The sequence below is a fragment of the Ursus americanus genome, chromosome 9, assembly GCF_024610735.1.
Source record: "Ursus americanus isolate L20-20 chromosome 9, mUrsAme1.1.p, whole genome shotgun sequence".
Classification (NCBI taxonomy): Eukaryota; Metazoa; Chordata; class Mammalia; order Carnivora; family Ursidae; genus Ursus; species Ursus americanus.
This window is the reverse complement of record NC_142135.1, coordinates 61,010,157-61,466,159: the sequence shown is the minus strand read 5'-3', so window position 1 is coordinate 61,466,159 and position 456,003 is coordinate 61,010,157. Positions and strand designations below refer to the sequence as shown.

Below are 456,003 nucleotides of genomic sequence, written 5' to 3'. Positions count from 1 at the left end.
GTGTTTGAAGTTAGGTCTTGATAATATGAACATCCAAGTCATCTCCAAGATTCCTTGGGATCAGGAATTTTCCAGATATAAGTGTGGGCCCCTTCACTATTAATTAAAGAGGATACATGGGAGGAAGTTTCAGCATCAGACTGTCTAGAAATTTAGCAAGTCATAGAGTTCTTAGACTCTCTGCCCTTGACTTACTATGTTGCTTTTATTTAGGAGAGACCTGTGAACTCTTTGCCAGAAAAGTGATAAAATATATTATTCCAGGGCTGTGTGCTCAGAGAAAAAAGGCAGTGGTCACCACATGATATAATAGAGTGTTCTGTTTAGCGCACATTAGTTCAGAAGGAGGAAGACAAGTGAGGGTATAAAAGATGGTCAAAGAATGAGTAAGGACATGTGGGATTGATTGCCAGGAAATATTAGGTCCACTAAAAACTGCTGCTGCTCTAATTGCCCACATGTTGACTTGCTGTGGAAAATGTTTGCCTTGGAGGTTAGACATTAGGATGTTACCTAACTTTAGCAATGAGGGATCTGGAAACTGTAACCAAACACAGAGAAAATAGGTTCGATGATGATATGAAAAGAGGCTTTTATATGCCCTTTGAAAAACTTATTTGAATTGTATGTTAGTTGGAAGGTTAGCTAGGATAAGCTTTTTTTCCCCCCACTTTTTAAAATTGAAGTGAAATTCACTTAACCTCCAATCAACCATTGTGAAGTACACAATTCACTGACATTTAGCACATTCATAGTATTGTGTGGTGGTCACCTCTGGCTAATTCCACAACATTTTTATCACCTACAAACAAAGTTTTTTTTTTATTAATCTTTATTTTGAGATAATCATAGATTCACATTTTTGACAAAGTTGCAAAAACAGTTCAATGGAGGAAGGATAGACTTTTCATCTCGTGGTGCTAGGACAATTGGACAGCATAGGCATAAAAATGATTCTTGAACTCAACATTATGCCTCATACAAAAATTAACTCAAAAAAGATCATGGGCTCAAATGTAAAACATAAAATTACAAAGATTTTAGAAAAAAATATAAAAGAAATTTCTCAGGATCTGGGGCTAGATAGAATTCTTGGTCTTGACACAAAAAGCATGATCCATAAAAGGAAAAGTTGATAAGTGAGACCTTATGGAAATTTAAAACTTTTTTCTATTTTAAGGCCTCTGCGAAGGCAATGAAAAGACAAGTTACAGACTGGGAGAAAATAGTTGCAAACTACATATCTGACAAATTAGTGTCTTGGAACATGTAAAGAAGTCTGCAAATAGCCAGTTGCAAAAGGTTTCATACTGTCTGATTCCATTTACATAGCATTCTTGAAATGGCATAAGTACAGAAATGGAGAACAGATTAGAGAGAAGGAATGAAGGAAGTGGGTGTTCTATTCATAGGCAACAAGAGTGATCTTTGTTGATATCCCAGTTGTAAAACTGCACTATTTGTTTCAAGCTGTTACTTTTAAAGGAGACTGGATAAATGTGAGATTTCTCTCAATTATTTCTCAGAATTGCATGTGAATCTACAATGATGTCAGAAATTTCTATTAAAATTATAGAATGAGCTTTAGATGACTTTCAAATGGTAGTTTAAAGGTAGCTTTATTGGGGGGTGCCTGGGTGGCTCAGTTGGTTGTGTCGATTTCAGCTCAGGTCATGGTATCAGGGTCAAGAGATCAAGCCCACATCATGCTCCACACTGGGCATGGAGTCAGCTTAAGATTCTCTCTCCCCCTCTCCCTCTGCTCCCCCCCCCCACCCTAGCGCACTTTCTTTCTCTCTCTCTCTCAAAACCAAACACACAAACAAACAAAAAACGTAGCATTATTAGTAAGGAAAATGAAATCACATTTTGAGATAGAGGCTAATAAACATGATGATTCCCTTCTTTATTATTCTTCTCTGCCGGCATTCATTCATTCAGAGAGTCAACTGCTCAAATTGAGCACCCACTATGTGGAAGGCTTGGTATTGGGATTGAGTACCCTGTCCATCCTTCAGGGGCCCTTGAGGAGCTCGTATTTTAGATGCGTGGCAAACCTGTGGCCAGATACACAATCTAGCACTCTAATTTAGAGGACCACTCCAGCCCTTAATAGCTCTGCAACCATGGGCAAGTTACTTCTTTGACCCTCAGACTCTCAGAGCTGTAAAACTGTAATGATAATGCCACTCACTTCACAGGGCAGTGGCATGAATTAAATAAGGGAGGTTAAGAATTTAACACTGAGGGGCGCCTGGGTGGCGCAGTCGTTAAGCGTCTGCCTTTAGCTCAGGGCGTGATCCCAGCATTCTGGGATCGAGCCCCACATCAGGCTCCTCCGCTAGGAGCCTGCTTCTTCCTCTCCCACTCCCCCTGCTTGTGTTCCCTCTCTCGAAGGCTGTCTCTATCTCTTCAAATAAATTAAAAAATAAAATAAAATCTTTAAAAAAAAAAGAATTTAACACTGAGCTTGGCACCTGGAAGCACTCTAATGTTCACTAGATAATAGAATATTAAGTGTTTGTATGAGGTTGAACTAAGATAAGAGTGAGAGGAAAGACTCTGCAGAGATGTTTTCTTCAGACAGATGGCTTATTTGCGGAAGAGAGGGATGAGATTGGAGGGGTTAGCTGCAGTTGGAAAGCATGGTCTTCCATGTTAAGGAGTTTGTAGTTTATCTTGTGGGTTGTGGTGAATCTTTGGAAGTTCTCAAGCAGGTAAATAAATGAAATGATCAGAAAAGTTAACATATAGAGCAGTTCAGTTAGAAGGCTGTTACCGTGATAAAAATAGTGTTTCTCAGAGTGGGATTCTCAGGCCACATTCATCAGAATCTCTGGAAGGATTGTGCTCAGGGATTTTTTTTTTTTTTTTTTTTTTTTTGAGAGAGAGAGAGATCACAAAAGTGAGAGAGCACAAGCAGGGGAAGCAGAGGGAGGCGCAGACTCCCCACTGAGCAGGGAGCCCAATGTGGGGCTTGATATCAGGACCCTGGGATCATGACCTGAGTCAAAGGAAGCTGCCTAACCAGCTGAGCCACCCAGGTGCCTCAGGGATTTCATTATTAATAGACTTTGCAGGTGGTTCTTTTTGCACACTTGGGTTTGAGAATTCTGGTCTAAAGGAGAAGTGATGGAATTCTTAACAAAATAGTATCAGCGATAATAGAGAAAAGGGAGAATTTTAAGAAATATTTAAGGGATAAATTAGCAAGATTTGTTCATCCATAGGATGCGGGGAAGTAAATGAAAAGAAAGAATTAAGGATGTTGCCCAAGTTTTTAGCTTGGACAACTGACCTTTGGAGAGCTGAGGATAAAATTCTGGAACACTAAAATTATGCAAAAGAAAAGATGTGAATTAAATCCAAAAAAAAATATTTGAAGTACTTGGGAGGACATTCAAGAAATTGGGTGGTCATTGACGTCAAGAAAATAGAGTTCAAAGAGGGGATTGTCAGATGATTCAAAGATCATAAGTATGATGAGAAATGAAAAGAGCATTTGGCCCTTGAATTACTGTTATTTTTTTTTTTTGCCTTTGCTTTGTCTTTAGTTGCGAACATCTTACAAGCTTTTTTGTAAGATCTAAAAGTATATATGTATTTTAATCATAGCAATTAACAATGACCCCAAGAGTGCCTAGCGCCTGGCACCATTACCAACATTAGAAGATACCTGTATTAATCCAGTTCCTTCAGTGTAGGTCAAGTGATAGAAACCAAAGAAGGAATTCTTAAATGAGACCTAAAAACATTAACCATAAAAGATTATTATTAAATAAAAAAGAAATTTAAAAATTAAAAAAAAAAGAAAGAAACCAAAGTCTGACTGGTTTTAACCCCCAAACAAAACATAAAAAGGCTGAAGCAAAGATGATAAACGCTAGAGGTTGATCTGTGGGGCAGGACCAGGATTAAAATAATGTCATCAGAAATTTCTCATTATTTCTCGACTTTGCTCCTTTGTTTTAGCCCCTTTCTCAGACCAGCTCTGCTTTAATAAGCAAATTGGCCACCAACATCACTAAGCTTTTATTTCACAGTTTTCCAATACCAGTGGAAGAGAACTTACCAAAAGTTGCAGCAAAACTCTTTCTTGCTTCTGATTGGTCTAGTCAGAGTCATGTGACTTGCCTTAAACTAATCACCAAAACCAAGCTGCTGCTGTACTGTCATTGGCAAGGATTACATCAGTCGGTCTCTTGATTAAGAAGCGTAGGAGTTGTCAGAGGATTCCCAAAAGAAAATCAGAGTGATAGTACCGGAAGCAGGAATGGCTCCTGGGCAGGCATAACAACAGATGGCCGCAGGAATAGTGCTAGAGTATTCACGTGCCAATGTTCATTACATGCTTTAGCTTGCATTGACGTGATTATCGGTGTATTTCCACTTGCATGAACTTCCTGATCTTTTAAACCTAGAACAGGAACATGGTAGTAGTTATTTTTGAAAGAGATACTTGGTTTAAAAACCAGGTTATAGCAGGTTATATATGGAGCAGATGAGGAAAACAATGCAACTATAAATTATTTTTTTTTGTAAAATCGGTAGAAAAGAAGGGTGCCAGGGTGGTGCAGTCAGTTAAGTGTGGGACTCTTGGTTTTGGCTCAGGTCATGATCTCAGGGTGGGGGGATCCAGTCTCAGGTCGGGCTTAGGCTTAGCGTGTAGTCTGCTTGTCCCTCTCTCTCTGCTTCTCCCCCTGCTCGTGCTCGTACACGCTCTAAATAAATAAATATGTGAATAAATAAATAAATAAATAAGTAAATAAATAAATAAAATCTTTAAAAAAATAAAGAGGTTGTGCAAAGTGAGTTTTTTGTTTTTTAGCTTGCAGGCAAGGGATCAATCGAGATTACTTCTTTATTAAGAAGGAAAATGCTTAGTGGTTTTTTTTTCTATGTAGCTATTAGGTAGAATGCTTTTCACAATAAGCGTGTGTAAATACACATGTCTTGGACTTCTTTTATTTGGCTTTCACCCTTAGAGATACATTACTTAACTATAAGTCTTCCATGTGATGTTAACCTTGGTAGAGACCACGTCTGGTAGGAAAATGGGTACAGGAGTTCCAGCACATGTGTGGCAGATCGATGGTCTGTGTGTATCATGCAGCCTCTGAATGTTGAAAATACCAATATGGCTATCTAAACGATGCAGATTTTTGTATTTAAATGACACACATTATTGTCCACAGACTGAAAGTATTCTTTTTTTTTTTTTTTTTTTTTAAAGATTTTATTTATTTATGTGACAGAGAGACAGCCAGCGAGAGAGGGAACACAGCAGGGGGAGTAGGAGAGGAAGAAGCAGGCTCACAGCAGAGGAGCCCGATGTGGGACTCGATCCCGGTACGCCGGGATCACGCCCTGAGCCGAAGGCAGACGCCTTTAACGACTGCGCCACCCAGGTGCCCCAGACTGAAAGTATTCTTAAAAAGTAAACAGTAAAGAAGGTCTTTGGCCCACTATTTTGAATTCAGATCTAAACAGTGGATGGAGTGTATAATTCTAAACATATCCCGGACTGTTGCTTTTGGGATAGAATAAAAAATCAGAAGTAGAAATACTAGATGATTATTACCAGGGTAGTAATCACCATGTAAGTTAATAAGTATCAGTGGCCTTCAGTTTTAACTTTAACAATGAAATCCAGAAAGAAATGTATCTTGTGCACTCTGAGCGAAAGAAGATGAAAAGCCATTACACAGTGTCTTCCCATCTGACGTTATAAATCACGAAGACATGTAAGAGGCATTGCCCGCAGCTTTTCTCAAGCCTCTAGGATACATTCCAAGCATCTTTTGGAGTGACTTTAACCCACTGTCACTTTATTCTTCAACCAGAGGAGAAAAGCGAAAAGACTGTTATTAAGTTTCATTTTTCCCAGGACCATTTCATCAAAGTCTATGAAATTACTGAACAGAGTTATCAGCCTCCTGAGCCCAGGGTGAAGGACCGCAAATGATGCCAGATTCACCTGGAGGGAAGAGGCAGAGTGAAAAGTTATCTGAAGTATCTTATATTAGCGTTTCGATGGACATTAGTTAAGGAAATGGTTGAAAAAAGCCAGTTGTTTGAGTAAACAAAGAGTGGAACCTTGATTGCAACTCCTGCCAGTGCTCACGGGAGTCACCCCATTTGAAATGTTAACAGTGAATCCAAAATCATCATTATTATTATGTTAAATGTACAGACAGTGGAAAATGTCAGAAAGGAGCTGTGTAAGGAGATTTTCTACACTTAAGGTGGTACTAATTCTAAGGTTGGAGGGAATGTTGCTGATCCTGGCTGAGTGTGGGGGGACCCAGCAGGTGGTAGCAAGCCTGTCTTCTGATGTTTTGACATCTGGGGCCTCACTGACCCTGGAGGCACTGCCCTTCCCAGGGTTACCCGTTTCCTTGAGATAGTAATGCCTCACCAGCTAGTGCGCTTTTCAAATGTAAACCAACCAAGGCAGAGCCCATATCCCCAGCCACCTCCTCAGTCTGGCTCCCACTCTCTGGGCTACTACTCCCTGCCCTAAATACTCCAGGGCCAAGGTGCCGGACAAGTAGGGACAGCCGTACACCGCCCCAGAGCCCGCTGAAATCATTTAGGTCAGCCAGTCCTAAGCCTGCTTACCTTACCTCTCCTGTTTCTTCCCAAGGGACCACAGTAAAGTCTCCTGCCCCCATTTTCCCTCCTCTTCCTCTGCCTCCTGACCGTTCCTTGTCTTCCCCCTGTGGCCCCTGGCATGCCACCTCCTCTTGGGAATTGTGAGTAAAAAGTATCTTTTCAGTGGTAACCATCTCCAGATCTGTTGGCCTCACCATACCTGAATAATACTAAAACCCTTTTTTTTTTTATTAATAATGATTTTTTATTATATTATGTTAGTCACCATACAGTACATCCCCGGTTTTCGATGTAAGGCTCGATGATTCATTAGTTGTGTATAACACCCAGTGCACCATGCAATATGTGCCCTCCTTACTACCCATCACCGGTCTATCCCATTCCCCCACCCCCCTCCCCTCTGTAGCCCTCAGTTTGTTTCTCATAGTCCATAGTCTTTCATGTTTCATTCCCCCTTCTGATTACCCCCCCTTTCTTTATCCCTTTCTTCCCCTACTGATCATTCTAGTTCTTATGTTCCATAGATGAGAGAAATCATATGATAGTTGTCTTTCTCTGCTTGACTTATTTCACTAAGCATTATCTCCTCCAGTGCCGTCCATGTTGTAGCAAATGTTGAGAACTCATTCTTTCTGATTGCTGAGTAATATTCCATTGTATATATGGACCACAACTTCTTAATCCAGTCATCTGTTGCAGGGCATCTCGGCTTCTTCCACGATTTAGCTATTGTGGACATTGCTGCTATGAACATTGATGGATGAAAGACCTCGATGTGAGACAGGAATCCATCAAAATTCTAGAGGAGAACATAGGCAGCAACCTCTACGACATCAGCCAAAGCAACCTTTTTCATGACACATCCCCAAAGGCAAGAGAAACAAAAGATAAAATGAATTTATGGGACTTCATCAAGATTAAAAGTTTCTGCACATCCAAGGAAACAGTCAGAAAAACTAAGAGGCAGCCCACGGAATGGGAGAATATATTTGCAAATGACACTACAGATAAAGGACTGGTATCCAAGATCTACAAAGAACTTCTCAAACTCAATACACGAGAAACAAATAAACAAATCAAAAAATGGGCAGAAGATATGAACAGACACTTTTCCAATGAAGACATACAAATGGCTAACAGACACATGAAAAAAGGTTCAAAATCATTAGCCATCAAGGAAATTCAAATCAAAACCACACTGAGATACCACCTTACGCCAGTTAGAATGGCAAAAATAGACAAGGCAAGAAACAACAATTGCTGGAGAGGATGTGGAGAAAGGGGATCCCTCCTACATTGTTGGTGGGAATGCAAGTTGGTACAGCCACTCTGGAAAACCGTGTGGAGGTCCCTTAAAAAGTTAAAAATTGAGCTACCCTATGATCCAGCCATTGCACTACTGGGTATTTACCCCAAAGATACAGACGTAGTGAAGAGAAGGGCCATAAAACCCTTTTTTAAACAGGGATGGGGAATAAAAGAGGGGGCCAGGAGTAACTTTCTTTTTAGAGTATCTGAAAAGGTGACAGTAAAACGTCTATTGAATGGTCAGATTGCCCCCAAAACCATTTTGTGGTGGTTCTGGGTAAAGACTCACTTTCAGCTGCTTAAAATTTCTGGGGCGCCTGGGTGGCACAGCGGTTAGGTGTCTGCCTTCGGCTCGGGGCATGATCCCAGCGTTATGGGATCGAGCCCCACATCAGGCTCCTTCGCTATGAGCCTGCTTCTTCCTCTCCCACTCCCCCTGCTTGTGTTCCCTCTCTCGCTGGCTGTCTCTCTCTGTCACATAAATAAATAAAATCTTTTAAAAAAAATAAAAATTTCTTCCCTGAGGGCTACCAAAGCGCGCCAGCATCACCACTGCACTTCGGAGTCCGTAATGGGCTGTACTGGTTAGGTAGGTGCTTTTAGGGGGTTGATTGGTTAGTTTGTTGGTAATATGCTCACAGCTTTGGGCATAGAACTGGATGAATTTTCTTCGAAGAGGGCAAGGACACATTGTCTCTTTAAGTCGTGTGCTAGGTTTGTCTATATCCGCAGAACAGGTGTCCATGGGTGGTTCCTAAATCTGGCTCAGCATCAGAACCGCTCACACAATCCGAAGACCTCACTGCACCTTTTCGCAGGCTTACCCCAGTTTTCCTAAGCAATTCTGGTGACCTGGCCGGTTTGGAAACTCCGATCATAGAGCTTAAACCAGCACTTCTTAAACTTAATGTGCACATGAGAACCTTGTTAAACTCAGATTGTGATTCAGTGGGTCTGCGTGGGGCCTGATACTGCATTTCTAGCAAGCTCCCTGGAGCAGTAGCCACCATTTGAGTAGCAAGGTCGGGCATACAATTCCCTCGGGGGCCTTTGCCGCAAGGCTGAGATTCAGCGGGGTGGGCTGCTCCTACCAGTCATTTCGGATAACTGGATCATCGGATAATTTTATCATTTGGGCTACACCAGCCTAAGGAAAACTATCTGAGTGTCACATAATAATGATGATACGATGACAGAAAGAATTCATTTATCCCAAGGGCTGTCGCTTAGCCCCTGCTCTGCGCCAGTGCTGTTCCAGGACCTGGGGCTACCGTAATCAATTTAAAAGAGGAATTCTTGTCCCCACGAAGGAGATGGCAAATGAAAAAGTAAACTCCTCAGCAGGTAAAACAATTCCGCAGAGTGGGAAGTGCTTTGAACACTGCGGAGCCTGGGAGGGAGGCAGCGTCCCAGGGAACTGCTGCTGGTGGGTCACCAACAGGAGCCCCAGCAGCTGTGAGGCTAGGGACCGTCGGCGCATGAGGGGCCGGCTGTCCGAGTCAGGGAGTCCTGAAGTACTTTACATGGATGATCCCGTTTCCTGCTCACATCGAACTGATGACAGAGCCGCGAGTCTCTTCATTTCACAGGTGAAGCAACTGAGGCTTACAGAGGTTTAAAAACTGGTCTTTTAAAAATGTTATTAAAATTGAATTTTAAGGGGCTCCTGGGTGGCTCAGTCAGTCGGGATCTGCCTTTGGCTCAGGTCATGATCCCCAGGGTCCTGGGATCCAGCCCAGCATCGGGTTCCCTGCTCAGCGGGAAGCCTGTTTCTCCCTCCCCCTGCCTCTTCCCCGGCTTGCGCGCTTGTGCTCTCTCTCTCTCAATCACTGTCTCTCTCAAATAAATACATAAAATCTTTTTTTAAAAATGCAATACCACTTAAAAAATAAAATAAAATTGTATTTTAAAATACACATAGGGCCGTTGGGTGACACAGTGGTTGAGCGTCCAACTCTTGGTTTCGGCTCAGGTCCTGACATCAGGGTCGTGAGATCAAGCCCTGGGACGGGTTCCACACTCAGCGCCAAGTCTGCTTGGATTCTCTCCCCCTCCCTCTGCCCCTCCCCTAGCTCTCCCTCTCTTTCTACTAAGATATAAATAAATAAATAAATAAATAAATAAATAAATAAATAAATAAATAAATCTTTTTAAACATGTTTGATAAAATAAAATACACATATAAAATTTACCATCCTAACCATTTTCAAGTGTACAGTTCAAAAGTGTTGGGTGTGTTCACGTTGTTGTGCAACCAATCCTCAGGCCTCCTGAAAAACTGGAAGCCTGTACCTATTAAACACCAACCCCCCATTCGGCCACCCCAGCCCCCAGCAATCATCAGTCTCCTGTTGCTATGATTTGACTAAGGCAGGTACCTCATATAAGTAGAATCTTACAGGATTGTCTTTTTGTGGCTGGCTTATTTCACCAAGTACAATGTCCTCAAGATGTAGCATGGGACAGAACTTCCTTCCTTTGTAAAGCTGAAGAATATTCCATTGTCTGCATAGGCCACGTTCTACTTATTCATGTTTCTGTTGATGGACACTTGGGTCGCTTCCACATTTTGGCTCTTACGAATATGCTGCTATGACCATGAGTGTGATAATTGATCCTCTCCCCCGTTTTCAAATACACCAGACTCACCAGGACCCTTCTTGCCCCAGTGCCTCGTTGCTCTTTCCTCTACTAGGAAAGCCCTTCCTCAGATATTCTCTGGTTCTGTCTGACACTTAGCTCAAATCTCTGCTCAAATATTACCTCCTAGGAGAGGCCTTTCCTGATAACCCCATCTAAAATTCTACCTCCTAGGCCACCGGATTCTGTGCCCTCACCTTGCTATATTGTTCTTCAGAGCATTTGTCACTACCTGGTGTTATATTATGGGCTGGATTCATTGGTTTGTTGCTTATCTTCTCCTATCCATCAAGATTAGTTCCAGGAAGACAGGTTTTTCCTGTTCCCATAATGCTCTAACTTCATTGCCTCAGACACTACATGACAATGAGTGGGTGTAAATATGTATGAACAAATAAATGAATGATGTAAGGAAACAAGGAAATGGTGAAATCTGTATTTGAGTCCAGACCCTCTGTTTCCAAATCTCGTGCAGGGCTGCTGCCTCGCCCAACCCCAGGGTGTGTAAGAGTCTGATTGGATGATGGAACATGGGAATGGAGTTTCCGGGCGGAAGAAAACTTGTGTGGGGGGGTGGGTATTAGTGTGAAGTTCCAGAAGTCTTATCCAGATGCTGAAGGTGGAAGAAACAGGATCCAATCATAACTGAAACAAGATCTTTATTGTGGGTTGAATAGTGGCCCCCAAAAGATATGTCCATGTATTAACCCCTGGAACCTGTAAATGTAACCTTATTTGTAAAAAGTAGGACTGTGTCTTAGTAGAACATTAGTCTTAGGCTACTTTAACAAAATACAAAAGCTTATTTGTGAAAAGAATCTTTTAAGATGTAATTAAGTTCAGGATCTGAAAATGAGATCATCCTGAATTCTGTGGGTGGGCCCTAAATCCAGGGACACATGTCCTTATAAGATAAAGCTAGAAGGATACTGGGAGAAAGCCCTCTGAAGACAAGGCAGACATTGCCGTTATGCAGCCACAGCCAGGGGACTCTTGCGGGCCACCGGGAGCTAGAAGAGATAAGAAAGGACTCTCCCTGAGAGCCTAGGAAGAAAGCACGCCCCTGCCAACGCCTTGACTTCAGGCTGCTGTTCTCCGGATCTGTGAGAGGAGAAATTTCTCTTGCTTTAAGCCACCGATGTGTACAGCAGCCCCAGGAAACTAATACGATCCTAAACTTAGCAAACCCGAAGAGATAGGCGAGAGCGCTAGAGTTTGGTGTTCCTGCTAGATCTAGGACCCAGCTGAGACACACTGTAGACGCGTCTTAGGGCAGCAGTCCCTGTCTCCACATCTGCGTCTGGGTCGGCTCGGGCACCGGTCAAGCCTACTCGGGGCAGCATCTTCACTTCGCGCTGCTGGGTGGGGTGGGGTGTGTAGAGCCAGCAAGGGCTGACTGCACAGTAGTGCGGGCACAGCGAACCAGATGGTAGAGAATTTAAAAACGCTAAAGATGCATAACAAGTAAGAAAATATTGTGGGTATTGGCAATACCCCCCCAAAAGTCAATTCTTGTGCAAATGATAAAAAATTTTTCATTTCTGAGTTTTTATCAAATATACCCAACACTCTGCCAAAGGAAGATAAAGACCTTTCTTTCCCTCTTTCTAGAGACTTTGAGGAGCCCAGAGAAAAAGCTTATTGGGATGAATTTAAATGAAGTCCTTTCCCAAGGCTGGAAGATGATTAATAACCTACTCTATGGTCCTTATAGCCTTATGCTTATAAAATGTGCTCAGTGCCCACTTGTCCTAAACCAATAATTTATATAAAAAGTTTGGCCTTTCAGAGTTATAATCACATCAAATAAAATTGTGTATCTTGTGCATAACCTTCCTTGGTATTTCATGTAATAACTTTTAATTCCCAAACTTTGTATTTACTATTAGAATCTAATTTTAATTTCCTTTAATGCTTATACTAGTTTAGTAGTAGTGTTGGGATTATAAATCAATAGCAAAAACTCACTGCAATTTTTATTTTCAACTTGTGAAATGATCCCAACCCTCTCTTCTCAGGCCAGCTGACAGGCTTGTGTTGGGGCAGTTTACTATGTAACTGGATGTGTCTCTCCAAAATTCTTATATCGAAAACTAATCCCTGATATGATGGTATTTGGAGGTGGGGGCCTTTGGGAGGTGACTAGGTCATGAGGGTGGAGCCCTCATGAATGGAATTAGTGCCCTTACCAAACAGACCCCAGAGAGCTCTCTTGCTCCTTCTGCCACATGAGGACACAGTAAGGAGATGGCCATCTATGAACCAGGAAGCTGGCCCTTACCAGACATTGAATGTGTTGGCTCCTTGATCTTGGATGTCTCAGCCTCCAGAACTGTGAGAAATACATTTCTGCTGATTCTAAGCCACCCATACTGTGGCATTTCGTTAAAGCAGCCTAAAAAGACTAAGACACAGTTCTACTTGGTCAGACCCAGACACATAGGAAAAGCCTTGTATGTTACCACAACATTTCCCATATTGCCCGTATTTGCTGGTTCTTTAGGAAAACAGTCTATTTTGCATTTTCACATGGGCACTGTGGAAGAGCAGAAAGAACAAACATACATAAATACATTTGATGAGAATTGTTGGCCAGCAGTCTATACCACCAGCTAACCAAATACTTTGCCCAAGTCTCCCTCTTTCACAGTATGATTGTATAAATTGAATAAAATAACATAAAATACTTAAAGTAATTCCTGGCACATGGCATTTAATACATGCTGCTTTGCTCTAATACAACCCTTTTTCTTTTTTCCGTGATAATTTCATCTCCCTGTCAGCTTCTGGAAAAGTAACTTTTATCCTTACTTATTTGTAGATGAGGGGTGTTTTCAGGAAATCCACACTTTAAGTCTTCTTAGTCTAAATTTTCATCTAATATCAGCTAGTTGCTAATTGCCCGTTTATCAGAAATTTCCAGACTGTCAACCCTGCCCATCTTAGAACTCTAGTTATACGGCATTAGCAGTATTTCTTCTATTTACTCCACATAGTTAAGTTTCAGCACAAGGGGTAGCAGCAAAAGTAGGTTCCAGCAATCTCAAAATATTGATGCTTATTCATGCTGTTGCCAGTGCAAGGTCCATCCATCTCCCAGAATGCAGCAGATGGAGCAATCCACCGCTGATTGATTTGAGTAGGAATACTTCTGGGTCAGTCATGAACTTGGCTGGGCCTTGAAAGATGAGTATGATTTTGCTAGATATAGTTAATAAGGAAAAGTGGGCAGGGTTTATGCTAAGATGTTCAGAAAATATAAAAAAGTAAGGCTCTGGTAGAACAATGATGCATTGACTATTGTCATTATGTTCTCTTCTATAAGGGGCCCTGAATCAATCTTTGCTAATAATGGCATAGGAACCACAAGACGTGTTAACAAGTTAAACCAAAAATAGAGCAGGCAGAAAGGTGGTGATGGAGACTAGGCAAGCACTGTAGGGGTCATGCAGAAAACATACTGCTGCAGAAATGCCTCTTCAACCTTTGTTAAATGCTTTCACCATAAAAGCTGTAGTTTAGTTTAGAAAAAGCTTCTCTTTGGAGATTAATATCACCATGATGTAATCAGCTTTAAAGCACTCTTTTAAAAAAATCTAGAATCAGGGTGAATATATCCAAGTTGCATGAGAATGAGAAATGCTCTTCAAATATTATAATCATTAATACAGATGCATTTCACTGTAAACATTTCCGATACACAAAAACCCTAATTTAATATATATATATATATATATATATATATATATATATATATATATATATATATATATATAGAAAGAGAGGCAGAGGTAGAGAGAGAGAGAGAAAGCAGAATAAATTTTTTATAGAACGTTTAGCAGCATTGGGGTGCCTGGGTGGCTCAGTTGTTTAAGCGTCTGCCTTCGGCTCAGTACATGATCTCCAGGTCCTGGGATGAAGCCCCTCGTCGGGCTCCCAGCTCAGCAGGGAGTCTGCTTCTCCCTTTCCCTTTGCCTTTCCCCCTGCTTATGCTCTTCTCTCTCAAATGAATAAATTAAAACAAAATCTTTTTTTTTTAAAAGAAAGTTTGGCAGCATTTTAAAAATTCTAAGTATCCTTACTGTGATCATTTATATTTACTAGCATATCCATACATCCATCAGGGGAGTTAGACTTCACAGCTGGTAAGGGTGAGGTTGGCCATCGACCTTAGGAAGGCGGCATTGTCCAGGGGAAAGAACACAGGAGACTTGTCTTGTGGGCTCAGGTCCTTCACTGAGTAGAGTCACCCTGGGGTGACATGCTTTAGGGCCCTGTTTCCTCATATGTTGAATCAAGAGTTGGATCAAATTAAATTTAAGGTAGCTTCTATATAGTTCTAAAACTATATGAAAGAAAGTGATCAATGTTCAGAAATTCCCAAATGGGAGGAGAAGGTGAAGAAATGCTTCCTAGAGAAGGTGTAATTGGGAATAGACAATAGAGGGATACATGATGGAAATCAGTCATGTTGAGTTTGCATTCCCAGGGGAGCAATCCAATCCACCATAAGTCTATAGGTAGGAAAGCTGGAAAATGTGGAGACTTTAGAGGAATAACAAGCAGTCTAGCTTGGTTAATAGGAAGAACAGGTAGAGAACAGGTGTGAACCTGCAGATTGGAACCATACAGGTTATTTATTCAGCAAGTATTTATTAAGCTCCTACTATGTGCCAGACATTATCCTAAGCATAAGATACAATGGTAAGTATGGTGGGCAGGGTTTCTTTAGGGGAACTTATAGTCTTTTGGGGAAGAGAGACTATTTAACAGCTATGTTAAGAAAGCATATGACAAGAACAGCCGATCCAGTCTGGAGCGGGACAGTCTTTGAAGATATCATATTTAATCTGAAACCTAAAGGTGGAATCAATGTCAGCCAGGTACTACTTGGAAGGCTGTTCTAGACTGCGAAGTATCTGCCTTCCCTAACCCTTGACGTATAACTCCTGCTATCAAATTACTCATCATGTGTCCAGGAGCCAATATGAATGAGTCACTGGCACGCCAAGCAATTGAAATTATCATGCAAAAGAAGTGTATTCGTCATCCCTGGACTAGGAGACGCTATACCAGATATAACATGGCATCTCTTCATTTTTAAATAGGAAAGTATACTTACCATTTAAAAGGCTTCACAAGCAGTATTTGTGAAAATCAACAAATAGAACATCAACAACAATTTATTCATTCAAGCTTAGCCAAATTTTAATAAAATTAGATAATTAAAAAAAATAATATGTGGAACTTATGTGATAAGACAGCTTCTGATTCTATGTTCAATGCTTGATGAAAACCCAGAGCTAGGATGCTATAAATTTCAAGTTGTGAGTTTCTTTATCAAGATTAACCAGTTGGTGTATATAATGAGAAAAGTCTAATGGTTGGATTCATCGAAGGCTAAAATTTAACAGGAAAAATAGAATTAATGATGACGATTGTAACCAGGGGTATGGGCGACATAGAAAAAGCCAGAAAGCCAGAAGGTTGTTGACCAGTGGGGGAAAGGGAACTGACAGTCTCAGTAGGACTGAAGAATGCATCAGGAGTTGGGGGGGAGGGAGGGACAACCAGTGAAGGTGACTAGGGAGTGGGATACTGAAATGTAAATGTCAAAAAGGGGGGGTGGAGGTTTAGGATGTAGTCATGGAAGTGGGAACTGAAGGAAATGGGGGGGGGGGAAGCAAGTAATTGTGAGGCCATGATTTTGATTGAATGTTCCCATGGATATTTAAGTCATCCAGGATGATAATGGGAATGAGTCGAGTCAAAACTTGAAGCTTTAATGCCAACATTTTCAAAGAATGTGGGTAATTTTTATCCATTTGGGAAACAAAAGGGAAGTAAATCCCAATAACAGCTGCAATAATCCACCTAAAAGCCCTGGCGGAGGAGGCAAAAGACACTGTTTAGAAGTGATAGTGGAGAGCGTTAGGAATACAGACACCTGCCCCGGGATGACGATGTGTAGAGGAGGAGAGATGAGGTGAGGCAGTCAGATTGAAGAAGAGTTGGATTACACTTGTGGTGGGCTCTGGGTGTGAGTCTAGGACAAGAGGTTTGAGGGTATAAGGTGGGCACAATGGAAAGAAATGGAAAGCCATGGTCAGAGGGTCAAAAGAACACAGACGGATTTGGGAACCCAAGGTCTAGGATGACAGTTCAGTTCTGTGAATGGGGACAGAAAGGCTTGGACCTATGACAGTGGTGAACAGTGGCGGGGATAACTGGTGTTATCAGTTGATCTCAAAACTCTTACTGGAACCTGAAGAGACGTTTCCCTGTTGATGCAGGCAGCAGCGTTCATTTGTGCCCGAGTCCAGACAACAATCTCTGCCCTGTGACTGACTTCCTGACTTAAAAGATCAGCTGCCTTAGGTGGAAAGGTAGCATTGCCTCGGCCGGAGCCACCAGAATCTCACTCAGGGTTTTTCTGTGACGACACAACAAGTTTACCGGAAAAGAAGTGGCATCTTATTTAAAGATTTCCAGGCAGGGTCAGGGTTGGCATTAGCTAAATCAGTTGGAGTTCACAGGTTTATCCAGTTAGAATTCAGGGTGGTCTCTATGCTCAGCACGGAGCTGGGGTGGAAGCCCAATTGACCAGACTATGATAGAAGGGGAACCTCGGAGTGTGGGAAGAGAAGCTAAATTGTCCTTCAGTGCGTTGGTCACACAGGCCACTAGGACTTCCTCTAGCCACAGAAAGCCATACATGCAGGAACAGAGCCCTGTCATTTTTGGCAAGAATTCCTTAAACAGTTCCAAGGGTAGCTCCTTGTGATTCCGTGACTGGGTGGGATGAAGCAGGACAAGAGAGGCATGGACCCATCCAGTCAGGCCTGTGAACACATGGAGAACTGAAGCCACTTGCATGCAAGCCCTCTGAAGATGATTTGTTAGATGGTGTATGAATGTCAGTGACGGGTGACGGTGCCCACCAAAAAGGAGCAAGTTCATCCCTCCTCCTCTGGAACGTGAAGCCTGAGGTGGGCACATTGAACCTGTCCTCCTGTCTGCTTTCAAGAGCCATCTGAAGAGACTGGGGGTGGACAGCAAATGCGAGCCATGTCCTGAATCAGACGAAGACACACACGCGTGCTGTCTCCAACATCTACCTCAGCGGGGTCACCAAGACATGTCTCCTTGAAGCATCCTTAGGACAGGGGTGCCCAATCAGCATGGAATCCTTCAGAACCCAGCACCCCAAACAAACATTCTGACTGAATTCAAGAAAAAAGGGACGAACCTGGAAAGACCTAAATCAAAATTAACTTTTGAAATCTAATAAAAGATGAATGTGCTCTATAAAGGCTAAATAATAAAGATGCAAATAGCAACCACATGTTACCCTCTCGAGGACAATGGCACCTGATTTTAATAATACACATATCGGACTGGGAACATAGGTCAGGTTTTCTTTATTAGAAGTGATTTTTTTCCCTTGGCTTTTATAATGCAATGAGTTTGTAATTCTGTTTCTCAGTGGTAGCTTTTCTTTCCGACTTAGTCATTTAAGGCGATCTACACAGGTACCAGTATGACTCCACCAATACTTTAAGTAGGAAAAGATTGGTGAGGGGGAAAAAAGGTGATTGTGAAACTCCAATAATGGGTGTCAGAACAAAGTTCACTTTCCCCTTTCTGGGACTATCCGTAGCTTTTAATTTCCATTCATATTATAGCTGTGTGAAACTTATTTTTTTCAAACAAGAATAAATGTATGCAGAGAGCTTTATGTTCTCCTTTTTTTAAAGTGGAAAATGAAGAGGAAAGGCTCAAGGAGAACCTGAAGGGAGAAGTCACCACTTCCCTGTGCTACTCCCGTCTTGTAAGTTAGCTGACACGTATCCCCCCACCCCTACTCTTCACCGCCTTTAAATTGAATTTTTACAAGAACAAACTGAACATCGTAGTGAGATGAAGTAAGGATCTGGGTCAGGAAAGGTCCTCGACCACCAAATAGGATGGCTATCTGCCTTCCAAAGCTTCAATTTTATCCAAAAAAGTCATGGTAGCCAAAATTCTGACCCATTTAAAAAACATATAAATGTGTTAAATATACTTTATATATATATAAACGTAAACACCCTTTATCTCATACGGAAATTTTTCCTATATTTAATTTATATGCTTCCTTCCCCCTATTCTTAATCATCTTAACCTAATTCTTCCAGATGCAATTAAAGCCTATTTCCTCTCCTTTGGTAATTAGAGAAATTTCCTCTATGTAGGTAATTTGAAAAAAGAAAACACTGCCAATGTTTCCTTCCTAGACTGCACATCTTTAGTTACCAGGTTTTTAATAGTGTGAATGAAAACTCAAATGGAAAACTCAGCAAAGATGGAATATTCTTGAGTTAACCTCAGTTTACCTCTGACGCATTCCTGTCTCTGTTTTTATAATGTCAGTTAACTTAGGAACTTAACAAAAATCAATTCTAATTTCTATCAACTCTCAGCAAAGTTGATGTGTTAAGATCCATTGGAGCTAGCATTCTGACGAGACAAATTCAAATGTCGGTGAATCAAACCGTTTGATACTTGACCTAAAACTTTATATACTATATTTTCCTTTTCCTACTCCCTCTTACAGTGCTATTTATTTTGAAGTCTTTGGGGGATCTCAGGCATGTGTTTTCCAGACCCCAAAGCTAAGATATGCACTAGGATTGATGTGCTTTTTGGAGACAATTCTTTTCTAAAGTCTGGTTTTATCCAAGAATTATTTGCTCCATGAAGCTGTAGTCATGAAATACTTTTTCCAATAAAAATCCTACGGTAATATATCAGGAGCTTTACAACAGTTTATTGCTACAGAAAGAGGTCATTTAAATCCAATAAGCACCATCCTCATTTAACCTCTTTTATGAAGAGATGAGCTTAGCTATATTATAAAATATCTTTCCAAGTTTGGCTTTAAAAACAATTATGCAAACAAATAAAAATTCAGCATTGGGTAAGACCATGGGATTTGCTTTTAGAAGGTTTGAATCTCCGTTCGTTTATTTACTAAGCAGCCTAAACTTGGGAAAATTAACTGTTATCTTCTCCCGTCTGAGAAATGGAGGCATGTGGGGCAGCCAATGGTGCTTATAAGGAATAAATATCAAATGTATATAAAACACCCAGTCCAGCAGCACTGCAAGCATCCACAGCTGGCAGCTCTTTGTATTAATTGAGTTATATTAACTTGCAGTTGCAACCTTTCCCTTTTTTTCCCATATCATTTATAAAAATGCCCCATACAATAAGAACTTTAGCAATGAAAATAGGAAAGGTTACTCACTGAATGCATAAAAAATTGAAAATTTTTTATACAGAAAAAAATGAAAAATAAAAAAGCCAGATGCTTTTCATTCTGCTTGTGGTAAATGAACTGGCTAGATTGGGCGTGTTCGATTCAAACTGACCTCGTTCATCGCCACGTTCTTGGTGCTCACATTCTAACCCTCTCCAGACTTTGTCTCTCCTTTTGGCTTGCACCTCACCCTTTGGATTTTTTTTTGCAGGTTCTGATCCCCAGTATTCCCTAGTAGAGCTCCCTGGTATGTCAGCAAGACAGACTGGTGTGGGCTTGTGGGAGAACTTCAGAGGGACCACGCGGGTGTTCAGCCTGTTTGGCTACTCCAGTCTGCTTCCTGATCGTGCAAATCCGCGTGCGTGGTTGTGGGAAGCTCAGGTTATCATAGGAGTAACGAGTCTTGAGGTGAATGCAAATAATTCCAATTCTTCTACAAAACTTCATTTATGTATTGGACATTGATCTATCTGCAATTTGTACAAACTTGGGCACATATGATTATTACTGTATTTTGATACTCTGTGTTGAGAAAATCTTACAAGTAAAATATGTTTTATGAATTGGAAACATTATGATGTCATTTGACTTATGAGGAACCACTTGGAAGTTAATTAAATATTGATACATTGCTGTAAGTTAAATAAAGCATATAATTTTACATGTATAAATATATATTAAAATTCATAATTTTATTAATACATTACATATATAAGTATGTATGTGTAAAATATATAACTATAATATAATTATGTAGATGTAATGAAATAATTCATTTAATAAATATTCTATCTTTTCTGTGCTCCCCCCAAGTGTAGTGCCATCTGTCACCATACAACACTAGTCTAATACCATTGGCTATATTCCCTATGCCCTACCTTTCACCCCCCCATGTCTTATTTATTTTATAACCGGAAGCCTGTATCCCCCTCTCCCCTTCACCTGGCAACCATCATTTCGTTCTCTGTATTTGTGGGTTTGTTTCTGCTTTTTCTTTTATTGGATACATTGCATGCTGTGTAGAGAAACTGGTCTGCTTTTAAGGTAGACATTTTCAGAAACACTCATGTGGCAACAAGGCCAAGGTTGCTCAGTTAAAAGCAATAATTCTAGAGAGAAATAGTCTAAGGCTGACTTGGGGAAATAAATATAGAAATGGAAAAGAAGGGAAAATAAGGAAATTTATCTTGGTAGTAGAATTGGCATACACTGACAACAGGTTATTTATGAGAGATTTCTGATTAACCTATTTTTTCATGATTCTTAAAAACACATCCGATAATTGTGAAATATATGATAGGAAATCTTTTGCCTTTTATAGGTCTGACCAAATGCTCCCCTTCCTGTTTGAAACCAAGAGCCAAGATTCTAAATTTTATGATATTGCACTATGACCAGGTGGTAAGTGTGCCCCCCCCCCACACAAGTATCGAACGCCATCAGCGTAGAAATCTAGAAAGAGTAATCAACAGAATGCACAGTTTAATACTAACTCAGCAAAGCATATATAGTGTTTCCTCTAGTTCCCCGTCTCCTGCCATCTCATTTATGCATTTGTGATTTGTTTTCACATTATTTGGGGTGCCTGAAGGCACTTCTTTAAAAAAAAAAAAAAGATTTATTTATTTATTATTAGAAAGAGAGAGCAGGGCGGGGGGATTGGGGCAGAAGGAGAGGGCGAGAGAGAGCCCCAAGCAGACTCCCGACTGAGTGCGAGCCCAACAGAGGGCTTGAACTTATAACCCTGAGATCATGACCTAAGCTGAAATCAAGAGTCCGATGCTTAACCAACTGAGCCACCCAGGCGCCCCCACCATGCTCACTTCTTTCTAGCCTATATAATTTTTACCACACTTAAACGTAACCATTCCTCCCCCTCTCACCCCCTCAATTTATAATAGTTTTATCAAGCATCATTTGGTTTTAGAATTGAAATCAATGGAAAACATTTCCTGCTTCATAGGGAAATGGAAACTAAGTTCCTGGTTACTTAAGGGATGGCGTCCAGGGAGCTGGCTGTCCCCCAGGAAGACAGTGATGTGGGAGACCAGAGGCAGCTGCCTGCTGTCGGACTGGCACTTCTGTGGGTGGTTATGTTGTTCGCAGATGGTGCCTTGATGGGTGTGTGTTCACTGCGGTGTTGAAAATGTTGTGGGCACTGAACCACGGGCAAGTTTTCATTCCCGTCATTTCTGAAGCAACAAGAAAATACTTCCTGTGTCTCAGAACAGTGCTGCAGATCCTCTGAGACTAGTTCAAGAGTGCAACTCTGGCCATTTTAGACTTCCACTCTTAGGAAGTGTAACGACAGGGTTCAAGAGACCACTCTTTCTCTCCACCCCGCCCCCTGCATTTATTTTGGGAAACCACCATCTAGTTCTATTTTTATTAGAACTTTCGACCTGTGGGATATTTTACATTTCCTAGGTGAATGGAAAAATGAGAACAAATGTATGCATACCTCCATACATAGACATCATTAGTAGTAATTGGTTTGGATTGAACTGTAATTTCTTTGGCCAGGAGCAAATAACCACCTGTCTCAACCAAGTGACACCAAATTCTGCTCTAGCAGAAGCCAGCCAGGGAAGCCTAAATAGGTAGAGCTTTAAAATAGAGTTTATTGGGGCGCCTGGGTGGCACAGCGGTTAAGCATCTGCCTTCGGCTCAGGGCATGATCCCGGTGTTATGGAATCAAGCCCCACATCAGGCTCCTCCGCTAGGAGCCTGCTTCTTCCTCTCCCACTCCCCCTGCTTGTGTTCCTTCTCTCGCTGGCTGTCTCTATCTCTGTCGAATAAATAAATAAAATCTTTAAAAAAATAAAATAAAAAAATAAAATAAAATAAAATAAAATAAATAAAAGAGTTTATTTTCTTTGTTCCTTGCCAAGGAGAGTGGTTTGAAGAAGAAAGGGTTGGGCAATAGAGCCCAAATTTTTCATTTGAAATATTTTGTGGATGTTATTTTACATAAAATTTCTGTTTCTTGGGATTCTTTAAAAAAGAATTGGCAGCAGCATAAGTGAGGGATTGTTTATTTTTGCCTTCAGAAGCCTTGGAGCAGAGTGAAGAAAGGACTGGCAGCTACAGGTTCTGCCCCTTTGTCAGTAGCTTCGTTGTTTCTTTTAGAGAGTGTGGACCAAGCGAGCGCGTAGATTTCCCAGAACTTCCTCCCGCTCATCCGCATACAGAATGCTCTGTTTCTGCATCCATATTATTTTATTGCTTTATACACATGAGATCCATCACATCATGCCCCAGTTCTCTGTTTATACAGAAGAGCTTAACTAACTGCTTCATGTAGCATGGAATTTATAAATGAGGGGATTCTCCAGCCTTAATTACAGTATGCAAAATAATGACAGCAAAAACCAGTTTTTATTTGGGGTTCAAGTCTAATAATTGGCAACCATCCACTCCAATTTGACTTTAAAAAGATGTTACATAATTCATTATTAACATACATTTATGACTTTAAGGGCATTTCTGTCCGTTTTGCAAAGTGAAACATACCATTTGGAATTGCCCCATAATGTCGATTTGAGATTTAGTAAAGAATTTCTATCACAGATAACTGTAATGTTACCTGAAGGATACTAAAGTTAGTGGAAAAACCTGAATCCAAATCTCACGTCTATTGTGTAGCTCTGTAAATGTGGGTGAGTTTTTAAGGCTTTGTTTTCTCAGTTTTAGAAGGAACCGCCCATAGGATTAAAATAAGGATTACATGAAAGTTTACAGAAAGTGCTTAAAACATAAAGTATTCTGTAAATATTAGTTGTTAGAGTAGTTGAATAGGCATGGGTCTTTGGCACCATGCTTTGCAAAAAGTATCTAGTTGTTTTATCTTCTATGATATGCACATAAAAGTTAAGCTTCAGGGGGGCGCCTGGGTAGCACAGTGGTTAAGCGTCTCCCTTCGGCTCAGGGCGTGATCCTGGCGTTCTGGGATCGAGTCCCACATCGGGCTCCTCTGCGGGAAGCCTGCTTCTTCCTCTCCCACTCCCCTGCTTGTGTTCCCTCTCTCACTGGCTGTCTCTCTCTGTCAAATAAATAAATAAAATCTTAAAAAAAAAAAAAAAAGTTAAGCTTCAGGAGACTACATCTCCAAAAAATAATTATTTCTTTACTCAAAAAATAGATACAGTGTTCAGAAATAGTAAAGGAATGTCAACTTTATTAAAACTATTAAGTAATGCTATAATTCAATGATTTACATATTCTACCTGTAACTCTCTACTCAACTTCACATCCAGGTAGATACTTAGAAAAATGGAAGATGTTTCTGTTTCATTTTGTCTGCTGGTTCTTGAAATTTTTAAAACATGATTTACTCTTTTTTAAATATTGCAGATCTGGTTAATTGATTCACAAAATAGTTTTCTTAAAAAAAAAACCTGTAGTAATTATATTATGTGTATAATTTGAATTCTGAATTTATTTTTGAAATGTTTAAAAATGCATTTTCCAAAGTTGAAATCAAATGGCACCATAACTAAGAATCTTTCCATGGGCATTCTTGGCTGGAAAATGGATTTTATTATTGTATGTATGCACATGTTGATTTGAGTATGAATATCATTGTTAAACTCACACAATATCTTTGGCCCCTAAGTTATAACCAAAAGAAATGCTAATCAATTTTCATATAAAGATGTAATCCAAGTGGAACTTAATCCGAGTGGAAATCATGCTTAGTTGGGTTTTGGGTTATTCACAGCGTTGGTGTGGAGGCTGTTCTTTTTGTTGGTTCAGCCTGATAGTATCCTCCTTCAGCCTGGCCGATTTGTGGTGATGTGCTGTCTTTCTGTCCTCAGCAAGAGACTGAGAGCAACCACAAATTGCTCTTATTCAGTTTATAAAATGCTCAGTGCTGCTCTGAGCTGGGAATCAAATGACACAGAACACCGAGACCTTCAGGAAAGTGCAGTCCCAGCAACGACGCAAAATGAAACCCCACCCCAGATGCTAAGAGAGGTGCTCGTTGATCCCACACCACCATGGCAATCTGCTGCCCCCTTTTCCAAGATGCCCACTGCCAGCCTGGATTCCGCCATCTGCAGCCTTTCTCAGTCTTCATTGCTCCTGACTTCCGGGACAGGACACTGTGGAACCACCTCTTTTTTGAAATGACTTTGTCAGTAATCTTGCCATGGATGCAGCTACCACTTTTGCCCATGAGAAAACTTCCAAATCAGGCCATGAGGTCCTGGAAAACAACTTCAGGGAGATCATCTTAAACTATAGAGTCCGAAATCAATATACGTAGTTCGGCACTGCGAAGTGGACATAGTACAAACAGTAATAGCTCTATAAACAGCCACAAGTCAAAAGGATAGTCACTAAGTACAAAGGGCCACAAATCAGAAGATGAATTCTCTGTACAAACATGGTAAATAGCTATTCTTTGGACTTTGCTGTCAATAGCTGTTTCCAAACACAAAAATGCTTCAATGTTTTAGAGTGAAGGAGTATTTTACATCTTTCTATCCGAGGTCAAAAGCCTAGTGTAAGGTCAACTTTTGGTATTAAGTCCACGCGTAAGTGATGGTGGATCAGGGTGTCCAGCCAGTAACACACAGTGAATATCCTAGATGCAGATTTGTGATATGTTCTTTTTGTAATATATTCCACGTGAAACATACCTGAACTCACAGAAGAGAAATGATCTAGTCCTCTAACTTCTTACCTGAATTGAAGAAAGGAAGCCTTTTCGAAAATGGATTATTCCCTCCAACCAACATAAAAATCCCTATAATTGTGATAATTTAATTAATATATGCTATGTAGATAAATTCTAGCAATATATATGTACAGGCTATGAAATTTTTAACGCCTTTAACTGAAAGATTTTAAAATGCTGTTGGGACTGAAATATTTTCTGAAATACAATTAATTTGGATTGTTTATATAAGAAATGATAGGAAACTAATTGTCAACCCAGATAATGCTTTTATCTCTAAGAAGGCATAAATTCCTTATTATTAAGCAACTGCAAATCCTTTTATGTGTTTAATGATATGGCTGTTATAAAACTAGATTGGATAAACTGCTCGCTGTATGTTTTCTTGTGAGGCGGTTTCATGAAGAATGGTTACAGTTGGATGTGTGACGATGTGAGTAGAAACGGTTCTCATTAGGGGCGCCTGGGTGGCACAGCGGTTAAGCGTCTGCCTTCGGCTCAGGGCGTGATCCCGGCGATCTGGGATCGAGCCCCACATCAGGCTCCTCCGCTGGGAGCCTGCTTCTCCCTCTCCCACTCCCCCTGTTTGTGGTCTCTCTCTCTGTTGAAAAAATAAATAAAATCTTAAAAAAAAAAAAAGAAAGAAACGGTTCTCATTGAAATTAATTATAAAATGTTTGAGTAACATAGTATCAGGGAGCATATTACCTATATGACTTAGAAGCCCCAGTTTCCAGTCTTGGATTTTTAGCAAAAATATTTGCATTATGTCTTAATTTAACTTTGCCTCCTTAACTTTTTCCTTATAGCAGTATTTTTTAGTTGACTTTTTATTGGAGACAGGAGTTCTGAAAATTTGTGAGCTGCAAGTTCAAAGTGGCCTTCAAGGTTAAATGGAAAGCTCCTGTTTTTTTTTCTACCAGACTCCCTTTCTCATTCCTCAGATCTGTCTTTTTAGATCTGTCTTCAAGTTCCCTTTCTTGCCCATTCTTGAGCCAATAGTTTGGTGCTTACTTTTAACCCACTGGTGTCTTTATAGTTAAGGTGTATAATTGAAGTGCAAGTTGAATCTTGTTTTCATGTTTTTACCCAGTATAATAATTTTTGTCTTTTGAGTGTTTAATCTACTTACATTTTAAGTGTGGATATAGTTGGCTTAATTCTATTTTCTTGCTGTTTTTTTCCTACTGGTCCCATCTGTTTTTTCTTTGATGTTGTTTATTTCTCTTTTCCTGACTTCTTTCGGATTAATCAAATATTTTTTATTATTACCTTTTTTTCTCTACTGTTAATGTTTAGTACTACTTTTTGGGGCTTTCAGTGGTTGAATATACATTTCCAAATGCATCCTTGACTAAATGTACTGTACCTTAAGTAAATACTTGTACCAGTTCCTGAATGATACAAGAACCTTAGGAGAGAGAGTTTATCTTCATTTGCTTTCTTCCCCCCAAACTGGAACACATCTGAGAGTGAAAAGGTTCACGGTCAGTAATTATGTTGCCTGAATTGGCATAAACTGGTTGGACCAGTTCGGCACATAGGAAGACTCCATTTATGTTGCCCCTCTCTTCCTGCATCCTGCCTCTTACAGACCGCTGCTCTAGGTAATGATTAGCGAGAAGGCTCTGGGGGTCACAGATCGTGGGCCCAATCCTTGATCTGCCACTTTCCAACTGCATCATTTTTGGCAAATTAATTAAACTGTGCTGTCTTAGTCTTTTCACCTGTAAAACAGAGGTAAAAATAGGATCAAATGAGATCAAACTCATATGCCATTAAGAGGATTTAAAAACAAAATGCCGGAGGGTGCAAGATGCTGCCTGACATCCCATAGTTACTTAACAAAGAGTAGCAATTATTTTTTCCCGGAATTTTTTTTTTAACACACGTTTGCCTTTGCTCAAGTTTATCCTTTGCATTTGTTGAGAACCTCAGCTGATGGTTGCAATGGATTGAGAGCATCATCCCACCGAGCTTTGCAAGAATAGCCTCAATCTGTCGCTACAGCTAATCTTTCCAAACGCACACAGAGCATGTCTTTCTTCCGCTTGCAAGTCTTGATGGTTGGCTATCACCCAAGAATAAAGCCCAAACTTATTAGCGTAGCAAAGAATTTCCCAAGTGCTTCCCTGCCACTCCCTCAATACAGTCCATGTTTTAACAAATTCAACTCCTTGCTACTCCCTGTTCAATAAAATCATGCCGCAGGGCCTTTGTTCGGGCTGCCTGGAGAATGCTCACATAGTCTTCATGACTCATCTCAGCTTCATTGTTCGGGTTTCTCTGGTCTTTCACCTTTGAGTTAATTTTTCTCCTTTTGTGCGCTCTGATATAACTTGGTATGTGTCAGCAGCTCTGAGAGCAGTGTAAATGAGTTAATGAGTTAAAGTAATACGTGACATCAGCATGACAAAAGGACTCTAGAGATAACACTTCCCCAACCAGAATTATGGAGAAATATAACAGCAGTTCTTATTCCCAGAGCGCAGTTGAAAAGGTCTGTGGGATGCTTTTTGTTATAGCAGTGATTGAATGTGCAGTCACTTCTGCTATAATGCTTGTTTTGAGCCTGTGAATTTGCTCCAAGGCAATTAATATATTAGGGAACAAGCTGAGCATAAGGTGAATTTTGAGTTTGCCTTTTGCAAAATTTCATCCATAGGAAACATTAAGGTGAATGCAGAGAACTGCACTCAGATGAACCCAACTGTGTGGGAATACACCAAATACACACACACTGGGGGGAGCAGAACACACCACCCTAGACTGTGCCACTTCACAAGGGGATTATTTTGAGCTGAAGACTATCAGGGCCCATCAGAATAAGGAAAAGCTTTTTGCCTCCCCATTAACTGCCTAAAAGAATCGAGATAGGTGGCCTGTTACAGGAAGAGAGCTATTAGCAGAGAGAACGTTTTGTATCCAGAAAGATGTATCGCATGGCAAGGCAAACAGTTATCAAACATTTGCTCTTTTACTTTTCCTGTGAATTATCTCCCTCCCCTTTGAAGCCCCAGACCCCTATTGCCTTCTCCTTAACTCAGGATGATATCTAAATCTCAATTACCTGACTGCTGGGGAGACTCATATTTTATTGGGGCTCATGTACATATGAAATTTGTTTTTCCCCTATTCATGGGGCTTATGTCAATTTATTTATTAGACCAGCTGAAGAACCTAGAAAGAACAAAGGGAAAAGCTTTCCACCCCACAGCGTGCGCGCACACACACACACACACACACACACACACACACAAGCTCCAAACATCTACCAGCTACCTCAGCTCACCATGTGTTGTCCTACGAAGTTATGTTTTCTTGTTCTTTTGTATTTGTGAAATTTTAGATATAAAACAAAACAAAAACACTTATGCAACATCCCAAATCTGTTTAAGAAGTCTAGTTCAAAACACCAAGTAATGCTTACAAAAGAGAAACACTGGAGGATCCTAATGGAAATCATCAATACTTCTAAGGATCCTTTAGGTGCTAGTAGTGTCAGATTTAGGGGTTTCCCACGTTGCTATAATTTCCAAAGTCTTCAGCTGCCAGGTAAAGCTCCCAATGCAGATGGGAAAGCTGAAAAAAATTTCCAGCAACGAGGCAGACATTAATTGACATTAACTGAAGACTAAGGTTATGCATTGAACCAAAATTTCAGTTTTGATGAGGTTGGTAGCTATTACAAGCACGTGCCCTAAAAGATCTTCATCTCGAAGGCAAAAAGACATGCCCCAGGAATGAAGTCTGCGAGAGCACCAACAGGAGGACGATGAGTCCTACCTGTCAACATTTGATATTACAATTTCCCCCCACCCCTCACGCTTTCAGAAAACCTTTCTTTCATCACTTCACAATAACTTACAAGCTGAAGCCCTTCCAAGCCCCACTTCCCCAAGGAAATTTTAGGACTTTTGCAAGGTCAAGTGCCATATTCGCCCTAGAAGTTATACATTTACTAACATTGAACACACATAAAATGTTGCTACCATTTTTATTAGGTTTCAATGATTTGTTCTGTTTTGTTTTCAACACATTGCTGACAAAGTTTTTGACTGTTGTGCCTCTAACTCCATTTTCCCCTATCATAAGCCCTGTGGTTTTTTAATTACACAATTTTGCATGACAGCTGTTTTTAGGAGTCCAGCAGAACTGACTGTACCACTGTATCTAATGGGCTGGTGTTAGGAATGCTAGTCAATGCCACATGTGTGGAAAACCAGGAATCTTCTTATGTTCGACATTACTTCCCATGTCCCTATTGGCATAAACACAGAGGAAAAGCTATAATTATCTAAGCCTAGAACCCAGCTCAATTTTACATATTCACTCAAAATGGTTTTGAACAGTCTCTTCTTAAAAATATACTGAAATTTCAAGAAATGTCATTACCATGCAAATTGAAGGAAGATTGTATTTTTTTCCTAAGGATTATTCACCATTTGGGGAAGGCAGTCCCGTGGTTATGATGCCAATTAGGATTTTTTAATCTCAAAAAAGAAAAATAAACCTACACAAAGAAGTAATCAGTGAAAACCCCCAGCAGCATCAGTCTGCTTGCCTGTCATTTCTGTATTGATTCTATATATTCATGCAAAGATCGGATCTCTTTATTACGTCTTCTAGTGTAGTCATGCAAGAGCATCTGTATATTGAAATTCGTAGTACAGATCAAGTTCCTTTAATAGATTTAGGGTATAATGTCGTATTACTCGTGTCTTTTCATTTTCTGTATTCTAACGCTGTGACATCTGGGGACTTGCTGACCCTATTGGGGCTGCCCCTTTCAGGGTTAGCCAATGCCTAGAGGTAGTAAACAGTTAGCCTGAAGTCATGATTTTCAAATACAAACCAGCCAATCCAGAGGCTATCCACCAACCCCCTCCTTTATAGGCTCTCACACTTCAGGCTACCATCTGCCTGCTCTAATCACCCCAGGGCCAGGTACCACACAACTAGGGGCAGCCCTTATGACCTGGAGTCTGCGGGAATTATTCAAACTAGCCAGTCCTAAATCTGCTTACCTTGCCTCACCTATTCCTTCCTGTGGAAACTACAATAAAGACTCTGGCCCACGGTTCCCCACCTCCCACTTTCCTCTGCCTCCTGACCAACCCTGGTGCTTCCCTGTGCGGCCCTCTATGAGCCTGTATGCCCCTCCTCTTGGGAACTGTGAATAACAAACTTTTCAATCACAATTGTCTCCGGATCTGTTGGTCTTACCGTACCTCAAATTTTCTATTAATATATTATATTTTAAAACAAGTATTTATTTTAAAATATGGATGAAGTTTGACTTTATTTTCTATGCATTTCATGATCATAAAGGGGGTATAACAACTAATTGTTATAAAATGGTAGCGTCACATCTGATGGGGTTGTAGACTACTAAACCAGTAGTCGACTATCTTATGAAGAGTATTAGCATAGTTTTAGAAAGACTATCTCAATTAGAGGTTAGTTAGTCAACTTCGAGGTGAAGCAAATGGCACTTTTTTGTCTGTGTGTCTCAGCATGATGAAGTATTTTGACAAGCTCATGCAAAGTCTGGCTTTCTTCCATGGAATATAGGATGAATGAGATGGAGTATGATATCGCCAAAGACTCAGATCAGAGCAATGACTCTCTGCCCAGGCTCCATGATTAAACTTACAACATTCCATCAATTTGGCCTCAAATATAGTGTCTCAGAAGACAGAAAAAATGATAATCAGAAATGGGAATTCTTATTTTTTGGCAATTAAAATTTTCTATATATATTAAAAGCTACAATTGTGATTTAGACTTCCAGTCCTTGAGAGTTGGGTTAGCATAAATCAGCACCCTGAATTTGATAATCCTGAGACAGTGCCATGATCAAGCAACTAATCGTAGAAAGATTTGACGATCTTTTAGGAGAGCCCTGGACCTTGATAAATTTACCAGAAAATCAGAAATAAATCACAACTGATACTGGAATTGTAAGTCAAGTTCATATGTGTCCTCTTACTCTAAATCTTCATTTCCTTTTCTTAATGTTTCTAATTCTCATTATATTTGCATAACTACTGTCTGTTCTGTTCAACAGCAGTTTCTCGAAATTGAATTGTACCTTCTCTAGCTTTAGAAAACATAATGTCTACTGAGTGACTGGCACATAGGGAGTGTTGAATAAATAATATATATAAAGCTATAAAGTTATCAATCATTACGGCTTCATTACTAGGATGACAGAATAATGTGCTCCAAGGCTAGATGGCTCTGAGGTCAGGACCCAACTTTGCCACTTAAAGCTGTGTGTCCTTGAGTGTGCTCTTTAAACTTTAGTTTCAACATCTCTGTAAACTGAGAATTAACATGTCACTTATAAGTTTCATAATTATTTAAACATGTGAAGTGTTTCATGAAAGGCAAGGTCCCATAAGCTGTCGGTAAAATCTCATTTTCATTACCATTGTTATTTGTTTTGATTTTGTTGTTGTTGTTTGTTTTGTTTTGTTTTGTTTTGTTTTGTTTTTAAATAGAAACGGGAGGGGCAGAGGAATAGGGAGAGGGAGAATCTTAAGCAGGCCCCACACCCAGCACAGAGCCCTACGTGGGATTGGCTTTCAGGACATTGAGATCATGACATGAGTCGAAATCAAGAGTCAGATGCTTAACTGACTGAGCCACTCAGGTGCCCCTGTTTTGATCATTTTTAACCCTTACCCTCCATCTCATCAGAACTGATAAGCAGAATTGCTTTCACCTGTCAGCAAAGCTGAATTGCTTTCACCCTTAACTTGGGAATATGTGAAATGCAGAAAGTGAGACTCTGATCGTTTGGATCTTGACTCTAGTATCTGAAATATTTAATAACTCCAAATTGCCTCACCTCTGCTCTATTTTCTCAAATCTGATCTTTGGGGAAAAGGGCTTTCGCCTGACATGAGACTGTGTTAACTAAAGGAATTTTGTTCATATCATCTTGATAGTTTTGACTAAAAGGGTTAGCCATGTGGGTAATGAAGGATAATATTACATTACGACTTGATATTAACCTAACTAAATGGGAAACTATCAGGTATGACTTTCAGAGGAAACGTAATGAATAGAAGACTCAAAGGTAAATCACTTAACTCATTTATGCATGACTGTTTTCCGCTAGACTCTAGCCATTTTTTCCCCATTTATTTCTTCCCTTTTGTTCTAAGCATGAAAACAATCTACAGGGACAAAAAGAAGCCTCCATAAATTCCCAGTTCTTGGATTACTTAGGCAAACCAGAAGCATACAATTTGTGTTATTACAGAAAAATGTTAAAGAGGGAAAAGTATTTTATTTATTTATTTTTTAATTTTTTTTATTTTTTAAAGATTTTATTTATTTATTCAACAGAGATAGAGACAGCCAGCGAGAGAGGGAACACAAGCAGGGGGAGTGGGAGAGGAAGAAGCAGGCTCCCAGTGGAGGAGCCTGATGTGGGGCTCGATCCCAGAACGCCGGGATCACGCCCTGAGCCGAAGGCAGACGCTTAACCGCTGTGCCACCCAGGCGCCCCTGAAAAGTGTTTTAAAATTAACAGAAATTCACATACAGCAACAAAATTTTGGAACTTTTAGTTTCATATATTCACTGAAAAAGCACCTTGCAACTCACAAATTTTGATTCCTGCTATTGTCTTAAATCACAGGACCAATTTCCCTCTATTATATTCATTAAAGTTTAATGTAAGCTCAACAAAAAATGTGGACTTCTAAGCCCAGATTTCCTAGTGGTGCTACAAATCAATTCCAAAAAATAATTGTGTTGGAAACACAATAGTCAACACAAGCGCGACCCAATATTTGCTGGCCCTGGTGGCAGGTTTCCACGTAGAAGTACCGTGAGATAGTGGGGAGAAACTTCACTGCCAGGCAGTCATTGGTCATTTCAGTCATTAGCTTTTGAATACTATGACATATTGTAGAGATGTCCCCAAGTAAAGCTGGGGTGAAAAAGACCTCAACAAATAGAAACAAGTGGAATACTCATCTCTATAACTGCCAATAAAATCATGTAAATTTCTGATATACAGTAAGAAGAATCATGGCTATGTGAGTTCAAAACCAAAAGTCAGAATATTGATAAGCTTTTTGGTTAATATTCCCGAAGCTGGGGCATTTGTGATTTAAACCCTATCCCTGACCACTTAAACTATCCAGGCTCTCAGTGTTTGATTTTGTCTGGTGGTGTCGGTGGGACTCCTCTTCAGTTCAGGGGAAGAATGATCCTACCTGAGCTGTTCCTTCTGTTGCTAGAGCGGGTGTCAGAAAACACCAGACCTGGGTGACTTTCTTCTGCTAACTGTGGGAAGGAAGCGGCAGCTGTGTTATTCCTCTAGCCTTTGGGGTCCCGAACCAGTTCTCCTTCCTCTTGCCGCCTTTCAGAGTTGTCTTTTCGTTGCCTATTGCATTCTTTCTGGGGTTTATAATTTTACTAAGTCAGGAGAAGCAGAGAGAAATGAAGTCTATCCCATCTTATCTGGGCTAGAAGTTCTACACTGACTAAAAGCATGAGTTTTAAAATGTGTGAGTGTTAACACTTTGAAATTTTTTTTTTGCACTCTGTTTTATTCCATGACTATGTTTTGATTGATCAGGTTTGCCTCTGTTTTTCATCAGTGCAAGTTATGCCTCTGCGCACTGCCCTGTAAAAGAAAAAAAAAAGTTACAGTTTATGTATATTTTTGCTGCTGTTGGTGTTACGTGTCTATATTCAGCTGATATGTTCTTGAACAAATCAGATTGTCGAATTGTCGACTGGCTCATTTTCCCATTTGTAAAAATAGAGAGATTCATTGAAAATATGTCTCCGAAAATCTGTTACCAGATAAACTACTGAAGACGTGAAAAATGTAAACCAGCAAATGAGGGAGATGGTTTGGCAAAGACTCTCCTGAGAGTTTGAACCAGAGATTTCTTCAAGTTTCTCAAATCAACCAGTACTTGCTTGAAATGTTTCACCATGTGACTTTAGGCTTGGCACTTTCTCTCCCTGTTAATTTTCTATTCTGTAATTCAAGTGGTTTTTTTTTTTTTTTTTTTTTTTTTTTTTTTTTTTATCTCCAAAGATTCTTCTGGTCTTCTTCGACTCTGTTTTTGTAAGCTCTATTCTGGACGTTATGTTGGACCCAATGATTGAGACAATCTTAGTAGTGTTTGAAATCATGTTACAGTCATAACATCTATACCTGTAAAAATATAATTACCAAGACATGTTAGAATCAGAATGTGGTCCAATATGTGAATGAAAGCTTGCTAGAATATAAGCCCCACGAGGGGAAACACTGAGCTGAGTTCTATGCACCATTTATCCCCAGTGTCTAGAGCAGAGGCTCAATGAATATTCATTGAATTAATAAGGGGCAGCAAAAGAAGTTAAAAAATCGACATGGCATAATTTCCAGTGAACAGAAAGATACAGCTCACCAATTAGAATGGATGCCGGCAGGTGTGGGCACCAATGTGTATGCACTACTGAGCATGAGCTGTGAGTGCAGATCCAAGAAAAAGAGACTGGAGTCTTCAAAGATTTATAGATTTCAAGGAGGGATGGGGGCGGGGGGGAGAGGTATTTAACTGGGGGAATGATTTGAGTAAAAGGGCCCAGGTGAGAGTTCTAGAGGATAATGAGCAGAATGATCTGGTTTAATTGCAGAAATAGGACAAGAAGTTTTTAAAAGTAGCTTGGGGGGCGCCTGGGTAGCACAGTCTTAAGCGTCTGCCTTCGGCTCAGGGCGTGATCCCGGCGTTCTGGGATCAAGCCCCACATCAGGCTCCTCCGCTGGAAGCCTGCTTCTTCCTCTCCCACTCCCCCTGCTTGTGTTCCCTCTCTCGCTGGCTGTCTCTGTCAAATAAATAAATACAATCTTTAAAAAAAATAAATAAAAGTAGCTTGGAGTCCAGATATCAGAGAGTCTAATACTTTTTTTTACTCTTGTCTCAATTTACAGGGCTCTTTCATTGCTTCAAAAAAATAATAACAATAAAACAAATATCTGAGTATATTTGTCTCTCATCTTCCTTTTCATTATTATTAGATGATCTAGTTTCACTTAATTTTTAGTTTAGTTTTAAAAACCAAATGAACCATTAACTTTTAATACAAAGCCTTAAAAATGTATTCATGACACAAAGTATAGAAATAACTTCATGCATTATAGCAATGTTTAAATGTTCTCATAAAATCAAATGAAACCTATTACTGATATTAAAAAACTGAAAGAAAAAAAGGTGTATCTTCACCATATTATTCTTGGAGTCTGTGTGTTTGGTGAAGTGTTTTCTATAGGGGGAAATAGGAACAACTAGGAAATTTTTCATGTGGCACGAGTAATCAGGAGAGTGGGAGGGTCACCTTACGTGTGCATAAATAAATCATATTAAGATTCCTGCACGAGTCTGACAGCCTTCCTCGACCCTGTCCTGATCTGGAAAGCACTGAAGAGAACAGTGAGTCAGAGCCATTATTTAGTTATGCAGAAGAAAAGGTTAATAAATACTAAATCCACTACTTGCCTCTCTTCTGTCCTTATATTTTCCCAGCGCTATTAACTGGGACACAGACCGTCTTCTATCAGAATCCGGAAAAATGAGAGAGATTTAATCACTGATTAAAGAAACATATCTCTGAAGAAACTATTCTTATTATTACAGAGAAACCGACCAAAACACCCATTTTAAAATTTGATTTGAACTTTGAATTTCATCGTATACACTGTATATACGAAGAATGCCTGTAATAATGAATGAGGTATCAGAATGCCATTCTGGCTTAAGCAAGGGAGTCTAAGACCAGAGCCCACTCTTGTGTTCACTCCACCCAAAAGCATAAAGGCTTCATTCTAGGAAAACTAAAAGATAGAGGGGTACCTCCAAACAATGAAAATGTGTATATGATGTTAAGTCTTATAGTAACCTAAATTCCCTTCTCCTAAATTGGCAAAATTTGACCCACCGACATAACACAAAGCAGTGACCTTGAGAATTGATTGGTTTTACACCTTTCAAATGTTAATTCATCACCTCCTAACTAATTCAACTTCTCCCTCTGAAGGAACATTGCAATTTACTGAAGGAGCACACAGAAACATTTCAAAGCCTCCCCTTCATTAACTTTAAAAGATTCTAATCTCAATGATCTCCATAGGCCAATTTATTAAAAGAAAAATTAGTTTAGTACTTGGTGAGTGGAACCTCAGAGCCTAAATTAATCAGTTCAGCACCAACATCATTGTGGTGGGCTAATTGCAATCATCTTCCCTTTTAAATCCTTCTCTTATCTCCTGTATCTTCCCAGAGCCCTGTAGGACCTGTGGTTTTCCCCTATTGTTTCATTCTTTCATGCATCCTTATATTCACTACAGGATAACTTACACGGCTCTTCATGTCATTATTATTTTTCAATTTTAATACTGTTTTTATTTAATCAAATAAATCCAAAATCTTGCCATTTTAAAATGCAATCCACATAAAAATGAGTCATATATTTTATATCCTTGATTTAGAACAAGCACTCAAAACCCAATTATAATATTACATTTACAACACATCTTGATTTGAAAGTTAAATTTTATCAAATGTATTTCATCTGTATTTAGATGTTTTAAGATTCACAGTTGAAAAAGAATATTCATATACCCAAGTTGTTCCAAACATACCTTGAAACTTTTCAATAACTGAATCAAATATCAGTTTTTAAAGTTAAATTTAACACTAATTAAAATTAAGCCAAATTTTAAAATCCCATTCTTCTTATTGCTGAGTAGTATCCCATTGTTCGGATGGACCACAGTGTGTTTATTGATTCATCCAGTGAAGGATATTCAAGCTGTTTCCAGATTTTGGCAGTTGTAATAGAGCTGCTATAAATATTTGCATACAGGTTTGTGTGTGAGCATAATGTTTCGTTCTTCTAGGGTAAATATCCAAGAGAGGGAATGCTGGCATACGGTTAAGTCTATGTTTAACCTCGCGGAAAACAGTCAGTCTTCCAGAGTGCTTGTATTATCTTGCATTCTCACCAACAATATAGCAGTGTTCCACTTGCTTCGTATTCTCACCAGCCTTTGGTTTGGTGAGTTTCTTTCTTTTTCTTTCTTTCTTTCTTTCTTTCTTTCTTTCTTTCTTTCTTTCTTCTTTCTTTCTTTCTTCTTTCTTTCTTTTCTTCTTTCTTTCTTTTCCTCCCTTCCTTCCTTCCTTTCTTTCATTCTTTCTTTCTTTAAAAAAAGATTTTATTTATTTGTTAGAGAGAGAGAGGGAGCATGAGTAGGGGAGGAGGGGTAGTGGGAGAGGGAGAAGCAGACCGCCCCCACCCCTGAAGCATGATCCCAGGACCCCAGGATCATAAACTAAGCTGAAAGCAGATGCTTAACCCACTGAGCTACCTAGGCAGCCCTATTTATTTATCTTTAAAGACTTATTTAGGGACATCTGGGTGGCTCAGTCGATTAAGTGTCTGCTTTCCACACACATTATGATCTCGGGGTTCCTGGAATCGAGCCCCATGTGGGGCTCTCTGCTCGGTGGGGAGCCTGCTTCTCCCTCTCCCTCTGCCTGCTGTTCCCCCTGCTTGCGCATGCTGTCTCTCTCAGTCAAATAAATAAATAAATGAAGTCTTAAAAAAGAGAGAGAGAGAGAGAGAGACTTATTTTGGAGAGAGAACACAAGCAGGAGGGGCAGAGGGAGAGGGAGAGAGAATCTGAAGCAGACTCCGCACTGAGTGTGGAGCCCCATTCGAGGCTCAGTCTCAGGACCCTGAGATCATCACCTGAGCTAAAACCAGGAGTCGGATGTTTAACTGACTGTGCCACCGGGCACCCCCGGTGAGTCACATTACTTTGGGCCATTCTAATGTGTGTACTGTGGTGCCTTTCCCTTGGAGCTTGTGATGGTGAACATCACTTTACGTGTTGAATTGCCTCCCATATCTCCTCTCTGGAGAAGTGTCTGTTCAAGTATCTACTCAGGTTTCAAAATTGATTACCTGCGTCCCTGTGGGAAATAACTTTATTAACTAGAGTACAGGGCTTCGTAGAGGTCCCTTTGCCTTTGGTCCTACAGACTATTACTTCCCAAAGTTATTCAGGTCAGCACCTTTTCCCATCTCACTTGTTTCATGCGGTTCATTCCCCGTGAGGTTGTGTCATACCTTTGCAGAACTGTTAAACTGAGGCTTATTAATCACTTTTAGAGTTTATTTGAGCAAAATCGATTGGAATTGGGTAGTGCCCAACAGGAAGTGGTTGGAAGTGCTCCTCCAACAGGAGCCAGGGGAAGCCTTGCATAGAGACGAGGCTGAAGCAAAGCAAGGAAATGATTTGATTGTCTGTAGCTGAAGCAGTCGCCTTATTCGGGAAAGCCTAGCTGGCTGTTTGTGGTTGGCTGTTTGTGATTGGCTGTCCTTAGGTTTTGATTCCTTAACCTCGAGGCATTTCAGGCTTAGGTTTTGGTTTGCTTACATGGGCTGCTATGGCATTAAAGCCACCTCAGTCTAAAGGCCTCCTTGTTTGATTATTTTACAATTCAGTCGGATTGGTTTGTCAGCATCTGCATTTCATTCTGAGATCTCAGAACTGCCTAAATTATTTTCTAAAATCTGCGTTAAGGTTTGTCCTCTGGGCTGTAAAGTTCTAATAGGTTTTGACAAACGCATAGTATCATATGCCCACCATTATATATTATAAAGAAGAGCTTCACTGCCTTAAATAAATCTTCTGTGCTTCACTAATTCAACCCTCCCCATCCCCAATCCAAACCCAACCACTAATGTATTTACTGTCTCTATAGTTTTGACTTTTCCAGAATATCATAATTGGGAACATAAAGAATGCAACTTTTTTAGACTGGCTTTTTCACTCAGCAATATGTATTTAAGAGTCATCCAAGTCTTTCTGTGCTTGGTAGCACGTTGCTTTTTATCATTGAATAGTATTCCATTGAATGGATTGAAGAACATTTTAATTCTAGCTTTTGGCAATTATGAATAAAGATGCTATAAACATTTGGACAAAGGTTTTTTTGTGGCCATACATTTTCAAATCAGTTGGATACATACCTAGGGGTACAATTGTTGGATCATAAGGTAAGACTATGTTTAGCTTTGAAAGAAACGGCCAAATAGTCTTCAAAGTGGCTGCGTCATTTTGCAATCTCAGCAGAAATTAATAAGAGCTCCTCGCCAGCAATTGGTATTGTCAGTTTTTTGGATTTGAGGCTGGAGCCCTACTCGAATGTGACTGCCGTCTTCCTAAAAAGAGGAAGAGCTACTAGGGATACAGGCACAGAGAGAAGACCACAGGAAGTCAAGTATGAAGACAGCCATCTGCTACCCAAAGAGGGGCTTCAGGAGAATCCAAACCTACCAATACCTGTTCTTGGACTTCCAACTTCCAGAACTGAGAGAAAATAAATTTTTGTCATTTAAGCAACCCAGTCTGTGGTATTTTGCTTTGGCTACCCTAGCAAACTAATCCACTAGGTTCTGTAGGTTTTCTCTTAAGTTTTCTTCTAGAAGTTTTATATTTTTAAATTGATATTTAGGTCTATAATCCACTTTGAGTAAGTTTCCATGACAGGTATAAAGTCTGTGTCAGGTTCATTTTTAGAGATTTTATTTTATTTTTTTTTCAAGGATTTTATTTATTTGACAGAGATAGAGACAGCCAGCGAGAGAGGGAACACAAGCAGGGGGAGTGGGAGAGGAAGAAGCAGGCTCATAGCGGAGGAGCCTGATGTGGGGCTCGATCCCAGAACACCGGGATCATGCCCTGAGCTGAAGGCAGACGCTTAACCGCTGTGCCACCCAGGCGCCCCTCAGGTTCATTTTTAATTTTAATTTTTTTTGCATATGGATGTGGCATTATACCAGTACCAATTATTGCAAAGACTATTCTTTTTCCATTGAATTGCTCTTGCACGTTTGTCAGAGATCAATGGACTATTTTTGTGTGGGGTTATTATTATTTTAATATTTAAATAAGTGAATTTAAATTAAAAATTAAAACCAAATATTTGAAAATATGGTAATGATCTACTTAGCTCAATAGTAACTACAAGGCTATAAACTGATCATGTAACTTATTGAATCACCTATCTCACCTTGAATTCTTTTTTTTTTTTTCATAGATGAGGTCAGATTGAGCTATCCCTTAGAAGAGAACATTGAACTGAATACCAATTATTTAGATTGACATTTGGGGGAATCCAGCTTCAGGCCAAAATTTTCTATGAGATCTTTCAGGTCCCACCCTAGACGACAGCAGAGTCCTTACCTGAGAGAGTTGCTGGGGGATAGCTGCCCTCCCCACACTGGACAACCAGTGCATTCCAGTCTCAAGGGGGTTGCAGTCAAGGACGCAGCCATGGTTAATTCCCGCCCCCAATCCTGCCTCCCACCCACTTGCCATATCTGCATTATGCTCACCAGTACGAAACTTTAGCATGCTATAGTTGTTTTGATCACGTTTTATCATTTTTCCCTGTTTCTTTGTTTCTCCAGATTCCATCTGGCTAGGCAAACATTCTCATGGTTTTCAATATGCATTTTCTTCACATCTGGGGTGAGGAAATTCGTAAAAATTCTCAGGAAATTAGTGACACGCTTATTTTCAGAGCAGTATTTCATTCGAGTGTTATGAAATTTAACACTCGATACATTTAAAGTGAAGATAGATTCGTTGATAATTTCTCTTGCGTTTAACTCCAGGATGGCCGAAGTCGCTGCTTAAGATAGTCTTACTACATCTGTAAAAGCATTTGTTCCTTTATCATGTCACTTTTCTCAGAGTTATGAGGTATCGCATCTCTTCACAACCCTCAAAAAATTCTATAGAATTTTAAGCTAAATTCACTTGGAGAATATTTTTTCCTAATGCTCCAGCAGATTCACACAACAGCTGCTGGGCTCTCCTGCAAACAGTTTAGTAACATAAAGATCTGGAAAAAGTGCTGTTCAGGGCTCACTCTATATGCCAGGCCTGGGCTTTGTCACTTGTAATTGAACCATAAGCCTCCCCAGATTATTGTATAAGTAGTGATTCCATCTCTAGTATTGTGTAAAATCCATAATACTTAAAAAGCTGTTACATCTATTTATCCAGCTGACACCTGCACACACGAATACACAGTATTTCAAAATGGAAACATACTGCAAATTCACTGCAGAAACAACCATCTCTCTCGTATTAAATTTCGCAGCAGAAATCATAGTAGATAAAAGGGGAACAGACTGTGGGCTACCTGTACTGCATACATTTGAGTTTACAGAATGAAGCTTTCTAAGTTATCATAACTTAGAATTTTAAATGTTTGAATATAAAATAGCTTTAGTTAATACTCTCCTAAAATACTGATAATGACACACATATATATACACATATGGAGACACACACACACGTGTGTGTGTGTATGTGTGTGTGTATTTTTAACAAAAGCTATTACATAATAAAAGTATAAGTTCTCATCTGGGGCAATCTGATTCTTACCACAAGAGAGTACTGACTGTGATTGGTTTGGACCTCTTTGGTCAATAGTGGAGATGCTATTAGTTCGTAAGATGATTTCATAAAATCTTTGAAGTCCCTGACTTCATAGAGTCCACAAACTAGTAAGGGGGACATATAAACAAAGTCATTAAAGCAGAAATAGTAAATATTTCAATAGAGGTAGATGCACTGCTTCAGGTAAGCATAAAAGGGGTGAAGAAGTCAGACTGTGTATGTCTGGAAAAGTCAGAGGTGCTCGCAGAAGAGATCACTATGCCGGATATTGAGGGAAAGTAGAAGTTCCATCGCCAAGCAGAGAAAGAAAAGCATTTTAGGAAGAACGTGTACTCTGTGTAAAGTCATGAAAGCTCTGTTTAACAGAATAGAAATAGTTTTGGATGCCATAACATAGAATATGTGCAGCAAAGAAGCTTCTCTCACTGAGGATGAAATAAAGTCTCAATAAAATAAGGGGTGATCGGAATATGATGACATCATCCAGCACTTAAACTTTGAAGATTTGAGGGAGTTCCACATGGTTGTTGTTTTTTGTTTTGTTTTGTTTTTTTGGTATTTAAACTGAAATATTTAATTCAGTCAATAGGCAAGTGTTCACTGAGAAAAGCACAAGAGAACACAAATAAAGTGTATGTATTATATTTGAAGAAGGAATTGTATTAAAGATCTGTATCTGTATGATTGACATATAACTGACCAGCCCCAAAGAAAAGCCAGTGGATATGCACATTTGAGGGTCCACCGTCAAAATAATGAAAATGCCTCAGCAAAGTTAGCTTTAGGGAAAGTCTACCACTCACTAAGTACAGCCACCAGTATGGATCATCTAATCTGCCTTTCAGTGTATCACTGAGAAGAAAGAAAGTGCAAGCAAGGATTACTTAAGAACAGTTTTAATGTGAAAGAAAGGGACCCAAACGCATAATAGGAAATCTTCAGGAGAAAAGAGAGAATGTAGAAAACTTCAAAAAAAGAAAAACTTCAAAAAACTTCAAAACAAACCAAAAAAAAAGAGAATGCAGAAAACGGGGGGCACCATTTCTTTTCCACTGACAAAATATGAGAAACAACTACCTCGCTAACTAATGAGTGAATAAAAATAGGCAGATTTTGGAAAAAAGAAAGCATTTGGAAGAAGGGACCCTCCCTTTTAGATGGCTTTTAGCCTAAGAGCACCCTGAAGTTGGCACCACTTTGAGTGGTTAAGATCATGGGAGAAAACATACACTTTTTCTGTCCTGAAGAAATGAGAACAGAGTTCAGAGTGACCAGACACACTGGAGAGTCTTGGAGGAAATCCGGAAAAAGTGAGAGAAAGAAAGGGGAATCCTCTAATTCTATGTTTAAGTTTTGCAATGCTTTGTTCGATCCCTGGTCTAACCTTATCCATGCATATGTATAACAGACTCCAAACCGCGGAGTTCAGTAGGAGACCCACCAAGTTAATCAAGACAAAATTCAACCATTTTGAAGGAGTAAAGCAGAACTCAGAGTTTCTAAATTATAGAATTCATGATGTGAGGTTACAGTACAGAATTACTCAGCAAAGAAGAATAGGAAAATATTACCCACTCCCAAAAGAAGAGAGGACAAAGAAAGACTGAGCCCCAAAATGACCCAGATGTTGGAAACAGCCGGCAGGATTTAAAAATGGATTTTACAACGATGCTGAATAAAGTAAAGGGAAATGTACTCATAACAGATGAATAAACAGAAATTCTCAACAGAGAAATAAATTTAAATGAAAATTCTAGAATGTGGAATGTAATATCTGAAGTTTAAAATTCAGTGAATGGATTTAGCAAAATGGAGGTGGCAGAAGAAAAGGTAAGTAACCTTGAAGATAAATCAGTAGAATTTGTCTAATCTGAAGAAATAACAGAAAAAGACAGGGGGAGAAAAGGATGAGCACTTCAGGAACTTGTGAGATAATATGCAAATGTCTAATATACAAGTGTAATTGAGTCCCAGAAGGAAAACAGAGAGAGCACAGGAGAGAAAAAAAATATGTGAAAAATAGTGGTTCTGCGGGACGCCTAGGTGGCTCAGTCAGATAAGTGTCCAGCTCTTGATTTCGGCTCAGGTCATAATCTCGCAACTCTGAGATGGGCTCTGCACTTAGAGGGGAATCTGCTTCTCTCCCTCTCCCTCTGCCCCTCCCTCCATTTGTGATCTCTCTCTCTAAAATAAATAAATAGATAATTTGAAAAATACATATTTAAAAAAATATAAAATAATGGTTGTGACTTCCACTTCTGGCCGATATGGAGTAACATGGACCAGATTTACCCTCCTATGTAAAGCAACAGCAACAACAATAAAAATTAAACAAGATACATGAAACAACAGTTTTCAAGACACTAGACATCAAACAATAAAGGACAGTGATGACTAGAGATGGGAAATAAGGTTAGTACTACGATTTCTCCAGCTTACTGCCCTAAGAGAGTTCCCAGGCTATACTGAATGGAAAACGAACCCACTTGGGCCCAGTCTCCCCAGTCAGCTCTGATGAGACAGAGCTGAGAGTCTGAGGAGAACAAAAGAGTTGAAGTTTGTAGGACAGAATATTAGAGTTACAGAGAGAAATTCCTGGAGATTACAGAGGGTCCTCTTTAGGCGAACAGAGAACTGATAGGGGCATGTATATGGTGAGGAGACTCTGTGAGGCCATAGAAGGAATGATCAGAAAGGATTTAGAGGGAACAGTGCCTGGTACTCAACAGAGCTAGGAATAGTGCCTGACCTTACCATTCTGAGTTACACTCTGGAAAGGAAAAAGATGTTGCTTTGAGAAATTGAGGAAGACCTAAACACATGCAAAGATACACTGTGTTCATGGTCAGAAGACTCCATATTCTTAAGATGTCAGTTCTTCCTGAATTCACTTACAGGTTCAATGCAATCCCAATCAAAACCCCAGCAGATTATTTTGCATAAATTGACAAATTGATTCTAAAATCCATATAGAATGTAAGTACCTAAAACAGCAAAAATAAATTTGAAGAAGAACAAAGTGGGAGGACTAATGCCTCCTGATTTAATACTTATTATAAAGCTACAGCAATCAAGACAGTATGATACTGGCATAGAGACAAAGAGATCAAAGGAATAGACTGAAGAGTCCAGAAATACGTCCATCCATACATGGATAACTTATTTCCACAAAAATGCCAAATCAATTCAATGGACGAGAGATAATCTTTTAACAAGGTAATGGAACAGGTGGATATCTACACATAAAAATGAACGTTTATCCATATCTTTCTATTATATTGAAAAATTAGCTCAAAATGGGTCATAGACCTAAATGTAAAATCGAACACTACAAAACTTCAAGGAAAAATTTATGAGAAAATCTTTGTAATCTTCAGTTAGGTAAATATTTTTAGATATGACCCCAAAAATATGATTAAAAAAAATCAGCAAGTAGCATGATGGTTGCCAGGGGCGGGGGAGAAGGAAATGGGGAGTTGTTAATTAATAGATATAGAATTACAGTTTTGCAAGATGGAAAAGTTCTGGAGATTGATTATACAACAATGTGAATGTACTTAACACTAAATTGTACAGTTAAAAGTGGTTGAAATGGTAGATTTCTTTCATCACCAGCAGACATGCCCTTTGAGAGATGCTAATGGGAATTCTTCAGGCTGAAGGAAAATGACACCATATTGAAATTCAATCTTCAAGTAGGAATGAAGAGCACTGGAAATAATGAGACTTATCACAATGCCAAGAGAGTCAGTTCATCAGGAAGACATAGTATTCATAAATGTTTTTTCTCTCATAACAGCTTCAAAATTCATGAGCTAATGACAGAATCAAGGGGAGAAAAAAACAATTCTATAATCATAGTTGAAGATTTTTAACACTATTTTTCAGCAATTGATAGAACTAAAGATCATCAGTAAAGATATAGATGGATCTAGGATGGCTGGGTGGCTCAGTTGGTTAAGGAGCTGACTCGATTTCAGCTCAGGACATGATCTCAGGGTCCTGGGATTGAGCCCCAAGTCCTGCTCCATGCTCAGCTAGGAGTCCGCTTGAGGATTTTCTTTCTCTCCCTCTCTCCCTCTCCCCCTGCCCCTCTGCCTGTTCTCTCTCTCGCTCTCTTTAAAAAAAAAAAAAAAAGATATAGATGGATCTGAACACCTATCAACATCTTGACCTAAATGATATTTATAGCACACTACACTCAACACTAGTTGCATTATACATATTCTTTTCAAGTGTACCTGATATGCTTACTGAGATAAATCATATGCTGGGCCGTCCAACAAGTCTTAAATAAGTTTAAAAGGATTGGAAGCATACAAGATATGTTTTCTGAGCATAACAGATTTAAGTTGGAAATCAATAACAACAAGACATTTTGGAAAATCACTGAAATTATAGAAAACCCTCCTCATTTCTTTAGTGAAGAAATTACCAAAGAAATGATAAAATATTTTGAACTGAATAATAACGAAGCATAAAATCATAAAGCTTTTAAAGGGAAACATAAGATAGTATCTTTGCGACTTGTGAAAAGCAAAGTTCTGAAATGTAAAGCAATCACCATAATAGAAAGAATTGATTAGTTCAATGTATCAGAATTAAAAACCACTTAACAAAAGGCATTATTAATAAACTGAAGACATGGGGCACCTGTGTGGCTCCATTGGTTAAGTGTCCCACTCTCGGTTTCAGTTCAGGGTCATGATCTCAGGGTCCTGAGATTGAGCCCATGTCAGGCTCTGTGCTCAGAGCCAAATCTGCTTGAGGTTCTTCCTCCCTTCCTTTCCCTCCCTCTCTGCTCCTCTCCTCTGTTTCTCCCCGTTTGTGCTCTCTCTAAGATAAATACATAAGTAAGTAAATAAATAAATAAAATATTTTAACATAAATAAATAAAAATAAACTGAAGAGGCATGCCACAGATTTGAAGAAAATATGTATTGTAAAATATGGGTCTGACAAAGGACTGGGATGCAAGGTATATAAAGAACTCCCACAATTCAATAATAAAAACAAAATAGCTTGAATTGAATACGCACATCAACAGGCATATGAAAATGTGGTCAATATTATTAGTCATCTGGGTGATGCAAATTAAGACTACATAGATATACCACTACACACACATCAGAATGAATAAAATTAGAAAGATTATTAATACCACATTTTGGTAAGGACGTGCAGCAACTGGAAAGCTCATATATTGTTGTTGGGAATGTCAATGTGACAACTATTATGGCAAAAGATCTAGCATTTTCTTGTAAAACTAAATATACATTAACCTATGATCCAGTAATTCCATCTCTAGGTATTTACTTAAGATAAATAAAAGCCCATATGCACATAAAAAGACTTGTACAAAAGTATTCAAATCAGCTTTATTCATAATAGTCCAAAATGGAAAATAACCCAGAGATCTTAAAATAGGAGAATGATAAACAAAGTAGGGCATATTCAAATAATGGAATACTACTCAGCAATGAAAAGAATCAACTATTGTCAGGCAACAGTATGACTAAATCTCAAAAACATTATGTTGAGCAAAAGAAGCCAGACAAAAATTGTACATACTATATTATTTAATTTTTATGAAGTTTTAAAACAGTCAAAATCAATCAATGATAGAAATTTTGAATAGTGGTTTTCTTGGGGTGGGATTAGTATCAGTAATTGGAAGGGGCATAAAGGATCTTTCTGGGATGATAGTGATGTTCTGTAATGACAGGCTTTGGGTTATGCAAGTATTTGCACTTCTCAGAACTCAGAAAAATTTGTGCATTACATTGCATGTAAATTTTACATCGAAAGAAAAAGAAAAACGAATATTGAAATCTAGTTAATGACAGGAATGCTGAAGTACCTAGAAGGACATACATTTGTCTTCAAGTTCTTGTAAAATGCATGGAAACATGCAATGTATAGATGTAGGAATAAATTTATAAAAAAGCAAGTATAGTAAAATGTTGATGCTAGAATCTAGATGATGGGTATATTGTCATTCACTCTAAAATTCTTTCAATTTTGCCCTGTTTCAATATTTTGCTAATAGATTTTTTGAAAAAGTTCTATACCCAACACCTTGAGAGAGAAGAGAAAACATAGCATTGGGGTGCACTGGGCCTGCGGGGCTGGAGCTGGAAGGGTCTGTGTTGGCAGTAAAGATGATGTTAGGGATCTTGGAAGAACTGCCAACAGGTCTGATGTTCAAGAAACCACCCCCCAACTCTTGGATGTGAACCCTCATGACAGAAAGTGGCCTCAGAAGTGAGTCTGAGCATCTCCAAGTCACAAGTGGAACCACTGTACCTAATGGTTTTGCACAGACAGCTGCAGATGAAGTGAGAGAGAAATTGAGCTCATCGTGCAAACTGTAGAAATGAAGTGAGATGTATTTTGATGTTTCAGTGGAAAGTCTGGCTCAGGTTTATTGCCTGAAATCGGTTGATGGTTTATTTATGGTTGTTTGGGAGTTCGAAGATTACCAGTTCAAAGAAACAGAAGAAGTTCTAAAGGATTTCGAAGAATCGGCTAGAAACTCCCATGCTCAGACCCTTAAAAAATATGGAAAATTAATGCCAGTTTCAAGGAAAAAATTACAAAAAGATAAATCAGAATTCAAGTAAAGGTAAGATTGATAATGGACGAGGAGACAAAACAGAAGACAAAGATGTTCAGAGTTTGCTAACACTGGCTTAGAGTCACATGTCTTCTTCGACTGAGGAAAATCCAGCTATCAAAGTGATACCAACAGTAGTAGGTTCTGACTTGGCATCTTGCAAAGATGAGACTGACGAAAGCTCAAAATGAGAAACCAGTCCTCAAGTGTTAAAGTTTAGAGTCGCATGCAAAAAAGTTTAGAGAAACACGCTGTACCTCAACTCAGGCTGCAAGAAATCTAGAGGTACTGTTCAGGATTAATTTACGTGGAAAGTTGACATGACCAACTATCACATGGAGACTTTTTTGAAAATCCATGATAATCAAATCATTGCAGGCATTGCACTGGCAGAAGAGAGTCTCCACCAAAGAAACATCTCACATTTTGGACCTACAACTCAGATCTGCTCTCCCTACGGGATGCTCAGGCTCTGTGTTCCTCAATCCGCTGAGAGCATAGCTGATGGGATTATGGAACAGGGACATTACCAAGAGAGGGGGCTGTAGAAGCTGGTGATAATAATACATTGGCTGTGAATAGGGCGCCAAGTAGTAGCTCCTCTTGATTGACCAAGAGCCAACTTAAAGAAGGCAAACTGTCCTGGGGCTTGCCCATAAGTGCTGTTCAGTGGGATATCTACCTGTAATTGACCACAGAGACCTGGCTCTGTTGATATTATTGTAGCAGATATGCCATTTGGAAAAAGGATGGCCTCCAAGAAGAGAAACTGTAACCTTTATCCAGCTTGCTTACAGAGTTGAACTGTATCTGTGGACCTGAGACAGGCCAGGCTATGCTACTTACCAGGACCGGAAATGCTCTACCAGGGTATTATCTCTAATGAGACACATCTGGCATAAGGCAGCTACTATCTGGCGAGCACAGAGGGTCTTCCTGCAGGAGTTTGTGTTCTGAAACCTCCATCCCACGCTGTTGATCATCCTTCAGAAGAAGATGGAGAAAGAGAACTCTCTGGTAATGCAAAGAATGCAGGATTGGTACTTCCCAACACTGGAAATGTCAGCACAAACAACAGAGAAAACTCGCTTTAACAAAAGTGAGGTTGGCACTATTTAAACTGTTCTAAGGCTCTTCACTCTGATTAGCGAAAGATGTGAATGTCATGTGATGGGATTGAAAAAGATCGTATTAGGAAGCAGAGCTTTTGTTTAGATCTGTTCTGAAGAAGTAGCTGGGCATTTAGTACTTTCCTTAAAATGCTTCAAAAATGCCCAGATAAAAGCCTACTGAAATGCCCTGGGATTTGGGTTTAGAACAGTTTGTTTTCAGGTTTTAGAGCAGTTCTTGCTTCCCACTGCATTACCTCGACCTTAAAAAACGAAGTCCAGGACAAGGCGAAATCTCACGGGACCTATAGGAAAGTTTGCCATCTGCCTTGAAAATGAAAATAGGCACCCGTTATTCAGATTAATATGCAGAACTAAAATAGAAGACTGGATTTATCGAAGGAAGTGCAAAGATCTTTTTTCTATTAGTATAGGAAATGTCTATGTATAAACAGTAGCAAATACACTGATAGATGAAGCATGGGAACAATAAGCCAGATTAAAAGCAAATTCATTTTTCTTTCAGCAAAAAAAAAAAAAAAAGAAAGAAAGAAAACAGCATTAAAAAAAAAAAAAGATGCTCTAAACAAGGAGTATTCAGACAGCAACAATCTCTTAGATCCTATCTCCTAAATATGCACAAAATCAATAGGAGGATGGGAAGTATAGACTGAGGCAAACTCCCCAAAAGACAAAAAGATGGAGAAATAGAAGAACAAAGATAAGAAAATTAGAGAATTAGGCAACATTAACTAAGTCATATTCCAGGCAGTGAGAATTGAAAACATGTGACAAAAGAAATTATCAAAGAAGAAGGAGGAGGAGGAGGAGGGGGTAGGGAGAGGAGGAGGAGAAGATAATAAAAAATATTTCCAACAACAGGTTGAAAAGAACACGCTTTCCTCAACTGAGCAACTAAGTGCGTAGCACAGTGACTAGGGGGAAAAAATGACCACTACCAAGAAATTTCAGAATACTAGGGAAAAAGATATGATTTGGAAAACTTCCAAACATAGTGCAGGGGAGGGGCTGGGGTGTGGGGTGGGATGAGGAGGGCAGCAGAAGTTGTCAACAAGGCTGGGGACCACAATGGCATTTGACTCTTAATTGCACCACTGTTGTCAGAAGATGATGGAATTGTGTCTTCCAAATTCTGAGAGAATTATTTCCAATCTAGGATTTTATGGTCAAACAGTCAAGCGGTGAGATTTTAAAAGATGCAAAATATTGATCTTCATTCATCCTTTCTCAGGAACCTACTGGATGATGCTCAATCTTTTTAGAAAAGATATGGAATTTGGGAAACAAAACCCAACTAGAGAGCCAAGTGAAGTTAATTCCTGACGTGGTGGAGAAGAGAAATCCTAGAATCATGGCAGGGAAGTGGGTCCAGGAAGCAAACTCACCCAGTTAGAGCAAGAACATCCAGGGATCCTGGAAGGATTGTTCTAAGAAACAAAATAGCCACAGTTGCTTATTGTTTATGGACATGTTCTGGGGAGCTTTAGTCACACTAATGGGAGGGAGTTTAGGCATGAATCAGTGGAAGGTACATAAGAAATGAATTAAACAAATAAGAGGCATTGATTGAAGCCAGGGAAATAAAGTTATACAAGGAAATGCTTCCTTCGTTAATGAGTACAGGGTTCAGCCGTGATTATTAGATGACAATATTAATGTCAAATTGAATATTAACCTAACATGGTATATAACTACATTAGGTGAGTAGAGAAAGGGTATATTAGGAAACTGAATCCTCATCTTTCATAGTATAGTCAATAGATATTCATATTGAAAGGGTCAAAAAAACAACAATACATGCTAAAATTTAGGAATATGATGGTAAATAACAGAAGAAAATGAGTTGAACATCTTTCCTCCAGAAAACAGACCAAGGGTGAGGAAGAGACTAGAAGACAATTTTTTTCCATTATAATCTACAAAGTGATTTGACTTTTCAGTAAATAAATAAGAAAACAAAATTTAATATGCAGTGATGCTTAATTGTATCATTCGGATAACATTATTTTTTGAAAAAATTTATTCCTCTAGCTCAAAAAATATACACACAGGAATATTATATTTCCAGGTCCTTTTCTTCTCAGCTTTATTGAGGTATAGTTGGCAGATACAGTTATAAGATATTTAAAATGTACATTGTGATGATTTGATATATGTATATGATTGAAAGGATTCCTGCCATCTAGTTCATTAACTAGAACATTATTTTATCTTAAAAATTAAAAATAATTAAAATTATTTTACCTTAAAAATCAACCATCGGTTAACCTTACATCTCTTTCTGAATCATGAATGCTATGTGGTAGGCAAGCTATAGAATTAGTAATTGATGTGTTCGCCATATAGATTAACCCCGTTTTGGCATGAGATTGTTTTCTCTTCATGCTTGAAATAAAATAATCACTCCCCTACTCCCCTGTAAAACCATACGTGAGGTCGGAAAGTTTAGTCAAATAAAATGTGGCATTGCAAACAATATTACAAACAAATTTGTCCAGCCAGTTTTCCAGTTATGGTGTGAAAAAAGAAAAAAATGACTTTTATTCACTGTGTAAGAAATTAACTCTCTTTCTAACAGAATATATACCTTTCCAGACAGGAGAAAGTCCACAGTGGTCATGAGGTGATCACCTCCCATTACCCGCCTCCAGAAAAGAACTGACTTTGGCCTGCCTTGTGGAGAATGGACAACATGTGGAGGAAGGGAGCTCACTGGTTGTCAAGTTTTATTCAACTCCATGTTATCGTGGGGCATTATTGCCAGGTTTGTTGTAGGGGCTATGTGGTGAGCCTCAATCCGTTCATTTCAATTGAAATAAAGTGTTTTTCCTGTCTACTAAGGACAAAATATTGTGGTGTGTGTATGGCGTGAAAGGACAGTAATGACAGCACACGACGTAAGAGCTGCGTTGGTAGTGCCTCGCGGATTTTTTCCTAAGCTTCCATTCTAGCGCAGGGTCAGATCTCTGAGACGCCATTTCTCATAGCGTGAATACCCTTAGACATGCAAATTATCCAGACCAAGAGAAAGCTTTTTGCCGAGTTTTGCTCAGATCGCCTCTTTGAACCTAAGCAAGCTGCAGGGCCCATGTGGGGAGCAGGCTAGAAGTTGTGTGGCTGAAGGGGGGAGCGGGGGGGGGGGCAGCGGGGAGGGAAGAGGCTCCCTGAGGCAGCATCCCACCGGCTCTCTGGCCTGGTCCCAGGTTGGGAGGAAGAACGTATCTGCTTTTCTTGTATCCTTCTTCTCCAGTTTATTTCCTTCTCCATCTTTCCATCGCTTAACATTCTTGCTCCCAGTCCACGTAACCCTTTGGTCGGGCAGGCAACGTTTTCCTGGTGTCTGGGGCACAATGGATCACGATTTTGCTTGTATTCTGGGGCACAGAGATTCTCTTAGGTAAAAGCCATTTAATACTAGAATCCTTAAACTTGAAAAGAAGAGCTATGATGTTGCCAATGTTAGATCATCCTGCTGGGGATTGAAGGAAAAATCATTATTTGAATATTCATAGGTAATACAAAAATGAATTTCTAATATTTATTATTCCATTTTTTATTTATCACATGATGACATGAAACATGCTTTGTGTCAGATATAGTTATGAGCATTTTTATAAATATTAACTCATTGAATCCTTATACGGACCCTACTGGGTAGGTTCTCTGATTGACATCCTCACTTTACAGATGAAGAAACTGGGGCCCAGAAAGATGAAATAAATTGCCCAAGGTCACACAGCTAGTGAGCAACAGAGTTGGGACTCAAACCCAGATCATCTGTAGTGTTTATTGTCATTTTGCGCTGCAGTGTGGTAACTAATGAATACATGTAAAGAGAGTTTAATTGCTCATTGTAGTTGCTAACTTGATTTCACTTATTTTCTTTATGATGTCCAACATCTGGGCAGCTTAAAGTTTAAAGATTGCTCGGGTGCTGAAAATGTTGTCAGGCAGATAAGGGTCTGGCGGTACAGATAACTTGAAAACCCTCCAGCTACAAACAGCAAGAATTGCTCAATAAATTATAACTAACATCCTTATAAATGCATGGCTGAACTGCTAAGGAAGGCAGTGAAATTGCCTTGGGTCAGAAATGAAGAAGGGACTGACAGACCATCAGAACAGTGAACTGCGGAGCTGACATGGTGTCTGCTGGGGGGGGGTGGGGAGCGGTGAGGTATCACTTTTAATAATACAGGGGCTTGAATTTAATAGTACATGGGAAGAGAGAGTTTGGGCTGGGATCCCCATCATGATAGTGCTACCTCTTGAGTATGAGTGAGGATTCAGGCAAAGGGAACTCTCAAAAGTTGTGGGAAGAATGATAACTTTATACAACCACTTTGGAGAGCAATGTGACAATGTCCCGAGAATTTGAATATGTGCATCCTTATGACAAAGCAATTCCTCTGCTAGGTTTATATGTTGGAGAAGCTCTGGGCCATGGGAAAAATCAGACATGGGTGAGAATTTTATTGCAATGTTGTTTGCATTAGTAAAAACTTGGAACAGGAGAGTGGATAAATGAATTGTGCTATATTCGTTTATTGGAATGCACAGAGCAGTGAAAATCAATGTACTATAGACATGTATCATCAGGGGTAATTCTCAAAAGCTTCACTTTTGTGAAAAAGAAAGACAAGCTGCAGAGTATTTGCAGCATTAAACTAAGAGCTGAAATGTAGAGAATCAGAAAGAATAAAAAAAATTGTAATTCATAACCTCAAGACAGAGACTAAAAACGACTTCTCTCAAAAATGAAAGCCACACCAGCATTGCAGATGTAACTGGCTTCTCTTTGGCCCAGTATCTACCTTGCAGACCAGACCTTCAAAACAGGTCCAGCAGCATAGCAAGAGAGATAGAATGGTGGCTTTATTAAATAGGACATAGTCTCGTATTCTCATTTATTTCACCAAAATTTAAATCAACTCAATCTGTAACTCTGCTTTCTCTCCACATGACATTGTCCCCTCTTTCTGGCCTCACCAAGTGTCTCTCATTTCCTGAATCCACACGTATGCACATGGTGTCAAACTTAATGCAAAGTCACTTAACTTCCTTTTGCTTTTAAACTTGCGTCTTTGGTCCATCATGCTGTTCATCAAATAAAGGCTCCTTTTGTAGGATCTGTTTATAAGAGTGTGTCTGTTTTATAGCAATATTTTTTTCTGTTACAAACAATTAAAGAAACAAAAACACAACAGGAGTTCAAGAGGACCTTGGAGCCAACAAAATTTAATAATTATTGCTATTTCTTTTTCTTTAAGATTTTATTTATGAAAATAACATCTTTATTGAGGTATAATTCACAGACCAAACAATTCACCCATTTAAAGTGTACAGTTGGTCACAGAGCTGTGTAACCATCAGCACAATATTTTTTCGAACATTTTTATCACCCCTAAGAGAAACCCCATACCCACTCCCCATTCCCCACCCTATTTCTGCCCCCTACCTTTTCCTCCCCAACCCTACCTTCCGCCTATTCTGCCTCCTGTCTCTCTCAGCCCTAGGAAACCATGAATCTACTTTTTGTATGTTTTGTTTCTATGGGTTTGCCTATTCTGGAGATTTCATATCAGTAGAAGCATAAAATGTATGGTGTTTTATGATTGATTTCTTTCATGTAGAACAATGTTTTCAAGGTTCATCCATGCTGTAGCTTGTATCAGTACTACAGTCATTTTTATCACCACATCATATTATATGGTATAGTCCTACCACATTTAATCTAGTCTTTTATTAGATAATGGATATTTGAGTATTTGGATTACTTTGGCTTTTTGGCTATTATGAATATTGCTGCTATGAACATTCATGTATACGTTTTTGTGTAGTCATGTGTTTTCATTTCTCTTGAGTACACACCTAAAAGCAGAATTACTGGGTAGTATAATTCAGTATTTAACCTTTTAAGGAACTGCCAGACTGTTTTGCAAATTGGCATTATCTTTTAAGTACACACCAGCAGTGTATGAGGCTTCCAATTTTTACACATCTTGGCCAACACTTATTATCATCTATCTTGATTTTAATATAGTCATGCTCTTAGGTGTAAGTGATATCTGACTGTGGTTTTGATCTGTTTTTCTCAAACAATCATGTTAGTTACCTCTTCATTTGCTTTTTTCCCATTTGTATATCTGCTTTGGAGAAATGTCCATTCAGGTTCTTTGACCATTTTTTAATTGTCATTTATCATTTGTCATTTTTGTCACTGAGTTTGTCATTTTTGAGAAATTCAATGTCATTTTTATTATTGTCTATTTGTCATTTTTATTGAGTTGTAAGAGTTCTTTATATAGTCTAGATACATGTCCCTTATCAGCTATATGACTTGAAAATATCTTCTCCCATTCTGTGGGTTGTCTTTTAAATTTCTAGGTGGTCTATGCATCAAAAAAGTGTTCATTTTTGATAATATACAATTTATCTATTTTTCTTTGTGCTTGTAGTGCCATATCTGAAAAAACATTACTTAATCCAATGTCATCAAGATGAACACCTATGTTTTCTTATAAAATTTTTTTAAAGATTTTATTTATTTGAGAAAGAGAGAGTGCTTGCACCAGAGAGCAAAGTTGGGGGAGGGGCAGAGGGAGAGGGTGAAGACTCCGTTTTGAGCAGAGAGCCAGACCCGGGGCTCAATCCCAGGACCTAGAGATCATGACCTGAGCCTAAGGCAGATGCTTAACAACTGAGCCACCCAGGCGCCCCTTCTTATAAATTTTTTTTAAATGAAATTTTTTTTTTTTATTAGAGAGATAGAGAGAAAGCATGAGTAGAGGGGGAGGGACAAAAGGAGAGGGAGAAAGAATCTTAAGCAGGCTCCATGTCTAGTGCAGAACCTAATGTGGGTCTCATGACCCAAGCTGAAATTGAGACTTGGATGCTTAATGGACTGAGCCACCCAGGCACCCCTTTCTTATGAAGTTTTATAGTTTCAGGTCTAACATTTAAGTCTTTTATCCATTTTGAATTAATTTTTGTGTATAGTATGGTAGGAGTCCAACTTCATTCTTTTGCATGTGCTATCTGGTCATACCAACACTGTTTGATGAAAATACCATTCTTTCCCTTTTGAATTATCTTGACACTCTTGTCTAAAATCAAGTCACCATAAATGTGAGGATTTATTTCTGGGCTCTAAACTTGGTTCCATTGATATATATGTCTGTCCTTACGCTATAGTATCCCACTGTTTTGATTATTGCAGAGTTTCGTAGTTAAGTTTTGAATTCAGAAAGTGTGCACCTTCCCATGTTGTCTTTTTTTTTTAAGACTGTTTTTGTTATTTTAGGTCTCTGACATTTCAACATGAATTTTAGGATCAGCATGCCAATTTTTAAAAAGAAGCCAGTTGGAATTCTGATGGGAATTGTGATGAATCTGTAGATCAAATGGGGAGTATTACTATTTTAACAATATTAAGTCTTCTGGTTTATGAACACAAGATATCTTTTATTTTATTTACGTCATCTTTAATTTCTTCCAACAATGTTTTATAGTTTTCAGAATATAAGCTTTACACCTCTTTTATTAAATATATTTGTTTTATTCTTTTTGATGGTGTTATAATTGTGTTCATTCCCTTTTTGAGTTGTTTATTGAAAATGTATGGAAATACAATTGATTTCTGTATATTGAGCTTCCATATTTCAACTAGCGATGTTTTGAAGTGCATTCCTTAGGATTCTATATATATAAGATTTGTTATCTGCAAATTTGGTTTTACTCCTTGTTTTCTGATTAGGATAACTTTTATTTCATTTTCTTGCATAATTGTGCTGGCTAGAACTTCCAATACAATGCTGAATGGAAGTGGTAAGTTATTATTATTATTATTATTATTATTATTATTATTTATTTTTTTTTAGGCTGTGTTTCTGTCTGATTTTTTACTTTCTTACAACTAGCGGTAAAGTAGTAAAGTAAAAGAGCTGTGTCTTTTCTTCTTAGAAGCAGTAAGAAAGGAGTGAGTTCGAGAAAATCAAACACTGTCCTGTAACTACTGACTGAGAACAACTAAAAGGGAGAAAGAGAATTTGTGACCATTAGCAATATGAAAGAAATAGAGCAGATGGGCTTTCATGCCTCTTCCAGGAACCAAAAAGAGTACGGAAGAGTGGTCTGGGCCTGAAACATGGTCTTGGGAATTAACAGCATGAAAGCTTGTGGAGGTTCCTTATCAAATATAAAGCTTATTCTTTTTAGCATATGTATCAACTTATGTAGGATTATCACACAAGAGTGCATTAATATAATTGGATCTGAAAGCTTTAGCTGGAGGAAAAACTTCATTTTAAAAAACCCTAAAAGGGGTGCCTGAGTGGCTCAGTCATTGAGCATCTGCCTTTGGCTCAGGGCGTGATCCCAGGGTCCTGGGATCAAGCCCCACATCCGGCTCCTCCGCTGGGAGCCTGCTTCTTCCTCTCCCACTCCCCCTGCCTGTGTTCCCTCTCTTGCTGGCTCTCTCTCTCTCTGTTAAATAAATAAATAAAATCTTTAAAAAAATAAAATAAAATAAATTTTAAAAACCCTAAAAAAATACACACTAAACTTCTGTCAGTTGTTTTTATGTAATTCATGCACAAGAAAAATCAAATTCATCAATATCGGGTATTAAATGATCTACATACTTCTTACGACACAAGGGAATAGGATATATTGTTTTAAACTGGGGCAAGGCGGCTTATGTTATGTTAATTTTTCTTTGAGTTTGGTAATGAATATGTGTCATCTAATAAAAACTTAAATATATTAGACTCAACAATAACTTCCAAGTTAGGATATTTTTGTTTTTTTGTTTTTTTAATCTGTATTCCTTCCCTTTTTGTTTTTAATATTGGCATTTGAAATCTGTTAAAATATTAAATTCCGACCAATAAACATATATCACTTAAATCTCTAATTTTTCATAAGTAGCAGAATGGTGAAATGGGAGCTATTTTAGACTAAGAGGTAAGATTAATGAGAAAAAATCAATTTAGTTTTTTTGGCTAGTCATTGCTTACCTTCAATGTGGGGGAAAAGAAGAGGAGGAAATATGGTTTATCTCTGAAATATCTTCCAGTATAATAAAAAACAATACAGTTAATATTTATTGAATACTTACTCCTTGGCAGGTACTGTGCTAAGTGCTTGGCATAGTCTCATGGAGCTCACAACAACCTTATGATACATGTCTGTTAGAATTGCTGATTGTATGTCTGAAGCAGACCAGGCTTAAAATCTACATAGTTGTAATGAGCACTGGGTTTTATATGCAAATAATGAATCACTGAACACTACATCAAAAACTAATGATGCGCTGTGTGGTGACTAACATAACATAATAATAATAAAAAAACCCTACATAGTTGGTATGTACCAGAACCAGGATTCAAATCCATGCAAGTCTGTTCTGTGTTCTTTTATGAGATGGTGGGTCAGACGTGGCCACAGAGGCAGACGCAGGAGAGGCTCAGGAAAACAAAGCTGATTATACTCACAAGTCCTCAAGACTGGAAGCAGGCACACCACACAGGGCCACATGGGGATGCCTCAGGGTGGTGAGGAGGCAGAAAGGAAGAGCAAAGGGAAAACTGAGGCTAGAACATTTATTGAGGTTTCCAAGAAGTCAAGGCAGGGCAGGGTGAACGGTTTAGGATTGACTAGTTTAAATAATTTCCTTGGGCTCTGAGTTATACGGATGGTCCTTAGTTACCTGGTAGCTGGCCTTTGGATGATTAAGGCAGAGGAATATTGCCTCCTGAGCTGGGGGAGTGGGGAGGGGTGGGGGGACGGGGTGGAGAGGGTGGGGGGGAGTGGGGAGGTGGGTCTGCGCCAGATTGAGAAAGTCAGGCTCTGGATTGGTTAGTTTGCATTTCAAAGGCATGCTCCCACTGAGTGGCATAGCTCTTCGTTATCTGGAAATGAATGGGCTAGCCCAGAGTTGGGCAGTCTCTCCCCAGCCTGCCAGGTTTTTAAGATGACAAAAATACCATAACATAAAGAAAATTTAAAAAATATAAACAATGCAAAGGCTAAGTCCAAGCCCATATTTTTAAACATTCTCCAATATGGCCTCTTTATTCTAAAACAGGTAGTGAGGAATTACCAAAAAACTTATATTACAATGTTCAAACACATACTTCTTCCTATTGTTGAAAAATATGAGTTGATCAGTTGCATTACATCAAAAGACATTTTCTTAAAGAAATTTATTTATTTATTTTTCATTTGAGACAGAGAGTGTGAGAGAGCAAGCACCAGTGGGGGGAGGGGCAGAGGGGGAGGTGGAAGCAGACTCCCTGCTGATGACAGAGTCCAATTCCATTGAGGCTCCATCCCAAGACCCTGAGATCATGACCTGAGCCTAAGGTCAGGTGCCCCAGACATTAATGAATATTCTTCCAGATAGAAATAGCTTTGAAAATGAAAACGTTACAAAAACAAGAGATAACTGAGATGTTAATGGGTATTCAAAGCATTCAACTGTAATTGAAACTGGTCCTGAGAAATAAAATGAAAGAGCACACGCTTCGGAATAAGATAGACTTAGATTTGTATTTTGACTTTTCCATCAACTAGTCTGTGTTATCAAACAGCTTTTGGCCTTGGTTTCCTCATATGTAAAGTGTAGAGTGATAATGACAGGAGGTGATCACGGTCACACAGTCATCAGTAAGTAGTGACCCATAGTACAACCTCAGATTTGACACCAAAGCCACTTTACCTTTGAGAAATATGTACTCTGAAGGAAACAAAAAAATGTCAAAAGATACTTAAACCTATACATAATAATCAACAACAACAACAAACCAAAAAACCTCCAAAACTTATAGATAATAACTCGAAAACTAAACAAATACAAAGAGAGACCATTTACTCTGGGGAGAGATAGGACACATATCAGAAAAATTCAGCCTTGCATATTTCATTTTGTAAGGTGCCAGTCTACTACTATCTAACTGTAATTTTTTATTGGAGGGAGACGATTTTGAAGTGAAATGTCAGTGAAATGTAGGTTTGACATATATCTTTGTTGCCTGTTTGAATTCTGAACTATTCTTATTGTCATTGCTTCATTAAGACTGCAAGTTTTTGCTATAATGCCATTTTATTAAAGACAATGAAATGAAAAGGAGAAAAATGTTTTTCTTTTGATAATATTTTTTCGAGCAAAACAGATTACATGAGTCAGTATATGCTGAGAGTAAGGAATAACCATCCCAAGGTATATGAAATCTTGGGTTCTCTAGCAGTGATTTGATAATAAAATATGTCTAGGGATATGACTGTCAATGGCAAGCATTTACAGACAAAGAGATCTTAAAATACATTTTAGAAACAGATGTAGCAGAAAACATTTGTCATTATCAATTCTAGTCAATTGGTTTTTATCGACCACTGGCAATTGTTTCAGGCCTAGACTGGAAGATGAACAACATGCTTTAAGAAAAAAAAAAGTAAAAGACAAAAGTAAGAGGCAAAAGGGGCAAATTGAAGAGGAGAGGCTAAAGAAATACATAAAGGCAAGTCAATGCTGCTATCTTACTGAAACACTAAATTGAAGTACTTATAAATACTTAGAAGAATATCCTCTTGAACAAAATCAATTAGATATTATGCATGTAAAAAAGGGGATTTAAACATAAGAGATTGAGGACCTGGTTATTAGATATGCTTCATGGTTATCTAATGAACTACCAGCATTTTAGTTTTTTATTTATTAAATATTTTATTTATTTATTTATTTATTTATTTATTTATTTATTTGGGGGGCGGAGAGGGAGAGAGGGAAATAGAGAATCCACAAGTAGACTCCCACTGAGCACAGAGCCTGACTTGGGGCTCCATCCCAGGACCCTGAGATCATGACCTGAGCTGAAATCAAGAGTCTGACACTTAAGTGAGCTACCCAGACACCCCTATTCTTTCTTTTTAAAATTCATTTATTCTTCCATTTATTCATCTATTCATTCATTCAATTTTTGGTTTCCTAATCCACCCAGGCAAAATTAGTAGGTTTAGCTGCTGTTCCTCGTGACCACATCATAAATCTTTTGTGTTAGATATCTAGTAAGTCAGTGTGATTCTGTCTGTGGAAGTTTAGCATATCCTTCGACATCACAAAATTCTCTCTCAGGACCAAAACCATCTGAGGACTGGAGGGACGGTATTATCCATAGGAAATGGGTCAACAGTTGCTTTGGAAGGACAGTGTTTTTGCAGAAAGCTGTCATCCTTTTTTTTTTTTTTTTAATTTAAATTCACTCTAGGCTGTGGTGGGTCTGTAACTGCAGCAATGTGAGTTCACTCCTTGGTGAGTCACAGATAAACCAGGTGGAATTGTCGCACAAAGTAAAGTTTATTCGCAGCAAGTAAGGAGATCACAGGGAATAACTTCCATAGCTGTAACTCCCTGAGCAAGGATGAATAGGCTTCTTTCATTTAGGGTTAGGATGAATACTTCAGAAGGGGAGCCTTAGGATCGTATGTAGAGGTGGGCATAAGGCCATGGGTGCGCCTTAAGGAAACATGCCTATGCATACATTCTGTTACGTAAATGAGGCTTGTGCTCTCCTCCTTCGGCAGGGATTTTAATATTAGATGAGGTAAAGGTAATTGTCGGTCATTCTAGAGGTCGCTTCATGGTCCCTCTGAGCAGGCGTGAGTCAGGGTTTAGGCTCAGACTCGTCTGGGAGGTCTGGGACACTGGAGGTCTTGTCAGGGCCGTCGCTATCACTTGAGTGGTGGTTTTGGTTTTCATTTGCCTGAGTTAAGAGATAAGCTGGAAAGAATAACTTCAGGAAAAATGAGGGACAAAGGTCGGTAAGTACAAGCAAGTGGGCAGTAAAGGTCAGGTCTTGGGGTCTAGCTGGTGACAGTTCCACTAATTCTGCTAAAATGTACCTTTAACCTTTAGTGCTGGGGTTGTTGAGATAGGCTGCATGACTGAGCATTAGTTGGCATTTCCAGAGATGCATGTTTGAGAAATAGGTCCCATGTTACTTACTCTTTGATAGCCAGACTGGAGCAGTAGCACAGCCTGTCCTAGGCAGAGTGCCTGGTTCCCCAGGGTGCACAAGTAGAATTGTTTCTCCTTACCAAGTCATCTTTTGTTTGCTTAGCTGCTCTTATTTTCTCCTTTTCAATAAATTCAGTATCATGTTACAGTATTCTATAACATTTTTCTTCGTTTAAGTTTTTTTTTTTTAAATTCCTAACAAAGACTCTCACTAATTGGGATAAAAAATCAAGACAGCATCATTTTGGAAATTATAAGCAAATAGCATGTCAGAATTCACAGTTTATTGATGATTAAGATGAAAGTTATCTACACAGTTTGATATCTGTAGATTTCCTTTAAGTGATTCATAATGTAATTCAAATAAACAAGTGATAAAAAGATATTGACATAAAGTATTTTAGATGATAATTGCTCATAAATATGCCACATATTAAAAATTAAATATTAAAACCTAATATTTAAATGTGGAGATTAAAGACTTCAGGAAGCTGGATGGCAGGACTTGATAAGCTAGCAGCATCATTTGAGTTCTGTAGGTCCGGTAAGTCACAGTTATTAGTGCACTTAGGATCAGTCCCAATGTGATTGATTATCATTATTCAAATGCACAGGAGACACATACAAGCCAGTTTATCAGTATATTCATTTAGCATGCAGCCAGAAAATTACCGTGGTATCTTTCCCTACGCTACCTATTTTCCCATATAAACACACTAGGGAAGTAAAATTAGTCATCAAAACACCTCTTGGTTAAGGAGCGCTTGAGTGGCTCAGGTGATTAAGTGTCTGACTCTGATTTCAGTTCAAGGGCTGAATCCAGGATCCTGAGATCAAGACCTGTGTGGGGCTCTGTGTTCAGCGGGGAGTCTGCCTGAGGACTCTTTCTCTCTCTCTCCCTCTGCCCCTCTGCCTGCTCGTGCATGTACTCTCTCTCTCTCTCAAATAAATAAATAAATCTTTTAAAAAAATGCCTCTTGGTCAAAATGAAAAAGGAAGTGGTATGCCTGGGACTTTGGTAGTCAAGGCTTGGGGAGGCAGAATAGGGGTGTTTAAGATGCTACGTTGGTTCAAATATGGACTCTGCTACTTACTAGCTGTGACGTCGTGCAAGTTGCTTACCCTCTGCATGCCTCAGTCTTCTCAACCTGAAAAAAATGGGAGTAATATTAGTACCTACTTTATGACATTGTTTTGAGAATTAAATGAGTGAGGGCAGTGGATGAAGTGCTTGAAACAGTACCTGGCACAATTCCTTTCAGCTAAATTTGTACAACTACCCAAGTAAACAAGAAAACATATTCTAAATTTTCCTGAGGAGCTATTGAAGAGATAATCAAAGTCAAGGGACACTAAAACGACCCTTCACACATACACAGATATGAGGTCTCATGCTAATCACAAATCCAACACTATATTGAAATTAGTATCTTTGTAACAAAGTATATTATAATATATATATTGATAATAAATATTCTTGCATTAGCATCAAAATGTGCCCAGACATCATCTGAATTGTGTCCCGAAACATGTATTTTTGGAAGTTTACATGTATAGACTATCCCACTGTGTAATAGTTGAATGTAGTTTAAACTGTAATTACCATTCATTTTGGACAATCCAGACTTGGAAATCTAAATACATTTAGGAAGTCCATCACTCAGGACAATTCCATGTCCCCACTTTTCTGCTTCATCTCTTCCAGAATCTCCTTTATTTCAGTCTCGGACACAACCTTTCCACCCAATAGCTCAAAAATAAAAATCCTGGATGGTTCACTGAATTCTCTGTGAAGATATTTGTCCCTGTTTGTTATAAAGTGGAAAAGTGAAAGAGATACAGGAAAGGGGCACATACACAACTTGTATAAATTTCTCTGCCCTTTGATTTTAATATTTAATTAATTTCAAGGGATTACATTGCTAATACTTCCTAATTAGGTCAATAGGCTTTCACCATTGTTCTCTTGTCTCATCAAAAATCATTTGTTTAAGGAGCTGTGCAAGGTACCTTACAAACAGAGTAAGACAAGAGCTTTAGTACATTCTATAAACTGGATTCTGTATATTTGTAAATTATGCTGCCAGGCACTCCTATAACACAATGAGGTCAAAACAATCTCACCGAAAATGGCCTTTTCATGCTGTACTCAAGCCAAAAAAAGGGAGAGGATCATAAAAACAACATATTATGTGCACAGAAGAAAGTTGTTAAATTCAATCCAAGACAATGGGTGCTTTTCAGCTAATCTTAGAGGAACTAAATGAAATAAATTCTTTAATGTATAGCAACAGGACATTAATTAAAGGTGTATTTATGAAGAACATACTGATGAAAAAAATACTATGTTACATGCTATAAAGTATAAGAGAATTATTAAGATACAGTTCATGATGTTAAAGGATTTGCAATTCAAAAGAGGGACCAGGATATGCATGCAATTAAATGGAACAAAATGGAACATAAGTGACGTTGTCTTTGAGGCAAAGTTTAGCCTGAAAGAATATAGCTGGATTGAACAGATTTATTAAAATTTAATTCACTCATTCAGCTGCTATAAATTGAGTGCCTCCTAGGTGCCAGGTCATGAGATACAGCCCTTCTCATTAAGGGACACCGGTATCTGCAAACTAAATTCTTGACTACTTTTCAGGATACAGGGTAGAGAATGAAAATAGCATCGGCTTTGGAGTTAGAAAAGCCTGAATCAAAACCCTATCAACTATTCATTGGGTGACTTGGGCAAGTAATTTATAATCTCTTGGCTTCACTGCAGAAATAAGAGGATCATCTTTGATTCTCTCTTCTAACCTCATCCTATGTATGGTTCATCAACAAATTAGTGTTTAAGTATTTTTTTTTTAATATATCCCATCATCTCCATCCCCACATCCCTAATCCTAAGGTTGGCTCTCCTGATTGCTTATGGATTCTGTAAACCAAATTGGCTTTCTATCTCCATATCATTCTTTTTCAACCATCACACATGATAGATTGCACCGAGCAATCTTTCTAAAACTTTTTACCTCACCACAACACTCCTCTGCTCGAAATTCTTTAGTTACTTCTCATTGTCCAGAAGATGCAAGTCTACACGTTTTAACAAGGCATTTAAGACTTTCAATAAGCTGAACTCTGCTTACATTTTTAACCTCACATGCCAATCTTCCTCCATATAGAACCTATGTGTCTCTAGCCACCAGCCTGTTTTGTGCTCTGTGTCTTTGTATATGCTACCTTTTTTTTTTTAAAAGATTTTATTTATTTATGTGACAGAGAGACAGCCAGCGAGAGAGGGAACACAGCAGGCAAGTGAGAGAGGAAGAAGCAGGCTCCCAGCTGAGGAGCCCGATGTGGGACTCGATCCCGGAATGCCAGGATCGCGCCCCTTGTATATGCTACCTTTTAACACCAAAGCCTGAAACATTACCCCCATCCACACTCCACCCATACCATCTGGAAAACTTAAAAATTTTAATCTTCCTTTAAAACTTTGCTCAAATACCTTCTTTGTGGAGAATTCCTTGAGAATCTCAGTACAGGTAATTTTTCCATCATCCATATGTGCCCAGCATGTTTTATATACCTATATTAGCAGAATACATTCGAATGTCATATTTGTGTATCTGCCAATTACCTCAACAAGACTGAACACCTGAGAGCAAAGACAAGGCTTTTCACCTTTGAATCCTCAGCCCTAACATAATGTCTGCAATGGAGAGGCTGTGCAATAAGTATTCATTGTAATAATGAAGTCAGGTTTGGGGATCAGTGGAAAGAACCAATAAATGCTTTGTGGAGGAGGTGGTATATGAGGTTGGCCTTGAAAAACTTCTGCAATAGTTTCTTAATTTTAAAAATGTAACTTTGGGGTGGTCAGTGTTTTAACGCAATACTGTGTATATCTTCTTGATTCTCCCTTTAATACATAAGTGTTTTGCCAGTAAAGCTTTCTATTTTCTATTCAAGTCCCAAGGTGCAGTTGCTCTGAGTTCGATGAAGACTATGTATGTTAATTATCTGATTTAAAGAAGCATTTTCCTCATGTCTTTTGGAAGAAGATATCACTCTAATTTTTCAGCACAATGTGGTATCAAAAGCACTTGACGTTTTAGTTGGGTCATAGATACACCATACCTTCAAGCAAATAAAAATGTTGATATTCACTATGTATATTTAATTTCTCCTGAACATATTTAAAAATATATAAGTAAGTATGCCTTTGATCCATAATGAAAAATACATGACAACCCCATGCACCTCACTGCTATTCAATTAACTCCCTCTGAGCAGATCACCCAAGTCTGATTGTAAAAGTAATAAATGGAGGATCATTTCATTACAAATCATGTATAATTCAAGTTATCAGTGATGGTTAAGCTCTTAGGTATTCTGGCAGACTTCTTATATGAATTATTAAATGGAATTAACAGAACTTTCTGGAATATTCCATTCTTAACTATTACATGTTTCCATATAAGTAGATCTGTTTAAATAGTTCTACAGAAGAAAAAAAAACCCACATCAATACCAATAAAGAAGTTAAGAAATTCAGAACACTGTGAGAAATAAATATAAATCTATACTGTTGCAGTCTGCTTTAGGCTCAACCATTCCCTTCATTCTAAACCTTCATATTTACAAACACATGATGGTTAGGAGCCACGGAAATCGTCTTTGGAGACCTCAGTGCGTTTTTCAAGAGAGCTCTGTCGATCTTCAGTTCGGAAAATCCCTGCATAGTAAGAAAGGTACTGGCTAAACTTGAGGATCTCCTGAAGTGTCTAGAGGAAACATTTTAAGTGGAAGAGAGTAGCAGCATCTGGCGTATAGCTATAGACACACAAGCATAATTACGTGTGGATTATAATCCACATAGTTACATGTGAATCAGGAATTCAAATTTGGAAGGGAGGGCCGGCTCAGTTTTATCCCTTCTTCCTGTCACAAGCTGAAGGGTGGCTCCCAACCTTTGGGTGTCTACACCTCGGGAGTCTTCAGTTGGCTTCTCAGCCTCTAGTCGCGCGTTGACGTGCTCCAGGCCAGGCCAGACATTCAAAAGGAAGGCAACTTCATTTTAGCGGCAAACCCTCAGACCCACGCACCTTCTCATACCTCTGCCTTTCTCGAATTCTGAGCTAGTGTAGGCAGAGCACGAGGTGCCGAGGACAGGTTCACGAAAGGGCAGTGGGGACGACCCTTTCCGAGCAGCATTTGTAGCTGCCAAGAGTAGCCAACAAGCACCAGATTTATGAGCACTTTGAAAGAAGCACCTTCACCATTGGCTTTTTGAGCGGCGCTGTCGCTAGGGAGCGGCGGGAAGGGCGAGCACAGCCCCGGGAGAAGCCCAGGCTGTTTGTTCCCGTAACCCGGGAGAAGGGACGCACACAGTCGGGCGCGCGGACACACACGCACGCACACGCACGCTCGCGGCGAGTTCGAGCCCCGCGGCCCCCGACCGTCCGAGGGCGCCCCCCGCGCCGCACCAGGCGGAGCAGCACCCGCCTCCTAGCTCCTGCTGCTGCCGCCCAGAGGAGAAAGGAACCTGGAACCTCTGCCTAGAATTTCCCCCGGCGCCGCGCGCTGCGGAGAGCCGCGGAGGTGGGCGCGAGGAGGGGAACGCGATGAATGAGTTGTCCCCTCGCCTCGGAGTTGACTGAGTTGGCGGCGCCGCGCCCAGGCTTCCGGCTCTCGGCGCCCCACGCGCTCACGGCTCCCGGGGCTGCAGCCCACGCCCGCGGCCCGGGCTTTGCCCGCCGCGCCGGGGGAGCCGAGGCTCCGGAGCTCCTGTCCCAGCTCCAGTCCGGGAAAAAGGAGGGCTGTCCCCTGGCCGAGGCGCACGGCCGCGCGCTTTTCCCGCACTCTCCGCGGCCCCATCTGTCTCTCCATGGCGTCTCATCAGCAATCCCGGATCCAGGCTTACCTGGAGAAGAACAAGATCGGTCCCCTGTTTGAGGTAAGGCGCTGTGGATGAGGGCGGTCCCGTTTGTGTTTTGGGGAAGGGGTTCAGAACACCCGGAGGAAGGAGGGATAGTGAACAAATGCGCGGGAGGAGGCGGCTGTGCGGCCCCAGTTCTTTGGCATTCGCTCTGGCAGGGCCAGGTGTCCTGGAACGCGGCCGGGCGGGCACCTCGCTGGTTACCTGGGCGCGGACAGGTGAGGTGGAGAGGGCCCAGCCTCTGTCTGGCAGGGGAAGTTTGAGCGGTCTGACTGTCCTGCATCTCGCAGCCTCATGCACAGGACCCGGACAGGCTGAGACGGATAGATGCACACACTTAGACTGTCTTACACATGCACACTTTCTTCCTGGAATTTACACTATTTTGCGTGTTGGATTCTTTTTTTTTTTTTTCCAATGTGGGCAGTAGTAGAACCCAGAAAGGTGGAAGAGGTGCTCAGCGATGGGAAGGAATATGGTTAACTGGGAGAAAACTGAACTGGTAAGGGGTAGGCTTCGGTAGCTGCTGGCGCGTTGAATGAAATTGTCAAACTGAGACGCTGACATTGATGTCTGGATGAAAGGAGAGTCCTTTGCATTGCAGACCCTACATGTGTTAGGGGGAGAAAGGGGCGGAGAAAAATTCAGGAAAAGCATACACGTATTTATGAGAGGGGACGTGTAGCTCTGAGCTGTTTTCTCTCGCCATCAAAGAACTGATGACAGAAATACAGTAGGAGAAAGGAAGAGAGGGAAGACAGGATAAAAAGAACTGGAGACTGAACCCGGCGCTGGCAAAGCGTCCCGCGGGTAGCCAGGGCGCTGGGCAAATGCCGGTGCCCGCGGGGAGGGACGTCCACGGTCTGTTCCCATCCCAGTTCAACCGTCCAGCTGGACACTGGAGACGACCAGAGGTGGAAGAGTCAAGATCTCCCCTCCCCCGCAAAAAAGCAGTTGTGGTCCTTATTAGGGGTTTACGTGTCGGCCGCGTCGGAATAAGGCTGGCACGCGCAGGGGGAAGTGATAGAGAGCCGAGCTGTTTCCCTAGTACTGAAGAGAAGAGAATAACTGCAGAGAAAAAAATAATGCGAAATAATGCCCTAGCAGAAAAAGAGAGAGGCGGGCAGGGATGTGATCAGGTATGAAAAGGATGGGTTTTAGATAACTAAGATTTGCAAGATCTCAAGTTTTTCTGCCCAACTTTAAGTTAACGTTGTGCTATCTAGACAGATATGGCCATTGTTTCAACTGAAACTCGTTGTATAGAGTTATAAAGTCCTATAATGCATGTCTTGATTCTTGTTTCTGCCAGAAGTGTTAGCAAAGGAAGTCTGTATATAAAAGCAATGTAAAATTGCTGGAGCGACTAGATTGTTTTTCTTTAGTCTAATGATTAGAGACTATACAGAATTCTATCTATCTATCTATCTATCTATCTATTAAAAGCTGAAGCATAATAACCCTTTGTGACACAGTAAATTAATTGTGTCAAAAGAAACATTAAAGGAAATACTTTTAGAGCGTGTCTACTCCCTTAGAATATAAAGTACAGTTTACCAGGGAGAACAAGTGAATTGTTTTAATAGACTTATTAACTTATTTTAAAATTTCTGAGACTCTCTCTAAGTAATAATAACAGAATTTGGAATATAGGTAAACTTTCTACATAATGAGAAAATAAATCCAACTAGATTTTTATCAAGTTCTCATTAAAAAAAAACAACTAGCTCACCAGATAGTTCTGTATTGATAAATTTTAAGTGATGGCAGAATTGTCTCATAAAATCATAAGACCTCCTCACCAAAAATCAAACAATGACAAAATTATATGCTGTGTATTTTATTGATTTTTTGGGGGGTGACATATTACCTACATCTCCATTAGCTTGGATTGCAGTTGTGAGTAGTTAATTTTTTCAGGATTGATTTACACTTTAAATAATTGAAGGGAGAAAATAGCTAACTTCTATTAAAGCAGGTTCATATACGATAATTTTGATCATAACAGAGCTTGGTTTTGAGTAGAACTCTACATACTTCACAAAATTAGAATATCTCACTAGCTTGTAATCTCTCTCTCCTCCTGCTAGAAAACCAGTGAAACTAGGGTAAAACAGATATTGTTGACCTGGCATTCTCTTCAAAGCTCCCAGGACTTTGGTCAATGGTTCTCATGAGAACTGCTTCAGGAAATCAATGAAGGAGGATTCTAGAAACCCGAACTTAGTAAGAGGTGGCAGAAATGATTGTTACATATTTAATTCCTGGACCACATTGTAAGAAACAGTACATAAGTTAAAGTCTCTTACCTATCACAAATTGAAATAGGTGACTCCAAGTTTTATTATCTGTTCTTTGTTGTGTTTTTCTTTCTTTCTTTCTTTCTTTCTTTCTTTCTTTCTTTCTTTCTTTCTTTCTTTCTTTCTTCCTTCCTTCCTTCCTTCCTTCCTTCCTTCCTTCCTTCCTTTCTTTCTTTCTTTCTTTCTTTCTTTCTTTCTTTCTTTCTTTCTTTCTTTCTTTCTTTCTTGTCCTGAGGCACTGGAGTTGGTGACATTGGCTTACTTTAGTTTTGAAAATATACAAGACCTGACAATATATTCCCTTTACAGATTTTGTAAGGTAGGTTTGTTTTGAGAAAACTTATTGGAGTAGGGTACTTTAAAGAGAGCACATGAATATTGTTTAAAACAAAAATCAGAGGTAACATATATTGGTTGAGAATACTTGTATCCCGCTGTTTTTACCTATACAGCTTAATTACCTAATTTAGTTAATTTCTTGCTTAGCTTATTTGCTTATTCTAACATTTTATCATTTGAGAAGCTTACAAAACTGTACACAATATTGTATTTCAAAAACCTCTCTAGATGAAAATTTATCTTGTTTCCAGGTGATTTAAGAGTATAAATTTATATTGTCTTTAAATATGATTTAACATACTTTGAGGCATTACAAAACCATGCCTAGAAATCATTGCATTAGAGTCTTGGGTAATGATATTTTAATTAAAAAATAAAAGATGTAAGGTGTATAAGGTAATAATGTCTTATATTCCACAACCTCTTTGAAATTTTTGTACGATGGAATACTTTTAGTGTTCTCATTGGCTTATTCAGGACCGGTTAGTAGTGAACAGCCCACGCATCAATCTATAAGGAAGGCTTGACATCGCTTCAATAAATTAGAACTGTAATCCTATTTGATATAGATTTCCACGTGTAACATCTTACTTAATTGGCAAGATGTGAAATGGTTTGGCTTCCACCAAAGTATGGTATTTTGCAGCACATATATGAAAGATTCACGGTGCAAACACAAGACTTATCTCAACCAACCACTTGATAGTTGAAGAACCTGACAGTCAAAAATTCTGAAACTGAATAATTAACTGGCATATATCTTCTTATGGGGATCAAGTGATCTATGTCGTCTATATTGTAAGCAGCTAAACTTCATTCCCAAAAAATTATATGATGTGGAATATCACAATAAATTCCTTATTTTCAACATAGAGAAGTGTATACTTTTAAGCTTCTCCCATTTCCATGAAAAAACAAAATAATTATTTGAATATTATTGGTTGGAAGGGTGTTTAGGGCAGTCCTATATCTTGGTTTAGGAATGATTACATTTACAAGAGAGTGAAATCCTAAACTATTAAAAAGCAGGATAATGGAGCCCCCATTAAATCTCCATAGAATATTTAAATCTCTGTGTATTGAGATGTGGCAAACCAAATTCACTACATTTCTCCAAATGGAGTCTGACCCACTCCAGGTAGAATGGAACCACTTTATCACCTCTGTTTACTTCAAAGTACGTCTACTCACATCGGCTATATTCATGTTAACTGATTTGACATATCTGTTATAAGGTGGACTTATATCAAACAAGTGGTCAGCCAATAGCTTGCATCATTCACATACCTACTACTGCTCAACTTATTTTTCTCTGATACCCTGCCCTACAGTTTCCAACCATGTCTGCAACCTTGAACTCCGGTTGGCCTGGAGATTATCAGGCAATGGCCTGGCAGGATTAGGGGATTCGTTATATATGCAGTAGGGGGCTGGTGAAAGAATAGGTAAATATATTGAAAATAATGCAAGCCAGCTCTCTTGCTATTAGAGATGGGAATCACAAATATAAAAAGGATAAAATGTAGAATGAACCCTGTGGTGTTGGAATGAAATTGGGAGTATTGGTATATCTCATGACTTCAAGAATAGAAATAGATATAAATGCAATAGAAGTAAGTATAGATTTGTATGTATTAACATACACATAAATATATATGCCTGCATTTATTTCCTTACTCTGTCTACTGTGATGGCCTGGGACTAGCAACACCTCAGTAGGAATGAGCACAGCTAGTGACCAGATTTTGAGTTCTAAATACCATTCCCCATCAAGTAAACCAGGTATGTATCCTTGGAGAAATGGTTGATTCTAGACTTGAGTCTGGGAAAGTATAAGATGAACCTGGACCATCTTATGTCAGGAAATAGGGAAGTGGTCAACGATTTATAGGAACATCTCAAAAGCTTGAAGAGGCTTCATTAACTAAATTTGGGACAATTTGAGACTCAAAGTATGGGAGTAACAGATTGTCTTACTTATAAAATAGGACTATTTTATCACACAGCGATATAATGGGATACATGAATATATTCAATTTATGGGGAGAAGAGAAAGCTTTACCTTATAGTCAAATGCCAATTAATAAGAGTAGAAAAGGTGATGGAATTAGAAAATCACTGTTTGGCAAGCATTTAGCAATAATTCAGGCAAGAAACATTAATTGTTGCCAAAAATAATGGGTGAGAATTAGAGGAGGAATGAGATGTTTACCTAATCTCTAGTATCTTTCCACAGAGTAGTTATTAATTACAAAGGGAAAAGTAACTTTATAGTAAAGAAAGCTGGCTGACATTGCTTTACTCAAGTGATGGGACAAATCAATATTGTGTGCCTCCAGTATAATGCAATTAAAATAACATGATTTTGCTTCTTTAATATTTCTGCCCATCATGCATGACCTGAACTGATTAATGGGAAAATATCTGATGAACCTGATAGGGAAATCCTGCTTCTTTGGTGTCTTCAAAGATGTTAGGTCATGAAGGTCAAGGGAAGTTTCAGACTGATGAGACAGTACAACTAAGTGCAAAATATAGTCCTAGAACTGATACTTTCACTAAAAAGGACATTCTTGGGAAAGTTCTGCAAAACGTGAATGGGGTCTTTAGGTGACAGGTATATGGAGTTATTTGTGCTGTTCATGTACTTTTTCTATAAGTTTAAAGTTATTTCAAAGTAAAAAAATATTAAAAATAAAAAAGAGTATCTAAAAAATAAGTACTTACAAATAGTTCACCCATTGGGTTTTCTTTAAACATCAAATTATGTGAATTTAGTTAAGAATTGTATCAGTGGTTTATACAGGGAAACCAATAAGTAGCAAGTTATAATTCTGAGTAAAGAAAATTTACATTTCTGGTCAACTAAGCCTATGTATTTTCCTCTTCTTCCTCTAAAATTTTATTGAAATATTGAAAAAAATCTTAAAAAAATAAATGCATAAGAATACTGGAACACAAAGAAGGGTGCTGAGGCAGAGAGACTGTTTCTCCTTCTTTATAACAGAATTTCTTTATTATGAATAGTGATATCTCTTTTGCACCTGTATATGGTCAAGTGGCATAGAATCAATGATAAGAATTGGAAATGTTGTTTGGAGTTCCCTGGAAGGTGCCTTAAGATACATGGACTTAGTTAGGACGTGCTCCTCATATGTCTACTCTCCTTCCTGTTGTCTAGAATGCCCCTTGTAATTCCTCCTTTATACCTTTCCTTACTCCCTCCACCTCCCAAGGCAACCACTGGTCTCCTTTCTCTCACTATAGAATAGTTTTCCTTTTCTAGAGTTTTGTATAAATGAAATCATACACTATGTACTTTTTTGGGGGGTATATCTTCTTTCACTCAACGTAACTATCTTACAATGCATCCATGTTGTACCATGTATCGATAGTTTATTTCTTTTAATTGCTGAGTAGTATTCTGTACGGATGTATGCTTTTGTTTTTCTAGGGTAAATGGCTTGAATGGATTGGCTGGATCATATGGTAGGTATAGGTTTAACTTTTTAGGACATTAGCCACTAGTTTTGAAAAGTGTATTCAAAATTTTACATTCCTATGAACATTGTATGAGAGTTCCAGCTGTTCCACATTCTGACCAAAACTTGGTATCCTCTGTCTTTGTAATAGTAGCCATTCTAATAGATTTGTGTGATCTCTCTTTGTGGTTTTATTTTACATTTACATTGTGGCCCCACCCTTAACTACACCATGTGAGACCAGTGTCAATGGAGACCATCTGGGAGGCCTGGCTTCTCTTAACCCTGGCAATAATGAGATATTCCTCTCCCTTCACGCTGGGGTCATGTCAGAGGAGGCCTAGAAAAAAGTCAGGACTTTCTACTTTGCTGAGTGGTAATGACGCCACTCCTGCCATGAAATCCATGCCAAGATACATTATAATTAAACTTCTGGGGGGAAAAAAAAAGACAAGATATATTTTGAAAGCAGCAAGAGAAGTGAAATAGCATACCTATACAGGAAAAATAATTTGACAGCAGATTCTCATCAAACCAATGGATATCAGGAGAAGGTGACATAACATTTTTCAGGTGCTGAAAGAAAGAATCTAGAGTTCTATACTCAGAGAAAATATCCCTTAGAAATGAAGGGGAACTCATAATTTGGCTATCGTGGACATTGCTGTACCATAAGGGACACTGAACTCTGGGAAACAAACTGAGGGTTGCTGGAGGGGAGGTGGGGGGGGAATGGGGTAACTGGGTGATGGGCATTAAGGAGGGCACTTGATGTCATGAGCACTGGATACTATATGCAACTGATGAATCACTAAATTCTACTTCTGAAACTAAAAAAAAAAAAAAAAAAATTGAAGGAGAAATCAAGAGAATTTGTCACCAGTGGGTCTATCTTAAAATTATGGCTAAAGGAAGTCCTTTAAACAGAGAGAAAATTATAAAAGAAAAAAACTTTAGAACATTAGGAATGAAGAAAGAACATGAAAAGAGCAAAAATACGACTAAGTATAATACATTTTTCTTCTCAAGTTTTCTAAATTATGTTTGATGGTTGAGGCAAAAATTATAACAGTGTCAGATGTGGTTCTGTAGAGAGTATTTAAGACAGTTGTATTATAAGCAAGGAAGAATAAAGAGGAACAAAGGAGGTATGTTTTCTATGGTTTGCTTATACTGGTAAAACAATGACACCTTTGAATAAGTTGTATATATATGTAATGTCATACCTAGAGCAACCACTAAAAAGCTATACAAAAGATGCTCTCAAAAACTCTAATAATTTAATAGATTTAAAAAAATATTTTATTTATTTATTTGAGAGAGAGAGAGCATGAGCAGGGGGGAGGAGCAGAGGGAGAGGGAGAAGCAGACTCCCCGCTGAGAAGGGAGCCCGATGTGGGTGGGACTTGATCCCAGAACCCTGAGATCATGACCTGAGCCAAAGTCAGATGCTTAACCAACGGAGTCACGGGTGCCCTCAAAACTCTAGTAACTTAAAATGAGTTCTAAAAAATGTTCAAATAACTCACAGGAACAGGAAAAAGAACAAAACAAAGAACAGAAAATAACAAATAACATGGCAGACTTTGGCCCTAATATGTCGATAATTAAATTAAATGCAAATGGTTTAAATATACCAATTAAAAGAGAGAGATTGTCAGAGTGAATTAAAAAACATGACCCAGCCATATGCTATGTCAAAGAAACTCATTTAAAATACAAAGATATAAACAGGCTAAAAGTAAAAGAATAGAAAAAAAATATGCAAACATCAAAAGAAAGGAGTGGCTATTTTAATATCAGATAAAGCAGACTTCAGAGGATAAAAAATTACCAGTTAGGAACTGTCATTATATAGTAATAGAAGAGTCAACCCACCAAGAAAAACAGCAGTCTTAAGTAGAACCATTCTATGTAAACTTAGTCAACTAAGTCCTAGTCAACATTTGTAGACCATTCTATGCAACAACTACAGAAAACATGCTTTTTCCAAGTAACATGGAATGTATACAAAGACAGACCATTTCCCTGAACCACAAAACAAACCTCAGTTGAAATCATACAATGTGTTTTCTCCATCACAATGGAATAGAACTAAGACAGTAAAAGAAAGAAAACAGGAAAATTTCTAAAACATGGTGAAAGTATAGAGCATACATCTAAATAATATGGTCAGAGATGAAATCTCAGGGATGCCCGGGTGGCTCAGTCAGTTAAGTGTCTACCTTTGGCTCAGGTCATGATCCCAGGGTCCTGGGATCAAGTCCCCATTCGGGCTCCTTGCTTAGCGAGAGCCTGCTTCTCCTTCTCCCTCTGCTGCTGCTCCTGCTGTGTCTCTCTCTCTCACTCTGACAAATAAATAAATAAATCTTAAAAAAAAAAAGACGAAATCTCAGGGAAATAAAAATCCATCAAACAATGAAAAGGAAGATATATCAAAATTTGTGGGACACAGCTCAAGCAGAGCTGAGAGGGAATTTTATAGGCTAGCATGCATACATTTAAAAAGTGGACTGATGTGATTGGTTAGAATAGGGTGCCTGCTTTTTATGTCATTCCTCTGGGCCCTTCCCGTCGTAGAGGACAATCTCTCCAGCTAGACAGAGGGCTCTTCTACAGTGAAGGATGTATGAATATCAGTAATCTGCTGACAAGAGGTGTTTGTTCATATATCATGTTTGGTTTTGAAAGTAGATCTTTAGTTCTTGAAGGTGGGAAACAAGTATCTTGCCTCATTCTTTATCGTGCATCTACTGTAGTGTCTAGTGGAGCACAGAGTATAACTCAGGGATTAATTGCTATCTGTTGAATTAAACAAAACATTGACTTGTGTATTTTTTTTTCCTTCTATGGAAAAAGTACATTGAAGATAGAACCAGCTAGCAAATAGCATCTTCATATTTATTCCTTTAAGACCTAGAGCAAAATATTCCCCATCACATTAATTACCCTTTATGTACAGTGAATAACTTTTAATTATGTACTTAACTACCTAAGTCACTTTCAGTCATATTTTTCCCTTTTTAATATCTGCTTTCAAGAGAGGGCCTGATAAATTAATTGACACCACTGTGCAAGGCTTAACGCACACCCTTCAAGTGCATTTGCATGGGGAAGTCGCATGACAGTTATATGGGACGAAGCAGGTGATCTTTGGAAATATCTCAAGCTTAGCAATCATTTACTCTCGACTTGATCCTGAGCACTTTACTTGACAATCTCTATGAACATCAGTGTCCTCATCTGCAAAAATAATAACTAAAAGGGACTTTATGAGGAATATATGAGATGAGACAAAGTCTAAACAACCCAGGCTGGGGCCTGGCACTTGGGGTACACCCAGTAAATTTTGCTGCCATCACGTTAGATGCTGAGCCTTCTCTTTTCTATTAATATTGATCACTCCATGACAGACCATGTGGAGAGATGCTCTTGAAGGATGACCTTCTAGTATCCTGAAAATAGAACTAATTCAAAATGTGCATCTGCATTTTTATGTTGTAGCTCTGATCTCTGAAAAAGCATCGTGGCACAGGTAGAAAGGAGAGTAGCACTTGGCCAAAAAAAGTGTGTGTGTGTGTGTGTGTGTGTATGTGTGTGTGTGTGTGTGTGTGGTGTGTGTTCTTTGTTCGGAGGTGGGGGCAAGTCTTGCTTGTTGGCTGTATCACAAAAGTATACTTTGGCTAAATTTGGAGACATTATAGATACTGAGAAACAATCCCGAATACGTGTTCTTGTCTCTAGAGGCAACCTTGATCACCGTCAACTAAAAGCACACACAGACCCAGCCTCCCCTATCACTCTCTGTAGCATGCTTTTCTTTTTTTTTAAATATCCTTTATTGTCATTTGATATTGTTTTATTGGATTTATTCCTTTGATTTCAGTTTATATTCTGTTTATCCCACTAGAATATAAGCTTCTAACAGGAAGATAATTTTGTCAGTCTTTTTAACTGCTTGTGTCTTCATGCCTCGAAATGTCTGGTACATAATAGGTGTTCTACTAAATAGTTGTCAGATACACTTATGAATTAAAAAAATCAGGGCCAACCTATCAAATTTGAAAATTGTGGCTTGGGTATGAGTAATCATTTGCCACTAGCAGTCTTGGAATATCTCAGCAGTTTATGGGAGATTTCACTTTCTTGAAAATTCATTATGTCTTTGTTATCTTTTCAACAGCTATGAAATTCTTTGGTGCATAATGTTTGGAGCTTCATTTACATTCATTTGGTACATTTATTGGGTGCTGTATTATGCACTGAGAGATATAAATTCAAATAAGACATTTCCTGTCCTCAAAAACTCCTGTGTATTTAGAAAAGACTGGCAATACTTAGGGGCACTCTCAACTATTACATTCTGGTAATTTTACAAAAGCCTGCCTTGGTTTTCTGTTTATATGCTTGGTCCATTTTCATACTCATCAATACGTCCCATCACTATACTAACAGAAGTAAGAAATTCATATTTGCAATTCAGATTTAGAGATTGGTTTTCAAGAAATTTGCCGTAGAATCAAGTATGTAAATTAAATAACGTAAAAGGTAGATATGTTAAATAGACTTAGTTTCTTTTGTCTTTGTTCCTGGACGTTCTTAGCAACAGTAAGACATCTAAACATGAATTATTAAAAATATCTAAATGATCTGATTGTTGGGTAATGTTCTACATGAAACACACTGTAGTTTTAGGTTGTAAGTTGTTCCTTTAACATAAAAAAGAGAACTTGGTTTTGAAGTATAGCCTGGAGCGTAAAGGAGTGTTTAATTCCTGCTGTTTCTTCACTTTTTGAACATGATCTAAATTCAGAGTGACTAGCTATATTGAATTGAGAATACATTTGATTTTCTGTACATTGAAATAATATATCTATTTGTATGAAGTGAACTTTATTGTATAAGATTTATTGTAGCCGTATGTTTTTTGAGATATTATTTTTATTTTAATGCTATTTTATTCCTATGAATTCTCTCCAGAGGACCTACTATTGTTTTGGTTATTTCATTTTTTCCTGTTGTTTTGTTTTGTTTACAATGTATAATAATCAGCTGAGCATTATATAAAATGGTAATTAAAGCCAGCTATAGTTTAAGTGCAGAATATTATTCTATTCCAACTGAAAATACTTATTGATACATTTCTTATTATCTTTTCTCTTAGTAGTATAGCAATGATATGAAAAACAACCCTCTTAAGGTATAGAGATGACAAATACTCTACCTTGTGGAAGCCTAAAGTCCTAGTTTCCACAGAATTATTTTACATCTAGCCTTTTCTTAACTTTCAGTTAAGATGTTGAGGTCTGTGCACAATTGGCAACATCCATGCTACAGTGTATGGATTGATAGGGAATCTAAGAGATCAGCGTCACTAAGTTTATGGATAGTTCAATTTTGAGAAATAATATCTTGTGACTAATTCATGAAGGTCGTGTACATTAAGTTCTCAAGTTATTAGCAAACATATTTTTGGATAAAGTTAGTTGAATAGTGACTCGGGCACCCATTCAGCATTAGGGTGACCCTGAAGAATTACTTCCCCTGAGTTGTGCAGTGGAGTGATTTAAGAAGGCTTTATTGAGAGTCATAAGAATCGGACCATGAAAATACAGTTTTGTCATCTGTTAAAGGATGTTGTAGACAGGCATGTTCATTGAATTAGGCAGCATCCTCTTATGAGACCTCTTGTTCAATTTCATAATGTCAAAGATAGTGTATGCACCTCACACCTGTCAGAATGGCTAAAATAAAAAACACAAGAGAAAACAAGTGTTAGTGAGGATGCCGAGAAAAAGGAACTCTCATGCACTGTTGGTGGGAATGCAAACTGGTGCAGCCACTGTGGAAAACAGTATAGAGTTTCTTCGAAAAATTAAAAATAGAACTACCATATGATCCAGAGTTGCACTACTGGGTATTTACCCAAAGAATATCAAAACACTAATTCAAAAGGATAAATGCACTCCTGTGTTTGTTGCATAATTTACAGTAGCCAAATTATGGAGTTAGCCCAAGGGTCCATTGATAGATCAGTGGATACACAATGGAATATTACTTTGCCATAAAAAGAATGAAATCTTGCCATTTGCAACAACATGGGTGGATCTGGACGGTATAATGCTAAGTGAAATGAGTCAGTCAGAGAAAGACAAATACATATGATTTCACTCATATGTGGAATTTAAGAAACAAAACAAACAAAGAAAATAGACACAATCTGAAAAGTAGACTCAACTATAGAGAACGCACTAATGGTCACCAGAAGGGAGATGTGTGGAGGGTTGGGTAAAACAGGTGAAGAGATCAAGAGTACGCTTATCACAATGAGCACTGACGTACAGAATTGTTGAATCACTGTATTGTGCATCTGAAACTAATATAATACTGTATGTTAACCATACTGGAATTAAAATAAAAGATAAAACAAAAAAGAAAGAAAAACAAAATCGTATATAAATATTTTGAACTGTAATTCATAGAATTCCCTGACTTTTTTTTTTTTTTTTTTGCATAGACTTCTGGAAAACCCATACCTAGTGGTAGCCAGAATGCAGGCCATTATCATGAACATTTTTTTTAATTGAAGTATAATTAACATACAGTGTTATATTAGTTTCAGGTCTTTATTATAATGGTTCAGCAATTCTATGCATTTCTCATTGTTCATGAAGATAAGTTTACTCTTAATCTCTTTTATCTATTTCACCCCTCCCCAATTTATATTCCCACCAATAGTACATGAGGATTCTTTTTTAATGACCATTTATACCTTCATTCTTTTCCCCACCTATGTGTCTATGTGTTTTACTTTACCTTTTTCCCTCCACTTTTTATTTATGCTATTTGGTCATAATTTATACTTCTTTGGAAAATACTTTAACTTCTTTCTGAAATAACGATGAATATAAATATGTTCTATAAATCATAAAATGACCTACTCTTAGTCCAAATAATTTAGGCACATCATAGGATATATTTGAATCCTCTGTTTCCTATTGTTACACATGACAGCTGGCTTTCTTTCTAAAAATACTTGTTTGGCTCATTCTGGATTGTTTAGTGAGAATATATTTGCAGGACAATGTCTCCCAGGGTTAGCCTTACGAGTAGCAGAAACGAAGCTTCCTAAAAGGCAAGCTTTGAGACTCAGGGCTTTTGCATGGTCTGTTTTCTCTGCTTCAAAGTTTTCCCTCGCATGCCTCACTCACATGGTCAGCTCCTCCTGCTGTTCAGATCTCAGGGTTAAACATGTCGTCAGAGAGGCCGTCACAGACAACCTGGTCTCAACAGCCTTCCCATCAGACTCTACCATGCCACTGTGTTTTATTCCCCTGTGGCAGTTTCTCATTTATTTGCTTAGTGTTTGGCTTCCTCTCTTAAAACCTCCACAAGGAAAGGGGCTTGGTCAGCCTTGTTCTCTAATCTAGTTCCACAATGCACGGTAGCCCATTTTCCTGCAATTAGCTGTTTGTTCTTACTCTTCTTATTAAACATAAGGTTAAATAAACTTTTCTCTGGGTGGGATATTATGGAACCATTAAAAATGTAAAAAGGATGAATTCAAGATTATATGTGTGATATTATTATAACTGTGTAGCATATGCAAAAAGATAAGAACGAATAAGAATGGGATCCAGCTTTTATGTGAGATACCAAGTTAAGGGGCTGTCTTTGCTCCCACAGCCATTCTGATTTTCCAAGCTCTCTGTGTAACTGTGCTACTGCTTTTAGTATTAAGCCATTTGTTTGAGATGATCTAGTCTTCTTGAGGCCCCTGCTGACTCCCACAAGCATACTGTATTTGCATATTAGTAGTGAATTTCTTGTCAACTGAAACCTTAATGGGGGCTATTGGCAGAGGCTGAGAGGAAAACCCCCTCATTGCATAGACAAATCAGAAGTGAGGGTTAGAGAGGCTAGGAGCAGGTAGCATGGAAATGAGCATCAGGTGGGTAGAGATGGTGCTGGAGCAGGCGGAAGGAATGAGTCAACATTTCTAAACACAACCCAACTCTCATTTTTATTCATCCCCCCTCCTTTTTTAAGCCCTCTTTTAAGAGCTGAAAACATTTAGAATTGTGAACACACACACACACACACACACACACACACACACACACTCTGTTCCACTCATTGTGGCCATGCTTCTTAAGAGTATGCATTCATTATGACAAATGCTGATAACTGTGGGCAAAATGCAAGATTGATGTAATTAAAGATAATCAAACTTTAGAGAATTTTCATGCTTACACTTTGTCACTTTTAGCTTTCTGTCCAGACATCCAGGAGGATGAATTCACAGTCCTAGGCCTTTGAAGATGCAAGAGTTTTGGAACACTGAATTATGGGATGAATTCCAAACGAGGGTGGGATTCAGGGTCCTCCAAAATCTGTACAACCATACTTTTCATTTTCCCCACACACTGCCTTCAATGTGAGCCAGGCTAGTTTGTCCAATTACCCCAAAACTTACAATGTCAAGTCTTTGCTTGGTGTTCTCTCTACATTGAGGATTTTCTCTGTTTTCTATCATGTCTTAGCCTAGGTTCCTTGGGAGACAGACTCTGGGGTGGAGATTTTCACGCAGAGGGTTGATTGTGGAGTGCTTATGGGAGCAGCACCTTGAAGGGAATGAAGGTGGTGGGTTTGAGTGAAGGAACAACGTGAACTGTGAGGCCGTTATAAGAAAGCCCTTAGCTGATCACATAGGGACCTTCACTGGGAGAGCCCTGGAAGTGGGGAGGCCTTTAAAGGCTGTTCCAATCGAAGTATGGGGCTGGGGTTTTGTACTTCAGTGACTAGAAGCACACTTCCTCCAGAGAGAGAGAGTGTGACCTTGGGTGAGGCAGATGCCTTCTTGGAAGGACAATTCTGGACAAGGCCTTAGGTGAGAGCCTCCAACAGCCAACTCTCCAGGCAGCTGGCAGAATGAGCTTCTGTTTCTGAAGGAAGGATCTGGGCACATACCCCAGAATCTACATTTTCCTATCTGAGTATCAACCGCTCATTAAGTGATAGTTCATGTTTTGTCTCTTTAATTAAATATTTTGGACATCTCTGGCTAACCTAGATATTCTGTTTCTGTGAACTCCTATTGCACTTAGGGGCTGTGCCACTCATTTTGGGGGATAATCGCAATGTTACTTAACTACTTTCTGGTTTACGGTTTGTCTTTCTAACTATACTGTTGGCTCCCCCCCCCCCATATTCCTCCTAAGTATCTAATTTATTATATATGCATCATAGAATTTAATTAAATACTTGTTGAATGAATAAATGAATAGAAACAGGATGGTTTGCAGAAATACAAGATAATCTTTGCTTTATCACAAAACAGGCGAAACCTTTCCAATACTTCTAAGTTTCACAAATGTCAAATATGCAAAGACCTCAAAGTAGGATAAAAGATGATCCACAAAGTAAAAGGAATTAAAATCTCTATAGTCTAGTACGGGAGTCAGCGGATCCTCCTTTTTCTTGTGTGTGTAAGATGGACTGATTTGGATTTTCTGTTGTTTGTAAGAGTCTTAAGTTATCCATGTGGTTAAAATTATTATGATTTATGTAAAGTAAAAACATAACTATGTGACTCCATTCCATCTAAGCAAGCCTAAGAAAGATGCAGCTAAAATACATGGCATCCTTTTTTGTTTGTTTAATTGATTGCCTTCGCAGTCACATGGGATATGCATCTGGGATTCTTAAATGGAGGGTTTTTTTCTTGCTGGTTCATTTTGACCAAATAATGATTATTCATAAAAAAATCATGTAGTTTGTAGAAATTAATTCTGAATTTGATGTTTTCTTTTCACTGATACTGAGATTTTATTTAATATCCAGCAGAGTTTTCATTTGTGAAAAGCAAATGCCTTGCTGAGATTAAGATAGACATATTGGTCCTTTTACTCTTCTCTGGGTTAGTGACGGTGCCAGAGTCTGCATCAGTTAGTTTAGTTTCTTCTGTGCTTTAATACACTTAAAAGTGTGATTTTGGAGGATTGTCCAGCTCAGTGAAGTCCTGCTTCAAAAGGGCTTCAATGCCAGCCTACTCTGTGAAAATGAGGAGGTTTTATTCTCTGAGATTGAGCCAGAAAGTAGATTTAACTACAATGAAAGAAGTTTATCATTTTGATTTTGAATGTGCATGGAGAAATATGCTAAATTATCTTATTCTTATTTAGCCAGAAATTATTTTGAATTTTTCTGTCTAAAGGGCCATATTGTTTGTGAAAATGACAGTGTTGTTTCTTTCCAGTTATTATAGCTTTTATTTCTTTTTTTCTCCATATGATGATATTATGGCTATCATTAGTGAAAACTAGTAAAAATGACAGTGTTGTTTCTTTTCAGTCTTGATAGCTTTTATATCTTTTTTTTTTTAATTGGGGCTAAGATTCAAATACAGTGTTGAAAAGAAGTGGTAATACTTTGTATTTTTTTGAGTGTCCTGATTTTAAGAGGAATGCTCATTGCAACATTATTAGGTTTTTGTTTTTAATAGATACTTAATAAAGTTAGGAAAGTTTCCCCCTCTTAGTAGTTTGCTAGGATTTTTAAATTAAAAATTGAGTTCACTTGGGGCACCTGGCTGGTTCAGTTGGTAGAAAGTGCAACCCTTGATCTTAAGGTTGTGAGTTTGAGCCCCACACTGGGCATAGAGATTACATTAAAAAAAAAAATTGATGGGGCACCGGGGAGGCTCAGTTAGTTGAGCATCTGACTCTTGATTTCTGCTCAGGTCATGATCTCAGTTTCCTGGGATTGAGCCCCGCCTCAAGCTCCATGCTCAGTGTGGAGTATGCTTGTTCCTCTGCTCCCCCCCACCCCGCCCCTGCTCGTGTTCTCCTTCTCTCTCTAAAATAAATAAATAAATATTTAAAAGAAATTGAGTTCACTTAATATTTAAAGGTCTTTCTTTGTATATTGAGATTATCACATGGTTTTTCTCCTTTATTCTGTTAATTGGAAGAACTACATTATTGGATTTTTAAAATGTTAAACCAGTTTTGCATTTCTGGAAGAAATTGATTCTGATCAAAATGTATAATCTATTTTTCACATTGCTGGGTTTGGATTGCTTATATATTATTTAAAACTTTCCCCCTCCACTTTTGGACATTTTAAACTTAATTTTGTGTGTGTGTGGTTTTTTCAGAAATAGTAGGATGCATGTTGAGCAATATATTTACCTTCCTCCTGAATAATGGAGAGGCTTTAGAGGGTTGTGTCTCTTGCCACCACTTTTCCCAGCTTATATGCTGTTGTTCATTATTCCATTTACTTTTTTTTAAATTCTAACCCACAAAACAGGTAACAAATAACCTTAATCCTTTATTCACATTTTAAGATGTTCTTTCACATATTTCTCCTTAGACATCCTTGAAGCCAATCTTCCAATTCTTTTCTTCTCAGATCTTTGAGCCACACCATTACCCATTGCCCATAGATCAGTGAATCCCTACTTCTGGCAATAGATCAGTTACGTGGGCAAGTAAATATTCTTAAAGCTTGGGAGTCTTTTTCTTTATCTTTCTAGAAGACACCTTAGTGGACATATAATGCTTTAAAGTACACTTTGATTTTATGCCAGTATTTCATGCAGGTCTAAACCAGTCTCAAGTTTTGTTTTGTTTTGGTTTGCTTTGCTTTGCTTCTCCTTCTTCCTCCTTAGTCATGGTCATAATGAACTCCCCATGAGGACGTACATACAGATTGAGTGAAAGGAGGCAATGTAGCAGAAGTATGTATTTCAGAAGTCTGAGCTGTCTGCATATGTTACTTACTGGGCTCTGGATTTCTGCTATACATATCCAGTCTTATGGTTTGGCAGTCAAAGAATACCCAGTTCATAATGGACAGCTCAGGTCTCATGGCCAATTCATGTCCAGTAGTCAGGTGTTCTTCCAGGGCTCAGTTGTAAACCAAGAGGTATATTTCAAAAGGAAACTGGTTGTCTGGAGAAGCACATAGGACTTTACAAAAAATCTCTTGGGGTCTGTGCTAATTCTCCTATGCAGGCTTGCTAGCTGCTCAGTGCAGCATCCCACTTGGCCCAGGCACTTGGGAGTATTCTTGGATCTCCTGGGACATAAGGATTTAGTGCTAGAACAGCATGTACTGCAGCTGGATCTGCTGCAGAGTCTGGCCTTGCTCTGGACCCTGCTCAGAAACAGCAGCCTAATGGGTTATTCAATGTATTCAAGTATTCAGTATATCAAAGGTGTGCCCTTTTGTAGTGCTTGGTGGTGTGGGTGTGGCAGCTTTGGAGGGGATAATCTTGCAGGTTAATGGGCCCTCAGAGATTTCACCAACTTAGTACATCCCTAAATTTTCATGAGGCCAAACTCTCCATTGTGGTAACTCAAGTGAGGTTTCAGCCAACCAGATCTAGTTGCTTTTTCTTTTTATATAGATTGAGTAATATTCTGTAGGCTGCCCATCTGTTCCACTTCTAGGGACACCACGATTAATTATTAGGCAATATGAAAGACTACTGTTGGCCAGAACATTTTGCTTATCATTTGGTTCCTGTTGCTCATTGTGATAAATATGTCCATCCTGTCTATGGAAGTTAAGCAGGGGCACCTGACCTTCATTACTCTGGAAGCCATCAGACCAGTTGAAAGCCTATCTTAGTGGCAGGGTTTTCCCTGTCATCTCTGGCCTTCAGAAGGCAGCCACCGCAGAACTTTTCAAGGATACACTCATGGTCTTCTCCCTAATGTATTTCCTAATGCTTTAGTGAACAGAATGTCCTCGTCCCTGTGTAGATGCAAGGTGAGTGAATGTGCAGTTTTCACATGATAAATTCACTCCACTATTCTTATCTTTCTAAGTGTTTGGATTCTTTCTTTTGTAGCGTGATATACTGTCGCATCTCAGCGTTATTGAATGCAGGACTCTGTTGAGGCCCAGTGTCAGTCAACCGACCCAGCAAATTCTTAGAACATGATAGCTAATACTTTATTTACATAAGGAAACTGTAGTTTCTTCCATATCAATCAGCCCAGCTCAATTCAGTGTTTTATTGCATTTACTTTTATCTAACATCCTTAGAATTCATTTCTATACATATTTTTGCCAAAATAAATTAGGGACATCTTATGGAGTATAAGCTATCTCCTACATGGTCAACCTTTTTACCTGTCTTCCAGGAAGAAGCTGATTGATTGTAGTTACTAATTTAAAGGGAAAAAAAAAGAGTCCTAACAAGAAAGGTACTCCATTGCAAGACAGCTGCCCAGGTGAGGTTATTCAGGGCCCTGAACAAAGTAAGACTATCTCCTTAACAAAGAAGGGCATGATTCCCATGAAATCGTATCTATAGCTGTAAGAAATAAGAGATTGTTTTACTGGTGAAGCTCTGTGGTTCTCTGACTGTGATTTGTGCTGAGAGTTTCAAGCTCTGAGCTTGCCATTATTTCTGTAAGCTGTCAGTTTAGGCAGAATCCCCCTTATGATCATTACTTGCAGTCCTTATGCTCACCATTATTATAATCATGGTCAAGTGTAGCAGCTGTTTGGTTCCCCAAGGCACAGGCTTCTCCAAGTGATTTATCACAGTTAAACATAGGTGATAATATTTTAAAATGTGATGTGTCTACATGTCACATATTGTTAGTATCATAATTCTCGCTGGCAAGGAGTTTGACATTGGGGTTCAAGCATATGACCAAGCTAATCATAAAGTTCCATCTCTGAGGGTCTCAATCCTAAGTACTGATTAGGAGCAAGTTGGAAGACAGAAACCACATTTAGTATTTCAACAGAGATAATTTGTTATGGGGAACTGGCAGAATAGGGGTTGGAGGACTGAAAAAGCAAATAGGGAAAGGCTGGAGTAATGCCAATTCAGCAACTTCAGGAAGCAGCTACACTGAGAGCTTTGGGAACAAAGGGAAGAAACTGTAATTATCAGAATTTAGAAGCTCCGTGGGGGAGGGGCGTCTCCTCTTCAGAAAGTGGCTTAACCTAGATGGTGCTGGTACCTCTGTGGAGCTATAATGAGAGTGGCTCCCCAAGTGCCAACAGAAGCTAGAGACAGGAACCCAGCGGGACAAAGGGTTATATTGACAGGAACAGCAAGAAGTCAAGATGGAGTTAGTGCCTTCTCCCCTCTTCCAGTTTTCCTCAAGTTCCCTGGGTTGGTATAAAACTAAATAGGAAGCCTTCTGCTGAAGGAAATGCAGTTTTCAGAGTCCCAGCTCCTGAATTATGAAACAGACTGTAGAAGTATGGATGTATTGAGAAATAAGATTTCATAATTGGCACAAAGATTTTAGATTTTCTCTTGGCTTGGGGTTGGCGGAGGGCATCATGGAAGGAGAGTGAAACAACCCAGCTTTCTCTGCATACAGGAATTCCCTTCAAAGAATTTTCTTCTCTAGCTTTATCTTGCATTGGCTATTGTGGTTAATGGCGTTTAAACCCATTTGGTCCCTCTTAGCAAGTCCCGGGCAGATGTGTGCAGAGTTTCATATTTGTATTAGGATTCTCCAGAGAAATAGTACCTATGTAGACACAGGCATGCGCCTGCACACACACACACACACACACACACGTAGATTTGTCATAGGAATTGAGTCAGATGTTTGAGGCCAAGAAGTCCCACGATCTGTTGTTGTCTTGAAGCTAGAGAACGAGGAAAGTTGGTGGTGTAATTCATTAGTAGTCGAAAGGCCTGAGAACGAGGAGAGTACCAGTGTCCAGGGTTGGAAGAAGGTTTCACAAAGAAAGAGAGAGTAAGTTTCCCCCTTCCTCTGCCTTTTTGTTCTATTCAGGCTCTCAGTGGATTGGAGGATGCCCATCCACTTTGGGCAGGACAGTCTTCTTTACACATCTACTGATTCTCAAATGTTAATCTCCCCTGGAGATACCTTCATAGACATACTCAGAAATAATGTTTTTCCAGTTATGTGGGCATCCCTTAGCCCAGTCAGTTGACACATCATCACGGTTTTCAGTATGGTTTACTTCTAATCCACTGTTCTCTGCTTTAATGCTTTAGCCAAAATTTCTGAGACAGCTGGAACTGCCTCATTCCACATCCTAGTACACTGGTTAATTTACTAATAAGATTTATTTTCTTTTCTTTAGTCACAGTATATTTTATTTATAGCAGCATATGGCCAGAAAATTGAAATGTTTTTTCTACATTCATTTTGATATGAAATACATATTTTGGAGTTTATATTCTAATTAGTAGTCTTGGTATATGACAGAATTAAAATGAATACAGCCAGAAGACATTAATAACAAAAAACAAAATGATATAACTTTGTTAAAGGAGAGTTGTACTTCAAGATTTTTGATTTGAAGACTCTGTTAGAAATATATTTGTATGTCTTCTAATGTGTTTTAGATAAATCTACAGCAAATACGGGATGTAACCTCCTAATCCTTGATATTCAGCTTCTCTTTTCATGAAATCCAACTTAAAATGAAAGTTTTTCCCTATTTCAAACTATAGCACAACAGATATGAACCTATTTTATTGTTCATATTAGATAGGGTTTGTTGTAGTTCAAAACTGACCAGACATGGATATCGTTTGAGGGCCCAGCTAGCCACCAAATACAGATGAAGATATTTGAACTATCTTGTAATTATTCAATTTGAGCTTCGAAATTCAGAGTGAAGCCTTGAGGACACCACATAACTCCTAAATCATTAGTTATATATCTCCCAGCACTAAAAAGAATCCATATGTGAAACATACCAATCAACTAAAGGTAGTTATCTTTATCATCCTTTTTAAAAAAATGAACGCTCAAGGCTTAAAGAGTTTAAATAGTTTGCCCAAGATCATGTCTAAGTGCTAAAATTAGGATCTGCCTTAGGGGAAAAAATGCTTGGCCCTTGCAATTAAAAATTGTTCAAATACCAATTTTTCCTTTTACCAAAAGTGTGACATTACAAAATTACTTAACTTCCTTAACTTTCATTTAATCAACCATAAAGTAGGGTAAATATTTCCTACCTTAGTAGCTTGTTGTGAAGATTAAGGATATATGCTTGGATTTAGTAACTAGTATAAAACAAGAGTCAATAAATAATAGTTTTCTCTTCTCCATATAGGAAAAGATATTATAGAAGCAACATCATTAAGATTCTTTGAGATGTTTTCTAACTCTATCAGAGATAGTTCTGTGATGACTCATCCACACAAAATTAATTGGACTTAAATTTTACTCCTTGTAGGAGAGAGATTTTATTTTTGTGCAATAAGGTGACATAGGAAATTGAATTTTTGACATGAGCTTTGCCTATATCATATTCCAACTCAGTAGTTTCCAAATGTTTTATTTGTGCAACCCTATCCATAAAAATTGTTTATGTACCCGTAATATTTGCATGTATAAATTATAGGCATATACAACTGTGTTAATAAATTGTATGCGTAGTAAAACACATGTGAACAAAGACCTTTTCAAAGGTGAGATAAAAATAAATCTAAAGTAGAAGTTCTAATGTTTTCTTCCCATTCCCTAACAGATGGTCATGTACACTCCATTAGGAAACCACTGCTCCAACCATTTAGTGGACGTGCACAAGCATTGTTACAAAAGAAACTCATTGTATAGGATATTCCTATGTTCTTTGCTGCTTCTTTTGGTATTCTGGTGTCTTTCAAGTCCAGAAAACAAAGAGGATGATCTGAGACAAGGTGGTCTTTCAGTCATGAAAGATTGATTCATGAAGTATGTGTTATAGAGTAGGCCCCTAAGAGGAGTATTTTGTTTAGAAAAAGTGCAAACTACTTAAAATACTCACGTCTTGACCTGTTGTAATCTAGGAGTTAACACCTATTTAGTGAGTCCTTATTCTATACCAACACTGTGCTAGGTGTTAATTTGTTCCTAAAATATGATTAGACTTGATGACACTACATATTATAAATAACATATAAATGCATTCAGCAAGACAACCAAGAGGTTAAGAGGTTGGGCTTTAGAGTCAGGCACATATAGTTTTGAATCAAATCCTGAAACTTACTTATACTCCTAATCTCCCTCCATCAATCCAACCATCATCTACCTGTCAAAGTTTATGGAGTGCCTGAAACATACCATTGGTTGTGCTAGGTATGAGTGTTGAGGACACACAATGTTGCATGAGGCAATGTCAATGTCCCTATCCCTTTTCTGTTCACATTTGTATCCCCAAGACGTAGAACAATGTATATATTCGTTGTGGGGAGAAGGAAAGGAAGGAGAAAGGAAAGGAAAGGAAAGGAAAGGAAAGGAAAGGAAAGGAAAGGAAAGGAATGAAGATCATTTGGTATATCAGAAAAGGCAGATGTTAAATAAAAAAAATCTATAGATAAATAATAATTTAATTTTGACTGAATTGAGAAGAGAAAGGGAGAGTACAGCTATTCTGAGTGCTTATAAATGAGAGTACCTCATGAAGCGTAGTAGGCCATATGAGTATTTCTTCAGGTAGTGATGAGAGAGAACATAGATTTAATAGGGTTAATAGATGTAAGTTGAGAGAAAGAGTGGGAACAAGATTTGGGCAGAGGAATAACGTAAAAGGGTGGAAGAGTGCCCTGAGGTAGTGAGAGGCATGACCCAATTGACACTGGAACAGGCTGGTGTGCCTCAGAAGTAGAGAATGAAGGGAGGAATGGTGCAGAAAGTGAAACAGTGGTCAGGAGTCAGATCCTCCAAAACCTGTAGGGTCATTGCACTACCTACTTTTGGTTCCTCTGCCTTTCCTTTTATGTGCTGTGTGTCTTTCTCTTTTCCCTCAAGCATTTCATTTCACTCTGTCCGTGCCTGTTTATTTGACTGCATTTTAACTAAACAGATAAAAACAAAACAAAAGATAAAAATCTTGCCTAACATGTTGTACGTCTCTTAAAGGGAAGCCATCCTGAGTTCTTATATGTTACTTCTTTCTTGTGGGCACCATTAAAATTGAGTCCGTAGCACTCAGTGGATTGTAAGTGCTACTGGCGTAGAATCTGATTGAGCTAGCCTATGACTTTTTTTTTTTTTTTAACACAGGAGATTTCTATTTCAGAATTTCTGATGAGGAGATGTCAATAGGGGGACCATGCTCTTGGGCACAAAGGCCATAGTAGAAATGTTGTCTATAACTTAAAGATTTGGATCTCAGAGTTCCAAAGTTCCAAAGGAATTTCTATGGTCTTAATGTTTGTGTCCCCCTAAAATTCATATGTTGACATTCTGATGTCCAGTATCATGGTATTAGGAAGTGGGGCCTTTGCAAAGTGCTTAGGTCATGAGGGTGAATCATGAAGTGTTCTTTTAAAAGAGGTTCCACAGAGATCCCTCACCCCTTCCACCGTGTCAGGACACAGTGAAACGATAGCCATCCGTGAGCTGGGAAGTGAGCCCTCACCAGACAACACATCTTGTAGCACCATTTTCCTGGACTTTCCAGACTCTGAACTTTGAAAAATATGGTTCTATTTATAAGCTACCTACTCTGTGGTATTTTTTTTTATTATAGTCCAAACATTCTAAGACAGGAATGTGCTGTTTTGTTTTGCCTTTTTTTTTTCTTGTTTGAAATGTCAGCAATAAAAGCTGAGAAAAGGAACCCTCATAGAGGCCCAATTATGACAAAGACAGAAGGAAAAAGCAAGAGTGATGAGTTGGTAAGCCTGTCATTAGGAATAAAAGCAGATGATAGAAGTACAGGTTTCAGTTACAATCTCAGTAAGAATCTTCTAAGATTCTGCTACTCACAATTGTATCTAATGTCATGGACTCTCATTGGACACTGTGTTATATTAAGTGTGAATCCTTAGGAAACATTTACATGACTCCCCCCCTCATTTTGTAAAGTGATTTAGTAATTGGTGTTTTTGGTTTCGTTTTGTTTTTTAAGGCCTGACAAGCCAATTTTTTTTAAAAGGATTTTATTTACTTATTAGAGAGCGAGAGCGAGCACGTGTGTACAAGCAGGGGGAGTAGCAGAGGGAGAGGGAGAAGCAGACTCCCCACTCAGCAGGGAGCCCGATGCAGGACTTGATTCCAGGATCCTGGGATCATGACCTGAGCCGAAGGCAGATGCTTAACTGCCCGCCACCCAGGCACACCCTCCCCCCCTTTTTTAAAAAAGCCATTGTGTATGTGCTAAGGCAGAGACCTGATAACATTGATTTGGAATCACACAGTAATTTATTTCCTGGTTAATTCATTTACTTGTTTTTTCAACAAATATTTATTGAAAACTCTATTTTTCAGATTCTATGCTTGAATTGGTAATAGTCTTCAGAATAAATTCCTTGTCCTCTAAACTTCTCCATGCCTTGATTTTTTTGGGTAGGGTTAAGTTTAAGTTTCTCCTACAGCAGTGTAGAGCCTTCTTTAGGATGAAGCCCTCAATATGGATATCAAAGCAGAGAAGCAGAAATGACCAGGTCCTTGCTGGGTCCTTAGTGATGCTACGGAGCCCTTCAGTCAACGAACCTGAAGTCTATCAAGTTGAGGACTTTCTAGCTAAGAGTTCCAAAGTAAGCCAATAAATCCTGTTTATTATTTAATGTAGTTAGAATTGAGTTTTCTATTACTTGCAACCCCAAACATTTTAAACAATACACATATAGGATGGATAAGTTGAGGGATAAACAATAAAGAGGTTGAAGTGTCTGTGTTGTGAGGAACATTTATTTTTAAAGTTTGAAATCTAGATCAATATATAAAGACTGACATTAAGAATATCTAGCTAAAAATAGAAACCTGATACTATAAATTTCAAAAAACAAAGGATTGTCTTTGATATGAAAAGGGACAATGAGGCATCCAACACTTGCATGAATTCCCTATATATTATTAAATGCATTTTTAAATTGTTATTTGGGGTTTTCAAAGAAAGGAGACTTGCTCTGTGAACAAAGTAAGCATACTTTACATGCTCTAATTTATTAATAAAACATCTATTTATATAAATAAATAAATTAAATTGAACATTGTACTAATTTGTGAAGAGTAGCTTATAATTAATCATTGGGGAGAGAACAAGAAGATGGAATGCTTTAGCTAGCTGTTTATGGATATTTGAAAATCAGACTTTGCATCTCTAGGACATTCCATTGTTACTTCAGTTGTCAGTCCCATGTGCAGCCTGTTCCTGGTGACAAGAATCAGGCTTTTATGAACAGTACTCCAGAAAGCATCTGTTCCCTTTCCTAGACAATGTCTAGTATAGTTTTCACATTTCTACAGGTAGACTAAGCATGAAGTTTATCTCCCTCCACCTTTATCTGCTCCACTCCATAGCAGCATTGACTTAAATAAAACTTACTGGGATACCATTTTATTTTATTTTAAAGATTCATTTATTCACTTATTTGAAAGAGAGAGAGGGAGAGAAAGTGCAAGCAGGGGGAGGGGCAGAGTGAGAGAATGCCCAAGCCAACTCCCCACTGAGCAGGGAGCCCCCCGCCCCCAGAACTCCATCCAGGGCTTGATCTCATGACCCATGACATCATGACCTGAGCCAAAACCAAGAGTCAGATGCTTAAACAACTGAGCCACCCAGGCATCCCATATTGGGATATCATTTTAACCATCGTTGCTGACTTTTGTGTTTCTTTCTTTTTTTTTAATTTCTATTTTTTAAAAGATTTTATTTATTTATTTGACAGAGAGAGACAGCAAGAGAGGGAACACAAGCAAGGGGAGTGTGAGAGGGTGAAGCAACCTTCCCGCCGAGCAGGGAGCCGATGCGGGACTCAATCCCAGGACCCTGGGATCATAACCTGAGCCGAAGGCAGCTGCTTAACAGACTGAGCCACCCAGAAGCCTTACTACGTTTGCTTTTCTTGCTGACTTTCTTCCCACTCTTGTTGTTGCAACTTTCTCTGTTTTCTTTCCTTCTATTACTTGGACCTTCCTTTCATTTCTCTTTGCAGTGTTATCTGATTCCTTCCACAGGCTGTTGATGTTCAAAGAAAAAAACACATAAAATAAAACCTGAGCATGAAGGCCACGTTTTAGAAAATTAAAAAAAAATTGTATTATTATTTTGGGCACAAATGTGCCAGGACACCCTTGTGTTCCTCCTGGGCACATTTGTATATACCCTGCACCCTTTGTCTTATTGCATGTTAATCCAAGGCTCCTCTAATGGTTAGAGAAAATACCTTCAGGGTCAGTAAGATTTGTAATGCGGCTCAACATGCCTTTAAATTCACTTGATAAATTTAAAAAAAAAAAAACTAGCTACATTTTCTCTGACAGGGACAAGATGTACTTGAAAGAGAAATTGAGTTCAGCCCAGAAAAATAAGTTGTAGAGAATGAAAGACACTTGAAGAGAAATCCAGCATTTAATTATGCTTAATTGTCACTGTGGAAATTTCTGTTTACACTATTGTCATTTTTAAAAAGATATTTTTAGAAGTGACATTTTGATTAGGATAATTTCCTGTTCCAACAAGTGCGTTTTTATCAGTATTTGGCTCTGTGGCTGTCAAGCCAGCAAAACTGTTGATAGGGTTTTTAGATTGGGTGAATGCAAGCCCCAGATTTCTTGGCTCTAATTGGGGCTTACTGACTGCATTGATATTTTATTGACATAAAAAACCCATTTTATGTAACACTAACTTAATTCAGTTGTATCACTTGGTAAATAGATACACATAAGACACTGATGAGGTCAGCAAATGTTTTATTTGTGCAGACAATTTGGAAAGAAACTCAGGTTGAACCCAAGCTTGGAAGAATATATATATTACTTAATCCAAGGCAATCAAGATTTACAACACAGGCACTTGCTTCAGAAGATTCTTTTGGGAAAACATTAACTTTTTTTAATGTGTTGAATTATACCTTGAAGCTAAATTTCAACTGGGAGTCCATATTAATAAATTAGATAATAAAATGTGAGTAGAAAGATGAAAGCTGGTAAGATAATTTGTCTTAGGGAAAAGAAGGCTTTTAGGTGAGGGAACTACAATTAAGAATTCTAGAATAATTATGAACTAAAGTATGAAGGATTTTAGTTATTTAGTAGAAGAGTAGGTTAATGAAAGAATACTTAAATATTTTTTTCTGAACATTTTAAGAATTACAACAAGAAAAAACTATATCTGAGTGGCTAGTTTGTCACATGATCTGAAAGAAGAAGATTAGGTTATGATTCTCTAACAAGAAGGGAAAACAGTAAACTTCATGAGTCTATATTCAGAAGCCCTGCTCTCAGTTTAAATCATCCAAAGAGAGGACTTACAGGATAACTAACCAGACTTTAATTAGTCTACTTAATCCCTGCATTTCAGGTAGTCAGTACCGTATTTTCCAATTTGTAAATGTTGCTTTTTGAATATTCCATCATCATTGGAAGACCTTGCACCATTTATATCCTACGTTTAAAACACCAAAGCATTGGGGCGCCTGGGTGACTCAGTCGTTAAGCGTCTGCCTTCAGCTCAGGGCGTGATCCCGGTGTTCTGGGATGGAGCCCCTCATTAGGCTCCTCTGCTGGGAGCCTGGTTCTTCCTCTCCCACTCCCCCTGCTTGTGTTCCCTCTCTCGCTGGCGCTCTCTCTCTCTGTCAAATAAATAAATAAATAAATAAATAAATAAATAAATAAATAAATAAATAAAATAAAAAATAAAACATCAAAGCCTTTATAAGCTTTAATAGACAATTAAAATAGGCAGTTAAATGGTTTACAAATTATGTGTCTTAAACATGGTATGTGTTCTGTTCCATTTACAAAAAGTATTTAAATAACCATTGCTTAAAAATAGAAGTTAAAAATAATCAAAATAAATTCAAGTTTTATAACCTCATCATCAGAAGTAACTGTTAAGATTTTAATACACATTTTCCATTCTTTCTTATTCATATATGTTTATTTAACAAAAGTGATTCATACTACACAAACTGGCAGCTTGAAAATTTCAACTAAATAGATCTTGCCTAAAAAATTCCATTGATAAATTTAATACTATTTTATTGTATAAAGCATCATAACATATTTAACCAATTTCCTATTTTATTGGGCATTTGTTTTTCCATTTTTCCGTCTTTGCAATTATAAACATTGCTGTGATGGATCCATATATATCTCTGCTTCCTAGGGTAAATTCTCATTAATGTATTTGTTTATATAAAAAGATGTGTTCAGTTTAGGGAATTTTACGTATATTGCCAAAGTGCTTTCCAGAGCGATTTTTACAGGTCGCAATCTCGGCAGTGTTGTAGGTTATCTTATTCTTTATGTTTAGCCTTTATTGCCATATCTTAGCTTTTGTGAGTAACGCTGCATGGGTGCTATATGTAGTAAACATGGGAGTGCAGATATTTCTTTGAGATCCTGTTTTCATTTCTTTTGGATATGTACCTGGAAGTGGAATTGCTAGATCATTTGATAGCTTTCTTTCTTTCTTTCTTTCTTTCTTTCTTTCTTTCTTTCTTTCTTTCTTTCTTTCTTTCTTTCTAGATTTCTTTATTTGACAGAGGGAGAGCAGATCAAGAGAGAGAATACAGGGGAGGGGTAGAGGGACAGGGAGAAGCTGACTCCCCATTGAACAGGGAGTCCGATGAGGGGTTCCATCCCAGGACCCCAGGATCATGACGGGAGCCAAAGACAGACACTTAACCAACTGAGCCACCCAGGTGCCCCCATTTGATAGTTTGATTTCTAGCTTTAAATTTAAATTTTTAAAGGAACCTCCATATTGTTTTCCATAATGGCTGTATCAATTTACATCTTCACCAACAGTGTACAAGTGTTCCCTTTTCTCCGCATTCTCACCAACACTTATTATCTCTTGTCGTTTTGATGATCAAAGCTCGTACTTTTAGCTATGAGGCTAGTTGCCCTGTATCTCCTTAGATTCTCTACTCTGCCCAGTACAGCAGCCACCAGCCATATGTGGCTATTTAAATTAAATGAAATGAAATTGAAAATTCAGTCCTTAGTCTCACTAGCTGCATTTCAAGAGTTCGGTAGTAACATGCGGCTTGTATTGAACATAACAGAAAAAGGTTATTGCCATCATTGCAAAATATTTTATTCGGTGGTGTTGCCTTAGATTCAGAGGTGTTTCTGTTTTCTATTTTTCTGGCTTCCCAACTGTTTCACACAGTGAGATGCCATCTTCCCTGGGCCCCTGACACCAGTTTTCCTCCTTCTTCTTTAGGTCATGTCTGCTCAGTCTTCCACTACCTCCACCAACTCTTTAAATGTTGTAGATTCTCAGGGCTCAGTCCTAGACCTCATCCACCTCTTTGGATTCAAATGGTTTCTGTTTGTTAACAATTCAGTTTTATACTTTCACTTCATATCAAGTCTTCTGATACATCTACTTTATATCCTTGTCGCTTAGATTTGTTGACAGGTCCATCTTCCTGGGAAGGAAGGGGCTCCTTACACAAGAACTAGAAAATGAGAGGATAATTCTAGTGAGCAGAAAAAGAGGGACCAGATACTGGATACCTATGAGGTATTCAGTGTAGCAGAGGTGAATGACGGCATCAGGCCACGAATTCGGAAACGCACGAGACAGACAAGATGTAACTGTCATCCTAGGTCCAGTACACACTGGAAAGTAAAATTATTCACGGCCATTATCATGACTTTTCACATGACTGTTTTCTTACTTCCTACTCTTGGTAAAATTTTATTGAAAATTCTGAACTTATTTCAACTGTACAATATAAAACACATAAAGGAAAGAAACTTTTGCCTAAGTTTGGGGAGGTTGTTATACATGAAATTGTGTCCTTCATCCCTCCCTCTCTTCATCTTCTACTTCAGACCCGTATAATGATGACTGTGATCATTAATGAGCTGCTGCAGAGATCTGTGTCTTGCTTGTATGGCTTAGACATTTTCCCATCATAAGATTTTCCTTCCAGTGTTAACATTGAAGTTTATAGTATATATGCTACTAAAAACACACATTCTCTTCAAACTGCTTACTGAGAGGAAATAAATTTGGGTCTGGGATATTCCTGTAAGGTTTCAAGTCCAGTCTGTACGTCTACACTTGCAGTGATCAATAAGCTTCTCAGTTATCACATCCAGATTTATGCTTCAAGTTGTAGAGTATACAACAGTGAACCTTTCAGAAAAAAATATAGGAAAAAACTTCCCCACTCAACACTGCAGCCCATCCTAATTCTTTAACATGTGGTGAGAATTGCTCATGCCCTCTCTATAGTCAGTGGTATCTCCATAAATATTTTGCAACCACGTGCCCAGGAGATTATCTTGGCAGTTACTAGGTACTGAGAGAATATTTGTTAGATGAAAGAATCCAGGTTTGTGTCCTTAAGCAGTCTAAATGAACCTGTGCAATCTCTCTAGTTGGGTGGAAAGAGTATTTCGGTTCCACTAAAAGCAATACACAAGACATTGGGATAACCATGGGTGTATTTTAAGTAGTTTGCCATTCAAATGTGTGTCCCATTTATAAGTTTTATAAGTTTAAAAGTATGTAACAACACTGCCCTTTCTCAGCAGATATATTAAGAAGGAAAGTTTCACCTTTTTAAAATAACTTGAACTAAAGCTATGCTCCAGAGATGGAATTTGGCTTGTTCCAATTATATTTTCCGAAAGTACTTCAAAAAAATTTTGTTTGCATCTCAAGTCAATGTCAATTTACAGTCCTTAACCCTCTTCTTTGAAGTTTTAATAGGTCCTTAATTATAGAGGGGAAAGATATCAACGGCAAAAACAATGGATCAAAAGAACATGGATTCAAGGACTTTTGCTAATTTAGTGTTCAAAATACAAATATATTGCTGTTCGCATCAAAAAAAAAAAAAAGATGCTCAGTAGAAGCCAGTATGAATTTACTGTATAAAGGCACAATTTAGCCTCTGCTGTTGCTGATTACTATCAGATTAATAGGTTAAAGTTGGTTGTTTAAATACATAAAAATACTTTGACAAGGAAATTGATTCAGTCGTTATGCATAGACATAACTGTTATTTCCACTCAGCCAAAGGCATTGTTCTCTCTCCGCATATATTTTGAAAGATTGGAAATGTAGGTTCTAATAATATGATGGAACAAAGCTCATGGTGGGAGCAGATGGTGAAATTTTAACAGATGACATGGAGAAAGTAGAGTAATTCAACTTTTATTTTGTTAATATATTTTCTATCAAAGAGGATTATCTTTAAACACCATAAAACAGGATGTCCTTGATTAAGAGGAAGCTGAAGACCAAGAAATGAGAAAAAAAATATGCAATATGCTTTTAATGAGCTGAAAGTCTTTTGGCTCAGAGTTATATCCTTGTGAATTCAACAACAATTGAGGTCATGGAGCCACAGTGTACCTTCTTTTATTAAGCTGACATCTAACTACAATTACGATGTGCTAGGCACTGTTCTCAGCTTTAGGATATTTATTATTTGACTCTCACAACAGCCTTGTGTGGTAATTTTGTTAGCTCCTTTTTAGTAATAAAGATATTGAGGCATAGAGAAGTTAACTTTTCTAGGGTCATGCATCAATCAAGTGGAGGGACTAGGATTCAAACCTAGGTACTTTGATATCAGTATCCATGGGTTTAATCCCCATGCCATACTTGCCAAGCTGAAACACAGAAGTGCCAAAACACTGAAGGCAGGAAAGGCGTTTTTAATTTTCAAGAATGAAGATGACGTATATTCAAGAATCACTAGAAAACAAGATTAATTGATCTAGAGTCAAATTATAGGGACGTCTGGGTGGCTCAGTTGTTAAGCATCTGCCTTTGGCTCAGGGTGTGATCCCAGGGTCCTGGGATAGAGCCCTGCATCGGGCTCCCTGCTCCGCTGGGAAGCCTGCTTCTTCCTCTCCCACTCACTCTGCTTGTGTTCCCCCTCTCGCTGGCTGTCTCTCTGTCAAATAAATAAATAAAATCTTAAAATTATAGATTTTTTTTGCAGAATAATGTTTTCTTTTTAAATTTTTAAAATATAGTTGACACCATGTTACATTAGTTTCTGGTGTACAACATAATGACTCAACAAGTCTATATGTTATGCTATGCTCATCACAAGTGTAGTTACCATCTGTCACCATAAAATGCTATTACAATACCATTAACTATATTCCCTATGCTGTACCTTTCATCTCTGTGAATTACTCATTCTGTAACTGGAAGCCTGTGCTTCCCACTCCTCTTCAACCCTCTCATCCATCTACCACCCCCTTGCTTTGATAACTATCAGTTCTCTGTATTTATGGATCTGTTTCTGCTTTTTGTTTGTTTGTTTGTTTTTAGATTCCACACGTTTTGTTTTTGTTTTTTAGATTCCATGTAAGAGTGAAACCATATGGTATTTGTCTTTCTCTGACTTATTTCACTTAGCATATGTAATACTCTGTAGGTCTATCCATGTTGTTGCAAAAGAATTCAAGATCTCATTCTTTTTTTGTGGCTCAGTACTCCATGTGTATACATTACACACAGAGACACACACACACACATATACACACACACACATACACACACCACATCATCTTCGTTCATTTATTTGTCAGTGGAGGCTTGGGTTGTTTCTATATCTTGGTTATTGCAAGTATGGAACCAAGTATGGAACAATATGGAACCTCCATACTGTTTTCCACAGTGGCTATGCCAATTTACATTCCCACCCACAATGCACAAGGGTTCCATTTTCTCCACATTCTTGCCAACACTTGTTACTTTTTTTTTTTTTATTCTACCATTCTAACAGGTGTAAGATAATATTTCATTGTGGTTTTGATTTGCATTTCCTTGATGAGTAGTGCTATTGAGCATCCCTTCACGTGTCTGTTGGCCATCTGTGTGGCTTCTTTGGAAAAAAGTCTATTCATGTCCTCTGTTCTTTTTCTAGCTCCATTAGGTTAGGTTGTTTAGTTGACATTTTTCTTGCTTCTTGAGGTGGGCCAGTTTTACTATAAACTTTCTTCTTATAATAGCTTTTGCTGTATCCCAAAGGTTTTAGCTGTGGTGTTTTCATTATCCTTTGTCTCCATGTATTTTTTGATTTCCTTTTTGATTTCTTGGTTGACCCATTCATTGTTTAGTAGCATGTTATTTAATCTCCATGTTTTTGTGTTCTTTCCAGATTTTTTCTTGTGCTTGATTTCTAGTTTCATAGCATTTAGTGGCTGGGAGACTTACGCGGTATGACTTCACTCTTTTTGAGTTTATTGAGACTTATTTTGTGGCCTAATATCTCATCTATTCTGGAGAACATTCCATTTGCACTTGAGAAGAATATGTATTCTGCTGTTTTAGAATGAAATGTTCTGAATATATATGTTAGATCCCTCTGGTCAAATTCAAAGTGACTGTTTCCTTTTTGATTATCTATTTGGATGATCTCTCCATTGATGTAAGTGAGATGTTAGAGTCCTCCACTATTATTGTATTACTATTGATTACTTTCTTTATGTTTGTTAATCGCTACTTTACATATTTGGGTGCTCCCATGTTGGGTGCATACATATTTACAATTATTATCTTCTTGTTGGATTATTCTCTTTATGAATATATAGTGTCCTTTTTTGCCTCTTGCTACACTCTTTGTTTCAAAGTCTGTTTTTTCCAATGCAGGTATTGCTACCCCAGCTTTTTCTTCACTTCCATTCCAAAGTTTTTTCATTCCTTCACTTTCAGTCAGCATGTGTCTTTAGGTCTGAAATGAGCCTCTTGTAGGCAGCATATATTTTGGTCTTGTGTTTTTACTCATTCTGTCACTCTCTATCTTTTGATTAGAGTGTTGAGTCCATTTACATTCAAAGTAGTTATTGATTAATATGCATTTATTGCCATTTTGTTACTTGTTTTATGTAATGTTTTTGTAGTTCTCTCTTCCATTCTTCTCTTGTTCCCTCATGGTTTGCTGACTTTCATTAGTAATATACTTGGATTCCTTTCTCTTTCTCTTTCTCACTCCCTCTCTCTCTTTTTGCATATCTATTACTTATTTTTGATTTGTTGTTACCATTAGGTTTGTACATAACATTTTATGCATGTAGTGGTCTATATTAAGTTGATGGTTGCTTAAGTTTGAACCCATTCTAAAAGCACTAAATTTTTACTCACCCCCCCTCACATTTTAAGTATATGGGGTCATACTTTACATCCTTTTATTTTTTGAATCTCTTCACTGATTTTTATAGATATACTTGCTTTTACTGCTTTTGAGCTTCTTACTTTTCTTACTCCTGGTTATGGTCTTTCCTTTTCACTTGAAGAGTCTAACATTTTTTATAAGGCTGGGTTAGTGATGATAAATTCCTTTAACTTTCGTTTGTCTGGGAAACTACTTATCTCTCCTTATATTCTGAATGATAGCCTTGCTGGATAGAGTGCTTGGTTGCAGGGTTTTTCATTTTTTGTTTTTTCTTTCAGCTTTTCAAGTATATCATGCCATTCTCTTCTGACCTGCAAAGTTTCTGCTGAAAAATCAACTGAAATCCTTATGGGGTTTCCCTTGTATATAACTGTTTTCTTTTCTCTGCTGCTTTTAAAATTCTTTTTAAAATCTCTATGTTTTTACCTTTTTGATTACTGTGTGTCTTGGTGTGGACTTCCTTAAGTTGATTTTATTTGGGTCTATCTGTGCTTTCTGGATCTGGATTTCTGTTTTCTTCCTCAGATTTGGGAACTTTCCAGTTATTCCTTCTTCAATTAAATTTTCTGCCTCCTTTTCTGTCTCTTTTCTGGGATCCCTATAATATAAATATTATTATTCTTGATGGCATTTCTGAGTTCCCTAAGTCTATTTTCACTTTTTTCTCTCTCTCTCATTTAGTTTGATTGGTTTCCATTATTCTTTCAGGTTGCTCTACTATTTATTCCATTTAGTCTATCTTTATTTTATCTATTGAGTTCTTCATCTCTGATTGGTTCTTTCTCATGTTTTTTAAATCTCTTTGTTAAAGTTCTCACTGAGATCCTCCACTCTTTTCTCTAGTCCAGTGAATATTTTTATGACCATTACTTTAAATTCTCTATTAGCCATATTACTTATTTCTATTTCATTTAGGTCTCTTGCTCTGATTTTGTCCCATTCTTTCATTTGGGATGTATTCCCGTGTCTCCTCATTTTTTTTAACTCTCTGTGTCTGTTTCTGTGTGTTAGTAAACTCAGCTACATCTGCTGTTAAAAGTAATGGCCTTATGAAGAAGTGGTCCTGTAGTACCCTGCTGTGGAATATCTCCTGTTCACCAGAACCTCATGCTTCAGGGATGTCTCCTATGTGTGTTGCCTGCACCTTGCTATTGTGGCTGAGCTGTGTTTGCCTTCAGTGCATTTGTCTGTAATGGCTCTCTATTATTGGCAGGGTTTGTTTCCTGTGTTTTTAGTGGGCCAATCTGTGGCTGCCTTGGGCTTAAATTGAGTCAGACTAGGCATTTACCAGAGATGCCTTCTACAAACTGCAGAAGAATGCAGGGGCAGAGCACATGGTACCAGCAAGGACCACACCAGGAGGGGACCTATAGCCACTGGGACTGAGGCAGGGGGGTTGTAGGAGTTGTAGAGAGTGGATCCGTGGAGGTGCCCAGTGGTGGGAGGTGTGGTGGTAGCACAGTTTTTCGGTTAGCTGTTGGAGGAGACCTGGAACTGAGGCCTGACTTGAGGGATAGTGTCTACAGGAGAATGCAGGTTGGGACACACTGTTAGCAAGTTAGATAGTGAATGTTGGGGCAGTGCTGGTTCCCCCAGGTGTCTATGTGTTTATGCTAGGGCCCAGTGGAGGGAAATGGCACCTACCAGTAGGGAGCTACTTTTTTTTATTAACACCAATTGTATATTTCCCAGTAGTGTATTACAGGGAATACTTGGTTGCTTCCTATTGTTAATGGTTATTTTCCACTGGTCATTTCTAATAATGAAACCATGAAGATTGCTTCCGATTTTTGTCCCCAAGACCACCTTTATTTTTTTTCAGTAAACAGACATTCAATTTACTGTTGTTTTTTTCTTTCTTACTCATTATTCCATGGAGAAAAATCTTTACAAAGCTTGCATAAAGAATTTGGGGATTAAATGCAATTGCTTATATTTTATATTTAGCAACTTCATTGTTTAAGCTTGGTAACCTCATTGTTTTTCATTCCAGAGAGCCAGTGAAGTCTAACATAGCTTTCTTCCTCTCCAGAGTACATAAAAAGTCTTATCTGATCACCTTAGCTACTCAGCTAGCTGGAACCACCCCTCTTCTGAGGTATGGATTACCTGTAACCACTTATCACCCATGTCATTATGGGATGCATTTTTATGTAAATATTTTTCCTCTTCTCTCAAATTTAAGCTTCTTGGGAATCGGGGCTTACATTCCTTTCCCTCCCATCTCCCTTGGCTGCAGGCATTTTAGCAGACTGAAGTGCTATGGTGTTATCACACTGAATCTACTGAGCAATGAACAAATGGGTATTTACTTATTTTTTTTTTTTTTTAGCTTATTCTTTCTTGACCCAGGTCAGTAGCTTGATGCCAGAACACAATGCAGGCAAAGCAATATTATAGAGGGCCAAAATAACATGTCTTGTGGTATAGAGAAGTAGAAAGTCCTCATAGCTTTCAAACCATCTTCCATGGGTGCTATTTCACAGTTTAGTCTAGTCTTATCTTTCTCAGAATGTTAGCATATATCAAAATAATCTGGAGGGTTTGTTACAGCACACATATTGGTAGGTCCCATTGTCAGAACTTTTGGTTCAGTAGATATGGAGTGAGATCCAAGAATTTGCCCTTCTAGTTCCCAAGCATTCAGATGTGGCTGGTCCAGGAATCCCACTTTGAGAACCAATGCTCTGTCCTGGCTTTAGATGAGAGTTACAAGTTTCATGTTAGCCTTTTCTGATTAGGAACTGTACTACAACCCTTTTGTATTGTAAGGATACATGTAAAATACCAATTACAAGATGTGCTACCCAGCAGATGTTCAGTGAATTGAAGCTTTATCATTGTTAATAAGATCTAGCATCCAGATTTTAGTATGCATTTATTATACAGAGATTTATTAAATCCCACCCCCCTCCTGTAGGTAGATTAATTAGTGAATTATTGCCCTCATGGAACCTGTAATGTATTGAGGAAAAAGAATGATAAGTAGGCAATTATAAAATTTAAGACATAGTTTTCATTTCAGTGATCGAACATGATCTATGATTTGGGGCATGCTCCTCAGTTTCTACATCTGTGATGTAGTGATGATGATAAAACTCATATAGCTGCCATGAAATAAGTGCCTTGTATACTGTCAAGTGCTATTTAGCTGTGAGGTATAAACAAACAAACAAACAAAGAATGTGTATATAGAAGAGACCATGATAGATAGAAAGAAAAAAATTCTTGTAAGGCATTGTAGTGATGACTTATAGGCACGTTTCGAGCATGTCCAGTACCTAAGTATACTTGTTACCCACGTTGTTGTACACAGCACGTGAGCCTCCCTCTTTAAAGGTAAGAACTTATTTTGTAATTAATGTATTATAAAGGACATGGGTGACAGTCTCTTTTTTGATTGTAGCTTAGGAACTCAGAATTATCGGGCACTTGGAGACTTATTCATTCAAGAGGTTATATATTAAAAATCTGAAGTTGAAACTGAATAAAAGAAATAAAGTGATCTTTTGATATATGGAAGAGACGATTTGACAATTTCTTTTCTATTTATTTTTTAAAAGGCTTAGTGAACTTGTGTGGAGAGAAATATATTTACTTTTCACATAAGAAGCAAAATCTGGGTCAAGGACAGTTTCTTCAGATGGAAATTATTTTTAGGCTTATATAATCCTAATGATGACCACTTTTCTTTGAACCTCTTTCTAAGGTGCTTATGTATTAACGCATATGAGTAAGCATTTTGGTGAGCTACAGTTACTTTTGAAGTTATCACCATCACCGTTACTATTAACGAATAGGTGATTCCTTCATTACCCTGGATTTATGTATCCTATTCCAAATTTGAGTTTGTTTTATCTTTTTCCTCACTATTGTTATATCTTTTTTTCCCTTTTGGTGTAGCATCTTTTGCCACAGAAGGGACTAAAAAGAAGCAGGATGCAATGAGCCTACACTTGGTTGGGGATGAAGGATGGGAGTTCTGCTTCTGAGTCTGCCAATCTGTCCCTGGACCAGTCTTTGAAAATTTTAGCACACTGGGCTCCATGTCCATGAATTGGGGACCATGAACTAAGTTTATTCTCCTTGGAAAAGAGAACCTGAAGGGATAGCTGAATGTAACTAATTAAATATATAAAATTTTTTGAACTAAAAGGTAATAGCTAGCTGCTTTCTACATAAGCCATAAATGGGTCAAGAAGAAATAGCTAGCAGTAAGATAATATGTACAAAGACAAATGCTCTGGTGGTGGAAGTTAATAAAAATCAGAGGGGATTTTGATTGGAAGCTGTATCTCATAGATTCTTTAAAACTAGAACAGGCTTTCTTTTCATCCCTGTTGTATTTTTCCTTTTTCCTTTGGCTATAGGAAATTTATCAAGTTTTTAAAGTTTAGCCTACGCATCTCCCCATGCCATGGGCTTTTGAACCAGGGGATTTGAGTTTGAATTTAATTGTACCACTTAATAGCTCAGCTTTTTATCTATAAAATGGAGATGAAGCTTTTAAATCTGTGAGTATATTTGTAGTGTGTATCATTCAGGGTACTCCAGAGAAACAGATCCAGTAGAGATTTATTTTAAGGAATTGACTCATGCATTTGTAGAGGCTGGCAAGTCTAAAATCTGCAGGGCAGGCCAGCAGGCTGGAAACTCAGGCAGGAGTTGGTGTTGCAAGCTGAAGACAGAATTTATTTCTTGGGAAACCTCAGTTTTTGCTCTCAGGGCTTTCAACTGATTGGATGAGGCCCACCCATATTATCAAGGGTGATATTTTTTACTTAAAGTCAACTGATCATAGATATTAACCACATCTGCAAAGTATTTTTACAGCAACACCTAGATTAGTGTTAGACTAAATGACTGACTATAGTGGCTTAACCACATTGACTCATAAAACTGATTATCACACAGTTGTCATATTAATAATAGCTAATATATATTTATTCTGAGCTAAATATTCACGTGGATTACTTTACTTGGTTCTGATAAACATCATAGGAGGAGATTTTACTATCTTAGAAAGGATAAAACTTGCCATTGTCCCACTGAAATTTGCACAAGCGTGGAAGTCATGTCTGGATCAACTAGAGTCCTGTCACTTTGATTTGAATTGGAAAAGAGAATGTTTTTCTCCCATCTCAATACTCAGGCTGTACTGACATGTTGGTGGCCATGTCCCCCATGCCATGTAACAGGCTGGTTGAAGAGCTTGAGTCTAACATGTCTAACATGTTCAGAGAAGCAATGATGACAGTCAGAGAAGGGTAACCATGAATGTTTCAAGAGGTCTCTTCTACAATTTGACCTTATGAAGTAATTGTTGCTTTTCTTTCCTTAAGCAATTTTCAGTTAGGTGTTTGGCACTTGCTGTCAGAGTCCAGCATGATACTGCCACATTACTATCAAAGTGACACGACAACCATCAAATCGCAGTAGCTTAAGCCACAAGTTTTATTTCTTGCTCATATTCCATGCCCATTTGGGTCAGTGGGACGTTCTGGTCTCTGTCATCTTCACTCCAAAACTTCTGCTTTCTGAAATATGGCTGACCACCACAGCAGAGGGACAGGGAGATGGCAGATTATGTACTGGTTCTTCAAGGCCCAGAGTGACATAAATCACTTCTGGTCATATTTCATTTTCCAAAGCAAATCACATACTCATCCCAAAATGCAAGGAACTGGGAAAGTATAATCCTGTCACGTCTAGGAGGGCAAAACCGGGAAAATTGATGAACATCCCTAATAAATACCAAATGGTTCGTACAACTTTAAACTCATGTAAAATACATTAGATAGTTTTATTGGTAAAAAGTAATGATCTGAAGAGAACATAAATTCTGATTTCAAAATTACCAATTTTTTTCTTTTTTTTTGCATGAGTTTTATTTCTTATCTACAAAATATTTTTCTTCCATAAGGTCATGAAGATCTTCTTTTGTATTTTCTTTTAATAGTTTTTTTCTTTTTTCATTTAGGCTTTTATAGAAATTTGGAGTTTGTTTTTGTATGGGTTTGAATTAGGAATCTATCTTTATTATATTTATGTATAGAGAATACAGTGTCCCAATACCCTTAATAAAATAGTCAATTTTTCTTCTCAGATATACAAAGGCTACCTCTAAAATATATTAATTTCTCATATTTACTTGGGTACATAGGGGATTTTGATTTTTCTTCACAATTATCTATTTTTTATAGTAAAAAAGTATATAAACCTGTAAACAAAAATAATGTATGTTAATTTTGAGTTTGAGTAAAAGAATGTTTGGTGGATTAGTCTTTGTAACTTTTTATATATTTTCCCAAATATAAAAAGGCAATGTTTTGCCAAAGCTATTTTTTTCTTTGTAAAGTTTCTGAAGATATTACAGATAAAATTTCATTACAAAAAAGCTTTGTTTATCAAATACTTTTTATCCCCAATTATGCTTTACTTAAAAAAATACTTAATGCAAGAATATTCTAATTAAATATATAAAAACTGATGGCTTCTCAGAATCCACTTTAAAGGAGATTGACCCTAGTTCATCCTCAATCTATTCTTGGTTTGAAGAATATGCCTGTGTTAAGGACTGCAGTCCTATTTTCTTTTATAGGTTATTATGATTTTGAAAAGTGATAACATCATGTTCTTGGCTTCAGGGAATAAAGACTAAGCTTTGGAAAAGGCCCAAGGATTGAATGTTGACCTTGGAAATGTTTTGTAAGGGAATATGTTAGAGAAACACTCTACTTTCTTAATTTTGTTTAATTCATTAGCCAAAATTTCATTTCATTTGTAAAACAGTGCTGTAATTCTCACTCATGCTTTAAACTAATTATTTGGGGCTGGTGAAAGGAGGAAATGGTGAAGACTGAGGTAGATGTATGTCCATGTATGTAATAAATTCTCTGCAACTAAATAGTCTTTTATGAGTAACATGAGTTGCATCTGGGTGTAAGTGGTTGTTGGTCAAGCCCAGTCCATCTAAAAATGAGGGATAATCTCAGTCTCATTCCATATATTACAAGGAATATTGTCTGTGTTATATGATGTGGCGAAATAAAAAAGTATGGAGATTTGACACATTCAGCAGCGTTGTTCATTGTCTCAGGAAATAAACGGAGGATATCTTGAAACAAAATCAAATTCATGAATAGCTCACATTTTTTGGTAGCACAAGTCATGGGAATGTTAGCAGATCAGTGAAAAGTGGGGAATTTTGCATTGAACTTTCTTTCCCACCATAACGAAACAGTAGTAGGCTGTAGTGACAAACTGGAAGCTGTATTGTAGCCTAAAAGTCAGGTGTGTTTTTTGCTCACCTGACTTCCTAAGATTGGCATGGGGAAATAAAATGTAGAATATGGAAAAAGTAGAGAAAGAGGAAACTTTAGAAGATTTACAGGAAACAGCTAAATTGTGGAAGGAGCCGAGATGCTCTTCAACAGATGACTGGATTAAGAAGATGTGGTCCATATATACAATGGAATATTGCTCAGCCATCAAAAAAATGATTTCTCAACATTTGCTGCAACATGGACGGCACTGGAGGAGATAATGTTAAGCGAAATAAGTCAAGCAGAGAAAGACAATTATCATATGGTTTCATTCATTTATGGAACATAAGAAGTAGGAAGATCGGTAGGAGAAGAAAGGGAAGAAGAAAGGGGAGGGAAACAGAAGGGGGAATGAACCATGAGAGACTATGGACTCTGGGAAAAAAACTGAGGGCTTCGGTGGGGGGGAATGGGATAGGCTGGTGATGGGTATTAAGGAGGTCACGTATTGCATGGTGCACTGGGTGTTACACGCAAGTAATGAATCATGGAACTTTACATCAAAAACTGGGGATGTACTGAATGGTGACTAACATAATATAATAAAAAATATTACTATTATTAAAGAAGAAAGATTGATCATGAAAAGCAACTAAATTCATAACATGAAAAAGTAAAAAAAAAAGATTTACAGGAAACAAAATATTTCAGTGTAGTGTTGGAGAAGAGAGAAGTAGAAAGAGATGAAATTAGAGAATTCAGCAGAAGTGAGTTCATGAGGGTCCATATTACCATCTTTAGGAGCGTGGGCTTGTTTCTGAAGGTGAGAGCCAGCCATTGAAGGGTTTTGAAACAGGTTAGTGAAGTAATTAGATGAAAGCTTCAAGTATACTCAGGCTTCAAGATCTAGTCATCAGTCAATGCCTCATCAGTCAGACTTAGTATTTGATCACCTGTGGGGGTGAGGGTGAAGGAGTATTTGAGAATAATGGGATAGGTAGTGAAATTGAGTGGGTAGACATGGTACTTCTGAGGGAAGAAATACACATCCCTGTCAATTACAATGGCTTCATTTTTAAGTGCCAAGTATTATGCAAAGTAATTTTGTTTCTAAATTTATGATATTTACTACAGCTTTAATGATGAATTCCATCTTGTTTTGGACTCAGGCTTACAGTAAGCACACAATTTCTCGTTTTAAGTGAAGGCAGTTATCTCAATGCATAATTTAGTACTAAAAATGATGACGTTTCTGCTGTTGCCATCTAGTGGCCATTATTAGTTATGGTACCTTTCATTTAATTTTGTGCTCAAGATTTCATTTCTTGAATTATATCGCTCTGAGAGAGAAAACTATACTACAGTAAGTATTAGCTATTGGAGAATCAGCTTCTTAGAAATTGCAGTAGGAATCCCTATAGTTGAATGAATCATATTATGTAGAGGGTTAGTGATGTGAAGATTCTGTTAAATTTTGTAGCATAAGTTCTGGTTTTTCTAGAGTAGGACTTGAAACAACTTTCAGCACCTTTAGGGAAAATTTAGCAAAAAAGTCAGCAATAATTCAAATTCTTTCATATCATGAAAAGTAATAGAATGTCCCTCAATGACAAATACGTGGAAAAAATACAGTGGGTTGGGTTTTGTTGTTGTTCTTGTTGTTTGTCCTTTTTGTTTTGTTTTGCTTTTGTTTTTTTACAAAGGGGTTTTTATAACTATCAGTGTGTAGAGGCTTAGTGAACAATTTTTGTGTGCCCAGAGATTAATGTTGTCATACTCTGAAGGACGCAAAGAGCAGAGCATGAGGTTTTCCCTGGAAATATAACTTCACAGGGGGAAGATAGCAAAATATACTGTTTGCTTCCAGCCCTCTCTGAATCCAGCTGCACACACACATAGGCACAAGCACACACGCATACATATACACATGCTCCAACCAATAATTCAAGATTCTGAATATCTGGAATGGGAACTCCTGTTCTTACTGAATATCACTGGTCAAGTACTAATGGTGAACTTGATGTCACGGAACGTGTTGTGTTTTATATTTCTTATGTTTGCCTCACTATGTCAAACAAACAAAAATTAAAATAAGAGTTAACAGTCTGACCTAATTAGTACAAATCATTGATATGTATTTTGAGAAATTTAGAAATAGATATGAGTGCAGATCTTTTTTTTTTTAAGAGGGTTCCATGCCCAGTCAGAGCCCAATGTGTAGCCCAACATAGAGCCCAGTGGGAGCCCAATGAGGAGCCCAGTGCAGGGCTTGAACTCAAGCCTCTAAGATCAAGATCTGAGCTGAGATCAAAAGTTGGACACTTAACCAACTGAGCCACCCAGGCACCCATATAAGGGCCCAGGTTTTTGTGGTTTAGAAGTTTATTGTCTATTAGGGGAGAGATATGTGGACACTTATTATATTAGAACTATGTTATTAAAACAACTGTATAATGGCAGGCAAGGGATGTGGGAGAGGGCTATTCGGAGGGTGAAGTGGGAAACCAGTCACTTCATTCAGTATCTGTGCTGGAGTTTGATGTCGTGGGGTAGAAGACTAACATCCATATTTTGTCTGAAGTGTTCAGGCATAAGGAAACTAACAGATCCCAAAGGCAGGGAAATAGGAAGTATACTGGCTACTTCTAATGGAAATTTACATGTAATAAAACCATACACTTTCCATTTATATCTCTTCCTTAGGGGGCAGTACCTATAAAAGTGTAGCAACTTTTACATTAAATGGCAACTTTGGGGCATAATTTTGTCTCTACTCCTACCCCCATTACCCTCGCCACCAAACAGTAAGAGACAGGTCCTATTCATTGTAATACCTCTAAGGCCTTAGGACAGAGTTTGGCATGTGATTTAAAAAACAAACAAACAAACAAAAAAAACCTCAATGTCTATTTACTGAATTTATCAGCATGTTTCTATTTTTGTAATATTTATAAAAAATTTAATGGTGAATTAATAATTAGTGATTGTAAGAAATAGATGACTAATTCCATCTCATACAGTATACAGTACAACTCTTAGTGGCTTTGTCAGCTTAGACAAGTCGACTTACTCTGTGTTCTTCAGTTCCCTCATCTGTAAATTGAGAAGGCTCTGCCAGATTATTCTGAAGGTCTCCTCAAGCCCTGGCCATGTTGGACGGTCATTCTTGCTCCTCTCACCTGTACTCCTTCTTTCTTTTACATTGAGGCAGCCTCCTTTCTCCTAGCCCCCCAAATATTTCCCCATTCTCCTTTCAATCCCATTATTTTCCTAAATGCTATATTAATTAGGCTCCTAACTTCCATTTTGCTGGATCATTATCTTAATAATCGTAAACTAATTCCTTGGGTTTTTTTTAACCTTTATCAGATTTTTTAATTATTACGTTATGTTAGTTACCATACAGTACATCATTCTTTTAGCAGTTTAACTTGGAGGAAGATGGTATGTGTATATATAAACTGCTTTATTCTGCTTAATAATTGTAAAATATTCTTAAGTGTGGTGTATAATAATTTCTTTAGCCAAAATCTTACAGACTTTTGGTTGTTTACAATCTTTGTTATTTTAAATAGTGTTTTAAATAAATGCCCTTGTTTATTTGTCCTTTTTGAATTGGCTAGAGTAAGATGCACATTTTTACTTTTGAAATGCCTTGCTACATTGTGCTGCACTATTTAAGGGCCATTCCTTCTGTCCTGTGAACTATCTTTTTATATTTTTTACTGGTTCCTTTTAGTCTATTTTTTTCTTTTATTTATGACATATGTACCACAAATAATACAATTTATAAACCAGAAACACAGATTTTAGAAACACAAAGATACTAAAATATAGCCTATGATTCTTCTGTAGCCACTTTAACTATTAGAAGTCTTTAGGGCCCCGTAATTAATTTAAAAGCCTAAAAGATATGCTTAAACAAAGCTAATTAAAATTCCCTTGCAGTTGAACCAGTAATTAATATTTGTGAAGACTATCCCGTTTATATTCAATGTGTAGTCACAGGTTGATGAACGTAAGCCTGAAAGGAATATGTAATGAAACAATCATCAGGAGCAAAACACAGTATACTGAAATAGTATTTTGAAAATCCAGTAGTATCATCACAAAATAGACTTATTATTTTGGCACAGAAGAATTCACTTACATAATCTAACATCCCTAAGAAAGAAATGATTTCAAAGCAGTTTGAGAAAGTTTCAAGTACTCTTGAGATATTCATTCTATATTTGAATTGTTTTGCTAAATATGCAGTTTTAGCATTGGGGAAATTTACTGAAAAAGCAGTTTACAGCACAGCAGTATCTGACTCAGCAACTCTTAACTTTCCTTTAGACAGGGCTGGCTCTGTGAGTGTGCGACCTGTGCCATCACACAGGCCCCCGGGCTCAGAGGTCTCCACTCTTGGTTTAATGCTCTGCTATTGTTGTCTTGGAATTCTTAATCATTTTTAGCAAGGGGTCGACATTTTCTTTTTCTACCCTCCGCAGTCACAGAGAACCCCTGATGAGGTTTTCTACTACTACAGCAGTTTCGAATCCATGCAGTTCAGTGCTTCCAAATCATATGATAATAGTCTTTCTCTGCTTGACTTATTTCACTTAAGGGCCAACTTGCTTCTTGAAGACCCTGATTTCCCCTGCTACAGACATCAGTAAGGAGCTTTGTGATGTTACCGTTGCAGTCGTGGAGATACTCCTCTTCCATGGTGTACATTTGTGCCCCTGGGGGAGGCCACTGGGTGGTAGGAGTGCCTGAAGACCAGCCGTGACTCCTGTATCTGTCGGGCCATGCTCCACCTCCCGGAGACATGCTCATTCTCACCACTGGCCATCTTCTGCTCAGCCTTCTGTGCTTCCTTCCCCTATCTTTTGGAAGCCTCAGAGTTACCACACATGAATGAGTCAGTTTGGCTTTTGACTCTGTCCGTTTTTGAGGTGATTCGATGATCATTTGTCCATCAGAGCCTGACATCAACGTTAGCTTAAATGTCACTTACTTTGACATAAGGTCCTATATTGGATCTCACAGAAATTCCCTAGAGCCCTTGGGGTTACTTAAGACCTAAGAATTTGGTTTCCTCTGGGATCACTGGGTTCACCCAAATCCTAAACTACAATATATGTCTGTTACCAAATCTGATCTTCCCTAAGATAATTGTAATTCAAAGGCGTGGGCCAGTCTGAGTCATTGCTTATTAGGATGGTTCTCACAGACCCACCATAATAACTTGGTGGTGGATTGAACTAGACTGGCAGAGAACACATAGTAGATGGGTGATAGGTTGTGTGATAGGTTACATTTCATATGTCATCCAGTGTCCATCCAGAGATTGTAATCTCTAGCTACCCGTGTCGGACATATGAAAGAGCAGGCAAAAGAAACAGACAAAATCTGGTTACTTACTACTACTAAAAACTAACTCAAAAGAAAATGAACATTTGATTTTTGTTTCCAATCTCACTTCTTCCCTTAATTCCATGAGAATGTAAAATAAAGGCAAATCGATCTCATTTTAAAAAAAGTATCAAAGCAAATAAAATAAACTCTCCTATTTTCCTGCTAAAATGAAACTGTTAGAGAGTTTTTTGTTATATCCCAACTTTTAGGTATCCTGAGTTTTTCTGGCTTCTTTCGCCAGGAAAAATATCAAAAAGAGTACAAAAAAAGTTGGCAATTAGGGGGAGAAATGAAAGGCATAGGGATATAAAAACCATGTTACCAAAGGAAAGGCACAGAAGATTATTTACAGAAATTATTTTAACTTACACAATAGAGAGTAGAGTATGAGGAGGGAAGAGGGAGTGTGGCCCTGAAACGTGAAGCCTGTTGGTCCAGAGGATCCAATCATGGGGCTAAGAGCCTCATGGAAACCGAGGAAACAAAGGGGTCAGGGCTGTGGATAGCATGACAACTTAATCTGCTGATCCTCTGGTGGCTTTGGTCTTAGTAAATTTAAATGTGGCTTCTGTCCTCCTTGGAGCATATTATCATAAAACAGTGGAAGGATCCAAAATCATAGAGAGGAGTTGAAGACAGATTAGATTTGTGACATACAGAAGACTATGGGTGTGACATGCTGGGTGGTAAACTCAGAGATGGATGTTTCTGGTGATGACTCCATTGGGAGAAATGTGAGCCATGGTGGGTCTTCCTGAGAGCCTTATGGGTGAAGGAAGGTCATCTGCTCACACGGGATCAGGAGTTTCTTGGGCAGCACTGTTCACCTCACAGATCCAGTGGTGATGGTGTGTCAGAGGACGGCTTTGTTGGGTGGACTAGAGCACAGGGAACGTGAGGACATCTTCCTTTGGTGGAGCCATGGTGTGGGCGTCTCAGGGAGAGGAAGGCCGGCCTGGAGCAGGAAGCCGAGGCTGCCCCGGAAGTAGGGTATTGCGAAGGCTGAAGCAGGAGATGTGGAGGTGCTGCCTCTGCCATGGCTGCAGAGCCTTGTAGAGTGACGGTGCCCATAAAAATTGAAAAGTAATCACCTCTTATTAAATAAAATATTATCTCCTGAAAACTTTACTAAAGATCAAATTCTCCTTTTAAACTTTTTTTTTTTCTTTCTAGCATTTTACCACATTTCTGTATACCTGGCTGCCTCTGAGTTTTATATTCGTAATATATTTTTTCTTTTCCTTTTTATCTTTATAGGCTATCTCTTCTTATACATTTTTTCCCATGTAGAGTGTGAGGGAGATAAACTCTGAATTTCATGTCTAAAAATATCCTTATTTTTCCCCACACAGTTGATTATAACACAACAGATTCATTTCCCCTCTCACCCCAGTCAAGGATCTGAAAGGTATGGCCCTTCTGATGGGAAGTTGGTAATAGTCAGAATTTCTTTACTGTATAGGCAGCCTTTCCCCCCACTGACATCTTTTATTATTTTATTTTTATTTATGAGCTCATAACATTTCATCAGGATATTTTTAGTTGTGGGTTTTTTCATTAATTCTGAGCTCTTTCAGTCTGATGCTTTGGGTATCTCCTCAGCTTAGGGAAATTTTATTATATTTTTTCTTTATTTCCTTATTTGCGTAATCACTGTATCCTTCTGAAATGCTTCTTAAAAGGCTGTTGAGACTTCCATATCTTACTTCCATACCTCATTTCCCCATTCTTTTTGTATTTTTATTTCATTCATCATTAGATTCATTAATCTTAATTTTTTTAGGTCACTAACATTGCCTTTAACTTATTGAGTCCCTCCATTTATATTTTGATTTTAGCCATAATGCTTTAATCCCCGTATTTTTCTTAGATTTTTAACTTTCCATGGCAGTAAGTTCCTGTTTTATAAATGCCACATTCTTTCCAGCTGAATTTCTTGAAATAGCTCTATTTCTTCTTGGCTCAGTTGTGCTCTTTGTTTATACGCTTGTACAATTTTTCCTAAAATTTCTGGTGATTTCTGGTTGTTGATTCATATATATGAATGAAAATGAGGTTGCTTATCATAGATAGCTTTCTCTGTATTTGACTAGATTCCCCCATCTGACCTCTTCCTTCCCTGGGAAGGCTGGGTGAATTGTTTGAGAGGTTAGCAATGGCTTCCTCATACAATGCATAGTGAAACACCCCACTGCCCAAATGAGGAGGGCCTTGCTCTGGGGGTAAAATGCTTCCCCATAGCTTACTTACAGGCATCCGTCCTCACTTTTCATGAGATGGAGTGTCCAGTATTATCTCAAGTTCTACTCTGCTGCTTCTTGGAGTCTAACACCATTCCTGGAGACTTTCTCAGACAGGTGGCACCCGAAAAGAGTTCTCTGACCTCACTGTGTGGGTAGAAGCACCAGCTGTCAGCAGCACCCCTTAGAAGAGGGAGATGGGACCCCAACTAGCCCAGTTGCTCAGAACACCATTCTTTCATGAATCACACCAAAGGCTTTCCCTTGGCCTCTGGTTATGTGCTTTTGCTTCAATGTTCTCTCTAGCTTTCTTGGAAAGAAAAGAACTTACTTCCTGTGTCTTGGGCTGTAGTGTCTTTCCTGCTCTGATGGAACCACTAGTCTTACCCCATCTGTTTCATTTTTCATGCTGCCAGAGTTTCTCAAACTTTTTAGTCCATTGATGACACCCTTTTTTGCTTTCTCTTGTGAATGTGTTTTCGTTCTTTAAGTAGTATCTTTCCTGTTATTTTAATAGGACTTTGGGGCATGAGGGAAGGACTAATCAATGTGAAGATGTGTAAGATCGTTCTACTATATTACAAGAAAAACTGACATGTTTTTAACTTGTTGCACAAATGTCACAAAATCACATGACTTCCAAATAGAATCTGTGGTCTGGATTTCATGTTGAAGGAGAACATTTTTGGTCAAATGAAAGTATATAAATGTACACAGCATATTTCATATGTAAAACAGTCTTGGAAACAGCTGGCGAGATTATTCACTGCCTTAGCCGAAAATGGATTTTACTGAATGATTGTGAAACTTTCTAAATCACCTTGTGGCTTACCAGCTGCAGTGAGCTCAGTTGGACTCTGAATGTTTGTTGAAACTGATTGCTGTTTATTGTTCATTAAGGAATTTTAGTCTAAAGCACATGATATCTGTTTTTATCAAAACATATATAACTCAACAAAACCTTAATAAAGCAGTATAAACAGAGCTGAACACATACCTTGTGAATGGGGGTATTAGGAATCTGTAAATTAGAAATGTGTTACCCCCAATTACTGATGACATGAATATGCTCTTTTACTTTTTATAAACCATGGGGAATATATTATTGTCAGCATGCTGCTAAATTAATTTATATAAGAATGTCTGTCTATGCCTAATGCCATGATTTTGCTTTAATATAGATATAATATTTAGTACTAAATGCCTTATCAATTAACTTTTTTCTACATTGACTTTTCTACATTGCATATTAGATATAATATTTCTTCCAAATAAATATATAAATTCAAATATTAATGTAATATTTTATAATTTTGGATTTTAATAGTAATAGTATAGCTGAGAAAACAATTAGTACTTAACTGTTTTGGAATTGCTAGATTTAAGAGATATTTTAAATATAGTCCTATCTTTTAATTCCTGTTATCAGATAATATTGCCCGCCACCCCTCATTGTTACTTTTATCTATAGACCCTTGGGTGGTTCCCCATATTCCTTAATATTCTTAACTCCTAATCATTACCACTCTTTTTAATACTATACATGTACTCATTCTTGTCAATTTTCATATCCATGTAGATGACCTTTCCCTCATCCTAGTGTCTTTATTAAGCTTTTAACCAGTGATTTTTACCTGATTTCCATCTTCCACCACCCCTATTGCCATTACCAATAACTGCAGACTCTCCATAGCCTCACTTTCAAGCATCCTTCTCTCCAACCATCTCTTCCTATCCTTCTAGCTCACTGCCTCTAGTATTCCAACCCCAACATTTCTTTGACCCTACCTGGACATCCAGTCCATCGATCCTACCATGTTTTCGTTTTCCCTTACCTCCTTGATGTCCAGACTCTACTTCCCACCCAGCTTAGATTCTGATGTCCATGGCCAGTCATAGTTGCTCCTCAGCATGTACCCTCAAGTGCCTTGCCCCTCTCCCAGTTCATCTCATTCAATTAGCAAAACCATAACCCTGCCTAAATAGAAACATTTACCTCTTTCATTTTCATGTCTATACCTGTGTAGCTGAACATGGCTGGGAGGGAAACATGCAGTGACTAACACTAAATTGTCTTGCTTTTAATTTGTGACCACAAATATCAAGTGACTAGGCAGTGATCACATTCATAGTTCAATCGCTCTCATATACTCCTGGGTCACTATCTTACATGTTTCTCTCTCCCCAAAACTCCCAGTCCTCATCTCCCATGCTCTGTTTCTGCTGTTGGCCTTCTTTCCTACTTTCCTGGGATAATTGGAGCACTCTGATCGGAAGAGAAAATCTCCAGACCAACACCACCAGCTGTAGAGCAGGGGAACCCTTCTCTTTTGTTCACTGACAATCTGCAACACATAGTGCCTGGTTTATAGTGGGTGCTTATTAAATATCTGCTGAACGAATAAATAGTATTGTTAATATTTTAAAGGAAGCGTTAAAATATTAACTTGAAAACTGCTATGGGCACTATCTCATTTGTCTGGCTCCTTCACAGCTCCTTTTATCAAATTGGACCTCTTGCTCTTCCACCCCTAAACCATTCCTTGCTCGTTGTTCCTTATGGTGAGTGACACTGGCCACAGCTCATTTGAGCTCAATACCTAGGAGATTCATTCCTCAGCCTGCTTTTACCAAGTCCCTCCCCAGATCAGCTCTACTTTTGAAATTTGTGTACACTCAGGCCACTGTTTTGCACCCTCACTTATGGCATCACTATAGTAGTCTAGTAGTCTCTGAACAATTACCTACCGGCCAGAGAGCACCTTTTAGAAGGGTAAATCCGTGGCACTTCCTTCCTTAACAGCATTCGTTGGCTTTGCACTGCATTTAAAGTAATCTTCAGACTCTGTGCTTTAGCCGACAAGACTGCAAGGTCTGGCATCTGCCTACCTCTTCAACTCACATACGATTCAGTCTCTATTGGCATTCTGACAGCTCTTCAGAATGTATCAAGCTCTTCAGTGCCCAGGGGACTTTGCATTCATTGTTCTCTCTGCCCGGAATGTCTGATTCTAGTTTTACCCTCAAGTCTCAGATCAAATATCACCTCCTCAGAGAGGTTTTCTTTACCACCCTATGTAATATATCCCACCCCCATTTTTCTCTAATATATTATTCTGCCTTTTTTTTTCCCATAGAGCTTTTCAGAATTTGTATTTATTTTATTTATTGATGAATGCTTATTATCTTACTCTTCTAAAGAATATAAGCTCCCTAAGCCATCTAATTTATTATGAGAGTAGAGGCTACTATAAATATGTGATATGAAAGTGAAAGATGTATCGAGGGAACCTTTGCTATGTGTAGAGTCTAGAGCATACTACTGTATGAGATGAAGCTGCAGGTTGGGAACAGTTTTTATGTATTTATGAATGCTATGATAGGAGGTATGTATGGTTGTGTTTGCAGGTAATATGCAGCTACAGAAGATTTTTGGTAAAGCCGTTGACATAATTTATTCATTTACTCATTCTTTCTTACAGCAAATGTGCCAGAACTGTTCTTTGACCTTGGGAAACAAAGATGTCTAAGACATGTTTCCTGAACTCTGCAGAGAGCTGCGCTGGTAAACACATGATTTAATACAGTGGGATGAGTGTTGTCTAGAATAGTGTTCATTATGTTATTCAAATACCTCTTATGCCTAACCAACTGTGCTTGGGGCTGATCAGAGCTGCTCGTTCGTTCGTTTTTTCTTTTTTCTTTTTTTCTTTCTTTCTTTCTTTCTTTCTTTCTTTCTTTCTTTCTTTCTTTCCTTCTCTCTCTCTCTCTCTCTCTCTCTCTTTCTTTCTTTCTTTCTTTCTTTCTTTCTTTCTCTTTCTTTCTTAATTCCATGTGGTTCTTATTATGATAGTCACTTCTTTGAAACTATACTTAGCAGGCATATCACTTTCTCACTGTTTCCTCTACTTCTAATAAACTGCAATTTCCACCATTCATATGGCTATTAAAAAGGCTATGATATTCTTCATGAGAACCTGATCAATATGTCCACTCCATCTCTTCTCTGGGAATTTTTATATTTGAAACCCAGAGAGTCAAATTTCGTTTATGTCCTGTTAACCTTACATGTAGGAGCTAAGTTAGGTTGGCTACAAATGGCCATGTAACACACTGCAGCGACAGAGGACAGTTGGTTTGGAAGCTGCAGGAATTGATTCCCAAATGTGGAGAAAGCCAGCTGCAAAGAAAGAGAAAGTAAATGGAGAGAGACATGTGATGAGCTTCAAGAGCCTGCCTCCAGTTGTTCCTGAAAGCCAGCATTCATCACTCCACTTCCTGTAGATTGGTTTATTCAACTCGTTCTGGAATCTGTAAGCCAATAAATGTGCATATTTTGCCCAAGCTAGAGATTTGACTGAACCGTACATTTTTGGGGGCAATATTATTTTTTTTCAGTTTTATTGAGATATAAATGACATACAGCATTGCATAAGTTTAAGGTATACAGCATAATGGCCTGACTTACATATATTGTGAAATGATTAATACAATAAATTCTGTTAACAGTCATTATCTCACATAATTACAAAAATTTCTTTTTCTTGGTAACGAGAACTTTTAGGATCTATTCTTTTACTAACTTCCAAATGTACTATACAGCAGTTTAACTATGATCATCGTGTTGTATATTATATCCCCAGGACTTAGTTGTCTTATAACTGGGGATTTGTACCTTTCGACCACTTTCAAGCAATTCCTCCACCCTCAGCCTTTGGTGTTCATCCTACATGAAATAAGTCAGACAGAGAAAGATAATACTTTCTCTACTATGTGATCAAAACTTTCATAAATACTGTATGATCTCACTTACGTGTGGAATTTAAAACAAAAACAAAAACCTCACAAAGAGGTCAGATTTGTGGTTACCAGAACCATACATTTAAAAATATTAACTACAGAAAATTCTCCATGTATCTACTTTATATTTTGCACAGAGGGATCCTCAAATACATGGCTTCATCTATCCTCTTAGCAGTGATATTAAGGGGAGCTGTTCTTTAGCATATGCTACGGCAAATGGTGTCCACAGCTGCCAACTCTGCTCGAAATGGCTTCTCTATTTGCGCTGTTATATACATATGGAGCCTGGATTATGTTCAAAATGACTTTATTTTTTTAATTCTTCTGGGAGGGACTTAGCAAGTAATTAATATCTCTTGGGGAAGTCACTTAAAATTTCTGTATCTCAATTTCCTAATTCTAACATGAGCAAAAGAATACCTGCTTCATGGTTATTGTTGTGAGCATGAAAAGAAAGCATGTCATAAAGACCTAGGACTGTGCCTTCCAGATGAATTTTTTCTTTCTTCATTCTTAACTGGGCTGTATGATTGGAGGGGGTGGTATTTTAAACTTTGAGTTCTTAGTAGGAAGAAGGTTGAAAATAATCTTTAAACAACTCCCCTAGCTGGTTAAAAATGAATTAATTTATGACATTTTTCTAGGTAAAATTCTTAAACCATTCCCATTCATGGCATACCTGACCCCTTTCCCTGCTTTATTTCTGACTATATACTCATCACCTGTCAATATGATACAGAATGTGTGTGTTTATTTCATTCATTGTCTTCTCCCTACCACTGTAACATAAATTCCCTGAGAACAGAGATTTTTGTCTGTTTTGTTCACTTCCGTATTCCAAATATCTCAAAAAGAGCTGGCACATATCAGGTGATCAGTAAATATTTATTGAATGAATGAAGGAAGGAATATTTTAGAATAACGTTATGACTGTTACTCGTGTTGTATTTGTTAATATCAATTTCAAAAACAGTTATTTATAAACTTTCTTTTGTGTTCCTTAAGTATTATATTATTGCTTTCCCCAGAGCTGACATCTTAAGACATGAGAGAAGGGAAGGATGGAGGAAAGATTTAGATACCATATGGAAGCAGTTCCACTCTTGATAAAAATGGCTCACAGCTTTTAGCAACTGCTATTAAAACTACTGTTCATATAAAGACTTAGTATACATAGTAATTCCTGAGATCCTTTTGGAGATTCCAACTGCCATTCTTTTAATTAAAATATTTCTAATTAGAGTTTTAAAAATTAATAGACTTTTTTTTTTTTTTTTACTTTTCAAAAGATTTTACTTACTTATTTGAGAGAGAGAGAGAGAACCTAAGCTGAGGGTGGGGGGCTGCTGCACAGGAAGAAGCAAACTCCCCACTGAGCAGGGAGCTTGAAGCAGCCTGATCCCAGGGCCCTGAGATCATGACCTGAGCCAAAGGCAGATGCAGGTACCCCAATAGACTATTATTTTAAAGTAATAGATTTTATTTTATTAATAGACTAAAAAAGTGCCTGATTTCTTAGAGCACTTTAAAATTTTCTAAAGAAAATTTTAATAGTAGGTACAGAGAGTTCCCATATACTTTTTTTCAAATCAAATTTTAAGTTACTTTTAAGTCTCTTTGGAACTTATTCCATAGATATATTAGCACATGTACAGAATGGACCACATATTATTGCAGTTTGTCTTAGCAAAACATTGAAATTAACCCTGTGTCTCTCAATAAGACATTGATTAAATAAACTTTGTACAACCAGTGAAATATTATACAGACGATTTTTTTCCGCGTGCTGATATGAAAATATCTGAAGGATATGCTATTAAATGAAAGAGTGAGATGTTACTTTTATGAGAGAGGAAGGAATAAGAACATATGTTGTTCTTGAACACATTTTTGTAAATAATGCTAAAAGAGCTTAGTAATGGTGTTCTAGATCATTTGGACCAAGCATTCAACTAAGGAAACCTGGAATAATTGGTCAAAATACAGAAAACATCTTTTTGAGAGCCTCAAAAAGCTAGCAAGTTAGTGAAAGATGACTGTGACAAGATCAAGGAGAAGATGAAAATTCAGGGTGGTAAGCCATGTGTTTGGGGTTACTTTTGCCCTGAGAGCATTGGTCCTGTCTAAGAGGCCACTGAGTGGTTGACCGGGAAACCCCAACAGAAACCACTGTACAACTGAGGCATCTCTGTGCAGTTTGATCTGCCAGCAGTGGCATCACCAAAGCTCTAGGCCATTCTAGCCCATTGTACACAATTAGAGAACTAGTAGATTGTCTGATGTTCCCACAGCTGCAGCAGCAAAGCTGGGGGCTGACCTAGTCATCTACAAGTTGGCACTCCAGCAGGCAGTTCCATTCACTCACAGTCCTATTCACCTGCTTTCTACTGAATGGCATAAGAAGAACAAGGTCCAGAGGCTTCGTGCCTACTCCCTGACCATGATCACCCATTGACACCAATCAGCTTAGGGAAGAATTTTAGCTTCTACTGATTGCAACACCAGGATTGAGCAGGAGTTCCAGCAGTGCTAGAAGAACAAAGCAGACTAAAATAAACATTGCACAGGTTCCAAACATTAAGCTGTCTTTTAAACAAAAGCCCACAAAAGTAGGGCAGAATCTACCTGCTAAACCTAACAGTGTGACTGCGTTTTAAATGGTAGGATATCAGCAAATAGGATCAAGAGTCTCCTAACATATTCAACAGAATGTCCTGGATATATATATGTTGTGGATATTATATAATAATATAAATGTGCACATACATCATTGTATAAGTTTAAGGCAGCTTGATGATTTGATTTATATATGTTGTGAACTGGTTACTATAATAGATTCAGCTAACATCCATTTTCTCATATAGATAAAATAAAAGGAAAAAACATTCTCCTTGTACTGAGAACTCATAGGATTTATTCTCCTAACAGCTTTTGTATATATCATAAAGCAGAATTAGCTATAACTATCATGTTTACATTACATCCCTAGTCCTTACTTATCTTATAACTGGAAGTTTGTACCTTTTGACAGCCTTCTGTCCCCCATGCTCTACCTCCAGTAACCACAATCTGATTTCCTTCTCTGTAAGTTTTTTTTTCTTTTGTAAGATTCCACATATAAGTGAGACCCTAGCGTATTTGTCTTTCTCTGTCTGACTTATTTCACTTATTATAATGTCTTCAAGGCCCATCCATGTTGTTGCAAATGGTAGGACTTCTATGTTTTATGACTGAATGCTACTCTAGTCTATATATATATATACACCACAACTTGTTTATTCATTCATCCATCGATGGACACGTAGGTTGTTTCCATTGTCTTGGCTATTGTAAATAATGCTGCTATGAACGTGGGGGTGCAGATATCTTTTTGAGTTAGTGTTTTCATATCCTTTGGATATATTCCCAGAAGCGGAGTTATTGGATCATATGGTAATTCCATTTTTAATTTTTTGAGGATCTTTCATACTGTTTCCCATAGCAGCTATACAATTTACATTCCACCAGCAGTGCACAAGGGTTTGCTATTCTCCACACCCATGCCAGTATTTGTTATCTCTTGTCTTTTTATTGATGGCCAAACAGGCATGAGATGATATCTTATTGTGGTTTTAATTTGCATTTCCCTAATGACTGGTGTTGATGAGCACTTTTTCATGTATCTATTGCCTTTTGTGTATCTTCTTTGGAGAAACATCTATTCAAGTGTTTTGCCCATTTTTAAATTGAGTTATTTGGTTTTTTGCTATTGAGTTGTATGAGCTCTTTATATATTTTGGATATTAACCCCTTATCAGGTACATGGTTTGCAAGTTTTTTTTTTCCCATTCCTCAGGTTTTCTTTTTTACTTTGTTAATGGTTTTCTTTGCTGTGCAGAAGCTTTTTGTTTGATGTATTTCCATTTGTTTATTTTTGATTTTGTTACTTGTGATTTAGGTTTCGTATCCAAAATACTGTTTCCAAGACCCACGTCAAGGAGCTTTACTTCTATGTTTTCTTCTAGAACTTTTATGATCTCAGGTCTTACATATAAGTCTTTAATCCATTTTGAGTTTATTTTTGTGAGTGGTGTAAGCTACGGGTCCAGTTCCATTCTTTCATGTGAATATCCAATTATCCTAGTACCATTTATTGAAAAGGCTTTTTTTTTTCCATTGAGTATTTTTAGCTCCCTTGTGAACAGACAAGGATTTTAAAGCAGCTGTCATTAAAATGATCTAACAATTCTAAGAGTGGTGTTAGCAAGATAGATAAATAAGATGTCCTCCATTCAGATCCCCTTCCCAACAATGGTAATTTGACATTCATCTACAGACAAAAGTGCCTTTGAGGGAGATTTGGGATCCTGGTAGGAGACTGTGAAATTTTAATGTGGTCCAAGACCAAGGAGAACCATTTTGTGAAGGCAGGCTCATATCCAGGCAGCTAACTCACCAGTCCTGATCCCAGCTACAGCCCTACAAATAGTAGGTACCCTCTGAGTATTCACAATAACCCCATTTGGCCTTAATCCTCTCACCAGTACCATGGACCAAGGAACCAAGGAAGAGTCGTGCCTACCCGTGCATTGGTTACTAGGCATACAGACCTCAGTCTTGGCTATAGATGCTGAAGAGGCCCGTAAAGCAGCTGTAGCTTCTCTTTGGTGTGGTCCTGGAGCTCCTGGAGATAAACCTAGTAAACTGCGTCAGACTCTAGATTTTAGAAGGGCCCTGTAACTGGGCTCTAGCCCATTTCACCTGCGTGCTGTGAAGAGTCCTCTGGCACAGGGACCCAGCAGGAGCTACTTCTGTCTGTGCCCTCCAGTATCCTGAAAGGGCCCTATATTTGGCTCCATTCCCTTCATTGCCATAATCTGCCAGCAGTCCAGTTGGCACAGGGAATCAGGCAGGAGTCACTAATGTCTGTGCCTCAGGAGATCCTGAAATGGCCCCATACTCAACTCTAATCCCTCCAACTGTGGTCAGGAAGCAATCAAGTATGTCCTGGGACCTGGCAGCAGACATATCTATCTGTGCCTTCCTAATTGGATATGTAGACCTTAGTCTTAGCTGTGGAACCTGAAGCAGTCCTGGAGCTTGGTTCTTGTCCCTCACAGCCATGATCCAGGGCCATCCTTATACCTAGGGACACATCCAGTGACCAGGGAGGAGCTCTGCTATGAATCTAGTGGGAGACAGACATCCACGCACCTGGTAATAGGCCTACTATCTGAAGACCCAACTGAGGAACCTGATCCAGACCTTTTCCACAGCACCATCCTACTGAGAAAGGTACAGGAAGCAGTCCCATTCACCGAGGGACCAGACAAAATCCACATCTACCTAAGCCCCTGATAACAATCCCATCGACATGGACCCCACTATAGTCCCAGTGACAGCTTTAAACTAGCTGTAACCCTGAAATTCTGGAAGTAAACCTACCAGTCTGGGGAACTGACAGGAGAAGGTCTTTACCTGCCAGAACCAGTCTTTAAAAACTGGAAGAGCTATTTGCTGCTTTAGATACACAGACACCAATGCAAGGCTACATGGCTCACGAAGAATTGGGCAGGTATGACACAACCAAAGAAAACCTAAAAAGCTCCAATAACCTACCCCAGTGAAATGGATATCAGTGATTTGCCTAAAAAATTCAAAATAATCATCTTAAACTCAGTGAAATGTAAGAGAACACACATAAACCACTAAAAAAAAAAATCAGGAAAACAATGCATGAACAATACAAGAAGTTTAAGAAAAAGGAACCATAAAAAAGAACCAGACAGACATCCTGAAGATGAAAAATACAATGACGAAATTGAAAACAAAAAGAAGAAAGAATGAAAAGGAGTTAAGAAAGCCTACATGAGTTACAGGACATCAAAAATTGAATATATATTTTTATTCACATGGAGAAAAGGGAAGAAAGCTTATGATAAATAATAGTTGAAAACTTCCCAAATGATGGGAGAAATAAGGACACTCAGGTATAGGAAGCTCAAAGGAGCCTAAACAAAATCATTCCAACACAGATGACTCTGCGACGCATTATAATCAAAATGTTAAAAGTCAAACACAAAAGAACTTTGAAGGCTCAGGAGATAAATGACTCATCACATACAAGTGAACACCCATAAGGTTATCAGCAAATTTCTCTACAGAAGTTTTGTAGGCCAAGGGAGAAGGGGTGATGTAGCTGAGTTGCTGAAAGGAAAAAAAAAGCTGCCAGCGAAGAATACTATGTCTGACAAAACTATCCTTCAGAAATGGGGACACAAAGACATTTCCAGACAAAAGCTAATGGAGTTCATCACCACTAGACCCCAGTGTTACGAGAAATGCTAAAGGGAGCTCCTCAAGCTGAAATGAACGGATGCTAAGTAACAACATGTAAACAAATAAAAGTATAAAACTCATTTGTAAAAGTAAATACATAGTCAATTCTGGAATACCCTAAAACTATAATGGTGGTGTGAAAATCAATTTTATCTCTAGCATAATTGTTAAAAACAATATTAAAATTAACTATAGCTATAATAATTTATAAATGGTGCACAGTATAAAAAGGTGTAAAATTCCTAACATAAAATGTGGGGAGGTGAAGTAAAAATGAGACTTTTTTATCTTCAGTGTAGAGTTTAATGCAATTGAAGGTTGCTTGTTATCACCTTAAAGTAGATAATAATTTATAGATAAATAAAGATATTTATCTATAGAGAAAGGAATTAAAGTATATTGCTACATAAAATAAATCACAAAGGAAAACAACAAGAGAGAAGAAAGGAATAAAGGAACAACAAAAAGTTAGAAAACAATTAACAAAATGGTAATAAGAAATCCTTACCTATCTATAATTACTTCAAATTTAAATGGACTAAAAGCTCCAATCAAAAGACACAGAGTGCCTGAATGAATTAAAAACAAGATCCAACAATATGCTGCCTACCAAAGAATCACTTTAGTTTTAGGAACACATAGAGGCTGCAAGTGAAGGGATGATAAATGACTACATGAAGAAAACAGAAAAATCTCAAACAACCTAACTTTATACTACAAGATTGGGGGGGGGGGAGAACAAACTAAACCCAAAGTTAGCAGAGAAAATAAAAAAGATTAGAGCAGAAATAAAATAGAGACCAGAAAGACAAGAGAAAAAAAATCAATGAAACTAAGAGCTGGTTTTTTGAAAAGATAAACACAATGACAAACATTTAGCTAGATTAACCAAGGGAAAAAAAAAAGAGAGGACTCAATAAAAGAATTATAAATAAAAGAGATCCTGGTGATTTTTAGTGAACATTTAAAGAATTAATGCCAATCCTTCGCAAACTCTTCCAAAAAGCTGAAGAGGAGGGAACACTCCCAAACTCATTTTATGAGGCTAGCATTACCCTGATACCAAAGCCAGATAAGGACACTATTAGAAAAGAAAACTACAAGCCAATATTCTTGATCAATATAGATACAAAAATTATCAAGAAATTACTAGCAAACTCAAACAGCACATTGAAAAGATTATAAACCATGATCAAGTTGGATTTATCCCTGAGTTGTGAGGATGGTTTAACATATGCAGATCAATAAACATGATATACCACATTAACAGAATGAAGGAAAAAATTGCAGGATCCTCCCAATAGAGGCAGGAAAAGCGTTTGACAAAATTCAACACTCTTTCATGATAAAAAATTTCCAACAAATTGGGTATAGAAGGCACATAAAATAAAGGCCATATGTGACAAGTCCACAGCTAACATTGTACTCAGTGGTGAAAAACTAAATGCTTTTTCTCTAAAATCACAAACAAGACAAGGGTGCTTACTCTCATCATTCCTGTTCCACACAGTACTGATAGTCCTAGCTAGAATAGTTAGTCAAGAAAAAGAAATAAAAGGCAACCAAATAAGAAAAAAAGAATAAAATTGTCTCTCTTTGCAGATGACATGATGTTATGTGTAGAAATTCCTAAAGACTCCACCAAAAAACTGTTGGAATTAATAAATGAATTCAGTAAAGTTCCAGGATATAAATCAATATACAAAAATTATTTGCATTCCTATACACTAACAATGAACTATCTGAAAAGAAATAAAGAAAACAATCTCCTTTACAATACATCAAAAGTAAAATATATAGGAATAACTTAACCAAGCGGGTGAAAGACCTGTCCACTGAAAACTATAAAATTTCAATGAAAGAAATTGAAGAAGACAAATAAATGTAAATCTATCCCATGTTCATGGATTAGAAGAATTAATATTGTTAAAATGTCTACACTGCTTGAAGCCTCAATAGATTCAACACAGTTCCTATCAAAATTCCGTCATTTTTCACAGAAATAGAAAAAAATTCTACAATTTGTATAAAACCATAAGAAACTCCAAACAGATAAAACAGTCTTGAGTTGCAGATATCACAATTCCTGATTTCATATTTTATACTACAAAGCTATAGAAATCAAAGCTGTATGTATCACAGTTCCTGATTTTATATTTTATACTACAAAGCTATAGAAATCAAAATAGTATGGTATTGGCATGAAAACAGACACATAAATCAATGGCATAGAATAGAGAGCACAGAAATAAACCCATGCATATATGGTTAACTAATAATTTATAAGAGAGTTAAGAATACTCAGTGGGGAAATGATAGTCTTTTCAATAAAGTGTTGGGAAAACTGGTTATTCACATGGAGAAGACTAAAATTGCATCCTTGTCTTCCAGCACTCAGAAAGTTCAGCTTGAAATAGATTAAAGATTTAATCATAAGGTTTGAAGTTGTAAAAGTCCTAGAAGAAAACATTAAGGGAAAAGCTCCTTAACATCAGTCTTGGCAGCAATTTTTGTTTACAAAACCAAAAGCACAAGCAATAAAAGCAAAAAATAAAGAAGTCGGGCATATTTTAAACTGAAAAGCTCTGCACGGCAAGAGAAATAATCAACAAAATGAAAAGGCAACCTATGGAGGAATTGGAAAAATGTTTGCACACCATATAACTTATAAAGAGTTAATATTCAAAATATAGGGAACTCATACAACTCAATAGCAAAAACAAATAATATGATTAAAAACGGAGAGATGTTCTGAACAGACAATTTTACAAAAAAAAAAAGACATACGAATGGACAAAGGGTACATGAAAAGATGTTCAGTGTTACTATTCATCAGGGAAATGCAAATGAAAACCACAATGAGGTATTACCTCACATCTGCTAGGATGGCTATTGTGAAAACACAAGAGAGATAATAAGTGTTGGTGAGAATTGGAAGAAAAGGGAGCCCTTTTACACTGTTGGTGGGAAGTAAACTGGTACAGCCACATGCAATTAAAATGAGATATCACCATAAAACTACAAGAATGATTAAAATCACTCCCTTATTGCTGTGTGAAAGTAAAATTGAATACTCTAAAAATGGCTTAACTGTTCCTTTTAAAACTAAGAATGGCCTTAGCATCACAACCCAGCAATTGCATTCTTAGGCATTTATCCCAGAGAGATGAAAACATATGTTTACACAAAAGCTTATGCATGCATGTTCACAGTAATGTTATTCATAATACTTAAAACCTGGAACTAACCAAATGTCCTTCAATGATTATTGATAGTTATTAATGAATGGTTAAACACATTATCATACATCCATATCATGGAATAACACTCAGCAATAAAAAGGAATAAACTATTGTTTATTGTGCATATGAGCACAACTTGAATGAATCTCGAGGAAATTATGCCGAGTGTAAAAGTCAATTTCAAAAGGAGATATACTTTGAGATCCCTGTTATATAATAACATGGTAACATAACATGATAATAGAAATGGAGAACAGAATAGTGGTTGCCAGGGTTTAGGTATGGAGCAGGGGAATGGGTGGGTATGACTATACGGTGATAGCAAGAGGGAGTCTTGTGATAATGGTGCAGTGAAGTATCTACACGTGTGTAAGATTGTGTAGAGCTCCACACACACACACTTCATGTAAACTGGTGAATGTAAATAAGTTCTACAAATTCTACCAGTGTCAATTTCCTAGTTTTGATATTATGCTATATAGTTTTTCATGAGACAAGCTGGGTGCATGGTACATGAGACTTTTTGTACATATCTTTGCAACTTCCTGTGAATGTATAGTTGTTTCAAAATAAAAAAAGTTTCTTAAAAAACTGCAAATAAATAAAAAAATAAGAAAATATTAAAAACATCCTTAGAAAAATTCAGATTTTCTTTAAAGAAATGTGGCTGAACTCTCAAAAATAATAATGGAAACAAAAGAAAATTGAAAGAAAGTAACCCCAATACACAGTGAGATATGTGAAAATATTTTCAGGTCTAAAAAAAAGATTGCTGTATAAAACAAAACACAGAATTTGTCATTACTAAAATAAAAGGTATTCCTAATGCTGCTGAGAATGATCCCAGATGGATGGTTGGAGATGAAGGAAGAAATAGAGCAATAAGAATAGTAAATATGTAGATACATATAAATGTACGCTAATGCCAGGAGTGATAAGTGGAATCAAAGTATTCTAAGTTCCTTGCAAAATCTGAGATGAGGGAAAAGAACCAATGAATACTTAATGTACATAAGTCAGTATTAATTTATAATCTCTGGATAACCACTAAAAGAATATTAAAAGTGTGTATGGCTTTCAGACTAACAGGGAAAAGTAGAATAAATTTCAGTCAATGCAAAGAAGAAGAAAAATGAACAGTTTTGACAAAATAAATAGAAAAGTGATTTATACAAGACAGGAAGAATTTTTCCTCAAGCTATCGGAATTTACTGTATGGCTATAGTCATTAAGATTTTGTAACAATGGCATAAGATTGGCAAATAGATTAATGAAAGAGAATATAGGTTCTAGAAATAGGCCAATGTATATATGGCTACTTGATTTTATGACTTTTGGGGTGCATGCAATCAAAATAAGTACTCACCATGGAGCAGTGTTCACCTATGATAGTCCAATATATCCATCACAAATTTGAAGCTATACTTGCCATAGAGACAGAAATGTGTACATCCTTTCCTTAGATCCTTAGTTCTAAGAGGAAGTGCTGGGCATGCACTATGAAATTTCCTCATTCTGTCATGCTGAGTCCTTGTTTTAGTTACATATTTTTTTACAAATGATTAAAGTCTAAAGCAAATTAATTCATACTCAACTGAGGGACATCCTCCTTCTTATGGTGATTTCTTTATACATCTGCTACTTCCATCATGGGTTGATTTAATTAATTTCTTTGAGTTTTGAAGTGCTTCACTGCTTCTTCAAGTATCACCTATATTTTACTCCTACAGTGGTATTTTTGAGTAAGACTCTGGAAATTCCTACCTAACACCAGATAAGTTGTTTTGATAGACTTTTATGTTGAACAATATGATTCCCTAACTGAAAATATTTTCATAGGATATGTTAATATTTTTCACTGGGGACCTCGATATTTGCCTGGAAATTTAATTACAAGCTTGTACTTTTATATGAATATCTTCTCAAAGTAGATACTAAATATTCAATAATTTAATCTGAAACGACATTTCTGTATTAGAGGAAAGATTAGTAGGCATTAGATAAATATTATATCACTTGTCATCATTGAGTAGTTCTACTGGTTAGATTTAATTATTTGCCTGTATTATTAAAAGCCGGGAGGATTCAGTGTCTATGACTTAGCTTTAGATTTAGAATGGTTAATTTCATTAATGGTTAATTTTCATTGTGGTAATTTCATCATTCTTAATATTACTAAAAAACAACTTAGTTTTTGCTTTCCCTAGATTATCTAGATTATATTCCATAATACACAACAGGGCTAATTAAATGACATTTCTCATTATAAATGAGGATTATAAACCTAATTTTATATTAGATTATATTTGAAAATCGCCAAGAGCCTTTCAGAATAGGAGTGCAAATTTTCTTTTCCCTAGGCCTGTATTGTTGTGGGTGGGTGTGTGACTATGATGGTTTGCATTGATGGGTTGTTGGTGAGGGGCAGGTAACCAGCAATAAGCAGGGATTTAACAAGCACATACGAGTTGGGTTGGGCATCTTGTATGCAAGCCTTTAATTTACATTGAATGATTTAATCTATATAAAATACTTGACACTTGTGCATATTGGGTTCAATAAATAACTGATATTTTAATTATTGCTATTCACTTTGCTTTCTGTTGAGATCAGTGTTCCAATGAAATCTCAGTTTTGATTGGGAATGAGGGAACTGAGTTTAGGGCAGGCGTGGGCATGGTTCTGAGATGGAGGAAGGTTGAACAACCAGCAGATAATTTGAGTTCTCTGAATAGAAGACAGAAAAACATCAAACAGATGTCTGTCCCCTTCTCACATGTGCATGGAAACCTACATGCTGCATTGGAACCCATTCCTGGCCAAAGCCAAAACTCATAACAGAGCTTAAAGTTGTAATGAGGCAGAAAAAAAAAATCTCCCTTGTTCTACTTCCATTCAGAAAGATGGAAGGAGAGAAAGGAAAACATGGGTTCTGGTGTGGGTAGAAACCAAGTAGGATTTGATCAACTGGGATTGGTGACATCAATTTAAAATGATGTTGTTTCAGGGGTGCCTGGATGGCTCAGTCGGTTAAGTGTCTGATTCCTGGTTTTGGCTCGGGTCATGATATCAGAGTCATTAGATTGAGCCCCATGTAAGGCTCTGTGCTCAGCTTGGAGTCTGCTTGAGATTCTTTCTCTCCCTCTCCCTCCGCCTCTGCTTGTTCTCTCTCTCTCAAATAAATAAATAAATAAAATCTTAAAAAAAGATAATGTTTCAGAAAAAAGTGTTTCTAGGAACAACTGAATTTTAAGTGGACATTCTTTCATATATTTGTTGATAACCCAATGTCCACTACCTTCCTATTTATGACATATAGTTGGGTGGTGGGGGTGGGGTGGGTGTCAGAAGGTTGAGATTTCAAATGCAAATTTTTAAGAGACCTAGTTAAAAACAGAAAATTGAAACATGTGCAGATTTTGAATTAATTCAGTGATCAGATCTTAATACAGTTTTGAACTAAAATAACACTCTACAGATGATAATGTGCCATATGCAATTAATATTTAAGGTAATTATAGATGTTGAGTAAGAAACATATCTGATTGACACCACCTCCATTATTGAATGTAATTGTCCTGCATGCTTACCGATTTAACAAAAAGGCTAGAAAGTCCCGAGATTTTAGAACTGACTTTAATTTTGTTTCTTGTTAACATTCTCCTGAGGTTAAAAGGAACAAAAGTAGTACTTAACCTTTTAGAGTAATGAAGTACAAAGTAACTTACTCTCAAGGAAGTAATTATGTAAATAATTTTGGGGCAGAATGCCATACTGTCTATATGCTGTGGGACCCACAACAAGGATTCTTATCCTGGAGTCCGTGAAACCTGGTCAGCCTATGGATGAGTAAACACCAGGAATGTTACGTAAAATTTGGTGTTTGTGTGTACATATGTGCTTTTTCTGTTTGTTTTTTAACTAAGGAGTCCCTTAGCTTTCATTAAATGAAATGATCTTTTATTAAAATATTTTCTACTGTTGACTGCTCATTTCAGTTTTAATAACGACTCCATGATGAGCTACGTCCTCACTCATGGTTTTGCTTTTATCTACTGGACAGTAAAATGTATTTTGAGACATTCATCATTGTTATTTAATTAGTATCCATTCTCCAGTTCATTAATTGTGCTAATGTTACATACAGTACACGGTTATCTATTATTAGATATAATAGCCCTAAATTCCATTAGTCCTTACATGTTGTATAATATAAATTTGCATTCAGTAATTACTTAATGGTTCTTTAAATTGTTTTTCAAAATTTTTAAAAAGAATGTTATCTTCATCTGTGTATTTTTAAAATTAATATATTTGAATTAGTACCAGTAACAAAATTATAATTAACAAGGTAACAGATATTAATGCAGGGGACTGTCTCAATATATAGTGTATTCATGAAGTTAAAGCCTGTAGTTGATAATAAACTATATTAAGAGGACATCTATTAGTTTTATAACCAGAAAAATAAAGCCAATAAAAAGATGCGGTATGCATATATAGCATCAAAAATGTATGCTATAAACTGTCATAAAAATGGTAATGATAGCAGTAGTAATAATAAACATATAAGCATATAACAATATTATGATGTAAATATATAAAAGTAATAGTAAGCATGAAAATAAAAGCTAACATTTCTTTCGGGTGGATCATTATAGGTTCAGTCAGGAAAACAGAAGCCACTCTATGTATCTGGGTCATATTGGGTTTAAAACAAACCAGTTTATGTGATGGTGAGTTAGAAGGTGGGACACAGAGGCCAGGGAAATGCTGCTGAAGGTTGTGGGGCTGTTACCAAAGGCAGGATGAGGTGACCCTGAAGGTCTCTGCCTGGAGCACAGAAGTAAGTGGCTCTCAAATGCTTGCCCGGAAGTTGCTGCAGTCTCCAATACCTTTGCAGAGCTCCCAGAGCTATCCCAGTCTGCAGTGGTCTTCACAGATTTGCTGGGAAACTGCTGTGAATTTTTCATCTGCCTTCATACATGCCTGAAGTTAATTCTGGAGAATTTCTTCTGCCTCTCTATACTCTTTCCAAGTCTCCTCTGAATTCCTTATCCTGGAAACTCTAACCCAGCTCATATAAAGGAAATTTTGGGAGACAGTTCCCAGCCTTAGGAGGAAATGTAGACAACCTATTATAGTAGGCTACATATATCCCAACCACTTTATGAATGCTTTGCAGCCATCTTATTTAACCCTCCTGGCAACTCTATGATGTAGGTAGTATCATCACATTTAGTAGATGGAAGTGTTGAATGTTAAAGTGATTGTCTTGCCCAAAGTCTTATAGCTAGTAAGTAGAAGATGATTTTAAGAAGTGTCCATTTGGGGCGCCTGGGTGGCGCAGTCGTTAAGCGTCTGCCTTCGGCTCAGGGCATGATCCCAGTGTTCTGGGATTGAGCCCCACATCAGGCTTTGCTAGGAGCCTGCTTCTTCCTCTCCCATTCCCTCTGCTTGTGTTCCCTCTCTCTCCAGCTGTCTCTCTCTGTCAAATAAATAAATAAAATCTTAAAAAAAAAAAAAAAGTGTCCATTTGATTTCAAAGCTTTGGTGACTAATCATTACCTTATCCTGTGTCTTCTATTGCATTTCATTTACATTAGTAATATTATTAATATTAGTTAAGTATGAATTGAATCCTCCATTGATGACAGTTGTTAATATATTTTGTTTGCAACATTAATGCCCCAAATTTAACTAAGCTTGTAAATGCAAATCGATCACATTAAAATTAATACCTACATTTTATCAATCCCCAGGTCCTTAGCCTAAAATTTCCACAAATGTTTTTGTTCCAGGGCAGGAGTGCTATTACCACTTTCATTGTTGTTTGAATTTTTATGTGCCCACAGCCAACATCTCCCAGAGAGCCTTGGCTAAAGGAAGACTTGAATGTCACTGAAGCAGCAGATGAGAAGGGCGCCCCACACTATAGGGCTGATTCCTGGCTGAAAAGGGGGCAGGCAAGGCCATAAGTAAAAGAGGCCCAGGTGGGTCCTCTCCAAATCTTGCCCAAGTTCAGGGCAGCCACTGAGCTGTTGGCCTGAGCTTTGGGGAGGGCTTTCATCATTGAGCTGTACGGCGGGGTCCTGTGCCTGGTCCTGAGGGCTGGGGAGCAACTCCCCACGGTGGCTCCAGCATCTACTTTGGGTCTGAGGCTGGAGTCTCCCGTAAGTTGGGCGGGGCAGGAAGAGTGGGTTTATGGCAACTGGCAGGACTTCGGAGACGCAGGGTACCCTGCAGCCAGCTCCTGGACCACAGGGTTAGGAGGCGTCATCAGGGCTTATCCTGGTTCCCGGACTCTGGGGACGTCTACTTCCCGGGACAGGCTTGCGGCGGAGTCCAAAGAGCGGCGTCGGCGGCTCTCCTTTAGAGCCGTCGCGGAGGTGTCTGCATCCCGGGGCAGTGTAAAGGCGTTGTTACCCAAGGACTCTACTCTCTAGGCGCTCGGGCGCTCTTAGTGCTCTGGCGCAAGCGGGCGGGCACCCGCACGACGCCGGTCCGTCGGGGACCGCGCGCTGGCGCGCGTGTCTGGGTCTGGGTCTGCGCCTGCGCGGGTGCGCTGTCACGGTAGAGCGGGAAGTCGCGAGCTTGCGCCGAGTTCCCGCGCTGTGGGCGTTAGCCTGCGGGCTCTGCTAGCTGACGCCCAGAGCGGGCCACAGGTGGCCGATGTAGTGTGGACGGCCAGGCGCATTGTCTCCATCTTGGTCAGGTTCTAGCACCCGGGGAATTTCATGTCACAGGTGAGAACTGTAGATAAGCCTCCTCTCCCTCCCCGGAAGTCCAGCCTCTTTACCTGACACCGGTTGCTGTTTTAAAGTATTTTTTGCCTTTGTGCAAATGATCCCTGTGAAACTTTTCTGCAATAGGGTTTCTGTCGCCAACCCGACATTCTAGCAACACGACTCCTTTCTCATTTCCCCAATCTATCCAACCTTCAGTGTGTTTCTGTGTATATAAATGTGGGGCGGGATCGTGGTGGTAGCAATCGTCCTTTTTATTGCTAGGAGCATCTTTGCAAGTCTGAGGATTTAAATTTTCACGTCTGGAAGAGAGTTTTCTGTCCAGTTCAAGTCCTCAGTATTATTCATGTCCTAATGTTAGTGGATGTATGGACTGAGAGTCAGGATAATTCCTCTTATAAACAATAATCTAGAGCTAGATTGTTGTCCAGTCAAGGTACTCAACATACCCTATTGCAAACATTAACTGTTTTCATTTTATTTAAGACTAAATTTGTCCTGTGTTGTTAATATATATATTCATTAACAGAATATAAGAATATCCAAAATTAATTACTAGACTAATGATATTTTAAAATTTACCAGTGATTATTTGGTTTATTATGACCATATGACCCTCTTCTAAAGACAATATAGGAACACTTCAGTTTTTTTTTTTTTTTTTAAAGAAAGAAAATACCCACAGAAACTTTCCATCTAATTTGAAAGGTAAAAAGAAGTGCATGAGATCTCCAGAGCTTTCAGAATAGAAGTTGCTATGGCTTTAAAGGCTTGTTATCTGACCTGATTTTGCTTTATCTGAGTGCCCAGGCCTTCTGTGACAAGAGTAATCTAGTTGGTTCTTCTATTTATTTTCCTTTTTTTCGGGTAATGTACAATGAATTTAAATATATTTTATAATACTTCTTTTCTACAGAAGCAAAATCCAAAATGTTTTAAATTGCATTTCACTGATGTATAGTTGAGGTTTAATTGAACGCTGCTTTGTTTTAACCACAGTATAATGACTTCTTTAGTTATAACTAATAGTTGAGATCTTAAATAACAGAAATAAAGAAGACCCATACCAACTGGTTGTTGCTTATTTCTTTTTCAGAATATATTTTAAAAAATCACATTTGTCTGATAAATATTTTGCTATGCAGTGTTTTTGTGGTAGAAATCCTTTCTTCTTTTTAGTTCCAACTCTGTGTTCAGTCTGCACATTTGAGATACCTTGAATTATTTTATCCATGTCTCTGAGATCACCTTGGAATCTTGTCATCTACATAGTCTTTGTAGCCTCTACTCAGATAAATCTGTGTGTTTCTAGACTGTTAGAAATGTTAGCAAATATCCCTGAGATATCATGACAGCAGTTTCTTGTAGAGGAAATTTGAAGAGTTTATTTTGCTGGGCTAAGAAATCTATGAATGCTTTAATTGTTGTTTATTAGGACATTAAGGGACTTTAATTATTAATATTTACCTGGGGTCAGCAAACCAAGAATTAATTAATTAATACATTCATTCATTCAATAACATCTATGAGCTATGAAGAGTTCCAGGTCCTAGCAAAAGAGTAGAGATCAAACCAGGCCAGCCCATGTTCTTAGTGCTGTAGCAGAGGGCGAGCAGAGACACGTACAAAAAGATGAGCAAATATTTAATGAGATGATTCTACAGAGTACTAAATGCTATGAAGAAAATAAGATAATGGAAGCGATAAAGACTTACGATGATTTGTTAGGGTAAGCCTCTCTTAGGAAGATATCATTAGAGACAAATGATGACAAGGCAGCCATCTGAACTTCTGAGAGAAGAGCATTCAAGGCAAAGGAAATAGGCCACCAACAAAAATAGACAACGGGATGGGGGAATTTCCAGCATTCCTTCTGTTAGCACTCCTAATATCTAATTTTCTGGCCCACTCATAAGACCATTTCCTCTCACAGAGTCTAAACTTAAAATGATAATTAGGCTAGAATTCTGGGCTAAAACTACCAAGGTGAAATGTGATTGATACGAATGTACAATGGTGCATACAAGTTCACAAACCTAGTTACCCAATACAAAATGATATCCATGTGGCTTGGCAGCTGTTCATATGAGAACAATCTGGGGATTCTAATTGACCACAAATTGGAGCTTGCTCTTTGCTGCTCCTGACTGGAAAAAACAATGTATAGATGTTACCCCCAGGCAGCTTTCCGCCCAATTTAAGGCATCATTATAGCTGTCCAAAAATGGAACAGGCTGCTTCAGCAGGTAGAGAAATCTTCATTGCTTAACTCATTAAAAAAAAAAAAAAAAAAAAAAAGAAGAAGAATGAATACCCATCAGGGCTTTGGGAAAAAGTAAATTCTCTATTGTTTGGAGACTAGTTTAGACACATTTTGGTTTCTGCGAATCTATGGCTTGTTAACTTGTTTCTTTTATTCCAACACAATTTTCTTCATTTTGGGATATTTGTATATGGTTAAGAAGGAAAAATAACATTGGTATATAAGGTATATGATAAGGTTTACCAAAAGTTTAGTCTGTAATGACATTTCTCAAAATAGTAACCTGAGCCTTAAAATTCTTGGGCTATAGTTTTTAAAAGAATTTAGATCAAAGTTCTAGTATTTCTTTGGCCAAGTAGAATAATAAAAATAAATATAAGTAAATATATCTTGGCTTTGGATGTGTTAGCTGTATAACATAGTTTACATTTCTGCACTTCACTTTCCTCACAAGGAGGACAGTAACTTGTACCTGCCTTAAAAGATTATTATTAGCATTAAATCATTTGCTGTATGTAAAGCAGTTAGAGTAGGGCCTGTCATTAGTAAGTGCTATGTAAGTGTTCACTGTTATTATTAAATATAAATGTATGCTCTATTCTGCCTTCAGGAATTAATGACCAAATTAATAACTGAAACACCTGACCAGCCAATCCCATTTCTCATTGACCATCTTCAGTCTAAACAAGGAAATCGCGGACAACTTCAAAGAACTTTATCTGGATCTGCAGCTCTCTGGGCAGAAAGTGAAACATCAGGTAAGTGAAAAAATATATTTTACAGTTGATTTTTATATATTTAATGTAAAATGTACAAAAGTCTTTCTGATTATAAGATAAATGTAGATGGTTACCAAGGGTTTCATGTATTCATTTGCTGCTTCACTCATATGCTAAAATTTCACTTGTGTGGAATTTCAGAGAAAAAACTAATGAACAAATAAAAAAAAAAAAAACAAAGAAGACTCTTAAATACAGAGAACACACTGGTGGTTGCCAGAAGGGAGATGGGGGGGGTAATTGGGGTGAAATAGATAAAAGGGATCAAGAGTATACTTAGCTTGATGACCACTGAGTAATGTATAGAATTGTTAAATCATTATATTGTACACCTGAAACTAATATAACACTATATGTGAATTATACTTCGAAAAAGAAAAAAATTAATTTGTCATAAAATATTCTTGAATATGAATATTGTTATATATTATGCTATGTATTATGCTTCAAAATATGAGAATCTGTGTGAGTTCAATTTTAATAGAAGTAAGATTAAAATTTGCGTGAAAAGATTTCTTTCTGTGTGAGTTCAAACTAATTATTCTAAACTTTTTTCTTTTCGTGAAGAATTTGAATTAAATGCTTATAGTTTATCTGTAGAAAGAAAAGTAAACAAAGATTTTTAAAAAGTTACCTTTCACTTTGCCCAAACTGATGATTATTCTCTATTTCCTGTGGTACCTATTTTTATCTTATGTAGTAAGTTTAACTTTAGGAAGATTAATTTATTCCGGACATTGGGGAACCGACCTGCAATACCTCATCTCCCTGATAAGCACTGATTAGATAATTGGGTAGACCCGACTTCGATCTTTGCTTATGGATTATGTGTCTGATAGCTTTTTTTACATACTGGTTTTTTGGTTTGGCATTTACTTCTAAAACCAAATCTCCCATGCCTGTTGTCTCAAGAGCCAACTCCTTGCCTAATTCCCATGGGAATCTGACTGATAGGACTCCGAATGTGTTCCTGACATCTTCACTTTTCTTATCCTCTTCATGCTTTATGAGATCCTCTGAAAGGATTTTGGTCCTCTTTGGCTATATTCTCACATTGGTACCTTCATGAGACCATGTCTCAAAGCCATACTAAAGGGGGTAGGGAATAGGGTATCCTCTGAAAGAGTGTAGAGCTTTCTGCTGGCAGTTATCCATACAGAAGATATCTGCATTATACAGGAAACTAGGATACAAATTTTTGGCAGATGAAAGAGAAAACTCTTGCATTTTCCTGGCCTCACTTTCTTGGGTTTAGATTCTAAGTAGCATGGGTATATAAGCATGAACTCTGGTTTGTAGGTGCAAACATGGCACCCATCATGTAAAGGCAGACCATATGAAATCTATGAGCCCAGTGAAGCACATATGAGCCCATATTTATAAATTATAGTATCTGAAGAGATAGTAGTATGTTAACCTCTGCAGTTTTAATCATCACATGTTTCGTATCTCATACTTTCCGTGAGTCAGAAGTCTGTACCTACCACAACTAGATCCTCTGTCTAATCTCACAAGGGTGAAAATCAAGGTATCGGCTGGGTTGCATTCTCATCTGGAGTCTGGAATAAGAAAGAATCTGGTTCCAAACTCATTCTGGTTGTTGGCAACATTAATTTTCTTGCAGCTGTATGACTGAGGTTCCTGTTTTTGTGCTGGATTTTAAGCCAACTCCTAGATGCAATCCGCAGTTCCTTGCCACATGGCTCTTTTACATCATGGCAGCTTACTTCTTTAAAATCAGCAAGGGACTTTCTGTCATTCAAGTCTACTTAACATATATAACATAACATAATCATAGCATTGACATCCCATCACTTTTACCATATTCTGTTGGTTTGAAACAAGTCAAAGTTTCTATCTAATACACTTAAGGGGAGGAAATTATATAAGACATAATGGGGGGTGCAGAGATCATGGGGATCATCTTAGAATTCTGACTAGCACAGGTACTGATGCCTTACTGCTTGGAGAGGGTGAAGGAGGGGAGGAGATTATTATAACTCCAATTTACTGTCTTGGGTAGTGGCATAAATACTTATTTAACAAAGCAAGATGGGAACAGAGGAGTAAATTTGTGAAGGACAATAATAAGTCCACTTCCTGTTGATGACTTTGAGTTTCTTGTGAGGCATCATAGTAGATAATTCCAGCAGGCAGTTAGATATGGATCTAAAACTCTGGGGATGGGTCAAGGCAGGAGTCACAGAGTGGCATTCAGTATCATACGCATAATCGTTAAAGTTACGAGAGGGAAAGAATGGAAGAAGTTGTGGTCAAATTTGCCGGTAGAGTGGGAGATGCACTGGGGAAAGCAAGTGTGAGATTGTATCTGATGCCTGAAATATTGTCTTTTTATTAAGAAGTGAGGTTGTTTGTTGAGGACAAGAGGGTTGGGAATTGAATAGGGGAGATTGAAGTGATGCCAGTTGTGAAAAGTCACCAAGGAAAAGGACAAAATAGTTGGCAAAAGGAAAAAAAAAAAAAAAAGACTGTGAGGCAGTTCTGGGGCCTCTCTGAGGTTGAAGACATGAGTGACTCTTAGAAAGCATCAGCACAGTTGTGATTTTCTTCAGCAGTGCCCAGGAGCCGTGGGAAGGGAGCAGAGCCAGCAGTTTGAGGGACTGAGTGAGAATTGTGGTTGTGGCATGGCAAGGGTGGAGGACAGAAGAACAGTTTTGCAAAGGAGTTGAGGACATTTGTGAGCAATTTATTTAAGTGATCAAAGCACATGGTCTGGTATGAGACGGTAGTGAGCAAGGATAGGAAAAGAGTTAGACAAAAAAGCAAATCAGAGAGCTGAAGATAAAGACCTTTAGAAGGCCAGTGCAGGGGTAGGTGCAGTGAAAATATGAGAGAGATTAGAAGGACAGGAGATTGTGATATTTGAGATCAAGACTTCTGAGGTGGAGAGAGTCCAGATAATGAGAAGGTCCTGTTGGTAGCCTTAGTTGTGGGGTATCTTAATTATCAGGGAAGTGAAGCTTTTCAGAGTTAAGGAGGACAAGGAAATATGAGACTTAATGCATGATGTGTCTGAGAATTAAGAAGATGAAACCAGAGTTGCATTCAAGTTGTTGAAAAGTTGAGGGAGACTGTGCCAGTATCTTGGGTTGGGCTGTGGAGTAATCGGGAGCAAAGTGATGGCAACAGTGAGGAGCAGTGAGTAGTGTAGACAGGCAGCATTTACCACCAGAGGGGAGGGACTTCCAGCTTAATGGTGTTGGGTCGGGAAAACCCATGGTAGCACATGGGGGAAGGAACCCTCCATTCCAGGAAACTGCAGAGGAGGGAGCGCTCTTGTGGGAAGAGTGAGGTCTCTTAAAACATGAAAGAGTGGTGTTGAGGATAGAAAAGTGTTTGTTTACCATGGAATATATGTTCCGGAAGGTGAAGGGGCAAAATTTAGAGAGAAAGGGTGTGACAGAAGGGAGAAGGAAAGCATAGGATAATTCTTGGATATGAATATAAGTGGTGAAGTTATAATTTGGGTGACAGTAAATAATGTCAGTTTACACCTTGACTGCAATTTTGAATTGTTTTTTTCTAATGGACATTAATAAGTTTTTTCTAATGGACCGTAATAATGGTGCATGTTCTAATTAGCTAGAAATTATCTCAATAATTTTTGGTATAATATCTTTTAAAAATATCTTAAGTTGTCCACTTATTGCCTTCAGATGTATCCAGCGACTCAGGACACAACATCATCTAAAAGTGTCATTTAATATTACTGTGCAGAAATCTGAAGCCTTCCTTATTTTTATTTCTTTTTAGATATATAAGTAGTTTTCTTAAATACTGATGAGATTTGTTTTTTCTTTCTTTCTGATATTGACAAGGTTTATTGGGAGTATATCTTGATGATTATCTTTTTTCTTTAAATTTTTTTCTTATATTCGGTGAATCTTTTCAATCAGCAAATCCAGGTCTTCAGCCTAAAACTGTTTTCCTCTTGTGTACTTAGTTATTGCTTCTATTATATTTGTTTTCTATTTCTTCTTCAGGAAGATCAGCTATGTGTAAATTGAGTTTGCTTTGCTGTTCTTCATTCCTCCCATTTCATTTCACATTATATTTGCCTTTCTTTATTGACTAACTTCTGGGGAGATTTGTCAAGTGTGCCCTCTGTGTCACTGATTCAATTTTCTGCAGTATCAGTTTTCTCTCTCTGGCTTTGAAAGCAAATTTAAATGTTGGTATTGCATTTTGATTTATTGTCAATATTTCCTTATCTTCTTTATTCATTTCTATCTGCAGTTATATTTTATTGTAGGTTGTTTGATTAACCTTTGTCCTCTCACATTTCTTTTTGTTTCATAGAATCCATTTTCTTTATTTTTATTAAGAAGGCAATTAGCCACATTCTAAAATTTAAAGGTTATTCAGAGTAAATCTTTTCTAAAACTATGAATTTTCTTTGTATCTTGAATGCTGCGTTCTTGCTTTTCATATTGAAATTTTTTTAGAATGATATTTTTTCCAATATTCAAATTCAAATGAGTATTCTATCTAGTATTAGGTTTGTCAATTAATAGTATCGGTGGACTCCTCTTTGTCCCCTCAATGTATAGCTTGGGACAATTTGGATCCCTTTCAAAAATTTTAGAGAGACAGAAGAAATCATGCCTGCCACTTAAATTCCATTATCAGTTGAATCCTATGGGTCTCTGCTATACTCATGAGTAAATTTGTCTCATCTTGTTTTCAATCAACTAAATAAGAATAGTATCATTGCTAGATTATTTAAGTTAATGTGGATTTTTCTCCTTGCCTATAGTGGAAAAGTAAAAAAACCACAAAATCCAATGCGCTATTCCTCCCTTTTTCTTTTAAGCTTTTTCTTTGTATCATGAAATGCTCTGTTTTATGATCAGGATTCCTTGTTCTTTAGCCATATTGCATTAGAAGATATTGTGGTCCTAGGATGGATGTAGAAAGATAGATTCTCATAGAACAACAGTAACAGGTGACTTGGATGTAGGGGCAGTTATCATGGATGCTTAGAAATATTCCAATCCTTTTCTGATTTGCCTATCTTTTGTCTTATTCCTATCTGTGGAAATACGTCCTGCATTCTGGCAGACACAGACTGATATTTCTGTTCCTAGAGTTTTAGAATATTTATACCTCTTTTGGTATTGAATGGCATGTTGGAGGTAGTAAAATTAGGTAACAGCTAGTTTAGTACAACCTTCAAATATGAATTTAAGGAATCCATATAATGTTTCATGATGTCTATTTGGTGTTTACAAGTGGGTGGCTAGAGAAAGATTGATGAGTCATTCATAAAGCTAGGATGATTTGACGACTTACATATTTAAATAAGAAGGCAGAAGGAAACTAAACTCGAAGGAATGTCACATAGATGAAAGAGGAAGATGAGGAAGCAGTGAATGAGACAGAGAAGGAAAAGTCGAATAGGTGATATGAAGATGAGGAGAATGTAGGGCCCTGAGGATAAGAGAAGAAAATATTCAGCAAAGATAGGCCTGTCTAAAAATATGAAATGGTTGGCAAGGATGTTGAGACAGGTGAATTCTTGGAAAGATCATTTAATTTGTGAATTGGTATGACTTTGACCACCTTTGAAGGGGAGCTATAATTTTCAACAGAGTTGGTTGAATTACCCTTTCTTGAATAGAGAAGTGGAAAAAATGAGTGATGCTGGAGAAGGAATGTAGGAGACTGGCAGTGGTTTAATGTGTCTTAGAGAATAGTGGAAAAGGTAAAATCAGATGAGTAAAATTCACATAAATGTTTATTTGCTTTTATTTTTTTATTTTTAATTTTTTAAAGATTTATCTATTTACCTTAGAGAGGGAAGAGGGCAAAGAAGATAATCTTCAAGCAGACTCCCCACTGAACTCAGAGCCTAGCACCTGCCAGATCTGATCCCACCACCCTTGAGATCTTGACCTGAGCTGAAACCAAGAGCCACCCAGGAGCCCCAGTTGTTTTCATTTACATTAGAATACAGTGCTTTATTCCATAATACCCATTTAAAGAATGTTATTTTAAGTAATGGTAATCCATGTCTGAAAGAGTCTTTCCAGAAGCCTTTCACAGTTTAACATGATCTTAATCATATTAATACACAAATTGAATCATATCAAATTCAAAACTAAAATTTACAGGGGAAATTAAGCAAGAAATAATTTGAATATTTGCTTTATTTTTGATGTGAAGTGACCTACAGCTTTTGCCAGGCATATCTAATGATTTCACAGATTCAGTTTTTGGTCAATCTTGAAATCACTTGTTGTTGAGTTTATATAGATGTTGTTTGTTTGTCTTAACAGAACATAAAGGAACAAGAAGGGATTTCAGAAGTTATGATAAGCCTTGGCAATTAAATGCAAAGAAGCCTAAAAAGTCAAAAAGTGACCTTGCTGTGTCTAACATTTCTCCACCATCACCAGAATCCAAATCATGTAAGGAGTTTTGTCATTCAAATGTTACTTAATGTATGTAAGTATGTATTACTAACAAAATGAAGAAAAGGTAAGAATTGAAGTCAAACTTTTTATATGATATTTCTGCCTAATAATCCTAATGAATGTCATGTTCATTTCAGTAGTAACATAGAACTTTATTTATATATATCTACTCATATGCTCAAGCATGTTTAATTGATTTAGATCTTCTTGAGTATAATATTCTTTTAAGAATGTGAGCTGCCTGGAGCAGGTTCCTTGCCTGTCATGTTCAGTTGCAGCATTGTATTACATTTAAAGCAACACTAGCCCTACATTGAATAAAGTATATAAAAGAAATTAAATCTTTTAGAGGGAAAGGAAAGGAGATTTATAGTAAAAAAATTTAACAAAATTTAAATTCTTAATCCTTCTCTCTTAGTCCCCTCAAATTCTACTTCCTCAGAAATAGTTAGCATATTTTCACATCCTTTGAAATAGTTTGCATCTTTTTACATCCTTTTCTTTGTACAAACTAGCATATACAGTATGTGTGAGCTTTATAAAACTGGCTTTAGACTATACACATTCTTGAGCAATTTGTTTTTATTATTTTAGAATGTGCCGTGGATATATCTTCATTCTAAACTTAGATATAAGTTATAGTTTTTTTTTTTTAAGATTTTATTTATTTATTTGACAGAGAGAGAGACAGCCAGAGAGAGAGGGAACACAAGCAGGGGGAGTGGGAGAGGAAGAAGCAGGCTCCAAGTGGAGGAGCCTGATGTGGGGCTCGATCCCAGAACGCCAGGATCACGCCCTGAGCTGAAGGCAGATGCTTAACCGCTGTGCCACCCAGGCGCCCCCATAAGTTATAATTTTTAAGAAGTGCATACTGTAGCATGCTGTGAATGTGCCATAATTTATTTATTCCCCTGTGGAAGAACAGTTAGATTGATTACAGTTTTGCCTCCACAAACTATTAACTGAAACAAAAGAATATCTTGCAATTTCTGATAAAATAAACAACTTTGTACATACCTGCATAAATATAGGTGTTCTCATTTCTTTATGATAATTTACCCGACAAAAGATTGCCCTTTGTCTTCTTGCTCTAATCTTGGCTTCTCGGTTTCTGGCCTTTTTCTCAACTGTCTTCTGAGACCATCCTTCCCAGCCATCCTGAGGATTCTCTTTTCCTCCTTCTTATGGAGGACCACCTGTCTCCTGAATCCCCAGTCTTTCCACTTTTAGGGTCATTTATTCATTCTGGTGGAGCATCTCACTATAAGCTTTCTGAAAAAGAATGATTGCAAGATAAATATTTGAATCCTTACAAGTAACTTGATTGGTTCCTCAGTTGGATATAAAATTCTAAGTTAGAACTAATTTTCAGTTGGAATTTTGAAGAAATTTCTCCTGTGTCTTCTGGGGCAAGTATGGCTAGTAAGAAATCTGATGAGAACTTAATTGCTGTTTCTGTCCCTGAAAGCTTAGCTTTTAGGATCTTTTCTTTTTTGCCACTGTTGTAAAATTTTGTGATAATATGGCTTACATTGTTCTGGACATTTAATGGATCCTTCCAATCTGAGAAATGGGTTTTTTATATTCTTATTACTTTGACATTTGTCCTTCTTGATTGATGCTTGAATGTTGAAATGTTATGAAATACCCACCTTTTTGGGCATCTCTCTCCTCAGGAATTAGATTTCAGTATTCTCTACTTTGCTAAATGCAGTTACCACTCCTCAATTTATACTGCATATTCCAAAAAAAAAAAAAAAAAACCCTGAAGATTTGCTATTTCTTGCCTAGTAATGTCTTCTCTTCTTGTTACACTAATTATTTGACCCCCAAAAATATTTAATATAGTTTTAGTAGGAATTTGGGAGAAGTGAAGATAGATGTGTTCTGTCTTCTGTTTTATCAGAAGACAGCAAAATTCCTTAAAAATATATACTAATTACTGATGAAAAAATTAATAATTTTTAAGCTGCTAAAAGATGACATAAAATACACTTTGCTTATATGTTTTTCCCTAAGTTATAGAAATCACTTATTGTAAATCAGTACCTGAATTTTCTTTTTTCTATAAACAGTCACACTTCTCTCTACTAGTTCAGTTAAAACATTTAAAACCCAGCTTCGTAACTTCCCCATTTGCTCATGAGAAAACTTTCCAAACAAACATTTTTATTCTGTACATTGATCTTGATACAGTCTTTCACATAATGATGAATAGTAAATTTTTATCATTATGTAGCATGCTTATGAAGTAATCATTTTTTTTAAAACATAGTGCCAAGGTCAGTAGATCATCCTAAGTGGAACTGGCGAATTAAACCAGAAAGCCGTGATTTTGATGAATTGAACCACATCCTTCAAGAGAGCAAGAAGCTGGGAAAAGCCCTTGAGAATCTCTCTCGAAGTAAGTTCATTTACTTGATTATAATTAAAATTCCTAACCAATATTAAAGAAGAAACATCTATTACTATTGCCAGTAACCCATTTCCAACATCCTCATTATAATTACATGAGAGGTTGTGAAAGTGTGTATGAAATTGGAAATGAGGATTGATCTTGCATTTTCCGCATGTTTCTGGGAAGACTGGTATAGAGAATAGGAGGAGCTGTATACACCGCCCCTGCCCCACCCCGTCCCTTGCCCTTGCTATTTGACTCCAGTCTCTCTACAGGGTCTCTGTTGCCTAGGTCAGTTGCACACATATAATGGAATCTTACTCATTCTTCTCTTTTGAACTTCATTGTTTTGTCATCCTAAATAGTAAACACACTTACTGCCTCCATAAGTTTTTGATGTTTCTATAAACTTTTTAAAAAATTCTTTATTTAAATTCAATTTAGTTACATATTGTGTATTATTAGTTTTAGGGGTAGAGTTCAGTGATTCAACAGTTGAATTTAACACCCAGTGCTCATTTTATCAAGTGCCCTCTTTATTCCACATCACCCAGTTACCCCATGCCCCCACCCACCCACTCCTCAAGCAACCTTCAGTTTCTTTCTTTCTTTCTTTTTTTTTTTTTTAAGATTTATTTATTTGTTTGAGAGAGAGAGCATGGGCAAGAGCAGGAGTGGGGGGAGGGGCAGAGGCAGAGGAAGAAGCAGGATCCCTACTGAGCAGGGAGCGTGATGCTTGATCCCAGGGTCCTGGAATCATGACCTGAGCTGAAGGCAGATGCTGAACTGATGCCACTCAGGCGCCCTCAGTTTGTTTCTTATAGTTAAGAGTCTCTTATGGTGCCCCCCTGCCGCTTTTATCTTATTTTATTTTTCCCTCCCTTCCCATATGTTCATGGGTTTTGTTTCTTAAATTCTACATATGAGTGAAGTCATATGGTATTTTTCTTTCTCTGACTGACTTATTTCGCCTAGCATAGTACACTCTAGTTCCATCCATTTTCTTGCAAATGGCAAGATTTCATTCTTTTTTTATGGCTGAATAATATTCCTCTGTGTGTGTGTGTGTGTGTGTGTGTGTGTGTGTGCATATGTATATACACCACGTCTTATTTATTCATTCATCTGTCAGTGGACATCTGGGCTCTTTCCACAGTTTGGCTATTGTTGACAATGCTGCTATGAACATTGGGGTACAGGTGCCCCTTTGTATCACTATGTTTGTATCCTTTGGTTAAATATCTAGAGTACAATTGCTCTGTCATAGAGTAGTTCTATTTTTAACTTTTTGAGAAACCTGCATACTGTTTTCCAGAGTGGCTGCACCAGTTTGCATTACCACCAACACTCTAAGAGGGTTCCCTTTTCTCCACATCCTCACCAACACCTGTTGTTTCCTGACTTGTTAAATTTAGCCATTCTGACTGGTGTGAGGTGGTATCTCACTGTAGTTTTGATGTGTATTTCCCTGATGCCATTGATGTCTCTAAACTTCCAAGGGTAGCAGCTGGGGCAGATTCTTCTTAAAATCCTTTCAGAACCTAGCAGCATACTTTTTTGTAAAAATAATGACTCTGTAATCCAAGTCCTAGGTTATAGGTTTTGCTCTGCCCCTTATTAATATCCTCAGGTAAATCATTAAACTTCCAATGAGCCTTGGTCGTCTCATCTCCAGAGAAGGAAGACATGATTCTGTCTCCTTTTTCTGGTAGTTGTGAAAGTTTTAAATGATATTTCACGAGTAAAAACTTTTAAATGTTACTGTCACGAGAGTAGGCAATCAAATATTTGATTTGATAAATGCATTCTATATGTGTAGACATACTTACATACCTTGTGGTTTTAGTAGTGAGTTCAAAGTATTCCTGTCTTTCTCTGGTTCTTAAATATCTCTCAGTTTTAAAATTAGGTACCTTTAGAAGCACATTAATGCCATGACATCACTAAAATTTTCTTTTGCTGTCATGAAATATTAAAAATTCTTAAATAGAAAATAAGATACTAGCACATTCTAGTGGATTATATTTTAAGATCTATATGATTCTTTAGATAGCACAGTTTTATCAATTTCATGACATATCGAAGTTTAAACTGCCTGGGGGATGAACAAATTGGGTGAAGGGGAGTAGGAAATACAGGCTTCCAGTTATGGAATGATAAGTCATGGGAATAAAAGGTGCAGCATAGGGAACTAAAAACACAATAAAATTGCCCCTTGGTATATTTTGGGAGAAATAATGTATATATCCTATGTATATATAATATATGTGTATTTGCATATTGTATTATACTATAATGGTATGTATTAACACATTACATTTTATTAAAATTTTATATTTAGAAAGAGATTGAGTTTTTTCATACTTCTTAATGCAAAACTCACTAGGGCCTTTTTTGAACTTTTGTGTGGTAAACCTAGGTCACAAGTTAATTTGCCTTGTGATAGGATCTTATAATTTTTCAATTAAGTTTTTAATTTTAATTCTGGTGTAGTTAACATGTAGTATTATATTAGTTTCAGGTATACAATATAGTGATTCAACAATTCTATACATTACTCAGTGCTTATCATGATACATATACTTTTTAATCCCCATCACCTATTTTACCCATCCCCCTCCTACCTCCCTTCTGGTAACCATCAGCTTGTTCTCTATAACTAAGATTCTGTTTCTTGGTTTGACTCTCTCTTTTTTTTTTCCTTTGTTCATTTGTTTTATTTCTTAAATTCTACATATGAATGAATTATATGGTATTTTTCTTTCTCTGACTGACTTATTTCACTTAGTATAATGCCCTCTAGTTCCATCCATATTGTTGCAAATGGCAAGATTTCATGCTTTTTTATGGCTGAATAATATTCTATTGTTTATATATACTGCATCTTCTTTATCCATTCATCTACCAGCGGATACTTTGGCTACTTCTGTAGTTTGGTTGTGGCAAATAACGCTGCAGTAAACATAGGGATGCACGTATCTTTTTGAATTAGTGTTTTCGTATTCTTTGGGTAAATACTCAGTAGTGGGATTACTGGATCATATTGCAGTTCTATTTTTAATTTTTCAAGGAACCTCCATATTGTTTTCCACAGTGGCTGAACCGGTTTGCATTCCCATCAACAGTGTACAAGGGTTCCTTTTTCTGCACATCCTCGCCTACATTTGTTGTTTCTGTGTTTTTGATTTTAGCCATTCTGACAGGCATGAGGTGATATCTCATTGTAGTTTTGACTTGCATTTCCCTGATGATGGGTGATGTTGAGCACCTTTCCATGTGTCTGTTGGCCATCTGAATGTCTTCTTTGGAGAAATGTCTGTTCCTGTCTTCTGCCCATTTTTAAATTGGATTATTTGTTTTTAGGGGGCTGAGTTTTATAAGTTCTTTATAGATTTTGGATACTAACCTTTTATCAGATAAGTCATTTGCAAATATCTTCTCCCATTCTATGGGTTGCCTTTTAGTTTTGTTGATTGTTTCCTTTGCTGTGCAGAAGACTTTTATTTTAATGTAGTCCTAATGGTTTATTTTTGCTTTTGTTTCCCTTGCCTCAGGAGACCTATCTAGAAAAAAGTTACTGTGCCGGATGTCACAGAAGTTATTATCTGTGCACTATTCCAGGACTTTTATGGTTTCAGGTTTCATATTTAGGTCTTAATCCATTTTGAGTTTCGTGTGTGTGTGTGTGTGTGTGGTGTAAGAAAGTGGTCCGCTTTCATTCTTTTGCATGTAGCTGTCCAGTTTTCCCAGCGCTATTTGTTGACAAGACTGTCTTTTTCCCAGTGCATAGGGTCTTAAAATTTTGCCATTAGTAGAAATTTTCCGGTTCAGATTTAAGAAGGCCCTACTTTTGGGGGTACCTGAGTGGCTCAGTTAGTTAAGCATCTGCCTTTGGTTCAGGTTATGATCCCAGGGTCCTGGGATCAAGCCCCACATTGGGCTCCCTGCTCAGCGGGGAGCCTGCTTCTCCTTCTCCCTGCCGCTCCCCTTGCTTGTGTGCTCACTCTCTCTGTGTCAAATAAATAAATAAAATCTTTAAAAAATAAAAGAAGGCCCTGCTTTTGGCAAGATTTACTTTTGGAAGAAATACTGATAAAGTGAGTACAGCTTATTAGTATATTATGTTAATGATAAGTCTTATCCTATTAAATGTCAAAGGTTTATATTAATATGTATAAATCTTACCCCTTTGGGCAGAGCCTATGGCTCTGTATAGCCTCTCAATTTATCTAAAAACACGAGTTAAAAGAAAGATGATTGAATAATATGCCCAATTATTACACAGATCTTCAAATAGAGTTAGTCAATTTTTATTCTTTAAAATATGATAACTGCCTTACAGAGACTTGTTATATCATTGTTAGCTGGTAAGAAAACATTTGGCCTGTCCCTAAAACTTTTTAATAAAAGAGTTTGATTGCCTTTCACTTATGTATTTGCCAAGATGTGTAGCAGACATATCAAGGTTCAAGCCATGGTCTGTCCGAAGAGAAACCTAGGTGTGGCCTTACAGGTGGTACCTAGCAACGGATTCCTGTGATCAGAAGTTAGTGGAGGGTTATAACAGGGGGCTCATTTAACTCTTGAAGGAAGTCTGGAGAAATAAAAATGGCCAGAGGGCAGTCCTTTGTTGGGAGAGTAGAAGAGATGCAAATATGGCACAGTATTCTTGGGACAAAGTCAGGGCCAAGGAAGCTATCAGGTGAGTCAGAAGCTTGGCCAGAAATAAGGTGTAACATTCAGTTCTATGTATATGATGGAAAGTTGCTTTTGGCTTCCCTTGGTGGTTTTAAGGGGGCTCTTTTTTGTGTGTGTGGCAGTAGTGGTGGGGTTTATGTAGGGATAAGGGAGCAGTTCTTCACATAGGGAGGGATTGTGCTTTTCTCCCTTTAAGTTTTTTTGAGTCTCTTGAAATAAAATGGTGCTTTCTTGGAATGACTTGAGTTTCTGTGATTTTAGCTATCTGAGGTTTAATACTAACTTTTTGTCTTAGGCCCAATATGTGACCAACTACCAAGTTATCAATTTCCTTGAGATGGCCAGTGTAAATTAGTAGAAATGCAGCTTTACCATTTACTGATGTTTAGTTAGCAGTCTAGTTGCCTGGTGTTTAGCTATGTAATCCCAAACTCAGTTCTTCTATCGTCCTGAAGCAGGATGTCACTAGTTTTGTTTGATATTATAATAGCTTCAAGTTGGTAACTCTTCCTCTAATCTAACCTAACTCATCTCTGATCTCTATTATGCATTGTTTTATTTACTAGGAAAACATAGGAAATGGACTTTTTCTTCAAGGTATAGTCAAAGGGAATATTCGGTGTCTTGTTATTGTGGACCTCTCTCTCCAGGTCCATAGCTGTTGATGGGCAAGTTTGAAAGTTCCTAGTGATCTCTTAATTTTCATACTTTCCGATAGAATTCTCTCTGGAAAGTTTGGATTTTGCTTTGTCTTAGTTGTACTGTCCAAAACATGTGACATATTTTAGAAGTATTTTGTTATTTACCTGAGATTGACAGCAAAAAATCATTTATAGCCTTCAAAATGATAGAATTATCTCAGCTCTATAGCTGTCAGCTTATCCAGACTTAAATTCTCTCTCTCCCCCTTCCTCTCCCTCTTTCTCTCACTCTTTCTCGACAGGATTCAAATAATAACAGGAAAGACTAGATATTCTCTCGTTTGCAAACAGGATTTTTGTTTTACTAACAACTGTACTGTGCTTCATTTTTCTGGCTTTTTGCAAACCTTTCAATGTAATGCTTTATCTTAAAGTCAGTCAGGAGCTGTAATGCTTTTCATGCTATGATTATCTTGAAAGGTAGATATGCTAGGAGAACTTGTAGTGGCTTGTAATGCGGCAGAGTTGTGATGTGGTAGGCATAGTGGATTTTTGGTGCCTGGATCCTTCCCTTTGCAGCATTTCCAAATATTCTTCAAGCATGACTTTCTCATTCCAGGAGCCTGGGCTCATTACCCTTTCCTTCAAGTGTTTGTTTCCATCTGACTTTTAAGTAGTGAGAAAAACTGTTTTTGGGTAGGGAAGTTGGGAAGATACAAGACCTTCACAACCCCAAATAATGTATCTCTTCTAGTGGCTATGATTGAAGGGCCTTAGGGTAGTATCCTTCTCAGTGCGTTATATTAGGTTCCATCATCTTATTACTGACTATGTTAACCTCAATCAGTTGGTTAAGGTGGTGTCTGTCAGGTTTTACCACTGTTAAGTTAATACTTTTCCTTTTTGTAGTTAATAAATATTTTACAAGAGATACTTAAAGACTGAAAATATCATGTTTCCTTTTCACACCTTCACCCAGTAATTTCAGCATCCATTGGTAAATCTTACCTAAAACAATTATTACTGGGGTTTTCTAAAAGATAGTTTCTGTTTCTCTCATTCCTTTATTCACTGTAATTTTTCTTTAATGGAGAGAAGGAAAGATGGACTTATTACCACCCCCAGAATAATGGGTCTATTCGCCTTTTTTCATGACTGGTCATATTTCTGTTTATCTAATATTCAGATATACATATGGATATGAATATGGATAAATGCAGATATATGTATATGTAGTATGGATATAAATGTGAATATAGGTATAAGCATTTATCTTTGGATATTGATATAAAAAAGAATAAAATACATATTCCAAAATTAACTCACACTGATTTTTCTTGGTTTTAAATATGCTAAATTTGCCAGATTAAATTTACTTAATAGCTTTTTCAAGAAACCACAGTCTAAAAGGGACAGATTTGTTAAGAGGTCTTGATATTTCTCTTCTAACAACATTTTCTACGCCTACTCTCTACCTGGATCAAAGACATATTCTAAAACCTAGCAAATGTTTGTGCTTCAGTAGAAGTATGAGGTAGCATTATTAGTAATTGTTGCTTTGGAATGGTCTAGTGTCCATCAAAATAAATAATTTTTCTCCCTAGAATGCCTTGTGGGAATAAGGACATGTGTATATATAATTAATAATTTTAGGAAACTTCTGGAGAATGAAAAAGTAGTGCACTTGTATTAGACATTTATTATGTTATTCTGAATCCTTTTATGTTGAATAACATCTCATTTAACTATACTTCAGTCACACACTCGCATACACACACCCATGTACACGTGTGTCTGAGTTTGTAATTAAACTGTAAATTCAGTCATTGTTAGGTACATATTTTTTAAAGTGTCTGGTTTTTAATATATATATTACATATATTATAATTTATAATATTATATACTCTATGCTATCTTAGTTCTATCCTTTTTTGAGACTAGAATGTATATCATGTAAAATAGATGCAGGTGCTGCCATGGGAAATGCTGTGGGTCCTGCACTGCCACTCACTTGCTTCCGGTTGGGAGGATACCATTTGACCTCCTTCCTCAAGTTTCCTCTTCATTAAAATGAAGTAATTTATCCCCAATTACCATCAAGAATATCTCCAGTTTTCACAAGTCTTTATTTTAATGATCTGCAATTTATATTCCAAAGTTACATTGTATTCATGGCTTACAGATTATGGTTTGACCTGCTTGCATTCTTTTTTTTTTTTTTTTTAAGATTTTGTTTATTTATTTGAGAGACGAGCACATGAGCAGTGGGGAGGGGCAGAGGGAGAGGGAGAAGCAGGCTCTCCGCAGAGCAAGGAGCTCGACGTGGGGCTAAATCCCAGGACTCTGGGATCATGACCGGGCAGATGCTTAACCGACTGAGCCACCCAGGTGCCCAACCTGCTTGCATTCTTTTTTTTTTTAATCTAAATTAATTTTTATATAAGCCCTTGTAATTTTATGTGCACTTTTTTAATAATAATTCTGTAATATGTTAGTCACCATACAGTATATCCTTAGTTTTTGATGTAATGTTCCATGATTCATTATTTTTGTATAACACCCAGTGCACCATGCAATACGTGCCCTCCTTAATACCCATCACCGGCCTATGCCAGTCCCCCACCCCTCTCCCCTCTGAAGCCCTCAGTTTGTTTCCCAGAGTCCGTAGTCTCTCATGGTTCATTTCTCCTTCTGTTTACCCCCTCTTCATTCTTCCCTTCCTTCGCCTACCGATCTTCCTGCTATTTCTTCTGTTCCATAAATGAGTGAAACCATATGATAATTGTCTTTCTCTGCTTGACTTATTTCACTTAGCATTATCTCCTCCAGTGCCGTCCATGTTGCAGCAAACGTTGAGAAATCGTTCTTTCTGATAGCTGAGTAATATTCCATTGTATATATGGACCACAACTTCTTAATCCAGTCATCTGTTGAAAGGCATCTCGGTTCCTTCCACGCTTTGGCTATTGTGGACAATGCTGCTATGAACATTGGGGTGCATATGGCCCTTCTCTTCACTACGTCTGTATCTTTGGGGTAAGCACCCAGTAGTGCAATTGCTGGGTCATAGGATATCTCAATTTTTAACTTTTTAAGGGACCTCCACACTGTTTTCCAAAGTGGCTGTGCCAACTTGCATTCCCACCAACAGTGTAAGAGGGTTCCCCTTTCTCCACATCCTCTCCAACATTTGTTGTTTCTTGCCTTGTCAATTTTTGCCATTCTAAACTGGCATAAGGTGGTATCTCAAAGTGGTTTTGATTTGAATTTCCCTGATGGCTAATGATTTTGAACCTGCTTGCATTCTTTCTAGCTCTTCGTTATCCTCACTCTGTTCTTCCTGCATTGTGACTTTCAGTATATTGGAATATCTCCGGTATATTCTCTCTTAATTCTTTTTCATCTTTTTCTCTCACTTCTTATCTCCATCTTCCCCTGCCCAGACTGAACTGTGGGCCAGTTTTACCAATATCCTCATTCCCTCTTGTTTCCATCCTTCTACTGTGTCACTGTGTGAAATTCCCATCTTCGAATAAGTGCTGCCATCTTCAGCTTTTCTTCACCAGTAAGGCTGAGAAAATTTTCCAGGGAAAAATGGCAGGGCCCAGCTGAACACTACCCTACAAATTCTTCGTTTTCAACACTTACTTATCTTGGTCAGTCCCTCTCTTTCTGCACTGTTCCTGCAACTATGAAAAACCCACACAATAATCTACACACACCTATTTATTTCCTGCCAAACTGTTTTAGCAATTAGCTTGCCTCCAACTTTATAGAAAAACTTAATTGTAGAATGTGTTCCTCTCTACCCATCTGTAAATGTAAGTGCAACCACATCTATCCTGCCCTTCTCCTTCCATTATCAACAGAGAAGGCGTTTCTCTTGTTTGAGGCCAAGCTTTCCACCCATGATCTTGTTCCCAGTTCCTGCCTTGTCCTCTGAGTAATTAATGATTCCATTAATTACTTTGTCTTTTCTGTATGTGGAAATCTTTCTAATTCCAATCCCCCTAATATTAGTTTTGTGACCTTAGGAAAATTTCTTAACCTTGCTGTGTCTCAGTTACCTTTTCTGCAAAATTATAGTAATAATGGCACTTCTTTCTCAGGGTTTTTGTGAAAATAAAATGAGATGGTGTATCTAAAGTGCTTCATATGATGCCTGGTATATAACTGCTAATTAAATGTTAGATATTATATTTCTATTACTGTGTAACAAATTACCACAAACTTGTGGCTTTAAAAAATAAAAATTTACTATCGTACAGATGCGGGTTAGCTGAATCCTTTACTCTAGGTCTAGGCAAGCTGAAATTAAGGCACTGGTTCATGCTGTGATCTCACCTGAGGCTTCAGGGTCTCTTTTCATGCTCACTCAGGTCATTGGCCAAATGTAGTCCTTGCTCTTATAGCACAAAGATCCCTGTTTTCTCATTGTCTGTTGGCTGGGGATTGTTCTTAAAAACTGGAGGCCATTCTCAGGTTCTTGCCTTGTGATCTTCTCATAATGGTAGTTCAGTACTACTACTTAGAGGTCCCTGGGGAGCATCTCTCTGAAGCTTGGCCTTCTTTTGAAAGGCTCACCTGACGAGGTCATGGCCATCCAGGATAATCTCTCTCTGATTTACTCAGTGAACCAGTCAGTAACCAAGTCAGGAGAGTGATATCCTTTCATATTTGATGGTCCCATCATGCAGACTCAAAGAGAAAGGATTACTCAGATGTGTACCTTGGGGGCCATCTTAGAATTCTGCCTACCACATATATTATTAGTATTACTACTATTTATCCCTAGCCTGTAACATGCTCCAGCTAAGCATGGTCCAACAGAAATATAATGTGAACCATATGTGTGATTTTATATTTTCAAACAAGCATGTTACAAAAAAACAAAAAGAAGCCTGTGAAATTAATTTTAATAAAATATTTTATTTAACCCACTATTTCCAAGTTATGATAGTTTAACTTGTATTCCATATAAAAATTATTGGGATTTTTTTCATATCGACTCTTCAAAATCAGGTGTGAATTTTAAATTACAACACATCTCAATTTGAGCTAGCCACATTTCAAATGTTCAATAGCCACATGATGAGTGGCTACCATATTGATTACCACAGTTCTCATTAATGTTAAAAACAAACACACATGAAAACTCTTTTCTTGAATTTGAGTTACCTCATTACAGTATCAGAATTCTTCTTCTTCTTTCATAGAAATTTTCAAAAGAAATAATGACACTCATTATTTCCACTTGCTCATCTTCCTTTCTCCCCTTAGTGTGGCTATGCGATTACACCTATCATTCTGTTGAAACCTTTTTCACTATGGTCTCCAATTGAATCCACATTGTCAAACTGAATGAACACTTTTCCAGTCCTCATCTTACAAAATTGTTCTGGTAGTTTTAACACCATTGATTATTCTGTCTTTCTTCAGACTCTCATCTTCTGCTTTCTGGGATCTGGCCCATATTTATTTGAACCTCTTGGATGCCATTTCTTGTAGGCTTCATTCCAGTGCCCTTCTTTCTTCCTAGCCACTGTAAATGCTGTTCCCACATGTCATCCTTTGTTTTTTCAAATGCTCTCTGTTTCCATTGTCATCCTCCCTCATAGTTTTAACTATCACCCCTACACAGCTAAGTCAGATGAATATATTTCCCATCCAGACTGTTTACACTTTATACAAAATGTTCGAAGCATATCTCCACTTGGATATCCCACTGCCATGTAAAACTCAGTATATATAAGTAGATGATACATCTCTCTTCAAACATGACCTCTTTTCTGCATACCGTTCTTCAGGTGATGGCACCATCACTTACCAGTTCACCCAAACTGGAACCCTTATAGACTCCTTTCTCTTCCTTGCTGTTCATAACTAATCAATTACCAAATTTTGTTCATTTTCCCTCTGTCTTAGGTTTGATTCTCTTCACTCCTATTATTACTCCCTAGTTCACACTCAACATCACCGACCAGATCATTGGTTTATCCACTCAGCGTGTTCTGTTTTGCTCCATTTCATTCCTGTCCTGGGACAGAGAAAAAACAGATGCAGTCCCTGCCCTTACTGAGCTAGTGGCTGGCTGGATTGCAATAAGCTTATGTAGGGGAGTCTCATAGCCAAAATTTCTGTGGCTTAATGAAATATAAGTATTTTCCTACTCAGAAAGTAGCCCGATGATGTGTGGTAGGGATGCAGACTACTTCCATCCTGTTATTCTACCATCTTCAGCACATGACCTCCAAGGGTCCTGCTGAAGGGGAAGGTTTCTAATGCCTAGAGGTAAAAGCATAGTGCATTACACCTGACCATATTGCACAACTAGCTGTAAATAAGGCTGGGAAATGTGGTCTAGCTTGGGAGGAATATGGAAATGGCTTGAGGAATGAATAACCAGTCTTGCCCACGCTCTTGTTTCTCAGTTGCTCCAATACCTCACTGTAATCATTATGATGAATCTAAAGTGAAAACCTGACACCCACTTCTTGCAGATATTCAGTGTCTCCTTAGAACCTCAAGGAAGGTGCTACCTGATCTGACCCTTAATCCTGTCTCCAGTGTCATCTCTCATGACTAGCCATTTATGCACCAGCAACAAGGGAGTTTTTCACATATTTGCTTATGCTGTTCCTGTACCCTGAAGTGTCACTGTCACTTCTCTCCAGGGCTTCCATTTCCACCAAGTTACTCCTATTCCTCCCTTTAGCCTCAGCTCACTTCTTCCAAAATGATTTCCTATTGCTGTCCTTCTCTGGACTGGATTTCGTGCCCCCTTTTTGTGCTTCTGGACTTTTCTTTGAACACACTTCCTTGCTGTTATCTGCTTTTCACTCATCTCCTTCCTGGTGCCAGGGCCACTCTGCACCTGGCCTTCCCCAGCACATAGCACATAACTCAGCTATGATTTGCTGAGTGAGTGCCACTGTGATTCCATTTCTTCCTGGTCCCTCTTCTCTGAGACACCTCCCTTACTCTTTCTTCACTGTAGAGCTACTTCCTACTTCTCTCTACATGTGGACTTTGATATCAGATGACATGGGTTTGGTATTTGTAGATTTGATTTGTTTGCTGAGATCTTTGGCTTTGACTGTGGCTTATCTATTGAAGGAGTTATACTTAAAAATTAAGTGAGTAGGTAAATAACAAGCAAACTAAAAGCAACAGAGCAGCAGTTCCATATTGGATGACATTGGTCAACAGAATCTTTTCCTTAGCAGAGTTCTGTTTTTGGGTAGCAGGACTTCCAGCATTTTCTGAGCCTAAGGCTTTTGCTGCTTTTGGCAGTTTTCTCTGAAATGAGGCAGTGATAGGATGAGTATCTTTGGGCCATCCAGACATCGGTCTACAGATTGCAGTTCATGAGAAACACTGGCTGGAACTTTTCCAAGGAAAAGAGCCCAGCTGTTGAGAGGACAGAAGACAGATATTTATGCTTCGTGACTGATAATAGCAATCTGGACTCAGCCAAGAAAAAAATAACAAATGACTTTTTTAGTTCGTCAATCATGAACATACCAAGAAAGTCTTGTCTGACAAACAGCCTGAGGAGTTGGAGGATGACAGCCTGTGAATGAGAATGGAAGGAGATAATGCGGAACTGTTTGTCCATTCATTGCCACATAGATTTATCTAGTCTTCGTTCATTATAAGATGGTTAACATGTGCACACAGACCTCAAGTTCACCTTTTAGTAGGATGGATAAGTGTGAAAAACAGAATTTCAAAGCCTTGTATGGGAGTGTAGAAGAACCTCCAACAAGGGGGTTTAGGGCCAGCCTGATGGAAGCTATATCTGAATGGAGTCTAGAATGATGAAAAGGTAAAGCTGAGATAAAAGGAGACTGAAGATGTGTCATGGGGAAAGGGAGGTACCTGCCAGAGAGAGAAGCATGTGTGTAAGAGGAAAATTTTATACCTTTGATGTATAAAGGATGAAGTGAGTAAGAAAGGCTATGAAGAAGGAAGTCTAAGTAGCAGGGGAGCAAGGGATGGGGACTCCTGTGCTACAGGGATCTTGTAAGCTGGTCATCATCCCGTGTTTTTGAATAATTACTCTGACACAATGATTATAGTCTATGCCTCAAGGCAATGATGAGGTGAAGAGCCTGAAAAAGCCATGGGATAGAAAAGAGAGAACGGACTTAAGAAAACGTGTATTATTATATGACGAAGAATCCTTGGTTCATTTGAGGGAATGGTGCACATAAAGAGAAAAGGATATGTTTGTTTTACTTTTGTTCATAATCAAGGTGACCGGGTGCTCTCTACCTCAAATAAGAATTTAAAAGGGTTTGGGGGTGAAGGAGGAGTATTCTTTCACACTCCAGTTTCAGATACCGTTGGCACGTCCAAGTGGTGTGGGTAGCTAGCTCTTCTCTGGCCCCAGCAGTGAAGTACGTACATATAAAAGTCGCCTATTTGGAAAAACTGGATTAGGGATATAGATGTGGGAATCTTTAGTACCCAGGCAAAGACAACACACACACCCCGTCAGCATTTGAGATACAGGTAGACAAGTGATCTAGCTGAGGAGACTGAAAAGGTTGGGAGGAAAACCAAGATAGAATTTTCATAAGAATTGAAGAGGGAAAATATTTCAGAAAACTGAGGTGTTTATAAGTTTATAAGAAAAAGATGGAAACATATGCCACTGTGTGTACAGCTGTCTCCAAGCTCGACTTCCATTGTTTATTGCTGTGGGATTCATAATAGTGAAAAGTTGGAAATTAAATATCTTTATTAGAGAAATAGACAAAGAAATCATGGTACATTCACACAATGGTACACTGTATAGCTATTAAAAATAACATAGAAAATAGTAATATGAAAATAGAGTTAAGATATGCTTTAGGTAAAAAGCAGATAACAAAACCGTGTATTTCATTTTGTCTTGTATATGTGCCTATATAAACCTACAGTATTTATATGCATGCCTATACATGTGCACAAAATTATTTGAAAGAATTCACAACCAGCTGTTAACCATTATTTGTCTGTCAGTGGAAGCTTGTTTTCCTTTTTCCCCTTATTATGTTTTCTATTTTTTTGGTGATAAACAGGTATTGGCTTGATAAAGTGAAATAAAATAGGTATCTTTTTGTAGTAGAAAAGGTTCTATTTGATTACATGATCAGGATGCGTATAGAGAACGGTTTGAAGAGATAGTGGAAGCAGAGGCTAGTAGATAGGGGATGGAAGAGAGAATGGACAGTAAGGAAGAGAGACGAGGAGTATAGACACTTTGAAAAGTTTTGAGGAGAAAAGGAAAGGTGTGAAAGAGAATATAATTAGTGAAGGAAAGTAAAGGATGTTGGGATTTTGAGTCATTTTGGTTTGGTTTTTCTTTAGTTTTGCGTGTGTGCTCTGTGTGTGTGTGAGAGAGAGAGAAAGAAAGAGGAGAGGAGAGGAGATTACAGGGAATATGAATGTGTCTGTGTAAATGTGTAATGGGTTTTAGGGTGATCAGAGGAAACCAAAAACAAAGAACTTGCAGATTCAGGACAGAGAAGGAAGATAATAGATGGAGCAAATACCAGAGAAGGTAGATGGGGATGGAGTCAAGACCAGGTGTGGAGATTGGTCTTCCTAGGAGAAAGAACATATCATCCTCTGAGGTTAGAGAGAACGGTGTAAATGGCTTGTTTCAGGGGGGAGATGGGTCATAACATCCAGGGAGTTTAAATCTGATAATCCTTTAATAGTGATTAAGTCTTTTACAGTGAGGAGATGGATAAGGGCCTGATAAAAACCTTAAGGTTTGGAAGTGTCCTTCAAAGACTGAAAGCGTCAATTAATCAAGGATAAAAATTAGCATGTGTTTCTAGAACAAAGACCCAGCAAACTCTGCCCAGGGGACCAAATCTAGCCTGTGGTCTGTCTTTATGGCCCATGAGCAAATAAGCATGTTTCTTACATTGTTAAAGGTTGTTTAAAAAAAGAAGAAGAAATATATGGCTATGACACAGACCATATGTGACTTGAAAATCCTGAAGTATTTACTATTTAACTCCTTACAGAAAATTTTTCCAACCTTGTTCTTTGGTAATCAGATTGAAGATAGAATCCCTCACTTTGTAGCAGGAATTCCCTTTGCTCTAAAAGCAGTCAGCAGCCTATCTAAAGAGTGTTTAATTGGCAAATGGTCAGAGATAGGTCTGAGGTATCAGCAGCTTTCAATTTGTTGATACGTGTGATGGTTATATAGGTATTTGCTTTAACACCATGCATTACTCAGTAGTGTGCTGGGACACTGACTCAAAAAATAATCCCTAATTTGTAGCATTTGGCAATTTCCATGGTATAAATACTCCCAACATGGCTAATTTCAGACTACCAATTAGTACTGAATGAAAAGTTGGGAAGAAATGTGCAGAATTGGTTCTCACAAGCCAGTTTGGGTCAGTTTGGGATTTTTTCCATAGGGAAACAAATTTTGGAGAAACAGCTCACTCCATTTCATACCATAGAATTTTCTGACCTACTCTTGTAAATTAATTACACTGACTAAGCTGTAAAGACTTTTGAAAAGTTTCTACTTCCATTTCTTGTGGCTACAACCTAATTTGAACTCTAAGGCTAAGCTAATACCTGGGAAGATTCACATCTTGGTGAAGCAGATAGCTGTTGCTTCCTTGATAGAGCACAGCTCAAATTTGGGAATGTGAGAACTGTGTTTTGGCATAAATTTCTGATACCACTGAAACTTGTTTGGAGATTGGAATAAATTGAAATGCCCATAAGCTGAAGGACACAAGCCTATCCATCCAGATAGGCTCGCACTACAGCAGAATCAGGAAGCCACCTCTGACATGCCTGTGGGAGCCCTGACCTCTTGATCTAGAAGAGAAGCTTAGTTTCTGAAGGAACTCATTTTCCCCAGTTTCTATAAGTTGGACACCCACTGCTACCCTAAGCCAAGCCTCTTTGGCTACCCTGATAAAACAGTGTTTTCTGTAAGGCTTCGGTTTGACTTTTAGGAAGACCATGTGTGCCAGTATGCATCAAGAGTCCCAATTAAACGCTGGGTCTTCTTTCTTTACAACATATTGTAGTAACCCACTATATTTCTTCTTGCATATTTTCCAGGGTATTTTAGTCTCTGTTCCCCACTTCTTCTTAGCTTCTATAAACTTAAAAAATATAACTTAAGGTATGATGGCTTTTAAGAGTTAATGAAATGGTCAAAAATTGTGAATCTCCTCTCAGGGAATAGCTGTGAATGCTCTGCTAGGCGCTAGGAGAAAAATCCTGGCTCCTCAGTATGAATTGTTCTCACGATGGCTTCTCGTTTCCGTAAAGGAGCATTTCTTTAACATTCTTTCAGCTGCTTTTAATCAGTTTACGCTTTGATTAAAAATGAAATAACAAAAAGTGAAAAATTTCCTAGGCAATTTGATAGAAATAATAAGGAGCTGATAGAATTATATATATATGATAGAGTGGAGATTTGTTTAGATACTTTCTTAGGCAAAGTCATCAAAATATGTAAATGTTAGGAAAATATAATAATAGGTATTTGAACAAAATATGAAAGACCAAACACCTGGAACAATTAGAGGCATAATTCCTTTCCCAAACCAAGTTTCCTGTTGCTAGTTTGAGGTTTATTCTGGGACCTGTCACTTCATCGTACTTTAATATCTCTTCATAGCAACCTTCTCTTTATTTCCAGTCTCCACTGGCAAATATTTCTTTGTCTTGCAAAAAAGGTCCTGATGTGTGCTAAAATCAAGAGTAATGGACAGTAAACAGAGGCCGCAAGGAGCTAGCTCATAAGTGATAGGCAAGTACTCTGTGCCATGTATTCTCACTATTCAAAGGCCTTTTGACTTGCTAGTTCTTGGCTACATTCTAGATAAATGAAGTATTACTATTATCTTTATGAATAATGGATTTCAAGAATATGAGGGGTAAAAAATTTAAGGATCAACTGAACGCTTTCTAACATTTGAATGAGAAAACTCATTGCAGGGCCAATGGCATTAATGAAGAAAGTTGAAAAAATCAGGAGGGTTTAAGAAATCCCAGTCAATTGAATCATGGATTATTTAATTCTAAATATCTAAGTTTTATGACTTTGGATGAGAAAGAGAGTTTTGTCGTGTGTATCTTTTTTCTCCTTTAAAATAGATGAAGTCTTTTAAATATTTATTTTTAAACCATATGTTCAATTTTAATCTTGAACTCATTGGAAAGGAACACTTCTTTAGTACTATAGTCAATGTAAATACAAGCATTTAAAATGCATATTTGGCTTCTATAAACCAGAATAATGTATTTTAAATCATCTATAGACTGTGACATAAAACACTTGATACTCTGAAATTACTATATTAACTTGAAATCAAAGTCATTCTAAGTGACATTCATATTTGTATATATTTTTTAAACCCAAACATTCACAAATGTATGACTTATATTAGGCCTTGAGAAATGTTTATAATTGCCTGGAGCTTGGGGACCCCTCATTCATCTGCATGCGCTCCCCTACTGCAGTACCTCTGTATCTCAGAGTTCACCACACACCCCAGCTGCAGTGCAGCTCGTTCCTGAAGTCTTCTCTCCTTGAGTTGTTTGAAGGAGCTGTCTTTATAACACAGCAAGTCCTTGAATCATTGTTTGGTTAGGTCTCCCAAAATCCCAACAGTGGTAGCTAGACTCTGTTAGCATAGTGACACATAATAATTCTTAGTTACAATAACTTTTACCAAAAAAGAATTTATAGAGTATTGCATTGAAGAATGTGTCTCAAATACACTTGTGTTTTAGTTTTATCTACAAGGGGAAATGCCGTGCCAGTTACTGAGATGAAGTAGGGCATCTTTTTCTGCTTTGCCTATAATTGACTTACTAGGTCAGTGGAGAGTGAAATAATATATAACAACCCACAAAGTACAGACATTCTGACTGATCAGGTGAGGGGATTTTTACTCAGACTTATTTTCTTGCTACTGTTTTCAGGTTCTTTTTTCCAACCCAGCTCATTCTTTCTTGGACTTTATTTATAGCCTGTTGAACATTGGCTTCAATCTGTTTTTATTTTCTCTGGGTTTCCTTTGACTTCAAACCTTAGAACTTTCCTTTCTCTTGGCCCATCCTACACTGGGGTTTGACACCAGCTTCCCTTTACCCCATGCCTCAAACCTGAGGGCTGGCTGCGTCTGCTCCTGTGCCTGGCCAGTATGTTCAGCCTTAGGCACACCACTGTTCAAAAAAAGAAGTGAGGGGAGATAGGAGGATGATATCTTTAACCTCATATGTCGAGATTGAAATGCCCACAAGGACTCAGCAACCAGCTCAGGAAGAAGGTCTATGCTGGTGGTAAAGATTCACTGGTCATCACCATATAGAGAAATAAAAATATCACTGGTATGAGTTAGATTACCATGGGAAGTGTATTAGTGAAAAGAAAAGACAGCTCAGCAAAGAACCCTAAGCATTTCAGGGAAGGACTCCCTACCCCCAAAGAAGAGGATTCCTGTGAAGAAGACAGGGAATGAAGAGAGAGGGCAGCATTTCAAGGAGGAGAATGAGGTTAAAATAATCTATTATCACAGATAAATAAATTAAGGACTAAAACTTTTTGCTGACTTACACCAATTTTGGAGGAATAGTAAAGACAGAAATTAGACTGATATACAATGAGAAATGTGTGAATGGTTTGAAGGCAAACCTGTGAGGAGGAATTATTTATCCATTGGCTCAAGAAGCTGTCAACCTAAGGGAATGTGGGGCAAATTCCTTAAGCTCTATTGTCTGTGTTTTCAGCTGTAGAGTAAGGGAATTAAAATAAATGATCTCCAACCACTATTCTGCTGTAATATTTTATCACTCTAGGAGTCTAAATCAATTCTTCAGAAGGAACAAAATTGTAACATGCTAAGCTGTACTTGATTGTCATTATAACATAAAGACAACATCTCTACACTTGTCTTTGCATGTTTGCTCTGCATTTAACAATCTGCAAGCAGTATGGTACTTGTTTTGTTTTTGTTGCACTTTTGTGCTGTTTCAGCAGTTCATGCTGTTACAGTTGACTTAAATTCCTAATTTGTTTTATTTGTAGAAAGGATATACCACATTATTTTGAAGCACTAATAAAAGCCAAAAATAGAATGGAAAATGTACTAATTTTACAAATAGGACTTTTGTTTTTGTTTCTAACATTGGGTTGTTAAAGACTGCTCCTAAAACTTCTTTATACATCTCTTTTGAATCCCAGGTATTGCAATTTCAGATGAACTCGATAAGGTAAGTTGAAAAGAAAATAATAGAATTTACATTTTAATTCACTGTCTAAATGAAAGACTTTCTGAAACATAAAGTGTTCAAATATTTTATAATTTATTTGGTGTTAACTTTTCAAAACTTTCAGTAACATGCTTTGATTGTTTTATGAAAGTTATTGCATGAAGTAAATATATCACCTGCTCTTTGGAGTCAGGAGTTTTAGAATTCGGTTAGAGAAAACGGAATCACTGAATCACTGCACTAAAAAAAGAAACTAATAATATTGTATTATGTAAAGTATTTCTTCTGTGTGATGGTGAAGATGAGGAAAGGAAGACACTTGTGCTTTTCTCTAGCTATCCTTTGGAAACCTTACTCAGTAAGTTTTTGCATTGTTTTGTTTTTAAATTCCAACATGTGAATAGAATATGATGGTGCCTTCACTGGGATGATAGTTGGGAAGGTGGTGAGAAGTGACATAATTAGGAATGTATTTTAACGGTAGTGTCAGTAGAACTTGTTAAGTGTATCTGATGTGGGGAGTTGTAGAAGAAATCAGTCAGCGATGATTCCTAGGTTTGGGAGATGAACAACGAGGTGAACTGTAGTGCCATTTACCAAAATTGGAAAAACTGGGGGAAAGCAGATTAGGCAGATTGCAGTAGCATTAAGGGTTCTCTTTTGGCTTATTTTGAGTTGTCTATTAAGCATATTTATATGCACTATTACTCATGAGAGACTTGATTTAGTTATACATTTAGGAGTCATTGGGATAGAAATTCTCATTTTTGTTTTGTTTTATCTCAGGACCCCTCTACACTCTTATGACAGAGGGCCTCAAGAGGCTTTGGTTTGTGTAGATTATATTGATCGATATTTACCATGTAAGAAATTAAGACTGCTAAAAAATTTACACATTGTTTACTTTAAAAATAGCAGTGATAAAACCATCATATTAACAAAGATAACATTGTTTATGAAAAATACTTTATTTGCCAAAACAAGGTATTTTTGAGAACATTACATTATTTACATTTTTGAAAGTCTCTTTAGTGCCTGGCTTAATTGGAAACTTCTGAATTTTCATAACTACTTCTGCACTCAGTGAGTTATGATATGTTGTTTCAGCTGAAAAAAATCTGACCTCAGATATATAGTTGTAAAAGGGCAAAACACCGAGAAATAGCCATTAATATTTGGTGAATGTTGACCCAAATATCTCTCTAAACAGAAGACATATTACATACAGCTGGCTTGGTGGCTAGATACATAGATAGAAAGAGAATGATAGAAAGTATTATACAAAAAAATGGGATTCTGTAAATATATTTTAAAATAATAAACTATAATGTAATAATTGTATTATTTTTACAAAAACAATGAAGTTAGTACTCTTCTATTCCAAATAGGATTATACCTTTGAACTTTGTACCATAAAAACACATTTCTGTTTAGCTTAATAATAAGTAAAATTTATCAATATACTTTTAAGTATTAAATAAGTTAATAAACCATCATAATATTTAAAAATTAATTTGTATCTATACTAACTCTGTGCAAACTGGATCTTGACTACAAACAATAGCAAGTAGAAAAAGTGGTAGATGTGGTCTCTTGGCTTTGTCCTGATTTTCTAGTTGTCATCTTCCTCTGTATGTCCATCATTGTCTTTGCCCCAGCTGGCCTCCTTCTTATACCATGACATTCCTTACAACTTGCAGAAATTTCTTAATTCCTGCTCCTGCATTTATATTCTGTTTTCACTTTAAGTACAAAGACCTCATCATCTCTATTTCTAGGTTCATTTGCTCCTTCCAATATATTCTGCAAAGCCCTGGCTGCCTGAGCCATAAATGAGCTTGTGTGATTTTGCTTGGCCCTGTCCTTCCTTTCTTCTGGATTCTGATTAGTAGTTGGCACCTTTTTGGTGAGCTAAAGAATATACTAATCATTCTTTCAACTGAAAATAGGTTTCACCTTCACCCTTAGAGGATGCCATGATACTTGATTAGGAAGTATCATCCTCAGGACACATCCGTACCGCAAAACCCTCTCTCTTCCAAGTACTATCTGAGAGGAGTTTCTGTTTAACTAAATTGCATACACTGCTAATTTTCATTTACTTACCTGATATTCTTATTTTTGAAAACTTCATGGACGTCACTGAAATTTATTGTACATTTAATATTTTTAATTTTTGTTGGGAAGATGTCAATAACTGTTATGAATAAACTTTTATTTAAAAATTACTTATGTCAGTGTAAAGAAATTGTTCCCATTCTCATACCTAATTTTTTGAGAGTTCCAGATAATAAAAGGCAAACACAGGCTGCCAGAGCCGTAGTCACTATTCTTTGCCTGCCTGGAAAGCTGCTTTGGTTGAGGAGAGAGTTGGCCCCATGGCACTCTCTGCTGACCATGAAGCTCACAGTCCTGCATTTTTCTCAGTAAGAAAATGTGCATCTCAGGCAGATACTAAAAATAAAACCAAACAAAATGATTTACAGCTTGTGTTGACCTGACACCTATGTCTTTAATGTAATAATAAAATCAATTAAGTTAATCCTTTTAATCTTCCATTAAAAATTTGCGGGGTTTGCTAAAGATCTGTTTTTCTTAAACTTTATAAAGTACCGATCATTTACTGTCCTATTCTAGTTATATTCAATTGTCATTTCTTTGAAATGATTTTTTTTCCTGTGGGTTTTAAAGTTTGTGAATTCTGATAAAGGTAGTAAGAATGATTAATTTTACTTAAAATGGAAACAATAAAATAAAGCAGAGGCTAATGTTAGTTTTAAGGCTTTTATTTTTAGTTGTAGGAATTCTACCAATTTCTTAATCATTAGTCTTGTCCTTCCTCTATCCTTAGCCATTGTATTGGTTTCCTATTGCTGCTATAACAAATAATGCAGATTTATTATCTTATGTTTCTATAGTGTAGAAGTTCAACGTGAGTTTCCCTGGGCTTAATTCAAGATATCGTAAGGTTGCATTCTTTCCTGAAGTTTAGGGGAAATCTATTTCCTTGCCTTTTCTAGCTCTTAGAGGCTGCTCTATTTCTTGGTGCATGGCCCTTTTCCTACATCTTCAAAACCAGAAATATCTCATCTCTTGCTAACCGTAGCCAGGAAAAGCTTTCTGCTTTTGTGGGATCATGTGATTAGGTTGGGGCCACCTGGCTAATCTGGATAATCAAATCTTAACATTTTTAACCTTAATCATGCTAAGTCCCTTTTGCCATTTAATGTAACATATTCCCAGGTTTGGGGGTTAGGATGTGGACATTCTGGGGAAGCTATCATTTTGCCTCACAGCCACTATTCAGGTTCAGATAGTATTACCTTTCATATCTGTATCTAATTCTTCAGGCTGCTACCATTCCAGCTCATCCTTCAAAATGCCATATAGTAGACATGGTTGGTGCCTGCTCAGTTTCCATCGCTGGGCAGTGTGACCAATACTTTAAGTGCTGTGAGGTTTGGGTGCTTATGGGCTCACTCTTTTCCTGAGGATTCATTCAATCCATTGGGAGCCATCCTGCCCAGAGATGCCTGGGTTGGCGTTCAGCCAGTGACTGACTTGAAATAAGACCCTGACTTGTCATTTACATTCCAGAGCTCCTTATGAGATCAGGCTGTGAGTAGACTTTACCCGAACCCCAGTATTTGCCTAGTTTCTTCCCCTATCTTCTGCTTCCTTTATTCTCTTACAGGGTCACTTGAGAGACCCTATGAATATATCACATTTTTAGCCTCTGGTTCTAGGAAAACTTAGATAATCTTGCTAAAAATTTTCTATGACTCTCTGCTACTTCATATTAAATCCAAATTTCTAACACCAGAATAAACAGTCTCCATTTTGTCACTAAAATCTGTATTTTATGCTTTACTTACCTCTTTTCCTCTATTCAGAGTCTGTTTTCTGCTCAACAAGGAATAGTATAAGGCAGCTACACTACAGTACTTCTAAGTCGTATTTTTTATTTATATCCACATTTTTGCTCATTGTGATCCCCTCCCCTCTCTCTAACTTTTCCTATTTTTCAAGCTCCAGCCTTCCCTGATCACTCTTGCAGAAAGTGATCTCACCTCCTCTGAGTTCTTAGAGGATATAGCAACCACATCACAAATGACACTTCTTGTCTCATATTATGGAAATTTTTGTTCACTGCTTGAAGAAATTGCTTGATATTTTGGAAAAATCCACAGAGTAAACCTTGGATTGAACCTTGGCTCCTGCTATTTACTAATTATGTGGAAAGTTATTTGTAGATGCTGGGCTTTAGTCTCCTTCTCTGTGAAATGTATGGTTTTAGTAACTATTGAAAATAACATCAATTACTCTCCCACTCAAAAATAATTTCAGGCAGATTGCTAAAATGTCTAAAATATAAAACATTTAAAGGGAATATTTGGGAAAATCATTTCAAAGGGAACAGAGCATAGGAAATATATGTCCCCTGCGCAATGTGCAGTCTTGAGGCTCAATATCATCAACTCTAGTTGAGCCACAATTGACCTTTTTGTCACTTGCTATCGTCACCACTCATAGGATCATAGCAAACCAGTTGTTCACAGGAAAACTACTACTGAATCTTAAGAAAAATATCCCCCATTTATGCTCATGAAGTGGATACATATAATGCATCAATAATATACTTAAAAAAATTTTATGCTTCTGTGCACCAAAGGATATAATCAACAGAGTGCAAAAATAACTTCCAGATTATGAGGAATATTTGCAAATCATATATATATTATATATGTATATATAATATGTATATATAATAAGAGGTTAATATCCAGAATATATAAAGAACTCCTTCAATTCAACAACAAAACAAATAACCTGATTTGAAAATGGGCAAAGAACTTGCATAGACATTTCTCCAAAGATGATATACAAATGGCCAGCAAATATATAATAAGATCCACATATCACTAATCATTAGAGTGATGTAAATCAAAACCACAATGAGATACCATCTCAAACCCCAGAAAATAATAAGTGTTGGTGAGGATGTAGAGAAATTGGAATCTTTGCACACTGTTGGTGGGAATGTAAAAGGGTTCAGTCACTATGGAAGACAGCATGGCAGTTCTTAAGAACATTAGAGATAAAATTACCAGAATATCCAGCAATCCTATTTCTAGGTACATATCCAAAAGAATTGAAAGCAGGATCTGGAAGATGTATTTGCACATCCATGTTCATTGTAGCCTTATTCACAATAGCCGAAAGGTGGAAGCAAGCAACCAAGTGTCTACTGATGGATGAATAGATAAACGAAATGTGATATACACATATAGTGGAATATTATTCAGCCTTAAACAGGAAGGAGATCTTGTCATATGTTACAACATGGATGGACCTTGAGGACATTATGCTAAGTGAAAAAAAAGTCACAGAAAGACATATGCTGTTTGATTCCAGTGATACGAGGTGTCTAAAATAGTCAAATTCATAGAAACAGAAAATACAATGATAGTTGCCAGGGACAAGGGGGAGTGGGACATAGGCGTTGTTCAATGGGTATAGGGCTTCAGTTTCACAAGATGAAAGAGATCCACATCAACATTGGTTTGGACAGCATCGTGAATGTACTTAACATTACTGAATTATATACTTAAAAATGGCTTAGGAGGTTCATTTGTTTTACCATAGTTTAAAACAATATATTCTTACAGTAAATAAGATCATTCGTTTCATAGGAGTTCTTTGAATAATGTCTGCTGACCTAGACAGATGTCATAATGAAAAAGCAAAGTTTAGTTGGAACAATTCCACAGGAAGTCACAAATAGTGGGGTATAGGACAGTGCTCCGTGGTGTTGTAAAAGATACATTTTAGAGAGTTACATTTTAGGGTTATAGACAGTTTGCATCTCTTTTAGACAACACATCATTTAGACAACTCATTTAACTAACTTTTGTTAACTATTGAATGACAGCTTGAGTTTCTAGTCCTTGAATCTTTAAATAGGTGTAATTATAATAAACATGGATACAATAATAATGAACTATTTAGTGCATGCTATATTCTAGACCTTGAGCTAAGCATTTTTTATAGATTACACCATTTTATCCTAATGAAAAGATATCTTACATTTGTTGAGAACTTACTGCATGCCAGGCAGTGTTCTAAATTATTTACCTGCAATATCTTATTTAATATTTACTAATACCCTGTGAAATTAGGTGCTATTATTCCCATTTGACAAATGACAAAATTGTAATGCAGAGATGTTAATAAGCTTATCAGAAGTTACATTAATTGAAAATAGAAGTGGAACACAGACTTGGGACATTAACCTCAGGACATTAACCTCAGAGCCCATGCTCTTAACAATTATGTCATGTATATGATATAGTTACTGTTAGTTATTAGTCTAATAGGTGAAAAAATAGGAGCTCTTAGAGTTTCAGAAGTTCCCCTTTGTCCCACAGTAAATGGAAGAACTGGAACTCAAACCCAGACTGTTTATACTCCAAAGTCTATACTCGTAGTCTCTCCAGTGGATTATGCCGGTATAGTTCCTATTACAGGTGCATGGTGCAGAATAATCACTCAATTAATAATTACTATCTTTATTAGAAACTCTTTGTTCACAGTGCCTACTAAGTCTGCTCTGAGCCTTTGGGAAATCATTGTGTAATAGCCAGAACTAAATAGGTTCCTTTTCTCTGGTCCAGTTTTACTTTTTGTGGCCTTTTACTATATTTCCTACTATGAAGATATTTTCTTTGAGTTATTTTATTATATTAAGAGATCTAGTTCTAATATGATAGAAATCTAGAAAGCGAGGTAGACAGTGTAGTGTTCATGCTCACAAATAATGAGTCAACATGGAAGTTAAGTATGTATGACACCATGCAAGAGACTAATGAGGGGCATAATAATGGATTGTATTTATCAAGCATACAATATGACAGGTACTGTGCCAGGTGTCTGAAGTACACTTTCTTACTAACATTTGCAACAGCCCTATGAGGAAGCTCTCGTGTCCATTCTACACACAGGATAGTTGAAGCCCATGGAGTTTTTTAACTTGTATGAATTTACAGATATAGATAATATACTGTAGAACTCAGATTTGAGTGCGAATTTAACTCCAAAACCCATTTTCTTAAATACTATGTTATGTTGCCTCACTAAGAATAAGAAGCTCAAAGGAAGACTATTTTTTATTATTTCAAACTGGCTATCTGATGTGAGTAACATAATCTGGTACAGACATAATATGCCATGGGCTCTCTAGCCACCTGATGATTGCCCCCCACTAAGTATGCCAATGGAAGGACTGAAAACTTAACTCCTTCAAAGATAAGATATTTTTTCACCAGATAGATTTGTTTTGCTGTTGACTTTCCATTTCTATTCATTTCTCCCCAGGCAAACAAATCTGGATTGCATTCCGTGTGTGTGTGTGTGTGTGTGTGTGTGTGTGTGTGTGTGTGTGTGTGTGAGAGAGAGAGAGAGAGAGAGAGAGAGAGAAAGAGAGAGAGAGAGAAAGAATATGTGTGTGCACGTGCATGTCTGTCTGGTTATTTGGCGAATGGTTTTGGGATTTAGAGCATATTTACACTGTTATGATCCTCTGTCTTGTTTCTGTGTTCCAGAATCTCTTGCCCACCCACATGTGACCACCTACCTGCATATCATGTATTTTCAGCAGTAGAGAAAAATCCATAAAACTGCTTAATATCTTGTGTTGGTCATATATTTGATTTATAACAAGCGATAGTCCTAATATTAAGGGAGACCACCAGTGTAATTATTTTCATGTTTTATCTTAAAAGCCTATCTCTCAAAAATGAAATGTGAAAAGTGACAATCAAGGAAAAATATTTGCAGTTTACATCACAGGCAAACCTTAATAACCCTAATTATAGGACACTTCTAAAAATAGAGAATAAAAGGCCTAAATTCCACTAAAAATGAGCCATATGAATAGATTGTTCACAGAAAAAAAAAGAAAATGTTTCTTAATCATATTAAAAGATGCTAGGTGCCTCATTCAGAATAAGAGAAACGCAGATTAAACACCACTGCTTACCTACCAGATTTTTAAAAATCCCCAAGTTAATTAAAATACTCTGTTGGTGAGGCTGTGAAGAAATAGACACTTTCAGACATTACTGGTGAGAATGCAAAATGGTACAAACATTATGCAGGGAAAATTTTCAATATTTAAAAAGCTTTATGTGCAATACTTTTTGATCAAATGATCCTAGTTCCTTGAGTCTATTCCAAAGACACACTGGCAAAAATATAAAAAGACTTATGCATGAGGTTACACCTTACCATGCTATTTTAATAGCAAAAATTTAAAACAGCTATATGACCATTAAAAGAAAAATACTGGCTACATTATAGTACCTCCACACAATAGAATATCATATAGCTGTAAAAATGAGAGAATGTCTCTATAGAGACTTCAGAGTAATTCCCAGGATATATTTTTAAGTGAAAGAGTCAAGAAGAGGAAATATGTTTATAAGTGTGCTACCATTTATCTAAGCATAATGAAAATGTAGATACCTATTTGCTTATATTAAAGCCAAAATAACAAGAGCAAAATCTGTCATGCTGTAAAACACACACACACACACACACACACACACACACACACACACACACATAATTGTTTTTTAAAAGTTACCTATAGGAAGGTGTAGAGAGGAGAGGGTAGGGATAGAGGCTTGATTCTTTAAAACTTTGAACATATATGCACTTGGGACCACTTAAATATATAATTTTAAAACTAAATAAAATCTTGAAACAGTAATTTTTAATAATCAAAAGCAAAGTGAAACAAATCAGCACAACTGTGTTTCAGGTTGGTGGTGTAAGCACACTGAGATGAATTACTCCAAGTCATTATAAGCACAGTGATCTGATTATTCTCTGTTCCCTAAGGACAGAGGGAACAGCAGTACACTCTTAAGCTGTTTTTGGAAATCGTGTCATTGATGGATAGTGTTGGCATTATTATAAAGAGATTATTGTCTATGCTTTGTGTGATATAGCAAAGAAATAATTATGTTGATATCCTTAAGAACCAGAATTTTTGGCATAAGGGAAAGGAAATACAAATGTAGGACGAATATTAAGTAAAAATCCTATAATCCTGTTTTGAAGAAAAAGTATCATTAAGAACTCGTATTTTTTTGATGAATCACTAAATTCTACACCCAAAATTAATTTATACTCTATGTTAATTAACTGGAATTTAATAAAAACTTGAAAAAGAAAAAAAAATAATTCCTGTTTATTTATTTTTTATTTAAATTCAATTAGCCAAAGTATAGTACATCATTAGTTTTTGATATAATGTTCAGTGATTCATTAGTTCAGTATAATATACTCTCCACTGGTACTAAGCACAACTAGAGAGCAGATATTGTTTTTTAAATATCATTTTCTATTAAAAGGAACCAGGGCTCTTTGGAGAAAAGGCTGAATCTAAGGCTGCAGCTAATAAAGTATGCACTGTGTCTGAATTATCTTTTAGTGTCAGGAAGTAAAGAGGCAATCAAAGAATGAGGGAACATTTCAAAAAGACACAGGAGACTATTTGTAGGAGCTCCTTCTAGGAACTTTTTAAAAACCTAAAACTAATGATACTAATATGTTTTAGTCCATTGAATAAAATAATAATCCGCAAGCCCATTCTGATACACCTATGTATATACATATATACATACACAAATGGAAGTGAGGGGGAAGCTCTTTCTCACAGTAGAGTACCAACAAATAAATTTGGAAGGAATGGTGAAATTAGAAAATCACAAATTGGTAGCCATCATAGTAATTGATGCAGGGAAGGGTCAGCAAAGGATGTTGAAATTAGTAGGTGAAATTTTGATGAATTATGGATTATCTATATAGTTTCAGAGTTACTCCCCAGAAGATACTTAATAATTAACAAGAGAGAAGTAGCAGCTTTACCATGGAGAAACATGAAAGACATCACCTTAACCAAGTGGCCAAGGTTAATATCATCTGTGATGAGATAAATCAGCATCATGTGCCTTTTGATATAAAGGAATACACCACTTCTGTGTCATTCTTGCCAAAAATTCATGACTTGACTATAATCATAGGAAACATTGGAAAAAGACAAATTGAGGGACCTCCTGAAAAAATAACTGGCCATATTTTCAAAAAACGTAAAGGTCATAAATGTCAAATACTGAGAACCGTTCTACATTAAAGAAGATTAGGTAACAACAAGAAGGCCATGACAATTGAATGCCATATATGATCTAGGATTCTCTATTGCCATGAGCAACTTTATTCAAATAATTGAGGAAATTTAAACAAGGTTGTTATATTAGTATTGTATTTATGTTAATTACTGGTTTTGATAATTATACTGTAGCCACATAAGAAAATGCCCTTCTTTTGAGGAAATAACACCCTGAAGTGTTTAGGGTAAAGGGTCTCATATCTGCAACTTACCTTCAAATGGTTCTGGGGAAATTTTGTATATAAATATGAAAAAGAAGGATAATGATAAAAGCAAAACATTAACCAACAATGTTGACATTATTACATTAACAACACTTGGGCAATCTGGATGAAAGGTATACAGAAACTCTTTTTTTTTCTTTTCTCAACTTTTTTTGTAAACCTGAATTATGTCAAAATAGAATATTTAAAACATACCTATTTCTTATATCTGTCCACTATTACTGGTCCCAAAATAACGAGTATGTCTAAGTGTCCAGAATCTAGTCTTAAAATATATTTCCCACTAAAATGAATTGGAGTCCTTGGAATAATGGCTGATTCTGGGTTGGAAGCAAAATGAGCCTAAAATATCCTGTCATGCCAGAAAGTGAGAACATGTGAAAGACCACTTGGCTGTGTCAAAAGAGCTCAGGAGCCAACTTTAAATAGTCTCCCACTGGAAAGAGTTGGGAAAATTTGAACACGAATAAGAATAATAACTGCAGTGTAGTGAATTATATCTAACATTTAAAAATTTTTATGTTCATCCAAAAATTAATAACCTTAAAAGTATGTTAGGAGACCAAAGTTACTACTTTCAAAAACTGGTAAAAGTAAAGGAAAATAATCAAACATTTAATCTACCTTTCTTATACAAATTGTACTTCAAGGTAACCAAATATTTGAGGACGTTTCTCTTTATAGACGTTTTCCAGCAAATGAATAAGGTTTTATAAAATTAGACGATCACCATTTGGCAATCTTTAGTGAATTAATGGATCTAAACAATAATTATCAATGTTGCCAACATTATTCAAGAAACGTCAACAGGATGTTATGTGCCTCCAGACGGAACTATCGTCATCCTCCCTTACCTGTGGGGGATATATTCCAAAATCCCAGTGGAGGCCTGAAACCTTGGATAGTACCAAGCCCTATAGATACTATGTTTTTCCTATACATGCATATGTATTATGAGTTTCATTTATAAATTATGCAAAGAGATTAACAATAATTAATATAGAGAACAACTATAACAATATATTGTAATAAAAGTTATGTGACTATGGTCTATCCTTCAAAATATCTTATCGTACTGTACTACCCTTGTGTTTATGTTTAAAATGCCTACATGATGAGAGAAGTGAGGTGAATGACGGAGGCATCGTGATGTATTGTAAGGCTACTATTGACCTTCTGACACATCGTCAGAAGGATCAACTACTTCTGGACTGTAGTTGACTGCGGGTAACTGAAACCACAGAAAGCAAAACCGCAGATAAGGGAGTGGGGGGACTAATGTATAACCATTCTCTCTAAAGCAGTACTTGGAACAACAACAAGAAAAAATTTATCCAGAACTAACTACTAATTTACAGAAATTACAAGGGGTAGAGGGACATTTCAAGCCACATCACAGGGATGTAAGGGGAAAAATTCAGACTGTGGAAAACTCACAGGACAAACAATTTGGGTTTTTTGAACAACAACAGCAATAGCAACAGCAAAATTACAGGACAAAAAATGACATAGGAAAACCTGTAGATTAAAAGAGACATAAAAGTAAGTCACAGCACATAAAGTCTTCTGTAGAGTCTGACTTGTACAAACATAATTTCCCTGAGATAATCAAGGAAATTTGAAAACTAATGAGATATTTGTTGATATTAAAGAATATTGTTACTTTATTGTTGAAAGTGATAATGGTATTTGTTTATAAAAGCACTCTTACTTTTTAGAGATACATACTTGACCATTTACAAATGACATGATGGGATTTGCTTTGAAATGATCTGGGCAGGGAAGGGGGGATGTGGAAGGGGCATGGATAGAGATAGGATGAAGTGAGTTTACCCATGAGTTGATTATTGTTGAAATGTGTGGGACTACAAAGGGGTTTGTGTTGCTCCTCCATCTACTTTTGTATTTGCAAGAAAATTTCCATAATGAAGAATAAAATGCTTTAGATCACAGGTAGGAGGGTGTGGAAGATAGTGGGGGAAAGGCGGAGGGATAATATTGGGTCCCTATTAGGGCTAGCAGGTATGCTAAGGGCTTTTTGATGTGTTATTGAATTTAGTTTTTGGACTAGTCCAATGAAGTGGTTGTGTTTTTCCTGTTTTACAGATAAAAAACTGAGGCTAGAATGATTTGCTGAGGGTCTCAGAATTAGTACTTAGTAGAGCTAGAATAAATACTTCCCTCTGGCTTCTGATTGTTCATCTGACTCCAAATCCATGCTTTGCCCTTACATGATATACTGTAATCCGCCACGAAAGGGGAAAAGCTAAAACGGGTTCAATGTATTATTTTAATAACTTTACTGAGATAAATACATATAACAAAATCTAAACTGGTTTTTATTATATTCACAGTATATTAGCACAACCTAAGTTTAGAACATTGTCATCATCCCAGAAGAAACCTTGTACCCATTCGCCATTCCCCCAGGCCCTCCGCCCCAGACAACCACTAATTTGCCTTCTGTCTATAGATTTGCCTATTCTAGAAATTTCTTATACATGCAGTCAAACAAATGTCTTTTGTGACTGTCTTCTTTCACTTAACATAATGTTTTCAAGGTTCAATGAAGCTGTAGCTCGTATCAGTACTTCATTCCTTTTTGTTAGTGAATAATATCCTACTGTATGGATAGGCCTAATTTTGTTTATTCATCCATCAATTTATGGACATTTGAGTTGTTTCCACTTTTCAGCTATTATGAATAGTATTTCTCTGAATATTCATGTATAAGTTTTTATGTGGATGTGTTTTCCTTTCTCTTGGGCATATAATGTAGGGAATGGGAATGCTGGCTCGTATGTTACTTTGTTTAAACCCTTGGAGAAACTGCCAAACTATTTTTCACAGTGACAGCACCATTTTACGTTCCAATCAGCAAGTGTGAGGGTTCCAATTTCTCCATATCTTTGCTAGTACTTGTCTGTCTTTTCACTTACAGTCATCCTCTTAGGTGTGAAGTAGTATTTCATTGTGGTCTTGATTTACATTTACATATTCCAATGACTAGTAATGTTGATAAAGTATTACGAACCAGTGAATCATATGTTACCCAAGTTTCATCATTTTTTTATTTGCTGTACATATAGAGTATCTTTTATATGCCAGAAAAAAAAATGACAGTTCATCTTTTGTCACTGTAGACAAGAATGCTAATAGCTGGTGGGTTTATTGATGAAAAGATAAACAAATCCTCTTCTGATTGCTTTCATTTTCCCATTGAAATAAGCAACGTAATCAGCTGAGAATCAGAAGAGAGGCAGGAAATGTTGAAATTAACTGAGGAATGAAAATGTACCTGAAAAACACAACCAAATGAACTTCAATTAACCTACCAATGTGGCATGTACATTTTTACATTACTAGGTAATGCAGAATTTCTAAAGTTGTATCATTTACACTTCTACCAACAGTTTGTAATAATATTTTTTGCTCCTGATCCTTGCTCACACTAGCTGTCATCAAACATTTTAATGAAAAATGGTTTCTTGTAAGTTCAATTAGTGATTTTATAATTTTCAATAAGATTGAATGCCTGCTTATTTATATCTTTTGTCCATTTTTATTGCCAATATTTTTTTCTTTACATTTGTAAGTTTATTCTATATTCTGGATGTCAACTCTTATTGGTTATATGTGTCTCAAATATATTCTCTAAGTTTGAAGCTTGTCATTGCCTTTTAAATAGTGCTTTCTATTTACAGACATTTTAAACATTAACTTGTAATACTGTTCTAAGAAATCCTCCCCTACTTGATGTCATGAAAATAGTTGTTTTTTTATTTTCTCCTAAAAGTTCTGTTTTTCACATTTAGGTCTTTCATCTACTTGAAATTATTTTTTTAATATGGTAAGAGGTTGGAACATATTTTCCCCATATGGATAATATGTAACTGTGTATTGAAAAATTCATCATTTGTCCATCAGTATGCATGCTTCTGTTTCTTGTCTTATTTCTGGGCCCTTTTTCTTCTATTGGCCTATTTGCTTATTTCTGTTATTCCATTTGGTTTGGAGTTGTGTTTTAGATTGATCTGAGAGAATTGACATTGTTACATTTCTGAGTCATTCTATTGTGAACATGGCATATATCCATTTAATTAAATATTGTAATGTTACATGATAAAGTCCTATAGTTACAGCCAATAAAACCATGCAAATTTTATTAAATTGATTCCTAGATAACTTGTACTTTTGGCTATTATTGTAAATGGAATCTATTTTATAAATTACCATTTTAAAACTTGCTGGAATGTAGGAATGAAAATTATTTTTCTAATTTTATCTTAAATTCCATAAACTTGCCAAACTCATATATTATAAATTGCCTCTGAATTCTCTTGATTTTTCTATATAAGGAAACATACATGACTGATGATAGTTTTGTTTTTTCCTTTCCATTAAGTGATAAGACTGATGTGAGGTAACCCCATTAAATATTCCCATTAGAAAAGGGAAATAATGAGAGGTTTGTAGAAATTTTTGGTTCTTATGGTCACACATCATTAGGTATTCCTATCCAAGGCATTGGAAGTGTTCCTTAATTGGGCCCAGTTCTGTTTTGTGGGAATAGGATCTGGGTTCCCTAGGAGTCTCCATCAGTTTCCATAGCTCGTGGCTTCTTCCTGTAGAACTTTCTTTTTTTGTTAGTGTCTTTAGCTACTTCTGAAGAGGGCTTTAGAAAAGATACCTTTAAGCAACTTTTTCAGCTTCTTTCTTGTAGAAAAATGGCAGCCCCAAGGGGTATTTACATCTTGTAGTCTCAGTCCCTTTCACTTTGGTGCTTTTTGCCAATTCAACTGTCTTAAATAATTTTTGGGTTTCCTTTGTATTTGATTCTTCTCTCCTTCTTGTGCCAAAAACCACATCCACAATTCTTTTCAGGACATGCCTCTCTCTCTAGATTTAATTAATGGTATTTTAGGTGTTGTGAAACAACATCCTTAATAAGACACTATCTTAATTTTTTCAGAAGTCTTAATGAAGGGGCTTATAACCACATCCGTAATTTCTTCTTTACCCTGAGGCTTTGTCTTTCTGGCAGGGCCATGGATTATCTTAATTTAAAAATCTTGAGCTGTTGAGAAAGGCTGGATATAAGAAACTCAGCATGACTCTTAATATTTCCTCTAAATTTTGCCTGCAAATTGACAAGTTATTTTTTGCACTCATCTATTTCTTCCTTTTTTTTTTGATTATGTTATGTTAGTCACCATACAGTACATCATTAGTTTTTGTTGTAGTGTTCCATGATTCATTGTTTGTGTATAACACCCAGTGCTCCATGCAATACGTGCCCTCCTTAATACCCATCACTGGGCTAGCCCATTCCCCCATCTCCCTCCCCTCCGAAACCCTCAGTTTGTTTCCCAGAGTCCGTAGTCTCTCGTGGTTCATTCCCCCTTCTCTTTACCCCCCTTCATTCTTCCCTTCCTTCTCCTACCAATCTCCCTGCTATTCCTTATGTTCTACAAATGAGTGAAACCATATGATAATTGTCTTTCTCTGCTAGACTTATTTCACTTAGCATAATCTCCTCCAGTCCCGTCCATGTTGCTGCAAATGTTGGGCAATCGTTCTTTCTGATGGCTGAGTAATATTCCATTGTATATATGGGCCACATCTTCTTTATCCATTCGTCTGTTAAAGGGCATCTCGGCTCCTTCCACATTTTAGCTATTGTGGACAATGCTGCTATGAACATTGGGTGCACTCATCCATTTCTTGAAGATACTTATCATATGTAGCTAAAATCAAGTAGGTAATGTTTACAGATTTTTTTCTTAGAGATCTCCTTGTGCAATTTTGAAACTTTATTAGGTCACTTTCTATCTTAACCAGAGATGATAGTGTTACCAAGCAATTAACACCACATAACACTGGCCTCCATTTTTCCAGCCTCTTATAATAATTTCCTCACTGTTTTTACAGGTAACACCTGCCCCTACATTCCAAAGCCAATGACATATATTTCTAAGTTTTTATTAAGCGACACTCTACTTCTAGAATCAATTTGTTTCAGTTAGCTATAGCTAGGTAATATTTTAACCCAAAACTCAGAGGCTTGAAACAATAAAATTTATTTTTCCTCCTTTTCTGGAATTTAGCTGACCTAGGCTGGATCTTGGTTAGATGGGCTCAGCAGATCTCAATTGGAGTTTCTCATGTGACTTCAGGTTGGCTACTGTCAGCTGATATAAAGTGGGCTTCTTTGGTGTCATTCAGGTCTGTTGCAAATGTTTCTTTTCTTCATTTTGGGGCAAATGGACTCGCATAGGCATATCTTTCTCATGGGGATGGCAGAGATGGAAGAGAGTGAGTAGAAACATGTCAGGTGCCTTAAAGCCTGGGCTTATAACAGGCATACAGTAACATGCCTATTTCATTGGCTAAAACAGGTCACATGTGGAGGGTAAATTTGTCCCACTTTTAAAAGAGAAACTATAAACTCATATGATAAGGGGCATGGACACAATGAGGTTGAACAATTAGAATCATTAATGCCATCATACCATACACTAAATGCATGATCACTAAGCCAAGAGCTCTAGGCTACTGAGGATCTGTCAAAATGCTCAGAACATATTTCAGTTTTTTCCCTCTGCTGCTCCCCCTGCTTGTGCTCTCTCTTTCTCTCTGTCAAATAAATGAATAAAATCTTTAAAAAAAAATGATGTGGGGTAAACTGGACGGCACTTGCAAAAGAATGAACCTGGACCACTTTCTTACACCACACTCAAAAATAAACTCAAAATGAATTAAAGACCTAAATGTGAGACCTGAAATCATCTAGAAATCCTAGAACACAGCATAAGCAGTAATGTGTCTGACATCACCTGTTGCAACATTTTTGTATGTTGTCTCATGTCTCATTTTATAACATGTCTCCTGAGGCAAGGGAAACAAAAGCAAAAATAAACTATCAGGACTACATCAAAATAAAAAGCTTCTGCACAGCAAAGGAATCAGTCATCAAAACTAGAAGACAAGGTATTGAATAGGAGAAGATATTTGCAAATGACATACCTGATAAGGGGTTAGTATCGAAAAACATAAAGACTTATACAACTCAACACCAAAAAGCAAATAGTTCAGTTAAAAATGGGCTAAAGATATGAGCAGACATTTCTCCAAAGAAGACATACAGATGACCAACAGACACATGAAAAGATGCTCAACATCACTCACCATCAGGGAAATATAAATCAAAACCACAATGATAGCACCTCATACCTGTCAGAATGGCTAAAATTAAAAATACAAGAAACAAGTGGTGAGGGTGTGAAGAAAAAGGAATGTTCATGTACTTTTGGTGAGAATGCAAACTGGTGCAGCCACTGTGGAAAACAGTATGAGGGTTCTTCAGAAGATTCAAAATAGAATTACCATATGACCCAGTAATTCCACTACTGGGTATTTGCCCGTAGAATATGAAAACACTAATACGAAAAGATATATGCACCCCTGTGTTTATCGTGGCATTATTTACAGCAAAAATATGGAAGCAACCCAAGTGTCCCATCAATAGATGAAACGATAGGTAAGATGTAGTGTATGTGTGTGTGTGTGTGTGTGTGTGTGTGTGTGTATACACACACAATGTAATATTACTTAGCCATAAAAAATAATGGAATCTTGCCATTTGCAAAAACATGGGTAGATCTAGGAGATACAACGCTAAGTAAAATAAGTCAATCAGAGAAAGACAAATACCATATGTTTTCACTCATATGTAGAATTTAAGAAACAAACCAAATAAAAAAAGACAAAGAAAAAAAAACTCTTAAATATATAGAACAAATTGGTGGCCACCAGAGGGGTGGGGGAATGCGCAAAATAGTTGAAGGGGGTTAAGAGTACATTTATCATAATGAGCACTGAGTGTGTAGTGAGTAGTGTGTAGAATTGTTGAATCACTATATTATACACCTGGAACTAATATAACACTGTATGTTAATTATAGTGGAATTAAAAAATAAAAAAGGAAAAGAAAACGACGCAGAGTATGATCAAATGTGATAAACTGGTCAGTGCAGTTGAACTCATTGTGGGTTAGCCAGTGGGAGTAGGCTACGTGGAGAGAGTAGGTCTAGTTTACTGTAACTGCTTCTTGGATAGGTTAGCTTTCTGCTGATTGAAAATACTAAGCAAATCTGTGATCTTTGGTTGAATTTTTGACCAGAAATGCTTTTCTTCTTAAATTTAAACATACTAGCGTGAGAATCTCAACCTCTAGAGACTCTAGCCTTAGGAGAGCAAAGGAATATGTATTTATACATTTTTAAGGAGTAATTAGGATTTACACTGTTTAGCATTGACACTTCAAATTATTTGTTTACCACGTACTTAAAATATTTTCAAGAACTTACTGCTTTTGATGTGCATTTTAAATTTTCTTTTGCTATGCAATGATATTTGTGGTACATTGTATGTAGTGTTAAGAACTGCTTTCTTCATTGAAATCCTTTCATAAAAATATATGTTTACTTAGCTTTATCAAATGTAAGCAATATATCCAAGGAAATATTTAGTATTTTAATTTATTATAAGTAAATAGATTACATTTAATAATTTCTATAGCTATAACATTTTCAAAAAGGCATAGATATCAAAAGAGCTTTAATCATTCTGAAAAATAGAAAAAGTAGAGTCCCATTTTTTGACCTGTAAAATACTCACTTCCTGACTGCTCTGACCCTATTTGTAGCTCTTTGTGTTGTTTTCTTCATCAGCTATTTCTCACTGAAATTTCTGCTGCCCGCTAGCGTTAAACAAGACTGCATATCAAACGATTTATCCTCTCAGTGCTCTACTTTCCAACAACAGTGGCATCTATCATTTTATTTAATTTCCCAGTAAGCAACCAGGGAGTTATTTCTGATTCTCTGCAGCTCTCAACTCTTGATCATACTCAACTCTAAATTCTGTTTCGCATTTTTCATTTACAGTGTCCAAACCCAGTCCTTTCTGTTGTTATAGTGGTCAGTCTATTTGTCCCTGTTCTTATCTGTTGAGCCTTATAATAGGACAAATCTCCAAACCCAGTTCCACTTTATTACATAAATGAGATTACAAACATTGAACTAATTATCGAACCTTTTTAATACTCCATAAAATAAAACTTCAAAGGATGAAAATTTGTCTCTGTTCTGTTACTCTGCCCATATTGACAACCAAGGATTTATTTTTACTCAACTTGCCCATTCTTGCAGTTCTGTTTACCATTTTTTCCCCCAGATATATCACACATGTAGAAGTCGTTTTAGTATAGTCCACGTCCTTAAATAATTGTATCAAGGAAATGCACAGAATTCTGTGGTTTAACTGTGCTACCTATGAACTCATTTGATACAGTAGGTTTTAAAATTCCCATCATCACTGTTTTACATTTGGAGAAAGTGAAATTCACAAAATAACACTTTAGACAAAGCCAAAATTGATTCTGAGGCTGTAAATATGTATATAATTTTTTAAAAATTCTAAACCATGGCTTTACTTCAGTTTGCTTTTTAAACAAATATAGGTTTAAAATTTAGCAATATTGCTGTTAATTTTAATTGTTATACTTCAAATGATATTAAGTTGTGATAGGTGAATGTGCCTTTCTAGTAATTTCAAAACAATAATTTGATTTCATGACTTCACAGCTGAAAACCATTAGAGTGCTTCAATTTCCTGCCTATGGGAACATAAATACAGAAGGAATTTAGATTATTTGCTAAGTTATGCAAATACCTATTACTAAAATTTATCTGTTACATTTTCATGTGGGCTAGGAAATCAGTATTAAGATATCCAACTACCTTCTGTCCCTTGATATTACTTAGATAAATATTCATCAAATATGTCATCATATTTCACATGTTTCCTTTGGTGTTATAATTGTATACTAATTAATATTATTTATACATATTGTTATACTATATTTGCATGTATTGTATCTGTATAATATTTTGAAGAATTGCAAAGACTCAGAAGACCAGGACTGAATTTTTAAGGAATTATTCAGAACACTTGCAATACTAAAAAATTATAGGGAAACATAATTTAAGTCAAGCCTATGTTTCTCAGATCAGGTTATTTTAAAAATGCATTTTTTCTCATTATAAGACAAGTGTATATTTATCATAATATTACAAAGACATAGAAACACAAAAAGAAGAAACTAAAATTACCTGTAGTCCCTCTGCTCAGATAAAACCACCAGATTTTGGTCTTACCATTCTTTTTCCCAACAAATAAAGCAGTATCTGGCACACAGTGGGTCTTAATAAATATAAGAAAATTAATAAATGAGTAATTAGTATATGAACGATGGATTGTAGTATAAACCCTAACTTGATTGTCAAAGTGTCTGCTTCAAAGATGGCTATTTATGATAAATACATTGTTAGCCACAGTAGACGAGATAAAGGTCCAGTCCACCTCCCCTGACTGAAGCTCTTTTGTTTTAGAGATCTTGGTTGATTTCAATTACTGACCATTTGGGCCACTTGCTTTTTCTCTCCCCATGCTTTTAATTCCCATTCTTATTTTTTAAATTGACCAATTGAGTGAACCCACAAAACCCTCGGTTTCCACCCTCAACCCCAATAAAAGCAGAACCCCAGCATTGTGATTGCTAGCTCTCTCTCTTTCTCTATCAGTGTCCTCACTGTGTGGCTCCCAGGTGTGCTGTGTAATTTGCAGGTCTTATAAGCAATAAACTTTTAATTTTTCAAAGTTTCCTGATGGCTATTGCTGAAGGGCATCTTGCAATCGTAAGAACCACAACATTGGTTATTGAGAGGCTTGAGATCAGCACAAAATATTGATATACACTTATGAATTTTTACAACAAAACTAAGATCATAGAGTAGGCATTGCTTTTAATCCTTTTTCCCACTTACTGAGATATCTCTAGCAATACACATATTCAGTATTCTAGTACGTTTCATATTATTATATGTTTTAAATAGTTTAAGTATCATTTTAATACCCACATCATATGAAATTCTATAGAGATCACTTTAACATTTTTTGAATTAGCACACCATATCTGTCATTGATATTGCCCTGCTTCCAACCTCTACTGGATCCCTGCAAGTCCAGACTGTTCCACCATTGGAGGCAATCCATCCTTCCACCACTGTTTCTAGACTTTATTCCCTGACCTCACACCAGTTTCCTCATAAGAAATTACTTACAATTTCCCAGCAATGCTAAGCTCTTTCACTATGGGAGCCTTACCACACACTTTTCCTTCTGTCACAAATGCTAGTCTTGGCTCCTCCTTCCTGAGAACACACATGAAGCCTTCCAAATGAAAGATTTCACTCCTGGATCCTTTGCCACAGTGACCTTCAGGAGTCAGCACAAATTACATAGAGTAAGTCACCTAATAGAAATGGAGGGACCTGAAATTTTAAGTCAATTCGGAAAGAGAAAAAGAACATTTTCATTTGCAGAGGCAGTTGAAATTCTAGACAAAATTATTTCCCTGTTGTCCCATTAATAAGAATAAGTCATCTGAGTCAATACATTCTTTTCTCCTCTTTAGGAAACAATAGCGTTCAATTCTTCTCTTCTGAGACCCCGTGTGATTGGAGAATGGATTGGTCGAGAAGAGAACGATGCTGACCCACTAGCTGCTGAAATGCTACAGCCCCCAGTTCCAAGAAATAAAAATGAACAATGGGAAAATGAAGATAATAGCTCTAGCCCTGCAGGAAGGTGAGATGAGATGCCTTCTAAGATTCTGAGTATTGTTGATTGTTAAAAGCTAATGGGGAAATAAATCCAAGGGTGTGATTTTGGTGAAATGACTTAGCGATTTTATATAGAAAATTATGTTGAGTTCCATATAATATAAAAATTAATTTTTCTGTTTTTAAAATTAAAGTTTTAGTAGATTTGCTTTTAGATTTTGGTTTTAATTTTTTCTTTACATTTAAGAAAATCACCATCTCTTTGCTACTAAAACCAAATAGAGAAATAATTTCAAAGACATAGGCTGTCAGTCAAGACCCACTATATTGCTAAGCAGGGAGTGGCTATTAAGAACTGGAGATGAAGGGCTTCTCATTTACCAGAGAGATGTAGTTGATCAAGGAGAAGAAAACTATTAAATGTATAATAGCCCACACGAAGCAGAGTTAATGTAGAATAAGAGAGAAAAACCTTGGTTTAGAACGATTTAAATTTAGAGTTGGTAACTATGAACATAATTCTTTTCATTTTCTATGTTTAATTTTGGAAGTATTTATGATTTGTGAATTTGAAAGTCCATATTCCACTTAGTCCTTTGATGCTCAAAATGGTGGTAGGAGATGCTGATAGAAGTGAAGCAGTTTTGAAATGGCCAGATCATATCTATTAGAAAAAGTATATTCAGAACCACCTTTTTCTTGTTTTGTAATACCAACTGCAGTGAGTAAAAACCCCAAAATGAAAACCTCCACAAGGAAGTTGGAGTGAGAAAGCATTATGGAGGCATGTTTTACACAAGCCTGAGAAAATGGGTTTAAATTAAACTCATGAATTCAATGTGGGAGAGCCAAAACTTTCTTTGGGTGCTACTAGTCAGCTAGTAGCACCGAAGAGTTTTTCCTACACATAGTATAGCCACAGTAACTTTGTATTTCCTACATTAAATTTAGCAGCAACCAATAACTATTCTTTCTCAAGGAGAAAATTGTATTTTCTACAATGTAATAGCTTTCAGGGGTTTTTTACTTTGACTTATCACTTGGCTAGAAGGAAGGAAATTCAGAATACTCATTAATGTGCTTCAGGCATATAGAAAATTGATTCTATTTCCATGAGAAATAACTTTTAAATTATTTAAATAGTTGAAGTGTCCTGTGTAAGGAGAAGAAAACCATTTTAAAAAATCCATTTACCTTCTTTTGTGAAATGCCAGATCAATTTCACCTGTCAATGAGGGTAATTTTATTTTTAATACCAGACTTATGAAACCCACTAGACCTTTATCTTTAGTCATTGCTGGATCTTTAATGTAAAGTAGAGAAATGTCAACTTTCATTTTGCTTTCATTTAGTCATAATAATAATCGGAGCTATTTATTGCAAATGTTAGTGCTTCTATTTTCTTCCTAGCTTCAGTGAGCTCTGATTCCCTCTTGAATACCCAATAAAGAGAAATCTTCCTTCAATCCTAGTCAAATCCCTTTCCCAGAAAACTCAACCCATGAGGAGCTCTCTCAAGTATTTGTTGTGAAAAGTTGTTCTTAGTGTTACTGTTCTCTATCTTTAAATTATGAATTGAGGTATTCCCTATGAATTGAAGACAGGTGAAATCCCGCCCCAGTGCCCCATCAGAGCAGAAAGAATGCATGCATATTTGAACTTAATTTAAAGAATAGCAATAAACTATGGGTTAGAAACTGTATCTCTCCCATCTTCTAATACCAAACAGGATTCCGAATTTATACCAGGAACTCACATAGCATCAGATTTGATTTGGATGAATAAAAATGGATTGGGGAGAAATTTTTTAATGACTCTGGAGGCTATAACTAAAGCATTAGATTTTGTCTTTAAATAGTAATGAACTTGTAGTATAACAGTCTTCAACATTAACAGGCTAAGTGGTATTCTAGGCTTTGGAAGAAGATTTAATTTTCAAGGATGACTTCTTCCATTTTTCTCTCCCCTACTGGGCCTGGTGCATTGTCATTACCAATAGACATCTGTTATGTGAGTGAAGGAGGCACATAGAAGACTGTGAGTAGACATCTGCTAAATAAAGCTTATTTATAAGAAGGGTTGTTTGTAGTCTATCCTAACTTTTTGCCCTTTCCTCTTACAGTTTTTCCTGTTGTTAATTGCTCAAGTCTTATTTGAATGGCTGTCATTACAACACTCCATCTCTAGTGCATAGCCAACTTTTCTCTTTAGGTCTTGCATATGGAACGTTGTATGAAGAGGGTCAGCAACTTTAGTACACACAGCTGTCACCTGAAGGGTTAAGTGCTGGTTAAAATTAAAGCAGTTATGAGGGCCTTATGGAGAAACTAATAGGATAAGACAAGAGCGACTGATACGTAGTCCCTGACTCCTCCGTGGTCTCTGGATGGACCCAAGAGATCGGTGAATCTCTTGAAATTAAATTATGTGGACAATGTTCTGTGCACATGGGCATTTTCCTGATACATCTTTCTTAGATTTTCCAAAAGGTTCTATTAAGTAAGTTTAAGAAAGAAATTAAAGCATCTAAGCAAGAAAAAGAACAGGGATTTATAAACGAGAGAGGTGAATACATAGGGGAATGATTGAAGGCTTTCTGATACTACTGGTTGGCATGAATTGCTGTGACTTATCTAGCCATTTAGTGGGAAATCCTGTGTGTTTATTGCACATTTAAAGATATTAAAAATCACATGTTGATAATGTAAATATAACTAAAAATTGAGTGTAATAGATCTATATAATTCTGTTTTAAGCCATCTTTTTTTTCTATTTTAAGCCATTTTAATTAAACTTTGCAGTAGCTGGGTAATGGATTTCCTAAAATTACTAGCTAAATTTGTAGTGTGAGTTTGTAAATAGGCTTATCAAGCTTTGAAAGCCTAATGAAGCTCCTCTGAGCTTAACCACTTTATTAAAGCAAGAATAATATCAATAAATATCATAGATCTGGTGAATTGGCTTTATTTGTTAAGTGAGCATTGTTATTAGATGGTAAATATGCCATAAAATGAATAGAAAATCTTACAATTTAGAAATATGTATTAAATATTAAAATAAAAGCTAAATTCACTTTCCATTAAGAAATGTTTCTTTTCATTAAAGCTCCTAATTGCTTCCGATGTGTTTGTTAACAAAGCCTGGAAATGCTCCCCTTCTTTTAGAGCTTCCTCAATTGGCAGCAAGAGACAAATAATAAACAAGTAAATATACAAATATATACCATAAATTCAAGTAGTGGTAAGTGACAAGATGGGAAATAAACCAGAATAAGAAGGAAGAAAATTAATAAAGGGCACGATTTTACATAAGAAGTCCAAGGACAAAGAACCTTAACATTGTCAGATTCTGGCTATTGTGGACATGATGGAAAATATGTAATACATATGTCAGAGACTGAATTAAGCTTAGTAATTTAGGGATATTCTAATATGTAAATTTTAAGCGGAAAGAATATTAATTAATCAAAAATTTGTCAAAGGAATCAAAGAACAGAGGCCTTAAAAATATCTAAAACATACAAAGAATGTACTTATGACTCACACATTTCTTTTTTAAAGCCAAAATGTATTTAACTAAATCATGCATTTATTTCAGAATGTTGATGAGGTCATTTTGATGTGTTCAAAATTTGTTCTTTCTGATTTATTCATTTATTTCTTTAAGAAATACATATCCTAACTCAAGTTATTATTTTATGAAACACATTGCTAGTTACCTATGGACTAATAGACTCATAGGTGGTCTCTTATGAGACAGGCAACATTTTGGACTTAGTGTCTAGGACTCATAGCCTAGCACTATCTTCATGACCAAACCATGTATTTTAATGAGACTCGGGAAGACACTTGCTTCAACCTTCATGAAATGATCTTGGTCATTTTTCGTTGTTGAATAGGAGTTATGCATTTATAATCTGCCATTTGTTCCTTATCTTCGACATCCCAATCTACATAGTTTTCCTTTTTCTGTTTCACTACCAATATATTTCCCTCGATTTTCATATCTGTCAAGTTGGAAGACTCAAATACATCTTCTTAAATTAATTCTTACTTTATTTAGTGTGTTAATAATGGGGTTCAGGAAGAAAAAATGAATTTATGCTAGATACTGGGTGAAAACAATATGAAAAAGAACATCCTAGATTCAAAGTACTTACTTTCTTTTTTTTCTTTTTTCAAAGTACAGACTTTCAAATGAGGAGAATGACAAGGAAATATGTCTTATTTCTGTAGTACAGCTACAATCCCTGGTATATAAAAAGCACTTAATAAATGTCTGCTAAATTAATTATAAAAACATCACATCTAGACATGTAAAACAAAAAGAGCTCTTATACATAAACCAAAATGCAACAATTCAGTGTGAAACTTTTTATGATCTCTTCAAGAACCTGGGCCTTATTGCAAAGAGAGTCCTGTAATTTCTGACTAGAGTTGAGAAGAAGGGCCGATTCTACCTGCTAGGCTGCAATGGTGAACTAAACAAGCTTAGGAGATTGGTCAAGAGAGGAATAATCCAGTTTTCCACCAAAAGAGCACCTGGGGTCAGATAAAACTAATACTTACTAACCTGTGTTCAGAAGCAAGAACATGAAACAAAATACAGCAGGGTCAGGCACCCAGGGGAGAGTGGGGTCAGGAGGAGGGAAACAAATGGTCAGAATGCAGGCCATCAGGAGGGGGAGGAAGTTTCCACCTGGAGAGGTAAGCTGAGGTGGGGGGGTGGACATTAAGCCATCCTTTTCCATCTGATCTAGTTTAGAATTTATCTTTTTGAACCAAAGTAAAATGTAGTTCCTAGAGTGTATTAACACCACATTGAAGTATTTTTTTTCTTTTTAATTTTTTATTATGTTATGTTCGTCACCATACAGTACATCATTAGTTTTCGATGTAGTGTTCCATGATTCATTGTTTGCATATAACACCCAGTGCTCCATGCAATGCGTGCCCTCCTTAATACCCATCACTGGGCTAGCCCATTCCCCTCTGAAGCCCTCAGTTTGTTTCCCAGAGTCTGTAGTCTCTCGTGGTTCATTCCCCCTTCTGTTTACCCCCTCTTCATTCTTCCCTTCCTTTGCCTACTGATCTTCCTGCTATTTCTTATGTTCCATAAATGAGTGAAACCATATGATAATTGTCTTTCTCTGCTAGATTTATTTCACTTAGCATAATCTCCTCCAGTCCCGTCCATGTTGCTGCAAATGTTGGGTAATCATTCTTTCCAAAGGCTGAGGAATATTCCATTGTATATATGGGCCACATCTTCTTTATCCATTCGTCTGTTGAAGGGCATCTCGGCTCCTTCCACAATTTAGCTATTGAGGACAATGCTGCTACGAACATTGGGGTGCATATGGCCCTTCTCTTCACTACATCTGTGTCTTTGGGGTAAATACCCAGTAGTGCAATTGCTGGGTCATAGGGTAGCTCTATTTTTAACTTTTTAAGGGACCTCCACACTGTTTTCCATAGTGGCTGTACCAACTTGCATTCCCACCAACAATGTAGGAGGGATCCCCTTTCTCCACATCCTCTCCAACATTTGTTGTTTCCTGCCTTGTCCATTTTTGCCATTCTAACTGATGTAAGGTGGTATCTCAAGGTGGTTTTGATTTGAATTTCCCTGATGGCTACTGATTTTGAACATTTTTTCATGTGTCTGTTAGCCATTTGTATGTCTTCATTGGAAAAGTGTCTGTTCGTATCTTCTGCCCATTTTTTTATTTATTTGTTTCTCGTGTATTGAGTTTGAGAAGTTCTTTATAGATCTTAGATACCAGCCTTTTATCTGTAGTTTCACTGAAGTATTAACTGCTCTTCTTCTACCTACAGCCCCTTTCTGATTCCCTTTCTTTCTGTGTGGGATATTACTGCTTAAGGAAAGACATGTAAATATCTAGGATCCTGCACATTGTGTTCGTTGAGCACATAATGATATTAGTTACCATTTAGTGGCTGCTGTGTGTGCTTTATATCTCTTACTTCATTTCATCCTCATGAAACATTATCTGTATTTTAGGCATAAGGAAGCTAAGTCCCAAAGGAGTTGCATCACTGTCCCAAGATTGTACAACTATTAAGTAGCTGAGCCAGTCTCTCTCCCTGCAAATTCTGTGCCCTTAAATGCTTTGCTATGCCAGCTTTCTTCAGAAAGGAGTTCTAAGAATCCCCTTATCATTAAAGTTTAGGTTTGAAGTCAGGATGAGAGGGGGCCCAGAACCCTAAGTGTTCATAGAAAGACCCTACACCCCACCCCTCTTCATCCCACTTACCACTTGTCTGCAGTAAGAGCCCTGCTTCCCTGAGGCAGGGTGCTATTTTCTCTCTAATGTTGTAGTTTTCACTTCTACAGTCTATATGTTACAGAGCTGGAAAAGAGGAAGGTGTCATCCTTGCTCCCCTTTCCTGCTTGCAGACCTTGCTGTCTCCCTTCCCCCTAAAAAAGCCTCTGGCTCTGAATTTCATGTTTTACACATGGTAATCTTCCACCACTTCTTGTAGCAATAATTTATCAATTCCCAGGTCATTCCCTTTTTCCTAAATACGCAAGCATCTGGCTCAACTGTCACTTTCCCCAACACCCTTCCTATCTTGATGGAGTTAGTATCTCACATTGATGATTCTTCCCCAAACCTAGCCTCTGCTTCCTTTGCCTACTCTTCACCACTGATCCTGAATTCCACCTACTTCAGTCACTTATTCCCTCTGTTATATCTAGGCCTCATTATTATGAACTGCAAACCCTAATGTCAGTATCTATATATTTCACTCTGGCTACTACACCTGTCTTTCTAGTTCATTCCCTGTGGTACCCAGCAGTAATTTACTGGGACCCAAATATGCTGGTTCCACTGAGTTTTCCTTGCCACTCATCCAGTTTTTATTTCTGGCTCATTATTGTGATCTTTTTATTGAATATACGCTAGTTCCCTTACCTCTCTTGTCCTTTATTTCTCTTGTGTGGTAAAACTATCCTATTTAAATCTAATTCTTTGCCTATTCTGTGGCTGAACTGGCATAGACTGGAGAAGAACACATGGCCACACTGACTGGTATCACTGTGAATTCATAACCACCAAACTTCAGGAGGTCATTGATCCTGCCCACAGGTACTCTGCATTCACCTAGTCTGTTCACATGTCCATGCTCCTCAACGATGATTGCATGCCTTTTCTTGTCTCCTCAAACCTCCAGCACTTCTCATGTTCAACTAATGACCCTTCCAGGAATGTAAATGTCATAGTCACTCTGGAAAACAATATGGGAGTTTTATATAAAACTAACCATGCAAATACCATATGACCCAGCAGTTGCACCCTTGGGCACTTGTCTCAAATAAATGAAAACTTATGTTCACACAAAAGCACGTATACGAATGTTCATAGCAACTCCATCATAATAGCTAAAAAACTTAACTGAGGTGTCCTTCAATGTGTGAATGGTTAGATGAACTGAAGTATATCCATGCCATGGAATACTACATAGCTAAGAAAAGGAATGGATTATTGATACATGCGACAGCATGAGTGAATCTCCAGGGATTTAGACTGCCTGAAAAAAGCCAGTCTTAAAATTGTATGATCCCATTTATATAATATTCTTGAAATGACAAAAATAAAAGAATGGAGAATAGACTAGTGGTTGCCAGGGATTAGAGACGGGGAAGAAGACATATGGAGGAAAGCAGGAGTGGTTAGAAAAGAGCCTTGTGGTGTTTGAAATGGTCTGTATGTTGATTCTGGTGATGGATATGTGATACACAAACCTACACAAGTACTAAAGTTATCTAGAACTAAATAGACACATGGGCATACACACACAAATGAGTACAATTAAAATGGGAAATCTGAATAAGATTGGAGAATCATATTATTGTCAGGATCCTGGTTATAATATTGCACTATAGTTTTATAAGATAATGTATTGAAGGAAACAGTGTAAAGAGTGCACAGGATCTCTCTGTATTATTTCTTAGAACAACATGTAAATCTATAATTATATCAGAGCCAAAAAATTGATTAAAAATGTTAGTGATTTGTTGAAAACACCTTGAGATTTTTTATTGTCCACCTCCCCTAACAATCTTTCAGCAAAGGACATTAGTATCCACTGATCATTCTTGCCTGAACAGTTACTATAATGTCGGTGGTTGCCAAATGGTGATTTTCTAATTCTGTCATTCCTTCTACATTTATTAACTAACATTAACATGTAAAAATAAGTGCTTTTTTCTCCCTATTTCCTCTGACCTTCTCTAACATATTCACCGTAACTTGGAGGTGAACCAGTGAGGTGGGGCTGATTGATCTTTGCCCACTGATGACATACAATGTCATTTTGCTGTTTCCATCCTCTTCTTAAACAGTGTTGAACCTGGTACTTCTATTAAGACAGCTTGAAATGTTCTGATATGTGCCCTGAAAAAGTTTCAAAAATTTTGTTTTTGTTTTTTACCAAGCTTCCTCTGCATTTTGGCCTGGTGGCAGTGGGGACAATACATTTAACCCACTTGCCTTATGGGCCTTCCTTCTGAATACCTTTAAAAAAGGTTATCTTTCCATCCTGCCTGGGGAAGACTTCCTCTACATCATGTGTTTTTCTTTTATGGGGTGGCATTTGGCATTTCCTTCCTTTGGGCAATAACATGAAAAGAAATTGGATTGCAGAGAAGAAAAGAACTTTGGGACAGTTTTTGAAACTATTTATGATTGTTGTTTGGACTTGTAAGTTGTCCAGTCAGATACCATCTCGAGAAGTTGGGGGAGAGAGACCATGAAAGACAGCATTTGCCCAAAGGAGCCCAGCTTTATCACAAAGAAACTCTTCCAAATTTACAAAGACTCTCTAGACTGGAAGAAACTGAGAAACATTTAATTGCCAGTTCTGGATCCATCCTTTCTTTTACCTCATCCTACCCCAAGATCTAGGCAGCATGATAGGAAAATGAGGAAATTTATTTTAATCAGAAATTAAAATTTTCTGGTATGTGGGTGGCTCAGGTGGTTAAGCAGCAGACTCTTGATTGCAACTCAGATCATGATTTTAGGGCCCTGGGTTGAGCCCTATGTCACACTCCGTGCTCAGTGGGGAGTCTGCTTGAGGATTCTCTCTCTACCTCTCCCCCTGCTCGTGCTCTCTCTCAAATAAATAATCTTTTTTTAAAAAAGAAATTAAAATTTTCATTTAAAATAATCTTGTCAAGGGTGCCTGGGTGGCTTAGTCGGTTAAGCTTTCTGCCTTTGGCTCAGGTCATGATCTTGGTGTCCAGGGATCAATCCCCACGCTGCGCTCCCTGCTAAGTGAAAAGTCTGCTTCTCCCTCTCCCCCTGCCCCTCCACTTCACTTGTGCTCTTTCTCTTTCTCTCAAATAAATAAATAACATCTTTTAAAAAATAATCTTGTCATAGTATGTTAAAATAGTTATCCCATTACATTCATTTTGTTTCAAATGGATTTGTTTGTAAGTCAAGGAATTTCACATAATAATCTGGACTTTCTGCTTCCTCTTTCTAAAAAAATTTTTAAAAATCCATTAACAGTGGGCCTGCATTACGACATGGTGACAACTGGTAGGAGCTGATTATCACCTCCCTCCTTAAATGGGGCAGGAGTGTCAGTTTGCCATATATCTCACCTATACCCACTTGGGAGTTGGTTAATGAGGTACCAAAGGATATCTAGGAAAGAAGACAGTCTATATTTCTGTTATCCTTAGGGAAAATATTACTAATATGAGTATAATTTTATATAGCAAAATAATCGAATGAAAATTTGGTTGTAGGTTTCTTTATTTACCACAGCTAATTGATAGAGTTGTCATTATTCAAAACTAACATGGAAATATTTCTTCAGCTTAAAGGTGGAGCCCAAGACTAAAGGATTAAAACAGCAGCAGCAGCAACATAAGAAACTTCTGGCAGCAATGCTCTCTCAAGATTCTTTTGAGTCTCTCCACAGCCCTACCCCATCTGTAACAGAAGAAGATATTGATAATGAAGATGATGCAATGGAATTGCTGGGTAATTTTAAAAATTAATAATTTCTCTTTTTTTTCTTCTTTGGCATTGTAAAAATGTGTAGTGATTAAGAGATTTTAAAGTTTCTGAGTAGTTTTGTCTTAGGGGAAAGAAATCATTTAACACAGACTTTATACATTAGCCTTTCATGAAGTTGCATGTAAGAACTAAGGTGAAATCACCAAGCATGTGACGTATTTATTAGACTGTATTTTGTGCTTTGTATATGCAGCACTTTACCTTCTGACTCTACTCAAGCTTTATTCCATGTGCAATTGTGATAAAAATTCAAGTCTGTCTGCTTTATTCTCTGATTATGATTTTCTTGATCACATCTTTTGTCTATAAAATATACCCAAAATACATATTTCAGCCCTCATCCCAAGATGTTCCCCTGCTGTTTCAAAGATGTTTTAGAAAAATGCAGTAAATATAGAGAAGCAGATAGTAAATTAGTGTTTTATGTCTTCCATAAGTTATAGGAGAGTTTGTAAGATTTCAATGTTTTTATAGGCTTGTTATTTTCATGAAAATCCTTATTAGTGTTGTATGTAGGGAACCCTTTATATCTTAAATGAAGTAAATTTATGTTTTTTATTTTACCATAAATCTTTGGATAGCAGTTTTTTAAAATTGAACTTTCTTTTTATTCTAAGTCATTAAAACAATTCCCAAATATTTCATAACCATGTACTAAAGTGAATAATTAATATAATCATTTGAAAGCTCTGAATTAGTTTAACATAGAATAAGGAGTCCCAGAAAATAAATAATGTAATCATTTGAATGAAAGCTGCAAATAAGTTTAACATAGAATAAGTAGTCTCAGAAACATAGACATTTGAAAAAATTTTTTTTCTAAACAGCTTCCTGGGTTTTAAGTGTTTATGGCAGTAAAATATTATCATGATAAAAAATGGTATAGGTCTCCTTGCATAGTCCTACAAAGGTGTTATTTCCTTAGTAATGGCAAGGTCACTGACGTTTTCTGATATTATAATATTGCATTCATTCTAGCATTGAGGAGACTGTCATGGCATTTTCACTTCATGCTGTTCATCTTTTTTTTTTCTTTTCTGTTAAGAACAATGAAGTCTGGGTGTTTTTTAAGGAATCTCATCTCCCCACCTCCAAATCACTAATGTGGTGGATGTGCCAGATGTTGTGGTACCCTCATTCAGCTTCAATTTAGCCAATGTTTACTAAGCACTTACCATGTGCTAAGCACTGAGCTCAGTCCTAGGGACGTAAAAATAAAATAATCATGGGTCCTGTTTGCAGGAACTTTACATTTCTAGTATTTGAGATAAAAATGTAAATACATCATTCTAGTAGTTTTTGCTACAGGTGCTAATTTGATTAAGCACACAGTTTAATGTAGGGATAACACCTAATGAGGAGATAGGGGTAGTGACCAGGGAATGTTTCATAGAGAAACTGATTCCAGTGGTGAGCTGAGTTCTGGAGGACAAGTAGATGGAAGTTCAGCAGGCAGAGTGTGGTCATTACCCTTGTAGGTTTGCACTTGCAGGAATGGACTCTTTTGCTGTTGTGCTCCATAACTGTGCCTATAAATTGTTCCTTTGCTTTGGTCAGTAACAGTGAAGGGGGCAAGTGTTGAACCATGACTGTCAATGGAAGGGCCAGGAGGTTGTTCACATAACATCAGTGTTGGCTTTGGTACATCAACATTGGTTCGTGCCGATAGTGTTCTCTCTCTCCTTTCCTTTACATGACAGCTCTTGGTCAACTGATATCTACAGGAAGGCAGTTATCCTTAACTTGCAAAGATAATCTTTTGAAGAAATCCAGGCATGCTCCAAATCACTTTGGATTTCCTGATAGCCTCAGGAGTATCTCATCAGAGTGGAGGAAATCATAAACTTCAGTGATATTGAGGAGTTCCTTAAGAAAACTCAGGTGTCACTCTGTGCTGGTACACCCTAGATCTCAGCTCCTCTGAAGTTTCCAGTCTCCGAAGTTAAAGACCAGACTGTTAGGTTTTGGAGACTATCTAGTGTGAACAGTTAATAGCTGGTCTTCATTTTTTTTTTTTTCATTTAGATATTTTAGTCTGTGATCTGAGAAAATTTAAGAATGAGAAATATTTGAAAGTTTGGACTTTCTCCATGTAACTCCACATATCTCAGCATAGGCAGCTGTAGAATACTAATGCTGGTCTCTAGATTATGAGATTTCTCTGCCATGACATGGAATGTCCCAAGTCCACTGGGCTATCCTCTAAAATAATCCCATATGCAATTGTGTTGCCTAGTTGTCTCGGTGAACAAAGGTCATATAGCAGAAAATTGTATCCAAAAGATTGTTTTGCCCAGAAGTTCATTAATTATGTAAAATGGTATTTGGATGTGAAATATATTTGTCTTTAAGATCCAAGTATACCTATCCATTCAATTATTTAGAAAATTTATATTTAAAATATAGGCTCAGTTTTCTTCAAAAGTAGTATATATAAATTCATGACATAATTTTACTTATGCATTTATCTAAGATGATGGTTAATCTCTTATATGAAATCAAATAGTGTACATGAAAAATTTCAGTTAATACAAAAGTTAAAATTTTTTTCAATCATGATATAGTAATGGATGAATGATTAATATGGATGAGTATGGGTGTAAAGTAAAATGATTATTAAGTTATTCAATTTTAAGACCTGACATCTTCAATAGCCCTATACATCTCTATTAATTTCCCAGTAGATTTCAATCCCTACAACTAATCAATTGATGTGATATTGCTAAATCAATTTAGAAACTATATAATGCCCTTTTAATATTATATTTCAATCATATTGTTCATTGTTAAAAAATTTTAAGACCATATTTTTTGAAACCCTGATCCCAGAGAAACATATGCAATTGTACATATTTGAGGAAAATACAAATGCTGAGTTCCTGAAAATTATTTGAAATCAAATTTTAGTACAAAGAATCATTGTAAAAAGCAAGAGACATCTGGTATTTAAAATATCTTTTGCAAATCTGCAACATTGTGTAGAATGAGTTTGCTATAACTGTTTTCAGTGTATAACTTGTCTATATCGGGTATAACTGGCTGAAAAATTTATTGTGCATGAGAGTAGTCTGTACACTTTGTGAAGTGATAAATAAATGAGAAGTATAATTATTAGTTAATGATAGTGTAACAAAGGATTGTTCTTCAGTAAAATTGGCTGAAAGGGGAAAAGAAGCCTTTCAGTTAATAAGTAGAAGTCAGTAAAACTTCTTACCTTAATTTGTTTGTTAAGGAGTCTGGCACTGATAATACATATTGGTTAATATTTAATTATTCACGGTTGTTTAATTGTGTGTTTTTGGATTTCTACCAAGTGTATTGGGCATGTGAAAATATAGTACATACAGCATCTATAATTTTTTAAATAGATTAAATACCGTAAGATTGCTTTAAATACTACTTTTAAATTCATAGCACAAAAGTAGTTTAATATGGAGTTAATATATACCAGAGAATAAAATATCCAAATTTCTGGAATTTTAAGATATAATAATTTAAACACCACTGAAATTGGTGCTCTAATTACAGAAGACATTGAATAAAGTATCTGCCAACTCATCTCAAAGTAAGTAGTTCTCATCTTCAAATATAAGATATTCCCAAATATTTTAGTAACTATGCTGGAAATTAATGATCACAATGATTAAATTTGCATATTTTTGGAAGTTATTAAAATCAATAAATTTTTAAAAGTAGAAAGACAAATTACAATGGTACAGCAAGGGATTTATAAAAAGCCTATATGTATCTTTTAGTTCATTAACTTTCACAGAAAATTTGAGGAACTTCACTAATATAAAAGATATTTCAGCTTGTAACTGTAAGCTCATTTTCCTTACATGAATTTTTTATTTTTTTCTTGATGAAGTGCTAATTTCAATTATGTGTTTGATTATCTTCTATATAATTTATACTCCCTTGAAAATATCAGAATTATTTGAAAGGCACAAGTATTATTCTTACACATTTTAGTATATTACTTAAAAAATTTTTTTTTTGGCTTTCTCAGAATTGATGATGAGGCAAATATCTAAAAACCACATTCCAGAGATGCTAAAAAAGGAAAACAGCATTAGTCATGATTTATACTTTCTGGTCTTAGAAAGGATAATCATACAAATATAATTAAATAATCATATAAAAATTAAAACTAACATTGTATTACCAAAAGCAAACAAGGTGATTACAAATGTATTTTATTTGTTTTTAATTTAGTAATTAAGAACAAGTATAATTATACTGGTATTCTTTGCAGAATACAGTAATTTCTAAATTTCTAAAACCCTAATATCCTACCAGATTATGTAAAACATAAACTTAATAGCAGAAAGCACCCATATTTGCAGAATAAAAACATGTATTTCACTTAATGAAAAATGGATGCTGTCATTCAATGATGTTAGAAAAAGATGGGAGAAAAACTTAAATATTAAAAAAAAATCTATCTACCTACCTATCTTTATACTTATATTCTAATAATATTAAGTATGTAAACTAGTCTAAAGCACATATAAACTTTGTTTCCTTTGAGTATTGATCATTGGGAATATCAGAATAATAGAAGAGTTATCACTTTAAAATGAAGATTCTTTGTGGAAAAGATTCTTTTAAAAAAGTCAAGAACTTTCCAAAATTAAATTTGTGGATCCTTTAATATTATCTGTAAAGTTCCTTTAAATAATGCTTAGAAACTCATTCAGCATAGTACCAAAATAACTTAGTATGGAATTAGTACATATTAGAGATTAAAATATTCCAAATTTGTGGAGTGTTAAGGTATAGCAATTTTGAGGACCACTGAAGTCAGTGAAATCTAGAACATACTGAATAAAATAATGCCCAGATCATCTCAGTCTAAGTAGCTCTCTTTTTAAAATACAAGACATTCTCAGAAATTCCAGTAATTACATTGCGAGTTGATGACCACAATTACCCAAACATTATAAAAAATCTGCACATATATTTTAAAGGTTCCCTAGATGAATTAATATAATTGAAAAACTAGGACTTTGCGCAGATGTATGAAAATATCTTTCACATGCTCAATAATAAATATTAACTCCTGTTGAGCTGTGTGGTATATTGTAACAGAAATTCTCTGAAATGCCCCTGCTATAGAGTTTGGTCCTATATTTTTGAATTCTAACTTCAGCTTGCTTTAGAGACATCCTTGCCTTCACAAATGCCAAGAAAGTTCAGGTTGAAGTGTCTTCTAAGTGGAGTTGAATAGCACTGTGTTTGTCTCTCTGGATTACAATGGCAACATTTGAGAAAATCCACTCAGACACATTTTTTCATTCAGCAAATAACATGCACCTGCTATGTGAACAGTACTAATTCATATTAATATACAGCACTAGGAATATTACATCTTTTATTTTTCTAATTACTTGATCTCTTTGGGCTCTAAGAGAACTGTGAATCTAGTGAACATTGGCATCTATATAGAACCAAACAATTTTTAGATTTTTGCTTCAACTCCCAATTAGTCCATTAATTAATTCATTCATGGCTTATCAATTTCTCCACTTACAAAGTGACTCTGCACGTTCCTGGGAGTTCACATTTGCACAAATATGAGTATGTTTCATGAAATATTAATTATTCAGGGATGATTCTCAAAATTTGGTTTGCTTAAGAAGCTTATTTTAAATAAAAATTCCAGTCCCCTGTATCCCCAATTTTTGGTTCATTAGATTTTAATACAGCCCATGAATCACCATTTTCCAACAGGAATGCCCTTCCTCCTGTCCTTTAAGAAATTCTGTTGTAGGCGATCTGTACAACATACAATGAGAAACTCCAATCTAGAAGGTATGGTCAATGAAATTTTTTGTTTTTTGATCTAATATATCGTGAAGCAAGGAATAAAATTGTAGAAAGTGTGATTTTTATAATAAAAAGAGCGTGGAATAGAGGTTTCTGAGTTAATCAAACTATTTTCCTGAAAAGAAGGAAAAGTCTTTCTAAGAAGCTTTGGTTACTGTAGTTTGTATTACTTGTTATTTCTGTCTTCCCTCCTGATACCATATTTTATAGGAGTGCTTGAAAGATGAACTGCTAGAGTACAAAAATTACATAAGTTATGAAATGATTCTAGCACAGACCTGTGCACATGGCTTTGTTGAGCTTCTGTTTTATCATATTATTATTCTAAACACTTTTTAGGATTCTGACTTTGCTTTTGTTAGATGTGACTCATAGCCCCCTTCACTGTCTTCTAGAAGTATTCGTTTTGTGTTTGGAATTGCATTTGTGGTTCATTTTCTTCATTCTTCATTTGTGTTTCTTTTCAACAAAATATTGGAACATTTACAAATGATAACTGGCATTTACGTGTAGAGATTGTCTTTTAAATAAATATAAACTTGCATGTCACTAAAAACATACATCATCCTACATGATTTATGGCATTTAATAAATTTTTTTTTCTTTAAAAATTTTTTCTAGTGGTGAAAGTAGATCAGTATAGCAGAATAAAGTCAAGAGTTTGAAAATAAAATCTAAACCCATGGACACGTTATTGACAATTGTCCTGCATCTCAATTGTAGACCTGCATGAAAATTCCTTTATTTCAGAGATAGCTGTTTCAGTATATTTGTAAGTAAGTTGTTTAATACGTATTTCCCACTTTGAAATAAGTTACAAATTGTTTGGCTTATAACAGTAATATTAGTTAATGTGCTTTTTCATATTTAGGTCATAGCTTTTCACTGAGTATCTTGCAAAGGTGTGAGCCACATTGTGATGTGATTATTGAGCTAAAAACTCTTAAGACCAACCTTAGCCCTCATGCTGCCTTTTGCTAGTTTTGTCACCTGAGCTACAAGTGCTTACTTATAAAATGCTGGTAACAACTTCAACCTTCCTGTCACATAGGGATGTAGGAATAAAAATGGGATGTTCTCTGAAAATGCTTTTATTATTATTTTCTTTTTGTCACGCCTAACAGGAATATTTCAAAAGAAGACACTAGAATTTATAGATGGAATTTTCCTTCCAAGGAAATTTATATCCTCCAATCCCATATACATTTTGTCTAGTTATAAGCAAAGAAAAAAAAATAGCTTTCTGTAGCTTTGGAAATACCTACTAACAGTAAAAATTGAATTTTTCCCACAAGATAATACAATCAAAGGCTTGAAGAGAAAGGAGGTAAAACTACAAATGTATTTGCAAGCCAAAAAAATTGATATATCAATACAATGCATTCTTTATTTTTAACATGGATATTTAAGCAAGGGCAAACACTGATGTGATTTGGTTAAGGACAGAGCAAATTACTCCACTGTCTTTAATTTTCTTACACATAAATGTGTAATTTCTAGGAGGAAAAGAAAAATGTTTTTGCTTACATAAGAATATTCACTAGCATAAGTTGAGCTGGGAGCATGAATAGGAGATAGGAGGGAGAGACAAAGATGAGATATATAAGAACTAGAAATTCGTACTGTACATTTACATGCTTTGTGTAAATAAAACCATAAAAGTGTTGAAAAACTACAAGCTTTAAAAACTCTTCAATTACATTAATAAGTATGAAAATATTGATACAGTACAATTTTCATGGTTTTACATTAATTCATTGTATAAACAAATCACAACCAATTTGAAAATCAGTGTTAAATATTATTAGGGTTTTGTTGCTTTTGAAATAAACTTTCCCATTTCAAATACATAATGGTGATGTTATGCTTCAAGATGATTTGTTTAGCTGTGGTATTGTTTTTCATACAGTTTGAATTTAAATTAGTTTTGTATTCTATGTAAAAGCCATTTGAAAGTGGTGCCAAAATCACTATTTTATTGTATTTTTTTCTTGGTTGAAAATATGCAACAGAGTGTTATTAACTTAGCAGTTATTTACATGTTGACATAAAAATAGGCATGAAAGAGGTATTAAAACTGTTCTTTGAATTGTTTAAAACTTCTTGTCTAACTACAGTAATCTGTTTAGATTTCTATGTATTACAATATCACTGATATTTAATCATTTCTAAATAGAAAACTAAAATTATTGAAGTTGGAATATTGAATACACAGTAATAGAGGAGTCACAGAACTTGTCAATTAATTTCAATATCTGAAAACAATAGTTTTTGTAGTTTCATTCAAGATTTTTAAAGGTATTTTAGAAATACATTTTTCAAAATCTGAAATATTTAAACTGGTTCTATATAGGAATTTCTTTTAGAATAAAAGTATTATGATTTTCTTTTTTAATAGTCTTCTAATGCATAATTTCAAAAAATATTCTTACCAATCATGAAAATATTTTTTAAGTTGCTCTAAAACTTTTAAATAGAAGGGCACTATGGAACACAATGGGAAAAAATATGACACTGTTCTAATGGAGGTAAATTAAATTTAGAGATTTTATTTTACTTTTCAACATTTTAGTTTCTTTCTGCAAAAGATGATTGAATGCCTGATATAAATATAGAATGAATTTACTTATATCAGAATTTAAATGTAAAATTTCATTTAAATTTTTAATTTCTTTAAAATTTACTCTGTTAGGAATTGTCAGAAGGGGGTTTATTAGGCCAGCTGGTTTTCATCTTTTAAGTGCTGTCATATTTACTTTTTAAATTACCAACATTTGTTTGGGTAAAATCTATTTCAGGAATTTAAAGTATTATAAATATGGTAAAGCAAAATTTAAGTTAATCTAATGAGATTAATTTTATGGACGATAGTAAGCATAATATTAGAAATAACAACAGCATACATGAGCTTTGTATTCAGGTAACCTTAGTTGCAAGTTTCACCATTGCCTCTTACTAATTTTGTGATTTGAGAATAGTTAACTTTTTTCTTTCTGATATCAGATCCATCATCAGGAAAATAGGGACTTTGGCAATACTTGTAGGGTTTTGTGAAGATTAAGTAAATAATTCTTATGAAGTGTTCAGTGCATCTGATAAAGGATTAGAGATAGGAAAAAGATTTGTTACTACACTTCATATCATTTTTATACCAATTCCTTTCCTATCTCCACCTAGCACATGAGGTTTAGTACATGTGAAAAAGAAACTAAGGTCATAGGACTTTGGCCTTGAAGGTTTAAGTGTTTAGTCTTTTATCATAAATGTCTCATATAGATATATTACACATATTTAGAAATTATTTCAACAGGTACTCTCCACTTGATATTTAAGTCCTACTTCTAATTTTTTTTCTCTTACCTTAAAAAAATCACAAACCACTTTCTCATAAGAGAATGCCACATGAGCCTTAATTTCCCCCAAAGTGTTAGAAAGAATCTTGGCCTTTTCTTCCACTGAAAGATAATACCCCCATTAGAAGAGAACATTATAATATTCAATTTTTTCTAATAATTTGAAGAAATTATTTTCAGCAATTTGAAATATTAAAACTTTTTAAAAACAGTATCAAAGGCTAGGAACTTATATCTGATTTATCTTATATATTTTTGTTTTTGTTACCAGGTTACTGCCTCTCTGATTTACAGTCATTGACATTCATAGGGCCTTCAGTAGTCTAAGAAACATGATACCTGGTTTGTAGAAGCATGGAGACTTTTTGGCCCATGATCCCAACTTATCATGGGAATAAGATTTATTGCATTCCAAAACTAGCTCAAAGAAGTAAATATTTTCCAAAGCTTGTGCAGGCTATATGCATTTTCATATTATAATGCATTCTTCTCTCTCTCTCTCTTTTTTTAATAATGCAGTCTTTTATCCTCTCATGTTTCAGAAAATCCACATCCAGTAATATAAGCAAAAATATCAGGAAAGGAAGGGGAAATTTTTTTTCAGGCTACAATCTGGTGTTCTTATCTTCTTTTTGTGGACTTTTGATGTTAGTAAGCCAAAACTTTCTCAAATAGCATTGTCAAGATTTTGATACCATCTAATTCCTAACACCTCTGTGGCTGAGTTAAGGATATCTCTTACTGAAAGTAGTAGTTTAAGATAAGAAATGTGTCTCTGCTCATGTATAATCTAAACACAAAAGGACCAAGGGCCAAACTCCTAGCCACTCTACTTGGTAAAGAAAATTAAGAATGTGAGAGAAGTGGGGTTCTTGGGTGGCTCAGTTGGTTAAGCATCTGACTCTTGATTTTGGTTTAAGTCATGATCTCAGGGTTGCGAGATCCAAGCCCCATATTGGGCTCCATTTTGGGCATGGAACCTGCTTAAGATTCTCTCTCTCCTCACTCTGCCTCTCCCCCCACCACTTGCTCTCTTTCTCTCTTTCTCTAAAAGTAAAAGAATGTGAGAGAAGTTATTTTCCAATATAAAAGCTTTTAACTGGGAGAAAGAAAATTCTAAAACATACATTTAAAAAGATCAAAAAAGCAACATTTTTTTGTGATAAAGTTCAGATTATTTGCTCATTATTCCACTAATAAACAAACATGGTTGTTCCTTTAGAAATGTTATCTTTGTTTAAAATACACTTTCCAGCCATAGAAAGAAATGGATTTCACATTTATAAGTTTATTTTCTAAATGATATCATTTCTAAATGGTATCATTGCTTTATCTAGTAATCAGGTGTTTAAATAATTCTCAGTTCAAGGGGGAAAAGGCAAGAAAAGTCATATGTGCTCATTACTGGTCTTATAATGGCTTCAGGATTTTGGCATTCTTAGTTCCCTCTTCCACTGAATGTTCAAATGTGTATACTATCAACTTATTTCATTATTTATTACCTTCCCGATAGGTAAAAATAAATAAATAAATAAAATAGAAACTTGAACAAAGAATCATTTTCTCTAGAAAAATACTGGCGGTTTTTGGCCATATAAGCTAATTTAGGAACATTTAATATCAAATATTCTGGAAGTCAACTGTTCTTTAAAATAATATTTTTGATTATTAAAAGATTCAATGTAGAGTGTGAAACTATAGAAGTCAAAGTAGAGAAATGTTACCCAGAAATAATTACTGTTAAAATGTTGTATGTGATGTTTTAGATATTTTTATATATAATGTATGAAGAATAGTATTATCATGTGCATTTGTAATATGTAATAAACTGTGCTAAGTGCTTTCTATACATTACTTAATAATTACAAAATACCATGGAGTAGGCTGTATTATTATCCTCACACTGTAGAAAAGGACACAAATCCTTGCAAAGCAAAATTTACCTGGATTGCATAGTTTCTACTCAAGAATCAGATTCTTAAGCTTCTGAATTAAACACTATGCAACATATACACATTAAAATGCACATTTAAATTAACAGGTATATATTTACTTGCCACCCTTATACAGTTTTCATGTAGTAAAGTTTAAAATTTAGTATCAGGGTCGTCTTCTTCAAGTTATGATGGAATAACTGGTATTGGCTTTCTCTTCACATTTAACAATTATAAAACTATACAAAGTATATGAGGTCAACTTTTCAGGCACTGGATGAAAAGCAGTACAGGACTTTGATTCTTAAGAGAAGGGGAAAAAATGAGGTGAGCCCTGTATTTCATACTGGCTTTTTTCATGATGACGCTTCCCTGGCCAACTTGTATGGATGAGGAGCTCAAGTAAAGAGTGGCAATCTCACTCATTTGAGGAGGAAGAGATTGGAGTTGGGGTTGTTGAGGTGGCTGGGATTTGTGAGATGATATACCAGGAGAAGGAAGCTGAGCAGAGGATGTGGACATAAGTCAGCAAGTATATTCCCTTAAATCCTTGGCTGAGACTGCTGCTCTTGCACAGAGCAAAACTACCCATGACCTGATAGTGGTCGTTGTGTGTCTGAGAACTGAATAGAAGAAGAGGGGTCAGACAGAGCTGGGATACAACAGAGTTCCAGCCCAACCACAGAGAGAGTAAACCTTCCTGAGTTCCTTTAGCATTCAGAGGAGACCTTAGAAAAATCAACCATTAAGAGTAATGATCACACACTGAATTGAGAGCCACTCCTAAGAATGAAGGAAAATTTGAAATAGACTAGCTTAACAAAGCATAAAACCATGCCCACAAAGGTGAAGTAGGTCTGCCAGTTAATTCCTGACAGAAAACTCAATATCATTTAGAGAAGACAACATAAGCCAGGCTTCCTAAAAAGAATAAACCATAATGTCCATCATATAATAAAAATTATTAATCATTCAACAAAGTAAGAAAATCTGACCCAAAATCAAGGCAGAAAAACAACCTATAGAGCATTTTACTCACCTGCTGCAATTAGGTGACAAAGACTTCGAAAGCAATTATTATACATATTTTATGGACTTAAAGGAAAGGACACAAGGAGGAAACAAGAAATTCAGTAGAAAAACTGAAACTAGAAAAAGAACCAAAGGAAAGTCTAGAATATTAAGTCTAAAAATCTGACATTTACAAAATTACTAGGTAAGGTTAACAGGTAGTTGAACAATGTAGAAGTAAGTTTCAGTGAACTTGAAGATAGGTTGACAGAAATTATCCAAATTGAAAATCAGAGATTTAAAAAGTAAAATAAGATGAAAAGCATTTCAATGACTGGTGGGACAGTATAAAATGATAAAACATTTCATCAGAATTCAAGAAAGAGGAGAAAGAATGAGAAAAAAATATTTTAGTATTGCCCATTTTTCCCGTAATTTGATGAAAAATACAAGCCTACAATACAAGTTTAGGAAATATCAGGCTGGCAAAGTAAAGCAATTTCAGGTAAACAAAAGCAGACTGAATATGTTACCAGTAGACCTTCACTATAAAGCTGTTAGAGTCTCTCAGGCCGAAGGAAATTATATCAAATGGAAAATGAGATTTATAGGAAGAAATGAAGACACCAAATATGATAAATATGTGAGACTATATTCCTTTTGTTAATTTTTGGAAAGACAAGTGATTGCTTAAAGCAAAAGTGCAAACAATGCGGTATAGAGTTTATAACATAGAAAGAAAATCGTATGAAGAACAGCACAAGCAGATGATAGTAAATCGAATTACAGTGTTGTGGTTTCTACATTTTCACCAAAAATGATAATGGTAATAAGTAGACTGTATTTTAAATAGACTGTAATATGTTAGGGATGCATTACTTTAATTCTATAGCCATCACTAAGAAAAACATTTTTTAAATAGGAAACTGAAGAAGTTAAGCTGAAAAGGTAATAAAGGACATAGAAAGGACATACTCATTTGGCTAAGGAGAAACAAATCAAAAGCAGTTAGGACGAATACAAGATAAATAACATAATGATAAACTTTAAACCCAAACATATTAATAATTACGTTAAATATAAATGGGACTACATATACCAACTGAAGGACAGAAATTGTCAATGTGGATAAACAAGTAAGATTTATATAGGCTGAGTAAAAGATTGACAGTAAAAGACCTGATAGATTGAAAATGAAAGGATACGAAAATATATTACATGCAAAATGTAGGCATAGAAGTATAGTACATTGATAAAAAGCACATTCATCAGGAAGACATAACAATTGTAAATGTGTATGCATTTGAGCTTAAAAATACATAGTGACAAAATTTTTAAAAAACTAGACAAATGGGTATTCATAGTTGGATATTTTATTACATTTCTCTCAATTGATAGAAAAAGTGGAAAACATAAATACAACATTATCAATATTTATTGTAAATTGAAATTTACAGTGTATTTAACAATACAGGAAACATTATTTTCAAATACAGATGAAATGTTCATTGAGAAACACTATAGTGGGTCAACTTTCTGTACTTAAGTCACAACAGGAGTAAACTAGAAATCAATAACAATATAACATTTAGGAAAATCCCAAAATTTGGAAATTAAATGCTCTTAATACATGGGCCAAAGAAGAATTAAAAGGGAACTTAGAAAATAATTTAAATTAAATGATAATGAAAATACAACATACACAGCATACAAATCGGTGCTTCAAGAGAAGCTCAGTGGTTTAAGCAAAGGTTATTAAATCATTGATACAAGTTTCTAACTTTAAATCTAAAAAAAATGCAAATTGCATCTACATAAGAAAGGAGGAAATAATATAGATAAATCAATGAAATAGAAAATAGGCTAACATAAAGAATATCAGCAATGCCAAAACTGATAAATTTCTAGTAATACTAACAAAAAAAGAAATAAAAAATCAATATTAGAAATGACTAGGCTTCACTACAGATCATATATACACAATGGATAACAAAAGAATATTATGAACAACTATGCCAACATATTAGACAAATTAGATATAATGAAAAAAAAATTCTGGTGAGACCTCTGACCAGAGATAAAACAGGAAATTGTACTTCTGAATAATCAAATATTTGTTAAAGAAATTGAATTTATAAAAAAATCTTTCCCAAAAGGAAAACTTAAGGTGAAGATGTTTTTATTGGTGAATTCTATCAAATATTTAAGGAAGAAATAATGTCAAATGTAACAAACTCTTTTAGAAAATAGAGAAGAGGAAACACTTCTCAGATTGTTTTGAGAGCAGTGTAGCTATAATATCAAAACCTGACACATGAAAAGAAAAGAAAATTACAGATGAATATCTCTTATAAACATAGATTAATATATTCTTAACCAAATATTATTAAATTAATCACTATGATTAATACATTGTTATTCAAATTCCTGATGGACTTTTTTAAAAAAAGAAATTGATGAGCTAATTCTAAAATTTACTTGGAAATAATAACCGTGAATGGCCATAGTCATCTAGAAAGAGAACAGTTATCAGTGGAATTACAGTATCTGATTTTAAGGCTCAACATAAGGCTACAATAATCAAAACAATGTGGTATTGACGTAAGGATAGGCAAACAAATCAGTGGAATGGATTAAAGTCCAGAAATACATGTGTTCAATTAGTTTTCAACAAAAGCACCAAAGCAATTTGGTACAGAATGAATAATATTTTCAACTTTTGGTGTTGAGACAATTGGATAAACCTGCAGAAAAAATGAATTTCGACCTTCTACTTCATACCACAACAAAAGTTATTTTGAAATGATTATATGTGCAAACATAAACACAAGATTTATAAACTTCTAGAAGAAAAAATGCTGAATATATTAGCAATCCTGGAGCATGCAAAGACTTCTTAGATATAACAAAAATTACTAAGGATAAAAGAAAATTTTAATAAACTGGGCCTCATTAAAATTACAAACTTCTCAGAAAATGGAAAGAAAGAAGAAAATAAAATGTAAAGGCATACCACTGATTGGTACAAAATATATGCAATATATTCGACAAAAGACTTGTATCTAGAATGTATATAGAGCTCCTACAAATCAGTTTTTTAAAAGGGTCAATATCCTCAAAAAAATAGATTTCAATATGCGGTTCACAAAAGAGGCTAAGCAAGTGGTCAATGAGCACATAATAGGGTACTCAACATCATTAGCTATCAGGGAAATGCAAATTAAAACAACATTGAGATATCACTTCACAACCAACTAGAATGAATAAAACTAAAGACTCTCAACACCAAATGTTGCCAAGGATGTGGAGTAGCTGGAATTCTCAAACATTGCTCATGAAAAATTCTACACTTCTGAGAAAATGTCTGCAGTATCTTATAAAGTTCAGTATGTACTTAACCCAATAGCCTAGCAATTCTTAGGTATTTCCACAAGGGCAGTAAAACATGGTTCCACAAATATTTGTATATAAAAGTAGTTCTATTCAAAATAATCCAAACAGAAAACCATCAAAATTACAATCAGTAGGAAAATTTATAAACAATTTGTGGTATATTCACATAATGGAATACTCTTCAACAATAAAAATGAATTAGATACTGACACGTAACAATATGGATCAATATCATTACTATGGAATGAATTGTTTCCCTTGCCAAATTCATATGTTAATGCCATAATTCCTAATGTCATTGTGTATGGAGATAGGGTTTGGGGGAGGTAATTAAGGCTACATGTGCTCATAAAGGTGGCCAAAAACAAAGTCCTACCAAATCTAGTAGGACTGGTGGCCTTAGAAAAGGAAGAACATTCTCTCTCTCTCCTCCTCTCCCTCCCCTCTCCGCCTCCTTCATGTGTGGGTACTGAGGAAAGGCCATGTAGGACACAGTGAGAGGTGGCCATCTGCAACCCAAGAAGAGAGCTCTCATTAGTTATTGCCATTCTGGCATCTTGATCTTGGACTTGCCAGTCTCCATGACTGTGAGAAAATAAATTTCTGTTGTTTAAGACACCCAGTCTAAAATATTTGATATGGCAGCCTAAGCCAACTGAGACACTCATAAACATTATGTTAATCGAAAGAAACCAGACACAAATGATTACATACTGCTAATTTAATCATAAGAAATTCAAGAACAGGTAAAACAAATCTATGGTGATAGAAATCAGAACATGGTGGGCCGGGTGAGGGATTAGCATGAAGAAACTTTCTGGGGTGATAGAAATGTTTTATATCTTGACTGGGTTGTTCAGTACATGGGTGTACATATACATTTCTCAAAACTCATTACATCATATATTTAATATCTGCATTTTACTAAAAATTTGGATTGAAAGATAAAATAGCAATTTTCACATATAAAAATTGTGGCTACAAAATGTTACATCATGAGAATATTCCAGGAGTTAAAATTAAAGTTGACATTTGTTATTGTTTCTGAAATGAAGTGATGGTTGAATTTCATGTAAAAGCACATGAGGTATGAAAAGTAATTCAAGACAATCATATGGGTCCTTGCTACGGAAATGTCTCATAACCGTGACCTCTGATAAGTTTTGCAAAAATGTGTGTCTGTTGTAAGCATGATGTTTGCATAATCCTGAGCAGAAACAGAAATTGTCATTTTAATTTCATAGTAGCACTTCAAAAGGCAGAATTTGATCTTTGATTATAAACTTCCTAGTTTTGAGCATGCATGCTCTTCCAATGTGGTCACTATCATTTATTTGATACACTGAAGTTTCATTTCTCACCAGTGTGCCTGTGACACGAAGAGTGAAAGATGTGGAAAATTTGACCTGAAAATGCCCTTATTGTCAACTGAAAATGTGTAGTACTATAATGTGAATATGATTGTCTTCTTTTTTTAAGCATCTTTATTGAGATATACGACGTCATAAAATTCATTCATTTAAAGTGTACGTTTCAATGGTTTTTACAATATTCACAGAGTTTTGCAAGCATCTCACAATCCAAGAATATTTTCATTACCCCAAAAGAAACCCAACTGGCAGTCACTACATGTGTCTCACACCACCCACTCCCTCATCTCTAGACAATCTTTAATCTATTTTCTGTACCTCAACATTACATATAAATAGAATCTTATACCACGTGGTCTTTTGTAAAGGCCTTCTTTTGCTTAGCATAAAGTTTACAAGATTTATCAGTGTTGTAACATTTATTAGTACTTACTCTTTAAAAAAAATTTAGGTATTAGAGCATTTTTAGGTTCACAGAGAATTGAACTGAAGGTACAGAGAGTTCCCACGTACCACCCACTCTCATATTTGCACAGCCTCCCCTACTATCAACATCCCCACACCAGAGTGATACGTTTGTTGTAATAAATAAACCTACATTGACAGATTACTATCACCCAAAGTCTATACTTTATACCTGGGTTCATTTTTGGTATTGTACATTCTGTTGGTTATTAAAATGTACAATACATGTATCCTCCACTGTAACATCATACAGAGTAATTTTACTACCCCCCAAATCCTCTAAGCCATATTTGTCCCTCCTCCCCCACACAGTTGGACTCATGCAGTTTATAGACTTTTGAGATTAACTTCCACATAGTTCTGCACACTTTATTTATCCATTTGTCTACTTGAAAGACATCTTCGTTGCTTCCAAGTTTTGGCATTTGTAAATAATGCTGCTGAAAATATCTGTGTGCAAGTTTTTTGTGTGGACATGAGTTTTTCAACAAATTTGGGTAAATACCAAGGAACATGATTGCTGGATTGTATAGTAAAAGTATGTTTAGTTTTGTAAGAAACTGCCAAACTATCTCCCAAGGTGGCTGAACCGTTTTGTGTCCCCATGATCAAGGAATGAGTGTTCATTTTGCTGCACATCTTCACTAGCATTTTGTGTTTTAAGTTTCTTGGATTTTAGCCATTCTAATAGGTGTGCAGTGTTATCTCGTTGTTTTAATTTACAATTCCCTAATGATATATGATGTTGAGCATCTTTTAATATGCTTATTTGCCACCTATAGATCTGTCTGTCCAGATCTTTGGCCTATTTTTTATTGGTGTTTGTTTTCTTATTGTTAAGAGCTCCTTGTATATTTTGGATAACAGGTTTTTATCAGATGTATGTTTTACAAATATTTTCTCTGTCATTCTTTTGACATTGTCTTTCCCAGAGCAGAAGTTCTTTAATTTAATCAAGTCCAGCTTACTAATTCTTTATATTAATTCATTTTCCATGGATCATGCCTTTGGTGTTGTATCTAAAAAGGTATCAACTTACTCAAGATCATTAAGGTTTTCTGTATGTTATCTTTTAGAAGTTATTTTATAGTTTTGCATCTTACATTTAGGTCTGTGATCCATCTTGAGTTAATTTTTTTGAAGGGTGAAGGGTCCATGTCTAAATTCATTTTTCTATATGTAAATGTCCAGTTATTTCAGTATGATTTATTGAAAAGATGATCTTTTCTCCATTTTATTACCTTTTCTCTTTTGTCAAAGATCAATTAACTATAGTCATCTGGGTCTATTTCTAAGCTCTCTATTCTGTTCCACCCATCTGTGTGTCTGTTCTTTTACCAATGCCACACTGCCTTGATTATTTTAGGTTTATGGTAAGTCCTGAAGTTGGGTACTGTCAGTCCTCCAGTTTTGTTCTGCTTCCTCATTGTGTTGGCCACTTTTTGTCGTTCCATATAAACTTGTGAGTCACTTTGTAGATATCCACAAAATAACTTTCTGGGATTTTGATTGGGACTGTAACTGAATGTATAGATCAAGTTGGGAAGAATTGACATCTGGATAATATTGAGCCTTCCCATTCCTGAATATAGAATACCTCTCCATTTATTTAGTTCTTTGATTTCATTCATCAGAGTTTTGCAGTTTTCCTTTCTTTGTTAGACTTATACCTAAGTATTTCATTTTGCAGGGTGCCAATATAAACAGTATTGCATTTTTAATTTCAAATTTCACTTATCTATTGCTGTTTTTTAGGAAAGCAGTTGACATTTGTATACTAACACAGTGTCCTGCAACCTTGCTATAATTGTTTGTTCCAGGAGCTTTTTTCTCAGTTGTTTCACATATTTTACATAGACAATCACGTCATCTGTGAACAAAGACAGTTTTATTTCTTCCTTCCCAATCTGTATATCTTTTATTTCTTTTTCTTATTACATTAGCTAGAACTTGAAGTACAGTATCAAGGATTGATGATAGAGAACATTCCTTTCACCTGATCATAGTGGGAAAGCTTTGAGTTTCTCACCATTAAGTAGTATGATTTTAACTGTAAGTTTTTGTAGATGTTCATTCTCAAGTTGAGGAAGCTCCCCTCTATTCCTAGTTTATTGAAAGTTTTTATGAGGAATGGGTGTTGGATTTTGTCAAATGCTTTTCTGCATCCCTTGATTTGGTCATGTGATTTTTCTTTTTTAGTCTGTTGATATGATGAATTATGTTGATTGATTTTTGAAAGTTGAACCAGCTTTGCATACCCAGGATAGACCTCACCTGGTCATGGTTTATATTCTCTTGAAGCCTTATTTGATTCAACTTGCTAATATTTTGTTGAGGATTTTTGCATCTGTGTCTATGAGAGGTATTGGACTATAGTTTTCGTGTAATATCTTCATCTGTTTTTGGTATTAGGGTAATACCATCTTCAAACAAGGAGTTAGGAAGTATTCTCTCTGCTTGTATTGTGTGGAAGAGATTGTAGAGAATTGGTATAATTTCTATCTTAAGTGTTTGGTAGAATTCACAAGTTAAGTCATCTGAGTCTGTTTTGGAAGATTATTAATTATTGATTCAATTTAATAAATAGATACAGGCCTATTTAGATTGTCTATTTCTTATTTTTATGTGACTTTTGGCAGTTTTTGTCCTTCAAGTAATAGGTCCATTTAATTTGTGTTACCAAGTTTGCATGCAGTTGTTCATACTATCGCTTTATTATTGTTTTCATGTTCATAGTATCTGTGGTGATGTTCCCTCTTTCGTTTCTGATTTTAGTAATTTGTGTCTTCTCTGTTTTCTTAGTTAGCTTGGCTAGAAGCTTATCAGTTTTATTCAGCTTTTCAACAACCAGCTTTTGGTTTTGTTTATTTTTTTCTATTGATTTCCTGTATGAATTTCATTGGTTTCTGCTCTAATTTTTGTTCATATTTTTTCTTCTCATTACTTTGGATTTATTTTGCTCTTTTTGTAGTTTCTTAAAGTAGAAGCTTAGATTACTGATTTTAGAGCTTTCTTTTTTAATATATGTATTCAGTGCTATAAATTTTCCTCTAAGCACTGCTTTTGCTGCATCCACAAATTTTGATGAGCTTGTTTATATTTTCATTTAGTTCAACATATTTTTAGATTTCTTCTTTAATTATGTGTTATTTAGAAATATGTTGTTTAATCTCCAATTATTTTCTGATATTCCATTGTTTTTCTGTTACTCATTTCTAATTTAATCCCCTTGTAGTCTGAAAGTAGACATTTCATTATTTTCGTTTTTTAAATTTGCTATGTTTTATGGCCAAAAATGTGGTCTGTGTTGGAGACTGTTTCATGTGAGCTTGAGAAGAGTGTATATTCTGCTGTTGTGAGATGAAGTAGTTAATAGATGTCAATTATATACAATTGATTGATGGTATTGTTGAGTTCAACTATGTCTTTACAATTCATCTGCCTGCTGGATCTGTCCATTTCTGATAGAGGGATGGTGAAGTCTCCAGCTATAACAATGAGTCCATCTATTTCTCCTTGCCATTTTTTCTGTTTTTCCCTCATCTATTTTGATGCTCCACTGTTAGGCATATACATATTAGGGATTATTATGTTTTCTAGGAGAATTGGCCCTTTTATTATGGTGTAATGCTCCTCTTCATTCCTGATAACATTTCTTGTTCTGAAGTTTACTCTGGGTTGTTGAATTTTTCTTCTCAACACTTTATTTCACTTCACTTTATTCTTACTTGTATGGTTTTTGAGAAGTTGGAAGTAATTCATAACTTTTCTCCTCTGATGTGTTGTGTCTGCCCCCCCTCCCCCGCCCCGGCTTCTTTCAAGATTTTTTTCCTTATCTTTGATTTTTTGCAATTTGAATATGACATGTCTAAGAGTATGATTTTGGTTTTGGTTTTGGTTTTGTTTTGTTTTTTGGACGTTTATCCTGCTTGATATTCTCTGAGCTTCCTGGATCTGTGGTTTGGTGGCTGACACTAGTTTGGAGGAAATTCTCAGCCATTATTGCTTCTTTTAGTCTTTTCTCTCTTTCTTCTGGTATTCTTGTTATCCATATGTTTTACTTTTTTTGGTTATCCTGTAGTTCTTGGATATTCTTGAGGGGTTTTTTTTCCAGTCCTTTTTTCTTTGCTTTTCTGTTTTGGAAGTTCCTATTGACATATCCTCAGCCATGTCTAGTGTACTAATGAGCCCATCAGAGACACTTTTCATTTCTGTTACTGTTTTCAATCTCTAGCATTTCATTTTCATTCTTTCTTAGAATTTCATCTGTGCTTAAATCGTCCCTCTGTTCTTACATGCTATCTTCTTTATCCATTAAAGCCTTTGGCATCTTAGTCATAGTACTTTCAAATTTCTAGTCTGATATTTCTAACATATTTTTCATATCTGAGGTTTATGGTAAGCCTTAAAGTTGGGTATTGTCAGTCCTCCAGCTTTGTTCTTTTCCTTTAATATTCTATTGAGTCTGGATCTGATGTTTGCTCTATCACTTGGGTTGTTTTTTGCTTTTTAGTATGTCTTGTAGTTTTTTCCTTGATAGCCAAGCATGATGTATTTGGTAAAAGAAACTGTGGTAAATAAGCCTTCAGTAATGTAGTGGTAACTTTTGGGGGCAGGAGAAGTGTTCTGTAGTTCTATGATTAGTTCTCAATTTTTTAGTGAGCTGGTGCCACTGGACTGTGAAATTTAAAAGTGTTTTGCATTCTCCTTGCTCCCCCTAACTCCTTAGATGGGGACAGGATGGCTATAGGATGCTAGAGTTTAGTATTTCCCTTTCTCCACTTGGAAGCCTAGAGCAGGCTGGTGTTGGGTATTTTACTTCCCCCAGGTCAATTAGGCTCTTAAAAAATGTAATAGTTTGGGTTCTGGTAAAATAGTTTCTCTGAGGCAGGCCTTGTTAAAAACAGAATACTCTGATATATTACAAGATGGTTATTTTTCCCCTCCCCCTGCCGGAAGCACAAGGTAATTTTTCCATGGTATTCACTGTGAGAACATGGTAAACTCCTGGAAGTAAAACTCACAAATGTGTTGGTGCTTCTCCATGACTGGGCCCCCTGAAGTTTTTAATTTTCAGACTTCTCTAGCCTGAGCCCAAGCATTCATTAATTACAGGTTAGGTATTCCTACTGAGGCACTCTTTCCCATGGAGGCTTCTCCTCATGGGTTTCTTCTCAAGAAAAATTGTGATTGTCTGTATCTTCCTGTCTATCTATCCATTCTGGGGGCAGTAGTTTGCCATACACACACACACACAAATGGTAATCTTTTTATCAGTTTAGTATTTCTGCACCAGTATTTTTTTTTTAGTTTTGTCCCTTGTTTTCAAAATTCAAGCTCAGAGACTTGCCTAATTGGTGGGCTTATTCTATTTACATTTTTTACATCTGAAAATATTTGAATTTATTTTGTTACCTTGTTCTGTGTTTTATATTTGCTATAATATTTTTTCTTCTACCTCTTTTTTTTTTCCTAGTTTTTGTTTGCTTCACTACTTTACTTCCCATCCAAAGATTTCTGTTGGTTTGTTGGTCTTTATTAAACAATTCAAAAGAGGTAGCAGGTGAAGAGAATGGCCTTTGGAGTTAGCGTGTCAAGGTTTAAGACTCCCAAGTTTACTACTTAGTAATTGTACAACCTTAAGCCAGTTATTTCAACCTCTCTCTTTTGCAGTTTTCTCATTTGCAAAATGAGGACACTCAGAGAATTGTCATGAGGATGAAAAGAGTAAATATAAGTAAAAGAGTACTTGATGCATAGTAATAGTAAGCACTATGTGAGTGTTTGTTACTATTCACCTCTCCTTTTTTCTTTTCTCCTTTATTCTGGTGAGATTCTAGCATTCTCATTCTTTAGAATTTCTAACATACATGTTTGACATAACAGAGTCTAAGTGTAATCAGCATCTCTAATGTTCTTAGCAAAACTAAAATTTTAGAACATTTGCTATTAATTTACCACCTCCATATTCTACTTTATTGTGCTTTAGGATTTTAGCTCTACCCTGTGTTTAAGTTCCCCAGAGTTTGTCAGTGTTTGCTTTTATGGTCAGTGCTTCTTTTGCCAATGTATTTTTCATTATCTTTGCTCAGTTTTGTTTTTTTTTTTTTCTTTCTGGATTCAATTTCTTTCTTTCTGAACAAGATTTTTTAATAGTTCTTTTCCTTAGGGCTTACAACTGCACACTCATTCTTAAATGATAGTTCAGCTGGTGTAGACTTCTAGGATGATGGTCATTTCTCATCAGGATTTTGAAGACAATACTTTGAAGAAGTCAGTTTGTCTTTTCTGTATGCTTGTTGTATCCCTCCATTTCAGTGACTCGAGATCTTTCTGTAGTCACAGCCTATCCTCCATGTATCTTAATCTAAGTCAAATATTTTAAAAAATAAAATGTAATCATGAAATATTTCAAGCATACAGGAAATTATGGAAAGTAATCAAACAGCTATTGTATTCATCATTAGATTTAACAAATTCCATCATTTTGTCATATTTATTCTAAATATTTTTTAAGGAACAAAAATCAGGTAGATACAGTCAAGTTCCAAATCCCATCCCCATTGTTTAGTTTCTTCCTTCTCCTTCTCCAGGGGTAACTACTGTGTTAAAGTTGGTTTGTATTCTTTCATTCCATGGTTTTATATAGTAAAAGATGTGCCGATAATAATGTACAGTTTTAAACATTTACATCTGTGGTATCATACTGTACATACAATTTGGATAGTTTCTCTTTTCAGTTTTATGTTTTGGAAATGTACCCATGTTGACACATGTAGACATAGTTCATTCAATTCAGCTCCTGCATTCTATTATGTAAATATACCAAAAAAAATTTTTTTGTCCATTTCTCTATTCATTAGTTTCCAGATTTACACTATTACCTTCATTGCTGCTATGAATATCCCTATCCTATCTCCATGGGCACCTGTTCTGGAGTTTCTTTGGGATACATACCTGAGACTGGCACTTCTGGGTCATGGGTATTTGTGTATATGCAACGGTTTGGATTTTACTTAATTTTTCTCATTTATGTCTTTGTATATGTGTATTAGTTTCTCGAGAGTCTGGGTAATGGTTCTCAAGCAGGGAGAGTGCTGCACCACACAGCTGCATTTCTGAAAGTGTGAGGCATTTTTACTTGTCATAACATCTGGGGGCACTCCTGGCATTTATTGTGCAAGAGCAGGAATGTTAAAAATCCTGTATTGTGCAAGATTGTCCTTGGGACTGAATAATTTTCCTACTTAAATTGCCAGTGGTGCCCCTGTTAAGACACATTTCGTTACTTGAGGGTATATACCTAGGAGTGATTTTTCCATTTTTGCCTTTTGGTATAAACATCTTCAAATATGGCTCTGATTGTCATATTGAACTCCAAAGTGATTGTACCTATTTATTGCCTTAACAGAAATGAATAAGTGTTTCTGGTTTTCTCTAACTTTTGACTATACATGATATTGTCAATTTCAAAAAAAAAATTTTTTTTTACTATATGAGGTGATGGAGGTATAATTAATTTGATTGTGGTAATCATTTCACAGTGTATACATACATTAAAACATTACGTTGTATGCCCTAAAAAAATCATGTTATGTACAACCTAAAAAAAGTTGTCAGTTTGATTATGAAATAACGCATTACCTCAAAAATTTTCATTTCTCTGATAACTAATGAAGTTGAATTACCATATTTTCTATTTCCTTATTTATCTCTTTTGGGTTATGGATGATTTCCTTAGATATGTTATCCTATTCTGTTTGGTTGTAGTTATCTTATCCTTTAACATATTTACTTTCAATTATTATATTTTTCAAACCTAGTAATTTTATTTTTTTAATTCAAATCTGTTTGTTTTTGTTGTCTTCCCCATATTTACCAGTCTTTCATTATAGCTCCTGAATGTTTGTTTTCTTTCTTTACCATTTTAAATAAACTTATATATAGTCTTTGAAGTTAACCTATCATCTCCATTTCTTGGGGTATCAGTTCTCCCTATGTTTCACTTGTTTGTGCTCCCTCATGGTAGTTTTCTTTTTTAATGCTATTTATGGCTTTTGATTGTGATCTAGTTTGGTGGAGAGTGCCACGCATTTAGCGTGGGCTGTGGAAGCACTCATACAAAGTGTTATTTCAGTTCTCTTATAGGACAGTAGCAGGATTTCTCAGTTGAGTTTTCATGTTAATTTCTCAACTTAGGCTTTCCTCATCACTTCGACATTGTAAATTAGGACTTTACACCATCATGTAGTATATGTTTGTGTTGCCATTTCTAATGACTTCTCTTCCAACAAGAATCAGTGGGTGACAAGCTTCCTTACCATGTCCATGGCTGAGTAGGAGATTTTTTTGTCCCAGTTTCTGATCACAGTTTAATGTAACATATAGCATTTTGGGGTTCTTAACTTTATTCAGAAGACTCCATTCTAGCTCCACAATTTACATGAGCTGAAGGCCTCATCTCTTTTCTTCATAAATTCCTGCCACTAGCCTCATGGCCTACCTATCCAGTCCTAGAATTCTATAGGCTGTAGGCTTTAGACTAGATGTCTTTGTTCCAGATTTGTTCTTTGTTTCTGCTACCTAAAGACTTCATTTCTTTTAGAACTTATTGGAAGTAACTTTATTTTGTTATACGTTATTTAGCATTTCTATATTTGGGATGACAGGCTTTTGTGACTTTCAATTAGCCACATTGGTAGAAACTTACATGATTTAGTTTGAATGAAACCCACATACTAGTTTTTAAATGCAACAAATAGGGGCACCTGGATGGTTCAGTCTGTTAAGCATCTGCCTTTGGCTCAGATCATGACCTCAGGGTCCTGGGACTGAGCCCCACGTCTGACTCCCTGCTCGATGGGGCACTTGCCTGCTTGTCTGTCTCCCTCTGCTGCTCTCCCTAATTGTGCTGTCTCTTTCTTTGTCAAATAAATAAATAAAATCTTTAAAAATATATAAAAAATAAAAAATAAATGCAACAAATATATAGAGAAATATATAAAAATTAGTTTTTATAAACAAGTAGCAAACATTATGTCATTTAATTTTTAAAAAGCAAATTGTCCAAAAATTGTATAAGTTTATATGAACTATAAATATATAAATTAGCCTACAGGTATCTATCTCTACGTCCATGCATTAAACCAAACTGTTATCCGTGGTTAACTTAGGGGGACGGATTTAAGGAGGGAGAGAATCTTTCATGTTTCTACTTCATATATTTCCTTGTTGTGTGATTCTGTACATAGGCATTTAAACAAGAAAAGATGCTAAAACCAATAATTTTAAGACAAAGAAAAAACCTTATAAATTTAAAAGACAGATTGTGAACTTATTTTGCTGACTGCGGTGTAATGGGTAAGTCTGGAAATGCAGCCAGCCTCAGAGCAAACCCCAGGATCTGGGTGCAGGAGCAGGTGGTGGAAGTGACCAAGAGCAGAACGTGTCTCGGATGCCTGCTGGTCTGGAGACAACGACCAGGTGAATCAGACTGACTGCAGCCACCCATGGAGGAAGTCAGTATCGGTCTGTGTCTTCTGTTTTGTCAACCTTATGGCATTTTGAGCTTTTTATAGAGGGCCACAGAATTCTTGTGGATTTGAAAGCATTTATAACAATGCAGGTTGCAGGGATGATAGATACCATCCACAAATGGCATTTAAAGGTCAGTTGAATTTCCCTTTCAGAGAATACTGCCTTCAATTTTGGTAGCCACAAAATCCCTTTTTAAATTTTTCACTCTTATTCAACCTTCCACAAACCATATTTGATTTATCATAAAATAAGTAAGAATGCTTACAGTAAATTTTCCTAAACCTAAATTTCTTAACTTATTTTGACTCTACCTTTAGATCATTTCTGCTATACATACAACCTACATTATTCACATCAACAGACAAAATGTGTGTTTTATTGAATTTCAGTGCATTGATAGAACCATGGGGAAAAATTCTTGCTTTGTCTACATACTAATTGAACAGTACTTCAGACTACATTATTTCCCTACAGGGTAAAATAAAGTTTGTTAGCTTCTGTGTTTTGTAATTAACTCGTTACCCATTTATATTTGGCATCTTACTCAGCACTTAGTTCTAGGCAAATAATTTTACACTGAAAACTCCATTAACCTTCTCTGTGGGGGAATCATTTTCTTGCAAATTAAATTGCCTAATTAGCTGATTCTTTGGAAACTGATTCTGAACTTGATCCCCAAAAGGTTAACCAAAATATTTCTACTTTTAAAATAAGCTACTTAGGGATTACTTTGTGAAGATATCATATTTAAATTACTATTAGACTAACGATGAGGCTATTTATCCTAGGAATTAAGTGACCCATCAAAACAAAACTTAATATATTTAGTCAGTATGTATTTGCTACATGCCCACCTAGATCTTGCACATAAACAGAAAACCCCCACCTTGCATGTGGATTCTCAGAGGTGCTTTGATTTCCTTATAAATGGCCTTGCCATAGAACAGCCCATAACAAAAAGTGTGACTTTATCACATCAGCTTTCTACACCAGTAAGGAATAAATACACCTCCCAAAGTGTGATTGAGAGGCGTTGTTACTCAGGGAATATTGTGACTTTCATTATAGCTTCTACTTAATATTCCATCTGTAATAACAGGGATATTTTCCTATGTGCTATTTTATTCAGATGGATACGAGTGATGGAGCCTTTCCAGACCAGGTGTTCATAGCGTAAACATCAGAATATGGGCAGCAGGGTTGTTGGCAGTCAGAGATGAGAGGCTAAGAATTAACAACAGATGTGAGTTAGTAATGAAATGTTTTAGAGTGTTCTCTGCCTTGATTTTTGGCCACTTGAATAAAATGCCCTTATAACTGGAGAAAGAAGTGGAAATTTTCCACTTAAAATATGAACAGATGCTAAAATGCCTGTGGTTCAGAAGGTGCTTCTTTATGAATCTGGTTCTCATCTACTGGTCCTCATTTCTGAGTTGTGAATTTTTTATAAATGAAAGTTGTAGGAGAATAGATGAGAATTATACATTAGCCCTCCGTATTTTTGTTCTGAGTCAACACAGAGCAAAATGAAGTTGTCCATTATTCAACAACGTAAGTTTGTGCAGACACCTAATTTAAGAGTGAAGTTAGAGACTAACTCTTCTTTACTTTATTTGGGCACTGAGTCTAACTGTGATGACTAACCTGAAGTGTAAAAATAAAAAAATTTGCCGTTTTTTAAATTTTGGAAAACATATGTATGTTGTGCTATTCCTTTTTTTAATTAATAAATTGTACCTGTTTTACAATAAGTTGTTTTCACCAACTGAAAAGAAAATTCCTAACCAAAGGAATTTCCTTTTTCGTCCTCATAGAATGTAACAGTATATAAAATTTAATTATTTGAATTTTTTTTCATAATTGTTAGGAATATGGTGGTACGAAAAGGATGAGAGAGAAGAGGGGGAGAGGAGGTAGAGAAATCACACAAGTAGAAGAAATTTTCAAAAAGGATTTTTCAAAAAGAAATTGTTAAACATAAAAAAAAAAGCTAATTCTCTTTGTGATTATAGCTAGGTAGCAGTGCCAGTCAAGGTTTACGATTGCATTCCCAATTAGCTGTTTAGGTCATTTAGACTATGCCATGCTCTGTGTTAGGTGCTGAAAATACAGAGCCAAATGAAATGCAGTTCGTACTCAAATGTAACATTAGAGAAAAAGACCAAAACCATTTTTTTAAATAAGTAAACCCATGTGATATATACAACATCAGAAGTATGTACAAGATAAGATGTGATTCAGGGGAAAGGGTGATTGATCTGTTAGTGGGGGAATCAGGGAAGGCTTCATAGAAGAAGTGATAGATGGACAGGGTTTCAACTGGTAAAGATGGGTTTTATTGTAAGAAGATTGAGTAGTGGGGGTTATACCATTAAGACTGAATACTAAGTGCTGATTTAAAAGTAGTAGTGTATACAACAAGGTAAGGTTAGGTTGGCATTTTTGAAGTTATTCTGATGGTTATGGGAATGATTTGATTAAAAGGAATTATCACTGCGTTTGGACACCAGAGGTAACTTTGCAAGAATCTGGATGAGGTGTGATGATTATACTCGAGCTGTGACGAAGATGGAAGAGTCTGAAATGATTTCCATATATCTGGCCTCTGTGAATGTTGGTGTCTCCAACCTAGAATAGGAAAAAATAATGAACATTCAGTTTTGGAATGAGAAATAATTTCATGTTAAAACAAGTTTTAAAATGTTTTTTGACATCTGTAAATTAAAAGGCATATGGGTCAGTCTATAAGTTGGCGGTGGGGTTGATGAAGAAAGTAGGATAGGAAATTTAGTTTTGCAAATTAAAACTGCTTAAAGAGAGCTTTAAAGTAAAAACAGAAGGGATACTAATGCAAACTTGAGAAATGGCAACATTAGTCATATGGTAAATATTCATTTTTCCTTAGTTGTCACAGGTGACCTGCCTTAATACAGAAGAATCCCGTACATGAAAAGATCATCTGGATTTGTTTTTGTTCTTACATGTCTACAAATATCTCGGCTTAAAAAATTAAGCCCCAATGTGATTTAGGTATGAAATTAAACACATAGCCAGGAACTTCAAAGACTTAAAAAAGTAATAGGTTAGGTGAACAGTTAAAACATGCCAAGTGATCTGTGCTATCATGTAGCAAGAATGTGATGCTGTGGGGAACATGTGGGTGAGCTCCCCATGAACGGAAGAGGGTGAAGTGTGAAGAGAAGGATTCGTGGAGCTGATGATGGAACAGAGTCTCTGAAAATCAAATAGTTACAGAGCGGAAAATTAGGTTTTAAATGACAACAGAGAGCATGAAAGTATGTGTACTGGGTTGTTCACAAAGCAGGAGACAGATCATTCAAAGTGATGAAGCAGACGAATTGGCTGAGGTCAGACAATGGAGGGCTTTGTGTTCCACATTAAATGGTTTGGATTTTCTCCTGCGCTCATTGGAAAATTATGGAATGGTATAAGCAAGGGAATCACATGATCCTACGTGTTTTTCATGAAATTTTAGTAATGTATTGGAAAAACATTCTGACCAGAGGTGGGGAAAAATACACATACACATGCATACAGAGAAATACTTCACACATACATAGTAGGGGAAAGGAACAGGAAGTTTCATTTCTGACGTGTTCATTAAGTTTCATATTGGAAAAAAAATTCATGAAATTTTATAGTAATACTTTCTGGCCATTTTAATTCTAAATATTTTACTTTCACTGTCCTGTACTATTTCCTAGTTTGCCCTGAAACTGGGACTGAAATTAGTGACAACAGATTTACCTTCACCTAACTATTTGGTAGGGTGAGAGCATGATACTAAAATGAATCTGATACTTGGGAAACACTCTCTTTTGTGGCTTTTTATCATGTTTTAGCTGCTCTTTTAAGTCAATAAAGGGATTTATTTTCATTCAACATTCAATAAATCATTTCTGCAGTCTTACCCTATGGCAGATATTGTGTTAGGCACCATTTGTCAATCTCTGCGCCTCTGATTATTTGGAAGTTGGAAGGAAAATGTGTAAAGTTCCAATACATACAGTTATTTGAAACGGTGGTGGGGAAAACAGGAGAGACTGAGGAAAAATAGCCTCATTAATCTAAAAAATACTAGGGATACGTTGTGTGCCATTTCTTGTAAAAAGGCTTTATTGCATGGAGGTAGAGGAGGTGGGGACGGCATTTGGGGCAAAGTACCTTGATGCATTACTATATTATGTAACTTACGTGTTCATTTGTAAGTGTGTGTGTCCAATCAGATTGGGAGCTCCTTCGAGTAAAGACTTGATCTTTGCTCTTGTTCTGTCCAGTAGTTTAGCATGGCATCTGAAACACCAATGGTACTCTTAATCCCTGTCAGATGTTGACATGTTGATCTTTTCTTAAGGAATTTAAATTTCTGTTCATGCCCTAACCTTCATAGTCATGCATAACTGCTAGAGCTATTTCCAAAACTGCATTTTGTGGCATATCACTATGATTTTTTAAAAAAAGATATGTTTTCTGAGGATGCAGTCCATTTGGTTTCAGGTTATGGTATTAGCAAAGCGGATGCCTTTCAAAGCTGTGTGAAACTGTTGTTTTGGGAGGCTGTTAGCCTATACACAATGGCCAGTATCCATCTCAGTCTCCCAAGACTGTTTGACCCGTTCTATTGTTTTTTAAAGATTTTATTTGAGAGGGGGAGTAAGCAAGTGAGAGAGAGAGAGCACAAGCAGAGGGAGAGGGAGAAGCAGACTCCTCGCTGAGCAGAGAGCCTGATGTGGGGCTTGATCCCAGGACCCTGAGATCATGACCTGAGCCAAAGGCAGATGCTTAACCGACTGAGCCACCCATGTGCCCTTGTTTGACCCATTCTGACACCATTAACCCTCTATTACTGCTACCACTGCCACATCCTCCATACCGCCATTAGTAAATTAGACTTCAGATAAAGGATCTAACCTGGTTTGATAGCCAGGGAAATGCTTTTATAAACAAGAAACTTAATTGAAATATTGGTTTCTTACCCAAAGAAGTATGTAATTAAAAATGAAATGATTCCGAGGGCCATCGCTCCCTGTGTTTTGAAAAGCCAGTCTTTCAGACTTTACAGTTGTGGCATCTCTAAATATTCACAGCTCCATTTAGAGGAGGGATTGAACTTGAGTCAGGAAAATCAAAACATTAAAGAAATGCTGTGTTTATTGGAGCCATAATAAGAAATGGTCACATGAGTGACCTTAACAAAAGCCTGTGGAAGTTTAAAATAAAAACAAAATTTTTAAAGCATTTTTTTTTTTAATGTTTTCTTTTTCGTCAATGGGGTGACCTGCAGATCCCAGTGCCACAAAGGGAGAAGGAGAACTCAACTGAAAGCCGGCTAGGAGATTTTGGACAGCTCATGTTTCAGGTTTGAGATTATCTGCTTGAGAGAGCTAAAATTAAAAAAAAAATTAAAAAGACACATTAGCCCCATCAACACTCAGTATGTGCCTGAGGTTATATGATGCTGCATTGATACTTAAATAATAAAACAAAGTTTCTGTCCTTCACACTTCTGTGGATTAGTGAGGAAATGGGTATGTAATTGAATAATTATATTACATGGCAAGTGATATAATAGAAGCATGTGCAAATATCTAGGGGGAATTGAGGAAGGAGCGAATAAAATTGTCTAAAAGAAAATCAAACAGATACACAGAAGAAAGGGGAATTACTAAACACAATTTAGCTTCAGAAGATCTGCCAGAAGCTCTCCACACAACATTTAGTATTGACTGGATAAGACAAAAGGATATCTGAAAAAGAAGTACTATAATTTGCTTATTTGATTTTCAAAGTAAAATTGCTATGTTATATAACTGCGGAGACTGCATATACTTAATTAGATAAGTTTGCTGATAGTAGTTTCTTAGTAAGGAAACATCTTTATGCCCTACATGTTGTTAGTGTGATAAAAATGCCATGTGTATGTTTTTTATTTCTGAAGTTTTTTATTTTACAAATGAACAAAAACTCCGGTTTTCATAAACTTTGCAAAATGGCATTTGCAGATAATATCCTTCTCTTTAAAAGGGGACTGTGTTATTTTAAAGGGATAAAAATTAAATAAAATACAGTTGATTTAGTTATAACCTCAGTCAACTGAAAAAATGATATTTGATTACATACATTGTCATTTTTCTCTCTGGACTACTACTTTTGAAGTTAGAAAAGATCCCAAAAGGCAAATGTAGACCCTCACTCAGGATGCACCCTGGGAAGTGTCACATGTTTACACGGTAGGAAAACTTCTGTTTTTACGGATTTTGTGCTGAAATGTGGAAGTGGGCCTAGTCTAGAAATGGAAGAGGAGAGTCCTAAGGTTGGAGCCACTGGGCTGATTGACAGTCCTGCCCTTGACTTGGGTCACCTTGGCCCTAGGCAGCTCATCTCATCCTGTGGGCTCTGGTTTCTTTCTCTGTAGAGTGGGGGAACGGTACCAGGGATCCCGAAGGTTCTTTCCTGATAGAGGAGGAGATTGTTATCCGAGAAAAAGTGGTACCAGGAAAAGATCACTTAAAATGAAATCATTTAAAATGCTGTGCACAATTTCATAGTTAATATTGAGAAAAGTTTGATTAGAATATTTCCTAAAAAATTAAAGGAATGATTAGCTTTAAAATTATGTTCTATTTTGCTTATAAAATTTAGGTTGCCGTTCCACTGGGTACTCATTGTTAGAGTAATGAATAAGCTGTGTGGACTTTTTAGGCGTGGTTGCTGTAGGATAATAGTGGTCACTGTATCCTCTATTCACATTTAATTGTTAAGCACTTTCATAGAAATGGCTGCTTTTGCAAAATTACCTGGAGGCTTCGATAATTTTTCCAAGGTTCTTTTTCAATCTTTTGATTTTCACATATTCCTCTTCTGAAGCCCCTGTGATCTCACCATTCCTATCTCTGTTTTCTTTTTCAGTTGTTTAACTGCTCCAACTCAACCCCATCCTCATTTCTCAATGGCTAAACATAGGACTCCGAGTGTTCTCTAGTTCACTTCCAGCACTTCACATTATCCTTTCCTTTTCAAGATTGTCCATTTGCAATTTTTCACTGCATTCCCAGGTTCCGGCCAGACAGACTGTGGTTGAAAAGACAAGAGAGGGCACCTGGGTGGCTCAGTGGTTAAGCATCTGCCTTCAGCTCAGGGCGTGATCCCGGCGTTATGGGATCGAGCCCCACATCAGACTCCTCCGCTGGAAGCCTGCTTCTTCCTCTCCCACTCCCCCTGCTTGTGTTCCCTCTCTCGCTGGCTGTCTCTACCTCCATCAAATGAATAAATAAAAAAAAAAAATCTTTAAAAAAAAAAAAAGACAAGAGAATAAGGCTGACAGGAATTTTCAAGTGTGTATGTAGCCACTTAATTGGCAAATACTCCTGAGTTACTTCTCTGTCTTTCTTCAGTGCTGAAATGTGTGGGCTAATATAATGAAGAGTTAGATAGTGCAGCCTTCTCCTATAAACTTGACCCTCATTCTTGTGTGGCTAAGGATAGGAGTCTTACCCTTGATCAGGCTGCAGCTTTTTGGAATTCTTTCTTTCTTTCTCTCTTTCTTTCTCTTTCTTTCTTTCTTTCTTTCTTTCTTTCTTTCTTTCTTTCTTTCTTTCTTTCTTTCTTTCTTTCTTTTTCTTTCTTTCGCTTTCTTGCTTTTTCTTTCTTCTTTCTTTCCTAAATCAAAACAAGGAACAGATCCAGGGTGGCAGCTCCTTCCAACCACCTCCCTTTTCCTCCTGCAGCCTGTTTTTCTCATTGGTGCACCCTCTCATCTCTGATCTGCGGCCACCAGGACAAAAGGCAGACAAGGTGAGAGAGTCAATGTTGGATGGAGGCAAAGCAGAAGAAAACAGGTTTGTGGGTGGAATAAATTCTATAGAAGTTATGAAATATAAGCTGAGTATTTGGATTTAATGGACTCTGCAGGGATAGGTTGTTCTGGAGAGAGAGGCAGCAAGTGAAAAAGAAGAAGGATGGGGTGAGGAGGGAAGGAGGGAGACTTAGAGAAAGAGAGAGAAGAGGAGGGAAACTGAGACTTCCAGATTTTGGTAAGTACACTGAAAAACAAACGTGCCAAGGAACTGAAGAGTGTGTGGTTTCCCTACCCACCCCTGGAGGAGGAAGCTGCCTGCTCTGGACATGCTCTTGGAGCTGAGGCAAGGGCAGAGTGCCCAGCATTTCTAGTCACAGAACCACTCTTGTCACAAAAACATCATCTTAATGTATCTTTTTCTTCTGTGTGGTCCTGTGGGGTCCGGTGAACCACAGTAGATTGTTCCTTCATTTTCCTTTTCTTAATTTCTTTTTTCTGCACTTTCAGGTGTCTTTTTCTCTGCTTAATATTGCATCTAATCCCTTTCTGTTTTGTCCTTGTCTGTCCACGTTGGCCTCAGTGTTTCTGTGCTTTTGGGTAATTTCTAGCACTGTGGTCACAATGTTTTTTCAGAACTGGATCTCTGCTCTTTTAAAGAATGGGCTTTTTGTACAGGGTAGGTCTCTCTTAGATTCAACTGGGTTAACCGATATGCCCTACATTTTAGGAAGCAAATCAATTTCCAAAAGATAAAGCTACTAGCCCACTGGTTGGAGGTCAGGGTGAAGCCAGAATGAATCAGTGCCATCGTTCCCTGAATAGTCTTCGAACGTACCTTGCAAAACAGGAGTTTCTTCAACTCTCTTTCCAAGAGATAGAAGAAAGGAAAAAGCAGTGCACAGTGAAGGAAAGGAAGAGAAACAGGGAGTGAGCATTTAAAGGAAAAAAAAAGAAACACAGGGTACAATCCAAAAGCTAAATAATGCTGATAGCAGAATGGGCCCATCGTTTGTACCCTAGAGCCAAGAGCTTTCTAATCTCAATGAAGATCAGTGATGAACAGCACAAAATGTATCATAAAATTGTTTAAACTGTTATGTTATCTGGCAGCATGGACAAAGATTTACTCAGATTTTATCTTAACCTTTAAGCAGAATGTTTGAAATAGGACTTAGCTTGTTATGAGACAAATTTTTAAAAAATGAAATACAGCTTTATAGTTACCAAGGATTTTTTGTAAGTGAAATCTTGGTGTATTCAAAATGGACAGTCATTGTAAGAAACAGGAATGGGTTGGAGGAAGGTACAAATTATACATAAACAAGTAAGGAGAAGTCAGCTAATAAGAGTCTTACTCAAGATGCTGTTATTAAACATTACAGCATTTTTAATATGTATTTTAATTTTATTTCTATTTCATCTGTTAAGCATTTCAGAGACATAACTTCACATTATGGTTAGTTATTTGTAAAGTTATATTTTTAATTTTACTTGTAATTCTATCAGATCCTACTAATTTTTGTTTTTGTGAAGTATTAGTTTAGTGAGCTTTAGGCAGTACTAAGACTCCACTAAGTATTTAACATAAATATTGCCAGAGGAGACTTTAAGGTTAAAAATTAGAATAGAATTTGGGTTTTAATGTTGACTCCAGTCACTCTAGTTGTGTGATCCTGGGAAATTTAACAGGCTCTTTAAACTTTTGATTATTAGTCTGTAAAGTGTATTACTGTGTGAGCAACTGTAATGATGTTTTTATATTTAACAGTGTCTAGCCCAAAGTACATAATTAATGTATGGTAATTTGCATTATAACAATATTAGTATATTTTATAAATACCCCAAATTTTCATAATCCTTTGTTGAAAGACCTTTACATAAGAAATTCTAATAATATAAAGCTTTTAAAAATAGAAACTGGTTATATTTTATTTTAAACCTGGTATAAAGGATTACATCTTTAAGGTCAAGAACAGGGGTCAGTGAACTTTTTCTGTAAAAGGTCAGATAATAAATATTTTAGGTTTTGTCAATCATACTGTCTCTCATTACACAGCTCTGCTGTTATATCACGAAGTTAGTCATAAATAATAAGTAAACAGATGGGCATGGCTGTGTCTCAACAAAACTTTACAAAAACAGGCAGTGGATCACATTTGGGCTATGGGCTTTCATTTGTCAACCTATGTTACAGACTTTCCTTCTTTCATTCACTTTAAAAAAAATAAATAACCACCTGGTTTATTGGCTTTCAGAAATAAGGTGCATGTTTCTCTGGCAAGATCATCAATCTGTACACACTGACCCTTACTAAGAAAAGATAATTTGTGTTTAACCCTACATGACTTAGAGTTTGCTTGGAGAAACAAAAGTTCTAAGAGTGATACAGAAGAAAAGATTTATTGTAGGATTTGACCACACACATGGAGGGAGCTGGTTAAATAGTCTGTGTGAGGCTGCTGCTTCTATGTTTGATGTTGGGCTGGTGTCAGCTGCACAGCAAGTGAAGGAGGAAAGATGGGCATTTAGTAGGAGAGAGCAAAGACGAGCCAAAGCCACAAGGACCAACTGGAACCCACATCAGCCCCTTCCCACCTTGACTCCAACTTCAGTGATCTAGGTGACTCCCAGGGCTAGTGCTTTTTTCCACAGAGCTTGTTACATGCTCCTGGTCTAGGGTTCACAGACCCTCAAGGCAGACATCAGGCAAGAGCTGAAGTGGCCTGCAGGCCCTTCTGATGCACCCAGTGCAAGGACACCTGGGCCTGCACCTACCTTCCTAGTTCAACATGGCTGCTGCTTCACTTCCTCTTTGCAAATCTACTAGACAGTTCTTAACCATTACCATGCTCTGCTACAAACCTTCTCCCTGAATTCAAGTATCTTTTGCCAAGGAATTCAGAGGACAATGTCAGTCAGTGTCATTAAAGCTTAAATATGTGTCCCTTACATTGGCTTTTAAAATAGCCTTGCGGATAAATATTGCTGGCTTTAGTATTTAGTTGCCTCTGTAGAGCACCTACATTCCCTCTGTACTTCTAGCTTATCTCTATGAATAATTGAATAACTTCAAGAAAAGATGAGGTGAGGTCATCGACTAAGTGTTCAGCACCAAAGCTTCTGTTCAGGATGCCCTTTGAATTTCAGCTTTGCTGAGACTCAGTCTTTTCTCATTGCTCACTCCCTCCTGTCCCATTCTCTCATATTTTCTATTATCAACAAAATAATTGGCTGGAAGCCCACATATTTCTGTATCAAAGGCAATTTTCTCTCTTCAGGCTATCAGAACCACTACCAGAGAGCAAACCTGAACAACACTTGAACACAGAGTCACTAGCCAGTAAATACAGTTCTGAACCTGAATCTGGCTTAAGGATATTTAAACAAATTTGGGGAAGATCTTCCTTGTTATGTTTTCTGCATCTACTGTCTCCTACTCATCCTTAGAAAGCCTCTCATCAAACACATTTCCTAACTGTGTCGTCATGAAACTAGTTAATGTCCAAACACCCTCAACCACAGGAACAGGAACAGGAGACTCATGTACCACCTAGATAAAACAAGGCAGTGATGTTGGTATTCAGCAGCATAGCCTTGGAGCTCTCCTGTGGTGAGGAGGGCAATCCTCATGCAAGTAATAAATAAATAAATAAATAAACAAACAAACAAACACATAAATAAAAATTAGATAAAAAACCAACCTCACTGTGGATGTTTGCGGAGCATCCAGTATTGGTTAACTTATATACTTATACACATTTTGAAGTATACTTTTGACTGCTGTCCATGGCACAGACTTTTCCTCTGTTAAGTATAAGCCCTGTGAAATAAGTCTTTAACCCCTTGCTGCTCACAGGGTGAGTACATGTGAACAAGCCGCAAAGGCATCACCTGTGAGCTTGCAAACAATGTGGAATCTTAGCCCCAAACCCAGAGCTGCTGAGTCATAATGTACGCTTTAACAAAATCCCTTGTCAGATGTTTGCACATTAAGGCATGAGAAGTGCCAACTTAATTCTTTGAGTTAAATTGGAAATCATAATACATAAATGGTCAAAAGGATTAAATGAGGTGGTATGTGCTGAGTGTCTGGCTCGGAGGCCTGGGGCTAAAGGACTTTCCTCTACTTAAGGGAAGGGAATGGGTGCTTTTGTTCCTCTCTGCTTGATCATGAAGGCTGATAAGAAGTTTTGACTATTCAAGGGAATCGTTGGGCAATGATCCTCTCCCTCAGACAAGAGCAGGGGCCTGAAGAAACTTGTCCTCCTTTGGGAATTAAGCACTGAGACCATGTATGTGGTCGACCTCAGCAATCTCAAGAAAGCCATTCCAGTGAGATCGCTCCTCTACAGAGGGAGTGCCTTGTATGTTTGGCTAGACCTAGATTCATTTAGCAACAGGGCCACATTTTTTTGTTGGTATGTCTGCTTCCCACATAATGAGGCTTTTAAATCATTTTTTAAAAACTGTGCTTAATTTGTTCATAAGTAAATCCCCAGAAGGAAATTACCCCTTGGGAACTTTATAATCAGTCTTCTAGCGCCGAAGTCGAAGACAACTATAGCAGTGGATGCAATGTCAAGTCCTTCAGGAACTATCCATCACTCCTTTCCTTTGAAAATGGGTGTGGAGCACCCATAAACTATAAAATGCTTTAAAAGTTACTCTTAATCTTTTCGTGCTTATTGTGCCAGTGGTTGGGATTAATGTAGGCAGATGGCCCATGTGCCTGTGAATAGTGTGAAAAAGAGATAAGGGAAAATACTTTTTGTGTGCAAGCTTATTTATTATGACTGATAAATAAATAGCACTTAAAGTACAAAGCATAGGGAAATTGCAAACTAGCCTTCTTTTTCTATTTTAATGCCAAAAATAGCTAGGTGTTTACTTACATTGCTTACATTGATTTCCGTATGTGAACATACTGACTGAGACTTCTAACTGCTGTGAAAAGCAAATGTGTGGGATTTTTAATATTAACAATAATGATAAATATAAAAGTATGTATATATGTAGTATTTCATACAAATTGTCAAGCAATACTTTAATGAATTTGATCACTGGTTTTTCCCAATGAGATCATTTGTCTGCTTTTAATGTTTTCTAACCGAAGACATCATTAAAACTGTATATAAGCTATGTATCTTACACTATCCATTTGACGCTTTCACACGATAAATACATAAAATATTTTGGAACAGTGTTGTGTTATTGCAGTCATTATTTCCAGTTATGTGTGTGTGTTCCCAGAATATATATATTTAATATTTCCAATGTGTATATATATATACATATATATATAAAAGTCATATATATACATATGTGTGTATATATTTGACACTGATGATTCAGAAAAAAATTCCATTTCATTTATCTACATCTTTGATCAGCGTGTATTATGTTTTTGTTTCTTATCAGGTTGCAGAAATATTGCACCACTTTAAACTATTCTTAGGGGTTATGTTTTACTGACAGGCATTTTGCTCTATTTGTCCAGATTTGATTACTACACTTTAGTGCACCATAAACAATATGTTTGGGTTTTATGACTGCTGTCTGGTTTCTGAAAGTCCTAAGCTTAGTGGGATTACATTGTGATGATCATTTCTTTGAATCTGACAGATTTTATGTGTTTCAAAACAACATGGGTAATGATAATGCATGACCTGTTTGTTTATAAAGGACTGGAATTTGCCTTTCTATTATTTCAGTCTCCTGGGGCAACCCTGAATAATTCTGAATAATCCTTCATACTAGGCCTTTAGTTGAGTAGAATTATTATGGATGTGCCAAATCTTCTTTCCTTCTGCTCAACATCCTCATTTTCTTCGACTGCTCCATAATATCCTCGCTTGTAGAGCTGTTTCTATCTCTGGCATCTTTTCATGATCTACTCTGGTTAAATATGTGTTAATGAGCACATATCTTGGATGTTGTTTAATATTGCATTTGGCTTTTTCTGTGTTCCCATTACAAACATATTCTTGGCTCATATAGAACAACTACGGTAGATCTTGTCTTTTACTCACTTGGTGACCTTTTGACTATAATCTAAATATGTAATTTTATATTGATCCCTATTAAATTTCAGTTTAGTTATTTGGCCATTTATATTAGGTCATCAAAAGTGCATATCATGATCTCTCTTCTGTTCTACTGATCTGTGTGTTTTGTTTTTATGCCAGTATCCTACTGTTTTAATTACTGTAGCTTCGTAATACAGTTTGAAAGCAGGAATTGTGATGTCTCCAGCTTTGTTCTTTTTTCTCCTCAAGATTGCTTTGGCTATTTGTTTTTGGGTTGTTTTTGGTTTTGGTTTTGGTTCCACACAAATTTTAGGATTATTTATTTTACTTCTCTGAAAAATACCATTAGAATTTTGTTAGGGATTACACTGAATCTGTATATTGCTTTGGGTAGTATGAACATTTTAATCATTGGTTCTTTCTGTATCTTGACTGTATCAAAGTCAAATTCTGATTGTGATATTGTCTTATTTTCTTGGAAGACGTTGGGGGAATCTAAATAAAGGGTACAGGGCTGGGCAGGTTAGTGCCTCCTGTGACATACTAATCCTGTGGAATTTTCTCTTAAAAAAAAATTTTGTGGTCAAATAAATTTGTAAAATTATTTATACTGTGTTTCCTGTCTTGCAGATTTTCAGTCATCATTATTAGATAATGAAAACTTCTGAGAAGTTCTACAGTTAAGAAACCAATTTAAACTTCATTTACCCAATATTTCCCAAATTTATTTGACTACTGAATGATTTTCAAGTAATGCTAGTGACATCATAAAGCTGGTGCTCTGCTTGGTACAGTTTGGGAGCTGTTAATTTATTCCATTGGATCTATTTAATTTTGACTTGATTTTCCAATAATAGCAGCTGCTGTTTCAACATCTGTATAAAAATGTAAGTATATGATTGATGTGATATTTATCTTCATCTAAGATAATGAGAAAAATGGTGAAAAGTGAGTATTAAAAGAAGTTACTAGAGATTTTACCTCGGCTTATTATCTGTCCCGTGATTATGTGATATTCTCTGATTATCATTGTTCAACCAAAAAGTGTTCATCTATCGGATGTAGCATCCATTTTACACTACTTCATCTTGTTCACAAAATTAGAATAAGGATATTATCTAGTGTCTTAAAATCGGAATATTTCTCTAATTTTAAAAAATCTAGTATTTGGCAAAGATCATCTCTGTTGTGTTGTGCTTTAAAATTTTGGAGCTGCAGAGTAGACAATACTTGATCACATAGAATTAAGTAGTATGTGACCCATAGAGGAAATCAGAGTAAGAGCCCCAGTTACCGTTTTGTCTTATATGTAATAATGTAGTGCATGCATTTGTTTTCCATTTCATGCAGACTCAAAACACGCATAAAGGAGCTACTGTTCTACTTGATGGAAAATCTTACTTGAAATTCTACTACATTTTATAATTCTATTTGTCAAAAATCTGACAGCAGTGGTGATTTCTTCAGATGTGGAAAATAGACCAAATCAGTCCATATTGGAAGATTTTCTGTGCTTGCTAGGGCTTCCTCAGTGAAATATTTCTTCTTCCAAAAAAAAAAAAAAAAAGTAGGGAGATATGAATTCCTTACTTTGACATACATAGAAATTTGAATAAATAATAACTCCACAGCTGGAAGCTGTTCTAAGTAAAATAATAAGTTTATGCAAAATCTAAACTCTAAATGACATCTCTATATTTACTATGTCTGCAAAGAAAGAAATATGAATATAAACCATTAAAAGTTGGAAATGTCATTAGGAGACAGGCACAGGGGTGCCCTAAGTTCCTATTTTTTCACTTATAAATATGACTTGTTTTTAACTAATGTGATACATTCCTTTTTTTGTGAATTATATTAAAATGCCAATAAAATGGTATATACCTAAGTCAGTCTAAACTAAGTATCTATAGCTAAAAATAATTTATCACACTTACTTCTTAATCACTCTTTTCGTCAAGCTGTTATTCTTCAGTTTATATTGCTACTTTTGGCACAGTATAGTTTCTAATCCCTCATATTGTCACTTCCTGAAGTGTGTATATGACTGCCTACTCATATTTTCAATCCCATATGTGTTACAGTGATACATTGGATGGAGTTTGCAATTGGCATTAGAGATGGATACTGTTTGTTCATTTTATGAAATAATTGAAGTAGGAGAAAAAGATATTTTATCATTACAGAGGTGTGCAATCTCTAGAACTGTCCACAATGATGACATCCTAAATCTGTCTCAAGGCTACAAAGTGCTCAACCCCTACCATGAGCACTGACCACCCAATAATGGATGATCTTTTAATGGGGTTCTATGTTAAGAGTGAACAGAGGTAATATGATCAGTCTTCCATATGCTGTATGTCCTAAAGGGTCTACATACATTAAAGAGCTGTAGTTCCTGGTCTTCAGGAGCATAGTGTTTTTATTGGGACTTAAGTGTTATCATTGACTCCAAGTGACAAGGTAAGTCATTTATCTCCTTTTAACTTTGATTTCCTAATTTAGATAAGTTGGATGATAGTACATACTTACTTTTTTTATGATTGATATACAGGCTATGAGATTTTTCTCCCTTTCTATTTGTTTTTTAATAAAATTGTATTTTTTCGACATCAAAAATGACTGTCATTCCAAGTGTTTCCCAGGACCTGTGCAATAATCTTGCTTTTACTCCTATCCCAAGATTCGAACTATTAGGGCATTTATACCTATCTCTAGTGTTCTTTCTACACACACACACACACACACACGCACGCATGCACAACCATCATTCTGTATGTTATCTTGCTGCTTTTCTGGAAATACAAATTATTAGAATAATATTATAAATATATGGAAATATTTTAAGAGAAACAGTAACCTTTCCCTGAGGATGAAACTTTTCAATACTCGGTAATAAAGTATAAAACACAAACAGGAAAATGAATTCAGCTAACATTCAAAGTAGTTTTTTTTTCTTTCGAAGTATGGTGCTAAACTAGGGATGGAAAGTTATTGAAACCAAGAGTCTTTAAAATAGCTGTTTAATGTCATAGGTAGCAGGCTAAGTGTCCCTTAGCAGAAGGAATCATCACTACCTAGTCACTTTTGCTTAGCTACAATCCTTTCAGTGTAATTGTCTACAGAATGACTAAAAAATGTATTATAATTGGAGACTTTATTTGAATATTGTATTTGGTGGAATGGTGGAATAGTAGTTAAAATTTACAAAGTTCTCATTGTATGTTAAACACAGTGCTAAATGCATGTTCCATGACATCTGATGCTGATAAAACTTCTAGGGTCAAAATTCATTCTTCAAATTGATTTTTAATTCAAGCACAGATTTCTTGAAAATCTGACAGAAACATTTAAAAATAAAATATATATCAAAATAGACTTTTGTTTCCACATTCACAAATCAAAAAGGCATAAAAGAAACTCACAAATACAATTTGGGAATTTTCTGGGGCACCTGGGTAGTTCAGTCAGTTAAGCGTCTGCCTTCAGCTCTAGGCATGATGCTGGAGTCCCAGGATTGAGCCCTGCTTCGAGCCCTGCATCAGATTGGGCTCCCTGCTTAGCGGGGAATCTGCTTCTCCCTCTTCCTGTGCACCCCCCCTCGCCTCCCCGCTTGTGCTCAACCTCTCTCTCTCTCTCTCTCTCTCACTCTCTCTCAGATAAATAAAATCTTAAAAAAACACAATTTGGGAATTTTCTGTGAACTTCTTAATGTAAGCTGGTATATTAAAATGCCCACAAATCATTTAGTTTATAGAAGTGTTGCTCTTTATAAAGTGCAATCATGTTCTAAAGGACTGTATCTTTATATCTTTTACTTAACTTGTTGTATAAAGTATTTCTAAGGATTTGTAAATTTTTTATACAAAAAAAATTAAATATTTTCTCCACCTAATTACTTCTCAAGGTGTGCTGTTTGGACCAGCAACATCAGTATCTTCAGGAAGATTAGAAAATGTCAGGCTCCATCCAAACCTATTGAATCAGAATTTGCATTTTAACCAAAGCCCAGCTGATTCATACACACATTTGACAACTTCTATCTACTTTTAAAAAATACATTTAAGTGCTTTTTAAAAATGCTATTATTATCATAGGGTCATAGAGAAAAAAGTCTCATAAAGTGTTAATATAAATATGTAACAAAGTATTAAACTTTTCTTTAAATCAATAAATTTCCTTTAACACTTTTTTAAATGATTTATGTTGTGCGTTTGCACTTTGAAATCATTAGAATATATTTAGAATAACATGTTATGAGATTTTTAAATTATTTTATGCATTATTAAAAACGAGTGAAAAAAATTGAGGCAAGTTTAAGGAAAGTATTTCTTTGTGCTTAAAATTTGTTATACCACAAGGGGGTGCTAATGCTTTTGATTTGCAATTTGAAAATTTACATCTAGATAAAATCAAGTTTTCAAAAAGAATGACTATGTGTTATATATAAATATACTCCACACAGAACAAAGTGGTGTAAGTTATTAAAATAGAAACCTGGGTTGTAAATTAAACTTTTTATGTACAAAGTTTCTTTTATGTACAAAGATTAATTTAGAGAAATTCATATTTCCATTCTTTTTTTGAACATTCTGCAAAATTTAGAGAAAAATTTAGTATCAAAACATTGGAGAGAATATGCTGAAATATGAACAGTGACTACTTCATGAGACTAATCTTATGGGAAACTGTTATCCTCTGTATGTTTTTGTGTATTTTCCATTTCCTAGTCTTACCATGGTCATGGGAGATTACATTTAAGCCAGAAAAAAAAAAAAGGAAAGGATGGTAGAAAGGAAGAAAAGATTTAGCAGTTATTTGCCAAGATATGTTGGGACTAATACTTAAATTTTGCTTGAAATTTACAAATGATTTTAATGTAAGAGAGACACAAGAAACAAAGAATTTGAAGTCTTGTGAATAGGATTAAATAATATTTGCAACACTAAGATACCCCCCTGAATTTTCCTTTCTTCATGTAGTATTTACCGAGGCTACCGGGAAAGTAGCATAACTTGGTTTTGGATTCCTGCTTAAATCAGTGCAGCATTAGATATTCTTTCAACAGAAACTTCTTACTGAGACTACAAGTACAAATGTGTTCCTAAACTAGCACAAATGTGTTCCTGGGGCAGGATATACTAATTCTTTTTAAATCAGGAGGGTAACTTTGATATGGTTGCCTTCCTAAGTCTAGAACAAACTTGGTGGCCAATCGAAGTAGGTTTCTCAGAGGCTTCATTAATGTGATAATAAGTAATTTAGCCCCAGGAGAGAAAAAACTATAGTAAAAGTTTTAGTGAAAGATATGTATGGTTCTTTTAGATAAAATATGATGTGTAAATATGTATCTATTATCCAATAAATATTATCTACAGTCTTAAAAAGTTAGCAGGTTTTGCTTGGTTTGCCATCATTTTGCCATTAGTATGTAAAATATATTTGAATATCACTAATATATTTGAATTTCATACAGTTGCATGTCTAATCAAAATCTGATCGTATTACATTTCTACTTTTGGCAGAAGATCTTGCTTAGAGAAAAAAAATACCGTATCATTTAAAAGTTAAAAGCAAACAACTGATCACAATTCCTAAACTTGCTACTTTTACTATCTTATTTGGAGTGTTTGCCGGTACCAGCCCTCAGTAAATCAATATGTAAAATAATTAAACCTGTCTCTTTGTTAAGGGGTAGAGGTCTTTAGATGTTTGTAAAACACAAGCCTACCTCATTGAAAGAACACAGAAAATATATATTTTTTAACATCCAAATGAGAATTAATGAGTAATACCTGTTTAGGTGGCTGGTGTTCCAGATTCTGCCCCTCTGAATTCTTGTCCCCTCAAGGTTCTGAGATTTTATTTTTTATGATCAAAACTGTGTACACTGTCTTGCTGCTCCCAGGTGCAGAAACTTCTTTGCCTTCATTCTTGACATAAGTGAGAGAATTCCTAAATAATTGTTATCGAATATTATGTGAACACAAGATGGAAATGCTTGATGAGAGCAGAATTTAATTTTTTTTTCACTTTTCCAAAGCATCTCCATTCTTAAAAATGCAATTAGAGGGGAGCCTGGGTAGCTCGGTTAAGTGTCTGCCTTCAGCTCAGGTCATGATCCCAGGGTCCTGGGATGGAGCCCCACATTAGGCTCCTCCTCAGTGGGGAATCTGGTTCACCCTCTGCCTGCCACTCCCCCTGCTTGTGTGCACTCGCGCTCTCTCTCTCTCATAAATAAGTAAATAAAATCTTAAAAGAAAAAAAAACTTGAGTTACTTAGGTCTACCAGCATAATCAGTACCTAATACTAGTAAATTGTGAGAAGATAGGCCTAATTACTTCTGAGAGAATGAGAAATTAAAGAATTTGTATCAAAATTATTAAATAATTTATAACATTTTCCAGAGGTAGCTTTTAATGTGAATAATGAAAAGATACTGATTTTTCTGTTGACGAAGTTGCCTACTCCTTAGGCTCACATTGTTGAAAATAGGAATAAAATCTTTTTCTACTCTAACCTTTCCCAGTTTAGAACCTAGTCAAGGTTCAGTGCAGCAAACCATTTACCTGTTACAAGTGAAGAGTGATTTAATACATGGATTAGCTACTAACAAAATTATTGGCAAGATGCAAGAGCAAAAGTCAGGGTTTTAGGTTTTCAGTCTTTTGCTTGTATTGCTGATGCAAAGTTCCTGGAATGGCTGTTTCTACCCAGAGATCAGGAAGCTTCATGAAACTGCTGTTAAGTCAGACCCGTCCTGCAGTGCCAAAGCTGGTAACTAGCCGTGGAGACCAGTAGTGGAAGACTACCACTGGGAAAAAAAAATCACATTCCTGTAGTCTGTCTGTCTGCCATTACTACTCCCAGAGGGAAAATGTCCTCTACCACCCTCATCTTCCAGTTTGTCAGTGCATCTCATGACAGAACCAAATTGCATCCAGAATTCTAGCTGCAAGAGAATCTCAGGAAAGTAATCCTCAGTCTTCTAACTCTTATGGAACTCGGAAAAGCATATAAAATGATAGGAAGGGGTGCTGAGCAGAAATAGTGGTGAAAACATATGGAGAGAAAGAATAATTTGCAGGAAGGAAAACAGTACATATATTAGATGTCTCCTATGTATGAGAAACCTTAAAGGGTTTTTCGGTTACTTGATGTTCCAAACAACTTTTAAATTATTACCCTAATATTTCAAGCAACTTTTAAATTAGTACTCTATTTATACTGAAGCTTAAAGAGTTTAAGTAACTTGGACAAGTTCACATAGCTAGTAAATGATAGAGCAAATGTTTAATACTTGAACTCAGTTTTCTCTGAGTAAAAAATTATTTCCCTATTCATCATATAGTGCTAATCGCAATGAATTCTTCAGATAAATAATGACCCAGGTATATTTAAATTATTACTCATTTCCAAATCCCCACAGTGGTATTTTTCAATGTATTGGTCCAATTTCATTTTTTTTAAGTCAATAGGACATATATATAAATGGTTCTCAACAAAAGTATAAATCTATACTCTCAGGCCATCAATAACTGTGAAGAATTTTGTAATTTGTGTCTGATAATATTTAAAGAACCTAAGATTATAAATGATGCCCTTTTTCAAATTAGAACAAATTCAGAGTTTTTCTGAAACAAGGTCATTATCGCACTTCCATTCCGATTTGCATTCTTGAGAGGTTGAGATGAACATCCAGAAAGTGCTACATAACATTATCTATTTAACCAGTTCCACATTCATTGCGAGTGGCATTTATTGATGGTTATGAATCCTAAAATCTGTTACTTATGATTAAGTAAAAAAAAAATTAAGTATACTAATTTTTTTAAAATTATGGATATATCTGTAGGAATATGTCATCTGTGTGATCTGTCATGTGAAGGCAACCATGGAAAAAAATTCACATTGCTGAAACCTGTTTGTCAGGCATTACTGACATGGAATTAAGGATGGTTGAAAATTGCTGATGTAGAATATTGAGGACAACTTTTCTTGAGCTGTGGATTCATAGGCAATCACTTGGTTCATTAATTCTTTTTATATTTCAACAAATGTTATATGCCTACTCTTTGTAATGTATTACATAGAATTAGAAAATCTGCCCCCGATTCTTAAATGGTACCTCCAGACAGATCAGATCTGCTTCATTTTGCCCCCAAAAGTCCCTTGAGATTGTTGCCAAAAGCCCTCCATCCTCCAAGAATTCTCTAGGAGAAAAAAGTCTGTGGAACCTGATCACAGAGTGAATGCAAACAAGGAGGGATGAGCAAAACAGAGTACTCATAAGGATATCTGTTTTCCTCAGTGGGGGAGCTATTTTGTCCCACCAACTGAGATGTATATATCTTTCTGTGTAAATCCTACTTATATGCATATAAATACACATGTCCATATCTTCAATGTCTAATCTCTTAGGCACCAAATGCACAGAAAGAGCAAATGCAACACAAAGAGAACAGCTGGGAATCATTAGTCATAAGCATAATCAGGATCAAGGTAAAAACCCTGCAGGTGGAGTGTTCTCTCTAACAAAGTAGTCCAGAAATCTGGAAAGAGAAACATTGTTTAAAACATAGATCTTAAAATAAATCATGACTGTAACTTCCTTTGGTCTTGGTTTTCTTTTCTATTTTTTTAAACCTGGTTCTTATTGCTTAAAAATGGAATATTTGGCATGATAAAAATAATAACCATGAATTGGGTTGTGATGGGCTTAAAGGATCCCATGAAGAACACAGAGTTAGATATAACCCTTTTTTCCTCTGCCTCTGCAGTTTATTAACTGTCATATCAACATCATTTTTTGTTTTAACGTGGCGATGTGGAAATAGGACTAGATGAAGAAGTAGAATTCCTACAATCTAATGCAGACCTGTTATTATGTAGGTTGCTTACTCTCTGTAGACCCCAAATATTTAGACTTCTGAACTAAGATTCTTTTTAATTGACTGCAATAACTAAAATCCTGTCTTTGAGCTTTGATGCTCAGTGTTGGCTTGTAGGCAGAAAACTTAAAAGCCTGAGATGTGAATTTAGATTGCTCTTAGGATGCTTATAATTCAATTTATTGAGCAAAATGTAGAGAAAATAGCAGTGTGCTGAGTACATCTGTAGAAGAGAGAGAGAAAGAAAACTTTAATGTAGCTTCTTGGAAGTGCTGGAACCATGATAAAAGCTTTGAAAGGTAGGGAAGAATTTTGTGGGGATAATTTGTGAATTTAGTTTGGTCAAGAATGGGATAAGACATTTTCAGTGTATGGTTAAACAAAAAACTAGATTCTCATATTGGATAAAAGGTGTATATTAGGTAAAATACTGAGCAGACAGTTATGCAGTAATTTGTATTTTGTTTTACCATGAGTTACAATACCGTATTAGTTATCTATCACAGCCTAACAAATTGTCCTAAAACCTAGTGGCTTAAAACAACAAACATTTATTATCTCACAGTCTTGATGGGTCAGGAATTTGGAATCAGGTTAGCTGGGTGATTTTGACTCAGGGTCTCAGGAGGTTCCAGTCAGGATGTCAGCCAGGTTTAAGGGGGGCAGTGTAGGTTCACAATCCTCTCAGCAGCTTTCCTTGTATAATCTGAAACTGTCTCCTGTGTGAAGAGGGCAGGGAAAGACTGAAGAGAGAGGCTGGCAACTCCAAATTGATAGATGACAATTTTAATAATAGCAAAGGGAACTTACATACAAGACTTGCTTTGAACAGCAGCAAGACAAATGGCTCCCTGCACCGCCCTCCAAATCTTAGAAGTGTATAAAGAAGGGGCACCTGGGTGGCTCAGTTGGTTAAGTGTTCAACTCTTGATTTTGGCTCAGGTCATGATCTCAGGGTCCTGATATCAAGCCCCACATCAGCCTCCATGCTAGGTGTGGAGACTGATTAAGATTCTCTCTGTCCCTCTCCCTCTACCCCTTTCCACCACCCTCTCTCTTCGTGGATGTTCTCAATCTCAATCTCTCTCTCTCGCTCTCTCTCTCTCAAAAAAAAAAAGGTTTATAAAGAGGCCTTAACAGGACTCAGTCACATATCATGTAGGTGCTTCAAGATCACATCACCATCTCAAGGCTGTGTCCTTGCAGCAGCCTCTGGGAGTGGGAAATGCAAGCGAACCCTGCATTTCAAGGTCAGGGGAACACGTGAGAAGCCTGTGAAGGCCTGGATCCAACTCACTGTCCATTGGTTGGTCATGTCTTTTTTTTTTTTTTTTAAGATGTATTTATTTGAGAGGGAGAGTGTGTGCAAGGGGGTGGGAGGAGGGACAGAGGGAGAAGAAGAGAGAGTCTCAAGCAGAATCTGCAAGGAGCACCAAGCCCCACTCTGGGCTGGATCTCATGATCCCGAGATCATGACCTGAGCCAAAACCAAAAGTCAGATGCTTAACCGACCATGCCACCCAGTCATGTCTTTTTTGATCACATTCCCCAGTGAGAGGGTGAGGGGCTGGGGAATCTGCTTCCAAAGAGGCTCACTCACGTGGCTGTTGGCAGGAGGCCTTGGTTCCTTGTCATATAAACTGTTTAATAAAAGCTGCGGAAGTGTCCCCATGACATGGCTGCTAACTAGCATTAGAGTGAGCAATCTAGGAAGGGAGAGAAAGAGAGAGGCAGACAGACAGAAGCAGAAGCCACATGTCTTTCATAAGCTAGCCTCGCAAGTAACTCACCATCACTCCTGGCATATCCTAGGAGTCACCCAGTTTCCCCCAGACACGGTATGGGAAAGAACAGAGAGTAAATATCAGGAGACAGCATCATTGGGGACCAGCTTGGAGGCTGGCTACCACAAATACTAAAACAAAATACAACACTAAGAACTGAAAATGGATGAGATTTTGATTCTAAGTATAAATATAAAAAGGAGAAGAAAGATTTTACAGAGCTAGGTATTTAATATATCCTATATTGTGCATTTTACTATTTGCTGAGAAGAATGCAAAATATTACCAAATCAAGCTAATCTGTAGTTAAAGAAAAAATCTTAAACAAATGAAATATCACTAAATGGCTACATTTTCAGATATGTGACATATTTGATGAGTTTAGACATCAGTCCAAAAATTAAGTACTTTAAATGCTGAAAGATATAAAATACTTCTGAAATACTACAGAAGTCTTTCTAAACTGAGAAGCCTTCAAGTTTCTTTCTTTCTACTGTAGTACATTAACATTTGTTTATAGACTCTAGGGTATTAGAGCACATCTATTTTTTTTTTTTAAAGGAGATAGAAGTTTATTGAATGCACTGTAAGGGAAGGGTGAGCAGGACAGCAGAGGAGAGGCTGTCTGCCTGGATGGCACATCTATTGCCCTAAAGATCTTGTATCTCTTTATTTCTAAAAGTTTTAATGGTGATTTATATTGTTTAAGTTTCCATATGAGCAACAAATATAAGATGTCCCTATTCACCTTGAAGTCAGTGGACCCCATGATTTTGTACAGTCGACTTGATATTCCCAGGAATAATTTCTTCCTGTACAGGAAATCCTGTATTACTTGCCTCCTTGTCTTTAACTAAAGAGTTAAGAGTATAGGAATGATCAGACTAAGGTTGTATTCAGCATTCAGTATATATTTTGAAGTGCATACTCTTTTCCAGGCACAGTTTGAGTCACTGGTTGTATCACTATGGGACCTGCCCTGAAGGGCCAGGCACAGTGGTCTCCAGCTGTGTTTGATTATGCCCCTCTCTAAGAGGGGGGGGAAGGAGCATCAATGCATGTATATATAATTATTTTCAAATTGTCTACATGTTCTCTATCATTGGTAATATTTCGGTGAAAAATATGTACTTATATAAAAAATTTGCGCTTATCAGATGTGACTAGTTTTTTTTTTTTTTTACTTCTGCTGACACAGATACTGTATTATTTGAAAGAGAAGGGACGGTTTTGCCATTTTCTTGTTAATTCCTTACTTTTCATTATTAGCATTATCTTTAATCTGTAACTTCTATCCAAAAACCTGTTAAGCCTTCTCTCTATTTTGTGAGGGCTACTTAAGTAAAATTGGATAATAAAATCTATTAATTCACTTAGTCGGGCCAGATAAACTGTAATACCTTTTAACTCACTGAGAGCAGGTGAAGAAAGACAAAATGTTGACTGCTAAGGTTAGGAGAATCCTACCAATCCTCCAGATACCTCATGTTCTTTCCCTGAAACGTGACCGTAAGACATGGAAACAAAGGCTCCATGCCCAATGTGGGGCTTGAACTCACAACTCTGAGATCAAGAGTAGCATGCTCTACCAACTGAGAGCCAGCCAAGTGGCCCTAGATGCCATTTTTAAAAGGAACATTGATCCCCAATAGGAAAAGTTAAATTATGTTTATGCAGATTATTTTCATAGGTGTAGCTGTACCTCCATATGTTAGGAATTGTGCTAGAGTCTTTACATACGTTGACTCTGTGCCCTTCCCCATCAAAAACCTGAGGTGCTTTAAGTAAAATCTAACCGGCTTCTAGCTTTGAGCCTGTGTATATCAGAGATAGCCATTATTATGTTTTTATTTACATAAAGAGACACTGAATTTCATGTGGACTGGTAATAATAAAGACCACAAAACAGTATTGCAGTAAAAATCAGCATAAAAAGCATACAGTATAATTGTGATATACAAAAAAAAAAATCTAATGCAAAATAAAAACAATGGAGATGCACTAAAATATTAACAATTTTCCCCAAATTTTCTTATACTTAATCATTAAACATTTATTGAGCTTCTACTAGATACTGTTCAAAGTTAAGGGATAGAGTGGCAAACAAGTATTGTTTGAATATTGGGGAAAACAAGTTGCCCTAGGGATTTATTGGAAAATGAGAATAAGACATTAAAAGGTCTAGAAACCAGCTGAACGGGAAAAAAAAATCAACTGTAGATATTAGTCAATGCAACAGAGGTTTAGGGGTGGTCATTAGTGAGGTCTTCATGAATTTGAAGGACTATCATGTGAAAACACAGACTGTCATTTTAAAGTAGAGTCAGGACTAATGACAGAAAGTGGCTAATGACTGATTTCTGCTCTTCATTAAGAACTTCTAAGAGTTGGGGGCTCTCTAAGATAATAGGCCAGAAGTCAGCAACTTTTTTTTTTCTGTAAAGGACCAGATAATAAATATTTTAGACTTTGCAGGCCGTATGGTCTGTCACAAACTCCTCAACCCTGCTGTTGTAATGTGGAGCAGCCCTGGACAATATGCAAATGAATGACTGTAGTTGAGTTTCAAAAATACTTTATTTGCAATTTAAGCAACAGGTTAAACTTGGCCTATAGACCAGTTTGCTGAGCCTAGGACTAAGGTAATTTACAAGGCTTGGTACTGCAAATGCAGACAAGTAGCCTATCTGTCAATCACATTCTACACAGATTTTTGAGGATGACGTAGAGAACATTACCGAAGTTTTCTTCAAAATCAAGGACCGTGTAACAACAGGTACCCATCTCTGCTCCTATCTATAAATGCATTCCTTTCTTTCGTATTTCATTATATGTTATCTCTCACCTATTTGGCCAGACATATCTATTTATATGAGGGAGGTTAAGATTGATATAGCAAGAATACAGAAAAAGAAGGAAATGAAGGGAGGGAGGAAGAAAAAGAAAGGGAGGGTGGAGAAAGATGGGAAGGTGGAGGAGGAAGGGAGGGAGGGAAAGGAAGGGAAGGGAGGGAGGGAGGAAGGAAGAAAGGAAGGAAGGTAGGAAGGAAAGAAGGAAGGAAGGAAGGAAGGAAGGAAGGAAGGAAGGAAGGAAGGAAGGAAGGAAGGAAGAAAAGAAAGAAAGAAAGAAAGAAAGAAAGAAAGAAAGAAAGAAAGAAAGAAAGAAAGAAAGAAAGAAAAAGAAAGAAAGAAAAGAAAGAAAGAAAGAAAGAAAGAAAGAAAGAAGAAAGAAAAGAAAGAAAGAAAGAAAGAAAGAGAAGAAAGAAGGAAAGAAAAAGAAAAGAAGGAAAGAAAAAGAAGAAGAAAGAAAAAGAAAGGAGGGAGGGAAGTGAAAAGGAACGGGAGGAAGAAAAAGAAAAAGAGGTATGAGGGAGGGAAGAAGGAAAAAACCTTCAAAATACAGAGCATGACTTTTCAATTTCTAAGCAACAATTTTGTTAAGAAAGAACATTTTCTTACTCCCTTTCATTTTCATTAACCTAAAAAGCCTGGCTTTTGAAACAGATGATGGAGTTGTACAAAAAGTCAAGGTGTCAAGGACTCAGGATATTAATTAAAGGAAGTTCCTGTTCATAGAAATAGGAGGAAAATCCAAACACATGTGGCAGAGGATGGAGGAAATAACAGAACAAGTAGATGAAAGGGTCCTAATTCTCATTCCCTCTTGAAGCCAACTTCAAGGGATTGAAATCATAAATCAAAAAAATTGGAATCAATGAAATCATTAAAACATCCAACTACATAATGGAAGTCCCCCAAGGATTTGAGCCTGCAGATCTATAATCAGGATAAAGTTCCAGAACCCCAGCCCTTAGCTCAGAGCTTTACCCAGTGTGATGTGAGAGCAAAGGGCTACACTGGCAGAAGGGAGTGCATAGTGACAGATGTGAAGCGGCTGACTTTCCATAGCCAGCAGAATTTCCAGGCACCCAGGATGGGCCTTACTCCAGCTGAGACAACCAACTGGCAGGAGGCTGAAGTTAGAGTAGAGATGCTATAACGTGTGGGGCCTTTCACTGGAGTCAGGGCACACAAGCACAACCTTCTAAAAAACCCATTTGAGACCTATCCTACTACCAAGGACATCAGAGACACAAGGCCAGTATCAGACAAGCCACGCTGCAGGAGAAACCCATGGGAAAGTACTACAGAGATTTGAGGCCCCTTCCTCTACTGCTGCCTCAAGGTCGTCCGGTCATGTGCGTCCCCCCTGAAGACCCTGTTACCATCTCGGAAGTATCAACAGGAGGGAAGCAAAATTTGATTAAGTTGAGATAGGTGAGAGTCTAAGTCATTCAAAAGAAATCTATTAAACTGAAAATTCTCCAATCACCCTGTTTGACAAAATCATGTTATTGATGGTTTCTTTGCTTTTTCCATTACCCAAAACGGTAGAGACCTTACGACGACTAGCTAGAAGAGAAAATAAAGCAGCTACATTTTCTTTGCACATTTGGGCAGTATCACGTAAAAATTTTAACCATCCCACAAGATTAGGATTCTGAAAATAATCTGACAGTGCTGCTTTTAGGATAACTGAGATTCACCTCACTGATGGTATGAGTGGTATCAGTTTCACCTCTGTGGTGAGGCAGTGCAGAATACTTATATGTACCTAATATTTCATAATTAGTAGGTCCTCCAAAGTTTGGTGAGGAGTACACTAAACTATAGGCTAACTTAACATATTTTCCCCTAGACATGATAATTTATTCCCACAGATCATCCAGAGCTTATCCCACTGGAGAATATAGATAGTACCTATCATATGTGAGGAAATACTAGTGCCAGGCACAACCGTAATTGCTTTTACATGTATATATGCTCATGTACTTCTCAGAAACTTATAAAGTATATATGTTATTTACATTTCTTGGATGAATAAACTAGGATTTAGAGAACTGAATTTAAATGAATTGCCCATGATCAGGCTGTTACTTGAGTCTGACCCCAAGAGTTTTGTCATTTCATGATCTGAGCTCAATTTCATGAGGAAGATTGTTCTTAAAATGAAATTCATAAAAATAGGCACAGAGTAAGATTACTGTTAAAAAGAACCCCTAAAAAGGGACGCCTGGGTGGCTCAGTCTGTTAATTGACTGCCTTCCGCTTAGGTCGTGATCCAAGGGTCCTGGGATCAAACCCCATCGGCTCTCCCTGCTCAGTGGAGGGCCTGCTTTTCCTGCTCCCTCTCCCTCTACTCCTTCGCCCCTGCCCCCCCTTGTGTGTGCACACCATGCGCTCTCTATCTCAAATAAATAAAATCTTAAAAAAAGAACCCCTAAAAGAAAATAATCTCTTTAAGAGATAAATAATCCCCCCGATTTACTTGAATTTTTTGTGTTTTGTTTTTTGTTTGTGTTTTAACTTGTAAGTGTGTAAATTTAGGAGTGCAACTGAGTACCTCAGTTCACAACACATTCTTACATGGGCACCTGCAACATCCTTCTCGGTTTATTTTATTGTTTTTTTTTTCTTTTTAGCCTTTATTAATATTTTCTTTCTTCACACTCTCCACATGGGCATTCAGAGTAATGCATTTAAACTAAAAAAATCATAATTAATTTTTCAGTTCCACAAAAATTTCTTTTTGGGGTCTTGATTGGATTTGCATTTCATCTATAGATCAATTTAGTGTAGTTCTCTATTCAACTCAAATAACTTTTAATGAGTTTTTACATGTTTCTCTGTAAAGATATTGAGATTTCTTCATAAGGTTAATTCCTGCATAAAGTGTTGTTTGGATTTTCATTGCAATTGTATCCGATTTTCTGAAATCTAATTGGTTATTGCTAGCAGAGAGGGATGGGTTTGAATTTTATAGGTTAATCTTTTATCTCACAAACCTGGTGAATTCTCGTGCTTATTTTAATTGTGTATTTGTTAGGTTTTCTCTGTAGTTAGATGCATAACTGCATTTTTATCTCTTATATTTCTTGTTCTCTTTCTTTCTTTTTTTTCCTATGTTGAACAGTAGCTTCATGGTGGATGTCACTGTTTTGTTCTCAGTCATAAAGCATTGGAATGATTCTAAAGTTACGTCTCAGATGTAATGTTTGCTGTAAATTTTTGGTGGTTAATGTTTATCGAGTTGTGAAATCTTCTATTGTTATTTTTTTCCTGAGACTTATTAATCAGGAATATTTTTCAAAGTTATCAAATGCTTTTACTTTTGCTTTACTATGTGATTTTCTCCTAACAGTCCATCAATATAATCAGTTATACCAATAGATCTTTGTGGTATTGAAGTTTTGAAATTAAAATTTATTTGATCATGTCTTTATTATTGTCTTAGGTTAGTTTAAAATCAATTAACATATTTAGTATTTCCATATCTGTCTTTATTTAGGATATTTAGCTTGTAAATTGTGCCACTCTCCTTATGTATTAGTCTTAAAAACTGAATCAAACTTTTTTTTTTTTCTGTTTTCTGAGAGTTTCATAATATAGATAGAGACTGTATTGGTTCCATTAAAAGTTGGTAGAACCACCTGTGAAAATGTCTTAGGGGGCTTTTCATTTTTATTATTATTTTTTCAATCTCTAGTACTTACTAGTCTAGTAAATATTTTTCTTCTAACAATTTTATTTTATTTTTTAATTTATTAGTTTTTTTAGTAATCTGTACATCCAATGTGGGGCTTGAATCCACAACCCCAAGATCAAGAGTCACTCTCTCCTGACTGACCCAGCCAGGCACCCCCTAGCAATTTCATTTTTAAAAATGTTTTCACTGATGGTATAAAGCTGCTGATAAAAAAACTCTGATTTTTCTATACTTACCCATTTACATTTTGTATTTTGTCCTTTTGAAACGTTTCTCATTTTTTCTTCTTTTATCTTGCCAAAGATTTATCTATCTTATTAGTTTTCCCAAAGAAGTATTGTTTTGTTTTATTAATCATCTTTTTTGTTGTTGTTTTCTGTTTTGTTGATTTCTGACCTAACATTTATCATTTTATTTCTTCCTGTATGCTCAGGTTTATTATCTTAAATCATTATAAGTTTCAGTTGTTTCTTGCTTTCTAATAAACATGTTCCACTTTAATATTCCTTAAAGTACTGAATTAATTGTGTCCCACAAATTTGGACATATAATGGCTTTATTTTGATTTAGTTTTAACTACTGTTTAAGTTTCCCAAAATATTCTTTTTAAGCTAAAGGTTATTTAATAGTGGTTTGTTTCTGCAGTAGACATATGAGAGGTTTTTTTGAGTGTGTTGTTGTTTTTAGGTATCATTTTTTAGGGTTTCAATGTTCATACATTGGTATTTATTGAATATCTTGTGGCCATGAAAGGTTTTTTTGGAATGTTTGAAATGTGTCTATTCTCTGTTTGGGAATGTTAAGTTTTCTATATCCGTATGTCAGGTGTAGTAAACATGCTCTCAAACTATGCTTCTTTTTTCGTCCTCTTGATTTATCAATATCTGCATATATCTCTCTTTCTACAATTCTGTCAGATGTTGCTTTTCATCTGTAAAGACTATTTTAGAGGGGCGCCTGGGTGGCTTGGTCGGTTAAGTGTCTGCCTTCCACTCAGGTCATGATCCCAGTGTCCTGAGATTGAGCCCCACATCGTACTCTCTGCTCAGCGGGAAGCCTGTGGGAAGCCTGCTTTTCCCTCTCCCTCTCCCTGCCACTCCCCCTGCTTGTGCTCTCTCTCTGTCAGATAAATAAATAAAACTTAAAAAAAAAAAAAAAAGACTATGTTAGATCCATACATGGGGATGATAATTAAGACGTCTTGATCTATTGCTCCCTTTATTTAAATATGATTCCTCTTTTCCCGTTGAGATGTCTTTCTACATTAAGTTCTCTTATCTTTTAGATTAAAATATTAGTATTTTTAATATTAAAATGGGTACTGTAGAATTCATTGTTTATATCTTCATGGTTCATTATTTTCATATCTTTATGTTCTGCCTACCTCTACTTTTTTGTTTTATATTTATAGTTTCTAGCCAATATATTTCTGGATCTTTTAAAACTTCAGCCTCAGTGTCTTGGACTTTTGAACAGTAGACTTAACCCATGTAACTTCATGGTAATTACTCTTTGATCAGGGAATAGTTTTGCTATCTTGTCTTAAATTTTCTGTTCATTTTTTTTCTTCTTTCATATCTTCAATAGGATAGATCAGGGGCGCCTGGGTGGCACAGCAGTTAATCATCTGCCTTCGGCTCAGGGCGTGATCCCGGCGTTACGGGATCGAGTCCCACATCAGGCTCTTCCACTATGAGCCTGCTTCTTCCTCTCCCACTCCCCTGCTTGTGTTCCCTCTCTCTCTGGCTGGCTCTCTCTCTGTCGAATAAATAAATAAAATCTTTAAAAAAAAAAAATAGGATAGATCAATTTTACTTTCGCTGGTTTAAAACTTAAGGCATTCTATTTTTACCTTCTGGTATTTTCCCTGACTTTAAGACTAATGCATATTTGTATCTTTCCTTAATGATTTCTGAGCTAACACAATTATGTTTGCTTACTCTCACTTCCTTCTGAGCTTCCAGCTCTCCACATTGGCTGGTTTCATCAATAGTTCTTTTTAGTTCGTGATTTTTACAGTTGCACTTTTTGTTTGTTCGTTTACAGTTACAAACTCTTCTAAGTGATTAACTGATACTCACCTCCCAGACACTTTACCATTCTCTTTGGTCCATTTCTCTCTTTATAGGATATTTTCTGTAACAGGTCTTTCAAAGAAGATCTTTGGTTGATAAATTGTAAGGACTTGTATATCTGAAAATATTATTTAAAATTTTTTTCTTACATTTAATCGGTGATGATATAAAATTCTAGTTTGAAATGTTTTTTCTTCAAAAATATGTGAATATTGTTCCTATTGAGAAGTCTGTGGCTATTGTAATTGTTTCTTGTAAATAATCTATTTTTGTCTCTCAAAGCTTTTAGAGCTTTCTTTTTCCTTGACATTTTTACATTTCTCTGTAATGTTTCTATGTGTGGGGGAATTTCTTTCCTTTTACCTATTCTTTAGATATTCCCCTTATAAATCATTTGATTCAGAGGATTTTCATGTTCAAGGAAAATTTCAGGCAATATAGCTTCAAATATTTACTCCTTTCTCTATTGTTTTCTCTTCAACTAAGACTTCCATTCTATAGAAATTGATACCTTTGTTTATATTCTCCACATCTTTTAATTTTTCCTTTTTCTTTTCATTTCTTTATCTTTTCCTGAAACATTCTGGCAGAGATCCTAAAAAGTATTTCCAGAACACTCATTCTTTGATTGTATCTATGCCTATATTGAACAAATTCAGCTGTTTGTTGCAAATACTGCATGCTTTGATTTATATCCAATATCTTCAAATGGTCTTTTTTCTGTAACTACTTGTTTTTGCCACATGTTTTTGAGATCTCCCTTTATCTCTCTCTGAACCTACATTATGTGCCTTATGAATATCGTTCTTTTGAGTCTTTTTGTTCTACTTACTTTGGTATAGATTATCTAGTCTGTGTGTTTCTTTTTATTGCACTTATGCCCCTTTAATGCCATAAGAGTTCTTTCTCTATGACTATATGTTCCCTTTGACTAACTTGACTGAGACCTAAGAGAGAGTGGCAAAAGCCCAGTCCCCATCTCCAAGTAAGTTTTAGAGAGTTGGGGATAGAGGTAAGATAAAGAACCTTGTGTTGTGCTATGAATTCAATTACCACCCTCATTACATAATCATATTCCTGGATACTTCATTTTCTAAAGCCTCTTTCATCTTTTAAATACCATGGCCTTACTCTGAACACATTTACTTTTACCCATTCATATATATGTTGTTAAAATGCAGATGTCAAAAACTATGACAGGTGGGGCACTTCGGTGGCTTAATTGGTTGAGTGTCCAACTCTTGGTTTCAGCTCAGGTCATGATCTCATGGGTTGTGGGATTGAGTTCCAGGTCGAGCTCTGTGCTCAGTGAGCAGTCTGCTGGAGAATTCCCTTTCTCCCCCTCCCCCCACTCATGTGCTCTCTCCCACTCTCAAATAAATAAATAAATCTTAAAAAAAAAAAAAAAAGACATAGTATGAAGGGCCAGTGATTTTTTGCCCTACTTTCTAACCAATAAGATAGTCTGCTACAGTTTCGTGGATGCTGGCAGAAAACACAAGACTCCTGTATTAGAGACAAAGGTCAATTCAATACCCACAGCAATAGCAGTAGCCAGGGTATTAACATTTCCTTATGGTGATTCCTCATACCCCAGCTCCCACAGGTGGCATCATGAGGCTAGGTGACACTGGCACATGTGTGGATTGTATACAGGAAATTAACCCTAAGCCAGGGCAACTCTTGTCTTTTATGATGGCATGCAAGCAAACCTGCCCAACTTTTGTCCTGGAGGGAGATATTAGTGATGTACTCTCTATGTCCCAAGCCTGCTTACTATACAAATAGCATTGGAAAGATAATTCAGAACAAAAGGCTGTCAAGGCATGCAGAAACACAGTTATTTCTGAACATGGGTGGGTAAACTATCTTAATAATCAATTCAGAGAATTTCCCAAATGGATCCTCAATGTACATTTAGTTGCTACGCATCATTTAAGACTTTAAAGTATGTTCTGCGTTGTAGCTGAGAATTGAAATTTGATTTCTTTATTTTTAATTAAAATAATAATGTTTTGCAGTCATCTTGCTCCATGGAAAAATGCACACTTTCAAAGCCACAACTCACATGGAGGTGGAAAGATTTTGGTTTTGCTCGGAATTCTTAACTAGGCCACCATCCTCCTCAAAAACATACCATATGCCTATAGAGTAAAACTCTGAAAAACTTAGTCATTGCTTAAAAAGCCAAAGATGAACGAAATCTGAATCGTTTCAAAGAGGATTTTGCTTTTCAAAAGTGCAAAAACACAAATGTACCTCAGAGGGAAGCTCTCAAATTAGGATCCTGATGTCAAAACATCAGAGATGTCAGAAGATATCCCCTGACAGGATTTTAGGTGAACCTACTCTCGTGAGTGTGCTCCTGAGGTCAGACTACTCCCTATGGAACAAGGAGTGAGGGTCACACAAAGAGAAGCATTGTCGGTCTCAGTCGAGTGGCAGGCGTCTGGTGTCTCAAATGTGAGAGTGGGTCACGTGCACACTCTCATATGGCCTACAGATTGGCTTTCCGACTATATTCTAATGGCTGACTTTTTTTATATGTATGAAATAATGTTTATTTTAAAATGATTTGTTAGGAATATCTTTATTCTTTAAACAAAGGACCTCATCCATGTGCTTTGGAAGAGTGGTTGAATTATAAGGGCATGAACTTTACATTGAAAACTCATCTGTCTCTTTTTTAAGTACAAATCCTGGGAAATCAGAGGAACTTAAATAAATTCATCCTGCAGTTCAGATAATACATAAGCCAAATCAGTATGTATATGTGTGTGCATGCACACTGATAAGGGAAATTTAAATGGATTCTTTCCCTCATTATTTTGGCATCCAAGGAAGAACCCCAAAGGGAGTCTCTTTGCTAGAAAATTGATACTGTAAGAGCAATTTTTCTCATGTTTCAGATAATACCTTTAAACCCACTTTAAGCCTTAAAGTAATATAACTACTAGGAAAGAGTAACTTTATTCCTGTTTCTTGTCACGGTCTGACAGCCAGTAGCACATATGTCTTAGTTTTAACTTTGTTTATACTGATTTAAAAAAAATGAAGGTGGTGAATATTTTAAAACCAAGAAGTCTTTTTCTTCCCACAACTAGTTAGATTGAAGTACTTTTGAATTATGACTGTCCTTTTTATTTCTTTACTATATTCAAGAAAATTAACATTTTGACACAAATGTGATAAGGTAATTTGCAAATTGAAACTAATGTTAATTGTTGCTTTTAAAAATTAAAAGGTAGTGTTAGGCTAAGGTGACTATTTTAACATATTTAAGCAACTTTTTTTTCCCTCAAACCCTCCCATACCAATCTAAAGACACAGTGTATTACAACTGACAGCCAAGGAAGATGGACACCAATTCCATAATCCCTAAAGCTAGAAGCTTGAAGCTAGAAATAATGCAGCAGAGATCAAACTAAAGACTCCACAGGTCAGCTTCAACTCGGCTCCCTAGGTAGTATTACATTGTCCCATTTATATGCCCAAAATGTTTAAAGGGAGCACAAGATGTGCAATATTCTAACAGCATACCATTTGAGATTACTTTTTGCTACTGGAGATCAAAAGTAACGGGTACCAATGGTTCTTGGGGACTCAAGGTTTATAGGATATAAGAGTTAACCCTGGTGTGGTATGAAGTTGATTACTCAAACAGCAAAAAGCACCAATGGGAAGAATCCATGACACAGCTAACTTTGCTGACAGGGATAAAGAAATCTGGGTCATGGCTTTAGGGTATCAACAAACAAAAAGAAGCTAGACTAGTAGAGGAAAAAGCCATATAGAAATACAGTATTCACCTAACAAAGTACACAAATGTCCAATCACAATGTTGTATACCAGAAACTAATATAATATTGTATATCAATTATACCTCAATAAAAAAAAGAAATAAATTTGAAAAAGAAGCTAGAAATCAAATGAAGAGATTCATCTCCTAGATTATCTGTGACTCCAGCTTTCTCCCAAATTCTAAGACTCTTGGTTCATTGAATATACTATAGAAATTTTCTTCTGTAAGACCTTCCTTTTCAGATGTGAAAAGAGGATTCTTACAGTAATTAAGTGAAGAGTGAAGGAATCTAATGAGAACTTACCAATTCTCTTTCAGAGAAACTGTCAGCTCTGAATAGAGATCTGCAAAACATTAACTTAAAAGTGAAAATGTTCCAGATCATAAATAGGAAAGCCTAAAATACAGAGGAGGAAGATTTTCTATTAATGAACTGAGAAGATATTCTATAAGAGATAGGTAAAATTCAGACATTTGCTTTGCACTCTCAACATTCAGAAAATAAGGTGTTTATGAAACAAGAGATTAAAAAGAATATAAAAAGATAACATGGTGAAATTTAAATGGAGCTTGAAAAGAGAAAGGAAAATTAAAATGCAACTTAAACAAGATTAGGTCATTATACAGAGAACAATCTTAGTTCTACATACTAGCAACAAAAAATAGAAACAAAATAACCAAAATACTCACTTAAGATAACATTAAAGACATGAAGTACTTAGAAATAAATTTAGCAAAAGTTTAAGAGTCTGCTCTAAATGCTAAACATACATTTCTGAGGGATAATAAAGAGAACTCAAATAAATGGAAAGACACATTATGATCAATCTTATTAAGATATCAATATAGTTTTAATGCAATCCCAGTGAAAATCCCAATAGGCTTGTTTATAGAAATTTGACAAGCTATTTCTAAAATTTGTATGGAAACACAGTTGTCCCAAATAGCCAAAAAATAATATTGTAAAAGAAGAACAAATGGGAAGACTCACAATATCTAATATTTACAAGCTATAGTGAGAAATACAGTGTGGTACTAGGATAAAAATAGGAAAATAAATCAATAGAAAACAATTGAGAATTTAGAAATGGACCTTCGTGAATATAGTCTGAAAGGCAAGTTTTTAAATGAATTACGCTTGATAAAAATGAAGTTGGATTCTTCCTTTCTATTATGTAAAAATAAATTTTAAAATAATTGCAAAAGCTAAAACTATAAAACTTCTAGATGAAAACCTAAGATAATACACTCATGACATTGGGAAAAACAGATTTCTTGGCGAGAACATGGAACACGCCGATCACTAAAAAAAGTGATAAATTGAGCATCATCGAAATTAAAAAGTTCTGCTTATCAAAAGTTACCTTTAAAATTAAAAAGCAAAAGTAGCATCTATATACACACAAAGATATATGTCAGAAGAATATCTAAAGAACTTTAATAACTTAATAGTAAAAACATGACCCCAAAATGGGGAAAAACTTAGACATTTTTCTTTTCTTTTTTAAAAAGATTTATAAATTTATTTTGGCAGGGGAGGGGCAGAGGGAGAGAGAGAGAATCCTCAAACCGACTTCCCACTGAGCACAGAGCACAGGGCTCCATCCCAGAACCCTGAGATCATGACCTGAGCCAAAATCAAGAGTTGGATGCTCAACCAACTCAGCCATCCAGGTGCTCCAGATATTTTTCAAAAGAAGGTACGCTGATGGGTAATAACATGAAAACGTGGTAAATATAATTAGGTGATGTTACAATTTTTGGTTCAACCAGCGAACATGATTTTAAAAACTTGTGATGAAGATAGCCTGTTATTTTGCCTATTCCGAAGTTCATCTTTCCTTTTTAAAGTTTTAATTCTTCTGTTACTATTTTCTTTCTGTTTAGAGAACTTCCTTTAGCCATTCTTTAAGGGTAGGTTTGCTACCAGCAATATTCTCTTACTTTCCTTCAATTGAGAATGTCTATTTCTCCCTTATCCCTAAAGTATATTTTGACTGATACAAGTTGAACTTGACAATTCTTTACTTCCATCTCTTGAAAAATGTCACTTTCTTCTGACATCCATGGTTTTCAGATAGGAAACCATCATGTAAGTTGGTGTTCTTCTATAAATAATGCAGCATCGCTCTCAGGATGAGATATGCCCAAGAGTTGGATGCTCAACCAACTCAGCCATCCAGGTGCTCCACATATTTTGTCTTTGTCTTTAGTTTTCAGAAGTTGAATTATGATGTATCTTGGTATGGAGTTCTTTGAGTTTATACTGTTTGGGATTTGCTAATATTCTGGTTTTTGTAAGTTGTTTATTATTATTATTATTATTATTATTATTATTATTATTATTATTTTGCCAAATTTGGAATGTTTTCCACCATTATTTCTTCAAATACTTTTTCATTCTCTCCACCTCTCTCTGTCTCTTTTGCTCTCGCTCTCATTCTTCCTTCTGGGACCGCATACACACTACTTCTTTGTTATCGTTGCACAGGTTTATCCTGAGACTGTTCACTCTTTTTTCCCCGATCTATTTTTTCTCTCTGTTGTTCAGATTAGATAAATTCTACTGATCTGTCCTCATGTTTACTAATTCTATCCTCTGTCATCCCCACTCTATTACTGAACCCATCCAGCAAGCTTTTTATTTCAATTACTGTATTTTTCACTTTTATCATTTTTGCTCAGTCTCTTTTGATTACTATTTCTTGGCTGAGGTTTTCTATTTCTTTTTTCATTTGATTCAAAGGAATTTATAATTGCTATTGGACCATCTTTATGATGGCTGCTTTAAAATCCTTGTCAGATAATTCCAGTATATAATTCACCTTGGTGTTAGAGTCTGTTTATTGTACATCCAGGGTTTTTAGTTGTAAGAGGAAGGACCTGGGAGGAATGCTCCTACTTCATCTTGGCCAGAACCAGATATCTCATCATGAATGTTGAAATCGTAAAGTGGTAAAACCACTTTGGGAAGAAGCTGAATAGTTTCCCCTTAAACAACTTACCCTATGACTTTAACAATTAAACATATACCTACCATAACAATTCCTTTTCTAGGTATAGGCCCCAAAGAAATAAACTGTATGTTCCTTATTATTTATTCATAATCTTTATTATCATATATATATATTTAATTATTTTGTATATGTAATAGTCTCAAACTGGAAACAACCCAGATGTCCATTAAAAGAAGAATGAAACACCAACTTGTGGTGTATTCATTCAATGGAATACTACTTAGCAATTAAAAAAAAAAAGATCCAATTACTGGAACATTCAATAGGAATATTCAATAGGATAGCTGAATCTCAAAATTATGTTAAGTGAAATAAACTAGATAAAAAAGAAACCATTTTGTATGATTCTATTTACATGAATTTCAACAAGAGGCAAAACTAATTTATAGGGGTAGAAAATCAAATGGGAGTGGAGGTAATGGTTGTTGGCCAGAGTGGCAAAAAATATTTTATTGGGTGATAAAATTTTTGTGCTTTGATTGAAGTGTTGGCTACAGACTAAATTGCCAACTTTTCAAATTATACTAAAGATTGGTGCATTTCACTGCATGTAAATTTCTGATTTAAAAAAATAAGGTGATAATACACATGTTCTAAAATTTGTGCGAAAAAAGATCTCTGCATCCTCCTGATTAATAAATTATAATGCAGAAAAAGAAATAAGAATATCAAAGAACTTAAGAAAACTAAAAAGTAGACCTACTGAATTGAAATTTGCATTGGAAGTAAAGGCAGAAAAATAGCATGGAAATTCAAATTATTGCATGGAAGTCACTGTTTAGAAGATTTTCACAAAATACAGAGGAAGGAAAAAAAACTGAGCATGATTAAAGATGTCATATATGAAGTAGAAGTAGAAAATGTAACATGAAGAAGATGCCAGAAACAAATGGAAGCAGGGTAAGAATAAAAGATCCAAGAGTAGTAAAATAATTTGCAGACCTAGTGGGATCCCTGTGTACCATGCAACACTGAGTGTTTAAAAAGCCAGAATATGGACAAATTTAATAACACTTTTTAAATTTCAGGAATAAAGGATTTTAACTGACAAAGATAAAATTGCATATTTATTAGCAAATGATAACAAATCATTCTGTTAGAAAATATAAGTAAAAATTAAGTACAAACAAGTTCCAGATTAATGGAATGGAATGGAATGGAATACATAATATAAATTTTTATCAATAAAAGTAAATCTTTTTAATGACAACAATATTTGTGGGTTTCAAAATTTGAAATTTCTCATAAAGTCCAGAATAAAAGTATTATATTTTTTCTGTAACTGTCAACCAATGTTGTATGAAGTATAACTGACAGAGAAAAACGAAATCATGATTATTAGGAATTAACTCAATTATCTATTGAGAAAAACCCAGAAAGCAGACTATTATAATTAGTAAGTATTTGACAAAGTGACTTGTATTTGGTATAGTATTTGGTAAATTTTTCTATGTCAGTATTATGAAGAAACATAGCTTTAATAACCTAGTGCAGGAGTTATGTTTTACTCTATTTCATATCCCAGTTCCTGAAATAATGTATTCAACAAATATTTGCTGTGTGGAGAAAATAGTCTCTAATATATCCTGACCAGCTATTAACAAAATCATAAATAAACAAAATATTTGTAGATAAAAGATGGGCCTTTTAGGGAGAGGTAACAGAATAAAAGATTTTACCATTCACTAGCTAATTCTTCAATAATCAGAAGTTGGCTGTGTTTTAAGAACTTTGATATCATTTATTACCTCAGATTATAAACTTTTGAAGGAAACTAAATTGTATTTATTGGTATTTAGCTTGAATCTAGTGACATTAATGTGATATAGTAAATCGGCAACTAAGTCAGCACAGGAACCTGATATCCTCCCTCTTAATCTTTACAATTTGTTGGAAAAATGTTGTAATGGAAAAGCAATGGTCATGGATTTTTTTTGTAGGATGAAGAGGGGGGCAGTGTGGGAATTGGATAAAGGATGGCATAGTTGATCATGCATCACATCTATTAAACTAAAAATGCTCTGGTACCACTGTGTTCAATTAATTCCTGGTATTAAGATAGATTTTTTTGGTTGTATTTTACTTGTTTCTTGTATATTTTGAAATGAAAGTAAGCCAGTGGAACTAATTTAAGATCTCCATGTATCTACCTTCAAAGCACTGCTGGCCAAAGGAGTAAAATTTTGCATAGTAGCATCTCTCAGGAAACATTCACACACACACACTACACATCTCCAGATGTTTACCATTTATAAGTATTTGAAAAATGAAAACTACCGTCTGTGGTTTCTTACTTTCAATCAGTGTATCACCAACAGCTGAAGGTATTCCTAAGGCTTTCTTGATCAAAAAAAGCAAAACAGGAAAGCTAATTTTTTTCTTCCCTTCTTCGCTGATAGCAAGATTTATGTTTTGCTGTAATAAATATTCTTTATTATAATTAAATATTCAAGATTAATATTGTGGCCTACTGTATTAGTTTACTAGAATTGCCATAACAAAATATAGACTGGGTGGCTTAAGCAGTAGTTATGGAGGCTGAAAGTTCAAGGTCAAGATGCTATAGAGTTGGTTTCTTCTGAGTCCTCTCACCATGGTATGTAGTTGACCATCTTCTATCTGTGTCTTCATGTCCTATTTTTTTCTGCCCATATCTTTGTAAAATTTCCTGTTCTTACAAGGATAACAGTCATATTATATTAAGGCCTTCCCTATAGAGCTCAGTTTCACTTAATTACCTCTGTAAAGACTCTATTTCCAAAAATAATCATGTTTCAAGGTACTGGAAGTTAGAACTTCAAGATAAGAATTTGGGCAGAGGGTGCACAATTTAGCTCATAACACTGACTTATTTACACTGAGGCCTGAAAATGCAGATTTATTGGAAAGTTAGGAATCATTCTTGGTGCAGTGTAAATGAATCACCAAGTCTGCTGAATACCAAAATCTGCAGAATTTCTGTTCTATTACTTCTCACTTAAAGTTTTTGGCATCAAAGAGAGACAATAAGTAGTGTCATTTGGAGGGTAGCACATACACTAAGGCTTGATCATGATTTGACAAAGTTTATGGCTAAGATACGTTCAAAAGGATATGTTGAGATGTTCAGCGAGACTCTAATGAATATGAATTGTAGCTTTGGAAGAATGAATATGAATTGTAAAGACTTTGGAAGTCTGGGTGTGGTCAGAATGGTCAGTGAAGTTCTAATGTGGAAGAAAACAGAACTTTCTGGCCAAGAAAACAGACAGATAGCAGCAAGCAATATAATACCTTTCTATTAATTTATTCATTCCCTCACTTATTCAACTAGCCTATTCTGTGCTAGGCAACGAAGTAGACATTGAGCACAGAAAGAACAATAAAACATGGCCTCCGTACTCAAATTTCTCACTGTGAAAGAGAAAGACATACCAAGCAAAAATTATAATACCATATGGTAAAGAGAGGAGTATAATAGGAACATAGAGGAAAGTAAGCCAGACCACACTAGAGCTATGAGACCAGGGCTGAAAGAGCCTTAAATTATGATAGAATTCCTTTGGTGAAGAGTACGAAATGATGAGAAGGTGGAGAGAGGACTGCAAAGCTCAGGGAGCTATATAAACAAAGGCACAGTGCTAAGAAACAGCATTGTATATGAAAGGAAATTAGAAGCAGCTATTCAGTGAAGCTAGATGATAATCAGAAGCAGGAAAATAAATTGAGAAGAGGGCAGGGCCTCTCCTCACACATCCAGGGCCTCCTGTAACATTGAGAGAAGTTGAGATATGTTCTGTAGTCAGGGAAGTTCTTGGTATGATGTGAGTTGATGTGCATATTCTCTAGATCATGTGGCAGCTGTGTGGAAGATAAATCTGAGGGGACAGGGCAAGAAGTAAGGAGAAGAGTTGAAGGCTTTTGCAGTAGTCTAATTGCTTTAACCCAAGGCATCGGTAGTAAGGGTAGAGTGGAACAAGTGAATATAAGACACACTTGGGAAGTAAAACCAGCAGACCTTGATGGTAAGTTGAAAGATGGGGAGTGGGAGTTGAGGGTGGAAAAGGAGTCAAGATGGATCCCTAATTTCTGTGTTACAAATTCAGGTGCCCTTTAACTATATGGGGCTCAGCAAACTGGAGATGTTCTTAGGAGTTATTAGCATGTCTGTGATAGTTGAAACCATGGGAATTAAAGTTCTTTTCTAGGAGAGAACAGAGAGTAAGAAGAAGAGAAAACTAAGCATATAACTTGAGGAATCTCAAAATGTAGGTCACAAAGGGAAGAATTCACAGAGAAGTACAAGGGAAACCAGAAATTGGCATGGTCACAGAAGCCAAGGGTGTGGAGAGTTTTAAGAAAAGTTGGTGATCACCGGTGTCTAACTAAGATGGAGACTAAGTAGGCTCATTGGGTTGGACATCTGGGAAATCACTGGCTCTCTTGAGAACAGTGGTGTGATGATACCAGCATCCAGATTGCAATAAATAGAAAAAATAATGATGGGTAAGAAAATGGAGAATATTCTCCTGGATAGTTTGAATGACTCTTTCAGGGAAAGTGTTAATTTCTCCTTGGACCACTAATATCCTTCTTCAGCTTTGGAGGTCTATGGACCTCAAGGGAGAAGCAGGCCAGATAAATACTAGTTATGGTCCAATCACTAGTTTCCTGAAAGGTGGAAAGTGATGAGATCAAACAACAAAACTAGGGAAGTGGAGCCAGATGGAGATAAAGAATAACGATGTAAAGAACGTGAACTAATGAACTAATCAACAGTATCCCCTATTTTACCTGGAATATATGCCATTTCCCAGATTCTCCCCAATGCAATTAGGAATAAAGAAGGGCTGAGAGGCTGAGTGTGGAAACAAGTACACTGTGATCTACACATTAATTCAGGAAAAAGTACAAGAATATAGAATTGAAGACCAATTTCAAGCATGAGTTTCCAATGTCTGAATTCAGTATACTTATTTAATGTTTCATGTATGCACAGTATAGGAGTTTTTAAAGAACAGAAATAGGTCTCAACATAAATTTTTGCAGGAATTTTTAATATGAATTTCAGATATTTTTAAGAGTTCTGGAAGAATGGATACATGAGGGAAGGAGGTGCACAGGAAGATAGTAATTCATGAAACTAATTACATGGGGTAATGCATTGAAGAATGTTACTATTTGTGGCACTGCATGTACCAAGAGTTGGGTGTTGACACTTGTATGTAAACAGTGGTCATATTATTTATGTAGTGATTCTCTCTAATGAGGTACTGCCTAGAAGTTCTCTGAGTTATTTCTAGGGGATAATCAAATGCATGTTAGTATTATAAATCTATATTAAGACCTCAGAAATATATGGGATTTTAATGTCTAATGTAATCATATTTGGACTTAGATCATTAAAAATAACTAGACAAACATTCATATAGTCTTGCCTTGATTCACATACTCAGCAAGTTCTCTTAGGTATCTCTACTAAGCTTTGGGAAACAACTGGCTATTAAGCCAGAGCTATAGGAGAAAGTAGAATATTATTGTCCCTTTCTCAATTATTAACTTAGTTGAGTTAGTTTAACTTAGTTTGACTTATTAACTTAATCTGAGGACATCTGAAAACTGTAAGAAAAAAGCTAAGTATTAAAAGTACCAAGTGAGGACATATTAGTGTGATATACGTTTTATTATGTATGCCAATGATGAATAAATAAGAAATTGATTTGAAAAACTTTGGATCAAAGTTTTATGGTAATGGCAAATCATTAGTTATGTCTTCAAGGGAGTGATTTATATGGAGAGACATCAGGTACATAGCATGAGCTAAGATGTGGAGACGGAAACAAATAGTAATGTTTAGGAAGAAATGAGGAAACTGATGAGCTTTTTACACGAAAAATAGAACCAACTACTTCTGTATTTGCTCTTGTTCTTAGTTGTCAATTCAGTTCAGCTGCATTTATTTTGGTAAAAAGAAATCAAGAAACTCCTATGTCTAAGGTAAAGTACCTTGGGATCTCAGGAGGTCTCTTATAGGATTGTTAGCTGAGACTACAAGCAGTAGATGCATTTTGTAAGTAAATACCTTTAAGCCTTTTGAATCAATTACAGTTTTAAACATAAAGTACTCCTAGAAGTCTATATACAGCATTATTTTAAGTCAGATTGGAAGAAAAGCTCCTAATTGAATTTCTTAGTCTTTAAAATTAAATCAAAATCTTTTCCTCAAGTTTTTCAAATTTTCATTTTGCAGTGACATGAATTTAAGTCAGTTATCAGCTAATTTATTGATATCTTCACTGTAGATTGCTATATTGCTTGGTACCCACTGTTTATAGATTTTGAGTCTGCTAACAATTTTGATTACAGAGAGAACACAAAAATGCATGTTATTTTTGTCTCTGACTTCAATGGTCCATGTACTTACAGACAACAAACAGGAAGCAGAGGCAAGAGTAAAATTACCAACAAAGAAGTTTTGTACTTCAGTAGGTCAGAAGAGAAAAGCTTTGTTGTCAAATGACATTTGTTAAGTTTAATATTTGTTACATTTTCCTGGAAACGTTCAGAAAAGTCAAACTTGTGAAGGGCAGCTTTGGAAGTGAAATACGCTTGTCAGTTGTACCTGTGGAATTAATATGAGGAATGATGGAATGTTCTTCCCCATAGCTTTAGGGAAATAGAATAATCATCCGGTACCATTCCCTGCCATGTCTCCAGTTTGAATCCATTTTTATCATTTCTCGAACTAGTACGATGCAAGTACCATTTAGTGGTAGCAAGTACCACGGTTATCTATGCGCCAGACACTGTTTTGCACTTCTCGTGTGTTGACTCATTTAACCAACATAACAATTCTGAGTTAGCCACTGCTTTTTCTCATTTTACTTATGGGGGAGCTGAGGCTCTGAGATGTTAAACAGTTGGCCCCAAATCACACAGCTAGTACCTAGTAGGAAGTATAATCAGAATTAGAATTTTAGTAGTCTGACTCAAGATAACACTGAACCACTAAACCATTTCACCTCTCCAGTGTTCTGAAATACTACAGAAATCGTATCATGCCCTAGCTCAATAAACCTTTTACTTGTCTGATCATTTCAACCTATATTGCCATTCAAGACCTTTCATAATAATTATCACTTTACTCATCCAATTTATTTCCCATAAGAACATTTTACTTATGTATACATTCAACAAACATTTATTAAATATATACCAAGAACTGTGCATGGTACTAGGGAAACAAAGATGAATATGCTATAGTTTCTGATTTTCAGGAACTTAAATATTCACGAGGACCACTGACAAATAAATTAGTTATTATACTCTTTCTTTCTCTACTTCATTACTTCTGCAAAGTTCTTTCTCTTTGTGTCTGGACCTTTTGCTAACATGGTTCTTCCTGTGAGTCTTAAAGATCTGTTTGAATTAATAAGTCAACATCCACAATAAAATGCCCATGTTTAGAAATTCCTGGCTACCTCATAAGATGTTGGCTACCCCACAATTGACTGACTTTGTTTCTAGTGCTATTTAATGCTTCATCCACTTGAATATGTATTAGTGGTTTTGCAAATGCGAAGTATGGTTATTTTTTCATATGGGGAAAATTTTAAAAATTTATTATATCTTCCAGAAAGTTGTACTTGTGAGCATATACCATACCTAATTATAAATGGGATAAAAATCACTGGTTGGATAATTGACTTTGAACCAGTGGATTTCGGTGAGACTGAAGGAAAGTAAGAATGGTGGATGTTATTGGAATTAAACTCAAAAGTACAATGGGGAGAAAGCTGTAGGAATTCTTGTCACATGGCCTGAACTTTTCTTGTGAAGAAAGAGATTTTTTATGAGTGTTTCCATTTTTATGCCTTTTTAAATGCTGTTTTTTCATTTGGACATCTACCCCTTCCTATTTATCAATTTAAAAATCAATCTTCAAAGCTTAATGTGATCTTGTAATCTGAATGTCTCAAACAGGTATTGATTTCTTAAAATAATTGTGAGGGATGTTTAAACTCATGTTCTCTTTATTTTTTTTTAATAAAATAGCAGGAGTGATGATCAAAATTACACTCCTGAAGCAAATATCTAAGGTCCTTAATTCCACTATAAGGATGCAATTCATATACTTGTTAGATCTTTTAAAATTTCTTTTTCATTTCTTTATCTAGATATACTTCTTAACCTCTGCCAAAAGTTGAACATCTGTTACTTCATTTAAAAGGTCAAAATTATATGGATGAAATTAAGGAATATAAAATCAGTTTGCAGCTTGGTGGCTTCCTATGAAGCTGGTAGCTGAATGGACATGGTGGGGAAGGGGCAAAAGATGATCCACATATGTGTCAGTTCTCGAGAACGGATGTATAAGTCAATGAATGAGCAGACAAATATTAAAAATTAGATAAGGATGCGAAGCAATACATTAAGTTTCAAACACCATGGGTAATGTGTCATTGAAGTTCAATGGAAGTAAATTGTGACTGTGAACTAAGGTGATGATAAAGACTGCATGAAGGAAGTAACACTTGAGCTGAACTGGAAGGAGAGGTTGTTTTTTTATTGCTAGAGAAACCATGAGAGGGCTTTGCAGATGAGACAAAAATTTGAGTGCGGACATGTAGCGTATGATAAACAAGGCATGTGGGAAACAAGGTTTTCATGGAAAATAGGGATAATATTTTGCCATTGAATGAAATTAAAAAAAAAATTTTTTAGAGCATGCACATGTGAGTGGGGGGAGGGGTGGAGGGAGAGAGAATCTTAAGCAGGCTCCACGCTCAGCACAGAGCCCAATGTGGGGCTTGATCTCACGACCCTGAGACCATGACCTGAGCTGAAATCAAGAGTCAGATGCTTAACTGACTGAGGCACCCAGGCACCCCCCAATTTAAAAAATTTTTAAATTATTTTTGAATTTTAAGTTATGTTTCCTTGCTGCCTTTGACCACAGTGAAGCTATCACCTCATGGAAAAAGAGGTACTGCCTAAAAGAAAGGTTATTCATGATTAGCTTTACCTTTCAAAGCTAACTTCCTTGAGGGTAAAGGGATGTAGTCATCTTAAAGCAAGACCTGTGGGGAGAGAAAGGCATTTTCTAAAGTCTAAAAGGTCTCTCTTTGCATCTTTAAAGCAAAGCCTCTCAGAAGTTTAATCATGAATCATATTCATAGTGAAAAAAGAGATGTAGAGAAAGTACCCAGCTGACAGAGTGAAAGAGGAAATCTCGTACAATCCTGGAGAGTAGGAAAAGACAGAAAGACCGATTTAGGAGGTCAGAGACAAATGTCCTAGTTCACCTCTCAGGACAGAAATCCCAGTTGTGTAGGGTGTAAAAACATCCAGATGGATTAAAAATGGGGAGGAAGGTGACAGAATCTTCACTCAAAAACTTTAGACTGGTTGATGTAAAATCTGAAAGCTCTTCGTCTGTTCATTTCCATTCTATGTTTATGTAGACAGGAGTGAAGAACAGAAAGGAGCAAAGAGGACTAGCGAGATGGCCTCAGAAGGCACTTCCAGTTCTCCCTGAGCTCTGGGTCAAGAGGAGGAGGCCCAGCAGCTCCCACATGCCCTGTGAGGGACATGGAGAAAAGCTGAGAATTTAGAGTTAGGGGGCTGCCACAGTGAGGGCAGGGGGACCCCACTGCAGAGATGTGATGTCCTAGCCTGTGCTGAGTCCAGGAAGAGGTTGTAGGTGGGACTCAGAGGATCCCAGAATGGAGGTGGAGCTGAATCAGTGGTGGAGGGATGATGGCCAGGCTCCTAACCATCTCCTAACCATGAGAACAAGCCATGCCCAGACCCCAGGCTGCATAATAAGCACAGTCTTCTCAGTGTCCAGCAAGGAACACAGAGGAGGGCATCAGGGTCCACACAAACAGTAGCTGCCTGCTAGCCATTGTCCTGACAACACACGCTCTTCCCTTGATATCCAAGTGCAACCTTAGTTGGCAAGGGAGAAAGGTAAAACTTGAAAAAAGAAAAAAAAAGAGTCCTTTTTGGGAATTTGAACCTAAATTTGACTGTATCTAAGCTAAAAAGAGACTACACTTATTGAAGAAGAAAGTTTGACCCAGAGGAGATTGCCTTTAAAAGGCAAATTTGAGGGTTTATTGTCATTATTTGTTTAGTTTTGTTTTACTTTCCCCTATGCAAAAGGATGGATCACTTATAGATCACTTATAAAAAATAAGAATGCTACATTTTTACGCATCTGACTTGTAACTAGTTCTGGAGCAGTCTGCATGTGTTTTGGAGGCTGTGAATAAAGCAAACCTCCTGGAGTGGAGTGTTTGTGTTAGGAAATAGTGATCCATAGACTCAGAAATATATAAATATTTGTCTAAATGTGGGAACACCAATACATTGAAGTTGGATCTGGAAATATATTCAATGTGTTTTATATAAAAAAGTGCTTTAATTTCAAAAGTTCCAGAAGATGAAACACAGAAGAAATGTTGGATGAGTTTTCCTCTGGCTCTGGCTTTATCTAAGCTATGGCAATAGTCCATCCTGGAGATTCTGAGCTAGGACAGTGTGGAACATAACGGGTCATGTGATGCTTTAGTCCTCCAGCAGTGTGCGTGTGTGTGTGTGTCTGTGCATAAGTGTGTATTTGTATGTGTGTGTATATATGAGTGTGGGTGTCTGTGTCTGTATGAGTATGGGTATATATGTATGTCTGTATGCATATATGTCTGTGTGTGTCTGTCTGTCTGTCTGCATATATATTTGTGTACCTTCTATGAAAAGCTGCTACAGGCTGATCCCATTTTTTTGTCAAAATGTAGTCATGAAAACCACATATTGGATCTAAGACACACAAAGTAGATCATATTTTTCCTATCCAAATGATGTTGTAATTTTGCTTTAAATTTAAGATACGGCATCAAATCATACCTATAATAAGCACTACAACTACAAAGGGAAAATTCAGTTACTACAAAATTTTATAATAATTTAAAATAACAAAATTGCATCATGATAGTATTAACCATGGATGAAATTATTATATAAAATAATTATAGGTGGAACTCCAATACGCTATAAACTGTAGGTAAAATATTCTACACACAACTTAGCTGTATGTATCATAAATTTGACCAAATGTTAAATTATGATAACTATTCATCTTTAATTCATAATTTTACTTGCCATTTTGAAACTGAGAAAACACTTTAAGGAATCATTTGACCACATGTCTTAAAATAAGGTAGCTTAAAATTTTAATTGTTTGACTTTTTTATATTTTGTTAAGTTCAACTAATCTGCAAGTCAGGTCATGTAATATAAAGCTACACACAAAAGTAATTCTTTCAGACTTCACTAAGAATTTTATTCTAAATAATTTGGAGAAAAGAAAAATTGCTTGAATGTTGTATTTGTTATCTATAGCTTTATAACACATTACCATACACTTACCATCTTAAAACAATACACATTTATTATCTTACAATTTCTTTGGGTCAGGTATCTAGGTCCAGCTCAGCTAATTCTTCCATTTTAGGGTTTCTTACAATGCTGTAATCAAGATGTCAGCCAGGGCTCCTGTCAGGGCTCCTGTCAGGGCTCTCTTCTGATGCTCAACTGGGGAGAGAATTCATTGGCAGAATTCATTTCCTCAAGGGTTTCAGACTGAGGACCTTAGTTCCTGCCTGGGTATTGGCCAGAAGCCACCCTGTGTTCCTTGTTATGTGGGACTCCACAAGATGAAAGTCACGTTTTTTAAAAACCTAATCACACAAATGATACCCAATCAACTTGGCTGCATTCTACTATTTAGAAGAGAAGTCACTCTATTCAGCCATACTTGGAGGAGAGAGGGTTATTCAAGGGCATGAATAACTAGAAAGTAGGGGTGATTATGGATCATCTTAGAGTCACCCTGACACAGATGTGTTCAGCATATTAACCTTTATGTAACTCTTCTTGTTTTCTTTCTCATGCACGGTGCTCATGAAGGGCAAAGAAATCAGTGTTGTGAGTGGAGAAGGGACCAGAATGTATGTGCTTTTTCATAGTTCATATAGCAGAGTGGTAAGGTGATGTATGATACAGCCATAAGCTTGGGACTTTTGTAATACTAAAAGACATTGTAATAAATGGTCGTGGCAGAAATTATTTCATAAGGATGATGAACCTCAAGGTGAAATCTTCATTTTATTAATCATGGTGTTAAGTGAGAATCCAAACTGAGAATGAATTCAGTTGTGCTCCTGAAGGACTATGGATGAGGTTGTAGTTAGGAAAGATGGGAGAATCAAAGACGAAGGGCTGCAAAATCTGGAGCAGTCTTAGGGAGCAAAAACTGGTGAAATACCCAAAATGTTTAACGGTGGTTTGGGGGAAGATTTGCTGTTCAAAATTCAATTTAGTCAAGACAGATAGTCAAGAGCGCCTGGGTGGCTCAGTCAGTTAAGCATCTGCCTTTGGCTCAGGTCATGATCCCAGGGTCCTGGCACTGAGCCCTGCGTTGGGCTCTCTGCTCAGCTGGGCATCTGCTTCTCCCTCTCTCTCTTGGCCACTCCCATTCCCTGGCTTGTGCTCTGTCTCTCTGTCTCTCTCAAATAAATAAATAAAATTTTTATTCTTTTAAAGCAAAAGATAAGACAGTCAAGAGACTATCTCTTCCATAGTCTTATGAAATTTTCAGGAAAAATAGCCATTAGTTATATGTCATTGGGAATGAGGGTGTATGATGAGATATGTTGGTGAGATTGATGTTGAGTAAAAGCAGAGTAGCACCAGCAGACTAAGTCATCTTTGTGTAACATAGAGTTAATCAGTAATGTAGTATGAATAGAGTATTGTGCTATATGGTTGAGAAAACATCATCTTAGTGTTCAAATCCAGACTGCACAACATATCAACTGTATGACCTGATCAAACTAAAGTCTAACTCAAATGTCAGAATCCATAGGCTTAACTTGGCCTACACTATTGTTTGGCCTATACTTTAAACTCCTAAAACTGCTTAATCTCCTGCCAATATTCAGTGTCCTTGTCCTATCCATTTTATTCATATAAGAAACCTGCCTGTAATGCAGCTAAGGAGATAAAACAAGCCTTAGAGCAGGGGTTCTCAACCTCAGCACTATTGACATTTTGGACGCTATTGACATTCTTTGTTGTGAGAGGCTGGCCTCTATCCACTGGATCCCAGTAGTATCCACCACACACCTCCGCAGTTGTGACAACAAAAAAAATGTCTTTAGACATTTTCTGATGTTCCCTTGTAGGGAAGGGGAGGAATAAATTACCCATGATTGAGAACCATTGCCTTACAGGGCCATTGCGTGGGGCAAAATAAGGTGTAACATCTGAAAGCACCTGAAATAATCAACGATGAGCAAATGATAGTTTTCCTCTAAATGTTTGACATTGGAGAGTAGTATCATACATGGAATTAACTCGATACAAGTTTACTGAAACATAGAAGGTAAATAACACTATGTTAATAATAATTTATATAAGCACTAATTTGGGAGATCATTTGTTGTGGATGTTTATGTGTATATATAAAAGCTGACCCTCACCTCTGAAGTCAAACCAATCAAGCTTCAATTACTATCTCTTCCAGTTAATACTATGTGCCTTGGGGAAGTGCTTCACATTTTCTAAGGGACCTTATCCTTAATATACCTTACTTATCAATGAAATAGAAAAACAATGGCATGGATATGATTCATTCACTCATTCATTCATTATATACCTATTGAGCATATATTATGTTCCAGGAACTGTATAGGAAATGTAAGACAGTCTCTACCCTCCTGGAAATTTATTAATGGAGAATCAAATGATGAACAAATAAATATAAAATGTACTTACAGAATGTAACAAATGTTCTGGAGATAAGGAAGGATAAAAAGGATAAAGAATGATAGATGATGCTCTCTTGGATAGAATTGTCAAGGGATCTCCTATTAGAGGTCAATATTTGAGCAGAGCATTGTGGTCATATCTGGGGAAAGAGCAGCCAGGTAGGGAGCAAGGTAAGTCCAGAGACCTGAAGACATTAACACATTTTTTGATTGCTCAAGAAACAGAAAGAGGTGAGGGTTCTTATAGGAGTATATTGTATAGCCGATTTGTACATTTTTTTTGTTTTTATCTTTTTTCTTATCTTGAAATATCCATTTTTAGTAAACTCGGAACATTTATATAATGTAAGATGTGAGATGAGTTCTTAGGTGATATCATGCCGCATGACATGTTATTAAAGAATAGTTCCATGGAGACAACTATCCAAGAAAATGGAACAAAGTTGAAAATAAAATGGTCTTGTAAAATTTCATATGGGGTAGCAGAGTTTTGTGGCTTGAAGTGTAAAGGATGAGAAGAGCATGTGAATTCCAAGAAAGCAGCATAGAATGGAAAGAGAATTTACAGTGTGTCAGGGTGGCAACATCTTGTGGCATGTGGCTCCCATCTCAGTGATGGGAAAGGTATGTCCTGTCCCTGCTTCTTGCCTGTGGCACACCACAAGGGAGAATGAGTTGGCAACCACAGCCAAAATACATCAGTAGCAATTTTAGTATATGGCCAGCCATGATCTTTTTTATTTTCCTAAAATTTGATTCTTTTAAAATTTATTCCAAAGGACTGAGTATAAAACAGAATTAAAGGGACTTTGGAGGGGACAGAAAGAGGGGTAGCTATGCTACTTAATGCTATTTTTGGATTAACTATATTGGATTTAGAATTCCAACAAACGTGACAAGCATGATGAAATACTTCTTTATCTAACTTTTAAAAAATTCTTAAATGTGCATTTAGTTGGTTAAAAGTTGCCTAATTGGGGGCGCCTGGGTAGCACAGTCGTTAAAGCGTCTGCCTTTGGCTCAGGGCGTGATCCAGGCGTTATGGGATCGAGTCCCCATATCAGGCTCCTCCGCTGGGAGCCTGCTTCTTCCTCTCCCACTCCCCCTGCTGTGTTCCCTCTCTCACTGGCTGTCTCTCTGTCACATAAATAAATAAAATCTTTAAAAAAAAATTTGCCTAATTGAAAATAGCACATGATGAGATGAAAAATCTCAGTATCACTAGCACAAAGGCAAGAGAGGGACTGAAGCAAAGTACAAAGGATTTACAATGGAGGACTGTTGGAGCAAAAGAAGTCTACAATGTCAAGGATCTAGTGAAGGAAGAATATGATCAAAGCTGAAGACTTAAGGAAAAATAAAGATAGAATATAAGAAAAGAGAGAGGAAATGAGGGTAGTGATGGAAGATGTCAAAGACCTAAGACATGTTATACTTGAAATCCAAGAAAAAAAAGTAAACTAACAATGAATCCTGAGTTTAATCACAAATATCACAGTAATTTACTTGTGTGTGCTTGCACGTGCATGTAAAGTAAACTGACTTCAGGTAGAGTCAACTCTACTAAAGATAAGTTTAGAGTATGGACACAGAAAATTTAACTGTTAGTCTTGGGACGGTAGTAATTAGTGAATAAATTTATCATACTCTCTCCAAAGGACTTATTTTGAGTTAGCAAATTATATAATTATATAATCAATGCAGAAGCACTCATCAAAATGAGCCTGATTAATAACTGTGGATCAAAAATCAAAATATCAACAAACATGGTACAGAGTACAAACATTATTAGCTTGATGGTCAAAGTTAATTAGCAATCAACAAATTAATACAGTGCACATGGGGACTTTTCAACATAGGACCTTATTTATTTAACATAGAGCCTGTAGGAACATAAAAATTATTATAAATAGGGTTAACAGTTAAAGAACCAAAAGAATAGGTGTTTGTATGTTGAATCACACCTAGAGGCTGAAATAATGTTTGCACTAACATAATAGTGGCTAATACATCCAGCGGTCATTCCATAACTAAAACCATTAGGATGAGAAATGTTTTCTCACTTTTGAGAGACATTAATTACATGCGTGCTTTAGCCAGAGACACATCCCAGGGAAATGAAAATGGAAAAAATACACTTTTAAACAGTACTTAAAATGATAAGCTTTTGCAAGATTTTTGTGGTGATTTTTTATATATGAAAAAATTACACCTTTTTACTCATCACCTTATGAAAATTAATAATTCACTTAATCCCAGTCTTTTAGATTAACCAACCTTTCCCTCTGACCTACTTAGATACCATCTTTGCCTGGCTTGTCTCAAATTCTGTTTTCCAGTTGTATTCCTAAACACCTCTACTCTTAAGCTCTTTGCTCATCTGTGAGCCTCCCTTTACGTCCCCCACATCTGGTCCCTGATGCTACTCCTCTGATACAGCTCGAGTTCTGTGTTGTCCATAATGTGTCCTCACTTCAACTAGGGCTCTAACTGGGCTTTCACTTCTATCAGACCAGTGTGCTTACATGTAACTTTACCTGACACGACTCCACATGCCTGGAATTTCAGTAAGTTTTATGGAAGAGAATTGTTCACAATTTCGATTTATAAAACCTTCCAAGGGTGACAGAAATTTCGGGGAAAAGTCAATTCTTTTTATCTTGTTTACACAATATAATCTCTTGATTTGTGCTGGGTGAAAATTAAGAAAAATAAAGATACGCTGATGCAGAAACCAGACTTTGGGTAGTGTCTGGATTGGAATTTGCTAGAAGCGGTAGTATTTTCTTGCAGACTGGAAAGAGAAAACCACTCCCAGATGTCTTAATTTTTCTGACTAACAGAAAAAAGCCTTCACAATTTACATTATGGTGGGTTCAATTAGCACAAGTCTTGTGATTCATTTGCAATCTAAGCGAACAAATTCTAGCCTAAATTTTTACAAATGTTTGTGGTCATGATGTGTTTGGCTCTTGAAGGTCAAAGAAATTAAACAGGAACTGGTAGCTAGCAAAGATATCTCAGGAAGTTTCTTGCTCCTTTCAGTTAATAGTAGAAGATACAGAATATATGTAAACTTAAATTTCTGTAAATATTTTCCCTAATTTACTGGTCTAATCACTTTCTTTGTTTATTGATCTCATGTGGTTAAGGAAAGTAAATATTCTGTAACCTGCTCTCTCTTATGTTATTAAAGAGGGAATCCAGCACAGCATTTAAATTCCACCATTTTTTTTTTCAAATGCAATTCTAAGTTAAAATTTTTTAAACGAAGGTCATTCTAAAAAATTACAGCCTATAATTTCTGATATCTACCACTTTGTTCTTACTATTTACAAATTCATTTAAGTTGTACTATTCTGATGTACTGAGAAAGAATGCTGAACTCATATTTCAGGCATGATTTTAGAAAGAGAACCAATACATGGCCTTAACATTTTTCCTGCACCTTTCAACCAGAATTTGTCCCAGCCAAGTGAATTATGTTTTGCTCTCCATTTTTTCTTTCCTTCTTATAAGGAAATATAGCTGTTTCACATAAAAAAAAAGTTTTCATAAATATTTTTATTTAAACTTGTCTAATTTCTTATGTATTTTCTTAACATTTGTTTTATTTTTAATAATTCACTCAGAATATATAACATCTGCTTAAAATATTTGACCAAATCAGCACTATCAACGTAAATCAACAAACCAGTTGCAATGCAGGAAAAAACTGCCATATAATTCTTATGTAACCCTTCACTGCATCACTGTGAAAGGACTTATGTTTGGAAAGCTTTTAATTTTTGTTATAAAGTTCCCAGAAACAGATGTGAAAATTCACTCATATCCCACATTGTCTAGTTCAAGCAGCTGTAAATTATTTCATGGATTACACTTGAATGAAATGAAAATCCAGAGATTATTTCATCTAGGCAGCTGTTATTTCCTTAAATTAAATCAAAACAATTCTTTGCTTGATTAATTCTTGGTTATTTAGATTGTATAAAGTGTTCACAGTCTTTAGTCATAAATTAGTTCATTTTTCTCAGTAGTGTCCCTGTGAGTCAAAGGACGCAGCACAATTTTATAGGCTACATTTAAAATAAATAACTGTTTGTGCTTTCTCTACTATGAAAAAAATAAATTTGGCACTCTCTTTTTAAATATGATATTAATATAATGTATCATTTCACCTGTAGAGAAAGTTAACATAAGAATTGACCCTGCTTGATATTAACTGCTAGGCTGATAACTGTTATCAGCTTTTCTCCCCCATGCGTCTATGGCTTCACTCCACACTCCCTCTCTAGCCCTAGACTTGTCCTTCTGTTTACCAAACATCCAGTTGGATATCTTGAAGACAGCTCCGTCTCAGCCTGTGCCAAACCAAAGGTATTCTCTCTTCCTATATTCCCCAAAAAGGTAATGTAGAGAAACCTGCTAGGATTTCACATTCAATCACGAACCCTACTGAGTCTGCCTCTGAAATGACCTTCTAACACATTTCTTTCACTTCTTACTGTGACTTCCTTGCTCCAGGCCCTCGGAAGCTTATACAGTCACTCTGATAGACACTCCTTCCTGCCTCATCTCCCTGTTTTCACTTTTTACTTTTTCGAAGGGCTGTAGGCAAGTGCAACAAATGTATTCAGAAACCCATTTTCGAAAAGCCAATTCCACATAAAAGATAAGTTTGTCAAATAACTAACTGAATTTATCAGATTATACTGAAGTCTTCCCTTGAGACTGGTGTCTCATAAGTGCTTTTAGTAAAGTCTCACAGGAACTCAGGGCTATCCTTTAAAAAAAAGTACTGTAGTCAACAAATATCAATGAATACCCTGTTCTGGGTACACTTACACTGAGATTAAGACAGGAAACAAGAAATACTTAATTCCTATCTTGAGGTTATCAGAAAAGAAACAATTTTTAAAAACTAAATGAATTGCCGGGGTGTATGTATGTTGTCTTTTGTGTATAAATGTGTATGTATATGTGTGTGTGTGCATATACTCAGGTACGTATATATATTCATGTAGAGATAAGGGCTGTAAGAAAAAAATAAAACCAGCTAGCAGGGTAGCAAGTACTGAAAGTAAATAATCTTTTGAAAAGAGTCAGAGAATATGATTATATTAGTCACAGAAATATTATTCTTGCATATATTCAGTGACTGTGTTCTTATTGCATCAATTTAAGGCATGTTAATTTAGTCTAAAGCTATAAGATACAGCATAGTTTCATTTATTTAAAAATATAATTTTTATTAATATATTCATGAAGTATATGTTCTAGAATAGCACTGTCCAATAGAAATACAATGTGAGCACAAATTGGAGCCACATATGTAATTTTCAACTTTCCAGAAGTTACATTAAAAAAAGGAAAAATAGGTAAAATTAATTTTCATAATAAAGTTTATTTAATCCAGTATACCCAAACTATTATTATTTCAACATGTAGTCAATATAAAAGTTATCAATTAGGCATTTTATATTATTTTCTTTGTACTAAGTCTTTTAAGTGCTATGTTTACTTTACTCTTAACAGCATATCGTAATTCAAGCTAGCCATTTTAAGTGCTCCATGGCAGCATGCGGCTAATGACTAATGAATTGGATGGTACAGTTCTAAATATAGTGATTATATTAACTATATCAAATATATTATTGATATTTAGTTGCATGTACAGTTGTATGTTCTTATGTAAGAACAAATTAACGAGAAATGCATTTATAGTTATGAGTAATATATTTATGAACGTATTCACTAAATATGATAGTTGAATGTATTCATTTCAGTGAAGAGTATTTTATCAAAATTATATATTGTATTACATATAATATATCTCTCTGTATTATAGAGATTGTAACATTGACTATGTTCAAAAAGAATATTTCTAAAAATTTTGTAGAACTTGAGAATATTGTTTTTTTTTAAATAAATACACCTGCGGTTATCTTTTTTAAATATAGATTTGATCACTTTATCACCCTTCCTTATCTGAGGCTGAGCTCTTCTCCAGTGTTGCATCCTGACATCCCTATATATTTCAGGTTGTAGTCAAATAGCTGAGTAACATTCCCCAAAATATTATGTACTTTTAAATCTGTGTGCATTTTCATGTTCTTCCATCCTTCCAAAAAGTCCTTTGCCACCTGTTCTGGCCTGTATTCTTTTACTCACATCTTACTTAATGTATCCAGCTTTCTAATAATTCCTTTATCATTCAGATTTCAGTTTGAGAACTGAAAATATTCTACATAATTAAAAAATAGTGCCAAGTGCTAATAAACAATATCTAGGAGTTTTGTCTCTTTTTTTAAACCTCAGTTTGTTGCTTTGTTATTTGTTTTCCATAACATTTAAAACATTTGCATGTTTTGTTTCTGGGATAGGGCTAATCACATTCTATTACAGTTACCTACCTTCTTAAGTAGACATTAACATCCACTAGATAGTTAGATTTCAAAGTATCAAAATAGAGCAAGAATAACTTTTAAAATTCCCATCAGATTATTTTTACATAATATTTCTCTACCACTGTTGTCTTAAGAATCATGAGATTCTCTGATGAAAAAATGTATTCCTGATTGCTTTAAAGAAATTTCTAGTTGCCTAGAGTCTCTCCTTAATAGACTGAATTTGTATCTACTTACCACAAAGATAGTATATGGTATATCGACTTTATCTACAACACTGGGCTGCCTATCATGGAGAATGTCTTGGAGAAATTGTGTTTAGAAAAAAGGCTGAGAGGGAAGAAAATGAAGGATGGAAGGAAGGAAGGGAGGAAAGAAGGAAGAAGGGGAAGGAAAGACAAAAGAGAAAGAGGGAGGGAGAAAAAGAGTGAGCAAGGGAGAGAAGAAGGAGGGAAGGAAGAAAAGAAGAAGGAAACGTTGATACCATTGATGTTCCCAGATTCCAAGTTTTCTATATTTAGAAAATGTGCTCGGCATTTCTTCCCTTGACTTATCCGGTATTGAAAATTCCTTGGACAGAATCCTTCTCAATGCTTTAATTTGTTTTTCTCTTTCTCTTTCAATTTATGTAAACTTTCCAAAATTTTTAAAGTTTAGGCGTTTCTGTTTCCTTCTTTTGATTTATTTAATCCTAGACACCTGCTCCCTATAGTAAAGTTGTTAAGGAAATGGAGCTATGGAGACCTAGATTTGTATTTTTTTTCCCTTTGAAAACTAAACATAGATTATTAGTATTCTTCCATGACTAAACAGGATGCAGGAATCTTTATAGTTGTATCACCCTTTAGAGCTTGGCAAGTATTCCGTAGTTTTCAGGAGCTTATTGACCTTCTGTGCAGAACTAATATTGGTAAGAAATGAAAGAATGAGTGTTTCTCAGAGTAAGCCTTCTCCCACGATTTCAAGAGCCAATTGCACTACCATCATCACAGCTGCACAGGACACTTCACAGCCACCACAGCTGCTGAGGTACTTAGCTTACAGCACCCTAAAGTCTCCAATGAACCAGCAAGTAAATTCTAGCAGGCTTCTCATTCTAAGGTTCTCTTTTTCTCCCACACTGTGATGGTTATTCTGAGCTAGAAAAAAAGATGATACCCGGATGGGGATAGGGTGGTTCGGCTATCTTCAAAAGGCCTTATGAAATACCCCTTAATTTGCAAGTAGAAAGAAAATTCTGGCAAGGAGATTCTACTGTTTGTTGGGGGAGGGGATGGGATGGATGGATGGCTTGAGGTATGTTTTGATTGGAAGTTCCCGGCATGGGGAACCTGGAGGCAAACTAACTAGAAGCACACTGCCTTGTGCACTTGGTTTGGAGAGGATATATGACTTTCTCTGAATGGTTCTGAGTTGGAAATGGAGAAAAGGAGGAAACCTGGCCTTTATAAACCAAGTCCTAAATATTTTGGGGCTAACTGCTCTGAGGCTTCACTGGTTGATCCCAGCAGAGGTTGTGGATAGTGTTCTAATGTCTATATGATCTTTCCACTGTCTGTTTGTATGTTCAGTCTCTAAGTCCCCTCTTTTAGTCATTCTTTCCTTTCAGGAAGTTGGCCAAAAGATCCACATCTTCAGTGCTTGATGATTGTTCACTTGTCTCCATAATCAATTGTATCACAAGGGCTTCTTAATCTTTTTGATGTTGTATCATCATGGTGATCATCTGATAAGAAAGTGGCTGACAGAAGCATTTAAAACTTGCACTAAGTATTAAGTATTAACCTGATAGAGTTAAATGGACGGTATCATGACCACTGTGACATAAACAAGAATAATTAAAAGTCCATTTAAGATGCTTCAGAACCAGAAACCTGAATGTCCAACCAAGACCAAGAGAACAATCCCACAGGTCATAAAGATCAATCTTACAGAGCCAAATAGCTTTTTTCCTTAAGATGATATATAGCCTTCTCTAACTTATGTGTTTCATTGAGCCAAGTACAGCAAGAAGTATTAGCAGTGGCACAGATACCATCATGACTAGTGAACAAGAAATCTAAATTGTCTATTACTACTCTTGCCAAGGAATGGAGACTGATTTATATTCCATCTAGATTATAAGTGGTATAATTTTATAGCTTCTGCCAAAGTTAAAAGGTCTTACAGTCTTTTGTTTGTATGATTCTTATTATTGGAAACACTGCTTTGATTGTTTGTGTAAATTCTGAATTGGTAACCTCTAGGTAATGTGCTTGAATAATCAAGGGTAGCGTCATTTGGGGGCTTGTTTCTCAATTATAATTTCTAGATTTGATGATTTATAGATTTAGAGTGTCTTTTACAGATAATTTTGTAATACTGTTCTTAAAGTGCATGAGATATTAGTGAGACAAGCAAGACTAGTTATCCCAGCTGTAAAGGAAATAGTATCTGGTAGGAACACATGGATATCCAGGAAAAAGAGAATTATTCATGACTTGAAGTTAGAACAAAGGCTTTACATTGGCTGGCTTACATATTTGTATTTCTTTTAGTCCAGATGACAAATAATTGGCCCATCAACTTAGAAACGTCCCTCTCTTTTTCTGTAAGAAAGGGACACTAGCAGAGTCAGAAATTGATCTGTTTAAGGTCATTTGTCCCTGTAGGTACAAGTGAAAACACCATTGGTTATAATTCCCTTTGATCTCATTTCCCATAGATTGGAATTTCCCTTAGATTTTCATCATTAGGGTCTAGTGAGGAATAGTATATCTAGCAATCAGGAAGCTTGAAGGCTATTGCTGGGATAATCTGAGATTGGTGTTATAATGATTATGCTCTGATCTAATTTTAGTTAGAGGGAAATAAAAGAAAAAGGGCCATTATGCATGGGCATAGAGACCAGGGGTCTCTAGAAAATGAGGAATGATTGTAAGTAAGCAGATAAAAACAAAATAAGAATTAGGCAGAGGTTTTGATCCAGCATCATGTGAAGGAGCTGTCCACCATCTTGAGTGGATTATTCTAAAGTTGAGTCTTAGGTCATCTGTCTACTGGCAAGATCAGTTGCTTCTAGAGAATCTCTGAGAATCTTCAGCTGAGGTCCCCTGTTAGGTCAGGCTTCCAATTTGGTTGATTCTGGATTGCTTCTTTAGTCGTGAAATGTGAACCCAAGGATTTATTCTAAGGAATTTTAATTCTGTATCTGTTGTTAACAATAGCTGATAGAATCCCTTCCAATGAGCCTCAAGAGCAGTTTTTCCCTAATATATCTTCCAAAACATGAAACCTCATAGTTGGATATCATGAAGAGGCCTTTTAAAAAGACTATTTGAATGTACCCTTAACCTGTAATGTTTTGTGATGTCTGTGCGCATGAATATAGTATCCTAGGTAAAATCCTTAAACACGTGGGCCTTGAAGTTGCCAGCTCACAGCAAAGCAAACAACGTGTCCCTGAGGGAGCAGACCATACTGCTTTAAGGAAGGGTAGGAGTCCCTTTGACCAAAAGAGCTCAAGGGTTTCTGAAAGCTTTGTTAGTTTTATTTCAAGGACGTCATTGATTCTTTCCACCTTTTCAGAAGTTTGTAAGTGGTAAGAACAACATGGTTTCTGAATAAGGGGTAATACCTTACAGAGTTCTTTTATAGTATTTCTTGTGAAAGGTGTGCCTTGGTCACTTGATACAAAAGCTTATATTCCCAAGGTTAGAAACACAAGATTGAGCAGATTTTTAGCAACTGTAAAGACTGTAGCTTTTAGACAAAGAAATGTTTCAAGACATCTTGAAATTCTATAGACAGACAGTAACTAAAACAGAAATCTCATGGAAAGTGGAAGCCGTATAAAATCCATCAGAAGGTTTTCAAAGGGTCCTTGAAGCTTTGGTTTCTGGCCATGTCCCACATTTACAGTTTTTCTAGAATTATGCTGGTGACAAGTTCATATGACTTAAAAAATACCTCAGCTGTCTTTTTAAAGTGTACCCAGCCATGTAAATTTAAGATAATAACCAATTTGTCTGTACTATGATGAGTAGTTTCATGGAGAAATTTAGCTAATATACATTTGAAACCATATAGTGCCACCAAGCAGCTGTCTTGAGAGTACCAGCGATTATATAAATGAAGCCAGAACCACATTTTTTCCATTTTATGTTTTTCAAAATGAGGGACTAAATGTTGATATTTTATAATGGTCTCTTTGAATTCCTTTAAGGATTTATCTTTTGAGTTTAGATAGGATCAAAACCTTGGTTAAGGCCATTTGTTTGGCAAAATGATCTGCTAGAGATTATTTCCTTTAGCTCCCATATTATTTATTTTTTCATGAGCCCCAACTTTTATAATTGCTACCTCCTTTTGAAGAAGGAATGAATGTAAAATCATCTTAAACACCTTGTCTGTTTTTAATGGGGGTTCCAGCAGGGTTGACCCCTTTGTTTCCAAAGCATCCCAAACTCATATTTTATATTATATATATATATACTTTAAAATATATATATACTTTAAAATATATATATACTTTAAAATATATATATATAACATATATATAAATATATATATTTTTTAAAGTATGTGTATATATTTACTCTGTGGTCTTTTGTCTAGTTGACAAGCTCAAGTAAGTGCAATAATTCTGCCATTTAGACTAATTTCACTTCACATACAGGGTTGTATTCCAAAATCAAGCTTAAATTGGTAATAGTGTATTCTGCTCCAGTTTGAAGTTTTGAGGTATGATCTATCAACAAATAACATGAGGCCAGACTTTTCAATGGGAGTCCTCGAAGAAACTGAATGGGGTATAGTAAGTTCCCTTACTGAGCTAAGAAAATCATGAGGTTTTCTTCTAGTAGGGGCAGGACAGTGGCATATCAAGGTGTTGCAGTGGTAGATAGTAATGCGAGGATGAGACACTAACAGAATCTCATAAAGGCTAATTAGCGAGCTGAAAAGTGCTGTGTTCACAGATAGCAGTCATGTCTGTGTTGTATGAGGACCACAGATCCGTAAGATCAAGAGAGAAGGCTGTGTAACTAGTTCAGCAAAAGCACCAAGTTTCGAAGTGGTGGTTAGTGCTTTTAAAATAAAGGGAAGAAGATTTGCAACCAGGTAAATGTGGTGAGCTTTTATGACTCCCATGAAATTGAGTTAAAACTCAATGGGCTTGCGCAGATTGCTCCTATGCAAGTAGATGAAAAGATTTTAGTTGGTATTGCCTATGGAAGGAGTCTATTGACAAGTCTTCTTCAGGTAACAGAAAGCCTGTCTATGACTTAAACTAAAAGTTGTCACAATCTCAGGAAAATTTGACACTTGTTGGTTACAATATCCAGTTAAACCAGAAATACTCTTGATTGTTTTGTGAAGGGTCTAAGATGTTTGGATAGTCTATGGTCTTATCAGGAGAACGTAATTTCCTTCCATATATAGGCTATAACCTCAAATAATGGATCATGTTTTGGCAAAATTGTAATTTATCTTTTGAAACTTTATGTCCCTCTTTTGCTAAGACTAAGAACAAATAAATTGAATCCATTTTAACAGAGTCCTTGTCCTCTGAATAAAGCAGGAGATCATGTATATGTTATATCAAGACTGAATTGCAGGGGAAACTTAGATCTTGAAGTCTTGATTGAGGACCTGGGAAAAATAGGAGGGGGATTCACTGAACATTGGGCATGGCTATCCAAGTATATTGTCCTTCCCACATGAAAACAAAAAGGAAACGTTAAGAGTGAAAACAGAGATGGCTTCAGATGTGCTCTTAATAGAGATTGTTGCATGGGGAAGCTGTGAAGGCAAGCTAATTAGAAACAAATGATCTTATATAATTAGTTTGGAAGACTACATGTCTTTCTTTGGTTGGCTCTGAGTTGGAAGCAAAGGCAAAAATTGACCAAGTCCTGACCATTTGGGGCTAATTGCAGCGGAGATTTTGGTGTGGTTTCTTTGAACCATTACGGAAAGGTGGTGGATCCATGTTCTGTAGTCATAGATGATGGTCTGCCCATTGTCTAAATGGATTCAGCCTCTCACCATTTTTCTTCTTATGTATGTCTCCAACTACATTGGGAAATGATTTGAAAGATAACTGATATTGAGGTAATATTTTTGCAAAGTGGAAATACAATGTTTTACTTAAATACTGGCAGATACCTGAAAACATATTATTAATTCTATTAGGGCTAATTTTTTCTCTGCAATTGTTTATGTTGTTACAGAGGATCTTGATGATTTAAGAATGGAGGGAGTAACTACCCTTGTACCTTCTGGGAGCAAATTTAACCAAGGTCGTGCTACTCATCCTGCTGAACCTCAGGCCAAGGTCACACTGAACATCTGTTCAAGGTGTGCCAGGTAAAACAAATAATAGGTATAGTATATATAAATATAATCTTAATTTTTAAAATCTAAGATTTTGATGCAAAGGGTGTAACTCCTCTGTGTTAAAAAAAATGATTTCTTTCAAATTGTCTTTTGTGCTAACAATTGGCAAAGGAGTTAGTCTTGCAGTTTAACCTTGTCTCCAATGCCACTCAGACCAACAATGAATCAAAGAGTTTAGCTTGTCCTCACTACACAGTTGGGGAAATTTTAAGTCTTTCTGTCTCTGAATTTCATTTGCTGTCTGCCCTACTGGTTCCCTTTCAAGGGAAGACTCCAAGGGCTCTAAAGGTTCAAAGCCACTTTTAAAGCACCTGCATAAAGACAAGTTTGCCCAGGTATAGTTTAAGATCTGATATTATTGGCCTCTTAACCTGCTCCTCATCTTGTTCACCTCCTGGAAGGAATTTAATCAGCTTGACACTTTTCAGTTTTGGCAGCTGGAAGCAATCTTTGCATATACTGTATGTGGCCAAAGAAGTAGCTTAAGTTACTGCCAAGTCAGCTTCCAGTGCTGGTCTAGCAGAAACTCACCAAATAGCTAGAATTCATTCTTTTGTAGGAACTAAATCTCATTTGCAAAGAGGCTTTTAAGCCTGTTTAAATGATGAAACAAGCCTTCTAACCCTTATGTAAATGGTGCAGATTAGCAAGAACAATGCACTGGCTGGCCAGTTTTATCTCCTTTTCTTTATGTCTAGCTGTTCTATTGTACTGTTTGAGAGGGGATTAGCTGCTTGGCAATAGGGAGGGAGGGAGTGTAGGAAAATCAAATCAGATTCTTGTAGCTTTTCCTCTTTCCTTTTACCCTTTTGAAATTTTTATTTTAATTGTCACAGGCTTAGAAAAATAGAAAGGATACCTCTTAGAAAAAGCAAGGATGTTATTTGAGACCATTAGAAATGCCACAGCACAGTGGAAGCATCAATGGAAACATTGCTTCAGACAAGTGATATTTGGGTGACTTGACTTTGATAGGGCAAAGAAGACAACTTCTGTTTACGTGATGGTATTTAGTTATCTTGAGTGTACAGAGTTATCTATGCGAAAGTTGTTTGGCAATTTTGAAAAACCTTTGTAGTATGGTTAAATAACAAAAATTCAACTGAGTAAACTTTGAAGATCTAATTGGTTTTATCAAATAATTCGTGAATCAAACAGCATCCCATGTAGTAGACAGAAAAGATTTCCACAGAGCAGCAGGAAAGGAAAGATTTTCAAAGGTACAGGAGGGGTGGGGAACTGTGGGGGGAATTGTTAGCAAAGAATCCATTGTTTAAGGCTAGGCTGCCCTCCTGGGTGGAACGGAAGGGGTCTATCAGTAAACTTCCTAGGGCTGACCAGGAAATTCCCATGTTGACTGGTTAAAGGTTACACAGTCCTGGAGAGTTGAAACTGCAGTTAGGTTAAGTATTAAGTCTTGGTTTACTGACTTGGGGCCTTAACTTAAATGGCTCCATTATGGCCCTGTGGTTTCTTTTTAACAGTATATTTGTTCATTTACCATTTGACTTGAGGGGGATTAGTATTTGGTTCTTCATATCATTTGTAGAAGATGGTTTTTTCAAAAGGGAAAGCCTAGGAAAATGATACGTTTCTAAACTGCTGAGGATTTGAATTGAGAAAGGACCAAGCACATACGAACCCTGAATTATCCACCATTCAGCTTGCCAATAATAGAGTTAGACCATAAGTCACAAATAACCTGCATTTAAGGTTGAGCCTTTAACTAATTTATTGAAGAGATATTCAATTGAATAAATAATCGATTACATTTATTGCTTTCTCACTATGTACCACATCATTAAATATATAAATTTATTTAATTCTCAAATAACACTAGGTGTTAATTACTATTGTTATCCTCATTTCATAGATAAGGAAGCTGAGTCTTGAGTTGGTTAAATAATTTGTCCAAAGTAACAACACAGCAAGTAGATGGCAAAACACAGTTTCAAATTCAGGTAGTATAGCTTGATTCCCTCTTCGTCATTTTATTTTATTGCTAAGCACCAAGCTATTGTCTGAAGGCAAAGATGGAAGCCTCAAATACTTAGAAACAATGAGATAGGAAGAGATTTGGGTGTTTGAAATGATGGGAGCTCCTGACTGTTTCGAAGGAGAATAGGCAATGTTGTACTTCAAAAAGCAAGATAGGGATATACTAATTCAAGGAAATGTGGTAAATAGTATGGAAGAAGACACTAGGCTGTGAATTTTATTTATTTATCTATCTTTCTATTTATCTATCTATTATTAAAGATTTTATTTATTTACTTGAGGGAGAAAGTGAGTGAGAGGGAGAGGGAATCTGAAGCAGACTCCACACTGAGCACAGAGCCTGATGTGGGGCTTGATCCCACAACAGTGAGATCATGACCTGAGCTGAAACCAAGAGTCAAATGCTTAACCGAATGAGCCACCCAGGCACCTCTAGGGTGTGGATTTTAGAGAGCTACCGTAGTCAGAATTCAGAGTGGAAGAAAAACTATTATCAGTTGCCAAGAACTCTGAAGAACCTGAGATTTTACCCTATTTGCAGCTGAATGTGTTACGTGCCACTGTTTTATGAATGCTGGCAGAAGACGGCTGTCAGAGACCAAGGACTTAGCATTTACAACAGTAACAATTGCCAGAGTGTTGTCATTTTCACTGGTCCCCCAATCCACAAATTTCACAGAATGACATAAATAGGATAGTAGGTTGTAGTACTAGCGAGGAACCCTGAGTTTAGGAAAACTGAATGTTTTATAATGGCAAGTTAGCATTGCTCTAGAGGGAGACTCTGTATCTCTTCCAAGTCCGTTAGCAGTACAAACATCCCTAAAGAGATTGTCTGAAACAACGGCTGTCAGTGTCTTTGTTCACAAGATGTAGTAGCATGAGAAACTCATGGAGAATTATCTCCCAATACTACTTAGAATGCATTGATGTGGTATCTCCCTATACTACTTTTGTAATGCATTGATGTGGTAATCAAATTTTTCCATAATTAATTTTCAGACATCAATTTATATTGTTGGCTTGCCTCTACTAGTTGCAAGTAAGACTTTTAAGACTGTGAGAATTAAAAAAAAAAAGACTGTGAGAATGGAAATTATACTTTTTAAGCCAGGGCTGAGCAATTATCTGAGGCAGAAATCATAAACTGGAGGACCTGTGGGCAGTGTCCAGTTGTTTTGTCTCTATAACATTTAAAAATACCATTGAAGGGCGCCTGGGTGGCTCAGTCGGTTAAGTGAAGGCTCAGGTCATGATCCCCGGGTCCTGGGCATTGGGCTCCCTGCCCATCGGGGAGACTGCTTCTCCCTCTGCCCCTCCCCCTGCTTGTGCTCTCTCTCTCTCTCTCTCTTTCACTCTCTCAAATAAATAAGTAAAATCTTAAAACACACACACACACACACACACACACACACACACACACACTGGATTAGTTACCAATTTTACATAAAATATTGAGATTTCTGTCTTCTCTTAAAAGTCCATACAGGTGATAACACTGGGCCCACCTTCTCAGATGATGACACAGTAGCAGCTTCCTCCCCTGACCCTTAGACTGCACAGTTGTGCACTAGTTCACGTTAGCTTGTCTGTCTAGCTTCATTCACTTCTGCTACCTGTCTAAAGTCTATCGGCCTTTGTAACCTCTGATTTGTAGAAATGTAGGAACTTTGAAGATAAGCAATGAATCAGGACTAGAGGAATGCAGGCTGAGGTACCTAGCCAGGCCACTAGGAGAAGATTTTGGTGCCCAGAAGAGGCAGACGATGCTGTCTCAGGGCTATGTACAGGAGTTTATGGTAGGCAGCTGGTAGGTTTAGAATGACCAGGGGATCACTCAGAACACAGAGAGAGTGAGTCAGTAAGAATTCCAGTGCTGCAGACTAGACCAGCATGGAGGAAATGCTTGCTTCATTTAGAGAGCTGTGCCCATTCTCATTGCTCTTCTTGACTGGATATTGGTACCCAGCCTGGAAGAGAATAAGAGATAATGTGGGCTTTATAGAGGAAGACAGGATATTAGATTTTTTGGACTTTTGGGGATCAGTATTTAATTCCAAATCTTACTGGATTGGAGACAGTGTGGTGCTAATAGATAAGAAAGTTTTGGAGAATTAATGTTCAGTTGTAGCATATAATTACCAACACTTTTCAAGGCTTTACAGCAAAGGTAAAATAGAAAGACAAGATCCTTTGAAGCCTGGCAAAGGGATCTTTACATACCCTAAATTACCTAGTGTATCATTGTGGGAAAAATTATGCAAATATTCAGAAAATCTGGTCCCTCATCTGTGAAATGGAGTTCTTGCAATCCTGGAGATAACCTCTAAGGACAATTGAAGGTCTGGACAGAATAATATATGCAAAGGCAGCTAGCAAATTGTTCACAGAGCAAGACTGTTAAGGAACAGGGGGCTTCCTCTTTTTCTCTCACTCACTGGAATAATTACCATGTAAATACTTAAGCAGTTTAAAATGCTTCGAGTTTTTTCCCCATCTTTTTGAGAGGGCTGCATTAAAGTGCTCAGGTATTAAAGAAAAAAAGAGCCTCATTTTTCTGACATTCTGGAATTTTCTCCTGCCTTAGGCTTCTAACTGGGAAAAAAAATATGTCCATTTCCAGGATTTCTGTATTTAATAAAACGGCGTAGGGTGGCAATATTTTTGTTGTTTGTTTGTTGTTTCTTCAAGTTTCAAGCTCAAGAAATCATTTTTGTCCATAGAACTGGAGAGGTAAAATACGTAAGTGAGCTTAATGGGTTTGTTGTGAAATAATACTATAGCTGCAAGGTACTAATAATCTCAGTGGAGCATCAGTGAAACTTAAGTGATGTTCAGAGTTTCTGCAAGGAACCCATCAATGAACAAGTTAGAGTTAAGAGGTAGTCTTCTCTATAGATTGCCATTTTTCTCCATCTTTTATTCAGGTACTGTACCACTTATGAGCCACTTCTGGGGTCACAGTATCTAGAAGTGAGTTTGCATATGATATGTCCAGAAAATTATCCTCTTATCAAGTTGAGGGCATTCAGCCCAAGGCCACAGAGCCCTTCTCATTCAGAACCTGATGGGAAGACACATCTATAATGAGACTGATACATTCTACTGGAATGATTGAGGGATATAAGATACATGTGACCACTGGAGAGACTTCCACTTTCCAAGACATCAGGAAAAGAAGAATTCAGCCCACATTAAATTGCTCTGTGAAGTTTTGTGTGGGACAAGGTGACTAAAATATCAAGAATGTCAAAAAGTTTATTGATTAGCCCAGTTACAAGAAATAAGAAGATTATAGATTTTTTTTTTTTCATAAATCCTTCACACATGGTTGGGAAAGTACAGATGAAAGAAAGCTTGTGTTTTCAAGCAAGAAAATTATTCCAGGGTAGTGTTACTCCTCTAGCGCTTGATGGTCTTGGTCTGATGTAGGCATTGCTGCAATTGGTGTGATTTAAACAAAGAGATGACATCACCTGGAAGTGGGAAAATGTTGGCTAGTAGAGATCTGACCAACCAAGATATATTAAGATTCTAACCCAGAACATCTCATCTTTCCCCTCAGGTCATAAAGTAAAGAAGCCATTATAAAACAGCAATTTTAAGTAAATAAGAATTTTCTGTGTAGGGTGTAGTGGTGCCCTTATAACTGGTGATTTTACTCATTACAAAGTAGATTTTTAATATATTCATTGAGTATCTTGGCTTGACTTTTAGAAGATTCCACTGATATGGCTACAAATCCTTGAACGTATAGGCAAAAGAAGTTTCATTTGTCTCTAGGAATCACACTAAGTACTATCAACTAAAAAATAAAGTGTCAGTAGGTCAATACTGCAAGTTATCAGTAATTATCAGCAACACTTCCGTGGTTTTAAAAAATAGTGGTTTGTAAAATTTTTATTTCAAATGAAATTTTTTATTAAATGTCCTGAATTTTTGTGGTAAGATAACAACTAAGATACCAATAGCAAGCAGGCAAATGTGGATACGAAGGCACCAAATTACTATTTCGGTGAAGTTTATAAGCCATTTTTCTGGAAAGACCACCCATTAATTCTGTCCACCCACTGCCATTCTGAGAGTTAAATCTTGTTTTCTTGGACTCCTGCCAGTGCGTTCCGGGTGGTAAAATGCTATTTGTTTTTGATGGTGCAAGTGTTTGCATTCATTCATGCTTAACATCAATAGTGCACACACAAAAAGAACTGAAAGCCATTTTAAAAGAAATTGGATTATAGAGAACATACAGCGACACGCTCAGAAACTCTAGCATGAGAATGCTAGGGGAAATTTGTTTCGAATAGCCTGCCGAGTTTTAACTGATTTGTTTCATGTTATCGTACCAACACTTGTTCCTCATTTTCCTAAACATCATGACATTAAAATACTGGGTTTGGTTGTGCATCGACTTGATAAAGCAGAAGGAGATCATGCTTGGTGATGACATGCTGCAGTAAAGGTGAATGAGAACTCTTGTAAGTGTGAACTAATTTCAAACTGTCTATATGAGGATTTCCTAGCTGACCTGAGGACATCTGCATAATTAATCAGACATTATATTCTGGTTCATGTTCCTGGGCATTTTTTTCTTTTTTTCCCAACTATTTTTAGAAGGCTTGAATTCAGCAAGTTCCCATTGGAAGGAAAGGTGAGCAGAAGGGACATAAAGAAAAATGAATAAGGACAAAGTGGGATGGCTATCACTTGTTTAAATTTAAAAAATTTTTCATGAAAATTGAAATGTCATATTTTATACTATATCTACATATAGCTTTAGCTTTACATTAAATTTAATGCAGAAATCTAAACCCACATGGAATCAAATAACATTCCCCGAATTCCCAGTACTACACTCAGCTATAACTATACGAGTTACTACAAAGTAAAACTCATAATTGCTTTCTTTTTTTTTTTAAAGATTTTATGTGTTTATTTATTTGACAGAGAGAGACAGCCAGCGAGAGAGGGAACACAAGCAGGGGGAGTGGGAGAGGAAGAAGCAGGCTCCCAGCACAGCAGGGAGCCCGATGTGGGGCTTGATGTGGGGCTCAATGTGGGGCTCGATCCAGGACTCTGGGATCACACCTTGGGCTGAAGGCAGATGCTTAACGACTGAGCCACCCAGGCACCCCTCATAATCGCTTTCTTAAAATGAAAGTAAACAAATACATCACCCAATTTCATTACAAAATAATTTTTCCTATTGTAAATTACAAGGCATTTAATACAAATTCCTTCATTTTGACTGGAGGGAGGGAGGGAAAAAACTCCACAACAACAGCAATAGATTTAAATAGATTTAAAACTCGGCATTTATCTGATACGAAGGAGAAAGGTACTCATCCTACTCCCATCCTCTAGCATCTGGGCTTTAGCAGGTTAGATGCCCTAACCTTTAGACCCAGGCCACTTTTTCATTCTTTGCCTGTGACTTTTTTTTCTCATTAACCTAAAGTTAAATTGTTCTTTTGGAGCTTAAAACTGCTAAGGGAAGGATAGAATTTTTGTTTTGAAAAAATTTAACTCAGACAGGACCATGTCCAAGGGTCCTGTGCCAGTGTCTCCCAGCTTCCTGGGACCCCTCAAGCACTGCTGCTTGGGTGCTGCAGGCCCAGCCTCAGGAACCGCAGAACTTCACCTGCATTAGCTACTGAATCTAGACGCACCTGCTGCGACTACTGGTTTCTCTACACGTACAAAGGCTGTGACTTACTGCTGAGGGCAGCTGGCCAGCCTGGGATCAACTTAGAGAAATCCATGTTGGGCACACTCTATAAAGAAGCTCCCTCTCTGGAAATAGCACCCAATATAAGTGCGCAAAAGCAACACACTCTTGTGGACCTACTTCTTTCCACTCGATATCCTGATGCCTGACCTGTGTACAATTTAACAACATTACCAAGAACTGATGAGAGGGGAAGGTGGAAAGGATTCTAGTGACTTAAAATCCCATAGCATTGTCTCAGAAGAAGTGTGTCCAGAAAAAATAAATGTAAGACTGGTAGCCTTTCGGCAAGAACAATTCCTCAAAACGTTGAGACATTGGGAGCAACACCAACAGTCAATTATGTAAGAATTCAAATGATTTTACCTGGTTTCCCCAGCACTTGATGAGTTGACAGATGCTGCTCTTGGTGTTCAGTCGTTTATTCGTGGAGTCAACACCAGGTTTAAAGTGGCTGAAGAATTAGCCTCTAAGAATAGTCTGCTTGGGGAGCTCCTGGGTGGCTCAGTCGTTAAGCATCTGTCTTCAGCCCAGGGCGTGATCCCAGGGTCCTGGGATCAAGCCCTGCATCGGGCTCCTTGCTCCACTGGGAGCCTGTTTCTTCCTCTCCCACTCCCCCTGCTTGTGTTCCCTCTCTCCCTGGCTGTCTCTCTCTCTCTGTCGAATAAATAAATAAAAATCTTAAAAATAATAATAATAGGGGCGCCTGGGTGGCACAGCAGTTAAGCGTCTGCCTTCGGCTCAGTGCATGATCCCGGAGTTATGGGATTGAGCCCCACATCAGGCTCCTCCACTATGAGCCTGCTTCTTCCTCTCCCACTCCCCCTGCTTGTGTTCCCTCTCTCGCTGGCTGTCTCTATCTCTGTCGAATAAATAAAATCTTTTAAAAAAATAATTAAAAATAATAATAATAGTTTTCTTGGAACAGCCACAGGTATTTTGTGGAAAATGTTTGAATCTCTCATGTGTTATTGACCTAGTAGCGTCATTGATAAATTTTTACTTACTGTTGTGGGCTGAACCATCATCAGTTCCATGAATTTTTGTCAAAAAAGCTGAATATTCTGACTCGCCCTACCCCACATCGGTTTGATGTCCTGTTAGTGGTAATGTTTTCTTGCAATTTCCTGAGCAAAGGGCTGAGATGAAAAGTTTTCTGAATGAGAAGAATCACCCTCAACCATTATTACTGGACACTGAATACGTTTGGAAATTAGCTTCTGCTTCGAACTTGATGATGTTTCCTACTGAATTCAACCTAATATTACAAAGTAAAACGGTGCTTATATGAAAACCTTATATTGTGTAAAGTCATTTTGATGACAACTAATACAGTTTGAATTACATCATGCCAAGCTGTTTTATATGCTTGTGTTTTATATGCTTGTGAATTAATATTCGTATTTGGTAGTATCTATCTATGTGAAAGGACATTTTCAAAGGTGAAATACATAAGATCTCATTACAGAATCAGCATTAGCAGATGAAAATTTATTAACAATTTTGGTGAAGGGGGCCCCAATTTTGAAAGATGTTATCCTGCCCCCCAAGATTTTCATTAATAGACCTATATTACAAAAGATCGTAATTGTAATTTTTTATATATATTTATATATATATAGTATATATAAATTATAACTTATTATATTTTGAATTTAATCACTGAAAACTTATGGAAAAATTGATTAACGTCATTTTTATTTATAGATATTACAGGTATTTACCCTGTGGCCCCCAAAATCAGCATACTGTGTTCAAACACACTGTTTAAATTCACTTAGCAGATTTCATGTTTATTAACTTTTATATTGTAATTGTTTGATGTGAGGGCACCTTTCCAAACAGATAATGCTTGAAACATTCAGATCTCTTTAATTGTTTTTAATAGGATAGCATTATAATTAATTTGTAACACTGATCAGTGCCCGTAAAGAGGGTGTGGTCTTTTACTCTGAAGGGCATTTTAGAGTTTCCTGAGGATTCTTCTCCAAGATTTCTGTTCCTTCCCTCTCAGATTCTTTTTATTTTTATTTTTTTAAATGATTTTATTTATTTATTTGAGAGAGACTGAGATAGCGAGAGAGAGCATGAGCAGGAAGAAGAGGGAGAGCAGGATCCCCACTGAGCAGGGAACCTGACCTGGAGCTCAATCCCAGGACCCGGAGATCATGACCTGAGCCAAAGGCAGCCACTGAACCAACTGAGCCACCCAGGAGCCTCCCACCCCACCCCTTGAAGTCTTCAATGAGTTTCTGCAACCCTTATTGGATGTTTTTGAGAAAGACAATTAAAGAACTTCATTTTTCTTTTTATAGTTTTACGGATACCATGATTCCGTCTGTCTGAGATAGGAGTTTGATATTTCAGGGCATCTTGGTTCTGGATTAAACCAAGGAAATCAAATAAATTAAAGACAAATAAAGGAAAAGAAAAGGGCTGGGATACCCTCCTGACCCTAGAACTGAGGAATACATCTAAAAACCTGAGTAGCCAAGGGACAAGAATAGTAAATTCCTATTTTTGTTTGCTTGTTTGCTTGTTTTTCCCTAGTGAGAGGAATAACAAAGGTAATAGACAAAGAGGCACACAGGTTCAGTTTATGATTTCCACCCGAAACAAAAAAGTGATTCTCTCTTTTTTAAAAATTTTTTAAATTCAAATTCAATTAATCAACATATAATGTATTACTAGTTCAGAGGCAGAGGTCAGTGATTCATCAGTCTTCTATAATGTCCAGTGCTCATTACATCACATGCCCTCTTTAATGTCCATCACCCAGTTACCCCATCCTCCCACCCCCCTCTCCTCCAGCAATACTCAGTTTGCTTCCTATTATTTAAGTCTTTTTTTTTACATATATATTATTTAATATTATTTAATCATGAATCAATACTGATATTTCCAATTAAAATTTTTAACATTGCAGGTTTTTCTTACCTTTAAAATTTTATATTTGCATCTGTTTTCCGCAGCAGTGAAAATTTTAATTCTTTTTTTAATAATAATTTTTTATTATACTATGTTAGTCACCATACAGTACATCCTTAGTTTTTGATGTAAAGTTCCATGATTCATTACTTGCGTATAACACCCAGGGCACCATGCAATACGTGCCCTCCTTAATACCCATCACCAGCCTATCCCATTCCCCCACACCCCTCCCCAATGAAGCCCTCCGTTTGTTTCCCAGAGTCCATAGGCTCTCATGGTTCATTCCCCCTTCTGTTACCCCCCCTTTCTTCTTCCCTTTCTTCCCCTACCGATCTTCCTACTTCTTATGTTCCATAAATGAGTGAAACCATATGATAATTGTCTTTCTCTGCTTGACTTATTTCGCTTAACATTATTTCCTCCAGTCCTGTCCATGTTGCAGCAAATGTTGAGAAATCGTTCTTTTTTATGGCTGAGTAATATTCCATTGTATATATGGACCACATCTTCTTAATCCAGTCATCTGTTGAAGGGCATCTAGGCTCCTTCCACGATTTAGCTATTGTGGACAATGCTGCTATGAACATTGGGGTACATATGGCCCTTCTCTTCACTGCATATCTTTGGGGTAAATACCTAGTAGTGCAACTGCTGGATCATAGGGTAGCTCAATTTTTACCTTTTTAAGGATCTCCACACTGTTTTCCAGAGTCTTTTATGGTTTGTCTCCCTCTATGATTTCGTTTTGTTTTATTTTTTCCTCTTTCCTCCTATGATCCTCTGTTTTGTTTCCTAAATTCCACATATGAGTGAGATCATAGGATAATTCTTTCTCTGATTGACTCATTTTGCTTAGTATAATACCCTCTAGTTCCAACAGAACAAAGTGTTTTTGGTCTGAAAACTGCCCTGGCATGAATCATAGCCAACCCTACCTGGAAGTAGAAGAAATATAAGGAAGAGAAGATGAAAATAAGAACTTGTCCATGTCCTGTAGGCTGCCTGTTGTATTCCTAGGGTTTGCATTGCCCAAATCCTACTCAGAGTACGACACATTTCATGTTAAAGAAAAAAAAAAAAATGGACTCAGTATCTTGAAATATGGCTTATGTCATTTCATCAAAATCTGCAGGCAGGAATAACTGAGTTGATGTACTCACCCAGCTTCTAGTATAAAAATCTTGAGAATACAAGACATATGTCTAAATTTCCTAGTCTTAGGGTGGTAGCTGTAGAGGTGGTGAGAAATTGTTAGACTTAGAAATCTTTTGAAGACAGAGCTGACAGGATTTGCCATTAGATTTCAGTGATACATATGAGTTAAAGGGAAAAATCACAGATGATTCCAAATATTTGCCAGAGTAACTGGAATATGGTATGCCCTTGGTGAGATAGAGAAAATGGGAGAGCCTTGTTGAGGATGATGAGGAATTAGGAGTTTTGGCACATGTTAAATTTGACATTCCTATTGGATATATGTGATCAAACTCTCCCAGCAACAGAACTGACAGTTAATAGAGTGAAAGATTATATTCTCTTTCAGCAGTATGAAAGAAATGAAAGAGTTTGCATGTCTTTCCAGAACAGGCTTTGTGATTGTCACTGACACTGGGATTAATTAGCTACACTGATCAAAAATCACCTCATGTCTCACAACTCTTCGCCTCTCCCAGCATGGTTGGTTCAAGGTCTACCATAATCTGCTTAACTTGCATTTCCTTGTTAAAGCATTTATCATTCTTTCACTCTCATTAGCATTTTAACTCTATGAGAGCAGGGACCAAATCTGTCTTGGATCACTGATACAACCTCAGCACCTTAAATAATCTTGACCTATATGAAATAGTCACTAAATACTTGGATAAACAGAAGATTAGAGGAATATCACTGGAATCTCTTTCTCTCTATTCCTCTCTTTCTGTGCCTCTTTCCATTTGTATCTCCATCTCTATCTCTACATTCATCTTTCTTTCTCTCTATCAACAACTCTTGTTTACCCCTAGATTTCACTTTCTGTTGGGCTGCTCCATGTAGATGGTCCTGGTGCCTGAATGCTCCATGTTTAAAATATCCTTAGAGCTTATGTCCTTTCTCCCTCAGGGTTTATATGATAATCTTTAAAAAGGCATTGCTAACCTCTCCCCAAGTAATGTGCCTGCCGGAGTTTGGGCACTGCATGAGGGTGATGAGATCTCTAACTAACTTTTGGTCCCATGTGTTAGGGAAGAGACATCCCTTATTTGACAATTTCAACAGAATCATGAGAAGTTGGGGAGAAGCATTTACCAAAAGAAAAAGATTCAGCACAGACAAATCAAGAGCATGACCATCATAATAAAATAAAATCAATAAAATGTTCCATTTCTGGAGAGATTTAAATTATAGAAAGAATTTTTAAAGACATTAATTTGTTTAAAACCAGTCCCCATAATTTTTATATCAACTGTACAAATGATGAAACTTGATCCAGAGGATTTAAATAACTTCTACACACAAGTAATAAATATCTTTGATGGACATAAACCCAGGGCTTCCAAATCAATATTTGGTGTTCTTTCAGCTATAGTACACTGCTTCTGTAAATCACTCTGAAATTCAGTATCATTCCTGATTTTCCATTTTCTACCTTGGGGTTAATAATAACCCTTTGTGATTTTCTTTCCACTAACATTGTCATCACCTGAGACCCTCCCAAAATTTCCTTTTTCTTCCAACACACACTTGAGTTGTTATCCATAGCTACGTTGGTGACACTTTCCTTTCTCCTCTCTCAAGTGCCCATTGTCTTTACTTCAACCCAGTGCTGTGGATCCCTCTTCTTTCCTGGATCCAATCTCTAGTCCAAGTAGTTTTCTCCCCTTCAAATGTGAGAATTCTTATAGTGTGACACTAGATTCTTTGAGTACCAAGTCAGCAGGACAAAAGGTTAGCAGTTAAGTCCTGAAAAGTGGAATCTTCTTTTGGATTTTAGTAAGGAGAGTTAAAGGTAGGTATGTGAGAACAGCTTAAAAAAATAATAATTTTTGTCTTTATCTTTTAATTTTTTTTATCTTATGCCCTAACTCCCAGCTAAACTGGGTTTCGCTCTTTTTCCATAAAGATTCCGTGTGTGTACCCCATAGTCTTCCTTCCAAAATAAACTCACCTCCCTCTGCAGGGAAGACTCTGCCCTACTCACAACCCACAAACATATCCAAATACTCCTTCTTCCAGCATAGCGCCTATTTGCTTACTTCCCTTTAAAGTCCTCTCTGATACTTTTAAATTGAAAACAATTACTTTTTTTGTACTCCTGCTTAATTTTTTATCTTTACTTCTGCCCATGTTCACTTTCTCACTAGTTGTTACATACTTGCATTCTCTTCTCTTAGAGAAGAAAAGGTGGCAATTTTATATCCAATTCAGAGCTATAGCTCCTTAAGGGGATATGTTTGGAATGGCTGTCATTCCCGCCACATTTCCTATATAGATAATAAAGGGGAGAGGGCTGGAGCCCAGGTTAAGAGCAGAACTAAATAAGAAATTTGTGATGAAGATTGAAAGTTGGACAGTTTTCCATACTGAGTGCTCTAGTGAATATAAATTTCTAATCTGATGGTTTGAAATTGTCTTTATTGTGCTCTCATATCTCTCATATTTTTATTAATTTGTTGATTTTATTCACCTGCTTACAGCTGTTTTCTTCTTTAAGAGTAAGCATGCATTTTGTCCATGTTCTCCAGCCCACATACATCTTTTTTTTTTCCATAACAGTAATATCAAAATACTTTCCAGGGCGCCTGGGTGGCACAGCGGTTAAGCGTCTGCCTTCGGCTCAGGGCGTGATCCCGGCGTTATGGGATCGGGCCCCACATCAGGCTCCTCCGCTATGAGCCTGCTTCTTCCTCTCCCACTCCCCCTGCTTGTGTTCCCTCTCTCGCTGGCTGTCTCTGTCTCTGTCAAATAAATAAATAAAATCTTAAAAAAAAAAAAAATACTTTCCTTTGAATCTCAGTAAGTTAGGAGATTTTCCCGTTTAAAAAAACAAACACTTCTTGAAATTCACATTTTTTTTTTTTTACAATTTACTTTTCTTCTTGCTGTAATAAACCATTTAACAGTTTCTTTAGAGACACCATGGGTAGTAAATTTTAGCTTTTGTGTCTGAAAATGTCTTGAATACTTCCTTCCCTTTGAATAATGGTTTATCCAGTGATTAGTGTTTCCTTCCACTTATGGTTGTTTCTCCATTGTTTCTCTGTTTCTCCATTGTTTCTCTATATAATTGTTATAATTGCTATTCCTTTATAGGTAAAACTTCTTTATCTCTGGAAACTCTTAAATTCTTTTTTTGCTTGATATTCAACTACCATTTAACATAAAACCATCAAAATTAATGTTTTCCACCTGAGACTCATGGCTCTTCTTTAGTGAGGTGCTCAGTCACTCTGCCTTTGGCTCTTTACTCTCCTCTATTCCTCCTCTCCTGTCCTTAAGGCACCCGTCTAGAGTTTTCAATCTATTCTCTATGTCTTCTTATGTCTCTTTGATCTCATTTTTATGTCTTTTAATGTCATTTTTTCTTAGCTCAATTCTCTTTCAATTTCTTGATCTTACTTTCAACTAACCAAATTGTCTGTTTATGTCCAATATAGATTAAATATCTCTATGTTCTTAGAATTTACTCTTTTCCCCCCTGCAATACGTATATTTAAAATCTTTTTTTTTTCTTTCAACTCTTTTCCCCCCTGCAATATATACATTTAAAATCTTTTTTTTTTTCTTGCTTTGAGATTCTTAAATATACTTATTTAAAGTCTTGGGGGTTTTTATTTTGTTTTGTTTTTTGGCTGGATGGATTCTTACCATTTTATTTTCAGTTGCTTGGTGATCTTACATGGCATGTCTTTTATTCCTATACTTTAAAGTTTTTAAACTTTTAAACTCGCTTCCTTTTCCTTACTCCTGTCTGTTTGCTGGTGTTTAATCCACCCTTTCCATCATCCACCCTTCCCTGGGGTGTCCAGTGTATAATAGAATGCAAGATCTTATATTGGAGGCTCAGGGCTCCCAGCCATCAGATCACTTGGTTGGGTTTCTCACTGATGGCTGTCTCTGCTTCCTTGAGTCATCTCTGGGTCTACAGACCACCAGTGGTTTTGCTCATTACCAGCCTTCATTCACCAATAGGGCATCTCATTCACCTTCATCTAACTCCGTAAGCCTGGTTTTATGAATAGGATATTTTGCATTCCTTTCCAACCTCTTCTGTCTCTTTCTGATGCTGGGAGCTAAATAGCTTTTAGCTGTTGTGATTTTAGCCTGCTGTTACTGTTTTCCATTTAAGTTCATGATCGTGTTTTATCTTGTATTGTGCATGGTTCTATCTTTTAAAATATGTTTTAAATGTATTTTATCTCTTACTAGTTTGTGTGCATGTGCCCGTGCACATAAGCAGCAGGTTTTTTATATATATTTACTCTATCATCTTGATTTGAAGTTATCTAATTGATTAAGTACTTCACTATCCATACACACAAGTATTTATGGAAATAGATGAATGGGGTCATTAGATAAATATGAGAATTAAAACAAGATTTTCTGGAAGAAAACAATTATAGGGATAGGAGGGAAGCAAATCAGAGTATCTTTAATATAACCACATATATGTTTACTTTCCTACCATATTTTTAAGAAAAATACTTTTTTTGTTGTGTTAGTCATGGACCTTCAAGTTATAAGAATTAGAAACGTTAGTGGGATTTACTTTAGCTAATGGGGATTTAAGATAAGGTTGTTTGGGAAGAAATAACAAAATAGTTCAGTCTCATTGACATCTGGAATATTGCTCATGACTATTTTGCTTACATCGGCTTCTCTCGACAACCGTGTTGGGACCAAACGAGACACCATTCTACTTTCCTGACTCCTCCAAATCTGCTTCTTTGGCAAGGTACTCCTTCAACTTTTTGCTTGCTCCTGGAGTTTAATTCCTCCTGTCATCTATTTATGGTCTTCTTGTCCCCCTCTGTTTCTACTGTTATAGAATAAATATTTGCCATTCCCACAAAATGGATATGTTGAAGTCTTAAACCTTCAATGATGTTTAGGAGGTAATTAGGTTTAGATGAGGTCATGAGGTAGTACCCTTATGATGGGATTAATGCCCTTGTAAGAAGAAGAAACAGGAGACCTCTCTCTCCAAATGCACACAAAGAAGTCAGGTGAGCACACAATGAAATGGTGATCGTCTTCAAGCCAGGAAGAGAGCCTTTACCAAGAACCAGATTTGAAGCCACCTTGACCTGGCACCCGGTCTATGGTATTTTGTTACAGCAGCCTGAGAGAAGACATCTTTACAATCATGTCTTTCACTAAATCTTATCTACAGATTCCTAGAGAGGGAATCTGATGGAATCCATCAGTTACCATTTGGTATTTGTCTAAATTTGAAGAGCAGGGTTCTTATTCTATACCATTTGACATCAGTGACTCAACTTTGAGTGATCCCTGGTATAATCTTCCAGAACCAGGGGATCTGGAGCCATTTTGTACAAAATGAGGGTATATAGGTTTCAGGAGACTTATGAGCACCTTGCCCAGAATTTTAAATTTAGTGACCTAGACTTTTTAGACTTTTTTTGTTCAACACCATAAAAAGTATTGCATTACTGTATTTTTAAAAATAATTTGCCATTCATTTGTAACAAGATTAGCCAGATGCCCCTTCCTCCTTCCTGCAGCTTACATGCATCCATGTGCCCTGGTCCATCGTCAGAGAAAGCACCATGGAATCCATTGCATGTCATGTTCTGCTGGATGCATGAGAGGATGTGCTGGTGGCAGAGTAGCTGCTGCTCTAGGAGATTCATATTTCAGTATGATTCACAATGTCCATTAACCATAAAAGGATGGGGGTACAATTCATATTTTAAACCATGCCAAGTTAGACTTTCTGATGTAGCTCTTAGGCTATCTTATATGTTTATAATGGAGAGAATACCTAGAACTTAGATTTATAAAAACATAATCTAATATGATACTCATGGAATAGGCTATGTTGTAAAAGCTAATTCTCTACCATAGATTCAGCCAGGAAAATGTGGGTTCAATTTAGTAATGTCATAAGATCGGAAGAAAAATCATTGCCAAGATGAAATTCACATTCGTGTAATGAAGAGTCCACTCCTTCAAGTGAGCTAATATAGAGGTATTTATGATATGTTTTAGTAAATCCATTTTGATTTAAAATACACATGGAAATAAGAAAGGCAACTTTCAATTGCGTATACAGGCAACATGCAACCATGAGTACATTAAATTATCTGGATATTTCAGGAAAGTACCTATTATGGGGTCAGGGAGGATTGTCCTTTGGATCCAGTCACTCCATTTTATTACCTTCCCTCAAAGGAATTCATGAGTTAATTACTTGACTCTCTACTCAGAATTCTCTACCTTTTGGAGAAGCAGGTAGGAAAGGCCGCAAGCAACATTTCTTTCTCCGCAGCTGCCTCACCTCCAGCTGCAGCTTTCCTTTAGTTGAATAAAGGCAGCTGGCTGATAGGTGTTGCGGCCAAGGCTTCCTCTTACATTTGCCCGAAGCACTGAATCCTGCTTACCTGTGAATACGGTGCCAGCCCTTTCCACCTTTCTCTCTCAGATCATTCGTACCATTTTCCACTTTCTCCTGACCAACAATCACACTGGCCTTCTGGCATTTCCTCCAACAGGAGAAGTGCATTTCAGTCTTGCTCTATGGCCCTTGCTATTTCCCCTGATAGGACACCTTGCATGGCCTACTCCTTCATTTCAAATGTCACCTCATGAGAGGGGCCTTTCCTGATCCCAACTCCCAACAAGTTTCACACTTCTTTCACCACATGCTTCCTCTGTCTCCCGCTGCTAGAATACCAGCTGCATGAGGCCAAGAATCTTGCCTGTTTTGTTTGCTGTTCTAATTCCAACACTAAGAACAGTGGGTGGAACACATGTAATTATTGAATGGTTGAATAAAATAGTGGCAAGTGTATAAGGCACATTACTTACTAGAATTAGAAATAACTGTTGATTTTTATAAATTTATATCAGATATTTTATCTACATCAGATATTTTTCTAAGCATTTTATATACTTTAATTCATTTAATCCTGACAATATCAAAGAGGTTGGGTAATTTGCCCAATGATACACAGCATGTAAATTGCAGAGCAGGGAATTTAACCAAGAAGTCGTGCTCCAGAGTAGATACTCTTTCTTCCTTTGCTGCCAACAATGGGGAGAGGTAGGTTTCAGAGGAGGCTGGGAAGGGAGAGTATGATGTCGCTGTGGCATGTGCCTATCCTGGTGAGCTAAATTTTTTATAATAAGTTATCCTGTCATTTTCTCATTAGCATGATAAATAATCAGTAAAAGTGAATTGGCCAATGTTACTTTGCCTGCTCTTGTCCTAGCCCCCTTAGGGTGTACGATCTAAACAGACATTGCTGTTTAAGCTAGAGTGAAGGGATACTCAGAGTTATCAAAGAGTTTGGAATGTTTCCAACCAAGTAACTTCACTATAATTCTTTAGAGAGGGATGTGTATATGAAAAAGAAAATTTGGACTTCAGAGTCACTATGCTAGACTTTGTGTTGGTAGCAGGGTTTACAAGGCACTGAGTCTGCCTCTTATGAGTTGACCACAAAATCATCACAAACAGACCCAAATTGCATTTGACTCATGTAGATTTGAAATAAAATTTGCTTGTATGTGTTCTTCTTAAGTAGGTTTGTCCCAAATTATATTTTGGCTTGCATACAAATTTCTATTTAGAAACTTACATTTAGAAAAAATTGACACTTAGAAAAAATAAACTGATTAGTGTTTTTCTTGGTTTTAATATGATTTTTGCTTTTTTAAAGTGGCTTAAATTTGAAACAGGAAAATACCACTTTTTATCTTTACTATTATTTTATCATCTTGCCATGATAAAAATTAAATAAGCCTCTAGAAAGGCTAACTAAGAAAAAAGAGAGAGGGCACAACCTATTACTAAATCAGAAATAAAAGAAGGGACATCATTACAGATCTATAGTCATTAACGATAGTAAAGGAATACTATTACAACTCTATGCCCACAAATTTGATAACCTAGATAAAATGGACCAATTCTTGGAAAGATGCAATTTACCAAAACTCACACAAGAATAAATAGATAATGTGGATAGACCTGTATTTATTAAAGAAATGGAATCAATAATTAAGCCTCCAAAACAGAAAGCACCAGACTCAGATAGGATTGCTGGTGAATTCTACTAATAGAATATTTAAGGAAGAAATGATACCAATTCTCTATAATTTCTTTCAGAGGATTGAAGCAGAGGGAATACTTCCTAACTCATTCTATGAGACCGAAATTGCCATCAAACCAAAAACACAAAAATATTATAAGAGAACTACAGACCAATATTTCTCATGAACATAGATGCAAATGTCAATTGCTTTCCTAAAGAACAGTAATAAGCAAGTGAAATTTGAAATTAAGTATACAATACCATTTAGATATTCAACCCCCAAAATGAAAACTGCAAAACTCTGGTTAATGAAGTCAAAGAACTAAATAAATGGATAGGTATTCCATGTTCATGAATGGGAAGACTCAATATTATCAAGATGTCAGTTTTTCCCAACTTAATCTATAGATTCAATTGCAGTCCCAGGCAAAATCCCATCCACAAAAGGTTATTTTGTGGATATTTACAAACTGATTCTAAAGTTTATATGGAGAGGCAAAAGACGGAGTGGCCAACACAATTTTGAAAAAGAAAAATAAAGTTGTAAGGCTGATAGTAATCTACTTCAAGACCTACCATAAATCTAAACTAATCACAATAGTGTGGCATTGGTCAGAGAACAAACAGATCGATGGAACAGAATGGAGAAACTAGAAGTAGGGAATAGACCCACGTGACTGTAGTTAACTGGTCTTTGAAAAGGAGTAAAGGTAATAAAATGGAGCAAAACCAGTCTTTTCCACAAATGGTACTGGAACAACTGGACATCTCTATGCAGAAAAACAAAACTAGACACAAAACTTACACCCTTCACAAAAAATGAACTCAAAATGGATCACCGACCCAAATGAAAGATGCAACACTGTAAAACTCCTAGAAGATAACAAAGAAGAAAACCTAGATGACCTTGGGTAAAATGATGCCTTTTTAGGTACAACACCAAAATATGACCCATGAAAGAAATAATTGATAAGCAGGACTTCATTAAAATTAAAAACTTCTGCTCTGTGGAAGACAATGTCAAGAGACAGAGAAGACAAGCCACACATTGGGAGTAAATAATTGCCAAAACATATCTGAAGAAGAACTATTACCCAAAGTACACAAAGAACTATTAAATCTCAACAATAAGAACACAAACAACTGAATTAAAAAATGAACCAAAGATCTTAAGAGACCTCTCATCAAAGAAGATATACAGATGGCAAAGAAGCATATGAAAAATGCTCCAGAGCAGATGTTACTAGGGAAATGCAAATTGAAACAACAATAAATTTAAAAAAACTGAACACAAAATACTGACAAGGATGTGGAGCAACAGGAACTCTCACTCACTGTTGAGAATGCAAAATTATACAGCCACTTTGAAAGATAGTTTGGTGCTTTCTTACAAAACTAAACAGTTTTGTCATTCAATCCAGCAATTGTGTTCCTTGGTATTTACTCAAATGAGTTGAAAATTTATGTTCACACATAAACTTGCACATGGATGTTTATAGAAGCTTTTCTCATAACTGCCAAAATTTGGAAGCAACCAAGATGCTCTTTAGTAGGTGAATGAATAAATAAACTGTGGTACATCCAGACAATGGAATGTGATTTAGTGTTAAAAGGAAATGAGTTATCAAGCCATCAAAAGGCATGGACAAAACTTAAATGCACATTACAAAGAGAAAGGAGCCAATTGGAAAGACTAAACACTATATGGTTCCAACTATGTGACTTTCTGGAAAAGACAAAACTATGGAGACAATAAAAAGATCAGTGGTTGCCAGGGGTGGTGTGGACTGGAACAGATGAATAGGCAAACCACAGAGGATGTTAACTCAGTGCAAAGCTTTTGTATGATACCATAATGATAGATACATGTCATTATACATTTTTTCAAACTCATGGACAATGCCAAAAGTGAACCCCACTGTAAACTATAGACTTTGGGTGAGTATGATGTGTCCATGCTTGTTCATCAGTTTTAACAAATATACCACTTTTGTGGGGAATGCTGATCATGGGGGAGGCTGCACACTTGTGGGGACAGGGATTTATGAGAAGTATCTGTACATTCCCCTTAATTTAGCTATGAACTTTTAAAAATTGTTTTAAAAAATTCATAAGTTTTAATAAAATTTTAATGAAGAAAATAAAACAAAATACATCTATTATTTATAGTATGGGTTATTACATCACTATCATTTATGTTGATTTATTGTTTATTTGAAGATTTATTTTTGCATGTAGAAAGAATAATTCTAACAATGAAAGAAGAGATCTCACAAAACTCATGGTGATTAACTATCACAAGATATAAAAAACCTTTGATAGCCAAGATATAATTTTCCTTGCAAATAAATCAAACTAAAGGATACCTCCCTATTTGTTTATTGGTTTACTAAGTAGTGTATGTATAATAAAATAACAAACTCAAAAGTTTATAATTCTTTTTGTCTATCAAAATAAGTATATTCCTTAATGTTTACCAAATGATTTTATGCCTTAAAAGTTAAAAAAAAACAAAAAACCTTCATGGAGATGTTTTTTGCTTTCTCCTTTTAGAATGAATCAAGTCAGACAAGAACCAAAGCTGTCCAAATTAGATATCCTCTTCCCTGATTTCTAAATCCTTAATTTCAGTTTTAGGAAATACTTGTTAAACAGAAGATTAATGTCAACAGTTCAGTTATTATCTCAGTGGTTGCAGATTTTTTTTTCTCTTCTGTACCAGATTTTCCTGCTGAGCTAAGTCCAGGAGCAGCTGCTGTTGTTACAGCAACTTGGTTAAATTTAATCAGTATTTTTTGAATGCCTACCTTGTGCGAGGAACCATGGTACTAACTAAAGAAAAAATGAGACTTCATCAAGGATGCAGTCTCATGAGCTGAATGTAATAAATACTTCAATGACAGTGATTTGAAAACTAGCCTAATAGCGTTCATTGTTCTTGATCCACTTTAATTCATTTTTATTATTAATGAAAAACATTTTACACCAATATTTTAGTCAATTCTTCTAATATGTGAATAGGTGTTTATCAATGGGCCAATTTTCTAGTCACTAGGTGACTGAAAAGAACAGGGTCCAGGGTAAATGTTTTTGCTTTGGATGAAGGAAACCAAATTCTCTATCCTAACTGATCAGCGAGCACACTTTGAAAGAGACTTCATAAAGATATGAAATCAAATCACTTTCCAACAGCTTAACTCAGTGAAATAAAAACCGAAGAAAAATGAAATGCCCTTGTAAAATATTTAACAATGTAAACCTGAAATTTTAGGTGAGAGTTACCTAGTAATTTAGAAATAATTGAGAGTTCAGAAATTCTAGAAAATAATCTGTATATTTAATAGATAATCAAGGAAGGCCCTTTTATACTTTTATTTTCAAGTATAAATTTATATAAAATACATTCTTTTTTTCTACATGACAATACAAAGCTACTATAATTAGTCTCAAAAATGCATGATTTTAGGGATGCCTGGTGGCTCAGTTGGTTAAGCATCTGCCTCCAGCTCAGGACATGATCCCAGGGTCCTTGATCCTTGGGATCAAGAGCCCTGCATCAGACTCCCTCCTCTGAGGGGAGCCTGCTTCTCCCTCTCCCTTAGCCTGTCATTCCTCCTGCTTGTGCTCTCTCTGTCAACTAACTAACCAAATAATCTTTAAAAAATGCATGATTTATTTATTTATTTATTTTTAATTTTGAACCTCCATTAAAAATCGCCTTTGGGTCTAAATACCACATTGTCCAACACAGGAGAAATATAAAATTTTCCTCAGCTCAATGGTTCAAGAAAATAGGTGGATTTAAGGAGTTTATATTGGAAAAGAATAAATAGAGCTATATATATTTGAAAGGCAGTCCCATGGAAGAAAAAATATACTTATTTTTGTCACTCCAAAAAAGCAGTACTGGCACTACACTACAGGACACACAGGCTTTACTTCAACTTAAGGACAGTTGGGACAACTGGAGTAGTAGAAAAATAGGAAGGTCTGACTTCCAGCTAGTGTAACTGCTTGATTGCTTGAAGTGCAAACAGATGCTAAATAGCGCTCTGGTAGAGAACCTGTGCAGAATAAGAGATTGGGCAAAATGACCTGGTAGGCAGAAGTAATATACTAAGTAAATTTCTGGTGTTTAGAAGCCATCAGTTAGTGGTGTTTTGTTACAGCAGCCTGAAGGGACTAAGGCAATGTTCTATGCATTTTTCTCAGCTATGAATAGAACTCTGAACTGAGCTTGAAGTCCCACATCTATCATTTACTGAGCCACTTCTTCCAATCCAACCAGGTGGGAATCTTCGTGTATCAGTAGGGTGTTCTAGAGTTCCAAGGAAGAGATGCAGACCACTAATTGCAGTGATGGAGCTTTACTTTAAGGTATATTATCATCTCAGGGGGGCACTGTCCCTTCAGGTCCCCTTTACCCAACTCTGGGATGGGTTTCTGCTTCCCCAGAGAATTGAGAAAGATGCTTTTCATTGTTGAGGACAAGTAACATGAGCACAATACCTCTGTTCACTGAGCAATCATGCCTCCCGGATAGAGGGCTTGAGCTGACCGCATCAGAGCCACTCATGACCGTGGAGCTTCTGTATTGAGGCTGTGCTGCTGTCCTCCCTGGTCAGCAGGTCTCTCTTCTGTCCTGTGTCATAATTTCCTGACTAGGTTAAGTCACCCAATTATGTTAGGTGACTTAGTGCTAGGACTTTTTCTTATAGCACTTTAAAAAATTGTGACAAATCAATAGTTACTGATAATGATAGCCATTCAGTCATTGGGCTTTTCTCTTCTTTTTAGAAAGTGGGCTCCATGTAAAAATTAGACTGAGTCTGTCATACTGTCTCATTTATTTTTCCGAATATAGAGCAACGTAACACACATACCATGTGCTCAATGTTTTAAATAGCCAGATGGATAATTGGCACCAATACTTTCCAAAAGTGGAATTGCCGTGTCTAGAGTCACAGCTGGTGCCACCTCTAAAATTATGAGTGATAGTTAAGAGGGGAAATCTGACAGCCACTGAAGTTTCCTAGACGAATTAGGGTTTTTCAAACTACATTTTATTTTTGGATCCCCACATTTTCTTTAAGAACTAAAAATTAATTCTGTATTTTCATTTTAAAGATGAATCAGAAACTATGAGCATTTTCCGGATCATATGGAAGACCATCTGATCCCTGAGAACTGTCACATGATGTGAGTTCCCACAGGTGTTTAAGATTTACCAGTGCCACTTAGTTGCAAGTTATTTAGAAGAACAGCTGAAGCTAATATTTCCATGACATGTTAGAGCTAAGTAAAGGCCAAAATATGTCTTAGTTTACTCAAGGAACTAAATTTCTCAATAGTTCAAATGGAGAAAAGTGGAGGGACATGTGAGGACATGCATAATAGCAGAGTCATGCTATAACTGTCAGCATCACATATACATTAATAGCTTAGTTTCAGCCAAACCTACATCTATAATTGTGTTAAATTATTGCTGACAATTTAAATGTTTATTTTATAATGTTGATTTTATTTAATTTACAATTTAAAAATTTTATAATTAAGAATTGTCTAAGGAATTTAAACTTAACAGTATGGTTCATTTCTTATTGTATTAACATTTTAAGTTAATTTAAATTGATGCTAGGCTTCCAGAATTCTTTCCTTTTAAACAGTTTACTGAGGTTTGAAATTCAACTAGCTGGACTAGTGCATTCAGTACGCGGAATCACTGTGCTAGAGGCAGTTTAAGTCAGAAATAAGCAGTGTTGAATTAAATCAAATTGCACTAAAGTATTAATTTGGAAATTAAAAAAGTAAGTTTCAGAGCCTAGACATATTCACATTATTTTCTGGCTAAAGGAATTTTATAATAGATTCATGAATTTTTTTTTCAAATCTTGTTTGTCTTTTACAAATTGAGAAGCAGACCATTATATTTCCATTGAGTTTTCAGGAGAAACAAAATATTTTGTCCACCCCTATGTGGAAAAATACTCTTAGAGATTCCACAGTTTATTGACTCATTGGAGCCAAGTGCCAGCAAGAGAGACTGAACGTCAAGGGTGGCTATGGAGATTTAGCACTGATTATGGACCCAAAGATTTTTTTTAGTACAGTCACATTAAACAGAAAGAAATCAGGTGTTTTACAAATGAATCTGACAATAGTGAGAACACGGAGAACTCTGGACTCTCAGACCCCTGGACTACCAGGATGTTGTCAAATGATTTTACATATATCGTTTGGAATATTGTTTGCGCAGATTGGTTTTTGCTCAAGAGGATATTTATAAGATTTAGACAAAATTATGGCTTTGGATTGATTTGTGAATATCGATCCTCCTCACTGTTGAAATTTTAGAAACGGAACCAGCAGTCAGGCTCCATTAGATGGTAAGGAGCTTAAAATTGATTGCTATGAAGAGGAACAAAGACCCCATTGTAGCAAGGAGTATTGATCTGTTTTCTACAAACTACCCATTTCTCGAAGTGCTTGGAGAAAGGGTGATACAAAGGGGGCGATTACACTGGTTTGCTTTGCCCCTCTGGATACTAAACAGAAAGAGAAACAAAGAAGCAAAAACCCTGACATATACAAGTCTAAAACATGGGTAGAGATCAAAATGACAAATTTGATCAGTCTGAAAAGAGGTCTCAGTTGCAGAAAGAAAATGTATCTCCCAACCGCTTTTAAATATTTATTTTAAATATTTATTGTAGTGCAAAATCAGAATCTACACGTAATTTTTCCAACAATTAGAAGAAAAAAATAGGAGGTAGTTTGACAACAATAAAAAAGATGTTACATATATATTTTTTCATACCGGGCTTTGGGGAAACTTCACTTTCAAATTATGAAAATAATCATGAACGTTAGACGTGGGCAGAACTGCTTCTATAAGCCAGTGAGCGCTGACTACCCACAGGCAGTGTAACTCACAGATAGCAGGGGCAGACGCAGAGCGGCACTCTGCTTACCTTCAGGACTATTTTAAAGGTCGGCAAATGTCTTTATTTTATTTTAAATGTGTCTACTTTAATTTTTAAAAAATTTTTTATTTATTTATTTGACATAGAGTGGAAGAGAGAGCTAGAGAAATCACAAGCAGGGGAAGCAGCAGAGAGAGAGGAAGAAGCAGGCTCCCCACTGAGCAGGGAACCTGATGCAGGGCTTGATCCCAGGACCCTGGGGTCATGACCTGAACCAAAGGCAGACACTCAAAGGACTGCACCACCCAGGCGCCCCTGGTGAATGTCTTTAAATTGACTTTTAAAACAAACTAAAAAATATCCCCATGAAAACAGTAAGCATTATGTGTAACATCCAAAGGAGAGCGAGTTTGCTTATTTCTCTGTTTCTTTCATCTGCTTTATTTCAATTGTTTCTACTTCCCTTTTCTTTCAGTGTCTGAATGAAGTCCCCTGGGACCAACCAAACCTTTGTTTATTTTAAATGTTCAATGAGCTCAGGAAAACAGTGCGCTGGGGTTTTCTTCTGAAATTCAGTGTGTGTGAGTGTTGGCCTGGGATATGTCTCCTTCGTGGCAAAAATAAAACACAAGATTACCACTTAAGAAGAGAAAGAAAATTGGAGAGGACCTAGGTACCTTCTCTAGAATGGCTCCATATCACAGAAAGACAGTTTCTAATAGGCATAAAGTATAAGGATTTAGGGGCCAGTTTGTGTAGATATTGGGATTGCAAAAGAATTCAAATTGTAGGCAATATTCTTAAATTTTATAGAGGAGTGTATTGCTCTGAATAAGAGACAGCCATTTAGATAGCTAGCCATTCTTCTTTCTCCAAAGTCATGAATTGTCTTTACATCTTTTATTTATCTTTCAGACTTGAATAAGGGATAAGAATTTAGAATAATTGCTGTTTTGTTATGTATTATTTACTGTATTATATGAACTATATATTCTATTAGTAAGCAGTAGTTAAAATGAGAGTATGATCATTTAAATAGTTATATAAATTTCAAATATCCTATTTTAGTAAATCTCAAAAATTCAGAGATTTGTACCAGTTGTTTTATTATTATAACCCTCTGAAACTAAGGCACTACATAAGCAACATAGTAACACTTTTCTGGAAGAAAACGATCTATGATAATGGCAGTGGTAAAAGAGTCCATGAATGAATGCGTTGTATATTTAATGTGTGAACCTATTGTTATCCCAAACTTTCCACTCTATCCTTCATTTATTTTTCGCAACCAGAGCTCCTTCTCACTATCACTTTCATTACAGTTAACACAAAGACTTCAGAGGCATAGAGTTCAGATTAAATTCAAGTAGTTGACTAAATTCTCAAAGTGCCATGATCAGGAAAAAAGGTGGGGAGGGAAGGGTGAGGATGTGGTAATTCAGGGTCAGAACTGACATTCATTCAACAACTCAGACTCAAACATCTTATGTCTGTAAAGTGCTAAAACAGATGATCAGTCCGTTCAAATTCCCAATGAATGAATTCAGCGAAATTGATCAATGCAGTGGCCTTATGTGTAATATTGAAACAAATATGTTCCGGTGAGGCATGGATTTGGAAATTGCTTCAAAAACAAGGTGAAGGTATCCTTTGCTCCACAGCATTTTGAAGCTATGGTTGTTACAAAGTGCCAGCTGTGTACCAAACCCCACTGGAGGCATTTGGAAACATCGCTGATCCCTACAGACAAGTCTTCCAAGTGGGTGCTTTTTAGCCTTATTCTGCAGATGAGAAAGTTCAAAGGGACTAGGTAAATTGCTTGAGGTCAGAAGGTTAGTAAGTGACACAGGTAGAATTCCGAGCCCTGCTCAGACTTGAAAGCCCCAATTCTTGTATTATATGGTGCTGCCTCCTAGCTTTAAAGCAAACTGTTGATCCTAATTTAGAATTAGACACATTTTTTTCAAATAATTTATTGTACTGCCTAATCCATTTTTAGAATAAAAGGCTAATGGAATGGAGTTAGGCATGTTATTTGTAAGAAATCAAAAACTTAATTTGTCAGGCTACAAAAGTACAAATAAAACAGAGATTTTTGCCCATGTTATTGAGATGAAATGATTATCCTGTTTTTATAGGTTATGAGCTTCATGACTTAGATACTATACTAGAAATTTAGAACCCAATGTAGTAATAGCTTTACACTGAGATGTCAGTTATTTAAATATCCTTTTTCTAGCTATGTTTTAAGATAAAATTATTTAGTTGCTACTGTGGAATGAAAACACGACAAATTATGAATTTTGTAGGTATCTTGAGTCTCTTTATTACTGTGCTTCATATCAGGGATCAAACGCTTTCTTTCTAGTTCTTAGTAGGTTTATTTAACGTTCAGATTCTTTTTAGGTTTCTTCTCAAACGTTAGCTTGTCAGACTATGCAGACGCTCTAGTTGAACGCTTGTGTCTCCTCAAAGTTCGTATGTTGGATCATAGACCTCCAGGTGATCGTACTGGCAGGCGGTGATGAAGTCATGAAGGTGGAACCCTTATCTTCAAATTGCATTGCTATGATTTGATAATTGACCCATCTCCCTGGGTGAGCCTGCAAAATAAGGATAGCATGTAGTGAAGGCCTTGAACCTCGGACTCTCTCAGTGCCCCCGGTTTGCTACTTACTGGCTGAGTGTGCTTGAGCAAGCTAGACACACTGCAGCTCCCACGCCATTGTCAATGACTTTTAAAATCCATTTAGGAAGGAGGTGAGAATCAGGAAAGCGCACCAAAAGAGTAATGTTGCAATGTACAAGATGCTATTTTGTTGTTCAAATAAATAATCTCTCTTCGCACAAGCAATATCCTCAAACATCTACTGATTTCCTATGGAGATGCCCCTGAAATTCCAATCTTTATAAGCCTTTTTTTAAGTGCCTCTAAGGTTTTATTTTTTATTTTTATTTATTTATTTATTTATTTATTTATTATTATTATTATTTTATTGGATGTTTCCTAAGGGCTATCCTCTTGGACATAGGAGGGCAATTGTTTCATCTGCAAATTAGTTACCTAGATAAAGCCCCTGCCTTAAAAAATTTTAGGAATATAGGAATAGACCTGAAGTGTATTTAGCATATTTTCCTTTCGGAACATTAAAACAAGGTGTTTGAAAGAATGACACACAATGAAGACATGTTATTCAAGTGATTTGATAAATGATGACAGTTTGGTTGAGAAAGGATTTTTACTTAAATGCTACCTCTATGGATAAAATAATCATAAGAAATTGCTTTGGCAGAAAATAATGAGTTCCTTCGTTTTGTGCATATATATATATATATATATATATATATATATATATCTTCAAGAATACCAAACATGATGTGAAAAGAGTAATTTTTGAAAGTCTGCTAATACATAGTCTTGCTTAAATACCTTTCTAATACTGTAATAGCAATAGCATTATGGACTTTATTTTGTTGTCATAATATGGGAGGATTGATTTAAACGACTCTTCCTATTTTTTCCCCCACTTTTGTTTCCTTGCTGGCACAAGATGAGGTATCTTATGTAAGAAATAGGGACAAAAGTAAAAAATTATATTTCACATCATTATCTATATCTGAAAGCTTATTTATTCACTTGCTTGACATTCTGGACCTCCCTGGTACACTTTGTAGTAAAATTGAAATTGCAGTTACTTTCAATTATTTGTTATGCTAATTACCTTTATAATTGGGTCACAACTCCTGAATAGCCTGCATAAGTCATATCAAAGGTATAATTATATTAATTTTATTTCTATTAGTGTCTTCTATTAACTAGCTTCAGAATTGCCAAATAGTTAATTAGCTTCACTAATTTAAAAGAAATATTTTAGAATCAAACCAGACTGGAGATACTATTACTATTAAAACAAAGAATACAAAATGTCATTAAATTCTGAATTTTCTGATAACATTGCAGAATAAAAACCAAAATTCTTAGAGTATGTAATATTTTTAGTTATAAACATTAGTGCTCAAAATAGAGTATGAAATTCCCCAAAAGAAAAGCCAATTGTTTTGATATCACTGTCCATGATGTATTATGTTTCAATAAATCTGTGTTTTTAGGAAAAGTCATTTGAGGATTTTAATGAATTTTCTTCAGAATTTTTAATATAATGATTTATTTTCTCACTTGAAACCAGAAATTCTAGAGCATCTAAATCTTATGCAGTATAAAAGTCAGGAAAATAAAATCTATGGAGTACTAACAAGATTTGAAATATGATAATTATACAACGATAAGTTAAGAAATACTTAAGACTCCTTGGAAAAATCTTATGTACAAGCTAGGTCTTGGTACCAATAGAAACCGTTTTTAGTTTCCTAAAGCAGAAGACTCAGAGAAAAAAAATTTCACTATAAACAAATTCTGTGAACTTCTTGAGAGATCAATCAATATGCACATCAGAAAAAATAAATTCTAGACTAAGGTAGCTAAAATTTAACAAAGCAGTGTTTAGGTTCCCTAGTAAGTCACTGACTTTATTTCTTTTTCTACAGTGTTATGCCAAAAGATGAATCATCCTAATATCTTTATGCTTTATTGGCTTTTCCAATTATGCAGACATTTGTATTCAGTGTTGTCCTTCTTAAGAATTTTAAAAGCATTGTTAAAAGAATAAAAGAATGCCTTTATCTTTTCTATTATAATCTCTTCAGGGATCCCACATACTTAACATTTTCTAAACCGATCTTGTTTGCCAGATCACCAATTTGCTTACCAGAAAATTTCATTATGCTGTCCAAATACTAATATGTATGACAATTTTATATTGAGGAATCAAAAAAAAAAAAAAAAAAACCAAACTATTATTACACAGGGCCATGTTAAAAACAAACCTAAACCAGCCAAGCTTCCTGTCCCACAACAATCTTACAACATAGAAAAGATCTCAAACTCAGAGATAATGCTAAAGATTGGTTGACTCAACTGGCAACTGTTTATTGCCTGTTAGGGGTACATCAGGGCTACATTAAAGCATGGAGGAAAGGGGAACCGTGTTTGTATGCTTAAATGTTTTGTATTCTACTGTCCTTTATTGAAGCATGGAGAATTACCTTGTAGGGAAGTCAGGTTATAAATTCCCCACCTGGAGCAGCCTTTCAGTTTGATGTAGAAGCAAACTAGCTCACCTTTCTTAGGCTATGACTTCAGTGCACAGTGGTTTCAGATTTCTGAGTGTATCTTCTCAGATTTCCCCTGTCCTCTATCCACCATCCCTCCTAAGTAGATGGAACTTGGTAGGATTTGCTGGGACTTCCTTTATTTACTCCTCCCCAAAATGTACAACTTTATCAAGAAGGATTACCATGAGGCTGCCCATGGTTCATCCCTTCATGCTAGTTGCATACCCAGTAACAATTGCTCAGTTTGTGATACTGCATTTCACTGGCAACAGTTCCTCAGTTGCCATCTGTGAGCAGATAGAACCCTGCTAAAACATTACCTCTCTCTGGTACAAAGTAATAGCACTCATAATTTGGTAGTTTCAGTGTACCTCATAATTCTACTAGCTATCACAACTGATACCAATTCCAAATTTTGTGAAATGGAAAAAACAAGGAACATAAACCATCTGACTAAGGCAGCAAGATTCATTGTCTCTACCAGCACTATAGCAGAAAAAAGCCTGACAGGGTTGAGTTTGTTTTTAACTACGAGAGAGTGGGAGAAAGAATGGCTCCATACAGAAGAACTCCGCCATCTAACAGATGCTTCCAGGGGGACATAGGAGAGAGGAGGTGGACTTCTGTCAGGTACATGTGTGAGGCAGCCTTCTGGTTTAGTACTGTGAGTAAGGGTCTCTGATTAAAGAAAGGAATAGCTAAGGAAGGAACAAAAGTTTTGGCAGTTTTCCAAAAGGGTGTTTTGACTCCCCACACAATCCCATTTTTCAACCTGTTAGAAATCAGCTCTTTAAAAAGACCTCTCACAGCAGCCGCTGACCTAGATGCCTGCTGACCAGGCAATTCTCTGACTTGGGCTAAGTATATAGCATCCTGAGCTCAAGAGGAATCTGACTTGGATTTTTAACCTCATTAAGATGGAATCATACATGCCTGGGAATAAAGTTTAGTGTTCAGCTAAAAAAGTCAATACCCAGCAAGTTAGAGTAGGAAAAATACTAACATCCCCTGGTAGATCCTTCTCTATTTTTGGTGTTCGAGGTTTGGCACAATACTATGACCACCTTGAGAATGGATGGGAGAAGCCATCTCCTTGTGTAGCTGTGAAGAAAGGAGGCACTACAGAGAGGACAGTCCCCTGGCCATCAGTATCAGCGCCACCTGGGAACTTCGTAGAAACAGAAATCCTTGGGCTGTAATCCAGACCTTCTGAATCAGAAACTCTATAGATAGAGCCCAGCAATCTGGGTTTTAAGGTCCTCTAGGGGAGTCTAATGCATACTAGAAATTGAGAACCACTGGTCTACAAAGTCAAATAAGCACCTTAACTGCCTATTTTGCTTAGATATATTTTTAAAAGGGTCCTCTCTAGGGATAATGGCAGACCGAAAGCATACCTTCACTTTGCCAGATGGTAGACATGAAATCGGGTTAAAAATGTGCATGAATGCTGTGTTGGAGGAAGCCTGAGGATTCCAATGCCCAGAGCTGCCTCTGGATCAGACCTTCTGTATTTGGCTGCTTTCTCTTGATGTTTCTTTAGCTCCAGAGCTGTCTGGCAATTTGATTTTAATCCTTTGTCTTGGCCACCTCAGTTTCCGGACGGTTGGAGTGCCTCCACTGCTGTCCTTTGTGAGTGTAATAATCTGGCCAAGATGTGGGAGTCCGTGGCCCACATTCTGGTCACATCTGCCTGGAAACTGCTCTAGTAGTCGCGAAGCGTCTGAGAATCAATCCTGCTCCATGCCTGATCTTCTCCACCTGACTTCGCGTTCACATTTGTACCTTTGAGTTGAGACAAAGCAGAGGAGACCGAAAACAAAATATCTATTTTCCACGTGTGCTTTCCTCAGATTTAGCTTTCAAATTCTTAAGCCTCTGCCAGGAGAGTAATTAGCAGCCCAGATTAGAGGCCACCTATGGCAGCTACATGTCTGCAACTGGCCCCGCAGGAGAGCACTCTACCTTTGACAGAGAGTTACAGAGTTTGCAGACCCATAGCTCATTTTCAGGAGATAGGAAGTTAAAAGGAAAATTTAGCAGGAAAGAGCGTGGTTTTTATCTCTGTGTTACCATCAATCCTTCTATTTTAGAGGCTAACGTTCAGAGGTTCTTGCAAATGAGGGAGAGAACTTAAAAAGCAATATTTAAGGGAAGCCCTCTGGTGAAGGAGGATGTTATTCTCCCGCCTTCTGCTTTCAGGAGAAAGGTGCTTCATCTTGTTACCTTGTTACTTATCCTCACGTGACCTAAACAAACAGAGTCAAGAAAGAACATGAGTGTCTCAGATGAATTCTGGAAGGAAGATTTTAAAATGACTATGCCAAGATGAGGGAAATCGAGGGATGGCTGGAAGGAGTATATGCTGGAGGCTCTGGGGGGTAGACCTGTGTTGGAGGTCCAGAGAAGGCTGCTGAGGAGTCAGAGAGATGGTGGCAAAGGGCCCGAGTCACAGTAAGCCGACCATTCACCTCACCAGAGGGTCAAACCGGAATGGCCAGGAGTAAGGGAGAATGCCGGAGTTGTGTCTGCGGGTTTGGAAAGGAGTATGGGAGGAAAAAGGTCCAGGTAATTCCCTGAAGAACTTAGGGAGGAGGGCAGCAAAGTTCCCTAGACCAGCAGCTGTAGGATAGAAAAGCAATTACAGTAAGCATTTAGTGAATTCAGAGAAATGCCGTTGAAATGATGTCGTTATTCAAGGGGGCACAAAGGCAAATGAATATACGAGGCCCCAGTTGTGTCAGGAATCTCAGGCCTGGTCTCTGACTTCACGAAAGCTTGCAAAGAAATTAGAAAGATCATGCAAATCCATGCAGGTCTCATGCCAGATTGTGGGCTCAGTGGAGAGCTTGGCCTTTGAAGGTCCCCAATAAATTTTTGATGTTGATGACAATTTTGGCTTTTTTAAGACTTCAAAATTGAGTGAGTGACAGTAAGTTGTTAGAACTTTTCTCAAAAAATAATTCTGGAGACATACTGGAATCCTAAAATGGAATATTAACGTTTAGAAGGAGACTTAGAAATAACTTGGTGACTGATACTATGAAAGCGGCTTTTGTGAATTAAAAGCAGACTTTGGAGGGGGAAGATAAGTTCATTTCTAACCGTTTGAAGAAAATGGTTCAAAATTTCTGAAAACTGAAACTGTTTATTGTGGTTCACTTGCTCTAATTGACATTTATTATGATATATTATTTATTTTCCCATGAAACAGAATATCATATTCTTCAAAACAGCTGACCTAAATAGTATATCGTATTCTGAAGTCCTTTGTAGAGGTTTTAGAATCCAGAAAGGACAAGCCTCCCTCCACAGCTCCACACAGTCTTTTCAGCATCTCCACCTCTACCTATATGTCTAAAATTCATTTTACATTTTTATGTCCCCAACTAAATTCCACTTAATCCCCAACAAATCATTGCCCCCCTACAGTCTGTGCTCAACACAGTGCATTCTTCTCAGAGCAGAAGTCTGATCATGTCACTCTGCTTCAACCCTCCACTGGCTTTCATTTTCATCAGGGAAGAAGACTAGGAATTTCAGCATCAAATTTCTAGATAACATTGTATAAAGTTCTGCTTCACCTAGCCTCAGCTATACCTATCTCTCTCTCTCTCTTTTTTTTCTTTGCCTAATCAAACGTTAGCCTTATCAAAGCTCAGTTCAAATACCACCTACTCTATTAATGCTTCTCCAATTAATCCAGATTTTGTTTATCATGTCCTCTGAACTATACAGGCTAAAAATCTTAGGGTTGGCATTTAATTTCAGGCATACCATAGTGTATTCAATTCTTGGTTCAGAGAAACATTTGATAAGTGTCCATTCTAGTTATAGGTAGATACTACTTTCTTCCAGAAAGTATTCAGAGAAGATTAAAATATGTAATATATAGCATAATAACATAAAAACAGAAAGATGACCGCTCACGAATTTGAGTGTCTCCTAGGCCAAAGCGAAAAAGTAAGAATTCACTTATTTGAATCTTCTCTCATCACATCACAGAGTTCAACTGGATTGACACTTAATAGCAGAGATTTAAAGAAAAGGGAAATATGTCTCCTTTTTGAGTGTTTTGGATTTTGTTTTTTAAGTATAAAAGAGAAGTGGCACTAATCATCTTTTCTATTCTCCTGCTGCTACAATATTCAAAATTTCCTCCTCTGAATGGATATGGAGTAGTATGTTTTTACTGACCATTTTGGACTAGGACTAGGCTGCTATTTGTCCCTGTTTTTGGTTTTCCTTGTTTCTTCTTACAGAATGAGACATTGGGATCAACTGAATCTCAAAACATCCACAAACACCAAAATTTGAGCCACTGCTATAGCTACTAATCTCCTAAATGAGTGTCAGCCTTCCTTTTCTTGACTGGTCCATCTTCCTTAAATTGATTTTGTAAGACCCAGGGACTTTTTGATAACATTTACTTAACCAATATCTATTGATCACATACATGTGCCTGGTACCATGATAGGCTCTGTGATAGACATTACAACAGTCTCTGAGCATGCAGTCTTTCATTGGATCAGTCACTATCAAGACTGAGTCAATGGAAGATGATTGTTGACCCACAAACTCACAGATAGAATATACTAATAGGTATAATAATAGCATTTCCTCTAGCCAGGTCTCACTGGTCAATATAAAATTAAATCTGATTGATTTCTTTTAAAGCCAAGCACATTTACTGTCATTATCAGCCCCACTTGTATGTCATTTCAAATACTTCTTATTAACAACTATATCTGCTCATATTTCTAACTGTAGCAACCAGCTTTGTGCCCATGCAATCTTTAGCATCTCACTTTTGCTAGTACCTTTTATATCTCATTTCCTGCCCTGGGATGACCAATGAGAATCACTCAGTACTAATGTATATGCAATTTATAGGTTCAGGATTATCAGGGCTCAAGGATCACCATTGACCAGGAGCCTATGGATAAATTCTTTACCCTTTTGTCCTTCAAGTGGACACATTTCATAAGGATCCTCAGAATTTTTGTGGGATTGTGCAGCAGCCATCTGTACAGAGGCTGGCTCAATAACACGTGCTTGTATTGGCTTTCTCTCCTTTTGCATTTTACTCCCATGTCCTTCACTCCTGCCCCCCAGATCATACAAGCACTGGCACATAAGCCTCTGTCTCATGTTCTGCATTAGGGAGAACCAGGCTAAGAACTGCTTAACCCTAAATATACACAGGATAGTGTTACCTCTTTTCAAGGAAATGTAACTCTACTACAGTGTTCTGTAGAAAATTCTTCATATATACTGTGTGCCTGTTTTCCCGTCCTTATCCCCAAGGTGAGCTAATCATTAAAAAATGCCTTAAGAAATCTCTTTTAGAGCTTACAATGTATCAAACTCAACCTAAGCTAGGTTTTAGGGATACAAATATGAAAAATAAAATTCCTGCCTTTAAGGCACTTGGAGTGTATTGACAAACAGATGTCTAAACAGACAATTAAAATATAGTTAAACAAGAGCAGTGGTAACGTTTTGTATAGATGATAAGACTTCTGGAAGAAAAGCTTCTGAAAAGAGACTCTAGAATGAAAAACTAGGATTATTCCAGATAGTAAAAGGGGGGAAAGTAAGTCATGCCGAAGATAATTATATGATAGTCTAGAGACTTAATAACCAAATATCTGCAAAAAAGTAAAAGCAGTGGAGTTTATGGAGTATAAAAATCAAAGAAGATGAATTTGCAGAGACAGGTAGGGGTTGTGCAATAGAGAGACTCAAATGACTTGGTAAGGAAACCATAACTCATCTTGCAGGTGATGAGAAGCTAGTAAAAATGGTAGCTCTTAAACTTTTCTGAGTCAAGGATTATTTTGTAAACCTGGTTAAAGTTACTGTCTCCCTGTCCAAAAAGAGCACATCTGCCAAAAACTTTCATTCTATTCATTGTGAATTATTGTGATTCCCCTAAAACCAGCCCATGGACCCTCTAAAAATACTCATGTTAAGATCTCTTGCACTAAAATATTTAAATCATAAGAGTAATATGTTTGGATTTGTTTTGAACATTCTGGTAGCCATATGGAAAATGGATTTTTGAAGGGCAAGTTTCTAAGTATGACCATCAGTGTGGACACTACATAATAATCCAGGTGAATAAAAATGAGCAGCAGAATTATAGTAGTGTATAAAGAAGAAGTGATGGATTCAGGAAATCTCCTTAGGAGGCATAATTAGCACCACTGGGATTGATTAGCAAGACAGGGTGATGATGAAAATGAGTTTGCTTTCAGACATGTTGCCTTTGTGATGCTTTTGGTACATCCAGGTAAAATGTCCTGCAAAAATATGGCTACACCAGTCTTGAGCTGAGGACTCAAGATAAGGCTCTAAAAAAGTCAATCTGGGGCGCCTGGGTGGCACAGCGGTTAAGCGTCTGCCTTCGGCTCAGGGCGTGATCCTGGCGTTATGGGATCGAGCCCCACATCAGACTCCTCTGCTATGAGTCTGCTTCTTCCTCTCCCACTCCCCCTGCTTGTGTTCCCTCTCTCGCTGGCTGTCTCTATCTCTGTCGAATAAATAAATAAAATCTTAAAAAATAAAAAAAATAAAAAATAAAAAAGTCAATCTATATGTGATTAAAACCATGAGTCAATGAGCTGATTCAGAGAAACGGTATAAAAGAGAGTGGGAAAAGAGTGTTCATACAAAGTATAGTTGAAAGTTAAATAAGAACAAGGTTTGAAAAGTTCCTGTTTTGTATGGCAGTTAGATCAGACAGTCATTTCAGAATGGCAGAGACACAAACCAAATTAAAATAGGTTGAGGAATGAATGAAAACTATGGAAGCAAAGGCAATGAATGAAGAATATTTAAAGAGTTTGGCTCAAAGAAGAATGAGCACGAAAAAGCAACAGTTAGATGTTTGAGATAATTATGGGACGGATTTTGTTTTGTGTTTGTTTTTTTTTTTTTTTAAGGCTGAAAGAGAAATGAGCTTGCTTCTATGCTGTGGGAAATGAGCAGTGGAGATGAACAGAACGAATAGTAATGGATAAAATAAATTAAGGTCCAAGAGAGACGAGATGAGGAGATCCAAATCACCAGCCTAAATGGATGGTCTGAGCCTTACACAGGAGAGAGGGTCTCTATCTTCGTGAATTGGAAAGGTGGTGAATACTAGCTGGCGTGAAGATAATTCTCTAGGTGCTGTGTGAGGGGGACTAGCATATCTTTCTTCCCTAATATATCATTTTTCTAGTGACCTAAAAAAGAGATAAAAATTTTGTAAAGACTTTGGAAGGAACGGAAGAAAAACAACCAAGAAGCCAAGAAGCCCAAGTTTAAAGTTGGAAACCATTGACTTTTACTCACCAATCCGGGAGTGTCCGATTTTCTCTCACATTGTTCCAGGTGCACATGTGTAGGAAAATGATGGATTAATACAGGATTAGGGTCTGGTTGGTCAGTAATGACAGGAGGATGTAGGTGCATGGGAACTGAGGAGACCGCAAGTCCCAGCTGAGTTGGACAGCACTGGAATGAGGGGAAGCCAGCTACTGGGAGAAAATAGAAATTGGGATCCATATTTGACTGAAGAGAAAATGTTAAGGAAAGTGAATTTGTGAAAGAGCCCAAAGGAGGTGAGTTTGTTGTCAGAGAACAGAACATTGGATTTAAAGATTGCTGACATGGAGCAATCCTGGGTTAACTGTCCTTGGGCAAGGGAAGGTGAAGTAGGAGGGAAGAGCTCCAGATCTGAGATCAAGAGACTTTGAAATTAGTGGGTAGATACATAAGAACACAGAAATCATTCAAGGTGATAATGATGCTTGAGTTGAAGACGAAAACTTTGATTCTGAGCAAAGTCTCCACAGGCAGAAAGAAGGAAGGTGAATATTTCTAATCCTGTGTTAGCTGAGGTTGAGGGATTAGGCAGCCTTCTTTGGAGAGGAGGCACCTCATATTCTTAGAAGAAAAAAGGATGTAATGTTCTTAGAAAAGGGTTTCAGTGACGACAAGGTGGAACAGGAAACATTTTGTTTAGGTACTGAGACTATAAGAGAGCGTTTAATATGGAAAAGGAGTTTTAGAAAGCAAAGAGAAAAGTTTTGGTAGTATAAGTAAAACTCTTGTAGTGTAAAGAAGAAAAAAAGATTGAACTTTTGCTAAGACTGTATTTCCCGGACTTGCCCACATAACCCTTGTTTGCATAGTGCCTATTAACCTCTTACAGAAGTAGTGCTGTGTGGATTACAGTTTGGGAAACCTTGGCGGAGCACTCAAGGATAGCAGGGCTGTGAAGCATTCCTTAATGGAGTTGCTGCCAAGTCACGGTAAATCCAACTCGTAAGGTATCTGGAGGGCAGTGTTTGGACAAAGATGAGCCAGCTTCAAGGCCACCCAATTTGTTGGGTTGTTTTCATGGTCATTTGTCTTTTTGACTCAGCTAAATTGAGAAGTCTGTGAAATCAGGATCAGTTGTAATTTATTTACTTCTCTACAACATCAGGGTTATTACTGAGCATATTAATAAACACAAAATAAATCTTTCTTATTGAGGCTTGCAATGAACAAAAAGAAATTTACAACTTAGTTTTTATTTCTTGTTTCTTTCTTTCTGCCTTTGTTGGAGATTTATTTTCCATTTAGGTTTTTAACCTAATTTGAAATACCCAGATGTGTTGGAGTTCGTTGCCAATTTTTAATAATACTTTTTACTGACACCTTTCAGTATTTCATGTTTCTATATACTTTCTCTTTGAAAATTTGATGAAATGGACTTAGACAAAGAAAATGTGAAAAGACTATTTGATCTTGCAGATTAACAAAGTATTTATTCTAATTATTAGAAATAAACAAAATAAGAAGAAATAATTGGACAGGTTTGAGATGTAGCTAAATCATTTAAAAGTGATGTTGTTCTTTCAAACTAAAATTTTGAAAATTAATTCAAAGTATAAAATCAATCAAAAAAAGTATAAAATGTACATATTTGACTAAAAAGTGTTATAACTATCAGGAAATTACTTTTGACAATTCTTTAGTTAGCTTATATAATACAGTAAATATGGTTTCATGTGTAGAAGGTAATAATGTAGCCACTAGTATATAATATGCACAAAAATGTGCAGAATTTAATATTAATATTAATTTAACATTAAAAGAATAAAGATGAAAACATAATTTATAGTATTTATAGTTACACAAAAGGTAAAAAGTCATGCATATGTGCTTGAATATGCAAAAGCAAAATGCAATTTAGTAGGTGATTCTACAGTGGCATATAAAAGCAAAGATGTAAAACAGTTGAAAAGTTTAACTTCTGAGCCCGGTACAGTTATGAATTGTACTTGAGTTTGTATTTTTAAAAATATTAATGCTATTTGTTATGCATTTATTAATATTCTCCCATGAGGGCACTTGCCATCAGGTAAATACAAGAAAAAAATATGGGCACTGATAGAAACTTATGATCTCTGGATTATTTGATATATTGTCCTCCAATATTAGCAGAGTTTATTCTTAGGACAGTGTTCCAACAGTTATTAATAAGCTCTACCTCCTTTGATAGAGTGATTTCACAGTATAATATAAATCCAGACTGTTTGAATTAGATATTGCTAATCTCACTACGGTGAGGTGGACACGGAAGTTCAGAAATATATTGTCTTCCCTTCCCGAAGACCCATGGCTATGAGAACCCCAGGGAGTCACACAGATTAGGAATCTTAACTTCCATTGTTGAGACTTACCTTGACCTGCTGGTCTTTAAGCTCAAGTTTGGTTGATTTGAAGAACTGTGTTTAATAAACTTCTGTGTAATCATGGAAACCCTCTCATGCCCCTGGATTCAGAAGTATGGTGAGCCCGCTGTGTTGGACTCCTGCTTTTCTTTCACTCATTTCCCCATTGTAGTTTTAGTGAAGACATTTGCTTATAAACCTTCCTCCAGTTAGGCTGAGAAGAAAAGCAAATTTAGCCTAGACTTATTCTTCCCATGTATATAGGAAAAAAGATGATGATGATGAAAGACTTGTCCTTAAAGGCTAGAAAAACAAAAACACTACATGACAAAGGCTTTAGTAAACCTGTATTTCTACTTTGAAGAAGGATTTCTGATTTTAAGTTTAAAATTTCATAGTCACATCCAGTAGTATATAGTTCATATTTCACAATTCGACATTATTCGAGGTTTCAATGATCATTTTTAATTATTTAGGCTTCAAGGAGACAACTTGGCAGAAAGGACAGAGGAGACATCACAAGCACTTCATTCTCCAGATGAAATAGTCCCAGATTCTTTGGGTAAGTTTTAAATCCAACATTATTTACTGTAATTGAATGGGACCTGAAGATGAAAGAAAGAAAGAAAGAAAGAAAGAAAGAAAGAAAGAAAGAAAGAAAGAAAGAAAGAAAGAGAAAGAAAGAAACTAAACAAACATCTTGCCCTTCATGAAATCATGGTAACGGTCAATCATACATACCTCGGGCTGTGTGTGTCAGAAGGTTAAGGGCAAAGGAGAAAAGGAAGCAAGGTGTGTGAATTCTGAGGAGCAGCCTCGTAATGTCTGTGCCTAATTTAGGTACAAACAGGTCAACTATATGTTCGCTCCTCCCCAAACTTTGTCTCTACTTTCAGCTTCTTTCTGTAACTTACATTGCGTAGTCCCATTTTCACATTATAGATCCCTTCAGACTTTCCCCGTGGAAATGTCAACACCATACTTGGTTTTCCTCCCTCTATCTCAGCCCTATATTAAATTGGTCTCATAATGTGGCAGTGAATTTCCTCTCCAAACCAGCCTCCTCTTCATTTTCCCTGACACTACCGCCTCTATACTTCTGTCCTTTTTCTCTGCCTACTGGAACAAGCCTGTTAACAGGTACTCCTTGTGCTGTCTTATCTCTTTTAGTTTATTATCTTACTAAAAATAAAGCTGCTTCTTTACCCCATTTTCTATAGGACACAATTCAAACTCCTTAACACAGCATATTATGGAGTGCCTGGGTGGCTCGGTAGGTTAAGCATCTGCCTTCAGCTTGGTTCATGATCCTGGAGTCCCAAGATCACACCCTGCACAGGGTTTCCTGCTCAGTGGGGAGTGTGCTTCTCCCTCTTGCTCTCCTCCCCCGGCTCGTGCTCTCTCTCTCTCTCTAATAAATAAATAAAATCTTAAAAAAAGACACAGTGTATTAAGTTAATGTCAGGGCACTTCAAAAAATTCCTGCATAAATAAAAAAGTACATATAGTGCCATGACAGTGACGTCTAAGATACACCACCGCTTCATCATTCAGTGTTCTGTCTAGATGCGGTCAGTACATGCAGTTGAGGTAATTAGAAAAGAAGCTATGGGAAAATATTTTCCTTACATTTGGATAGAGAAGGACATATTAAAGAAGGTGAAAAAAAAATCCCAAACATAACAAAAAATTTGACTCAATTATAGAGTGTTAAAAACTCCTATTCATCAAAAGATGCCAGAAATAGGTGAATCAATAAACCACAAAAGTGCAAAATACATTTGCAATATATTTGTCACTGGTTAAAGATTAATATTTAGAATACATAATCAACATACAATTTCATAAAGATCAACAAACCAATAGAAAAATAAGCAACAGATATGAACAGATATCTCACAGAAGAGGAAACACAAATGATCAATGAACATATGAAAAATGCTACCTACTTTAGTAATCAAATAAAAGCAAATTAAGACCAGAGAGGGATGCTGTTGTACAATCTTTGGTTTGGTAAATTAGGAAATCTGGCAAAAATAAGTGCTGGTGAAGACAGAGATGAAAGGAAATGCATACACTCTAGGTAGGGCATAAACAATTTTGGAAACAGTTTTCCATTATTTTAAAATCTTGAATATTCACATAATCTAAAGCTCAGAAACTCCACTTCTGGGTGAATATCTTAGAGAAACAAGTCTCATATACTATGAAATATGAACAACCTTTGTCGATATGCTGGTGGACAGAAAAATGGATACATTGTGGAATTTGTCCACACACACATAGTATGGATGAAATCAGAGGTGTGCTGGTAAATGTTAACAACTATTTCTTTGAAAAAGAAAGCCCTGATTTATAGATTGATGTTTTTCATGATGTAAATACTACCACTGTGGCTGATTTAAAGCAACTGATCTGAAAATGGCAGGGGGTCTCCCAATCTGGTAGGAGCAAGTTTCAGCTCACAACTGAATGAATCTTAAAAGCATAATATTGGTTGGAAAAAAAGCAAGTCATAGAACACCATTTTCATAAAGCCAGAAACTAGAAAATCTGAATAATATATTCTTTAGGAAAATATACATAAGTGATAAAATTATATTTAAAGAAGGGAATGAAAGACTCAAAATGGTGGTTATCCTCAGGGGATGGGGAAACAAGGAGATGGGATAAGGAAGGTGCTCACAGGTATATGCAGGTTATTGGAAATGTTCTAATTCTTAAGTTAGGGGGTGGTTTGAGGTGTTTACCATTGTGCTTTGTAACTAAATATACTATATATATATATATATATATATATATATATATATATATATATATATTTTTTTTTTTTTTTTTTTTTTTTTTTGTATAATTGACCCTTGACCAACATAGGGGTTAGGGGTGCCAACCCCCTGCACAGTTGAAAATCTGAGTGTAACTTTTGACTCACCAAACACTTAACTGCTAATATAGCCTACTGTTGACCAGAAGACTTACCAATAATATAAATAGTTGATTAACACATATTTTATATATGTTATATACTGTATTCTTACAATAAAATAAGCTAGAGAAAAGAAAATGTTATTAAGAAAATTATAAGGAAAATACATTTATAGTACTGCACTGCATTTATTGAAAGAAATCCATGTGTAAGAGGACCGGCACAGTTGAAACTCGTGTTATTCAAGGGCCAACTATATCTACTTTTTTAGATGTCAAATATTAACAACATTAAGCATTAAAAAGCAAAGTGTTGGGGTGCCTGGGTGGCTTAGTCCGTTAAGTGTCTGCCTTCTGCTCAGGTCATAATCTCTGGGTCCTAGGATTGAGCCCCACATCAGGATCCCTACTCAGTAGGCAGTCTGCTTGTCCCTCTCCTTCCAGCTCATGCTCTCTCTCGCTATCTCTGTTCCTATCTCAGTCTGTATCTCTCAGATAAATAAATAAAATCTTAAAGGAAAACAAAGTGTTGTGGGAACATAAACCAATGCCAGTGTAGCACAAGACAAGAAATGATAATAGTTTCTTTATATTCAAATCTCTTGTAGTAATGATGAGATGACACACTCCCATGGTCGACCTTTAACATTGACAATGAAAGTTGAACCATGTGGCACTAGTGACATGGAGGACCCAGGTTGGCCATTCCTTGACATTCTAGGTTTGGAGTCAGCCTGGCTTCTCTTCACTGATAGTCTTGCATGTGTACCTTTACTTAAGCCATTCTTTCCTGATTCATAGTAAATTCTTTCTCCTACCCTCTGCCTAGTCAGATCCTATGCTCAAAAGATCATGTCAAGTCTCCCTGGTGTCCAGCCCACACCAATGTTTCCTTTACTTTTTTCCCCTAATAGTTTTTGAATTACTTCTTGTGTGTTGTTCTCACTCAATTGGATTATATGCTTCTTGAGGTTTTCTTGTGTCCCCATCATGCCTTGTATAAAACTAGATGAAAAAGCAGATATTATTTAATTACTGGCCCATTACTATTTTTTAATTTTGTCAAAACCGCTGGAATCCACTAATCCACCAAGGAGACATATATCCTTCAGCAATCACATTTGCATAATAACTATTTTAATAATTTAAATTTTTTGGAAAATTTAACAATGCAGCATCACTAATAGGTGGTTGATTATACTTAATTGCACCCACTGGGGGGAAAAATATTCAGTAAGTTCCTTTCTTGGACTGCTTATATCCTGAATTCCTCACATGAGAATTTTAGTAAACCTAATCAGCAAATTACAAAATACAAGTTTCTAATTCAGTACATTCTTTTCCACTTGTTAGATCACTAGATTCAGTAACTATTTTTGGCATTATCCAAATGTGCTGATGTGATTTTTATGTCAACTGTGCATCCGCATTGAGCTTGACTCAATAAACATACATATTTCTATGGATAGGGATAACTTTCTGCATAAAAAACCTGTTGTGACATAAACAGCAAAAGTAAAACTAATGAGAGGAAGAAGTTGGAGATAGCCAAACATTGTGATAAACTGTATAGATTTCTAGGTTCCTACCTGCATGCCCTATCAACCACACGGGCTAAGTTTCTCAGCCTAGTGCTGCCAGATACTATTAGATTTTGACAAAATTACTTTGTCTTTCTTTGTTTTGATTTCTTCTCCTCTAAAATGAAAAGACTAGATAAATTCTAGTATTTGAGAAGTTTAGATACTCATTTTTCCCCTCCATGTGATTGAAAAAAGCTCAAAGAGTTAGTTCATTGCTTGTATTTTGAAAATCATTTATACTTTATAAGTACAGTAAGTAAGTACACTTTTATAAAGAAATTGTTCTGGAATAGAGCAAAATAGCTTACACATATGCATCCACCAATTATTGCTAATAAGCAATGCACTCAGAACACTTAAAATATGGAATGTGGAATGTATTCCCCCAAGCATTAAACATTAAGATTTTATTTTCATGATGTCTATTGTCCCTACTGGTATATTAGATTGATATTCTGGCACTAGATTTGGACCATTAAGAAGGGTTCTTTCTAACAGCTTTTAATATGGATATGTAAATTTGCAAATATTCCAGCAGCACTTCACCATTATCCTTCTACGCTCAGTTGAACAATGGACTTCACTATATTGTAGATCTCACTGGATATGGCACCAATAGCCAGGAAGAATTCAACCAAAAGAAGAACAGAACAGAATATAAAACCATAAGAAGTTTTCACTAGCTTCCCTTTATAAATGTTCATTTTTCTTAAAAAATTAATATTGTAAAGGTGTTCAAGTATATTCCAAGAGAGAAAGAGTCATAGAAAATTATCTTGCTCAACTTGTTTTGAAAGCATCAAGTTGAATACCTGGCATACAGTACTTATTGAATTAAATGAATATACAAATACACAAATAAATGGATGAATGAATTGATTAATACATACATGCATTAAAAATCAAACAGAATGACAGGGTGCCTGGATGGCTCCGTCATTTAAGCATCTGACTTCAGCAGCTGACTTCTCCTTCTGCCCCTCCCCACGGCTCATACTCTCTCTCTCTCTTCTCAAATAAATAAAATCTATACAAAAGAAAAATCGAACAGAATAACAATACTCTTTAAAATCATTAACGGGGGGTGCATGGGTGGCTCAGTTGGTTAAGCATGTGTCAGACCAGCTCAGGTCCTGGGGTAGAGCCCCACATGGGGCTTCCCAATCATCAGGGGGCCTCTTGACCCTCTCCCTCTGCCTCTCTCCCTCCTTGTGCTCCTTCTATCTCTCTCAAATCAGTAAACAAAATCTTTAAAAATAAATAAAATCATTAACTCACCAAGAAAAACTTGAGAATAGTGAGTATTTCTAACTTAAAAAATCAACAAATCCACAAGAGGGATGGTTTTCTTCTTCTGTATACGTAGTTTGTTTTGTAATGTAGAATAGAACATTTTACTATTATTTATTAAGTCAATGTTCTACTTAATAATTTTAATACATAAGTGAAACAAAAAATAGTGAATGAATACTAAAATTACACTAATATTTGCTCATAGTCATATAGAATATAATTCAGCCTTGCAGGACTTCAATTATGCTAATTTATGAATTCTAATTTAAAGAGTCAATGTATTGTCCCCCTTACAACGGGGTATTAGTAGGTAGGGGTTCAAGTATTCTTCATAAACGGATTAATATTTTTGAACTTGTTGTAATTCTCATCATCTATCCTGATTTTATCAACAAAAATTTGCTTCTTTTGGATGTCATTGTGCTGTTTGGAAGGGTGGTAGGTAACATTTTAAAATTTATCTATGGCTCAAGAAAGTATGTTGTTCTCCCAAAGTTAGTTTTATGTTGGAAAGAATTCTGTGTTCTAAAAAAAATATCTACATTTACATCTAGATAAACTATGTGCTCTGGGACTTAGTAATTTTTCTTCTTGAATGTAAAACTCTGAATTATTAGAGACAGAGCTCCATGGTTCAAAAGCTATGATTATGGATTTGCGCTAAGTTTTCCACTGTCTCCCTGGTCTTAGGTGACCATTAAGTATTTGAAGGATTTAATGCTTTGATTTTCTTCCCAGAGTGCACATTTTACACAGTGGAAAAAATCCGCCTCCATATGTATGTGAATCTGAAGGAAAGTCTTCCTGAGGAAATCATATGGCTCTTTCAAATATTAATAAATATAAGAAATCAATTTTAAAAGTTTCCAGTGGTTTAAAATACTTTCCTCTTAACTGATTCTTGAAATTCAAATAGAAGGTTATTAAAACACAGCCTTTTTCTAATGCTCCATATGTCTATCCTTATTGCAGAATCGTTTATAGCCCTTAGAAATCCTTGTTGTTATAATTAATGTAACTCAGTAGATATATGAAAAGAGTTGTCATCATTTTATTCACGTATTAAAAAGTCAGTACTCACCCACTCCTCAAATCTAGTCAAGCTAAGTAATCACAACTTCTCACTTGATACTTAAAATGCAAAACCCACCACCATTTCATGGGATGCGCCTTTCTCCAAACTTTTCAGAATTTTCCATCCCATTTAATAGGGAACACAAATTGGATCTTAAATTATGTAGCCTAAAAGGAAGAAAGAAAAAAAGAAAGAAAAGAAAAAGATGGTTGAGAGAGAAGACAAACAAATATAAAATTACAAGCCAACAACTGGACATTAATAATAGTTCCAACAGTTAGCTAAATCCTATGCCGAAAACAGGCTTGCTCTGACTAACATAACTGCAGCTGTCACACATTTTTTATTTCATTGTGTCCTTCTCAATTAGAAATACTTAACATTTTTCATATGTTGTCTTTAAATTAAATAAACAGCATTCTACTGTTTATTTTAACTCACAAACACTATGATTTTTCAAGAACCAGTTCGGTCACTTTCATATCCTTTTCATAATACGTTTACATATCACAGAGTTAGTAAGCAATATGTGACAACAATTTATTCATTCTTTTTGTAAAAATAGATTCTTTACCCGGGACTGAAGAAGCACTAATGGAAGAAGGTGAAGAATTTGAGAAGGCATCTAAATTAACAGGATCTGTAAGTACATTCATTTACTTACTTTTTTCTTAATTCCTAAAACTATTGGATACTACCAATAGGAAAATCTTAAAATAGGAAATAATATTCTTTAGATTAAAAAATAGTTTCAAATGTGCATTCAGTATATCATCCCACACCTTCGGGCTGAGTGCTTGTATTAGTAGGTGGCCAGCTTGATTACAGGTATAGAGAAAGGCTGGACTAAGCTCTTTCAGCAATTGGGGAAGAAGATTTTTTTAGTTTTAAGATTTTATTTAGTTTATTTCAGAGAGAGAGAGAGAGCGCATGCAAGAAAGAACAAGCGGGGGGAGGGGGTTGGTGGGGTGCAGCAGAGGGAGAAGCAGACTCCCCGCTGAGCAGGGCGCCCATGCAGGATTCAATCCCAGCACCCTGGGATCATGACCTGAGCTGAAGCCAGGCACTTAACCGACTGAGCCACCCAGGCGCCCAGGGGCCAGAAGATTTGAATGAGTTAGGAAAAGCTAAGTTTTGCTATTATTAACTGCTGGTTTATGCACATGAATATTCTCAAAGATTATGAGCTGCCATTCTAAACTTCGTTAACTATACACATCTTGATAAAAATGAATATTTTGCATATCCTGAAAGTTTACACATAACTTAAACTTGCTGTTATTGGTTATAAAGTCCTTGTGCTATTTTTTGTTAAAGTAGATCTCTTCAATGGAGTATACTGAGACAAAACCCGTTAGGTTTAAGCTTGTCGATGAAATTTAATGTTAAAAGAATAAACACAGAAAAAATAAAATCTGCATGTGAATTCTAAGTGTGAAGTTTATAAAAGATTTTGAGTTGCTGTAAAAATGACTGTGCAATCTTGCATGACCTTAAATTTAATATTTAAACTGGGTTTATGTACTACGATAGTCTCTGTATTAGCTTGCTAGGGCTGCTGTAGGAAAGCACCACAGAGTAAGTGGCTTACACAACAGAAATTTATTTCACACAGTCCTGGAGGCAAAAGTCTGAGAACCAAGTATTAGGATTTGTTTCTTCTGAGGCCTCTCTCCTTCCTCTTAAGTGATCTTCAGATATTAAAAGCCGTTAGCATCTCTCATCCAAGACTTTTTTTCAGCCCAAACACAATCTGTTCTTTCAACAAATTCTTATATTGTGTCGTTTTCAAAGACTTCAGTACCTCTAATACTTTTCTCTGAGCATATCCTTGTTTGCCAAGTCCCCTGTAAAGTGTGGGTTCTGCCACAACCAAGCCCAGGGTTCCGGATAATGTTCCCACATCAGAGAGTATCATGGGGTATGCACTTGATCAGATATTATCTTTGGATTATAATCTGGGGTTTTACTAACTTTTTTAAAGGAAATTTCTGACATTTATAAAATTCAGTATGTTTTGATAATCTCATGATGAAAAAAGCATGTCATCCTTCAGGTTGTGAGAATGTTTCATTCATTACTTTTGGCAAACATTTTTTTTAATTCCCCTGTGAATTTCACCAAAGTCCGTGTATCTCCCTCATATGTAAAAGAATATCACTAGATTCTTTTCCTAATAATCACTTTCTAAAATCAAGATAGATCGTGCCCACGGTATTTGGCTTGCTTAGTAATACCTAATAACCCAAAGACGGAAAGAAAACTTCTCAGTGATTTCAAGCTGACTGTGAGAGATTTTTGCTTTCTTTTTTCAGTGTTCACATAGTGATCCTAAAGCAAAAATTTGTTCTAAGCCCACTTTATTTGTTTTCACTTATCATTCATTAGATTTTGGGTTCTTAAAAATTCTACAATTATATTTAATGTCAAAAATAACTATTTAATTCTTTTTGGAAGCGTGCAGATTATAAACAATACATGGAGAAATAAATTAGTATCAGGACCCTGAACATAATTTCTATACAACAGCTGATTTATTATGAAGAAAACGTGGATTTAAAAAAAGTCAGATGATATTTTAGATGCACATTCCCTAAATAATATTTTTTAAGATTGTATTTTTGGTAGATCAAAGAGAAAATTGTGGCTTTATCTAAATATTAATGGAGAATTGGATGAAAACAGAACTTTTTTCCTTATTACCGTAAGAAATGCAAAATACTTCAAAGCAAATTTTGAGTCACATCCTGTAAAAATATAAACATGCCACAAATGTTGAAATCCATCTAGAGCAGTTTCAACACATGCTGTCTTATTTGCTAACTTTCCTTGTTGGGTATTGGATATTAATAAGTAGGTAACAGACTCTTGAAAACTGTTTTCCCCAGTGGCTTAACTTGTGTTTAAAATATTTTGTGAATATTTTGTGAATATTTGACTGAGGTAAAGGGAACATTTAGATTTACATTTTTATCCTCCCCCAAATAAACAAGTCATTTTTTTGAAACTTCCCTTTCCTCCTCCTCCTCCTCCTCCTCCTCCTCCTTCGTTCTGGAATGTTTCTTAGCATATGTACCTGTTATGAAGATTAAAGCTAGATTTGTCAGAGACATCTATTTATTAGAAATGAACCAACAAAAAGAAAATCTTAGGAAGAAAATGTCAAGGAGCAGATACTGGTTAAGGAACTTTTGTTTATTATATATAGTTCATTATATATATAGTGCATAAATACAGCACACAACTTTTTTTAGATCAATGATCCATAAAGATTTGATATTAATGATTTTTTAAATTTCACAATTTCTATAGCTTTCTTAATCTTCACAAGTCTATTTTGTTTTGAAAGTATGAAACACATATATAAACATAATGGGAAGATGAAAAGATAACTAAGAAAGACATTTAACATTCAACATCTTACTGACTTTTTTCTTTTTCCTTTGTAAATCTCTCTTATTTTATTTATTCGTCAATAACAATCAGCCCATCATAAGCAGATTCCTACAGCATTTTATGTAACTAGTCATCGTTTCTTAAAGTAGAAGAAAAATTTTAAAAAGGACTCCAATAGGGAAGGTTTTCCTCAAGTTTTCAGGAGTTACTAAAAGCCTGCTTTTAATACGTTTTCCTTCTGAAGAGTGTTATCTCTTTGAAAAGTTATGTTAAACTAACTAGAATGATAGTAGTAGTAATAATAATGATATCACACGTTTCTACAGCGCTTTTTAATTGTTAAGCATTTTTACACACTTAATATCAATTGTCTCGGAATTCTGCAGTCCTTGTGCACATGGGCTTGACAACCCGTCAGTGAAATCAGTAGTACTGTAAAGTTTAGGTGAGCGTACTGAGCTTCCAGAAGCTCTGGTGGTTTGTCCCATGTCATATAGACAGGGCAGAACTAAAACTCGCATTCCCAGTGCCCCACACTCACAGAACTCGTCAGGGTCCCTACAATTGCTAAGGCAGTAGGGCCACTATTAAATAGCATACGTAATATAGAAAAGATAAAAATTAGGCCATTATCAGTAGCCGACATCAAAGGTAGAATTATTCATTAGATTAAGTAGATAGTGAAAAAAATAGAAGTTTGAGTACTGGATCACGACAGGTAATTTTTAAAAATTATTTTATTTAAATTCAATTAATTAACATATAGTGTATTATTAATTTCAGAGATAGAGGTCAGTGATTCATCAGTTGCGTGTAACACCCAGTGCTTATGTCATCATGTGCCGTCCTTAATGCCCATCATCCAGTTGCCCCATCCCCTCACCCATCTCCCCTCCAGCAACCCTCAGTTTGTTTCCTATGGTTAAGAGTCTCTCATGGTTTATCTCCCTCTCTGATTTCATCTTCTTTTATTTTTCCCTCCCTTCCCTTATGATCCTCTGCTTTTTTCCTTAAATTCCACATGAGTGAAATCATGTAATTGTCTTTCTCTGATTGACTTATTTCGCTTAGTATAATACCCTCTAGTTCCAGCCATGCCATTGCAAATGGTAAGATTTCGGTTTTTTCGGTGGCTGAATAATATTCTATTGTATGTTTATATACCAGATCTTCTTTATCCATTCATCTACAATAGGTAATTTTTTATGAGAGGAAACAATCAGTAAGTTTGGAACCTAAAAGACTAGTCTGCTTGGGTCCTCAATTACTGAAGGAGTCTGAGAAACCAATGCAGCACGACAAGAAGGGGGAATCTAAAAATTAGGGGGAAGGAAAGGTAAAAGGAAAATAATAACACATCTTGGAAAAAATTCCCGTGACAAACGATTCAAAAGTGAAACTCAGGGGATTCTGGAATTTTCTGGATTAGAGGTGAACTTTGATTACTTTAAGCTTGAATAATATTATAATAGTATTATAAAATAAAATAATATTTTAAATAAATATAATAATATTTGTTTAGTGATGTAGGGACAAGTAGATGGCCTCTCTCTCTCTCTCTCTGTCTCTCTTTCTCTTCATTGATTCTTTCTACTTCCACTCACAAGTAGTAAGGTGTAGACTTGATCGTCTGAAGTTGAAATTTCCCACACATACCACATTTTCCCAATATCCCATGAATATGAAGTTAAAAAAGAATAAATTTGGGTTAGATATAAATATGATTATCTTTTGATAACAACTAAAATTGGAAGAGACATAAAGATAAAGAAACATTTATATGCATACTTCCAGTAACACATGCTACTGATGTACAAATTCAGAAAAGAGTTTTGACAGGAAGGACACTGTTCCTAAATGAATTTCTTTTTCCTGGAAAAAATTAGGTGAATCAGTTTTTGTTAACTTAAAAAATTGTCTTAAGCTAATGAAGTACTTAGGTCAGCAAGGAGTTCCACATGTATTTCTATTCCTGGTCTGATCATTAATTAGTACTGTAGAATCTTCTTTTAGCCAATCCTGGGTGCCCTTGGGAATTACGTTAAAAAAAGAATTCCACCACACACAGGGAGCACTGATTGCTGAGAGTTAAGGGAAATTTTGCAATCTGCTGAAATCCTATGACTTTTCACATTACATAGGTTGCTCAAATGCCTTTAATATCTCTGCTCTACAAACCTACACTCTATTTTCAAGCCAAATAGCCTGTGAGTCTCCCCTTGGAGATTCATTTCTTTTATCCCATTTCTTCCTTCCCAGATCTTTATTTCTTCTCTTATAAGGCATGCCAAAAAAGACATATACATTTAAAAGATAAAAAATTACAAAATTATCACATAGACTTAACAACAAACATAAAAAGAATTGTAACCATAGCTTTCAAGTAAAAACTACAGGTAAGGGTATTGAGTGGACCTTTAGACTATTTCTTATGAATTTTGATACCCCTACTTTCTATCTTGTTTCTTACTAATATTATTCCACCCTACACACAACCCTCCCCTCAGGAAAATTTTGTCTTTTCATCCTTCGCTCAACTCAACATCTTACATGTTTCCAATAAAACAGCTTCCAAATTCTTTTTTCATACCCAAGTATAATTTCATGATAAATAAATATTGTTACGCATATTTTGGAAAGTTTATAATTCTATGGAAATTGATTTAAAGAGCTGGTCAATGGAAGCAATGTTGGATGAATTGGCTAGTGAACATGTTGCAGTTTTTTCTTGCATAATGTGTCCAGGGTGAAAAAATGGATAGCAACTCACATTTGTGGAATTAAGACTAAACAAATTTCAACTTGTACTCTTGCAAAGTAAAAAAGAAAAATTAATGTTTCTTATCATCTCACCAAATAGAAGTAATAAATTAGGGTGGATTTCATGTCTTGAAAGATAATGTTGACAAATTGTGGGCAGCTAATTGTAGTAATGAATTGTCTGCTAATTGGTACACATTTTGCTCAACCCTAAAGGTTTTTACCATTTCTTTTTCCTTCTAGCCTGTGGAATTTTGCTTGGCTTTTATCACTCACAGATCTAGGACACAAATAACACTGCTTAAAATTAAGTACTATCATAGGAAATTTATCTGACCAAGTTTTGAAATTTGTGAGATTTTTCCTTTTGACATTTTAGGCTGGTTGATTTCTAACACATTGAGGATGGAAATATTGGCCCAAACCTATGCAAATATTATTTTTTAAAACTTCTATGAATTTTTGAAATGTAACTTCTAAATGTCACATTTGAATCAGAAAAAAATGGCTTTAGATGATAAATTATGATGTAATAAATGTTAAAATGTTGATTGTAACTTTTGTCATTAATCAGTGTCTTTACATTATTTCACTGTTTTTCCTTTAGTAAAATTAGGAAATTATTTCTTAGGATCAGTTAAATTCTATATTTTATTTTTTAAAATAAAAAATAAAATAATTCTATATTTTATTTTAAAAATAATTTATTTCTAAAATAATTTAAAATAAAACAAAATAATTTTTAAAATAATTATTTTAAAAGTAATTTTTAAAATTAAATAATATTTTTAAAATAATTTTTAAAATAATTTAAAAATAAATATTTTAATAATATTTTTAAAATAATAATTTGTTTTTAAAATAATTAAAATAATTGAAGGGTGGCGTAATATGCATCGATGTAGAACAAGTTGATTTCTAAACAAATGATACCCAAGAAGATGTAAGACAGCATGCTATTAATGTCCTGAGATTCCCAATTCATGATGATAAGTGTGGTGGACAAAAAAGAAAATGCATTTTGACATTTTAGGTATTTTGACATTATTGCTAATTCTTCATTAAAATGATTGCAAGCTACTGAAAATTTCATTTGATTGGTATATAAATTGACTTAAAAGGAAAAAAAAAACAATATCGATTATGTTTGTGTAGTGAGGTAAAACCCCTGTATGTACTCTGATTAGGAACTGTGCAGTGTGTGTGCTGAAATGGCCTGTTTTGTGTGAAACACATTAAATCAATATTCAGTCACTAAGTGGAGATGAAAAAACGTTAAGATCCCCACAGAAAGGTTTTCCTTTACGTGTTCATCTTCTTCAGCTAAGGGAATGACATAGATTACATAAAAATGATTAGATGCAAAGTGCTTTCCTACAGAAACCTAAACATTTGTGGGCTTCCTTTCCCTCTGAACCACAGTGATCTTACCAAGGTCTTTTTTTGCCTATTATAAGAAGTGGTCACATTAAAGTCTGAGTCTCAGGAATGTGCTGACTCAAACTGAAAAAAATATATATTCCTGCTATTATGTTGATCTAACATGATGTATATTAAAAGAGTATTCAGGAAAAAAATTATTTTAGGAACCATAAATGATCTTCATTATTGGGTCAGATTGAATGATCATCCCTTTTTAAGACAGTGAACACTTTTTGCTTCTTTTCCAAGCATCACAGACTTTTAAAGAGATTTCCAAATGGTAATAAAATACCAACATCAGTATCACATTCAATGTGCAAAATATTTTTAAGTTACAGTTTGGTTTAACTTTCTGGCATCTCTGTTACAGGTTTCTTTATTTCAAATTTGTTTACTTTTATTATAAATATAAAACTATTTATTGTATAAATTTTGGAAGAGCCAGTAAAGAATATGAAAAAAGATGAATTGTCACATTTTATTTTTCCAGTATTTTTAAGCACGTATATCAGTAAACACGTCATATCATAATTTAAATTTTGGAATGTAGTCACCAAGCAACTTTACGTTCTACATTTCTTTATATAACATAATGACAATAGTCTCACATAAAATTCTTTGTAAAACTAATTTTAATACCTGTGTGTTATTGCAGACTTACCTGTTTTAGTATCAATTAGACCAAATATCCAACTTTTTAAAAGTTTAAGACTTTAATTTTTGCGTCAAACCATAACACAGAGTAGTTACATTTGATTTAATGTTAGATTTTTAGGCTGGTTATGACCAACTAATTTGTCCCAGGCTGATGATGGTCATGAATTGGCGATAGACACTTTAGGATCCAGGCAGTCCAGTCCTCCTGGTAATTGTTTTGAGTCCCATTCAGCTGCAAACAGCCTATTCCAGGACCCACTGTATGTTGTACAAATGTTATTTTCCATGTTTGTTTTGAGGTGAAAGGGCTGAGAATCACTGCTTTGGGTTGCTTCTGAGATTTGGGGCTTGGACATAATGCTTTAGAGACCAACCATGCACAAAATCCTCAGTGTCTCAGTGTTTTCCTTGGGCTAGATTCTAAAAAGTGTCAAATAGTATGAACTATTTCAAGTTCTTGATACATAACCAGAAAAAGTTCATTTGCCATTTTAACCAGAAATCTTCCAAAGCCTTACCAGAATTAACTATTCTCTTAAAATGTATAAATGAATAAACAAAAAATTCACAAAATTAGTTTATCATACTGATAAATATAAAATGGAACATTTTTGGTCCTTAAAGTTAGATTTCTTCGCTTACTAGTAAATTTCTTTGATTACTAATGAACACTTTTTACATTTATGTGTTGGACTCATGTAATTTCTATTTTTTATGAATTATTTTTCTTTGCCATTGGCCATATTTCTTTTGGGGCATTTTTCCCCCTTGACTTGTCAGTATTTATTAGGCATTAAAAATAATAATTTTATGTTTCTGGTAAATATTTTTAATAAACTTTTTTGCCTTTTAATGTTGTTTATGATAGTTTTTTTAAATTATACTGAAGCTATACTTTTTCTGATTTCTTTCATTTTTTTAGACATAGCTTTCCCTTCCCAATATTTGATAAACATTTGCCTAAAAGTTCTTTACATTTTCCCCTGCAATTCTTTTATCAATTTTGAGTTCATTTTGGTGGTTATTGTGAAGCATAGATCTAAATACATTCTCAGAGAAAATTTGCTACTGCCATTTGCTTTTGAGAACATTCCCTTTCTTATTAATGTATATTTTTTCTTTTCACTTTATTTATTAGGTATAATAATATCACAATTAATATTTATTTAATTTTAATTTTTACCAGGTGCTTTATAAACATTAATCCTTATTCTTTGCCAATAGGTCTTAATTATTACCCAGCTTACAGATGGGGAGACTAAACTTTAGGATGTGATAACTAGTCTCGTGTTTCTCAGTTTGTAACCCAGCCAGCCAGGATTGTACTTACCCCAGGTGGTCTGAATCAGGGTCTGCTCACTTAACCATTCTACCATGTGGGAAGTAGAGACACAGCCTCAGTTGACTTGTATACTATTTTTGTTTTAGTTCTTGTAACTTTATATGTTTTAATATAGAAAAGATAAAGCCCTCACTTTCATTCTTTTTTTCCCCCAAATCAAAGAATTTAACCCTTATACAATAACTAGCTGCTCTTTATTATAGCTCTGAAGCATGCCTTCTTATATATTTTTTAAATATAGGTTTAGGGTTTTGATCTTTTAAGAGAAGCTTGGTATATCATTTGCCAGAATATAGGAACCTATCCATCAGTTTCTGCAGAATATTTTAGTTTGCTTATATAAAAAGCATTTCACCTAGTGATTTTTATTGTTTCTAAAACAATGCTTCAATAATATTTACAAGAATCTTATAAATTAGAGACAGAACTGATATCTTAACTTTCAGTTATTTTGTTCCACATATTGGGACATTTTGATTCAGAAATAACACAAGCTTTTTGAGAAAAAGGGAAGCTGAGTAATTTTTAAGTAAATATCTCTCTGTGATGTCACAACTATAAAAAGTATTGGTATTTCTTAAGAATCATGAGTCAGATGCCTGTATTTATTTTATTTAAATCTGAATTTCTGGAAATTGTCATTTCCTTTTCAAGTTTTTTGCTTTTTAATATTTATTGAAAAAGTATTTGCATTTCAATGGTAAAAAAGCAAGCATGTCATAAAAGAGAATTTCTAGAAAGATTGCTTAATCAAAGAAGAAATATGAAGGTATTATTGTCTAAGAAGACAATCTTTAAATGATGTCAAGAAAATGTAATTAAGAATTAACAGACCTCTTTACTTGGAGACCACAGAAGTTGAGAAATAGCCATGTAGAGTCTACTTTTTCAAGAAGGGACAAAAGTATCCCAGCCTGGAGGACCTGCAGCCCAAGGACAATAACATGAGAGTGGACAGTACTCAGATCTTAGACATATGAGCCATTTATCTCTGCCTGGGATGCCATTCCCTTACATTTGTCTCCTTCCTGTGGTTCCACCACTTGAGATCCACTTGGGGGAAATCAGGAATACTTTGGTGGATTTGCGTCACTAGATTGCATTTCTGGTGGATCACAGGATACATGAACTCTTCCTGACTCCAATTTTGCTTGCAGTCTTTTCCATGCTCAACATATCCTCCACTTCCAAATCTCTTCTCCTTTCATTTCTGTCTTCTGGCCAACCACACTCATCCTTAGCAGAAATTTCTTCCTACAGAATGCCACCACTGTTTCTCCCAGTCAATTAATCTAGGAAGCTAGCAACCATCCTAGAGCCCTCTGCCTGCTTTGATCCTGGATCAGGGAAGTTACACTCACTGTTTTAACATCTCTCCACTACTCTGTTCACATTTGTCCACATGGAAGTCCGACCCAGGTATTCTCCTCTGGCAGGTAGTGGACTACAAACCTTCTAGGAGGCCAGATCTTTCTGCTTGAGAGTCACTGCTATGGATATTGATAGGTATGTAGAAGGATTCTATTTGAGAAAGGCTAGCAACTCTCTTAGAGTATATTTCCCTTGAGAGCAGGGACCTTGGCTATAACCATGTGAAGTGCTTCAGCTTTATTTTCATTAGCTTATTTAAAATTGTATAACCACTCTGTGAGATTAAGTTTATCTCCATTTTTAGATGGAGACATTAAGTCTCAGAGAAGGTAAATAACTACCACTAATGGTGAAAGCATAATTGGAACCTGCTATAGACTAAATGTTAGTGTCCCCTCAAAATCTGTACGTTGAAACCTATTCTTTTAATCCCCAACGTGATGGTATTTGGAGGTAGGGTCTTTGGAACGTGATCAGGTCACAAGGTGGGGGCTTCATGAATGGAAGTAGTGCCCTTATGAAAGAGACCCCAGAGAGTTCACTTGTGCCTTCTGCCTTATGAGGACACAACAAGAAGACAGCCATCTGTGAACCAGGAAATGGGCCTTCACCAGACAACATACAGAATCTGCAAGTACTTCGATCTTGGACTTGCCAGTCTCCAGAACTATGAGAAGTAAATTTCTGCTGTTTATAAGCCACCCAATCTATGATAGTTTATTAAGACAACCTGAACAGACTGAGACAGAACCCAAGTCTGTCATCCTTGAGATTTTGAATGTCTTTAAGGTCCCGGAAAATTGTGTGAAGTTTGGTCAGGTAACAAACACATTCAATTATATGAAGCAAAAGGATATTAAACTTTATCAGGACTGATAAAATTAGATATAAGAGGCACTTATAATTTCTTATTCTTTAAATTATTTGCAAGTATGTCTGATGAATTCAGTCCTTAGAGATTCAATTAAATATCTGACTGCGTCTTTGAATTACTCTTCAACTTGAGAGAAAGAAAAAAAATAAAACCACATAAATGCAATAAGTCATGACTAAATGAAAATTGTCAAAAATTCATGAGGAAGTGTTTTATACTCAGAGACTGACTATAGTCAATCTTATCACTTTCACTTTTAATGGACATTAAATTTTAACTGTCTTACTTCTGATCCAAATTTTCAAAACACCAAATTTCCATTTTTCTCTCTTTTTATGATAATGCTTAATTATTCAAATTCTGCCCTGGGGGGCTTTTTCTACAGAATGGAGTTAGTTCATGACCTTTGATTCAACAACTCTGTAGCATTTAGGAAAACCTTCTTATTCTACTGTTGACTGGTTTCCAGCTAGACAACAGAATACTGATGTTCTCCATTTTTTAGACAAGTAACTTTTTCATACCCTTGTTGACATAAAAGGAAAGCAAAGGAACTTACTAAATCATCTTTTATATATGGAGATTCAAGCATAGCATATTCATTTTTATCTGTGGTTTTTTAGTCTATGCTCAGCCATGATGTGCAGATGTCAATAAATAGTTGACCTTTGATGTGTTTTCACACAGTTGGTAACAGAGACCGTAACAAGGCAAACTTTGTCTTTATGATTTGTGAAAAGAAGCTTAGAGAGAATAGTTGCCTTAAACCACATAGAACTAGAATTTCTTTAGGCTTATTCTGAATGTCTCTTAGAATTTCAGCAAATAGATGGCAGTGTCGCTCGCAAAATCACCAACCAAATTATTTTACCAGTGTTTGACATGAGTCCAGAGATTTCCATGCTATGGATTCTGAGATTATCACCATTATGATATTTTTACCAATAATATAATAAGGTAGAAAGTAAAATTTCTATTGTAATGAGTCATATTTATCTAAAGATATTCGGTACCTAGCACAGTGCCAAGAGCAGGAGATGCTCAATGAATGCTTGTTGGATTGAATTGAAGGAAGAAAAAATACTCTTCAAATATTTGGGTGTTCTTTTATTCATTAGTCACCTTTTCCAAAGGTCTGATGTCCTAAGTGGAATATAATAGTGTCTTTAAACTTAACATTACAACTCTTTTAACTGCATGTAAAGCCACAGTTCTTCTGTCTTGGGTACCTCCCAATTTGCAGGAGCCTGTTGCTTAGGCTGAAAGTTATAGGATGATGTAGATCTGAATAATTTCCATTTTGTGGCCTTTAATTTCTTTTCAAATTCCTCCTTTTATCTAAGTAGGTAACAGTACCTCCTAATCAGATGTTTGAATATGATGGGATATTGTTAATGTCATTGTGATTATTATGTCAGCATAACTCTAAGAGATGGAGTTGTGCTGGAGTTGGCATTAGAAACCAGGAGGTCCTAGTTTTTCCAAGACATGTTCTTTCTTCTAAAACAGGCTTGGAAAGCACTCCCTAAGCAGAATGTCCTTAAAACTACCTTATTTTTGAACTCTTATCTTACAGAAAATCAAATGTCCAGTATCTTCAACCTTTAGTCAGCCATGTGATCATGAAAGTAATCAACCTATATATGTAAAACCATTCTGTACCCATACAACCAATCTGTTTTTCACTTTTGGTGTAGTATTCAATAAATTACATAACATATTCAGTACTTTACTTTAAAATAGGCTTTGTGTTAGATGAATTTGCCCAACTATAGGCTAATGTAAGTGTTCTGGGCATGTTAAAGGTAGGCTAAGCTAAGCTATGATGTTTGGTAGATTAGGTGTATTAAATGCATTTTTTGACTTAGGACGTTTTCAACTTACAATAGGTTTACTGGAGCATAACACCATTGTAAGTTGAAGATCTGTACTTTCCCAAACATGTCTTCATTACTCGTGCTTTTATGCAAATACTTATTATTTTGTTATACCAGTTACATATAAAAGGCAATATTGTATTTATCCTAGTTCTTCATTACAACTTACTGACCATTCGTTTTCAACTCTAAATAACAATTCTCTTCCTCTGAGGTTTATTTTATCTGATACAATGTCAATATACTGCTCACATTCTTCATTGAGGATATTGATATCTCTCATTACCAATCTATCCAACATGCTATCTTGAACTATATTTTACATTCTATTCCTCAAGAGCTTCCATCCAATATCTGGATGGATCGGTCTTCATTTCATTTAGTCTTTTCATGCAAATTGGTATAGTTGACTAACACATTTTTTCTTCTTGAAGCTCCTATTTCTTTTGTTTCCTAAAATACCATTCTCTTCTGATTATCTAGGCTCTGACCATCTAAGTCCTCATTGCTAGGTTTATTCCTCTGTCTACCCCTAAAATTTTGGTGTTTACTGATACTACTTCTTGTCTCTGTTGTTTTTTTCTTTTCATCTTGCATACTCTCTCCAACTAATGTCATTCACACCCATGACTTCTGTGGGCTTTAAGTCTAGTTCTCTCTTCTGGATCTCTCCCTAAGGTTCAGAATTATATATACCAAACCAAATCAAAATAAAACACCACCACAACCACGAAAAGAAAAACAACACAGAACCTATTCACCAGAGGCATTTCAATCTTAAAAAATCAAAGCTGAAATTCTTTAACTTGATCTGTTTTTGCCTCAATCCAGAGAACTCACCATCTCTCACCCAAGCTATTTTGAAAAATTATCATAATGCCTTTAGTCTTTTACTCCATTAGTCTATCTACTCAAAACTAAGGAGATTTTTCTGAAATAAAAATTTGATCATGTTATTGTTTCTGGTAGGGTAAGATTCAGATTAGTTGTTGTTTTGGCATACATGATTCTCAATAATCTGGCCCAGCTATCTCTTCACCTTATATCCTGTCCTTGGAACCACAGGTGTTGGTTTCAAACTTTCATACATAAATATTCTATATTCCTACTTCCTGGAAAATTCTCTTGGCCTCTTTTTCACTTCTTGAATCACCAGGAAAATCCTTATCTTCTATCAGTGTTAAGCCTTCCAAAATTGTTTGGTAACTTCCCTTGCATATTTCCTGTGTCCCAGTTGCTGATGCGTTTCTGTGCCCATCTCAATCTCATGTGCTATGATTCTTTAAGGAATTTTGTTATTAACCTATTTATATCAGCCTATTAAATTCTAACCTTCTGAGGTTAGTAACTGGTCTTATTTATCTTTATCCCAAGGTATAATTATGCAGAAGGATGAATGAATGAATGAATGATTCAACTATGGGCCTCTGGAAATAAAAAATTGTTATGTTTCTGTTTTCTAATGATGTGATACAATGTGTAGCTTCATATTGCAATTGTTCTCTGACTGTTGCATCCAAGTATGGACAAACTCAAGATATAGTCATTCAGGCAGAACTGGAAAAAAACCAACAATTCCATAATACTTAGCATAAATACAGAAACTCTGTTTTTCTTTCAGTTTTTTAAAAAAATTAGTCAATCAATCAATAATTCAATAAATAAATAGTTGTCTAGTGCTGTAGAGAACACACAGACATATTGGATATAATTTATAACTCAAATATATCATCTAGTCATCTGAATTAAGACATTCACTAGAGATCAGATTACAAGTTTTTGTAGAAAATAATAAAAATTTTAATAAGAACTGGCATTTATTGATTTCTTTCAATGTTCCAATTGCTGTGCTATGTGTTCTCACACATGACATACAATTTTTGCAACAAATTAGTGAGAAATTATCTGTTTTATTGATGAGTAAATTAATTAAAGGTTAATTAGACTTGCTCAAGGACAGTGATGGTCCAGGGATAATTCAAACCAGATGATCTGTTTTCCTACCTTTCTATAGTCCAATAGCATCTCTGTTTAAGGGAACAAATCAAGAAGTAAGACAACTATTACTACAAAACACTAATGTAGGCGTTAGTGTTGTTGAGTAGGAGAAATAATGGTGGATTGTGGGTCCTGAATGCTAGGTTGAGAGCAGGAAGTAGAGACCTTTGGATACCTCTGAGCTTGTTCTTTTTGTTTTGGAAGAGAGAAGGGATTACCCGACAGTTTCTTGACGTAGTTAAATTTGAATGGAGAGCTTTATAGAGATGGCAAGGACACCAATGGGAGTCTTTGTAATCCTTGAGTATGATGATGAATTTCTGAACCCAGAATAGCAATGGATAACAAGGAGGAATAGTATGATTTTTACCATGCATTTTCCTCTATGGAAATGTTTTACTTTAGGAGGTACGATTTATGTATCATAAAAATTCAACCATTTCAAGGATACAATTCAGTGATTTTTATTAACTTTCATGAGTTGTACAACCACCATCATTATTTGGTTTTAGAGGGCACCTGGGTGGCACAGTAGGTTAAATGTCTGCCTTTTGGCTCAGGTCATGATCTCAGGTTCCTAGGATCAGGCCCTGCATCAGGATCCCTGCTCAGCGGGGAGTCTGCTTCTCCCTCTCCCTTTGCCTGCTGCTCCCCCTGCTTGTACTCTCTCTCTCTGTCAAATAAATAAATAAAATCTTAAAAAAAATAATTTGGTTTTAGGATATTATCATCACCCCAATAAGATAACTCATGCCCCATTTACAGTCAATCTCCATTTCCACTCCTGGTCCTAGGGAACAACTAATCAGCCTACTTTCTATCTCCATAGATTTGCCTATTCTGGACATTTCATGTAAATGGAAACATAGCATGTGGTCTTTTGTGTCTGGCCTCTTTCATTTAACATGTTTTTGAGGTTCATCCATATTGTAATATGATCAGTGGGTTCATTCTTTTTTATTAATGAATAGTAGTTTCCATTGCTGGATATACCATATTTGGATTATCAGGACATTTGAGGACATTTGATGGTGTTTCCAATATTGGACTATTATTAATATGCTATGAAGATTCACGTGCAGATCTTTCTGTGAATATGTTTATATTTCCTGTGGGAGATTCACATGAGTGGAATTGCTGGGCTGCATGGTAAGTTTATATGTAACTTCTAAAATTTTGCCTTTGCGGTTTTTAAAGGCACAAAATGAAAGCTGTGAAACGCAGAATTACCATATAGCCTAGCAATTCCACTCCTGGGTATATATCCCCAAATTGGAAACAGATGCTCAGAGAAAAATCTTCGTGAAAGTTTATAGCAGCACTATTCACAATAGCCAAAAAGTAGAAACATCCCAATTTCTATCAACAAATGTATTATAGATAAACAAAATGTAGAACAAAATTATAGATAAACAAAATGTAGAATAGCCTATTATTCAGCCATAAAAAAGTGAAATTCTGATACATGCTACAACATGGGAGAACACTGAAAATATTACGCTAAGTGAAAGAAAACAGACACAAATAGTTACATATTGTATGATTCCATTTATATGAAATATCCAGAATAGGCAAATTCATAGAAACAGAAAGCAGATTAGGGGTTGTCAGGGGCTGAAAGGAGAGGAGAAAGGGAAATCATTGCTTAATGGGTTTGGGGTTTAATTCTGGGGAGATGAAAAACTTCAGTAATTACATAGTGGTAATGGTTGCACAGCACTGTGAATGTACTTTGTGTCACTGATTCATATACTTTAAAATGGCTAAAATAGTAAATGTTATGCATATTTTACCACAAGAAAAAAGATTAAAGCTTTGTATGATCCACAAACTGAAAATTTTTAAATCCACATGAATAGAGTAAATTGATTTGCTTTGGTACACTGCTCTTGGAGAGTCAGGATGCCAAGGGAAATTCTTCTTTCTTTGAATCAATTAATCATCATCATTATCATCATAGCTCACTTACTCAGTGTCTACTATGTCCATACATTGGTCTCGGGGCTCTACAGACATTATCTCTAATTTTCATAACATTTCAAACAGGCAGGCATTATCCCTAATTTTCAAGATTAGGAAATAGAAGCTCTAAGAGGTTAATATATCCACAGTCACAGAGTTAGTAAATGCGGGAAGTGTGAACTAAGAGATGTTCTCTTTTATTCTAAAGGCTTTGGATTTTATACGATATTTTGTTCTTAAAAATTGTTTGAGCATGTGCTAGCTGGAAGGCATCATGCACAAAAGAATAGTAAAACAAAGCATTATTATCGAAGAAGGCAGAGGAACCTGGAAAGGGACTCTATTATTGGAAACCTCAGTATTTTAGGAAATCCACATTGTGTTTAATGCTAGTGGACCCTGGATAAACTGAACAATGACCATAATGTATCCCACATTGTAACATGACAGTTCCTAGCTCAATATATGCTTACTATAAGCTGATTTCAAATATTCTGGCTTACTTCCAAGAAGAACACAGAGCTTATAATTTCAATTACATGGCATTTCAAGCAGAACCATGTCCTAATATTGGACTGAGGGATTAGAGTTGACTGCCAGGACAATAACACAGTTCAGGAGAGAATTATTATTTTTAGATCACTTTGGGGACCAAGTGGAGCAGCTTACCCTTGTGCTAGAAAATATCACAAAGGCTAAAGGGCTTAATACTTGGTGAGCCTTAATAGAAAAAGTAGGTTATGTGAAGTTGTGGTATATAGGATCTCAATGGAAAGTTTAAGGTCTTGCACTCCACATTTTATAGAGGGGTTAGAGGCTTGAATTATAATCAGCCTCCTGAAGTGTGGGTTAAGATTTATTTGACATTAAGATTTAACCGTTAGTTATTAGAGAAATATGAAATTATTTTGAGATATATTTAGTTACACTAAAGCTTGAATAGATAAAATGTAGGGATTAGAAGACATATGTGAATTATTTTATTATGAAGTTGCTTCCTGAAATTAGTAAAACTTATATTGCATTGACGTCTTAAAAATATAAAATATTAATATCTGTGAAATTTTTTTAAAAAAGAAATTATATTACAAATAATTTGTCAACATTTCTTATGTAAATTTAGATATATACCCACAATCCATGAACTTCCTTCAAATCACAAGGTGAAAAGGTTAAGATACCTGATATTTTAGTTTAATTGCAGTCCCAGCTTCATTGGCTCAACATGTATGGAGAATCCTAAGAGCAATTCCATTCTCAAACATTGATGTTGAGGCTTTCCAATCTTACCTCAACTTTTCCAGGTTAAAGGAAACTAAGACCTCAGGTTGAAGAACATATCTCTATTAAACTTGTTGGACAGCTCTTTATTATTTAGAGTGATCAAAATTTGATCCCTTTGACCTCCCACAGATGGTTTGTATTGCTGTCCCATTAAATTCAATTTTCCTCCCTTTGAATTCTATGAAAGAACAACTCCCTGAAACCTTTCTAACTATTTCCTTGGCAAGGCTTATAACTGTAAGCTTGTTCCTTATCACCTAGGACATACTCTTCCTTTGACCAGACTGTTAGCATTTTGAGCAACGTGATGGAGCTGGCTCACAGTGGCTTCCTGGAGCTGGTAGTGCTGTCCTTTCCAGCTCTGTGTTCAATGACATCTCATTGATAGCCTGCCATCAGTACTCTGGGAATATTTACATGGCAGAAATCAGCAAGTGCTGCATAATGAGCCTTCGTTTTTCCCCTGTAGAACTAGTTGTTAAACTTTGACTACCACATCACTGATGCGAAGAATCCAGGTGAAAAGACAGAATGAGTGAAATAAGTCAGTCAGAAAAAGACAAATATCATGTGATTTCACTCACATGTGGAATTTAAGAAACAAAACAAATGAACAAAGAAGAAAAGAGACAAATAAAAAACAGACTCTTAAATACAGAGAACAAACTGAGGGTAGCCAGAGGGGAGGTGGGTGGGGGGCTGAGTGAAATAAAGGGGATTAAGAGTATACTTATCTTGATGAGCACTGAGTAGTACATAGAATTGTTGAATCAACACATTGTACGTCTGAAACTAATATAACACTGCATGTTAATTATACTTGAATAAATATAAACAAACAAATTAATAAATAAATAAAGCTTGAGCACACACACATGCAAAAGAAGTCCAAGTGAGAGACACAGAGAAGGATGCTGTAAACACTGACAGGTCGCTGCTCTGGGGTATCGCTGGCAACCTTGATTATGGACACACAGCTGGAGAGCCTATATCCTTATGGGGACTGCCACAGGGCTGTATTTATAATTATGATTAGGATTTGCAAATTTAAAAGGGGGGAAATTTTCTCCCATTCTTACATAAAATAGCAGTGCGATGCTGTACTCCATGGACCAAAGAAAAAGTGGTTGAGTTAGAAAATGTTTCTTAATTTTAACATTATGTGGTGTATTTAGACCAGCATTTCTTTTTAGTTAGCTCTTAAATTGTAGTGGGTTCTTTTTTTTTTTATGTTTTGTTTTTTTGAATATCAGGAAATCCCCCATAAATTCATAGGTAGGTCTTTTTGAGAATAGCATGGATCCAATTTCCTACCAATACACCAGAGAGTGTTGATGTTTTAAAATGACAGTATATTGTGAAGTTCTGCAGTGCTGCACATTATTTTGTTGTGAAGTAATACTTAAAAGAAAATGACAAATAGCATATTTTATGGTTATAGCACTGGAATATTGAAAACATATTCTCTTAAAGCAAATTATTACTATTTTGTAAAAAAAAAATGAGCACCCTTGGATCATATAGATGTGTTGGTGAATATTAAGTATAAAATTTAATATACTATTAGAGCATGTATCCTGTTTTGTTAACCAACTGAAATTTATTTATTAAGTTGTTAATATGGCCCCTTCCACCACACTCATTGCATAAAGCCTCATAGAAGAAAAGTGGAAAGTGAAATAATTTTAGCCCTAAAGATATTCTAGTTCTCTTAGGTAGATTATCTAAATTCACTAAGAGGAAAACCATTGAGTAAACTGTATGATACAGACTGTACACTTAATGTCAGTTTAGAGGCAAGAGAACTTTCTATAGGTTGGAAGAGTTAGATAAGATTTTAACAGAGATTTGTACTTTATCTTTATACCACATAAGTCATTTTTGATTATTTGTTTTACTATATGACATAGTGTCTCTTTCTATCTCTGCAAGTAAAGACATAAAGAAGATAGAAAACTAGAAGCCTCAGGGAAGTTTTGAACGACCCTCCTTTAGAAATCTGAGGATGTAGTTTACATATGACTCAATAGGCCTTGTCCTACAAATTATACTTTCAAAAAAATTTTTTTTAGAAATGAGGTTTGTAATATGATAAAGAGGATTTTGATGTATAAATAACATGCTCCATATTGTTGAGATTAACTAAGAACTAGCCTGTCATACATGGCCCCTACATGACATTTCTTAGTGTGTATGTTCTGTTCCTGGCAAGGAACAGTCATGGTCAGTGGGTCCGAGCCATTTCTGTGGCAGCTGGAGGGGTCAAGTCATGTTCTAGTCAGGAGCAGGCAGCTCTGAGAAGGAGCTGTGGTTTTCTAGCGTTTCATTAACCGTGTTCTTTCAAACAATTCTGTGCATGTACTAAGTTAAAAAAAAATCACTTAAAAAAATGCCAGGAGTGATTTCATTAACCAAATGGATTAAAAAATATAGTGCTACATGCTAGGGGAAAAAACCAAACTAATAAATCATACAATAAACTAATGAGGCATACTGTTGACCTTAGAAATGGAAAAGTATATCCTGAAAATATATCCTGGAAGTGTTACATTTACATTTTTTTCTAAAGCTCTGTTAAATTGCTACCTTGGTTCAAAGTGGGGGAAAAGAAGTCAAAACCTGCTACCGGGAGTTAAGTCGACAAGTACGCTCTTTCATGATTACTTTGTGTTAGGGCGTAGAATTCCTTTTCGATGTAAACAGGGCTTTTAAGAATCTGGAAAGGAATGTTAAACAGCAGGTGAAGGGTGGAACCTTGAGGCCAAAGAAGACATTAAGTAAACTTTACCTATCCAATTCACCCTGGAACGTGAATAAATCTAGAGCCTGGAAAAGAATACCTAAGGTTCTTCTGGCCACAGTGGATTAATGTCTGAGTTAACTGAAGCTGTACTATTTGCACAGAGAACTTTTGGGATTTTTTAAGATAACAGAAATGCAAAGATGACTCCAATAAGCTCTACCTTTGAAACTTTTAAGGGGATATGAACGTCATAGTCTACCAATCATAGTAAAAAGTACACTTAGAAGTGTTTACATAAAAATGCCTACTTTTACATAAAAACCAAGGTAGACCAGATTTCTCAGAGCAACTACACTGCATATATCCATGTAAGTTGGCTAGCCATAGAATAGACACATCAAAACTTTTTTTAATGGTTACTTAACCTTTAGCTAATAAATAGTACATTAATATATTTTTCTGTATTCAGAAACTTCTTGGGAATATTTAACCTTGTAGGAAATTCCGGAACGTACAAAAACTAGAAATTCTGTAGCACAAGCGGAATACATTTTGGGGTTGCTTATTCTGAAGAAATAATGTGCGCTATGGCATTATAAATACTCACATCATTTTGAATGTCTTCCTCCCAATTTGCAGTAAATATTTCTCACCAGGCAGGTATGAGAGATATTTCTAGAAGATAACCAGATCACTCCAAGTCCCTGGCTTCAAAATAGAGCCCAAGTTCCGCGCTGGAAGAACTGTCATGATTTCACTGAAAAGGAAAGGTTTCATCCCAGATTAATGAGGTCTCCTGTTGAGAGTCTTCCTGACACTAAAACAATTGAATCTTCTGTAACTCCCTCTGGACACTGACAGAAAGAATAGGTATAATGGCCGTGTCAGTAATAACAGTAATAGGGTGATAATTCAGCATCAGGTAAAGAGCTGCCTTTATATTAAAAATGTATTATTTGCTAGTGACTGTGCTGTCTTCATGGATTCTATCATATAAAATTTTCATATGTGACGGGCATTGTTATACCAGTTTCACAGCTGTAGAAAATGCTGTCAAGAGACTCAATAATCTCTCAAGTTTACAAAGCTAGGGGATAGCAGAACTGGCTTTGACACAGGTCTACATGGTTCCACAGCCAGTACTCTACTTTTGGTAGTTAGACTGCTGCCTTTCTCTAGATGCCCAAGACCTACAATTGCCCAAGCCACCTGGTACCCATGGGGAAATACAGCCCCAGCTTTGTAAGAAGTAACTGCACACACACGTGCATCTTGGCTTAAAACTATGAGTGTCCCAAGGGTAGACAGTGCGTGTGAGAGCAATCGGCAGCCTTGCATTTTCCATTAGACCCTCCGATGTCCCTGCATCAAGTACAGTACCTAACACAGAGCGTATGCTTGCTTGAAGGCATGAGGTAGGCGGGGGGACTCTAGTTTCCCTACATTCATAGCCTGCAAGAGATAGAAGTCCTCAGATGCTATAGACCACTTACATAGAATTAATTCAACTAGGAACTAATTTATTCTGTTTTGAAAAGCATAATTCTAGCAAATTTCTGGCCTACTATTCATGACAAAAGTAGAAAATGCAGGGTTTTTTTCTTAAAAAATTATAATGAACACTAATTCCTTCATTATCATTCATATAAAGTTGATATATTCATATCAACATTCATATTAAGATCCCTAAATATTTGCTAAGCACCTATGCTGGGTATTATGCCAAGTAGAAGGGTGCAGTACTGAGGTGTGGGGTGGAGGCGGGAGGGCAATTTTGCTTCTAAACTGAGTCCTTAAGGATGAAGAGAAGTCATCTCTGCTTAATGGAAAAGAACTTTAAGAAAGTAAGAAAATTTAGATAACATTTTAGTCAACTATCCTATACTTTTTTGGTTTTTGTTCATTTTTGATGTTCAGTGATGTGTTAATTGGAAAGATAGTAAGGAATGTGAATCTAAACAGGAAAAGTATGGAAGCAAATCTGTGCACCACAACACTCCAAAAATTCTATGTAAATAAATACCCTGATCAAAATCTTGAATAACTTCAGTGGTGTTGATGGATATGATTTTGAACAGTCCTAGCTCATTTCTCTGTGAAAATCTGGAGTCTACACATATGGATATTTCTTCCTACACATGAAAGAGAACTCTTATTTAGTTAAACACAGTTGACAGAGGGCTTAATAGATGATTTACACACAGGGTGATCAGATGCGTACCAAGTATACTATTCACGAATTGAAACAATTCCTCCTCTATAACACAAAAAAAGACATCTTGCCAACAAACTTGGAGTTCATCATCAAAATGTGATTGTCAGAGTGGAAATAAACTGGATTCCATTTTAAAGTCTTGCTGTGCAACTGATAACAGACAAAACTTTATTATTATTATTATTATTATTATTATTATTATTATTATTATTATTATTTTGCATTTTTCTTAGAACCAAGATCCTTCAAGCCGGGTTTTAAAACGAAAGTCAAACCCTGTACTGCCTGTAGGAAAGTTTTGTAACATCTGTGTCCCTGTACACTTTCTGCTATCAGTCTCTGGAGGCAGTGGGGCAGGGATGCTTATTAACCAGCTCACTTTAAGAAGTTTGCAAAGTTAAAGATGTTCCCTGCCTTGAACATTATGCTGAATCCACGTAGAGTTTTCCCAAAACAGGCCAGGCCAAATCTCCTATGTATTCTGAGAAGTAAAAGACAATGCACAAGGGATAGAACATGGACTCTGGAGTTCTACAAACCCAAGGTCAAATCTGGCGTTAGTAGTTTTTAGCTTTAAGATACCGAGCAAGCTCTGTAGTTTCTCTGAACTCGGTATTTTCACTCATAAAAGCAACTCTGTACGATTGCAGGAAGGGTGAACTGAGATCATTTATAGGTAAAGTGCAAAAAATGGTAGCTATTGAACTTGGCCACAGTTGCTCCTCATTGTCATGGGTTCTTAGATTGAAATAGCCCAACAGGGTACGATTCAGTCAGGCAGCAGACACGGAGAGCGCGCCTGCTGGGTGCCAAGCATTCTGACCGCCCAGGGAACATAAAATGGTGATGAGGCCCTGCCTTTGTCCTCCAGGAGCTTCCGGTCTGTTCGCAGAGATCAGGACACGCTGTGCACTTCCGCCAACCCGGGATGGGTGCTGCCATGACAGGAGGGAGAGTCACAGGGATAAGGCGGCTTGTTTTTATTTTTGTTTTTGCTTTTAAATTCTCTCTTCTTTATACAAACAATAAAACAGACTTGCTTTTTCCCCAGAGGTGGATGTTTTTGTTTTTCTGTTGGCTCAGTGGTTTTGATCGGCCTACCCTCTGTATTACAATAGCAGATTCTCAAACTCGACTAGAGTCAGGACAGACAGAAACACAGGATGAGTATTCCTTCATGAAGTTGAATTCAGACCACGCTTCTTGGCTGGGATTGCCAGGCCAGAATATCCTCTCCTAAAATGAGTGATGTATGAACATGTTTACATTAGTTCTGAGAAATCGGGGAGTATAGTATCACTATTAAGGACTGTCTATCCTTTAATTGAGCTTTGCAGAGTCTGTTAACTTTATTCCAAATTCAGGCAGGAAGAGTTATAAGGGATTGTGGCGGCTCGCTGTCTGTGTGGGAACCAAGGGCCTTTCAGAACTACACTTCCTTTCACCCAAAGCACAGATAACGTAGAGTGTGCGTACAAATGATTCTTAGACTTATTTTCTTGTACTGCTCTTACAGGCTCACCCATTTAAATAGTGCGTTGTGTTTAATAGGTAGCCTTCCTTACCAAATTGTCATAACTTTCCTCAAAGGTTGGAAGTTGTTCTAAACTCATCAGTAAAGGCTATTGAACTTAGAGTTACTTTTTCTGTAACTATTCTTAGCAACATTGGCACAGCTATGACCTTGGCACAACTATGGCAATAACGATAAAAATAAAAACGAATTATTTTAGCCTAAACTATTTGCATTTCCAAGAAGAGTGCCAGCATTTTTTAAGAAAGCAATATTTAAAAATTTCTATATAGATGAATGTACACACAGTTTGTATTTCTTTTATTATTATTTATTTATTTATTTTTAAATTAACATATAATGTATTATTTGTTTCAGGGGTACAGATCTGTGATCCATCATTCTTTAAGCCATTCTAATATTTGTATATGTATAACCAAATTCATGTTTTTTTTTTCTTTTTCTTTTTTTTTTTTTACCCATTATATACACATCGATTTTACTTAGGGAGGAAAAAACATTAAATTATCAGCCTAAAGGTAAGTCTACTAAATTTGCAAGAGAATATTTCATCTTCATTCAGATGAAAACAACAATGGAGAATTTGGCCTTCCTTTGTGTGGAAGGAGTGAAAACTAGAAAAACATAAGTTACAATTTTCTTGTTCCTCCCCACAAGTCCCCTTGTTTCAGTCCCTGCCCTCCATGTGGGACTTCAGTAACCAGTCTGCCAGAAGTGAGAGTTCTCCCAACATTAAAATCTTAAAAGACTTCTTGGCTGTGAAATTATAAAAGTGTGGATAAGCACCTTGTTAATATGTATTGGGTCTATTGAATCCACACATACATGTAGAAGTAAATAAATGGTGTCTTTATTTGACTATCAGTGGAAAATGTAGAGAAATCTAACCTTTGATTTTGCTGAATGCGTTTCACCTTATCTTCTTGCTATGGTCTGAGGGTTTGTGCCCCTCCAAAATCCGCATGTTGAAATCCTCATACCCAAAGTGATAGTATTAGGAGGTGAGGCCTTTGGGAGGTGGTACCTTCGGAAGATGACAGGGTTTCAGCCCAGGAGTGGGTTTAATGCTCTTATAGAAGACAACCAAGAGAGCTCCCTTGCTCCTTCCACCATGCAAAGATACAATTGGAAGTCTGCAACCCAAAAGAAGGCTCTCACCTGGCCACAATGGCACCCTTGGACTTTCAACCTCCAGAACTATAAGAAATAAATATTTGTTGTTCATAAGCCACTCAGTTTATGGTATTTTGTGATAGCAGCCCAAATGAACTAAAATGCTTGCAAATGCACGTTTGTTCTAAGTCAGCTGAATTGTTACATAAGAGTTTGAGAAGATTCACAGATAAAACTATTCTTAGAGAATGATTTAGTATAGCACTGAAATAATATGCTATCCTGACCTTCTGGGCTTCGTGATCTGTTCTTTCAATAAATATTCATTGACCATCTTCTACGGCAAAGTATTCTGTGAGGTACTGGGCATCTAGAAATGAAAGCTATACTTCTTGCCATTAAAGAGCTGACAATGTGATGGGAAAACAGATGAATGAACAGACTTTGAGAGAGCACAGAAACGCTCTGACATGTACACACTGCATGCACATAGAAGGCGGAGCCATTTAATGGAGCCCGCAAGGTGAAGAGTGATCAAAGACAGCTTCCAGGAGAAGGTGGCCTGTGGGTTGATGGCTAAGTGAGTTCTTGGGGAGGTTCGCTACCAGGGAGCGAAAAGTCTGCCTGGGAGCGGGGGACTTAACATGCAGTTAAGCACAGCTGGGGAATTAGATGGCAGAAGGACAGTGGGTAGAGTGAAGGCCATGGTGTTGGAGTGCTGGCTCACAATCAAAGTGGGAGCGAATTATTGAGGGCCTAGCACCATACATTACGGATATTACCCCTATCTTTCAATTGAAAGCATTCTTATTCTTTTTATTCTCTCTTTACAACTAAAAAAAGAGCAACTTGAGGATTCTAAGGAACTTGACCCAAAGGCCACATGCCTAATGAATGATATACACACAAAAAAAGATTCAGACCCAATTTTGTCTCCAAAGCCAATACTCTTTCTGATTTGGGGGCTTGGCTTCCCGGGAGTATTGAATGGCATGTTTATATACTGAAGGCCTTGAGGAGACATTTAATGATTCTAACACTTGCCCTTACTTCCTCCTCCTGGCAGAAATGAAATAATTTAACTGGGCATGGAGTTTTTGCAGTATTACTTTGTAAATTCTTATAAGAACTTAACACAAGCTTTGATGATTCACAGTAAGTTTTTTTTTTTTTTCTTTAAATTACTTTACTTGTACTTAAATGGGTTCATTGTCCAGAATAAGAATTTGCATTCAGGTTTATATAAATAAAAGTGTAAATAATTTGTTGGGTTGACCCTAGACTAGCAAAACTAAGAAGGAGAAAATTACAGATAGCAGAACTGACATAGAACTGGATTAGGAGTCTAGGTAGGGGCTTAATTCAACCTCAGTCACAGTCTAAACATTCAATTTGACTAATGCAATTGATTTCATTCTCTGTCTTCTAGAAAGATCATAGGCTTCAAGACCATAAGATTCAAAACCTGGCTCTACTTTGGAATTTTCTTAGTGTGTTTCTTAGTGTGTTTCTCTGTAAAATAGAGATAATTATTTGACAGGAATATTGTGAGGCTTGAGCACAGAGCCACATGTGTGGTCTATAGTAGCTAGCAGATAAAGGGCCATTTTCCTTTCCTTTCTTCAGATAACACAGTGAAAAGCAAGCCTAACTATTGAAGGTTTTTCCACCTCATTGTCCTGAATTAAATGCAACAGGGTTATAATCACGGGAAACAAAAGTTAGTCTGATTCTATCCCCTCACTGTCAATATGCCTCCGTGTAGATGCCCAGCTTGGGAACTTTAGGAAGATCAAGTTTCCTAAGAGAAGGAAATATAATGAAAGCTCAGTGTAAGAATATAAGGCAACTTCTTCCTCAGTGAAGAACTCCTCCTGTAGCTCACGGTCTCATCTTGCTCCCAAGATTTCAGGCAACAGTCTTTTCTGAAACTTCCTGCTCCCACCCATGTTTTGTTACTGCTCTATAACAATGACTCCTCATTTTGAGAGAAAAATCTGCCTCCAAGAAACCTTCATCTATATGCCTTAATTTTGCTTTCTGAAATAAGAAACAACTCTACTTTCTTCTCCATCTTTTAAATCTTCTTTAGTTAAGTATCTCCCTCTTTCTTTAAGTCTTCTGTCCTTATGATGAAAAGTGAATAACTTCTTCAAATATTCCTTATGTGACATTCTTCCCAGACTTTTGTCCACTTTAATCATCTCTCCTTGCAACATACCAAGCCTAAGCACAATACTCTAACCTAGTCAGCTGTTTACAGTTCAACTATTAACAACCTGAAAGAGTTTGATTGTGCTTTTATGAACCATGCTTACTTTTGAAATAGCTTTTCAGTAGTTTCCATTGCACTACTATACACACTAATGTTGTAGTTACCTAAAGGTTCCCTCTTTTTTATATGAACTGCTATCTGGCTATGTTTTTATGATTCTATATGTGATCTTTTAAATAACATAGAGTATTTTACAATTAGTTTCACTGGGTTAGTTCCAGCTTCTTGAAAAACTTGAAAATGTATCGTTGTAAATTGCTTTATCTCACCTGCCATTGAAGCTTTTCTCCTCCACAAAAGCGGCCAATATTTGTCTCCGTCACCTCCTTGGTTGGGTTATATGCTGCATGATTGTGTGTGGTGGTCAGCCCTGAGTCTGGGGCTCAGCCAAGTGAGATTAAAGCCTCCCAATATTCTAAGACGAAATTCTTTCTGACATACCTTAATTAGCTTGATTTGTGTTGTCTCTGGGCTTCAAAGGGTATTCTGGAGGAGTAAAGAGAACTGTTTCCCAGGAGATTTGTGATCTTTGAAAATACTGAGGCTGCCTTCTCATGACTTAGCTTTGTTAAACTGATATGTTTAACTAACTGGCAGTGACCATAAGATGAGTTACATTTAACTTCTAACTTACAGTATGGCTCTGGATATGAGACAGGGCTAAGTATTTTGGCTCTAAAGTTAGTTCATTGTCAAAAAGTATCCAGGATTTCAGGTGTTTATCTCAATTAACATTGAGAGTATGTAAAATTAGGCTACACATGTTATTAGAATTACTTTTTTCTCTTGAAATTTCTGGCCTTTAGATTCCCAGACCTGGCAGCAAATCTTTTTGGCTTCTCTGCTTCTGATCTTAGCTGTTTTCACAAAATGCAAACACATGCAAAAACATTATAATAAACCTCAATGTTCAGTCATGTTCAGTAAGACTTCAAAAGATGTTTGCTTTGAACTTGGTTCTAAAGATGGGCATACCTTCATGAGAATGGAAGATATCTTCTTACTCTCTATGATGTGGTTTGGCCCTTTTCAGGGCCCCAGAGTAAGCTTTGTTCTGTAAGGCACATTAAATTTACTTTTTGGACTAAGAATTAACATAGCAATTTCTTCTTATAGAACATCTTGGGGCTCTACTTCCCAACGGGGCAAGGGTTTTAGACCACAAAGAAAAAACAGTACTGCATCATCATGAGCTCCACATTCTATGCCCTGCTTTAGATTTAACCAAGCCTTCGAACTGTGGTCCGCAAGGTTGTTGGGTGTTGGGTGATCCACATAAACGCTGGTATCACTTCATAGTTCACAGAAATGCGAGACGAGGCTGAAGAGGTGTGGTATACCTTGTAGCCAGCAGAATCTGATTGCAAGGGTACCTTCTCTAAACACATCCTTCCACATTCTTTTTTACTTTGTTTCCTTTCTAAGTTTTACCCAGCTTCTCTGGTAATCACACTGCAAAGCACTCTGCCTGTCCTAGAGAGAACTGTGCCTTTGACCTTTCCTCAGATAGACCATTTCAGCTGGTGAGACTCAAGGTCTCTTTTTTGATAGGGCAATTTCATTGGGTCTCACTCATTTATTGCTATTCTTATGTTCTGTCTTTATTTTTGTTCATCTATATTTCAGGGTCATTGTCCAATTAAAAAAACAGAATCTATTTTTAAAATATGTTTCTCTAGTTCATCTTTGAACCATATTTTCTGTGGATCCTAAATAGATCTAAAATATGACCTTTCTCCCTATCTCTTGCTACTAGAATCTCCATGATTCTGTCATTTCTGAAATATTCAAAAACTTTTACAGAGTCTTTGTCTTCCTATGTTTCTTACCACATTTTCTAACTATCTTTTGATAATTTGAACCTGTAATTAAAAATTTGTGCCTTTTGTAATAATCCTCATTCGGTCAATAAAATATTTTGGAGTGACTCTCAGATGCCAAGCTCTGCTTTAAGTGTTATAGACAGTAAGGAGATAAAAGTGTCTACTGTCAGAGAGCTTCCATGGTATCCTTAGTCCAGGCCCGGGCTATGCCCCTTTGCATGGGATGAGGAGTCCCTATGTCAAGGGAACATACCTACCTGGAGCCTGACCATGTGCTAAATACAGGATCTTGGAATCTTCTGCCTAAATGATTTGAAGCCTGCTTCCTGAAACTGCATGGCCTCTTTCTTTTGTCCATCCTTCCCCAAGAGCTCAGTTTCCAGGCCTGAGGTGTGGACAAGCAGCAGCTACTTGGGAGTGAGCTTGGAGATGCAGGCAGGGATATCTACATATATGTTCACAAAGCCCCTGGTAGTACAGCATGGGGTGGGGGGAAAAAGAGGCAAGAATATGGTGCTGGCGTCACCACTGCCTTCCTGCTGTTCCTTTTCTGCCAAGTTATGGTGCAGAACCTGAAGGAATATAAGAATTCTGAATTTGAAGCTGGCCTGCCAAGTCTGTTTGAAAGTCAGAATATATTTTATTTCATGGCTTGTTGCCAATGTGGACATCTGCTTGACCTCTTGCCTCAGGCCCACAAATGTTAAAGATGTGGCTATGGAGCTGACAATGTAGTGGACAGGCCAAGGCAGTCAGTGTGGTAAATTCTCTAATTTTAGGGAGTCGGGGGAACACATGGGAAGGGCAACACAAATGTGTGGGTCAGGGAAGTCCTCTTGGAATGAGAGGCACTGCACTTAGCCTTGCCAAGAGTAGAATCTTGCTAGGTAACATCAGGAAGAGAGCATGGAATCCACAAAGGAATGGGTTGAGGAGGGAAGGAGAGACAGAGAGAAAGAGACAGAGATGCTGACTGTATGGGGACCTGGAAGTTACTCATTATGACTGGACTATTGGGATGGTCTTGAGTTGAAGGAGAGATGGTCAGGAACAGAGTCCTAGTAAGGATGCTGTCTTACACCCTTTTCTCAACAATTTCTCTTCACTTGTGTCATTTGCTTCTTTCTAGAACTTTTGATATCCAGTCTTGTAAAAGTCCTCTTTCTCTCACCATCAGTCAACCTTAAGTTACTGATGAAAATTTATTTGTATGCGAAGTCATTTGATAATTACCTGTCATTGAAAGTGTAGGATCCTTGTAATGAAAGTGACACCAAAATAAGACTAGATAAATGAAAAAGTAACATTTGATTTCCCCACAGTTGGGTCCCCTTTCCTGCTATCTTCTTGAAAAATTAAGCATATCTCTAATTTTCCTACCTTACATAGTATCACATTGGTTTTCTCTGTCTTTCCTTCACTGAAAACCTCCTAATACTAGTACTAATACTTATTATCCTGATTAATAATGATGCCAGCCAAGCTTTCAAACTTGTCTTCTATGCTTTATAGACATTATTTCATGTAATCCTCACAGTAACCCAAGAGGTACACATGGTGTTATCACCATTTACTGAAGAAGAAATTGAGACCCAGGGAAGTTATATAATGTGTCCAATGCACATAAGCATATGTGGAAGAACTGGGTTATGAGCCCATAGTTGCTTGACTCCAAAGCCTGTACTCTTGCCTATCTAGGACATCACTTTTTGCCTCCTTCTGATAGTACAGCGAATCAAGGCCAAGTCTTAGTCCAGTGACCAACTCATATTAAACAGAAGAAATGCTGTGCAAATGTTTATACACTGGTGGCGAGTTCAGACATAATAGTGGGTATTGTCTTTTCAAATCATCCTAGAGACTATGGGCAAAACTTCAGAATCAGTAATTGGGATACTTTGAATACCCCCTCCATCTTCCCTTCTAAGTCACTTTTCTTATTTATTTGGAGGTCACCTCTTTTTCTTGGAAAATTGATTATGCTCCAACATATTTCCTCTAAGCAAGTCACAACTCTCCTAGTGACACTGTTTATGACATCAGCTGCCAAGTTTGTGACAGGCTAGATAATGTTACTTCATACATTTTATTTATTTGGTATGAAATTTAATTCTACAGATAGCATTCTCCTTGGACCACTTAAGGAATCAATTAAAACATAAAAAATCAATACCCTTTAAATAAATGTTTTAAGGATTAAAAATACACTTTTAATGCAGTACTTCTGCACTATACTGCCTACATTTATTTATATTTACAAGTCAGTGAAAAAGAATTTTTCTTACTAAGTTTAAACTATTCTAGAGCCCTTTGATGTCTATTAAATAATGCAAGGGTGTCTGAAATGTGAAACTGGTCTTTTTGTTTTTGAATTAAGAAATCAGAGATAATGTTGAAGGAAACACAAATTTGATTCCATGATCTGTTAGAGAAATATGTTTCTTTCAATGTAGAGAAATGCCTAGTATTGTTACTTATCTAAAAAATCAATCATTTTTTTTAAATTAAGGAAGCATAGGCTGAGAACAGGAGAGACATAAAAGTCTTGGTATTTCATGAGCATTGGGTATCAGTTTTCCTGCATGCTCCCATTTGAGTCACAGTTCAGGAAGTTGGTCACCTTAGCCATTTAGCCATTTTGCAGACACAAGTTAATTTAATTTTAAAAGAATACATTGTATGTTTGGTTTAAATTATGAGGCTGACATTCATATTTCACTGACCTTGGAGAATTTATACAGGTACTTTACAGATTCCAAAGTGACATCTATTGATTTTTTAAAAAGCTTAATGGAAGAGAATTTAAAGGCATAATTATTTCAAATGGTAAAAATCAAAATTGCCAACTGGTTTTTATGAGGTCAGTGTTATAATTAAATTAGCTTAAGATTGAATCAGAACAATAAGAGTGTTCTTTAACTACTTGTCTAGATATATAACCAATAATTACTTTGTTACATACACCAAAAGATTTGGATCAATGAGAGGTTAGATATGTGACCATGGAGATGTAGCCAACAGCAAATAGGGCATTATAGCATTTCACTGTAATTTTTTTGTTTCCCTTGTACCTTACAATTATGCCTGTAACTTTATAGTTTAACATTAGAAATGGCTAGCTCTAATTTTAAATATCTTTTTGTTACAAAATAAAATACAAATATACAGAATCACCCAAAACAAACATATGGCTTCATGACTCACTAAAATGACAACACTACACATGTCAAGAAATAGAATTTTGCTAGAAAACCTAGAAGTCCCTCCACTGTGCCCTGTGCCGATCACAACCTCTGCCTCTCCCCACAAATAACAGATATTCTAACTTTCATAATCATCAGTTCCTTCCATTTTAAAAGTAGCTTTATCACTCAGATATGCATCTATTGACATTATGGTCAACTTTGCCAACTTTTTTAATTCATGTGTGTCTTTAAGTCTCTTTTAATCTATAGGTCCCTCTGCCATTTCTAGCATTTTCTTGCAGTTCAGCTGTTAAAGAACCCTGGCCAATTGACCTGTGGTTTTCTGCCATCTGAATTTTACTAACTTCATATTCCTGGTACAATTCAACATGTTCTTCAGTCCTCTGTATTTTCCTGCAAATTATCCCGAAACTGGATGAAGTTTTTCTTTGGTATAACTAGAGGAGGCACGTAATATCTGGTTGTTTCTCATGTTACCATCTTAACAGCCACTATTTCTTGATCTCAAAACCCGTCGATTCATTGATAGTTACAAAGTGGTGATATTTTAATTTAATGATTTCTTTTGTGTTTATTTGTTAGAATACTTTTGTTAAGAGACTCTCCCCTCATTTACCATTTGCTTAGCCAGTTATACATTTCCCATAGGAAAGGGAGGATAATGCTTGATTTTTCTTCTTTACTAGTTTTCTAAGATGATGAATACTTTCCCTATTATCCTCAAAAGATAACCAATTCTTTCTTTAAACTTACTTGACATGTTTTAACCCATGGAAATTACTGTCATTGCTAAAGCTCAAATCGTACCATTTTTGGCTCTTAAGAGCTTCTTCAAGTTTATTTTCGGGTCATTTTGTTATGCCCCTGGTAGTCTCTGGCAGCTTCTTTGGTATGACATAGCACAAGATGTTCCAAGCTTAGGTTTTATATATCCTGCCCCAAACATGGAATAAGTCAATGTTTTTTGAAGAAGCCCTAGTTTCTTTTCGTGCAAACCTGTATTTCCGGGTCACAGTCTGGACACAAGGGATGCTCATTGCTACTGGGTTGGTCATTATTTCTAGCCACTTCGAGTGGACATTTAGTTCATATTGACACTTTGAATTCAAGATTTTAATTAACTTTTTTTATTATATCTTTATCTCTTTTTTTTCCACACCCACAATTTCAATCTTCATTGATAAAAGTGATATTAGAATTAAAATATTGCATAATAACTTATTTGTTTCAAAGCATTACACACAGCAGTCTCAGAATAAAAATACCAATCCATCTACCAATATGAATACTGAAAACAAACAAAAAATGCATATGCTTTCTCTATTCTCTCCCAATTTTTTAATAGTTGCACAAAATCCACATTGTCAGGGTATATGCTTAATGCATAATATACTCCCTCCTTTCAAAGTGCCATGTGGCCTCAGGACAAGTAAGTCTGTAGTTAATGTTCTCTATCCATTCTTATGTGTAGGTATTTTGGTTTTTTGAAGCTCACTCTCCATAAGATTCCTGGGCTCACATTTTCTTTCCTGCAGTATCTTAAATATAGTACTTCATTTTTCTACTGGTATAAATCGCTATTGTTAAAATCTAATGACAATGTAAGTTCCCCTTACAAGTCATGTGATCTGTTTTTCTAAATGCCCAAAGGACTTTTTTTCTTTTTCTTTAAAATACAATAAATTTGCTAGAATTTATCTTTTGGTAGTCAGACTATCTGGTTAACTATTGTCAGATACGCAGTTAAGTATGTAATTTTTTATTATTATTTCCGGGAAGTTTTCTGGAATCACAATTTCTTGCATCTATTCTGTTCCCTTGCTTTTGTTTTCTTCTTTAGGGTCTTCTTTTATCCATAGACAGTTGACCCTTGGGCAACATGGGTTTCAACTGTGTAGAGCCACTTATATAGGAATTTTTTCACCCATAAATACAGTAAAGTGCTGTAAGTGTATTTTCTCTTCCTTACCATTTACTTCATAACATTTTCTTTTCTCTAGCTTGCTTTATTGTAAGAATACAGCACATAATACATATCACATATAAAATATGTGTTAATCAGCTGTTTAATATCATGGGCAAGGCTTCTGGTCAACGGTAGACTATTAGTAGTTAAGTAATGGGTGAAACCAAGGTTATACATGTATTTTTGACTGGTGTGAGGGGAAGGGTTTAGTGCCCTTAACCCCTGCATCATTCAAGAGTCAACTTTATTTCACCTTTACCTATCTTCAGTATTTATCACTTTCCCTAAAACACTGTATTAAAAATCCCTTTCTTAATTTCTTTTTGATTAAAAAAATTCCCCCCCCGCCTTTTTTTTTTTTACCTCTGGTTCTCCTAAGGCATTATCTGTTGTGCTTGTTTCATCTTGTGTCTCTTCCGTTTTAGTCTTTATTTCTCAAAACTTAAAAAAAGTGTTTTTCCTTAATTCTGTATCTCATTACATTTTTAAAAGGTCAATTTTGAATATTTCCATTTTTCAGGTTATGAAAATAATCATCCATAGCACTCAATTATCAAAAATAATAAAAATATACTTATAATACATATTTTTCATATTTCAAGGTAAAAGTTCTATTCAATAACTACTTACAAATCCTAATTGATCCGCAGCTTCTTCAGTGGGTTTGATGAACAAGCATTCAATAATAATTTCTACTCATTGTTTTTAAAAGTGACTTAGTTCTTTTATCCAGTTATTTATAAATTTTGAATTGTATATGCTCTGTGTAGAATCCAGAGACACGTAAGATCTACAGATTGCTTGTTTATTTGTTTATTCATTCCTTCTTCAAACATTTTGCCATGCCCCGTACCAGCACATAGGAAGCAAAAATTAATTAAAATAATTTTTGCTCTCCAACAACTTAAATGGGAAAGATTGAGCAAGTAACCAATGATTGTAATAGAATGTGATATGTGTTTTGATAAAGATGTCATAGTGTCAAAGGATAACATAGAAATTTGAGTAATATGGCCAGGGCAGGAAGCAGGAAAACCAATTGGTGGGAGGTCAATAGAGATACAGACATTTGCAAAATAATAACATTGCACTTCTCAGTGGAAATTTGCCATACTCTTACACATTCACTGTCATATGAAACACAGCCCTGTGGTTCTGTTGTCTACGTTTTGTATATGAAGAAACTCTGCTTCAGAAGAAAAGTTGACTCTCCAAGATCTTATGGCTGATAGTTTGCTCTGTTGGCACATTAAACAATTTTATTTTTGTTTTTTTTTAAAGATTTTATTGATTTGAGAGAGAGTGTGCACAAGTGGAGGGAGGGGCAGAAAGAGAAAGAGAGGGACCAGAAGACTCCCCACTGAGCACAGAGTCATGTCAGGGACATGGGGCTCGATCAGCTGCTTAACTGACTGAGCCACCCAGGCACCCCTAAACCATTTTAAAAAGAATGAATGAATACTACCTTCTGCCTGTGATAATAGTGAAACAATATGAATCATTGATATGATAAATTCATCAGCATATCAGAGAAGACATACACGAGTAGTACAATAATAGTTCAAGCTTGGTCAAATGGATTTTTCTAAAATCAATTGACCAGTAATATATATCTCTGTCTTTTCTATAAATCAATGCAATTAAATTCCATTACCACTAGCCATCCATTCTTACAGCTGCACCCTCTCATCCTGTCCCTTCCCCTGTCCAACATCCACGGACAAAAGTTACCACTCTCTCAAACAGGGAGCCTCTCATTACCGGCTTTGCATTTCCCACCCTTTTTTTGTTTGTTTGTTTTACGTGAGATTAAAGGAAAGAAAAGAATAAAATATTTTCCCCCATTTTTGCAACAGCATGGTTACTTTTCAGAAAATAAGAAGGAACACTAAAATGCCTCAAATCATTTAAAATGTAACATTTTAGTGATAGTCATTAACCCCATAATTACTCCTGCCTTTTTCCATTTTTTTAAGGTAAGTCTCTACGGCAAAAGCATTACCATAAGGGAATTTTTTAGTTTAACATAAAAAAAATTGGAAGAAAAATATAAATTGTTTTCATTTTAGGTTAACAGTTACATACGTGCTTACGGATTGAGTGTTATTTGTTCCTTCTGAGGAGACAAATTTGGCTTCTGATCGTCCCTTAGATTGCTGTACAGACAGACCCTGCAGCACCAGTGGAACTCAAAGAGAGAGTGAATCATGACATCTTATTCTAAAATGTCACTGTTGTTTAGCCCTTAACAATGATGAAGCAGTCAGATATCTCCTCTATTGGATAAAGTGTTCTTTTCAGAGAAAGAGGTGTCTGCACTAGTGTGACATTTATTCATAAGATTATGGGCAATTTTTCAGAAAAAAATTTTAACTTAATATGAAAAGACATCAAGGCCAATTAGAAACAGCACTTAAGATGAGTCTGAAGACAAGTGTAACTATTAACTTATTGACTCCATCAATGATTTGAAAGACTTTTGAGCTTTCCAGAAATTTCTGAATTACAAACTACTGCACCCAACTTTTTACTAATTGGAAATAGATCACTGCCTGTTTTCTTGTACATCAGTGATAATTGCTGCCTGTAGAATTTGCTGGAGTTTGGAAAGCTGAACTTCAATTTCTGTAACATCTGCCACAAATTCAGTAATCCTGTGTAATAATGTAATTAGAAAACAACATATGACCTTCATATTAGCAGCTGTATTACAGGAAATTATAGTATAAAGTTAGGAAATGATGCATGATGTTAATACCTCCATATCTAAAAATAGAGTGTATTTCTGTGCATAGTCTAATTAATGCTCTTCATTGTAATACTTGTGGTTTCATGTATTTGCTATATTGTGTCTGGGCCCCTGCACAAAATCTTCCTTCCTTCTAAGAGTTCTCCTCTTTATTCAGCTCCTTCATCTGGCTAATTGACTAAGTCTTTAAGATTAAAAATAACTTGCTCTTGAAAATTCCTATATTCCTCTACTTTGTCTTTCTGATCACATGTATGCAGTGACTACAAAAACTTCTAGCACATGAAAGTTCTCAATGCAACCTTATTAAATAAATGAAAGGCTAGGTGCCCTTGCCCCCAGTTTGTTCCCCCGTAGCACCCTGGGCTCACCTATGTCAAGTAACATTTGCTCTATATTTGAATAACTTGTATATCTGTCTTCTTAAGGTAAATTTTTTATGGTAGGGGTGAGTTTGTTTTCACCTCTTTGTCCCCACACTGAGTGCTGTATGTAGCATGCAATAGGTACTTAATAAATATTTGTGGAATAAATAATGGGTGAAGTTTATGAGTCCCTAGGGTTTAGATATGCTTTGGCCATTCCTATCGAGCTCCCTTTCTCCTACAGGTTCTTCTTAAGAGGGTGCCGTGTTCGGATTATTGTTTAATTTCATTTGAAGAGGTGGGACGAAAGAGCATCCTGGTGAAAGTGGGCTCTCATGAAACTTTCTTTGGAGGAAATTCATGCCAGAGGCCTCAGACATAAAATGTTTGTGAATAAATATATTCTACGTGAAAGTGCAAGTCTATATGCATTTTATCTAAGGATTTGTAAGAGGTGAATAGAAAATACTGATTTAAATAAGAGAAGCATGGTTAGTGAAAAACAGTGTTGGATTCAGGAGAGTGTGGGCCTAGTCCTAGCTCTATCTCTAGGATATTCTGTCTCGCTGAGAATATTTTCTTAAATGGAAAATAAGTAGGGGAGCAGCAAGAGCCTTCATCTCTAACAGCCATAATCCCATGCCAAATGGTAAGCCGTAATGATACCAGTTTTTCTTTATTTTCTCTTTCTCTGAGTTTTTGCATTGGATAATTTTGATTTACTTCTGGGTGATTATCAAAATATTAGTTTGTTGAATGACTTGATATTTAAAGTGCTAGTTCTTTAAAATATAGAGTAGGATGACTTACGTGGGCAACTGTGTGCTTCGAAAGGGATTTTATTTCATTAGCGCGCCCCCAGAAGGGGAAGAAGGGAAGGTCGGCATCAGCATTTCAACAGTCCCGTGTTGGAAATGGGGAACCTGTGACAGACATCTTGAATGGAGCCTCTTGATTGGAGCCATCTATTCCCACCCTAAGAATTAGAGATCCTGACATCTTGTTCTTTGTTGTGTGCCCTTGGCCCTGTGCCAGATTTGTAATCCTCTGTGCAAAGTGTTTGTTTCCTCTGTATTTTCCTCCCAGAGTCTTTTTTACTTCGTGCTCCTCATTCATCAGTGCCACCCAGGTCAGTAATTTATGAATGGCAGTTACAGCCCAACTCCAGTCTGTGTGGCCTTTGAGACAAATGCTGTTGTGTAGGTTTCTCCTTTCCTGTGGTACAGATATTGAAAAGTACCTGGCACTGTGGGAAGAAGCAAGTCTGTCGGGAAGCCCTGTAGTGTACACCGTGCTTTGGTCATATCTGACCATCGAGAAAACCCTCAGTCATTACCAGGTCATAGCATAAGACTGTAAGTGTCCAGACAAATGGGGAAAACCGTTGCACTCTAGCTCCAAGGAAACAGCCCTCTTCAGTGAGTACCCAGGGGCCCGCTCTGCAGCACCTCGCTGTGAGCCCTCAGATGTTCAGAGACCAGGCAGGCAGGCCTCCGACGCTGGCCCCTCCAGAAAGCAGATCCGAAACAGCCAGTCACTTGTCACCTTGTCTTCTTACCCCTAGCAACTCAGGCGAAGTGGGGGGAGGGGGGCTGCTGTTAGTACACAAAGGACTGGTTCTGTCACAGGGAAGAGCCAGACTGGAAGAGTCCACAGCTTTCTTTCTAGAATAATTATCCAAATAAAGGGAGATAGTATAGCAAGTTCAACTAGAAAAAGCAGTTTATCTGAAGAAAATTTCCAACTTTCTCCGTATGCTTTGAGTTAAATTCCTCCCAGTTTGGGGGTTTTACATGGATTTGATTTTTCCTAATAGTTTATATTTTAGCTTAAGTAAATATAACTGTCCTATCTCTTTGACTGTCTTATCCATTGAAAAGCCCACAAGCTTGGAAGCATTTGGAAATATTTAAACTATAGCATACAAATTTTTCACCAGTGGAAACCATGATTTGGAAAAAATATTATATATCTGTGATTTCTAAGCATTTAGGGAAGCCAGCACTTTATTTCCAGCTTAATTTTTGGTTTGAAATGAGCATGCTTTTTTTCAACCCTCTCCAAGTGTTTTGGAGTATACAACACAACTTTTAAGAAATACATTTATTATTTATTTATTTATTTATTTATTTATTTATTTTTATGTTTTAAACTTTTCATTTCCATGAAAGAGAGGAGTGTCAGAGTTGAATCCGGTCCCAGCAGAGCTTTGCCTATACCTAGCCACTTGAAGTGAAGCACTTCCCTAAGCCCCTCTGCCTTTAGGGTCTTTGCATATCAGATTGGCTTGAGTATGTCTTGCCCTCAAGTTGCAATGAAAAACTAATCAAACGAGATAATGTATGGAGAGCCTTTGAAATGTAAAAAAAGAGTGTCTTTGAAAAATTAGAAACAAATGTAAGCTTTATTCACACTTATTTAGCTATCTTTTAAACACACATGGTCTCTTAGAATTTATCATTTCATGATATCTCAGAATTTATTTCCAAACGTCTCTGTCCAGATAGTATAAAAATATAACTTATTCAAACTAGTGAGTTGTTTGACAGTTTTGACCACCAATGTTTAGAAGAATTTGGGATATATGTTTAATCCGATGTTAAATTTCTTTGGTTTAAATCTCAGTGATTACTAGCACCCAGTGAAGGTCTAGTGAAAAGCACAAATAATGGAGAATTTACTAATAACATACAAGCAAGGTGAGAAAGGCTGCATATAAACATTGAGGAAAGGACAGGTTAATTATCTATATTCCCCCCACAAAATATTTTTAAGTCCATGTATTAGATCTTCATACAGATTTATAGAATACAGAATGAGTGACTTTTTTCTTAATCTAACTTTTAACAACATAGTTATAAAACGAGTAACAGAAAATTTTATGCATCTCCTTTAGTATTCTGTCCTAAGATTTAGTTAGCTATTCTAAGTGGTTCGTTTATGTGACTTAAAATCCACTTAAGAGAGATATTGTTGCCTTAAAAAAATTATTTCCTTTAGAGGAGAAAGTAGCCAAACTGATCGTCCCATAAATATCAACTGAGATGGTGGGAGAACAGTAAGGATTTGGTGTTGTTCCCAGGTTGCACTACTCTCCATGATTCATCTTCCATCGTCCCTTCTTTCTTCTTCCTCTGACTTTTTCAACTTCTTTTCCCCTTTGCCTCTAGGGAGAAGCCTCCAGTGGAGGACAGTCACTGAAAAACTACATGGAAGAAGTGAGTTTTAAGGTAGCCTCGTAACATAGTCTGAAATCAGTCTGTCATATAAGACGAATATTCACTTGGGCTTTCTCCATCTGCTATAGGTTTTCCAGTCTATACCTATTCACTGGTCATGCCCACAAAAACAAGATAAAAAAATAATATGTTAGCAAAATATTTTTTGGTCCTCGTTGATAGGGGGGTACTTTATAACAATTCAGTCATCCTGAAATTGAAGGCAAAACTGCACAAACCTAGGGCTATCATATATTTTCACTCACAAACATTTGTTGTTATCCTAATAAATGAAAAACATGTGCATAAAGTAATAAGACATGATCATTGCTGTTATGGAAAGAACAATCTGTACCAAATTGGTTTTCATTCATGTGATAAATGCTCATCAAGGACATTACTTGTGCAGGCTATTAGGCAAAGTGCTGTCTTGACAAATAAAATATATGCTAGATTTTTGTTGGAAATCCGTTTAGACGTCTGGATTTATTTTGGAGATATCCAAGGGTGCTGTGTGTCACAGGATGTGTCTTTGGGCTGTCTGCAAATGGTATTTGGGAACTTGCAGATAAATCCGTGGATAGAATCCATAAGACTTGATCTGAAGCCAAACCACAGTGGTCACTAAATTAGATATCTGAATTTGTTGTAGGTGAGTGGAACTGGGAAATAGTTTGATGATGATGTCATGGAAGTACCAAATATTTGGTTTGAATATTGCTACTCAGAAAGATAGAATCTGGTTCTCTAAATATTTTATTCTTGCGTGCATGCATCCATCCAAAACTCAGTTTCAGTGGCCTACTGAATGTGCCACTGAAAATTTATTCAAAAGAGCATATCCATACTTAAACTCACCCTTGCCTCCAAATACCACTTGGAGAGGAAAATCAGAGTGCCTAGCACCCCTTTAAGGCTCTAATTTCACTGGTTTGCCTGTTTGGAGGTGGTTGAAGTTTTGCCAAAGGCACATGGAGAAAAGAAAACGAAAGGAAATGACCAGGTTGATTGTCTGGGTTCAGGTTAGAAAAATCAAAATATATGGTGTAAAAAAATTGGAGGGTTAGAGCACCAACTTTAAATTTCAGTTTAATGAATTTGATGCAGAGATTGAGTAGAATACATTGAAACAATTAATGTTGCCAAAGAGAGGCAGACACTGTTTTCAATGTGTATACCAGTAACATTTCTCTTTAGGATTCTGTGGTCCCTGAAGCTCTTGGCTTCGGTGGTGGGACTGGGGGTGGTGGGCACCTCTACAAGAAGGGCGTCTGTTACCTGTTGTAATGCATCCTGTATGGGTCTAACACTGCTAGAGGAAGGGGAGAATTGAAATGCTAGCACAAGAAATAGACTGCATATAAGATGATGGAACTTTTAAAATAAATCATATTTTAATTTTGTAGCTCTTATCCAGGAAACAGATCTTTCTTCTCTCCATTATTATGAATGTGGAATCTAAACATACATGTTTCACACAATTGTGAATGTTCAGTGTGAGAACAGGGTTGGGAATTTGTGCCTTTTCATTGGAGGTTCTGGCAGGGCATTGCTCCTGAATGTGGTCCTCTGACGAGCAACATAGACAACTGGGGGCTTGGACAAAATGTAAAATCACACCAGATCCAGAAAATAAAAATCTGGACTCTAACAAGATCCCTCTGTGATTCAAGGCACCCTAAAGTTCGAGAAGCACTGCCCTGAAGTGTTCTTTCAATGTTATTTCTAGAGAGTAACTACATACATTATGGAAAACCCCCAATTTTTTATAATACAGGTAAAGAGGAAAATTCTATTAATAAATTTCTGAGTTTTATTTATTAATTTACTCTCAAGAACAAAATTTTTGTTGATTAGGGGTATAAAATCTCTCTAGCTTATGAGATTCATCACTGACTTCCAGTTTAGAATTACAAGTATGTGCGAACTGCCCATAAGCATTTTGGGGGGGTTCAGTATCACATAGGGTTTTTATCTAATATTGGTTGATATTAAGACTTTAGCTCTTTTTTAAACCAACAAATGATCATTCTTTACAATAAAACTAGAAATATGACCTTAAGTGGAGAATTATTAACTCATTACTAGTTGGTTTCTTTTTTGTGGACATTAATCCATTTGGCCTTTAGGAAATATATACTCAAATTCTTCTCCATTGAGAACATATTGAGAATGTGAGCCATAAAATGATAGTTGTTTTTTTTTTTTCCCACTTGTGCTCTTATTTCACTTTTGCTCTCTTTCTGCATGTTAGTTGAATCAGCAAGCAATAAGGAACAATATTTATACATGTTAGAAGCATTGAAGTTAAAACTGTGCTAGCAAACATTTGTTTTTATTTAGTATACACTAAAACTCAAATAAACCATAGTGTTTACATTTTTAATATATTTAACATTTCTTGTTAAAGTTTGGGCAACTCTTTGCAGATCAAAGTCTGGTTTTTTTTTTTAATTTAGTCTTATAATTAAACAGAATTATAACCACATGACGTTAGACAATATTGTTTAGACCTAAATCGAAACTAGAGACAATAGGGTCTCCTCTACAAAAGTTAAAATGGAATTTCCATTCTATATTTTCTGGTTTTTAATGTATTATTTTTCCAGAATAGGATTTGTATCTTTTTTGAGATTTTATTTGTTTATCTGAGAGAGCGAAAGAGAGCGTGAGCAGGGTGAAGGGCAGAGGGAGAAGAAGATTCCCTACTGAGGAGGGAGTCCGATATGGGGCTTGATCCCAGAACCCTGAGATCATGACCTGAGCTGAAGGCAGATGCTTAACCGACTGAGCCACCCAGGTGCCCCTAGAGTAAGATTTGTATTTTTGACCGTATAAAAAATGAGATATTTTACAATAGTCTACTTTTCCTAATCTTCAAAATCATTCTACGGTTAATTTCTTTTAAAGAAAGTATGTGTTCTTCACTTGAAAGACACTTCATAATTCAGGTAGGCATAATAATTTCATATTGCAGAGATTTCAGTTTCAAAATAATATAAACATTTATTCAAAAAATCCGTATAATTTAGAGGAACTTACCAAAATCAAGTACCTCCAAAGCTTGATTGTCACACATTTTTATAGAGAAGCTAATCCATTTAAAATATCACATTTTCCAGGTGAATAATTGGAAAGCAGCACACTATACTGGCTAAAAATCCCCTAATCATGAGAAATTTATTAATTTACATATGTATTTATCAGAAAAGTATTGTCAATTTAAATGGTTGAGAAGCTATGAAGTACTAAAGACTCAAGTTAATGATTTTTTTGAAACTTTCTGAAGAGCAGTTTAGAGCGGTTCCCCACAGTTCAGGAAGTTAGCTGGTGAAGGCCGGAGGCAACATACATGGAAGTGTGAACTAACTCCAGGTGTCAAGAGGCAGCTTCGCAATCTGTAAAGGTGTCAGACAGAAAGAGAAGCATGTTAAGCGGGCACGCCTTTTCCAAATCTGTAGAGGTTGGTTTTGCCAGCTGTACCACCTGAACTGGAAAAGGGATCGTTTTTATGCAACAGAATATCTTAAAATCACTTCTCATGCCAGTTTTGGCCCGTCTTGTTTCTCCTGTGTTGTACTATTTGTGTGATCACTACTGTCGTGAAGTTCCTCCCAACTCTACTTCTGTGGAAAGTGCATGACATCATCCTATAATAAATAAGACATAATTAACTTTTTATCATGCACAGGGATTTACTTTTTGAAAAATTGATGTTACTATTGAATTATATGGTTTTATTCAGTTAAGAAACAAGGGAACAAGGAATTTTGTCAAGAAAACCCTATTTTGTCTTTGACATTCCTTAAGAACTGATACATATTGTTAAAAGAGTTACATTTTTAAAAAGTTATAATCATGGCTCTTAAACAGATATAAAATGAACACATATCAAAGATTTATTTAACTCACTCGTAAGGGAACCAGTAAAGTATTACAACCAGTTCAAGGGAGAATTTAAACCCTCCTTTAAATAAGGAATGCTGAAATGAAGTTATAAAGAGAGGCAAAAATTGGCAAAACTGACCAATAGCCATAGGGTAATAAACAATTACATTCAAATGGATGCAAGGTATGGACTAGAATCATTTGCACTACTATCAATGTCTATGAATTATGTAGTTATTAAACAGCTCGAAGTCAAGAAAAGACCCAGAGCCTCCACACAATCAGGTAATGAGAAGGACATGCTAGAAAAAGGTATTGTTTTTCATTGTCTATACCCATAATCTTTCATCCATTTCAAAGGCTTACAATTTTGTCCTACAATTTTCTTGAAGAGAAAAGTCACCAAATGGAATGAATTAGGACATAAAATGGAGTGTGATCCCCATGCACAGTATAATATAGCAAATTTGTCAGATAAGTTTATTTTAGCACCTTGCATTTATTTTGTAATATTTTTCACAATCTACCATTTATTTCTAACTAAATTATTGCCGTTTCTCTTTTCTTTTCCCAAATCCTATTAGTTCAAACTTACAGCTTCCTAAACTTATTACTTCCCTCTTCTTATGTCTTAATTGCCCTTTTACAATTCCCAAAAGAAATGGGCTGTAGAAGTATAATTTACTAAAAAATTATGGATTTCAGTCTGATAATACAAGGAATTTCATTAACAAATACAAAAAGAAAGATATTTTCAAACTTTACAGCCATACCTTGGTGACATTGTGGCTTTGGGTCCAGACCACTACAATAAAGCAAATGTTGCAATTAAGTGAGCCAAGGAATTTTTTGGTTTCACAGTGCATATAAAAATTATGTTTATAATCTATTATAGTCTATTAAATGTGCAATAATATTATGTCTAAAAAACGTATACACTTTAATTTGGAAACACTTTATTGCTAAAAAATGCTAACCATCATCTAAGCTTTCAGTAAGTCATAGTCACTGATCACAGATCTCCATAACGAATAGAATAATCGTGAAAAAGTTTGGAATATTGGGAAAATTAGCAAAATGTGACACAGGGACATAACCTGAGCAAGGACTGTTGGGAAAATGGTGCTGATAGGCTTGCTAAAGACAGGGCTGCCACAAACCCTCAATGAGTAAAAAAACAAAAAAAAAAAATTCAGTATCTGTGAAGCATGATCAAATGAGGTGTGCCTGTATTAATTTGTGTGTAAGTTATATATGGAGAAATTCATTTTAATGGAAGTATAGTCTTAATTCTTTGTCAGTAGAAGCAGTCTATTAAATGTATCTGGAGAGGAGAGTAATTTTGTTTTGCTTTACATGCGACATGCCTCAGGGATTTTTATTTTATAGGGATCCAATGGTTATAGAAGTAAAATGAAAGTGATTAATCTTTTTTGAAAGATAGAAGCTGATGTTTTGTGCATTATTTTCATATTTAACCAAAGGGAGAGGAATATCTGTTGCCTCAAAATTGAAGTATCCAATGGTGAAAGTTTAAGCAGAGGAGCATTTTTTTTCTCTAAACATACTGAGCTTCCATGGCCACAGATGACATAAATCACTGATTGATTGCATTTAGAGAATCCAAAAATAGGCTATCCATGTGGAATAACAATACTGTTGAAGTTTATAAAGCACTTATTCTGTTGGCAGATAAAATGATATGCTGATATAGGGCTAGCAACTGTTTTCCATGCGATGCATGTTACTATTTCTCAGCACTCCTAGTCCCTGGATGTTTACATACTTATGGTGAAAGTGTTTTAGAAAAAGGATGAATGGCATTTCTTCTAAAAGCAACCCAAGAGCTTGCTCTTGGGCATATGAAACAGTTTGTGCTATGCTCAGACGTAGTTTAATATCCCTGTAGAAAAATTTTCAATAAGTTGACAAAGATGAACATGTCAGCTCTTGTTTTTAAAAATGTTCAAGATTTCAGCTTCCTGACCCCATCAAAAAGTCTTATGGGCTCAAGGTTGAACATACCTTGTATTGCCTGATGGCATTTGATGAAGCAAACAGGTGCATTGTGTTACTAATCGTATTTAAGGGAAAACCGGAGTAAAGCATTTAAATGATCTATTAACAGTAATATTTGTACTATCTCTACAATTCCAACAACTCAGCATTTTAAAGTTCTTCTCAAACTACATGTTTTATTGAGCTAATGTTCTATTTGTACTTTACGTAATTTGCAATAAACAAAAGAATAACTGAATGCTTATTATCTCTTGAGGAGTAAAGCCGTTAAAACCGGAAACCGATCAGTAGGATTGCTCAGTGTTCTGAACTATTGTGGGAAAAAGTAACACAAATGACTTATTAGCTATGTCTTTCCTTATGAAAACAGGTTTTAATATTTGGGCCCAAAAGGTAAATAACCAAAGTACCTTTTAAATTAAAAACATTTTTTCATGGTTACTTTAAAATTTCATGTTTTAAATGAGTAAGATTTGGCTATTTTAACTTACAAAACCAAAAAGGTTATTTTTCATTGTTCTTTTTTAAACAGCAGAGATCATGTGTTCTATTTTTGATAAATTGTAGGAAGGTGATTTTCTTCTCTGTTACATGAAAAATTTTGAAATTATATTTCTGTTGTCCTCTATACTGCTATGGAGTTTTACATCTAAGTTGGTTTTTTTTTTTTTTTTTGAGTTTATGCTGTTTCTTTGGTCGTGGCTCTGCAAGACCAAATCCAATAATTGATAAATTTGAGAAAAAAATAAGTTAAATTTTAAAAATAAACACTGATTTATACGTAAGTGTATATTCCAAGAATGACTATCTTTATTTTTTCTTTGCTAACTTTCCCTACAATAGCCCATCTAGTACCTCTCACATTCTACTGGCTGTCTGAAGAATCTGGGCCTAGAAATTTGCCCCTCGTGAAATACTAGAGATCATATTATCCAGGACCTTCACCCACTCCATTCCATCCCAAGAGGAGAAGTGACATGCCCTAAATTAACCTTGGTAAAAACAACTGTGACTCTCAACCCTTGAGGCAAGGACTTTTCACTGCAAAGGCCATCTCTCCTATGACAGCAATATACGTTTTTGGTTTTGTTTTTTTTTAAAGATTTTATTTATTTATGTGACAGAGAGACAGCCAGCGAGAGAGGGAACACAGCAGGCAAGTGAGAGAGGAAGAAGCAGGCTCCCAGCAGAGGAGCCCGATGTGGGACTCGATCCCGGAACGCCGGGATCACGCCCTGAGCCGAAGGCAGACGCTTTAACGACTGCGCTACCCAGGCGCCCCTGGTTTTGTTTTTATCTTTTCTAGTTTTTTGAGATGTAATTGACATACATCACTGTATAAGTTTAAGATGGTCCGATATACATATATTATGAAATGATTACCACAACAGGTTTAGTTAACATCCATCATCTCATATAGATACAATTTTAAAAAAATGTTCTCCTTGTGATGAGAACTCTTAGGATCTATTCTCTGGAATTTAAGTTTTAATCCTATTAACAGACTGTTTTCGAGTTGGTGGTGCTAAGAAAAAAAGATGTGCTTTTATTTTAAAATTGCAAGTCACTTAAAAATACTGTTTTGATTATTTTAACTTTTTAAGTAAGTCTTTTTATTTTAGAACAGTTTTAGGTTTATGGAATTGTTTGCAAGGTAGTGCAGAGAGTTCCTATAGACCTCTCACCTAGTTTTAATTATCATTAAGACCTCATATTAGTATATTTGTCACAATTAATAAACCAATATTGATACATTATTAGTGACTAAATCCATATTTTATTCATGTTTCCTCAGGTTTTTTCTAGTGCCCTTTTTCTATCCCAAGACCCCATTCAAGTCATCGTATTACATTTCGTAGTTGTATCTTTAGTATTTTCTTGGTTGTGACAATTTCTCAGACTTCCCTTGTGTTTGATAATGGTTACCATTATCAATACATTGAAGAATATTGGACATATATTTTGTTGATTGTTCCTCAGGTGAGATTTGTGTGATATTTTTCTTGTGGTTAGACTGGGATGATATATTTTGAGGAAGAAAACCATAGAGGTCAGATTCCGTTTTCATCATATCCTACCAAGAGACCAACATGAATCATTGCTATTGATGTTGACCTTAATCACTTGGCTTTTGGTGGTGTTTGTCAGATTTCTCCATGGCAAAGTTACTCTTTTTGCCCTCCCTTTCTATATTGCACTCTGGTAGAAAGTCACTATGCACAGTGTGCACTTAAGGATTGGGAAATTATTCTCCACCTCCTTAAGAGCAGAGTATCTATATAAATTATTTGAAATCCTTTTGCATGGCATATTTAACTGTTCTTACCTATTAATTTATTTAGTTAATCATTTATTTTTATCAGAATGGACTCACAGATATTTATTTCATATTTCATAGTAACCCAGTGCTACCTTATTTATTTTGTTGTATAAATTGTGCTAGCTTCAGCCATTGATAGATTTTTCAGTTGGTTCCTTTAACCCTTTGATATATCCCTCATTATGTGTGTGTGTGAGAGTTTGCGTGCGTGTGTATGCGTGTGTGTGTGTGTACATGCATATGTGAACACTTTCTTGCTTTCTGGCACTCCAAGATGCTTCAGGCTTATCTTGTATCTTTCCTGCCTCAGTCCTAGAATCAGTCATTTCTTCAAGAGTTCTGGCTCTTTCATTGGAGAATGGTATTAGGAATCAAGATCTGGGTGATAGTTGTGTTCGTTGCTATTGGGATGTCATTGCTTCTAAACCCTCTCAGCTACCAGAGCAGAGAGATATATCTGTATATAGTAACCCATGTATGTATAAATATCCATAAATATTTCTCTGTGTAGCCTTCTGTATATATAGTAAGCTAAACATGAGTTCCTACTGATGTCTCCAATTGTAACACATTATACCTGAATCAGTCTAGCTTTGCTTTCTATTAACTCCAGCTTCACCAGTGAAATATGTGGCTCCCAGCTTCTGTCATCCATTTATTTCTTTGTTCAATTCCAGAATATATGTATAGTAGTTTCAGAATTGTTAACATGTATATACATAGGGAAAAACTTTATCAATTAGTGTACAGTATTTGTGCATAGTTCTTTTTGCTTTTGGTTTTACAGACTCCACTCATTTTCAGTTACTTAGGTTAGAACCTTATTCCCCACATGTAACCTTCAGTTTCATTTCATACATCTGTAATGTATCTACTTTCTTTTTTAGTATTTTGCCTTCCATCTTGGGATCCCCCAACCTTCTAATTGATTTTTTTTGTTTGCTTACACTAAGTTTTATGCTGTTGTGTGAAGTTCTATAGGTTTTGACAAATGTTAGTGTTTTGTATTTACCATTATAATATCAGAATTGTTTCACTTCCCTAAAATATCCCCTCTGATTCACCTATTCAACCCCCTATTTCCCTCCCAAACTCCTGAAAAACTAACTTTTTGAGACTCTAGATTGGGACTAAACATCAGAGGTAACTGCCACAATCAAGAGATAGCAAATAGGATGTTTCTCTCATACAAGAATCATTTTAAGCAAAGTGGACATTCAATACTTGGTGATATCATCTTTCTTAGAAATCAGGAGTTGTGGGCCCTTATTTTTATCTTGTCAGTATTTGTTTGAACAAAATAAACAAAATACCTCAAGCTGGAGAAAAAGATTATTGAAAGAGGGGGAAGATGATGTGAATTTGAGAAGTCAAAAGAGTAAATTGACAGGTCATACTGATTTTGTTTGAACATTTCAAAATATATTTGAAAAGATTTTCTTACATCATGGCTCAATAAATTTGAAATTTAGAGGTAACAGAAGTTATCCATGTCCTTAGGGACTTTCCACATTATTTTTGAAGTAGGAGAATATGAAAGAGCAATTACTATGCAGTAATTATTACGTTGGTACAATAGGCACATAAAGGAATAGAGGAGTAGTTCTGTCTTCCCTGAAGAAGGCTTTCAGTAGAGATAACATCTAAGCCTTGGGAGAAGTGTTAATGTTTGAGACAGATTAATGAATGTAGGCAGGAAGTATAACATGCGAAAACATATTGGCAGATCGGACAGAATGACCAACCTGAGGAGCTATCAGGTAACTGTAGCTGGAGTGGAAGTGTTAGTTGAGGTGGGATGGAGATGGAAGTGGTGGTATAATGGGGTAGACACATATAGATCATAAGGGGCCTTGAGTTTAGATTTTATCCTAAGAATTATGAAGCCAATGGAAGATTATGAAAAGGTTATGAGTACATTATATGGCGTCTTCAAAAGCCCACACTGGCAGGAAACTGGTGGGGAGAATTACGAAGCAACTTGACCCTAGAAAACATCATAGATGGCTACGATTGCAGTCAGGGTGGGAGAAGATGAGGGTCTGCTTTAGGGAAATGACAGAAAGCACAGAGCAAGAAGGAAGTATGAGAAGTATCTTTAAAAAATAAGGAAGTGAGAAGAAGAAGAAGGCAGTGAAGTAAGTACTACTGAAAGGTAAAGTTGAGAATGTTCGCTAAATCCTACAAATCTTTATTCTAATTAAAAGGAGTTTGAAAACTTTGATGGCAAATAGGCACATTTTGTGCAATTTTATACTGAATATTTCATTGTTGTATTTCTAAGCATAACTTGCCAAGATTTCCATAAAAATATTAATTCAGGAAGGAACAGAGTCTAGATATTTCCTCCTACTAAGACATTAAATCTTATTAAAAGGGGAATATAAAAAAATGAGTTCAGAATTTATGGCATGACTGACATGAAAATGAATTTAAACTTAGAACTCTTCTCCGTTGTGAAGAAATTCTTCTTCTTCTTCTTTGTTTTTTTTTTTTTTTGGACATGTAGTTCATAAAGCAAAAGTATTCACCCATGTTGGTATTCATGATATCCATCTAGAGTTTAATCCAGAATGAACTTTTTCTTGGGCAGGATGAATCTTTAAAGCAATTGCAAGTAGTTCATCAGCCGTGGATCTTGCCAAGTGACACAGAAAGTGAAGGAGTAGAAGCAGAACAAGATAAACGTGAGTAGACATTGCTGTTTACTGACAAATTGCTCTTAGCCAAAGGAAATCCACAACGAAGGTATCTCCCTTTCCTAAAATTAAACGCCTGCAAAAAATTCAGGCTTGTTTAGGGAGACCGTGGAAAGATACGCTCTCCTTCAGGTTAAGTCTTGATTCAGTGATGTTTTCATTGTGGTGCAGAAGCTGCAACCTGACCTTGCAAAGAGGGATAGGTAACACCTCAAAAGAAGGAATTATTCTTTCTGAAGTCCAGCACAGAAAGTCCATTTGGAATGTGAATCTTTTATAAATATTGTGTAATTAGATCAGTGATAATTTGTGATTATTAAACAATTTTAAAGTATGTGAAGTTCCTCTCATAATTTATTATATGTGAAATTATCATTGTTGGTTAAATGAATGAGTGCATGTACATAGAAACTCTTGTAAGCTCACAAAACAAATTAATATTATAGAATTTAAGACAAATAGAACATACAGCTCTTGATCTAAATCTCTAGATTATAATCTTAACAAAGGATGGATTACTCTACCTTAGCATGACACAGTACGTGCTTTCTAGGGGTTTACTGACATTGTCAGATATATGGGCTCAGCAATCCAGATGACAGGTTGGAGTCTGGACTATATAGAAATAGCATCATTAAAAAAATAACATATCAAAATTTACTGTTTTTAATCAATGGTAGCCTGCAGAGAGAAATAAAAATTGTAAATGATAATGTAGCTCTCATGATAATTGGTGTGAAGTGATTACTTAAAAATTCCCCTAAGCCATAGCTACCAGGAATACCTACTATGTTATACAAACATTATGATTCCTTACCCAGGGGGATCCAGGAAATTACTCTTCGGGATTAAAAGGCATTTAAAAATATTCTTATTCCATTTCCATAACTGTAGGCTTACGTGTCAGAGGGAGCATAGACAGGAGAGGCACGTAAGACAGAGTGCTCAGGTAAGAGGAGGCATAGAGCTGAAGTGTCACTTGGCTGGCACATTCAGAAACAGAGAATAATATGGTGACATTTGATAGATTCGCTTTGAGGGAAACAACACCTTCCTCAGACAACAGCTGATAAAGGCTCAGAAAGTAGGCTGTACTTTAAGCAATTACAAAAATAAAGAGAACATTTTGAAGATCTTCAATGCAAGCGATCCTGAGTAAAATGGTCTAGGAAAAGAGCAGCATGGACTACAAAGGAGAGAATCCTCCAAGTAAGAAAGAATTAATAGTAGCCCAAAGCTTTTATGAAAACAAATGCAAACACACTTATACCCGCTCCCTACTCTCCACACATTTAAATATACATAAACACTATTCTACACTTCGGATTTAGTCGTTTTCACCAAATTCTTTTGAGTCCTTTATAAATTTTGTGTTTTAAAGAAACCCTTCAAGGTAATGTGTATGTGTTTTGAATAAATGCAATATATATACAATTTTGCTCTATCAGAATCAACGCATAGGTGCCCAGAGTGAGTAAGTCCAGTGGGACGCACAGTATGTTAATTTTATGAGTATGCTATAACTTATAATGAACTATAACTTAAAAGCAAGAACATAATCGGTCAAAATAGTGTATTTAATCCATGTGCAAATTTAGACTTATTTTATCCCTTAAATCCAATGCCTCCAATTAGTATTCAGTCTAAAAAATAGCTTAAAAATGCAAAGGAGATTAAAAAAAAAATCCCCAAAACTTTCTTTAACCCTTGTTGTCTAATCATATTGCCTTTCTGCATATACTTTCACAAGATTTTGATAAATTGCAATAATCTCCTCTTCCACTAGGATGCAAAGTTTTTGAAAGAATCTGTTTATATATTGACAAACACAATAAGACCTCAATAAATATCAGAATAATGAATGAATGAATATATTTCTTTGATTCTTTCTAATTCACTTATCAAGACAGTTGGAAATTTAAACATATAAAATAAATAATAATTGTGACTGAATAATTGCCATAAAAATTATTTACTGTTTTTAAAATTTTAATATTGGATTTATAGTTTAGTCATGGCATTTGCCATATGGTCTATCAATCACTCTAAGAAAGGCCATTCGTCAACTCTTCTAACCAGAGACCTAGAACCAAAAATATTTGATTTCAGCAGTGTTGTACTTGGAGGTGACCCTTGACAATGGTAAATTGTTTGAAATAAAATCAGGGTTTAAAAATAATTAGGTAGTAATAAGAACCATCTGGAAATGGAATGCTAGCTAGCATTGTAGCCAAGCTCATAGCACAGAGATGCAAATTCTTCTCAAGAACAGCATCCAACATTCAGGTGCTGGGACAAGTGTAAGATGGAGCCACGAAGGCACTAACATCTCCACTAAACTTGTACTCAATGCATGTGGTGTGTGAAACAGCTGGCAAGTTATGTAGAGATCATCTACCTCTTGATTTTCTCAGTGAAAGAAAATTAATGACATAAATATATGTGAGCCCAACATCTGATTTAGAGTCTAGAGGCTCATATATTAGAAATTTATGAGTGAGGAAAAGGACAAGATTCATCATTCCAACAGTAACACCTGTTTCTTGAGTCAGCTTTCTATAAATTATACCTAGGTAATTTTGTAGAATTTTTTCATTTCTCCTGAGACAAAATTATCATGGCAGAAAGCTTCCAAATGTGAGGATCTTTGTAGTAGTGCATATTTCTTATTGCATCATTTTAAAATAAGACAACTCAAATAAGTTAAAAGAGACAATTTTTAGGAAAAGATGTTTTGAATCATTAAATGGGAAGCTTTAAAAACTTTTATTATAAATAAGATAAGCAGAAGCTTTAATTAAATAGGTTTTTTCTTTATTCTGCTTTTGTTTAAAAGTATAAATCAAAATTTTAAAAAAGTCATGCTAGGAGTATGTTTGTTTTTAATCTCTTAGATTATAGTGTGAAGTCACTAACTCCTATCACAGATATTTGAATCTACTGTTTGATGTTCATATTCCTGGGCTTCATTCAGACCTATTGGATCAGAATCTCTGATGGGACTCTGAATTCTGCACTTTTAATACACCCTCAGGTGAACCTTGATTATTTTAAAGATTGAGAACCAGCGGAACGAAAAGTCCAATGAATCAGAGGGTTGTATTTTCAGAATTGTCTCCATGGTGTTGTTCGATTTTGGACCTTATTTCTCTAGGCTGCTTTTCTTATCTGTAAGTTAAATTCGGATGTAAAATGTGAGAATGGAGAAAGAAGGCTGAAATTTGAAGGAATGAATGTGGAATGAAATTGAGGTACAGGCTCTCCGGTCAGTAGGTTCAATATATACATGGACACAAATAGCTACCATCAAACCAGCCAGCACCCTCTAATTATATTGTGGGGTTTTAAAACTTGAAAAACCAAGCTAAAACAACAACAAAAAAAGAAAAATGTAAAGAAAAAAATGACAAATAGCAGATGCAAAGTGTGATGGCATAAATTAGTCCAAATACTTCATTAATCCCAAAAAGCTAGTGTATGGAGTAAAAAATAAGGCAAAGTGCTACTTGATTGTAGCTGAATTCCTGAGATTTGAGTGTAGATCAAACAGAATGATAGGTGTGAATATACTTTGTCAATTTCTGTACAAGTATAGTTTATTATTAATATAACAAAATTATATTCATAAGCTTTGAGGGTCTCCAGTGATCAAAGTAAGTTATTTTTCAGTCTATTATTGTTTTTTCTTGTTGTTATGGCCCTCGCTACTTTTTGTTTACTGACTTCCCTGAACTAATTTTTAAAGTCTATATTATTTTTGCTTTACCTACTGAAGTCTCTGCTCAGTAGCTGAGTAGTCAGCTAATGCCTGGACAAGGTATTGAGGCACACCATGGACACTCCAGCACTTTACAACGTTGCTTCTACAGAGCTTCTAGGTCAACAAGAGGTGAGAGACCTAGAAGGCCCCCTGTATGTGTAGTACAATGCATCTGCCCAGCCCTAGCTTCCTAGGCGGTGGTGTTATTGTACCACAGCTGATTATTTTACCAGGTCCAAGATAAGGTACTAACATCCTATCAAACGAAAGAGTAGGAAAGGATATGTTAGGGACAGTGGAATGCAGATAACACAAAGACCAAAATGAGTTAATAGCCAATTATGAATAGGTGTCAGGCTTCATGAGACTTGGAACACAGCGTTTATGTATTAAGGTTGTGGGATCAGAAATAGGGACTAGAAATATATACCTCAGGAGATAAATGAGACAGGACTTCAGTATTTTGTTCTTATTTAAAGGTCAACCGGATTATCCTACACAATACTTGTGTTTGTAGACAAAAGACACACATTGGAAACAACCAAGAATAAAAAATAATAATAATAACAGTAATACAATAAAAATAGCACAAGAATAACTAGGAAGATGAGCTCTAAAAGTAAAAAAGATACAAACTTCTGGAAGACTGTATTAGGTTATTTTTAAAAACCAAAGGAAATCTTGATGATTTTTAATCTCACTTTTCACATTAAATCTTCTATGAGTGTTCAGAAAATTCTAAAGCTTCTCCTAAAAAATTCAGGGCTTCTGAACTCATACCAGGCAATAAATCCTATGAATTAGGCATTTGCATGTTTGGTACCTGTTATCATCATAAATATTTAAAGATTTATCTTTAACCAATAAATATAAAAGTAAGTTAATAATTACTGTTAATCGTTGCAAGCAAAACATTCTAATGTCAAATTGTAATTTTTCCATTATAATAGTGATTGTAGAGAATTATTTTAGCTATAAGTAAGTTTTTGCAATTTCTAGAGGCCAAATGCCTCTGAATTATTCATGGGGCATTCTTACTTTGAAAGGTTTCCCATGTCTGTGGTAAAACCTTGATATTATGAATGGTTCAACTGATTTCTATCCTCCTAGAAAAAAATTAAAGGGTAATATTTAATAACATATAACACTTAATCTCACCAAATAAACTATTTAAGTGTAATAGAAAAAAGTGTCAAGTTGCTCTGCAATTTATAAAGTTACATTCTTCAGAACAGATACAAAGTTTACCTGCTCTATTTATTGACATTTCCTTGTCATACACAGTAATAGTAGTCAGAGCATTTCATAACAAGTATCAGAGAAGGCTGTATTTAAACAACAGAACCGTTCTTTTGTGATGCAGAATTCTTTGGATTAGAATACTGTATGGAGTTGAATTCTTTAAAACTGAAAATAGAAGATACCTGGTCCAATTTTTGGTTATTTAAAAAAAAATCAAAGTTATAAATGAGTAGCATAAGTTTTTAATCCTTTTACCAAACACTCTTTGTTTGCCTTGGAATATTCTTACATTTGCTCTAGGTGTAGCCTGAAAATATAATAATGAAAACAAAATGAAGGGAAGTCTAGTTCATTCTCTAAGCTTGATGGATTTAGCTTATAGGCAGTCTTATATTAGATGAGATATATCTTTCACAAATGAGAAGAATGTATTGATTGGTTGTAAGTAAAATCTATCTGTTCTCCATGAATTTTGTTCTGTGTATTTTCAGTTACTGTATGAACTTCAGCTTGTTCACACCAGACAAACTGGTTCCATAATTTTCCCTGACTTGTTTTGTAACAATGACCTGCTTCACTTTCACAAAAATGAAACAGACCTGGACATTTTTGTCCCAAACTAGGATTTTTTTTAGTTAAGATTCTCCAATATGTTCCATATGCTCCATAAACCAGATTACCTCCTTAGAATCTCCTTAGAATCATGTTTATGAATCTTAAAATTCAATACACATTAATGAGAAGCTGCTCTGTGTTGGGCTTTATAGTATGGGATATATAAAAAACAAAACAAAACAAAACAGAAGGTTATGCTCCCTTTTCTCTAGTAAGCTAAAGAGAAGTGCATAAGCATCTGTAGCATAAGGTATACTATTTTTTAAAAGATAAATAGAATGTTAAGGAAGCCAAAGGAAGGAAATATCATATGAAGTTGGCAGTAGGAACATGTAATTAGAGAGATCTTAATGAAGAAGTGGTGTTTGAACTAAGAGATGGGTAAGACTTTGAAGTACAGGGCTGGACAAGAATGTCATATGAGCAAGGACATGAACGTAGGAAGAGCATTGGTTATGTTTGGTGGCCCAGGGAACTAGCAATTCATACGTTTAGGGAAAAACACTAGACACAGGGGATCAGAGAGAAATAAGTATAGAAAGGTAAGTCATGAAAAGAACACAGAGGGTGCAAATTATAAGGATAAAAAATGTGAGTTGATAAAATAAGGAGTGGAGAAATCCTTACATAGGGAGGAACTCTGATGAGAACATTCATGTTCAAAGCTTTGGATAACATTAACACAGATGATGAGGAGGTCCAGGTATTTGGCCCTTTACACATTTCTTAACTTGAGAAGAAAACTAGTTTTTAAACTACCTGTGCTCTAGTGCTATTTCAAAAAGAGATCACCATCTCCCTAAGACGTGCAGTTTTTAAAAGACTTATAAAATAAAGTGGTAGTATATGTATACAATGGAATATTAGCCATAAAAAAGAATGAAGTCTTGCCATTTGCAATGACATGGATGGAGCTGGAGTATATTATGCTAAGTGAAATAAGTCAGTCATAGAAAGGCAAATAACATCTGATTTCACTCATGTGGAATTTAAGAAACGAAACAGATGAACATAGGGGAAAAAAAGAGAGGGAGGCAAACTAGAAAACAGACTCTTAACTATAGAAAACAAACTGAGGGCTGCTGGAGGGGAGGTGGTGGAGGGATGGGTTAAATGGATGATAGGTATTAAGAAGGGCACTTGTGATGAACACTATGTTGTATGTAAGTGATGAATCACTAAATTCTACTCCTGAAACTAATATTACACTGTATATTAACTAACTGAACTTTAAGTAAAAACTTGAAATAAAAAAATTAAAAATAAAAATAAAGTAAAATGAGTCTCTTGTATGCAGCAATAAATAATAAATAAGTAAATAAATAAATAAATAAATAAATCGCTTTTTAGAAGTTATGTTCTTTACTAGGCAAAGAAGGCAAACATGGACCATAATACAGCCCAACTTATAGGAGGTGAACTATATCATTGTTGAAGTGTTTTTTAAAACTTTGTTGTTATTGAGTGTAGTTGTTAACCTATCAATTAAATATCACTAAATATATGTAACTCGAGCTTATAATTTTAATTCTTTGAAACATAATTAATTTTAGAGTAAACTCTTACCCAAAGTCTCAAGGTGTGCATGATTTATTTTTTTTATATTTTTAATATTTTTATATTAAAAGACATAATTATCAGAAATTTGGTTTGCAAATGTTGTCTCCCAGTCTTTAGGTTACCTTTTTTATTTTGTTGTTTTCTTTGCTGTGCAGAGGCTTTTTAGTTTGATGCTGTCCCACTTACTTATTTTTGCTTCTGTTGCCTGAGCTTTTGTCATGTCTAAAACATTATTGCCAAGACCAATGTCAAAGAGTTTTCTCCCTGTTTTCTTCTAAGCGTTTTACAGTTTCCAGTCTCACATTTAAGTCTTTAAAATATTTGAGTTGATTTTTGTGTATATTGTGAGATAAGGATCCAATTTCATTTTTTTGCGCGTGGATACACAGTTTTCCCAAAACCATTTAAAGAAGGGACTGTCCTTTCCCCATTGTGTATTTTTAGCAGTCTTGTTAAAAACTAGTTGACCATATATGCTTGGGTTTATCTTTGGACTCCCTATTCTATTCCATCGGTCCATGTGTCCATTTTTATGCCAGTACCATACTGTGGATTACTATCACTTTGTAATATAATTTGAAATCAGTAAGTATGATGCTTCCAGCTCCATTCTTTCTCAAGATTGCTTTGGCTATTAGGAGTTTTTTTGTGGTTCCACAAGAATTTTAGAATTTTTTTCTATTTCTGTGAAAAATGCCATTGGAATTTTTATAGAGATTGCATTGAACCTGTATATCACTTTGTACGGACATTTTAGCAATATTAGTTCTTCCAATCTATCAGCATAGGATACTTTTCCATTTATTTATGCCTTCTTCAATTTCTTTTATCACTGTTTTATAGTTTTCAGTGTACAGATCTTTTGTCTTCTTAGTTAAATTTATTCCTAAATATTTTATTCTTTTGAAGTATTGTAAATAGAATTTTTTTTTTATTTCCTTTTCAGATAGATCATTTTTAGTGTGAAGAAGTGCAACTGATTTTTGTATGTTGCTTTTGTATTCTGTAACTTTACTGAATTTTTGTATTAGTTCTAACAGGTGTGTGTGTGTGTGTGTGTGTGTGTGTGTGTGTGTGTGTGTGTGTTTGTGTGTCTGTGTATTTGCATGGAGTCTTTAGGATTTTCTATATATAGGATTATGTCATCTACAAACAGTCATAATTTTACTCTTTGCTGATTTGGATCCCATTTATTCTTTTTTCTTGTCTGGTAGTACTTTTGTAGTACTTTTGCTAGTACTTCCTGTACTATTTTGAATAGAAGTAGCAAGGATGGACATCCTTGTCTTGTACTGTATCTTAGAGGAAAAACTTTCAATTTTTCTCCATTGATTATGATGTTACCTGTGGGAGTTTCATAAATGACCATAATTAGGTTGAGGAAATTTCCTTTTATACTTATTTTATTGAGAATTTTTATTAAACCATTTATATGATAAGGGATTAATATCCAAAAAATATAAGAAACACATATAATTCAATAACAAAAAAACCTAAATAATCCAATTAAAAGATGGACAAAGAAACTTAATAGACATTTTTCCACAGAAGAAATTGTCAATAGGTACACAAAAAGGGGCTCAACATCACTAATTATCAGGGAAGTGCAATCAAAACCACAATGAGATATAACCTCACACCCTTAGAAAGGCCTTAATCAAAAAGATAAGAGTTGGTGAAGATGTGGAAAAAAGAGAACCCTGTACATTGTTGGTGGGAATGTAAATTAGTATGTCCATTATGGAAAACAGTATGGATGATTTTCCTCAAAAAAATAAAAATAAAACTTCCTTATGCTCCAGCAAGCCCTCTTCTGGATATATGTTCTAAGGAAATGAAAGCATTGGGTCTCATTCCTGATTTAAGAAGGAAAGTTTTCAATTTTGCATCATGAAGTATGATATTTGCTATAGGTTAGTATATGTCTGTGTGTATACACTTTTTTTAGATTAAGAACATTTTCTTACCTTCTGAATACATTGAGTTTTTTTTTTAAATTGTGAGTAAATGTCAAAATTTATCAAACATTTTAATCCATCTTTAAATATTTTTCTCACTTATTATGTTAGTGTGGTTAATTTCATGGGTTAGTTTTTGAGGATGAATCTGGTATTGCATTTTGCAATAAACCTAACTTGATAGGGATCTTGGTAAAAATTTGTTTAGGATTTTTACATCTATATTTATAATTCAATTAGCTTATTTGGGCAAAAAAAGTTTTCCCTTTAACACAATTCTGTTATGCATTGGAATCAACATTAGCTAGCCTCATAAAATGTATTGGGGAATATATCCTGATGGATGCTCTGGAAATGTTTGTGTAACATTAAATTATTTTTTTAATGATTAGAGGAATTCAGTGGTGGAAACATATGGACCTCAAAATTTCTTCACGTGAAGAAATTTAATTTCTATGAATTTAATTTAATTTAATAGCTATGTAACTACTCAGATTTTCTATTTCCCCTTGTGACAGTTTTGGTAAGCTTTATTTTTCCAGAGATTTGCTCATTTCATTTGAATTTTCAAATTCATTCTTACAAAGTATTTGTAATATGCTCTTATAGCTTTTAGAAAAATGTGTTCCAGTTCTGTAGTGATGTCTCTTTTTTAATTAATTTTTTTGTTGATTATATAGTCACACATTATAGACTTAAGGTCAATGGACATGGTTCTAGCAAGTGATGGGGAAAATGTGAAAGACTGGGGATTATGTTTTAAAGTCACCACTGCCAGCAATTAACATATATTAGACATTCTAACTGTATGAAAAATGTGCCCCACCTCCATTTTCCAACCATTTGTTTCTGTGTATCATTGTGGATGTTTTATTCTGAACTATGTTCAAGTTTATTTTTTCTCTCTTTAATGCTATCAGATCTGCTGCTTAACATATACTGACTTTCAAATTTCAGTTACTGTATTTATTTTAGCATTTTCATTGGTTTATTTTTAGTGTCTAGTTCTTTACAAAAACTCTAAATATTGTCTTTAATTTCTTATTACCCATACTTATTTTGAAATCTGTGTTTAAGTCCATTATTTGATTCCTTGTGGGTCTTTCTATTCTCTGTCATTTTCTCTTGGTTTTTGATCACATGGCCTTGTCACCATGTTTATATATTTTAGATTAAGTGTGAAATTGTATATGAAATTGCAAAGATAATTTGAGGCCTAGAATGATGTTATCTTCTTCCAGATAGGATTTTACTTTGTTTCTGGGGTATTAGCAATCCTAGGTTATTTGAATTCAACACATAGTTGAGAAGATTTTAAGTAGTCATTGAGAGGGCTGGTTTATTTCTATTTTACCCTTATTCTTATAGTGTAGCCCTGCAGAGTAGCAACCCCAAACCTAGGAAATTAATCTGGGTCATCTTCCTCAGTAAGCCTGGATCCCCAATTTTTGTCCTGCCTGCCTATGAATCTTTTGCAAGTTGTCAACTTCTCAGGACTTTCTTCTGCAACTGGTAGATACCTTTAGAGGAACCATGTCCTCAAATTCCATGCTTATTTCTGTTTATTTTCTTTTTCTCCTGGATATTGACCATTTAATACCTTATTATTGATAGATCCTTGATGCTCTATCTGAATAATTGACCCAAACAATCCTGGGTATTAAATTTCTAACTTCAATATATTTCATAAATGTGGGCAAAATCAGAACATTTTCACATAATTGCATTTAGTTTCCAAAGACTGAGAAAACTTTCCTTTTTCATTGCTTGAATTTGTGCCAAACATAGTGCCAGACACATAATATATGCTTGCTGTATATTAGTAAATTCTAAGTTTTTACTTTTAGGCTAAACGTATATCATATACAATGGTTTCTATTTGTGAAAAAAAAAAGGACAATTTATCTTCTAAATCACCAGAATTTGTCTTTTGCTTCTTTTTGGGTTTTCTACTTTCTTTTACTGATATTATTTTTAATGACACTGTTTTCACTCCTGTGTGGAATTTGTTCCCAGATACCTGCTATGTTCTTACTGCGACTGACTAACGGACTCACTTTTTTACTGTGAACATACACGTGTGTCATTTATTATCTCAGTGGGAGGCTGGTTTTCTCTTTCTAGATGTTATGAGGGAGTGGGAAAAAACTAGGAGTCAGAAGACTATAAGGTGCTTCTCCATCCCTGTGGTCCCCAGGCTAGTAAATTGCAGAGAACGGGCTCATACTCAGGCACATCTACAATTGCTTGGTTCCAGATTTTAATGTCAGAGGTACATTAACTACTTGGGAGTAAAAGAGAATGCTTTCCTTTAAGATTCTGTGCCAAATAATTTTTGCCTTTTACTTGCTAACCAGGAATAATGTGTCTTCATTTGTGAAGCTACAGTTCATTTTTCTGATTTTCTTAATTATTCTATGGCTTTTGAATTCAGCTTGTTGCTTCTAATATGCCTTGGCACAGGCAGAGGAGAGAAAGATTTTATAGTCCTACTTTGGGGCCAGAAGAGTGACCTCTCCCTTGGGAGGCTCATGGGTGGTAGGATTATCTTTTGCTGTGTTCTTATGTATTCTCCCAGGCTGGAAGATTTCATCTCATTTCTGCTAATTGGGGTACCTGCTGTCATACCATCATTGATCCCAACCCACATTTTTATTTCACTCTCCTTTTTCCTCTTCTTTCAAACATAAGTGCTTATTTACCTCAAACTAAAGGAAAAAAATCAAAGAACAAACTATTTCTTCCAGAAGATGCTCTATTTCCACTGTCCGAGCTAGACTAAAAGTGACTGGCATAGTCTCCTAAAAGGTGGAATAAAAGCTGAAATGTATTTGTTATTAGGATCTGACAAGAAATCCTAGCCTGAAGATAGGCATTGGGGCTGAAGAAACTATTTGTGTAGGCATAATAAAGAGGGTATATGAAGATAGAGGAGTTCGAAGCACAGAACTTCAGAAATAGGGCCTAATAAGTCTTTTCACGGAGAAAGTTAGTGTCTATTCTAATAGAAAAATGATTTAATAATGAATTAGGAAAATTGTCACCTAGGCTAACATAAAATAGAATTACAAAGTCTATTTGGGTAATTAGAATTATGTCATTCCATTTCTCCTTATAGCTTATTATGAGTAATGGACATTTTAAGGCTTATATAGAAACACGTGTCTCCAAAAGAAGAGAAAATGGAAGAGAACTTATTAAATTTTTGCGGGTATGTGCTATGTAGTATTTCCCTTAATCCTTGTGACAACTTAATATGTAGGTGATATTACTCTGGTTTTGTAAACTCAGATCTGTTAAATATCCTTTCCCAAGGATACACAAGAAGTGCAGTCTACATTCTAGCTCAATCCATGGCCATATGTTCTATTCCAAAAATGTCATTCCATCTCTATAAGCTAAAAAAAGGAGGGAGGGGGGATGTGTGCATAGATAGTATCAAGAGAGGAATTATTTCACTGAGTGCAGAGTTTGTATCATAAAGAAAACCCTATAGAGCATGAAAATAAGAAAAAGTGACATATAAAGAAACAAGCAGTAATACATTTGGGTAGAAAATCTGCTTTTAATATAAACTTCAACTTGATTTAGTTAAATTTACACTGTGTTCCAAACTGTTATCTACATGCAAAGTCATCCAGAAAATTAAGGGAGGCATACATGATAAACATAAAAATTAGGATTTTGACAGAATAAAATAAATAACATTTAGCAATTACATTAAGCAAGTTTTAAATCCCACAGTTAGATATTAAAAATAGAACAACTGTTCAAAGCAGGCTGCCAAATTTTTAAAAATGAGTTGTTTTGAAATGTTGACTAAATATCCCAAAACTATATATCAACTTCAGTATAATTAAACATTCTTCAGACCAAAAACATGGCTTTTCTTTATATTCTTAAACATATGTTGCATGTGACTTTCTCCTTCATATTAGGACACAAAGGATTATCCATTTGTTAACATTTAAAATAATTTTCAGAAAGTTTCTACTAGGTATGCAAGGCTTCATAACTTATAAGTTGCTTCCACGTATTTAATCCCAAAAATTAACCTATTAGGGAAAATTTATTCTTAATGTTCTTATTTTACATTGTAAGTATTCAAAACATATTTATTTAATAAATATTTATATATTCACTATTGATTTACTTACTAAATATTTACTGAATGAATTGAACAAATGAAGGAATGAATAAATTTAGTTCATATTGTTTAAGTGACCTTTGAAGATCACTTGAGAAATGGCCAAGCCTGAGTCTCTATCTTCTGATTATTCAGGGAGGCCACAATGTCTAGAAACATAGACATATATATGTAATAAGTGGTTTATCAGTCTACACAGCAGAACATGATATGTTCAGTGACATTTCATATGCTCAGTGTGTTGTTCCTCTGTCGTAATGATAATTTAGTCAGAGTTGCAATGAACATAGGGCATTAATGCAGCATTTACATCTGTCCCTACATATGCATTTGTGGTCACTTCCTCAGGTAATTTGTATCGCCATTTTTCACTGAATAGACCTGTACCTACAGCATTCAAGAAGAAAGTAAGCAGGTTCTAATCTGTAAACAGAAATATTACCTTTATTTCTAGACTTTATGACTACTCTCGCTTGCTCTTTCTTCCCCCCACCAAAGGTGTTTCATTTCTTAATCCCCCTAAGTATGGGTAATAATGAGCCATCCCCTGTATAAGTAGTGCTGCTTCACAGAGGGAAGCAGTGTAAGGCTGGATACCTAAGTCAGTTGCCACACAAGAGCAAGTGTTATGCAATTCAGAAACTTGAGATCAATTAATTCTGTCTTTATTTCTATTATCCTTGGCCACTTTGCCTTGCCCCCACTGCCCCTATCAAAATAAAATCTCCTCATGTATTTGTTTTCTTAAGCACTGTGAATATATTTCCCAGATCTTTCCACCGTGCCCTGTGGAACTGGGATTTTATTTGCAAACTGATTGTCCGTCAGTGCTATTCAGAGAACGCGCTTCATGCCCCCCCCCCCCCTCCCCGGCCAAACCACTTTCTTGTGCCTTATTTGAAATGGCTCCTAGAAAATACTGCTACCCTTATAACCTTTACCAGGAGAAGCTGCTCCTTCTTTCAATTGCCGGGTGTTAAATACCATGAAGAAACATTAACATTCTACCTGAATTCTCTTCCTTTTTAGGCTCTTGCCATTTGTCTGGCTGTCCTGTTTCTTTCCTTGTCACTATCATCCTACTGATCACTTCTCTTCTTTTGTGTGGGGTGTTTACATTCGATTCCTTGCTTTTCTCTCTGCTCCAATCTTACCATTAAGAACACTTAACTGCTACTTGGCAGACTTATCCAATGCTTTACTATTAGAGTTCTTTGGCCCTCTCAAATGCAGTGATCCAAGATAATGCTGCTGCTTCTTTTTCTTCTTCTTTTTTTTTTTTTTTTGTTAAATATGAAATTGCATCCAACTCTAAAATCTTAGATTTCTAGAATCCATTCTCTGTCCCAAACCTTCTGCCCTTAAGGTTATCTATTTCTTTCTAAACCTACACTTCAATCTGGTTCTATACCTGGACACTTCACTATTTTTTCTTCAAGTGTATCCAACCACAGCTGGCTTCCTCTTTCACCCAAAGTCCATGCTACACAGAGCAGCGACACACACAGTGTGGCCCGCAAAGCTGCAGCAGCAACAGCACCTCTTTGGAAATTTTAAGAAATGCAATTTCCTTGGACCCTGCTCCACAACTGCTAAGTCAGAAACTCTGAATAGGGAAGTCTGGCAACCTGCTTTTTAAAAAACCTTCCAGATGATTCTAATACACTTAAAATTTGAGAACCACTAATACAGAGCTTTGATTCAAGGCTCTCTTGTAAGCACCTTGACTATCTTTGGGTGGTAAAGAACATTTCAATATGAAGTCATTATTTCATTGAAAACCCTTTCGTGTGTAAGATTTCTAAAAGTTTATCAAGTTCTCCAGCTTTATTCAGCATCCACTTTCCACATACAATCATCGCTTTCAGTCCAAATCTTTTTGTAGTTCCTATCTGAATTTGAATACTACAAAACTGTCAAATATCCACTACTTAATGAATTCTTGCAAAGGTGTTTCCCTTACAATCATCCTCTGATGGGGATACTCAGCTAATTTGCTCAAGGTCATGTACATAGGAAGGGGTGGAATCAGAATTTGAAATCAGGTCTGTCTGAGTACAAAACTCATGCTTTTTCAGTTTTATTGCTGAATTATGTGAGACAGCAATTGCATTGATACAAGTGTTTGACTCTAATTAGAACAGAACTTACCAATGGATCTGTATAGATTTTTTTAAAATGAGTTATATGAAAACCTAATGTCAAATAACTCTGATAAATATCAAGTTAAATCATTTTATTTATTTAATACATAAATTTATTTATTTAACTTTGATAAATATCAAGTTACATAAGACTTCTAAGAGCCTTTATTTAATATGATGTGTATTTTGATTCTCCAGAAAGCAGATATGGTATGCTGCTGTCCAAAATTCTTTGACCAAGGAACCATTTTTTTGTGGATCATTCGTATTAACACCATGCAGGACTAGCATTCCAAGATCTGCTTTGGAAAACTTGGGCTTAATCTATTTCCTTTCTCTTCAAGAAATGTGGAACTCCTTATCTCCCTTGGTCCCTTTAGTTCATCTGCTTTTATCCTCCATTCTATTTCCCCATTCTTGTAAACTAGAATAGTCTTGTCCCTTTATCCCACCAGGTACTGCTCTACTGCCTCAGGCATGCGTTCAGAGGAACTGCCTTTAGCATGTAATGTTACGTGCCCGGCATTATGAATAGAGTGCATATGTATTTATATGCACTACTTTTATAAATCTCATCATAACTTTGTGATGATGACATTAAATTGCAAATATGATAACATCACCATTCTGTGACATATATACAAATCTAATCCTGACTAAGTTGTGTTAGGATAGCCGCCTGAACAGTGGTACTTTCTTGCTTAACCCATGCTGGACATAAGAATTATGGATATGATTTATGTGAGATCTTCCTAAGTCTGGATATATATTCATAACACTAGCTGGAGGGCATTTTGCCCTAGATTTTATTTAAAAATCAGCAGGAGTTTGAATTGAAAATGACTGGAGTATGGAATAAGAATATACACACCATTAAGCAGCTAACTTATATGTAATTGCAGCTCACTATACTGTAGATTTTTGGTATTAATTTTGATTAATCTTCACTAGAAATTGTTTAAATTGCTAGGGAATTATGTCTAATAGATTTTTTCCCCCTGGTCCAGCATATTTTCTCTTTTTCTCTCACTGTGCAGGTTCTGCTGATCTTCTCCTTTGTGTTCCATGCTCTTCTTGTCCTACCCTGGTCTACTCTGGTATGTTTGCTCAGGGCACTTAGTATCAATGTCATGTAATTATGGGTACTATCTACAACTGTTTCAAGTTCAGATATTTTTAATGCATAGTTCTCATGACCTCTAATGAGAAAGAGATTTCCCTCCTACTCTGCATAATGTTACCTTTCTCTTTTTGCGATGTTCTACGGATCTCAGGCTTCTCATTGAGCCTGTATTCTCCAATGCTGAGGAAGTGGGTTGGGAATTTAAATCCCTTCTCCTTGGCAGGAAAATCACTTTTAGATAGAATCGAAATGAAAATATATTCCTCCACTGTGTGAAGATCATGGACTTTATGACAACATTAAATATATCTTAGAGATGCAGGATTTCAGAACAATTTTATATCCATGGACATGAGGCTACTATATGAACTGAATACATAACATGAATAATTTACAGTTTCTTCTCTCAAGTGTGTCACAGAGAGAAGTAAAAGGTTAAATTTGTCCTTAGCATTCACAGATCACAGGATATCAAAATTAGAAAGAATTTTAGAACCATCTACTTATCTTCCAATCTAATGCTGATCTCTTCTCTGCAATGCCCCTACAAAATAGACATTCAATCTTTACTTCAATATCTTGAGTAATAGGAAGTATACTATCTCCTGTGGCTGCTCATTCAATTTTATTCTGGTCTAATTGCTCATTGACCTAATAATTCTATATTAATAACTCACCCAAAGAAATAATTTATGCAATGCTTTACTCTGTAGTTTATAGAATGTTATGTTCATCGCACATGTTTTATAATAAAACAAAAAATGTATATTAAAATATGGAGGACATGAAAAGATGTGAACAAGCCAATGACCAATAAAAGAGGAATTGATTAAAAAAGTATAGCAATATATATAATGGAATACTGTACATCTTATGAAGGATGAGATACATATATATTCACTGGATAAATACATGTGTTTATACTGATATTAACTGGATCCATCTATCTATATCTATATTTTTATAAATATATATATATATTCTGATGTGGAAACATTCTTGTAACAATGTTACATTAAAAAGTGAGTTACAAAACAGTATATTAAATATAATTCATTTTTTGTCATATACAATGCACAGACCCATACACAATCATATATTTACATCTTCAGAATACTGTCTGGATTGTTACAAACAAAAATATCTTGAAAAGATATCTGCATCCCCACGTTCAGTGCACTATTTACAATAGCCAAGATACAGAAAAAACCTAAGTGCCCATCGACAGATAAATGGATAAAATGTGGTATACATATACAATGGAATATTGTTCAGCCATAAAGAATGAACTTTTGCCATTTGCAACAACATGGATGGAATTTGAGGATATTTTGCTAATCGAAATAAGTCAGAAAAAAACAAATAACATCTGATCTCACTTATGTGTGGAATCTAAACAAAAACAACAGCCAAGCTCATAGGTACAGAAAACAGATTGGTGTTAGCCAGAAGCAGGGATTGAGCAAAATAGGTGAAGCTGGTCAAAAAGCACTAACTTCCAATCATGAAATGTATAAGTCATGGGGGTTCAACATACAGTATGGTGACAAGTAAGCAAGACAGTGTTGCATAAGTTATACAAAATATTTAAAACCTACTTTAAATGAAATTATTCTCTTTTGCTTCAAAATCTGAATCCTTGTAGCTGCCTTCTTTCTGGTTCTTTTTGTATCACAGACAAAAATTTTCTCTTTCTTCCACATCATAATTCTACCATCGTAGGAACACACAGGTCATGTTCTTTTAGTCCTTCGCATGTTCTTTGTATAACATGTAGGTATACGGCCCTTGTATCCAAGAGATCTAAATAAGTAAATCATTCATTTGATTCATGTTTAATAGATACCTAAAATAAAACAGAAACTGTGCCAGAGAATAACATGTCACTATCATATGTGACATAAGCTTACTGAATGATGAAGTCACACACTGAACATGATTTACATAAAACACTGCAGATTATTGTTATGTAAGCATTAGGGTGAGATACGTGCATGCAGCAGGAGATTTCTACCTTGACTAGTAGTCAAAGTGCCTAGAGAAAGTGATATTGAAAATTAAGTCCTAAAGGAGTAAGAGTTAGTTAGATAAAGGAGCTAGCTGGGGTTAGTTGGGGTAAGTAAAGCATTTCAGATAAGGGAAAAGTATGTGCAAAAATAACTGGATTCCCTTCTTTCCTCTTTTTCTCCCTTTCTCTTCTCCCTCTTTCCCATCAAACAAATACTTATTGAGCAAGCACCATGTGCAAAGTATTCTTTCAGGTCCTGTAAGCAAGTTGGAGATTGATATTTCTCAAAATTTCAAAGTATTTATGGTCTAGTGGGTGAATCAGAAATATTAAATATAATAAATCATATTAATATGTTAAATAAATATTTAATATAATATTAAATGTAACAAAGCAGGAAAAGAAACATAAAATATTCTAAGAGCATGGATTTTTCCCCTTGCTATCATAATCATATTTTTCTAGGAAAAAAATAAAGGAATTCTTTTCAATCAAGCAGTATGGTCACATAGTTCCAGTGATGAAGTAAAGACTCGTACGGCCCGATCTATCTTATGCTGCTCTAGCTTCCTAAATTCAGCTTTCATAATTCCTTCCACGATATTAATTGTGCACATCCCTTGCAAGTATTTCTCATTGGCTATATTTCTCTCTTGGCTCCCTCCTATAGGAAAGGAGGGAAGCCAGTCTTTTTCAACAGACCGAGATAGCTGTAGAATATCTACTTCTAATTAAATATACCAAAAGGGTTTATACAGGTACCAGAAATTGACATCCTGGCAGCAAAATACAGTTGATAGAGGTGGCACCCTAAGGTCAGTGCCATTGTAAAAGTTCATACAGAGTATAGGAAAGCATTAAGGTCCCAAACTTTCTTTTTAATATGCTGCACTATAGATGTATTATTAAGCATATTTTCTTTTGTTTTGTTTCTCCCCTACAGGTCTGTGAAGCAGGCAGAAGTTGCAGGTGGTCCTTAAAGAAATTGCAATTATTCAAATCCTTATGTATAGTTCTAATTTTATTTACTATGTGTAATCATTTAGAGAATGGTTATTTTTATAATATCAATAATAAACAAGTACTCTTGTAACCAGGGGGTGCCTAAATGTGTAATCAGAGAACACTAACCCTGGCAAAGGATTCTGGGTGGTCAGGATGTCTGCTGCCTTTTGACATGGTTAGTGTCCTGGGTTTAGATTACTTTATACCTAGTTATTAAGATTACTATTTGATACATTAAATATTGCCTGATCCAAATAACTTTGCTTAAAATTTTTCTGTATTTTAACTTGTGTAGGGTTTTCTACTTCTTATATTTTTATAATATTTTCTCATTTTTTAGATTAATAAACATTATACTTACCCACATGTGCCAAGATGTGCCATTTAGGTCTCTCTGGAAGGTAGCTGTTTGGTATCATCACCTGCCATGTGTGTTTTGTGCAGCAGCAAGAGATACATTCCCTACCACTGCTCCTTCCTGTGATTATCTTCCCTGTTCCTATCAAAACAAATAATTGGTATGTTAATTCAATAAAGCAGATCAATAAGGAATGACATGCATGCCCCAAAGCATATGCAATGAAAATTGTTTGACCATTTATTCAATGACTGAGCCCAATTAAGATTATCCATTTTGCATTTGATATATGCTCGCTTTTGGAATATATTATGCATTGATGCTAGGTGAATGGATCTAAGTAAATCTATTGAGTATCTCTATTGTCTGTTTTATCTTATTTGTCTTAATCTAAGTTTGCTTTTTGGACCTTTAAGGCATATGGTTAAATTATAAAATTGCCTGTATTACTGTCAAAGAAACAATAGTAAAGGCCAGAACATGGCTAAAGAATAAACAAAGAAATTCTGATTGTATGAATGACATTATATTCCTAAATCAAATAATATAATAAATTTTCTTACAGTAACACTTTCATGTGTACAGAAACTTGAGACTAATTTTCATAAAATTTCTTGGGTTTTATAGGTAGAAACAAACTAAAGGATTAGAAAACTGTATATTTTTGAGTGGAAGAGAGAGAAGTCCAGAGAAAATTGATGGGATCAGAACCCTCCCCTATTTGAAAGTACTTATGATAAAGAATATCTCCAAAAATATTCAGCTGAGGATCCAAATGTTTTCTCTGTTAGGAATAGTCTTTCTTTAAAACATGTCATCCCTGATGCCTTCATCTGAGCCGTATTTTCCTCCAACCTTCACTTGGTCAGTGTTTGTCTGCCTCTTGCCCACTGACATTTTCCTGGAGACAGTCACACTTCTGAGTGCCGCACCAACCTCAGGAATCAGATCGACCGGGATATCAGAATGTATGTTCCTGAGAATTCTACCAAAGACATACAAAGCTGGACACTAATTAAAGTAGTAAGGATAGATTTTCATCAGTGATAAACTATTACAATAGAGAAGAGGGTCCAGCATTAACTGAACTCAACTTCTGTTTGTGCAGAGGTGATGGCATATTTCAAAGGAAGAGAGAGGGAGTAAAGATTGGAATTGCCAGAGCTTGAGGAGAGTCGGGGAAATGGAAATTTATGAAAAATAGGAAGGGGTGTTGACCTGTGTAAAACTCATTTGGATTCGCTTATTGAAGTTTGACTTCTGTCCTTCCACAGAGACTGGGACACAGGGGCTCTATCTTCAAGTGTTGGCAGGAACAAACAGTAAATTCTTTTGACAGCCTTGCACTTTCCCAGGAAGGAACTTAAGGGGGCTGCAATCATCATCCTGGAGATTCTGCCTTGACTGTTAGAAAATATGTTTGTGTTTGTTCATATCTTCTAATGTGGGAGTGGGTTGGAGCAGATGAATTAATTTGGGTTCAGAATCTGCAGTTTTTATAGGCTGAAGTTGAGGCCTGGTCAAGAAGAGAGCTCAGGGGAGCCTGGCTAGAGTTTGGTCAAGAAGAGAATCTTCATCAATGCCAGCCACACACACACACACACACACACACACACACACACACACCACAGTCTCTGCCCTGTCTTCTTTGTCAATTACTTTTGGAGTCCAAGGACAGAGGCCAAGGAGAGTAAACAGCTAGAGCACAAATCAGAATTTCTCCAGGTTGCTTTTCTATCTCCTCTTTCAAATGTCATACATGAACTCTGAGTCTCTTTGCACTCACCTTGACTCCAATTACTCATTTTGCTTTCTTTCTTTCTTTCTTTCCTTCTTTCTTTCTCTTTTTTCTTTCTTCCTTCCTTCCTTTCTTTTTCTTTTCTTTTCTCTTTCTTTCGTTCTTTCTTTTTTTTTTTTGCTTTATTTGTGTTTCTTAACACAGCTCCAAAACTATTACAATGGTAGGACTTGAGAACCCCACACAAAAATGGCTTCTAGAAATGCTCCTCACATTTCCCACTTTAAGACCACTACTATGGACAGACGGCTTTGGACTCTAACTCATGCCACGACCTCTGGGTGTCCCTGGCTGATAACATCTGCCCCCCTGGACATGGAAGCCAGACCCTTATTCTCACAGGTATCAGAGTCTAGTGGGGGAAATACACATATGAACAGAGAACTTAAAGAAAATATGGTAACACACAATGATGAAAATACTTACAAGCTAGACTACTGTGGGAGCACAAAAGAGCAGTTTGGAACCCATCTGAGATCTGGACTTGGATGAGGATGAGTTGTGGGGTGAGCAGAAAGTCAAAGAAGGTTCCAGGGAAGAGAAAATGCTTCAGCTGGATCCTGAAAGATGAGATGAAGTCAACTGAGCAACAAAAGCAGATAAGAGGGTTTTGGTGTGAGCAACAGAATGAACCCAGGATAGAAGTCTGAGTGGGCAGGTGTGCATGGCAATAACAACAAAAGCATGGTGTTATTATTACTAAAGCATGTGTGGTACGGCATGGTATGGCAATTGGTGGAGCAGAGAAGTGTGCATGGATGGGGCTAGGAAAAATCATATGTTCTATCCAGTGGTCTCCATGTCTGGCTGCTCATCAGAATCACAGATACTTAAATCCTACTCTCTGAGATTAGGATTCAGTTGGTTTGAGGTGGACCCCAGTATTTATTGAAAAGCTTTTTATTTGATTCTAATGAATAGCCAAGGCTGAGAAGCCATAGCCAAAGAGAGCTACTAAGGATTTTCAGCAGTAGCGAGTAGAGTGACACTGTCAGAGAGATGTTAGGATAGCTTGCTCTGGTAGCTGTAGGGGAGAACAGCAGAAGTAGGAGACACAGGGAATGGGCAAACCTAGAAATGGGGAAACCAGTTAGAAAGTTGTTGCAGGAGTTAAAAAAATAATAACAAAGGCTTATTTAGGTTTATTAAGGAAAAATATTCAGGATCTAACTATATTTGGTATACTCTGGAATCAAGGGAGCAGATAGAATCAACGTCTATTTGAGCCCTAGAATTGTCAGTTCTTATGGAATTATTGCACATAGATGGGGACAATAAGGTATTGTCAGGAATGCCTCCCAGGTTTATGGCTTGGGTTTGGGGGTGGCTATAAGACAATAAAAGGAGCAACAGGGGAGATCAGCTGTTGGAGATGATGACTACAGCGTAGATGAGTTGAAGTGCAACTGCCTGTTTGATCTGAAATGTTCAGAACATATCGAGCCAAGTGCAGGGCTGAAGAAAAAGATTTATGACTCATGTACATATACTGGTTTATAAAAACAATAAAAAATGGGTCGTATTGCTTGAAGAGAGCCTTTGGATGCCAAAAAACACCTAAGTTTAGGGGTCAAGCCAAAGAGACTGCAGGAAGGAGACAAGAAAGAACTATCAAGAAAGATAAGAGATAAAACAAAAGCAAGGGGCACCAGCTACCAAGAGAATGGATAACCATGATTTTCATGCTGTTAGCAGGGTAGTTTTCCCCACTTAGATTTAAAACTTTCCTCTGACATTCGATGTACTATATAATCCCTAAGACATACTTCCTTAAGCAATGAATTGTTCTCCCTTTAACTTTTGGAAGGCCAGAAAAAGTGTCCACCTTATGTGGAGCTGCCAGGGATGAGACAGGCGGGGACTGTGACTATTCTCATGTGATGTCATTATAGAGTATGATAAGGGACAGAGAAGAGAAATGTCACAGGAGTGATTGTTTTTCTACCTCCTTTGGAAAAAGGGGACATCTCCACAGGCTTTTGAGAGTATCTAACCTCCCATTCGGCTTCATCTAACATTTATTCAACAATGCTTAATTGTCAGACGCCTTACTACGTAATACCAGGTTAGACTCTGCAGCCTCGGCAGTAGTGGGACAGACATGTCCTTGAATTCATGTACCTACATGGCTAGTGTGGATACAGCACTGACAAACAGTCATTTACAACAGAACGTTGGAGCAAAGTACAGGGTGTAAGGGACCACGCCTGAGGAGCGTGTAATCTAGACTGCAGATAAGGAATCTTGGGCTTTGGTTAACCTACAATCTAAAGGAATAGAGGGGTTACTCAGGTGAAATTGGGGAAGGTGAAAGGGAATTAAGGATAGTAATGGAGAATGGGGTTGGAGGCTATTCTGAGAGAACAGCATGTGTAAAGATCCAGAAACAAGGAAGAACATGGTGGACCAGGTGAAATGAACAATGGAGTATGACTGGAATATAGGGGACACACAGTATTGACAAGTAAGGCAGACGAGAAATTGCAGCCATTCTGTATAGAGCCAAACTATAAAGTATGTTACATTACATTCAGAAGACAGTGAGGGGCGCCTGGGTGGCTCAGTCGTTAAGCGTCTGCCTTCGGCTCAGGGCGTGATCCCAGAGTCCTGGGATCGAGCCCCGCATTGGGCTCCTCTGCTGGGAGCCTGCTTCTTCCTCTCCCGCTCCCCCTGCTTGTGTTCCCTCTCTCGCTGGCTGTCTCTCTTTCTCTGTCAAATAAATAATAAAAAGAAAAAGAAAAAGAAAAGAAGAAGGCAGTGAAACACAGGGAAGATTTTTGAGCAGATAAATGGTAAGATTTTGCATTTTAGAAAGGTGGTATTTGGCTTCACTGTGGAAAATGGATCATAAAGGGACAAGATTGGAGACCAGGAGAACAGTTAGGACACTGTTGCAGTAGTCAACATGAGAGACAGGAAGACGAATCTAGATGGGTAATGATTAAAGATGAGTGGAAAGTGTTGCAAATAACGGTCAGGTTTCTGGCCCAAACACCTGGTAGCAAAATATGTTTGGATTGGGGGGAAGATGTTGAGCTCAGTTGGGAACATGTAGAATTTAAAGAGACTCAGACACATCGGAGACTTTGAGCACCATCAACGTAAAAATGGTTAAACAGTGCCTCAGAGAAATCAGGGCAGTAGATGGCATCATCCAATGGGAGTGGGTGCAGTGAAAAGAGAAGAGAGCCCCAGGAGCACCCCAGCGCTAAAAGTACTGGAAAAGTATTTCAAGAGCAAAGATTTTATGTACACTGCACAGAGTGGGTGGCCCACACAATGTTTCTAGGAAGTAGAAGGTCAAAATCAATGCACTTCAAGGTCCCCGGTTCCTGTAAGCACAGCTGGATTTCAGGGGGGAGACAAGCTTGGGCTCATTTGCTGAACAACCTTTAGTAGTCTAGTTTAATGAGGCTGTAGAAACTTCCTGTGGGTGGAGAGATGGAAAAACAGCTATATGGGTGTGTGTGTGTGTGTGTGTGTGTGTGTGTGTGTGTGTGTGTGTGTGTAAGGAACATAGTTTCCCTCATTTAGGAAGAAAAACTAAGGTACTACTAATTTGAGTTCTCTCTAATCAGTGTGTAGAGGCATCTACCTTGAAAATTCCTTTCTCTTTGGTTAATAGTGATGAAGAGACAACTGAAATCTTTAGGAAAAGCTTAAGAATTTGTCCAGCTGTAACATTTTTACCTTCCTTTTTTTTCCCCTCGAACTAATCACACATAAGTTTTTGGTTGATTTTAAGGAAAATAACCACTGCCAGCTGCTGAACTCCGAGTCTTAAAAGGCACTCCTTTGAGGAAGAGGAGGGAACGTCTTTCCTCAGTTCTAGGGACAGAGCTGTTCCCCTGCTGCAAATTGTGGCTTGCCCACACTATAAATATTTGTTGGTTTTTCAACTTGCATTTGGCTCTCTTACACTGTTCTATTTTTTTTTTTTAATGTCTATGATGGCTTCTTGTCTCTTTCAAGTCTTTGATGTTTATAGAACTCATGTCTGTGAAGCCAACATAGTGGTGTTGGACATGAGCAGAAGGCATGATTTGGCAACTTGTCTCAGTATTAAAATCATTTAAAATGTGCCTGAAAATCTCCGAGTGCTACAGGCACAACAACAGTGGTAAAATGACCCGCTACCTGAAAACTACGGTAGTCACACAGCAATTTTCTCCCAGAAACTGCCTGGCTAATGGCAAGGGGAGTGAATGGCTTTGTGTATGTGCAGTGTACATGGCTTTTCAGGGAAAATGGCCAACCTATAATTTAAAGTTCTTTGAAAGAACTTGCAACTAACAGGTGAGACTTGCCTTTTCCAGTGTCGTCCATTACAGCTGTGTCTGAAGGGCCCTTTGTAAACCATAGGCATTTCACTGAGTGACCAGCCCAAGGTTTACCACCTGGAGTCTGAGTCAAAGGGGGAACTGTTGTGCTCGTTTTAAGTGCTAATACTGTATTTTGCGAAACATTTTAGGTAAAGATAATGAGGATAAACAGGAAATGTTCCTTAGAACATCATCAACATCCTATTGTCAGTGGCTTAAATCGAGCTGTGGAAATGTGTGCTTCACTGTGGAAAACAAATATTTATACATCTTAAGTAAGTAATGAACCAAGGTTTTAGCATCTTTTATACACTTATTGTTTGAATTCCCTTGAAATATCTTTCTTGGGGTCTGTGATAGAGGTCAGTATTTTTTAGCCTAATGTAGTTCTCCTGTCCTTCCTGGGCATTTGGGAAGATTTCCCAGTGCCCTGCAGCTAGCCAGGGTTATAGGATCAATTCTGACCAATGGGGCCATCAGTGCAAGTGATCGTAGCTTCTGGTCCAGAACATTTAGCACAGGTGTGAGCTCTCCACACTCTCTTTGTTGCAGTGATCCTGCGTGTTATCAACTCAGATGGACTGAGGCGACCGTGTCTAACAATAACCTCCTGAGGTTGGGAGTTTGTTATTACAGCCTAGTTTGGCTTATTTTGAACAATGTTAGATCAAATTCTCTACTTGCAGAAGATGATGGCTCCAAAATTTGCAGTAGACATTGGAGACATTCCTGAGCTTAGAGCCCGTACAACTGATCATTGTCCTTTTAAAGAAGCAATGAGTTGTACTTTGAGAAAAGGAGATTGCGACTAGGTGCATTCATAAAGTAAACTAAAAGGTCCGTCTAAAGTAAGTCTTCACTTGACTTATTCTTTTTGTTTGTTTGTTTATGGTATCACAGATTTAACTCTTCTCTACATTAACATATATGCAAGACGTCATGTCATTTCATTTGGGATTATATCTCCATCAATCTTTCTGGGATTTTGGATTTAAATGACTCTAGAATCTCAAGATAGAATCAAGTTTCAGATGGCAAATAAGGGAGTTAACTTCCCAAGGCTATGAATTTTATCAAGTACAGTTTATCAAGTGCAGAGTAGATATTACATTTCCATAGGCAAATTCCAGCTACAGACACTGGGGTTTATGGAACTGATTGTAAAATTTTATGTGCATTACTGCTACTTTTTTTTTTAAAAGATTTTATTTATTTATTTGAGAGACAGAGTGAGCGAGCGAGCGAGAGAGCACATGAGCAGGGGCAGGGGGAGAGGGAGAAAGAAAAGCAGGCTCCCCTGCTGAGCAGGAAGCCCAACGTGGGGCTCAATCCCAGGACTCTGGAATCATGACCTGAACCAAAGAAGGCAGACGCTTAACTGACCCAGGCGCCCCTACTGTTACTTTTTTAACACCCTGCTTTTTATCTTCAGCTTATTTTGTTTGCAAACTGGAAATGTATGCCTTGGAAAACTCTTTTGTTACTGACAGTAATGAAAGTCATTGGAAAATTAAGTTTACAGAGGGACTCTTTGCCAATGATAGCCAGATATGACCTTCATATTAGAAGAAATATTATTGTGCCAAGCAGACATCCATTGAAGGAAGAAGGCAAGGATAGTGTATTGTAGTGATAAGATCATGTGGTTGCTGTTAGGTATGTGTTTGAACACCTGCATTCTTCAGAAGCTGTGTACATTCAGGGAATATAACTAACCTGTCCGAGGGTCAGTACAATAATAATGTTGCTGCTGCTGGGGTTATGGTTCTTCGCAGGGTCTTCTTCTGTGCCTTGTGTGCGTTATCTCATTTAACCCTCACCACAGTTCAGTAAGGCTTAGAGGAGCTCTGCTCTAGCCATCAATGTGGGGCAGCAGGTCCATCCTAGTGTGCCTTACTCTAGTGCTATTAATCACTTTGCCAGTGGGCTAATTTATCTACAAAATAGTAATAGCCATGCTTAGATGAGGCTGGGAATTCAAGATCAGGGTCCCAGCATGGTCTGATTCTGGTGAGAGCTCTTTTCCCAGTGTGCAGACGAGCACTTTTTCACCAAGTCTTGTGGAAGAGAGAAAGAGTTCTGGAGTCTTGTCTTCTTCTTATAAGGACACTAAACTCATCGTGGGGGCCGGACCCTCATGACCTTATCAAAACCTAATCACCTCCCAAATGCCCCATCTCCAAATATCATCACATCAAAAGATCAGGCCTCAACGTATGAATTTGGGGGGTGGCGAACACGAATGTTCAGTCCTAAACAGAGGAAGTGCTCAATAATGGCAGTAATTACTATTGTGGTAGTTACTGGTATAGTCGTGGTATTGCTGCTACTCATCTTCAAGAAATGACTGTAGAAATGTGGGTGTCGGCTGTGGAAATCTGGGTCTTCGGCAGTCGCTGAGGCTCTAGCAATTAGACATGATCAATGTAACACATCTGATATCAGAAAACTGGAATTCAGTTTCAGTGCCATGTTTGGCAAAGTAACCTACTTGACGATGACTCCCTTTGTCATCCGTAGCAGCTCAACTACAGAAAAACGTAAGACTGCAGCATGTGGCTCCAACTTAATAAGGACCAACTTGTATTTGGCCTTCTTCTAACTCAAGTCATTCACAAAACTAACTCTGCTTATTGATTGCTTAGAGAGAGATTTTTAAAATACTAGGGCTGGGATCCAATCCCAGAGCAATTAATCAGAATACCTAGGGGCAAAGCCAAGTCTTGAGGGTTTGCGACTCTTCTCAGATGATTCTTATATGCAGCCAAGGCTGAGAAATACCACAACCTGAAGGACTATGAACAGCGATGTAGCTTATTAAAGAGATTTGAAGGCTCCATTGCTCTTTAAGCAAAAGTTAAGCATACCTATAATTTCTTCATGAGACAGATTGGTAGTTACACATTTAAAAAAATTTTTTTCTTTTTTTTAAGTTTTTATTTATAAAAAACTTTTAAAAACCTACTATTTATTTGTTAGTAATATATGTTGAGGCCTTCTCACATATCAGCTGCTTCCCTAAGCATTCTGTGTATTATCTCATCTAATCTTTGCAGCAGCCCTAGGAGGTAGCATTGTGATTACCCTCACTTTATAGATGAGACAACTGAGGTGAAGGGAGATTTGAGTTAACTCATTCAGGATGATGCAACAGGTTTCAGGGTGGGTCTGTGAACCTCCAGACTCCGAAGGCCAGGCCTTTGTACGGTGCACAACCAGGATGAGGTGTACGCTTTCCAGACCTTAGTATAACTTCATGAAGTTTAGTCACGGGAAGATTGTTGATGATTCTGGAAAACAACCTCTGAGAGTGTGTCATGCTGCTGTTTACACGGCATATTTCTAGCACATTGCGCCTCGCCTGGAGTTACGCACAGACATGAGCAGATGGTCTCAGCCACTTGGGTTTAAGAAACTTCTCTAACAATGGTGTCTAACTCCTTTCCTAAGCTTGGCTCTTTCTTGAGGAAGCAATCAAGAGTTTCTTCTCCCTGAAGGATTGTTACCGTATCTTATCACCTTAAAAATCTAGCAGCTAGGCTCCAGGCAATGTGCTGATTTCTTACGTTGGAAGGGCTGGTGACATGAACAAATAAAAAGATATTAATAGTAATATTAATAGTCTGGGTGTTAATTAAAAACACATATAATTAATCCAAAGAGCCAGAGCTGCAAGGGATACTGCTGTTTGTCAATGGGGTGAGCCAGCTTTTCTGGGGAGCTCCAAGAAGAGAAACGGGTTGTGATGTTAAGAAAATTGCTCCCATGTCCATAAACGGTTGAGTCTAGCCTGGCATCCTGAAATGTGGACCTCCACTGATTGTGAACATTGTAGCCTGAAGGGATTTTGTCTCCAAAATATATTGGGAGAGGCCTCCTTGGATATGTTTAGTAAAAAATAATAGCTACCCACCTTTAATCCTTACGGTGAGACAAACATTGTACTAAGTGTCTTACACGCACAGGAAATCAGTCAGTTAATACCCTCCTCATCTGATGGATGAGGAGCTTGAGATGTAATGCTCGGAGACTTGGTCCGTGCCAAGAAGTGGTGGAGCCAGGATTTGAACCCCAGTTGGCTGATGTGTGAAGCCAATATATTCTGTCTCCTCTTCATTCGTGTGTGTAAGTGCATTGCTGTGGTGGCAAAGAGTAAGGGATCAGATGTACAGCAAACCAAGATGTGACCCAGTTTTCCCGCCCCCTCCTGGAAGAGCCTACTACCCCACTTTTTCCTCTGATGAGACTGAAGAACATGGAATTAAAAGTAAAGATTTATGATTGTTCTCTGGTCTTTAGAGAATTCCTGGTGCTCTCCATTTCTTTAATTCAGAGTTTTCAACAGACTTCAGATACATGCACAATTCAAGGCAGGCCAAAGTTGTGCGGTGTTGTATTCAAAGAGAGGGTATGGTTGAAAGATATGGTAGGTACCTCCCTGGAAGCCAGGAGGCCAAATTCTTTGCCATGCAATGAAAGCAAAGGATTTCCCATGTGGAGCCACAGCCAGCAGGCTTTGAACTTTGATGGTGCTTGAGAAAGAGATTATGGTTAATCCTGGCCCACCTCCCAAGTCGGTACCTCCTTCCCTGACATTCCTGGCTGCCTCTATCCAGGCATTTTTTTCTTGAAAATTATGGTAAAATACTTAGGAGTTTTTGTTTCCAGGTGGAAGTTAATGCTACATTAGAAAGAAGTTTTAATTGGGAAGGAGAGGGAATGACTTTCTGAGTTCCTCCTATTATTCTGTTGTATGTAACCTGCTCTGAGATGAACATCTTTGGCAAAAGCAGAATGAGCTCATAGAGTTTCCCTTTGATTATTTTTTTTAAGTCATATTTCAACAGAACAGATAATCTTTAGGGAAGAAAAAAAAAAGTCTAGTATGTTCTGATCACAGATGTATGGGAAACACACCAAACTTGCTTTCACTACAAGTTGAGGGACTTCATCTGCCAAGTTGATTGGTTCCAAAAGCAGGTTCACTCTTGCCTGCCAGTGTTCCTCGTCTGAGCTGACAGAAGCCAAAGCAACAAATTTATGGCATCAACTCTGTATCTCTGTGTTGAAATCTTGCCGAGTGGAATGTGAGGGGATGAAAAGGAGCAGAGGGAGCTTGAGTTGGTCTAAGCTACATGGGAACACTTACCATGAAAATCAAACCAGATCCTTGTTGAGGGTTAAAGTCATTCATCAAATTCCCTTCCTGTTTTCATTTTCATGCTCTTTGTTTTGTTTGCCTGATCCTTTGACTTCATGGTTCTTGTGGAATCGGAAGTAAAGCAATACCACAGAAGAAAGTGAACCGAGCTTGTGGTGTCCTTCACTGAGCCAAACCCAAGAAACACTGGAAATATCCATTGCCAGTTCGTGTTTGTGAGATTTCCAGCCTGATGGCCAGACCAAAGAGGTTTGGAGTGATGTGTGGGCCTCCTCAGTATAAACCATTGCAAGGTTTGTGCTTATTATTTCACTCATCTGTCAGCGACGTTGACTTTTTGGGTTAACCTTTCTTTTTTTCAGAGCCATTAAGTAAATATCCTTCCAATAATCCAAAAGATATAGTTTTATAAGTTGTGAAATATTACACTAATTCTTTCCCTTCTAAGCAGATATCAAAGTTCAGTCATAACCAGTCTGCATGTGTGATCCAACAACATCTGTTAAAGACCTAAGGCTGGTATATTGCAGGGGACAAAGATGTGTCAAGGTTGTACTTGCGTGGTGTATTAGTAAATATTTCACAACCTGATCTCCCCTAATAAAAGGCTCTAATTTGTAGTGTATGCCTTCCATGTAGTGTACCCTAACTACACCTGATTAAGCTTCAACGTGTCATCACTGACCACGCGGTAGGAAAGAGATGTTTATAATAGGCCCTTGCCAACTGTGGTGAACTGGCTCCCAGAATACGACTCACACATCACACCTAGCTTTGTCTCTACAGCGTATGCATGGAGATGTTAGGTTCCTTGGTCTTCTTGTGGGCCAATTGGGAAGAGAACTAGGGATGGGGGGGGGGGGGGCGTGATGACTCCATGCAACCTGCGGATTCATTGCCTGTATATCATATACATGCCTTGTGTTTTCTGGATTAACACATGTAGCTTATGGAAGCTTCAAGGATAATCAAGATGTACATTTCTATTTCTCTTTTTGCACGACTTAAAAAGCTGAGGAATGGTTTCTAATTTGGGGCAGTGAAAGTTGACCATCTGAAGTTAAACTGGGTCTGATTTCTGATGTGCTCCCTAGTCCTGAGGGCAGGGGGATGGTAGCTGACCTCAGTTCCATTCACCATGAGTCTGCAACCTTTCTCATTCCCATCGAAGGCTACTCAAAGCAGCAGAAAGAATCTCACAGCCCATCTCAGAGTGACAGCACTAGGAGGCAATATTTTAGTCTCTTAATGTACATTATCTCTAATCCTCTTTCAACCACGTAAGGCAAAGATTATCCGCGTTTTAGAAATGAAACTGAACCCAGAGAAATTAAGTTGCTGAAGTTTACAGTGATAGACCAGGGCTGGGATTCAGAGCCAGTTTTCTCTGAAGTCAGTCTTTCCATCTCTTTCTAAGAAGTTGTTGCCTCTTGTGTATATTTATTTGTATAAAGTACTCCTTTAAGCCAAATTCTGGGCCAGGAATAAAGATGCCAGTTCTTGCCATGGGTCTGGCAGCCTTTCTCAAAATGATCAAATCCAGAGGAGAGGAATTCGAAGGAGTTCAGAGTGAGTGGCTGCTGTTCATTGAGGGCTTCTGGCCCCATGATGTTCTGAGCACTCACAGCCTCTCCCCTGGGGGGGTCTGGAAGGGGATTCTTGCTACTGACATCCTTCCTGGCCTGAGGCCCATCGTCACAGTCAGTGATATGAGAAGGATACTGCACAATCAATCAGGGTCAGGTTCTGTGTCTGAAAAGTAGAGTAATACAGGCCTCAGAGATGATGAATGATTATTTACACTAAGGAGAGGGGAGGCCTTGAGTCCTCGGCTCAGGGTGAGGCACAAAGGCTCTTAGAGTGGCTCTAAATCCATATGAGCCCTTCCAATACTAACATCACATTAACTGATGACTCAATGGTGTTATGTAAGGCAAGTGAGTATGACTTCTGCCGTATCATATATTCAACTACCCTTTATTAAAGATCAGTCTACCTCGGGTGGGAGGATGGCCTTGTTTTTGTGGTTGCATTATTTGAGGAGCAGCTGCAGAAACTTGTCCTACCAAACCGAATTTAGTAAATGTGGTTGGAAAAAGGTCTGTACAAAGAGTCAAATTTAGAGCTTAGACTTAGTGCTTTTGCTAACTTGTGTTATTCTGGACAAGTTACATGGGTTCTTTGAGTTTTCATTTCATTTCATTTTTAAAATACGATTATTACCTATCAACTAATGAGGATATCAATCTAAAAAAAAGGATTATGACCTATCAACTAATCAATCAAATCTATCAATCAAATTACCTATAATCTAATGAGACTCAAATTGGTTATAATACATCCAAATGCTTTAAAAATTATTAATAGCTATGAAACAAATTAAAGTTGATATATATGTACTAAATACACAGTAGGTGCTTGTAGAGTATGAAGATATATGGCACAGGCTCCGAAATCAAGCACTTTATGATTTAGTTACGAAGAATTGGCATAAACACTTAAAAGGTTAAAGAGATAAATAATATCGAAACACTAGAAGTCTCATGCAGTAGTCATGATTAATTTCCAAAGAAATGTCTCTGACAGCTGTCCTAGGAGCTCATAGGAAGACAAAAAAATCAATGAGTGATATGTACACTTTTTGGGGGAATACTTTGAAGAATAATTTGGCAGGTTCTAGAAAGAGAAAGACATTGATAAATTAAGGACAACCCAGAATGGATACATAGGTGCTGTGGGACTGAACTACGTTCCCCCATAATTCACACGTAGAAGCCCTAGGGTGGGACCCTAATCAAATAGAACTGTTCCACTTATAAAAAGAGACCAGCTCTTTCTCTCTCTCTGACACAATGTGAAGGCAGCTGTCTGCAAGCCAGAGTTCTCATCAGAAACTGAACCTGTCAGAACATTAACCCTGGACTTTCTAGCCTCCAGAACTGTGAGAAAATATATGTCTGTTGCTTAAGGAAGCCAGTCCATGGTGTTTTGTTATGGCGGCCTGAGCTAAGACAACAGGACTCAGGTGAATAAAAGAGAAGAGGAAGGGATGTAGAATACTCTTAAAAAGTTTTTTTTTTTTAATTTTTATTGACATTTTGACCAGTAAGTAGATAACCTTGGGAGTTTAATGTTTAGAAAACTATAGAGTGAAAAGGATGGAGAATAAATCAGGGTCAGGTTAAAAATGACTTTGAATGCCATGAGAAGTTAAAAGTTTATCCTGTAGCAAATGTGAATATACCTTCAGTTTTTGAACAGGAGACTATGTTTGGTAATAAAGTAGCACTTTAACAAGAATGATCCTCTAGGAATAAGAAAGATGAATTTTACAGAACAGAGGAACAAGGTATAAGGTTGTTGTAACAATTCTTTTAGAGTTTGGTGCTAGATGAAAAACCATTTTCAATCTTTCTCAAAAGTAAGCTTTCTAACTCATCACATTCCTGGTTCTTCCAAGAAACTCAGAAAATGCAGCAATTCCATTTTGTTTATTTATTTCTCTCTTTTTTAAAAATTTATTTATTTATGTGAGCGAGAGAGGGCACGCGTGAGCACCTGAGGGTGGGGGGAGGGGCAGATGGAAAGGGAGAGAGAAACCCAAGCAGACTCCACTCCGAGCCTGTAGCCCAACCCAGGGCTCGATCTCATGACCCTGAGATCAGGACCTGAGTGGAAACCTCGAGTCAGAGGCTTAACTGACAGTGCCATCCAGGAGCCCCTCATTTATGTGTTTCTCTTACTCCAATAGATCACTTATCTGTTTTTTAATAGTTCTACTTATTAATTCAACAAACATGTCTTAAAACCTACTAAGCTCTGTTCTAGGCGAACAAAACAGCAGTATGAAACGAAGATTCCCTGCTCCAATAAGCTTACGTTCTACCAGAGAGACAGACAACAATCATAATAAAAAAAGAAGCTATGTCATTTATCAGAGGTTACATAGTATAGAGTATATACGTAGTATAGAATTCTATTATATGCCTCTATTATATATTAGAGTGCTTTTTCATCAGTTCTCAGGGGAAAAAAAAAAGAAAAATCAGAGCAATGTAAGAGAGATGAGGTAGTATCAGGAAGCTAGATGGCAGTTTGGTCGTCAGGGCAGGCCTTACTGAAAAGGTGACATCTGAGCAAAGACTTGTACCTGTATCTCATATTGTAACTCAATGGGAACATTCTTTTCAAAGAAGGAGAGTTCAAAATAATACATAAAAGGAAAATTTCAGTAGTCAAGCATGCAATGATAGAAGCCTACATAAGTGTTCTAGTCGTGGTGAAAACAGATCAATGTAAGGGAAATTATTGAAAAATAATTGACAGCTACAGGACTTACTCACCCTTTGCTTTTGCTCTCCATATTTAGAAAGGTAGCTGAGGTTCTAGACTTTGATGAATGAGAGACTTACAGCTTCATTAACAAACATAGGCCTTTCAGTGAATGATGGTAATGTACTTGTGAAATCTATGACCTTCGTGGAAACCAACCCAAAAGAACAGAAAGAGAGAGAGAGAGAAGGAGAAAAAAGAAAGAAAGAAAAAGAAGAAAGAATTAAAAGAATATTCTATTTGCAGTGAGGATGGAAAAACTCTACTTCTCTAAACCACATTCTATGAAGAATAATCTGCCGAACATTCTGAAATTCAGATGAATTGAGGAAGGTTGCTGAAAGCCAAAATAAATGAAAATCTTCACATCTTGAATGAAGTATAAAATTCTCTGAAAATAAGTGAGAATCCCAAGGGAGCATGGGTGGACTGAAGTAATAAACATCCCTGTGGGATGTAGGTTTCTTTGAAATCTGGGCTCCTATATGGGAGGAGTCTGGATTTGAAGTGAAGTTAGGAAGAAATAGAAAATACTAGCTCCTGATCAAAGTCAAAAGAACATAAGTAAAATAAATTCAACAACATAACAAAAGATAAATAGGATGCTTAATTTTGAGCTGTATCAACCTGCTTGGATAATCTGTTCACTTTAGGACAAACGTGCTTCCAAGACAGCATAAAAAAAAAAATGATGATGATGATGAAACACATCTCATTTAAAATTGCTGACAGCCGCAGATTACTTCTGCTACTCTGTAAATTTTTCCTGAACAAATAGTAGAAATAGAACTATACTCATTCAGGGGCGCCTGGGTGGCGCAGTCATTAAGCATCTGCCTTCGGCTCAGGGCGTGATCCCGGCGTTATGGGATCGAGCCCCACATCAGGCTCCTCCGCTATGAGCCTGCTTCTTCCTCTCCCACTCCCCCTGCTTGTGTTCCCTCTCTCGCTGGCTGTCTCTATCTCTGTCGAATAAATAAATAAAATCTTTAAAAAAAAAAAAAAAGAACGATACTCATTCAAAAATGAGTAATAGGACTTCCACTTCTAGCCAGTGTGGGATAACAGGGACCAGATTTACCCTCCCAAATGAAAACAAAACAAAACAAAACAAAACAAACAGTGGACCAAGTATATGATATAATGGGGCTCAATATGTTAGACATCAGGCAATAAAAAATAATGCTCACTTGGAGTCAGGAAACAAATAAGGAAAAACCTATAATTGTTCCAGTTTACTACCTGGAGAATGTTCCCAGTTTCCAGATGGTGGCACAGGAATCCCAGGCAGGATTTGCTCATTTCCCTGAATTGAAGAGACAGATCTGGAAGTGTAGGGTGGTTGAGGAAGCTTGAGTTCACAGAAAAGAAGACAGAGACAGAAAATTGGAAAGAGAAAATTCCAGAGAATTCCAGAGCATTTCCTCCAAATCATCAACTGAGTACTGATCAGCACATGCATGTGAAGAAACTGTACAAAACTAAGAAATGAACTGCTCAAGAGGATTAGGGGGAACAATACTTGGAGCTCCCACATGACTTAGAACATTTTCTGTTACTACCACTCAGAGTATCAAACCTTATAATTCACTGTGTCAGGTAGACAAAAGGATTTTGTCTGTATAGTGGGGCAAAATCCTGTTTACTAAAGCTTAAAAGCAAAACTTGAAAGATCAACTTATTTCCCAGTAACTTAACTATGTCCCAGGACAAAGTTTTGGAATATTTATAGGGGTGCAAATCGTATCCAAGTCACATTAAATGCAAATGTCAAAAGAACTAATTTAAAAGGACGATTGCAGATTGGACAAAAAGCACGCTCCAACTATATGCTCCTATATTATAAGGGAGCATTTAAAATGTAAATAGGTTAAAGGTAAAAGTTGGAAAAAGATATATCAGGCTGACATTGATTTGAAAAACGCTGGTGCTGGTGTGGTTGTATTAATATCAGACAAAATCACTTCGAGAGGGAATAAAATCACCAGTGATGAAGAGGGACACTTCCAAAGCAGTCAGTTCATCCACAGGACATAAAGCTAAGTGTCAGCGGACTTAATAACAGCTCCAAAATGCATCAAGTAAAAAAAAAAAAAAAAAAAGTGGGGAGTTCTCAGCCAATATTTTTTGACCACTTTTTCAGCCCTGCCCACTTTCTCTTCTTCTTCTGGGACTCAGATGATCTGACTGTTAGATCTTTTTTTTTTTTTTTAATCTTTTGTTATAGTACTGTCATCCTGGAGGCACTGTTCAATAATTTTTCTTTCTATTTTTCTCCCCTTGTTCAGATTGGCTAATTTCTAGTCCATTCTTCCATTTCACAGATTCTTTCCTTTGTTGTCTCCATCCTGCTTTTGAGCCCATTCGCTGAATTTTTTATTTTGCTTATGGTATTTTCCAATTCGAAGCTTTCCATTGGATCGATCCTACAATTACAGAGAGAAGGTTACACATATTTTCGTTGCACTCTCACACACATTATTGTAAAGAGTTCTGACGTAATGACTCTCACAGTGGGATCCCAGACTAACAGAGACAGCCTCGGGGGGCCTTGTCGGACAGTCACACTGAGGCCCTACCCCAGACCCATGTGGTCAGGAGCTCTTGGAGCCCAGCGATCTTGTTTTAACAAGCCCTCTAGTGATTCCAATCTAAGCTGACGCTTGAGTCCGTTCTCCCAGAACTCGATTTCTAATATTTTCTTCCTACTCCTCCCGACCCGCCGGCATATGTGCGCGCGCTCGCACACACGCACACCCCCCGTGGCTTCTGCTGGACCCTGAGTGACATCCGCCCTACTGCCAGCCAGGCTGCCAGGCCTAAGGCGAAGTAGGACACAGGATAGCCAGAGGAAGCTTTTTTTTTTTTTTAAGATTTTATTTATCCATTTGACAGAGAGAGAGAGACAGCCAGCGAGAGAGGGAACACAGCAGGGGGAGTGGGAGAGGAAGAAGCAGGCTCATAGCGGAGGAGCCTGATGTGGGGCTCGATCCCAGAACGCTGGGATCACGCCCTGAGCCGAAGGCAGACGCTTAACAACTGCGCTACCCAGGCGCCCCCAAAGGAAGCTTTTTAATGGGACCATAAAGTGGCTTGGCTGACATAGAATAAGTAACGACAAATAAGAGAGCTTTTATTCCTCACTCACCTACGCTATTAGTCGTGCTCATAGTTCACGCTATGTCCGACTTGTTCAGGCTCTGAACAATACAGAGATTTTTGAAGGGGTTGAATGAAAATCACGCTTCTCCTCTGGCTGCTTCCTGCTCCCGAGTTCTGTGTGATTTGAGAAATCTGACAAGACAGTGTAGCAGATGGAGCACCAAAGTCAACTGGACAAGAGACCTGGGCTATTGAGAGCGGAAATGTGTGTGTTCACACCTACCCTCCTGTACGGACCTTGGAAACGCCCACCACGTGGAAGTTCCCATACACAGTGTGCGCCCACTGCTCAGTTCTTCTCCTCCCAGCAGACGTGATGAGGAAGAAGGAGCAGAGTCCAGATGTCCACGCTGAGGACTGTGGCTCGTTCAGCCCCTCCCATGTGAGAAGCATAAGCTATTGCTCACTTCCTTAGTAACAGCTCTTGACCCCAGACAGGAGTAAGGAGTGGGGGTGGGGGGCGGGATGGGGTGATCCCAGAGTCTTTAGGAAACCAAAATAGCCTGGAGAGCAATGATAATTGGTGACATTTACTAATAGCTTACTATGAATAAACTACTCTTCTTTGTGGTTTATATATACTTACCTTTGGGATATCTTTTTTGAATATCCATTAGGTAAATGTATTGTTGAACCCATTTTGCAGATGGGGAGACTGATACTAGAACGTTAGAAATGGTTCCTGCCTACGGTTGGAAGTAGAGCTATTAACAAGAATCCAGTAGCCTCTGCCTTTACAGCCAGCTGAATGTTATAAATCAGCTCACATCAACCATGGAAACCAAATGACCGAAATAAGAGCTTCTTACTAAGGACAGGCGGCAGTTTGAAAAATCCAATAAAACTTGGTAGAGAGGGGCGCCTGGGTGGCTCAGATGGTTAGGCGTCTGCCTTTGACTCAGGTCATGATCTCAGGGTCCTGGGATCGAGCTCCCCATCGGGCTCATTGCTCAGCAGGGAGACTGCCTCTCCTCCTGCTTGTGTGCTCTGTCTGTCTCTCAAATGAATAAATAAAATCTTAAAAAAAAAAAAAAACTTTCTAGAAAAAATATTAGCAGCTTGAAACAGACTTGCATAAGCTTTTATTTTATTTAGAATATCTCATTTCTCTTGGATATTCTTTCACCCTTCCTCTCCCTGAAAAGTTGCCTTAGTGATTATGGGTATAAATATTCTCTAGTTTTGTTTCTGTTGTCAATCCACAAGTAATCTGTGAAGAGACTAAGAGCTCTGTGAGAGAAAGATCTCTGTTCTCCCTTTGGTATTCCCAGTATCCAGAATATACTCACTGGTGTTTTTTTGAAATATTAATGTTTTATATGAAAATAAGAGCTTCCTATAGAGTTTATCTTCTTAGGTAGCCCCAGAAATAATTATTTTCTCTGATGAGCCTAATCCAGCCACTATATACTTAAGATTTGAGCTAGAACCAGTGCTAAGGCCCTTCTGTTATAATTAATTGAACAAAATGTCTGAGGCTTCAAACTTGCCTAACCTTCAATTCCCTTTATTGCCCTCGCTTTATTGCTTCTAGAACAACTATCTCTATGTGCTCCCCCACTGGGAGTGCTCTCACATAATTTAGCTCTCCCTTCCCAGAACTCCAAGTGCTGAAAACTGGAAATGATCTTGTCTGGGGCATGTGAATATATGTGCTCATGAGAAATCAACCGAGCTGGGAATATCCACTCAGGCCATAACTTTAAATCCACTGTGTGCTAAGAAAAACAGGCTCCATGGTAGGGTGAAGCCTGCATATGCTAACAGAGCCATTGTTTTTCCAAATTTCTGATTCTTATCCAAGCAAACCCACTCTGTTCTAATATATTATGTTGTCATAAGAAATGTGCAGCATTACAATCTGGTTCATCTCTAAGTGTCTTTAGGGTATTCTTTGTTCCTCCGTCAATTCCTTGGCTTTTTCCTAGAAGTCAGATGGATATAAATACCCAAAGCAGAAATCCTTGGGAACTGCCTCCATGACCAGACTTGTGGGAAAGTTCAGTGGACCAGATGGTATTAAAGAAATTATGATAATTTCCCTCAGATGCCCTTTAAACCAGGCCAGCCTCCTGGAATACAAGAGGGATGGGATTTGCATCCTAGCCCTCTTACAGCCAGTTCTGTACCTCTCGTTCTAGAAACACACTGTGTGTGTGGGGGGGGTGTGGGTGTGGGTGTAGGTGTGTTTCTGGTACTCAGAAAGCACAATTACTTCAGCACAGAATCTCTCTTCTTGGGTTCTACCTGCTGTCATCCAATGAAACGTACATTTATATACATAATGGAACTATGTATAAATATATATAGATAGTTTTGTTTGTAATTGTATAACTTATCTCTGAATGGTCCTATGTTGCATTTCTAAAAGCTCAGTTATGTAGGGACTTAAAAAGAAATTTCTTTACGAGATCTCTTTGCTACAATGCCAGCTTGGAGGCTTCTTTTTTAGGCAGGTAAGTTTAAGTATGGCTTGGCTTTGTACACTCCCATTAACCCCTCCAACGACAATGGTAATATTACAATGAACTTTCTTTGATCCCAGTAGGAACATGGAAGTGTTGTTTTCTTACTAGAACTTAATCATGGAAGACTTATTCACAGATGCACTTGGAGCAGATGATACCTTTTGATCACGCAAAGAAGTTCATCTCATGTTCCTTAGTGTCTCAAAAATGCAACCAACCTGCTACCCTGTTCAAGTGCAGTCTCTTCAATAAATGGTGCTGGGAAAATTGGACAGTTACATGCAAAAGAATGAAACCTGACCACTCTCTCACACCATACACAAAGATAAACTCCAAATGGATGAAAGACCTCGATGTAAGACAGGAATCAATCAAAATCCTAGAGGAGAACATAGGCAGCAACCTCTACGACATCGGCCACAGCAACCTTTTTCATGACACATCTCCAAAGGCAAGAGAAACAAAAGATAAAATGAACTTGTGGGACTTCATCAAGATAAAAAGCTTCTGCACAGCCAAGGAAACAGTCAAAAAAACTAAGAGGCAGCCCACGGAATGGGAGAATATATTTGCAAATGATACTACAGATAAAAGACTGGTATCCAAGATCTACAAAGAACTTCTCAAACTCAATACATGAGAAACAAATAAACAAATCATAAAATGGGCAGAAGATATGAACAGACACTTTTCCAATGATGACAGACAAATGGCTAACAGACACATGAAAAAATGTTCAAAATCAGTAGCCATCAGGGAAATTCAAATCAAAACCACACTAAGATACCACCTTAAGCCAGTTAGAATGGCAAAAATCAACAAGGCAAGAAGCAACAATTGCTGGAGAGGATGTGGAGAAAGGGGATCCCTCCTACATTGTTGGTGGGAATGCAAGTTGGTACAGCCACTCTGGAAAACAGTGTGGAGGTCCCTTAAAAAGTTAAAAATTAAGCTACCTTATGACCCAGCCATTGCACTACTGGGTATTTACCCCAAAGATACAGACGTAGTGAAGAGAAGGGTCATTTGCACCCCAATGTTCATAGCTGCATTGTCCACAATAGCTAAATTGTGGAAGGAGCCGAGATGCCCTTCAACAGATGACTGGATTAAGAAGATGTGGTCCATATATGCAATGGAATATTACTCAGCTATCAGAAAGAATGAGTTCTCAACATTTGCTGCAACATGGATGGCACTGGAGGAGATAATGCTAAGTGAAATAAGTCAAGCAGAGAAAGACAATTATCATATGATTTCTGTCATCTATGGAACATAAGAACTAGGAAGATCGGTAGGGGAAGAAAAGCATAAAGAAAGAGGGGGTAATCAGAAGGGGGAATGAAGCATGAGAGACTATGGACTCTGAGAAACAAACTGAGGGCCTCAGAGGGGAGGGGGGTGGGGGAATGGGATAGACCGGTGATGGGTAGTAAGGAGGGCTCGTATTGCATGGTGCACTGGGTGTTATACGCAACTAATGAATCATCGAACTTTACATCAGAAACCAGGGATGTACTGTATGGTGACTAACATAATATAATTAAAAACATTAAAAAAAGAAAAAGAAAAAAAGAAAAAAAAAAAAAGAAAGAAAAGAAATTCTAAAGTGGCCTGGTCTTTTACCGATCTACCTAAACATGTCAGAAGACAAGATCCATGAGTAACCCAAGAAACAGGATTTGGTTCTCAGATGAGTGTGTGTGATTTCTTCACCCACTCTTTCATTGTTCAACAGCCAACTCTGGGTCCCCTAGCAACATCTCTATATATCTGCCCCTTCCCTTTTATCCCCTGTAGCCAGTTGGTTAGAAAACTCTAACTCTTTAATACAGCTTTTCCCTTTGCACTTGACCTGTCACCACCTCAGTCCCTGCTTTCCCAACCTGTCTTCTGAGCTGTTTCCACTGCCTGCCTCCTATCAGTGCTGATCCAAGTTCTCTTTTCATGGAATTGCCAGTAACTTCCGTCAAGCAAAAAAAAAAACAAAACAAACGAACCATGTTACTTCTGTAAGAAAGACTCTTAGCAGCCTGTTGTCAATGTCGGTTGTTCATCTCAAATAGAAAAGCCTGTGTATCCCCAGAAACGAAAGCAAGTGCCCAGAGAGTCTGTGACTCAAAGCCTGGGATGCCTTCCTGGCATGTCCGTTCAGCCAAAATTCAGCAGTACATTGCCTGCCTCTTGTGCCTCAGACACAATAAGGGTTACTCAATAAATTATAATCTCAAGTTTTCAAATAAAAACCATAACATAAAGCTTTAAGATAAAACAAATGATTCTACATAAATTCGACTTTTTCATTGAGAAACCCCAGGGTACACGCTCAGACTCCCTCAAGCATAGAAGTGCACTTCCTTTACTGTCAGAAATACTTTGGGAGGCGCCTGGGTGGCACAGCGGTTAAGCGTCTGCCTTCGGCTCAGGGCGTGATCCCGGCGTTATGGGATCGAGCCCCACATCAGGCTCTTCCGCTATGATCCTGCTTCTTCCTCTCCCACTCCCCCTGCTTGTGTTCCCTCTCTCGCTGGCTGTCTCTATCTCTGTCGAATAAATAAATAAAATCTTTAAAAAAAAAAAAAGAAATACTTTGGAAAATCATAAAAACTCCAATTCCTTCACTGGAACCTCAACGTTGTTCCAAACAAGACTCTCGATTACATTTTCATTGCCATCTAGCAGCCTTACACGGCTGTGCAGACGTCAGACAGACCCAATGACCACGTTCGTGCCGTAGATGTTGTTAAATCTGCTTTACGTGCCCTTCACCTTCCCTTTGCCTATCTAATTCACCTTCATTCTTCAACTTTCATGTATCACTTGCATGGAAACTTATTTTAATTCCTTCAATCAAATCTTGCTTACTTTTTTCCCCACAGGAAAAAGAAAAACTTTATCATGAATTTTCTGCAAACTCATGGCAGGAAAAAACAAGACGGATCTAAAAGGGAGGAAGGGGGCGATCACTGGTACCCTTTACAGTGTACTATTCTAGGTTATCTTCGCTTTTCACTGTCTCTGAACTATTTAAGACTAATCATAATGTAGGACACCTGGGTGGCACAGTCGGTTAAGCGTCCGACTCGTGGTTTAGGCTCAGGTCATGATCTCAGAAACGTGATCTCAGGAGCGTGATCTCAGGGTTGTGAGATTGAGCCCCATGCCAGGCTCCATACTCAGCATGGAGTCTGCCGGAGATTCTCTTTTCCTCTCCCTCTGTCCCTCCTGCTCTGCTCTCTCTCTCTCTCAAATAAATAAATTAAAAAAAAAAGACAAAACATAATGTAAATGATTCTTTTTGAGAAATGCAAAAAAATTGAGTCCTAATAGAATGCAATCGACTATTGCCCTGTGGATAAACCAGTTTGCGTTGATTTATAGATTTGTTCGAGCATTTCTTATTGCTTACAGTTGTGTAGTTTTTTTGAAAATTCTGCTCTGAACTGGTTGTAACATCTTACTGACTCCCTCATTTAATGAATTTAATAAAATCTTTTACATGTGTTCATTCTACATTTTTTGAAAGCCATGCTTTTTTTATCTTTTAAAAAGCATTATTCTGTAGCATGCATATAACCTTAGTATTATAATTACCATCTGTTCCACTAAATTGTTGTTTCCTGAGGAGCAGGGTGATGTGATAAGAACTCAATAAATGTTGGGGCGCCTGGGTGGCTCGGTTGTTAAGTGTCTGCCTTCGGCTCAGGGCGTGATCCCAGCGTTCTGGGATCAAGCCCCACGTCAGGCTTCTCCACTAGAAGCTTGCTTCCTCCTCTACCACTCCCCCTGCTTGTGTTCCCTCTCTCACTGGCCGTCTCTCTCTGTCAAATAAATAAATAAAATCTTTAAAAAAAAAAAAAAGAACTCAATAAATGTTAAATAAATACAAAGAATAAATGCACTGTTTTGGTGCTTTTAGATGTGACCTGAAATAAGAAAAGTCAGTAACTCAGCTGTTTGTCACATTTTGAAAAGTAGAGATTTCCCCTGAGAATCTGTTCAAAGTGTGGAACTTCTTACCAGAAAAGTACACATATGTATAGACAAACATAATACAATGCATGTCATTTTAGTGGTTTTATGGTATTTCCACCCCCATTCTTCTTCCAAAAACTGCTTTAAATGCTGTGTTTTGCCAGCTTTGTAGAGTGAGCCATATTTTGAATCCCTCATCCTCAGTTTTATCTCTTCATCTAAGAAAAATAGCTCAACAAAAACAAAACAGCAGCTCTGTCTCACTTCAAAATCACTGTGTTACAATAGTCAGGATGACAAACACTATTCATGAGTTTATAACAGAGAAATTTTTAAACATTCCTGTCCTCACCCAGTTCCTCCACAATTGCTTAAGACCCAATGAGTAAATATGATTCAAGTACATGGATAAACATGATACGTGCAGAATATGGAGGTCATAAAAATATACGAATAGCTAGAGCTTTCGGAAAGGAATCAAATGACCCAGTGAGAGGGACATTTGCCTTCTCAAGAGGTCTCATTTTTTAAGAAACATGCACACTGTTGTGGGAAATTATATTATCTGTTGAAGAAGAAAACAAGAGCCTCGTCTCCATTCACTGTTATTGCCTCAACATGATATTCGTGTTTATAAAGATGAACACGTAACATTCTAGGGAGAGTCTCAACCGATACAGCGGAATAGCAACCACGAGGTTTAGTTCCTCATTCTTCTGATTTTCAAAGAGAATGCCAGGTCTTTAGTATAGTGGAATAGACAAGATTCATTCGTTTTGTCGGAAAATAATTCTATACTGTTAGCAATGAGATAGTGTTACCTTTTATTTCCTTTGATTAAAATAAAATGAACAAATATATATTGAACTTCATCCTGAGCGTGGCACTGTGGCATCATTTTCTGTTTCCGGATTAACCTCGACTCAATCTGTGGACTGAATAGAAGCAGTTCAAGGGTAGGGTAAATGCAGTAGTTTTGCTGGGGGAGACACCCAGGAAACAAACACCATATTAAAGCATTTTAGAAAAATATAATCCTCTAAAAGTGGTTTCATGTACTCGCTACTATGACCTGATAGCAAAATCTGTAGCTTTAGAGCTTATGAAATCTGCATTTTTCTTAACTGAGTTTGACTCTGTCAGGTCACTTACTGAATTCTGATTTAAATTGCTGTGCTCGTGTCAATGACAGAGTACAGAATTAGAGACTGTTCACTTCTTGGTGCCTTTTAATACCTAGAGAGCCAATGAGAGGATTTTTCCTTTCCAGATTGTAACTGAAATATAAACGAGTTAGTAGTACTTCTATTTATACACATAAATGATCAGCCTATTAGAAATTTTATTTCTATTTCCCCCCTTTCTCCCAAAATGCTGATGGGTTCGAGCAAAATCAGTGAGATACTTTTTTTTTTCTTTTTAAACCTTTGGAGGAAGATGAGGAGGGTGTTGTATGTATGTATTTTTAGATGCCTGGGACACCAGAGATATTCAGTTAAGCAGTTAGCTGACCCTCCAAAGTTTGCATCGGAGGTCAATTCTTAATAAAAGGCCTCATGAAACAGGTATTCTTATAGTCATTCATTCTTTGTTCTTTTGTACCCATTATTCCTTGTATCCATCCTTATCCACTTTTGGGGAGGCTGCCTTCCAAGTTAGCTTCTTTCCTCAACCTTTAGGTAATTGTTGCGGTGGCCCCAGTAATATGGTCTTACTGGTTGAGTAACCAACCAAACAATGGCATCGACGACCTGTGATATTTAATAGTTGAGCATTTTATCATCACTCTTGCCCCTTGGATCTTAAAATATTCTTAGATTTCTAATTTCTGCTTCATATAATTTGTTACATGGGATTCCCAAGTATTTTATTAGCCTCTACCCGTGTTCCCTTTTATATTTATTCTCTTAGCAACTTCTTCCAATCTTCTGTTTTCAACAGAATACCTTATATTTAGGTATTTCAACAATGCCTTATATTTAGGCGAGTCCCCAAACTACAGTGTTTTAGTCCGAATTGTATCTCACACCCCCAACCCCAACTTGAAGTCCCAGCTCCCAGAACCTGAGAATATAATCATATTTAGAGATAAGGTCTTTAAAGAGGTGGTTAAATTAAAATGAGCCTGTGAGGGTGGGTCTCTAATCCAATGGGACTCGTTCTTATAAATACGGGGAGAAACACCAGGATGCATGGACAGAAAAAGCAAGCCATGTGAAGACACAGCAGGAAGGTGGTCATCTGCAAGCCAGGGAAAAAGGCTCTCAGAAGAACCCACTGCTATGCTGGGCTCCAAAAGTGCCCCCCAACCCAAATGCGTATGTTGAGATCCTAACCCAGGTGATGCTATTAGGATGTGGAGCTTCGGGAAGGAAATTCGGTCATGAAAGCCCTCGTGAATTTGATGAGTGCCCTTAAAAAAGACATTCCAGAGAACTTGCTTGCTCCTTCCACCATGTGAGGACAGGGCAAGAAGTCAAGAGTCTGCAGCCCAGAAGAGAGTGTTTATCAGAGCCCACGTATGCTGACACCCTGATCTTGGGCTTCCGGCCTCCAGAGCTGTGAGAAACGAATTTCTATTGTCTATAAGTTACCGAGTCTGGGGCATTTAGTTATAGCAGCCTGAACAGACTAAGACGCCGCTCACACACCGACCTTAACACTTCTTGCCTCCGAGACTGTGAGAAAGTAAATTCCTGCTGTTTAAGCCGCCCAGTCTGTGGTGTTTTGTTGAAGCAACTCCTGGAAAACCAATACGAATAATAAGCTGTGGCTTTCCATTTCTAGAAATCTTCTAATTATCTTCAGTACCTCGGAGTGCAACTCCAGATGACCTCTCTATTTTTGCTATTATCTTTATCATTGTCTTCTTCTCAGTTAGGCTTAAGGTTTCCGAGCAACTGCTGGGTCACCAGCTGGTATACCGCAGCGCAGTTGTGACACTAACCACCTGGTTGCACCTGTGTCAGACTCCACAGGTGGGAGCGCATGGTCTCCCACCAGAGTACCCTCACTTCAAACACCGGCTACATTTTAGGGATCCCCAGGTTTCATACATTTCTTTCCAACTGCATACAAATTCAGGGGTTCTTAGGACCCCACCTTGGGTTCTATAATTTGCTAGAAAGATTCAGAGAACTCAGGAAAGTGCTATGCTTATGTAAATTATAGAAATCAGGACCAGCCAAATGAAGAGTCTCAAAGGGCAAGGTCCAGGAGGGTTCTGAATGCAGAGCCTCTGCTGTCTCATGGGATCAGCTCATGTCACTTTCCTGCAATGTGTTCACCAGCCAGGAAGCTCCGCTGGGCTTCAGCATCCAGAGTTTTTATTGGAATTTCATTATTGAGGCATGATTGAATCATTGGCTGTGACTGAACTCAATCTCCAGTCCCAACTCTCTGTTAACCTGGTTGATCTTTCTGGTGAGTAGTCCAACTGCTGAATCATCTCGTCTCTCTTAGCAAAAATTCAAGTGTGATCCCAGAGACTCACGAATCACAGAGAAACTCCTTATTACTTGGGAAATTCCAAGGATTTAGAGCTTCCCTTCTAGAAAATAGGGATCAATGCCAAATTCTTTATTATACAACAACAACCTTTGACTTTATCCTTTTTTTTTTTTTTTTGGTGAAACAATATTCAACTAGTTTCTGTATCTAATAGTCTTTCAGATAATCCAGTAATTCTTAGATAATAGTTCTTATTTCCAAGCTAGTTACTCTATTATCCCTTAGACTACTGCAATATCTTCTGAAATAATTATTTATCTTTAATTTTATTATTGTCCCTATTCTAAACACCACAGTCATGCTAATGTTCAAGGCAAATGTTCGATTGTTTCACTATACTTCCAAGAGTTCTCTTCATTTTAAAAATAAATTCGATTTTTTCAACCAAAGCTTTCTTCTATCTGAACCTACCACACGGTTCCAGCCTTAACTTGGAAATGAACTACCACCTAATTTCTACAGATGTTCCATCCTTACCCACAGGCAACCTAGTATGGTGTTACTAGAGTAACTTTAGAATCAGACAGATCTTAAGTCAACAAGAAAGATTAAATTTGTTTACTAGTTGTTTTACCTCAAGTAACTTACCCTCTCTATGCATTGGTTCTCTATTTTACTAAATGGATATAATTACTTCACAAGAACGCTTTAGGGATTAAATGTTTAAAAATATATATTAGAATGTCTAGCACATAGGAAAATGTCAACAACTGGCAGCAGCTACATTTATTTTTATTTTAGTCTCCCAGAATGCTTTTTCTTTATCTCCACATGGAGGTTTCCTCCCCATCTTGCTAGATCCAATTCAGAGATCTCCTCCTTTCTGAAGTTCTTCCTAATTATTCCCCCAACCAGATGTGGATTCTTTCATTAAAATTACAAAGCACTCTCAATTCGTCTCAGGTAGTTTTCATGATGTTGTGTATATAATGCTTTCATTCCTTGTGTGGTCCTCTCACGACATTGGAACATATGGCCATTGAGAGGAAGGCCCTTCCGCTGCATCTTGAATTTCTCATGGCACTCAGCACAGTCCTCACGCTTGAAGGTGATTGTTGCACTGAGTCATTTGTCATTCAAAATTGGTGAAAGTCATTTCCTATGAAATATAATAACTTAAATATTAGAATGAAAAATTCCAAGAGTATCTTATTCTTTTATGGTAATAACTATTTTTCCTTTCTTTTTTTTTCTTAATAGTATAGACAAGTCACAATTTTTGTATGTGAGTCTTTGCTTTGAATGCGTATGTACTCATAAACAAAAGAACTAGTTGTTTTTAAAAACCAACTAGATAGATGGCTTTATTTCTAATTTTCCAAATAGTTATTTAATTTGGAGGATAATATGTACACTGACAGATGCAAAAATAAGATTTTGAGAAGTGAAGCAAACTTTCCTAGGTTGCTCAGTAAGTGAGTGGTTAGCCAGATCTTAAATGCAACAGGCCCATCTGACCCTAAAACCCGTCTGATTTTCAACATTCATTATATTGCCTCTTGGCGAAATTCCTGCATGCTTTTGTATAACACATGTAAAGGAAACAGCCTTTAGGCTAAAGGCTCAGTTAAACCTCTAAAAACAAACCAGTCCGGGGAGTGAGTGACAAAATAAAAACAGAAATGCGGTAATTCTTCCCAGGGCTCACAGTGGTATTGTGTGAACATGAGTGATTAAATACCTGCATCCTATAAGAAAGGCTGAATTCACTGAGGAAACACAGGACTAATGTCTTGGGCAGAGCCTTGGCAGAGGGCCAAGGGGCAGGAACTCTGACACAATGGATATATTGATTGAAAACCATCTCCGCATTGGAAGCCCTGAGTTCAGTGAGAGCATGTAGGAAGCAGACTGGCTTTCTTAGGATGGTGATTTGGTAAATATTATTAGTATTGATAACATTTCCAACAAGGTAGTTGAAGCTCGTGACTTGCTGGGCAGGTTATCACAACAACGTCCACCTCTCTGGTTATGAGCATGTGGAGTCTAGGTAATGAAACATCTAGAATTCTCTTTGGGCAGGGTTAGAGCCAGTGGGATGTGGCATGTCTACTTCATAATATAGTCAGTTGGAAATTTTATTTATGGTCATACATGCATGAATGAATAATAGACAGTGAAGCAAAGATACCCTTGAGATGCGCATTCTCAGAGAGGTGGACGATAACCCTGCCTATGAACCTTAGGTACTCCAGGGGGCACCAAGAAGTTGGTTGAATTGATTAAATGCAAAGAGAAGTCCTTCCTGGGACTGTCCGTAGGTGACTTCTTAAGCAACTGACTCTGAATTCCTTCTGTAATAACCACAGTCACCCAATAGACATTGAGTTTTCCCTGACACAGCAAATAAAACTCACATCCAATTCTGGTGGTCCTAATTCCAATCCAAGTAACCCCAATGGTATTTTCTCCGGGGTTATATGAGACATAAAGGGGTTCTCATGCAAAAGACAAACCCATTAGAAACTGCCTCTTCTACTTAACTCCAGTTGAAAAGTTTGTATAGTTAGACAAGTAGTACAGATTGTACCTCTTGACTGTATGTCAAACTGTCCAGAGAATGTGTATTCAACTAATTCTTTCTAGTGAGCAAACAGAAATGTGTTTATATTAGGCACTATGCAGGTGAAGCTAAAACAAACCATTCTTATTCTGCTTCACAAATATTATCCTTGCCTTGCAATATTTTCATGCAACATTATTATATACATAATGACTACTTTAATGACACAATTTAAATTTATGCACTGAAAATATTCTGTAAGACTTGAGTTACCTTATACCACTCTTATACCATTCAACTTATTCTTTTCTGTGCTGTACAGGACTTATTCTGTCTAAATTTCTTCTTAAAATCCTTGGTTAACTCTTTGGTGACTATAGGAAAATATCCTTACCTTTTAAAATGTATTTGCTTTTAGAGAGATATAAAATTGTTCTTAGATTTCCACTTTTGAGGATGTGATATATAGACAGTTCTGCCATTTGAATATCTCTTAGCGATTACTCCTAAAACCAAGAGAATGGAAATGCACATATGCACAACCAGAACAAGATTAAAGAAGTCTGTGGAGGGCTAGGGAGGAGTATAATTCACTTTGTAGCCAAGAGTCAATCCATTCATTTAAAAGCTGACAAATCAGGTAACTAAAGTATGTCTTTTTCATGTCATAAAGCTAAATATTATTTGAGAACCAAGAAAATAACATTAACTATTGTATTGGTAGCAGTGAGAAAAAAGAAAAGAAGACCTGAAAGGAAGTAGGTAGGATATATTAATTTCTTGTGGCCTCACAGTGAAGAGTCAGTTGATACTACCCAAATAAATAAAATATTAAATATGTTATATTCAGTTACACTTAAAGAAGTAACTGCTAGATGTTCTAATAAACAGAAAGCAAACCTCCCAAATTATAAGGTCATCATCAAGCTCAGAAAGCATAAATGAAGGACACACCTAGAACAAAGTGACTAAGAAGAGCAGACAGTAAAAAAGATGAAGAAAGCATTTTAGGATATGAAGAGAAAAAAAGTAACAGTGGCCACCATTTCCATATCAGGCAAGTAGAATTCAGAGTGAAAATACTGGACAAGACAAAAACACTTATGGGGCACCTGGGTGGCTCAGTCAGTTAAGCGTCTGCCTTCAGCTCAGGTCATGATCCCAGAGTCCTGGGATCGAGTCCCACGTCGGGCTCCCTAACCAGCTGGGAGACTGATTCTCCCCGTCCTCTGCCTCTCCCCTCGCTGGTGTACTCTCTCTCTCTCTCTCTGGTGCTCACTAACCCTCTCTCTCTCAAATTAAAAAAAACAAACAAACACACACTTCTTGATAGCAATGAGCACAATCTATAAAGATTATCTGACTTTCATCAATACCCAAGCACCAATCATCTAAAATATAAACTCGTGGAGTGTCCGGGTGGCTCAGTTGGTTAAGCGTCTGCCTTCAGCTCAGGTCATGATCTCAAGGTCCTGGGATAGAGCTCTGCATTGGGCTCCCTGCTCAGTGGAGGGCCTGCTTCTCCGTCTCCCTCTTCTGGCTGCTCTCCCTGCTTGTGTTCTCTCTCTGTCAAATAAACAAATAAAATCTTAAAAATTATATATATCTTATATATAAATACCTTAAAAATTTATATATAAGTTTACATATATATATATATGTAAACTTATAAACACACACATACACAGAAGTAGACTGACCACATTAAAATATTAAGACTTGCTTCTTGTTTTATAAGTCAAATGAAGATGATAGAGAAGATCTAAGTAATATAATAAAATTAATGTGTACACATGTAATTCTATAATCTAAAAACAGAGAATGTACCTTTTTTCCACATTTTTGAGGAACAGTAATACACATTGACCAAATATTAGGTCACAGAGGAAATCTCAGTAAATTGGGATGGCTTGAGATATAGAACACATTCTCTGCTTATACTTGAAATTGACTGAGGTCTCATATTAATTAAAATGTAGAAAAAAAATCCCCTACCAATTAAACAGCTTATATCAAAGATATAAACAAAACTGAAATTACAAATACATAGAAAAAAATAATGAAAACAAATCATAACTATGTGTGCTCTATAAAGAAAAGCCTTAAATAATCACATTATAAATAAGAAAGATGAAAAGTTAATAGAACAAGCATTTAATTAAAGTGGTTTGAAACATGATGAAAGATAAAAACCAAGGACTGTAAAGAAGACATTAAAGAAGAACACATTAATGAATAATAAAACAGGAAAATGGTAGGATTAATTCAACTAAGAGTCAATTCTTTGAAAAATAATTAGCCATATAATGGGAATGTTATTAGCTAATTTAATCAAGGAAAACGGAGACAAGTATAAAAATAGATGTAAGAAGACAAAATAGCAATAGATGCAGAAGAATTAAAGGAATTATGAATGAAAACTTGGCTTAACTTGAAGAAAATAAATTTGAAAACCATGATAAAATAGACCATTTTCTAAGAAAATATAACAGATTAAAACTGACAAAACGACCAGTTTTCCAAAGAGGCAATTGATGTGGGAAACAAAGGCAAAAGAGAAAAACTAAATTTCCTTACTACTTAACAGCCCTTTGCCAAGTCCTGGAAACAGGCAGAGTGACCTTCCTCTAGGACCTCAGCTGCCTTGATGCTAATACTTTGCTAAGGGCAAAAGGCAATCAGTTTAACATTATCCTGACTCCCCAAGATCCTGTAAGCCTACTTTAACATATAAAAATTCCTTTGGAAACTTCCTTTATCTCTATCCCCCAAGATATAGGTCAGCAATCATTCTCCAAGCGTATGGCCCATCGATATACATCTGAAGGGTCTCACGATTAGGGTTTTCCTAGACAGTAATAAATGACCTTTTCCTAATGACAGCTGGCCCCCTCAGGGCCCTGGAAACCTGGCTTCCAAAATTCCTTAGACTTGCGCTATCCCTAACCCCCTCCCAACTTGAAAGTATATAACCAGTCACCTGTCACAACCCCAGTGCAGCTCTTTCTACCCGTGGGTCCTGTCTCTGTGCTATAATAAAACCACCTTTCTGCACCAAAGATGTCTCAAGAATTCTTCCTTTGCCGTCGGCTCTGAACCCTAACATTTCTACATTAGAAATAATGTTGGCAAAAAAGTCTTACTCATCTCCCTTAAAGCATCAGAATCATAGTTTGCTAAGAGGACTATATAAAACCTATAAATGACAGTAGAGAAACAGCTATTTAAACTGTGGCAGAAGATGGACAAGGACAGCTTTCAATCCTTTTAATGAAACCAGTGTTCAGTTGACCATAAAATTTGAAAAGGTAGCACATGGAAAAGAGTTGTGAATATTAACCTAATAATCTGAAATATTTACAAAGAGAATAATAGCACCTGTCCGAGAGAGGTTCATATACACATTTTTACCATGTCTCAATGTTAGAAAATCTATTAATATGATCGTCTTCATAGATGCTGAAAAGGCTTTTTTTCCATTTTTGTACTTATACTTTAGAAAAGTCTCAAAGTAAAACAGGATTAGAGACAAACTAATATCATGGAATGTATACTTTATCTCAACCCAAAGATGTCTTTCCATGATAATTAAGAATAGGACAAGAATTTCACTATCTCCATTATGATGTAACATTATTTTGGAAGTAGTATCTGATATAATTCACAAGAAAGAAAAGAGAGGAAAACTGGAAAGGAGATAAGAACTCTCATTGTTTGCAAATAATGCAGCATGGTACCTGCAAACCACATATCTGAAACATTATTCAAATTAAAGAATTCAATAAAGTTTCTGAGTACAAAATTAACATATAAATCAATTGTTTTCTTATGTTTGAATAACACACAGTAGAAAAGATAATGCAAGAAAAATCTTATTATTATTTTTTTAATCTTATTCTTAATAGCAACTCAATGTGTAAAATACCTGGAAATAAGCTTAAGAACAAATAAGGAATATCTGAATAAATTTAAATGTTCCCAAACTCTTTAAATGCATCCAATTTATACAAAAAAGATTAAATATATAAAGAGATATACTGTTTTCAAATAGGAAGAACCAAAATGACAAAGAAGCAAATTTTTTTTCTAAATTGATCTATAAGAGAAATGCAATCAATGAGAATAAAAGGCATTGTGTGTGTATGTGCTTTACCCTACAAAGTGATGTTACAGTTCTGTGTGTATGTTTATGTGAGTTCGTATAAATATATATGTATATGTTTATGTGTGTGTGTGTGTGTGTGTGTGTGTGTGTGTGTGTGTGTATTTACAGAGTGGGAAGACCTCTTCACTTATGACTTAAAAAACAGAAAGCATGGGACACCTGGGTGGCTCAGTGTATTGTGTCTGACTTTGACTCAGGTCATGATCTTGGGGTCCTGGGATCAAGCCACGTGTTGGGCTCCTTGCAGTGTCTGCTTTCCCTCTGCTCCTCCCCTTCTCATTCTCTGTCTCTCTCCTCCAAATAAATAAATAAAATCCTAAAAACAAACAAACAAAACAAAACCAGAAGGCATAAGATCAATAAATTTTGTCCTAAAATGAAAAACCAAAATACAAATGGCCAAGTCAGAAGAAATATCTGCTACACATAAAGCAATAAAATGAGCACTTTTCATTTTTAAAAATGTTCTATGAATCAGTGCTTTAAAAACTAACAATTGAATGGAGACAATTTTTAAAGAGCAAGAGAAGGTAACGTGGAGACGAGTATGCAAACTTTATTACAATAGTAAGGAGCAAATTATATAACATATACTAAATGACAGGATATTGTGAATATTATATAATTTATAGTACAATCAATAAAAGGGAAACAGCCGGCTAGGGGCTGGTGATTGCAAGGCATAAGGGCCAGAGAGAAAACTACAGTATTACAGGTTATACAGTATTGCAGGTTATTTAGGTGACTTTCACTGGAGAGGTAAAATCACAGCAAAGATTTGCAGAATGTGAGAATTAGCCAAGCAGATAGCTGGGAGAAGCTGACCAGCCAGAACAAACTTTCTAAAGCATGAACTCTCCGGCTGGCACTGAAGATGAGAAAAGGCCAGTGCGGCGCAAGGGAGAGGGCAAGGGAGCGAGCGGGCCGACCTGACACCGAGTCCGGAAGGGGAAGGGCACCGTGGCCGGAAGAGGAGGGGCTTCGAGGCATAGTGGAGGCGGGGTCTGGGAGTCACCTCAGGGAGGTAGCTTTTCGCGGAGTGAACCGGATACTCGAGGGAGGCTTGCTGAAGCACAGCGACGTGGTGGACTTAGGTTTTCACTGGTTTGTTGTGGCAGTGAGGTTTCAAATTGACTGTAGGGAGGGAAATGTAGAAGCGGAAAACACAAATGACTCTAAAACTCAAATTAAGAGAAATATAAATGAAACGATAGTCTTAAACCGTTGTCATTCATTAGATTTGGTAAATGGCTATGGCCAAGGTGTAGAGAAACACATTCCTTTTTTCTGGTGCAAGTTAGATTTGTTTGACGGCAACTGTCAAGAAAAAAAAAAGCATTACAATCCCACATCTATGAATTTGTCCCATAAGTTTAGCAGAAAATGTCTGAAATTATATGTAATTATATATTTATATATATTTATATGCACACACACATACACAGAGATACTGCCTTTGTTTAAAAACATTCAAAAAGTCCATGAGTATAAGACTGGTTAAACAAATTACAAAAATATATTGAATGGGATATTTTACAGTTTTAAGAAATTATGATTACTGATATATTTGCATTTATTTCTACACGTTTTGTTGGCGTGCACGTACATCTTTAAGGCACACTTTGCCTTTGCCTTTTTTTTTTTTTTTCCCTCTCTCTTCCTTTTCCTCTTCTGAGTTTTGGAAGTTATCCGTTCTACTTCTGTCCTTTCAACGGTTTCCCTAAAAATCTCAATCAGTCTAATGATTGTACCCCACCCCTACGTACAAGCATTTGAGAACACACGAGAGCAATCATTACGGCTACCCTTTCTTCTTGGTCGTTACAATTTCAAAGGTATTTATGAAATAAATCAGATTGTTCTTATGGCCATCTCTTGGGGCACTAATCTTCCTTTGTTGCATATGTGAATTTGACCTCACGTTTTGTGTGGTTGTGAAT

General features: G+C 36.5%; 1 protein-coding gene and 1 pseudogene across 3 annotated transcripts; both read left to right on the top strand.

Annotated features, from left to right (window-relative positions):
- The first annotated feature begins 48,290 nt into the window (after nt 1–48,290).
- LOC123800482 (tRNA (guanine(6)-N(2))-methyltransferase THUMP3 pseudogene) lies at nt 48,291–49,758 on the top strand (annotated as a pseudogene).
- Nucleotides 49,759–68,353: 18,595 nt separating this feature from the next.
- Nucleotides 68,354–398,776, top strand: C9H8orf34 (chromosome 9 C8orf34 homolog). 3 transcript variants are annotated; one of them, XM_087864837.1, is made up of 12 exons: nt 68,354–68,765; nt 142,821–142,968; nt 149,289–149,420; nt 151,702–151,830; nt 171,394–171,422; nt 193,420–193,592; nt 203,425–203,591; nt 296,911–297,046; nt 339,272–339,357; nt 346,237–346,313; nt 387,774–387,821; nt 398,642–398,776. In XM_087864837.1, the coding sequence occupies exons 1-12, from the start codon at nt 68,697–68,699 to the stop codon at nt 398,741–398,743; spliced, it is 1,296 nt and encodes a 431-aa protein (XP_087720963.1). In that variant the 5' UTR covers nt 68,354–68,696; the 3' UTR covers nt 398,744–398,776. The 3 variants fall into 3 exon arrangements, with proteins under 3 accessions (XP_087720963.1, XP_087720964.1, XP_045666122.2); XM_087864838.1 differs by lacking the exons at nt 296,911–297,046; nt 339,272–339,357; nt 346,237–346,313; nt 387,774–387,821; nt 398,642–398,776 and adding an exon at nt 209,361–211,204; XM_045810166.2 differs by lacking the exons at nt 296,911–297,046; nt 339,272–339,357; nt 346,237–346,313; nt 387,774–387,821; nt 398,642–398,776 and having other exon boundaries at nt 203,425–203,608.
- Nucleotides 398,777–456,003: the final 57,227 nt, after the last annotated feature.

Coding starts and splice junctions, on each gene's coding strand:
- C9H8orf34 (XM_087864837.1), top strand. CDS start 68,697: ATGGCGTCTCATCAGCAATCCCGGATCCAGGCTTACCTGGAGAAGAAC. Junction 297,047..339,271: donor ATCTGTTCAAGGTGTGCCAG/GTAAAACAAATA, acceptor TTAATTATTTAG/GCTTCAAGGAGACAACTTGG. Junction 346,314..387,773: donor CATCTAAATTAACAGGATCT/GTAAGTACATTC, acceptor CTTTGCCTCTAG/GGAGAAGCCTCCAGTGGAGG.